Raw genomic sequence first — 557,256 nt, 5'->3', positions numbered from 1 at the left:
GTTGGCCACCCAACAGCAACAGGGTGCTCCTCAAGTTACTTCTACTGTAGCAGCAATGACAGCAACAGCAGTTCCAGGAGCCCATCCTTCAGTGGGTCGCCAACTGCTCCTTATTTGAAGCACCATCACTAGGATTGGGCATAACCCTCTCCAGGTTAAAGCTCACTGATGATTTTGAGCCAATCGTGTTTGAGCAGGTTGGCCCAGTAGTTCAGTGGTTGAAGACTACCTGGACCATGCAAATAGATCACCTTCCCTCTGAGGATGCTGCTTAACAGGCCTTGATGATGATGCTACCGTGGACTATGACATCCTAAAAACTATTATACTCAACCAATTGGGAAGCCATCCCTGGAGATGTCCCACCCCCAGTTCTAAACCAACTTCCACCTAGAGCACAAACCAAAGCTATTCCCCAATGCCTAAAGGAGTGGGCCAACCACTGGCTTCAGCCAGAATACCATTCTTCAGGTGCTACAGACTCAACAGTGCTGGATCGGTATCTAGAGGTCTTGAAGCCACTGTTCAGACCTGGGTACACAGACAGACTCTTCGACTCACTGACAGCTGCCATCCAACTCCGAGGAATTTGAGGGCAGGAGGGCTGGGCAAGGGTGATGGACATAGGCCCAGAGGGTCACAGGCCCAACCATGTGAGGACTCAGTTTTGGTTACCTTGGAACCTGGAAAAGTCCCAGAATGAGGGACACCCTTTTACCAAACCTCAGGAAGCTCTCCAAGACACTGCCCCATGAGCCATCTAAAGAGGAGCATACAGAATCATGACCAGCAGCAGGCAAATGAGGATCCCCTAACAGGATAGTCACATGTTTTCAGTGGGGGAGACCTAGGCATCTCAGCTGTTTGTGCCCCCTCATGGACTGTAATTACTTGGGGGATCTTGGACCAAACTGACAACAACTGTAGTTCAAGTATGCCTAGGGGCAGGGTTGAGGCTATTAGACTCAGGACTGGTATTCATTATCTCCTCAAGCACCTGTACAGCATTTACAATGCCCCCCTCCCATTGCTCGCTGCTAGGTAACAAGATGCTAGTGAATACAGAATTCCTGAAGTTATGATATTCTTTCAGTTAGTCTATTTGTTTAATTATGTGTTATTCAGAGCTGATGATACAGACATGCCTGAAGGCTAGTGAAACATTAATAAAGTGTTTACATTTAAATACTGTTGGCACACAAAACTACGTGAATATAAACCTAATCTGCTTGAGCAGTAGTTCTCAAAAAAGAGGAATTGCTCTCATGATTACCCCTTGTAGCAACTGAATTTCCCATTGAAATCCTAGGCTTCAACACAGCAGAAGGCTACTTGCAAACTCAACGACAAAGTTACTGACTTTTATTAACTCAGCTTGTGTACTTAATTTAATATGCATGTTATATATCTACTCAACTCGTAATTAAAAAGTTACAAAAGGTGAGTAGACAAAGTTTCTGAATACAAATTTTCCTAACTATCAGTGCTTTCCAGTAGGAAATCTGTTGAGCAGTCTATGAAATATTCAAACAAACATTTGGAAATAAGAACTTAATTAATCCTATGTACAACTCGCTGCTAGTCAATAAAGTTACACCATGGCTCAATTGGCTTACTTGTTTTCTGACCGGGCTTTAAAATGCTTATCCACAGCCTATTCCTATTCACAAAGTTTTGTCATTTAAAAGATAGCATAAGGACAACAAGATCAACTAATGCACAAGATAATTTTAATTATCTGATGCAAAAACCACCACAACCATCAAATAGACCCCTTCAGCTACTGGCTGGAGTTAGGTTGATAGGGAGCCTTAATTGTGCATTTCCTTAACTCAAGGTTTTAAACTGAAAAGAAATCTAATTTAATTTTAAATTCTTGTTTTGGGTTTTTACACCCTCGCTGTACTGCAGTGTGCCTGAGTTACTGTGCTGGCTGAGTCTATGTAGCTGCGAGACCACGCAGCAGGGAAGATCCCTGACTCAGGAAGTAACCTTCAGAGTAAGGCCAAAGGAGGGAAAGCAAAATTGTTTTGAGTCAGCAGCAGGAGGGGAGCTGCCTCTGTCCCTTGTTGTAATAATACATATATTGTTGTTACAGAGCTTGTGCCTGTGACATCACTCCAGGGACTCTGTCTGGAGACCACAAAGTCACACATCAATATATATTCTCTAGTTTAATTTAGTCTGGGTATTCCTTTTTTAAAAAAGTTATTACATAGGTTGACATTAAACAAGAATCCAGAGAAAAAGCTACCATGCTATATTTCTAGTGATATGAAGGCAAATATAGATTTCATCATCACCTCTCACGTTTTAGGGCCAGATTCACCCATATGCCCAGGCTGCCTTATGCTGCTCTAGAGCAGTGCAAGTCAATCATGGCATACTGGCCAGTTTAACTGGATTTACAGCCTCTAGTATTGACAGTGCAGAGTAAAGCAGATGGATTTACACCTTTTTCCCTCTCTTAACTTCCCTGTTGAGTAGATCTGGTACAACAGGTTTTAAAAACTACAGCTAGGACTAAGCATCTTTTCCAAAAATAAGTTTCACCTTCCAAGTAAACAGATGCATAAACCTTTTTTTAAAAATCGTGAAAAGCACTCTTGGAAAATGGCTGCCATCAGTTGTTCACAAATGGGTTAAGGCCACAACAGCTCTTAGCAAAGACAGCCAGTATCTCCCATTGCTCTCCATGGCAGCAAAGCCAATCTGCCATCACCACAGATGGCATCCTCCATGCTTTCCTATCAACACGTAGCAATAAATCCTCTGCTGTATACACAGTTAAGAGTTCAATTCCACATCTGAGTCCTTATCTTCAAGGCATATAGTAGTCTCTGCAGTATCCTCGGCCCAGGTCACCTGAAGCTCTGAGATTAAGAGCAGGTCTACATGGCAAAATTCGGTGGCAGTTGACGGGAATTACGCAAGCTACTCTGCATAGCTTATGTAACTCCCATCGGCTTTGGAACTTCCCTTTGGTGCACTGTCTCCACTGCACCGCACCGATGGGAAATGCTTTCTCGTCAACACAGCACTACACTTTTTTGGAGGTGGTTTTAATAGATCAACTTCCAGATTAACTGAATGTATCTTCACTGCCGATCAATCAAACCAGAAAAATCTATCTGACGGTGGCAAATTTGCCACCGTCAGTGTATACATAGCCTAAGACTAGTCAGCAAATCCACTCCTTATACACAGTGAGCTGTCCATAGCACAGGAAAAAACTCATCTGTGCTGGACAGAGGCTTCTCAGGCACCAATCTAAGGCAGTGGAATGAACTTTCAAAGGATCTAAAGAGCACTTCAATCACCACTTTGTTCAGCACTTAGACCTTGCCTTCAGTAACTAAGAGGACAGACAAGAGAAATGAACTGTTTTACTAGAACCTAAGAACAACCATACTGGTCCATCTAACCAAATATCTGGTCTTCCAACAGTAGTCAGTGCCAGGTGCTTCAGAGGGAATGAACAGTACATGCAATCATCGAGTGATCCAACCCCCATCATCCACTCCCAGTCTCTGGCAGTCACAGGCTAGGGACACCAAGAGCATAGGGTTGCATCCCTGATCATCTTGGCTATTAGCCATTGATGGACCTGTCCTCCACAAATGTATCTAATTCTTTTTTTAACCCAGTTATAGTTTTGCCCCTCACAATATTCACTGGCAATAAGTTCCACAGGTTGACTGCATATTGTGTGAAGAAATACTTCCATTTGTTGTATTAACTCTGCTACCTTTTAATTTCATTAGGTGACCCCTGGATCTATGTGGTGGAAGCAATGTTTTTCAAGTCCTTGGATGCAATTTTGCCCCTACTGTACTTTCACAAGACTTGGGAGGAGGAGAACACCCACTTCTATACCTGAGTAGGCAGCTCTTCCCTAGAGAAAAGACTTAACTGTTGAAAAGGAGCCTTAGCGATTAAATGAGCTCCCTGGTATTACCAGTTGAGTAACCCCTTCTCTCTGGTCACAGATCACACTCCCCCCCTATGCTGCCATGAAAGATACAAACCATGGATAATGAGATGGTTCTATGGGCTACAACCCTACAGTTTAGAGTACAACACTGGGTGGAAAGGACCACGCTAACGCCAATTTCTTTTCAGAGGAGATCAGGGAGGGCGACAAAATGCACCAGAATGGCCTTTCCAGCTTGAGAGGTTGGGTATGTGAAAAGGCACATCCTCACACTGACAGAGGAGACTAACGAGTTCCTCTAGGCCTATTCACAGCACACCTGCAAGGCTTGTTCTGCCTGGAGGTGAGAAAGAGACCTTAAAAGGGAAAACCTGCCACAGGAAGGGGTGGCAAATAGGAAGAAAGCTGCCCTGCCTAAGACAGCTGAGGCAGGCTTGCCGACAGGGAGACACTAAGAAACCTCACTGCTGCCCAATCTGCAACGCCCAGCTTCAGACCAGTATGCCCCATAAGGAGGGGCTACAGGTAGACCTCATTTTAGACTAAGCCAAAAGGGATGACCCAGGAAGACTGCCTGAGATCCAGGTCACTCTTACATCTCTATTCTCCTATGGATTCCCCTCTGCTATAAGGGAAAAAAGAGGGGACAGGACTTTTCTTTTGTTTGTTTGCTCTAAGAACCCCCTTGGGCATTTGCCAGGTGGTGGAGAGGAAGACCTATAAGGACCTGAAATAGAGTCTGGAGGGGACCCCTCCCCCCCAAAGGCTACCCAACGTTATCATTTTTAGCCCCTTTATATCAACTCAAAAGTGTGTACTAATATTAGAGACAACAATGTGATCCCTCCTCCTTCTGCCTTCCATTTTATACCTCCAGACTTAAAGCTCTATATTACAGAGAACCTTGCTTCAGCTGAGGTTCATATATGATTCCTTTCTGAAGGTCTCAATGTTTCCTAAAGGAGGCATTCCCTCTTTGACGGTCAAAGATACAACAGGAGGAAAGTATATATCTTTTTTCAGATTCAGGTCCATAACTAGAGAGGAATGGCTAATTGCATTAGGAAACCCATTGTGTCTGCTTACAGAAACAAAAATAGAGCTTTAGCCAACTTCAGGTACAGCTGGTGAAGTACTTCTAATGAAAACTCAACTCCTCTGCCTCTACCACTGCTGGCAATTGTCCAAGCTTAAAGTAAAGTCAACTCTTAAATCTCAAAATTTAGGACATATTTTGGAAATATAGGCCCGAGACATTAAAGAAGTTTTACATAAAAATGTTTACATTTGTTTCTTATTTAATAGCCATACATAAAATATTATTCAAATTATCAGGAGCTTCCACATGGAGTCTTTCTGCACAGACAAGTCTAGACTTGACAAACCAAACATTTAAATTGGATTATTTCACCATGGCAGCAAATGGAGCTCTTATTGACAGAATTGTTTGAGAAACCAGTAGCAATCCATCCTGCTATGCAACTTTCTTCCTAAGTTATTGCAAACAGTAGTATCAAAGGAAGGGCAAGTGTTCATTATGGCAATCTAAGCAACTCCGTTTTTATCCACTTTTAAAATACTCTTCACTTAAGACACTCCTGGAATAGGGAGGGTAGTCATCCTTTCACTCAGGCCACTGTAACATTTGCCGACAAAGGTGCCATTCAATGGGTGTTTCTCATTATTAAAGCTCTCTTTGTTTCCAACTTATCATCAGGAGATCCACTTTAACTGTCTTTGTAATCATGTTTCCATGTACCCATAAGGCAGTAGAACAGAAAACTACATTGCTGATGATGCACAACTACCAATAAACTGAAGAGCCTACTATTTTTGTTTTTGTTTTTTCAAGGCTTTTTTAGTAATCTGAACTAATGACTAACCTCAGGGCTGAAATTCACCTGGAGCAGTTCAGAGCAGAGCTCCGATAAATATTTCCAAGCCCCAGTACCGCTCCCTCTTTCCCTCGTGGGGCTAAAGCCCATAGACCCCATTCTCTGCAGCTGAAGCCCAGAATCCTGCCACCCCGTAGGGCAGACCCCCTAAGCCACCACCTCACCGCAGGGCAGAAGCCCCAAGCTCCCTGACCCCAGCCCAGTGACTGACGCTTGGAGCCCCAAACCCCATCCCAGCTCCCTGGGTCCTGGAGTTTTCATAGCATGTTTGGGGGAACGGTGGGGGCTCCAGGAAATAATCTATGAGAATTTAAGCCTTGATTAATCTGATTTCTGGTACGCAAAGCTTTCCTGTGGAAGCCAATCAATTTCAGCATTTGAAGAACATAAGTCCCATACTGGACAAGCTGGCATGTACCAATGAGTATTTAAAATTGAGTTCAGAAAAATGAAGTACTTGTGCATACCTGATCTTCTGTCCACAGACAAGAAAAGAAGAGATACCACAATGCATTAGGTAGAGACTAACAGTGCACCATCCTCATATAGTCATCTGGTTTATTATAAAGTCCTTGAGCTCGCAGCAACCAAGATAATAAAAAGCATGGAACAGGCAACCCGTCAATATCCAAAGTAAAGCATAATAAATACAACAGCTGCCACAGAAGTAGAATGGAAGTGGTGAATGAGTGATTCCAGCCACAGCTATTCAGAAAAGGTATCTCTGTATATCAAGCTATAGCTGGTGTTAACTGAAGGCAAAGGAACCATGAAATGAGCAGGATGCACCAAACTACCATCAGTGATATGAATCAGGGATCAATAGCCACAACTAAAGTGCAAAACAGATTATTTTGTGACAACTCTACATCAGTAGCTGCAATCTGAACATACTACACACAAGGCATACATGGTACCCATGGTGGTGCCAAGGCACAATGACATCTGGTTGCTTGTATGTGCAGACCAGTACAATCTCCAAACATGAGCTGATGGACACTAGACCATCCAGAGGGACCCAGTGCTATACGTATTTTATCACAGGAGTCCATGATATTGGCAGTAGCAATTATACACTCAGCAACCCAGACATTTCAATATTAAGCAGTCTGACCACCACTAATGGGGACCCGGACTGCCAGGCACATCTCATCCCATGAGCAAAAGCACAAGTCTGTCAGAGCTCAATACTGAACAAATAGTTTCTCCTGCCAGGGGCTTGAAGTTCAAGTACTTCACTACCACCCTCACATCACCTTTTATCTTGCCATTTTTCTCTTCAGGCAAGTTATTTTAAGTGTCATGAAACCTTGGATCCAGCATCAGCTCTCTTTTTTTGTTTAAAAGGATAATCAAAAGCTTTCCTGCTACTTTAACAGCCTTACTGCTAAATATAATGGGACCACCATTTGAGAAAGTCCTGCTTCACAAGAAGAACAAATTACTTACGCACACGTAAGAGATATTTGAATTAGATGTCTACATATTTTGCTATACTAGTAAATATATTGAGGGCTACTCTACATGGTGAGTTGGTACATGGCAAAGCAGCATGTTAATCTATACCACACTGGCTTGCAAAGTGCTCATGACTTCATGAAAGGGTGCTACGGAACTTCTAATGAGCCGTAGTGAAGTCCACACAGAGCGTTAGCACAAGTGCATAAGGATTATTGTTACGCCCTACCTTTAAAAATAATGCATTTTTCATTGAAATTATTTCAAATTACACTTTATATTTGGTTTCTTACCTGAAAATAATGTAGTTGAACAAGAAATCATGCTTTTTTAGTTTACCAAGATCCCTTCTATGGAAGAAAAAGTGTGCTTCATGTGTTTTAAAGTAAAAATTCACTTCCAAACTAAAAGTCTCAAGGCTGCTTATGTGCTGTACATTAGGTTTTTCTTGCTGGTGACTCAGAGAACTCGTTTAATATACTTTTGAATAATGAAGCCAGCACTAAGTAGTCCTTCTGACCATCTATAATGATCAAGCTAATCCAAAAACTGTGTGTTAAAGTAATTTCTCTTCTAATGCATCTTCAATGAAAGGATCTTTAAGTATTAAATATAGTTGACTGAATTTATTCCTGAAACATCTAAGTTTAACCAAAGTCTTATGGCCATTTTACGTATAAGTAAGTTGATGCCAAAGTTTGGTAAAGTAGCCTCTCCAATGTCACAGCAAATCAGTTCTAGTCCCAAATGTGTCCTGACTACTAATCCTAGGCTCTAATAAAAAAATCTTTACATTTTTTGGCCATTTAAATCTTACATCTAAATCACACAAACTGATAAATCAGACCAACTTCTCACTGCACTTAAATTACTTGCAGTTGTTCCTTCCTTAGATTTTTTAAGACATTTGTCTGACAAATCTTCAAGTTATTGCATTCTGAGTGGTTTTTTGTTAGCATGAACCAAGTCCACACTTCAATCTTCCTTACCTTTAAAACTCTGTTAACACTTTGTTTCCAAAGTTGTTTTCTTCCAGCCCTAAACATTGCATGAAATCAACATAGGATACTATAAGAATCAAGAGGTGTCAGTTTTCAGTCCAGATGCCTTGTAGATTTGCTTGAGCTGTTACATTCCTCATCCAATAGTCTTTTATACTAACAGGGCTCTTGGAGAGCCAGCAGCCGTCAAAGTTTAGATTTGTGTTTCTTGAAGCAAGAACTGACGTGTGTTTTTACTAATTAAAGTCCAATTCAGAAATGAGAACCACTAACCACAGAATTTACGATCTCTGGAGCATGAGCCATGGAAATACAGCTAACAGCAAACCTCCCTGTTGTTAAGGTAATATTGTTTATGTGCAACACTGTTTGGTTTAGGAATAATCATGCTCTCTGGCCAACGTAACCATTTGTACAAGTCATTTTAAACACTCCTTATCTTGATTTCTGTTTACTCCTATTAACGAAGGCCACAAGTAAACAGAAATTTTTGCCTCTTTGTCACTTATGACTCTTTCAGTGGTACAGAAACACAGGAAAGAAGCTTCTTGCACAAATCTTAATCAAGACCTTGGTCTCTGGACTACTGAAAAAGTACTATCAGGCATTTTTGTGCCTGTTTTCTGCCAAACCCAGCACTCCTATTTTCTCTTAGTCCTGCCCAGTTACAGACTGAAATGGTTGTTTAATGTATAGCTTTTCCTCTTCCAGTATGTTCAGCAGTTGGCAGAAACGGCAGTTCTTTAAGGCCTCCAAAAAAAGAATCAAGAGTAAAGCCAAGGAATTTATATGGCTATTTTTATGAATTTTTGTTCAGTGTGATAAGTATTTAAGGGCTTAAGAAAATACTCAAAGTGAGAATTGTTAGGTATATTTTAATCCTTTATGATGCTTAAAATACATTGTAAATTTGCCACTCTCCATCTTCCCACCCAGTGTAATGGAAATCTAGATTAGCTTTAAACACCCCCTTCCTGCCCCCCAAAAAAGGTAAAAACTTCAGACAAAAAATGTGATGGCAATTAAGACAGTTGTGCTTTCCTCTGCATCTTTTCATGGACTTTCTCTTTGCCCATGAAGCACCAGATGTGTGAACATGCCAACTTTGAATTGTGTATTAATTGACAGGTATTTCTGAGCACCTACTGAATGTCTAGTACACAAGAGGCACTTTTTCAAGTACCACTACCATTATCAGGGTATTTTCTTGTATGGAAAAACATATCCCTCCATGGTCCAACAAGGGCATCAACTCTAGGCTCCTCAGATGTCACCTCTCTTGGGCAAAGATGCCCCTGCTTCTGACCAAGATTTTTCTAGGCTGCACATCCTCCTGCCTACACTGTGAATTCCTCAGCAAAAGATCTCCTGCCTAAGCAGGCTTGCTTCACTTCTCTCCTCAGAGATGGTAAACAGTGTAAATGCCACAGTTCAATTACCATGCTGCCCTTTAAAAGCAAACTAATTTATTCTTAAGGTGGAAGCATTACAGACACAACACATTAAAGTCAATCAAAGAGCCTACACACATGTAATAAGGTTACCAGAGATCACCCCCTAATGCTAACAAGGGCACTGGCCAGTGATTAGTCCTTCAAAACCCACTCAGGATTTTTCCTCTGGTCACAAGTCCATCATAGCTACAGAACAAGCCCCCTCAGTCTTATGGAGGCTCAGAAGACCAAAGTCCTGCCAACCCTTCCCTAAAGATTGAGACACACACACTCTCCACCCGTACCAGAAGTGCTATCCATTTGCTGGGTCTGAAAAATGGCCCCAAGGCAGTTTAAAAACCCCAGGTTATTTAACCAAAAACCCTTTGTTGATCTTTGGAGAATCCAGTTTGAACCAGAGAATCTCTCTAGTTTGAACATCATTTGTCCGGCCTGCGGGCCGTCCAAAATCATTTGGTCTGGCCCCGGCAGCGGGGGAATTCAACGGCGGCGGGGTTCCGTGGGGGCAGCCGTCGATCAGGCCCTCGCCAGAAAAAAGGTCTCTCTGCTCTAGGGGTGGTAGTTCTCTGGAAGCATTACACCTGAGTGAATTTGCTGAATCACACCCCACTGTTCTTGAGAGTGTTTCCGGAGAGCTGTAGTCCAGTCCTCCTCGCCGATGAAAATACATGTATCCCTCAATACATAAACACTTGCATTTTAATACAATGAACTCCTAAAATACTTTACCTTAATTCAATACGGTTGTCCAGCCCATTCTCATATTTATGGCAGCAACTTGTTTGGCTATACTGCATGAAAAACTCAAAAATGAAAACTCATCATGTGGCCATATTGTTGTAATCCTTGAACAAAAGCACTTTTACTTCACTGAGTTATGCATTCATAAATGCTGCAGCATCATAGTATCATGTTCTTCATTGTGTTTTAAGGCTTTATAATACTGACACCTATAAGTGTCCTTGTTCTCAACACCTTTAGAAGATGTTAAACATTAAGGGCCAAATTATGTTTCCTTACCCAAGTGAGTAATTCCATGGAAATTCATGAAATTTGTATATAGTCTCCCCAAAAGCCTTTGAACCCATACCTATATAAGTACAGAGTCAACATGAATCATTAACTCAGGAAACTCCTCACAGCAGTATATGCCTCACAAAAATCCTGAGTAAATTAACAGACATTTGCAATCAGTGGAATCACATCACTATATCTACAGGCAACAAAGGTTAAGACCCAGATCTATTAGCCTGTATCCATACAGTGTGTCTATACAATGACCAATGTGGGTCAGCAATAACATGACCCACACTAGCAAACTGCAGTTCTAAAGATTAAGGTTGAGATTCTCCAAACCTACTGATGGCATCTTGATGCCAATTCCCAATAAATGAATGAACATTCAAATTCCTTATGAAGCTTTGAAAATGTCACATTTGAATTATATTTTCAAGCTCCTCTGCTAGCTCCTTGTTTAAATATTTGTAAAGTTATTTAAATTCCAGGCATCCTAGTGTTTTCTCTAAGTAGCCAAGATGTCATTTTCCCTTCTAGCTAAATGTATCCAGTTGAAGACACCCAGGATGGAATTACCTTCAGATTCTCACAACCAGTATCACTAACTCATTTTCTTAACACTGGGAAAATTAGAGACCAGTACTGTCTAAGGATTCCAGCCTAATGACAAAACAGATAATTACATTTCAAATGTCAGATTTTGGTCTGATTTGAAAGCAGAATAAGTCAGCCTTAAAGAAATAGGCTCCACAGTTAGCAGGCTAGCCTTGCAATTCAGCCAGGTTATTTTCCAAACAAAAAAGGAGATACAGGAACTGGGCAAAACTGAAAGCTCCCAATTTGTTAGCAACTGAAAAAGGAAACCTGGAACAGGTGAATGGCTGCAGCATCTGCTGGGCTGTGTTATTCAGTTGCCTCTGATGGTGCCAGGACCTATACTTCCAGAAAATCATGGCTGCATGCACTACCACAAGGGACCCACAGTAGCTGAAAAGTTATTTTAAGCTGAGAAGCAGCAAAACAGAGCCTGTTGAAATATATTGACTTTTAACTACAAACAGAAAAGGACACCCAACTGTCACTACAACAGAGCTGGCATTTTGCCATAATCAAATATCTTTTAGAGTTTTTAGACTCTAAATCTTTTAGATTTAAGTAAAAGGAACAAATAAGGAACAAATAAGCCATTTATTTCTTTTTAGAAAAATATTTATTAACATGCGAAAAGCTTTAACTCTAACATAGAGGTTGTACAATAAAGCATTTAAATCAGGCAAAGCAAGATTACATGTTAAAGCTAAATGTTGTCCTCTTCTTATGAGACAGTAGTTGATAAACGTGTCTCTGACCTAGCCTCTCTCGCCCTTCAGGAGATACTGTCCTCAGCAATCACAAGAATGCTCAGGTAACTTCATCCCCTGAAGTGCTCCTTTTGGGAGCTAATGGGGAGAGGTCTGCACACCTCCCAGGGCTGGGCTCTTCTGAACTGGGCTATTCCTTTTTAAGGCTGCTTCTCCACAACTGGCATGCCTTTCAGGTGTGATAGGACAGGGCTGTCTGAGCCCAAAGCTGCTTTTTAAACTCCCCTTTCTCTGGTGCAAGTTAGTACACACCATCATGACATTTTTGAAGTGTTCATAACTTAGCATTTGCTTAAAAATCTTTTTAATCCATATAGCGCAATTTCATCATTAAAGTTAGTTATATGGCTTTGTACGTACACACACAGCTACTATAAAGTAGTTGAGGATGGTAGTTGCACACAAAGTTGCATTTAGATATTTAATTAAGGACCATAATGCAGATTCACAAGAGGAGAGTTAAGGTTTCATCAAATTATGCATATACCTATCTTAACATTGGACAAAGTGAATGTTTCAGGAAGTTATGAGCCTGTGAACAGGGACTATGGAGCCTATGAAATGGGACTGTGAAAGTAAGTTTTGCAACATCAACTATCAGCAAGAACAATACAGTGAGAGCAATCTTTAGTCCATTAATTGATTCAGCATCATTCAAGTCAGTAAAAGATTTTCCAGTCATTTCAAAAGGATCATTAGTTACAGCAGAGGGCTGGAAGCCTCAATAAGATGGTTTCCTTGCTCTGCTGCAGACTTGGATGTCCTTAGAAACCTTACACTGAAGCCTCTTTTGAAAATTTGCAACTTAACCTCTGCTTATTAAACCCTCTACAAGATGGGGCTAATTAATATTTATATAGTGCAAAGGATTGTTTTGAGTCTTAATTTATTAGTGCTTGTAAGCAAATTTGAGATTCTCAGAGAAAGGTATGATAGAAGTTCACAGTATTATACTCGGAAAAGAGTCGATCAAGGAAAAGAATTTTCTGCAGATTAACTTGTACTTTTACATCTCCTACCCTACTCTTAGTACAATAATTTCTGCAGAAACTGTTTAAAACATAATTTCCAACCAATATTAAGGAATTACCCAGACATGGCTTGGTCAAAAATAATCAAAAGTCTGAAAGAGTTAATGGTGGTGTTTTCTATAAGGGATAGCACAAAGTGAACAGAAAGTGATATTACTAACCCTAAGTATTAAAAAAATCTTGTGGCAGGCCTCCCAAAATACATGTTGTTTGCTTAAAAGTAATGAGACTTCACAAAGTTAAATTTTGAGTTTTTGCCTTCAGGGTATTGAGCTATTTTAAGCTGTTCTCTGCCAGGAGGGCAAGAGGTTTTTTAAAAAAAGGCAATATTAATGTAACAAGTCCAGGAGCTGGGGCTTTAAGAACACCAGATATCATGAGTCTCATGATAAAATTTCTCAAGTTGGCAATATTTTCTCAATGCATCCTAATTAACATCAGGTAACTGGAGGCAATACATTGAAACAATAATAGAAAATGTGGCAAACTAAAGAAAGACAAAATGAGGAATTACTGGGAAAAGTTACAAAAAGGTAAAAAGAAGAATGCAAGTGTGGGAAGGAGAACAAGAAAATAAGTGAGACAGAGATAGAAGTCACTAGTGTAATAAAGTCAGTAAGAGTAAACAGAAGTGTCTTGGTGAATCTTTACTAATAGCCTTAAATATACATCAAAAAAGGGAAGAAGGGGACAAGAAACAGTGTACAAAAAAAAGTAGTACTTAATAGTTACAAGAAGTATACAGTTTTATACCAAAATAGCTACAACCACATACTAATGTTTGATTATGTACCTATTCACCAACCTTTATAGACATTCCTGTTTGGCTCAGGTTAATATCCAGTAAACTTGTGGACCAATCCAAATATGTCAGAGTATTTGCATCCAGAATGGCGGCACTGCCAGCTTTCCCCACCTTCAGTAGGTTCTACACTTGGTCTCACGGGCAATATTTGTCCTATCTCCATCCTGGTCTGAGGTACCTCCCCATGGTAGGAGAGCACAGTAAGAATTCAATGATAGTTTCAATTGCTCCCTAATTAACTGCTACCTAATTATAGTTTCCTATTAGATCAATCCATCTATCCCCTGGGGAAAGGCAGCCATCCCCAAAACTAAACATATCCAGTTCAAACGTAAAAAAAGGAGGTGGATTCAGGAAGCTTTGATTAACCATAGAATATATACTGTATAGAGTATATAAACTGTGGTATAATAGAAAAATAGAAAAAAGAATCTGGTAAGGCCCGGTGTTGAAGACCTAACTCAGTAACAGGATTAGCCCATGACCTTCCTTTCAGATGCTGATCAATATAGCATACAAATAGCCAAAACATAGTGATCAGCAGCTGAAACTGAAAGCAAGATGTGTTTAGGCTCTTTGTTTATGAAATGCTGGCTTTTAACATTGCCATCTACATTTGGCAGTTTGAAGACCTTGCCAAATGGTATATATCTAAGACTAAATCCTGCAAGGTACTGAGCACTGTACACATCCAGGAAACACTAACATGCTTAACTTTAAGCACACAAATAATATAATTGACTCCAATAAGACTACTCATGTACTTTAGTGCATTGGTAGACTGGAATTAGAGTCTTTGACCCTTATAGGATTGAACCCCTGATTAGTAAGGTCAGTTCTGGGTTTTAACAGTCAGCAAGAAACCAGCTACAAGAAACATTAACTTGAAAATAAAAAGTGTATTTGTCACATCACTTTAATCAAGAGAACTCTGATGCAATTTAAATGCTGACAACCTTGTTTCATTTGAAACCAAGTGATTCAGGAATTTGTGTTTCTTTCTTCTATACAATAATTGGTTAAAGGCAGTGATTAGCTGCCACCAAGTGGTAGATACTGAAAAATGTACAATATTTTGCTATGGGTTTTTTTTTTTTTAAATGAAACGTATATTTGTCAGTTTCTAGATGAACATTAAATGTGGCACACACACATAGAACTTATGCTAGATTGCCAGTTACAAAATTACAGACAAAAAGCGGAATTACCATCTGTGGCCACCTATCCCCGTGCTACTAATGCTAGAAGCCACAACAATGAATGCACGTCTGAGTTACTAAGGCATGCCTTCCATAGCACTGGTCTGAAGCACTTAAGAAAAACCTATCCTGGACTGAGGCCACTTTGACAGTCATATCTGATTTTAAATCTTATGACTTTAAGCACTTATGAAAATAAAATCACAACGAGAGTAACTACCCATGTGAGTGCATTACTTGCTCCAAAATACATCAACTAGAGTAAGGCCTATTAGTATTATAGAGCACGACAGTGGGATTGTCAAGTGCCTAAATGCCTTTAAAAATCTGGCCCTAATTCCTATACTCTAATTGCCAATTTGACTGCTATCAAAAGAGCTACTTGACATTCATCCTATAATCAGATCATCTTGTATGAACTCTAGTATTAAATCAAAGTATGAAAAAATATATTCAAATACAAATTTGCCTAATGCTTATAACCTGGTGCACAGAAAGTCAAGTGTGTTCTATGTGTAGACTTACCTGCCTGAGTATCCATTCTAGTTGCTTCCTTTCAAAGGCTAAGCAGACAACTTTCACATACCATGGTCAGATGGTACAATGTGATAAGATGATTAGGTCCCTTTGATATATTAATGGGCAAATATATCACCTTATTTACCAACTCAGCTAATCGGAGTCTCCACAGCCATTCTGGAGGAATGATACTGACAGCCCTAGCATTTGGTCTTACACAGAAGCAGGAATGGCTGGAGCATTCACTTGGGCCAGGACTGGGAAAGCATATCCATAGCTACCATTTTCATAGAAAATGATTGTTAATTTATTTAATCTGGAAGCAGAGACACCCATTGTTAGATTGCATACTTCAGTATGTAATCAGAATATCTGGATTAAGGCTCTGATATATGCTTTGTCCAATTAGGCACTCTGCAATAAAAAGAAAGAGAAAACAGCACAGAGGAACAGATTTTGCAACCATCTCATGGAGATCTGAGCCTCCCATTAAAGTTCAATTGACTTGGTTCCTCCATACTTGTGTAGGTATGGCAGATAATGTGAATGCATACCCGAACAATATGCTGGATATTTAGTCTTCTTGTCTTCAGGTTGTTATGGACACCTTGTCATTTTAGCCAGTTGATAATGTTTTTATATGACTCTACACTTAAGACCTTTATGTAGGAGTGGACACTAGGGGAAATGGCATTCTCTCCAGGTTGGCTTGTAATAGTAGTCCTGCCCAGTTCTGAGATTTAGACATCACTTACAGAATCTATTGTGTACCACTGAACTGATATGGGAATTTGTGAGAGAATCTTTGCTGGCCATGATAAGCCTATAGTATATAGGAGGAAACTCTGGGAAGAAGGTTGCATTGTTTGGTCTTGTTCCTTAGTTGCATAGGAGACTCTGGAAAGGACGGAAGTCTGCACAGCCTTTAACATGCACGGAGCTTTTGCTAACTTCCATTCATGTCCTCACCTTAACATATAGCCAATTGGATCTGTACCTTAAAAAAGCAATTAAGAGGTTTGAGCTGGCTTTGTCATATAGCTGTATTTTTCTAGTATTGCCTGCATCATGTCCCCAAACAGAACCCATCTAAGAACATAGTAGTTTTCGGTCTGCGATTAACTACTAGAATCACAAAAACCTACAGCAAGACCCAATATCCTGTGCAAAGCTCAGAACTAGCTATCCGCACTAGTTTAGCAGAACCATAAACAATGCCAAGTAACCTGTTGTGAACACACAACCAAATCTCCCTGAAGTCTAGATCAAAGGACATTGATTTCTTTAGATAGGGTCCTTTAACTTAAGCTTTCATAAAAGCTTGTTCAAGGATTTCAGATGTATAAATGCCCTCTCATCCCTTGGGGAATAAACAGGATAGAGGCCTGACTTTTGAGTCAGGAACTACTTTTATCATTCCAATCACAAGATGGCATATATCTTCCCTCATCTGTACCCAAAGATTAACTAAGTTTATTACAGGTTTGAGTTCACAGACTTCAATGTCAGGGGAACATCTGTACTGTGCATTCTTTCAATGAGATTAAATATCCGACTGTATCCAATATATATTTCTTGTATGTGGTCAGTGGCTATATGGCTGCAGAAGACAACTCTCCACCCACCTAAGATTTAATTTTTAGTTGGTGTACAAGGTGGCATGCAGTCATTATTAGGAGAAGCCAATCTGCTGGTGACGTGTCCCTTAACATGTTCAGTATTGCCCTTCTGTATCGGTTCTTTGATTGTAATTGTTCATAGACTAGATTCATGATTTCACCTTGGAGTTAGTCTGTTCTTTTTATTCTGCCTTGTACATGGGTGCATTTACTTCCATTTCTACCAAGCAATCAGCCATCTCTCTGTACATTAGATCTCCAAAAGTTCCTCCAGAATGTTTTGATGCTGCCAGGGGCTCAATAAAAGCAACCATAATGTAATTACATTTAACATCTTTGTAGGGGGAAATAACAAAGAAACCCACCACAATAGCATTTAACTTCAAAAAGGGAACTATACAACAAGGAAGCTATTAAATGAAAATTAAAAGAAACAGACACAAGAGTGAAATGCGTGGAAACTATTTTAAAACACCATAACAGAGGCTGAAACTAAATGTATAATCCAAAAGAAAAAAACAAACAGTGAAGACCAAAAATAGTCACCATGGCTAAACAGCAGAGCGAAAGAGGCATTTAGAGGCAAAAAGGCATCCTTTGAAAATTGGAAGTCATGTGATGAAAATAAAAGGAGCATAAGCTCTGGCAAGTCAAGGGTAAAAGTATAATTAGGCAAATCAAAAAAGAATTTGAAGAGCACCTAGCAAAAGACACAAAAACTAACAGCAATTTTGTTTAATTGCATCAGAAGCAGGAAGCCTGCCAAACAATCAAAGGGGCCACTGGATAATCAAAGTGCAAAAGGAGAAGACAAGGTCATTGCGAGGAAGCTAAATGAATTCTTTGCAGAGGTCTTCACTGCAGAGGATGTGAGGGAGATCTCCACACCCAAGCCATTCTTTTTAGGTGACAGATCTGAGGAACCATCCCAGGCTAAGATGCCAATGAAGAAGGTTTGGGAACAAATTGATTAATTAACCAGCAATAAGTTACCAGGACCAGATGATATTCACCCAAGAATTCTGAAGGACCTCATGGGAAATTTTCAGAATTACTAACTGTGGTATGTAACTATCACTTAAATCAGTCTCAGTACCAGATGACTGGAGGATAACTAATTTTTTTTAAAAAGGCTACAGAGGTGATCTTGGCAATTAGAGGCCAGTAAGACTAACTTCAGTACCAGGCAAACTGGTTGACACTATAGTAAAGACCAGAATTATCAAACACAGATAAACACAATCTTTTGGAGAAGAGTCAAAACAGTTTTTGTAAAAGGAAATCATGCCTTATCAATCTATTAGAATTCTTTGAGGGTGTCACCAAGCATGCGCACAAGGGTGATGCAGTGGAGACAGTGTACTTGGACTTTCAGAAAGCCTTTGACAAAGTCCCACACCAAAGGCTCTTAAAGCAAAGTCATAAGATGAGGGATGGTCCTCTCATGGACTAGTAATTGGTTAAAAGAGGGGAAAAAGAGTAGGAATAAATTTCAGTTTTCACAATGGAGAAAATGATCTGGAAAAGGGGTCAACAGGAAAGATGCAAAATATGCAGACAGTACAAAATTATTGAAGATAGCCAAGGCCAAACCTGACTGCAAAGAGTTACCAAGGGATCTCTCTAAACTGAGTGACAGGGCACCAAAATAGTAAATGAAATTCAATGATGATAAATGCAGAGTAAGGCACATTGCAAAATATAATCCCAACTATACATAAAAAGGATGGGTTCTACATTAACGGTTACCATTCAAGAAAGAGATCTTGGAATCATTGTGGATAGTTCTCTGAAAACTTCCGCTCAGTGTGTGGTAGCAGTCAAAAAAGGTAGGAACTACTAGGAAAGGAATAGATAATAAGACAGAAGACATCATAATTCCACTATATAAATCCATGGCACACCCAGACCTTGAATACTGATTACAGTTCTGGTCTCCCCTTCTCAGAAAAAGATATGTTAGAATGGGAAAAAATACAGACAACGACAACAAAAATGATTAGGGGTATGGAACAGCTTCCATATAAGGAGAGATTAAAAAGACTGGGACTGTTCATCTTAGAAAAAGAGAGGACTGAAGAGGGACATAATAGAGATCTATAAAATCATGAGTGATGGAGAAAGTGAATGCGGAAGTTTTATTTAGCTCTTCACATAATGCAAGAACCAGGTGCCACCCAAGGAAAAGAATAGGCAGCAGGTTTAATACAACAAAAAGAAGTACTTCTTCACACAGCATGCAGTCAACCTATGGAATTCATTGCCAGTGGATGTTATGAAGGTCAAAATTATAACTGGGTTGAAAAAAGAATTAAATAAGTTCATGGATGATAGATCCATCAATGGCTATTAGCCAAGCTGGTCAGAGACGCAACCCCATGCTCTCGGTATACTTAAACCTTTGACTGTTAGAAACTGGGAGGGGATGACAGGGGATCGATCCCTCAGTAACTACCCTATTTTGTTCATTCCCTCTGAAGCATCTGGCACTGGCCTCTGGTGAAAGATTAGATACTAGCTAGATGGACATTGGTCTGACCCAGTATGGCTACTCCTATGGTTTGTTTAGCTGTCTGCTACGGTATTGCTGGCCATAGTTCTGGCTATGAAGTACTATTAATTTGAAAAAAAAAAAGCCATCTGACATAAACAGTGCTCTTAGGGATGTCTTTTGAAAGCTTAGCCCTCAGCTTTTCATGCTTTGACATTTCGTGGAAGGAAGTTTGTTCAAGCGAGAATCATTGAAGCAAAGGAGATTGTGCCTCTACAGCATCAGAGGATATGTCTACACAGCTCATGACAGTAAGCCTCCCAGCCCAGATCGACCAGCGCAGGCTTGCAGGCCTCATGCTAGCACTCTAACAATAGTTACATAGACAATGCTTTGAAGTTGTGGTTCAGGCTCTCATTAAAGCGTGTAATCCGCTACTATACTAGAGAAGAATTTGTTTGGGGCTTTCTGAATGCTTCTTGCATTGAGATTTTTCAGTGGTCCCTCTAACCAGCACCTACCCCTGCCCTGATAAGGAAATTAAGTACATAGACTAACTGTGAGGTCTGTAGATGTAGTGTAGATCCTGTACCTGCCCATACAAGTAGTCATAAAAACAATTAGGCTTTAACACACAGACTAACTAAGCAACCCATAATAAATGTTTGCTTATTTTTTGGACTTTCCTTCCATCACTTTGCATGATGGATGTAGTCTTCAAAGATGCAATTAGTCTCCACAATCACCAGCATGTCATTTCCAAGGTATCAACTCCATTGTCCAGTTTAAGGGATGTCTAAAACTAGTATGACAGGATTTAAGAGTGTACCGCTGACCCTTCAATGTGTATTAATTCCCAGATGTTCTGCTAACCTGAACCAAGGCTGAAAGGAAGTGCGTGTATTTTTTCCTAGACCTCATTAAAGTGCCAAGGAATGAAATTAAGCACTGCTAACATTTAAATTAAAATTAATTTAGTCAACTAGCATAAGATTATCTTTCTCCACCAGATGGCGCTCAAGTTTCAAAATGTTTTGCTGTTGGAGGAATAGATTTAAGAAACTGTGACACCAACATCTGCAACTGTACAAATACAGACCAGATTGTAAGGCAAATTTTGTGCTGACAATTGGATGTATGCACCTCAATGTCAATTTTACTCTCCTAATAAGGCTAATAAAGATTTGTTTCATACACCAAGACCTAAATGTTGCAAAACAAACCAGCATGAAAACTACAGTACATGAAGTCGGTCTCTGCATAGAATCATAGGACTGGAAGGGACTTCAAGAGGTCTTCTAGTCCGATCTCTTGTACGCAAGGCAGGACTAAATATTACCTAGACTCTCCATGACAGGTATTTGTCTAACCTGCTCTTAAAAATCTCCAATGACAGAGATTCCACAACCTCTCTAGGCAACTTATTCCAGTGCTTAACTATCCTGACAGTTAGGAAGTTTTTCCTAATATCCAACCTAAACCGCGCTTGCTGCAATTTAAGCCCATTGCTTCTTGTCCTATCCTGAGAGATTAATTAGAACAACTTATCTCCCTCCTCCTTGTGACAACTTTTTACGTACTTGAAAACTTACGTCCTCTCTTAGTCTTCTCTTCTCCACACTAAACAAACCCAGTTTTTTCAATCTTCTCTCATAGGTCATGTTTTCTAGACTTTTAATCTTTTTGTTGCTCTTCTCTGGACTTTCTCCAATTTGTCCACATCTTTCCTGAAATGTGGCACCCAGAACTCAGCACAATACTCCAGCTGAGGCCTAATCTGCACGGAGTAGAGTGGAAGAATTACTTCTTGTGTCTTCCTTACAATACATCCCATAATGTTTGCTTTTTAGCAACAGTGTGACACTGTTGACTCATATTTAGCTTGTGATCCACTATGACCCCCAGATCCCTTTCTGCAGTACTCCTTTCTAGGCAGTCATTTCCCATTTTGTGTGTGTGCAACGGATTGTTCCTTCCTAAGGGTAGTACTTTACATGTGTCTTTGTTGAATTGCATCCTATTTACTTCAGACCATTTCTCCTGTTTGTCCAGATTGTGATGCTAGGCCCGAAAAAGCCAAGCAACTTTGCAAGTTGCATGGCCCAACTCTGACCTTTCAAGATATATTACAGGAAAATGCAATGGTAGTGAGGGTCATTCCTCATAAGTAGACTAGAGCTTTGATATGCAAGTGTATTGTTGGTAGTTATTTGAAGTTATTTATGTATCTCTTGTTAGAGGTTATCAAGGTAGATAAACTGTTTTTCTGTCTGTCACTGTTCTATTGATTAAGAGTTCAAAAGGAACATACAAACATTTAGATAGCACTTGGAATGTAACAATACTATTGTTTGTATTTCTCTTTTAAGTTTAAGTAGCAAATACCTGTGAATGGTTGTAAATGGCCAATTTCCTTGTGCTAATGTAACCAGTTACCAGCGTGCTCAGGACATGGAAGACGGTACTTCAGAGTCCCAAGTAAACATCTATTAATTATTCAAAGAGATACCTGCTGTCAAGAAAGTATCAGTCAGCCTGCATGGATCTATAAAAGACTCTAATGGACTGATCCTTTTTATCTCAAATCTATCCAAGCTTGTCAGGGAAAGTTTGGATCGCAAGATTGAGATCCCAGCACCAGCCTGGAATCACCCTGCTAATTCTCATGGGAGAATTTGAACAAAATGTGCATATAGTCTATTAAGTCTTGTTTCTCTGGATCAATTCATCAACAACTGAAGCTGTGAATCAAAGGACTGAGACTCATCCTGGTACTGGATGTACACCAGAACTATACAAGCCTGCAAATGCCACAATTCTACTAGAAACCTGATATATATGGACTTTCAAATCAATTGTATGTGTCTGATTCCTTTAATCATTTAACATTTCTCTTATAGTTTGTTTCTTTCTTTCCTTTTATAATAAACCTTTAGTTTTAGTTACTAAAGGATTGGCTGGCAGCATTGTATTTTGGGTAAGATCCAAACTTACATTATTCTGGGATCAGGAGAACCTTTTTGGTAAAGAGCATAGAGTTTTAAATAACTTATCTGTTTACTGGACTTAGTGGGTGATTGAGAGCTACAGACTGAAATGCAGTAAAGGGGGCTGTGTATATTTTTATTTTAGCTTCTTGATAATCAGTGTGGGGAATCAGAAGCACTGTTTGTGGCTTGTTGGGAAGTCTGACTTCAGTGTCACCCACCAGTGCTGGGAGAATCTGTTCTCCTTTTACAGCCTGCCCTCACCTTGGCATTTTCAGATGGCTACCCTAGGCACGGACAGGTCACACAGATCATTTTGAATTTTAATCCTATCTTCCAAAGCACTTGCAAGCCCTTCCAGTTTGGTATTGTCCACAAACTTTATAAGTATACTCTCCATGCCGTTATCTACATAATTGATTAAGATATTGACCAAAACTAGACCCAGAACTGATCCCTGCAGGACCCCACCTGATATGCCCTTCCAGCTTGACTATGAACCACTGATTACTCTCTGAGAATGGTTTTCCAGCCACTTATGCACCACCTTATAGTAGGCTCCATCTAGGTTGTATTTCCCTAGTTTGTTTATGAGAAGGTCATGCAAGACAGTATCAAAAGCCTTACAAAAGTCAAGATATACCACATCTACTGCTTCCCCCCTATCCACAAGCCTCCCCGCCCCCCTTCCTGATCAATCCTTCTCTTGTCTTCCATACTCCCCCTTCCTCCAGGCAGCAAGTGACAGCCAGGGAAGTGAAGGACGGAATGGGGGAGGAACACGATGAGCAGCGGCCAGGGAAGTGAGTGGGAGCAAAGAAGACAGGCGCAAACAGCAGGGCCGGGGGTGAAGTGTGGGCAGGGCCATGAGCGGAAGAGGCCCATGGCCTTTTAAATTGCTAGGCCCCTGGGCAATTGTCCCCTTCTTTTCCCCCCTCGGTGGGCCTGCACCCACCTTATAGTAGTACCATCTAGGCTTTATTTACCTAGTTTTTTTATGAGAAAGTCATGTGAGACAGCATCAAAATCCTTACTAAAAGTCTAGCTATACCACATCTACTACTTCCTCCTTATCCACAAGGCTTGTTACCTTGTCAAAGAAAGCTATCAGGTTAGCATGACACAATTTGTTCTTGACAAATCCATGCTGACTATTACTTACCATCTTATTATCTTCTAGGTGTTTGCAAATTGGTTGCTTAATTATTTGCTCCTTTATCTTTCCAGATACTGAAGTTAAGCTAACTGGTCTGTAATTCCCCCAGGTTATTCTTATTCGCCTTTTTATAGATTGTACTATATTTGCCCTTTTCCAGTCCTCTGGTATCTCTCCCGTCTTACATGGCTATTTGGAGATAATTGCTAATGGCTCAGAGATCTCCTCAGTCAGTTCCTTGAGTATTCTGGGATGTATTTCTTTAGGCCCTGGTGACTTGAAGACTAAGTTGTCTAAGTATTTTTTAACTTGTTCTTTCCCTATTTTAGCCTCTGATCCTACCTCATTTTTTACTGGCATCCACTATGTTAGATGTCCAATAGCTACTAAAACAAAAAAAGTCATTTAACACTTTTGCCATTTCCACATTTTCTGTTATTATTTTTCCCGCTTCATTGAGTAACAGGCCTATCCTGTCCTTGGTCTTCCTGTTGCTTCTAATGTATTTGTAGAATTTTTTTGTTACCCTTTATGTCTCTAGCTAGTTGAATCTCATTTTGTGCCTTGGTTTTTCTCATTTTCCCCCTACATTCTTGTATTATTTGTTTATATTCATCCTTTGTAATTTGATCTAGTTTCTACTTTTTGTAAGAGACTCTTTTTTGAGTTTCAGATCATTGAAGATCTCCTGGTTAAGCCAGGATGGTCTCTTGCCATACTTCCTATCTTTCCTACACAGTGGGATAGTTTACCCTTGTGCCCTTAATAATGTCTCTTTGAAAAACTGCCAACTCTCTTGAACTATTTTTTCCCTCTAGAGTTGCTTCCCCTGGGATCTTACCTCCCAACTCCCTGAGTTCGCTACAGTCTGCCTTCTTGAAATCCATTATCTTTATTGTGCCATTTTCCCTCTGACCATTCCTTAGAATCATGAACTCCACCATTTCATGATTATTTTTATCCAAGCTGCCTTCTACTTTCAAATTCTCAACCAGTTCCTCCCTATTTGTCAAAATCAAATCTAGAACAGCTTCTCCCCTAATAGTTTTCTCCACCTTCTGAAATAAACAATTGTCTCCAAAACATTCCAAGAATTTGTTAGATAATGTGTGCCCTGCTGTGTTATTTTCCCAAGAGATGCCTAGATAGTTGAAGTTCCCAATCACAACCAAGTCGTCTGCTTTGCATGATTTTGTTAGTTGTTTAAAAAAAAAAGCTTCATTCACCTCGTTTTCCTGGTTAGATGGTCTGTAGTAGACCCCTCCCAAGACATCATCCTTGGGGGTTTTTTACCCCTTTTATCCTTAACCAGAGACTTTCAACAGATCTGCCTCCTATTTCATCTCAACCTCAGTCCAAGTATATACTTTTCTGACATATAAGGCAGTACCTCCTCCCTTTTTCTGTGCCTGTCATCCCTGAACAAGCTGTACCATTCTAGTCCAATAGTCCAGTCATGTGTATTATCCCACCAACTCTGTGTGATGCCAACTATGTCATAGCTGTATTTATCAACTAGCATTTCTAGTTGTTCCTTCTTATTCCCCATACCTCTCGCATGAGTATATAGACATCCAAGTTACTGATTTGATTTCCCGCCTATGTTCTCTCTTCTCTCTCTACCATATGGCAACCTACCAAGGCATACAAGAGGACTGAAGCAGATGTTTGTAGTTAGTTTTACAGGACGTGAACACAAACACAAGTGTCATTCTCCTATAAGCCAACAGCCATCCACAGCATCAAGAGACCACTAGCTTCAAACAAACAGTGCTGATTCAAGTAGGAGCAACAAGCAACTTTGCAATATTTCAAGCTGGCTCAACATGTCATCATGGCTTGAGATAGCATCATTTAATTTACATTGACATATCTGAAAATGACTAAGTTCTCCTGATTTTGCAACCTGTATAGTACAGAGTATTGCCTGAATGAGGTCTTTAAGCCTCTTTCTACTCTGAAAAATGATGGCAAAAATAGCATGTTACTTATTAGATATGTTCCTTGGCTATTCAGTTCTCTGTCACTTGAATTCATCATTAAAACTTATTATGTCACTCAATAAACCTGAAGAGCCAATACACCTAAGACAGGCTGAGTTGTATTTTTTGTCTTATATGTCAGAATGGAATTCTAAAATTCCCCATCTGTTCCAGTTTTTCCACCTCCACTGAAGGCAGAAAGTTTGCAAATATGTAACTGAGGGCCTAGTTTGGGCACAAAAACTTTATTACAGGTGACACATGAGAAGGGAAGAATTGAGCTGGACTCTCTGCCCAGAATTTGTTTGCAGTTATGGAAAAAATTACTTCTAAACTAAGCATATGTGGGATGCAAGTTCTAAAAATATAATCATAATCCCACAATTATATTTTAAGTCACTTCTAGCACTTTGCTGCCAACTGCGAAGGAACAATTCAAACATTGCAATCTTACAATATATCTTGCTATACATGGAACAGTTTGAGCTTTTAAAATACATTTTATTTGGATTAGTCTGTATTTGACAGAGTATGTAGTCTGTATGTTACAGTTATTTTGTAATATTGCAAACGTGTGTCAAGAGATTGTGATCATTTGTTTGTTTTGCTTTGTCAAGAATCACCATAATACATTACTAATGTTTCACTTTAAATGAGTAAGTGAAGACTTCCAAGTATCCTGATTTAATTTACTAATATTTGCTTATATACCTGTAACTCATAGTCTAATTCCAGCAGGATTTTTGAATGCTGAAACCTCATGAAGATCAGTGATAAAGAATTCATATCAAATTCAGGTTTTGATGGCAGAGTGGCTGGCAGCTCCATTTCATGCAGGATCATATGCTATTACAGGTTTTAACTTACTAACCTGAATCATAACAAGGTGTGACCGAATACACCCCCGTGTTCACACCCTACACACTATTGTAAAAATGTTTGTACAAAGTATGCTTTGTGAGGCATCATTTAGAAACTCCATTTTCTGATCAATAATATCATGACAAAATGCACATAGCAGCATTATGTGTAAAGTTACAAACATAAGCTGAAATCATGACTAAAAGTTTGCTTTCCAAAAAAGTCTGGAAAGTAGCCAAACCAGTTCCTCAGAGACAAACGGCAAGCTGATGCCTCACCCAGGTGTAAACAAAGCTGATGGACCATTACCTATTAAGTGGCCATTCTTTGACAAGAAAAGGGGCAGCAGCAAAAAACTACATCTTAGCAAAGAAACAGCATGAGTTTCCTTCCATACAGATGGTCTGTCACCTTGTTCCCAGCAGAAAAGGTTTTTCAAGAGGGGGACTGGAACTATAAAAAAGCAAGAACAAACCCCCAAGACACCCCTCTTTCTCCCTGCCTAAGGCATTCACTACAGCTCTGGAGGCAAAAGAAGCAGTCATTGGACTCTGCAGGAGGAGTCCTGACCTGAAAGTTTGGTCAGTAATCTGCTAAAGCATGTAATGAGAAAATTTTGCTTTGAATCTAATAGAGTTTGTTAAGTTAGGCACCTGTAAGTGTTTTATCTTTATTTTTCTTGTATCTGTTTCTGACTTTTATGTCCTGTTACTTGTACTCACTTAAAATCTCTCTCTTTGTATTGAATAAGCTTGTTTTATTGTTTTATCTAATCCAGTGAGTTTAAATTGAAGTGTCTGGGTAACTCCATTTGGTATAATAAATTGTGAGCATATTATTCCCTTGCAGGAATAATGAACTAACTATATTTGTGCTGTCTAGGAGAGGTCCGAGCAGTACAGGACATATATTTCTGGAGGGGGGGGGGGGGGAATCTGGGACTGGGAATGTTAGAGTTACCCTGTGGTAATCTTTAAGACTGGTAAGAGTCAAGGTATGTCTGGCTGTCTGCAGCATGCACAGAGATATAGTTGGGAGTGACTTACAAGCTGGAGGCTGTTTGTGAGCAGTTCAGTTTAGAGGCTACAGCAGCAAAGCATTGTAAAGGGCACCCCAGGTTACAGGACAGGGGTGGCACAGCTATTCATTGCTCTGGATTGTACCCTGGTATGTCACTCAGGTCTTTACAGTTGCATTAGCCCCACTGGAGCTAGCTTAACGTGCTTAGACATACCCTATGGTAGTTGAGATGCTGCACAGGGACAATACAAGGGCTTATGCACTGGTTTCTTTTTCTGACCCTCAGCACTGAGGTGATTTTCATAGCCATAGAGGCTGTTAGAAAGCAAAGGTTTGAAGCATTACATCAGTTTTAGTCTATATTGATATTATTGAGCGCTGATAGAGCGTGCTCCTTCAGTTACTCGGTATGTTGTGCTTTCTTGTCTGTTTTCATAACCACACTTTCAGACATACCCAGGCTGTTTTCCTTTCACTACATGTACTTGGCAAAAGAACTGTGGAATAAAAAACAGAACAAGACACAGGCATATTGCTCAGGAGCTTTCCATACAGCTCACCCTCTGAGCTCCTCCCCCTGTTCCCTTTTCCTTCCAATTACTGCCAGTTGTATCAGTAGCTAGCTCCCAGGCACTCGTAATCCCCCAAAAGAAAGTGGCATGAACTCTTCCCAGTTGAGCCTGAAGCCTCCTCCACACTGCACCAACCTCAGTAGCCAAAGTGCTACTGCTAGCACACTGTCACTCACCTCCCCCCCATTTCAAATGAGACCCTTTCTTGCCTCCTTAGAAGGGGGGTTTTCTTCACCGTTCAAGCCCTACCCTCTTTATGAGGTTGGAATTCTAATGGGTGCCTTTTCCGTGCCTTTTCCGACTGGCCTTCCATATGCTACCAGTGCGGGTTTCCTGCCTTCAACCCACAAAAAGTACATTTTGAGGGCGGAGGTTTCTCCCCACAGGTCCATCTCAGCCCATAGGTCATTGCATCTGATCACAACCCACTGACCTTTATTCTGGTTCTTTGGCCTCAGGCTTGTATCCGTCAAAGTAGGTTGTCCCTCAAGAGCCTCAACATCAGCATCTTTTTTCCCTTGACTTATCTTACCCCTTGCTGTCAAGTCCTCCTTATCAAGACCCTTCTCTTTCTCTTTGACCTGCCCTTTTTCTTGTGTCTTGCCCACAGCTTGTTCCTCCTTGGAGTCAGACAGCTTCCGTCCTCCCCTTCCAAGAGTTCAATCTCTAGTACATCCTGATAAATATTTCTCCCCATCACCCAAGTCCTCCAACATGTCAGTTCCTTCTGGGCTTGTTAATATACATCTAGGGTGCTTTGATACTACCTCTGGAGGGCTATGTGGAGGGTCTACACTCAGGATTACTTTATTCAGACCCACTTGTTAGGGTCTCCCTCTCCCCCCTCCATCTTTTGTCCTTCTTATTCATGGAAAAGAGTCCAGTCCATTCTTATCATGACCACATAAGGCAATGACTTTACTACACCTACTGTCTGCCACTTCAGTCTTCCTCCCACTTCCAATGGGAGGATGACCATATAGTAAGTGTTCTTTTCCCCATGCACACAATGGATGGTTATCATCACCCCCTTCTGATGCCACTGTTACCTACCCAATCTGTTTAGGACTACGGAAGATGCATCTGCTGAGTCTACCACTCCTCTTGCAGTTCTTCAACTTATTCTGACAGGAACCATCTTTATCCAGATCCACTTTTGTATCCCAGATCCAATTTTGCCAGATCCTGCCAACCCACTGTACTCCACAAACCTGTAGTTCAGGACTGGGTAGTCTTTGTGTGAGTCCTTCACCCCCCACAGGTAACTAACTATCACACAGGCAGTTGGGGCACCTTTATTCACCCCCTGTGTCCCCTTCCTCAGTTTTGATGAAGGAGTTTCCTCAACCTTCTTTCCCCTTTTACCTGCTTGGAGGGAAAGGGAGGTCTTTCTGTAGACAGTCTGCTGCCACATTCTCCTCCATTAGTGTCAAGGTGAAAAAAAAGTTTATTTTTATATAAAATATAAACATAATAAAACAAACACACACATGCAGACGCTGAAAGTATATATAAAACAAAATTCAATGTTCAATTATTTGTGAAACATGGAAAAAAAGAACAAAAACAAACAAACAAACAAAAAAAGTGAACCCATAGAGGTGATATAGGGCTTCAATTATTTAAATGACTAAATAAATAAAGTAAGTGAGAATGTAACCTATGAGTATTAGGGACTAACATATACTAAACTGAAAAAGTATGCAATATTTGCATATAGAACCTGACATCCTCATATTTTTTCCCAAAGCGTTTTTAGTACACAGTCATTTTTTCCACTAATGCAGTAATAGAGAGCTCACTAAGCCAGTCTGTAAAGGAGGGAGGAATTGCAGATTTCCATTTTCTCAATTCTTTTGGCAACCAAAATATCTACTGCAATCAGTTTCTTAATGCTAATTGGTAATATCAATTCATCCAACACCCTAAAATACACAACCTTGGAGAAGGAAAGATAGCAAGATGAAGGTTTTGAGAGAGCAATATGGTGTTCCAGAACACATGCATTTTTGACAGGTATAGAGGATGTGTGAAAGATTGGCATGTGACTGTTTGCATCTCCAAGATTCACTGTGTATTGTCAATCTATCCTTAAACAAACATTCTGGAGTCCAGCAGTACCTTTTTAATATCTTGTTCTGGAAGAATCACAAGGATAAAGAACTTAAAGTATCTTTCACATTAAGCCAGATATCGTCCCAGGTTTCTGTTGTGATAGTAAGACTAAATGTTTTCCTCACCCTTCTTTGAGACTGAGATTGAGAGGATAATACAAAGCATTAATCCACCTGTAATTCCTACAAAATGACTTTTGTTTCCATATTCAAAATGTTCTTCTAGAGATGAGAGAGTGTTGAAACAGACCCATTGTCCCTATCCTTGCATGAATCCTTAAGCATAGCCCTTGAAAGAAGGACTGAGACACCATGGTAGCTGATATTTGTTACATATGTAATTGAAGGAAGCCAGTCTATTATCTTGTATTATATCTTTCATTTTTGCTAATCCTTTTTCTATCCAAATTGTCTTAAGTATGGTGTTGGCCTTGATCCTGAAGCATGGGTTATCTCATAATGGTAAGAGAAGAGAACTGGTAAGATCATATGCTGTAGTCATCTTAACACATTGCAGATGCCCCATGTAGATGCAAAGATTGGATTTTTCCTTAAGGATGTGGATAGCCTCTTAAGGTACATAAAAGAAGAGAGGAAACTAAATGGTATAGCTAAGTTTTTTTCAAACTCAAACCAGACCACTGTGTATACAGAACTATTGGAGAGTGAACCACCTTATAATAGGATGCATTTGGAGTGCTAAATAATAGCTATAAATCTGGCAACCCCATCTCCAGTTGCCCAGCATTTTTAAAGGCCTTGTGTGACAAGCAAGGTTGTTTTTATCCCATATAAATTTCAAGATAAGCCTATTTATTCAAGCACAGAAGAGACCTTGAAAGCAATAGGATAATGATACAAGTCATTCTTGGGCAGATCATCATTTTGGTTATTCTATTCTCCCCAGGAAAGAAGGAGACACTACCTCTCTACGTCCTTGGAAATTTCTTTCAATACCTAGTCCATATTTATAGAAACAATTTTGGGAAGATTAGGACAAATTTTAAAATAACTAAATAAGTTATTTCCTTGCATATTGGAAATGGAAAATGCTGAAACTGAGAAAGATCTGGTCTTTTGGATAGGATTTATCTTTTGCTTGTGATTTATTCCAGTAAATCCAGTAGCCAGAGATCTCTTTCTAAAAATATCAGCTACATACAATAATGATGGGATTGATGAGGGTGTGTTCTTCAATAGCACAAAAATGTCATCAGCATATAAATTGATTTTGTATTCTTTCCTGTTCATAGTCACATCTTCAGTGGCTGAGTGCTGACATACGGACATTTCCAGTGGCTCAAGAGAGACATTAAAAAGGAGGGGGAGAGGGAGATGACAGGGCTGTTTCCTCTTTCTAGCTGAAATGTGGGAGAAATCATTCCATTAGTTGACAGTGAAGCAAGGGAATAGTTGTATAATACACTGACCCAACTCAGGAATATTGGTCCAAATCCAAAGTTTTTTTAGGACAGCCGTGAGATATGGCCATTCAACCCTATCAAAGACTTTCTTTGCATCTACAAATAAGTCTATGGAGGGAACATCTGACATCTGAGTTTGCTGGATCAAGTGAGTTATTTTTCTCACATTATCAGCAGCCAATCTTCCTTTAAATCTGTGTGTAGAATTGATGGGATGATGGTATTCAGTCATGTTGCTAAAATTTTCACAATTATTTTTCAATCTGTATTCAATAGAGATATGGGGCAGAAGTCATCACAGTTGAAACCACCTTTGTTCTTTAATATTAAAGTAATTAAAGCAGTTCTCAGGTAACGAGATATGGTTCCTTTTTGGAATGTTTCAGTAAAGACCTTTGAAAGAAAAGTGCCAATTACACAATGTTTTGTAGAAATCTGCCAGAAAGTCATCCACACAGGGACTGTGCCGGAATTCATATATTTATAGCCTTCTCCATCTCTTGTGCTGTTATAGCTTTGTCCAGCCCGATACTTGTTCTGAAGTTAGGTTATTAAAAGGCAGGCCTTCAATGAAATGGTAAAATTTATTAGCGTCAAATTGATTGTCTGATTTATATGAAGCTTGATAGAATTGCTTAAATTGATTCTTTATATCTATTGGTTCAAGAATGGCATTCCCATTTTCTTGTAATAAGGAAGAAATGTTGTTGGCTAGTTCCATCTTAAATCTTCTGGCAAGTAGTTTACCTGCTTTCTCTCCCCATTCATAATATCTTTGTTTGACCCTATTGAGTGCAAATTTGACTTGGCTGGATAAGCATTCATTACTTTTATATTTGGAGTTGATTAAAGAACATAGGTGGTTTTCATTATTTGGATCAGTCTTGTGCATTCTCTGCAACCCATCTATTGCCTTGTCTAGAGAGTCTAGTAACTTGAGTCTCTCTCTGTTCTTTTGGGAGGCATACTTTATGTATTCACCCCTTACAATAGCTGTCACAGCTTCCCAGAAGATTGTATCTGAGATAACTGAATGCTTATTTTAAAGTTAGAGATGACTGAATCAACTGTGGATTCCATCTTTTAACAGCTGAGGGTTCAACTTCCGCCTAGAAGATTTTAATGATGTGTAACCAGCATCTATGGTAAGCATAATTAACATTTTTTTTTAACTTAAAAACACTCTTAAAGAAGAAGGTATCTTCCTTCAGGATCAGACCAACATTTTGTACATTAAGAAGTTACACATTTATGAATTAAGAGGGACCTGTCTCTGCTCTTTGAATTCAATGATACTCTCACCTACCCACATCTTGATTCTATTTGCATCTATTTCTGCTAGATGAATTTCCTGCAAGGATGCTACTTGGCATGTTTTTTTATCTGAGTTGTCTCCAGATTTTAATTCTTTTGGAAGATTGATTAAATCCCCTCACATCCGAGGAGTACACTCTAAGAAAACTCATGGCAAAGTTTTAAAAAATACATAAACTTAAGATACATATTTCCCTGTTGATATTATAACTGTCTGTATTTTTACATATTAGATATTGGTTAGTTTTGAATGAATTTATGCCTTCAATTGAACTTCTAAGGATGTTAGGGATACAAAAACATCTATAGTTAAATATCATGTGTCTTCCAAAATATATTTGTCACAGAAAACAAAACAAAAAACAATTAGACTTAAAACAAGCCAGTGTGCACATGTTCAGATCCCTGATGGCTTCAGTTCCATCTGTTCCTCTCCTCCCTATATTTATCTTATAATAGTCTAAACAGCTCTAAATATAAAAATATTTTAAGTCAAATATTACCCTGTAAATACCATTGGGTATTCTATATGGAAAAAATATTCATGCCTACAGAAGATTTTATGTACACACATGTATACCCACATACACATATACAGATTCATCACATGAAAATTTACAATTATTTTGGTAAATCAAATATAAATTAGTACAAAATATAAATATGAAAAATACAATATAAAAAAATCATATTCATAATATATCAGCTGCCCTGCACAAGTTGAACAACTAGTGGTGCTATTTAAGGGTTAGGTTATAGTCTACTTTACATGTCAGGAGTATTGACTGTTCCAAGGGACTTGTGGTTACCCTAACACAATCCATCAGAGGCAGAGCTAGTGACAAGATTCTGTCTAGCAGTGCAAGCTGTGATGATTAGTGCAGTTAAGGCTGCAGTCAGTGGATGGTCCTATAAACCTCATTTTAGGGTTAAACTATTACTCTATGCATTGCAGGTCTATACAGTTGTTGTTGTTGCTCAAGTCCAAAGGAGATCAACAGAAGAGTTCAGCCTAGCTGGTTATCTACTAGGAACTGGAAGATTATATAAGTGACTACTACCGTATCTACAAGGATACACAGGAAAACAAATTGATTTTTAAACTGTTAAGGTATGCTTTTTATGATACAAAAAATTCTGCTATTTTTGGTCAAATCTGTCTTTCAAAATCTGCCAAGCTTCAGAGGGGGGTTTGCAAAATCTTGTGGAGCCTGCTAAATCCATAGTGAAGGTGGATGGGTATTTCATGCTGTATCTGACGTTGTTCCCCCTCAGGATTTGCTTTATGCCACTGAATGCAGCCCTCTTTGTTAATCTCAGTGGAGAAGTTAGGAAAAAAGAGAAATGTTGTGGCCTTTGTATATAGCCGTTTCAGCTTTTCTGGTAGCATTTATTAACATTACTTTATCATTGAACTTCAGCAGGCTGAAAATAGGCTTGCCAGACTCCTGCCTTCTAGTACCAAACATTCAATGAGCCCTTTCAATATCTAATAGGGGTAGCTGGAGGTCCAATTTAAGCATGTTAGGAGCAGCTTCTGAACAAAGCAGAATATTTTCAAAAGACGAGCCTGGAAGCTTAAATTCATAACTCTGCTAAACACTGAAAATCACAGAATGAACAGACACACTGGATTTATGGCTTATTATAACCATCTGTAACCCACTAGCCTCCTCTTTGTCCAGACTACAGAGGTGTTAATGGGCTACTCTACCTTGAATGGTCCTTTAGAACAGTGTTTCTCAATGACCGGTCCATGGACCGGAACCAATCCCTGAGATATCCCTGACACAGTTTAGGAAGGCAGCAAGCTAGTTCCTGCTATCAAAAAGGTTGAGAAACACTGCCTTAGAATAGATGTTAACTATTTATGCTAAACAATCTGTTCCACCTTGCATTTAGCTGTGATGCTCAAAATACCTTTTCCAGACCTGAGGAAGAGCTCTGTGTGGCTCAAAAGCTGGTCTCTCACCAATAGACATTGGTCCAATAAAAGATATTACCTCACCCACTGTGTCTCTCTAATGTCCTGGGACCAACATGGCTGCAACTATGCTGCATATAATAAGTCTTTGGCATTTATGGGAGCTTTCACCCCAAATCCTGTTATTTAACATCAAGAACCAAGGCACAAAACAGCCCTGAAAGAATAGCATTTATCTTAGGGCTTGTCTTTACATACAGCGCTACAGCAGCACACCTGCACCAGTGCAGCTGCACCGCTGTAGCACTTTAGTGAAGAGTGAAGAGGTTACTATGCCAACAGGAGACCTTCTCTCCGAGACGCAGTAGCTATGTCGATGGGACAAACTATCCCATCAACATAGTACTGTCAACACCAGAGGTTAGGTTGGTATTACTGAATCACTCAGGAATGTGGATTTTTCACACTTTTGAGCAATGTAGTTATGTCAATATAGATCTTGTGTAGACCTGGCCTTAATCTACAGATGGTATGAACAAGGCAGAGATTAAAGATTATGCCAATCAGAAGCTTCCAGTGGTTTCCTCAAACTCTGAAGCTTTTCCTTAACCTAAGGCTGTTTCTCAAACTTAATATGAATGAGTTAATGTGAATAAAATTTTGCCACCCTTACTCAATGGTAATGCACAAGGATAAGTTACCATTCGTTGATCATCAACTTGACAAGAGTGCAGAGCCAGGTTCTCTTTACAATTATTTCTGAAACATTCTTTGTCCATCTCCACCAATCTCCGAGAAATGTAATTCTCTTCAACAATGCAGTAAAGAGAAACAAACAAAAAAAAATCCATATTTGGAAAAAGAAAACATTTAAGTTTTGCATCTCCTAAGGATTGCAGCATTGGATTTGAGGCAAGAAATAAAGGCTAATTTTGTGATCTTGGATACAGACAGGTCAAGAATCCTTGCCTCAGCTGAACTGGCAATTTTAAAACAATGGAGGGAGGGGCTATCGCTCCACCTCACTCCAAAAACACTATCATCTCCTGCCTCTGGTTTTATCAGAAGACACCAACCAATTTCCACAAGAAATCCTCCCGGTCTGAACTGGTACTTCAGACTGTTTCCCCCAGAGGACAGGGATGGCTAACAATCTCTCTCCCTGAGGCAAGAAGGCTACACAATGACCTATGGTTCTGGGCATCCCAAGAAAGCATCACACCTCCCTCAACTACTGACTTGCTGGTGGATTCGGTATACCTTGAAGTCTTTAAACCATGATTTGAGAACTTTAATAATTCAGTCATAGGTTAGAGGTTTATTACAGGAGTGAGTGGGTGAGGTTTTGTGGCCTGCATTGTGCAGGAGGTCAGACTAGAACTAGATGATCATATTGGTCCCTTCTGACCTTAAGAGTCTATGAGCATAGGTTCAGGTTATTTTGCGTGTGGTATGCATAGCCACAGTTTCCACCAACGTTCAACTCTAATCCTCTCTCTTCTATTAAGTAGTCATCTTCTATAATACTGCCCACTATACTACATGTATTTCACTTGTGGCTAATTTTTCCTATTAATTGTTACTGTACTGTTTAAGCCCCATATACACTATATGCTGCAAAAAAGAATTCCCCCATACCAAGGTGAGACTAGCCTAGGCATTAAAAGAACCTTATAAGTTGTGTACCTGGAGTATAAACTCAAATAAAAAATCCACTATAGTCTGTAATAGTACTTCATCTCCAGACATATGCAGAAAGGGAACAGTTTTGTAAATGACTCCAGAATATAACAGCCCCCATAAAAATGCTGTGTTATGGTCAACATGGGTCAATTTAGTATTTCAATGGCTGAAGAATGTTACAAATGCAAACAAAATTCTCAGCTCTTGATGAAAGGTTTTATGTCATCCTGCAGTTTTCCAGTTTTAAGAGCTGCACCCAGAGATCTTACTATTGTGTTTTTTGGGCAAGTCAGAAGCTATGACAGCAGTGGAGTTGAGAACTGTCCAGGTATGAGGGCTCAGGTATCTCAGTACAACAGGGCTTGACAAACCCTGGGTGCCAGATCACCATGGCGCCTAGGAATTTAATTCTGGCGCCTAGTATTTCTCCCAGTGAAGGACTGGGTCCCGAGGGAGCGGCTGCCATGCTCCAGCCAAGGCGCCACTGCATCCATGTGGCGAGGCCAGGACGGGGGAGTACTGTGGCTGCTGCACTCCAGCCAGGGCTCCCCACCGCTGGTCCCACGTTGTGGGGGAGGGGAAGGAGAGGGGCAGGGAAAGGAGCGGGGCCAGGAGGGGAGAGCGGCTGCTGCACTCCGGCCAGGGCACCCCGCTGCTGGGCCCACGTTGTCTGGCTCCTTAATTTTTGGGCTTGCTCCTAGCGATAAAGCAAATTTGTTGAGCCCTGCAGTACTAGCAAATCAAGGCACAGTAGAAACCAAAGGAAGATCAATTCAGAAAAGTTACTATGGCATCTCAAAATTGTTGCAATTGGCTTAAATCCGACACTAAATATTTTCAGTAACTTTTTTCAGGTGAGTTAATAGGAAGAAGATGTCACTTCTGTTTTCTTGGAATAACACATTGTTTCTTGGTTTGTATGCACTGGGTACTTTATTCATCACTATGTTTGGAGGGATGCTACTGATTCTTTTTCTAGTATTGATTATGCTTTTAATTGTCAAGGATGCCCAGAGCATAGAACAGACAACTCTACAGCTCATTATTTTATTTCAATTTGTAAGAAGTAAAATATATGAAGATGGAGACACCAAAGACAGCAGACACATCACGGAACCATAGAAATGTGGCACTGGAAGGGACCTCAAGAGGTCATCTAATGAAGCCCCCTGCATTAAAAGCTGGGCCAAGTATATCTCAACCACCTCTGACTGATTTTTGTCTAACTCAAGAATTCTCAAACTTCATTGCAATACAACTCCCTTCTGACAACAAAAATTACTACATGACCCCAGGTTCTTTCCCCCTCCCCCACCCAATGTTACTTTAAAAGCAGGGCTGGCGTTAGGGGGTGGCAAGCAGGGCAACTGCCCAAGGCCCCACACAGCTAAGTTGCTCAGGATTTGGCTTCAGTCCCAGGCAGCGAGGCTCAGACTTCAGCTTTCTGCCCTGGGCCCCAGCAAGTCTAATGCCAGCCCTGGTGACATTACAACGAGCTCATGATCCACTTTGAGGTCACAATCCACATTTTGAGAACCGCTGGACCTGTTCTTAAAGACCTCCCATGACAAGGATTCCAAATCCACAACCTCCCCTGGAAGCCTATTCGAAATCTTAATTACCCTTGAAGTTAGAAAGTTTCTCCTAATATCTAACTCAAATCTTCCTTGCTGCAGACTAAGCCCCATTACTTCTTGTCCTACCTTCAGTGGACATGGAGAACAACTGATCACAGTACTCTTCATAGCCCTTAACATATTTGAAGACTTCTAATGTTTCCCGGCAATCGTCTCTTCTTAAGACTAAACATGCCCAGTTTTTTTAATCTTTCCTCATTTTTCTTGGCTCTTGCCTGGACTGTCTCCAGTTCGTCCACATCTTTCTTAAAGTGAGAAACCCAAAACTGGACACAGTTCTCTAGCTGAGACCTCACTGGTATTGAGCAGTAAGGACAATTACCTCCTGGGTCTTGCATACAACACTCCTGTAAATACACCCCCAGAATGATATTAGCCTTTTTCACAACTACATCACATTGCCAACTCATTCAGTTTGTGATTCACTGTAACCCCCACATTCCTTTCAGTAGCACTACCACCTAGCCAATTATATCCCAACTACGAAATGAGGAATACATAGTTACCTGCCACAAAGCCAGATATAGACAAAGCCAAATTGTTAGTTACTCAGGACTCCACAGAACTATATTCGGACCACTAATTTAGGGTCTGGCTCTAGAATTCAGTTCTGAAAGGACTGGGCCAACCTTGTGAAAAATCAGGATTTAAGTGGTTCCACTCACTACATAGGGTTAGAGTGTGGCACTGCAGGGGTCTTCTGTCTAGCACCATCTGTTCACCACTTGGGTCCTGCCATAGCTTGCTTACTTCTCTTGTGGTCTAGCTCTCCAACCACATCACTTTAAGTTTAGTCCCCTCTCATAGTAATAAAAATCCAACTAAACAGCCAAACAAAACTTATCGTCTGTCCCTTTTGGGCTCTTCTTTAGACTGCTTGCTAGACTCAGTTCCCATCCCTTCTGGGCTACCTTTAAATCCTTCTAGCTTTGTTATAGGGATCTGACTCTCAGGCTGCATTCCTTGGAATCCTTCTCAATCTATTATGATTCACTGACATTCCCTGGTCTTTGCCCTTACTTCCACAGGCCTGCAGACTTCTTTGCCACCAGGGCCTTCTCCCTGGAGGCACTTTTCCTTCTAGCACATTTCCCATCTCTTCCCCTCCCTGGGGACTCTGACTGCTTCTCCAAGGGACCTCCCTGCTTCTTTACAGGTCCCATCTTAGATTCTCCCAGGCAATCCTAATCTGTGCCCTGTAGATTCTCTCCAGCAGAAGCCTCCTCCCTGAGGGAGTTCTCTCTCCATAGGTCATTTTCTGACCCTCTACAGCTGGGACTGCTATTTGTAATTAGTCAGATTAATATCATCTGAGGTAACTGCTGTGTCACAGGCAAGGCTGAGCTTCCCTCCCCTTCAAGGGCCAGCCATATTTCCATACCTGTTTGGTGTCCCCTCCCTTTTATAGAGGAGAGACTTGCATCTGAAAAAACATTCCTGGAGTTGAAGTTAAAGAAGGGATGTGATAAAGGGATTCATCACATAGCACTGGCCAGTCAAAGCATGGCTTTACACTCACCTCAATAACATTTCTGTCTGTATTGGACACAATAACTTTTGAAAACAGAATCCAATCAATCCCCAGGTTTCAGAGAATGTTCTAGACACCAGTGGGCAGATCCTTAACTGATTTTGTTGATAAGAAGACTTGAGAAACCCATTTTTCACTAAGATTACTATTTGAACACTCAGGATACAGAGGTGAGCCATTGACTTCAGGGTTAGAGTGAATGTTTTGGGGTGAGGGTTAGGCCCCTCACCCCTCTGGCCAGCCCTCCACCCTCAACCAGTCAGTACCCTATGGATTTTGGTAAGAATTGGAAGAGTCTTATTCCCCCTAAAAATCAGGTACTTCTGGTTTTTACCAAAATCAATAATGTTCAGATTGGAGAGGGGTCAGGGGTAGGGCAACAAAGACCTTGTTGTGTGTACAGCTCAGTCTGCATAAGCCACAAAATGTGCAACCTTTAAGTTAAGTTTACAGCATGAGTAGTTTGTATTTCCTTGAGTCTTTGTCACAATGTGTCCCACATTTGGCCCTTGGCTGGTAAAGTGAGTTACTGCTGGACAGAACACAAATATATCAGTTATGCATTTCAGAAGGGAGTTTTTCAGAGCCTCTGTTAATGAGGCTTGATGTATTCTTCCTTGAAGTCTTAATTCCCCCCTCTTCCCTTCAACCATGCTAGTCATAGCAGATCCTATTTCTTAGCCTGGCTAATGTTACCATAGCAATAGGAGGAACTGCTGAGAGACAGAATAATGTAAGATCCAGGATGCTGTCATGTTGATGTGGCAGAACTACAAAGACTGCACTAGCCTCTCAGCTGAACTATATTTAATGCATCCCTGATTTTGGATTTGTTATCTGCACCCCAGGCAGAGAAGCAAAGGGGCTATGGCATATGACCATAATGCCAGAGCCAGTGTCTTAGCCATCAAACAGGAAAACATATGCTTGCAGCAACAGCACATGTTTTAGCTTCAAGGCCCAATTAAATGCAGCTCCCATTAACTTTAGTAGAAGTGGTGGGTGCTCAGCTTTTTCTAAAATTCTGCTATTGGAGTCCAAGTAATTCTAGTCCTCTCTACCTTTAGAACAGTGCACCTGACATTAGGACTGGAGTATTTTAAACATTCTGTAGAACTTGTGCAAGACTTGAGAAACTTGGAATAGATTGTCCTAGAATGTTTTAGCAACTCATCTTGCTACCCACGACTTACAGATGAATGGGCAATGTTATCTGACTCTTAGCTACAGAGGCAGTTCTTTTTAGTCTTAGTATGAGGCTTTAAGGTGTTGTATCAGATGCTTATTTCTGCCAGTCTCTCAGTTCCTCCTATTGCTATGGTAATATTATAGGAGGCTGAAAAAATAGCGTTTTGTATTGGCGTAGCAAGTCAACTTGGATATAAAATCCACAGGCAGTGTAGAAGGGAAAGGAACGGGAGACAAGAAGCAGGAAGTGAGGTTTGGAGGAAGAATACATTCAGTCCCAGGAACAGACTTCGGTAAAAAACAATTCTGTACTACTTAATTGTTTTGTCCAGGATGAACTCACTACTCAACTCCCCAAGGGCCAAGTGTGACACACAATGTGACAGACTCATAATGAGGATAACTATTTATATAATAAACTCACTCTGTGATTAAGTTTAGCATCCACAGGAAAGTTGATAATGTCTCAGTAGAAAGTTATATGGACTTGAAGAGTATCACCACACTGCGACAGTTTAAGTGCCGCACCACCAAAAGGCTTTCAATTCCTCTAGCTTCCCTAAGACTGGAGGTCATATTTTCAGTACCATTCCAGCTTTTATTTCAGAAGAAACTCCTTTGGTACTCTAGATCGGGGTGGCCAACCCGCGGCTTGCGAGCCGCATGCAGCTCTTTGGTCATTCGAATGCGACTCAAGGCTCTGTGCCGCTCTTTGAAATTGACAAGTTTTTCTGGGGAGGATAAGAGAGGAGGGGAAACTGACAAGTGAAATTGACAAGTTGCCACCAAAATTGAGGGATCAGTACGAATTTTCTGGGGAGGGTAAGTGAGGAAGGGAAACTGAAAAGGTAAATGTGGCTCTTTGCAGCTCTTCGTCTCTGACTGGTTGGCCACCCCTGTCTAGATCAAAGCATTTTGTGCCTACCAAACTGGTCTTGATAGATTGTCCATTTCCTGTAGAACACACAAGAGCAGTACCTACACCATGAGTCAGTGAATAAATGGAAACTTAGAAGCACCGAGCGAGTAAACAAATGTGAAGATGATAATCCTTTTAAGTAGTTTATAAACTTACATACATAATGGAGACTACTGCCCAGTACTATAGACAGAGGCAACAACTTATAATACAAGAAAAAAATATGAAGCAACTGAAAAATATACAAAAAATTGACCTCAGTTTAAAGAACTGAAGTTAACATCCCTTACAAGTAACAGTAGACTTACCCTATCATTAAGAGGTTTTAACAACAAATTCATTTAAGAGATAGCAGATGTCAAAAACCGAACTTAATCATGTAATTTACCTGTCTCTTTGCATGGTAGAGAATAGTATTTCAGCTAGGCACATTTGTTACCAGATAGCATATTTTTACCACTGTTGTGAAGGCTGCAGAAGAATTGTTCACATTCTTTGTATCACTACCACATGGAGTAATAATTTATCTGCCCTTGAGTCACTTCTGTCAGTTTGCGGTTTCACAAATTTATTTTCTTTCAAACATTTTTAGTCCCTAATGCTGTGCGAAAAGGCCACACAAAATTAGAAGACTGACCAACAACAAAGAAACCAGAACAGTTAATTATATACAAACCAGGCAAACTGCAATGAACACAAGTTGGTTACAGCAGCACAGTTTGCTTCCTGATTTTACCAAGGTGATGAAAACCTGCCACTCTCATTAACTTCAAAGCCAAAATGTGGAGGCACCTGCAACCAGAATTAATCACTCCTTTAAAATTCTTGAAGGTGAATATTGTTCTAGAAATTTAGACATCCTTTTTTTGTGAAGATTGGCCTTTGCTTGATCACTATTCAGAGACAAAAAAGGTCCCTACATTGTAGGAAATGCTGGTCTGTTGAGCAGTCCCCAAATTCCAGATCATATGCTGGCAGTACAGAACCCCAGAAGGCCCAAATCTCTTGGCTCTCCTTTCACAAGCTTTGGGGAAGTAGGAATTAACTGCAGACTTAAATGCCACATCCCTGGAGAAAGTCAATTTTTGTATCTGGGCAGGGACAAAACATCAAAACAGGACCATTCCGGAACTTCTATGGGACTCACGTATAAGTCTCCAGCAATAGCACAATTTAACCTATCAGGGTATGTCTACACTGACGGCGGCAAAATCACCGCAGTCAGATCGACCTATCTGGATCAACTGAGCAGTCAGTGAAGACCCGCTCAGTTGATCCAGAAGTCGACACAGTAAAACCACCCCCTCAAGTGGCGTAGCGCTGCATCGATAGAAACACGGTTCCCGTTGGCGCAGTGCAGTGAAGACACCGCGCAGAAGGGAAGCACAGCAGTCAATGGGAGTTACACAAGTTACTCTGTGTAGCTTGCATAACTCTTATCGACTTGCCGCCAAATCACCCAGTAAGTGTAGATCAGGGCTCAGAGTTCAAATTACTCACAGCCTCAGTCATAAAATCATAGAGTTGGAAGGGACCTCAGAAGGTCATCTAGTCCAACCCCCTGCTCAAAGCAGGACTAACCTCAGCTAAGTAATCCTAGCGAGGGTTTTGTCAAGCCGCATCTTAAAAACCACTAAAGATGGAGATTCCACCACCTCCCTAGGTAACCCATTCCAGTGCTTCACCACCCTCCTAGTGAAAAACTTTTTCCTAATGTCCAACCTAGACCTCCCCCCCCACGCAACTTGAGACCGTTGCTCCTTGGTCTGTCGTCTGCCACCGAGAACAGCTTAGCTCCATCCTCCCTGGAACCCCCTTTCAGGTAGTTAAAGGCTGCTATCAAATCCCCCCTCATTCTTCTCTTTTGCAGACTAAACAAGCCCAGTTCCCTTAGCCTCTCCTCATACATCTTGTGCTCCAGCCCCCTAATCATTTTTGTTGCCCTCCGCTGGACTCTCTCCAACTTGTCCACATCCTTTTTGTAGTGGGGGGGCCCAAAACTGGACACAATATTCTAAATGCGGCCTCACCAATGCCGAATAGAGGGGAATAATCACTTCCCACGATCTGCTGGCAATGCTCCTACTAATGCAGTCCAATATGCTATTATCCTTCTTGGCAACCAGGGCACACTGCTGGCTCATATCCAGCTTCCTATCCACTGTTACCCCCAGGTCCTTTTCTGCAGAACTGCTGCCTAGCTCGTCGGTCCCCACTCTGTAGCTGTGCATGGGATTCTTCCGTCCTAAGTGCAGGACTTTGCACTTGTCCTTGTTGAACCTCATCAGATTTCTTTTGGCCCAATCCTCCAGTTTGTTTAGGTCCTTCTGTATCATATCCCTATCTTCCAGGGTATCTACCACTCCCCCCATCTTAGTGTCATCTGCAAACTTGCTGAGGGTGCAATCTATCCCATCTTCCAGATCATTAATGAAGATGTTGAACAAAACCGGCCCCAGGACCGACCCCTGGGGCACTCCGCTTGTGACCGGCTGCCAGCTAGACATGGAGCCATTGATCACTACTCGTTGAGCCCTATGGTCTAGCCAGTTCTCGATCCATTTTATAGTCCACAACAGAGCACCTCCTTTTCCTTCCAGTGGTCACCGTTCAGTTCAGTAGGAGCTTGTAGTGGGGAAACTCAGTCTGTTGGGTTGCCAGACATCTTTCATTATGTTGGGCTGGGACCACTCTTCAAACCTGGCTGCAGCGCCACCTACTCCAGGCCATTGGCCTAGCCCCAGGTACAGATTATGTTTGTGCATACTGTCTCCAGACATCTCGGCACCAATACATGTTTACTGACTGTAGCAGGCTGTCATTTCCAGAGCTCCCCCTCATGGCATGGCCCAGCCTGCACCCCATCCTCAGCTCCCTCTTCAGTCTTCCTGTAAATCTTCCACAATCCAAGGTATATAAAATATCCATTTCGGGGAATGGGGGGCAGGTGTCCAACTTATTGAGTCTGTAGACAGTTTCCATTGGTCCTTTGGACCCAAACCCTTTCCCTGGGTCAAAGGATCCCACAGCCCTCTTTTGCAGGGTTGCGCTTAATTTCAGCCAGCTTCTCCGCGTTGACCCCTTTAAATTACTCTTATCTAGTTCCACCTGGACTGGCAACACGAAACTAAGCCTCAATAATAAAACTCTTCTTCCAGGTCCTTTTCTCTGCAGTGTGTAAGCTTCTATCTTCCTCCTGAACCTGGAGACCGTGTTTCATCACCTCAATCCTTTCCCCCCTAAGCTGGGAGCCATCAGCAGACAAACAGGCCTTCCCCTGATAGTGTCTATCTTTAACTAGGCTTTAAGCTTCCTTTTTTGTTTCACCTGTCCTGCTGGCTAACCACCCCTTAACCCTTCCTCAGGGTGTCTAATAGCCCTGTTTGGGCCAGCTAGGAACAAGGGGAGCTTTGTCCCTCCCTCTCTACAGCAATTCTAGTCCGTGGCCCTTCAACAATAGCCTGAATTTTCCCACTCCTCCCAGACACTTAACTATTCCCTAGTACTATCTTCTCACCCAATGTCTGTCTTAATTATTCCTTTGACTTTCATTCACCTAGAATGGTGGATCTCCCAGTCTGACTCCTTGAGCCTTAGAGGCTCAGTATCCCATTACACTGACCAACCCCACTGTTTTCTCCCCACCTGGCCCCATACCACTTCATCACCTCAGATTGAGCCAGATGGCCTACAAGCAACTAACCCCCATTCTCTTTGAGCAGGGATAACCTCACACTCTAGAAAGACTTTTTGATTGACTACACACTTGAATGTTTTAACTGAAAATGGAGAGAGCATTTTGGTAAGAAAATTTACTTAAGGATTTCAGCAGGATATCATGATTCAGCAGAAATATCATGCTTGTCAATGATGTAGTCTCTGTAAGATCAGGACTAGAGTTTTTTGGAAAACCACTGTATTTTTCTGTTCTGGCTATTCAGAAGCAAGTTTACACAATCCCTTAGAAAATGTCATCTCCTTTTCACTAACCTCTAACTGTGCAAATAATGTCCCTGTCCCTACTTTTGTGAAATATGATATTTCAGTACACAGATTCCACAAAAAATAGTTGTACGTGCCCAGAGCCATTGCCAGATTTTGAGCATACAGATACATGCACAAATGTCACTATTTTTAGAAAACACAAGTGCTAAGATTATTTTGCAAATTGACATTATTGATCTTTGTAATGCTCAGTGTCAAGTACAAAACTACAAAGAAGCAGTGCACTTGTTGCACTTCAGCTTGAAACACGTCATTTTTACCTCTACGTTTTTCTCTATCCCTTAAGGAAGCATTTGCCAGTTTGTTTCCACAGCAAAAAAGTAAACATTTTACATCACTATATATAACTACTACAGTAACGGATGACTGGACAGTAACTTTCTCTTTCAATAAACTGGAGACAGTTTAAAGAGCTCCAGATGCTTGAACACCTGCGTGTTCTCAAATGATCGTGTGTGAACATGTTGGTTGACATCACTGAATCCTTGCAAATAACTCAAGTGCAATGCTGGAGACCCAGCCAACAGTTACTAATTCCTTGTACATAACAGGCTTATCTAGTTACAAGCAAAATTTCACTTGTATATATGATGTAAAGCCTTCTTGGCCCTTTCAGTAGTTGCTCAAGTGACATTTTACTTGCTCCTTATATTGGTTTTATTTGGTCTTCCTGCCCCTTCATTTGTATTGGGAATTTATGTGACAAGGCTATTTGAAAAAGTAGCATCCATTCAGCACATTACAGAGACAAGGTGGGTGAGGGAATATCTTTTGTTGGACCAACTTTGGTTGGTGAGACACAAGCTTTCAAGATACACAAAGCTCTTCTTCAACTCTGGAGAAGTCCACCTTACTGCTACGTACCAGGTGGAACAGATTGTTTAGCATAAGTAGTTAGAATATGTGTTAAGAGCCCATTCAAGGTGAAGTGGACCATTAACACCCTTTTGTTCACTGACCCAAAAAAGGGGGGGGGAGAAGGTATAATGGGATACAGTTTGTTTTAATAAGCCATAGATGGTGGGACATACCAGGCCCTTTGAGGGCCCCTGCTGGAGGCCTCGTAGTCCTGGAAAGGAGTAGTGAAAGTGGGTCCTCCAGGCTGCCTAGAATGGCTGCTTCCCTGCAGCCTATCAGAGCCCAGAAGGCTCAGTTAAAAGGAGCCATAGGGGATGAGCAGGTCAGTTGGCAGATCAGTCAGAGTGGGATAAATTGGCAATGAGTGGGACCTTGTTGCTGATCTCAGGTGCTCAAGAAGAAACCCAGAAGAAGGGTACTGGGGGTGTGATGGGATCCCCTGGGGTGCAACCTGGAACTGTAGGACTGCCCTGCCCCCTTAACTTTCCAGCTTGGGCTCTCTCTCACAATGCCTTGCTAGTGACAAGCAGCAAACCCCTCTGGGCACTGTTATTACCTAGCACAACAGCCTGTGGAGCCCCACACTCAGCTAGATTGCTTGAATGTTTACCTGGGTTGCCTCCCACACTATAATGCTGTAGGCAAGCTACAAACCTCTAACAAGTATTGCACTTACAGACATCCTCAGGCAGGGACACATGCAACCAAGTTACATGAATGCTTTCCCCGGCTACTCATGAACCAACGATAGAGAGGCACCAGCCACTTCCCCCCAGCTCTCCAGCCTTGCACCCCAGAATTATCCGGTTCACCACTTCTTCAAAGGAAAGTGGACATGCACCAGCCTTTGTAACCTGAGCAGATTTCCCAATCACATCTATCAACACATACTGTTTTAGAGAATATATAAAACAAATTTATTAACTACACAAAGATAGATTTTAACTGATTATAAGTGGTAGGCATGAAAGATCAGAGTTGGTTACTTAAGAAACAAAAGTAAATTTGCATTCTAAGTTCTACAAACTAAACAGGATTTGAATCAAGCAATGTTTCACCCTAACAGATGGTACCAGCAGGTTACAGATCCTTAATGTAAAGGCTGGAACTCTCCTCCAGCCCAGGACTCTCCTCCCCAGTTCAGAAGTCTTTGTCCTCCAGACATTTCTGCCAGATGAGTTGTGGAGTTGTGAAACCAAGTGATGATGTCACTTCCCTCTTTTATAGCTTCTTCCAACTTGCTGGAAAGATCTTTTGCCAAGATTCAGGGCTCCACCCCATTGGTCAAGCAGTGTCCATTGACTATGTGCTCTCTCTGTAAAGTCTCCATTGTAAACAGTTCCTGAGATAATGGATTCTTTCCTTGATGGGTGTTGTGGAGCCATTAACACTGTCTGGCTACTCCATTGTCAGACCTGAAAGGCTGGCTGTGGGTGTTTCCCACCTCCCAACATATTTCAGTAACACATACAGCAAAATTTCATAAATTCACATACAATAGCACGTATAATCGAACAGGATGTTAGTGTTCAACTGAACAAACCTTAAAATGATACCTCACAAGGCATACTTTTTGTACAAAACACATCATAATTATATGACAGTGGCAAATATGGGGGTCTCAGAGTGCTGCTTTGAGGCACAGAGTGTCACAGGGAGTACTTGCATTCAGTAACGAATGACAGGAGTTGAGAATTTCAGCCCTGAGATTAGAGTGAAAAGCAGGCGCTATGTGGGAATAGCAGCAGCAAACTGAAGGAAACAGTATGTGGCTGTTGTGCATAGGATCCCTGGGCTGGGACCTGGAGTAGTGGGTGAGCCTGGGTCTCCCTACCCCACTGGCCACTAGCAAAGTAGCCTAAGCCCAGAGAAGGGGACAACTCACTGTTGGGAAGCTCAAGTGAAGGGCAAGACTTCAAGGGGCCAGGAGGCAGGGCTGAAGATCCTGGGGAGGGTAGGCCAATAGTTCCAGTTGGACTCTTTATTAAAGGCCTGAGAAAGGGGCTAGATTTAGAGGGCCCTGGTATAAAGTCTGAGGCCTTATTCTTTGGCTAAGCAGATGCAGCCACATTTGTGTGTGCAGGTAATACCAGAGACAGTGCTGAAGACCCTAGTAAGGGTCTTGGAAGGGATTTATTCATAATTTTGATGGTGTGATTTCGCCAGAAGGCTGAGCCACTGAAGACCTGCCCAGTGAGGGCAATACCCTACAGGGGTGCCAGAACCAAGAAAGGTTGCAGCACCACACCCAGCTGACAGGAGGCATGTCCCCTGTCACACCATAAATCCACTGTCTCTATTAAGACCATGATTTTTAGTGTAACAAAATTATGAATTCAAGCTCCCAGGCTCATTCTTAAGGATGAGGACCATGACATCAGATATGGAGTGATCATTTTGTGAAAAGTGTTCACCCATGGGTGACATGGTGTTTGTCTTATTTTTTTGTGGATTCATTCAGGAGTGGTAATTGTCTGGCTTCACCCATAATTGTTTTGGGGCCAGTGAGTGCACTGGATGTGATAGGCATGTTTAGGACACATGAATCTTGAAAGGTGCGTTGTGGGAGGTGTTGATCATTGTAGCGGTAGAGATATGTCTGCAGGTTCTACACCTATTCTGGCGTGATCTGATGCTGATTTGCGTTGATGGATCCTGGTCTGTGGGAGCTTGCTTTTGATGAGGAAGGTGTGGGGGGGTTTGCAAGCCCAAAGTGGGGGTTCCTGAATGACTTTTCAGGATGGGGTCCCCATCATGTATGGGTTGTAGTTATTTGATTAAGTGCCTTAAGGTGTGTATCTTGGACTTTCTCCTTGAAGCATATTCTGTGGCATTTGAGGGCCTGGCAGTAGATAAGACTTCTTCTTAGTATGTTTGGGGTGGTTATTGGATGTGTGACAAGAATGGTGATCTGTGGGTTTCTTGTATATAGTTGTCTGTAGGGTTCCATTGCTGAAGCGGATCAAGTGTCCAGAAAGCTGATGCTGGTGTGTGGTGTTAATGAGTCACTTCACCTTGAAAAGGCCCTTACAAAGTGTACTAACTACTTATGCTAAACTATCCCACCTGGCATTTAGCTGAGTATCTTTCCCAGAACTGAAGAGCTCTGTATCACTCAAAAGCTTGGTCTCTCACCAACAGAAGCTTATCCAACAAAACATTTTACCTCACCCACTTTGTCTCTCTATCTTGGGATGGACACTGCACAACAATACTGCAAACATACAGTACATCAAAGGGAAAGAAGATTCCACCCCTCTGCACAGCATGTCCAAGGGGGTCACTTTCAATTGTCCTGAGCACCAATGGCAATTGAATTAAGGGTTGTAGAAGAGGTACTTGTTCCTGGCCATGTATTGCAGGTTCATGTTGGCTATTAGACCTACAGGCAGGTTTTAAGTTTGGTCTGCTATTTGAGATGTGGTGGAAGTGGCTAGCAGGGTTTCAATGACTTGACTTAAGTAAAGCTTTTTTTTTTTTTTAAATGCAATTTCCTTTACTTTGTTATATTACATATGATCAAGATGATCTACTAGGCGGTCTTCTTATTTCAGACAGAAAAACTAATCTGTCCTTCCGTCATCTCTGTATTCATGTAAGTCTATTTTATAACTGTTACCCCTACCCCACTAACATGTCTGGTCTTGCAGCTTTGATACTACAGACAGGCTGTAAAATTGTGTAACTGCATAATTCTATTGGACATCCTGTGAAACATGTGGTAGTTGGAAACCTACAGGCTATAAATCATTTACTTTTCTTACTTGCCATTTTCTGTTTGTGAAAAATCAATTATAGAAGCCCATTTAAATCAAGTTGGGCTTTTAAACGCTAAGTTTAAATTAACAGGCTCCAATTAGATAGTAAAACAAAACATTAGACTATGGTCACAGGCACCGGGCCAACCAAAAGGACCTACACATCCATAAATGGGGCAGTTTATTGGGAGTTAAAATTGCCTCAACTATAACTTAAGTCAAATTTTGCACAAAATGTGTGAATGTTTGCCTCTCTTATTCACATACATCAAATGAAATTCACTTTGGAAATTCTGTATCCATGTTTCTACTTTTTTAATAAATAAATCTACATAAACATTGATATTTTCTACACTACAGCTGTCTGGGGTTTATGCAGAACCCTTTGGCAGGTAAGGCACAATTCCTCACCTGTACTAATTAGCAAAGATGCATATCCTTTGCATGCTACCTAGTTATTTCAGCTAAAGACTTCATGTGCACCCTCATTAAAATAAAGTGCTCTTAATTTGTAATACAAATAGTAAGAGTATCCACATTTTCACTGAAACTACATGTTTTAAATCCCAACCAATTTAGGTTTTCTGGTTCACATTTCTATGTAGACAAGGTCAAATACTGTTGTTTATCCAATACTGCAATCTCTAGAGAAAAGATGTAACACAGGGCCAGAAGGTACTTTTCACCAGCTGTGGGTTCTTTTCTTGGTTAGAATACAGAAAGTGCTTAAGATACTGGATGCTGCCCCTTCCCCTGTAATGTAGCTTGTTACCCATAATTCACATTACTCACCATGTTCTGCTATGCTGAATATCCCAGGGAAACTGTACTTTGTTCTTCTAGATGCAGCAGGTGTGCCATAGTGTTTCGTTCATTTGCCCGCTATTTTTGAAGATATCAGTGTGTCTATAATCTTATTTCAGTGTTCCACTGAGTTCAGTTTTAGGCTCAATAGTCCTATTGCTCAGAGCTAGAATGCATTTTTTTTTTTTATTGCCCTGCTCTTTAGGAGCGCCACGCTAACTCCTTGCCCACTGCATTTCACATAACTCCACCATTCGATTCAATTCTAAGTTCCACATACACCCTTGTGTTCTTTGACATTTTGAAGGGTCACAAACTGCACAGACAGATGAGTATCAATCCTTAGGCCCAGTCTACGCTAGAAAATTAGGTCAGCCCAACTACATTGCTCAGGGGTGTGACACATCCTCATTCCTGAGCGGCATAATTAAACCAACCTCAGTCCCTGTGTAGACAGTGCTAAAATCAAAACAAGAATTCTTCTATTGACGTTGCTACCCCCCCTACAGAGATGGATTACCGAAGCCAAAAGGAGAATCCTTTCTGTCTGCATAGGTTGTGTCTACACTGCAGTGGCACTTTCAATGTAGACAAGCCCTTAGTGTAGCACTGCCATCATGACTGGTACTGTGGTTTATACCCTTTCTCCCTTGGAATTCCTGCATCTTTCAGGGATCAACTACGTATAGTGCTAATTGCAAGGATGGCAATCCAGCTCACAAAACTCTCTAGGTACAGAATAAAGTAGTACAGTAGTTGGTTAACTGTTTATGGAGGTTTTGCAGCCTATTCTTGATACTAGGCCTCACCAGCAAACCAAATCATGTAACTTACATGTGGATTTAAGGCCACACAGTGTCTCCCTCAGATCTGTGCAAAGAAGCATAAAGCGAACTTTAAAAGCTAATCACTTGCAGGGGGCTGTATTAAGAGACCAGCTACCCCAAATCTGCACCAAGGTCTCCACAGCAGGCCCTAAACTGATGTCAATTTTTGTCAAGTGGATTGTTGTAATGTTTGTAAAGCTGGCTTTGAACAGCAACACTGTCACCACCTCATCTGTAGTGCAGCTACTTGCAGGCCTACAAATAATTACAGCACCTAATATCTCCAGTTCATGGCTCCACCTTTTCACTGGAATGATTAAGAAATCACGCTACAGAATATATTCAATATTATAAAGTGGAATGTCCATATTGCTGTCTTTCAAAGCAGATCATATGAAAGCAAAAAGCTGTTTTCCTAAAGTGAAAAGTTGATAGAAAGGTAATTGGAAAAAACATTTAAGGGCTTGCTGGCAGAAATCCAATGCAATACTGAATCCCAACTACTCTAGCCTCTGCTTTTGACCATTTTACCTTTATCACCTTTGTACTGTAATTCTCAAGATCAGAACTAAGCTTTGAAAGAAATGAGTATTCAGTTAGCCCACTGATAAAACTCTTGTTAACATTCCTAACTATTCAAAACACTAGAATGATTTCCTATAGAATTCCTCTCCTGAAATACAGTAAATTAATATTACCAAGATAATATAATTTCAATCAATCCCAAAGCGCAGGCACCTTAATCTTGTCACTTCTGAACACTTAGCTGGTCAGTGACATCAGTGTTTCCTTTTTATTTTTTCTGTTTTTTAATTGGAGGTTGTGCTGTTTCCTCTTACGCTGTAAATTCTTTGGGGGTAGGGAGTGTTTTTGTGTGAGTGAGTACAACCCTTTCACCATGGGATCGTAATCCTGACTGGGGCCCTGGACATGACTGCAATACCAACAGTGATATGTTTTGGTAGCTAGTTAACTGTTCTAGTCATTTTGCTACAGCAGCAAGTCTCTCATGTACCAAATGATTCAAGTACCACTACTGAGAGAGACATTCACTGATATCTTAACCAAATTCAATATGGCACTCTAATAGCAATATGCTTGGCAAACAAAGCAACTTAAATGCATACATGAACTTTAGTTCTGAAAGGCAACTACATTCTATGGTTTTATTGAGTAAAATTTGGCCCACCTAAAACTATTGTAATTGCAACTATTTTAATATACCTGGTTTTAGAAACTATTTTGCAATGCCTACATAAAAGTTAAGTAATTCTCTCTCACACACACATACACACACCCACCCCCCACCCCTACACCCCCAAAAGGATAGATCTGCTACCATTGAAGCCTTGATTGGAGCATGGCTGTGAATTGTTAAATACGTTCAACCACCAATGGGCCTGGGCACTGAACTGTGGGCATTTGGTATCTTCAACAGTCTTGCCTAATACCTTCAGTAATTTGTCATCTCTGGCACTAATGCGGTATTAGTGTTATAATATGACAGAACACTGACAAAAGAGGACTCGTTTTCCTTCACCCCACAGCTGCACAACCATGAGGGCTAAAGGAAAAGCAAGATCATATACCCACACATTTGAATATTTCCAAAATTTAAAAAGGCAAGTTTAACTGAATGTAAAGGGATAAAAAGGGAACAAACGACTTCTGCCTCCAACCACAATCATACAACCCAACTGAAATTGGTGGGTTTGCACAAGACTAGTTGTGAGAAGAGTTTGTAACAGGTTAGACTAGAGATGAGGAAAATCTTACAGATAATATTGGACAGTGGAGAAGTTTTCCAAGTTAAGAGGACGCCCCCATCACTTGACAGATTTAAGTTTAGATAGGAGACACCCTACAGCAAATCCATGCTTGCAGAGGATGGACTACAGAAACAAATCTGTTTTATCTGTGACTGTAGACAAACATTAGTTTGACCAGTATTTGGTTGTTTTCTGGCATCCCCCAACCCAGATGTAGTTGTGCTTAAGAAAGCAATTTATTAGTACTACTTTTGGGTTGCTGAGGTCTTGCTGTATGTAGTTGGCCTTATGAACGAACTATTAACACTTTGTTGTTTGAAAGGTAGGTCGTGAGTATTCATTAACAGCCTTAAACTGTATCCTGATATTCATCAACCTTCTTGCTTATACATACTGCTGGGCCCTGAACAAAAGGAAAAACTAATGGGATTAGTTTAGCCTGAAAGAGTCTTATTTGAAGTCTAATCACACAAAGGTTCTATATACGTAACCAATTTCAAGGCTTATGTCAATAACACTAAGGGCAAAATAACTACCATGGCAGAGCTCCTAGCAATAGTCATAAATCTGACCACATCAGCATAAACTTGGAGGCTAGCAGATTTTTTTTTTTTTTTTTTTTTTTTTTTAAACACCCTGGATGAGTTGACAGCCTTTTGGATTATCAGATTATGATAAACTAGTTCCGATATGGATACCCTGTCTTCAAGATCTTCCCCTCCTCTTGAGGGTGCTCCCAAGGACTCATTTCTGCAAGTGTACACAAAGAGCTAGTAAGCTAAGATCTCTGAAATTCTCCTATCTTAAACGATTCAACTTCTGGGTTGTTTAGTCCGGTTTTAAAACCAAGCTGCAGTTACTGAACCGAGCTGACCTTTATAGCGTGGCTTTGTATACAACTGAAAGTTCACTGACAATTCATCACGGTACAACGAGCCACATGAACAGGAGGCAGTAGAGAAAGTGACCAAAATTGTCTGCTCTCATTTATCTTCATGCCACTGATATCAAGTCAAATCACAGGTGACCACCCTCCCTTGCATTGGGTGAGTTACGGATACTCCTGGACAGTGACATCTATCTAGGGATGATCCCCACCTTGTGTTCCAAAGAAGCATGTTGTTACTACACTGATAGCAGCATTATCCAAGAACTGACTTGCTGATAATTGTTTTCTCTGCTGTTGGGGGGAATACAGCCTCTTTTGACAAGGTGTGTGAAGCTAGACTTTGAGAGATCTGCTATCCAAAGTAACTAGCAACACTGGAACTGCCAATAGTCCTCTGCCCTGTTTTAACAGGACCAGTACCAGATCTCCAAAGCAAAATGAAAGAAGCCACCCTGCAGTAGTAGTTACAGAACAGTAACCCCAAATCCAAGTTTATCTACCATAGCAATGATTAAGATACGGTTATATCCTACAGTGGGAAAGTCTTAAATTGCTTTGTAGGACTTCAATGCTTGGTGGTGTGTGGTTTTTGTGGGGGGAAAGGTTGGAGGGGGGAGATTTACCTTGCTATGCTCTTTTAGTCTCAATAACATTGTGGCCATGAGTTCCACAGATTAGTGTACTGGGTAAAGTAATATTGATCAGTTATCAATTTGTTGCCTTTTGGTTTTGTTCACTGCTTCCCTGTTCTAACTTTATCCAAATGAGTGCTCCTATTCATCCTATCTTTATTTGTACTTTTCATTGTCATCCCTTTAGGTCTCCCTCTTGCATCCCCCTATACAAACGGAAGAGTCCTAACTTTTTTTCTGTGAAGTTTTTCATTCAGGTTATTCTTGTTGCCCTCCTAGGAAGCCATCCTATTTCTTCTGTACTCTTTGATATACAATAAGCAAACCTGTCCATACTCCAATGGTACACCGGTACCTGATTTGCAGAATTTGTTTGTTTTTTCCATCCGACTCTTTATGCCTGTTCTTAGAGGCTGGAGCTACCTCCCCCCTGGCTGCCACATGGTTCCGGGCTATGCTGAGCGCTCAGCTAAGGTACCCTACCCCTTAGTCTTTTTGCACCACTGCCCCTGGAGCTCCATGGGCTCCTATTCCCCTTAACACCGCCCCTGTTCTTCCAGTCAAAGAAGCGGATTTCTTCCCACAGCTGCCACTACTGCTCCTAGTTGGGGGAAAGGAGAGTTAAGACCCTAGCATCCCTTCCCTGTCCTAGACGTGGGGGAGGGTGCCAGGATCTTTACTCCCCCTCTCAGGCCTACATAGAGGTGCCAGGTCTCCCCATTCCCCTGGCAAGAAGAGCAGCCCTGGCAGCTGAGTGTAGGCATTTCATCCAGACTAGGCCAACAGTGGCACTCATAATGGGGGAAATGGGAGCTCTAGGGGTGGGTGAGTTGAAGGGGACCAATGGGTTGAGAAAAGGGTAGTGAGTATGCTAGGGGTAGGGCAGCAGAGCTGAGGACTGTGAGGAGGCTGAAAGCACTGCTGTTCAGAGCATCTGCCAGGGAGGCACGACTTAGTACCCCCACCCCTCCAGTTACACACACCTGAGAGGATGTTCCTGCTCCGGGCCCCCTAATACAGAAAGGAGGGGAAGTTAAGGTTAGCTTACACATTTTCAGTGCAAAGTCCTGGAGATAGCTGGGGCTAGCGGGTAGGGTAGCCAGGGTGCTAAGAGCAGGGTAAAACAGGTTTGGAAGCATTCAGGAAGTGCAGCGCCTTTTCCTTCTCCTTCAAGACCCAAAAGCATTTCCCTTGGCTGTCACACCCTTCAGCTGTGTGAGAGCACAGCTGTTCGGCAGAAAGCCATGCAAGGGGACATGGGCCGTGTGCGTGACAATACTGGGAAGGTCAGGTCGGGTCTCAGCCCTCTTTTCTCCCCTCCCCCAGAAATAGCATTTTTACGCTCAATGGAGCAGAGTGGAGTTAGCATTTCATTCTAGGAGCGGTTTTCCTGTGGAAGGGCCTCGGGCTGGGATCGTCCCCCGCAGATGGGGACAGAGAAGAGGCTGAAAGACACCGCTTGAGGGGAACATCGCTACCGCCGGGGCTGCGGTGACGGCTAAGCCCGCCCACGTCTGTCACCTGCTCGCCCACGTGTGTCCTTCCCGCGGAGCCGCTTGTGAGCGAGTCTCTCTGGCTTCCCCCAGGCCCAGCCGCCGTGAATGAGCGCGGCCCACGCTTCCGCCTCGCTCCCCACCCGCATCCCGCCCCCAACCCAGCTCCGCTGCCGAAGCCGCTACGGAGTGGCCGACCTGGCCGGCGGTGCTGGGCGGGCAAGGCGGCGTGTGGCTGCCGCCTGCCTTCCAGCCTCTTCCCTAGGGGCCCGGAGAGGAGGAGGAGCAGCGGAAGAAGAAGAAGCAGCAGCAGCAGCAGCTTCCCCCCCCTCCTTCACCCCAGCGCCGGCTCCTCGCTTCGGAGCAAGACGAACCCCGTCCGCACCTGCATTTCTTTAATGTTCTCCACCGGCGCGATGGGCTGGGCGGGTCTGGCGTGGCGGTAGCCGGCCTTGGCGTGGGGCTGCGCTTTGCTCGCGGGGATGGCAGAAGGCGCAGCGGCCAGGCCCCGTGGCTCCCCAGCCCCCTTGTCCATCTCCTGCTCCCCGGAGCGGCAGCGTGCACGCCCGGGACCCCGCTTGCTCCGGCTGCGCTCGCGCTCTCCTCCGCCGCCTTTCAGAGCAGCCCCTGTTTGCTGCTGCGGTTTCCATGGTGAGGAGGAATCCTTAGACATTGGCTAATTGCCTCTTCCCCTCGGTGCAGCTGCTTCCATCTACAGCTGGCCGACTCGAGCAATTAGAGAGCCGCTGCCTTTCGCGGTAGCTCCGGTTTTACAGCCCGCTCTCGCTTTCACTCAAGATGATCTCCCTGCGTGGCAAAGTCCAAGTCCACGGAGTAATTTGTTCCAAGACCTGTCAAACCAAGCCGTCCCCCTCCAAGCCTAACAGCTGCATGTCAGCATGGGACTGGTCATTCTCCCCTGCACCTGTTTTATCCACCTCTTTTGCAGGCCCCAAGCAATACAACTTCATCTGGCATTAAAAGCAGTTTTAACTAAACACCTCAGGCCAGGAGTGTATGGACCATATCCCTTACCCTTCTCAATTAAAACAAAGCCACCTACCTCTCCGATGGAATTGTGTTAGAAAATCCACACGGGGTAGTTTTATGTTGTATCCAGTCACCTGCACAGGGAACACTCGGGCATGGGATGATTTGTTCCTCTTACCTGCATACTTGGCCATCTGCAGCTCCTGAGCAACAAGAAACCCTCAGTGCCATTTTACAGCCACTCCTTGAGTAAATCCTTGAGCTTAGATATTAGTGCATGAGGTGTCAGATATTTCTACCTACTCCGCATCTGCTCCTGTCACTGCAAAGTAAGAACGTGCTTCTTCACCTAGGCAGCCAGTTGCACCAGTTTTTCCCCTCAGACTTTATAGCTGGGCACATCTGTCTGACACAAGAATAAGGCAAAGTCTTGTGAAAGTTTAATTAATCCTAGTGTGCTTTAATTTGCTATAGAGGGGAGATTAAGGTCAGTGAACATACTGTCCATATCATTTTAATAGATGAATGCAGTTATCCATGACAAATAAGGGAGCATAGTTGAGGGTGTCATGAGCTCCCATATATGCAGCACTTTGATTCTCAAGGAAGCATTATGTAGTGTAGGCAACCCCTGATTTTCTCATCTCATATTTTTGTTTTGTGTGTGGTTTTTTGTGAGCGGTTTTTTAAACCCTTGTTCCTGTGGTCATTGGGTTACATGAAAACCTCAGCTTTTATTTTGAAAGGTTTTCTAGTCCTCATGATTGCATAGAAGAGCTTTAAAATTTGTATCAGGCATATCTTCAAGATTCAAAAGAGAACCCAAAAATTTAATCTCATTTTTAAAATCTCATGTTTGAATCCTTGATGTTGGCAATACTGTGAGATAAAGAGTCTTTAAACATCTGAGTGAACATACTAGATAAGAATCCAAGCTATCTAATAGTAGCTATATGATAGACCAGAACTAAAACTAAATCCATTTTAACAGTGCAAGTAATTTTGTCAACTTAATACAGCTGTCTTTTACAAGACAACACAATTAGATAGCCTTCTCAGGTAACCTGAGGATTTCTTAGTCACCAGGGTTTCAACACTCTTCATTCAAGAACTTGATAGTGAAGATAAAGAAAGAATCCATTCCAGATGCTTCTCTAGTAATCATTTAAGTGGAAGCCAATTTTCAAATGCACCCAGAAACAAATGTCACCAAGGAAATCTTCATCTCTTTGAACTCTTGATATGAGGAAGAGGTTGATTTAACAGTCACACTGTAGAAAATGGGTACTACACATACAAGAAACTCAAAGCTATTCAGTATTAAAAATACATGAAAGACCTAGACTAAATATACATAGCCTGTATTTGTAGGTGGTGGCAGCTCACCAAAAACCTAACTCCAGACATTCATGGCAATATACAATGAAGGACTTCAAAACTGGGAGTACAACACAGGTTAGTGGACTGGCTGGCTTAGGCCTGGTCTACACAATAGAGTTAGGTTGATGCAAGGCAGCTTGCATCGACCTAATGCTGTAAGCATCTACACTAAAATATTGCTCCTGCCGATGTAATTTGCCCACTGTGCTGACTTAAATCCATCTCCGCAAGAGGCATAGCACTTAGGTTGATGTAGTTAGGGTGACACAGTGTCAATGTAGATACTTATCTGCCTTACTTACTTTGACTATAGTGACCTCCAGGAGGTGTCCCACAATGTGCCACTGTGACTGCTCTGGTCACTGTTTTGAACTCCACTGCCTGGCAGCAAGATGCACAGGTACATGACCCTTCCCTTTTAAAACCCGTGAATATTTGAAATTCCATTCCTGTTGGCTTGGCCTGGAGAGGTCACCTAGCAACTGCCCATCTGACCATGCCAGCTCCATTCTGCATATGTGCTCCTGCCTGGAGTACATAAGAGGTAATGGATCTCCTGGGTCTGTGGGGAGAAGAGGCTGTGCAGCCCAGCTCCAATCCAGCAGATCACTCAGGGCATGGGGGAGAAGAGCTAGAAGAGGCACCCGCAGCGGTGCCACATAAAAGGCAAGAAGCTGTAGCAGGCGATCCGGAAGGCAAGAGAGGCTAACAGTCACTCTTGTGCAGAGTTGTGGACATGCCATTTTTACAAAAAGCTGCATGCCATCCCTTGGCAGAGACCTCACCACCATCCACAAGGACCCCACAGATACTTCGGGGGAGCTGGAGTCACAGGCCCCAGAATGAATAGTGACGAGGAGGCATTGGAAGAGGAGGATAGGGGACAAGCATCTGGGGGAATCCAGTGGTGCAGCAAGCCACGACCTGTTTGTGACTCCAGAGCAGTCGAGCCAGTCTCTACAGTCCAGCACAGGTGAGCCTGATGCAGGGGAAGGAATATCTGGTATGTATGCAATTTGCTATGATAATACAGGGATCCATCTGTTAATTTAATATTTTTAATCATGCCAGAAGAGATAGTGAAATAACCAATAGTGGTAGAGTTGCTATCTGCTTCCAATTTCCCTTATACAGTTAGGCAGAGAGGCCCCTGCAGAACAGTTTGTTTGTATGCACCAGGATGTCTCATGAACCCTCCACAGAGATTTAAAAGAAACTTTCCTGGAGGGAGTCTGCAATCCTCTGTCGAAGGTTTCCGAGGAGGACTGCCTTGTTTCTTCCGCTGCAGTAGGACACTTTCCCACACCAGTCAGTATTACTTCAGCAGGCACCATTGCACCACACAGGCTAGCAGCACAGGGATCTTGTCTGCAGTCGGACAAGTCCAGGAGCCGTTCCCTTTCAGCCTCTGTTACCCTCAGAAGTGAGATATCAGCTGAAATCACCATCACCTGTAGAAAACGGTGTCCGTATTCAGTTCAATTGCCCTATCCGCATATTCATGCCCATGACCTATCCACCCCTTTATCATCCCAACTGCCTCCCTCCCCCCTATACTGTACTCACCAAGGCTGGGACTCCGCTGTGCTCTATGAATCCCAAGGAGAAGTGAGAATACAGTGCTTGTAACTTGTGTGGATTAAGAGGCGTAGTACCTCTGTGCATTGTATCTTTTGCAGCTGGAAATGTGGCCTTGAGGGTCTCTACATCCACCTCAGTGGAGTGGCTCAGCCAGATGAGGAGAAGGAAGACAGTGCAGGATGACATATTCCAAGAGATCCTGCAAGTCTCTTGTACTTCAGATACAGAGCATTTGTATAGGGCCTAGCACAATGAAGTTCTGGGGCCAGTAGGTGCTACTGTAAAACCATTAACTCACTCCTTCAGGCTTTGAAAAGTGCCACTCATACCATTAGTTATCATTTTATAAATAAATCAGTCATGAAAATCTAAGCATTCATTTGTGGTACATTAATATATTAATGTTTTAAGCAAAAAAGTATCAATCTTGTTCCCATTTAAATCTATGTGAATTGCTATTGGCTAGCATGAGATCAGGCTCCAGCCCAAAATTTGTGCAATAGAAAATTAAGTTTTTTCTTGTTCATTTAAAATCTTTCCCCAAGAGAAAATACTGGCTATTATTGCTATGCCTTGCACATGTAAGGTTTTCAGTTAATTAAGGAGTTTGATCCTACAAATGTTGCTGACAAAGAACAGATGTAAAAAGGAGAAAATGAAGGTCAAAAATTAAAAAAGGAAGGGCTAGTGCAGGCCAGTAGCAAACTGAGTAGCTCAGGGTCCAAACAGGAGGCAGGGATAGAAGCACTAGGGACATTTCTACCCCCAAACAAAGCCATATGTGATTTTACAACAGCTATGTTTCCCACAGAGCCCACCACTAACAAATTAAAGTGACTTAATTAATCCTCTGTGTGAATGTTGTCCAACTCTTAGCCCAAACGGGATAGCAGGTCTTAAGATATGACAGTTCTTCAGTCCCCACGGTCCTGTAAGCTTGGCTGTTATGAGGCTTAGAGGTTATTTACCACCTGCACATAATGCCAGGTGCCAAGGCTTTGTCCATTAAGTATTTTATGCTTAACTGAGCTAGTCCCCTAAAGCAAGACGTTTCCTCAAAAAGAATAAAATGTATGCTCTCTTCTTTTTATTTTTGTCATCCTCCGCCTGAAGGGCACTTTGAACCCCTTGATTTTTCTGCCAGCACTGGTCCCCACATTGGTCCACAGCAGATTCTGCAAAACAGCTTGAAATAGTATTGTAAATGCTCCAATTTCTGTTGCAGGAGCAAAGAGCCTGCACTACTAACAATTTGCCCAGAAAGTCTTTTTTCAGTGCACAGTACACTGTGGGATAGCCTGTGGAGAATTAAGCTGCATTCTACAGCTGGCTCCTATATTATAACACAACATTCAACAGTTTACACAGGTTATAACAACTGAACTGATAATTTGGCCTCAGTCATTCTATGAAGAAACCCTACAGTAAATAGGTCAGCCTATGACATGAGCTAAACTTTCCTAAGGAAGTAATGTTTTGACAGCTATCCATTTGCTTAAGTTTAAGTGGGTAGATCCACTGGTTTCTATGGAACTACTCACATGCAAAACTAAGTACATGCCTAACAGTTTGCAGGATTGGGCCATTGTTTGGAATAACTGTTTTAAAAAAAAAAAATAAAAAGCTAAAATTGTAAACCTTTTCCCCTAAAACACAGACTAGTCAGAAGCTCTCCTAGTAACAGTGCCTCCTTATGTATTCAAGGAGTATGAGGTAATATCTTTTATTGGACCAAATTCTGTTGATGAGAGAGACAAGCTTTCAAGCTTACATAGAGCTCTACTTCAGGTCTGGGAAATGTACGCAGACCAACATGGCTACAACAGCACTGCCGTACCTCCTTATATATGGCATTCATCATTATACTTGCCCAAATATTTATCTGAACAAATGGTCACCCTCAGTTCCAGTGGGTCTGTTGAATTTGTATTTCCACCCCATTTCGAGAATAGATAAGAAAAAAGAGAGTTCTTTAAGTTTATTTCTAAAGCTGTGGATTCTATAATTATCCATAATTGTACAGCTAGAGTGTTTGGAACAGAGTTAAAATGAAGTGAGTTTTTTGATCTGGGCTCATGTGGAATTTTTTGGAGAGTTCATTATGAGGAGGGTGTGAATGCTAGTTTGCACTTAATTAATATTTGCACTTGTGCCAAGAGCATGTGATTGATGGCAGTTTAAAATTCTAAATGAATAGACAGGACTCCAGACATCGCACTAAAGCTGAATTCTGGTACCATCCTCTATTCCTGAGGCAAAACTATTCCTTTTGAAGGTGTATTTTGGTGCATGTGTGAACACATTTCTCTCTCCATTCGGTGATCTTCTTCCACAGTGTTACTTTTATCATATTGACAAAGAACAGATATCAGAACTCCACCTGTGTATGTTCATTCAAGTTTGACTATAGTAGCTTCAAGAAACTGAAGAGGGTGGTAGAAATATAGCTAAGATCTCATTCCCATTGGAAAGAGCAAACACAGAAGTTAAGTTGGGCTTTAATTTGCAATATCACTGACATGAGTAAAAACAGGAATTAATTAAGCAAATAAGGATGCGGGGGGAAACAAAATTCCTGTAGTTGTCTGACTAGACATCAGTACATCATAATGCTTCCTCAAGTAGAGTCTCCTCTAAAAATATTACTAATGCAGAGGAAACTGCTTTGCACAACAGGGCTCAGAGTTTGTTCACAGAAGCTGTACAAGATCTCATCTATACCTTTTTACTGTATACTGAAGGTATCAGAAATGTGCTTTGTGATACACATTTTTGACAAGCTGTACAAATACAGTGGGATCCCCAAATTTAAGAGGTCTACAATCATACACTGCAGGTTTCATAAAAGTGTTATACAAAAGGAAAAGGATGAGAGTGAAGTAAAAAAAGGGGTAGTTGTATGGTCATTGTCAATACTGTGTCTCCATGGCACATTAATATTCTGTGCTCTCCCATGAGCCCAAAGACTACTCTTGGTTAGTAGTGCTAGCCATCAGAAAAGAGAAGGGAGGAGATGGGGGCCATGTCCTCCACTCTTCTGCACAGCCAGCAGAACTGAATAATAATGAAGTCCAATATTGTCTTAACTGAACTCTGTTGGAAAACTGTATCCCCCCGCCTTGAATGCAGAAATAAACGAGTTCCAAGCTGTTGCTAATCTTGTAAGCAGTTGCTTTTCACACTTACCAGGGAGTAGATCTAACCAATAAGAAATAGCAACTTCTCAGTAATTTCACAGAATTTAAGTTTTACAGCCTTTAAATAAGACATTCAACTACTAAAAATATTTTAAAATTGCATTAGTTAGGTTGATACCCTCTCTTCAAAAGAAGCACTTTTAGGACCAATACATTAAGAACTTGTCCTGGACCACTGATGAGGGAACCCATTTTTGATTGGTGAGCTCAAATCTCAGCATCACAATCCACTTGCATTCCCTCAGGAACATTACTCCTCGCAATACTGCTTGCCTGAACACTACTGTCAACATGCAGCACTATCATCCCCTAGCAAGACCAGGACCAGCACTTAGGGTACGTTTCTGCCTGTTTTGTGGGGTATGCAATGGAAGAGAGTGGGTCACTGCACTAAGAAAGAAGTACGTCTGGTATGGCTGACGGACGCTTGCAGTATAGCATCGTGGCCTGTGACCCTCCAGCCTGGGTCCTTGAGATATCCAAGTAGTATGATACTTGTAGTTTTCACCAATGCTCCTTTACACCACTGTGGCAATGTAAAAGGGCCCTACGGTAAATGAGAATAAGGCCCGTAAGCTTCTACCGCTGGAGCAAAATGAAAAAAATTTAGTAGCTATGTTGTAGTCTTAGAGTTTATAGCCTCTTCATAAACCAACCACTAGAGGGCAAAATAATACCAAACACTTGCGCTGGTCTGATTCTATCTTCTAGTACCTAAGAATGTATATACTTACACAGCTATCCTTTAACATGATCCAGTGTGCAAGTGCAAAGAATCCTATACCTGAACCTCTGACCATGAACCAAAGCAAATCCAGCACACTGGGCTTATTGTTAGCAGTTTACCTAGCAGGTAACTAGATTATTTCTCCTCAAATATAAGCCCTTGTTTAGAGGCTTAGGTTTTCATTAACAGTTTTAAGTTCAAAGCTGATTATATTTTGGGCCTCTAAATTTTGTGTCCCTTTAAAATGAACTCAGTAATTCAAAATGACTAAATGTCAAGCCTTTATTCTGCACATCTCAAAGCATTTCACAAACATGAGGATCTAGGTGACTGAGTACAACATGGCAACTAGGTGGAAGCGACAATACACTTACCAAATAATTGAGCTGTGCTGCACTTACACCAAGTGCCATCTAACAAGTCCCAAGGCTCTTGCAATGATAGCCTGAGTCTGCCACCTTTGCATAGTGTATACCTTACTTCATGGGTCATCGATGAAATCAGTGGGCATACTTGCATAACGGATACTACGTACTTCTCGATGTAAGTAAGGATGGCAAAGAAAGTATTATGCTGTGACACAAAGTAAGCCAGGATAGGATAGCCTGTAAAAAAACCATTAGCCACCCACATCACCAAAGCAATACAATCAAATACAATCCAGTAATGAAAAATATAACAGCTGTGATCATTGAATTGGGGTGACATCGTGACTGCATTTTATTGGAATTATTTCATTATTTGATTATTAGGTTAAGTTGCAGCTCATTTACAAGCACCAAGTATGAGACCACACATAGATGTGCTGCCCAAAAACTAATCCAGGATGCAGAATGTGACTGCTTCAGAGGAGATGTACTTTGCAACAGCCCTGTACTGCAGCAGGTCCCTCAGTATAACTTAGTTCTTCGTGCCCCACTCCTTCACGTGCCTGGGAGCTTTACAAAGGTTGATTACCCCCCCCACACACACACACACACTGTTGTCTATAAACAGTGTAAGGAAATAAGGGGATGTTACCCTGGCCAACCAAAGGTCAGGTCTGTCCAAGGCTGTAGGCATTAGCTAAGAACTGACAAACTTATAGCTGGAAACCAAACAAGCTAATCTGCATGTTAGTTTTGTTCAAAAGAGGTATTAGTCTTGTAAGAATGTTGTTAGTATTTAGACTCTATGAAATGCTTGTAAATTGCTGCCTGCATTAATCTCACTTGTAATGTCTGTATTCCATGCTACAAGGTAAAAAAAAAAGTTTTTTTTATAATTGTAAAAATGCCTGCTCTGAATTTGGGAACTCAGACAAGAAGAGTGGCTCCCCCTAACCATCCAGGAAGACTATCAAACAATTAATTGGGCCACTGTAGGAAAAAACCTTAATTGCCCTATCCACTCATGGAGAAGTACGTGCAGAAGGCCTCGTCCCATTGGTTTGGATGCTGGAAGAGGGAAATAAGAATAGCTAACAGGAAGATTTTCATCTCTTTTCTGTTTGAATTCTCACAAGGGCTGGAGCTAGGAAACAAAAAAGCAGGGATCCCCAATGTGGACCTGAGTGAAGCCCTAAAAAGACATTAAGTGATGACAGATTACTACATCTGTCACCTTTTGAATCAGACTGGACTCTTGTGTATATGTATTTGCTTGCTTTAACCTATAAACAACTTAGTTCTTTTTCCTTGTTAATAAACCTTGAGTTTTTATTACAGGATTGGCTAGTCATCTTCAATATAATATCTAAGGCTAGGGCTACACTACAGCTTAAATCGACGTAAGTTATGTCGCTCAAAGGTGTGAATTAGCCACCCCCCTGAGTGACAATTTATGCCAATTTATGGGCCAGTGTGGACAGCGCTATATCGTTTGGACAGCTTCTCCCGTCGACATAGCTACCGCCACTCACGAAGGCTGGAGTATTAAGCTGATGGGAGAGCCTTCTCCTGTTGGTTTAGAGTGGCTACACTGGAGAGCTTGCAGCTGCACTGCCGTAAGTTCTCCAGTGTAGCCATAGCCTAAGGTACAAATTGATCTGGGGTAAGTGACTGGTCTCTCAGGACTGGGAGGAACCTGAATATTTTGTAATTCTTTATGGTGTTAGTGACCATTTATCACTAAGTCCAGCTTGCCTGGGTGGCAAGATAGACTGGAGAACACAAAGGGGCTGTCTCTGACTCCATGGTAAGACTGCTAAAGTGATCTAAGAGTTCACACTTGTTACTGGGTTGGTGAAATCTAATTACTGAGCATACCACCAGCGTAGGGTGTCTGCCCTGTTTTTGACAGTGCGCCCTGAGGTCAGCACTCTCGGTCATGAGCCACTCCAGACAGCATGATGGGGGGCATCATAGGTCCCCTTAGCCTCCCACATGGCTGCTTTGGGCAAGCTATGGTTCAGTTGTTGTTAACTGCATAGTTTTGGATTGGATGATGCAAATACCTGGAATTCTTCTTTACTGTAGGCTGTTTGAGCCTGTCTTGTTCACAGATAAAGCAATCATTTATTGGTGGGGTCACTGTGCTCTCAGGCTTTCACTTGAGGCACCCCCTCGGGACCAAGACAGGACATCTGCACATACCTGGCCTCTGGTCTGTGACATCCACACATTCCTATGCACTGGTCCAGTCTTAGGAGATTCAGCTCCCCAGCTGAGTCCCAGATATTCCAACATTCCAGGATTGTCAACACACACAGAAATAAACACAAATGAGCAGTCCTCCAGGCAAGGTAAGGCTCTTTCCTCAGATGAGCAGTGGCCCCAGCCCGCTCTACAGTAATGGTCCCGCAACTGCCGTTCAGTATTAGGCCCACCCACTCTCCCTCCCTCCTTCCAGAAAGGAAACAGTAAAGGCTAAAGTCATTTCAGAACCTCCTCCCTTCAGCCAAGTACTGGAGATCTGGGGTCTGTCTATACAGAGCCCCCACACAACGATGGCAGAGAGTCTCAGAGCCCAGGTCAAGTGACTCAGGCCTGCATTGGGGGCTAACATAGCAATATAGCCTTTCAAGTGTGCCTGGGCTCTTAGACCGTTCCACTTCCTGGGTCTCAAAGCCAGGACTCCTGCCTAAGCCCAAACATCTTCATTGCTGTTTTATAGCCCCACAGCACAAGCCTGAGTCAGTTGACCTGGGCTTGGAGGGTATGTCTATATTGTGTTAATGGGCCTGTGGCATAGCCTCAGCTGGTCTTGAGCTATAGGGCTATGAAATTGCAGTGTAGACCTTCAGCTTGGGCTGGCACCCAGCCACTGGTACCCTCCCCACTTGTGGGGGTCTCAGAGCCTGGGCTCCAGCCCAAACATCTACACTGCAATTTCATAGCTCCCCAAGCCCAAATCAGCTGACTCAGGCCAGCCACAGGTCTTCTACTGCAGTGTAGACATACCCTGAGACATGCTGCTACCTTTTTTCCTGCGGTGTAGCTGTATCCCTGCTCTCATCTCTGATCTCTCTCCAGCTGTTCTGCGCTCTCCCTTTATGAGTTCCTTCCGCCAAGTCTGACATCTCTCTCAGGTGTGGTGGGGCAGGGCTGATAGGATCCATGAATGTTCATTAACCCCCATTGGCCAGTGTGAGGTTTGGATACCCCATCCCAAAGGGAGAGATATTGCTAAATAATATTTACTTGAATGTTTTTCAGAGAACATGATGATCAGGTGGTGAATTCTAACATACACTCCTCAGGAGAGGAAAAACAAACACTGAAGGAAATCCTGGTTACATCAGGACAGATGACCAAGACATTAGACTATCAAAGAAAAAGGGAACCTCTAATTACAATGTAGATAATAAGACCAAGCTACCGAAAAAGAAAATGGAGGGTATAGTGGTAAGAAACAGAAGGATTTTTAAAATAAAAGCTAATGTGGACTTCCTTAGAGATGGATAACTTATGACACGTGACTCTGGGATAGAAAGGAAAATCATCTTAGCATGAAGCCTCACTCTTAATATCAGATCCCCTTCTTAAAACCCAGCAATCAGAAACTGTATTCCAGCCACATGGCTGCCAAGTATTGTGTGGCTCCCAGCATGGAGCTTCATATGCATAACAGCGAGTCACTATTCTCCCCCACCACTTGAGAAGTAAAAGCAGGTGTGGGCAGGATGGGGGGGGGGGGGGCGAGGGGAGTACAAAACAATTCCACCCTCTTCATCCACAGAACAGTGGGAGCCGGGTGAGATTGTATGCCTTTCCATCCATCACAGCAGTCACAAGGAGGAGCCTTCCAGACTGTGGATGGTTTGAGAAGTTGGTTATGGGAGCAATGGGGAAGCAGCTGGTAAGCTGAAAGTGTTCATGTTCAGGAAGGTGAGAGGGTGTTTTGGCAGCTGAGGAGAGGAGTTCCTGGGTAGCTGAAGAAGTGGGGGTTGCTTGCGGTTGGTGATGGATGAGGGTGCTTGGGCAGCTGCAGTGGTGGGGAATAGGAGGACAGGCATGAGTGGATGGTGGGGGAAGGGGTCTGCACCAGGTTGTATTCCAAATATTGAATAAAGCCTTTAAAAGGCTGTTCATTTGAAAATCTGTGCAGAAAGTTAGTACATGGTGGAGGGAATGGTTTAGACACTTAAGCAGGAAGATTTTAAATAGCTAGACTTTTGATCACCCTGACCAGTCAATCCCTCTTTCTTCTGCTACTTCTTCATTCTTTTTCTTAAGAAAGGAGATTAGGGAAAGTTCAGGAAGAGATCACTGTCTTAAGCGGTGGAGAAGATAGTGGAATCATTAATCCAAGAGACATTAAAACTTAACTTTCTGGGTGTTCTTCTAATTAGAGGTAATTAGCATCAAGCCACAGAAAGGAGTTCATGCCAGACAAATCAGACAATCTCTTTTTAAGTAAAATACAGTTGATGGGAGAGCAGCTGTGGGTATAATTTACCTGGTCTCTAGGACAGCTTTGATACAGAACCACACAAAAGACTAATCTACAAAGTCAGTAATTACACTGTAGGGGTGAGCTAATTATGTGGATAAAAAAAAACTAGCTGGGATAGCAAAGATAGAGGGTAATTGTGAATGATAACAGTTTGAGCTAGAGAAACGTGATTAGTGGAGTGCCACAGAGATCAGAAAGTTCTGGGAGTGACTTTGTTCACTGTACATATATCAGTGATGAAATGGAATCTGCTTAACTGAGCAAAATCTAAACACAAAGGAAGAGAGCAATAAATATCAGAATGTCTTGGACAGACTAGGAGTAACAGGATATGAGTTGCTCATGCAATTGCATTAGGAGAAACGATGGCACGAAGGACTGGGACAAAAAAAAATATTTTATTCTGGTTCATATACTACATCAGTGACTATGGCATCTGAACACTTTAGCCACACTACAATGAAACACTGAGCAGGAAAAGGATTAGCAGTTATAGACTATAAAATCCAAAAACATTTACCACTAAAATGAGCTGAATGACAGTTCAGAATAGAGCAATGGGGCTCACTCCACTCACCACCGAGTGCCTCTTTGGGCCTCTACTGGGAATTAGCTCACCACTGATTTGACACCGCCTCTTGCAGTTTCTCAGCACCTTGTCCCAATCTGGGGCCTCTCTCATGCTCCATGAGCTGCAGCACTGCTTCTTTGTGGCTTGGGTCTCCAGCCAGATCAGTATGTGGTTTCCATTTCCAAGGTATAGAGTTTCACTTGATCTGCTTTCCAGGCAATAGTGATCTGTTAGTAGCTGGTAGGGGAACCTGGACCCACCCCTATTGCAGCTTCCAACCCAGAGACCCTGCAACATACGGCTGAGGTCTGCTCAGTCCCCAACCTTGCTGCTCCCTCCCTGGGCTACTTCCCCTCCCACAGGCTTTCTTCTTCACCGTTCTTTCTTCTGGGAACACCCTTCCCTCAAGACCAGGCTCCTAAGGTCCTGCTCTTTCCCTAGATTTCCTCCTTCCTAATGCACAGAAGATGGCTGCATACTTCCTCACTGCAGTCATTTCTATTGCCGGCTTCCTGGCTTTATACTAACTCAGCCCACACCTGCTCAGCTGAGCTCCATCTTCCAATCAGGGGTTGCTTCTCCAGCCTAAATTTTGCCAAAATTTACTTTTGTGATGGTAGTTTTCTACACCAGGTATCAGTCTATATAAGAACTTTTTTTTTTTTGTAGGTGGTTGAGCAAAATCCCTTCAACCACTTTTGAGTAAAATATGTTTTAAAAACATCTAACCACACTTTTGGATAAACTAGGCTACAGTGAAATTTGGTGGGTTTTTAAAACTTGAAATTTGGCATGGACATTGTCTTCATTGAAGGGATCTATACCTTTGCTTGTATAAAAAAAAATTGTTTTAACTTAGCAAAGTTGTGAGCATTTAACAACTGTGTACTGAGCTTGTGTTGTAGATATTTTTAAGATCTACAGTTATGCATTTAGTTATTAACATTACATTTCTGCTCAAATGTTTAGGTCTTCTAACCATTTATTTACACATTTTTGTGCAGAGCAAGCCTTCCGTAGCATCGCTTGTGCATCAACTCATTTCCAATTTATTTTAGGATTCCATCCTGCAGTTGATACTAAACAAATGGGAATTGAGCAATGGAATGTTGCCCTGACTCCGATGGCCAGAGCATACAGCTGGCCTGACAGCGGAAGGTCTTGATGCATGCCTCGCCCAAAGCTGACTGGTTCAGTCAGGGTCCAGTTGAGCTTGACCAAGCACTCTGCAGAGCCATACAGCACCTGGAGAAAACCCACGAAGCGGGGCCTGAAGCCGAACGCCTGCAGGGTGCCCAGGAGATACCTGCGGTCCATCTTGTTGAATGCCTTCTCATGTTCCAGGGACAGGAGGGCGAACGACAGGCCATCCCTACACCCAAGCTCCAGGAGGTTCTGGATCAGATAGAGGTTATCGAAGGTGGTGCGGCCCAGGACGGTGTAGGTCTGGTCGGGATGGACCACATCCTGCAGCACGGACCCCAGATGCAGCCAGAGGGACTTGGCTACGATTTTATAGTCCATGCCGAGGAGCAAGACGGGACGCCAATTCCGAAGGTCACGGAGGTCCCGCTTCTTGGGCATCAGGGCAAGCATGGCTCACCTGCATGAGAGGGAGCTCTCTGCTGGCCTCGGACTCGGCCCAGATCGTGGCGAGGTCTGGGTTGAGGACGTCCCAGAACGTGCGGTAGAACTCCACGGTCAGCCTGTCCATGCCCGGAGATTTGTTTATGGGCATGAGGCTGAGGGCTCCCGAGAACTCGGCCAGAGTGAGAGGCAGCTCCAGCCAGTCTCGGTTGCCTACACCGATCGTGGGAAGTTCGTTCCAGAGCACCTGACAGGCGATGGCTTCGGTCGGATCTGGGGAGAAGAGGCTAGCGTAGAAGGTCCTGGCCCTTCTGCATATCTCCGCCAGGTCCGTCAGGGGGGTGCCGTCCTCTGCCAGAAGGCAGGTGACTGCTTCCGGGCCCCCCTCCTTTTCTCCAGGGCGTAGAAGAAGCGGGAGCTTCAATCCATCTCCCGAAGGAGATGGATGCGGGATCGAACGAAGGCACCCCAAGCCCGAAGGTCTTCGAGAGCCCAGAGCTCCTCCCGCTTCTCTCAGCACACTCCGCAGAGGGATGGATCCTCGGGACTGGCGGCCAGATGCCTCTCCAGCGCTAAGACCTCCTGCTCCAGCTGCCCTATCCCCGCATCCCTCCACTGGCTGGCCCCCTGAGTGTAGTTGCGGCAGAAGAGCCAGCCCGATCATTCTGGTACCTGAGCCAGATGGCACCAAGAGGTTCTGCAATGACTTCTGAAAATTAAATGAGGTGTCCCAGTCTGACGCCTATCCCATACCTTGGAAAGTTGAGCTAATTGACCAGTTGGGAGAAGCACAATTCTTGTCTACCCTTGACCTGACCAAAGGTTACTGGCAAATCCTTCTGGCAAAGGAGACGAATGAGGACTGCCTTTTCTAGGCCAGAAAGCTTATACCAGTACACCATCCTCCCTTTGGGATTACATGGGACTCTGGCAACCTTCCAAAGACTCATCAATAAGCTATTATATCCACATGCCAAGTATCCAGCTGCTTACCTGGATGATGTGGTCATATACAATCAAGACTGGGGGATGCACTCAGAAAAGGTTGCTGCGGTACTGGATACCCTGAGGAAAGCGGGTATCACCATTAAGCTGTCCAAATAGGCAATAGGGCTAGCAGAAGCCAAATACCTCAAGTATATCGTAGGAAGAGAGGCATAGTGAAACCCCAACTGAACAAGTTAGAGGTTATACAGTGTTGGCCTCGACCAATCAAAGAAACAGGTCAGACCATTTCTGGAGATAGTGGAATATTACATGTGATTCATTCTCTGCTTTGCTACCAAAACATCCCCTTTGATGGAACTAATAAAGGCCAGCGACTCAGATATAGTAACATGGACTGGTGTGGCTGAAGAAGTTTTTGCGGATTTAGGATAGCACTCGTCAGTAATTCAGAGCTAGTAGCCTCAGACTTTGAGAAGAAGTTTATACCACAAACAGAGGCCTCCATGTTAGGGTTGAGAGCTATACTTTACCAAATGGTAGAAGAGGAGGAATGATGATGCTGTAGAACAGCTCCTCCACCTCTCAGACAGCAGCCTGCCATGGAATGAGAGGCGGCAGTCTTCTCTGAGCTCAAGGGCAATCTTTGGTACTAGGAGGGTCTCGGTACTGAATCGGCCTGTTCAAGCTGGTGTTGTTTGAGGCAAAGGTTCAGTGACATCTGAGTCCTCTTTTTAAATGATTTACAAATCAAATGGTGCTCTTTAAGGTGGGCCTTGCCAAGACAAAGCAAGCAGCGTGTGTGGGTCACTGTTGTGGATCGCCCCTCCACACAAAGGACAGTGTTTAAACCCTGGTAAGGCATCACTGGGGAATGCTATCTATCAACTAGCAAATAGCTGACTACTAACTAACACTAAAGTTCTACATCTAACTACTAACTAACTATATACAATAAACTAGGCTAAGACTAAATGTGAGGTTGTGAGACTACAACCACACAGAGCTCTGACTCCAGTCATGTGCAGGGAGAAGGAACTTAGGGGGACTGGGGCAGCGCCACCTCACGTAACCAGGGGAGGGGCCACAGTCACTAGTCATGAGCACCACCCTTTATGGGTACTGCTGGGCAAAAGTCTCTAGCTCTGGTGCTCTGGACATGTACACACCAAAGTGGAATACCCGTCTGTCTCTATTTGAAGAATACTATATAGCCTACGCTTTAAAAAAATGCTATTTTTGCTATGTATTCTCCAACCCATTTCTATATCGATGATTTACCTGCTAAGGGTTTGATTTCAGGATCTGTTCTAAAGAAAAACCTATACTGACTTATTACTCTGATACCATGGGGATGGGCACCCAAGAAATACCTGAAAGGAAAAGACACAGAGGGAAGTCATATTGGCACAGAGCCTCAAAGATATGTATGGTCCTAATTTCCATTGATTTCAGTGGCAGTTAGCAGCCTAAATACCTTTGATGATCTGGACCACTGTGCCTAGATGCCTAGATACTAGGGCCTAGATCCACAAAGTTACTTAGGAACCACCTAAATCCCAGTTTTAAGCTCTACTACGACCTACAAAACTCCCACCAAACCCTATAGGCATCTAAATTCACTTGGCATCTAAGTTTTCAGGGTGAAAGTTTCCTAAGCACCTATGTTTCTGCCTCTGAGCATGTGCACTGCTGCCTGACTCTAGACAGCCGGATGCCTATCTTCTGCCTAAGCCTCTGAGCAATCCACAAACTGGGGGAAATTAGGCATTTGGTTACCTAATTCGTATGCAGGGCCCGATCTGGCTGCCTACCAGGTCAGGTCCTTTTCAAAATTTGGCCACTGCTAGAGGAGGGGCTGATGGTGCTGCCCACTTTATAACTTTTAGTCCAAGTGGTTAGGATACTTATCGGGGATGTGGGAAACCCTGGGTCAATTCCCCCCCACTGCCTGTGGGGAAGAAAGGAGTTGAAGAGGGGTGTCCCACCTCTCAAACGAATGCTCTATGGCAGTGGTTCCCAAAATGTGGGTCGCGACCCCAAATGGGGTCATGTCATCAGGAGATGGGATCACAGCAATCCCTGGTATGTGGAGGATGCCATTTTGCTCCACACAGCATGACCTTGCATATATGGAGCATGCGAGGTCACACTGTGCAAAGAGCAAAATGGCATTCTCCATGCTGTCTGGGGTCCTGGAAGGAAATACTTCATTAAAATGGGGTTGTGATGACAAAACATTTGGGTACCCCTGGTCTATGGGAAGCATGATGTAGGACTCCCCCAGTCTTGTGTGTTGAAGTTGTTTCACTGTGTATGAATTCTTACAGAGTCATTGGCTAGACAAAGAGAAAAAGTGAGAATTACTCTGTAGTCCAGTGCTTAGGGCTCCCAACTGAGAGATGTGAGATCCTGGATCTCTTGTAGATTTAATGATTTCAAGACAACATAACACATAATCATAGCATATTCTTGGCTGATGGTGGGAAAAATGTGTAAACCCTAAGTAGAAATCATAGTTCTGAATGAATATATGGTATTGAGTGCAAAACATGCAGTGTCGTGTGCAAAATGTATAGTACCATGTGCACTATGCTAAAGCGCAAACCTTGAGTGCCAAGTGCACAAACTGGGAAAATAGAACCAGCCTATTGGATGAACAGTTAGTATATAAGACTTTGGACAACCCAAACAAGTTGCTATCCTCCCAGATGGCTGCCCGTGTTTTCCTATTATTTCAGACCAAGAGAGAAGATCAAGAGGCCTTACCTGCTTGCGCGTTCCTGTACCTGTGCATGCACTCCTGTTCCAGTTATCCATTCCCATCTCCATCATTGCCTGCTGTGGTGCCCGTCATCCGTTCCTGTCATCATTCCCTAAGGATCCAGTCCTGTGTTCACCTGCCTCCCTGTGTGCCGTCCAGGCCACCCCGTTCGAGAATGCCCAAAGGGCATGATTTATGAAACGTTAATTGTTATTGCTTCTATTTCTTTCTCCCTTTAAGACACTGTGTGGTTTGGGTCCATGGGCTTTAGGCCCATTGGGTATTCAGTCTGTGTCCCCTGGTTAAGCAAGCTGTTATTAACCTCTTTTGTCTTAAATGGTTCATAGTTTCCTTATATGGGTCTGTGGATGATGGATGACACTAGGGATGAACCTCCAACGGTCCTTAATATAAATGTGGATGTGCTGCTGGTTAAGCTGGGAGGGATAGGCTCAACATCTCTGGTAGGTAGTGGAGCCTACATCTCTATCCTCAACCACTCTCCCCACCTGTCCGGTAACATATCCAGTCTGTGGGCTGCAGTGACTCTCTAATTATTTATACACCAGAGTCTGAGGGAGTCTGACATCACATTAGCCCACATTTTCCTGAGGTGGGACACCCTTCTTCAAACTCTTTGTCTCCCTCTGTCTGAGGGTAGCCTATGTCTCTCACATCCCAGGTGAGTGCTCTAACCACTGGGCACAAAGGTATAAGGGGTGGGGGGGATCACCCCTCCACCTCTGGCCATTTTGTGTGGAACGAGTCAGGGGCCTAACTCATTCTCACAGGAAACAATTTAGGCACCTAAATTGCCTGACTATAGGAGAGGGGTTCCTGACTGTCGATCACTAGCAGAGATAGGTGTCTCTTCCATTGGCTAGCTTAAATGGCTCCCTGCCTAGTGTGCCGGCATTTGTGGATTGCATTTTAAGGTGCCTATCTGTCTCCATTCTTTGTATAGGAAGCCTAGGTGCCTAACTCAGGCTTTGTGGATCAAAGTGTTGTTCCTGTGTTCTTCTAAGCACCTAAAAGTTAGGCATTGCAATGCTCAAATCCCATTAAGTCCCTTTGTGGATTTCAGCCTAAATGCTGTTTGACTGAACCAGAAACAATTGCAATTTCTTGCTCTTAGCTGAACAGATTCTACGAATTGAAAATATTTTTCCCTTAAACTTTTTTTTTTTTTTTTAAACTCACTTTATTTTTGTAGCACCATTTCTGGAAGTTGCTAAAATCCTTGTGTTAATTCTTCATTTCACAACTGCTAGCTGAAGTTTTGGATGTGGGTATATTATCATTACATAAGGCATTCACCTCAATGCATTCATCAAAGAGCAAATTGTGAAGACTGATAAAAATAATTTCCCTTACAAAGTTTTTAGTAATACCCTAGAGATTTATGATTTTCACTTCAGTTCTAACACCATTAAACAAAGCTACTTGAGGTTACAAGTAAAGAGTTATGAGATCAAGTGACAGCAATTATACTGAATTCAGTTAATGGTAACTAAGTGTCAATAACTAGTAATTGAATGATTACAAAGTCTCAGTGAAAACAGACTGGTTCAATATTTTCACTGGTATACTTTTATGGGTTCCCCAGCTCCTGCTGCTTTCTGTTAATCAAGACTGGATGTATTTCTAGAAGATATGCCTAGCTCAATGAAAAGTAATTGGTCTGATGCAGGAATTACTGCATGGTTGTATGTTTTAACTTATGCGATAGTTCAGACTAGCTGATCATCATGGTGCTCTGGCCATTAAATGCATGATTCATAAACATCTGTGAAAGTTATATCTAATAGATTTTTCTTCCGTTATAAATAAATACAATCCCCCCCCCCCCCCCGTGTTACTTTTACTTAGGCCATAGTTTTATTTCAGTATTTGTAAGGTTATTTTTATTTAAGATTTTCATATTTGACTAAAAAAATAGAGTGCAGACATATTCAATTTCACTATGAATGGAACTCAATTTTTCTCTTTTATTACTTCTTTATGGTTTATAAAGACTACCTGAAAAAGTGGGGGTGGGGTGGGGAGGTTAGTTTTGTTTTTACTTAAGAAATAATAGAAATACAAAATCTTGTGTTTCCCTGTTTGCAAAGGGTCTCTCTTGGAGATGTTGGTTAGAGCTTTATCCAGACCTTAACTGAATAGGAATGAGCTTTATCAAAGGAGCTTTTTCCCAAATTTTTGTTCAGCACTGGGATTAAATAAGCTGTTAACAAAAACAAAGAGACTGTTTTAAATACATATTTTGAATAAATATCACATCCCCTCTCAATGTGGTTTAATTTTCTTGGAATTTGTGATGTCATAACTCTACTCGTTCGCTATTCATCCACTAAGTGTTCCACGAAAAACAGTATAGGTAGGCCTGAATTTCTAATTCAAAATATAATCAGCCCATGTAAAACAAAAACATAAAAACTTTTCAGGCCGTTTCCATTCATCATAAAGAAGCAAAAAATGACATAAGCGCATTTTTTTCCTGAACAAGTCCACTGCCTGTTTTATGAACACAGTTCGGCTCAGATCTTGTGCTCTGGAAAATTCAGCTTCCCTTCAGTCCTCTTCTGTATCTTTCTCCTCAGTCATCTCCATACTTACCCCCATGATGCTCTTTATGTTTCAAATGTCCTCCCTGATCCTGAACATCAAACAGACTCCCTCTCCTCCTTCAAAACCATCTTCAAAGCCTTCTATTACAATGTTAATCTCTCTTTTTTCTGTGGTTTTCCAACATTTTGCATGCTTTCACACTGACTCCACACTCCCGTATCAACCAGATAAGGTATAAACCAATAGCTGTATTATCTGAACAATTAATTATAATGATCTTCAAAAACAAGTCACCTCATACACATATTTTTGTGAAGTTCTCTTTCCTTCCCTGCCTTGTCTGAAGTCCTCTCTCTTGGCATAAGGTGATGTCTTATCTAGAGAAGATTGCAAGATCCTCAAAACAGAGACCCTGTCTTTATTTTATTTCTAAAGCTCCATACAGGCTGGTGAAATTATTTTTAAATGTGAAATCATCACAACAAATAATGAATAATACCACATAATGAAATATTCTAAAAGGGTTTCAACCAGATATTTAAACATATTTTTAATATTGAAACTCTCTTTGGTCCAACACTGGACTGAACTTCGACACCGTAGGGCCTGTTTTGTACTTTTGATATGCTAATATCAGCGTTAGGATTATCCAGTGGGGTATGGTTGTAAATTAGAGTTCTGTGAGAGTTTGTGTAATTTACAACCTCTTTAAGATGCTTCTCTAGCATTCATGTCATCACCGGCTTACCTTATTATGCATTTCCCTTGACATGCAACTATTTTTGGACAGCCACACCTCCCTTCGAGTTATAAACCCTTTCCCCTCACCCTCCAATCTTTCTGACATTGCAACCTGCCAACACCTACCTTTTGTCTCTTTTAACATTGCTGTAGATTCCAAATGGTCATAAATTAGACTCTGGACATTTATTGGTCACTTTTTACTTTACTTACTCCAAGAATATAACTTATGCCACCATTTACACCATCACAGGATTTGATCCAGTGAACTGAGCAATAGGCGTTTGGCTGAAATCATCTTAGATCCAGTTATCAAACCAGCACAAAAATTAGAACCTAGTAATATTGCAATGTTAACCTTACTTTTTTCTGTGATTTTCCAGCATTCTGCATGCCTGTCAGCCTGATTAGTAGCTGACAAATCAAAACAATTCTTAATAGCCACTCAGTTTTTTAAAATTCAAAATACGTCAACAAGTTTTGCAGCAGAAATGCCTGAACTAATCCTAAAGGAATGTGTGCCACCTGCTCGGTCAAATTCTGCCCACGAGAAACGTCTTTAACACTTATCCTAATTAGAATTTAGACATAGGTGTTCCACTCTGATGTACCAGGAGAGGCTTACCTTTCCATGGTGTAATTAACTGGATCCTGCCTGCAGCACAGAGCAAACAGAGCCTGTTGATCTATGGATGAATGATGTACAACTCCTGCCCCTTTGTGATTCATCTTAGAATTGGGAATGTGCATTCAGACAGTGTCACTTGAAGACATAAATCCTGCCCCTATGCTTCGGGGTTCCCTTTGACAGAGTGACCGATGAGTAGACCTAAGGGCCAAAATCAAAGCAGATTTAAATGCAGATAACTGAAAAGCATTCTTACAAGAGAGCTAGGAGTGCATAAGCACTAAATACATAGCATCATCAGAAACCTGTCTGCTTTGCCTAGCCCAACCTACCAGAAGTTTATTGAAGCAAAAGACTCCTCTTAGGTCCTGCTGGCAATCTAGCTTTACAAAATTGCCATTGTTAACTGTAATGATGAACAACAATAGGATGGTGAAGAAAATGTCCAGACCTCTTTGAGGGAGAATGATGAGTAAAAAAGCATCTCTGCTATTAGGACTAATGAAAAATTGATACCTTGGAAAAGATATAAATAATACTTGGAAAAGATACATTCATTGTGTGTAGGTGGCAGCTATCTTCTGTAACAGAACTCTGGTCCCCAGTATCCAAAGCAATTCTGGGCTTACACAATGATATCACTTGGAATAAAGCATGGTTGCCCATTTTTGCCACTATTGTTTACACTTGTATTCTCACCTAAGATTCTATTCTACCTACAAAGTTGTGCATGTAAGCAACACAAATGAAGAAGGACTCAAAATGATAATGTATGCAGAGCACTTCTTGATGTTTTCTGGGTTATCAAAATTTAGAGAATCACTGCTGCAATACAATGCAACCTTAACGACTAAGCCAACTGATCCTAATCCCATGGAAGTCAGTGGAAAGTGAAGTCAGTTGACTTCAATGGGCTTTTAGGCCCCAATCCATTCTGCTTTAATTCAAAATGGGGAATTTGATCCACTAAAAGAGTTTATCAACATGTTGCCTGGAAACTTCCCTGTGATAGAGGCATGCCAAAAGAGTGTGGTGCTATTCCTAAAACTAAAAGAAAACAGACCGAAACTTAATCTTCCCTAACTGAAAAAAGTCAACAAGATTTACTAAAAATGGAAAGAGTTAGGGCCTGGGTTTTCCATGGTACTAAATAAACATGTCCTTCTGCCCTACTTGTGACCTGACATTGTCTTATCATCTGTATGTATTCCTGGCATCCTCACCTCTGGTGGTGTATCAAGTCAGGGAATAGGAAATTACTATGGTACATTTAGGAGAAGTGTAAGAGCTATGGTAGTGATGTTGAGCCATCTGCAGTTATAAGCACCACAAAGGATGGCCTTGGGAAGGGGTACCAACATTCTTATATGAAATGTATAAGTTTGAGATGATGAACTATATCAATGCATAAAACACAGCTAATATTTTAATTGGAATAAATGAATTGAAATATCTGAGGGAAAAGGTAGTCCAGTGGTTAGGGTACTACCTGAGGACTTAGGAGACCCACATTCAAGTCTTTGTTCCACCACAGACATCCTGTGAAACCACAGGCAAATCATTTAGTCTCTCTGTGCCTCTGTTTCCCCTTCTATAAAATGGGTATAATAATACTTCCCTACCTTACAGAAAAGTTCTGAGGATAAATCTATTAAAGATTCAGGCAGAGCGGGACAGCAAGGAAACAGTCTACAGTCCCAGGCCCTCAGACCAGGTGGGGCAAGCAAGCAGTCTACAGTCCCGGGCCCTCAGGCTGGACAGGGCGAGCAAGCAGTCTTCACAGCAGGGCTTCACAGACCAGGATGAGGCAACCACCCCAGGAGTGGTGTGAAAAGTGGGGAGGTTGACTCCACTGCATCTCAGCCCAGGGCCCATCAGCGTCAGAGTGCTCTGCCACTGGGTCAGTGGGGCTCCAGTAGCAATCCGTTGACGCAGTTGCAGACCACAACACAACTGGACAGTCGTCTGATTCCCCTGAGATCCTTCCTTCCCCCCTTCCCTGGAGTACCTGGGCCTCAGCATTGCCTTCAGTCTCCTCAAGGTAGATGGCCAGGGGTAGCCCACACAGGCCCTCAGCATTATGGGCCACAGGCAGCTCCTCCAGATCACTTGTAGGCGGCAGCTCCTCCAAGTTGCAAGTAGGTGGCTCCGGCAGCCCCTTTGGGTCCCAGGCAGTGGGCAGCTCCTCAGCTGAGGCAGTGGTTGGGCTGGGGCCACAGCAATGGTAGAGAGACATCCTTCCCCTCCAGCAGCTCCCTCCAAACTGAGCTAGATGGCTCACCTTTTATACTTCCTGTCCTGCTCCTCTGCTTCCGGTGGGGCAGGCAGGCTTGTTCTGGCTCTGCTCACTGTGGGTTGGGCCATCCCTCCCTGTCCATCTCTGAGGGAGACCACGGCCCCTCGCTACACAATAGTGCAAAAATGGGCAACCGTGCCTCATTCTAAATATCTTTGTGTAAATACAGAATCACTGTGTATACTGGGGACCAGAGTTCCGTTACAGAAGATAGCTGTCAGCTACACAAAGTAAGCATGCAAAAATATCAGATAATGATGGTTGTCTATAACATGTGGAGAACATTAACAAAATGCCTTGCCAACTTACTATTCTATGAAACAAATAGTTCAACTCCTGTAATTCATACCAGGAGCTAAGAATGGGGAAGAATTTAACAACTGACAGAGTAAAGGGTAGTGTTTTTCAAAATGTCACATTTCAAATCTTTGCTGCTGTAATATTCTAGGCTACAGAGAAATGTGAAAGCTTTTTAATAGTGCTCACCCTATATCGGAACGTTGGCACATCAGTGAGGGCATGCCAAGTACAAAGGTGCTTTATGTCCTATGTACCTGAGGTGTGAGGCAGGGCTGAAGTGGTTATTTCATTTGCAACTTTTAGAGAATGATTATGTCTTTACACGACAAATAATGTTTCATGTCTTGACAAAAAAGGCTTTATTTTAACATCCAGAGAAAAATTCCTGTGGGACAATAACCCCTCAGACTGTGAAAAATTGTTAACCAGATTAAAACACAGTGAAAGAGGCTGTATCTTATTTCTACAAACTATTTCACCAAAAATTAGAGAAAGGGAATAGTAACATTGATTTGAATATTGCCTCCAACATAGACTCAGTGAGGAAGTAATGACTGTCACTTGTATGCAAGTATGACTATGACTGGAAATCAGTTTCCACATGTAGGGTTCAGGAGACGTGCCAGGGCAGGTTGGTGTCTCCGTTTCCTCTTACTGTCAGCCAAGATGGCATGACAATATTCTGTTGCTTGTTCTGCTTTATTCGAGGCAGAGTGCCAAGTTCACCAGTATACTCCCAGGTCATTCAGTCCAGCCCAACAGACTGTATGTGTCACATGAGGCAGTCCTTGTAATGGAGTTTGGGATGGCTAACCTTCCTACTATCTTTTTCAAGTTTAATGTACAGAACTCTCTTAGGCAATCGATTGTTATCCAGATGTATAATGTGGCCGACCCAGGTCATTTGCCTCCACACTAGCATGGCTTCCATGCTTAGCATGGCTGCTAGCCATAGTACTTCATTGTTGGTGATTTTGTCAGACCATTTGATTCGTATTATGCTGAGTAGATGGTCTACAATTATGCTGAATTGTTGCAGACAGTTAAGTTTTTAGATATGGCGACAATAAAGGGGGAAGGTCTCTAACGAGTATAGAAGACAAGGAAGCACAACAGCTCTGTAAGCTTGGCATTTTGTGGACACGTTGGCGCCCCGTCTTGTCCATAGTCTTCTCTGTAGACAACCAAAAGTTGAGGCAGCTGACTTTAAGCATGCTGAAAGTTCTTGGTCAATACTGGTGTTGTTGGTAACTGTGCTACGTAGGTAGCAAAAGAACTTGATGTTGTTTAACTGGCAGCCATTCAATTTTATTTCTAGTAGTGATGGAAGTGATGGGTTTCTGCCAGGAGATGCTTGGTATAGGATTTCACTTTTCTTTACATTAATACAGAGGCCAAAAAGGGATACAGCATGGGCAAAGGTTGCAGGTTGTTCAGCATTCAGCAAATGTTGCAGGTTGTTCTCGGAAAAGGAGGCAAATGCTGAGTCATTGGCTTAGAGTAGACCCTTGACTTCACTTTGCTGGGATTTGCTTTTGGCCTTGAATTAGTGGAGATTTAGAAGTCTACCATCGAATCATGTTGTTAGAGCGACACCTGTAGCGATAGTATGTATGTCAACTTTTAGCATTCCAGTCAGGAACAAAGTAAATAATGTAGAGGCAAGCACACAGGTCTTTATAACCCCATGAGCTACAGGGACAGGATCAGATGAGTTGGCACCCACTGACACATGGACTTGCATGCAGTCATGGAAGCAGCATATAAATTTGATTAGTTTGTCCTCCATCTCCTGCAACTTTTTCTGCACTTCAGATTTTGATTTCCGGAAGGCTTCTGCTGCCATGAGAGAGGAGGGGCTGTTCCATTTAACTTGGTGCATGGCTTGATGGGCTACAAGGAATGCTTGAATATTGTTGTTATTTGCATCAAACCAATCCACATTTTGAGTTGAAACACCAAAGACTCCTTTAACAGTTGATTGCACTGCAGTTCGGAAGGCGCCCTACCTTTCATCAACAGTTACACTTACTCTTGCAATGACACAGTTTAATAGTGCAGCATGAATGGAACTAGTTAACTGGGTTCTCCCCTCTTCTGTGCGAAGTTTCAAGACATCAACATGTCCGTTCTGTCCTGGGGCAATTTTCAGTCTAAGACTGTGAATCCTGATGTTCAGTTTAGTATGAATAAGCCGGTGATCCATAAAGCATTCTGCGCCTCTGACAGCCCAGATAATGTAAACAAACTCAGTGAAGAAAAGCCTTAAAAACATAGGAACTTTGTAACAATTTGAGATACAGTATATCACTATAATATTGCATACAGTAGATTTCTCTTTCCTAATTTCAACTTGATTCACACATACTAATTTTAATAGGTCATTTCTTATGTAATTATATGTAAATTAGTAGGACATCTTAGCTAGAAGTAATAGTTACAGACATTCTTCCACATCTATCTTATGATTTGTCTCTATCAAGAAGCAAAAGAATAAAATTGGAAAAATGGCATCACATTTTATTATTTATATACAGAATATGGAATCTACAAACTATCTAGAATCCCCACAAAGGCACTCATTTATCTTCCCCCATTGAGATTTGTTACCACATAATTTTAAAGATGGGAAGGAAGGCATGCTATTCCTGATTTATGCAAATAAATGCACATTTGCAATCCATTGTCTTTTGGTCAATGAATGTCAGCAGATGTGCTACTGTAAGCATACAAGCTCTAATGACCAAACCCTGCCCTGTCTTTGTTCAGTCATGTTTTGTTCTATTTTCTTTTGCTTGTGGCTTTGGAGTGTTAGCCCTCTCAGGCCCTGCTTCTGCACAACAGTTAAGCACATTCAGACATTGACTTCAATGGTATTTCAGCACATGCTTCAAGTTAAAGCACATCACAACACTTTAGCTTTGATAAGCTATCATACACATACCTGAGGCCTTGACTTAAGTGAGCTTTGGAGTAGGCCACCACTGATTATGATAAAGAGATGCCAACAAGCTGGTGATGTTTCAGTGACAGTACATTTGGTAATGAACTACAGAGGACTATATTTCCATTTTCTGCAACCTTGAAGCTCATGAAGAGATGAATTGTACTACACATTTATAATACATTTCATTGTTCCTGCTTTACTAGAAAGCAAAACTTACATCCATGATTACAGACTGGGGTATGTGCTGAAGTTTACTTGATCAAAGATTACATTCATGAATTAAGAAGTTCTGGCTGCTTGCTACTGCATTCCAGTACAGAGTATAACCACACAGGCAAATTAAAATGAACTGGAGCCTGCAGCCCCTCTCCTGTTCAGCCATTCCAGGTGAATTTAACTCATTGGTTCTCAAACTGGGGGTCACGACCCCTAAGGGGGTCACAATGTGGTCATGTGTGGGTTGTAAACTGTGAGCCCCGACACTGTCCAGGTGTGGGGCTCTGACCAGTGGAGGAACATGGGGAGAGGCGGGCGAGCAGTGACACACAGATACTGTTCACCCCCCAACATTCCTCCTTGCCCCCCTAGGGGGTTGTGATGGGGGAAGTGAGGAGCAACACCAGAGCTCCCTGCATTCAGGTCACTTTCCCAACCTGGGCTGTGCTGTGCTGTGAGGTGAGCATCAGGAGTTGCTGCTCTCTGCCCTCCCCTTATGCAGCCCAAGTGGGGAAAGTGACCTAGATGCAGGGAGCCCTGGCATTGCTCCTCACTCCTTCCCTCACACCGCTCTAGGGTGCGTGGAGGAGCAGTTTTCCAGGGGGGAATGAGCAGCAATACCAGCCACTCTGTGCATGCAGATGGGCACAGGACGGGGGGTGTAGGGATTGGGGCAAAGTGTTGCAAACAACTTCCTGGTGCAAGAACTGGAGGAACCTACTAGGGGCCGTGTTTCACCTGACCTACCGCTCACAATCCAGGAAGAATTGGTAGGGAAAGTTGAAGTGGGTGGTAACCTGGGCAGCAGTGACCATGAGATGGTCGAGTTCAGAATCCTGACAAAAGGAAGAAAAGGAGAACAGCGGATACACTGGGCGGCACAGAATGGGGAGGAGGTAAGCAGCCCTCATTGATGAAAGAACAGGTTCAGGACTATTTAGAAAGGCTGGACATACACAAGTCTATGGGGCCAGATGCAATGCATCTGAAGGTGCTGAGGGAGTTGGCTGATGTGATTGCAGAGCCATTGGCCATTATCTTTGAAAACTCGTGGTGCTTGGGGTAGGTCCTGGATGATTGGAAAAGGCAGATATAGTGCCCATCTTCAAAAAAGGGAAGAACGAGGAGCCAGGAAATTACAGATTAGTCAGCCTCACCTCAGTCCCTGGAAAAATCATGGAGCAGGTCCTCAAGGAATCCATTTTGAGGCATTTGGAAGAGAGGGAGGTGATTAGGAACAGTCAGCATGGATTCACCAAGGTCAAGTCATGCCTGACCAACCTGACTGCCTTCTATGATGAGATGACTGGCTCTGTGGATGTGGGGAAAGTGGTGGACGTGATATACCGTGACTTTATCAAAGCTTTTGATGTGGTCTCCCACAGTATTCTTATCAGAAAGTTGAAGTATGGGTTGGATGACTGGACTATAAGATGGATAGAAAGCTGGCTAGATCATTGGGTTCAATGGGTAATGATCAATGACTCAGTGTCTAGCTGGCAGCCGGAAACAAGCAGAGTGCCCCAGGAGTTGGTGCTGGGGCCAGTTTTGTTCAACATCTTCGTTAATGATCTGGAGGATAGGGTGGATTGCACCCTCAGCAGATTTGCAGATGACACTAAGATGGGGGGAATGGTAAATAGGGCAGGGATAGGATACAGAGTTAGACAAATTGGAGGATTGGGCCAAAAGAAATCTGATGAGATTCAACAAGGACAAGTGCAGAGTCCTCCACTTAGGACGGAAGAATCCCATGCACAGCTACAGACTGGGGACTGGCTGACTAGGTTGCAGTTCTGCAGAAAAGGACCTGGGAGTTACAGTGGACAAGAAGCTGGATATGAGTGAATAGTGTGCCCTTATTGTCCAGAAGGCTAACGGCATATTGGGCTGCATTAGTAGGAGCATTGCCAGCAGATCAAGGGAAATGATTATTCCCCTCTATTCAGCACTGATTAAGCCACATTTGGAGTATTATGTCCAGTTCTGGGCACCCCATTACAGAAAGGATGTGGACAAATTGGAGAGAGTCCAGAGGAGGGCAACAAAATGATTAGGAGCTGGAGCACAAGACTTATGAGGAGAGGCTGAGGGAACTAGGCTTGTTTAGTCTGCAGAAGAGAAGAATGAGGGGGGAATTTGATAGGGGGTTCCAGGGCGATGGAACTAGGCTGTTCTCAGTGGTAGTATATGACAGGACTAGGAGCAATAGTCTTAAGTTGCAGTGGGGGACGTCTAGGCTGGATATTAGGAAAAACTTCTTCACTAGGAGGGTGGTGAAGCACTGGAATGGGTTACCTAGGGAGGTGATGGAATCTCCATCCTTAAAGGTTTTTAAGGTGCGGCTTGACAAAGCCCTGGCTGGTATGATTTAATTGTGGTTGGTCCTGCTTTGAGCAGGGGGTTGGATTAGATGACCTCCAGAAGTCCCTTCCAACCTTTATCTTCTATGACTCTATGAAGGGAGAGTGGGGAGCCCATGAGGGCCAGAGGCAAAGGGGGGCACTCATGGGGGTCAGGGGCTCACACTCAGAGGCTTGCTGTGTGAAAGGGGTCACCAATACAAAAAGTTTGAGAACCACTGATTTAACTGGATAAATGAATAAATCTCCTTTATTAAATGAATAGTAATATAGTGAAACATTTCACAGACTTGTACTAGTGACTGGTCAAACTTTCCTTTACCCAAAAGATATCTGTAATGGACTCAGATGCTATGAAGAGAGTGTAACAGATTTCAAAACAGACTCTTTGGAACAATGGGGAATTAATACAATTGCTATATAGTAGTTTCTATATATTCTGTCTATATACATGTATTAAGATATATCTGCACCTGATTTTCATTTATTCTAGGCAGGGTAAAGGAGCTTTAAGCAAATTACATTCGCTTTTAGGCCAATTTACACTACCAGAAAAATGGAAAGGGGCCTTAGTGTAAATGAAAATCAAGCCCATCTATACCTATATTGATATAGATGCCCAGAATTGTATTGGTATAATTTATCTTGGGATTTTAAGTTTTGCTATAAAATAGATCTTCGGACTTGGCACCCCAAATAATTTCTGATAATCAAATTTGTGATTTGAGCTGCTTCATTGTCACAATGCCATCTACCGTTGTTTGTCCATATTGATGTAAGCTGGATTCCCTGCTGATGTGTTGCCAATACACTGCAATCAGTGAGTACACATTTTAAAAGAATATCAACAACTCTCTGACTAGCACAGGCCAAGAAGTCATATGGCCCCACACTGATGCTGCACAGAGAGAATAATCAAGTTACTAGACAGCAAAGATCTCTAAAGAGAAGTTTACAACAGCTCCACAGTCCTTAACTCATAAAAAATAACATATGGATCTATGAAGTTGAAGTTACGTTTTAAAGGCACTGCCTCCTGACAATTGCAATCCAGTGTTTCATCGTATTTCTGCCTAGAGTTAGATTTTTAAAAACATGGTAGGCATCTAATTAAATGGCCTGATTTTCAAGAGAGCTGACCATCCAGGAATTTGGCGTGACTACAATGAAAGCTGCTGGGCATTCAGCCTTTTTGAAAATCAAACAACTTTTAAATCCATATTTATAAATCTAACTTTAGGCTTCCAGGTACAACAATTTTGGCCAATATTTTTGTATCTACATGTCAGGTGAAACAGCATTAATCACACATATGGTAAATTGGCAAGTGATGCCAATGCTTCAGCACTAACACAGAGAAGCTATTTCCTGCATAAGGGATGTCATTGGCAGTGTTACATAGAATGCCTGCCTTAAAACCATAGTTGCTTTGTATCTGTGCCCTAGTCAATGTATCTATCAAACTTGCAAGTGGGCACCATGCCATCCTAAAAGATGGGCTGGATTTTAGACAACCAGGAGCCCATGTGTGTGCACCAAATATGGGTGATAAGGGGAGGATTCCTTGCCAGGAACATCTAAACAGCTGTCCATCCTAAATTTACATGCCTCGTGGAAAAGGATATGTGCCTTCACTAAGTCAGTTCTCACCTGGATAAAGTTTCAGAATTGGAGGCTTCTGAAAGTACATAAAGAAAGCTGTTTACATGGCTTGTAATGGAAGGGATTCACTAGGAAGAAATGAGGCAATGTTATGACATCTCCACAAGATCAAAAGACATCTTTGTCTCTCCTCAAGAGGGCCTAGCAGAACTGGTCATAACAAGTTACTTTGTTTCAACAAGTCAGCAGGGGTGCAGAAACCTGTTCTGCAGGCTCTCTCCCTGTGCAAAAGGTGCATAACATTTTATATGAATAAAGCCCTCTAAATAAAGTTTCAAAAAACTTTCTAGACACTCTTACTGTATAAAAAAATCGGAGGGGTAGGTAATAAAGGAACAAGCTCTTACAATACAGAAATGCAAGAACTAGCTGGGCTGTTTTTCCATGCGGTTTAACATATCCACAAACAACTGAGTTTTTGGACAACTGAAGCTAACACTTAAAAAAAAAATACTCCTCTCAATCTTAAAAGTTGCTCTCTCAGGTTATGGTTAGGCATATTAGTGGGATGCAGGAGAAAACCTTACAATGATTACAAGACTTTCATTACAAGAGCTATCAATACACTATCATTCAAGATCATTAACATTCACACACACACACACACAATTTCCAATAGATAATTAAGCAATACTCCAAATTCATTTGTCTTAGATTCAAACGTCAACAGCAGCCAGAGATCTGTCATGACAAACTGAGCATTGTAGTTAGCTTCTAGAAAGATTTCTACATTCTTTCAACTAATAAATGACTATTCTTCTTTGTAAACAGATTGGACATAAAGAAGACCATCTCAACTAACTCTAGTATGATCAAATAAATGCCTAACTGGATATCATGAGGTTCACCTACAGAGTTCCTACAATAGCTTAATATCTTGCCATTGAAATAATTATAACTATTATTATTTTATTGATGTTATGATATTACATAAAGTATAGCTATACATACCATGTATACTAATTATACTACTAAAAAGTGTTCGTTCATATATATAATACATTACAGTCTTCCTATAAAGAAAAACGATTGATAGTTCAAGTACATATATAACTATTTTATAAACGGGGAAATAGAGACAGTTAGAGGTTATATTAATGCTAACCCTATTTTAAATTACATTACAAAAAACTTGTATTTATCTTCTCACCAGCGCAATCTGAACATTTACATACATATAAACAGCTTGTCAACACATAAGAGGTGTAGAATACATTTAGAAAATGAATGGCCAAATTACAGCCATGATGATGCGGGTGAGGTAGATGTGGGGAGAGGGTGCTAAGAACACTTTATCTGTAGTGCACAAGTTTGGGGGCAGGCATAGCTGGATGCAGGGAGTTGGGAAGCATAGGGGAAAGAGGGCAACGGGTACTGACAGCAGTGCTAGAGGCCCCAGAGGAGTTCACTGGGAGGGCAGCACTAGAACCCTGTCCTCATGCGCACCAGCAGAGCTGTCTGGAGAATATGTTGGCTACATCTTTGCCATGATATAGCAAAGATTGCCTTTCTCCATCCTCCATGCATCACACAGGAGGTACTATGCTTTCAAAGGCTCCCACAGAGTTGCACAAGCAGTGAATTGGTTCTGTCTCCCCCTCTTCAACTCCTCCTTCTTAGGAGCCATATATTAATTTTTAATGTATTTAGAAAAAAATTAAAGGACATTTCTGAGCTGGCTTCAACCATCTTGCTGAAAATCATATTCATGGCATTAGCAGTATGGGAAAGCAATGAACTGTGAACTAGCTTCTGTCCTATTTAAGTTTCCTGTGCGTCATTTATGTCACTACATTAACCCCTGAGAACACGGGAAAAATGAGTATTTTTGGAAAATGATCATTCTCACCATATTAACTCAACCATATTGTGAATAGAAAGCACCAGCTCCTCTAGACTCATTGGTCTGTACTTGGCACAAGACAGAGGAGGCAGGCAAAGGCAGCTTTAAGGCACTTTTATTTCTTGGGCCAAGGTCTCCTTCATAAGCTGCCTATGGCCCCAGAAGGCTGTTCTAGCAGCAGAGGATTGCTGAGACATATACAATGCCCCAGTCATTACCTATTTTCCTAGCCCTGTCTCAGGAATAGGAGACGCCACATCAACTTTACACCACCTAATATTCCCTTTGCAGCAGAAATTCTTTGGGGGCTGGAGCTGCTGGCTCAACAGATGCTATATGCTGCCAGATTGGTGTGAAGCCGTTGGCGTGGGGCCAAGTTTATACTAATATGCTCCATATACTTTAAAAAATTAAGCTGTAAGGTAACCAAGCAATAAAATGTGTTTGAGAATTTTCTTGAAGCATGAAAAACACACCCAGTCATTTCAGATCACCAAGGAACTAAGGAACATGTTGTATTATTATCCAGATGCTATCAGTACATTAATATCCTGCCTTCTGGCTTCTCAGACAATATATATTTGGTGCTTGGCATTATTCTATTCTAACCTTACCTCCACGAATAAAAAAGTGATATAATTCATATATTCTAAATGTATTGTGCTGTTTTTAAATGATGAAATGTGTACTCTATAAGTTATTGCATTTTAAAATATTTTTCTGACCCAGTTCTGCAGATTGGGCCTATTTTTATAGTGCTGAACCTGATGATTATTATAGTGCATCCAAAGAGCGAAAAGTGATTTGACATATTCATATTTTTCCAGGTAATATCAAACTGTGAATTATTAGTTGCTTGGAATAAGTAGATGAAGAGAAATTTGCATTCAGAATAAATCACACAGTAGAATGAACTATTGTAGCCTTGAGAGATTTAAATGAATTGCTTTTCATTTTTACATAGACATGTTCTACAAATTGCAGAATAACCACATTGGAACAAGCCAGGAGTGCCCTATTTGCTGTTTGGTTTAGCACTGCATAGCTAATTCAGTGAAATACATTGTATCATTCAATAGACTCCACTTTTAATGGACTGCTACTTACAGTGGACAAAAGCAAATTTCCTAAATTACACATTCAGTTCAATACATTTTTTGGCAGGAACTTCATTAATAATGGACACTTTCTGTTCTTTTATGAGCATCATTCATGCTCTGAATTAAAGGGGTAGATGAGCTGACAAGTATTGAAATAAAGTGGAGCTACGAACGTTCTATTAGGTAGAAAAAACAATTCTCCTTAAGCTGTGCGAGCTCTGTAATGGTTGTGCTTTGGTGAAAAAGGCTGACAATTTGCAAATCATTTACGCCATTGCTTATGGGATTTTTGGAGATGAGGCAGGTCTTTCTCTCAGGTGCATATTTTTTAACAGACTTGTAGTCATATATTGCATTTCCCTCATTCCTGGTCCAACTTATTATCACTAAGGACCACATCCGCAAAAGTATCTAGGCTCCTAACTTACACTGATTTCAAGGAAATTTAGGAGCCTATATACCTGGGCGGATCTGGGCCTAAAAGTTCTTAATCTGAAAAAAAGGACAAGCAAATTCCTTTTCTTTGTAGCCCCAATTCAACAAAGCATTGCTTTGAGCAAGTGAGTAGTCCCATTTCCCTTCAAAATGACGTATGTGCTTCAGTGCTTTGCTTGATTTGGGGCCTGCAAAGATCACATTCTGTAGCTGTTCCATTAGCTCAATCATACTGCCATTAAAATCAAAAGGAATTTGCCATTTTCACTTTGATAGAAATAGGATCTGGCTTTGTGCAAGAATCTCTGGCACACTCCAGTCCCTTTGCATTTCTCAGGTGTCATAAAGGGGCTAGATTCTTGCTATAAATGACCAGCAGAGAATTCTGCTGGAGGAGGGAACTTCCTACTAATGTAAAGCCAGCTTCTGTACTAGCATCAACCACTACTTCTGGCAGAGGGAGCATACCAGGAAGAACATGGAGTTGTGCTCCATTGATACCCCACTAGCATTAGTTAGAAGTACTGGTAGGTTCCTTTGAGGGTTTTGTTTGTTTTACAACAAATCAGTGCGCGCGCATCCATTGGATTTGTTCTAAAAACTAGAATTGGAGGAAAATCCCTACTGTGTATTTCTTTGTGAAGCTGGGAATTTTTTCCACCCTTTTGCCTCGAGTGCTGCTTTAAAAACAAAAGAGGTGTGTGGACATAACAAACAAGAGAACAAAAATCCATAAAAAGGAGAGGATGTGAGCAATATCACATGGAATTGTAATAAACAGATAAAAGGCAAACATATGAGGACAATTTTGGCAGAACCTATCTCACATATAGGAATGACACACAATCTCTTTCTCTTTCTCTTTCTCTCACTTAGCTCAACAGAGTTTCAGAAAGTGATAAGGAATTTTAATCTACTTGCTGGCCAGAGATTGCACTTTCCCTTTATTCAGTATCAGCTCTGAAAGCAGATGTTCACCTGCCTGCTCAACTGGAGGGAAAGCACTTGGCAAAAGCCATTTATGCTACAGAAGAGAAAGGGGGAAGGAGGAATTAAACCAGAATAACAGGCGAGGAGGAGCCAAGAAGAAAACATATATGAATGTAACCTTTTATTTGCAACATTTGCATGTAAAAATATCTCATACTAATAAATAATCTCATATTAATAAAAAGTGAGAAATTGAATAATGGCAGCAATTTGCACTTAGTAACAAATTTCCTGCTCAGTGTTTTATTGTCTCCAGTTGCTGTTTCCCTGGCAAGACACTCTGCATATTAATTAAGAAAATGAAACTCATTTCTCTATTTTCAAAACTGATGGAGTGGGATAATATTTAACAGTGATGAAACTTTAAATAACATGCTAAGTGTATCAAAACTGGTGAGGCAGCAGATGTTCATCAGTAGGGTCCCCTGTGAAGTAAAACAGGCATCTCATTACAAAACCAGGAAGTGTGTAAATAATCCCAAAATGGTGTAAAATTTAATAAAGAAAGCTCATAAACAGACTGGCATAACTAATGTTATGCAGATTAAGTTTATAGTTCTTCTACATCAAAGGAACTATCAGAGTCACATCAGAGAGGAATGAACTATTACTGTCTGTGATTCAGATTTCCAGTTCTGGGCCAATTCCATTGTTATAATAATTAAGAAAGGGATACAGCAGTGGGTAGGAGAATGGACATTAAGAGGAACGGTAGTGTAGACACCAGTGTAACAGGCAATACTGGTAGTATAATAACCTTGCCAAATCGGGTAAGGAATGTGAGTGAAGCCAACAAGTAAAAATTAAGGTATTTCTACACCAGTGCAAGAAACCTGAATAATAAAATGGAGGAATTAGAATGACTGGTTCAGGAAGTGAAACCAGATATTACAGGGATAACAAAAACATGGTGGAATAGTAGTCATGACTGGAGTACAGGTATTGAAGGGTATGTGCTGTTGAGGAAAGACAGAAATAAAGGCAAAGGTGGTGGAGTAGCATTATGTATCAATGATGAGGTAGACTGTAAAGAAATTAGAAGTGATGGAATGGATAAGAGAGTCTGTCCGCGTGAAAATCACATTGGGGAAAAACGCTACTAGAGATTTACCAGGGATAGTGCTTGAATGTCTAATTATATTGATATAATTGTATCTATTTAAATTCATACCTTATCTTATACTGGTATAAGAACATAAGAACAGCCATACTGGATCAGACTAATGGTCCATCTAGCCCCATATTATATCTTCCAACAGTGGCCAATGCCAGCTGCTTCAGGGGGAATGAACAGAACAGGTAATCATCAAGTGATCCATCCATGGTCGCCCATTTCCACCTTCTGGCATATAGAGGCTAGGGACACTTCAGAGCCTGGTTTTGCATCCCTGCCCATCCTGGCCATTGATGGACATACTCTCCATGAACTTACCTAGTTCTTTTTTGAGCCCCATTATAGTCTTGGCCTTCAAAACATCCTCTGGCAAAGAGTTCCATAGGTTGACTGTGTTGTGTGAAGAAATACTTAATTTTGTTTTGTTTTAAACCTGCTGCCTATTTATTTAACTTGGTGACCCCTACTTCTTGTGTTAGGAGGAGTAAATAACACTTCCTTATTTACTTTCTCCACACCAGTCATGATTTTATATATAACTTTATATTTAAGACAAACCCCTTAATCTTGCAGAAGGCTATTAAGGAAGCTAAGTAGTCACAGAGTGAGAGGTAAAGTATTGTACTATCATTCCTTAGAAATGAATCAAGAGAAAGGGGGGAAAGAGTAGGAGTTAATGGTCATTTTTTATATGCAAGTAGATTAATTGTGCAGGGGAATGGGGTGCCCCAAAGCTCAGTACTAAGACCTGTTCTATTTAATATATTTTTTCATGATCTGAAAGAGGATGAGCAGCAAGAGTGGCAACATTTGTGAATGACATGAAAAGAATTAGATTAATCAAGTATACAGAGGACCAGGAAGAATTTCACTAGAATCTATAGGTGCTGGAACTAGAGTTTCTAGGGGTGCTACCTTAAAGTAGCAATAACAACCCAAATACATGGTTTCTGCCTTTAGCACCCCCACTATAAAAATTGTTCCAGCACCATTGGTAGAATCTAAAAAAACTAAGCAATAGAACAACATGGTCAATGAAACTCCATATAGACAAGTGCAAAATACTGCACATTGAAAGGATACATGTTGTTGGGTTCTAAATCAATTCTAACTACCCAACAGCTGAATTGTGATTGTCTCACTCATGTGAAAAGCAGAATTAATTTTGTATGAATGTCTCCAAGCCTTATAGCTGCCTTTCTCTGTTCCTTTCCTTGTTTTCTCTGACCTTTTTATTTTGTCATTAACATATATGAATTGGAAAAATATAATCCTTCTAATTGTACAGATGGTTTGTTAATCTCATCCTAATAAATTCACATTTCTACACAGATATAGTAAATGTATTTGAACAATATAATTTTTGAGATGGTGACCACAACTGAACACAATTCACAATTCAGCGCAATGTAAGACTGTACCATCAATTTATATAACAACAATACTACAACTATGATCACACTGTTATATAAATTGATGGCATGCTCTCACCTTGAGCTGAATTGTGATCTGTGTTCAATTTTTGCCATGATTAATTAAAAAGGATAACAGAAATAAAAGTCCAGAGAAGGGCAATGAAAATAATTAGAGGTATGAGAAAAAAAACTTTTGTAGGAGGAGAGATTTAAAAGATTCGGACTATTTAATTTTCTCAGAAGGGTAAGAAGAAATAGGACAAAGTATATAAAATAATAGACGGTGTGATGGGAGTAAGTTGGACTCACCTCTACCTTTTATCATAATACAAGAAAACAACAGGGCACATATTGAAATTAAAAGGCAATATTATAAACTTAAATCTGTGTTATGGGATGTATAAACCTCACACTGGTTAACCAGGAGTTTATGAGAGCCTGAGCTTATTTAGGCTACTGAGTGGCAGGCAGGCATAACTGGTGGTCAAATTCTGCTGGGGAAGAGCTGGACCTTCATTAAAAAAAAAGGACTAGAGAACAAGAAGGAAAAAGAAGCTCTACTTTTTTTTTAGGATACAGAGCAGGGTAAGAGAATGTAGTGGCATGAATGTATGAAGAATATATTAGGAGGTAGTGATAGACACACTAGGTGAGTCTCCTTCACCACACAGCATAAGAAGAAGAAGAAAGGGAAGGGAATGGAATGGGGAAGAAGGAGAAAGAAGATGAGGGGGAGGGAGCTGCATGGGAGGAGGGGGAGGGAGCTGCATGGGAGGGTGCATGGGTGACTGTAGAGGGCCTAGAGGGCTACAGGCTGGCTGAGCAGAGCTGAAAATGCAGTCTCACAGGGAGAGGCTGAAATTAAGTAGGAAAATGAGGGAGAAGCATTCAGGGAGGAAGAATGGCTTCATATTAGGAAAAAGAATAGAAAAGTTGTATCTGAAGAAGAGGGAGAAGACAGGGATGGAGCAGACAGTGAGGAAAAGGATTGTCATTTTATAATTATCAAATCATATAGCTGAAAATGTAAATATGGGAGATGTTAATCCCTTGAAAATAGTGGAATGGATTAGGTGAAGAATCAGAAATATATTAGGAGCTAAAGAAGGCAGGGTGGAGATTTATTAGTAGAATGTACACCTAATGCACAGGCTGAGAAACTTAAAACTATATTTGTAGGGAAAATAAAAGCAATTTGCCAACTACCTAAATATCTGGCAGAAGCAAGGGGGGTAATGTATGGGGTTCCACCAGGCATGACTGAGAATGAAATTAAAAGAGTATAGGTGAAGACTAAGTGACTAGCAGGAGAGGAGGAGAACACAACCCATTGTGACAAAGTCAGGCTGGACAGCTGCAAGACAGTGAACTTACTGGGTTCTGAGATGTGAAGACTGAAGGCCCCTCCCCCAGCCTAAAGGGATGAGCCATTGAGCCTGGGACTCAAAAAATTACAGGAGGCAACAAATGAAGGAACAGGAGCAGGTGTGAGGGTCAAAGGATCAAAAATAGAGAACCTGAAGGATACACCAAGCAGAGAACCCCAGTCAGCACCCGCTACCCCTCAAAAGTGTCTAAGGAGCTAGCAGATGGGAGTAAGTGCCCAGAGGAACTCTGACCAGAAGCATGAACAAATAGAGGAAGGGGAAATAGGCCCCACAGTCGCAGAGTACCCCCTCAGCCAACATCCTCTCCCTGCTGTTATAGATGGCTGATTTGGCCACCGCCAGGAGGAGGTTGACGAGGAGGTCTCATGATTTCATGGGGCCATGGATAGGATGTGCATAAATTAGAAGGTGCAGGGAAAAGTACAGCCAGAACCATGAAAGGTTCAGGGAGGAGCCGGAAAAGGGGCTGCAACCTGGTGCACTCAAGACAAGCATGAGCCCAGCTCTCCTTTCCACCGGAAAAAGGACAGGTATTAGGGATGGGGGTGAACTACGCCAGGTACATGCCCATACTCCCAGCTCCATGAAGGAGCCACCACCTAATATCCCTGGCGGGCCATGGGACCAAGGTGGAATATGGAGTGGCCCATTTGGGTTCCTCCCTCTCAACAAGTGGCAAAAGTTCCCACCCTTACACTAAGTGGCAAGACACGAGGGTGAGGAAATGAAAAGTTTGGAGCACAAGTGTGTACAGATGTATCCTTGGCACAGTTTCCCATTTGGGTTCCAGGACATGGGCAGGCAAAAGCTAAAAGCCGCTCCACCTGCCTAATGGGGCTACTGAGCCCGGGACTCAACTGAATGCAGGGGACAAAAGGAGGAGGAGGTTGATGAGGAAGTCCTGTGACTTTGTGGGGCCACAGAGGGGTGTGCATTCAAGAAGAGGCGTGGGTAATAGTGCAGCCAGAACCATAAAAGAAGGTTCAGGAGGTACTGGAAAAGGGGCTGCATCCTGATATAGATTGGTGTTCTGTAAGCTTGGGAAAATCCCCTATGTTGTGAAGTTGTTTCAATATGGTTACTTCAATGCAGTTAATGTTTGTATGAGTGAAGGAATTTATAGTATTAGTGCCATGCGCAATCTTTAGAGCCGGGTGCAGGGATCCAGCGCACCAAGTGCCAAAGGATTAGCGTACGGAGTCCAAAATGAGTGCTGTGTGCACATACAGAAGTACCGTGTGCAGAGGTGGGAAATTGATGTTATCTGATTGATTATATCTTGGCTACTTAAGACTTGAGACAAGTCCCACCTGTCACTGTCCACCACGGAGGCAGCGTTGTTGTGCTGTGTTGATCTGGAGTGTGGTCAAGGAGTGACAGTGACAACCATCGCCCACAATATCTGCCTATTGTTGAAGGAAGCCTTCACTTACCGTTCCTGTTTATCTTCATGTCTGTTGTTCCTGCCTTCCCTCATATCCACCGCTGTTCCCACCTGTTCTCCTCAGTCTTCACCTGGTTCGCCACCTGACTGCCGATCGGTGCTCAATACACTTGAAGGAAGAAACAAATGGTAATGTACCAGACTTTTCCCTTTGTGGCCTAGGATTGTGTTCTTAGGTATGGGACCTAGGTTTAAAACCTGATTTGCGTAATCCCCGAGCAACTTTACATTGGCCCTCAGTAAATTTACATGTTTAATTATACATGCTGACTGACTGACTGTTTATGATTAAAACTAACCGGTGACTAGATACAGTAGGGGGCTGGGCCTGTAGATTGTCTGGGATTTAACCTATCCCCAGTTTTCTTTAACCTTAATCAGATTATTTCTCTGTCTTTGGTAAACACTGGCACACTCAAGATAAGCATGCGCCAAAGTCTCCCTCACACCTCAAAAAGGGCAGGTATCAGGGATAGGGGTGAACCGCACCAGGTTGTAAATGTGGAGGAGAACACTTGCATGAGAACTGTAGGGCAGGAATAGAACTAAAATGGAGAAACTGTGGGGATAAGCACAGTGCAGCATACAAAGGGTACATGGAATGAGCTAGAGAGATACAGATAATTAAAACTATCCATAAAATATCTTATACAGGAGCTACCAAGAGATATTCACAGCAGAAATTGGAGAATGAGGAAGATGCCAGTGAGGGGAAAGAGCTACTGGTACAACAAAAGGCTGTTCAGGACAGGAAAGGTAATATAAGGGGAACAGAAGAACAGTGAGACTAGGATCACAATGGTCCCTTCTGGTCTTAAAGTCTCTGCGTCTATGTACTGCTTGTAGGCAAACAGAAATTTGTAGCATTTATGGTAAAAGCGATTAAGTGTATTTACAGACAGGGAAACAGATTAAAAGAATAAAATTTATAGCAAAAGCAGCAGAAAAGTATTTACATACCGGTAATCTCTCCATAGACCATATTCATACAATTTTAAATAAAGGTAATAATGTAATTTAAACAATATGGTTCTAACAATTTTTTGCTTGAATGCATATAGTTTAATAACATCTGGTCAGGAATTAAAGAAAACTGTCTTTGAAATGGAAAACAAACCTGATGTGATTAAATGTACAAGAAACATGGTTGGTAAAGAAAACATGTTTAGACTTCCAGAATATGATGTAATCAGACATGATAGAGAAATAACAAGAGGTGAAGAGGTTTATATATTTATAAAGGAAGGTTTAGCTACATAAAAATAGCTGTAGAGAACTTAAGTGTTCGGTACAAAACTGTTGAGATTCCTCTGCAGAATAACAATACTTATATATGAAACTATAATGTCTACAACCCATGTAAAATGCTAGGCAGTTTAGAATTAGAAGAGTTATTTAAGAGTATTGAAGAGTACATTATTTGTGGAGATCTTAATAACCATAATGAATTATGAGGAAGCAGGAAAACTGGCTGTAATGGCAAATGCCTGGAACAATCCATTGACATGCACAACCTGGTATTACTAAATACTACAGAACCTAGTAGGCTTAATTTGATGGATGGAACTTTATCATGTTTACATCTGGGAATTGCAACAAGAAATATAGCAAGTAAATGCAGCTGGAAAATTTATACAGAAGGTGGAAAGGGAAATGATCATTTCCCTATGTTAACTACATATCAAGGTCAAAGTAATTTTGAAAGCACTGAAGGAATTCCTATTTGGAGCCTTACAAAAGCTAACTGAGGACTCTTTAAGAGTAAATGTGATGAATATCTCAGTAACAATTGTATAAGTGATAATTTAGAGGAATTTCATGATCATATAATCAAGGGAGTTGTAGCAGCAGACAACCTAGCTATATGTAAGATATCAAATTGCCACAAACTCAGAAATCCGTTACTCTGATACAATGAAGATTGTAAAACAGCAATTAAAGAAAGAAATTAGGCATACAAAAGAAACAAAATGTACAATGACTAGCAAAGACTTAATGAATTATAAAAGATGTAAAGCAGTGGCACAAAGACTTATTAAAAAGGCAAAGAAAAAGAGGTGGAGAAAGTATTGTGGGAAAAGGAACAAAGATTCCAAGGTGACAGAGATGTACAAACAAGTTAAATGAATGAATGGGATACAGAGTAAAAACAAATTTATACCAGGTCTAATAGTACATGGTAAAGTTGGAATTTCCAATTTAGGAAAAGCTTACTTTTTAGCAAAAGTGTTCTGAACAGTTTCAAAATAAAGATTCTGTGAACAAAAATAAATGTTTAATAAGGGTGATGTTGTGGTGGGTGTCTGTTATAGACCACCAGACCAGGAGACCGAGGTAGATGAGGGTTTCTTCAGTCAACTAGGGAAAGTTTCCAATTCACAGGACCTGGTTCTCATAGGGGACTTCAATCAACCTGACATCTGCTGGAAAAGCAACACAGCAGAGCACAGACAATCCAGGAAGTTTTTGGAGCGTGTTGCAGACAATTTCCTGGTGCAAGTGCTGGAGCAACCAACTAGGGGCCGTGCTCCTCTTGACCTGCTGCTCACAAACAGGGAAGATTTGGTAGGGGAAATAGAAGTGGGTAGCAACCTAGGCAGCAGTGATCATGAGATGGTAGAGTTCAGGATCCTGACAAAAGGAATAAATGAGAACAGCAAGATACGGACCATGGACTTCAGAAAAACAGACTTTGACTCCCTCAGACAGCTGATGGGCAGGATCCCCTGGGAGGCAAATATGAGGGGGAAAGGAATCCAAGAGAGCTTGGTGTATTTTAAAGAAACCTTATTGAGGGCACAGGAACAAACCATCTCAATGTTTAGAAAGAATAGCAAATATGGTAGGCACCCAGGTTGGCTTAACAAAGAAGTCTTTGGTGATCTTAAACACAAAAAAGAAGATTACAAGAAGTGGAAGCTTTGTCAGATGACTAGGGATGATTATAAAAGTACTGCTTGAACATGCAGGAATGAAATCAGGAAGCCCAAAGTGCAATTGGAGCTGCAGCAAGCAAGGGACGTGAAAGGGAACAAGAAGGGTTTCTACAGGTATGTTACCAACAAGAAGAATATTAGGGAAAGTGTGGGCTCCTTACAGAATGGGGGATGCAACCTAGTGACAGAGGATGTGGAGAAAGCTGAGGTACTCAATGCCTTTTTTGCCTTTGTCTTCACAGACAAGGTCAGCTCCCAGACTACTGCACTGGGCAGCACAGAATGGGGAGGAGGTGAACATCCCTCAGTGCTGATGGAACCGGTTCAGAACTATTTAGAAAGATTGGACATACACAAGTCCATGGGGTTGATGTGATTTCAGAGCCATTGGCTATTATCTTTGAAAGCTCGTGGCAATTGGGGGAGGTCCCTGATAATTGGAAAAAGACAAATATAGTGCCTATGTTTAAGAAAGGCAAGAAAGACTGGTCAGTCTCACCTCAATCCCTGGAAAAATCATGGAGCAGGTCCTCAATGAATTCATTTTAAGGCACTTGGAAGAGAGGAAGGTGATCAGAAAGAGTCAACATGGATTCACCAAGGGCAAGTGACCAACCTGATTGCCTTCTATGAAGAGGTGACTGGCTCTGTGGATGTGGGGAAAGTGGTGGACGTGATATACCGTGACTTTAGCAAAGCTTTTGATAGGGTCTCCCACAGTATTATTATCAGCAAGTTAAAGAAGTATAGGATGGATGAATGGACTATAAAATGGATAGAGAGCTGACTAGATCATTGGGCTCAATAGATAGTGATCAGTGGCTCCATGTCTAGCTGGCAGCCAGTCACAAGCGAAGTGCCCCAGGGGTTGGTCCTGCGGCTGGTTTTGTTCAACATCTTCATTAATGATCTGGAGGATGGGGTAGATTGCACCCTCAGCAAGTTTGCAGATGACACTAAGTTAGGGGGAATGGTAGATACCCTGGAAGGTAGGGATAGGATACAGAGTGACCTAGACAAATTGGAGAATTGGGTCAAAAGAAATCTGATGAGGTTCAACAAGGACAAGTGCAGAGTCCTCCACTTAGGATGGAAGAATCCCATGCACCGCTACAGACTGGGGACCGACGAGTTAGGCAGCAGTTCTGCAGAAAAGGACCTGGGGATTACAGTGGATAAGAAGCTAGATATGAGTCAGCAGTGTGCCCTGGTTGCCAAGAAGGCTAATAGCATATTGGGCTGCATTAGTAGGAGCATTGCCAGCAGATCAAGAGAAGTGATTATTCCCCTCTATTTGGCATTGGTGAGGCCACATTTGGTATTTTGTCTCCAGTTTTGGGCCCCCCACTACAAAAAGGATGTGGACAAGTTGGTGAGAATCCAGCAGAGGGCAACAAAAATGATTAGGGGGCTGGAGCACAAGATTTATGAGGAGAGGCTGAGGGAACTAGGCTTGTTTAGTCTGCAGAAGAGAAGAATGAGGGGAGATTTGATAACAGCCTTTAACTACTTGAAAGGGGGTTTAAGGGACGATGGAGCTAAGCTGTTCTTAATGGTAGTAGATGACAGAACGAGGAGCAATGGTCTCAAGTTGCAGTGGGGGAAGTGTAGGTTGGATATGAGGAAAAAGTTTTTCACTTGGAGGGTGGTGAAGCACTGGAATGGGTTGCCTAGAGAGGTGGTGGAATCTCCATCTTTAGCAGTTTTTAAGGTGCGGCTTGACAAAGCCCTGGCTGGGATGATTTAGCTGAAGTTAGTCCTGCTTTGAGCAGAGGGTTGGACTAGATGACCTCCTGAGATCCCTTCCAACTCTAATATTCTATGATTCTATGTTTACTATAGAAAATTGTGAGGTTTCAATGGTTGGGTACACAATAAAGATGATGTACTGAATGAAAATTTCAGTATACAGGAATCAAAAAAGCTATTGACAGCCCCAGGTAAAGACAGCATATGTAATGCAATAATTAAGCACCCACCAGAAGGAAGTTTAAGGAAGTTTATTGAAATTATATAATAGCATATGGGGGAAAAAGAATAGTACCAGCAGAATGGAAGCCAGTGATGTTTATACTGACAGAAAAACCTGGCAAAATACTCATAAGACCTGATGCATATAGACATATTTCCCTCACATTGTGTGTGGGCAAAATTATGGAAAAAATGATAAATGAGAGATTAGTAGCATATTTGAAAAAAAATGAAATTATAAATTGAGTACAAAGTGGTTTCACGAAAGGAAGTTGCCCAGTTGATCATATTATAAGATTAGAAATGGAAATACAAAAAGCATGAGGAACAGAGAGTTTATAATACCTGTCTTTTTCATACTGAAAAAGTATATAACATGCTATGGAGGAAAGGCTTGATGAATAAACTGGCTGCAATTGGAATAGGACTGTAGGCACCCTGCACTTCAGGGGCCTTGGAGCTTAATTGGGATTTTTACAGTTGGGAAGATCCTGGGAGACTACAACTCCCATGACGCCTTGGGGAAAAAGGAGAGAGACTCTTTCCCCTTCCAGGGAGTCAGAAAAAAACATGGGGGACTCCATTTTGGTGCTGGGGTGGAGCCCAGCTGAGGCTGGAAACTGCTGGCTAGTGCCTGCTGCTGGCTACTGCCCACTGCCTGGGTCCCAAAGCTGCTGCTGCCTGCTGACTGCTGCTGGGGTCCCAAAGCTGCTGCTGACCATCTCCTGGAGTTGTGATCCAGCAGGGAGCTTCGGAGGTTGGTGGCATTGCCCAAGCCAGGGCAGGGACTGAGCTCCGAGCTGACTGAGGTGGGCCTGCAGTGAAGGTGGTGTGAGTCCTCCCCCTCCTGTTGTTTGGGGCAGGGCTTGTAAAGAAAGGGCACAGCAGAGAGACTTTGACTGGGCCTGAGAAGAGGCAGAGAGAGAGAGAGTCCCTTCAAGCAGGGCCAGGACTTCAGACATTTGGTTGGGCCAACTCCAAATCTCCAGCTTGATAACTGGGCTGAACAGGTACACTGAACCCACAGAGTGCTGTCTCCTTCTTCAGATCTTCAAGCGCGCCCACGCAAGCAAGGGGTTAGGGCTCTGAACTCTAGGGGAGTGTATACTCTGGAGGTGGGGTAAATAGTGGCAGTCTAAATGCCAATTAGACAAGTTTCATTTATTATTGTATACTTATATATGTTTCATTAAATTGTATACTATTTTATTAATTGATTTATTCAACTACCCCTGTGGATTTAAAATAATAGTGATGTTTAATTTCAGTCTGTTATGCCATATTTCCTTCATTTGTTAAGTAAAGGTGTGTTAACTCTAATTTAAGTATATTGGATGTTTAGTCTGCATAATTGCAATTGTTGAGTTAGACCTATGTCTCAGATTATTATAATTATTAGACTAGGTTTAATCCTGGAAGCTCCCAAAGCCCACTATTGAGCGTGCGCAGGGGCCAGCCAGGTGGAGGCACCGCCAACTTTAAATTCCTTTAGAAGTAAAGGGACTGCAGCAGGGGGGTGGATAGAGGATTCCCACCTATCCTACATCATCACTGGGACACTCAGGATCTCCTTTGTTGTTAACAAACTTAGGCGCCCTTGCACACCGGTGAGTGTTGCCTGCTCCCAAGTAACCCAGAAAAAGAAGGGGGTTACAGGACAATGAGTGTTCTGATAGATAAAGGACTTCTTAGGTGATAGAACCACACCAGTCAGGATGGGGATGGGGATGGTTTTGTCGAATATTTATAAACTATTTATAATGGCACTCCACAGTGGAGTGTTGTCAGCCTTCTCTTGTTTAACATCATGATTAATGATCTCCCGGAGAATGTACAGACAGGAATCAGTATTACCTATTTGAATGAATTATGAGGAATTACGACTGTGCCAAAAATAGAAAACATAAGATAGCAGTGGAAAGAACCAACAAGGCACTTAGGGGGCTTTCAGAATGGAGATATACCTGGGGATTTAAGTTGTAACTTGCTAAAAGAAAGGGAATGATCGTCACAAAAAGGAAGACAGCAGAAGAATGGAACCTATATCTCCATGGAGATATGTAGTGAGGCAGAGTGGCCTCCCTCTGATGCAGACAGGAAGGAACCACCTTCTACCCCCTGGTGGGCAGAGCCAGGCCAGGTCCACCCCTTGTGCCAGAAGCGGAGGAGTGGAACAGAAGTATAAGAGGTGGGGCCTCCAGCTTAGTTGAGGAAGAGCCAAAGGAGTCTGCGCTGCTGCCTTGTTGCTGGTCCCTGAATCAGGGACTGGTTTATATCAACCCATGCCTCTGGAGGAATACCCAGAGGAGCTGCTGCCCAACTAATACCCCAAGGAGCTGCTGGAATGGCCAGCTGCCGGATAAAGGAATCTGAGGGCCTATGAACAATGAAGCCCTATGAACAAGAAGGGGTAGGAAGTGGCCCACAGAAACCAGACATTAGTCCGGTTCTGTATGCTGAAGCCGAGTCATCATGTTTTGGCAGTATCCCTGCTGACCCAGTGGCGGGATTCCCCTGCTACTGTTAGGGTCTGTGCTGGGACCTGGTGGAATAGGGTGGGCATATGTCCCCCTACCCTCATCCTGCCAACCCCATCACTAGGGTGGCAGCCAACCCACCTTTGGCCAGATGGCCTGCGTTTGTTTGCTGTCAGCCCAAGACAGGGAGCCGTACCCCAGACTGCTTGATATTGCTTGGCCCTGCCTAGAAGGCTGAGCCTGACTGTGTTGCTGTCTGCCCCAGCCAGAAGGCTGGCTACAGACTGTTACTGGTGCTAATCCGCTGTTGATCGGTTTCTCAGCCGTTAAGTGGTGTGGCGAGGCAGAGTGGCCTGCCTCTGTTGCAGACCAGGAGGAATCACTCCAAGCTACTACAATAAAAAATTCAGGTAGTTCAAAACTTTACATTCTCAGGAGTTATGTTCAATAACAAACTAACTTGGAAGGGCCATGTAGATAATGCCAAGAGTAAATGTAAAGGTAGGATGAATCTAATTTTAAAAGTATTTCTGGGAACAACTGGGATGCACAGAAGAACACACTGATGATGCTGTACAGAACACTGATAAGACCAGTTATAGACAATGGATGCCAAGCCTTCAACATTTCTAACTCAGCACTTACAAAACTAGAGCTGATCCAACCCAAGCTCTGTGAATCACATGTGGTGTGACTATTACATCACCATTGTGTGTGATGCAGGTAGCTACGAGAGAAATGTCTATAAATTTAATGATGAAATTGTTAGATTTAACCTTTCATGCTCAGGTAAATGAAAATAGTGAAGATAAGAATGCTCAACAAATACACAAGGGCTGTTGGGAATTAAGTAGACCAGATGTAACTGGATGCCACTAACTCCCACATACTTACAGGGTCAAAAGGTGGGTAAAAGTGAAAAGGAAGGGCTAGAAGAGATTGAAATCTTTAGTCATGGGAAATCAAATTATAGCTGGACAGCTGTCACTCCAGCTGTGGATCTGGAATTAAATGATAAAACAAAGGGAAGAACAGGACCATCTGATATGAGGAATAAAGTTTATATATGGCAAATGGGATCAGCATTGCCAAATCAATACTGACAGATCTAAAGGTGACAACACATATAGAATGGAAATGGCCTTTGTATCCCTGAATTTGGAACTAAGAGATATATAAGATTATCTAATTTTGTGGCCATTACAACAGTCGAATTGGTGGGCACATTGTTGGCACTGATTTGAATAAGGAATATGTATGCCCAGCTACATCTGCTATCCTAACTGACTCTTTATTGGGTATAATGATCAGAAAGGGAGCCTTGGAAAGCAGGAAGATTTAATCAATGATACATTGTTCTAAACTCCAGAGATAGTACAATTAGGTATACAAACAGTAATAGCATGGATTCTAACATTACAGGATATCTGGCAAAGAGACGGCAGATAAAGCAGTGACAAATCCCTTACAAAATGAGGAGGTTGATATAAAGATCCCTCTCAGTACATAGGACTTCAAAAGTTTGGTTAAGAGAGAACTTAAGAAGGAGTGGCAAGAAACATGGACCAAAAGAGAAAAAAGGACAAAGGTTCTATGAAATATGTCATAAACTGGAGGATAATGTTATCCTTCACAGCTATGACAGAAGAAGAGAAGTAACCATATTTAGAGTGCTGACAGGTCAGTGTGGCCTGAAAGGTAATTTATATCTACTAAATGCTTACAAAGATGGGTCGTGTGAAACATGCAACGTTAAAGAGATAGTTGAATATCAGCAATGTAGAGAGAATTATACAGAAAGAATGATTATTTAGGAAGAATTAAGATACCCCAAGATGAGAGAATATAGCCTGAAAGTACTGGTGAGAGTGCTGGGAAAGTGGGGTAGCATTAAAAAAGCATTACTGAACATTTTCAAGGCTACAGGATGGGGTAAGAGGATATAGATTTTTGTTATGCAAAAACTGCAATAGGTGGCAGTCACAACCATAAAATGACATGAAAAGAAAGAAGAGGAAGGAAACCAAGTAGGAGGTCCAGATGAGAAGTAGTGGGGAGTTTCCTCTCTTGGGCTACAAGCATAGTGAATTTAGGCATAAAGGGTGTTTTGGATTGAAATTTGAAGGAAAACTGTGTGGCTAGGGCTACAGAAAGCAGAAGGCTCCTACAGAGAGCAGGTTAGGCTCCTGTGGGAGGCCATGAGGTACAGCCAGTAAAAAGCAGAGAGAGGCTGAACACAAAAGCAAGGGCAGATTCTGGAAGAGCTAAGCTGAGGTATAACTCACAGGTGGTAGGCTTGGCCAGTAGAACACTGCAGAAGACTTGCTTGCAGGAGCCTTGATGTGAGAGTTGTAGTTAGTGGGAAGAAGTCAAGGGGCAGCTGCAACAAGTCTGTCAGAGCAAACCATAGTTACTTGTTATAGGGTCCCTGGACTGGAACCCACTGTAGATGGTGGGCCTAGGCTCTTTTACTAACCACTGAGAAGTTAGTGTGAAGCCACCTGGTAAGGTAATAAGAACAGTTGGAAGCCTTAAGAGAAGGGCTTTGAAGACCACGGAGACCAGAATTGGGACCAAAGACCTTTTTGTAAGGACATTAGGACTATTATTATATGGACTTTTTGTCCACCCAGAAGTGATGGAACTAAGGTGTGATCAGGGCAGAAAGTCAAGCCATAAGAAGGGGCAGACTACAGTGGAACTTGAATGACCATCGGCAGGGAACGCTAGAGATGAAAAACCTGCTATGCCACACTCAGCCACAAGGGGGTATGCCTATTATAAAGGAAATAGTTCTGTTTTATTTACTGTATAATTACCCCATAGAATTCCCTGCCTACAAGACAGAAGCCAAGAGCTTAGTAGGATTCAAAACAGGACTAAGCATATATGACTATTGTATGCAGGTACAATAGCCAGGATAAAAATGTATAAAGGACAGCAATTATCATGTTTCCGGATATAAACCCATTATTAACTGCATGAAATTAGGAAGAAATTTCCCCCATAGGCAAAATATTACTAATCACTATGGGGATTTAATTCTCCATCTGGTATTTGCCACTGTTGAAGGCAGGATGCTAGACTACATAGATCATTGTTCTGACCCACTATAGCAATTCCCATGAGAAGAGTAAACTGTGAAAGGACCTTCCATTATGACTTTACTATTCTCATTTTATATCTTAAAATGGAGGGATTATAAACAACAGAACTGTCAAATTCCACATGAAAAATAACTAAAACAGTTTATCATATATATGAACATCAAAACTCCTTATAGCACTCTGAAGCAATTCTACATCCCTTCCTGGCTTTCAACCTAAATGGTCACAGTGCAGTCTTGGCTACTTTCTTTCTGCTTATTTAGTAGCTTACGCCTAACAAAATAGGTCCTTTGCCCCCAGTTCCATAAGAAAGTTTTATAAAAGGGGAATTTTACTGTCAAGGTAATCTTTTCCAATACTAAATTTTTCACTCAGCAGTTCAAAGGCTACCTCAAATAACGGAAGTAAATGTTGGATACCTGACACTGTAACAGAAACAGAATAACTTGTCAGCATATCACTTAGAAGCAGTGATCTTTCAGGAAGCAAAGAAGAAACGATGATGCCCCTAAACATATTGCTAGGGATGTAAATCCTTTCACTGGGTAGGTAAAAGAAAACTAGACTTTGACTACTGTCAAACACGGAGAGAAGAGCTGACAGTTGTGGCTTGCTAGGCTGACGGGAAGTGAAAATTACAAAGAAAATAGAGCTGCCCACCCCCATAGGATAAAGGAAAATATCTTTCTGCACTGAAAGAATATTGGGGGGGGGAGGGGGGGAGAGAAGGAAGAAAGGGTAATTGTTAATCAAGTTACCAATGGGGACAAGAAAAATGAGGTGGTTAACCGAGGACCATGGTGGTGGTGATGACAAATTGCTAGAACCATGATAAAGAGTAATTTGTTGCTTTTTCCATTTGGGTTATTTCTGATGTTAGTTCCCAGAGTAAGTAGAAGGAAGCTTCCCTGTGTGATTTTGTATGCACAATTAGATAAAAGAAGCTGAGAATTAAATGGCTTGTCTTTCCTTTCACTACCTGTCTTAAGAAGGTGGTGGCCTCCAAAAGTTAGTGGTATTGGAGTAAATTTTCCTGTCCCTGCAATACAGTAAACCTGGGAAACAATGCCAATGTTTCCTCTCTCTAAAACAGGTTTATTCCTTACATATTAAGATGCCTGTGTCCAATGAATACAATAAATATATGTCTGTTGAAGCAAAAATCTAACCTGGCACTCAGAAATTTTATTACTTTGATAATAGACATTATATCCAAAAGCTAGATAAAACAATGTTATTTGCTTTCTAAGCAAAGAGAATATTCTAATGAGCTGCTTTACTGTGTTGACAGGGAAGTATGTTAAGAGATCTCCAACGGAAAAGATGGATCCCTGAGAAGACAACTTTCTAAGCTTTTTGTGTGGAACTGAAAATAGATACTTGCTCATGTATTTGAGGAGGAAGGACCATGATGAGGGCTAACTTTCCTCAGGGAGGGAAGCCTTGTTCCTTGCTGTAAGGCTACTTGTTCTGATTGTTTAAAACACTTTTTTAATTAACTAAAAATGTTGTGGATACTGAATAATCAAACTAAATAGACTTTTTAGAAGAAAAGGAGAGATGGGTGTTTGACTCTAACAAATGGAAGATAAACTTGGTACAGTACATGCAGCTAATTGAACACACTAGGTTTACCGAAAACGGTGAACCTGTATGCCAATAAATGTCAGTAGTTAACAAATCTTCTAAGGCCATATTTCTATGCGAAACAATGCAGATCCTAAAATTTTCACTATAGGAGAGGAGAGGTGGCACGAAGGCACAGGAAACTTACTCTTTTAATTAAGAATGACAAGTTGTGGAGGAATATCAGATCTGTGATCTTCAGTATGAAGCTTGTGCATTTCTTAACTTGAAACCTTGATTGTCTTGCCTTATGTTTAAAGAAAAAAAGCATGATGTTTTATTCTCCTCTGCCTTTAATCTTGGAAAGCTACTCTCATCACCACAAAATGAACATAAGCTATCAAATCAGAAAGCACATGTTTTGTACTCTGTTTGCATGAGTGTAAATCATTACGCAAGATTCAGAGCAGAGGGAAAACAAGACCCAAAACTGTATGTTTTTACTTTTACAGGCTTGTGGGCATCTTCTATTTGTTAGGGTCATTCTGGAGTTAAGATGGCCAAGAAAATATTGCTCTTGGTTAACTGTGTTATTTGGTAAATGTGTTAATTTTTATGCAAATAAAGCTTCTAAAATTTAAGCTTAACAGCATCAAAAACAGGATTAAAGAATAAGTGTACAAATGAGTAAATTTGGGTTGCAAATTACTTTGTTTATTTGGAATTGCTTGGACTTCTGAAATTATGATGCTTACAACCAAGCAGTGATTTGTGATGATGCTCTTAAATCTCTCTCTGCGTCCACTCCTTGCTAGCCACACTACCATTCTGATTTGCCATTCATAACCTTTCTCACTGATGTCCTTTGTGGGTGACTCTAACACCTTGTATGCTATGTCTAGTTGGTAGCAGGGATAGAGATGTTTTTGGTGCATTTGAGTGTGCCTGCCTAAGGATTTTGGGGAGCTTCAGTAACTCTCTGGCACTTCAAACTTTGATTACAGAAAAACTATTTAAAACACGGCTCTCGACTCCCAAGATGAGGTTCTTAGGTGAGGAATAAAACTAATGAATTAATTTATAAATGAGTTGTTTGTGAAAGGTGCTAGACTGATAGACTTGGAAACAATCCATCAGCACATCAGCTTCATTGAACTACTTCTTTGTAAAAGAGGAGAGTGGGGGTATAAGATGAAGTAATTTCCTGCAAATCCTCCTCAGTTGTGGACAACAAAGGACAATGTCTAAGTAAACTACAGATATTTATCTGCCCATTCCATCTTTGACTTGCTTGAGACTGCCAAAAATTGGTACTAATTGTGGTGGTGATTGTATGACATAGACATTTTTCCTCTAGGAACTACTAGACAAATATTGTCTGTTGTCCACATTCTCTACCATGTGTTGGGGGCTTGAGGTCCAAATCTGGCAGTACTGCCCATCAGTGAGAGATGGGAAGCAGGGGTAGGTGAACCCAGGCCCTCATCACTCCACCACGTTCCAACCCAGGACTCTGAATAATAGTTTAAATATGTGGCCTAAAGGTGGGACCCCTTACACTTGTTCCCTGGACAACTTCATACCCAGCTTCATTTCCTCCACCACTGGGTCAGTTTCTGGAATCGCCCTGGAGTTCTCTCTGATTGTGCTCTTGAGTGTCTTCCCTTATCAGCCAAGGCCCATCATTTCCTGCCCCTGTGGAAGGAAGGGCTTCTAGTGGCTTGGCAGTGGGGCCTGGTCTTGACAGCATACAGACCCAATGGTTTCTCTGCAGGAGCTTGCAGTGCAGAATTGATCCTCTGCTTAGTCCACCCAGCCTAAGATGAGCTTCTCCCTTGTGAGCCCCATCTCCAATGTCCAGCAGATATGGCTGGGTGGAGCATTCTGGTTCCAGAGCTGCTCTTTAATGCTCAATTCACCAGGGTGGGGCTTATACACCCCATCACAATAACCAATGTAGATGATACACATATTTAAACTATTCACAAAGTAGTCACCTGAAATTAATAAGAATGGTGCCTGTGAGGCTAACTGATGTAATCAATTTAAATCGATTAAGAGACTGCTGCCTCAGTTACCAAAGAAAATCATTATTGCATAATAAAAGGGGATCCTCATTCCAGAAAGGAGATACTATAAGTCTGATCCTGCTTCCACTGTAGTAAATAGCACAAGTATTCATTTCAGAGAGCAGAATTTGGTCCCTAAAATTACCAAAGAAATAAAAATAAGAATGCAATCTAAATTCTAACAGGATTCAGATCTAGAAATGTCTCTGCTTGAAAGATGATACCAGCAGGCTTGCAGTTATTCAATTCACAGGTTACATTACCGTGCAGCCTCCCTCCCCTGTTCAAAAGTCTTTTATCTTTCAGGCATTTCTTCAGGTATTGAGCTGTGGGGGAGTGAAGACAAGTCAGGATGTCACTCCCCTTCTTTTACTCTTTTCCAGCTTGCTGGAACAGTTGGTGCTTGTGACCTGGGAGGTTGTCCTCATTGGTGAGTCAGTGTTCCATTGTGTATGTGCTTTTCTAGTGAAGTCTCTAGGGATGTGGTTTGGGGGAGCGGGCTCTCCTTAATGGCCCATCAGCATGTCTGGCTACTTTGTTGTTGTTCCTGAAAGGCTGTTTGTGGGAGTTTTCCACCTTGTAACATGTTCTAGTAGCATATTCAACAATATTTCACAACTTCACATATGATAGCACATACCATTCACCAAGATGTTAATGTTTAGCAGATCAAGACTTTTAAAATAATACCAGACAATATTGTTAGGCAATGGGGAAACTTTTGGGGAAGGGGATGGGCTGCATATTAACCATAAAATTTCTGCTGTGAAAAGTAATAGGTTTGGGGGGAGATTGGATGAAAAAAGGTTGGGGGAAGCTGGCAGATGCTGAAAAGTATTTGTATCTCAAACACTGAGATAATGATGGTCATGGTCTCCTCTTCAGGAGGAGGACCTAAGAGGAAAGTACAATAGTTTCTGGTGTGAAATACTGAAGATGGTGAAATGTGTCTGGATTTCGGTAGTAAAACCAGTGGAAGTTGTCTTGTGAGGAGATTCTCTGGAATGATTTCCCTCACAGAATGTGATACGCTGTACCCCATGTACACCCTTATAGTGTAACTGTGTATTGTCTAATGCAACGTATGTCATGTAAAGTGTTTTTGGAATGCTCATGACATACTGAATATTATTGTTATAGTAGCATGTTTCCTGCAATGTCATACATATGTACACATATGAAACTCTGCAGTCATATCCCCAAACGTGTCTCAAATGACTTGAATAAATGCAGACAAACACAAAGCTGTAGTTCCACGCCTAGCAGAGGCATGCACACAGAAACAATGGACTAGCCTAAGCACCTTTGAGCACTTTGGCTCAAGAGGGAAAAATCACGTCCATTGCCGGACATGGACATTCACCTGACCCCAGAGGGGGCTGAGGAAACTTGTTAAAAAGAAAGAGGCATCTTTGTCTTAGGTCTCTCCCCTGGAATCTGTCTTCCAAGCAACATCAAAGACTGGCAACTACCCACATGGGGGCAGGGCGGGAGAGCCTGGTTGCAAGACGCATCATAACCAGACTGTGTGGTAAGCTAACGTCATAGATTGAAAGAGACTAAAATATTAATCTTAGATTAGGATATGAGTTATCTTTTAGTTAATTGTGATTAACTCCTTGATTCATTATTAATCTTTTGATTTATATTAATCTGACTTAGATTTACTTAAAATCTTGATGTAGTCAATAAACTTATTTGTTTTATCTAAAACAGTGCATGTGGATTGAGCATGTGCAGAGACCTCACTTAGCATGATAGAGCTGGTGCATATCAATTTCTTTGATAAATTGACAGACAAATGTGAATGAGCTTGCAGGGTACAGTGTACAGCACTGAACCCGGCAAGACGGTAGTTCCCTGGGATGCATCTGGGACTGGGGGTGTTTACTGGGTATCTATACCATAAGTGGCTGGCCAGAAGCGCTCCTTCACTAGGTCAGGGACTGATTACCTGCAGGAGGCTGGATGTGGGCTAACCCAGGAGTGGGTGGTTCACACAGCAAAGCGAGGTAAGTCAGGGCCCAGGAGTGAGGAATTGGGATGACACAGCTACACATCAGTCCAGAGTGCAGGGGGGGAACGTCACACAGAGGCTTTCTCACTTCCTTCAGGGATGGGCTCTCTGAGAGCTGAGAAGGGGGGGCTGTCCCAAACCTGGCAGATCATCAGGGCTGTCAAAGAAGGTTCTGTACCTTGGCACCAGCTCTAGCCCCACTGCACTCCTTTACTTGGCAATGGCTGCCTCCAAAACCACTCAAGTAGAGGGGCTCAGGAGAAAGGCAGTATAGCCTGGCACTCTGCTTTCTCTGGGGCTGGGGAAGGATGGTGCTCTGCCTTGTTTCAATCCCCAGGAAGCCCACTCCTCTCCTTCACATGTCAAGTTTTTACCTATTAACCCAGCATAGACTCCGTGATGCTGGCAGACCAGGTGTCAGCTCATGCTGAAGCCCCAGGCCAATTCACTTGTGTATTGTATAGATCAAAGTGATTGTTAAATGTATTAGTGTATTTGGTGTTTAAACTTCATGAAAGCTAATGGGATGTTACCAGCATTGTTTTCACTTATCTGTATCCTATTATAATGTAGTAGCAAACACTTACATAGTGTGTACCCCTGTAGCTAAATAATCCATCAAATGAGGAAGAAGCCTTGTGGAATGTAAATGAAGAACTTTAACAGAAAAGTGCTAATTTCAAAGCAAGTGGTTACTGTGTGTGGTGATCAGAAGTCAAAGACTCTAAATGCATTCCTCATTCTCCATCATCAAAGGAAAAGCCCATGTCAGTAATGACAATGTCAGCTTTTCTGTGAGAAGAGGCTATAAATATGGATTTATGGAAAGATCCAGCATTTCTGGACTGGATTCTTACAGAGAAATGTACCAGATGCAAAGCAGAGATCCCCAGAGACAATCTGGGAACCCTAAAAAGACTTTCAGGAAACTGCCAGTTTATTACATTACTGCCACCAGTTGGAATTAAACTGTGACTCACCTCTATGTATATTTTACCTGCTTTAACCTCTCAATATCTCACTTCCTTTTCTTAGCTAATAAATCTTTAGTTAGTTTACTATAGAATTGGCTACCAACATCATCTTTGGTGTAAGATCTAAAGTACCAATTGATCTGGGGTAAGTGACTGGTCTCTTGGGACTGGAAGCAACCTGATGTAGTGTGATTTTTGGTTTGAGTCACCTTTTATCACAAAGTCCAGTTTGTCTGGGTGGCAAGATAGATAGGAAAGTCAAAGGGGACTCTCTGTGGCTCCATGTCGATCCAGGAGTTGATATTCGTTACTGGCTTGATGAAATCTAAATACAGAACATACCACCAGTTTGCGATATCTGTCCTGTTTGCTGACAGTCTTCCCTGAGGTAGGCCACAGTTGTTAGCCACTCCAGACAGCGTGACAGACTCAATCTGCAGAGAGGCCTCCACAGGGCAGATAGAACCCCTTTTTCCCCACAACTGACCCCCACCTTTAGGTATTTAATGGCTACATGGCAACAAGTGAACTACTGCTCTTGGTTATATGAAGTTGTGCTGATCTACAGTTTACTACAGGGGTCACACTTCATCAGGTTCTGTAGGTGCAGGTGAATGTGAATGAAATAGCACAGTTTGCTTCGCATAGGCAAAATGTATACACATGTCACAGATAAGCTAACTTAAATGTTGCTTTAAATGTTTATTGTTTCACATGATCACAATTCTGTGGTTTGTCCTGGCAGCAGAGGTTGTTTTGCTGCTTGGTGAAGCTGGAATTTTATTGGTGGGGACAGCTAGCAATTGCGTTTCTAACTCTAGATTTATTGTATTACTGTCTTACTGAATTATTCTGTGAACTGGGCATCAGTGTAACTTCAGTATAAAAGAGGATTGAATCAGCTCATAGGATGAAGTTAGGGGTTCTCTCTTAATTGACTTGATCAGGTACATAGCCCTGAGTAATGGGGAAGCAGGCTAAAGCCTTTTGTTTAAGTGGGGGTGGTTAAGCCTGGGATAGTAAGTATGCCATGGATGTAAGCAGCAAAGGAAGCAGGCCATTGAAACTGAGATGGCGTAACTACCTCCCTTGTGACTGCTGTTAGAACAGGTTACCTACTATAGGCATGATCTTGAGTTAAAAATAAAGCTAACAATTTGCACGTGAAAATGGACAGTCCATGAAGTACAGTAACTTAATCCTCTGGTTTGTCATCTTAGCACAAAGTGCCTTACAAGCGTTAGGGTATGAGCATGACAAAGTGCAAATTTAAGATTGCCTGATTGTGGGTAAGAGGATAAACTTAAAATAGTAATCAAAACTGGACTTGTGTTCACCATTTACAAGCTTGACATGTAGATGCAAAGTAGAGGGAGAGGGGTAAGCATTATGATGGGTACTACCATGAACAATGACAGGTGCTTTCAGTTTAGACAGGGTTCCTGACCAAAGAAACTCAATCTAAATGTTGCACTATTAAGTCAAAATAACCATCAGTGTAACTTTTCTGGTTTTGATAACAATATTTCTACAAGTCAAACCAGAAGAAGTGCCAGGAACTAGCTCATGACAGTAAAAGTGATTCAGTTCTGCTTCTATAAAAAAGACTATAAAAAGGTACAGGATATTTCCATTTATCTCAACAGTTAATCTTTCTTACCCAATAACTTGAAAGCTCCTGTCTTCAGTTTTGTCTTGCACTTGTATGTTGATTTGTTCATCACTGAAGTATAAGATAACGACAGATCATATTATGAAATTCCTCACTGTGCAAAAAAAAAAACCCAAAACAAACAAACAAACACTTTACTGACTAACCTCAAGGGCCACATAACTGGCATAGTTCCTACAGTGGAATAAATTAGCCCAAGTGTGTTGGAGGAGCTCCGGGAGAAGAGCTCACTAATTCAGTACTGCTGCAAAGCTAACAATGTATTTTACAGGTTTAAGCAAATTCTGACTAAACAACGGAGTGGTCTCCATAGTGACTAGTAATTAAGGTATCTTCTCCAGCTAAAGCTCAACTGTGGGCATAAAATTAAAATATCAATCCTCTGATTCTCAAAACTACATACATGTTTAACCTCACATGAAAGCACTTAATTAAAAAAAAGGCCAAATCTGAAATACATCTGTTGCCTACAATTAAATACATATAAATGGCATGTTATGTAAATCTTGTAATGACCAATATAGACAAACCAGTCACTTGAATTCTGGGACTGCTCAACTGTATAATAAACTACACACTGCAACAGTCACAGGAGATATTTCAGTTTAAGTGGTTAAGGGCCTGGTTTGGAGCAGGAATATCCTAATTGTCTTTGCTATCTTAAATTTCCAGATGACTTTGGCAGAAAGACAACCATGGCGCTGCTGGCTGCGCGGGTCCCCAGTTCCTTCTTTCCGCCTGTGACGGTTACTGGAACTATCGCCTCTTGCTGTGTGCAAGTAGCTCATTCCCTAGTTGTTTGACTGTTTTCAAAGTTTCTTGTTATAGTAGTAGTTATAGAGTTCGTTAGTTTATAGTTGTAGTGATAAGTTAGAACCCCGGACGGGGTCCTCTTCTGCTGGGAGTCATGCCGGGTTCCACAGGCTTTAAGAACTGTGTCTTGTGTACTGAAGCCTTTCCTATTAGTGACCCGCATGACCGCTGTCTCCGGTGCCTTGGAGAAGAACACCGTCGAGACAAATGTAAGATTTGTAAGTCCTTTAAGCCTCGGACCCAGAAAGAACGAGACGCGAGGCTAAAGGCGATTCTAATGGAGTCGGCGCTCCGTCCAGCTTCCGAGCCGTCCCGGTCTCCGTCGGCACCGAGTGTGTCGTCGGTGCGGAGCGCCCCCCCACCGGCACCGCTTTCGGCACCGCCGCGGGCCTCTAAAGTGGCCAAGAAGACGGCACGGCCTTCGGCCGCACCCAAGATCTCCCTCCGGCCCGCGCAGGGTGGAGGGAGTACGGAGACGCCCCAGCCAAGCGCCGTTGAGATTACTCCGGCACCGGGGTCTCCGCGCGGGCTGCCTCCCCCGACTCCTGGTAGTGGGGGAGTGCACCTGCAAGGGCCGTCGACGCCGGAGGCGTTTACTGCGGCACGAGCCCTCATGGCCTTGCCCACGCCTCCGTCCCCCCTCGGCCGAGGGACAAGGGACCCGCGTCTCGGGGCAAACCCGCGCTGGGTGGTCCCGGTGGTTGGAGACGCTCCCAATCTAAGTCTCCTGCCAGACGGTCACGGAGGGTGGAGAGCGTCGGCTCCCCTCCGAGCTCCGACTCCAGGTCGTCGAGCGACTCGGCACCGCGGCACCGTGGGCGGTCCCGAGTCCGTCGCCGGAGCCGCAGATCCAGCTCCGATTTGAGCGGGGACCGGGATTCGGGCTCACGATCTACGGTGCGGAGCCCGTCCCGGCACCGATCGAGGTCACTGTCGGTCGTTTCGAGAGGCAGCGACTCACATCTGGCGGCACCGCTGATCCCGGCACCGATGCCTGCTTCGGCACTGTTGCCGGCTCGGCACCGGTGCAACCGGCACCGATGATGGCACCGTTGCAGCCGGCACCGATGATGGCACCGTTGCAACCGGCACCGGTGATGGCACCGGCACCGACCTCGGGACGGCTGGACTCCCCTCAGCGTCACCATCGTCGGCACCGCTCTCGGTCTCGAGGGGGCAAGCGGCATCGCAAGTCCTCTCGCCGCAGGGGCAGATCGGGTGCGTCGTCGTCGTCGTCCCCGTCCTCCTCTCATCGCCGGCACCGCAGACGTCGGCACCGGTCCACGTCGTCCTCATCGGACCGCTCCACGCGTCGGCGACATAAGCGACGCACGGGGGGCTCTGGTGACATGAAGGCGGTGCGGCTGCATCAGCCTTCCCTGCAGGCCGCGGGGTGGGCCCAGGGACCTTGGCAGTGGCCGTATTGGGGACCCTGGAATGCCTCTATGCCCCAGGGCTCGGTGTCACTACACTCAGTGGTGGCCCCCCCAGTCCCCCTGGCCCCTAAGGTTCATGAGCAGGGTTCGGAGGACTCGGACCCTGGGGAGGGACCCTCTTCCGCACCCCTACCCTTCTCTTCCTCATCGTCACCGGATGAGGCAGCAGCAAGGGACCGTAAAGGGCCCCTGTTTGACTTCAGGGCCCACCAAGACCTCCTCAAGAGGGCTGCTGAGAACTTGGGCATGGAGTTTAAGCTCATGTCTGAGGAGGAGGACTCCCTCTTTGGGCCCTCGGGCTCTCTGGGACCCTCCCGGGCGACCTTGCCAGTGCATGACAATGTCATGAAGATAGCGAGGAAGCTTTGGCAGACCCCTTCCTCCCTGCCTTCCACCTCCAAGGGGGTGGAACGAAAATATTATGTCCCCAAGGAACCTTTCGAATTTTTGTACAGCCACCCTGCGCCCAGTTCTCTGGTGGTCGATGCGGCCAACCAGAGGGACCGTCAGGGGGGTCAGGGTAGCACCCCTAAGGACAAGGAGGGCCGTAAGCTGGACTTGTTCGGGAGGAAGATCTACTCTACTGCGGCGCTGCAGTTTAGAGTAGCGAACCACCAGGCCCTGTTTGGGAAGTACAATAAGAACCTGTGGGCCTCGATGCAGAGGTTTGCTTCCCAGCTGCCCCCTGACCAGGAGGCGGATTTTTCCACGGTTCTGCATGAGGGATCTGCGGTGGCTACCGCTGCGCTGCAGGCGGCTAGCGACGCGGCGGACACAGCCAGTAGGGCAATGGCCTCGGCGGTGGTGATGCGCCGCTGCTCGTGGCTTCAAGCCTCTGGCCTCACTCAAGAGGTTCAGCAGGCTATCCAGGACTTGCCGTTTGATGGCCTGGGTCTGTTTTCGGAAAAGACAGACGACAAGCTCCACGCTCTCAAGGACTCTCGGGCCACCCTGAAGTCTCTGGGGTTGTATACTCCTCAGGCCTCCAGGCAGCAGTCCAGACCGCAGGCCCAAGGGCAACCACCGCCCCCGCCCAGGCCGGCTCCTCGACCACCCCAGCAGAGGAGGGGTCGTGAGCGCTACCGCGGTCCCAGCAGGGGAGGCCGCCAGGGGTCCTCTGCGAGGGGCCAGCAGGGGCCTGCAAAAGGGGGTAATCAGACTAATAAACGTTTTTGACCCAGAGCAGGAGGGTAGTACTCTTCCTTCTCTCTGGGATCCTGGTCGGCCGTTTGGGGACAGGCTTCGCCCTTTCCTTTCAGAATGGGAAGCCATCACTACGGACCGCTGGGTCCTGGAGGTGATTGCTAAAGGGTACGCCCTCCAGCTTACAACCTCCCCTCCCAACACCCCCCAAGGCTGTCCCCCATTGGGGATCCGGCCTCGGTTCAACTCCTGGTGCAGGAGATTGGGTCGCTCCTCACGTTGGGGGCAGTGGAGGAAGTCCCACTGGCCGAAGAGGGCAGGGGCTTTTATTCTAAGTATTTCTTAATCCCCAAGGCGAAGGGAGGCCTTAGGCCCATTCTGGACCTCCGTGGCCTAAATAGGTATATTAGGCGAGTTAAGTTTCGTATGGTCTCTCTCGCCACAATCATTCCGGTCCTTGACCCAGGGGATTGGTATGCCGCCCTGGACTTGAAGGATGCATACTTTCACATCTCGATATTACCGGCCCATAGGCGGTTTTTGAGGTTTGTGGTAGCGGGACACCATTATCAGTTTCGGTCCCTACCCTTTGGGCTCTCCTCAGCACCTAGGGTTTTTACTAAGTGCATGGCTGTGGTGGTAGCCCACCTGCGCCGTAAAGGTGTTCAAATCTTCCCCTACCTGGATGACTGGTTAATCAGGGGGAGGTCGAGTGCCCATGTGAGACATAGTCTGTTCCTCACACGCGACTTGTGTGCTAGACTGGGGCTGATTATCAATGAGCAAAAGTCCACACTCACTCCGGTACAATGTATTGAGTTTATTGGAGCCAGGTTAGATGCAGTACAAGCCAGAGCCTTCCTGCCTCAAGCAAGATTTGAGGCGATGGCAGCCATAATATCGGATCTCCACTTGTCCCCCATGACGACAGCCAGGCACTGCCTGCAGCTGTTGGGACATATGGCGGCTTCTACATATGTAGTGAGACTGGCCCGATTGAGGCTTAGACCTCTCCAGGCGTGGTTGACTTCGGTGTATGTACCACACAGGCATTCTCTAACTAGAGTGGTCCTGGTTCCCCCACAGGTGCTGTCGTCCCTCGATTGGTGGAGGGACCCCAGGGAAGTGATGATGGGCGTCCCCTTCAGAGAGTTCGCCCCATCTGTGACGCTCATCACAGACGCATCCGATCGGGGATGGGGAGCCCACATTTCTCACGATCAGGGCACCCAAGGGCTTTGGTCTCTGGAGGAGAGAGCTCTGCACATCAATGTGCGCGAGCTCAGAGCGGTCCGGTTGGCCTGCAAGGCCTTCCTCCCCTTCCTCAGGGGCAGAGTGGTCCAAGTCCTTACGGACAATACGGCAGCCATGTTCTACATGAACAGGCAGGGGGGGGCACGCTCCTCGGCACTTTGCCAGGAAGCCATTCACCTCTGGAACTTCGCGGTGAGACACGGTTTTCATTTATCTGCCTCTCACCTCCCGGGGGTACGAAACAGCGAGGCGGACCGCCTCAGCAGAATTTTTCTCCCCGCCACGAATGGTCCTTACACCAGGACATAGTGGCTTCCCTTTTCCAACGGTGGGGTTCTCCCCGTCTGGACCTGTTCGCTACAGCGGAGAACAGGAAATGCCCGAGGTTTTGCTCGCTCAGGGGTCGCGAGCCGGGCTCTCTGTCCGATGCCTTTTTGGTTCCCTGGACAGGGGAGTTAATGTATGCTTTTCCCCCTGTCCCGCTCCTGCCCCAAGTCCTCCTAAAAATCAAGAGGGACAGGGCGGACGTTATCCTGATTGCTCCAGCGTGGCCGAGGCAGCATTGGTACAGCATGCTGCTCGACCTCTCCATCACCGAACCGATTCCGCTACCCAGACGGTGCGACCTGATCTCCCAGGACCATGGGAGATTGTTGCACCCCGACCTGGCCTCCCTCCACCTCACCGCCTGGAGACTTTGTGGCTGACGGAGGGAGAGAGAGCCTGTTCCATGCAGGTTCAACAGGTCCTCCTGGGCAGCAGGAAGCTGTCCACGCAAGTAACATACAAAGCTAAGTGGCGGAGGTTTTCAGGGTGGGCAGAAGCGAGAGGGTTACACCCTAGCATCTCCCCTATTCAGGCCATCTTGGAGTACTTACTGCAGCTTAAACTGCAGGGCCTGGCTTTGGCCTCCCTCAAGGTCCACCTAGCAGCCATCTCGGCCTTCCACCAACCCATGGAGGGCCGCTCCCTGTTTTCTCACCCTATGTCGGTGAGGTTCCTTAAGGGGGTGGAGAGGACTTTCCCTCAGGTGCGGGACCCAGTGCCACCCTGGGACCTCAACTTGGTCCTTAACGGGCTGATGGGTCACCCATTCGAGCCCTTGGCTACATGCTCCCTTCTACTCTTGTCATGGAAGGTGGCCTTCCTAGTGGCTATCACCTCGGCCAGAAGGGTCTCCGAACTGAGGGCGTTAACCTCGGAGCCCCCTACACGGTTTTTTATAAGGATAAGGTCCGGCTGAGGCCTCACCCGGCTTTTATGCCTAAGGTGGTGTCTCAGTTCCACTGTAACCAGGACATTTTCCTTCCTGTGTTCTTTCCAAAACCCCATGGGTCGGAGGAGGAAAGGAGGGGACATTCGCTGGACGTCAGGCGAGCCTTGGCCTTCTATCTCGAGAGGACCAAGCCTTTCCGGAAGTCGACACAGCTCTTCGTAGCTGTGGCGGATAGGATGAAGGGCTTGCCTGTCTCCACCCAGCGCATCTCCAAGTGGATTACTGCCTGCATTAAAGCATGCTATGAGCAGGCAGGAGTACCCCTCCCAGGGCCGGTGAGGGCACACTCCACTAGGGCCCAGGCCTCTTCCGCAGCCTTTCTAGAGAGGGTTCCCCTGCAGGACATCTGCAGGGCAGCGACCTGGTCGTCAGTCCATACGTTCACGTCGCATTACGCCATCGTGGAACAAGCGAGGGAAGACGCAGGGTTCGGCAGAGCCGTGCTGTCTAGAGCAGGTCACCGATAACTCCTACCCTCCTCCAAGGTACGGCTACGCAATCACCTACATTGGAATGCATATGAGCAATCACTCGAAGAGAGAAAACAAGGTTACTTACCAGTAACTGTTGTTCTTTGAGATGTGTTGCTCATATCCATTCCAAACCCACCCCCCCGTCCCCACTGTCGGAGTTGGCAGAAAGAAGGGACTGGGGACCCGCGCAGCCAGCAGCGCCCTTTATACCGCGACATGAGCGCGGCACTCCAGGGGGCGCCTGAGCTGGCCATGCGGGGCTTGCTAGGGAAAAAAGTTCCGGGAATCTGTGCACGGGGCGCGCACACACCTACATTGGAATGGATATGAGCAACACATCTCGAAGAACAACAGTTACTGGTAAGTAACCTTGTTTTATGGGGGGAATGCAACTTCTCCCACATTTCAGCATATATTTTGTTCCTCCTTGTCAATCACATCTTTCAATTCCTACTAGCTTTGAATGTTTTCATAAATTTTCAGCGGTCTCTTGTTAGCAGCCTCGTCTCAGTTAGTTTGGCCAGACATAGTGCACACTGAGTTTATGCCCAACCAAACACAGCAATGACCATGTCACTTCCACAGCAATCCCGGATGATGTAGCGGTGAGGGGGAATAAACAAGGGGAACAAGAACATGGTGAGAAGGGAAGAGGCATAGTAACCTTGCAATGCTGTTCAGAGACTCTTGGATACCATGGGGATCTTGTAGATTTGAGGAATGAGATTAATGTTTCCCACAACCTCTTCACATGCAGTAATACTCCTGGTTTAGTATCTTACTGAGCTGACCAGTATCAAGATAAGCATTGTAATATAAACAGAACTATGTACAGAAGTGAGGTAAAAAACTTCCTACTGCTCTCTGTAGCTGTAGTTTGAGACTTCCCTGTCCTGGGCTGCTTGGCTTCTACCTCAACAGGAAGTGTGTCCCAGGAACCTCAAAACTGCATGAAGAGTGCATAAGCACATGTAGCATCCCTGCACTTGGCAAGTTAAACTTTTCCATCTTGAACTATTTACAGAAGTGTTCAGTGGCACACTCAGTATGGGGATAGCTTTCAGATTAACCCACCTATTAATGAAATGTGAGCCTATATGAAATTCATTTCTGCTTGTACACATGTGGGAGCATGCAACATCTTGTTAGCTTCTCAGAAACTTGTTCTCAACTTTTTGCGGGCCAGGCCAATCAAAGAAAAGAAAGGGGGTGGGACAAGAAGGGTTTATCAGGTATTAAGCGATGTGGAGAATTTGCGTTCCAGAATATGTGGGGAAGCCAAGTGGTGCAGATGGGGATGTAGTAGGGTGTCCTCTTTTACAATTCCCCTTTTAAAACGAGGCAGTAATTACTATCTTGCAGAAGCTAAGGAAGAATCTATTAATGATAATTCAGTTGGAAACTGCCTTCCTAGTGAGGGTTTCTGAACATATTTTTTGACTATGCTATAATGACTAAAAATATATTAACTTTTCATAAAGGTGAAGTTGCAGCAGCTCCAGCAATGCATGTAGGAATCCTTAGCATTTTTATGTGTAGGAAATGCTGGTCTGCCTCAAACCCAGATAGCCTCCTGAAAAAAATGGTGAGAGTCTGGCACGTCTTGCAACACCCATCATTAATTTTGTAGTCCTTTTGACTAAAGCTTTACTCCTGGTGGGTGTCCAGCACTGTATTAATTGCTGCGCCTCAGCATCCCAATTACATGATTTTGGCTTTCATTCAAGGTTCATCTGGGACCAGATCATCCCTGTCCAGGAGAGATGGTAGCTCTGGTTAGGAGGCAGCTGCTGCTTTGACCCTCCCATAAGCCAGTCCCAAAAGATGGTGTATCTGGGTTCCTTTCCCCTCCAATGCCATTCTGCCTCTTGGTTTCTCTACGTTGGAGAGAGGGCACCTCTTTACCTCCCTCTGGTTCCTAAGGTACAGGTGGATCTAGCTAGAGTTAGTTTCTGAAGCTGGCTGACCAATGTTTGAAACTTTTTGCTGTTGAAAAATACCATTATCTCCAAAACTTGAACTGTTTGGTGGAAACCTGAGTTTGGATAAATTACTAGGGGCAGGGGCAAGAGTGATTGGCCCCCTGGATAACCCAGCAGTTAGTACACTGACTTAGGAGCCCTAGGTTCCAGTTTTTGCTCTACCCAAACTCAGAGCCCTGATTTGATCCTTTCAAGTAAATGCCCAGATCCTCCAGAACCTCCTCCTGAGGTTCTGGCTGTACTTCTCCCCACAGCTCTTCCTGTACACACACCCCATCTGTGGCCCCACAAAGTCATGGGACCGCCTCTCAACCTCTTCCTGGCTTTGGCCAAGGTGGCCATTTATAACACCAGGGAGAGGATGTTGGTCGAGGAGATGCTGTGCGACTGCTGGACCTAGTTCCGTTCCTCTATCCGATCACATATGCAGGCAGAGTTCCTCTGGGCTGCACCCACTGATGCCTTAGCTACTTTTGAGGCGCAGTGGGCCCTGTCCAGAGTTCTCTGCTCGGTGGCATCCCCTTCCGGTTCCCTCCATTTAACCCTTTGACCTTCACAGCTGTTCCTGTTTTCCCATTTGTTATCCCCTGAAATTTGTTGAGCCTTGGGCCCAGTGATGCCTTCCCTTTGGATGGGGGAGGGGCATGTCTGCCCACCCCCCTGAACCCAAATAGGAAGCGAGTGCCCAGCCATGGGTCTATGCGGGGGAAGGAGGGTCCCACGGTTCTTTATGGAAAAACTCCAGAAGGTCTTGGGTTTGTGACACATAAAGCTCTCCGCGCAGCTCTCGGGCCAGCGCTGTTGGTTTCCACGCCCTAGGCAGGCGCTGACTTGCCTGCAGCTTGGCGGGGGCTCAGCGGCGAACTCTTCCCCGCCTGCAGTGCGAAGGGGGGAGGACCTCCAGCCAAGCCCAAGACTCGTCCCGCCTATAGGCAACGAGGGCGGGAGAGATGGGGCTGGTCCCCCCCCCAGGAGGCCTCGCCCCCTTCCCCAGCACTCCTGCTTGCCCGAGGGGCCTCCCCTCTAAGCGGCCGGGGGAACTTTTGGGAGGCGGGAGCCGGATCCCGCCGCACGCACGCTCGCTCGCTCGCAGCCCCTAGGAGCGGCTGCTGTCCCCGGGGCGGCTCCGCGCCCTGCCCCCTGCCGGTGCTGCGGCTCCGGCTCCACCTGCCGGGCGCCCGCCCCGTCGGACAGACACGGGGCAAGGGGGAGGCTGCGCCCCTCCCGCCCGAGCCACGCGCCGCTGCCTTTCGCACGCGGGGATCCCCGGGCCGGCTCCGGCTCCGACTCCGGGCAGCTATTGCGCCGGCCCCCGCGGGCAGCCAATGAGAAGCCGCCTCTCAGCAGCGGTAGGCGCTGCCCTCTGCTGCCGGGCCCGCCCACTGCCGAGCAGGGACGGAGCCAGCCGGAGATCTCCGAGGCTCCCGCTCCGCGCTCTCCCCTTTTTTCCTTGCGCCCTTGTGCCCTGGGCGGGGATTCTCCTCCCTGATCCCCCTCTCCTCCCCCGCCCACCCCACTTGAAACCAAGATGGAGGCTGGTGGCTGCTGCGGACACCACCGCTGCTCTTGCAGCTGCTGCTCCTGATCCCTGAAGAGGCTGCAACACCCCCACTTCCCCTCCCAGCAGCTTCCTGCTGCACTGATTGCAATCCCCTTCCATGCCCCGAGCCCCTTCCTCCTGCAATTGTCTCTGCTTCTGCTCCCTCTGTCTCTTTCCCGCATGCATTGAGCCTGTGTGCATTCACACACAGCCCCCTAGGTGGCTGCTGGGGGGGCTCCCGGAGAGCTGCAATCCCACACATACCTTCATGTTCCTCTATTTATTGTTGCCACCAGCAGCCACCCCCACCTCGGTGCATCACTCAGCTGCCTGGATTTCCGTGTTGGCTGCTACTAGAAGGTGAAGCCGGGACCTGAAGACAAAACACAGACACACCTTCCTCTTCCCAGGCACCCGCGGAGGAGCAGTGAGTGGATCAGGGTGGTGGTGGGATTTTGTCTGGAGGAGCCGCCACTGCACGCAGCAGCCATGAGCAGCTCCACGACCACCACCTCCACTACCAGCAGCAGTAGCGCCGGGGAAGGGGCCGAGGAGGCAGCCAAAGACTCTGCAGACATCGCGGCGTTTTTCCGATCCGGTGAGTGTACTTGTTTCCTTGGGACAGGAGAGATTTTGATCGGGGAGGTTGGGGGGGGGAGCGGCGGAATGGGAGGCCAAGATTTGCACCAGCTTGGAGGAGGTGGTGAAAGGGCTTCCTCCTCTCTTTCCTTCCCTCAAGAGGGGATGGGAGCGATTCGCTGCTCTGGAGCTGGCTTTGTGAGAAATGTAAACGGGTATCTTATTGGGGGAGGCTTTTCTTTCCCTCCCTAAGAAAGCAACTCTGTGTGACTCTCTTGCGTTTATAGTCGTGTATCTCGGAGGAGGGGTGTAAGAGATCTCATACATATGCGTTGGTGTGTACAGGATTGCATACATTTCACAGTATCCATGACTGCAATCTAGAGTATTCGGATGTTTCTTTTTAAGGAGACGATTGTATGTTCCCTATTCTTGAGGAATACGTCAGTGTAACTGGCAGACCTCACTAGGGAGCATGTCATAGGGGGCAATCGGAATTGCAGCCTTTGCCATAGTTAATAGCTAAAGAATGACAGCCCCCCCCCAATAAAAAGGAGGGAATTAACCATACACAGCTGTCGCCAAAGTAAGTTATGACCTTTGATTACGACCATGCTGCTTTTCATTTCACTCGGATCTTGACAAGTTGACAGGGGTGATATCGCAGTCACCAGTGGTGAACTAAGCCAGTCCGCATTCTAGTCACTTACAAAAGTTGGGACCCTCTCAGAACTAAAGGGGCATGTGAGATGGTGGAGCCCGGCGTCATTTGATGAGCATTCAGGCCATGGGTCTGTGATGTAGCACACTGTGGTTCGGCTGGTGACAGGTGTAAGTATTTATGACGTTAGTAAGAAAACACATGTCACTTGCACTTGGAAGCAGAATCAGAGCCTTGAAGTAGCTAGCATTTGACTCCAGACACGAAAGGAGTCTCTGCCATGGCCAGCTGAGGGGTTTAACCGCATCGTATTTCACTGCTGAACTTTGGGATGGGAAAGCTTGGCTGTAGAGGAGAAAGTCCCTGCAAATGGAGGGGAAGGCATACGAGCCGTTCGTGGGTTTAAGGGGGAAAATGGAGGCACGGAGGTTAAATTTGCACATGATGGAGTGACGTTTGATGCGTATGCAGGGTGTTTGATGATGGCTCTGCTATAAATAGCGATGCAATTCCAACCCTCGTGTGTCTGCTGCGTCTCTAGACGGTGATTAGGGAGATGGGTGGGAGAGGGGAAAAATTCAAATCAGCATTTACAGCGGGAAGTAAAAACGTTAAGGGATTTCCCTGCCTGCATGGAGGAGGAGCAGTGAAAGGAGACGGGCTGCTGCTGCTGCTCATGTGTTGCTGGCTTGCCGCTGAGCTGGAAAGTCTCGCTTTGCTTTGGAGGGTGGGGAGGGGAAAAAGAGGGGGGGGAGCTTGTTGACAGGCTGCTGGGATAAAAATGGAGTCCGCCTCTTCCTCCCTCTGTGTCTCCCCTCGGTACCTAGTCAGTTGCACTCCAGGGAGCTGCAGAATAATGCGCGTTCTGTGGCGCAAGCTGTGATGTGGCGATGCCGGAGGCGTTAATTCTCCAGCAATAGAGACTGCGCGGTGGAAGAGATTTGGTGCCCCCGGGGGGCACCCACCACATGCCTGCTGCGGCTGCCGCTGGGGACGGCGGAGGGGGAAGGGCTGCCTGCTGTGCTGACTGCAAGGCGAATGAATAAACAGTGGCTGAGGCTCCCGGTGTCCGTCCCACCCCTCCCCAGATCCTAGGCGGTGACAGGGATGAGGAGGCTCTGGTGGCTCCCGGATCATTAGCTGCAGCTCCACTCTTCTGGCGATTCTCTCCTCCCCTCATCATGCCCCAGCTAACAGGCCCACGGAGGGGATAGCGGGGACATCAGCCTTGGTTCCTTGTTTCATCCGGATGTCTACAAAAGAAAAGGAAAATGCAGACTCACCGCTGGAAAGATGAAGGGGATTCCGGATTAGGTGCGTAAGAATTCGGCTTTATTCATGGGGCAACTAAGGCAATTCCACGCGGGAGGTGCCTATGAAAGACCAGCACTCGGTAAAGAATTAGTTCTTTCCAGTTGACAAGGCTGGGGGGAGGAGGTGCAGTTTGAAAGAGATCTCATCTTTGCTCAAGGGATATGCAGGGATGGGCGATGTAAATAGTGACGTCGAGGCTGATCTGAAGTGTATGTGGCTCTCTTAGAAATAGGCTCAAAACAAATTGACCAGTGAGTAAATACCTGAAAAGTGCATGAGGATAGCAATTGTGCAGAGTGAGATTTCCTTTGAGAATTGGACTACCCTCTTGCTCATGGTGGTAGGCAGGCTTCTACAATGACAGCAAAACTGTACATGCTTTTTACAGCCAATGTGGAAATCCATTTGTGTGCCCACAGCCAGGCACACTTCATGTGATAACTTTTGCAGTATGGGATGTTGGCAGCTGTAGAAGTAGTCAGGTGCACTAGATGGCCCATGACAGATTTTCCCCAGTTACTGAAAATGAGAGCATAACATTAATCTTACTCCACTAGACAAAGGAAAAGGACCATGTATTGCATTTGGTGTAACAAACCCAAAGGATCTCGCTTGTTTGTAGACTGGTGAGTAAAGTATGTGTGCTGGTGCTCTACTACTGAAGTCTTGATGAATTGAAATCCAGAAGCAACTGAAACTAATGTTTTGGACACCCTTCTGTTTGGCAGTGGCAACATGTACTGGCTTTTTAACTTAGAAAAGAATCTCTTCAAAGATGTCAGTGTTGCCCATCTTTCTCCATGTACTTGAAGTTGGGGGTGAAGTGGGAGGGAATGCATTCTTAAAGATATAATAACATACAGGGTGATGTTTTGGCCAATCATTAAGCAAAACGCTTAAAAGAAGTTGCTTAGGTTTAGGCATGAAGTTCAACATTTTGACTGCACATTTCACAGAAGATGAAATATTCATTTCCCCCTGGTCTTGGCAAATAAGCGTCAGCAACACTATAGCTGCTGTAGTAACAAATAGCTGAACGCATGAATACAATTATTTAAAATTGAGATTTTTGTTATATTTCCTTAGAGGACTGTAAATATGGAGCGATGCATTTTTTTAAAAAAAGCTATTCCCCAGACGCATTGTGCCCATCTTAATTTAAAGTGGTCCATTTTGTCTGTTGTGCAGCACAAAGGTGGCAAAGCTTTTCTGCAGTTAAGCTTAGCTTAAAAACTTATCTTAAAAATAGGCAGATCACTTGAAAGAAGTTACACAGGAGCAAAGGTATTTTCCTCATTAAACTTAAAGATGTACAACAATTTAATGGAGTCTGATAGAATTTTCACTACTCAGTGTAAATGTAATATCCAGATTCTGTTCTTGTATAATGGGCATAAATTTGGGGCTTTTGATGGCCAAAAGGGCTAATGTGATCCTAGGATGCATAAACCGGAATCTCAAGTAGTAACAGAAGTTATTTCACCTCTGTATTTGCTATTGGAATACTGTATCCAGTTCTGTTGTCCACAACTCAAGAAAGATGTTGATAAATCAGAGGTGTTTAGAGAAGCACCACAAGAATGATTGACTCCAGGAGCTCAATCTATTTAGTTTAACAAAGAGATGATTAAGGGATGAGTTGATTACAGTCTATAAATATTTACATGGGGAACAAATATTTAATAACGGGCTCTTAGATCTAGAAGAGAATGGAAGTTGAAGCTAGACAAATTCAGACTGGAAAGAAGGTGTAAATTAAGATAAATTAAGCATTGGAGCAATGTACTAAGGTTCATGGATTCTCCCTCACTCATAGTTTTTCAATCAAGATTGGGTGATTTTCAAAAAGGTCTGCCTTAGGAATTATTTTGTGGAGAAGTCTGGCCTGTGTTATACAGTAGGTCAGACTAGATGATCACCGTCATCCCTTCTGGCCTTGGAATGGACCAATTAAAGTTATAGTGTGAAGAATTTTGATGCTTTGGCTGGAACTTAAATGCTAATGGATGTATCCACAACAAGAGAAACATAAATGGTAAGTGATCAGTTGAGATGGCACACAAAAGTGTTACTCTGGGAAATTTAAAAATGGAAAAATCCACTTTGAATTAAAGTTTGAGAACCTTAGACGTTGAGTGGGACATTTGAATATGAAGATGTCAAAGAACATTGTCAGTTGAAAATTTAGTGTCTGTATCTTATTACTTGAACCTTGAATATGTGAGGGAGTTGCTTTCTGGACATCTCACCCTCGTGATTACCAAGATGACTAGTCAAACTCTTGAGCAACACACAGTAGTATTTGTACTTTGCTGCCTAACAAATGACTTTGTTGATTGAGAAGTTTAAAATGCAATATCAAACAGCTGTCTTCAATAATGCAGGTCAGCTGGGTTATAGAAGTAGCAGAATTGGGGAGAATATTAGATGATCTCTGTCAAATATGCAGAGAGTGGTGAGCCCAGTTAACATAGGCTAGCAATCATAGTTTCTTGTAAAACTGGGTTATAAATAATTACAAATGTTTTATTTAACACTTGCAAGAACTGTTGACATGTACCAAAATATTCCTAAGGATTTTGTTCTCCATATCGCTGGCATAAAGATACTTTATTTGGCTTGGAAGTGTTGATTTAATATAGCATTGGTAGACTTTTTCCTTTATACTTAAAAGACAATTAATGAATCTGGCAAAATGGTTGAATTATGTGATATAAGCTTGTGGATGCTTAGGAACTGAAGGACAAGTTGAAATGCTTTGTTTGTTTGTTTGTTTTTTGCTTTAGCTATGCTGCACGGACTCTGTTTGTTTTTGAAAGTGTGGCCTATGATACGCTATTGTAAAAATATTTAATAAATCACTGATGTGAATGGAGAGGACAAAGTTGTTGTGTGGTGAAGATAAAGAACTGGTGGGAAGTTGTGACTGTTATGTTTCTCTTTTGGTGGTTGCCTGGGAGTAGATCCTCCATGTGAAAGGCTATCTGGAATAAGCTGTTACTTTTAAGAACTTGATTGGAAGTATAGATGGGACATGATGCTGCTCTGGGCCAGTGAAATTTGAGTGTCTCTGGCTAGTGTCTTTGCCGTCCTGTAGTTTTTTCTGTAAGATGGGAACACTGGACTCTAGGATGTTTGTTTGCCCTTCTACATCTGTTGTGGGGTGGGGTGGAGGAATTGATCAGTAAAACCTAAATTTAGTAAAACGCAGACTTTATTTAATATTTCATTGTTCCCATTACAGTAAAGACTTAAAGCTGCTTTTGGAAAGATCATATTGCAAAATTTAGTTGATGTCTTCAGAAGACTTCAGAATAGAAAATGTACTTAAGCCATAAATGGAAAAAGAGGCTAATTGAGGCAAAGACTGAAATATTTCTATGGTGAATCTTAATCTAAAGAACATCAGTAACTACAGTTCTTGCATTTTGCATCAGAATATAAAGAATGAGACTGGTCAATCTGTCCACCTCAGCAAGACTGGCTGGAAACAGCATATGCTGGTTTAAGGCTCTTATTTAAATTTGTAGTTATTGAGATGAGGAAGGGGTCTGTTAGCTTCACTTTCAGAAATCAAACTCTAAAGAATTAAAATACAAAAGGCTTGTCAAGTTTCTCTGTAAAAGCATGAACAGAAAACATAACTTGTCTACATTGAAGCGTTGCAGCTGTGCCATTGTAGCGTTTTTAGTGTAGACACTACCAGTGCCAGTGGGAGGGGTTTTTACACTCGTATTCGATACCCTCTGCCGAAAAATCTGGGACATCTTCCTTTTTTTGGCGGCGCGGAGAACAGCTGCTCTCGGCGGTGCGATGGCACTTTCTTGCGGAACCCAGGGTTCCGTGGAACTCCAATTGAGAAACACTGGTGTAGGTAATTTATCTCCCTGAGAGGCAGTCACGAGGTCTTGTGTCTACACCAGGGGTTAGGTTGACTTATCTACGCCACTCCGGAGTGTGGATTTTTGGCACCCCTGGATGGATCAACCTAACATTTTAGTGTAGACCAGGCCTTACTCTTTACCCTTACAACATCAAAAGTGTTTACATTCAGTCACAATCATAATTAGAAAAAGGATGTGAATACCATGGGATAACCTCTTAAGACAAAGTTTTATAATGGGGAACTAACTAACTACTAAACTTCCAAAGCATTGTCATACGTGGAATTACAAGTATCCAACCATTAGTAAAAATCACAAAGAAGACTGCAGCACTAGCAGAGTATGTATGTAGGCTGATGGAATACAATTCTGAGCATTCGGGGATTAGTGTCTGAATTATTGCTCATTACTTTTATTAGGGGTTTGTCTTTTTTTGGAGGGGGCAGAAAAGAATCATGATAAAGTAGTCATGTTTGTTTTGCTGCTAAAGTTGTGTGGTCTATGCAGTGATGTGTATACTGAAGTGACATTCATAACTTCACTAAGTTGGTGAGCATCGACCCCTTTGATTAAATATTAAGTCAGTGATAAATCCACTGCACATCTCAGTTTCTTTTTTTTTTTCCCCAAAAGAACTAAAATAAATCAATTCATAATAAAGAGCTTCCACCTGTGGTTAACTTCTTAGGCCATTTTGCATTTAATTTTTAATAGGGTTTGAAATAGAACTGCATCTGTAAAATTAAGCTCTTGTGCTCATTGAATAATCAAGCCTCTAGGTGAGGGTCAAGGATGCTGAATTCTATTTCTGAAAAAACCCTTTGGACTAATGATGTCAAGAAGTTGGTTCATATCTCTGGGAACTTAATTATGAGTGTCCAGAGCAATAAACTAATTATTGGGCTATATGATGAATTGAAGAAGCCATACAAAAGATGACGTCTAATTACTCCCCAGGAGGTTTAACAAAGTAGGTGATGTTCATCAAAATAGTATAAATAAGGATAATAGTGGGCCCTAGTCTAAATCTCGTATACTCCTGGGTTATCTACATAATGCATCCTGCAGCCAGCGATCTAACGTCCACTGTTTAAAAGGTAATATAACTACATGCAGGGCTAAACAACATGAAGATGGAGATGTTTGTCCAGATTGTTCTATGGTAATGGTGAGAGCTTCCTAGTCACAACAGTTCAATGACTAGTGAGAAGTTTGCTTCCAACTGAAGAAAAGACTGATAGCAAAATGAAAGGGGATGTTGATAATACTCATGGATATACAGTTTTGAGGACAGTAGTGAATCTACACACATGGGTTTGCCTGTTTATGTACTTATTTCAGCTGAAAGGTAGCTTACAGTATTTGTGCCCATGATCTTTGTTCTGAGTAGCTGAGACCATTCCATTCAGTACTGATATGTACAGTTCATATGAAAAAGAAAGGAAGGAAATCATTTAAGCTATCACTATCTTGAACTCACCCACTTTGCCTAGGTCAGCACTTGAAAAAATCATCCGGAAAGGCATCCCCTATTTTCTGTTAGAGTTCAGGGGTGAACTGCACTTTTAGCCTTTTTCAGTCTCTCTGGGCACCTCTTCCAGTGCTGGAGACTTGCCCCTGCTAGGGCTTTCAGCACAGTGCATCAGAGTCTCTCAGAGCTTAGGCTCCAGCCTGAATCCCAATGTCTACACTGCAATTTTTAGTCCTGCAGCCTGAGTCTCGCCAGCCTGAGTCAGTTGACCTAGGCTCTGAGACTTGGTGCTGTGGGTTTTTTTCATTGCAGTGTAGACTTGCTGTAAGGTTATATACCACAGTTAGTAATTCTGCAATTTCATGTTTGAGTTCCTTCAGAACTCTTGGGTAAATACCATCTGGTCCTGGTGATTTATTACTCTTTAATGTATCAGTTTGCTCCAAAACCTTCTCTATTAGCACCTCCACTTGGGATAGTTTTTCAGATTTGTCACCTAAAAAGAATGGCCTGGGTGTGGGAATATTCCTCACAACCTCTGCAGTGGAGACAGATGGAAAGAATTCATGTAGCTTTTCTGCAACAGCCTTGTTGTCTTTGAGTGTTTCTTTGGGACCTCAAACAATCAGTGGGGCGACTGGACAATCATCAGGCTTCCTGCTTCTGATGTACTTAAAGAATGTTTGGCCATTAGTTTTTGTGTATTTTTTCCAGTTGCTCTTAAAATTCTTTTGTGGTCTTCCTAATTATACTTTTACCTTTTGATTTGCAAGAGTATCTTCCTTTCTATTTTTCCTCAGTAGGATTTGACCTCCAATTTTTAAAGGATGCTTTTTTGCTTGTAACCGCCTCTTTTATTCTGTTTAGCCATTTCAGGGAGTGGAGGGGGGAAGCAGCACATATAGTTTGATCCTCTATTATGGTATTTTTAAAAAGTTTCCGTGCAGGTTGTAGCCATTTCACTCATGTGACTGTTCTTTTAATTTCTGCTTAACTAGCCTCCCCATTTTTGTGTAGTTCCCCTTTTTGAAATGTAATGCTACTGTGGTGAGTTTATTTGGTATTTTCCCCTCTAGAAGAATGTTAAATTTAATTATATTATAGTCACTATTACACAGCGGTTCAGCTGTATTCACCTCTTGGACCAGGTCCCGTGTCTCACTTAGGACTGAATCAGGAATTGCCTCTCCCCTTATGGATTCAAGGACTAACTGCTCCAAGAAGCAGACATTAATGGTATCTAAAAATTTTATCTCTGTATCTTGTCCTGAGGTGACATGTTGCCAGTCAGTATGGGTATAGTTGAAATCCCCCATTATTATTGGGTTTTTTGTGTAGCCCCTCTAATCGCCCAGAGCATTTCACAGTCATCATCACCATCCTGGTCAGTAGTATAAGTATATTCCTACTGCTACACACTTATTATTCAAGTATGGAATTTCTATCCATACAGATTCTGTGGTACTGTCTGATTCATTTAAGAATTTTATTATAATTGATTCTGTTCTTTCTTTTCATGTGCAGGGCAAGAGTCCAGGAGAGTGCAAAAATGAAGCCTGAAATGAGTTTTATTTTAAGAAACTGATGCACTTTATATTTCATAGATTAAAATGCTAATTGATACTTATTCTCTGGAATGAACGCGCAAAAGTGTGCCTGTGGCTTCAGAACAGTATATCGCCATGCTGGTGCATGTGAATAACAGGTATTGGGAGTGTCAGTCTCCCTCAACCAGCATATGGAAAATTGAAAGACTGAAAATGATCTTTAGACAAAGGGAATAGAAATTCTGTGGAGTTGGAATTCTGTTTAAACTTCCCTTTAAAGGGAAGTTGACAACATCCCTTTAATCTTGTGTTCTCAAAGTACTGTTACTGACACAAGTTTAGATCACTGTTCAGATGCATCATGGCTGCTGGAGCATGCTTTCTTAATAGGTCTTAATTTAATGGTTTTTCTGTGGAAACTAAATGAAAAATATATTGCACAACATGTCTGATAATTTGCTTGGGCTGTCTCTTAACGATGACAATTTTGAGATGTATGCACCATTGCTCTAGTGCTGGTGCAGTTCTGCCAGTGCTAGCAATAATGGAGACAGCTGGTATAGACTGGCTGCTGTAGAGCGTTTAATGCTTAGTGGCCAAAGGGATAGATGGCTGGACTACAGCTCAGTTGTTTGCCACTCCCCTGGTTAGTAGCAATCATACAGGGGCAACAGGAGTATAAATTAAAAATGCTCTAGACAAGTTTTCAGTTTATAGATTGACCTTGCATAGTAGAGTCAACAGGCACAAAAGCTCTGCTGTGCAACAGCAGTTCTTAGCACTGTGTTTGGCTGCTGAGCTTTTCTGCCCTGAAGAACTGGTAAATTGCAGTGCAGTCAGGCTTCTTCAGTCAGCCAACAGAGGGAGCCAGAGGCAACTCCTGGTTCCTTCTTAAAGGAGGAAGTGCTAATGCCAATGTGACAGATGGGAGAGGAAAAGAGGTCCCCTGTTTCATACCCTAACCTTTCTCCTGCAGCCTGGAGTGTAAGGGAGAGCACTCCCTCCTCCCTTTGTGAAAAGTGGATCTGGGTTAGGGCAAAGCATCTTCTGGAAGGCATAGTAACATGGTAGAGAATCAAAGCTCTCAAACAACCAGCATCTTAAAGCTGATAGTAGTTTGAGGTTCCTGTTTTGTTTAGTTTTTTAAGGGAACATGGTGTAGACATGGCCCTTTGGTTTTGGTTGTGGAATCATGTTAAGGTATGGGTGAGGTAGATACTGACTTAATGAGAAAATAATATTTGATCCATGGATGTCCTAGCTGCCATGTTGTCCCATTATAAAGTCAATACAGTCTCTCTTAGGTTGTTTATATTGTGACAAATAAAATAAATGCTGTAGCAGGACTTCCCATAGACGTGCGTAGCGGAAGAACTACCAAGTCGCATCAACTTCTCTGCAGGAGATTTGGGAACAACCCACTAAAATAAGAACCTGTGAAAACACTCTTTGCAATCTGTAAAGATAAGATATTGCTCTTGCCATACACTGGCCCAGTAAAGAGTGAAATCATGTATAAAAGGATAATGATGTGAATGGATTAACTCACTGACTTTAAAAGAATCTGCCTTACCAGCTGATCAGGTGAGCTGTCCAAGTTTGAAATCAGGGTATGACTGAATTCCAATATTGTTAGGAACCCATTAAAATCAGTCTGTTGGGGGAGAAAAAGGATTTTGCATTCCTCAGTATCTCATGAATCAACTTCAAAAAGGTTGCCACTTTCACAGCTTTGGAAACAACTATTTGTAGTTTATCAGAAATATCATGTAGAGCATATTGAATTGTTCTGCTTTATATGTGTCTAGTAAATGTATATGTGGATGGGGTTTCTAGAAGCTTCTATGACCCTATGAAAATGACCCTATGAAAATATATTAGAGTTTCCTCTCAGATTACATGTGGGGAACAGGGTGCAATTGGGGGAGGGGAAAAAACAAACAAACCTGTGCAATAGAGAAAACAAAGTCAAGTGTACATTTTTTGTTATTGTAACTTCAGTCTTAAATAGTTGTATTAAACTCTTGATTACTAATTACTTAACTATTTAACTCTCTCTCCTACACTAATATCAACTAATATGCAGGGAGGGATTTGATACTATTCAACTTAAATTATTTCTAAGGAGACAGGAAGAGACAAAAGTAGGTTGCTGGTAAAACACTATGCATCAGCATCTGCAAAGCTGAATCACTCTAGTTCAGGAAGGATACTGCTGTTATGGGAAACGAATCACTTATAAATAGTAGGGGAGGGGGAATTTTAACAGCAAAGAACCAACTTAAGTGCTTTTAGATTTACACTAGGACTGGACATTTTTAATTCTCTGATGCAGTAAAATATCATGGCAGGTCTATACTATAGTTTTGCCATCATAGCTTAGTCACAGGTATGAAAACCCCCATCCCTCACCCACGTAGCTGTGCTGGAAAATCCCCATGCAGACACAGCTTATACTAGCAAGAGTACTTTCATTGGTACAGTTGGTCATTTGGGAAAGTGGATAAACTACACCAGCTAAAGAACCGCTTTTACTGGTATATGCTGAGTCTCCACTAAAGCGTCTTGTTGGTGTAGCTGTATTAGCAAAGTCTAGACCAGTGGTTCTCAACCTCTTTGGGCTCAGGACTCATTTGTAAATGTTTATGGCCTGTCACGACCAAGTAAATAGTCTGGGGGTGGAGGTCTGGGGTGCTTTCAGTCAGATCCTCCCCAGCACTCATCCAACAGTGGCAGCTCCTGAAACTCCTGTGCTGTGGGACTGGCTGGATGTGACTCTATGCTGTGGGCATTGCAACCAATGGGGTTGCAGTACTGCTTAGGTTTGGCCCCGCCCCACTGACTAGACTAAATTTGTGTGAATGGAATTGTCACTTGACTCATGGGGTTGCAGTGCCACTCACTTAAATTGGACCTGCCTAGGCTCCTGTCATCATGACGTCTGGGCCATAGCTGAGTGGCGCTGGGACCACAGAGTTTGCAGTGCCAGGGGCAGGGTGGCGAGCCCAGCCAGCCCCCTGGGACGGGAGCTGCCACGTGACCTTTGAAACATTCTGGTGACCCAGTTGTGGGAAACCCTGGTGTAGACTAGCCGTCAGCCTCTAGATGGGCTGTATTGACTTAAGGAGTGTAAGTGCAAGGATTTAAAATCAAGAATTGTGGCCCACAAATAGCCACAGTACAGTGCCAAGAAACAACAAACGGAACAAATCAACAGAAATGACCATCTTTTAAATTGCAGCCCTGCAACTTGTCTGCCATTGTAGGATATGAGCAGGAGGAGACTGGCTAGTTGGGTGGGGAGGACATGAAGCAAGGGAGCAAAGCATGATTTTGAAGGGAGCAGGAGGAGATAGCTTCCATCTGCATCCCTAGAAGACTTGAAGTTTGGCAGGTAGGTGCTTTCCCCAACTGGATAGATGCCTGCAGGGGTGAGTTCTCTGCCACTTTTGAAGATGTTGCTTCTTGCTCTCCTGTGAGGGCTACAGTCCCTTAAAAGTAGGATCAGCACCATTTATTATGATGGCATAATAAAAACTCAATTTTCTTTCCCACTTACCTGCACTAAATAATGCAGGCTTGTTAAAATTAGGGCTGCTTGCTTCACATTTCATGTCCAAAATACTGCGATACAGTACCTTGTTAAAGGGTATGTTATAATGGTGACTTGAATACATTTGCACCCATTTACTGCAGTAACAAACTATAAAGTAACAGGAAGTCTTCATGTGGACAATGGAAGAACATTCCTTATTTTGGTTGTGCTGGAGGCATGTTATGCAGTGCGAGGCAATGGTATAGTGAGGAAAAAAGATGAGATTGTTTTGAAGCTAATTGGAGTTGTGTTCAGGACTATAAAAGTGGCATCCATTGTTAGATGTTCAGGAAGACATATGTTGGTGTACTCCCATATTTCAACCAAGTGCTCTGATAACCTCATTTACAAGAGCTAACTGTATTTGCATGTTAAGCATGGAGTCAGAGTAGATACAAAATCCAAAAGAGGATTTGTTACATCAGTTTGCATAAAGATGTATATTCTGTAAAGCAAAAACTTCATACATGTAGATTTAAAATTGAGTTAATGTATCATAAGGAGTTATTTAGCTACTAAAAACAAATACTAGACTGAACGGGTTTGATAATGTGGATTGTGAGTGCTGATAATTAACAATTCTAGCATGATAAGAAATTAGCTTTCTTTGGGTGCTATTAAGATGAGTGGTAGTGAACAATCTTGCTTCCTTCTGCTGCTGCTTGAAAAAACTTGAGCAGATGTAGAGGCACGAGAGTTGACCAGAGACTGGGTGAAATAACACACATGCTAATTTATGCTTTGGCTTCCCAAGAACTCTTCTCTGACAACCATATGGACTACAAAAGTAACTTTCACTTTAGGTTTTGTAGAAACTGATGGCAAGTGGGAGACCAACACCATGGCTAGTGACTCATTCACCAGGGTCAAAAGTGCTTTTTAGACTTAATAATGGCTCAAGAACAATAGTATAAATCTTTTTTGTTTTTTAAAGTTAAAAAACAAAACTGAAAAACCTTACAAATTCAATGTAAAACCTAATTAAGGAACCTAAAACTCTGCACCTTCTCAATGCATGTGCTCAGTTAAAGACCGCTTCACAACCACAAGTCTTGCCTTGTGCCATAAAAATTACTTGGGTTGATCCTTATATACTATCAAAATAAACATGATTAAGATAAATTAACTTCAGCTCTGATCTGCTGGAGCAAAATGAGTCCTTCACAGAAAGGGAAAATAGCCCTCACATTGAAATCTGGAATTTATTCCAGTGCCTAAGCAGATGTTGACACTCATGATAAAATGAGATGCACTGTTGGTAGTTGAGGCCCCAACTACCAAGTGGTTTATATATTAAAGCCAACATGATAAATTGTCCCAAGATGTAAGTTTTCAGCCTGTGGGAAATAGAAGTATTGAATTGGTTCTGAAAGAAAAGAAGTACTAAACTGTCTAGTATATGGTACTGGCTAGCTGAAGTTACTGTGTGGGCTTCAGATATAGCTCCTGTAGAACATGGTGCTATGTCTTAGTCACCTCCCATGAATAAGTGCTAAGTTTTTCTAAGTGCTGACTATGTTGGGATGTAGAACCTCATCTATGGAAGGATGATTCTGTTTGCTTAAGATCATAAAACACAGCTGGATTTTGATACCTTTGCTTGGTAATCAAGAGGTGTTACATCTGAGACTTGAAATGTGAGTACTTTCATTTATTACCCTTAAATCTATAAAAGCAGGCATTTTTCAGGGCACCTTAAGTTTTAGAATATATAACAGCAATAAACCTCCAGGAAAACCAGTGTAATTCTTCAAAAGTCATACGTATTAGGTCCTGCTTTTCAGCTGCCCATTCAGAAGGTGGCCCATGAAGCATGCTACAAAGGTCAACATTATGATGACACCAGAAATTCACATCAGGTGCAGGGCCTAGTTATATTTTGCACTACACAAACAGAACTTAATATGTTTTCTGTGTTTGATGATTTATAAAAATCCAGGATGCCTGATAGTCAAAGGGTTTTGTTGTTCTAAGAGTTTTTGGGTTTTTTTTGCCTTTTTGTGCCTTTTTGAGGAAGGATGTCAGAACTTTGATTTGAACCCTTCAGTCAAATGATAAATTAATCCCTTCCCTTGGTAAGATTTTTTTCCCCCCTCACAATGGTGGATTAATTATCAGATAACCAGACTCTTCCCACACCCAAGCCATTCTTTTTAGGTGACAAATCTGAGGAACTGTCGCAGAGGGGGAGGTGTCAATAGAGGACAATTGATAAATTAAACTGTAATAAGTCACCAGGACCAGATGGTATTCATCTGAGAGTTCTGAAGGAACTTGGATGCGAAATTGCAATACTACTAACTGTGGTATGTAACGTATTGCTTAAATCAGTCTCTGTACCAGATGACTGAGGGTAGCTAATGTAATACCAATTTAAAAAAAAAAAATTTAAGGGCTTTGGAAGTGATCCTGGGACTTACAGGCCAGTAAACCTAACTTCACTACCAGGCAAATTGGTGGAAACTATAGTAAAGAAGAAAAGCATCAGATACGTAGATGAACATAAGTTGGGGAAGAGTCAACATGACTTTTGCAAAGGGAAATTGTGCCTCACCAATCTACTAGAATTCTTTGTGGGAGTCAACAAGTATGTGGACAAAGTGATCCAGTCAATATAGTGTACTTGGACGGTTAAGCAAGCTTTTGACAAGGTCCCTCACCAAAGACACTTAAGCAAAGTAAGCAGTCATGGGATAAGAGGGGAGGGTCCTTTTATGGATCAGTAACTGGTTAAAGGAAAAGAAACAAAGGGTAAATAAATGATCAATTTTCATATTGGAGAGATGTAAATAGAGGGGTCCCCCAAGGATCTGTAATGAGGCCAGTGCTGTTCAACATATTCATTAAAGATCTGGAAAAAGGGTAAACCATGGGTTGGCCAAACTTGCAGACTATCCAAAATTACTTAATATAGCTAAATCCAAAACCAACTGTGAAGAATTACAAAGGGATCTCTCAAAACTGGGTGACTGGGTGATAAAATGGCAGATGAAATTCAGTGATAAGTGTAAAATAATGCACCTTGGAAAAAATAATCCTAACTATACATAAATAAGGGGGTCTAAATTAGCTATTACCAACTGTGAGAAGCATGTGGCACTGGCCACTATCAGAGACAGGATGCAGGGCTAGATGGACTATTGATGGTCTGACTTAGTATGGGCATTCTTATGTTCTTATCATAGTTAATCCTTCTTAGTCACATGGACACATTGAGAAGCTGGGATGCAGTTACATAGATGAAAGAAGGGAAGTGTCCACAACAGTAAAAAGTTGAATCAGTTGACAAAATGAGAAGGAGGAAGCTACAAGTCTAATTTTTACTGTACTTGTATTTTTTTTTTTTTTTTGGTAACATGTCCTCTCTGCCCTTTTCTGTTTAATTCCTCCTCAGGTTTCTGTTATACCACTTTTTTCAGGTAAAGATCCACCAGATAAATTACAGAGTAAACTGTCAAATGATATTTAAATGGTTTAGATAGAAGATGGCACAGGAAGTCTGCCAGTGTGGTCAGGTTGGAGCGTAACCCTTGTTAATTCCATTTTGTAGCACTGTGTAAAGTTTTGGTCCCCAAACTTTTTACCTCGTGTCCCACATTACACTTGTCCATGTGCCCTTCCTCCCCCAGCCATGGTTGGGGCCAGGAGCCAGGGGCTGAGGCCAGGGCCTCAGCTGGAGATTGGTCTGTGGCTGGGAGCGGGAGTGGAGCCACAGCCAGGCCACACTGGTGACCTGAGGCTGGGGGCAGGGCAGGGGCTGCAGCCAAGCCGGAGGGTGGAGCCCGGGCTGGCGGGCAGGGCAGGAAATGGTGCTGAAGCTGGGGCTAGAGCTGAGGGTGGGGCCAAAAGTGGAACTGAGAGCTGGGGCCAGAGTGGGGCTGGGTGATGCTCCCTCTCTGTCTCCCCATGGGTGCTGCATCCCCCCCATACATTCCTCTGTGCCACCCTGGGGGGCCGCGCCCCACAATTTGCAGACCTCTGGTGTAAAGGATTGGGTTAAAGGTTGTTGAAGCTGGGGGTGAGGGGTAGGGTGAAGCAGTCTCAATTAATTCATGATAAATGTAAAAAACCATTAAACTATTTTATGTAACTAGGTAGCTGAAATAATAGGAGTACCACCCAAAACGAGGAGAAGCTGGACCATTTGGTCCAAAGGATTTCCCTGGACTAATACAGCAATCACAGAAGCTAGGGCATTGATTTGATTGGAATTGTTAATATGAATGTATGAGAAACAGCAGACAGATGAAAAGAGCTGAGGGAGAAGGCAGAAATGAAGCACCAGACAGTCATGGAAGGACTGGTAGCATGTCTCTGAGGTAAAAGCTGCACTTTTAGGCACAGTGTTGATTGAAAGAAGTTATGAGCTGTGCGCACAAAAAAAAACCAAACAAACCCCTCTTCTCTTGGATTACTCCTATGTTCAGGGAAACAGGACTTCTTACTTTCTTTGTAAATAGGATTGGATTGGATATATGACTCCCATCAGTTTCTCTTCCTAAAGGAAACGACATGCAGGGCCCCAAACTTTGGGCCCCACCAGTCCAGGAAATTGCCTCACGTAGAAAAATTAGTGCTCAGTTTGGATATGCATCTTCAGCTTCCACTAAGAGCAAGCGTCTGGGGAAAGTTAATAATTTGTGCTTGAATATCCTGGAGGAAAAAAGAAATGTAGATGGCTGGCTAGAGAGAATTAATAAAAGAGATCTGCCAACCTGTTTAGGGTGGGAGTAAAGACTCATACTATGGGCACTTTCCCAAGTTAAGTAGAAATCAAAATTAAGAAAGTGTTAAATTTGTTACCGGGATACTAAGAATCATCATTGCATTATTTAAAAAAAAAAAAGAAGAAGAAGATAGAGATTTGTCCACTGACCTGCTTTATTTATATCTATATATCTGTGTAGAAACAATCCAGGCACCTTGGTGAAGTTGAGGGTTGGGTGGGAAACCAAACTTTGTTAGGTTAAGTAGTGTTAAATTGAAAGGAACATAAGAGATTCTGCTTCATCTGCAAACACTAGTTAAGAAATGGTTTCCTCTTGGTTTAATCCTAGCCAAAGTAGTTTGCTATGCTGTGTCCTTTTGTAAAGGACTTCCTCTCCATCTGTAACAAGCAGCACTGCACAGCTTTTTGTTAACACTTGGAAGCTGCCAGCAAAATAAGAATAGAAATAAGATTTTCCAGCCAGGTTTCTAGCAAACCAAGTTAAAGTGAATCACTGTGGACTTGTAGTCACTGGCTCCCAGTGAAGAGCTGTTCTTTGCATTTTACTACTCTGGCTGTTCCTCTTGCTGGAGGAAAAAATTGCTTGTTATTGTTGAGACCTTTTTGAAAATAATGTTTTGTCAACAAAGTGTTATTTGTCAATTCTGGAAAATTTCAACAAGGGTGTATACTAAGTGCACAGCAAAACTTCACTTAAAGGCACTCCTCAAAGAAAGGAAAACTTACCAATTTATACCTTTTTCTGTTTGTTTCATTTATAAAGGCAATTTCAGTTTGAAATCTCAAGTCATTTGCTTTTTTTTTTTTTGCCTTAGGTAATTCATATCTATCCTGGAAGGTTATAGTAGTTGGAGAACTAGTTAAAGTATAACCTCATAGACTGAGCCAACCGTCTGAGAGGGGAAGCAGTGCTGAAATTGTTTGAAATTTGTTCATTAAAAGTGGTGCATCTTTTGACTAGAAGAAAATATTTTCTTAAACAAATGTGAGGTCAGTTTTTAAATAGCTTGAAACTTAAAAGTTTCTGAAAATTCTTGCCAGTAAGTGTCTTGGGATTGAGAGTGGGATTTCCTGTTCTGTGAATTCTTGTATAGCATTCAGTGTCTGTTGCTTATCATGGAACAGTTGATGTTAAAAGACCAGTATCTAATTTGTTGCTCTACAGAGAGCTTACATCATGGCTGAATGCCGTTATCCTGCTCTGTTTTCTTGACTGTCTGTTGGAAGCTCTTGAAAACCCTTTTTGTGTTCCTACAATGTTGCACAAACAAACCTTGCATGTTACTTTTGTGGCTAAATATAGTGTCAGTTCCCAGTGCCAACTTCAAGTTCAAGTGGCGTCCTGCATGGGTCCTAGAAAACAGAAGAGCATACGTGCAGTTTAGGCTGTAAATTGTTCTATTTAAAGCTTTTCATTCTTATAAAGGAATGTACAGGCATCACTGCTTATAATGAAATTTGTTACCGGGGTTCTAAGCATCATCATTACTTTTTTTTTTTTTTTTTTTTTTATAAAAAAAAAAAAAAAAATGTAAAGATAACGTTTTGTCTCCAGATCTCTACTCTACCATTTTTTTAAATAATGCAATGATGATTCTAAGAATTCCAGCAACAAATTTCATTATAAGCAGTGCAAATAGTGATGCCCATACATTCCTTTATAAGACCCATTTTTTATTTGCTTATAACTTAGACTTAAGTGTTAGTGTTAGGCGCGCGCGCACACACACACACACACACACACACACACACACACACACACACACACACACACACACACACACACACACACACACACACACACGTCCCTCCCCCCCATGCTGGGTTTCTGCCTTAAGATGATTTGTTTCTTATACAAGGATGTGCCTTTAGATGAGGGTTTTTTATTTGGCCATAAGCCTCTAAAAATTTTCACCTTGCACATATTCTAGACTAGTTAGTTGGAGTTTGGCAGCTAAATTAATCTCATCTTCACTGAACAAGCAGCAGGCTAGGGCTGTGAGCTCTGGGCAGGTCCTCCCTTGCAACTGCAGCCTAGGGACACTGTGGCATTGGGCACATCAGGAACTGAGAGGAAGGACCCCAGGACAGTATTTGGTGGTTTCTCTGTTTCTGCTCTCACCCCCAGGTAGTGAGGAGGAAGCAGTATGACTGCGATACTGAAGGGTGAAACGATATGGTGGGGGAGGAGAGGATGAGCAAGAGTGGAGGATGGGTTGAGGGGAATAGGAGCAGGAGGGTACATAGGTGTGGAGGGGGGGAAAAAGGGGCCAGGGTCAGGATTTGGAGAGGGTAAGGATAAGAGCAGAAAGGGAGAGAGATCTCTGACCTGTAAATCATAATCAAACTCTGCTTGCACCCATCATTCCTGAGTGTTAACATACCTTGATTGTTCAACAGGTAGCTTTGAAACCTGTTGGCTAAGTGGCTCATTCCTGTCTAGTGGAGGTCAATGAAAGTTAGCTTTGTTAGCTGAAGTGGTAGAGGAGTGTGTGGATAAAGGTCTCAACTCTGCTGATAACACCATTTCAGGGGTACTGTGGTTCTACATTATGGAATACTTGTTTTGTACACCTCTTTTTAACATTTTTTGAAAAAATACATTAAACCAGGGCTCGACAAATTTGTTTTGGAGCTAGGAGCCAGCCCAAAAACTAAGGAGCCAGACAACATGGGCCCAGCTGTGGGGTGCCCTGGCCGGAGCGCAGAAGCCCCTCTCCCCTTCTGTCCCTGCCCCTCCTCCCCGCCCCTCTCCCACAATGTGGGCCCAGTGGTGGCGCGCCCTGGCTGGGAGCACGGCAGCCACAGTGCTCTCCCCTCCCAGCTTTGCCATATGGCTGGAGTGTGGTGGCCGCTCCCCCCAGAGAAATACTAGGCTCCAAACTTAAATTTCTAGGCGCCATGGCAACCTGGCACCCGGGGTTTCTCAAGCCCTGCATTAAACGACATGCAGATATAAGATTTGCAAAGTCAAGCACTCAAGTCTGTAAAACCTTAATTTGGTCCCCTTGTGCATATGCACTATAATGGTCTTCAATTACTAGATCACATACTATAGTTTCCATAGGGCGCCCTTCCAGTGCACAGGAGAGACTGAGCTTGCTCGGTATTTATTAATTTTTTTCTATTGCTAACAATTGTTGTCTGGCTGTATAGCATTTATAGCACCCCCTACAAACACTGAACTGAATACATTATTGGTTTCCTTCAGGGCTTTTGATTGGTGTGCTCATGATTGTATTCAAAAGCTTCATAAACATTTAAAGAATTCACCTTCACAACGCTTACTGTGAGATGGAGTTTTCCCTGTTTTACAGCTGGGCGATAGAGGCACTGATTAAGGCCAAAATTGTTAAAAGTTGCAACTAACTTTGTGTGCCCAACTTGAGAACCTTGGGGCTTTAATTTTCAGAGAATATAGCATTCATAGTACTTCATGTGGGAGCACAGCTTCCACTGAATTCTAGTACAAGTGGTCAGCCCTTATGCAAATAAGACACTTTGTCTCTCAAGTTGGGTATCCAGAAAATGAGGCTTGTGGCCACCTGTGAACATTTTAACTAACTTGCCTAGCACCACAGCATCTCTGTGTCAGAGACAGAGGTAAGTCCAATTTTCCAGGGTAACATTCAGCTACCTAACCGTGAGACCATCCTTTTTCTTCTTGCAGTCCCCTTGCTCGTTCACTACCCGTCTTTCAGTTTCTGCAACAGATGAAGAAGGGGTACTACAAATAACAGCCGCCTTCTCTACACAATCCTGATTCATCCCCAGAGCAGGTTTATCCTGTGCTCTAAAGGAAGTGGGGGGGAGGGAAGGCAGTTCTGTGGGAAAAATAATTACATGGTCATATAGGAAAGAGTGCATCATGCATACACACAAGGGTGGGGCAGGGTGAAATAACATTGCACAGACAACCTTAATGTTTGTGTTTGCTAACTTGAGTGCTTTAAATCTTTGAAACCTTAATATACTTTCAAGATAATTTTTGCATGTAATTAAGTACAAACATGGTCTCATAGTTTAATGTAAGTGGAATGTAACTTTTTTGAAATATTCAAGTCAAAGTGTGTAACCCAAATGATGAATGACCATGTTTTCATGGAAACACGGAACATGTAGTGAAATATATTATTGTGTTGAGCTGAATTGAGGCCCACATTTTGTCTCTACCTCAGCTCAAAATGCTGCTCAGACATTAAAATGGCATGCTAGAAATATGCTCTATAATGGATATTCAAACCACTGAGTTTTAACAAGGTAAGAATGACCCAGTGCTGAGTAACTGAAATTATTGAATACAAAGCAGTGGTGTCCATTTGAACATCCAGATGAGGTAAAATTGATGGTGGGGAAATAAAAGAAATCCCTCACCGGAAAGTTAAGCATATAGAAAACTGACTTGCATGAAAATGACACTTTTCAGCAGCATGAAGCAGGAACACACAAAATGCACCCACATCTGCATGTGTTTTCCTTGTTGATAGCCAGGACACAAGGCAAGGAGAAACGGTAATTTGCTCTCGACTGTGGGGCACCTCGTACTGTAGTTAAAGCAATAGGCTAATTGAATTATTTACTTGAAAACCAGTGTATGATGACTGCCTCAACAGAAGGGAGCAGAGACACTTCTGCTGTTCTGTACCCTCCACCCCTCCGAGGGAGGAGCATGTGGCTCCCTAGCCTCACTCAGTTCATTGTCCTGGATATAACTTCAAGTCCTACCTTCATTCTGTGTCTTGACATGTCTGAAGTATGTTATAAAGTATTCAGGACAAGGGGCTGCTTTCTCTTTTCATAGAAGCACCATAGACTTCTCTAGCATTACACTTAAGTTCGTATGGTAATGAGTAAAGGTCCCCATTTATTAGATTTTTATACATTGTTTGTTTTATCTTCTGACTGTACGTGGCAGGCATTTGGCAGGAAGAGAAGCTGGCATTTCCATCTAATCCTGCAGGCGCCATTCTGCTCAATGAACCATTCAGCTATAGGAATAGAATCATGACTGGCTTCCAGAGAAGTTAATCAGGCAACTTTTCAATTTGTCTAAACCATTGACATGATTTAACAGCTATATGGATACTTCAAAAGAACCAGTGGTATCTTGGAATGAAAAAACGGGGAACACAAGACCAGCTAGTTAAGCTATCAGTGGGTTTTTTTTTTTTTTTTTTTTTTTTCGTTTTAAAAAAAAAGGCAGCCAGCAGGTTACCACTGTACTTTGTCAAATTGGTGCTCATAACATACAGAAAAAGGATGTCTAAAACTTACAGGTAGAGATGACACTTTGGTGAATTTATGCTTACACTAATAACTGATCAGTAGTATAAACTTAAAACTTTGATGACTTGATTTGGTTACAAAATGGGGATATTTCTTAACTGCTAAGACCTGATCTTGTTGTTAATTCATGATGAATACATCAGTTCTAGTCATTCTGAATTTAATTAATTCTAAATGTCTTAGGCCTGAAGCTTTAAACTTAAATCTATCTGACCAAGAGTATCATAAAGTGATTTTGAGTGTACTTTTCTTAGTTTGATTATAATGGAGAAAGTTCGTTTGTGTGTTCTAAACCTACTTTTTCTACATTTTCAAGTGTCTTAAAAAAAATACGTTGGCCCAATAAGGTAGAGTTTGTTTACATTTCTTTTTATTTTCTGTACTCTAGAGAAGGTAGAGAGCTTGCAGGTTTCCTTGCTATCTAGCCCTGAGGAAAAAAGATGAATTTAATGGTTGCCTTTATATTTAAAACAAACAAAAAAAGGTAGTTTCTGAATGCCCACTTGGTAGAACTATAGGCATGTTTCTGAAAGGAGGAAAGCTCCACAAAAGCCTCTGAGGTTTTTGTTGTAGATGACTATCACCAAAAAGGAAAGACCGTGTCAAGTTATTGAACAGTAAGATCTATATTCTTAGTGCTGATGAAAATAGTACATAACATTAGTTCTTGAGAGAAGAATGCTGCATTCCAGTAACTTCCATTAGTTTACCATCTTTTTTAGCTTGAGATGGGGGGGGGGGGGGGACGACTTTTCAGATCTAAAAGAGCAGTTTTACGGTACATAAGCTAAGCCATAGTCATCCTGTTATTACAAAAAAGTTCTGTCTCATTCCTCCAAGTTTCCTTTTGGACAACACTTTGCAGTTTGTTTAACTTTGCTGTCTCTCAGTGCACTGTGGGAGGGGGAAACTGACTAGGAGCATCCCAGATAATGAGTGATAAGTCTTTAGTTTAGGGTCTAATGTCACCATTTAATAGAAAGCAGTCTATCTCCTTTAGTCAAAATAAGATTTCTAAGGGAAAGTGATAGAGAATATTAGCATCTGCTTAGGCGGCAAAGAGCAGTGATATCAGTAGGTATGTAGTTTGTCATTTTAACTTGGGTTTTTCCTGTTAATGGTGAAGTGTGTGCCACTATTTTTATTTTTAAATTCTTGTTAAACTTTTTGACCAAAAGAACTGAAATGCCTCTCAGCTGATCACAAGTACTATAAGCTGAGCTAACCCCAAAGATCTAACTGAATAATTTAATAGAGGCTATCCATTTAATTTTGGTCTGAAATGTAGTAATTTGAAAATCAAGGGCTTTACCGGAGATGTGAACAAATATTCTTCTGTAGTTAAAACAAACAAACTTTCAATCCCAGTGTTGGGAAACCTGAAGGTAGCATCATCCTAATGCAGCAGGCCAGGAAATTGACAGCCAATCTAGTTTCCCTCTCCCAGCTGTGGGAAATAAAGTGAAGCTAGAGGACTAAAATTAATCTTTTGTGTATAGGCTGCTTTTCGGAGGTGCTGACTGCCCACAGCTTCCATTTAAAATTGATGGGAGCTGCAAGTGCTGAATGCCTCTGAAAGTTCAGTCCACTGAAGTGGTATTGATAACATGAACAAATTCCTTACGTGGTTTCTCTTAGCAATGGCCAAGTGAAGTATCTGCTTGAAGGGGGAAAATGTATTTCAGATAGTATGACACTCTTCTCCATGTATTCCAGTCCAAAGATCAATCACAGATGACTTGATTGGTGTATCCTGAGCAAATCACTTGGATCCCATGCACTTCAATTCCCCCCCATTTGAAAGAGTTACTCTGTGTAAAGTACTGTTCTTACAGCTGCAAACTGGTAAGCTGAATTTCATTACCACAAGCCATGTTCCTTCATGCTAAAGGACAATGTGATAGACAGCGATTTCTTGTTAAATAAAGGCTGGGGAAGAGGAGTGAGAGTTATCACTTGTACTCTGTGTTTCAGCTTGTGCTGTCTTCCCATTCTATAGATTAAGTTTCATTTAAGTTAAAAGTATTCTGAACCTTGCAAAACATGCTTTTGTAAAGCCTAGTGAAGAAAACCAATCTAATTGCGTACAAAATTGTTGCAAGGAAATTGGTGTGCAGATGAGCAGCTGGAGTTCTTACCCTGATGCTGTTCTCAGCTACTTTTATTATTTTTAGTAGAGCCCCTACACTTCAACTGTAGCATTATAAGATTAAACACAGAGCTTTCTGGATTGGGTTCTGAGCCGAGCTGTAAAGTAGGATCCTAAGGTAGGGACACTAATGGGCACCTCAGCCTTCTCTGGGGATACTGTGAAGGATCTGTCTGGTGTGGAATGGCCACATTTCTACTACTTGAATATAGTATTTATGGAGCCCACATTGGGCTTCCTGTGTGGTACAGGTAGCTGCTTCTCTAAAACACTGAAATCATATTTACATTAAAAACCACAATCAACACCAGTTACATCTATGTATGCTCACTGCAGTGTGGGTATCACTCAGGGGCATGCATACTTGGCTGCTTGTGTCCACTCTGTATGTACTCACCAGGAGTGCTTGCATCTATGCAAGTGTAGTGCACCACAGGTAGGTATCCCAGTGTGGTGCTTGCTGCCAGCTGGCACAATGCCTTATGGAGTCTTTTTCCTAGGTTTTGGGGAGAAGAAATGAGTTGCCCAGGGATTTTTAGGAGCTAGGAGCCAAGTTCCCAACGTGCAACTTGCACTCATAACGGATGTCATAAAGTTTCTGGAGTGTGTGGGCTGCTTTCCTTAGCTCAAGCTTTTGATGCTCTTTATTCCAAAACATAGTTCTGACCCAGAACAAGTATTTTTATTAGATAGGAGTCAAAGGGTTGATTGAAGTTAAGTGAAAGGAGAAAAGCATTAATCTGAGTTTCTTCCTTGGCTTCTAGTTGCTGTCACTGCGGATATTTGGTGTTAGCTGATAACCACCACATTTGTGTCCATCTGATTTGTACTGTTCTACCTCAAGGAACAGGACAACACAAATCAGAGGTTCCTGCACTCATGGTCTTGAGATCTCACTCATCATTCTGAAAGTAGGATTGGATCTTATGCTACAGCGTGTCATTAAAAAATTTTTTTCACTGTGGCCCTTACAACATTTGTAACTCGCATCTATTTAACATTTTAAAAAACAGATGATGTCAATTCCATTTTAAATGGCAACACAAAGTGCAAAAATTAAGCAAACTGTCTGGCTCCAATAACCTTGTGTAGGTACGTACTGTCAAGATCATCTTGCTTATGCTTATCAGGTGCTTTCTGCCTATCATGTCTTCACTGAAAATAAATGGATAACACCTTTTTGTTTGACAAGCTACTGGAGTATAGTTTTTCATTCCCAAATCTTGTATTTTATATAACATGCTAAATATGATTAGAAAGGCATGACATTGTCTCAATAGTAGGTGAAATATAGAATGTAATCAGTTGATCAAACTGTTGTAAATATTAGTTGAACAAAGCTTTTGAAAAACTCTATAGCAGAGGTTTCCAGACTCATCTGAACCACTGGTTGTCTACTAGTTGATTGATCACTTGGTCCTGGTTCTTCACTTAGTGTCAAAATAACATTAGGGTGGTAAAATGTTCACTACTTCACTAATGTTACTCAAACCTCAGAAATTGCTTTTGATAAAGGCATGCTATATGATAGTGAATGGGAGTGGAGGCTGGCTGCTTAATCTCAAATGGAAAGGCAGGGAAGACCTGATCGGTATTGGCTGAAATGGAAAATTTTGAGAAGATATTAATGAAAACACCCAGGAGGATCACTGGGAATAGTTAAGACAATACATTAATAGGTAATCCTTTAAGAAGGGTTACCAGACAGTTTTGAAGAACAGGAACGTGACTGCCAATCAGTCTGAGCTAGTAATTGGAAAAAAATCAAATGAACTAATGCTGGAGCAGTGTCTGCTATGGCTTTCAAGTGCAAAGCTTGGGAGGCAGATGAAATAATTCTGGTCACATCAATTTCAGATGGATGAAGTTTTGATCACTTAAAATGGCTTTTGTAGGCTGGCTTCAGACAGATTGGTAGTCAGGAGCAGCCCTAGCACTTTTGACAGTCAGGCTGGAAGACATTTTTAGCATGAGCTGCCCCAGCTCCCCCTCCCCCACTGAGTGGCTGAGAAAAGAGTCACATATCCCGCCAATCAGTGTGGTGCAAAAAAAGGCTGAACGTCACAGCACCCCCTGGAAGTTGGTGCTCAGGATGACGGTTGTGCTCTCTTGACCCTAGAACAGCTCTTCCAGTAAGATATTTAAAGAAGCTGCATTTGAACACATGAAGTGTACCTGAAGTTGACTGCTGATAGTTTAGTGCTTGTTTTAATCAGGGGGAAGGTTGCCTTGGTTGTTCATTACAAACTGAAGCAACAATGTGGCATGCAATTTGGGTTCTGACCTCTCTTCAAAGACGAACAGCTACACTTCTGTCTGTCCAAACTAAAGCCTTGGCCTGGCTGACACACCCATGGATGTGTGGCCATCAGTTCTCTATTTTCCCTCATGTGTTTCTCTTCCCTTCCCCAGCTCTACCAGTTTCTACCTTGCCTTTCACATTCCAACCATATTTAAGTACTGTCTGATGTCACTTCTCCCTTCATTATTTTTGGAAGTTTGGAGCAAAACCTTACTGGATTGTTGCCAGTTGTAAATGCACCTTAAACTGACCAGCTATTTGACAGGTGTATTGAGAATGTGTCCTGTTGCTGTATGAGGAAAGGTTTTAAGACTGGCTGGAATCTCAACACTCATTTCTCTGTCTCTAAAGGCATGTTGTCTTGTGTAGGAAGATAGTGAAGCAGCCACTAGCTGAAAGGGGAAAACCCTTAGGCTGCCTAATCCCAAAAAAACATTTTGGAAGAGGATGCGAAGATTAGCCTGCACTGTTAGAGGGAGCAAGCCTTGTCTACACTAGCAAAATAAGTTTCTGTACCACACTAGTTGCTTCAGAGGTGCAGCTGCACTGGTGATGGCAAAAAGTGTAGATAGAGCCCAGCATTTCCTTCCCAATGAGTCACTCCATACTCAGAATGTGTTCTTTATCATGCTGTGGTGAACGCTTGAGCTTTTTAACTGGTATATAGGTTCCTATACAGTGCGCATCACTTCACTATCTACACTATTGGCTGGCACTATTGCAGCTGTTGAGTTACTGTCTGTTACTGAAACCAAGATATGCCTTCGGGTAGCATAGATGCAGCCTTATCCGTTGGCAACAAGGCCCTGGCTACAGGGCTATAAAAATAAGGAGGCAGAGTGTGGAAGCAAGGCGGTCAGAGGGAGAGGGCTTTTAGCTATTGTAGCTGGATTTGCCTGTTGGACCCTAATGGGGAGGGGAAGTTACCAGCAGTTGGCCTAAACAGTGCCAGGGTGACTTAGTGACATAAACATACTTAGGCCTGTGACCCCAGGATCTCTTGATGCCAATTGACAGGGCATATGGGTTACAGGGATCCCTGGTGTCTGGTATTTACATACTTGTTGACTGTCCTTAAGGTTCCTACTGAAAGCCTGTGTTATGTTGCACTGGTCATCATAATATTTGCAAAATGTAAGGAGTGGGGTGGGTGTGTTTGTGTGTCTGTCTGTCTGTTGGAAATTATGTTCTTAAGGCATTACAGTTAAAGGTCACTCAGAGGTAGTGTGTTGAAACAGACCCAGACAGGAGGTGGATGACACTTACCTCTCTAGCTTACTGTTATGAATTGTGTGTTTTACAATAGAAGTCTATTACCATACTGAGTCAAATGCTAATGAAGAGCTTACTGGGACTTCAGAAGGAAAACTAACAGGAAGAGATAAGCAGTGGGGGTGGAACCCTCTTTTACAGGTGAAGAATAAAGGATTGGTCTGATATACCTGGGGGTGTGGAGAGAGGCTCTGGCATCCTTCATCTGGGAAGGCAAGTTGCCAGCTGGTTTTCTCATGAAAGAGAGGTCTCAACCATTCTGAAAAATGCTGAGAGAAGGACTTTGGGGCAAGCCAGAATCTTATTACACAAGAGGGTTTCATGTTGAGTTTAGGCTCTAGAATGCATGTCATGATTTTATTTTATATGTAACCCTTTGTTTCCAGTATTTCCATTTGCTATCATTGAATCTCTGTTCTGTGTTACACTCACTTTCTCTATAAAATAAACTAAGTTAGTTTAAGTGCTCCTGTGTTAAGTGGAGCTGTGTACTAAGGTGAACTAATAAGTTGTGGTGTACTTTTTCATTTGAGAACAGCAGGTTTGGTGATTCTGTGGGTGTCTGGTAAATAATGGGCTGGACACCCGCGGGGAGGTCACAGAGGATTCGGGGATTGGAGTGTGTCTATCATTTTACCTGCAGCAGGACAGCAGAGCTCCTGGGAAATGAGAGAGGGGAGTACTTGTGCTTCCTGTGGTTGGGGTTGTCCAGGAGTTGTCACCTTGCAGATACAGATAAGGCACTCTCAAGCTAAAGGCAGCTGATAGCAAGTTGCCTCCCAACCCTGGGGTACCCCTGCGGGAGCATCAGTCACTTAAATGGTTTGTTAGTCTCAGTGCACAAGTAAAGAGTGTTCACAAACTTAATGTCTGGCTTCCCAGAATCTCAAGATACATGAGCCCATTAGAAGCTGTGATTGTATGTGTCACACTGGACTTTAACTTTGCAGATCAACCTTAAATTGCCTGAAAAATTGATGAGTGGTTTCTCCACCTTCCAGGCCGTAATGAACTCATTGAGGTGCCTGCTGTATCTCAATTCAGTGACATTCACTTTTTGTCTTGCGCCTAACTTCTGGGGCAGGGAAGGGAATCATGTTTCTTTTACTGCTGGATAAATAAAGGCACTGTGGACTGGCCAAGAATACTTGTCATAAGGGATGGTGCTGAATCAGAAGGATACTCTAAATGGAGTTCTGTTTAAAACAGACAAAATTCCCCCCTTCTTTCCCTCCGTGCTTCTTAGATGACTAAATTGCTCATTTCATACATGACTTAAGTGTGACTGGAGCAGTGAATCAGTATTTGTCAGCACTCTGTATCTGGCTGGACGTCCAACTTTCCTTATAAAAGCTTGAGTAGCCCTTTGTGCCACTACAAACAATGTGGTGTAAAGTCTCTTAACTCTCCTTGTTCTGAGTGGGTGGAAATTTTTGGCACACTCATTCGAATCAATAATTGCTTATTTGCTTTGCTGCTGCTTTTTTAAAAAGCTGCACTGTCCTTTTTGTTTTTAGATAGATAATCAGTGTCACTGTCTTAAAATTTGATTTTTTTTTTTTTGGTCCCAAGAGAGACAGAGTTGCTTTGCTTAGAAAATCTTGTCTAACAAGAAACACTAATGAATGGCCTTTCTGAAAGTTGATTTACTAACTTGCTCCATTCTTTGTGTCATTTCTCTGATTTTCTAAGTACTAAGACTTATGCCATACTCAGAAGTTAATTATATATAAACATTTGAGAAAATTAAGGTTATTTCCAGATACCAGTTCCCCTTTTGTCAAAGTTTACCATGCTACGTGGGTAAAGTTCAGTGAATGACTTAAGGAAGGAGGTTAAACTGAAGGCATGCTATTAGGATGGAAACAAAATTTTGACTCAGTCTTAAAAAAACAGTGGCTGTGTCATTTCAGCTGGCCAATGTTGAAAGGCTGTATTTCTGACAGGAAGGCCTTGCAGTTCTATTTTGTTCCGATGTTGCTGACAACTTTAGAATTTAAATGGGGGAAAACATGTTTCCATGATTACAGTCTTTCTTTGGGAAGCATTTCAGTTGTGGCTTCCTCAGTGTGGCTTCCTTTCCTTCAATAGCATCAAAATGCATATGTCTGGCAACTACTTAGGGTGGTAGGTTTGGTGTGTGAGGTTTGTATTTTTAAGATAGATAAAGCCAACTCTCAATCAGTGTTCTCTTGAACTGTTCTATATAGTAGATCAGCTTTGCACAGTTGTAAACATGATTGTACTACAGGGTGTGCGGGAATGGTAGAGAAAGAAAGGACATGCATCCTTTGTATACATGATTTCTCTAATTTTGTGAGGAGAGGATTTATGCATTAACTTAATGTAAAGGCAAACCTTTTCCCATGAATCCAAATGAAAAACCTTTTCTACTTGGTTAACATCAGAACTGGGTTATAGACAATAAAAACTTCTGTAAAGCTTATCATACATAGTTCCTGTACTTAAAAATAGCTAAGAGTAAGCTATATAGCTTGACTTTCTTAAGCATCTTAGCGCTTGTCTACACTAGAAGCGCCTGTGCTGCTGCAGAAGATGGATCTGGAGAAGATGCTCTGTGCTGATGGGGGAGAGCTCTCCTGTCGGCATAATAAAACCACCTCTGAGGGGTGGTAGCTATGTTGGTGGGAGAAGCTGTCCTGCTGACATAGCGCTGTCCACACCAGAACTTATGACTGTGTAAATTATGTTGCTTGGGGGTGGTTTATCCATAAGCTGTAGTGTAGACATAGCCTTAGTTGCTATCAAACTTTAATTCTTGAACTTACTTAAAAAAAAGTGATTAATCTTTAACCTTGCGAAAAGCCATTGCTTTGTGATTTGATAATGTGTAACTGAAAGTCATTCTTCCCCCACAGCCAATATAGGACAGATAGGTGCAGTGTCTAGGCCTGCTACCTCCCTGGAAGCATACCCTGGTTGACATCCTCCACTCCTGTCACTCAGGTACCAAAAACCGGGGGGAAATGTTTCAGCTCAACAACCAGACGAGTCTTTAGGACCTTGACTGAGACATGCAGATCTGATCCCTTGTTTGCCAAGTATACAATTTTTTTCACATGCATAATTAGAATTCTTCTTTTACAGATTTTTTATAGCACCCACTAATATATTAGCACTATCTACAGGAGTGCGTTTTAAATGCACACACTAGAAACACGGCTGAGCAGGGACTACAGTTGATGTGAACACTTGTCCATTAGGAATGATGTTAAAGCCTGCTGTAGGAGTGCATGGCTGTCCATCTCAGAGGGAGGCCATGCCCTCTCACTGTCACATGTCTGCAAAGGCAATCTGAATGGCGAAGTTAGCAGTCTATGGGCCCTGGCCCCCAGGGAGGGCAGAGCATCAAATAGTCTGGAGGCTCAGGCTATGAGGCAGGGCAGGGCACCAAACAGTTTAGGGGTTCCAGCTCTCTGGAATGGCAGAGCACCAAACAGTCTAAGGGCTCAGGCCCTCAGGCAAGGCAGAGCACCAAACGGTCTGTCGTCCTGGCTGTAGCAGATGGGAGACTAATCGCAGACCTCCTGACCTACGGTGGGGTTGGCAGCAGGGTGTAGGGGGACCTGAGCCCACCTTACTCCACCGGGTCCCAGCCCAGGGCCCTAACAGTGGTGGATGGGTCTACTACTGGGTCAGCAAGGATCCAGCTGAAACGCGCTGAACTGTCTTCAGGCAACAGTACAACTTGACTATCATCTGGTTTCCCTGGGCTTCTTCCTGCTCTCTCCTCGGAGTGTACCTGCTTCATGGGGTCATCTTCCATCTATCTCCCCAGGGTACATCACCAGTGGCAGTCCCTGCAGTTCCTCAGTGTCCAGGTCAGCTAGCCGCTCTTGGTGACCCTGATGGTACAGAGGGCTTGTCAGGACATCTGCAAGATTTCCCCCTCCAGTAGCAGGAAGGAGGTGCCCATCTCCCTTAGCGGCTCCCACCTAAATGAGCTGCAAGGCTCGCCTTTTGTACTTCCTGTCCCGCTTCCAGTGGGGTGGGCATGGCCAGCCTAGCTCTGTCCATCAGGGGGTGGAGAGTGGTCCCTCTCTGTTTGGTCTCAAAGGGATGCCACGCCCCCTCACTACACCTGCCTATTGGTGGGTCACTGAATGCCATTTCTCACATAGAGTAAAATCTGCACTTTGACAGTGGAGTTGAAACACTGACTTGAGGTTTCTGTGGGCAGGTGGAGAAGGTGTAAGGAAACCTTTTCTTTGCTTACAGTGATTGTTAGCTACCTTGAACTTTTTATAAAAATGTTGGATATAATTTACTGTACAGCAGTGATACAGTATTGTGTTTTGGTGCTATAAGCAATTGCCCTGAAGGTTAAATATTTAAGTGATTTAAAATGCCTTAAATCACTTAAGTAATAAAAATATATTTAAGTGATCATATGATGATTAAGTGATCATAGTGTGACTTACTATGAGATGTTTTGTGTATAGAGTGTGGTACAAAAGTAATTTTTGTGTTCATGCCATACAGGGGTATGTTAACCAGGAAGTCCTGATATCTGATTGCATTCCCCAATCAGCAAACTGTGGGGAAAATATCTTGACCTATAGTCCTAAGTGGTGACGGATGTGCAAAAGTGGGGCTATTGGTAACAATATTCTTTCTTGACCCCAACAGGCTCATTTTTAAAAGAAGGAAAACTACTTGGTTGCTTGGGGAAAAAAATTGCCTCCCACCCTTGCTTACCTGCTTCCAGAGGGTTGGTGGGAGAAAGAGGCACCCACTTTAACAAAATTTAAACACTTTTTTATAAATACCATGATGAGAGAAACTTTGTTGGCTTCCCATGACTCCTTCATTATTCTGTTCAATACAGATTTTTCCCTCCAGTCTAGCTTTCCCTATAGTCTTCCTTTTGTCTGCCAACACATAACCTTATTCACCAACTGACTCCAGTCTCTCTGTAGTGAAGCTACCAACCTAACCCATCCCCACCTCCCAGTTTTGAAATGCCTCAAGCTCTCTTGAGCCATCCCCCACCTATTCAAACCTATATAGACCCTGTTAGCAGTCTGAAAATGGCTCCTTTGTCTGCCCAAACTCTTTAGAACTTAGGCTCCGTAGCATAGACACAGCCCCACTCTACTTGTATTCTGGGAGGCCTCTGAAAGTGTCCCACGATCCCAGGGCTGGCTGACTTTGTCATTTGGTAGGCAATCAAGTTTTCCCACCCTGTACTATGAATGAAAGTGTAGAGTGGCCATGTTTTGGGAGGGCGCTAGGAAGTCTGGGATGTGATTGGATGGACTTGGGTCTGTGTACTGCAGTGTGGATGCTGGAGCTCCGGGCCTGGGTTAGTAAATTCTTAGCTACAGAGCTCTGAGAAAAATAAGTAATCTTACTTTTACTCTCCCTAGCATCTACTGTGCTATCTGCTGCTTATCAAAATATTTAAAACACTTTATCCATTGAAAAAATCAACAGGTTATTTTTCTTGGCCTTCTTGAGTCAAACCAGATGTGAAAGTACCAAAACTGACTTTAATAGAAGCTTTATTTCAAAGACATGAGCTATTTCTCTAATTTGAATAATGTTGGGTAATACATTGGTGGCATATAGAACATAAAACCACAATAAAAATGCAATCTCATTTCAGAGTATTTTGGTAATATTGAATTTGGGCTGATTCCGACTATCAATTTTTATGTTCATAAAATGATCCATTATGTAGAAGTCGCAACTATGCCTGGAATCTCTTATGGTCTGAAGGAAGAAACTGGTGTGGTGTTAGCTGTAAAATTGAGTGTTCATGGCTGAATTAATGGAAACTACGTGACTATGTTAATAACTTGAGCTACATATCCACTTCAGAGAAAAGAAAGTATATTTAAAGGAGGAAAAGCAGGAGGGTTTTTAAAGGATGATACTGGCATTTGTAATAAAAAAGAATTGAGCATAACTGCAGTAGGACCATTAAAATGTGGATTTGAAATGACATTGGTGTCATACTGATAAGCTGGAGGGATGAGGCGGAGGTGTTGCTTATTGATGCTGAAGCAGTGCAAGGCACCCCTCATTTTTCTTGAATGGATTAGATTGTATTAACGTCTCTAAACTCGGTTGATGTTGCTTTGAATGTGACTCTGTTACATGAAAAATTGCATAGGCTGGTGTTTTCATTATGGTAAACACTAGTAATTTGTCATGACTTAGAATCTGCCTCTCTCTTCCTCTAACCTGATGAAACACTTCCTGGAATACAGTACCAGTTGTATCATGCACAAATAATCTCTCTCTTCATACAGTAACTTCAGTCTAATTCTGCTGTACTTGATTTAGAAACTTTTAGCCAAGCAGTGCTTTCTTTATTTTTATGAGTTGAATAACCTTAGTTGACGATGAAAAACTCAACTGAAGTTTTACTGGTTTGGACTGCTTTATAGCCCTCTTAAAACTAAATACTTGGGTTATACACTAAAGCTTCAGAGCTAAAGGTTCAAAAGTACTAAGTCACTTCTGAAAATGGCACCTGGGAGCTTTAGAGTACCTTACCCCTTGACCACATCTCAGGCTTAAAATCAAATTTAAAACTGTTTGTTTAAGCTTGTAAGTGTATAGCGTGCGTGTGTAGTAACTACTCCAACTTGTTCTGTTGCATATAGAGTAAGACAAATTAACAGTGTACCTGTTTTATGTTATTTGCTCATGTCATGGCTGGTGCCCAGCCAAAACTGAGCTAAAATTAGGAATGATATACCTTATACACAATGTAGTAATTGGACAAAGCAATCTAATGTTAAAAGCACAAAACTTCTGGGGTTAAAGGGACAGTCAGCTTAATCACACGATTTGCTGTTGACATAGAATGATTTCATTTTTAGCCATAGTAATTGAAAAGTAGATAAAATCTATTTACTTTAGGCATTTGTCAGTGATTTGCAGTTATTGCCCAACTTGTGTGTTTGACAGTAGTAGGAAGAAAACTTAAAAATGGGGGAGGGGAAAACTATAAACCCAAAAATTGGTAGGGAAACCCCAGGATAAGTAATATCTGAAATAGCATAACTAACGTTTTTTTGAAATGTGGTTTCAAATGGCTTATGGAGCTGCAAAACAATCTTAACTCTCCCTGATACCTGACCATCCCAACAATTGAATTTAGAAGCTTGTAGAAATTTGGACGCTGCTGACTACTAATAAAAATGTAATGAATTAGGTATGTGGTGTGACTTCTCATCTCCCCTCTATTAGCTAACAGTAGGGCAGCAGCTTGTTTTGGTGCAATGTGGTACACTTTGGCATCTGTGGCTGGTTATATCAGTATTGGTCTGGTATATGGCACAATGGGGTTCTCGGGCATACTGCAGTCCCGATACATGCAGGGTGGATGGGGTAAAAGGGTATTAAAAGTGAACTCTGAGTGCAGTGAGAGGATATGCAAGCATGATGAAAACAATGTTTTGAGCTTAATTTATTTATGGAAGGAATGCTTAATGTGTTGTCTCAGGTAGAATAGCTGAGTGCAGAAGATGTTGCCTGTAACTTTAGGCTAAGACCCTCTTGAATTCTATATCACTGAGAAAGGTAGGATGAGATCAGGGTCTTCTCTCTGGGGACTGTGCATGTGGCACTCTAATTAATGCTAATGAAAACTAGATACATATGTGCTTCCTGAAATAAGTGAGTATTTACACTGAAACAAAACTATGTTGTGAAGTGATAAAACACTCTTTAGACTGCAGCATGGTATTGAAAAATCTTACTGTGCAGCACTAATGGTGGCACAAGCGTGTCAAAACTTCCCTTGTTATGATATAACCATGCAGATGGTAACTTCTTTTGAGTATGCTTGCAACACCAAGCTAAGACCAGGTGTAGAGTCAAGTGACTTAAAATAAATTGATACAGGGGAGGCGGGAGGGGGGTGTTCAAGTGGGATGGCGAGCAATTATTCTGCCCCAGACAAAGAACTGTCTGCTTTGAAAATGAAATTGAGATGTTAGTTGGAGACTGGGATGAAAAATCTATATGCTGTTCTGGGCTTCTTGGGTTGAGCTTGTTCTTGAAGAGACTGGCTTCTCTGCTGGGCTCTGCAGGATTGGTTTCCCCTTGGTGAGGCTTGAATCATCTCCAGGTTTTTTGGCTCTGCTGGTGAGAGCACACTATCAAGTCTTCTCAATCTCAAGTCCCACCCACTGATGCTACTCAAAGCAGATGTGCAAATATGAATCTCCTTTCTTAAATGCTTTCATCAGCAGGGCAATAGACCTCTAAATTATTCTGGGAATTTAAACACTACCAGAATGAATAAAAGCAGCTTGCTCCAAGCAGTATTATTTTAAAATCAGGCAGACAAGACTGCATCTTTCACACTCAGCTCATGTTTGGAAGGAGTTACTCACAAAGGAGGGCTACAGGCTTTTTTCCTAAAATAAAAGTGGAGGTTTTGGATTAAAAAATAATAGCATCAAACTAAAAGTATCAGCTCATGAAACTGCTGTGAAACAGATCATGTGAACCCTGTTTACATTTGCCAGTGAAGATGGACTGCTGAAATGCCATTTGAAGTATGATCCACACTGAAGTAACAAGGATCCTCAGTCTAGTTTTTCTCCCCTCACTTAACTGCTAGCTTCCTGCAACAGTTCCAATAGCAAGTTTAAAAAAATTGCAAGAATGGTAAAGCTTACATTTGCAACAATGAGTATGGCAGTCCAGGAATACTGTTGCTTCATTCTGACATAGTTACTTTGTAGTTTAAAAACAAGTGTAAACAGGACCATAGCTCTCACCCTATTTCATGGCAAGATTAGTTGAAGGCAATGTAGGAACTGTGTACATTTCAGTCCTTCCTTGCTGTCAACTGTTTGAAATTTACACAACTAGGTTAATCTTATATGTCCAAAGTTTGACTTCAGTTGAAATCAACAATCTTTCAGTTGGACAAAAGCGGTATGAAGAGAATATCAACAAGTGCTATTCTTTTCTATAAAAGTAAATTAGAGTTGGTAGTTGCAAGTAGTTTGGACTCTGGAAATGCAGAATTGGTGTTAGGTTTAAATTTAAAAAAAAAAGTTTTACCACAGAGAGAGAATTACACTGTACAATACATAGACAACAAGGAAATAGCTAATTTCTATGTTAAACAGCAGTGCCCAAATTTTATAGTATTATTACTTTCATGGTTCTGGGGTGCAACCCACACCAGTGAGAAGTTGTCACCGCCTGCCCTGTAGCCCTGGGTACCTCACAATATTTTGCTGCTGTAGCTCCCAACCTGTGTCACTTACAACCAGCTCACTAGCTGCATGTGTGACCTGCATGCTGACTGTCTGTGTATAAGTGCACCCCTGGTCTAGCAGCTTTGACCCCAGCACCCTGTCAGCAATGCTCCAGTCACACTCTGGCTTCCACCATTCTTGGTTCTTATTTGCAGGGTGAGGGACCCTAATCTCAAAAACATGTCCTACAATGTTCAGCTCTCTCCTGGATGTCTTAGATATTAAGGTTTGTTTTGCTTGCAGAGAGTTTGTTACTGTAACTGGAGTTACTAAACAGTTAATTTTAAATAACACTGGATTGGTTTCGATTAAAAAATGAAACAAGATAGGATTTCAAGTGAATTCAAGTATAGGAGATAGTTAGTTAGAAATGGTTACAAACAAGTGAGAACACACATCTGAAACTTAATCTGGTAAATTTGGGTTCAAGGCTTTTCTTTAAGATGGCCTTGCTCGCCCACAGTTTTCCAGAAAGATTGTGACTGACCTTTTCCTTGGTCAGGATCTCTCCTAGAGATGGCCCAAAGGTGCTAGTGCCTTTGTCTTCTTAGGTGAAAGAGATAACTTGGAGTTTTCTGCCCCTTTCTTTTATAGGCCAGTGAACCTTTGAAGTGGACTCTTCTGAAGATTAACCCACAAATCAAAGTTGATCCAAGCAGTGAGCAAGGCGACATGGCATCTGGTGATGGAGACTACATTCTCTTTCTTTCCCCATTTGTGTTTTCTAAAATGGACATTGTTCTGTTTCCTGCCATCTCCCACCCTCCCTCACCCCCCCCCCCCCCCGCCTGTTTTGAGCACCTTGTTTACTACTTATATGTAAACTGAGGTAAATAGACTTTCCTTTATTTTGGATAGGCCTGTTTAACAACTGTTGCCTAGGCAGGTCTGTCTGGTTTGGAACTTGCTAATATCATGAGGGGAGTGGATTCATAACTTTGCAAGTAATGTTGCTACATACATTTTCACCAGGATATTATTGACCACTGAGTTTAATTTTTAAATGAAACCTCACGGGGCCTATTTTGTACAAAGATTATTAGAAAAGTGTGTAAGATAAGAATACAGCATACTTTCGATCATAGTTACTAATAGTGGAAGACTTTTTTTTCATGTCAGCTGTAAAGCTGGTAAAATTTCTTTGAATGGCGATTCAGTGAAGATTGCGTGGTATGTGGAGCTAGGTCAGAATTGCTCTTACATTCTTGGTTATACTTGGGGTGCAGGTCGGGGGCATGTGTGTTAATGTAGCTTACTGTATAATTACTACAGATATGGAAATTGAGTATCTGTTATATTAGTTGCACTAGTGCTTGTTCTCCTTTGACTGTGGCAGTCCTGTTAAATTTTCCAGTCTGCCGCCACACCCAAAGACTGGCTTCTAGCTGCACCCTGGTTATTGTCAAAATACTCAGCCTGGGATAACAGTAATAACTGCATGTTAAATGTTTGGAGGTGGAGACCTAACTAGAAAATCTGATTTCAGTGTAGAAATTGAGTAGATGTAAACCCATCTAGTTTTCCTAAAATTATACCTCTTTTTGATTCTGAGAGTTATATGAACAAGCAATTTTGCTTTTAACAAAGCTAAATGGACCAAGGGTTGAAACAAATTCCTCTTTTTTTCCCCCCATTCCTTCAGGGAGTATTGAAAACCTGTTTCTACCAGTTGCAGTGCTTCTTATCTGTTACTATGCCGTTCTGTGGTACAGCAGGCACGAATGGTCAGTCAGGTGCTAAATTCAAAAGTAGAAAATAATTTGTTCACTAAATCCAAATGAATCTTATAAATTCATTAATGTTAAGGTTACATAACCTACTCTTCATAACCAGAATGGTTGGAGGAAGATTACTGATCTGGAAAAGTTGGTAAAAATTGCACAAGATCAGAGTTCCTTGGGAAAACCAACAGCTTCTACTGCAAGTCAGGAATTCATTAGTTCAGAGGTTTAGAGATGAGAGATTTGGGCAATTTTGGTATAAAAATGAGAGGCTAGAGAGGGTTCTTTATTTAAAATAAAGAAAGCTGTGCATCAGCAGCTGTAGCTAGAGGAGTCCTCTAAGTTTCTCAAGTCAGTGGATCCGTCATGGAATAGCTTCTCTTGCTGTTAGTCAATAATTGATGAAAGCTATTCTACTGTAATAGATTGATGTACAGTTCAACCTTATTGATTGAGACCTAGTGAATGACCATAATTTTCCTCATAGTAACACAAAGCACAGATAGCGTTGCAAAACTACTGTTACTTATTGTGGACACCAGAACAGGGATGCAGTATTCCAGCAGCAGTCACCCCAATGCCAAAGGCAGAGGTAAAATAACCTTTCTACTCCTACTCGAGATTCCCCTGTTTACGCATCCCAGGATCGTATTAGCCCTTTTGGCCACAGTGTCACACTGGGAGCTCACATTCAGCGGATTATCCACCATGACCCCCAAATCTTTTTCACAGTCACAGCTTCCCAGGATAGAGTTTCCCATCTTGTAAGTATGGCCCAAATATCAGTGGTGAGACTAAAAAATTGATCATATGCTAGACTTAAGTAGTCCACCATGAGTTCAAATGGAAGTCTCAACTTGAACATACAGAACTTTTAAAAACTGTTGAAGGGGAACAATTGTGCACTAATATAGTAGGAATTGCTGAATGTCCATATTTTGACTGTTACATAGTAAAGAACCTTCAAAAAGTCACCTCCCTTTTTAAGAATTCCTCCTGTTTTTTGTGACCCATCACCAGCTTACAAATATTGAACTTAAAGGGAATGTTGAGAATGAGCCTATGGTCTCCATCCAATCAAGACTTGAGGTCTTACTATCAGTACATTGATAGGAGTCAAGGAGCAGCAAATTAAACATAAATAGATAACATCCTAATGGACCGCAGAATAATATGGAGCTAAACAAAACATTGGGAATAAAGTACATCACTTGCTGTAGGAACAGCTGATGTGGCAGCACTATGTCCTTTTTTCAAGACATTCAGGGCAGTTCTTGAAAAATTGACTTAAAGCACAGAAAAGGAAAATAGTTCTCTTAGTAGAAAATACTTGCAAAATCATACCTTTACATTCCATTAACTGATCCTAAACTAAAAGATACCAAAGATTTTGGCAAATGAAGTATGCTGTATATTGTATTGTGTGAGATCACCTGTTCCAACTGGAACTTATAGTAAATATTTTGTAGATCTTGTGAGAAGACTACTTCCCAGGGAGGCAGCTGTAATGTTGACTGATAATGAAAATGGTTGGAATGCGCAGAGTAGGCACACTTGTTCCTTGAGACAGAATGATTAGATTTAGCTTTTTATTTACCAGATCAGGATCTAGCACCATAGCCTTCAAGAAGTGGCTTGCAACACCAAACAATCCTTCTCCTTGCTGCAAAAGGCTCAAGATACACTGTGTTCTCCCCACTTTCTTTGTCTGCCACTTACTCTTGCAGTCAGTTTCCGAACAGATAGCATCCAGGGCTAACTGGAATAAGACAAGTAGTGAAAAAATATATACTATTGTATGCTGACATTAGCAGTTATCCCAGACATTCTGTTTTAAAATCCTTGAAATGAAAGAGGAACTTTGCTACTTTAAGACACAAAATGAGGCTAGCTGGAATATGTTGCTTCAAACTGAATTCCAGTGGAGGAAGAACCCTGTTGGAAGACTATAAGATGGTTTTCTTCCTCCAATTAGAAGATTATGTCAAAGTAAAAGACAGAGTGAAAAAACATGAGCACAGCAGGATGGCAGTCTACAATCCACCCACATTGATTGAATTAATCATTTTCAATCTGTTTCATTGTGGTTTGGCTAAACTATTGTTCTCCTTAATTTACCATTTCCAGTAAAAATGTTAAAGAAATACTCTAAATAAAGAATTCCAAACAGAGACTGAGAATATTAAATCAGGTACTGTACTCCAAGCACTTTTACATTGACTTCAGTTATAGGAAACTGGATAACTCTGGTTACGTGCTCAGTAATGGCATGAATGAGAAGTTCAGAACTGGCAAATGCTGAATATTCTCAGCTGTTTATTACCACCTAAGATGAATATATGTAAACTACCTCTGTTTAAACAATCTGATGGCTAATTTTCTTACAGAACTTCAGTAATGTATGAAATGTAGATTTTAAAACTTGTATCACTTTGAACTTAATGTATTAGTTCCAAATGGTTTATTTTTGCATGATTGGTTTGAAAATGCCAACTCACTATCACAAATGAAATGCGTGCTAAGAATTTGTGAATGTTTTGAGCCACTTCTGTTAAATTGATAGGATACTCTGGATGCTTTTACTTTTTGATGACCTTGACTTGTTTTCATCTCCATTGTAATTTGATCTAGAGTTTTAAATACAGTTTTTACTTGAGGGTCTGTCACGAGGCACTTCATTGACCACTGGAGTGCCTCCTTCTGGTCGCTTCTAGGGATTAGCTCTGCCAGGCTGATGCCACTTACTGCAGTTATACTCCCTCACTCTCTCAGTTTTGCTCTTTTGGGACTCAGCTGCTCCCGCTTCATGACTTAGCCTTCTAGTCAGGTCACTGTGGTTTATCCCTTCTGGGGAAATTGTGTGCATCAAAGTCTCAGGATCTAGTGTTCCTGGCAGTCTTCTCTTTCTCTGCCCTGTAATAGTGCCATTCCCCAGTGGCTGGTAGGGGAACTTAGGTCCGCCTTCTACACTGGGTTCCAGCCCAGGGACACTATAATAAGCAGTCAAAGTCTGCACAGTCCTATCCCTTACTGCTGTATCCCTGGGCTATTGCCAACCTCGTCCTCTCTCACCCTGAATCCCCATCTCTCTCTGCATCTCCCTTCTTTTCTCAGCTACTGGGCTTTATACAGGCCCCTCTTGTTCATTTAGAGCTGAACCTCATCTCTGACTAGTCCCTGCTCCCAGATTCCTCCTCCAGGTGCAGCCTAGGTGGTTAATTGGCCCACCTATCCATCTTAACGCCTTTGGGCCTTGTGTAGGATAATGTTACAGATGAGTGAAGCAAAGGGTTATGTTATCCTGTATAACTATTAAGAAAGCAAAACAAACAAACAAAAAAACATGTGCATGGATATTTCTCTAAGGCAAACAGTACTTAAGTTTGTAAATAGTAATTATAAAGATCTGAAAATATTTGAAGGGAGTAAACACAAAAGAGGGAATGATTCAAAGGAGTACAACTGAAAGTTACGGGATGTTAATGAGAGAGGAAATTCATGCTGTCAAGGAAATTGGCTACCAAAGAGAGAGTGCACGTCCCATCACTTCAGGCACTTCCGTGTTAGAGTGGCTAAGTACTGGTGAATGTAAAATAGAGAAATTCTATATTGGCAGACTAGGTGACTAAAGATGTCACTTATATCTCAAACATTAGATTTTTACTTTTGAATCCACACTGCATATAATAAAATAACAAATATGAAAATCTGGATCTTTTCACAAATAATAAAACACTAGTTCTAAATATCATGTTGGTCCCACTGAGTAGGAACTAATACAGTTGTGTGTATGTGAAGCATGTTAGCTTGATCTTCAAGAGAGGGAGCCTGATAGTGCAACTCAGTTGCAGCTCTAAGGCTTAATGTTAAAGTGTCACTAAGTCACATTTCAAGGAAGCAATTAATTTGGAGAGCTGTTGAGAATTCAAAAATTTGTCTGGTGTGCTGGGATTTCGTAGATTTCTTTTTATTCCCACATGTCAGTCATCCAACTCCAACCATATTAGGAAATAAATGTCAGAATTCTACAAAGCTATATGATCCTCAGGCAGCTATAGAAGGATGAAATATTAGTAATATCAATGAAGTAGTTAGTTTTAAACTTCATCTGTCATTTTGAGCATGGCCTGTTGGCCTGGCTCAGCCAGCAGCAATGCGTGGTGAGTGGGTCTTTTGCCTTGCGTAGGGCAATGGTCCGTGCATGTGGGTGGGACTTGCTGAGGGCAATTTTGAGAGAGTTGTAGAACAAGAATTGCATGGGCTACAGAGTGGCATTTAAAGAATGGATGTGGAATTGACAATCCTATCTTCCCTCCCATCCCTTTGGCGTCTATACCCTTTCTCTTACAATCAGAGGCCTTGTGTACACTTAAAATGTATACTGGCATACTTGCATCTAGGGGTGTGATTATTCATTTTTTTTTACTGAGATACTTATGCCAGTATAAGCCCTAGTATAGACACATTTACACCAGCTGAAATGCTTTTGACTGTATATCTTACATCTCTCAGAACTGGTATGAGCTTTGTCAGCAGAAACACGAGCATAATAGTATAAGTTTCATCTGCACTAGGGGGTTTTGGCATTATATCTGTGCCAGCAAAATTTTTCTAGTATAGATAAGGCCTAAATATAGTATAAACAAGAACCTGGAAACCTCCTGCAAAATGACATCGACTTGTGCATATGAAAATAAAGTTGTAAAGGGTTCTTTGTCAATTCTCCCCCTAACCCCCCAAAATTGTCCTTCTCTTATATTGTTGCAGAACTAACATGTCAGCGGTGTGTGTTGGGTTTAAATTAGCCCGGTTTTTGAGAAATTCTGACTGTAATTGCCTCAAAGCGGATAAATCTGGGAATTCCTTTTACTGAAAGCTAACCTAGGAAAATGAGAACAGGCTTTCAAGTGTGCAGTGTTGGTTGCTGATTGACCTGCTTAAACTCACTTGATGTCATTAGGCAAATGACCGTACTTGAAAGTGCTGGAGTAGTCATGTTTCTAAAATGTGTTAAAATCCTTGGTTCTTCTGGTGCTCTTGCTGTTGAAGTTGTTGGAATGAAGAATATTGGTGGAACAGAGAGTATCTGCTTAGAAACCTTGCGTGATCATTTAATAGTGTACAATGCCTTTACAAATCCTGGACAGAAGGTCTGAGGCCAGGTCCATATTACAAAGATTTTGTCAGCATAGCACAAGTCTCTCTAGATCATTGACAATACAGGAGTGTTTGAAATTCATTCCAGTCTGGGATTTTTGGACCTGTAGATGAACCAGGGTGTGCAGTATTTGGGTTTGCTGCCTGAGAAGACGTATTTTGTTGCAGTGCTCTCCCTCTTTTTCCTGCTGGGACTGCCTCGTGCCTGCTCTTTCTTCATGCTGTCTGCCATATTGGACCTTCAGGCCCTTTGTTTATGGTCCAAAGACACACAGGCTTACAGGATCTTGCTGCACATGTATTCCCTAGTCCTATTCTTTATCCTCATCAGAGTCAGGAGTTCTGCGGGTGTGTAGGGGGCACCCTTCAAGGCTGCTAAGCCAGAAGTTGCTGATAAAAACAGATAGCTTGTACCATTGGATTTATGGTCAGAACGGAAAGGAAAAGATATATTTCAAAACTCCCTTCCCTTATTTCCATAAACACTTTTAAATAAGAAATGCTTATTGACACTTCAGCTTTGGAGATCTTTTTCACAACACTGCGGTTCAGCCTCAGCCATGGTGAGCGCGGTCCTCCAAGAGCAAGGCTGGGGGTTAGCGGAGAAAAGGCATTTGGGTTCTATGAAACAATAAAATTTTGGTCCCCATTTTGATGGTATCAGCATAGGGGAATGACCCTATTTTTGACTGGTAGCAGTGGTTTTAGCTGATATCTCACTCCTGAGGATAACAAAGGCTCAGAAAATAGCGGCTACTGGTGTCCCAAACTGCCTAGGCCTGTTTGCGTTACAGTGGTGATAGTGGCAGTGCAATGGTGATAGCTGAACTCATTGCAGAGTAGTGTGGGAAAGTGTCTTGCCGTGTTCAGAAGAGGAAATGAGACAGCCATCCTTAGTCTGCAATCCTCTCGAAGGTTTCTATCTCCATGGAAAATTTATTAAGCCCTTTCAGGAGGATACAAGGGACATCCCTATGTACATAAAATGCTCCTTCATGGGCTCCCCGCCTAACTTGAAAAGCAGATGCCAACTCTACCTCTGTTTGTTGTACCTCTGCCTCTTCTTGTATGAGTAAAACAATGAGAAGTAGATAGCTGTGCCTTGTTAGTTTCAGATTGGGCTGGGCACCATCCTTAAATTTAAACCTTGTAAGGAAAAATGCAAGTACACTCTTACCAGTCGCCCCTTCCTTTCATTGGCCTCATCTGTATTTTTTTTTTTTTTTTTGAAGATCAGATAGCTCTGTTTATTCTATATTGCACTTGGGCTAAAGAGGTTCTTGGACCATGGTGGTATCTTTAGATTTTTCTCAGCTCTAGGAGAAAATCTCCTGGGGTTTGCAGTATTCACATTTTCCCCCCGCCCGCCACTGCTGCCCGGCTGGCAGGACTGGCTAGAGGAGTGCTGGAGACTTGAACAGGTCCTGGCTTGTGTTATGGCTGGGATCCTTCCCCCCCGTTGTCCCCTTCCCGTGTCACTGTTCATGGCAGGAGTCTCTGTTTGGGCTCCTCCGTGGTATCCACAGAGCTCTGCAGTGTGCTGCTGGGGTTTCTGCCAAATTTCTTATGTCTCTTGTTAAGTCGCAGACCTGCTGTTTTCTCGGCATCCAATCGATCGTAGGCCTCCCTGGCCTTGTAGTATCCTTAGTGAAGATATTTTGTTTTCATGTGGCACTGCTATGATCTCTGTCATACCTCTTCGCTTGCCTCCCCTGTGCAATCTGTTGGTAGATGTCTATGTTTCTGCAGCTGGCCCATAGCTGTGCTTGTACAGGTGCTTTAGCCTACTGTCCCAGGAGATCCAATACTTCTTGCCTACTCCAGGCAGGAGCTCATCTAGTGCATGGAGCTGGTAAGGTTGGTTAGGTAGTAGCATAGGACAAGTGATAGCTGCTAAGTGTGCTCACCAAGATGGGCAAGCCATAAAAGGCGTTTATGTGGGATGTTTTAAAGTGAGTAGCTCACAATCTCTCTGAGCTGTGGGCAGTGGAGCTCACAGTTGTGACCAGAGCAGTCGCTGTTGCAGGGAATGGGGTATTGAGGAACAGCTGGTGAAGGACTACCAGGGTCAGCAGAAATCATGCAGGGTCTACCTTGCACTGTGTCAACCTCAATAGGTTGGCCATGGCTTTACCAGGCCTCGGTGCCTGGCAAGCCAGGGTGTGAATGCAATAAGTTGCTGGATGGACCCTGCTAATATGCACAAAAAGTTCTGTAATGCACTTGGACATGCTGCTGTTTCAAACACTCTACACAGCAGCAGCAGATCAAAGCATACTATGGTGCACTTCCAGTGCATGATAGCAGGGTCCATGCAACCAGTTAGTGTTCGGCAACTCAGTGCACTGTAGATATACCTCAGCTCATCACACACAAACTCTCTGGTTAGGCAGGCCTTAATTTAAGGTAATTTATCTGCGGACACACAATACATAATGTGTAAAGCATGGGGGGGGGGGGGGGGGGGGAAACTAGGAAATCAAAACAGAATCTGGAAGATGACAGTGTCATAACGTGAAGCAATTGAAGAGAAAGTGCAAGCGGCACAAAAATACAAGAATATTGAAGAGGAATGAGCTGAAATTTGTCAAGAGTGTAAATACACAATTTACTTTCTGGAGGAACTTATGTGCATTGACATAACTAAGGACAGGCACAGCCATCATACTTTCACTGTCACAAATGAAAATCTGAAAACAAGAAGTTAGTGATAAAATAGTTATAAGAAATCACAGAAAATGAAGTTCTGGTCAAATATCTGACCGTCACACCAATTCTGTTGAAAACATTTGAAAATTCATGCCTCATATCTCCAATATTGAGTGATGCATGTGTGGTGCTACACCAGGGCTCGACAAATTTTGCTTTGGAGCTAGGAGCCAGACTGAAAATTAAGGAGCCAGACAACGTGGGCCCAGCGGCAGGGTGCCCTGGCCGGAGCGCGGCCACCGATCTTCCCCCCACCCCTCTCCCACAATGTGGGCCAAGCGGTGGGGCGCCCTGGCAGCAGTGCAGCAGCCGCAGCGCTCCCACCTCTGACCCTACCACATGGACGCAGTGGCGCACTGGCCGGAGCGCGGCAGCTGTCGTGTGTCCCCGTGTCGTGTGTGTGTCCCCCCCCCCCCCCCGGAGAAATACTAGGCGCCAGAATTAAATTTCTAGGTGCCGTGGTGACCTGGCACCCAGGGTTTGTCGAGCCCTGTGCTACATTGATGAAAATGTACAATATAGATTATTATACAATATAGATTATTTCTTCATCGTCATCAGAAACAGCCAAGTTGGTGTTTAGACTAGGAAAAGGATGTGACTGTAAGTGTTTCACTAAAACTTATTAGCGAACACATTGTTAAACAGGAGTGTACATAGGATTAATACATGTACAACTGTTATAGCTGGTTACAGTCTATCTTCTGATTCCCCAGTCAGGTTGTGACCAGCTGACGTTTCAAAATGCCAAACATTTCATTTCTAGTAATTCATCAGACTTTACTCGTCACACTGTAAGTGGCAGATTATTACAGTATTAGCTAGTCTCTGTGTGGAAAGAACTGAGAAACTTGTTCCTAATGTTAATAAAAAAAGCCTTTTTCAGTTCTCTTTAGGGAGTGTGGGGGGTGGGAATATATTGGGGGGTGGGGGGCGAGTTCGCAAATGGTTTAAGGCCAGCTCTACAATACAAATAATTTGCTGATTTAGCTGAATGGGCAGAGCCCTGTAAGTGTTGACACAGCATATGCTGATAGGTTTCTGCCTGGATAGTAACACTATCACTCTGAACAACATTGGGTATGCTGACAAAATGTAGACCTGGCCTAAGGCCTTCTGTCCCAGGTTTGTAATAGTATTTAGGTGTTGCTGCACTCAAGATGGCAACATGTAAATCTTTTTTTCAAAAGGGATTCAGGCACTTAGGAGGTTAAATCCAATGAGATTTAGGCTCCTAAATTCCTGAATCCCTTTTGAAAATGAGACTCTCTATATTTGATCTCTGTCCTCATCCTCAAAGGAAACCTATACAACCTCTTCAAGAGAAAAGCCTGGAAACTGAAATTCATAACTTGGCTAGACACTAAAAATCTTGGGCTTAATAGAGTCACTGGTTTTTATGGCTCATTAAAATAATTTGTAACATGCCCTATTGCCTGTTAACCCTCAATTGCCCATTTCATTTTAAGTCGTCTCCTACAGCACGTGTGAATCCATTATGTTTAACAATCTATCCCAACATGTATTAGCTCAGATACTCTGGTTACCTTCCCCAGACTGTATGGATAACTATGTGAAGCTTGAAAACTGCAGAAGTTTAGTCCAATAAAAGATATTACTTCACCTACTTTATTTTACTCCTAAATCTGTGAGGTGTTGCAGTGCAGAGAAAACCAATGACTTAAATACCTTTAAAAATGAACAAATTGCCTTAAATTTGCCTTACATTTGTCTTGGACTATTCTTGGAGCATATAGTACATTTACTGTAGCTGCTTTTCAAGCTACCGTTCAAAAGGAATGGCAGAGGAAGGAGGTAACTATAGAACTCATACTTATACGCTGCTTCAGAGCCACAGTGCTGTTCCCTTGTAGATCATAACTAGAATAAAGATAAAAATACTAACTCGCTTGCGGTAAAACTACTGCAGTCCTTTTCAGTTGCTCAGAGTTGTCATACTTCCCTCATGTTAGTATTGGCTAGGAAGTCACCAGCACTGACTAGGTGGACCAAAAAGGGACTTAAATGTTTTTTATTGAGTAACCTTGAGTAAAATTAAAACAAAAACATCCTTCACCTTAAAAAAAAAGGTCACCACGTAGACTTGAAATCTTCCTTCTACTGCAATAGGCAATTAATAAACGTAAATCAAATGACTTACATTGTAGTTGGCTCATTTCTAATTTACCACTTATGAATGCTCACCACCATGGCAAACCATGTACATATTGGTATCGTAAGATGAAATGTCACCCAACCACCTTCACAAGGATGCCAAATTAATTTTATAAGACTCCACGGCTACCTGCATAGCTTCTTCAGGGTCCAGAGGTGGCTGTAAACTATTCAATGAAATACTGACAGTGGAAAATTAGATCAAAACATCTTTTCAGAAATATTCTGCGTAACCTCAAATTAGAAGCAAAGGCCCAGGAGAAAAATATTTTTTCTGCTCCCTGCAAGCTTTTTCTGTAGGGGGGCTCGTCTAGCGCTTGACAGAAATAAGGCCTTGAAATTCCTACTTTGTGCATTTTTCCCTTCCTCAGAATTTGATAGTATGATGCGCTTGTTAAGACTTAATACTAATTTAATACATGCCATTAATCTATTGACTCTTATTTGAACAAAAATAAATAATAAAATGTTCAGAGGAAATTGCATATGTATTAAAGTCTCTAAATTTGTGTTTGGCATACAGAAGAATTTGACATGCTATTGAGTGTCTCAGCAAAAGAGGAGGGAGAGAGCTTAGCCTTCCGGGTAAAATTTTAATTAATATTTAGCTGTTTTTTTCCAGTACTCTTTGTGGCAGAAATTGAGTAACTGCTTGTGCATAAGGCGTGCTAAAGTATCATCTCCTTCTTCTCTCCCCCTCCATCCTGTCCCCGCACCTCCCTGTATTTCAGGCATCTGCAATAGTTCATAGAAGGGAAAATGCAGTCTTTCTCAGTGTGACGTTGCTCAGTTTTACTGCTGTGTTTGCATGTTGGTGGAAACAGATTTAGTCTCCTGTTCAGTTAACATTGTCCTGAACTTAAGCTCAGTAGCAGCATTTAGAAATAAACTCGGATGGGCTCCCATTGGCACATCATGACATACTGATGCCAAGCTTGTGGGTTATGGGATTTTGTTCATTATTGTTGGATGAGGGTGTTTTTTGGAATCTGATCTTGACTGCAAGTTTAAATGAATGAAAATAATTCACTTTAGCATCTTCAGAAAGGAAGAAAAAACACTAACTCCTTTCTCATCCAAACAAGCCAAGCTACCTGATTGTTTTCCATTGGCTTTGTTTTGTATATGATTGTCATTTCTCTGGCTGCCATTTTTGCTTTAGAAGTATTCAATTTCCTAAGATCCACAAACTATTACTTTCCCTTTCTAGTTTTCTAACCCTCAAACCCAAGAACATATCATGGATCAGTTTAAGCTAATTTTTGGGATAGTAGGGAGATACAGTTGCTGAAAAAGCAAAACAAGTTTGTTTAATGGTAATGAGAACTAGGTTACTGAGCAACACTCAAACTCAAGTGATATTGTTTAACAAGATTTCTGCACTAGAGGTGTTAGGAATAGCCCTTTCTATCAGTGTAACTTGCCAAAAAATAAAGTGGCTGTTACAAAAATTGGAATTAGATCTCAAGTTGAATCAGTTCAAATCACGGGGATAATCCACGACCTTCTGTGTACCTACTGCACTTCTACTTTTTATATGGCTAAAAAAACTTAGAGCCTTCAGGACATTCTAATTCAGATGTGTGTGGTCAACCTATCTGCTTGATAAATTTTCATAGAATCATAGATGTTTTGGAGTGGAAGGGACCTCAGTAGGTCATCTAGTCCAGTCCCCTGCACTCACAGCAGAACTACATAATAACTAGGTTGTTCCTGACAGGTGTTTGTCTTAAAATCTGTTCTTAAAAATCTCCACAACCTCCCTAGGCAAATTTGTTCCAGTGCTCAACCACCCTGACAGTTAGGAAGCTTTTCCTAATGTCCAATGTAAATCTCATTTGCTGCAGTTTTAGCCCATTGCTTCTTGTCTTATCCTCACAGGTTAAGGGAAACAATTTTTCACTCTTCTTGTAACAATCTTTTATGTACTTGAAAACTGTTACCATGTCCTTCTCAGTCTTCTCTAAACTAAACAAACCCAGTTTTTAAAAAATTTCCTCATAAGTTAAGTTTTCTGGACTTTTGATCACTTTTGTTGCTCTCTTCTGGACTTTCTCCAGTTTGTCCACAAATTATTTTGTCCAAGTGTTTTGCTTAACTGTGTTAAATGAGGCACAAAAGGTGCTGCTTGCTAATACTGTTGCTAATAAGATCTGGTGTAACATAGTTATTCTTGGTAATGTTCATAAGATCAGGCCTTCAATTGGTGGTGGCACCAAGCTAGTATTTCTCAAACTGGTGGTCCTCACAATGCTTGCTGTTGGTTTAGAGCTGCCAGGTTAAATGGTGCGAATTCGTGTGCAGCTGTTGAATTGCATTAACCAATAAAGATTAGCAGCACTTCCAGCTGTCTGTTTCATAGAAGCAACTGCCTTGCTTGCCACAGAAATATTTTTTAAGAGTTGGAGGATAACTGGGCCAGGCATCTTGGTTTTAAGATGCAGCCCATGTAAGGGGGGGAGAGGTGTAGAAAGGAAGGGTTTTAGAAATAACCAAAGTCTTGTCTTAGTAGAAGATCGATGAGGGTGGAAGGTTAAACCATAAAAATCATTGGCTCTCACAGGAATTGTGGCTGTGACAAACATGTATACAATCTTGTGTACAATTATTTAAGTAATGAAAACTCACTATGCTACCTTATTAAACCTTAAAGGCAGGAGAGGAGGAATCTTTCTGTGCACATTAAAGCATGTGGATTAGTTAACTTGCTATGGCACACATTTTAATGACTGGTAGCTGACTATTGGAATAGTTACTCAAGAACGGGAAAGTAGTTACTCTTCGTAACTTACGAAGTTAATTATAAGTATCTCACAGGTAAGTATTTTACAATAGCTGGCTGAGTCAGTTGTTGGCAGTAACGTGACTACAGTTTGAATTTTACAGTGACTACCAACTTTACTGGCATGCGCTGTGTATTAGTACAATATGTGCAGGGAAGAATTACTTAAGTATCTGAAAAACAAATAGGAAAGCAATTTTAATTCAAGCATTATGCAACTTGTGTGAAAGTGAAGTATTAACAGTAGTCAAACATACCCTTCCCAGCAAGAATTTAACAGTTGAGGTGGCACATTGGCTTGTGTAATTGAGGCAAAGTAAAGTCACATATAGAATTTTATAGATAGAATGGATTTGTATACAAAAAAACAACAGGCTGGTAGGCTTTTCTGTGTTTCCAAAGAAACAAATAATTTTGATATAAACAGCAGAAATTGAAAGACGTGCAAGTGGCTTTCTGTGACCTTTTTGAAAGTTTGAAAGAATAGCCTTAAACTGCTGATGTATTCTGTGAAGGATGAGTAGTGTTAAGTACCACTAATGTATGGAAGGATGGGGCGTGTTTATCTTGCCATAGTGGGTGCAAATGGCTTTTCCTACGTTTCTCCTTATTGAAACACATCCTTATTGTTACTGTCAAACATGAAGTAGAACTAAATGGTGTGTTGCAACAGTGCATATTCATAAAAGGGTGAATCTCTTTAGCGCCAAGCCAATGAACAAAACACATATGTCTTTCTATTGCCTCTGGCCTATTTAAGCCATGTTAGAACTCATGCAGTCTATTAATAAGGTGGTGAAGATGGTGGCCCAAAGGACAAACAGCATGGTAACATGTGATGTCTGAAAACAAAATGTGCTTAGGAAGGCCAAAAAAAAAAAAAAAAGTCCTGTGGAAAGGCTTCAGGATAAACTTCTTGATTGAAGGAAACTGTAAATTCTGAAATTGTTTTCTTGGCTTTTTAAAAATTGCTGGAATCAAAAGGATGAATATTTGTAAGTCCAGGAAAGCTCACGACTTTAGGATAATGTGTTAAGTATAAGACGTGATCTTTTAATTTTATTGGCTTGAGACACAACTTAAAATCTTGAAGGTGCATTCTGTCTGCTCTATCAAATTGTTAATTTTTTTCTTTGAATCTGTCAATATTGATGACGTTTTGGTGTGCAGTCTGTGTTGCATGCTGGTGATGACGCAGGAATAAGTTATTCTGAGCAAATGGTGACTGCTAGTAGAATTCACGAACAGGTTTGTGTAACCATACACAAAGTGGAGTTGGAGGAAGCCTATCTTCTCTGGACTGAATGCTAAGGTGATAGCATAAACTGAAAATAGTTCTGTAGTATTACCATACAACTTAGTGGAAGTTTTCCGGTGGCAGGAACGCAGAAGTGGTGGCAAGAACTAGAGAAGGAGAGCATATGGATAAGAGTTAGCAGCAGCATCTTTTAAGAGCAAAATTGTCTCTCCAAAGTAAGGGTGTCACCCTCTGCACGAAGAGCAATAAAACAGTAATTGTGTTTTAATATAGACTTGTCCTGAAAAGCTGTTGTCTTTAAGGGTATGTCTGCACAGCATTTGGGAATGTGCTTCCCAGCATGGGTAGACAGACAAACGCTAGCTCTACTTAAGCTAGCATGCTAAAGATATTGGTGTGGTCTCAGCGATGCAGGTGGTGGCTCGGGCTAGCTGTCAGTAGAAATTCACCTGAGCCCCGGGTCCGTATTTGGGTGGCTAGCCTGAGCTGCTGTCCATGCCGACACATCTGTTTGCATGCTGGCTTGAGCTGAGCTAGTCTACGCCTATCTACCTGTGCTGGGAAGAACACTTCCAACTGCTGTGTAGACATACGCTGAGAAATGAACTAAGTCAGCTTAGTACAATGAGAAATAGGCTCTTCAGACTTAATGCACTCCAAAAGGATATTAGCTGAATGTTAAACTAAAATCTATGCACCTGCCCATCCTAAGTTAAAATTTCTTATAAGGAAGCTTCTACCTTCCATAACTTAAATTTCATTTTTGCTATTGCCAGTGTACCAAGAGGTCATTATTTTTTGTTCTGAGAGTAATGAGATTGGAATTGATGTTTCAGTGTGAAGTAAGTGTAAAAAAGATGGCTCACAAGGTCTGTCTGCAGTGCTTGTTATCTCCTCTGCCACAAATTTCTCTTAAGTAAATGGAAAAATTCTTACTCCTTTATTTAAAAGAATACAGCAACTTGGGTAGGGAAGATTTGCTGAAGCTGAACCAGCAGCATCTGTGCCACCTTATTGGTATTGACATAACACAATATGGACAAAAAGTTTTTGGAGGGATTTAGCCATGTAAACCTTCTTTTTCAAGTATGAAGACCCTCCAAACTTAATAAATAAAATGGTGTTGTTAAAAGTTTACCTTCCTTGTGTATAATGGATATGGGATGAAATAAGACCCTTCCCTCCCCCTTGGATCATTAAAATCACAGATATGAAGATTGCTTTAGTGAGTTCAGAGCCCATGAGTTATAATGTTGACAGTGGTATAGAGTGGAGTGTTTAGTCCACAGAAGCAGGCACTGTAAAGTCACCAGAATTATGAGTTTTCGATGTGCTTTAGTCCCATTTCAGAGTGTATCTGAATGACCTACTACCCAGTTTAGTCTTTCTGCCCAATTTGGTCACATCGTAATTGAGGCTTACAATGGGGGTGGGGTGCCAGTTACAGCAGGGGGTAGCTTTGTGCAGTGGGCATTCTAGTATGGGTTTTAAGTTGTTGGTAAGTAGCCTCAAATGATGATAGCACCTTGTGAAGTAATAAGAGGAGCACTAAGATGATGGACAAGTTTTGTATAGTCTACTAAAAAGCTTTCAGGTGGCAGTATTTGATCACTGCTGAGAAGAGCCAAAACATTAAATGCTCACCTAGACTCAAAATGAAGTGCAGTGTTCCCAGAAATATTTTTCTTCCCAAATCTTATTTTCTTCTAAGTTTGAGAATGAGTAGCTATAAATTATTCAGCAATAGCTTTTTGAGAAAGTTCTGTCTGATCAAAAACCATCAGTAAATATCTGCCCCAGTAACTTGCATTTTTTTTTTTTTTTTTTTTGTAGTTTAGATAAGTGTTTGGAATCCCGGATCCCTGACCTGTACAGTTAAGCACTATCCTATTATAAAGTTGCTGCTGTTCTCATTTTAAACTCGCTTCCTACTGTGTCTTTTGCCCTCTGTTTTTGGTATCCAGTTCAACCTTGGGACTGGTTGTCTGATAAAACATTTATTGCCTGAAGCAGTATTTTAACATGTAAACCTACCCCTGAACTGTTTGCAGTCCAGAAACTGCAGAGTAGTGTCACTGTGTGAAAATCCAAGTGAAATGGGATAGTGATGAAGGACAAGTTAGCGTCTCACAGCTTGCACTTGAACTTATGAACACAGCTGAGAGAACACTGCTGAAAACCGCTCATATTTTTCCTCTAATTTACTCTAGGAAATACCAGGGTGTAACTAGATAAGAATTGAAACAAAATTAAAGGAATGAGAATTTAACATCAGAGACAGTACTGACTGCTTCTAGAACACAACTGTAGTCTTGTCTAGACTAGTAGATGAACCACTTTCTGACAGTTGTTGCCAGGAACAAGTACCCTTGCTCCTTGGGTATTGAAAACAGTTTAGTGGGAAGTATTGGTGGGACAGCACCAAATTTCAAATGCACTTTGTGCAATAGTGCTGAAAGGATTTTGTCTTGTCTCAAGTTGTTCAGCTGCTAGCATAAATACCAGAACCAGGGGACCCAGGGGCCCAGGACAGTTTCCCACAACAGAGAGATTTTGTGAGAGCAGGCTTCTTAGCACACTCTTAATTATCTAAAATTGAGTATTCGATGATCCTCCTGCTAAATTTGCTGGTTGGAAAAGCAACAAAGCATAGTGGATAAACAGTAAGGTTTCCAAAAGATTGAGTTATAAAACCAGCCTTCTGATTGAACTCCTTCACATCAAATGATTGTCTTTGCTTCTTTCCAGATATCAGTGGCTTGTAATGTCTGATACAACCCATTTCCTTTGCTGCTGGAGGGTAATTACAAATTTCATATGGAGGATGTATGGTCTCAGTGTTCTTGGAGGTTATATTTGATGCTTCATTGATGTTGTCGAAGTGATAGATCATCCCTACGAAGATTTCTGTTTAAAAAAAAAAAAATCTTCCCTCTCACCCCCCACAAAATTGGGTCTATCACTTGAAGCATCAGGTTTCCTCAAATCCACAAATATCTGTCTTGGCACTATGTCGTTCTCTAGTACAACTCTCATATCTCGCTTTTGGTGTTAGGGGAAACTAACTCTAGAAGATCATTCAGCACATGACATGGGGGTTTTTGGTCTGATTTTACTCATGAATGCAAAGGCATTCTCTTCTTTCTGAAATTTGAAAGCTTTTAGGCACAGTTTGACTGCAACCAAGTATTAAAAAACCACATGTCAACTTACAAGATGACTATTTCATTACTAAAGGGGAGGGTGGAAAAAGGGGAAGGAGTAATAAAATTTTAAGCACGGAAATACATCAGTTTGAAAATAAATGTGTTTCAGTCTAAGTATATGTGTTTTCCTTCTCTTCCTGGGGAAGGTAGGGATGTGCACAGATGTTAGTTATAAAAAAAATCTCAAATATTGCATTGTGGTTTGATTCAGTGCCCTTTCCACTGCATCTGGAGGAGGGGTTCTCACAACAAATTTTTTGGTGGCCTCAAGGGTGTGGCCACCAACTCTTGCTGGTGGCCACTCTGACAAATTTTCCTAAAGTACTTAATTAACTTGAGGAAAAACAAATAAATATGCACATATACCTATGCAAATCCAGTATAATTTATTTATGTAGGGTTTTTTTTTTTTTTTGCAGACCCAATAATATAAATAATGTACAGTTGTATTTTGGTGCTCTTGGCCCCCCCTGCTTTCCCCACCCATTGCCCCGAGCTCCCTTCGATGGCCTCCCATCTCAAGCTCAACCCGCTCCTTGCCTCTTGATTACAGTGGAGTAAGGCCCTAGGCAGAAGCCCAGACCAGAGCCCTATGGCTGGAGCCGGGAGAGGGGGTGGCTGAAGTCCAGAGCCCTGCTATCCTGTGGGGCTGAAGCTCAGAGGCTGGAGCCCCACAGCTGAAGCTGGGGGAGGAGGGGCTGAAGCATGGAGCCTAGAGAGATCCTGGAAAATAAATGTAAATGGTTCAATGCCTCATTCCTGGCTTCAGTGCACAACAAGAGTTCCCTGGAATCCCAGCTTCCCTGCCAGAGGTGGAGTAAGTGAACTGGAGTCTCTGAAGTGCCGGGAGAGGAAAAGCCACTGCTCTGTTCAGTCCTGTTCTTCAGCAGTGGAGCTGTTACTGCAGCTTCATAGATAGAGTGGATTGTACAACACTTGCTCCCATGCTCTGTCAGGGAGTAGCTCCTGGATTTGCATTGTGTTGGGTCCAACAGCTCTTCCCCAAGGTGCAACAGCATTCCACGAGCCCTCAATGAACTGTTCTTCCTGTGGTATGCATTGTGTGAATTCATTTGCACAAGTTTCTCAAATCCTATCCTTACCCACTGCAGAAAAACCACACTAATTCAACACAACCCTTTCTAGGCCCAGAAGAGAGGCAGGATTTACCAGTCAGATGTAAATTGTATCCATTTAATTCAATATGGTAAAAGCTAAATTGTCTGACTTGCTCAAATGTGTCGCTCATTTTCATTAGGCTTCCATAATCCATTTCTCCTCTCGGAATGTTAACTGCTTGCAGTGTTGTTGGCAAGCAGGATGCATCTGTGGGCTGGCGACCTCTGGTCATCGGTTCCATATAAACCTGGCTGCTATCATGTGCAGAGAATCCTGATCTGGATGCTTAAACTAGGTGTCCCTCAAAACCTGATGCTGCCTTTGATTATCCAACAAATTTTGAATTAGGGTCTGGCTGCATCAGAGATGTTGCATTGCCGTAATCCCCTGATGTTTCCATACTTTAGACCTTAGTGTTCAAGACCAACTGGGATTAAGATGTGGGTGTCACACTTGGCTTTGCACAGCATGATATCTAGGCCACAGAGCCGCACTGTTCCATCATTCTGAATTCACGTGTTAGTGGCCATTGCTGCTATAACTAATTCAGACTGTGTGTCTGTCTCAATGCTACTACCCAACTAATTACCAAACAGTAAATCTGCCTCTTAATGTAGCCAGGAGGGTCTTGCCACGCTTGGGTGCTAGAGAATTCAGCTGTGTTGTGGTGATGAATAGTCTGGATAGGAAAGAATTGGATCAGTTCCATACACTGTGTTGTTGGGGAGAACATCAACTGGTGAATAGCCTACCCAAAACAAACTGATTTGTTATTTAAATAGAATGAATGGGCTGGAGAAGGCAGCACAAGAGGGAACCATTACTTTACGGAGAGCAGTAGTCCAACTTGCCTACTACAGGAGCTCCCCTGAAAAAGCAGTAAGTATGGTGAAGATTCCAAAATGGTGGCAGAACACGGGAGGAACTGGTAGCAGCCGCACAATTCTGTTTGCTATAACCATACTTATGAATGAATCCTGTCAAGCAGTGGGGAGCCAGGCTCTCAAAATCATGAATGGATGAGATTGATGTGATACATACGCTGCTGCATTATAGTGACTTAAAACTAATTCTAGTAGGGTGAGTGTTTTAACCTCTAAGCACGTGTACCTGAATATGGGGATGCAAAGTTGAAGTGAGTAGCTACCTTATGTGCACTTCTGGAATGCAGAGCGAGCTTGCTTATGTTGATATACTGTTAGTTTGTTCTTTACTCTCATTGGGGATGAGAGGAATCAGTTTTGAGGCTACATATTGCCTTCCTGATGACAGTTTCCTAAACTGAGCTACAAGTGATACTTGTTGTATAACTGGATAGCACTTAACCCCTCTGAATTTCTGATTCTGTTCTAGATGCTATGAACAGCCAAAAACGTTAGTTTGATAATATGGACTATGGTTACAGGAAATTGGATCTAAAGCAAATATGCCCACACTACTTAGATTGTGACTGACACACTAAAAAGGTGCAAAACTGAAGATTCTATTTAATGAGAATGCAATTAATGGTTGAATATCAATATGGATATTGTTTTTTTACTGAGTTAGCTAATGTACTGAGTGGTGAGAGCTATGGTTGGAGCCACACAAACTTGATGAACTTAGATATTTATAAAGGTGATTGTTCACAGGCTTTGTGTAATTGAGGAACATCAAAGTTAGAATGATCGGTTTAGCTGACGTAAATTGCTAGTGTGAGGGGAAGAGAGTGCTATCTTTGACCTTTAATTGTGTGAAAAGAAATAATATGTGACTTAATAGCATTAACATTTTCTAACTATTGGAAAATATATTACTTTGCAGGAACATGGTTGACCAGACTTCATAATACGGAAATGTCTGGTTGCTTGAGTAAAACCAGTGCTACAAGAAGCTCCTTGTGAGCCTTAAAATGAAAATTAATCCTGTTTGTTCCAGAATTATTGCAATACATCAACTGGTACTTAGAGACTTTGCAAGAGTCAGCCTGAAAATGTATCTGCTTTGGTCTCAGAGCTCCATAATGTTAACTTTCTGGGAAAATCTTAAGGATATTCGTTTGATGTTTATCTTCTGATAAACTGTTAACTAAACACATTGAAAATGCAAAATGTTTTTTGTGAAACTGGCTCTCAATCTGAAATATTGCCTCAAAATACTTTTGCAAAAAGGAAAAAATAGACTAACTTACTGATATCACCAATTAATTTACTTACTGTGCCACTAAATACATTTAAATATATACAACTTCTCAAACAGGATGCTTCTACAATGAGTAAGTTATATAGTGTCAGGATACAAGTGTAGTCCCAAGATAGTTGACTATTGTCACAAGAAGCAAACAGTCTGCATCCTTCTTGGGATTCTCAAGAAGTAAACACAGAAAAGAACTTCACTGAAGCCCTGAAAAAAAAACCACTTGCTGAAATGGTTACTGTTATAATGGTAAAACACAAACCTATAAAGTGACAATTCCAAGGACTTGGACTAGCACTTGATATTACTCCAGTAGCATGAAGAGGTTGTCGAAAAGAACATTTAAGTACTATTACTATTCTGCTTAGTTTCCTGGAAAGTAGAGTTTGTTGCTTAAAGCAGGTCAGACAACCCATATCACATCACTTCTTCACCAAAGCTATCAAAAAAACTTGACATTTGAGTCCACATGACTGTGAACACCAGCCTCCTTGTGAGTATTCTCTTCCTGCAGTCCATGATTGGAGACCCTGAAATGTTGCTAAGTCTCTGCTTCTTGTGGACATAACAGACCCTAAAGGTATGCAGAATTTTCTAAACAGAACACAAGCATATTTGATTGTTTTGACCCATAGACCATTCCTAGTAACATTCAGCTCAGGTTCCCTTTATAATTCCATTGGGAAAGAGGAAACCCTGCAAAGTCCTAACACATAAATGCCTGGGGCAGGAATTGGCCCAGGAATTGTCCATATGGTTCCCTTTCCCTTTCATATCCTTAACAGTAAGGACCAAGATGCCATCCTCTATCTCCCACTTGTCTGGTTCACTAAGTATTTTTACTCTTTCTCCCATGCTGTCACTTTTTTGTAGGGAAAAATTTCCCTATCCAAATGAGTAAAGTGACAGCCTCGTGTGAGTTACCTTGCATATGTGTTACAGCCATCAAATAATTGCTTGCCAGATGGAGATGACTGCTTCTGGTTGATTATGTACTTGCACACACTTAGTCTAGATAGCTAAAGCATCATGTTTTAGCATCATCGTCTTTATTTTATTGTTGCTTGTTTGTCATCCACTCTGCTAGTCTTCTCTAAGCTTTTATCATCTCTCTGGAGTAGTGACTGTCTCTCAATGTATTTATACAGTGCACAGTTCAACTTGACCTTGACGTGGCTAAAGCCTCTAGATGCTTCTTGATTTAAAATGTAAGAACCAAGAGACAACACTCATAAATATTTGGGTAAATAACAAGACTGCTAAGTAATATACAGAGCTGTACAGCCCCCCAGTAAGGTGGACTGAGGAATTAGGTCAAAACAAGGATTGCAGAACTACCAGCCTAAAGTGAGATCTGGATGATTCCACATATTTCCTTTCCTTTCTTTGCACACTTCAACATATTGAGACATCAATATCCAGGAATGTTGTCATTAATGGAAGCTCATGTTAATACAAACACAAGTCAGTGCTCAAGTAGTCAAACAGCTCCAATTTGACTAGTAGAACCGTAATTGATACCGTTGTAATCATGTGATACCTTCATAAAAGCCATAGGTCAATGTACAAAACACTCTTCAGTTCCCTCTTAAAAGACATAGGTTCCTTGACAGCACCACTTAAACTTTTCAAATCTTTTTTTCCCCAAACAGTTCTTAAATCTATTTCCATATAAAAGTGCCTTTTTCTTGATGACTGTGGTGCAGATTTAAAAAGCAAGGAAAAACAATTTTGTTTGCTTCCTTTTTTCTTACTGCACTTCGTCAACACTAAAAGGAAGCTCACCTAGCCAGAGCTTAGTGCTCAAGTGACTCATCTACAGAAACTCACAATTGGTGTCCATGTCATTCTGTCTTTGTGATCTGGATAATGACCCGTATTTCCCTTCATTTAAAATATATTTGTAAGTGTACACAGTTAAGTGAGGATATATTTCAACCATCTAGACTAGTCATTAGAACATCTTGTGCACATAAAGAGGAGAGAGGGGAAAGAACGTTGAATGCCTGTAGGGCTGGCAAGGTGGAAGTAATCTGGATATTTTCAGAGATTTTTAATCAGAAGACATTTTTCCCACAATATACTTAGTAATCTAAAAGTCTGTTAGTCCAAAATGAAGTACCAAATCTGTTACAGGAGGTGTGCTTGCATGTGGGACATTTTTATAAGTCTCTGTCCCTTTACCAAGATTTTAGTACTAGTGCCACCTCAGACTACCATCTCAATTTGATTTTCTACTGAAAAACAATTGCCTAAAACATGGCTGACTTCTTTCCTTAGAGGATTGGTGTACTCAAAAGTAGGGAATGAATGATTAGATTTTACTGTAAACTACTTCACTGTATGCACACAAGCCACAATTTCCATGGATAGTAATTGAATTTTAGATAGAGTAAGAAAAATGCTGCTTGACAACTTACTAGAGTTTGATTTTAAGGTATAGATTTCATATAATTTGACTGGATGTTGACTATTTGTTAAGTTAATAGCTTTAACTTTCTGTATCTCAACATCTGTCATTAAATAATTGTCTGGCTCTTAAATTTTTGCAGTTGTGGAAAATTATAAAATCAGCAAAAATGAAAAGCTTTAAACATCTAGATGTATCAATATTACAAAAACAAAAAAGTCAAATTATGCCAAGCCTACTTTTTAAGTTAGAAAATTTTGGAATGCTTCTGAGATTTCTTAATCTTCAGAACTGAAAGAAGAATCTCAGTTGTGTCTTTATCATAGATTAGATTTGTGTGGGTAAAAGATAAAAAATTAAGGAGATATGGCATGACTTACAGGAACAAGGCTTGCCTGGGATTGACCATCATGCTTACTACTAGTTAGCCCCACCTGATGTCTGTATTAAGTGTGTGTGAAAGTTAAAATTAATGTGTTTTGAATTAATTCATAATGCAAGCCCATTAAATGTTGAGGTGGAAAAATGTCCTTAAGAAGGAAAAATTACTTTTTTCTTTAAAGGCCAACACCAAATAAACATACTCACTGTTGCATTTTTACTTTCACAGAATAGTTTAAAAAGTCTGATAGTAAACTTTTCTGATCAAATTGTAGAGGCTTTGGCTATTTAGCACATCTGTAGAATTAAAAGTGACATCCATGCATTTGTGTAAGCTTAGTAAGGGGCCAGAAAGCCAAAAACAACTTGATGTACGTTAAACTGAAAGTGTTCTGAGCAAGTCATGTAGGTAGAGCCTCTTAAAGCCACTTAGTGGCTTCTTGATAAGTCCATCTGTAGTGCTGGTCTCACTACTGCATTTCAGGTTATGCATCAGATGTGTGAGATATTGGTTCAACATCATCGGTCAGGTCTGATTTTTGTAGGAGATGGTCTTTCGTCAAGCCCGCCTGGTGCCCTTTGCCCCCCCCACCCTTTTTCCTCCCGACCTTACCTGTTTTGGTTCTGCATCAATGATGAATATGGAAAATGCAGTATCTGTTCTTCCACAGCTGCCACTTGAAAGCGCTGTAGTCATGGATTACAGAAAACCGTAACTTTCTGTCATAGTCAAACCTAGATTTCACTAATCAGAAATCTTGTGTGGAAAGTAAAATGAAAGCTGGAGACACGACAACGCTTGCTACAGTGTAGCATCACTTTTATTCTGCAGTCTGCCTCAATCCAGTGAGGGGTAAGGAAGACTCAATTGTCTGAAGGAAATGAAAGGCAGCCATCAACTTTAGAATCTGTAGCTGCCAGTAGTGGTGGAAAGTCATCACAATTGGTTGGTTGTGTGAGTAGCTTGTGCGAAATGACTTTGTCTCAATTCACTTTGTAGCAAGATAGAAAATTCCATCCATAATTGGCAAGCCTAATTGTAGGCCAATAGTTGAGATGGGTGTACAGACGGAAGTACCCTCTCACCTCTTAATGTAGTCCATCTGAGAGTGACAGTCAAACTGCAAGAGCACTGTCCAGAAATACTTACTCCCTTTAGTGCTGTATTTAATTTGTGGATTTGACTTGAATTCTCACTGTCATCAAGTCTACTTCTTTCGGTCAGTAAATACACCTATTTTATATAACCAAGTGCCTTCACATGCAGATCCATAATCAGAGAGCTACAATTTGAAAAAGACTTGGGAACTGGTGTGAAAAAGGTTAGTAGCACAACCTAACTATCAGTTTTTCTGGTTCTTGATTCTGCCATATTATGTGCATTTGTTAAGGGAACTATCAAAAGGTCACTAAAATATGCCTTTTATTTATAATTGTTTATGATATAGGTTACTGATGTAGAGTGTGAAAAAATATAAGTGGAGAGAAAACAAGAAAATTGCATTGCCCAATATGAGTAAAAATGGCAGAAAGGAAGAGCTACTGCTAAAATGGCAGTGTACTTATCTTAGACTGATATTGGTTTCATTAATTCCAGGGAACTTTACTGTTAATTGCTGTAGTGTCCTATTGAACTAGAGCCTGGATGAGGTGGCAATAAAAATATTTACATGAATTATTTCTAAACAATTAACCTTCCTTTCAAAATGTGCAGGGAACCCTAACATTCAGCAACAGCAGAGGATACATAAAGCAAAAAGTTACCAGTAAAATGGCTTTCTTTATTAAAGTGGTACTCCTCTTGGTATATTCCACCTGTAGATACCGCAATATGTGATAATTTTGGAATACATTATAATTGGCCCTGGTAAGCCAAAACCAATGCATTAAGTTTGACTAAAGGCATATCTACCCTAAAGATAGGTAGGTAAAGTTGCATAGCCACGGCACTATAACTGTGTTGGAATAACCTTCACAGTGTACATGAAGCCATGGGGTTTTTCCATTGCTGTAGGAAAACTTTTCCTGAGTACCGCTAGCTAGGGACAATGGAAGCACTTTTCCATCAACCTAGCTACATATACGTGTGGATTAGGTCTACATAGCTACAGCACGTATGTGGATTTTTCACACACAGTAGTGGCATAGCTAGGACACCCTAAATTTTATGTAGGCCAGGCCTAAGTGAGGATTACTTGTTGCTAAATGTACTTTCCAGCATTTGTGCTCCCTTTTCTTCCTTGCAGTAGATAATAAAAAGTAGTTTGTTTACACAAGCTACTGCTATGTAGCAAACAAACTTTTTCATCCTTTTCTTTCCACAACTTTGCAACAAAAGGATTTTTGGAACTAGCTGTTACAGTGGTATAACTTCTGTGGCTTGCAGAAAGAGAACTCCACTAGCATTTGGATGATGCCTAAACAGTGCTGCATATTGTGCCTTTGACCAGTGAATGTTTTAAGACTAGCCCTGGCAAAACAAATGCATAGATTTTTGTGGTAATAGCCTTTTAATGATTGCTGCTTGTGTGCACCTTAACTAAGCTATGAGATGTTTCCATGTAACCTTGAATGGATTGTGTCAGAGACAAAGGTGGATTAAGTTCTTGATGGAATATTTTTTTTTGTGTTTGTTTGTTTTTTAATTAAGAATCTTATGAATTTCCATGTTGAGCCTTGGAGGTAGCCCTGCTGGTTCAAAGCAGATACACATGACTAGTTCCATTAAAAACAATAAGGAAGTTGTGGCTGCTGTATAGCAAGGCTTGCAAGCTTTGGCTTTTTGCATTATATGAAGGGTAGCTACCTAGTGGCTCTCTGTCTCATTCTCTGTATGATGGTGATGATTAGATCTCATTAGCTTCTGGTAACTAGAATTTTACATACTAGTTGGCTGTACCTGAAAAAGGCATTCACCCATTATGTACCTTAAAGTTAAGTTGGGCTGTCCAAATTGATACAGGAGTTGGTCGGAAATCAGCATAAATCTACATGTGGATAGATTTTAAAAATCCTCATGTTAAGAATGCCTAAAATTGAGAACTTTTGAAATTAAACTTCGCACTTTCAGTTTCGATAATTAAAGTATACTGGCTAAGTACTTGTATTAATTATACCTTGTTTCACCTGTGATAGGGTGACAAGACTGGCTGATAACTCCTTTCAGTTGCTTAAGAAATTAGTTACACCTGTCCCAAGTCTCTTGGACAAAGTAACGTGGTATTAGCCAATATCCTGTGCTTACCAACATGTTTTGACTAGATTAAGGGGTTGCTAACACCCACTAACTCCCCTGTTACCTGACAAGACACAAACTGTCAGTTTCTCTTTACCATATAAAATACATACAGAAACAGGAAGTTGAAGTAACTGTCTTTATGTTGTAGAAAGAGGCTGTGTGTGAAAATAAGTATACATAAATCCACCGTATACAAACTGAACAGCAGCTAGATACTATAGCTGGATCCCTGGTTCCTGCAGCACTTCAGTGTGGCAGCCTGGAAACTCAGTGGCAGCTTCAGATATACTGCTAAATGAGTTTCTTACAAACAAGGGGCATGTCTTTTAGCTAATACAGTATTCTATTGGAAAAAGAAGAACTACACTGTAATAATCAATGGAAATGTTTCAGCCCATCAGTGGAAGTTGGATATTTAGCTACCAGAAAGGCATGGGAGATGGTCTGGAATCCAGCTGTTTTTTTCTGCAGAGAAGGAAATTGACTTAAAGTGTCAAATTGTAGATGTATATTGCAAACTGTAAGGGCAGGTGTAATACCTGAAGAGGTTTTCGCTCTCACTTTTTTTAACTGACTACATTTTAAACTGCTGAAAATGATGTGAACTTGAAGTATGTTCAGAGTGAATTTCGGGGGTACGTTGAAAGTTCTAACGGGAGAGTTGTGAGGGGGGAAATGATATGTTTGTGTTCAGTAACAGCTTTGTATCCTCTTGGCTTTAGTGTAACCTGTCAGTCTGATACAGAACTGAAAAACTGACAGGTAAGTATGATATGGATAAAGTGTTTTCATACCTAATATAATGTTACCTCTGCAGCCCAAAAACTGTTTTTTGGGGTTTTTTTTTTCCATTTTGCTCACAGAAGATAGCAGCTTGACTATCTTGAAGCAAGTGGTTGGGAGTAAATGTTAAATGGGCGATGTACAGTAACTAACCTGTGAGTGGAAGAGTCAAGTAAATTATCCCTCTATTCACAAGCATACAACTTCCTAGCCAGTAAATGCATTTCCCTCTCCATTCCATTTATTTGCAATTTGTGTTCTTTGTTGAAAAGTATTATGTGCTATTACCACTATTAGCAGCTTTTAAGACCTTAACAGTAAATTCATCTCTCTCTCTCTCTCTCTCTCTCTCTCACTCACACCCACACACCCCCCCCCCAGGAATTTCAGAAATTGCTGCCTCTATGAAGCTGCATGTTAAATATCTCTTACTTGAAATTCTTAAATAGAACTTTTTAATTAAAAAAGGTGATTAATTAAAATGCATTAAGTCTCACTCAGGCAGCCAGGTACAAAACTAATCTGGTAACAGTAGACTGCTCAAGTTTTCTGGCTTTCCACTTATTGACAATATGTAGTTATATTGTATAGCATGTCTGTAGGGACCTGTATATATTTTTGAAATTGTACTCAGTCCCAGTGGTATTGAAATGCATCTTCTATCTCAGACCCATAAAATTTAGAACAGACTACTTTGGGAGGCTGAAGACCATCTATAAATGCCAATAAGTAAGTGTAAACCTTATCTTTGGCAAAAAAGCATTTAATGTATGAGTAATTAACAAACTCATTTGTCAGATCAAACTACAGTAATAAACTTAATTTGTGAATTGAAAAGATATATAGCAACTCAACTGTTAGAAAAACTGCAAATTTTAAAACAACCAACTACTTTCAATGCTCGTTATAAACGACCGAAACTTAAATGCTGAAAATCTTTTAGTTGAAGTGCTCTTCTCAATCAGAAGTTAACTGGAAAATACTTAACTTGTTTGCATCCTCAGTAAATGTTATATCTTTGGAGGTATTAACTCAAGTTTAGGCCTTTACTTCTGGTTGGTTATAAGCTGGAGATAAGCGAGGCTATGAAACTGGTTGTTCACCTTTGAGCTTTTAGGTGGGTGAGCTGTGTTCAGAACAAAAAGATGGACAGAATGGAGAATTACTTGGACTGGCAAGTGTTAATTGTACTGTCTGTTTACACATACTGAAACTTTCAAGTTGGTAACCTCAGCTTTGATCAAGATGTTGAAATATTGAATGGTTACTTTAACACAATGAATTGTTTTCAGATGAAAAGTACTTGACCAGCTATCCCATGCAAAGGGTGGTGAGAGTTGGTTTGGGTCTTTTAAGACCAATTCAAAAGCAGTCAGCTGTTATATTGAAGATGTGAATTAATATTCATGTACTTTATTAATTATTCAGTGATAATGATGGTCCAATTCACTGCATGACTCGTTGAGGTGGTTGTCGTCATCTGTCTGCAGTTTGGCAGCTCATAGTGTGTTCATAAAGACCGGTAACACCGTGTCATATATACATGATGAACATTCAGTTTTGTCAATGGATTGTGGCAGGTAACATAGTGTAATTGGCTTATGTTGGAAAAAAACCTTCAGTTTGTTCTGTGCTGCTTAAACAAACCAAAAAGCAGTGGGGATGGGGAACAAGACTGAAACTGATTGCCAAGCTGGTTTAAAACATCAGATTTTTCTGAAGTGCTTTGTGGTTGACATGGGGTGTGTGTGTCTACATGACAACCGCTATAGTAGTCCTGCTGCAGCAGTGCAGTTATGCCACAGTAGTGTACACATTTTGTGCATCAACGGAAGGAGTAATTCTATCAATGTAGTTGATATATCTCTCCGAGAGGTGATAGCTACGCCAGGGGTGAGGTTGACCTAACTATGAAGCTCAACATGTGAAATTTTTCACAGCAATGTAAGTAGGTTGATCTAATTTGTAAGTGTAGACCAGGCCTTAATAAAACATAGTTCGTACAGCGTGCTGATAAAACTGTATTTCTAGCACAAGTATAAATAGCGGTCTAATTGCAGTAGCATGGGTAGTGGCAGTAGAGGCATGGTTTAGCCATGTCAAGTATGTGAAACTCATTTCAGCTGGATACATACTTGATAAGAGCTAGTGCTTACGTACACAAACGGGAATCTCAGCCTCAGCTTATAATGTAGATGTACCATGTGAGCATCAAGGTACACTACAAATTTTCAGGACAGAATAACTATTTCCCAATACTTTGTTCTGGGATCTGCAGAAAAATAAATCCCGTGAGAATATCACTATAGACTGCTGCTGTGCTTTGAAGGTGACATCTCCAAAATAACTGTTGAATACCACTGATTTGTGACTAAAAGTCAGATATGACCCTACATGTCAGATTTCTAGGAAGAATTCACATTCAGAAGTACTAAGCTTTGAACTTTCATTTCACTGAATAAAGCCTTTGTCTTTGTTTCCCATTTCTTTCTCCATTTAACTTTTTAAACCAAGTTATATCCTAGCAGTTCATTTCTGTCAACTAGCTTTTCACTGATTTGTGTTATTGACTCTTGGATATTAGCAAATATTCTCAGCCTACCACTGTTGGTGACCAAGGGCAGAGGATAGACTTGTTAGTGGCCTCACACTTGCTTTTGAAAAAACAAATGAAGTTTATAATACAGAAGTGTACAAATATTTATTTTTCCTGCCCTTTTCAAACTATAAGGGCTTACCTACACTTGAGAGTTAACATGGAATAACTGTTCCTGAACAGGGGAATTGATTTAAATCAAAGTAATTTAAATCACTGATTTTAAATTATGATTTATCAGCAAACAGGAAACCTGGCTTTAAATAATTGATTTTAATTTTGTTTTGCATTTATACTTATTAGCTATTTTCCTAAAGAAAGGTTGATTATCATTGGGTGATAACAACCAAACGTTAATTTGCAGTTAAATATAGCCTTTACACTAAATTTGATACTGCTTTTTGCTATGAAGGAGGATACATCTATTTAAACATATTTAAGCAATTAGGTAAACTCATTTACATTTATTCACATTATTAATTTTTACATTTTGTATTAGCAAAAGGTGAATGGCTCATTTCTTAATTACTAGAGATTTTTTTACTTGATTTGTGTCAAGCTCTATTTCTATGAAAATAAAAAATCAATTGAAATACACAAAAATAGCATTTTAAATTGTTTTTATTAATTAAATAAAACATTTTTGTGCTTAATACATGAAAATTGATCAAAACAAGTTTTGCATTTAAAACTAACTCCTTTTATTAAACAAAAGCAGTATCATACTTAGTTAACTGAACTGATTTTATTTCTAATCACCACGTCCTTCAAGATTTTAGAACTTGTAGCACTCACCCTCTTACACCTACTTTTTTATTAATAATTAGAACAGGAAAACAAGCTTTCCTGCTTTTTCAGCTCCCTGTTGGCTTCCTATTTTTGAATAAACTGAAATAAAGAAAATATTCTCTGCACCTGCATTAGTGGCTACTGTTGTCAAAAACTGGTTTAGCACTTCAACAAATTAACTTAGCCAGTGACCTCCGTCAGTTCAGTGGTTTGACTTCTTTCAGAATTTGGCAGCAAACATGTACTGTGTATTATTTTTATAAGTAATTAAAATGTAGTATAGTATAGTAAGTTTAGGCCTTAACATAGACTCATACCTTCAAATGTAATTTTAAATAGGTTTTTTTTAAAATAGGATTTTTAATTTAAAATTAAATACAGGGAACTTTTTTTAAAATAGCACATTTGTATCCACCCTGGTGCTGAATAACTTAATATGTGGGTGCTCTTATTTCAGAATAAGCGGATCCACACATCGACTTCCATAGGAAAACTCTAGAAAAGTCTCTGTGTGTGTTAGTCTCTCACTCTCACTCTCTCACACACACACACACACACACACACACACACACACACACACAGTGAACCATGTGCATATCACGCAGTATAGTCTTCTGATAATTAGGCTCAACATGGTACAGACCACAAGACAAGGCATAAAGCTGCTTGGATGAAGGTGAAATAATTCTCAAGAAAAGATCAGTTAGGGCTGATGTCCTTATTACAAGTGTCCGGAGAGAGCTGTGCTGTTCCTGACATTAAATATGGGTGTGACAGAAATACTTCCACCAGTAAATATGGATGGGGAGATGATAGCTTCTCTCTTCTGATCACTTAGTCTTTCTCATTAATATGAGTAGTATTTTTTGGTTCACAACAAAGTTTCTGTATCTCCTATTTCAGTTCAGTAGAATGCTTTCAGCAAAATAAACCAATAACTTTAGTCTTGGTCTACACTTACTTGGCAATTCGGCGGCAGTCGACGGGAGTTACGCAAGCTACACAGAGTAGCTTGCGTAACTCCCATCGACTGCTGTACTTCTGTTCTGCCCCGTGTCTTCACTGCACTGTACCGATGGGAACTGTGTTCGCGTTGACGCAGCGCTATGCCACTTGAGGAGGTGATTTTAGTACGTCGACTTCCTGATCAATTGAGCGGGTCTACACTGACCGCTGAGTCGATCCAGATAAGTCGATCTGAAGTTGGCTTTTTGAGATGTGAAAAAAATTAAAGTATGAAGATTAAAGTAGAAAACTTAACATACAAATCTAAAACTAACGTAGCAAAACAGTGATCTCTGTGGTAAGAACAATAAAGCACTTGCATTGAGTTAGGTTCCTGCATAACGCTGACTCTTGCTTAGGAAGTTGATGTATTGGTGCAGTCAGTAAAACACATTGATATAGAAGATATGTCTGCTTAAGAGGGTTTTGTCAGTTTGGAATGTAGCTGGCAAAAAGACTCAAGCTTCTAATGCCCCAGTATCTCTGATGTTGTAGCCTCAAAAAATTTTGTAACTTTCAAAAAAACAAAAAACTCCTCTATTTTGCTGTTTGAAAGACACACACAAACAGCATATGACTCAATGCAAGGGGAAAGCAGTGAAAATGGCCACACAGTGCTGTGAAATACAGAAAGCAAAACTAGAAAAAAAATCTAATAGTTGTTACTCTGTTTAAAATTCAATATTTAACAGTGTTAAGGAAAACCTCAAATGTGTTCACTTTCAAGTTGGTATTTTAAATACAGTTTTCATGTAAGATGCAAGTAAATGTTCTTCACAGGTACTTGACTACTTCAGGACAATTCAGGAATTCTTAGTGCATAAAAATGTGACCATCTGATAAATTAGGAAACTCATAATTCAAACCGTACAGACAATGATATACAATAAACCCACAGTTCACCACAATTACCTTCACAGATCCAGTAACCACCCCATACATTCTAAGAAATTTGTTATGTACAGCCAGGCACTCAGATACCACAGAATATGCTCCAAGGAGGAGATCCAGGATACACACCTTTAACACACGCAAAGCAGTATTCATCAAACGAGGACATTCCACTAGAGAAGTAGATTGCATCATGGTAAGGGGCCACCCAAGTACCTTGAGAGAACCTGCTTCAATACAGAAAAAAGAACCACGCCTAGTTGTCATCTGCCAACCCACACTAACACCGATATAGGGTGTCATTAAACATTTAACATACATACTCAGTGGGGACCACATCCTGAAAATGATCTTTCACATTCTCTCTTTTGGCCTTCAAACAACCCACTCCTCCCAACCTTATCAAGCTCATCATCAAAAGCAAGCTCCCCACAGATCGGACAGCAGAGCGGCACCAAATCAGAGCAGCACCAGACTCTTCCAGAGCAACAGATGCAAAACCTGCTGATATATTTCCACTGCTACGATGATTAAGGATAAGATTTTTGTCATGCAGGTCACGGATTCCGTGTCTTCCAGAGAATTCTGTGAAATTACCCTTTTCAGCTTCCTGGTGGGTTGCGGGGACCGGAGCTCTCAGCTGCCACAGGAGGCAAGGGTCTTGGAACTGGGAAGGGAGGAGAAGGAAGGCAGCAGTTCTCAGCAACAGCGGGGACCGCCCACCTCCGAGCGCCTGCGGGCTACAGGAATCTCATTGCTGTCTTCCAGAGCAAGGACGGGGAGCCCTGGCAGCACAAGCAGCAGAGACCCTGTGGCTCCAAGCCACCGCAGGCGTCCGGGATCCTTGCTGCAGTCCAAAAGGACAGGCGGCAGGACCCCTGGCTTTGAGCTGCTGGCAGCGGCAGAGACCCCACAGCTCTGAGCTGCGTGCAGCAGAAGTACCTTGGAGCTTCATGTCCCTCCGCCACGTGTGGCAGCTCTGAGCTCTGGTGTCCCCATCACCCTGAGCAGCTGACGGTGGGAGTCCTCAGAGTTCTCAGCAGCTGCACCGGCCCCCTCCCCCCCTCAGCTCCCAGCCACTGTTGCTGTGCCTCCCGCTGTGCCTCCTTCCCCCCCCCACCCCACCACAGCAGCTCCTCCCAGCAACCACCCTGTTACTTATAGTAAAAGTCACAGACAGATAACGGGCTTCCATGAATTTTTGTGTATTGCCCGTCACCTGTCCGTAACTTTTACTAAAAATAACCGTGACAAAATCTTAACCTTAACAATGATGAACACCTTTCACCATACACCTTTCAAGATCCATGGGTCATACACATGCCTATCACAACATGTGATGTACCTCATCCAGTGCATGAAATGCCCCATCAACAATTATGTGGGTGAAACCAGACTGTCACTATGCTCTTGAATGAATTCACACAGAAAAATGATAAAAGACCAAACACTCCCCCCGCCCCCCCCCCCCCCCCCCCCCCAAAATCCACCCCATCACCTGTTGGTGAACTCTTTTCACACAGTGATCACTCCCTATCTGACCTCTGTCCTCATTCTCAAAGGAAACCTGCATAACACCTTCAAAAGACAAGCCTGGGAGGAGTGGGAGCTTAAATTCATAACTCTGCTGAACAGTAAAAATCATGCATATCCCTATTTTAGCACCAGACTATCTTGCCACAGAGTACATCAACAGAAAAGGCTACACTCTACCAACGTCAATGTGGGCTGGTCAGAGGAGCTGCATGACACTTGTATCTTTAAGTACACAGGCCTATTCAGAAAGCTGCAAGCAGGGACTTTCTTTCCAGTCTGGCGGATTACCATTGGGAATGTTGAAATGCTAATTATGATCCGGGGCAACTCAGCCGACCCCTTCTTCTCCCCACAGGCCCAGGAGATCCAATATCTCCTGTGTACTTCAGGCAGGAGTGCATCTGCAGCTTGGAGCCATCATGGTCAATTGGGCAGTTACACTCAACAGTGGAGATCTGCTAGGTGTGCTTACCAAGCCAGGCAACCAGGAAAAGGAATTTAAAAAATGTGTTGGGCTTTAAAGGGGAGGGGTTGCTTCCTGTCTACCTGACCCCTGGGCAGTGGAGTTCACAGTGGTGACCGGGGAGGTCAGTGTGGGGACATTGTGGGACAGCTCCTCGAAGCCAGTAAGAGTTGACTTAAATAATGCATCGTCTACATTATCACTGTGTTGATTTAACTACATTGACAGTGACTCTATGGGGTTCAGGGAGGTGATGTCATTAAGTCAGTGTAGCGGGGCACTTACGTTAGTGGGAGCCAAATTTAAGTGAAGACATTTCCATACCTAATGAAGGTAAGCTGCCTTGTGTCAACGTAACGTAGTGTAGACCAGGCCTGAGGCTCAGAAGGTTGCCCCTTCTACCAACAGAAGTTGGTTCAATAAGATACTACCTTATCCACCTTGTGTGTCTCTTATATTGCGACACACTAATACAACAAGAACAACACTGCAAATAAAGAATGCTGGACGTTTTATAACAGGAATTGGAGTACGAGACAAGAATTGCAGAGAACTAATGGCTTGAATAAGGTAAAAAGTACAATTCAACATGCCAGAGGGCAACTTAGGAAAGTTTCCATCTTGAAACAAAACAATCTACTCCTATCCTCCTCCAGGGACTGTTCATAGTGCATTCAGGCCTCTGCTAAACAATCATTGAGTTGTTCTGGCAGTCAGTGAGTTAATTAGTATTGAAATGATGCATATGTACCTCATCCCTTTTGATAATACATATTTGTGTGGGGACTTACATCCAGATCTCCACACTGAGTCAGCAGTGTGCCCTGGTTGCCAAGAAGGCTAATAGCATATTGGGCTGCATTAGTAGGAGCATTGCCAGCAGATCATGGGAAGTGATCATTCCCCTCTATTCAGCATTGGTGAGGCCACATTTGGAGTACTGTGTCCAGTTTTGGGCCCCCTACTGCAACAAGGATGTGGACAAGTTGGAGAGAGTCCAGCGGAGGGCAACAAAAATGATTAGGGGGCTGGAGCACAAGACTTATGAAGAGAGGCTGAGGGAACTAGGCTTGTTTAGTCCGCAAAAGAGAAGAATGAGGGGGGATTTGATAGCAGCCTTTAACTACCTGAAAGGGGGTTCCAGGGAGGATGGAACTAGGCTGTTCTCGTGGTGGCAGATGACAGAACAAGGAGCAATGGTCTCAAGTTGCAGTGGGGGAGTTCTAGGTTGGACATCAGGAAAAGGTTTTTCACTGGGAGGGTGGTGAAACACTGGAATGGGTTACCTAGGGAGGTGGTGGAATCTCCATCTTTAGAGGTTTTTAAGCTGCGACTTGACAAAACCCTCACTGGGATTATTTAGCTGAGGTTAGTCCTGCTCTGAGCGGGGGTTGGACTAGATGACCTCCTTAGGTCCCTTCCAACTCTGTGATTCTATATCACAATCACAGCTCTGTGATGCTCCTCAAATTAACCTCCAGATCTCCTGTCAGAATCATAGTTTTTCAAAGCTGCATCAGCTTATTCCTCCACAATTTAATACTGTTACTCTAACACAGTGTATGCAGCTGGAATGCCTGCAGATATTTTCCAGCGGTTATTGCTGTTCCCAGGGGACAGAGTTAAGGTTTCATAGGGATTTCCTGATTTTCAGAAGTTTTGAGTTTTGCTGAGCTCAACATTTTGGAAGGGCATGAGCTATTATTAGGCCGCCTTAACTCTGCATTATAACTAGAGTTGTTTTTTCCCTCCCATTTAATTAGTATAGTGACATCTCTCACATTTCTTTAAACAAAGTAAACAATAATCACAGCTCAATTGCTAAAATTCCAAATATCAGCTGGCAGCATCCAATAATTAAATGCTCTCCAAGCAAAGGAGAGGATTGTGTGGTCTTTAGTTTTCAAGTACCTAGTTTCTGATCTTTTCATTTCTCACAAACTCAGTATTGGAATATCCTGTTGGTGAATGTTAATTCCACTTTAATTTTAAAGACTATTCTGCATCTCCTTTTACTAGTTGGTTTGCTAAGCTCTGTCAGTTAGAAGTGCACAACTGATTTTCTAAGTGTTCACTGCTTCATATTTGTCATTGTCAATATTATCAGTCTGGAAATATTTCTCTATCCCTTTTAGCCTTTTGCAAATTTTTTTAATATGGAGTTGGAATTACTTTGGTGGTTCAGCTGCACAGCTTCCACAGATGGAAAAACCACTTGCACTTATTGGTCCCAAAAACTACAGTGTCATCACATCTCTGATATAGTGTAAGTCAACTGCCATACGCCCAGAATATCTACAGCTGTGGCTTTTTGTTCTGTTTCAACAAGATTGAGTTCTTAATGATTTCTCCAGAACTAAATCTTAAATAAGTAAAATAACCCTTACTCTTCTCTCTCTATAGCAAATGGCAACCTTTCCCATGTTTTTTCTCTAATGACCGATCCAGAGTATTAATGCTGTCTTTTTTCCTTCGTTAAAGTCCGTTTTTCACTCAACGCATCTTGCCTCGGCAGCCTGGTAGTCATAATTTTCTGAGCTGTCCTTAGAGTAGTACCAGCAGTACTGTTAATAAATAATGCTATCGTAATGGTTAAATTTAAATTTATAGCACAGCTTGATTTGTTTTCCCCATCCCTCTTTCTGCCTCCCTTTCACCTCCTGACATTTGAGGTAGAGAATGGGTTAGGAAATACTTCTCTCTTCCAGCTGTTACCTAGATTTTAATTTCCCAAGTTTTACTTGCTCTTCCACCTTTCCTTCTGGTTCCCTTCCTCCACCCTCTATTCATCACAGATTTAGCTTCTGTTTCTTCTAAAAGCGACAATTGTGAATCTGAGAAGATACCAAAGTTTCATTGGTGCTCAGCAATAACAGAGAAATATGTAGGTCCTCAGTCAACTTTATTTTCATTTTGCTGCTGCTGGGATATTTATTACAAAGGAAACATAACCATTTATAATAGATATTAATCTTTTTTTAAGACAAATGAAGGAACTTGCAATTGAAGCTGAAATTCAATTACATTGCTTTTTGATAGTACGCAAATTATAATCAAAGACAAAAGCTGTTACTCAGTTAAGGTTGAGAGTACATACCTGTAACTTAGAGGGGAAAAAAACTTTATAGGGATGTCATGATTATTCTAAAATCCATCAGTACAAAGGCAGGACATTCAAACTTAAGGTTGCACTTCATAGAATTCCAAACACATTAAGGTGTGGAAATGCAGGGATAAGGTATCTAAACCTAACTCTGCCTTACAGTGATGTTGTGCAATAATTTATTAAGACATTTTAGTGTTCAGTCCCAAATTTAATTAAGATGATTTTTTTTAAAAAGTGTTTAAAAATCAGCTTAATTTACATATTTTTGCCATCATTGTCACAAGGCAAAGTGATGGTAGTTTTGATGCTATAATTGTGTATTTTCATATTTTAAAACACCCAAACATGTTATGTGTAACCTGAACTCAGAATTTCTTGCTTTTATAGTGATGAGTTTTGGGATAATTACAACTTCCTTGTAAACACTTTTTCATCTATCCAATACCAATTGTTAAACCTTAAATCCATTTTAATATCGTGTTCTATATTGGAATGATATCATAGACAAAAACTAAAAGCGAACACAGGGTATCGTGGGATGTTACAAAGAATTAAGAATAGTGCTATCAACCTGCAATTGGTATAATTTTTTTGTTTTAGCTTTTGAGGGCAGATTTACTAGAACCCCAGGGCAGCCTAGCGCAGTACCTAGCAGTAATTGGTACTCTAATGTGCTATTTATTGACTGGTTCACAGGCTGGTGTCAGTGTCACATATCAGCAGACTGACTAATGAACAGCTGTCACCCCCGCCCTGCAACCATGGGTGCCTTGCAATGCCTTGCTGAAGTAGCTCCCACCTGGCTGCTCACAAACAGGCATGCAGGTAGCACCCTGAGTGTCTGTGCGTAACTGCAGCCTGCCACCCACACACGGGTTACACTTTGGCTCTCACCAGCCTTGATTGTACTGGAGGGTGACCCGAACAGACCCCCGGCTTAGATTTCCCCCCCAAAATGTGTGTCTTGTATTGCCCAGCCCTTTCCTGGACAATAAAAGTTATGTTAAGGCCATTATTTCTTTAAAAGAATAATATGCACATAACTTGTCACTCCAAATGGAGTTTCCCAGCCACTTCAGTTTCAACACACTGGATTAGATAAAACAATAAAACAAGTTCATCAACTACAAAGAGAGATCTTAAGTGAGTGCAAGTAATGAGGCATCAAAGTCAGAAATGGCTACAAGAAAAATAAAATGACATTTACTAAAAACTAGCTTAACAAACTATATCGGATTCAAGCAAAGTGTCTCATCACATGCTTTCAGCGATCAGAGAGGGAATGCGTATGGGTCACTGTAGGTCAGGACTCCTTCTGCCCGAGTACAATGAACGTTTCCTTTGTTGCTTCAGGTGCTGTGAATATGATGGGCAGGGAGAGAGAGAGGTGTCTCTTGTGGTGTTTGTCCCTCCTTTTTATAGTCTCACTCCCTCTCTGGAAAAGTATTTCTAGCTAGGCACCAGGGGACAAAGAGCCTATGTGGAAGGATGTTTCCTGCTGCCTTTTTTTCACTTACTTGAGCTTTCTTTGTTTCCCTTCCTCCTTGATGACTCTTTGTTTACTGCTTCAATACAAGTGAAGCAGAGCACACATTTCTTTTGTTTAGGACAGACCTGTTTGCCAGCTTCTGTTGGGCTAAAGGTCTGGGGTTTGGAACACTGCTCAATAACACCATACAGGGGTATCTAAAACGTCACATACAATATTGCAGTACATTTTACCAGGACAATACTGACCAGCAAATTATGAGTTTTCAAATGATATCTCACAAGGTGTACCTTGTACAAAAATAATTACAGTAGTGTGTAGGGTGTGAATCCAGGGGTATATTTGGTTACAGTGAGTGAGATGGGTATCATGAGAATGGGGTGGGGGCAGTCAAAGGCATGGTTTACACCTGAAACTTAAGTTCTCTACCTATACCGCTCAGGTGTGTGAAAAATTAATATCTCTGAGGCACGTAGTTAAGCTGATGTCAGCTCCAGTGTAGATACAGTTAATCAATGGAAGAATTCTTGTGTCAACCTAGCTGCCAGTTCTTGAGTGGTGGATTGACCATCATGATGGAAAAGCCCCTTCCACTGCAGCAAGCAGTGCCATAGTGATGCCACTGTAGTGCTTGTATTGTAGACACGCTGAGCCTCAATATCTTTGTGCTATAAGGACTCTTTCCTGCACTCCTGCTTTTAGTTCCCGTCAGTGCTACTTCACTGTGCAGTGGAGCAAATGCAGCAGTACCCTGAGAAGCATTTCAAGCTCCGATGGTCCAGCCTAGTATATTATGCAGCCATGGCCCAGTTGTAACTGTTCTTCAAAGATTCCAAGTGATAAACTTATGCCAGTTCGTAGCGCATCACTGAGGCAATGCAACGGAGTAGTTGCATGCAAATGAGCTGTAGAGAGAGGATGGTGACTGGCTGATTTAGTCTGTCACAGTCTGAGGGTATATCTGCACAAGTGCTACAGCAGCACAGCTGCGGTTTACACCGCTATAGTGTGCACACTTGTTACAGCAGTGGAAGGGGTTTTTCTGTTGCTGTAGTAAATCTACCCCTTTGAGACATGGTGGAAAGGTTAATGGAAGTATTCTTCAGTCGACCTAGTTGCATCTACTGTGGGATTTAAGTAGCTCTAACTACATTGCACTCAGAGTGGAATTTTTGACAGCTCTGAGCAACGTAGCTAGGTCACTTAAGTTTTAGGTGCAGTCCAGGTCTGAATCTGAATCTTTCCCACATCATCAGATGTTCCTTAAGTTACAAATGAGGCTCCACCATCCTTGTCTGTACAAGGCTGCTGTTTGCATATTCTCTGTGCTTTATGTCCCATACGCATTCCCTCTCTGAGTTGTGTTTGGTGGAGGGATTCTTTCAGTTGGGCTCTGTGGCATGTTCCTGCAGCTGCCCATTAGCACGCCTGCCATGGCAGATGCTCATTCTTAAAACATGTCATAGTGGTCCCACTTGAGTAAACTGAGATGTTAAGTATGCCTATCAGTAGCTGATATAATCCTACCAATGAGAGGAGAAAGTGATTAATAACAAGTTAGTTTCAATTTAATTTCTTAAGTTTGTATAGGGAAGGCTTCAAATGTCCTAATTATTATGTTAAAACCACTGGAAACAAGAAAACAACTGCAACAGATCCTAAACTTAAACACTTTTTTAAGGAATTTCGTTCATATCCAAAGAGTAAGAACTGTAAATATGGTAAGAGTATGATGCTGTATTGTTTCATATATAAAAAAGAGAGAGTCCATTTTTGCCATTTAAGCAGGGATTCAATTTTAATTATAGATGTTGTTTCTCTATCATGGAGTCACAATCTGAGATGAGGATCCAGAAGGTAGATTCCTTAAAGCTAACAAGTCAGTATCCCTTGTATCTGGAACCTCTTAACTGAAGGGTATGTGTGCTGCACAGTCAAACCAGCTTCTGATTAAATGGGACTGTCGTACTCTTAATTGCACAAGCACTTCTAAAATAGTCCTGCTTTAACAATCTAACCCAGGGATCCCCAAACTTTCAGTTGTTGCCATCACTCAGTCTTGCTCTTATGGTGAGCTGGAGTGGCTCCTTCTGGCCGGGAGCACTGGGCCCACATCACATGGGAGAGGGGCGGGGCCAGGAAGGGGAAGTGAACTCAGTGGGCCAGTCAAAATATGTCGGCAGGCCAGATGTGGCCCGCAGGCCATAGTTTGGGAACCCCTCTAACCAGTATTGTTTTGGTTACATAATTGTGAATTAGTGCAAGGACTCTGGGAAAGTTAATATTTATAAATTTAATAGAGCAAAGTGAGAGGGGGGAAAAAAACAAGGCTGTTAATTGGAAATTTAACCAAATTAAATAAATTTTTCCAGGAACAGTGCACAAGTAAATTCAGATTGCTGGTACAAACAAAGGGTGCCTTACAGAGTTGGGAACACTGTTAATTTAGGAATACATTATTTTTATTTAAGATACATAGTCAAGCAGTCCTTTTATATTTGTGCCTGTGTTTGCTATTAGGTTTGGTTGATCAAGAAAAGAATCAAATAAAGACTAAAGCAAATATTGGACAAGGAAATCTTGCATTGCAGCCTTTTGTGGATTAAATATAGATTTGTAGTACTCCCTCCTTTTAAATTCTAGACTATGAGCTACTCAGTTTATATACAGGATAGGTGTTGCCTACTCTTGTAGCTGCTTGTGAGAGCAACAGAATGGGACTTTAAAATAAATAAATAAATAAATAAAAAGTTGCTTTAGATGTATTTTGATTTTGACTCCTCAAATAGTATCCAGCAACTACTTACCTGAAAACCTTTTAAGCAAAAATTAACTTGGGAACAAACTGTTTCTCCACTTGCAACATCAAAAATACCTAAGTAGACCCTTCTACTTGGAGACTCAGAGCTACGTAATCTATGTTGAAATGTAAAGTTAATTTTTGTTCCAGTACTGTTACCAACAGTTGAAAGTTTTTTAAAAGGATCATTTGTGGAGAAAAATAGGGACACATTTTACCCCATGAAAAAGCAGGGCTAAGATAATGAGTCCTTGTTAAAAATCAAAATAGGGACTGGTCCTTAGTAACACTTATTTATTACTATTAGGGTATATATAGCATTTTCTGTCTCTTGTTTTAGATGGAGTTAAACTACTGAATTTGTTTGCAACCCTGTTGAAATAGGTACACTAATAATTTTATCTATTTACAACATGGCTGCATTTGTCTGTTCGGGGTAAGGAGTGGCTTGCTAATGACTCGTTGTCACAGAGAAGCACAGCTGAATTAATTCCTTCATTTCCCTGATGGTGGGAGGCACTGGTGTGTGTGTGTATATTTCAGTTGCTGGACTGAAGTCAAAGTTGTAGGCCTGATGCAAATGGGTGTGGCTGTGTGCAGATAGTTGTGAATGAAAGAATTCACTATGTAGTTAGTGTTTGGCTTGAAGCTGAAGTAGTGTGTGAGACTCATTTTTTTTCTTCAGTGGTGAATAATTGTTTAAAATTCTTCCATATACATGCTGACATGAATTTGGCAAAGACAGTATTTAGCAATACTTACAGATACCCACCAGTTGGTGGTTAGTTTGTTATCTTTCATGCTGAATGGTATATCGAGGTATCCTCTTACATATCAAGCTGTTAGTCTGCTTGGCATAGTTCTAATAAAGGAATTGCTGCTGTATGAAATGGAATTCATTGGCTAAAGATATCTTCACCTCAATTAGATTTGCTTTCATTCATCAGATTCACACTCATTGGAAATATTCAACATGGAATAGCTTATTTATTTCCCTGTTTCTCCTCCCTTCCCCCTGCACAAACACGCACTTGAATAAAAATACATCTGCAGTAGTTGGAAGGCTTATCATTTTATAGTTAAAAAAAATTATTTGCGTGGATTCTAGTATTTTTGTTTTGTTTTGGATTGAGATGGAATCATTGGGCTGCCACAGACTATGGACAAACAGGCTCCTTGTACACTTGGAAAATAGTAAAATTGTGTTACAGATGTCCATGCTTGCTTCTTCGACACAACTTGAACAGATTTTCTTTATACATTTAGTGATCCGTATGGTCTGTCTGTATTTAAATTAATTTCTGGTAGCAGGTTTTCTGAAGGGGACTACTGCACTCATAGTTCCTAATAATTAAAGAGACACCCACTTGAAATTAGTTTTAGAAAAAGCTTTTTACTGTACCTGCTCCTGAGTTTTCCTCCAATTCCAGGAGCTCTCCAGTAATTAACTGCCGTGATAATATATTAGTGCTTTTGTTGATGCCTGAAAAGAACAAAATATAGGGCAAACCGGCTGTACAAAGGGCTGTGAATTGTATACAGGCGATTGGAAATAAAACTACATAATCTCCTTAAATGCCTCTGCTATAAGACCTCAGTTCACATCTGCACATCAGCAATGTAGCACCACTCGTGGTAGCAAAAATGAAAATGTTAGCACAGACAGGAAATGACTGAATCGTGTCTATTGGTGCTTCTATTATAGCTACGACCAGGAGAAATGACCCAGCGACTAATGGTCCAGACTTAGTCATCTCCCCTGGCTGTCTTCAGTTACAAACATTACGTGCTAACTTGTAACAATAGTAGGCTTAAAAGTTAAAATAATTGAGGCTTATTAATTTTAATTGGATATCTAATGTATATATTTTAAAAAAAAAAGGAACAGCCCTCCCATTTCTACTTCTAAAGTGGTTAGAGTATTACAAAGCGAAGTTCTGAGTCTACGTGCTAATGTGTATCTTCATTCTACATAGATTTCAGTCAGGTTTAAGTCCATATACTGGTAACTTGTATCCTAAAAGCTTGACTGATTGGTTGTTTTCTTTAGTGGAAAATGACTTGGGTGCTTTAATGATTGCGGAATAGAATTCTTAGGTGTTCTTTTACCTAGCTGGAGGTGCTTCAATCTGAGTGTGCCCGTTCCTGTTCTGTCACCCCTTCAGAGGCTACTTAAAACTTTGAGTGTCTCATTCAAGTGAGAGAAGAGCTGGAGGAAAGGGAGTTTTTTTTGCTAAAATAATGGATCCCAAACTGAGAATATGAACTATTTTTAATAGATGATATCCTTCCTGTGATATCTTGATGCTTTTTCTTTCGTTTCTAATTTAATCCCATCAGCCCAGTTTCTTAGCTTTTTCCTCCTTAATACAATTAACTCCTATATGATTGAGACTTACACTGAAGTTGGAGTATCTAGGATGTTTATGGTTAGGGAAGTACTTTTTAAATTAAATATAGGAATGAAACATATATTAAAAATGGAGAGGAGGAATGATATCCTCTAAGTCAAGATGAAATACAATATTTTTGTTTCCCCGGCTTCGAGGTATTTTAAGCCCTATTTCTCCTCTGCTTTAACTAGAACCAGAAATTGTTGTTTTTTTAATTGTCTATCACTTAAATGGTTAGTTTTTTTGTTTTTTACCATTCTGTTCAACATAAACTGAATCTGCATTGAATTTTAGGTACTTGCTTTCTGTTTTTATGTCCATTGGGGTCTATTGAAATTGACTCAATGTCTTGGTCAGGTGGAGTGCTGATTGCTGTCTAGGCTCTTGTACGTTCTTATTTCCTGAAGAAACTTGTGAGATTACTGGTTCTAGTGCAGTGAGAATCAAACGTAAACAGATATTTTATCCTTCATATTTAGGCAACTTCAGGCTAAGTTTGAACTCCCTTCTGGTGGCAAAGTGTAGGTGTCTCACTTGATAATCATTCAGGTTATAAGTGTGACAGCATCCTGGGAACCATTTAAACGTGTGAACATTGGGGGGATAACAGCAAGACTCTGATGTGGACTTAGCTATTTGTGGATATGAGCTGAAATGTCTAGGATCACAGACAAAATTATTTCCTGATTCCTTTTGGTTTGATCTCTTGAGCTACATGTTCAATATATACTATTGTACAATTCAGGGTTACTTATCTCTGAGATCTTGGTACCTTGGATACTGGTAGTGAACTCCTATAAGGAGAAAAGAGAAAAATCATGTGTCTATTTTAGACCATATTGAGGAGAAAATTATTGTGCAGAAAACTTGTCTGGTAGATAAATCCTAGAATTGATGTTATATTTAGCAGAGACATAAGAAAACAAAGTCCATTTCTTTATTTGGTCTCTTTGATCCTTCACCCGAAATCACCACAGACTTTCTGGAGGTAGCAGTAATTCTGGACATTTCAGGAGCTGAATTCAAACATGCTAAAACTTAGGATATGTCTATACAGAGAGTTAGTGTGTGGCAAGATGAGGTGTCAATTTACAGTCTGCTGCATGCTAAATAGCTGTGTGGACCCACTGACAGCTCTGTGAGTTCAAACATCAGTAGGTCGAAGTGCACTGTCAACATTGAGTGCGCGGTAGCAGTGTCCATGCAGCTATTTAGTGCATGTAGGTTGACACCGCACCTGGTCACACACAAACTCCCTGTACAGATGAACAAGTAGTTGTGTCTAATAAAAATCGTGCAGATTTTGTTACTTGTAAATTACTGTAACTAAGGTAGTAAATTACCCAGCCACTACACTGCCAGTTAAATTACCCTTATTTGTGACAGCACCATTATCTTTAGTAATGTTCACTTCTATTTCTTAACAAAAATCTGCATTTTAAGCAGCATGAAATTTAAATATGGAGGTGCTTGATTGGGTTAGCCTGATCTGATTACAGTAAAGCAGTGCTTTCTCAGGAAGTTGTCTTCCTTAGTTGTTCTCCTACTGAAGGGTTTTTAGCATATGACTTCAGTCTTGTGGGTATATGGCTGGCTTTTATTGTTGTTGTTACTGTTCTGCTCGCTGGGAACAGTTGCATCTGGGTATTACAGGGGATTAAATAGCAATCATTGTCAAAGCCTATTTGGTAGTAAATCCAGGCAGAGCAACTGTTAAGCAGGCGGACATTCTGGCAAACTCTACAGAGTGAAGATATGTGTTAATGCATATGATTTGGGCATTGGAATATGGATTGTACCTTTTTGTCTGGTTTCTTATGCTCAAGAATAATAGAATGCATTTTTGACCTTTGAAATATAACTTCCTTGAGAACGTGGAAAAGTAGCAGTCATGGAAAATAAATGAGATTCAGCAGGTACCTGATTTTGAGAAGCTGTAGTTCTGAAAGCTTGACCCATTCTATCAGAGAGAGGGGAAAGGTTTAATTTGATGCCTTTTTTTTTTTTTTACAGAATCATTTTTGTCTGTCTTGTTCATCGTGCAAAAAAAATTAAGCCTTACAGAGGAGCTGAGAGGGAATGGAATGGTCTGTTTTTGGACAGTTAGATAATTAAATTCAAGTAGATGCTCCCTTGTCTGTAAAAGTCGTGTACTGTGGATACTTACAAGCGGGACGCAGAACAAAATAGGTGTGGTGAAATTTCTCCATGGTAAGCCGCTTGAGTATTCTGTTAACTGCTCCCTTTGCAATAGCATTATGTCTGCAAATGTAAAAACATTTCCGGTGTTACATAGCTCTAACATGAGAATGGTATAGAAATAGAATCTCTTGTTTTTAGTTAACTACCTTGTAAAACAACAATATAAAAATTGATAGACTGATATATCATTTAACTTTTGATGGTAGTTCTTGAGTGTAGCATATTACCTTTGTTTTTATAATGATCCTCATTCCAAGAGGACATGGACTACACTTCCCAGTTCTAGTCTGACATAAAAAGTAATGGCAGCAATGGTATTGGATTGCAACCAAAGGAATGTGGTTGATTGTAATTTTAATATTCTATTTCTGGGGAATGGCAATTTGGATGCTATGCTTATTATAAAGGAATGTCATTTTTTTGTTATGTTTTCAAGGGCAAAAGTGAAAAGTGTAAAAGTATGCAAATCTGAAATGAGGTAGAACTTTTGTGCATACTTCTCCATGTTCCACAACTAAAAATGTAACACATTCCCACTCTCCAGGCTTGTGATAATTGTTGAATGTTTGCTTCAGTTCTGGTATTCTAGGCAAGGCAGAGTTTGGAGATGTGAATTGGTAGCTGTTTAATGTGATTCCTGTGATATCTGGTGGTATCCTAATAAAAGCTGTTGTCTAGTTTATATTACCCAAATAATGATGAGAACCACAATGAAGTGACTACTATGTTTGATACCTGTATTTCCACACCACAAGAAATGCAAATAAACTTTAACAGATATCTTGCATAAATAGATGTTGACTTTTTTAATGTGAAATTTATCTTTTTAGTGTTGTGTTGCCTTAAAAGTTTTTAAACTTACTGCATATCAGCTTCTATGCTAGAGCACTAATAGCCTGAAATTTGATTTATATTGGAACTTGGTCTGTGACTTAATTCAGACTATTAATTTAGACCCTGTTTCCACCTCAATGGAAGTGTGGAAACTAGCTTCAACAGGGAATAAAAATCAGCCCCTTAGTCATTCAGCATAGTAATGTCCAAGGACAACTACCCTTTCCGAAATGTAAGTGCTTCTAAAAAATACTGCAACATGCGAGGCATTGATCACATGAGCAGAGCATATTTTTCTTTGCCATCTCAGTGGATGTTTGACCCCAAACACTATGTTGTAAACAAGAAAAATGTTTGTGATCACTTGACTCCATGTTTAAAAAATATAAATATAGAATGTTCCTGCAGCCGTTAATTTGGGGATGATGGATACAAAAATAAATATCAGCGGCTTCATATAAAGTTGACAGTTGGCCTGGACTCAAGAAGGAGAACATGTAGCATTCTGCAGCATTCACCATCATGTATTTAATAAAAACTAACTTGTCATGTGCTGTGTTGCCAACCGTTCTGAGTGTGGGATCACTTCCATTGTGTTGGAAGAAATGGGATGAAGAAAATGCTTTGTGTCAGGAGTATATTAGTGTATAACAGCAAATTACAGTGGATGGGACTGCAGATAGTAGCAGTGCAGCAAAATTAACAAGCTTAAGAAACAAACTGTTGCACTGATTTTTAATTACGTTATTTTTCTTCATATTTTTAAAACAGTGGGGTACAAAGGGGAAAAAAGTCGGCTTTACACCTGCAGTTTTATAAGGAACACATACAAAAATTGATCCTTTGTTTTACTTCAAGTGAATTTCTTGTTTTGATGTAATACAGCCCTCCATCAGACAGATGTGTCAGTGTTAGTCTTAATATTGTATTTCCAAACATCATATTCAGAAGCTGAATATTTGGTTAGTAATGTGCTGTTAATTATGGACTATTTTGTATAAAAATATTTGAGTAGCACCTCATTACTTGAAAGTACACTCTTAGAAGCAAAATAAAGCTTGCAAAGGAAGTGGGGTGGACTCACTTAATTTTCACCAGAGTCCAGAGTCTACAGTAAGTGTTGGGGGAAAACCAGAATGTGCGCTACCTTATCATATGTGTTATCGAATGGAAATACCCTAATTGATTTACACCGGTATTTAAACCCTAGTGAAGACAAAGTGCAGAGACTTTCATCAATAGATGTTAAGATTAGTAGAAGTGCAGAGTGGGTGGGGGGAAGACACAGAACACTTAAATGGACAAAGCACTCAGACTGCTAAGGGTTTAGAAACAATTAACTGAAACAGAACATATTCAGGGATTTAAGACCTGAATTATCTGTGTCAATCCTACAGGTCCATGTTTTGGCCATACTGCAGTACCAGAGCAAAGGCCTTTTTTTTTTTTTTTTTTTTAATTAATTAAATTTAAAAAAATAATTACATTTAAAAAAAAAAAACCTACTACAAGGCTTTGCAACATTCTTGGTCATTTTCAATACTCTCCTTGATTTAGAGCAGTGTTTCTCAGTTGGGGTTCCGCGGAATCCGGGAACACTGTTAGGCTTCCACGAGTAGCTGTTTTCCACGCCGCCAAAAAAGGGAAGATGTCCCGGATTTTTTGGCGGAGGGTATCGAGTGTAAGTGTAATTTAATTGAGAAACGCTGACCTAGTTGTTTGTATATAATTTGCTTATTTCGACATTTTTTTTGGCCCCATATGTAAAAATACTGTTAAGAGTTTGGGGGGTTCCACAATTATTTATCGAGTTCAAAAGGGTTCCGTGGCCAAATTTAATTGAGAAACACTGATTTAGAGTCAAGGTAACCCCACTATGAAATCAACTTCAGTGTTAGTAGAAAGCATGGAAGATTGAAAGTTACCATTGTAAAATAAGTTTTCTATATTTCAAAGCCAACGATTATTTCCTGACAATGTATTAAACCATTTATTTTTGAAGTGGCCAGCTATAACAGAAAACAAACTTACAAGTCTGTCTTGTGTGTGATGCAGAACTCTCCCTTAGTTTTCTATTGTAACCTATATTACGATTTAACACTCTAATTTGAGAAAGTGACATTACTTTTCAAGACACAAACTCAAGGCTAGTTGTCAATTTAGAAAATAATTCAGTTCTCGTGCCGCTCAGTTTACAGGTGCATCCAGCAAGTACAATGCTACATGATGCCATCAGTGCAATTTGTAAGTTTCTATATATATGCCATACCAACATCTCTGGCTAGATAGAGCAGCAAGTCCAAGAGAGTCCCAATTTTACTTGCACAGCTCTCCTCCAAAAGAGTCTGCATGTTTTTTTGGCACAAGAAGTTAGGAAATTAACAAGATGTTGCTACCTTCTGAGCTCTGGAAGAAGAGGGGTGATTATAGTGGGAAGGCTACAGTAGTTGAAATTTAGATACTTTTTGGCTGGTTGGCAAACATTGGTATAAAATCCTGCCCTGGTAAAAGGAAAAAAAATTCTCTTGGTACTGTAGTTTTCTGTTCAGTATGCACACTTAATAAAATAAGTACAAAACTAGATAATGAAGTATGAGTCTCCTTTTACATACTTAGCATTATGCAACTAAAAGTTCACCACTTTCCCCCTTTTAGGCACTTGAAATAGTTTAAGGTATTTTAAATTTACTATTAATATGGATAATATACCTGCTGTTAGTAGTTTTTTTCCCCCTCACAATTTGTCATGTTTTTTTAAGACTATAAGTTGCTTGGCACAAGACATAATGTTTCTGTACAGTGTCTGGCATGACTGAGCCGCTATCTCATTTGAGGACTCTAGGTGTTACTAGAATAGAATACAAATGAGAAATTTATATTACTCGTCTCCTGTACAGTGGAAATAGACTAGTCTGATTTATTTGTTGATTTGAAGTTCTGCATCACTCACAGGGTCTAATGCACTTGTAAATCCTGCAATATTTGCATTGCAAGGCAAAGCCTAAAACGTTGCCTTAGGAAGACAAAAAAACTAAGTGAATTAAAAAACAATTCCTGCTAGTCTTGTCAAAGTTCATTTTAGCAAAATATTAATTTTGGGACAAATTTGCCCCAAACTTTCTTTCACAATTTCCTGAATTCCAGTGGATATTCAAATCCAATCTTAATTTTGAATGAGTAACAAGTGATATTAAACATGTACAACATATGAAATAGCTTCAGTTTGTGAAAGAAATGCTTTCCCACAACATAGTCATAGATTTTCAGGCCAAGAAGGGCCCCCAAATCTTTTTCAGAGGCACTGCTTCCCAAAACAGTCCCCCATCCTGTAAGTATGGCCTACACTCTTCGTTCCCCGACGTATACATTAATTTTAGCTGTATGAAAACACATAATGCTTGCTTGCACCCAGTTCACCAAGCAATCTAGATCTGACTCCGTGACCTGTCCTTTTCATTATTTATCACTCCCCCAGTTTGTGTGTCACCTGCAAACTTTATCAGTGAGGATTTTGTTTTCTTCCAGGTTGTTGATAAAGATGTTAAATAGCATAGGGCCAAGTGGAAACACACACGATTGATGATGATTCCCCATTTACAGTTACACTGTGAAATCTGTCAGTTTTTAATCCATTTAATGTGTGCCGTTTTCATTTTATATTGTTTGAGGTTTTTTATCAAAGTGGCAATGAGTTAAAAACAGAGTCACTGTGGGAAAGAACTTCAGATTCAAAAAGGGACTGGACATTCAAAGAAAACAGGTGTGTCCAGACTTGTTAGAGTTAACACTAATAAACACTTCAGAAGAGAGACATTAAACATCGTGCGTTACTGTTTAAGCCAGTCTCTAACTGTTGACAGGTCAGGGTGAGCAACAGATGATCCCACTGCTGCCTATTGCAGCATTCTTATGGTCTGAGAAACATACTGGGCTAGATGGACCTCAGGTTTGATCCAGTAGGGCAATTCATACGTTCCCTCACACATACTTTGACAAGCTATTGATAGCATTGTTGTTTTACTAGGTCCCTTATCCCAATAGTATAATACTGAATAACTTAGATACGTCTTTCTATATTAAAAGACCCCACCAAGATATATGAATGGCTAAATAACTGACTGTTTCCGCTCTGTGACTGTTAATCTTCACTTTATTCTTTCCCTGTTGGTCCATAGTATTTATATTTAGAGTATAAGCTTTCTGTGGTAGAGACTTTGCAAAGCATGCTAACCTATAACACCAATAACTATCAGTAAATGTTGTGATTCCACAACGCAATTGATGACCTTGGATTCAGTGGGTGGGGGGAAGAGGGGAAATGAAACAAAACTGGTTTATATTTTTCCTGATGGCTGAGATTCCAGTGTAACTTGAACTTCCTTAAATCAGGACAAATTTGGCGTGAAGTTGACAGTTCTAAGACCTTCTGGCAGACGTGTATATTACTGTCTCGCTTGGCAGCCCTTTCTTTGAATGGTAACCATCCGTGTCTTTACTTCCTGTGGATTTAATGCAGAATTCGCAAAACTGGAAGCAAGTTGGTGTCAAACAAATATTAGAGTTGCCTTGTCCTACACAGGAAGGGGCAATGTGGAGTTGAAGAGGTCTGTGTGTTGCAGTGGACTAAGCCTTGCTGCTGACTTTGACAGTAAAATATAAAATGTACCTTGAGTCACTGACTTCTTAGAAAACCAGCAATTATTGTAGATCCTAGATGTTAGCATAAATGATTTCTTACATTTCTTCTTAAATTTGAAAGTTATTAAAACTGTGCTTTATCTTTTCTTCTGAAATGTCTGATACTGCTTCAGAACAGAAGTGTGTTATTGGCGGTAGGTAACTGTGGATAAGTGTGCAAAAAGTCCACACTGAACTGGAGTGGAACTGGAGTGATTGGGTTTAGGGATCAACTATACCTCAAAGAACTGTGCGATGGGTGATTTTATTTAGGATTTTTGGTTGTTCCTAGTGCAGGAGGCAGTGTCCGTTTTTGTTAAGAAACGTCAGAGAAGAGGCAATTATGAGGGGCCAACCACTGGTGGAAGCGCTCCCTTGGAAAGCAGCTAGTTTCAAGGCTACTTAATTCCACATTGTATATTGGACATAATGTGTTTTGGCCAGCCTATCAGCTTGCAGCACCTGTTTCTCTCCCTTTACTAGATATTGAGTAATAAAACACCATGTTCATCAGCCTTCTTGGTATGTCTCCTTTGATTTCTCAGACCTCACCCATGCCCATTCTCTCAGTCTTGGATGTGTGCCAAGTATCTCAATGAACTAATGAATTTTAAGGTTCAATATCATACAAATTGCCAGGATAAAAATAAATATTTCTAACACCATTTAGAAATTTGGATTTTCAGTATTGGAATGATATGAAGGATTGGTTTGCAGCTATGACAAAACACATGGGATTTTGGATCTTAAAAGCAAGTTGGCATGAATTTTTTTTGTCTTCCTTGCAACTGAAGTGGATATAAATCAAAAGCGCTTCCATAAAGACCGAGCTTATTGATTTCATAATACAAAGCCGATTTATTTACATAGTCATAACTGATATATAGGCTGGACGTGCCATGCTGTACTACTGTTGTAGATTTCTCAACAAATACCCCAGTGAAAGATTTTAGTAGAAGGTCAGTTTGATCACATTTGATTTGAAGTAGGATGGAACCATATAGTTCTCAGTTTTGTAATTTTAACTAGCATTTGTAACAATTGCTTATGGAAGCAAAACTTAAGCAGGTAACGAGGCATGTCAGCTCACCATGAAGTGTATTAGATGGCTGGTGCTTAATTTTAGAGTGAAATTTTCAAAACCACCTCACTCCCATTTTCAGATGCCACATAGCATATGTCTGCACAGGGTTAAAAAAAGCCACCAGGGCTGGCCTGGATCTGCTGACTCAGGCTTCGGCTCTAGGCTGAAAAATTGCTATGTGAAAAACTGCTTGTGCTCCAGCCTGAGCTCTGGGACCCTCTCCCCCTCACAGGGTCCTAGAGTTTGGGCTTTAGATGAGCCTGAATGTCCACACAGCGATATTTCAGCCTGGAACCTGAATCTTACTAACCTGAGTCAGCTGACCCGGGCCAGCTGTTGGTTTTTTATCCCCGTGAAAATGTACCAATATATGGGTACATGTAAATCCCATGGGGTTTCAATGGGATATGGGATTCTAAGACACTTAAAGTCTTTTGAAAATTTTACCCAGGATTCTTTTAAGAGAGTGTGTGCAGTGAGTTTGAAATATCATCCTGAACTTGTGTTTTGGCCTAATCTCTAAAGTACTTTCATAAAGAAAGCAGTCAACACAAAATGATGCCTTCTGTGAATGCAGTTGTAGCAACATATACTACTATAAATTAAATAGATTATCCCAAAAGACTTAAGTGTATTTTGAGTTTTAAATTAGAAAGTGAATTGACATTGTAGAATATTGTAAAACATTTATAATGAAGTGGAAACTTCAGGCTCAGTTTTAGTCCAAAAGCTTGCTTAAAAGGGACTGTGTTTGGGGGAAAGTCTCATCATATGGTGAGGATAGCACTCTTTCCATTCTGCTAGTATCTCTGGAGGATGTTAAACGGAAACTACTCAAGTTAGATATTTTTAAACCAGCAGGTCCAGATAACTTGCATCCAAGAGGTTTTTTTTTTTTAAAGTATTGGTGGAGGAGCTCCCTGGACTGTTAACGTTGACTTTCCGTAAGTCTTGGAGCATTAGGGAAGTTCCAGAAGACTGGAAGAAAGTAATGTTGCATCAGTTTTTAAAAAGGGTAAATGGGATGACTCAGGTAATTATTAGGCCTGTCAGCCTGACCTAAATCCTGGGCTAGATAGTGGAGAAGCTGATAAGGGACTTGATTACTAAATAACTAAAGGAGGGTAATGTAACTGCTGCAAATCAACATGGGTTGTGAAATATAGCTCCTGTCAAACTAACTTGATATCTTTTTCTTACAAATGTGGTTGATAAAGGTAATAGCATTGAAGTAATATTCTTAGACTTTTGTAAAGTGTTTGAGTTGGTACCAAATAACATTTAGATTAACAAAATTACAAAAATATATAAAAACTGGCTTACAGATAGGTCTCCAAATGTAACTAAACGGGGAACATCATTGAGGGAGTCTCTTTCCAGTGGTGTCCTGCAGTGATCAATTCTTGGTCCTATGGTGTTGAACATCTTTATAAATGACCTGGAAGAAAACACAAAATCCTCACTGATAAAGTTTGCAGATGACACTAAAATTGGGGGAGTGATAAATTATGAAGAGGACAGGTCACTGATTCAGAGCAATCTAAACTGGGCACAAGCAAACAATATGTGTTTTTCATATGCCTAAAAGTAAATGTATACATCAGGGAACAAAGAGTGTAGATTGTACTTGGAAGCAGTGCTTCTGAAAAAGGTTTGGAGGTCATTGTGGATAATCAGCTGAACATGCACTCCCAGGGTGATGCTGTGCCCAAAAGAGCTAATGTGATCCTGGGATGCATAAACAGGAATCTTGAATAGGAGTAGAGACTGATTTTACTTCTGTATTTGGCAATTGGTGTGACTATTGCTAGAATACTGTCTAGTTCTGGTGCCCACAATTCAAGAAAGATATTCATGAATTGGAGAGGGTTCAGAGAAGAGCCATGAGAATAATGAAAAGATTGGAAAACATGCCTTAGTATGATAGACTCAAATAGATTGAGTTATTTAGCTTAAAGAAAAGGTTAAAGGCTGACTTGATCAGTCTGTACCAGTGTTTCTCAATTAAATTTGGCCACGGAACCCTTTTTAACTTCTGCGGGGCCATGTGTTACCCTCCGCTGAAAAATCCGGGACATCTTCCCCTTTTCAGCGGCGCGCGCTGTCAGCTGTTTTTGGCAGCGCGATTTCAGCAGCTTTCGGTGGCGGTGGCGCGGTTTCAATTTTTCGCGGAACCCTGAAATTTATCTCGCGGAACACCAGGGTTCTGCGGAACACCAATTGAGAAACACTGGTCTATACATATATGGAACAAATATTTAATATTGGGCTCTTCAATCTAGCAGGTAAAGGTGTAACATGATCCAGTGGCTGGAAGTTTTATAATTCTATAACATTTATAATTTTAATAATCCTGCATTTCTATAATACTTCCCTTAATATTCTAAAATCTATATGGAAATTGCTTTATTGTCCAAGAAAAACATTTTTGGACTGGAGTACAGAAGCTCATTAACAGGGCATAGCAAAACTAGTCTACCATTTAGAAATGGGATGAATAAATCCCATTAAATTGTTGAGGTACTCCTTTGTCTTCAAAAATCTCTATCTCTAGGCACCCTGCCATTAATTAATCACAAATAAATATGTAATATAATAAAACATCCCATTCAGTGTAACTCTTTAAATTCACCTTTTATCACGCATATAAGTAGCTTCCTTGGCCTTTACAGCTCAGATGGTATATCATGGCCTCAAAATTATCACCATCTCTGAAAGTTTGGGAAAACAACATGTTGGCTCAAGGAGGGGATAAAGGTGCAGTAGCTGATTCCCAAGTCACTAAGCCTCCTCCTCTTTAAATGAAGAAAGGCTGCACATCTCTGCTGATTTCAACTGGGACGATATCTCAGGGAGTTGGGTGGTTTCTTAAATAGGCAGATATCAAGCCACTTTAAGTTCTTTGCAGGTTACATCTAACACCATAATTTTCCTCCCCCGGAAGCTAATGGGCATCCAGTCTTCAATCCAATTGAAAGTGAGAAGTAAGCTGCTCATACATTGAATTCCACACTTGTGATATGTATGTAGTCCCTGATTCAGAAGTGCTTATGTGAACAAAATCTCTGTTATAGTCAACAGGATCATCAAGTAAGGACAGCAGTATTGGAGTCTTTACTTTCAATTATTTAGCTCCTAAGAGGGATTAGTTGCAAACTGTAGTTGAAACTGGACGTGACATACCAACAACTAGCTGCAGTTGATAAACACGCTAAGACTTAAACAGCTATTACCGGTTTTTAGCCATGGTCAGAATTAAGTATATTCTGATACACTGTACTACAAGCAACTGAAAATGGTGAGTGTTAAAATAATGGCTGGTGCACTAAATATTTGGAGTTTGTTGTATCTATAATATGTATACTGTTTTGAGGTAACATTAACCCATAAAACTGTAAATGCCGCAATGGATAACTTGAATTTTACACCAGTCTAACAGATGAGTTCATTATTTCCAAGAATGCCTTTTTTAAAACAGCACTTTGCTTTGCTTGCTTGGTCTTTTTGGGTGGTGATTTGTTTCCTTAATCTTGCATAGCCAGCTTAATCCTTATTAAAGTTGAGCTTGCAGTTGCGTTAATCATGAAACTGGGCTAGTCTGAGATGAATTGGTGATAACCTCATGACTTGCTTTGAGATCTGGATTCAGAAGTGCACTTTCAGGATTTAGCAGACTTGTGAAAACTACTGAGCATATTTCATACATCATAATTTGTGTCTTCTTCCAGGCATAGTGTAACTTGAGTTAAAATATTGTTAAACTAAAGGAGTTTATCTTTTGAGAAATAGGTGAGTGGAGTGTTTCAGAGGATAGTAAATTTTGACTTGGCAATATGTATGTGAAACGCAGCTCTAAAATTCTTCCAGCTGCATCTTTCCTCCATAAGGGGGAAAAAAACCACAACCTAATACAGCAAACTACTGTGAAATTGTGCAGGAGTGGAACCCTCTACTCCGTTAAGAGAGTGACTGAGACTACAGTACCCCCCTCCCTCATGGACAAAGACAAAATCAGTTGGGCCAAATATTTTAGCTGTCATTCTGACAAAACTACTGTTGAAGCTTAATCCATTTGCCTGACTAAAGGCAATAGGATCAGGTGCTTTGTTTGCTAAATTGGGCTGTCACTAGAGGGGAGACAGCCTCTTCTTTCTCCCTTGCCCAGATGATATATAAGGAGGGAAGATGGCAATGAGTTGTGACAGTTATGTAAATCTTCAAATTTTGTGACATTTTAGGGTTTCTAGCTGGTTTCTAGAGAGTGATCTTTCATGAAATGAGGCAAAGCAGCTCCAGGCTGCGTGCTGCATATAAAATATTCCTCACTGGTTCAGTGATGGTTCAGCTCTGAACAAAGATGATGTAATGTGTTCTGCTGCAAGTAGTGCTGATCATGTGGTAGCCACACTGTCACTGAGCTTCACGCACAAAGCACTGTACTGCTCCACTTCTGCATCCCAGGAGCTAGTGTGTATCTGTAATGCAGTTGAATTATTGCCAGTGGTCTCCTCTATGGCTGCTATTACCTTCAGCTTGATCATACTGCACATATGTACTGTGTACGCATATACACCTGCCCATAACAATTTAATTACCCTTTCTTTCGCAACACATGATCACAAACATGAAAGTTTATGGACATCTGTTCCGGCATTGGATGCTGGTTTTATCCCCTGTTCTAGGGTTGGGGGAGGGAAGGCAGGTTGCTATTAGCAACTACTTGCTCATTTAAATATAAGTGAATTGCTCAGGTTTTTCGTTCTTTATGGGTTGCTGACATCCGTCCATTACTGAGAGCTTAAAATTGAGATTATGGCATTCAGAATAATTGCACAAATGAATCATTCAAGGAAAATAACTTACTGATTCTAGCTAGCATGTATGTGAAGCTATCTGCAGACTATTTCTGCCTCTTCACCCATTGTCCCAACAAAAAGGGATTTAGCATATTGTCAGGTTGCATAAACAAAAGAAATTTCTCTTTTGCTTCCTACCATTTCTGCCTTCTACATGCACTCTAATCTAACTTGGAATCTTAAACCACCCCAAAATCGTGTGCAACTTTAACTGCTTTCTGGTACTTAAGATTATTTCATTCAAGGATCATTAAAAGGGAAAAGTCAGTGTATTTGCATGCTAGGCTCCTTACTTGATCAAATTAGGGACTATGTGTGATAAAGTTGTTCAACATAAATGTTGTGGCTGTCTGCTAGATGGAATATAATAGTTTGTTTATGTTGGGACCCAAGTTAGTATTAAACTAGCTTGATCACAAATACAGGATAAAATTGTATGGCTTAAAAAGACTGCATGTGACCTTTCAATGCTGTGTGAATTCTGGTTGGTCACCCCTTCCGACCCAATTGATTTTAACTTTTGGAGGATAAATCGACATACCAAACAGCAATGGAAATGTGGATACTAATGGTGAAACTAGAAAAAAAAACTTACCAGGCATCACATAGTTAGAGGCAAATAAAATTCAGGGATAGTAAGATCCAAAGAATGCACCTTGGTGGGAAGCCCAACACAGTCCCTTGCCTCAGCTGTTGTTTGGAGAAATATACTAGGCCTCCTAATAGTGTACATTGCCAAAGCAGAACTTAAGACAAGGGTTGTTCTATCAGTTTGATGTCCAGCTGAAATAAAGCTTGCCATAGCTGCTGAGTGCAAAGTGGGGAGGAGAATTGAAGTTTCTTCTTGTTTGGGGTGTTAATGTTCAGTTGGCCATCTTTCCTCTCTCTCCTTTTTTGCATTTTGCCCAGAGCCACAAACTCAGGCTCATGCCTCAATTCTTCTGCTTTTAACTTGCAGCAACCACAAGTCAAAATACCCTTTTTTTGAGTAATGCAACACTCCGGACAAGGGTTAGGATAGACAATTTTACATGATCCCACTACACATTAAAAAGATCATAGCAGATCATCATCAAGGGCAGTGAAGTTGAAGCTTTCAAGGCAAAAAATATGCTGCTGCAGCTGGTGCCACTGGGAACCTTTTTCCTTGTATACTTGCCCAGTAACTATAGCCAGATGGGAGAGTCCATTTTTCTAGGCTTCTTAAAGACTTAGGGATGATACCAAATCTTGAGTCAACAGAAATTGACTCTAATGTTGTGTTATTAATAGTTTCAAAAACAATATATTGGTTTGCTTGGTACTTAAGATAATTATTTTTTGCATTAATGAGCAGTACTGGAAGACTGTTCTGTCACTGTAACATTTAACAGTTCACTTTTGCTTGACCTAAAGAGTTGTGAATTTTGTAATAAAGCACTACAGAAAAATCTTTCAAGACGTAGGAAAGTTAATGGTGCATTCTTGTGGGAAGTGGTTGGGAAGACTATACCTTAAGTAGTAGTCTACAGCAACCTAAAGCTGCAAACTTAAGTGTTGCTAATGGTTGTGCATCAAACATCAGAATTGCCTGTGGCGTACAAGATGCCCTTACCTTCATGTTCTGAAACAAAATAAAAGTAATCCATCTGTTTGTCTTCAAGCTCTTAAACTGGACCATCAGTGATTTGCGTACCTCTAAACTGAGTCCTAAGTGTCTGCAGTACCAGCCAACAGAAGAAATATGGAGCTGGAGATGATAACAGTATGGTGGACAGTAGCACATAAAGACCTATTGGTTCATGAGTGGAGCAGTAAATTGAAACACTAGACAGTGTTCATGGATGAAATCATATTTTTCAGATAAAAGTGGATGACTTAAAAGCAGAAGCAGAAGAAAGACACCAATGGACATATAAATTTAAAAATCCAACGAACCTAATTTCAGGGAAGCAATATAGGTCATACTTGATATTAACTTTGCATTTATAAACAGTTTGGCGTCCATCATTCTATTCATATCAGTCATGTGTTACAAGCACTTTAGTGGAAGGTATTGTTAATGGTGATAAGCTATCTATTATTTGTTACCCATGAATTGACCTTTACACTTTAAATGAAACCTTAATATAAAATGTGACGACAAAATTCAACTCAAAGTTTTGTGCACAACAGATCCAGTCCTGGAGTTTATTTTCATTTACATTTTAGGTCATTCCCTCTTCCTCCTTCCCCAATCAGTATTAGTTTACCCTGGCCACCTGCTCCTCCTCCCCCCCAGAAGTTCTGCGTGTGCGTTATTCAATTGTTATGGCTTGTCATGAAATTCCTTTGTAAGGGACTGTCATTTTGGTTTGTACAATGTCTCAAATAGCTAAAATTTAAAAATCACTCCTGAGCACTTGAGAACAGTTATCATATGAACAGCCACTTTTCTGTCCCATCCACTCACCTCTATCATGCTCTTTCTCCTTCTGCTATAAATATTTTGGTGTGTTAATTATCTTACGGTTTCTGAAGCAAGATAAAACTTGGAATACCTTAAATTCATTGTTAGCTTGAGGTTTACATGGCAGCGTATCACATTGCTTCAGTGTACTACTGGAGTAGTGCAAATTGCTTGCAGACGTGTGTTCTCTGTGCGTTCTCCTCACTGTCTCAGATACAATTGGCACTAGCAAGAAAGCAATGCACTTTATACTGTACGTATAAATCACAAAACAGATATTGGGAGATATTTTAAAAAAGGTTCTCAGTGTTCATTTGGATTTAGCACTCTTACATGTGTGGTGTGTGTGTGTTTTTGGGTCTTTTTTTTTTTTTTTTTTTTTTTTTTTTTTTTTTTTTTTTGCTAATAACCTGACAAATTCTCCTCTATTCTATTGAAATAATTCCAAACTGTCTGTTCTAATTTACATGCATGTCTATTAGTTACATGCAGCCCAGCACGCGGACAAATGAAGTGTGGTCATAATGCCAGATACGCTTCCCAGGTTATGGGTGTCCATAGGGTAGATGAAGGGAAGGAAAACAAGATATCCGGAGCAGCAGCCATGATGAGCAGCTGAAGGTTTGATGATGTAATGTCTTGTGATGGGTGAGTTGTTAAGCCTGACCAGAGCTGATTTAGTAAAAAGCGCAGCTACCTCATCTCTTGAAGTCTCCTAAAAATTCAGGATAGTATTTTAATGTTAACTTATAGGCTTTTTCCTAAAACAAAAACATGACTTCTCTTAATCTGATCAGTGTGGCTGGTGAAATTAAATGTAGAGGTGATTTTCTGATTATTTTTCTCTTCTCATTCCACTGTAACTACACATGTTAGAAAACCTATAGATATCCAACATTAAACAGTCTAACATTAAATATGCGATCAAACACCATTACATGCATACCAGGCACATAATTTTTGGTATGTTGCACTGCTTGTTGAATGTCCTTACACGGTATTCAGAGGCTGAGTGAACTGAACAAGATGATGTTTTGTGTGTGTGTTTTGGCGAAGAGGAAAAAATGACATTGTTTTAAATATGACCTGTTAGTCATATTTAAAATTTTGATGGTGTCTTCTGAGTTGAGGGATTGCCAGCACAGCCATTATAATTATTATTGCTCTTTCCAAAAAGGTGGATAATGCTGGTTCCTTTAGACAGAAATTGGGGTGGGGAAATTGGGGGGAAATGGTAAAATTGCATCCTATAGAGTGACTACCCTTGAAATCTGCCCCTGAACTTGGCTGAAGTTCCAGAGATTGGGTTACCTCAGTACAACCTGAACTGAAACATTATAGGCAATATCTAGAACTCTATTAAAAGAGAGATATTAAGATAACTGAGGAAGTTGGCAAGTTAGAGATGACCACTGTATGTTGCAGTAAAAAGAATTGCTGGAACACTTTGTAAACTCAAGAACACAATCATGTGACTTTCTAGATATAGCTACGGTAAAATGAGACTAATGGCTTCTAGTCCTGAAAACAGGGCAACCACTACCTACATTTTCAGAGTTTTCTTGTTCATTATTATAGCTGTTTACTTTTTGAATTCAGAATACTATTGCCAGATATTCATGGGTTTCAGACAATGTACCTGAGTCCACAACACAATCCTCTCACCTGCGCTTCATAACTAACACCAATACCCACCATTGCTGACAGTTTCAGCATTGAGGCCAACTGTGCAAAGAGCCTTGAGATGGAATTAAATTATCCTTGAAATTCTTTATCCAGGTCAGAGTAAAGGCACGTTATTTTGGAAAATCTTGCAGTTCCACTGCCTACTGGTTTTGTAGATAGTTGACAAACATCTCCCGGGTAATCACTACGGTGTGTTTCACAAACACAGTATTAATAAAACTTAGAATAAAATGAGCATTTAAACTGTGCTTAAAATAACTGTTTCATGAAAGGGCATTTTATTTAGGTATTAGCCTTTGTATATTTGCACATTGCTATTGAAAAACACTACTGAACTCCAGCATGATGGAATATAGTGCCTAAGTGGGAGAATGATAGCCTTTTAGTGGAAAGTTAAAAAAATGATAAACGAGGACGTGAAAACAGCCTGAGCTTTATAGTGAAACACTGTCAGATAGCAAGCAAATTTTTAAATAATAAAATGAGTTGTCCGAGAGGTGGGCGGGTTGTCATCAAGGCTTTCTGCTTGGTCTATGGTTCTAGTAATGAAGTGGTATGGACCATGGCTAGGAGTACGTGAATTTCATTACTCTTGATTCACATGTCCTTTTTTAGTCTTTCAGTAGGCAACTGAAAATTAGTTTCTCCCCAAGATGTAACTTTCGGGTGAGTCATTTTGGTTGCATCACATAACTGTACTAATGGCGCTAAATTATGTATTTTATTAAAAATTGCAGAATATATGGAACTGAACCATATGTTTAAGTCCAGTGGTCAGTGTGTCACTTTGTCTCTACGGTTTCTGTTTGCAATCATTTGAGTTCTTAAGCAGAACAAAAGTTGAAGGAAATGAAAACTAGTGTTAGAGCAAGTGCCTTCTCTTTGCTTACTGCACCTCGGGAATTGCCTTTAGAGATGAGAATTTCACTAGATTGTCTCATTGAGTACATTGAAATAGACCTGCCTCAGCTTCTGACCCCACTTCACCCTCAATAGTGAGAATACAGTTTCTGTTTTAACTTACTTTTGAGAGAGCTAATCAGTTAGGCTTTAAATGTTCTCAACCTAATTCTTGTTTGCTTTTTCTTCTGATTTAAAAAATAAAATCTGTTGCTTCAGACTTCTTGAAAGGCTGAAAAATATGTTGCGTCTACTAACTATATGCCTCTTGCAGATGGCCGTTTTCTGTCACTAATTACTTTTGTTTCTTCAGTTATTTCTTTGTTATCTTGAGGAACGTGCACATCTATAAGATCAGACCTAAAGCCAAAGGGGTATTCTAGGTCTCTTATCAAACTTATTTTAGACCCTATTCAATGATATGGAAATTTTCTTTAATTCACCAAATGGCCATCGTTGTCTTAATCATATCAGGTGTGATATGAGGCTTTTTCTTCACATCTGTGTAAATCTGAACTTCTGCAGCCTGTTCTGGTGGAAAAGGGAGAAGAAAGTCTGAGAACTGGGAAATAGGGCTTTCACCTTGGGAATTAAGCTTTCTTCACAAAGTTTCTGCTGCAGTATATATCTTATTCACCTGTAGGTTTATTGATCTAGTTAATTTCTTTCTTTCTCTGTTACTAAAGAACTCACTTCTGTTTGTTGGGTAATCCAGGTAGGTCAGGGAAACCAATTGAGTCATATATTGTAACCTGAGAAGAATATTATCCAGGTGAATTAATTGATCCATATTTAGCAAGAGACCTTACCTTTTCATAGAGAATAATTCTGTGTTTTGGAATTATGTAATAATGTGCAGACAAAGATTTGTTTAAAAAGTACAGAAAGACCATTATAGAAATCATAGTTGAGGTGCTTGCCCTCATTACAATTCTTGCTGTGGAATACCGCAAAGCGTAACTTTTTTCACTCTTTACCTATTGACCAATTATGACTTGAAATTTAAAACTGAAGCTTGTCGTCAGACCGGCCTGGTTTGCCTCTGCTTATGCAACTGACTTGAATGTGTGCTAGAAACTGTGGAAATGGCTGACATTTGTCTGCTGCCTGGTTCATGTGCAGCAGGAGGGTGACCTCATCCTGCTTATGCACTGATCTAGATGCAGACAGGCAGGCTTCCCGCTCTTCTTAAGAAAGTGCTTAACAGAGCTGCTAATGGTGATTAGAATGTAAATGTTGTGTTCCATGCGCAGTGGTCTTCCACACATTGTGAGTGATGGCTAACAGTAGTAAGTCTTACACTTTCTTTATACAAATGTGTAAATTATGTTACACACAGCACATGCCATATAATTTTATAGGTGGTTCTTTCCTGACCCATCCCTCAGCAAGTACTTTCCTTTGAATCATGGCTAACCCTAAGCCTGTGCTGCTGCTCCTATCAGAGTAACTTTACCCTCTTTACCTCCCTGACTATGCCGGGGGAACAACACTCCAGTTCTTCTTAGCAGCGTCTCTGCAATCCTCACTACATCCAGAACCTCAGCTTTTCTTTGACCATACAGACCCTTTTTCTGTGGATGTTGTTTTGCTCCCTTCAGCTCTCCAAACTCTGAGAAACTCACACAACCCTTGCTAGTGCCCCCTCCCAGTCAGAGATTGAGCCCTCCCCATATTACCCACCCTGATATACTGTGCTTTTTGTGGAAGTCAGCCTGAAGCCTACACACCTGTTTAGCACAAAAACCCATCAATGCTGGTACCAGCCCTAAGATAGAGAAGCCATTGTGCTTGCTAGCTTGTACACTCATGCTAGTATAACTAAATATGGTGTGTATCACTGAATATATTTGTAAGGTGCCTTCATATTATGCAAAATGGACTTTGCTATCCTTGAGCGGGGCAAACTCTGGATACAAGACTGGAAGTCTCTTTATAAGAGAACTTTTATAGTTTCATCCTATTCTCTTCCTCTTTCCCCACACTGAGTATTGTAATAACAGCTAAAACTTGTTTGCCAGCATAGATTAGTTGATTCTCATAATGTGGTTTACAAAATTACAGTGTGTATGTGGCTAGTCATTGAATGTCATCAGAAGAAATACGCAGGGTCATGTGATCCTCCTCCCAGAGATGCTGCTTGGCTTGTACTGAGCATTCTCACACAGACTGAGCATGCTCAGTAACCTCTGCTGAAGCAGCTGCCTCTACTCTGCCCCTCCACTGTCAGCAGGTATGGGTCATATCTGGATGTCATCTAGTGTGTTCATGGGATTAACACAGTTACCTCCTTCTTTGTATCTAAAAGAGATAATAGGTTTAGAGATTTAGACCAGATTAACCTCTTTAGATTTGTCATAAAAGATTTGTAGGCTACCACAGTCAGGTACAGTTTCTTGCTACTCCTTAAAGGTGGCTTGCGGGCTGCAATTCATAGGCTTCAAGAAACCACTGTAATGTATAGCATCAAAATTCAGTATACATAAGAGTATGACACTCATACAGAACATAGCTATGTTTCCAAGCAGTGGATATCTTTTTCTGTTGATTTCCTAAGATGGTGATTGTGATTTTTGATTGTTTGCAAAGTGTCTGCCCTAAGATAGCGTGGTGCCAGCTAGCTTCCAGATTTGCAATACAGAAGTGTAGAGTAACAGATGAAAGTGACAGGTTTTAGCTTTCTACAGTCCAAGAGAAAGGAGTACACACTGTTGAGCTGTTTTTTTGGTTTTTTTTTTTAGTAATTTCCCCTTTGGCGGGCATTTTTCTGCTAGTGTTTGAAAGGTGCACACAACCTACGTTTTAAGTAAAGGGGTTGGCTGTCTTTATCTGTGCTCTTTTTTCAAGTGTTGTAATACAGCGGCATAAAATCCTTAGCACAGCAAGTGGTCTCTTAATCATCAATTAAAAATCTCTCAAATGTCCTTCAGTAATTGCAAGGTGTTTGGCACTTGATTACTCACTTGATGCCCTCAGAATTCCTGCTATTCCACAACACCTCATTGTTTTGATATCATAGTGAAGTTAGGGGCCTGAGAAGTTCATGCAAAAGTTGTTTTTTCTCTACACTTATATTCAAATATTAGAAGATGTTTTTCTTTGTGTGTTTACCTTATTCTATAAAATGTAAAGTTTATTAGTATGAATAAAAGTGAAATGGCAAATTGGTGTTAAATCTAAACAATAAACAAACTTACAATTATTTGCAGCAAAAATCCACATTAAATTTTAGTATTTTTGTTTGTATAAAAACAAATTATAATGACACTATTTGTTGCTCTATTTCTTCATGTAATTTTACCACTTCTCATTAAAATCAGGTATGTGGCAAGCAAGAAATAGCTTTATATTAGCGTTGAGTAGTGAAAAACTGATGTAGAAATAATGTGTTAGAGACCTTATACAGGTAAATATTATGTTGAATGGCTGCAAATGCTATTGTATGAGAAATCCAATTGACATTTCTGAATTTCAATCATACATTTTTTTCCTATACGCGCTTGAATTAGAAGTTCATTCTTCAGTTAAAGCTCTCAACCTAGATATGTACATATAGAATTGCTTCTATATCTCAGATCTTTATTTGCTTGAACACTGTGCCATCTTGTGCTTCTCAAAATCCTCTGAATACTGCAGGCACTGCAGTGAAAAAGACAGCAGCAGCAACTGCAGACTGGCCTGGTTTGAAAGGATGACATCATCTCCGTTAATGTGTGATAAAGACTGCTGGCTCAGAGGTTGCTGAGCTGTGTAGAGATTGGTGTGGATATTTTTGGCACTGCTCTTGAGTACATTCAATGACTTTCTTTAATAAGTCTTGATAAACCTACAAATCATAAATGCTTTGTAGTACAATTAACCTTAAAAAAGATAACGTGCTGCTTTGTTTATTGACGTGATCACTCCCAGATGGAGTTAAAAAGAACACACATTCTTTCCTTCCTTCCATCACCCTCTCTCCCAAATATAACCCCTGCTGTCTTTTGCCTTCAGTAAATTCCACCAGGGTAGAACAGGCACAGAATTAGGCCCTTAAGGGGGTAGGAATATGATATTCATAAACAATGAGCCTTTAAGCCTTAATTAAGCCTTAATTGGTCAGTGTGGTGGGTGAGGGAATGGTATACAAAACCCACAGCAGACTTAGGGTAGAGATGTCAGAGCGTTACCAAGGAACTCTGCCTCTTAAAAGAGAGACAGCAGTATACTGTCTCCCTTCTATAGCTGATGGCAATGGTGCTATTGCAGAATAAAAGCATTGATACACATGCTGGCAGATTTGTTCTTTTTAAAAGATAACAGATTTTAGCTCCGGGGCTTCATCTTTAAAGCTGTTGGCCTTACTCTAGTCTCAGTAGAGGTACACCTGCCACAGTGATAGCAGGGGGAGCTAGGATATATCAAAAAAATCTTGCTATATGGTACTCTACGGTCCAAAACATGAATGGCTCCATTGAGAAGCTGCAACCTGTGGTGCTTAAACAGCCATCTAAAACTTCAAACCATGCCCCCACACTAGTCTGACAGATATGGAACAGCTGTGTAATGTAGGAATGCTGACCTGTAACTTACTGGTAACCTATGTGATGTGATTAGCCAGAGTCCTTCTATGGCTGTATTGGCTTATTGGGCTATACTTTGAATGTTTTGGTTAACTCTGAATAGGGGGCTATTGGAAGACCAAGGAGAAGAGCAATACAATAGCTCTAGATAAGCAGCCTCCTGATAAATTTGGAGGCAGTTACAAAACACTGACCAAATGATTAGTGGTGAAGGTGCTACTGCTGGGCTCCAGCCCAGAGCAATGCAGCTCATGTGCCAAGCTGGGAGCCTAGAGATCAAAGTGATTCTTAACTGTGAAGGCTCGCAGGGTGGGATTGTCAATGAGTTAGTTCTTTCTGGGGGCAAATGACTGACATAATCACAGACAGGTCCTGCAGGAGTGTCTGAATTAGAGGCCTTCCCAAGCTTCCTTAGGCCTTAGGGAAGACAGGCCTCTGTGTCGCTTTTGGTTGAAGATCTGTCTCTGAAATGTGTTGGTACTAATTAAAAACACATGGCTTTAAGAAGGCTGTGTGGTCACTGGATGCCACTGGCCATATCTCTTGAGAAGAAATGCACATACTGAACCTAACGCATGCCTCCTTAGGTAATCACAGTTAGTACCCAGGGATTGAAGCCTAACGCCCAATCTTGATTCCCTTCTGAGATGATGGCTTGAGACCTGATGGCAGGGGTGCGCTCAAAGAGCCAAGAAAAGGCCAAAGGTCCAGTCACCGTTAGTAGGGAACAATGAACAGAAACTCGTTGGAGCAGAGGCAACATCAAAGCCACCTTCCCTTACTTGGGGCGAACTACCAGTGGAGGGTGGTGGGGGGGTGGGCAAGAATGAGCTTGTGCAAGGCAATATAAGTTGCACCACTTGGAGTTCTGGAAGATTTAAGCCCCTAGGTAGGGTGTTTCATTTGTCTCATTTTTAAATGAGGTGATCTGCATAAAATCTTGCTATAAAATATGCTGAATATGGCTAAAAACTGGGTGAATTTGGTTTTATAAAAGAATCTTTTTGAAAAGAGACAAATGAAAATACTTTGATTTAGATAGGGTGATGTTCCACCCAGGAAATAGCTGCTGTTCTGTTGGCTTAGCAGATTCTGCAAATGAAAAACTCGTTTTATCTTGTTTGCAAGGTATTTCCCGAAGGAATTGCCTGTAAGGAAGCATTAATGATGCACCTTTTAAGAAATTTCTCCTAGCAAGATAGAGTTCTCTAAGCGCTATGTGTGTGGCTGACTGGAAGATGAAAAGTGGGATGGAAGATGGATGCAAACAGAGTTCTGGCTGCAGGCCATGATGTGGCATTGCTTTGAATGCTCAACTTTTATGAAGGGGTTTTGGATGAGCCATTCAGGAGACTTAAAATTTCACTCACTCTCCATGAAGTGAATGTCTTTTTGCTTCTAAACATGCTGGAACTTGGAGTATGTCTATTCCACAGCTGGGAGCATGCCTCTCAGCTCTGGCAGACAGACTCACAGTAGCTCTGTTTAAGCTAGTGCATTAAAAACAGCAGTGTAGGTGGGGGTTAGCACAGGTAGCTTGGGCTAGCTGCCTTGAGTACAAACCCATCCATACCCCCTGGGTACATACTCAGGTAGCTACCCTGAGCCATCACCTATGCTACCCCCAGCTACACTGCTATTTTTAATGCATTGGTTTGAGCAGAGCTAGCCTGTGTTTGTACACATGAGCTAGGAAGAACGCTCACAGCTGCAGTACAGTCATGCTGTAAAGCATTCCTTGGGTGCACTTAAAGTGACAGTGCCGGGCAGAATACTACCTCTAGATGAAGAAGTTCAAAGTTCCTGGACAGTATATTAGAACTCTTAAGTAACCCATGTGCTGTTTCTAGGGTATGTAAAATGGCTTAAGTTTTTAAATGACTGCCCAGCTTTTGTTTCTTGCTTCTTAAACAGACCCATGAAAGAGAGCCTGATAAACTTACCTAGTGCTAGTCCAGTGTTGAAAGTTTTTTTTCTAATTTGGTGGCAACTGTTAAACAAGTCTGGTTTTGATGCGGACTTGGAGCTGTTTCTTAAATATAAATCTAATGGATTTTTAACTTCTGTAGCTATAAATGGAAAATTTAACACCACAACATAGGATATTCTAGCTTCCCTGCCCCACCTCCCACCCTTTCTGATCAAAAGGCTACACAAACTTCTTGACAACACAGTGATCTCCTTATGAGGTTTCTCTGTGGTCTTTTGATACTTAAAAGAATGGCACTAGCTTCTAAGTGACAGAATTTATTGCCATGTTAATACATTTTTTATTCTGGTAAACTTTGCAACAATGAATGGAATGCTTCACTGAACGAGGAGGAAGTAGTAAAATGTTGTTAAAGGCCAGTTGACAGTTCTTTGGTGTAATCAAAAATTGCTGGACCTTTGGATCATCTCAAATCTCTACTTTTTGTGAGCCCTAGCTTGTAGAAGGTGAACAGTTTGTTGGAGAAGAGTCAATATGGTTTTTGCAAAGGGAAATCATTCCTTAACAATCTATTAGAATTCTTTAATGGGGGCAACAAGCACTTGGACAAGGGTGATGCAGTGAATATAGTGTACTTAGATTTTCAGAAAGCCTTTGACAAGGTCCCTCACCAAAGACTCTTAAGCAAAGTAAGTGATCATGGGATAAGAGGGAAGGTCCTCTCCTGGATCAGTAACTGGTTAAAAGATAGGAAATAAGGGTAGGAATAAATGGTCAGTTTTCAGAATGGAGAGACGTAAATAGCAGGGTCCCCCAAGGATCTGTAGTGGGACCAGTGCTGTTCAACATATTCATCAATGGTCTAAAAAAAGGGATAAAGAGTGAGGTGGCAAAATTTACAGATGACACACAATTACTCAAGATAGTTAAATCCAAAGGAGACTATGAAGTGTTACAAAGGGATCTCACAAAACTGGGTGACTGGGCAACAAAATGGCAGATAAAATTCAGTGTGATAAATGCAAAGTAATGCACATTGGAAAACATAATCCCAACTCTACATATAAAATGGTGAGGTCTAAATTAGCTGTTATCACTCAAGAGAGAGATTTTGGGGTCCTTGTGGAGGGTTCTCTAAAACATCCACTCAAATTGCAGTGGCAGTCAAAAAAGCTAACGGAATGTTGGGAATCATTAGGAAAGGAATAGATAAGAAACAGAAAATATCATATTTCCTCTATAAATCCATGGTTTTGGAAAAGCTTCTGTGTAAGGAGAGATTAATAAGACTGGGATTGTCAGCTTGGAAAAGAGATGACTGAGGGGGGATATGATAGAAGACTATAAAATCATGACCCATGTGTAGAAAGTAAATAAGAATGTTATTTACTCCTTCTCATAACACAAGAACTAGAGGGCACCAAATTAAATTAATAGGCGATAGGTTTAAAATGAACAAAAAGAAGCATTTCTTTACACAAATGCACAGTGAACCTGTGGAACTCTTTGCCAGAGGATGTTGTGAAAGCCAAGACTAAAGCGGGGTTCAAAGAAGAACTAGATAAGTTCATGGAGGATAGGTCCATGAATGGCTATTAGCCAGGATAGGGAGGGATTACTATTTGCTAGAGGCTGGGAATGACCGACAGGATGGATGGAACACTTGCTGATTACCTGTTGTATTCATTCGCTCTGAAGCACCTGGCATTGACCACTGTTAGAAGACAGAATACTGGACTAGATGGACCATTGATCTGACCCAGTATGGCCGTTCATATGTTCTTAATATTCACTTGTTTTTGCAAAGTAGTCCTAAGGTTCACACCAGTAGAAGCCGGGACCTAGAAAGGAATCAGCTTGTAAGATAGCTTTATTTTTGCCTGTGGAGGTGTTTTGAAAATGGTGTGTAAAGTAGTGTGTAGGTGACTGAAATTCATTGTTTCCTACCTTGAAGATAATTCATGCCTTTAGTTGCATATTAGACCTCTGTTTGCTGGAATAGGAAGTGAAAGACTGGTGGTAGAGCACCATTTAAAATGAGAGCTACTAAATTAAGTTAAGCTACCTTTTTATCTACTTGGAAAAAGCTGAACTTCAGTGCTTCATCTTCCATTAAGGGTTGCCTGCTGATCTTGCCATTATATTACATGTATACACATTTCTCATGATCCTTCATGTATTTACATAGGTAGAATTTTATAGGATAAAAAAGGAGTTTACAAATGTTTCTAACTTAATGAGATCTCATTATTTAAGTTATTCTGACCCTATTAAAGTTGTTGGCTTCAAGATACATTAAGAAGGTAAATATTTCCTTGTGTATTAGGTAGATGGGATTTGAAAGCCTGCTTACAATGCATATCAAACCACTGACTAATTTCCTTGTTTCTTATATGTTCCAGGGTTTCGGAAAAATGATGAAATGAAGGCTATGGAAGTATTACCAATTTTAAAGGAAAAAGTTGCCTATCTTTCAGGTAAAGTCTTACTCTTACTAACATGCATTGAATTTTTAGCTGAGTTGTTTGACAGCCACACACACAACACTAGTTCACATCTCCACAAAATACCAGGTAGGACTGTCTACCAGAGTTAAATCTCAATACTTGTAAAGTAAGAACAATCACATAATTTTTATGAGTATTAATTTCATGTCATTGTGCAAGGATTAAACTATCCCTGTCACTTTGTTTCCACAATAGATTACTTGCTTTTTCTACTTCATTCAAAATGTTTTTCCTTTCCTCTGCACTTCCCTGTCTTATGAGTCTTGAGTTTGTTCTCTGCTTGGGAATTTGGTAAAATAATACAAGTGTGTTGACCTGTTCATTTGGGTGGTGTGTTTGACCTGTAAAACCTATGTCACTATTGATCCAGAGACAAAATTGACAAGCATTGCATTGAGAGAAACTTGATTTTTTTTTCCATTGTCAAGTTACTAATGTTGGATCCTTAAATGTCTCCAGTATACATTTGGCGTTCATTGCTGGCTAGTCTACAAACTAGTGGAGGGTCTTAAAATTATGAGTTAGATTCACAAAGACAACAACAGTTTGGTGTTAACCTTTACATTGATGGCCACCATACCTTTAAGGAAGGTTACCTATATCTTTTAATGACGTTCTCCTGTGAACTAGGCTATGGCTGTGACTTCATTCTCAGTTAAATGCTTTAAAAACTGTTGAGATTAAGAAGCAGCAGTCTATGTGCACATAATCCCTAAATGACAAATCACTTACGGAGGATAGGTTCAGCCTTAGTATATTTTAGGTTAACTATTTTAAAACTGCTAAAAGATCTTTATATGTAAATATTCACACACAAACACTGGTGCCTGAAATTGGGCTAGCACTCATTGGCATGATGTAGTGGCACCTGTCTCTCTGGTAGTGCTGTGTGCTTGTTAGGAGTATGGGTCCTTGCATGCTGTCTCATCAGCTTGGAGGGAAGGTTGTCAGAAAGGCTGTGCCTAAGTAAAAGGTCACAGAAACACTCACTGTTTTATCACACATGAAGGGGTTAATTTAGTGAATGTTCCTGGGACTCTAAGAGCCACTGATTCATCTAGTTATGAACCCTAAAGTTGGCTAAAGATTGCCAAAAGTTTTAAGACTCAACAAACCCTTTCAATGTACCTTGGGGAATTTCAGGCTAAGCTACCAACCATGCTAGTTTTTGCTTGGTTTGTAATTTTGCTTTTGCTTTACTTGGGGTTCATTGGAAGTGCTTGCCCTGGCTTTAGTCCATCTGTCTATCCATTTCCCATTTTCTAAACTGTAGCTCGTTAGAGGAACAGGGTGGGGGATATAACAAATGTATCTAACCTGGTTTGTCAAACTTTTGCTCTGCCTCCCCTATTTTGTGATTTTTTTCCCCTCAAAATTAATTGCTTCAGTGAAACCCAATAACTTGAGTCCTCTCCTAATAGGAAGGGTTTTTTCTTATATTAAAAATAGCATACAACTCTGGTGCATGCATTAATTACTGAAGGCTCTTTTGCACCTTCTGTTGTTCATCTACATACTTCTTCCCCTGATATTCAAGGAAAAATTGTTTTTGGAGTCGTAACAAATTGTAAGCATGTGGAAGGAGGGATCAGTCTTGGTCATGTGACATAAACATTTATGGCATAGTGTAAATAGAATATCTTTGTATCACTATAGTTAGTGAACAAGGCAATTAGTGAGAACAACATGACTGCAAAACATTTTCCAGTCATATTCCTCAAGAAAAAGGGAGAAAGGACAGGCGGCACCTCCCCCCTGCAACTTGGAAATATTTGCTAATTGGATATCGGGAATGACCCCTTGCTGCTTACCATTGTGAGTAGCGTTAATATGGCTTGTCTGAAACCAGAGAAAATGGGATTGTTCTGGAGGAGCTTGCTTAGTGTCTCGTAGGCTCACACAGTGTTTTTATGTTGATGCAAATTTGAAAGGATACTCCTCTAAGTGATGCAACAAATCACAACATACAGGATTCTAAATGTATTATACCTGTTATAAGAAGTGCCAGTTGCAATACCCAGGAAAATTAGGGTGAGAAAAAACGTTGGCTTGCTGGTTTACTGCGCAAAAAAAAAAGAAAAGAAATGACAGTAAGTAGCAGCTTTTCAATAGATGCCATCTCTAGAAGTGCTGTTAGTTTATCTGATAAACCTATATCCTGCTTCTCTGAAATCCATTTACAAGAGACTATATCATTTCATTATATTAAACCATTAAGATTTGTAAATAGTACATGTACTAACATATAAGAAATTTGAGAACAAGGTATAAATTCCTGAATAAGATCATCAATGGAAGTGTAATAGTTCTGTTCATTCAGTGCACTTATAGGCATCATTGTCTTTTTATATTTCCTCCTCATTTGTTTGTTAGATTTGGCAAGCTGTTAAACAAGCTCACTAATAATTGTCAAACACCTCTGTATACAGAAGTGGAAAACGGTGAGAAAATGAAACAGTTCTATATAGAATAAGAACTTACAGAACAAAAAAATCACGAGTAATGTTGTTGAAAATATCAGTGAGCACTTTAGCTTCTTTGCCCATCCCTCTCCTCCTCTCCATGGATCTTATAATATTTCTCAGCTTGCGATGCACAAACACTTGCACAGTAGATAGCAGCAGACTCTGGAAGATGTTTTATTCTTGGTTGACATTACTATGCTTTCCTGTACAACAAAGTCTTCAAATGTTGTCTAGAAATCAGAACTTGGGTTTTGGAGCTACATATTATTTGATTTTTAAACCACTGCTGTGACCAAGGAATAATGAAATAATCAGGTCCCTCATGATAAGCATTTTACAGATGAGTCAACTGATGAAGAGTGACTGCCCTAAAATAACCCAGTAAGTTAACAGCACAGAATTCAAGTTAATGACACAGAACACAAGCAAAACAGAAGTAACCAGGCACAGAACACGAGCTCTGATTCAAGTTCCCACAAAGCTTTAATCATCTCTGTTCAGTACTGCAGATAAAAATGTTAACATACTGCAGATGTCTCAAACTGAGGCATAAGATGAAGTGACTCATTGGAGGTTTTCCAATGAGTCAGTCCACTTTTATAGTGGGATTAGAATTTGTCCAGACCTCAAATCTTCTACTCTTACCATTAGTCTACTATCCCTTTATGCTAGTCTAGCTATAGCATCATTGCTTAGAATCCAACTTTTTACCAGATGACTTAAATATTAACTATGTCTTTACTCTTTCTAGTCTTAACCAGTCTTCTCTAATTTAGGAATGTAGTTGGCACTCCTATGGTGATGGAACCTTGTAATCTTGAATGTATTTATGCTCTCAAACACCCCTGTGAGGTAGTGAGGAAGTACTACTGTCTTAATTTTACAGATAAGGAACTGAGGCACAGAGATTGAGGCCGTGTCTACACTAGTGAGTTTACAGCTGCACAGCTGTAGCGATGCAGCTGTGTCACTGTAAGATCGCTCCTGTAGCCACTCTCTGCCAATGGGAGAGAGCTCTCCCATCAACAAAATAAAACCACCTCAGCAAATGACGGTAGCTATGTCAGCAGGAGAAGCTCTCCCACCAACATAGGGCTGAGCACACTTATGCCGGCAAAACTTACATTGCTCAGGGGTATGTTTTTCACACCCCTGAGCGACATACATTTTGCCGGCATATAGACATGGCCTGAGTGACTTGCCCAAGGTCACAGAAGAAGTCTGTAGCAGAGCAGGAAGTGGTCCCTTGGTCTCCTGAGTTCCTGGCTGGCACCCTAACCACTAGACTGCCTTCCTCAAAGATATCTTAGTTTTACATCAGAAACAAAACCTATTAACCTACACTATTCTTCAAGGGCATCCTTGAAAACCCTTGCTTCTTGTAAATGTGTTGTATTGATGAGGTTTTGTGCACATTGGCATTTCCTGAAAAACTTAAAACTAGTCAGTCTGTGCCATCTGAAGGCTGTTGTCTAGGCTGCTCTTACATACTTTTATTTGCAAGAAGTGTTGCATGACAGCTTATTCTGTCTGAAAAAATTATCAAATGAAAGACAATACATGTCTGTCTCTTCACAGGCAGAGGAATTTAGTGTCTGTGGATTAGTCATCTTGGTTGTGTTTTTAATAATAAAATAAAAAAATCAAGTCTTATTGTACAGAGCAATAACTGTCTTCTGATAAAAGCCGCTTGCACACTGCAATTTTTACTTTGGTGAGCTGGATTTCTATCGGGGTTAAGAGAAGTGGTAATTTTTACTGGCAACAGTGGGACTCCCTTTTGAGTTGTATCTACATTTTGGAATATCATTTTGAATCAGTCTGGCTGATATTCCAGATCCTGTTGAGGAAGGCAAAGAAGCTATATAGCCAGCTGCAGCATTTAGGAGCTCAGTTTAGTTAGAATTTTGCTTCAAGGTGGGGCACGTTCCAGTTTGGGAGTTCAGTGTAGCTCAGAAGTTCATTTGAGCCTGGGAGTGTAGCTTAGTTCTGGAGTCTTCTCCACTTCAAGTCTGGTTTAACTCAAAATATTGCTCGAGCCTGGCAGTTGAGTTGAGCTATCAAGCTTGCTTGAGTTTAAGCAGCTTATTCCAGTCCTGAAAACTGGCAGCTACTAGCTAAGGGTGCAGCTATAAGCCTTTGTACTCTTTGTGGGATTTACAAAACGGTATTTGTTATGCAGCTGCTAACTCTGAGTTACACAAGTCCAGAACTTGATTCCTATAGGATCTTAACTTAAAAATCACTTACTTTTCTGCATGTTTAAGGGACTCCTGATTTTTAGCTCCTCTCTCCTTCATTGCATTTATGAGTCTGTGGCCATGTCTACACAAAGAAGCACTTCACTGGTGTTCTTGTAGCTGTGTACTGCACTGGCAAGGTGCTCTTAGTATGCTCTGCTTTGAACTGGTGTGTTAAAAGCACCTCCATGGGCAAAACAAGCTATACCAGTAAAAGCATAGTTTTGCCTTAACCATGTCTACACTTGGGACTATTTCTGGCACACCTGTGATGGTCAGGGCTCACTTGTCTGTACACCCCTTACTGACATAGTTATGTCAGCAGAAATCTGTAGTGTAGACGTGCTCTCTGATCCACAGCACATTATAATGTTTTAGCCTGAAAATGCTCATGTTAAATCTCAGGCCAGATCTATGCTAGAAATGTTACCTGGTTTAGTAATGTCAGTGAAGGGAACAGGGATTTGGTTTTTTGGATTTTTTGGATTTATGTATTTATGTATTTATTTTTTAACAACATATTTAATTGTCAAGAGCCCAGTTACATCAGCATAGAAGTGCTTTTGCCTCTATAGCATACTTAACTTGGAATATCAGCATAACCTCTACTGGCAAAACGCTTTTACACTATGAAAGTTTGCTGGTATAAAATATATAAAAAAATATATCCCTATACCACAAATCTTTTTAAATGAATACTAGGCTTCAGAGGGTTATTCTGGGAAATTGAGAAATTATTACTTCCACAATGCATTCTTAAGTACTTGGAGATATTCAAATTAAATGTTGTCTAAAAAGTAATATTCGTTACAGGGTCATAAAAATGATTCTTAATACAAAAGTCAAATGGGCTAAACTTAATTTTGGGAGGACATTTAACTCAAATGGCCTCATTCTGTGACTTCAGCTATACAGAGTAAAATGCGTACACATGAATTCAGACAATCTCAAGTAATAATACGGCTGTGTTGTTTTGTACACCTTCAGACTCAAATATTGCTTGTCAACAAATGTCTGCGAAAGTTGTTGCAAACCTTGACCTTTGGTTCAGAGGTATCAAGTGAGCGTTTCCATAGTCAGTGAGACAGTACCAATAGAGGTTCTATGGTATAAAGTAGGTAATTAAACACACATTTTGAACTGATACTACAAAATGAAATGATTTTAAAATAAGTATATTACTGTGTAAAACAAAGAACCAGCAAATTCATTGTACAACTAGCTCTTCCCTTACATGTCCATCAAGCCCTCCTTGAAATTCAGGGATAGCAAATAACACTCTTTCCTAATAGTAACTGTTGCTCTAAGGTATGGTGCTTGTGTGTTATTTCCAAGTATTGGTTAAGTCTGTTCATTTTCTTCAAGATAAGGCATCTACAATTACACATGCATGCGCCTAGATGTGCATGCACCACTACATTAAAAGAACATTATTGAGGTTGCAAGTCAAGTGCTCAAAAGTTGAGGAAACACAGAATTAAGGTTGCCTGAGCAACCTTAATTTGGCCCACTTGTACATATGCATTATGATAGTCTTTAATTGCATGACCACGTATTAATTTTCCAAAGAACTCCTGTCTCATTCTTTGCACGGGTTGGATGATGCTCACTGAATGAACAGCTATTCAATATTTTGTTTTTTCTTGTCATTGTTCCATGTATGGCCAGACCTTATTGGGTATGTTTACAGCACATGCTAAGCCTGGGCTCTGAGTCAGGTTTGAGCCCCCTTCCATCCACACACCAGTCAGTCTGACTGGGGTCAGCAAGTACTCAGGACCTGGCTCCTAGGACACTGCTGCAGGGGCAGAGCCCGAGTCTCACTGTGACTCAGCTCCATGCCCTGTGGTTTTGAATTGAATTCCACAGAGCAGTATTCAAGTGCATTAACCACAGTACTATCCTTTCTCTTTCTCTCGTGCAATCCTCTGCTTTATTGTCTACACACCTTCCAACTTCTGAAGCAAATGAGACGTCGGTTCTACCGAGAAGTCTTCTTGGTAATACAACACTGAGTCAGCCACAGACCTTTGTGTCCTCCAAAACTGACACTTTCTGCCCTGTTCCCAACCTGTCTCTTCCCCCCTCTGGCTTGTGTCATCGCAGTCCTATTTTCCTCAGCTAGGCAGTTTATCTCCACTCCTCAGGCTTCTCATCTCAGTTCTTCTCCTTGCTCACCCAGTCCCAGTCCTCCCATCCTGGTTCTTAGTTCAGTCCCTCTTCCCTGCTCAGTCTCAAGTAACCCACATTCTCCCTCCCAAAGGCTCCCAGTCCCTTTCTTTCTCCCTCAGCTTCTCATACAATCTGTTGTCCTTAACTCCACCCTACTGACACTGTCAGCCTCTTTGCCTAGTCAACCCTAGTTTCATCCCTGCCCCCCCCCAGCACCTCATCCGATCTCAGTCCCTTACCTCACTCCCATTTTTTCCTCCCCAACTCTAATTTTAGTCTCTCTGTCCGCCAGTCCTCACCTCCCTCCTTCAACTCTCAGTCCCAGTTCCCCTCTCCCACCTGCTGTGCCACACTCAATCTTGGGCTCTGCTTTATTTTCCTAGTTTGTTTTCTCCCTCTCTCCCCAGGTCTGGCTCTTGTCCCCTCTGCATTCAAATCAGATGGCTTCTTGCTCCTAACTGTACAGTGCAAGCATAGGGGTCATTGACAGTGCAGGAGAGATGGGTTCCTGTTCAGTTCCGCTTTCTGACTCTAGTATGGCCCACCTTAGCCCAAACTGCAGTTACAAGGGAGAGTCCAGCTCAGATCTGGATTAGAGCATGCCCAGTGTGGTTGGAATCTTCTGAGAGCTTATCTGCTAAGATCTAACGAGTTTCTACTGCACATGTCTGAACAAAGACTTTTCAAAGGCATGTAACTTTGCCAGATTTGGGTGGGTTTTCACAAAAATGGCAAAAAGTACATCCCTGACATACAGGCCACTCCCTTGCCAAATTTCAAGTCCCTGCTCAAAAGCATGAGAATGCTAGAGTTTCCCAAGAACGGAGTCAGTTTTGAAATGGGCAAAATCATGGTTCTTCCTCTGCCCCCCCAACTTTGTTCTCATGAACAGCTGAACAGTTTTGGCTGAAAACTTAAAACAAAACCAGACCACCAGCATGCAGCAGATACCCAGTCCAGAAAACTTTGGCCCAAATAGCCAAAGTTCTGCAAAGTTGTTAAGCAACTGAAGACAGGGTCTTAAAATAGAAATATCAAACAGCCTGAATACTAGGTGGTGCTACCCACCCTGCTGGTACCTTGGTACATGGGTGCACTCTGTCACTTACTACAGAATGGTACTCTTTAGGTCTTCATGATTACATAAACAAAACACCACAAATGAGTGCTCAACCCTGAATCTGCGTGGTGTATCAGAGCGATCAGGTGTTGAACTCATTCATAGAGACTCATGCCCTGACTGGTCACTCACAACTTAGACAATCCAATAAACTTCAGGCCAGATCCTGGCTCTCGGTCTCTTTTCACTGCTCTGGTAACCATTAGGAGGGTGGAAATGGTCACATCTCCCTTGCTGTGGGTTCATGCCCCATGGAAAATCTACCAATGGGCATAGAGCCAGTATAGCTCACTCCTAAGTTTCCTTCTGCAGCCCCTGGTGAATTAGAGCATTGGGCTGTGATGGAGAGAAGGTGTGATTGGAAAATGCTGAGAAATTGCTATCTTCAGCTGGCAGACAGTTCCTTGGGAACTCTTTTCTGCTGGTCGAGTATCAGAGTAGCCTTAAGGTTGCTCTAATCTTCTCTGGAACCAGGGCTAGCACAAACCCAGCCTGACCATCAGAAAACCATAACTAGGAATTGGGGCTTCTTTTCCACAGGAGCTTTGCTTGTAACTGTTAGCTCCTGTGTATCACGGAGCAAATTAACTTGCTGCTTTGATTTAGCTGAAATACTTGATTTAATTTAAACACTGTGTAATTGTTTCCTCCTGACAGTGTAGTGATGCATGTACTTTGGTAAGGGACTGTGTTTATATTTTTGTTTGACTACTGCTGGGGAGATATAGTTGCATTTTATTCTGTTCTTAAGATCATAAAAACACTACCACTGGAGGGCCAGCAAAATGAATCTGACAGCCTCTCGGAAGCAATGCTGCACTGACCACAAGGTCAAGTTTAAAGTTTACCTCACAGGTCTCTGGCTGATGATTTGAACACGAAGTATAAAAGGGTTGTTTCGGTGTCAAGCTTAAAAGCTATAAAATGAAAACTGAAGACATGCTGTTAATTTTAGTATATTAAGCGGTGCCCCATACTTAAATTTCATTGTCACTAGTAGGTGATTGGGTGTACAGTTGCAATCCATTCTTCAAGCAGAATTTGTTTACTTTGTGCACAAAATGATGGAATAAAACCACTTGGATAAAAATGGGGGACATCAGAGGCAGAGCTGCTACACACACTCCTGCATGTTTTATTGCTTCAGTCTCTTACCCTGTGACACAAGGATTTCACTTTTTCCAGAGTGAACATGAGGATAAATTCCTTATGAATTGATGGATTCAGCAGCTGCATTCATGTCCAAGCCATTTATTTCTCACTGCAACGGTTCTCAAACTTCATTGCACTCCGACCCCCTTTGGACAACAAAAATTACTACACAACTCTGGGAGCGGGGGGCGAAGCCTGAGCCTGAGGATTTCAGACCCGGGCAGGGGGGGCTGTAACCTGAGCCCCACCATCCAGGGCTGAAACTGAAGCACCACCCACAGTTTGAGAACCGCTGCCTTATACTAATGGGTCCTAAAACTCATTGTTTTAGAGTAATTTGCTTATAAAACAAAGTGTATTCTGGGTAAGCCTCAGATGTTACCATGAACATTAGATTTTATAAACTAAAGACTTGGAGTCTCTTACTAAAAGTGCTTGTAGACAATGACAAAAATCTACAATGAAAGTTACCCCTACAATCCCAGTTCTTTTAGGCTTAGGTGCACATTGTTTATCCATCAAAATATGCTATTTCAGATAGGTTGTAGTACTGTAGTGTCGAAGTCAAAGAATGATTTAAAACCCAGTCCTAATTTTTTTTCTAGGCCTTGAATTTGTATTTCCATTAGGATGAGGATGCATCCCACTGCAGAGAATGTGACTTGATGCTGTTATCACATGTATTTGCTTAAAACCCTTTATTTAAAAAGCAACACCTTAATATTGCCCAATAATAACCTGAGTAGTTCAACGGAGCTGGCAGCGTGTGGTGCGCACTTCCGTTTTTTCTTTACAGAATATTAACTATAGTTGAGTTGTTCCTATTTAGTGCACAGATACGCAGAAATAAAGCTCTCACTATGAAATTACACAGTGTCCATAGGCTCTTCTAACTATGCACGTGCTGATGTAACCTAACTACTTTAATTAAAGTCATTTATATTAATATTATATGGGCACTCGGGTGGTGGTAGTATGCTGAGATCTATAGTATTGTCTTTGGTTACGACAACTCTGCCCCCCCTCACCCCCCAACTAGTCTTTGTGGTTTCACAGTCAAATGAACAAGTTTCACAGAACCAATGATTATCTGTAACTTACTGTCAGTCATAGAATTGTAAATAACCTAAAAGCATGCAATGGGGTAGCATGGGTGGTTGTTGTCAGATCTGTTCAAGGAAACTGCAGAAGTTAGACCTTGACTATTTGAGTGTCTCTTTTGGGAAATTTTAAACTGATCTCTTGCTTTAGAAGAGTCAGTTACATAAAGCCAGCTATCTTAAATTCTCTGAGACGCACACGTTAGGTGCTGACAAAATCCCCCACATCAGTAAGCATGCCAAGCTGTGAGCAGTGGGGTAAGGTGGTGTGGATGACTCACTGACATTCACATCCTGTGAGCTGCCAGGGTATCAGGCATATGGTTGGCTTGCAGAGGTAAGCATATAGAGTTGCCTGGTGTTGGCCTTCCTGACCCCAACAATCTGTTGTTTAGTTAAAATGGTCTTTTGATCCACAGCCCTGGGTGGCTCGGGTTAATAAATTGTAAATCATGGGGTTTTTTGGAAGTGGACATGCACACCTATTAGAACGAGGCCTTGATTCTTTTCCAAGTGCAGTCTGATTGTAAACTCTCCAAGGCAGGGACTCTTGTTGGTTTGTTGTGTTGCACAGTACACTTCTGGCACTTAACACAAATCTTCTTTTTCAGGTGGCAGAGATAAGCGTGGAGGCCCCATTCTAACATTTCCAGCTCGCAGCAATCATGATAGAATACGACAAGAGGACCTTAGGAGACTAATTTCGTATCTAGCTTGTATCCCTAGGTAAGAGCTGATCACTTGTTTAACTTTCAAACTTTACACTGAAACTGTTGGTTAGTGTTGCAGCATGTTCCCCAGTTATAAAATGAAACTGGTTAAGGAGCCATACAAGTTCATGCCAAGTTCATATCCCTTACTATCTTTAAGCTGCTTAGAAAAATGACTTTACAGAAATTGTGCTGCCTGTGGAAGATGGATTGCTGGCAGACTGGCTGCAGTACATCAGCTGGGAGTAGGTCATATAGTAGGTCTGATGGTCATAGAAGGGTGCTTCCCATTCCACTGTCAGTGTGCATTCTGAAATAATGAGAACATTGCTCAAAGGACTTGTCAAATGTAGGAAAAAAAAGATGATTTTAAAACCATGTTAGAAGCTAGTATTGATAGTGATGAACACCTAGGCCTCTTCCTGGGATTGACCGTGACCTGGTGATATATTTTAGTGGTATTGAAGTCTACCCTAAGTGCTAACAGGTCTTGAAATAGCACGATTACAATTAATTGGCTAACTAAACGTGTTGATACAAGGCCTAAGAAGAGAGCGATACGTAAAACTATAAGGAATACCCCTTTGAGTAATAGCGTAGTTTGCCATGGTAACTTGGACATCTTATATGCTGTGAAACACAATGAAAAACATCTTCAAAAATACACAAATTGGCGCTGGTGTTGCAGAAAAGTATCTGCCCCCGATCCCTGTTTCAGCTGAGCTATGCTCAGTGTAGCACAGAGTAGGAACAAAGATGACTGTATGCCCCTTCTTCTGGGTCCAGCTGAGGGCCTGCCAACCTTGGTGTGAGTTAAATTGGCCCTAAGGCTGCTTTAAACATCTCAGCAGTCTGGCCCCCAAGGAGTTGTTCTAGCAGCTGAGAATAACTGGAAGGCAGCAGAACAAATCCACAAGTCCTCCTTTTTGGCAAGGCTTCCTAAGGCAGGGGTTCCAAGAAGGAACTGAGAAATAGCTTCTACATCCAAGGAAGTCTCGTTAAACTAGTGTTACTCCTCGGTGGCTGAGCTGTCTGGCTCTACAGCACTTTTAAGCTGCCAGAGTGGCATAAAGTAGCTGTGCCTTACAGATAGTACAGGCTTGCTTATACACAAACTGAAAACAGACCCCCAAAAAAGTGTGCATTCAAATTGATTTATTTTGTTTTGGTGCAGGTTTGTGTAAACAAGCCACTGTCACTTATGACATGGTAGGGGGCTAAACAATCCTCCAATACATGCTGTTCCTAATGTCACCTGAGTCTCTGGGAAGAATCCTTGCATTATGTGACAGCTTATCTATTTCTGACAGACTCTTCATTATCTGTTATGCCATTTTTTTTTTTGTGTGTGTGTGTTTGAGGTATTTCACTTACTTTGCTACTGCTGTGTTTAAGTGGTTTACACAACGGCAGGGTGCTGGGCACTGAATAGTTGTGCCAAATCTGCTAGCTTTAATGGACAAGAGATTTCACCCTAGGTGTCCCAACTCTCTCAAGGGAACATAAAGGTGTTGGAGGCTTGTATCCACGAATGTGTTCAGGGACTGGAAACAGCTGCCAGTGCTGCTCCTGAGTTGGGCTCTTATAAGTGAGCAGAAGAGATCTTTTATCCTTGCCTCACCTCTTGTCCCTTCCCAAAACAGTTGTGAGGAAAGCCATAGATTCTCAGCGGGATTTGATAGAGAAGGATTAAAGTGGTACTGGCTAGAGTACCGAGGGAGTAAACTAAACTGAAGACTTTTGCTGGAGAGCAAGGTCAGTTTAAGAACCTTGAATCCGCTGTCAGTTAATGGCAGAGGGCTCCCCTACTCCTGGAAGCTTGAAGCAACACCTCTCCTATTAAGGGTGGAGGAGGAGGAGGAGGAAGAAGCGCCTCATAGAGAAGCAATGACCTCACCTGTTCCCTCTGTGTACTTACAGCAGCATGTGAAAGACCACAGGGCTAAGATATCTCTCTTAAAATGGATGGCAGTAGCAATGTTGCAGGATATAAACAGATCTCTGGCTAAAGCCTGGGCGTTATTCTCTTCTCTCAACTATCACCCCAGTTAAAGTCCAACTGCAGTATAGTTTTATCTTTTTTCTGAGTACCAGCTATAGTCCATAGCCAGAGAATAACTCCTGGATTAGTGTTTGGTTTTCAAAAATGAATTAGGAGCACAAGTTCCACTGAAAATCACTTCTACTCTCAATTAATTAGATGCTTTTGAAAATCTCATAATAAATTCATTCTTGATGAGTTCCACTATGGTAATTTGTGTTGATTTTTTTCAGGGCTAATACATACCTTTGTAGCTAATTCTTTTCTATGAGCAAGTTGGTTTCGCACCAGCATTCAATTCTACTGTTCTTTGGAAAATGTAAATTTAGAGAGAATGTGAACGTTTGATGTGAAATTAATAAACCTAAAGGTGATCTGAGACTTGGGGGCCATGAGCATACATCAAAAAATGTCCTGAAGATATGTCCAACAGTCATTATTCTGTGAAAGTCTGGCACACATCCATGCTCTTATTACAAACAGTACATGTTGATTTAACATCCGTAGCCTTAAGTTAAAAATGTGAAAGGTAGGGATTGAATCAAGCTGCTGCTTTGCTGCATGAAAATTGATAAGCACAATCTCTAGAATGTAGTTAGTTGATTCACAAACAAGAATATTTTAAAATACTTGACCTTTAAGGTTTTAAAGTACTTGACCTTTAAATCATGATTTAGGGCTCAGTGTTTCAAATCTTGCTCATTCATTAGTCCAAATTCACACAAGTAGTCCCATTGATTTGGCAGTGCAGCTTCAAAGTTTGCTGTGGTTTCCCTCCCCCAACAAAAATAAGAGCACATACCTATTGTACGTAGAGCTAGGTGAATAATGGATTTTCCTGGTTTGCTGGCGGTTCTAAAAAATAACAATAATAAAAAAAAAACAACTGTTTGACCCAAACTCAATCCAAAAATTGGAGAAAATGTCCATAACTCTCAAAATGGGGGAGGGGGAGCATTTCAATTAAACATGTTTGTTTGACCTGAAATAGATTTTTATTCTAGCAGTTGTAAAGGGCTAGAGTCACAAATAGGTGTTCAGGGGTGGAGATGGTAGCACTCTCCTTACAACTTTTAGCCCAGTGGCTTTGGGAGACCCAACTACCAGCTTATAGAGTCTCTCTATCTCTCTCTCACACAATGGTCGTTATGACAATGAATGTGTCATTTGGCCATTGGGTCACTCAGAATACATAGAATCATAGAGTTGGAAGGGACCTCAGGAGGTCATCTAGTCCAACCGCCTGCTCAAAGCAGGACTAATCTCAGCTAAATAATCCCAGCCAGGGCTTTGTCAAGCCTCATCTTAAAAACCTCTAAAGATGGAGATTCCACCACCTCCCTGGGTAACCCATTCCAGTGCTTCACCACCCTCCCAGTGAAAAACCTTTTCCTGATGTCCAACCTAGAACTCCCCCACTGCAACTTGAGACCGTTGCTCCTAGTTCTGTCATCTGCCACCACTGAGAACAGCCTAGTTCCATCCTCCCTGGAACCCCCTTTCAGGTAGTTAAAGGCTGCTATCAAATCCCCCCTCATTCTTCTCTTTTGCAGACTAAACAAGCCCAGTTCCCTCAGCCTCTCTTCATAATTCTTGTGCTCCAGCCCCCTAATCATTTTTGTTGCCCTCCGCTGGACTCTCTCCAACTTCTCCACATCCTTTTTGTAGTGGGAGGCCCAAAACTGGACACAATACAGGGGTAGGAAAATGAGGTCCCTGGCCAGAACGGGATGGCCCAGATGGGTTGGGGGAAGGATGGGGCAAGGACTTCTAGTAGCCTTATTTTCACTAAAATAGTCCCACAGAGTGTCCATTTGGTGCTGCTGGCAGAAGAAATTATCTAGTACCCTAATCCCCTCACCCCAAGGAGGTTGACTCACCCCGTATTGTTTGTGACAACACGATGATTGCAGTGGAAATCAGGACTTTCCAGTACCATTGAGTTAAGTGAAGGACCTCTCTACGCTCAGCCAGTAAAACTGAGCTCACATTTTATAAATGGGTAGACTTCACTTTTTCCTCAGCAGCCTGAAAAACCTCTTTGTCAGTTATTTTTAGATGATACTTAACTCTTTGGTGGTTCGGTCTGGGCAGAGACCCTCCAAAGGAAAGGATTATTTCATCTTGAGTCCACAGCACTCCTGATGTTGAACATCAGTTCAACATTGGATGCATCGTTCATAGATACCTATTTAAGTGTCTTCATGCATATTTGTTTGAGCCTTGTCCGATTACTTTGCATAGCATAGATAGATGTTGGATACTAGAGTACCCCACTCAGCAGACATGAAGATGTATGTCATTGATATACAGTGTCTAAGGGATCAAAAGTCAGATATTAATTCATGTATGTAGCTGCTAAAATGAGCTGTGTCTCCTTCCATGGGGTACAGATTAGGATGATAAAATACTGGAGTATGAATGAAAATATGAATGATACTAGTACGGCATTGAAAAAGCCTTGTGAATATAATTGCTGCTCTAATTCACAACACGACTGAAAAATAATACTACATCAAGAGCCTTGAAATGAAATATTAATCTTGATTAAGCAAATTTTGGGCTTCCTTGACCAGGGTGTCGTTCTAGACCTGGTCAGTACGTCAAACTGTAAACATTTAGGCCAAATCCTGCTGTTGTTACGTAGGTAAAACACTGAATTACCAAGGGTTGTGATTAAACAAGAAAAGCCTAATTTGGCCTTAAACTTCTAATAGTGCATATTAACTTTTTCTGTTCTTCTTCCTCCCTCAGTGAAGAAGTGTGTAAACGAGGATTCACCGTGATTGTAGACATGCGTGGATCTAAATGGGACTCTATTAAGCCTCTGCTGAAAATTTTGCAGGAATCCTTTCCCTGTTGTATTCATGTTGCACTGATAATCAAGCCAGACAACTTCTGGCAAAAACAGAGAACTAACTTCGGCAGCTCTAAGTTTGAATTTGAGGTAATGGCAAGATAGAAAAATGTAGGCTTATTACTTTGTTCATGGGAAGTTTTGGTCCAACTACTCAGCTTTTTATTAAAAATAGGAGCTGAACCTCAGCATTTGGGTGGGAGGAGAGTTAAATCAGGCTTCAGGATGCAAGAAGCACGGTACCATTTTTAGTTTCATGTTAAAGCAATCTCTGTGTAAAATTCACGAAAAAGACCATGGCCTCTTTCTATGAAGGGAAGAGATTTTCTACGTAGCCAAGGTAGTGGTAATTGTGCTTAATATGACATGTGACATACTCAGGATGGCAGCCATCCAGTCTGTGGTCTTCTCCTCCCACTCTGCAAAGCATATGTCAAAACTTTAACTTAAACAGTAGCCAAAAGGAGTGTAACTGTTTCTCACTCAGCATGATGAGATGATCAATGTAAACATGAAACATTTTTAAATGCTACTACTTGGAAACAAAAGTTAGGTATAAAAGCCAATTGTGAACAAGAGACTGGATTTCTGCCGGGTTTAGTACCTTGCCTCCCGGAGTGTGGGATTTCCAAAGCACTCCGTATTGACCTAACTGCTTTCCTTGAAATGGCAATATCTGTAAAGCAAGAGGCTGCACTACCAGGTTTGTGGTTTCTTGGGCCACATATGCTTTGTTGCGTTGGTGGTTTTTAATGTTATATATTGATCAAAATACAAGCCCAGAAAATGTGAGAGAGATGCTTCGAACTGTATTTAAACTGTATTTTCCAAATTCATCTGATTTGTGACTGTAATATTCTTTACTGTGTCTTAGACTAACATGGTATCTCTGGAAGGCCTTACCAAAGTAGTTGACCCCTCTCAGCTAACTCCAGAATTTGATGGCTGTTTGGAGTATAACCACGAGGAATGGATAGAAATCAGAGTTGCCTTTGAGGACTACATCAGTAGTGCAACCCACATGCTGTCCAGATTGGAGGAACTGCAGGATATACTGGCTAAAAAGGAATTGCCTCAGGACTTGGAGGGTGCTCGAAATATGATTGAGGAGCATTCACAGTTGAAGAAGAAAGTCATTAAAGCCCCTATTGAGGACCTTGACTTGGAAGGACAAAAGCTGCTCCAGCGGATACAGAGCAGTGAGAGTTTTCCCAAAAAGAACTCTGGGTCAGGGAACGCAGACTTGCAGAACCTTTTACCCAAAGTATCCACCATGTTGGACCGGCTGCACTCAACTCGGCAGCATCTGCATCAGATGTGGCATGTGCAGAAGTTGAAACTGGACCAGTGTTTTCAGCTCAGGCTGTTTGAGCAGGATGCTGAAAAGGTAAAAAGGGTGTGGGATAGAGGGAAAACAAACACGCACCATCACCTGGAAGAAACTAAGGCTGGTCTTGCCGGATTATAAAAAAGAAAAAGTGCCAGTGGCAGTTAGAAAACATTAATCTTTTCTGTAAGAACTACTAAGTACAACTTTCCACTGAAGTACAGTGGTGTGTTGTATTTCAGAGTGACTGTTATCTTTTGAACTTGGTTTCTAATGTGGATAATTGGCCTTTTAGTGAACTTGATTAACTGACAGGGATTGGGATTTTGAGTGATTCATGGACACTTCAGTTGCAGTAAGTTTATTTTAGAATAGTATTTTTGCTGGCACAAAATGAATGTGCATACTGTTAGACTGTCACTCTGGTGCAGCAGGATGAATGCAGTGATATATCATCTCTGTCTCCTCGTGAGTGACTTTTGCTCAGTATGTGTGTAGTGAGAATGCGTTAAATTCTCCTGAACTACAGGAGGAGGGAAAAGATGCCTACATTGACATATATTTAGAGTCCTGTGTTATTTACTGGGCAAGACAGATGTGCTGTCTTAATTTCCTGAGATTCATTTTTAGTGGTTGATAACACCTCCTTTGAAAATAGTGCACATGCTAGTTGTGGGGAAACCTAATGAATTACCACAGTTAGAACACTCACTTCACAGTTGTGTTCATAATATTACCAGGATTTGTTTAGTAAGGGGTAAAGAGTTACGTGCATTAGAGTAAGAGCAATTCTGCATCGGAAGATTTGACATAACTAGAAATTGATGACAGCTATTTGTTTGATCAAGGAGTTTTCTAGAAAGATGATATCTTGTTCCTAAGAGAGGCTGTAATTAAACTTCCAAAATACTTGTAGAGTGGGTTTTGGCCCATTTTCTAAAATGCTTAAATTATAATTTCTGATGGAGGTGCCACTTATGATCTGTGGCCAAAGGAAAATGATCAAATTATCAAGTAAATAGCAGCTGTTTCTATCATGCAAGAATTGAAAGAAAAAAATTGTTGTTCATAGTGGTTGGAAACTCTTAACTTTGGTTACATTAGCTCAAAAACTCATCACTTAAAAAAATCTGACCAAGTTCTAATGTTCTTTACCTCAGAAATTTAATTCACTGTTGCTGAGATTGAAAGCTTATCAAGCTGCAAAATTTCTTGCTGTGATAATTTTGTACGGAGAGTATCTGAAGGAAAAATTAATGCTTGTCACCTAAATATGACACTAGACAACTATTTTCCTTACTGTCTTACCTGAAAAGCTCCTGATTCATATTGTTAACTCTTGCTTAAAAGTTTTGGCTGAAGGATTTACGCCAGTCACTCTAGAGTTCTGTCTTTTCAGTCTCTCAGGAAAAAAAAAAATTCCATTTTTTCCGTCTCCCAATGACTGGAATAGGTGGGTTACGAGGGGCTCGGTTGATAAAGCTGAGATTGCTCACCTGTGGGATGTTCTTATCTGGGTAGCTGTGCTAATAAGTGATGGTTAATGTTGTTTCTTTGTTCTTGTCTAGATTTAGAAAAAAGGTGTGTGTATCAGTTAGCTAAAAGCAGTTTAGCAAGTTTAGCAAGTTAAGCAGTTTAGCAAGTTACAAAGGCATCTCACTAAACTTATAAAATGTGTCTGTTAGCTAGTATGTTCTAATACACACACCTTTTATTCTAGTCCAGATAAGACCTTAAGAGTGTGTATTCATCGCACACGAAGCCTGAGCTCTGAATCAGGTTTAAGTCCAAACCTGCTTCAGTCCATACAGAAATTAGTCTGACTGGGCCAGGAACCCTTCTGGACATGGGCAAGTGGCTGAAGACGAAGTACTACAGATTCAAGGACGTCAACAGCATCTTTTAGGAACTCCCAGTCTTCCTGCCTCTTTTATGAGGAATTCATCCAGGTACTGGGAACTGTAGCATGCACTGAACGCACAGTGATGAATTACTGTGATGAGCGGGGATGGTGCCCATATAATCCCCCAGTCACAGGCACCACTGGACGAGAGCTGGATACCAGACGAAGGGCAAAAAGTGACCCTGGTGTTGAGGCCAGTCACCAAAGAAGCTATGCCACTGGAACAGCTACACCATATCGTGGGTCCATACTTGGAAGAGCTGTTTGGAAACAGTCCTGGGAAGCAGCCCCCTGTAAAACCAGTATCAGAGCAAACATTGGACCCAGACCTGGTAAGTTTCTGCTGCCATATTTGTTAATATATGGAAGGAAGGAGTTTCTGGCTTATACCCTATTAATATTATTAATACAAGCCAGAGTTTTGGCGTGCTTCTGTTCATGGCAGAACCCACGCCATTCCCCTAGCGCCCCCACCTTCCTTCTGCCATGGGATTCAAAATGGATACCGTCAAATGAGCAAGAAAGTTAAGCCATTATCATGAAATTTTTACTAATAGCCGACTGTTTTAACTATGAGTTAGAGCCCTACAATTAACCTCATGTACCCTTCCCATCTGATACACACACCTATAAATTGCCATGCCCACACTGTTCTGTAAATGGGGTCCCCAAAAAAGCTTGCTGTTATGAGTCCAAAGAAAATGGCAATGTGTATTTTGGTCCATAGTTGGCTTAAATAGGAGTACAAATTACAGCAGATGGTAGCTGTGTGTGTTAGGAGTTCCCATGGGCAGGTAGTCAGTTGGGTCTGTGCATGGACACAGGATGCTTGTAAGGAGGCTGTACTGCGTGCGTCTCTAGGCTAAATTAGCACCATGTTGATTTTACTTCAAATTTTCATCCATTGCTTGCTGCTGATGAAAACGAACTTCTCACTGAGTAGGAACTCCAGATGGTCAGTTACATTCCAGGGCAGGGCATACTTATCAGAGCTGCCTCGGTAACTCATGAGCCCCTCCCTATGTTGGTTGGTCACCAGAAGCCTATTCTTAGAACCTAGATTCTTAGCCATAGACGCTGGCTTGGAACAGACGTTCATACTTCCACTCAGGGACTTCCAGAATTTCAGTGTTTTCCAGAGCTTGCCCTGCCTGAAAGGACTGAAAAAAACCATAGTTAGCAAGTAGACCAAAGTTCTCTCCCTCCCATTCCCCCCAACACAGAAAAATGAAGGGGAAATAGAAGTCATTTTAGTTGAATTTTGTATGTATTTTTTATCATGATGTATGGTGGCTTTCAGTACTGCTCCAGAGAAGATCTGCAGTGGCTGATACTTTTTAAATCAACAAGGTTGTATTTTATTCACACACAAAGCAACATTTTTTTACCTTGAATTAATGCAGCCCCTTTGATAAAGTGGAAAATATAATTTTTTATCATGGTTGGACAATAATGTGCTCTTTCTTTTCCCTTCCACCTCTGCAGGGCAAACACATGACACTTGGAGCCTGGGGGAGCAGACCCACCTACTGTGGGCAAGGAGAAAGAATCAGAGATGAGCTGATGAGAGAGATTCTCAATAGAATAGATAGATAGATTCCAGAAGCATCCCATCAGAAGGATAAGGATGCAAGAAGGGTGGAAAGAGAGAGATGGTGCAAGAAGCGAGGCAGGACTGGCAGAGTGATTCATGGAGCGTGACTGCAGGTTGGAGGATGACAGAGTGCAGCAGAAGGAGCAGTTTGAGCTATTACTTGCACTCATGGCTACCAGACTGCAGGTTCTACTGCCCCCTTCAGCCCCTGCTCTAGCTCCATGCCCTGAATTGGCTCCACGCTACTGTGTCCTGCAAACTGTGCAGCCTTTGGACAGTTCAGCAGTTGGCTGGACCATGTCACAGGCAAGGAACAGTGGTAGCACATGGAATGGACAAATGTACTCTGTAGATTCATCCATTCCAGTTGAATTGGAGCCCACATGTGTAAAAAAACACCAGAAAGTCAAGGCGGGGACAGTCAGGAATAGTTGGCTGCGTCATTTAGTAACATGCACCTTTCAGTGGTCTAACACAGAATTTGGTTATTGTGGTGTATGTTTTGATGGCATCTGGTCTGCTTTTCTGGTTCTTGTATTCATATGTTAATACATGTATAAAATAAAGCAGTGAAGTCCATGCATGGGTACAATGGCAAGTTTTATTATATATAATGTTAAGTGGCAAATGTTAATAAAAGTCATCACATGCCCATTCTCAGTAAATTTCATAATAAAATTGTATAAACTTCATCAGAGTAATCCATAAACTGAGCTGAAGGATATGGTCAATATTGATAAAATGTATAACATCTCCATACATGTCATGAAATTGATTCCAGAATTCATATTACTAACACACCTAAAAAAAAGAAAATCCCACTGCTGCCGCACACACATATGCAGCACAGTTTAACATAACACTTCATTCTCCTTCAAGCATGATGGCATGTAAATCCGTTATGTGGGCGCACATAGCATCCCTGAGTTTTGTTCTACATCTCGATCCAGTACCAGTCATGACAGATGCACTATCTGGCCATGTGTGCCAGTGCAGAAATCCAACAGTGTCCTGAGTCTACTCCTGGAGAAGAGGTTTCCTCTTGTCCTCCCAGACATTGTGCAGAACACAGCAGCCCACAATAATGCAGACTGCACTGATGACACTGGCATCCAAACGATTTTGAAGGCAGCATCAATAGGATTTCATCTGCCAAATGCCCATTCCACCACCATGCTACAGCTACTGAGTAAGTACTTGAACCATCTTTGGCCAGGTCCTCTGAAACCATACCCTAATTTCATGAGCCACGGCAACAAGCAGTAATCAGGGTCTCCTTGAATAACAGCGGGGACAGTTATACATTTATAATAATGTCATTTGATGGGAATAATGTCCCAGCTTGTCCTTGAAGGCAGAGTCCCAATTTCTGGAATGCCTTGGCATCATGTATCCTACCAGTGCATCCCACATTAGTGTCCATGAATCTGCCCCATGCAGTGGATTATGGCCCGTGTAACTGGAATAGTATCCTTTGGATTATACACATGTGATCCTTGTGGAGGGCAAACTGTAGGCACATGAGTCCCATCGATGGCCGTGGTGCCATATGGAAGGCCCTTTCTCAAAGCCAGCAGTTATTTCAGGAACCTTTGTAGTGCCCACCACCTTTTTGTACTTCACGGTCCTGATTGCCTCTCAAACCTCTGCCGCAATAAAACCTGCACAGTGATTTGCCAACTCCAAACTGGTTAGCCATGGACCTGTAGCAGACTGGGGTAGCTAGCTTCCAGATGGCTATGGTGACCTACTTCTGGACTGGCACAGCGGGAGTATAGGTGCTGGAGGATGGGACAAGCTGATTGCATATCTCCAGGATTGTCTGCTGCTTTATGCGAAAGGACTGGACTTTGCTTGTCACCCCACAAGTGTAAGATGATGTGATCCCACCAATCTGTGCTGCGGCCCTGCTCCAGAAGTGCTGGTCTACAAAGGGGAATCTGTGGGAACAGGTGTGAGCAGCATCAGCCGGGTGGTGGCTGAGATGTCAGTACCTCATTCTGAGAGGTTCCTTTGGCAGCTGAAAAACTGCTACTGAAATGTCCACCAGCATCTTTCAGATACTCTGATTCATGAACTAGGCTGGGCAGCATGAGATGGAAAATTTCTTCCACCAGGTTGGGATCCATGTTGATGGCTCTGGCTGCTGGGAGCGGGAGGACACAAAGTGGCTTGGCTGGATGTATTGGCTGGCTAAAACCCCATCCACAACACTTCCTGTCAATTCCCACAGACACGTTCTCCCATAACCCACTCTGAACCAAATACGGAGCAGCTTCAGCTAGCTAGAGAGGTAGGAACTCTGGGATATGATGGTAAACACCCAAAGAAGCTGAAGTTCTGACTTGGGTCTGCATAGAGCAGTATGAATGTGCCAGCATGGTTGTAAGGTCTGGGTTTCCACTGCATTGTGGACACTCAAGCACAGGCTTGGAAACACCGAGTCTTGCAGGCCTGGGTCACGCAGACTCAAGCTTATGTCTTCTAAATTTTCAGTCTCTTGGCTCAGGTATGTCACTGTCAAGCTCTTGGCTCTCTCTGCGCCTGGGTCCTGACATTTAGCCCAGCCACTTACAATATATTCTGTATTCCCACCTCTGGGAGAAATGAGGAGCTGAAGTTACTAGTGTTGCTGTGGTAACCCACATATATCAAGACTGATATTTTGAACTTGGTAGTACTTTTGGTTCCTCACTGTATTCTTTCCTCAAGGAATCATTTTCACCCAGCTCAGAGAGCAGGTGTCCTGTTCAATTTAGAATTATGGAGGAGTTGATGATCACAGTAGGGAATCAAGCTCTGCATCTGTTTTGCAGTGCTCCTTGTTCTCTGTAAGCTTTCACCTTCTAGCAGCAAAACACTGAACTGCTCCCCAGCATCAAATGTCTAATACATTGCATGCAAAAATCTATGTTAATGTTAATTCTGCTAATGTGCACATAAAAATCAGGCAATTAAAAAGTTCAGGAAATACAACTTTAATTCATCTACGTCTTGAATGGTGTATTTGAAGTCACACTTAACAAAATAGCCAATAATTCAAGGTACACAAATTGCCAAGTTCTCACTTAAATGGTGGTTGGGAGTATAATTTGCATTTCCTGCATTTATGTTGAATTTTAAAACTTTACCATTGTCATAATGTAGGATTTTGTAACTATGTTTGTATTTGACAAAAATGGAGAAAGCTGTGATAGTGTACGTGAACATTTATATTTTGTATAAATGCATAGGCTTTAAGCTGCACTGTTGTAATACAAATAAAACCTGTATAGGAATTCAGGCAGTTACATAACTAAAATTATATTTTTTGAGCAGGTATATAATTAGGCTTTCAATAGCTTGCTTAATTTTTATTTGTTTTTAAATTTAGCAAGCCAGCATTAGCAACGTGAAAATGTAGATGCTTTATAATGCAGTCTTGATTTGTGCATTAGCTGTGAAATACCTTCAGACTTCATGTACAGATTTTTTTCCTCTGGCCCTAATTTAATGGAACAGATTTTGCTGCAACTAGGGTATGGGGTGAAGACAACCTTTGGGCTGAGGGTCTAGCACAGAAAGAACACTTGAGAAAGCTGTGAGATGGTTAAAACTAAAGTTAACCAAATTACAAAAATAAACTGCAACTTCAGGCTTCATTGTAGCCTCTGTGTCTCTCTCAAAATGCTAAATCACATGTTCCTTGTTTGTAACTTGTCAAGTGAGTGATCTCCTTGTTTTTCTTGTAGATGTTTGACTGGATCACACACAACAAAGGTCTGTTTCTGAATAGTTACACAGAGATTGGAACCAGTCACCCCCACGCTATGGAGCTGCAGACACAGCACAATCACTTTGCCATGAACTGTATGGTAAGAAATATGACTTGCAAAACAGTTTATCTTGCACAGATGTTGGATTTTTATGGAAACATTTACAGTCCCTGACTAAAATCAGGACTCTTGTTGTGTTTAGGGGCTGTGCAAATGCATAGTGAGAGAGAGTCTGTGCTCCCAAGAGCTTAGAATCTGAGGAAAGGATGAGAGGGGAAATAGGCATAGAGGTGACGACGTGACTTTATCAAAGTCACACAGTTCAGTGGCAGAGCTGTGATAGAATCCACATATCCTGGCTCCAAGTCCTCCAGTATCCAGTCCACTTAGACCACATGTCAGTATTGATGAAAATATGTATGCAGGTAATGAATAGTTTTTTGGCAACTACTAGCAAGTATTTCAGTAGTGGATTCTCAAGTACTGCTTTAGAAATTGCCGGTAACTTCAGAGAAAACAGGCAGCGATTTAAATTAAGATTGATACTAGATGGGTGCACGATGTGGGCAGTATTAGTTAAATGAAACCCCCAAAACTGACTCCAACTTGTTTCAACAGTTAAAAGAAATTTCATTGTTCAATGAAAGAGCCTGTCAGCTGAGTATTAACAATCCTCAATTTTTAAAAAGGATCATTTGTCATTCTGACATAACAGAATGAAATGGAAGTAAATGTTTTCTTACGGAATGGGCACTTACTATCTTCCAGAGTGGATAAAAATGGATGGATTTTTTTTTTTTGTTTAAACAAAACCTCCCAGATGTTGTAAATTTTAAATTCAATACAGGTTTGTTTTTAAAATAAACCTATTTAAAATTAAATTTGGAACTGACAATCAATGTTAAAGCCTAAACTCCTTCAAATTAAATTAAAAAAACTAATATTTAGTATATTTTTGTGTGCCAAGTTTTAAAGTCAGACCATTGAACTAATGCCGGTCAATGGCTAAGCACCTGGAACCATAGTTTAAAGTACTAAACCAGCATTTGACATCAGGAGCCTCTTCTGCAGGTACAGAGAGACTATTTTCTTGATTTTTCAGTTTGATAAAGTTTTACAAAAGCAAGCGTGATACTATTAAAAATTCACACAGTTTGAACAATGAGGAGAAAACAAATTATTGAATATCTGCTCATTCAAAGAACACCATCCATCTTCTATACTGAATGAGGCGGGGTCCTGTGGAAAAATTAGTATATGATCATGTAAAAAAAGACTATATAACTCCAATTTGTGCATCTGCACAAGCAATCTTAATTCTGGTATATATGAACTTTTTAATGTTGGCTTTACAACCTTAATGTTCTTTCAACACATTTATTTTTGTGTATAATTTCTTACCTTTTTCAAAAAAGCAAATAGGGAAAAAAACCGAATTCCATCATGTGACAGTGTATTGACACCCATTTTGTTCATCAGCAGGCCTGGAACATTTTGATCCACCACACAGACTTCTTCAGCTAAAAGAGTAACTGAAGTCAGTAGTAGGTTTTTCATAACAACATTAGAAAGGGATGGGATTCTTTTTTCCAGTGGGATTCAGAGATTTCTGCTGACAGCAGAGGAATGTTGGCTATTGGTTATTTTGGTTTCTTCTTCAAATGCTTGCTCATGTCTATTCCTAATTTAGATGTGTGTGCATGCCATATGTACCGGTGCCGGAAAACTTTTTCCCTAGTGGTAACCGTACAAACCAGCTCTAGTGCCCTCTACCGCGGTGTGCACATACGCCCTCAAATAGGGGCCGCTGGTTCCCCCTTCCTCTCAGTTCCTTCTTGCTGCCAGTGACGGTGCTGGAACGTCTCTTGCCTTTGCAAGTTCTCTTTCTAAAACGTAGTGGTTTATTCATTGTTCTAGTGTATATAGTTAATAGTCTAGTTACAGTTAGTTCAAGTTAGTTAATTGTTAGAATCCCAGGGTCGGGGCATGCCCCGTTCCCTGGGGTTTAAACCCTGCGCTTTGTGTAAGAAGCCTATGCCAAGGAGCAACCCGCATCAAAGTTGTTGAAAATGTCTGGGAGAAGCGTACGTCTGTGAGAGGTGCAAAATCTGTAAGTTTTCGCCCTCAGACTAAGAACAAACAAGATATTTGTCTCAGGGCTATCCTGATGAAGTCGGCACTTAGACCGGTGTTGGAGCCCGGCAAATTGGACTCAGCACCGAGCACGACGGTCGCAGTGCACAGTGATCCTCCTTTGCCCTCTTCCTCGTCTTGGTACCGTTCACCATCCCCGGTACCGCAGAAGAAGGCAAAGCTGACTCACATGGAGTAGGGATGCTCCCCTGCGGAAAAGAAAGGGGACCAGGAGAGACCTGTGTTGGGCCGCCTATCCTCCCTGCCTCATAAATGTCCCTTGCTGCTGAGAGCGTCAACCCTGGCATCGGGCCCTCTCCAGATAGCAGTAGAGGTCCTCATCGCCTAATGATGCCATTGGTTCTGGAGCCTTTCCAAGTGATGAAGGACCTCCTGGCGCTGCCAGTACTGCAACTGCTGAAGGACAGCAGGGCACTGCTCCGAGATTTGGCACCGGCACCTAGGGGCAGCCTATCGAGAGACAGATCAGGTTGACAGTCCGCTTCACGGAGGCACTGCTCACTGGTGCACAGACGGTCCCCAGAGTTGAGGCCATGCTATCCGGGTCAAGACACTGCCAGATGGGACTCCCGCCATTGTTCTCCGGAGGACTGGCACCTAGCGGAGCACTGCTACAGAGCAGTGGAGCAACGCAGGTCACTGGACTCACGGCGCATTTCCCCAGCACCTCGACCCCGCTTGCCTAGCCCATATAGGAAGCCCCAGGACAAGAGCTGGTCTCATCACACCCATCGTTTGGGCTCCTCATGCCGCTCACTGGTGCCGTTGCATCAACAACACGTTTCGCACGGCACCGTGAGATATTCGGAGACGGCACCACCAAGGCTGTCGGATAGCAGCACCTCATCCTCAGACAGCGAGGAAGTTGTCCAGACTAAACAAGCCCTGGCTCCGGGGCCTGGTTCCCCTATGGTGCTGCCAGTGGGGGCGTGGCTGCTGCAAGGTCAATGGCTTGGACCGTGGCCTTACTGATGGGGGTTTCCTTCTGGAATTCCGCAGGCCAATTCCATGAGAGGAACATCGGTACCTCAGTCTTCTATTCCTCAGAGTGTGGTGCCACACCTGGACACGGACTCGAACCACAAAGATTCCCATGCCTCGGGCCCCGGGGGTTCCACCCCGTCCAGAGCAGAGGTCCCTCTCCCAGCTTAGATACCAGCCTCTTCCTTATTGTCATCGGATGAGGCAGTCGCGGGACCCTTGTCTGCAGGGCCGCTGGACAATTTTAAGGTGCACTAGGACTTATTGGAAAGGGTCACCTCCAACTTGGGCTTCAAATTAGAGGAGCTAGATGAGCCAGTCAACGAGCTATTTGGAATATTGGCCTTGGCAGCTCCTAGTAGAGTGGCCCTTCCAGTCCATGAGGGGGTTGTTAAACTGGCCAAGGCCCTGTGGCAAACCCCGGCCTCCCTACCCCCCACGTCTGAGGGTAGAAAGAAAATATTATGTTCTGGCAAATGGGTTTGAATATCTCTATACCCACCTCACGCCAGGATCCCTGTTGGTCCTGGCCGCCAAGGAAAGGGACAGACAGGGGAAAGTCAGCTCGACCCCTAAACATAAAGACGCCAAGAGACTTGACTTGTTTGGTTGAAAAATTTATTCCATAGCCAGCCTATAACTACAAGTGGCGAACCAACAGGTGCTGCTTGATAGATACCACTTTAATATCTGGCAGTCACTGGACAAGTTCGCAGATTCATTGTCCTCCAATTTTGAGGCCATTTTGGAAGAGGGGAGATTGGTAGCCAGGGCATCTCTGCAAGCAGCTTCCAATGCAGTGGACTCTGCAGCCAGGACGATGGCCTCGGCGATATTGGTACAATACAATCCTTCAGTCTCCCGTCAGAGGTCCAGCAGTCTATTCAGGACCTCCCTTTCGATGGCATGGTCCTCTCTGCTGAGCATATGGACTCCAGGCTGCATGGCATAAAGGACTCGAGGGCTACTTTGAGGTCTCTCGGCCTTTATACACCTTCTTCTTCCAGGAGGCACTTCAGGCCCCAGCATGAACAGCGGTCTGGTGATCACCCCCACAGAGACTCCTATAAGAAAAAGAAGAAAGGTTACAAAAGGCACCAGGACCGCTCATCATCTGCCAACCCTCGACCAGCTCTAGCCGCCATAATCGGGGCAGAAAGCAGGCCTTTTAAAGGTGCGCCCGAGAGTGACCTACCAGTTCTACCCATGGATCCAACCCTCCTTCTGTTTTTTTCTCGTTTAGCCTATTTCCTCCCAGCTTGGGCTACCATAACATCGGACAGATGGGTGCTCAGCATGGTGGCTATTGGTTATACCCTCCAGTTTGCTTCACTCTCACCTTCCCACCCATCCTTCCCATCCCTCTTCAGGGACCCCTTTCACCAGCAACTCCTCGAACAGGAGGTGTAAGCACTCTTGCAGGAGGGTGCAGTTGAAGAGGTTCCCAGAGACCTACAGGAGTCTCCCGTTACTTCTTGATTTCAAAGGCAAAGGGAGGGCTGAGGCCCATTCTGGACTTAAGGCACCTCAACAAGTACCTCAGAAAGCTGAAATTTCATATGGTCACCCTAGCTACCATCATTCCCTCTCTGGATCCCAGTGACTGGTACGCTGCTCTCGATCTAAAGGATGCTTACTTTCACATTGTGACCTTCCCTGGTCACAGGAGGTTCCTGAGGTTTATGGTAGGAGACCACCATTATCAGTTTGTGGTGCTCCCTTTTGGCCTCTTGACTGCTCCAAGGGTTTTCCCCAAGTGCTTGTCATTGGTAGCGGCCTTTCTCGGGAGGAGCGGAGTGCAGGTGTTCCCTCTACCTGGACGACTGACTCATCAGGGGCAGGTCAAGGTCTCAGGTTCAGGCCAGCATCACAATCACCTGAAGCATTTGTCAGGCACTGGGCCTCCTAAAAAATGAACAGAAATCGGTGTTAGTCCATGTACAAAGAGTAGAATTTATCGGAATTATACTGGACTCGTCCAGTGCCAGAACATTCCTCCCAGAGCAAAGATTCAGGGCAATGACAGATGAGTCGAAATGCGGGTTATATCATCCCCTCATAACAGCGAGGGTGTGCCTCAGCCTCCTGGGCCACATGGCAGCTTGCACCTACGTGGCAATCAAAGAAGAAAGAACAGCTACTTACCTTGTAACTGTTGTTCTTCGAGATGTGTTGCTCATGTCCATTCCACACCCCCTCTCCTTCCCCTCAGCCGGAGTTCCAGCAAGAAGGACCTGAGACGGTGGGGGAGCCGGTGGCGCCTATATGCGGGCGCATGTGCGCACCGCTGCAGGGGGCGCTAGAGCCAGCTTGTAAGGGTACCACTAGGACAGGGGTCAGCAACCTATGGCACGCGTGACCATTATGAGCGGCACACTGCCCCAAAGCAGGACTGTGCGGCGGGTGCTCCCCCCCTTCCAGCCCTGCCCCTCTCCCACATCGCAGGCAGGGGCCGGGAGAGGATGGGAGGCTGAGGGGCCTGGTCGGCACCCCACTGATGGGTCCTTGCCCAGGAGCTGTGCGGTGGTTGCTCGCCCCCAGCCAGGGTACTGCTGGGCCTATATGGGAGAGGGGCAGCCACAGGGGATGTCAGCGGGGGGCCAGTTCCTCAGAGGAGGGCCCAGATATGCCACTGCTGCAGTGGGGAGGAGCAGAAAACTGGCCTCTAGCCTGCAACCGCCTAACACCCTGGCCAGGGTGCTGGGCCCATGGCATGTGGGAGATGGGTTGGGGGGAAGAGTTGGCACCCCTCTTGCAAAAGGTTGCTGAGCCCTGCACTAGGGAAAAAGTTTCCAGCACTGGTGCACGTGGCGTGCGCACACACCTAGATTTGGAATGGACATGAGCAACACATGTCGAAAAACAACAGTTACAAAGTAAGTAACCATTCTTTCTACTTCAGGCTCTGTTAGGTAAGTCTTCTCTAGTGGTTAGATATTTTGTCTCAGCCCATTCCTGCGTGTCCCAGTAGTGACTCCTACCGTACTGGCTGCCATCCCCTCTGAATTAGAGACAGGATGTTTCCTCCCTGTTGCTTGGGTGCCAGAGTGGTGGGGGTTGGAGCAGTAAGCACAGGAGAGAGTCTCCCTGCTGTGGTATCAGTGCAGCTGGGAGTAGCAATTGCGGAGGACGCCCTGGGCTGGAGCAGGTTCAGTGCAGATTAAATCTTGGGTGAATTTAGTTGCCAAATTTCACAAAGCCTGTACTGAGCATGTGCAAACCGTTGTTCTTCACATCTTACAAGTGCACCAGTGTTGGGTTGTTTTTTTCATGGGAACAGCTAGGATGACCAGAGGTCCTGATATATAGGGGCTTTGTCTTACATATACGACTATACCCCACCCTGCCCTGATTTTTCACACTTGCTGTCTGGCAGGGGCATGCTCAGGAAATAAAAATTTGAGTGCTTTTGGAAGGGCACCTTAAATATCCACAGCTAGAATTCACAGCACAGCACGGACACACACCTGTCCTTGCAGCAGCAACGACTAGTGGACACGACAGCTCTGGACCAGAAGGGTCTCTCCCCAATCCCTTCCCAGGGAGACGTGAGGGTGCTCCCTGCTTCTCTGAGGCAAACAGACCCCAAGACCCACTTAGCTGCTCCTACCTCCCCAGCCTTCTTCAGCTATCCCTCCCCCAGGATTCTTGTCCCGGGGACTGTGCCCCCTCAGCTGCTTCTCCCACACTCACTGCCGCCTCCCTTAGAGCACAGCCCTATGCCCTCATCTCTCCCTTCCCTATGCTTCCCCCTCACACCCTGACTGACCCCTTCCTTGCTGCCCCACCCCCAGAGGCCCTGGGGACACAGTGCGGCCAGCTGTAGCCCTCTGAAAAATTCACTTCCTGGGCAGTGCCCTGACCGTGGGGCCAGTCTGTCATAGGCTTTTGTTACCCCAACTGGGGCAGCTCTCCTGGGCAGTACTACTATTGGTTAGGAGGGTTGGCCTTCCTATTATCTCTGCTGCTGATTGGTGGAGGCAGACGACGGGTGAGGTGGGTGAGCTAGTGCAGCGGGGAAAACTGATCACAGGAAAGCGCTCTGCCTGGGGCTGGCATGTGCTCTGGGAGCAGACCTGCCATATGAAACGGTGGGGTAGGTGCGGGGGGCGGAGGAGGATGGGCAGGTGCCCCTCTCCTGCCCTACCTAAATGGCACCCCTGGGTGGGGCGGCGGGAGCTCAGCTAGCATCCAGTCACCCTGCCGCTTCCTGCCTCCCTGGGCTGAAGGGACATGGAGATTTGGGTGGGGGAGGGATACCCCTGCTTCCCCTCTTGTGCATGCCCTAGGAACAGCAAAGGGCACATTCCAGACACTAGCAAGACACCTGCCTCCTGAGCCTTTGCTCCAAATGTGGAGGCACAGAACTTCTCAATGAAACAGCTGAAATAATCGTTTCAACATGAGCAAAACGTATTTTTTCTTAATCTCGCTTTGAGAAAATGCGGACTATTGTGCTTGAAACATAACATCAAGTTCAATTAAAGATGGGCAAAGTTAAAGGTAACTGAAAACAGGGTCCTTTCATGGAAAAAGCATCAGACAACCTTAACTAAACCTATAATAACTGCAGTCATCAGAAATGTCACATGTTTCATAAGAAGTAAATTGACCATCTCAATTTGAAAAATTTATCAGTAATCATACACTGCTTGTTGACCTACATTCTTATGAATTAAATATTCTTTAAAAAATTAAAAAATTGATGGTCTCTTCATTGCACCAGCCTGCATGTCTGTGAGGGGGAGGGAGGAAAAGTGATAAAATAACTCCTAGGTGTGTACAGCTTCTCTATATGCAAGAGATTTTGGAGGTGTAAGTCATTGATGAATTCAGTTGTAATGGCTCTGTCATCAGTAGAATAATCTAAATCCAAATCAGGGGAAATTAAGACTTGCAAATGTAAGTTCTTCTTATAAATGTTTTTGTCCAGAATCTGATTTATAAAAATTCAATCCTTCCTTTTTCAAGGTTAAATCAGCTTCAGGTTCAACAAGACAGCAGGGCTTTAAAACAAACAAACCAACCCCCAAAAATGCCTGAAAAAACAAGCTTGAACATCACTGAGTTCCCTGTCTGGTAATTTCTTCACTGCTGAATGAGGCCTCGGGTATATTCAGCCAAGAGGCTTAGCCAGAAAAATGGACAGGCGTAGTTAGTTCTGTACTTCCTGGTTTTCCATGAATTAGAATAAATGTTAGATGGAAGCTTGCATCCAGAATAAAATATGGTTTTAGCAGTAGTGAAGAAGCTGTGATGAATAGGAATCTGTGTGGGTCCAGTGATGATTGCTGAGGGGAGGGAAAGATTTGCATGCACAAGGAGACTGACTGGGGCCAGCTGAATGTTTTAAGTGTGGAGGAAAGAACAAAAGAGCAAACTGCTATTTAGAATCTAATGTAGTTAACCTTCTGCGTGATATATCTATGGGTATATGACCTACACTTAATATGTTTTGTCTGCAGATTAATAAATTTGACAAGCGCTGAGTCTTTTTCCTTCCAAAGCAAGAAACAGCATATCTGCATATATTCCCTTTTTTTCTGTACTCTAATGTCGCCCCTAAGTGCAGGGAAAACTATTTCAAATGATTCATCTTCAGAGATGAAAAGAACAAACTAGTCTTCAGAACACTGTATTTTAGCACAACTAAAGCACCTATCTGAAATCCTAGTTTCTAAATAAAACGTACTGAACTTAAATCCTCTTTGAGGATACAGTTATCAAATAGGCCAAGACACACACCACCTTGAAAAAATGCAACTGTTGTACATTAGCCTCTATTTTGATCACAGCGGGCCCAGTTCCCCTGTTACATAAAAATGTGCAGTGGGAAACGAGGCATTCCCAAACTGTTTTTTTGAGGTGTTGAGCCACGTTGTCATTCTACAAAGGCACAGCTAGAAATATGGAATAAACATGGCATGAATCAAGGGAAGCCCACAGAACGGGCTTGCAAGACATTTGTAGATCAAAGCTACTAATCTCAAGACAGCCAGCCAGAGGGTCTTCCCTTTTGTGCATATTCAGTCTGTTTCTCCCTTCAGCAATAGCAACACAGCTTCTTGCCAGCCTCTTTGTTTACTCTGACCACTTAGGAATAATTCAAGTGTTTGCTAGAGTGTCTTTAAACAGCCTTGACTCAGTATTATCAGCTCATAAGACTTACTTGAGTTTAGTGATATTCAGCGTTTTCCTTGAAGTCCTAAGTGGCAGAGTTGGTCTTCGCAGTGCCTCCTTCTGTCGAGCCCACCTTCGATCAGGGCAGCTCTGTCAGGCTCCCATCTTTCTCAGCACCCTTAGAAGGGGCACTGATCATTAATTTAAACGTTACTCCTAAAGTAAACAGAACAAAGGGGCTGCCCTTCTCCTCCTGCAGAGTGCTGACCGTCTACACTTTCTCCCTGGAGGCCCACCTCTTACCTGAGCCACTGACCCCCAGACCTTGCTCCCTGGAGTCCTTCCCGTTTCCTGGTTCTTCACAGGCTGGATCCTCATTCCCAGTCTATCTCCAGGACATCTGGCTGGGATTTGGACCTCTCCAGGCCTTCTTCTAGGAGCCTGCTCCCGTCCTGCCTGCCACTCATTTCCTTCAGTGCCAGTCACAGAAGACCACCTCCCTCCTGCAGTGCTTTTCTCCAGTTGAGCTCTCCCTGCCTTTTAGAGGAATCACCCAACTCTTACATGGGGGGGTCTCATAATTGACCTAGACCCTCTGATTCTCAGCAGATCAGGTTTAGCTGGGGGTGGGGCAAGGAGTGAGGAAGAGGTAGCTGATGTGTCACAGATGAGGCTGAGTCAGACTCCTCTTAAAGGGCTAGCCAGTGTGCAACACCCCAGCTCCTGGAGTCAGGGGAGTGTGAATCTCAGCTTTGATAAAAAATTACATTTCTAGCTGTCATGTTTGAGAGGAGAAGCTTGAAAACATAAACCTTAAAAGTGCAAAAACACGAAGGCAAATAGAAAGAAACCAAAATGCATGTGGTGAAAAGATCTGTTTTGGTCTTTAAGCCAATTTAATTATTTTGGGGGTCTGAGGATTGATTTACTTTTAGTGCTTGGGGTTGGAAATTTTGTTAATCAGTCATGGATCTTTTACGAAGACTTCAATCCACCTTACGTGGAAGAGGAAGGAAGACTTGCTCCATGGTGATGCTTCCTTTTTCCACGTACCCCACAGGATGCAGATAGTGGCAGGGGTGACAGAAGTAGCTGTGCAAGTGTGTGGCGTGGAGGGAGGGCAAGGAACACAACAGTTGTTACACCCTCAATCACAAGACTCAGCTTTTTAAAGAGAATCTTGTTTATGCTGTTTGTTTACGCACTTGTTGATGCTGGAAATCCAAACGTTTCTTTAGGAGTGCACAACTCCTTGTGCAACTACAGGCCAGCCTCCTCTTGCACTAGCAGCAGCAGCACACACTGCAGCCCACTGGAGCCCCTGTATTAGCTCACTCACTATGCTTCTACCCTCTTCATAAAGGGGCAGTTCCCATTTCTTCTTATAATTCATATAACCATTAACAAAAATATATATAATAATAAAAAATACCAAAAAATTATTAGTAAAAATAAACTATACATATCCTATTTCTAAAATCATAGAATCATAGAATCATAGAACATTAGAGTTGGAAGGGACCTCAGGAGGTCATCTAGTCCAACCCCCTGCTCAAAGCAGGACTAACCTCTGCTATATCATCCCAACCAGGGCTTTGTCATTAAAAACCTCTAAGGATGGAGATTCCACCACCTCCCTAGGTAACCCATTCCAGTGCTTCACCACCCTCCTAGTAAAAAACTTTTTCCTAATGTCCAACCTAGACCTCCCTCCCTGCAACTTGAGACCTTTGCTCCTTGTTCTGTCATCTGCCACCACCGAGAACAGCCTAGCCCCATCCTCCCTAGAACCCCCTTTCAGGTAGTTAAAGGCCGCTATCAAATCCCCCCTCACTCTTCTCTTTTGCAGACTAAACAAGCCCAGTTCCCTCAGCCTCTCCTCATAAGTCCTGTGCTCCAGCCCCCTAATCATTTTTGTTGCCCTCCGCTGGACTCTCTCCAACTTGTCCACATCCTTTTTGTATTGGGGGGCCCAAAACTGGACACAATATTCTAAATGCGGCCTCACCAATGCCGAATAGAGGGGAATAATCACTTCCCGTGACCTGCTAGCAATGCCCCTCCTAATGCAGCCCAATATGCCATTGGCCTTCTTGACAACCAGGGCACACTGCTGACTCATATCCAGCTTTTTATCCACTGTTACCCCCAGGTCCTTTTCTGCAGAGCTGCTGCCCAGCTCGTCGGTCCCCAGTCTATAGCTGTGCATGGGATTCTTTCTTCCTAAGTGGAGGACTCTGCACTTTTCTTTGTTGAACCTCATTAGATTTCTTTTGGCCCAATCCTCCAGTTTGTTTAGGTCACTCTGTATCCTATCCCTACCTTGCAAGGTATCTACCACTCCCCCCAGCTTAGTGTCGTCCGCAAACTTGCTGAGGGTGCAATCTACCCCATCCTCCAGATCATTAATAAAGATGTTGAACAAAACCGGCCCCAGGACCGACCCCTGGGGAACTGTCTGTTTTTCTGGACTTTCCATGTTTTTGCTTTCTTCAAAGCCGAACTGTGGATATGATTATATAGGCCAATGCATTAACATTAAATTGGGTAAGAGGAAGCTAAAGCTGAGCTATCTTTGGCGACTGCCAGAGGCCTTTGCACACTGCACACCTGAAAATTCATGTGTCAAGGCACAACAGCGGTTTTTGAGTTTGACATAGACTAGACAATTATGGTAAATGGTGGGTTATGTCTCTGCTACAGTGGCACAGCTACAGCAGTGCAGTTGGGCCATTGCCGCGCACTAGTGTAGATGCTTCCTACCTTGATGGAAGGGGTTTTTCCATCAATATAGTTAATCCACAGCTCTGAGAAGCAGAGGTCGACAGAGGAACTCTTCTGCAACCTAGCTGCGTCTACACTGATAGTTAGGTCAACTTAACCATGGCTCTCAGGGCACAACATTTTTCACAGTCTTGAGCAACGTGACTAGGTCAATCTAATTTTTCAGTGTAGACCAGTCCTTAATCTCAGGTTTTGTTTTTCTCATAGAGAATGCTAAAAACTATATTTGTTTATCATCTTTGCCTCCGAGTCAAGTGATCCATGACCAGCTAACACAGTGGTTCCCAGCTGTGGCTCGGGAGCCAAAAGTGGCACACAGGGGCTTTCAAAGGGGCCCGCCACTCCCGTCCCACTGGCTGCAGAAGGGAGCTGCTGCCTAAGGACCCAGGTGGAGCGCATTGCCACAGGGCTAAAAGACCGGTGCAGGCTCCTTGCTGCAGCCAAGGGGATGGGAGATTAGCGCTCCCCTCCCGCTGGCTGTAGCAGGGAGCACAGCGAAGTGCTCCGCCTGGGTCCATAGGCGCTGGGATCCCTGCTAGAGGGAGGGGTGCACTGATATTCCGTCCCCCAGCTGCAGAAGGGAGCCACTGCCTAGGGACGCTGGTGGAGTTCATGAGGCTACAGGACGCGTGTGGTTTCCCTGCTGTAGCTGGGGGATGGGAGATCAGCGAGGAGGCAGCCTCCTTACTGAACTCCTTCCATCTGGCTGTTGGGGAGAGGCAGGGGGCTGCTGGCGGAGGCTGGTGGCCCTTCAGGGTTGTAAAACTGATATCTGTGGCCCTTGAGCCAAAAAGTTTGGGAACCAGTGAGCTAACATGTATTTTAGTTAAGGAATTCTGGATTCCTATTGTCAAAGTACAAATTCTATCATATGTATGCGTTTGTGTCTGCCTATATATATATTCTAGCCTGTTTCAGAATTACTAAAATCTGTAGTAGTCAAACACTGTCAGTTTTGTCTGTGAACTGAGAGTCCTAGAACTAAGCATCCTTAAGGATTTTTGGAAGCTTTACTCTAAAGTACAGAGGCTGCACTGGGCTCCAGTTGGCCAACAGCTAACTTTGAGCAGAGAGACGTTACTAGGGTCAAATCTGTTTAAATCCAACCACAGAGTCTGGTATGAATGAAAATATTAAGAGGGTCAGATGAGGTAAAGAGAGTTTAAGAACTGAAAACCACTATGATTTTTTTCCTATTAAAGATACCTTTTTCAGTCTGAAGTTTTTTATTTTTAAAATTTCTTTAATTTACAAACCTGTCACCTGAGACTGATGAATAAGCTACATTTTACAGTCTCGTAAGATCCTTTGACGCTCTAACAAACAAGAGCAGCACTGATAGTTTTAAATTGCAGTCAGATCACTTTGAGATGCAGTGATTTTTTCAAAAGACTAAATGCTAATGAATAATTGGGATAGACTCACCTAGGTGTCTCCTCAGACTTGTTTTTTGTATTCTTGCTTGCAAGGGTGGGTTTTTTTTTTAAAAAAGCATTTCTAGACTAAAGAGTCCAGTTTTCATTTCCATAACACAACAGGGAGTACTGGTTGGATACTGCAGGTAACTTAAGTCAGTGTTTCTCAACCTTTTAAGTAGCAAGTACCCCCTAACCTCTGAACATTTTAATAAGTACCCCAACATTCAATATTCCATGGAATTTTATATTCACAGACTAATGTGAGCCATATGTTGGAAGAAGGGCTGAGTCTATAAGGCCGTGATATGACAGATGTCAGATCTAGTGTGGGTAGGGTTACCACCTTTACACCAGGGGTGCGCGACTCAAGTATATACCTGGGCTAGATGTGACGTTGGCCAAAGTTAGGAGGCTTTGAGTGGCATGCCAATGCTGGGGAATATAAAGCGCCGTGCCAAATTTTATGCCATAGATTTAAGAGAAAGAAGGGGTGAGAAAGAGACAGGGAAGGAGGGCGAGAGAGAGAGAAACAGGAGAAGAGGGTAACTAGTGAAATCTGGGGCTGTGTCATAGTTGTCAATTTCACGGCTCAGCTAGAGCCGTGAAATTGACAAATTTTCTGGGCACCAGGCTTTGAGCCAGGGAGGAGGGCTGCCGCCTGGCTGCCAACCTGGGAGGTGTGCAACTGCCACCCAATCCGAGCTGGGGCAGAGGAGGCTTCTGTGGGTAGGTGGCTGCTGCCCGTCTTCAAGCCGGGCCGCTGGAGGCTGTCCCTTGGCTCGGAGCCTGGGCACGGGTGGCTGCCACCCAGCTGCGAGGCCAGCTCATGAGACACAGGAGGCTGCCACCAGGAGCCCAACTGGGAGCTGGGACCTAGTGGGAAGTGGGGGGACTGTTGCCCACCTCCCCCAGAAGCTAGTGGCTGCCGCCCGCCTCTCAGCTGGGAGCTGTGACCAGTGGGAAGCAGGAGGTTGCCGCCTGCCTTCCCCAGAAACCGGGGACTGCTACACGCCTCCCATCTGGGAGCTGGGATCAGGTGGGAAGCAGGCTGCTGCTGCCTGGGTTCCCCAGAAGTCGGCAGCTGCTGCCCACTTCCCCTTCACTCTGTTTTTCCCAGGGTACTCCCTGCCTGTGTCTCACATACCACAGGTTGAGAAACTATGACTCAAGTAATTACTAGAGAGTGACCATAAAACTGTTCACATTACCCAGTTTTCTGTTGCCTGGGCAGTGCCTCGTACAGTGGGGCAATGATCCCGGATTGGAATTTCTGAATGCTATCTCAGATGAATAATTAGTAATTTAAAAGAGAAGTAAGGATGCAGTGATAATAGTCCTAGTGACATACTTTTAAGGATGTATCTTTTAGTGTATATTACCAGATGTGCACTCCTTGTATGTGGAAAAGCAGCCCCTGTTTAAGAGCCTGTGCGCTAAACAAATATTTTGTAAAGGGCTTTGGGAATATGTGGGTTAAAATGAAACCTTTAGTGCTTTTGCCAGTTTGTTTCTATTAAGTGCTACAGAGAAGCTCAGTTAAACTGGCAGGCTGTCACCCATATTTCCCATGTGTACTTGTCTTCTACTAAAATGAGCCACATGCCAAAGGATGACACATGCTGCTATAGCCTGCCTGTGCCTTAGCTTGTTTATCTGGATTTGTTGGCCTTTGGTATGTTGAGCAATAACTTTTTTTACATAGCCTGTAGGAGAAAAATTTGGGAGAAGCTTTCCAGACCTTGCAGGACCTCTCTCGAGTATTTTGAAGTTTAAAGCACAAATGCCATTCTACTAAAGTGAGCTCGGAGTAAACAAGGTTGTAAATGAGATGTATTTCTATACAAACTGCTGTCCTTAGTGCATTATTGACTTGTTTTTTTGTTGCTGGCTTTTTTGCTGCCCTTTTGTGCTTCTCCATGGCACTCATTAGTTTTATACTTCTGCAATGCAGTGGAATAATCTGAAAAACACAGCAAAATTGTACCTCTTTCCATCTCCTCTTCCTAAGCAGTTGACTAGCATTTGGAACCTGCAGAGTCATTTCATTATTTGTCATTTAAAATGACCGATTAAACAATTATTATTCCGTAGTAAAGTTGTTGATTGTTGGCCTACAGTTATTTGCCTATCTTCTTGCAGTCAGCTAATGGCACCCAACAACTATAGGATAATTAAGAAGAAAACCCTGGGTGGAGCAGTAGAAAAAGAGAGCACTAGATTATCGGTTCAAGAAATACCTGTTGGTTCCCTAACTGCATTACATTTTTATTTTGCATATCGATGCTATAAAGATAGTTGACCATATGCTTTCACTGAACGCGTCTGTGTCCCTCTCTATCTGTATCCAAGGTTCAATTAAAAGTCTTCTATTGTAGCAAGTTAATATTTGAGGGGTTTGTCAACCTCCAGTAGTTCTTCCTTTTTGTCATTCTTCTTTCTCTTATCTGATTTCCTGCTGCTTTCTTTCATAGGAACCAGCTACTCGGTACTAAGATTTTAATCTTTAGTAGACTTCTCAAATGGTGGCGGGTGCTATTTTATAAAAATAAAATCCTGGGTGAGACTTCTGTTCAGTTGTGTTCTGGCAGTGCACATTTGCACACTTCTGTTAGTACTTCATGCTAAAGCTTCAGCGCAAAAAGTAATGTAAATACAGTGTTAAGGAATATTTCTTTCCAACACAGATGAGCCATTCACCTTAGAAGCTGAGATTTAGTTACCCATACAATTGTTTTGGCTTCTGTAATTACTCATATTTATGGCGGTAAAAAATTCAGTCCAACTGACACCATAAGACTAACTGACCTCTTCTTGTGGTGGGTTACACAGGTTGGATATATACTTCATATAGTAGTAGAGTATTTCCTTCACCCTTTTCAGTTTCTCAGTATGAAGAAAGGGAAGGGATTTTCACTGTACATAACATAATTTTCCATAACTTAGCCAAGCCCCCTTATCAGGCATTTTAACAGGCTTTTCATCATATAATCCATGTTCCAGATAATCAAGTTGAACTTACTTCAGTAAGATTATTCATGTAACAAATAGAGTTCTCCTGTATTCCTCCAATCATATATACTGCTGCTTCAAAGAGAAGGAGACAAAGTCAGGTTAGATTTTGGTTTGTTATAAATTTAGTGGGAAGTACTATATTTCCAGATCTGATGCATTGTGGCTTCTTTGTACCTTGTAGTCTTTAAACCATGATTTGAGGATTTCAATAACTCAGTCATAGGTTAGGGATCTGTTACGGGAGTGTGTGGGTGAGTTCTGTGGCCTGCATAGTGCAGGAGGTCAGACTAGATCAGTGGTTCCCAATCTTTTTGGCTCGAGGGCCACAGATATAATTTTTACTACCCTGAAGGGCCACCAATCTCCACCAGCTGTCCCTCCTCCCCCTCCCCTGCATCCAGACAGAAAGAGTTCAGCGAGGAGGCTCTCCCGTCCCCCTAGCTGCAGCAGGGAAACCACACACATCCTGTAGCCCCGTGTGCTCCAGCTGGGTCCCTAGACAGTGGCTACCTTCTGCAGCCAGGGGGATGGGAGATCAGTGCTCCCCTCCTTCTGGCTCCAGCAGGGACCCAGCACCTACCCAGGTAGAGCTGTTCCTTGTTACAGCCAGGGGGAGTGGCGCACTGATCTCCTGTCCCCTTGGATGCAACAAGGAGCCTGCACCGGTCTTGTAGCCCTGTGGCAACGCGCTCCACCTGGGTCCTTAGGCAGAGGCTCACTTCTGCAGCCAGCGGGAGGGGAGCGGCAGGCCACTTTCAAAGCCCCCGTGTGCCACTTTTGGCCTCTGAGCCACAGGTTAGAAACTACGGGACTAGATGATCATAATGGTCCTTTCTGACCTTAAAGTCTATAAGTACCAAATTGCAGAGTATTCAAGAGGGCTGCCTTTTTTCCTACACTGAACTATGGTGAATTTTAAAAAGTGCAGAAGGCCAGAAAGTGGAACTTTCCTGAGCAGAATACAGAGAACTTGGTGATTTAAAAAAGTTCTCCTCCTCACTCTGCTCACAAGCAGTAGCTGGAGTTTCTTCAGATAGTTTTTACTACAGGTGTGATGGTTCTCGGGGCACCCAGGACTAAGTGTTACCTTATTACCCCCTCTCCTCTGGGCTATACCAGCCATTACTTTGCTTTGCACCTCAAGCCCCAAGTCCTTTTTGAATTGTTCCCCTGTGATATCCAGCCCCTGACACATGCTACTCATAGAGATTCCAGATACTTTGCATGCAAACTACCCTAGTTTACCAGTTTCACCTTAAACCTCCACTCCTGTAAACAACACAGCACTTGCGAGCACTGATGATAAAATGAACGGAGGCTCATTTAAGAAAGGGCAAAGATTTAAGTGGGAAAAAGTGATGAAAGCAAATGGCTACAGTGCAAATCAAAATCATAAAATGTTAACCTGTAAAATGTCTACACTTACTAATAGTTAATTTTCCTATATAATAAAGTATGCTTTCCCTCCAAAGTTCAGTCCACTGCAGACCCGGTTCGTTTCACAAGAACCAGGATCCAAACATTCATGAAAGCACTCGTTAAAGGGTTTCCTCAGTGAATGGATACAATGTCTTTCCCTACACTCTATTATACTGAAAGAATCTTTTGTCTTTATTCACAGCCAGAGTGATCTCCTGCCTGTTATAATGTTCCTTTTCACCTCCAAGTGGTTTCAGTCGTTGACAGTTGTGTCTGATGGTTTTCCATTGAATGTTCTGGCATGTGACAAGGGCAAAGAATAGAACTTTACCTCCTCAGCTGATTAGGGAGGGGTAACAACTCCCTTTTGCTTGAATGAGCCCTCATTGAGACATCCTGGTGACTAATTTCTACTCCAAGTGCATAAAGCATACTTTCAATATAAATACATTATTTCTTAAATATTACCCATACATATGTCTTGCAATGATTGTAAATCTTGATAAGTTACGAGCTTTCTGTAGATAACTTACAAGTTGTTCTTTATGGATAAATATCTGGTAAGATGTCTGGTGCAGAGAGTTTGTCAGGTCTGAGGTAAGCACAGTTTGCAAAGAACGGGGATCTTTTGCCAAGGGGCCTGTATGTCACAACAGGTTCAAAAATCTTTATTCAAATTTGATAAGATAGTCTCTGTATTTTTCAATGTGGTGGGGAGAAAAGTAAACCAAGAATATTTTCTACAGATAACTCTACAGTAGCTTCTCTGACTGGCCTAGAAAGAGACTGACTGTGTAAAAACCAATATCCTTTGATGGTTAGGTAAAGATTTTCATCTTCTGATATTTTCTAGAAACTGAAACACGTGGTTTCTTCAGTTGCATGATCCTACTTTTTGTCTGCCCAGATTTTAGATTAGATGTTCAGTGTTTAAAGTCAGCATAAGAATGTAATTGTGACAAGAATGCAGTGATGCCCCTGGATAAGATTGCCACTTTAGAGAAGTGATTTTCAACCTTTTTTTTCATCTGTGGACCCCTCAAAAATTTTGAATGGAGGTTCGGCCCCCTCTGGAAATCTTAGACATAGTCTGTGAACGCACAGGGGTCTGTGGACTACATGTTGAAAATCAATGCTTTAGAGTATAATTTTTAATTTTTTGGAGGTTAGCCAGTCTCTTACTCCTCTGGCTAGAGTTCAGTGTTTTTAAGTCTGGGAGCAATTTTTTTCAGAAAGTATGTGCAAAAACAGTTCCACTGTTGCCAAATACAGATGAGGATTTCTGCTGCTGTAACTTTCTGTGACCTTGAATGGCTGTAATGCCGTAAGGAGAGGAGGTAAAAACTTGAAATTTTTTTGGCGAGAGAGTCCTTGAGTCCTGGTCTGGGAACATGAGCATACTGTATAAAACAAGTGATTGCCAGTCACTTAGTTTCCTAATGGTTAACTATTTGAATATCTTAATTTCCCCATCAGTAAAATATATTTCCTCATCAAGCCCTCTCTGTGAGATAAGGAGAAGCTTGTCTAATGCTTGCTTTTATTAATGTCTTGGTGAAGTACTAGGAGCTCCTTTGAACATATTACCATCCATTATGAGTCAGATACACAAATTTGCATTGTTGTCAATGGAGCAAGGCCTCTTTACACGAACAGAAGATATACCCCAAATATGTATTTTTAGTATATGTAAAGCCAGGTTATTCAGTAAACATTGCTAAGCACTGTTTACAAATTCTTTCATGGGTCTATCCTTGTGAGGTATTAAATGTATTTCCTAACCACATCTTGCCTTTGTCATCCCTTCTCTACAGAATGTGTATGTAAACATAAACCGCATCATGTCAGTAGCAAATCGTTTGGTTGAGTCTGGCCATTATGCGTCACAGCAGATTAAACAGATCGCTAGTCAGTTGGAGCAAGAGTGGAAAGCATTTGCTGCAGCCTTGGATGAACGAAGCACGTTACTGGATATGTCCTCCATCTTCCACCAGAAAGCTGAACAGGTCAGTAAATGGGACACGGCCAACAAAAGCTAGCAAACTGACAGTATACGCCAAATTACCTGATTTGGCCATGAAATCACGTTTAAAAACAAATCCAGACAGCAATTTACCTCCAGTCTGGATGGGGCATAAAGGGAAGCGAAGGCTGGAGGCAGAAGACTTGATCTGTGTTCAGCTCTACAGTCGTATGGACATTTATCATTGTATTTAAATAGAGCCCTGTTCTCCCTGACTCGAGGCTTTCTGGGTTTGAAGTCACTACTCACCGTGTTCTGTACTCCAGGCTTCTTAGAAGACCAGTACAGGATAGAGATTAGAAAGCAAAAAGGGAGATAGGAATTAGGGATGTAAAAATTAGTTTAATGAAGAATCTGTTTAAACATTCTAATAGTAGAACGTTTAAACGGTTAAACGCTGGTGGGGGGGAGGGGAGAGCCCTGCTGGGCTTGGCTCTTCACTGCCAAGTGAGAGTTGCCTAGCTGTGTTTGTAGCTGGGCAGCTCTCACTTGTGGGGAGCTGAGCCGAGCCCAGCTGCAGCTCCTCCCTCCTTCCTCCCTCCCCTCTGGGCTCCACGTCGTCCCACGAGCAAGAGCTGCCCAGCTGCTCTGACTTGCGAGGAGCTGAGCCCAGCTACGGCTCACCCTGCTCTGAGCGCTGCACCTTCCCGCTGAGCTGAGCCTAGCTATCGCTACCCCCGCCCCGCGCTGGGATTTGTGCCTCTTCCTGCTTATGGGGAGCCGACCCCAGCTGTGGCTCGCACCTTCGCGCTGAGCTCCTTGCCTCCCCCGGCTGGTGGGGAGCCAAGCCCAGCTGTGGTTACCCCATGCTGGACTCTGCGCTTCCTGTCAGCAAGAGCTGCTCATCTGCTCTTGCTAGCGGAAAGCCAGCCCAGCTGCCGCTTCCCCCCCCCCCCAACGCCCCGTTTATACCGTAATCAGCTGTTTAAAACATTTAAACAGCTGATTACCATTTAAACGGTTAAACGGTTAACCTTTACATCCCTAGTAGGAATCTAATGATTTGAGTGCAATGGCTTAACCTGGGGCAAGCTTTTGAAATGAAGAAAAGAAAAAATTACTATGAATATCAAAATCTTTTTAGCCAAACAGTCATTTGGCCAGCAATTCCTTGCCTTTCCCCTGACACAATGAGATATTATGATGTTTGTGAATATGAGGGTACGTCTACACTGTTGCGGCAGTGTCAGTGCTCCCGGATCGATGCTGTGGGATCGAATGAGTGGGCAGTGGAGACCCACTCAATCGATCCCAGAAGTACTCTCCAGTTGACGCTGTAAATCCACCGCCCGCAAAAAGCATAAGGCTACATTGACTGGTGGGCGTCTCCCATCGGCGCACCCCAGTGGAGCTGCTGCGATAAGTCAAAGTTAGTAAGTTGACGGGAGATACCGTAGCTTGCATATCTTCCGTTGATCCAGTGCAGCAGTGTAAACCAGGCCTAAGTCCCAGAATGGCTCAGTATTTAAGAAGCATTTCAGGAAACACCTACTTGCTGGAAGATTAAGGGAAGTAAATTACTTAAGTGTCTTTCTTTAATCTGGGTTTGGAATTGGGTGGAGGATATTTACTCAGTGTCCCATAAGACTACACTTAAGTTCCTTTGACGTTACATATCCCTGTTCCTGGTTTTAGGCTTCCTAACAATTTAAAATAACAGTTATAAGCCATGTGTAACAACCAGAGAATTAATCTGGTCCAGGAAAAAGTAGGCCTAAGTATTTTACATCGCCAGGTTAATAACCTTGGTAACTAGAGCATGTTTTTCCATTCAGGGAATTAGTTGCTGCCTAGTTGACGGATGCATGCATGTTGAGTCTCTCATCATTGTTCTGTTTCCTTGGTGGTGTGTTTTGTTAGCTGCTGCTGGTGGTTTTATTGATAGACTTGTTGAGCTAGAGAAGAAGTTAGCATGTTGAGTATCATCTTTGTAGATAGTCCTCAGTTTTCTCCTGCAATGTGCCAAACTGAGTTTCAGAAAAATTCACCCAACTGAGTCTGTGTTGCCATTTGCTCATAACTAATTTAAGTAGCCTCTTGGGAGCTAAGAACAAGAGCGTTTAGCCACAGAAATCTAAGAAACAGTGGTCTAATTGTTAATTGTTTTAAGGTGGATTTTGTGTGTTTATTAAGAGGAGGTGCTAGATTCTTAAAACCAAATGGTTTGAAAATCTGAATCCATTGATTGACAGGCAGCCCTACAGTGCTTTCAGCATGCTAATGATAATGCTTTGGTCTAGGGAAGCAAGTAGCTGGTCTACTTATGGTAAATAGGTGTCCATATTACAAGTACAGCTATTGCTAAGAGACACCTTTCTTTGGCAGTCTCAACAGTGAGGCCACAGAAGGGCAAGTCATAAAAAGTAAACTGTGTTCAAGCGTCTGTTGATGTGGTCATTCTGGGTCAGTTAAAGATAATTGATGGGACAGTGTGGGACATGGCTAGTGCCTGTGCTGTATTTATTCCCTGGCTAACTTAAAGATTTGCATTGCTACATTTGCCACTCTGGCACCTTTGAAAAGCACCATATGCAAAAGCATAATTACATGTTTGTGTGCCTCCTGACCAAAGCAGAGTGGGGGATTTTTTTTAAATGAACTACATCAGTGTCTGAAATTAGGAATGTATTCTAGTTCCCAGAAAGGTGGTTTTATGTTTAGTACCTGGCAGTTAACTGACAGACTTTGATAGTGTCCAAGCCATTTACTACATGCTTCAGTACAGTGTGTACAAAAATGTGAATTGGTAAGAGACAAGTAAAATAAATTAGAGGAAAGAACAGAGTTTGCAGTCTGCTGGGATTAATTAAATTAGCTTCTTTAATTGCTCCTTCTGCTGTGTTCATTTGACAATTAACTGATGGATTCTAATACTCTCTCCATAGGAAAACTGGCTGTGATTTATCAGCTATCTGGTTAATGATGGGGGGTGAGAGTTGGGGTGGGGAAGGGGAAGGAACCGGGTGACAAAGGAATGGTTTGCAACAGCCAGAGACTACAAATTGCTGGCTTTAAACTGTCAGTTGCATTTAGAACTTCCTGTTCATATGCATATATGGTTAGGTCTTCAATTATTATAGTGCTTCCATATGTGCTTATCTGCTTCCCAGATCCAGCACACTTAAATGAGAAGAGTACCTCTTGTTTAAGTTACCTATTCCCTGTGCAATCTCTGTTGTAGTGTATAGCATAATAGGTTTAGTTGCTTTTGGTATATGTGATGTGGCGTGCATCTCATGCTTTTAACTTTTTTGCTTAGCTGCAAAATCAAGAATAGTGGGAATGAAAGTCAGCTTCAAAAATGAGAAGTATATTTAGCGCTTCAAAGTTGCTGACATTAAATAGGCCAGCTTCCATTAATGTGTGTGCATATGTAGTGCTCCAGGGTCTGTTGTAGAACTAAGAATATGGATTCAATCAGGCAATATAAAAACGGTTGGTTGTATTCTGGAAACTATTTGACTTGTGAACTCAGATATTCACTTACATTAGATGGTTTTCATCAAATAACACTTCTTTTAAAGGTCCTCCCCACCCTGAATAGCTTTGCACACTCCAGTGTATGAACGTCTGTAATGAGTTTTACTTACTGATGGTGTCCTACCATATGTACATCTGGGAATGACACAATGTGGTTTTTCAATTCTTAGTACATGAACAACGTGGATTCATGGTGTAAGGCCTGTGGTGAGGTAGAGCTTCCTTCTGAACTACAAGATTTAGAAGATGCCATTCATCATCATCAAGGAATATATGAGCATATCAGTCTGGCTTACTCAGAGGTAGGCAGCTTATCTATTCCATTATGCTGCTGACTTATTTACAGTATGTTTAAATAACATTGTGGTTACATCACAAACTGACAAAAGCCAGAAAACTCTGCTAAGTTTAGTACTATGCCTCAAAGTATTAGACTGAAGGGCAGGGTGTTAGTCTTAACTTTGAATACTGGCTTTTGCTGGTCTCTGTTTCAAACTCAGATTTGGTTTGTGGCTTTTGCTCTTGTGGAAGAACTTTAAACTGTCTAACTGGGACATCATAATGCTTTCTCTACAGGCTGTCTTGGTGCAGACATCTTGGCAATGTATGAAGTGGTGTATTTTTCCATGTGTATTACTTAATGCCATTAAAAGGGATTTAGATGTATTATGATATTGTCATTAAAATATATGTATATGTGCACAGCAAATGTGAAATTCCTTTGGAAAAGCACCGAATTAGTAGTCTGCATGTAGAAAGTTTTAAAAACACTTATCTGTTTATTGCAAAAAGCTAAAGTGGATTGGGTTAAAGATTGTATTATTCATTTGGCAAACTAAAATCAGATACCTTGTTCTTCCAGCAGCAAAAAAGCATCTAAAACTGGCCAGTGTACACACACATTTGGCGTTTATAATATTTTAACATGTCCAGCATCACCGTTAGTTTTCAAAAACTCCTATAATCTTGGCTTTCAGATTTAAAAACACAAAGTAGCACTTCTAAGCTAGAGAATGTACCTACAGCTGTTACCAACTCTAGTAAACAATTTATTTTGAGAAATACTGACAGAACACTAATAGAGCACAAAAAATTAACATCCATCAGGAGGTGTTTCTAGTTTAAATACTTCAGGGTCCCAAAGGGACAGGAAATCAAATGTGTTGGCTTCCCTTTATAACTAAAATGTCCTCTATTAGCCATTATTCTGTTCAGTCTTTCTCACTCCATCTCCTTTAGTGTCAATATATATTGTGTACTTCTGGAAAACCTTTTTTGAAGGGTGTTGGGCAAGGTGTTACAAAAGTGAATGAATTGGGGTACTGATGGTTAAAAAGAGTTATTTAAAATACTACTTTCAAGAACAAAAATTCTCCTTTAGTGTTGAACTCACACTCTACAAAACTATGCCTAGTGCTCGAGGTGGTTTAGTTTTGCTGTCTGAATGAAATGAAGAAATTAAGCAACATAAGATAAAAAGTAATTACAAGTTACTTATGTTAATTTAATAATTTTCTCATTTAAAGAATGTTAGCCACACATCTAAACTTATATCCCATACTGCCCTTTTGGACTTGACTGAATTGCATGGGGTTCACAAGTTCTCTTTCTTTGTGTAAAACATACCTTGACTTTCCTGTTTGTGTCGACAGCATCCCTGGAGGACAGGAGAATGGTTGAGATTGTTACTTAGGACAAACCTGAGCATTTGATGGAAGTTTTAGTGCATTCAAGAGTTAGTTTCTTTAGTTTTTAACACCTGACCTCCCAAGGAAAGAAACTTCCTTTGTAAATTTTAACAATCCCATTCCATCAGCTCTTTCAGTCCTCCAGCAGATTCTTGTTGAAAAAAAGAAAGGGGGGGAAAAAAAAAAGAGTGAAAGACTAGACTCGGTATTCCTGCTAACTCAAATGAAAGCACTTCACTCTGTCCCCCTACCGTCCACCATGAACTGTGAAATGATATTTATTCATGTAAAGAACAGTAAAGTCTTGAGGCAAAACAATGTTAGTTTCTCTTCTTGAGTTAATCATGAAACATTGCAAGTAAATGAAACTTCACTTGAACATCTTATTCCTTGCTAACCAAAGCAGTGGCAAAATTGGATAGTCTGTCATTTTAGGCTTTTGGAGCTATAGTACCTGATGGTGATGGGTAGGAAAAATGAATTAGACTATATGTCTTTTGTAGGCAAGACTTTCCTCAGGCAAAATATATGGAATTTTTGCCTGAGACTGGAAGTTGAAGCCCTATGTTTTCAGCGTGAATTCCTTTTCAAATGAATAAGGGGAGATCATCACATTGAGATGGGAATTGCTGTTGTGATGAAAGAACTGACCGTCTGTTCTCTAGCAACCATGACTAGGAATGCAGAATGTTTGATGTGATTAGAGTGGCAGTGCCATGGCACCACCAACAGCTGGTTTCTCAACAGAAAGGCTTTGACTTTAACCTCCGGTGTCACAGATTCAAATGCAGTAAGTTTAATGGGTGATGCCCGTGTATGTGGGAACCTTGAGTTTTAGTGTACTAGATGGTAATATGTTAAATTATCTTTAAGAAAAACAATAAAATAACTGGATTATAGCACATGCTTCAGTCACTTTAGGATGACTGAATTATGGGCAGAAAGAGGGGGAAGTGTCACATTAATGCCAACATTTGCGACTGACCATTTTTTTAAGTGTTGACAGATAGATGTATGTTTTCCCCCACTTTGTAACTAACTTCCAAACTAAACTTGCTTATAAGTCTTGATTGTATCTTGCAAATTTAAGATACTAATTACAGTGTCCTTTAGTAGGAAGAATCCCTTAGTGCCTAATGAACTCAGATATTGGATGTACATGGGGATTGTTGTACACCCAGTCACTTAGATACAGGTAGTGCTAAAACTAGAATCATATAAAATTAGTGTGGCATGCATAAAATGGATTAAAAACTGGCTAATTGATCATTCTCAACATGTGATTGTAAATGGAGAACTATCATCAAGCCAGATGTTTCCAGCGGGATTCTGCAGGAATTGATACTTCATCCAATGCTGTTTAACATTTTATCAAAGACCTGAAAGGAAACATAAAGTCATCACTGATAAACTTTGCAGATGATGCACAAATTTGTGGGAGTAGTAAATAATGAAGAGGACAGGACACTGATTCAGAATGATCTAGATCACTTGGTAAAGTGGGTTCAGGCAAACAGTATACATTTTAATATGGTGAAATATAAATGTGCATATCTAGGAACAAAGAATGTAGGCCATACTTACAGGATGGGGGATTCTATCCTGTGAAGCAATGACTCTGAAAAAGATTTGGGGATTGTAGTGGAATCTGCTGAACATGAGCTCCTGGTGTGATCCTGTGGCCAAAAGAGCTAATGCAATCCTGGAATGCATAAACAAACAGGGGAATCTTGAGTAGGAGCAGAGAGGTTAATTTACCTCTGTAATTGGCACTGATGTGACCTCTGCTGGAATACTGTATCCAGTTCTGGTGCCCACAATTCAAGAAGGATGTTGATAAATTGGAGAAGGTTCAGAGAAAATCTGTGAGAATGATTAAAGGATTAGAAAACATGCCTTGTAGTGATAGACTCAAGGAGTTCAATTTATTTAACATAACAAAGAGAAGGCTAAGGGTTGACTTGTATAGTCTATAGGTATCTACATGGGGATCAAATATTTAAAAATGGATTCTTCAAGTCTAGCAGAGAAAGGTGTAACACGATCCGATGGCTGAAAGCTGAAGCTAGACCAATTCAGAGTTGAAATAAGGAAGGCATACATTTTTAACAGTGAGAGTAATTAGCTACTGGAACACTTTACCAAGAGTCATGGTGGATTCTCCCTCACTAACCGTTTTTAAATCAAGATTGTATGTTTTTCTAAAAGATCTGCCTGAAGAATTATTTTGGGGAAGTTCTCTGGCCTGTGTTATACAGGATGTAAGACTAGATGATCACAGTGGTCCCTTCTGGCCTTGAAATCCATGAATGTATGAATAAGGTGGAACATATTAACTGTTTATCAGCTCATGGTAACTTTGCACAATAGTCCAGAACAGGATGTGAAAAATACTTCCCCCTATTACTTCACAAGTGAAAAAGTGCATAGGTTTATGGTTACCAGAGTAATAAATTAGATCAGAACACAGGGGCTGACATCCTAATTTTGTGTTAAGTTTCTCATGGACTCTTTAATAAAATAAAACAAAAACAAAAAAACAAATGATCAGGGCCTTAATTTCTTGACATAACTGCAAGAAAAACCCAGTCTCTAACATTGTTCTGGGTCACTAGTTGAGTTACTGATTCAGAAGGAAAAGTGTCGTTTACTGAACTACCAACATTTGCTGCATATATAGATACCTATTTTTCTATCCTACTTTACTTTGTAGGATATTCATATTTTCAAATGTAGTTTCTTTGGCCATATCACAATATTTTGTGTTTAAACCTAACTACTCAAAAAGGTAAGGTACGTGTGTGGGGCATAAAGAAAAAATGCTCCCTTGTTTAATTACTCGGAAAAGAGAACCTCGGAGAATCTGCAAGGCTGTGAATACTAGAAAAGTCACAGTAGGGAAGAACCCTGTATGATCTCTAGAGTGGGTTGGACTTGACGTATTAGGTCTTAACTGTCTTTAAAGTCTGATTCTTATTGAATGAGAGAGGCCTTCTTTTCTTTCTTCACAATCAGAAGGCATTCTTTCCACAGTAGTACAATTGTGGGCTGTCAGAGCACTGCACCAAATTCATCCCACGTATGACAGCAACTTAATTGGAATTAGTCTTGAAAATTAATTTCTTAAGGACTTAAATAATGAGTATTCAACATTAATTAAAAATAACCTTACATTTTTATCTGATCATTGCTGCTTTTTCTTCAGCTAGTGAGACTAAACCAAATAATTTGCTGTGCTCTTTTGAAATTATTGTGAACTTATAGAATCAAGATAAAAGTAATACAATTAACCTGATACTTTGATATCAATACTACTGGTTAAAATGTAGTAAAATGATTTATCATGTATTTCTCAACACCGTGCTTCATAGAAGCACTCTGGCACTGATAATATCCTCATCTTATTCTATTGTTAATTCATAAGTAGTAGTAAACTTTGACTTTAGCATGTTAAATCAACAGAATTCAGTTAAAACCAACTTTTGTCCTTAACTCACATCACTTTGACTCTTACTGACAATTAAGTCACTGGAAGATGAGCTTTATTGATAGGCCAGGCCACTGATTCAGAACAGTAACTTAATGCATACAGTGGACATCATAAATATAAGTTGCCTTTATAGTATATATTGCAACAGCAGTGTGTTCCCATTCCAGGATAAGAGAGAAGGATAGCACTAGGTGCCATAACTTTAATGAATCTGTTCTATAGAATTTTGTAGTCTGCATTGTTCATTAATGAGCTTTTCAACAAAAACTTAATTCTTTATCCTTCTTACCGGTCAGGTGAGCCAAGATGGGAAGTCATTACTTGACAAACTTCAGCGACCTTTGACTCCTGGAAGCTCTGACTCACTAACAGCTTCTGCTAACTACTCCAAGGCAGTGCATCATGTCCTGGATGTCATCCATGAAGTCCTGCACCACCAGCGACAGCTGGAGAACATTTGGCAGCATCGGAAGGTCCGCCTGCACCAACGGCTTCAGCTGTGTGTTTTTCAACAGGATGTCCAACAGGTTAGTTCCCGTCTCCTGCTGTTAGTGTTTGTGACCAAATATGTTGTTAACAAAGATTAGTAAATAACTCAAAACAAGCAATTCCTGTATAAACTAGACAATCCAAGCCCAATGTTACCAGTCATAGGCAGACTCTCAGTCCAGAAAAAAATGAAAAGGTCGATGGAAATAGATTTTCTGGAATAAAGCATACATTATATCTGCTGAACTGTGAATATTAATTGTAATATACTGTTGCAAAACCCCACAGCTACAAAGCTGTAATATCTAGCAACCCATTGTTAAGTATTCATTTGTGCTGCTTTTTATTTCACGTGGAACTTTTCAGCTTACAGTGATGACGTTATTGAATTATGGTAATGATCGAGCAGTGATGCCGTGAGGAAGCATGGAAGTTGATATGCATAGTTTGCATACATCTTAGGCCTTGTCTACACTAAAAAAATAAGTGATGTAAGATATGTCGACGTAAGATATGTTGACTTACAGCAACCGCTATAATTACAGTGGTGGCTGATGTCCACACTACCGTCCTTGGGTGGGTGGAGAGCGTCCTCACCAGGAGCACTTTCACTGACTTAAAAGGCAGTGTGGGGAGCTGAGAGACCCATCCCTGTGGGCCACCCCCCCACTCCTTGGTCCCAGCCAGGAGCAGAGCGGTAGCCGCTTGCATCCTGCTCGTGTCCCGGCTTGGAGCCGGGCTTCAGCGGAGCAGTAAAATTGACAAGAATGACAGCCCCTCCACCGCTATAACGGGACTAGTTATGCCGACAAAAGCTATATACCTCCCATCAAGATGGTTTTATTTTGTTGAAAAAACAAAGCAGTTTTGTTGGCATGTGTGTGTGTGATTGCAGTGTGTACATCAGCACTGTTCTGTCGACAAAAAGCTGACTTTTGTTGACAAGACACTCTAGTATAGACCAGGCCTTAGGGAATGAGTCAGTTTTTTTGAGAGGCAGAACATTGATAAGAACACAAGGTTTCTCTCTCTGTTTTGAAAAATAGAGGCCATCTTTAACTCTAACTTTCTCCTAGATAGCTATCTGTGAGAAGCAAAAGTCACTACAATTTAATGACTCACCTTTGGTTAGCCCTTAGAATAATTGATGGGGATACTTTAAACTTATGTAGTGCTAATAATGCTCAAAGTGCCTCAGAGAGACACCCCTATGAATGTAGGTATGATCTCCATTTTATGGATTAGGAAATTGAATTGAAAAGGTTGTGATCTGACCAAGGCCATGGTGGATCCTAACTTCCAGTTGAGGACTTCCTGACTCTCAGTGGTGCTTAGACCATCAAGACAATACCTTGTTTTTTCATTCAACAATTAAATAGTCCCTTAGAATTAACAGTCAATCCAAATGTAAATGTACTATCAGCTGTGTCTGATTTAGATAGTACTGTGATGGATTTGCTAAGCAGGGGACTACAACTCCCATCAGTTCCTTCCTCACTGTGCTTCCTTTTCTTATTCAAAATGAAGCCCAGAGAGCCTAAACATTGGGATCTCTGCTTCTGTGCATCCTTGGAGGCAGACCAATCCTGTTAGACAGAGGCAGGGAAGGTGTTGGCTCCACCTCTGAGAAACTGCCAGATTTGGCAACAGGCAGGCAGGCGACCTCCTCCCGGTTGCAGAGCCAATTCAGAGAAGACAAAATGGCTTAAAATGTCCAGGCTGTAAGTTCTGAATTTATCAGAAAAGAAGATTCTCTTTCTCCTCATAGTCACTGGGTATGTCTATGCCCCCCATTCACCTACACAGAGTGCAGCGTGGCAAAGAAAGCTAAGGAGAGAGGGAAAGACGGACTCTCTTCGGCAGGTCCCCTGCTAATAAAATGCCTGCATGGAGATGTAGGCTTGTTCTGTGGAGGCCCAGGCCATGCAGGGGGAGTGTAGGTTGAAGTACAAATACCAGAAGGCCTTGGAAATTTCCCATCTAGCTTCTGGAGCCCATGCTTTCAGCCATGATTGACTGCTGAGCCCTGCTCTGCTGCAGCTGCTGTGACAGTAGGGAGCTGATAGGGATCCAGACACAGGGCAGTGAGAGCCTGGTAAGGAGTCCCTGGACCCAGCCTCCTCCTCAGTTCTACAGCATGCCCCCTGCAGTGGCTCAGGGTTACTATCTCCTAGCACTGTCAGCCCAGCTCTATCTTCCAGTGCAGTAAGTGGGCCAAGGACTCTGAACCTCCAGGGTTGGAGTCTGGCACTCCTGGGTGGGGTCAGCCTATCTCCAGGCCACATCCAGGAATCTCCTGTGAACAAATCATGGGAGCCAGGGAAGGCCCATCTGGCCCCAGTGCAGCACCAATGTCCGCTCTGAACCGCCATTTTCTCAAAACAAGAAAGCTGCTCAAAAGAGTAACTACAAGGGTCCTCTCCCCTGCCCCAGGGGACTGTCAGACTGATATTCCTCTCTCTTCTGAGGATGCGGATCAAGGGCATCAGTGTCTCTCAGACATTCGGACCAGGGCCAGATTAAGGCATCACCAAACAAGGGATGTGCCTCAGGCCCAAATGTGTGTGGACATAAGCCACAGATCTGAGGGGCATCCTAGATTGCAATGGCATTTGTTCAGATTTGGCATCCTCCCTCCGCCTTTCCTGTCATGATGGAGGGGCAGCCAGGCCAAACCTGAGTGAGTGGTGCTGTGACCTATCGTGGGGCCACAGCACCACTCAGCTTTGGCCTGGCTGCTTAGGTTGCCATGTGGCCAGTTTTTCCGTACTGGCTTGCCAGTTGCTGGCTGCAATGCCAGCAACTGTAAATTACACACTCGTGTGGTGGTGCCAGCAGCCAGGCACCTCTCAGCACACAGGTCACGTGGCTGCTGGAAGCACTGCTAGTGCAGCTCTCAGGTCCCACTCTTGCAGGCTGGGCCCTCTGTGTGCCAGTGCGGCAGCTGGGGCTTGTGCTTCTCTCAGTGCTAGGAGGCAGATGGACTCAGTGCTCCCCAGAAAGGAGGCCTAAGGGCTTCTCCCTGAGGAAGAAGAGGAGATAAAGACATATAGCCATCAGCCCAGATATCTTACAAATGACAGCAATGGAATCTCTCCTTCCAACTTCAGAGGAAATAAGACCTTTACTACATATTTGTTCTAGTTGTTCTCCCTCCCCAAGTCAGAAAGCTGCAGAACTGTTCTCGATCTCCGGTATCTCAACAGATCCATGAAGAAATCACAATTCAGGAGAGAGATGTTAAAATGCACACTAGCTGCCATCAGTGAAGGGGACTGTGCGAAGTCGGTAGATGTGAAGGATGCCCACCTCTGTCTCCTAGTCAGGAGGCTGTTTCCTCTAAGTGCACAACACTACAAATACCGGTCCTGGCCCTTTGGTTTAGAAACAGCACTGCAAAAGCTTACAAAAGTGCATGTAGTATTAATAGACCCCTTCCTGTCTGAGAGCTGCTATGTCTACTCCCTCCTGGGTGATCTCTTTATTCCACACTCATCCTGAGTCAGTCATACATGGCAATACCCAAGCAATAAGATTGCTGCAGAGCCATGGCTTTGTGATTTGAGTCTGTTAACTCAATCTCCATGTATCTCCCATCTTCTACAAAGTTCCTTATTGCATGAAAGACAGGAGAAGCTGAGAAATCTTTTCAAAATAGACAGCTGTTCAATGGGAGTACCCAGTGATAATACTTCTGTCTCTTCTGGGACAGTGGTCTCTGATGTGGACATTCTTAATGGGGTATTGCTCACACGAGCTTCCTTTTATCCTTCTCCCAAGTATCTCTCATCTAGTCCTCAGAAAAGGTCGCCCTCCCTCACGGGGATTCTCTGATAACTCAGATAGTGGACAAGTCCAAGTAGATTCAAGTTAAGCTTTCCAATACGAGAACCAGTGAGGACAACATAGATGCCAGCCTGGCGGGATGGTGTGCTTATGCAGGACCAAGGACTGTCCAAGGGATCTGATCCAAGCAATAGAGCAAGCACAGCATAAACTGACAAGAACTCAAGGCAATTCAATGTGGTGTCATAGCTTTGCTCCCACACTGGAACTCCCCTGGTGCTGATCATGATAGACAACACCTCAGCCATGTCATATGTCTACAGACAAATGGGAGGTTGTCTGAGTTGGGAGCTTAGTTCCTGGAACCTCAATACTGCATCTTCCGTAAAGCTAAAGTACTTTGAACCGTCCCTGTCTTCATACTAACAATTAACACCAGGCTCCATAGAGCACATGAAATTGTTCTTGCATCCTTCTGTCTATCTCCATCTCATCCCAAAGAGAAATTAAGGCATAATTTGGATGTCTGCAGAGCTCTCAAAATATATATTCACTGCACAGTGTTTGTCAGAAGATAAATTTGTTTGTGCTTTATCTGACATCAAAGAGAGAGAAGACTTCCAAATCCACCATTTCCAGGTGGCCGAGATATTGTGTATGAGAAGCACGTGAGCCAAAAAGCATAACTCCATCTTCCACAATTGAAGCTCACAGCTGTGGCAGCTTCATGGACAGAAAGATCTTAACGCCTCATCTGAGGAAATCTGTAAAGCACCTGCTTGGTTCATATTGTCTTCATGTTCTAAAAGCAGGACATACAGTTTGCATCTTATGCTGCCTTCATCTGAAGGATGCTTCTCGTTGTAGTATCCAAGCAACTATTAGGCAAGGGTTATTCCCTGTTGTATGTAATCCCCACCCCACCCCACCTCTTCCCCCAGAGTGGATGCTGCTATGAAAATCCCAGTGTCATGGATCTGTAGGCCTTATAATGAATATGAATAGGAACATTTATCTATGCCTGAACTGAAAATTTCCGTTCTTGGAGTAATGAGGTCCACATATCAAAACCCCATTGAATGGACTGTTAATGGAGAAAAGATACAGGATTATTAATTGACACACAGTTTATTAGTTAAATTCCTTGCATTGAAGGAGGATTGTTCTATGTAGTCTTAATGGTTACTATTTCTTACTGATGAAGTGGTTAGTTTTCCTAGGATATGGAAATGTCTCAATTGGCAGTTTCTCAGAGGTGAAGCCCCATTTACCCTGCCTCTAACAGGTTTGGTCTGCCTCCTAGGCTGCATAGAGCAGGAAGCCCAGTGTCATGCATCTGTGGACCTCATTACTCCACGAAAGGAAACTTTTGGGTAACGCATGGATACATTTTTTATTCCCTTAGCCGGGTAAGGGTTCTGAGCCAGAAAGTGGCAGGGTTCTATTGGGAAGCAGCAGCTGCATGGCTAGCCAGGAGCTGCAGAGAAACCAGATGCAGAGAGGAACCCCCAAGAACTGTATGCAGAGCCGTGTGTGGAACAGGCTGTGGCAGCTGGACATTACAGTTGTTTGTAGGTCTGTGTGGCTCTTACTGAGGGGAAAAGCAGTGGCTGGGCAGGAGCCAGTACAGAGGGGCCCCAATGAGTGAGAGAGAGACCACTAAGTGAACCTGATCTGGAAATCTGCAAGTTCCTGTTTGCTTGAATAGAGACAGGGCTGGCATGGGCACCCCAAACAATGAGCCTGAAGAGCCTTGGTTATCAGTTGGACTGACCTGAGGGGCCCAAACAAGAAACTGCTATGCATGGAATCATAGAAGATTAGGGTTGGAAGGGATCTTAGGAGCTCATCCAGTCCAACCTCCTGCTCAAAGCAGGACCAACCCAAACTAAAGTCATCCCAGCCAGGACTTTGTCAAGCCACACCTTAAAAACCTCTAAGGATGGAGATTCCACCACCTCCCTAGGTAACCCATTCCAGTGCTTCACCACCCTCCTAGTGAAAAACTTTTTCCTCATATCCAACCTACACTTCCCCACTGCAACTTGAGACCATTGCTTCTAGTTTTGTCATCTGCCACCACTGAGAACAGCCTAGCTCCATCCTCCCTGGAACCCCCTTTCAGGTAGTTAAAGGCTGCTATCAAATCCCCCTCAGTCTTCTCTTCTGCAGACTAAACAAGCCTAGTTCCCTCAGCTTTTCCTCATAAGTCATGTGCCCCAGCCCCCTAATCATTTTCGTTGGCATCAGCTGGACTCTGTCCAATTAGTCCACATCCTTTCTGTAGTGGGGGGCCCAAAACTAGACACAGTACTCTAAGTGAGGCTTCACGAGTGCCGAATAGAGGGGAATAATCACTTCCTCGATCTGCTGGCAATGCTCCTACTAATGCAGCCCAAAATGCCATTAGCCTTCTTGGCAGTAAGGGCACACTGTTGACTCATATTCTTGTCTACTGTAACCCCCAGGTCCTTTTCTGCCAAACTGCTGCCTAGCCAGTTGGTTTCTAGTCTCTAGCTGTGCATGGGATTCTTCCATCCTAAGTGCAGGACTCTGTACTTGTCCTTGTTGAACCTCATCAGATTTCTTTTGGCCTAATCCTCTAATTTATCTAAATTACTCTTTAGCCTATCCTTGCCCTCCAGGGTATTTACCACTCCGCCCAGCTTAGTGTCCTCTGCAAACTTGCTGAGGGTGCAATCCACCCCATCCTCCAGATCATTAATGAAAATGTTGAACAAAATCAATCCCAGCACCGACCCCTGGGGCACTCTGCTTGTTATCGGCTGCCAACTAGATATCAAGCCGTTGATCACTACCTGTTGAGCCCAGTGATTTAGCCAGCTCTCTATCCATCTTACAGTTCATTCATCCAACCCATACTTCTTTAACTTGCTGGTAAGAATACTGTGGGAGACTGTATCAAAAGCTTTGCTAAAGTCAAGGTATATCACATCGACCGCTTTCCCCACTTGGAACTATAGCTGTTTAAGCCTCTATACCTAGGGTACCTACTACAGAGGCTTCCCTCTCCTGCTCACTCTAGTAAAGCATGCTGTCACTTAGTCATATGCCTGAGTGGTCATTGGGACCCACCAGAGCTAGCACCTGCAAGCTGCTGAAGTGCCTACAGTGCTTGTCTCAGCATCACGGTATACTTGGCAGGACTAGTGGTATCTTAGAGGTACTCCAGCCCTGCACAGGCCCAATATTGAGAGTGCCTGTTGAGGACTTAAGTGCTACTGAAGTTTTTAATTTGTCTGCAGATCTGTGTGCTCATTAGCCTCAATAGAAACAATTGTAAACCATTTTTAATGTAATCAAAAGCCAGCATTCCAAGGGGAGGTTGGCAGTAAAGTGCATGACTTTCATAGGCAAGGTTGCTTGCTTCTAGGCTGGAAGGAAGTGCTGTAAGAGTACCACACTCTGCTTCTTTTGTCTTTGGGGTACTGTGTTCGGGGGTGGGGGAGGGAAGGGTCATTGAGATTCCTTTGTAGCAGCTGCCAGTCCCTGTCAGTATTTATAATTATGCACAATTCTCATTTAATGTGAACGCATTTCTTCTGAAAACTTATGAGTAGTATGCTTAAATACCACGGAGTTCAGAACACATAAGGGTGGGTTATTTGTTTATGGTAGCACAGTTTTAGAACAAATGGCAATCTGAAGCCAAATCTATATCCGAAAAATGGAATTGATAAGAGATTCAGAATGAAATAAGGAAATTCACAAAAGTGTGGCTGAAGCAGACTATCCTGTGTCTGAAAAGAACTGTACAGAAAACTGCACAGCAAAGAGAATCATTACTCACCTTTACCCAAATTGACAAAGAAATTAGGCCATGTTTATGCTTAGTTTGTGTTATAAAAGATAAAGATTAAGTTTTACTGAAAGTGGATTTTAGTTGCTGTAACATAAATCTGTTCATAAATCAATGGCTTGTGATTATGGGGTTAACTTGGAGATTTGGCCACACATTCCATTGTATTATGGGTACTGAGTCACATGTTGATTATGATTACAAAAATGTCTCGTAAATGAAATTCATACACAAATGTGCCTTTAATAAAATACTGGATATGAGCTGTTGGGAGTGAAACAAACTATGCACCTTGGATGGGTCTGTCAATGAGTGCAAAATTAGCGGAGGAAGCAACATAATTAAAGTAGAAAGTTTTTGTTTTGTTACATTTTTTGGGGGGGGTTTTTGGTTGTTTTTTGCAGTAGGTAGAAGAATATGATAAAGGAAATGATCTGCTTAAGAATAGGAGAGAACTAAATGCAGAAGTAAAATATAAACACACATTTTACAACATCTGTTATTAAATAAGAAGTAAATATTAGCCTAACATATTTCAGAGATTAAAAGGATGAGGAATAGGGAAATGCAGGGAAGGGGAAGCTTTTAGTTTATGTATGAATAGACATAACTATATTGCTTACTGATCTAAGGTGGAGATCAGAAATTGCTGCTATTCAGCCATACAAAGAACTACAAGACATCATACACAGCTGAGAGAGCCTGAAAGTACTTGGGTAGAAAACAGATTTGTGACAAGTTTTTCATAGTAGTTAATGCATTTCTCAAAACGAAATACAACTTAGTGTCTGTAGTACTCTCTTAAGATTTAACAATCAAACTCTGGCAGCATATTTATTAGTTGATCTCTGTCAAAGTTGTTGGCACCCACCTGTTCATTTGAAATCATCCCCCCTCCCCTCCAATCTTTCCTTCCTTCCTCCTCAAAACTATTTGTGTTAGTGGCTGATGTTTTGGAGAAGAAAAGAAACAATAACCAAAATCAAGGGTATGGGGCCCAAACATAGGTGCATTCTAGTCTTATCAAGCTGTTCTCTAACATTATAAAAGGACCAGTAATAAAACACCGGTGGATTCAGTTACAATGAAGCCTTCATAAGAGGCTGTGCTAGTAGAGGAACACACTATGACCAGATCTAGTTTACAAACCAGATTAGTATTATCAGACTGTCTTTGAATTATCTGGTTGTGGCCTGTAGTTTTGCATGCTTTCTTCTCATGTTGTCCATGTCCATGTTGTCCTTGTCCATGTTGTGAATTTGCCCCAATTCCAGCAATGGATGGCCAGCTACCATTGTAGTTGCATTTCTGCAAACTCAAAATGTAAATGAGGAAAGTTGCAGTTTCCACCAATGAAACCTGATTGCACCAAGGCAAATTCTCAACTTACATAATATGTTAAAAATAATGAAACCTACTACTCAGTTAGCAAATGTCTAGACACTGCTACACAGCCCACTCTGGCTTAGCTGGAAAACTGCTCTGTTGTTTGCCTTTCCTAGAATCAGTAATTGCCTTTAAACTCAATTATTACAGCTGAAAAGTTCAGATTTAATCTCTTGCATCTCCAGGCGCCAGAGACCTCTGGTCAGGGCAGTAACAGACAGCATGTTCAAAGTGAGGCTCGGCACACAGTTCCTCCTGTGTCCGTTCACTTGTCCCAAGACATTCTTGGATAAAGTCTACTAGGCCTATCTCCACTCAACTGACTGGCCACTCACTTCTGTTGCTCTGCTCAGCAACTTTTTCCTCTGACCCAATGCTGTCCCGTTATCTTGGCACCACTCCTACACAGTCTATGTGGCTGAAGTCCACTCTGACAGAAGCTCAGTGTTACTGCCGTATGTTGTTTGAGCCCACTCTTTTGCCTTCCCTGTTATCTTTGTCCAGTGGACACGAGTATTTACCTTTATGTGCTCAGGTAGCATTTACACTTGTCCCAGACCTCTGGACAATCAGAATTTTCCGTGGTTCCCAGCTGCAGAGTATGCTTGTCTTTCAAAATGTAATTCATAACAGTGAAACCTATTTGCTGTCCAAAACTGTAATGCAGTATTGAATTATCATCTCTTATGCTCGGGGACTTCTGATCTAGACCTTTCAAACTTCCTAACTCAGTATGAAGGAAGTTGTACATTTGATAAATTCCTCTGTTCTCTCCTGCTTTTCCCGGTAGAGAGTTGTTAAGTTTTTTTCTCGGCTAAAGATGGGCTGGAGATAGAATCAAATGTCTCTCTTTAAAAAACAGTGGAGATACTATATATTGGGGCAATGCATATTCATACAAGCATTTTAACTGAACAGAAAACTGAGATGTCAACACTGGTAACAGAGAAAGCTTGCTGCATGGTGTGGTTCATTGTTACTCTGTGGTGAAATAGTGATTAAAACTAAAATAGCTGGGATCACTAACTTAGTGGGATTGCAGATTTGTGGCAGGAAATAGGGATAATGCCCCATCTTGATATACAGAAATAAAGAGGATTGGAAACCAGTGAAACCAGATAAACTGAAGAAATGTAATGTGGCTCAGGTACTGTAGAAAGCAACATTTGTATAAAGAGCATAGGAGCAGTTGAGTAAGCCAGCAATACAGTGTACCTGCCAAAATGCAAGTGCTCTGTTGGATTGTATAAAGCCAAGATCAATAATGGTGCTTTGGAGTACCCAAAAACGAAAACTATACCAAAAAAAGGAAAAAAAAAAAAAAAAAAAAGGGGGGGGGGGGAGAAAAAGAAAAACCACTGAAGGTGAAGAATGACTTGATGGGAAGTTTTCCTTAACTCACATGGTGGTGTCCAAAACCAAATGTTTAAAACGCTCTTCTGTAGGCAACTACTTGAGTGTTTGTAGACACTCTATTGCTTACCATAATGCTAAACCAACCCAAAGGATAGCAAATGAAGTTTAGACTGATTATAACTCATCTAGTCTAATGTCCCTGCACACTGGTATCAAGGTGCTAATATTTAGCTGAGAGAAAGGTTTCATTTCATTGACCCAATGTCACTGGTAAAATCAACGAGAGTCCTGCATCTGAAGAAGTGGGTTGCAGCCCACGAAAGCTTATGCCTACAGTAATGTATTAGTCTTTAAGGCGCTACAGAACTCTCATTCGTTAAGCACAGTTTCGGTTACTGCACTTGGCTCTGAGTTCCCTTTCAATCACAAGTTTCCATTTCTAAGTTATATCTCACCTATTGCCGTGTGAAGGATTGCCACAAAACCGAGGAACTGACCATACCCAAAGTATTTTTAAATGCACCAGGTATACTGGATTCTTTCACAGCAATCCCAGTTGATATTATGAGCATGTAATGCTAATGGGATAAAAAACCAAGACTTAATCAGTGAGAGGAATCCTTCTCATATAAAAAGTACTAATAAAGGAACAACAGTTTGTTTAAAATTAAACAATTACATTTTGCTCATGGGGAAAAGCAGAGGCAGGTTATTGAGATTGACAAGAGAACACTGGGAGACACACAAAGGAGAATAACATTTCCTTGATCTAAGGTTGCCAATCAGGTTACACAGGGCAACAGAAAGGACTTTCCTTTGACTTAGAAGGCTTCAGAGTAATAAAATACTGAGGCAGCAGTTTTGGGCAAATGACCGTTTTTGTTTCTGTGACTGTGTTGAAAGGGAAAGACCACGATTTAAGGTAGAGATGGATAAAATACCTGGCAGAAATGAGTTATGCCAGAGAGGGCAAATTCTTGTTGCTGATAACATTTGCTGAAGTTTGGCTAATAAAGTACCTAATAATACTTTGGATTGAAAATGGATGTTAATAGTTTTATATGCCAGAATGAAATTAGAGTTTTTCTTGTATATCTTCTTAAAGCTTTAGGTAGCTTTTTAGTCTGTGCATATACTGTGCGTGGTTGCTCTTCCTGATTTCCCTAAAGGGATGACTGCTCAATTAATTTTTTTTAAAAAGGGAGCAGCACCTCTCTTTTTAGTTTAGTATTGGATACAGAAAGTCAGACCTGAAATGATGATTACCTTTATTGTGTCACAACAGTTATGTGAGTCTATTGTGGGATTTGAAGGTTCCCCCGGCTTTTTCTAATTGCTATGAAAAAGGTATTTGGGACAGGTTAGGGAGAAGAAATTGGGGAGGTCACAGCAGCACAACAAAACAGTGAAAGGTCTAGGAAATGAAACGGAAATATGGGTTGAAGTGGGCATGTTCAGTCTAGAAAAGATTAATGCTCTATGCATTCCGTCACATAGCAGGATTTCAGCAATCTAGCAACAGTAACCCATTATAATTCAAGGCAAGGCTGTAGTTATTTCATAGTAATTATTATTTCCAATTATTAAAAAGTAGACTAGATCAGAGATGGGATCTCCCAGAGGTGGTTTTGAGATAATCAAATTAATCCTGCTACAATAAGAATGGAAGGCTAAATGAACTACTGGTCTGTCTTAATGACCCAAATGGTTATGTGACTGAAAAGTGAATCACAGCCTAGTCGTGAAGCTTTGCTTATTTTTCATAGTAACCGATCTTTATTAGAGATGAGATGCATGTTGCTATCTTGAAGTAGCCTAGGCTCCCCCTAAGAAGGGGAAGTAGGAGAAAATAGTGGCTTGTTAGCTAAAGTGCTTTTGAACCAGGATTTCTGCACAACAAATAAATGTTGCTGCAGTCCAAGCTAAGAGGAGTGCGCTCAGTCTGATAAAATTTGTCTATGTGAAGTGAAAGAGAAATGTGAAGTGTAATGCATTTGTTAGTTTATTTGTGGCTGCTGGTTTACAAGCAGGTGTCCCTGTGGCCTGACGCGAGGTTTCATCTAAATACAGTAGTGATAATAAGAGCTAACTGGTTCTGAATGAATTTGGTAGATGAATGGATTATCCTTTTGTCGTCAAATTCTCTTTGGAAACTTTAAATATCACTATCAAATAGTTTGACCACCCAAGTTCACTTATTGGAAAAGAAATATAATCTGACGTCATGGTGATGGTTGTCCTCAGGAATCTGAATTTGTTTGAATCCACCAGAAAATGCATGAAGGTAAGGGGACATCATCTTATTCCAGTTAGAAAAGGAAGAAGGATCCGATTTTGCAAAGTGCTATCAGTGCCTTTTACAAGCAGGGCAGGGAACTCAACGGAGAATTACTTCAATTTTAGATCTAAGAGCAAAAGTTTGGTCTATATACATGGTGATACTGTACACTAAACAACATAGGCTTAATATCTAGTTGCTGTAGAAGGCTGCAAGGCTGATGAATCATTGCATTATTTGTCAGATATAATACACCTTGTTAATACACCTTCACTTAAAAGGGTAGCGTCATCCTCTTGTGCTTGAAGGAGTTCTGTGACTTTTGGGGGGCCCACCACACTCATGCACCTTGCGATGTGGTTTGGGGGTTCCTTGGACAAACAATATGTTTTCCCCTGTCAACCAAAGTCCTTGTATGGATCAGCAGACCTAAGATTTTATGAATATCTGACATAAATGCAAAATGCTATCCAATATGTACTCAATTTCTATTTTTTAATTTTTTTTAGTATCTCATATGGAGATTACCTTTTTTTTTAAATTTAGAGGTTTATATTGATTTATCAAAGCTCCAGCTTCCTCAAGGGCTGGGGGCAAATAACATAAATTCTCTAAAGAGATTATGAGAGTAACAAATTTGAAAGGAATGCATACCATCTCAATATGCAAATATACTGAACTGAAATCTTAAATACCATAAGTTGCACAGAATGTTCAGCATGGAAATAAAAAAATAGATCAATGGTGCAGACAAGGATAAAAGGATGGATTTTTACGAATGCATGTAGGAATGGCTCATAAAATAGTGGGAAAATAGATAGAATAATAGGGGGAACTGTCATACATAAATCAGAGAAATGGAAATGTGCCTAACAGCATTTTCTGAATGAAAGATATGAGTACTGAACTAACTTAGTCTCTTGGTAACAAAGCATAAAATGTGTGGAAAAAAGATAAAGGGAGAGTAGCTACTATTGATATTAGAAGTAACAACAAATGAATGTTCAGTAAATAACATGCATGTTTATTTATAGGATTAGAAAAATATTTTACTTGCAATATGAATGTCAACACAACAAATGCAATGAATAAAATAAGGGGAAGGAGTTATTACTGTCTGTATTTATGTGTAACGAGATGTCTACTGATCCAAGAAACATATTGGTAATTTTTGTAACCCAGGAGCAGTTTTAAAATAGCTATTTCCTCAGTGGCCTTGGGTTCCTAAAACTTTCTGCTGAACCTGAAATTTTGAAGTGAAGAGAGGAATTTTTTAGATCAGAGACCGAAGTTTTCAGGCATTACATAAAATCAAATTATATAATGCACTGATAAACACTTCTGATCATTTACGCAGACTCCCTCTTGGAAGCTTTTGTAAAAGTTATCTTGCTGTTTTCAGGTGGCGGTTGATGTACTATAAAAATGAACAGAATACAAGCCTGAATCAAGTGACTTTTTCAATTTAAATCAGACTTTTTTATTTACCTTTAGCGAGTCACGTAGACACTCTGCATATCTAAATTGCTAGAGTGGATGCATGGGTTCCTAATTGCTAGTAAAATATCAGGTTTCATATAGTTATTTTCTACCAAGGAAATAACACATTTTTGAAGTGCTTATCTGTGTTGATAAAGATGAATCCAGGACCTCAAGAATTTCCGTAGTGTGGGAACAACACAAATAGAAAATTCATGAACAAATAGTCCATGCACTTCTTTCTGATATATTGACTTTCGACAAGAAAACAGAAATGCTTTGACCAGGCTATATTCACACATCAGGTCTTTCAACTTCGAGTAATGGGACTTGTGCATCTCATCTGTGGATCCAAAAGCAGTTCAGCTTTATCTCCATTTTGCAGATGGTAAAAAGAAGACAAATTAATTGACTTTCCCAAAGTTACAGAGCAAGTTAGTCAGTGGCAGGACAAAGAATTGGACCCATTCAAGTCTAGCAACCAATCTGCTTTTCTACATTGCCTCCCTCAGGAAAGTTGTATGTTTCTAAAACACTCCTTAAAAGAAAATGTCAGGGATGCATCATAAAGCCTGTTCATAGGTTTTGTTCAGAGGCCCGAGTCAGGATTGGGCATCATTGCAGTGTGTGCTTTACAGATGCAGAACAAGACAGTCTCTTTCCTAAAGATCTTAAATCTCTAATGCTCCTGGAACCCGATACCGTGCAAATGACAGCATCAAATAGAACATTATTTTATCCTTTCATACTGCCTTTCATATTGCTCTAAGGTCAGAGTATCATGGGCAAAAAGGAGAGAAGTTGTATCTTCCTATGGTGTTTTGGAAAATAACATGATGGATGTACAGAGTATCTCAATGCTGGTATTATTTTAGCTTGACAAGCTCTAATAACCTACAATATTCCAATGAAAAAGGTCTTGTAGCAAACGTATTGCTTCACAACAAAGTGGGTGTGCAGGCATGTGTTCCTTGATCCTGTGAAAACAAGAAATTTCCTTCTTCTAAAGCTGTAATCAGGACATCTAGTAAACTTCACCATCCTTTGTTCTTAATGTACAAGAGCAAACTGAACTTACTACCCTTTCTATTAGCAAACACCTTATGGAGTTATTAATTACTAAAAGTCTTAACATAATGTTGTATTTAAATTTCTAGGGGAGAGCATGTGTAAATTATAAGATACTCGACTCTGAAGTCCTACTAACAAGCAATTTTAAAATAGTTCCTCTCTGCCCTTAATAAAAACCTTAAATTTCACAGTCACACTAATTCAAATACAACAGCAGGTTACTAAGCTCCTATTTCAAGACTATGTTGACAGAAGACCTGATACTGCAAGCATATATCAAGGGTAGGCCCTTTTGAAATCTTTGACACCACTACTGTTATACACAACTCTGGATAGTGTGTGTGTAACACAGGGTATTGCAATATGGGTCTCTGTCTTTCCCTGTCTTAAGGTCTTATACTATTGGCCATCACCATAATACCTGAGTACCTTCCATGTACTTTCGATTGCAGCAGTCAAGTCCCTAGTGGACTTCATGGAGTTTCTGACTCTTCTTCTATGAGTAGTGTCCCTATGGGTGTCCACTGTAGGTGTGCTTGTGTCCCTGAGCTGCTAATCAGAGAACTTTGGTAGTAGTATCCGTTAGGGCATCCTCAGGTCCTTCTCAACCACCCCTGGTTAGAGACGGAGCTATTTGCAGTCCATTAGAACTGTTGTTCTATTTGCATTTATATAGTTAGCTGGTTTGTTAATATAGTGTTGTTATAGTTGTTCTCTACCCTCTTTTATTTTATCTCAAATTTAAAAAAAAAACAAACCCCAAAACCACAACACTCTTTCCCGCTTTTCTCCCCACTGGGAACTTTCTCTGGCCCCCTCCTCCGCCTGCCCCCACGGGATATGCCTGCTTCACCAGGCTTCAAGAAGTGCCTCACTTGCAAAGAGGCCATCTCAATTGCAGACCAGCACTCCCAGTGCACTTGCTGCCTTGGGGAGGGCCACATCCAGCAAAAGTGTGGTCTCTGCCAGCAACTTTGGCTGTTTTCTTGTAAGGATAGAGCTCAGACAAAAGATTATCTTCATGGAGGCAGCTCTCAGACCCTTGCAGGACCCCCATTGCGAGTCACCAGGCAGACATGAGTCTTCCCCACAGCCCTCTACATCTAAGGGCTGTGGATCGAAGAAAGAGATTGCTGACCCTTCTCATAAGTCATCTAAGAAGAGAGTGGGAGGTCCCCATAGTGAGCCCTGAGATAGCTGTAAGAGATCTCCATCTCACTTTATATCTTCGGCACGAGACCCTCACAGTCTGGTACCCATAGCTCATGAAAACCATCAGCACCTGGTACCACTGATATACCCATGGAACCAGTGGGCACTGAGAGACAGGAGTAAACACTCCACTACAAAGGTGCTCCCAGTTTGTGAATCATCATCCATATCATCATTGACACCTCATCTGGCACCGGAGAGGCCGGTATGGACAAGATCCCCATCTCCCCTGGACACTCCCACTGACGCCGGCGCAGTCAGTACCAGAAGAGCTCTGCCACTCCAGAGACCTTTGTACATAGGATATACTGGGGTCCCTGCTTCTCGGTACCAGGACTTCTGAACCAAGCCCTCGCTTGGCATGAGAATCATCACCGCTGTCATGCCATGCTTCCCCACTTTCTAGCGAAAGTTCAAACAGCGAGCATGAGGAAGAGACATCACAGTACTCATCTCAGGCTCAATATGTTGCTCAGTACCAAGAAGGCCATACACGCAGATGACCACACCGCTGCCATCCTGGTACGGCATCCCATGGGCACCGCCTCCAGGATCTATTCCACTATCTTAGTTGTCTTATTGTCTTATGTGAGCAGCATACCGCCAACATGTCTCTCGAGCTCCGAGCCTCACCTGGGAACCTGCGAGCCACAGCTTTCGGAGCTTCAGAACCTCCACAAGACATCATGGAGGAGCAGGAGGGCGGTGCTTAGGAAGAGGTGATCCTGACAACCATATCCTCCTCCTCTCCAGACGAAGCTGTCTTGCCTTCCCCACCATCTCTGGTAGACTATTTTCATCTCTTCCAGGACTTGGCAAAGAGAGTGGCAGACACTCTCCAGATACCACTGGAAGAAGTTAAGGATGCTCATCACCATCTGTTTGACATTCTCCATGCCTCCTCCTCAAAGATCACCCTCCCTATTAACGAGGCCATCTTAGACCTAGCGAGAACCATCTGGCAAACCCCAGCGTTGGTAGCACTGAACAGCAAGGAGGTGGACAAGAAGTACTATGTTCCCATGAAGGAGTCTAAATTCCTCTTCTCCCACCCACCACCCAACTCCTTCGTGGTGGACACTGTCAACTCCCGTGGCCGACAACAGCAGTTGACGGCTACTCCCTATGACAAGGATTGGAAATGCCTAGACCTTTTCGGTAGGAAAGTGTACTCCTCGACCATGCTCCAATTCCTTATCGCCAACTACTAGGCCCTCCCACCAAAATATAATTATATATGCTATTCAAATTTGGCCACTAGGGGCAGCGTTCTGCAGTGCCAGGGAACACATAACATTGGACCGATGGGTCCTAGAAATTGTTTAAACTGGGCTCTACATCCATTTTACCTCCCTACCCTCTCTGCAACATCCTTCCCCGTCCCTCTTTAGGGAACCTTCTCACAAAAGTTTACTATGACAAGAAGTTGATCGTCTCCTCTAATTAGGAGCATGGAACCAGTACCTCAACATCTATGAGACAAAGGGTTCTACTCTCGTTATTTCCTAATACCCAAAAGGAAGGGAGATTTGAGACCCATACTAGACCTCAGAGCTCTCAACAAGTTTGTCAAGGCTGAAATATTCAAGGTGGTCACCTTATCAATGATCATTCCAGCAGTTGAATAGGGTGATTGATTTTTGGCCCTCCATCTTCAGGTTGCATATTTTCATATCTCAGTTCTACTGGCTCACAGATGATTTCTCAGATTCACTCTGGGACAAAACTACTACCAATACAGGGTAGTCCCCTTTTGAGCTATCATCTGCCCCAAGAGTATTTTTCCAAGGTTCTCTCAGTGGTGGCCGCTCATTTATGTTCTCAAGGGATAATGATCTACTCCTACCTCAATGATTGCCTTCTCAGAGCCCAATCTCTCTAGGAGGCTCAGCGAGTCACAAAAGCTACAATGCACCTGTTCAGAGTGGGGCCTACAGATCAACACCCAGATGTAAGAACATAAGAATGGTCATATTGAGTCAGACCAATAGTCCATCTAGCCCAGTATCCTGTCTTCTGACAGTGGGCAATGCCACGTGCGTCAGATGGAATGAAGAGAACAGGTAATCATCAAGTGATCCATCATCCCCTTTTGCCCATTCCCAGCTTCTGGCAAGCAGAGAGTAGGGACACTTCAGACATGATTTTGCATTCCTGCCTATCCTGACTAATCCTGGCTAATAACCATTGATGAACCTGTCCGCCATGAACTTATCTAGTTCTTTTTTGAACCCTGTTATAGTCTTAGCGTTCACAACATCCTCTGGCAAAGAGTTCCACAGGTTGACTCTGCATTGTGTAAAAAAATACTTCCTTTTGTTTGTTTTAAACCTGCTGCCTATTAATTTCATTTGGTGACCTCTACTTCTTGTGTTTTGAGAAGGAGTAAATAACACTTCCTTATTTACTTTCTCCATGCCAGTCATGATGTTATAGACCTCTATCATATCTCCCTTTAGTTGTCTCTTTTTCCAAGCTGAAAAGTCACCATCTTATTAATTTCTCCTCATATGGAAGCTGTTCCATACTCCTTATAATTTTTGTTGCTCTTTTCTGTACCTTTTCCATTTCCAATATCTCTTTTTTTGAGATGCAGCGACCAGATCTGCACGCAGTATTCAAGAGGTGGGCACATCATGGATTTATAGAGGCAAGATGATATTTTCTGCCTTATTATCTATCCCTCAAGTACCTATCAATGAAAACGATCTTCCTGATAGCGATTATCTCAGAAGTCAGCCCTCATTCCACTGCAACGCCTGGAATTCATAGGGTCCAACCTTGACCCATGACAGGCCAGAGCCCTCTTGCCTCAACACAGATTTCTGTCCTTATCCACGCTCGTAGACACTGTTCAAGGCAGCCCACAAATATCAGCTAGATTCTGCCTCCAAATCCTGAGGCACATGGCAATGAGCACAGCGGTGATGACACATGGCAGACTTCACATGCGATGCCTCCAAATGTGGTTCAGCTCAGTCCACAGACCATACAGGGACAGGTTGGACAAATCACTGTCACCGTCCACCTGGGTCAAAAACTCCTTAGACTGATGGAAAAACCCAGCCAACGTTTGCAAAGAGATCACCTCTCAAATCTCACCGTCATTGCTCCTCACCACCAACACATCACTCATAGGGTAGGTGCGCATCTAAACAGCCTCACGACTCAAGGCAAGTGTTTGCCCACAGAGAGGTCCCTCTTTGTCAATCTCCTTGAGCTGAGAGCGGTCAGGAACGCCTACGCCCATATCCTCCCACTGATCGCAGAATCACACATGAAGATCCTAACAGGCACCATAGCCAGTATGTACTACACCAGTCGACATGGGGCTAGGTTGCCCTCCCTATGCACAGAAGCGACCTGGCTGTGGAATTGGTACATCTCCCACAACATCACACTGTCTGCAGCTTACCTCCCGTGCACACACAACTTGGTAGCAGACAATCTCAGTTGCAAATTCCTGCATGACCATGGGTCGGAGATAGACCCAACAGTACTTCACAACATATTCAGATGATGGGGGTCACCATCTATAGACCTGTTTGCCACTCACCTGAACAAGAAATGTCCACGCTACTGCTCCAAAATGGAGGTGGGTCGACATTCACTGGACGATGCTCTCCTCATCCCCTGGAACAAGGATCTTCTCTACACCAGTGGTTCTCAAACTTTTGAAATGGAGCCTCCCCCACCACCGGACTTTTGTGTAACAATTTCGCCCCCCACCCTTTCCCCAAACTCCCCTCTTTCAGAAAAAAAAAACCCCAGGCCTATATATAATAGGCGGAGTTTGACTGCTTAATTTGGGGGGGCAAGGGGTAGCAGCAGCTCCCACACAGCTCCTGAGCCCGATGTGACCCGGCAGAGAAAATGGCGGCAGTGGGGAATCGCACCCCGTCGTCAGGATTATCCTCTGGCAGCAGGGCGGATGCAGCCGCCGCCTCTGGGAGCCTGCAGAGTGGCAGCAGTGCAGAGAGTGTGTCCAACAGCAGCAGAGTGCTCCAACTGGGGATGGAAGCAGCTATGCAAAGTGGAGCTGGACCAGCTCTGTCCCCTACTCCACCAGCGGGGCTGGGCCCACCACTAGCAGCAGAATCCCCCACTCCACTGTCCTCCTAAGGGTCCACCACCCGGGGTCCTCACCATCACCCAGCCCTGCTCTCAGCCTAGCGCCCCTCACCCAGCAGGGGTAGATGGCTCCATCATCGTAAGTTTGGGGAAGTGTTACCCCCTCCCAAAACTCTGCCCCTGGTGCCCCCCCTCCTCCCACAATCCATCTCGTGCCATCTTAGGAGGGCCAACCCCCCCAGTTTGAGAACCACTGCTCTACACCTTTCCTCCATTTTCCTTACTGGTGAAGGTCCTGCTGAAAATAAGAAAAAATGGAGCCCACATCATCCTGATTGCTCCTATCTGCCTGAGGCAGATGTGGTTTCCTTACCTGTCTCAGCTCACAAGGTGCCTGCCAATCCCTCTCTGGGCCATACCACATCTCCTCTTGCAGGACAGAGGACGTATCCTATATCCCAACTTGGGGATTCTCTGCCTCAAGGCAGACTTCTTCTTGGTTCCAACACCCAGAAAGCTTGTGTTCAAGAAGTTAGAAGATGTTCTGTTACACAGTAGAAGGTCCTCAACTTGATGCACTTACCTGCAGATATGGTTCAGGTTTCAGATTTGATATTCTGTCCAGCAAATCTTGTCAACATCCATGACTCTTCCACATATCCTAGACTATGCATTGACCCTAAACAAATCAGGCCCATCTCTAAGCGCTCTCAGGGTCTACCTAGCAGCCATAACAGCATTCCAGCAACCTTTTGAGTGATACTCAGTGCTGTCACACCCAGTCATTAAGAGGTCCCTCAAGGATATGGTAAACCTTTTCCCACAACCTCAACTTCGTGCTCCCATGTGAGACCTAAATATGGTACTTAAAGGACTGACTAGGCCACCCTTTGACCCCATGGCCACCTGCTCACTGGCGTACCGATCAATGAAAACAGTTTTTCTGCTAGTGATTACCTCGGCCAAGAAAATAGGAGAGAGAGCCGCCCTGGTGGCACATCCCCCCTACATGGTATTTTTCCAGATAAGGTTACGCTCAGGCCACATCTAAAATTCATCCCATAGGTAACCTCTCTGTTTCACATGAATCAACTGATTCACTTTCTAATTTTCTACCCCAAGCCTTACCAAGGAGGCTATATCACATACCTTAGATGTCAAGAGAGCCTTGGCTTTCTACCTGGACAGACAAAGCTCTTCCGGAAGTGCCTTAGGCTTTCTCCTTTCCATTGCAGAAAGGTCCAAGGACTCAGCAGTATCATCCCAAAAGCTCTCCAAGTAGATCTCGAATTGCATCAGACAATGTTACTAAGATCGCAGCATGACCCCTCCAGACTCTATTCGTACACACTCCACAAGGTCAATCTCTTCAGCCATTGCCTTCTTCAAGAATGTCCCTATCTCAGAGATCAGTAGAGCAGCGACATGGGCGTCAGTCCACGCTTTTGCAGAACACTATGTGATCACTGGGTACTCCATTTCCCGTTAATGCCATCTTCGGCTTCATAGTACTGTCTTCTGTAACTGACCCAACTACTAAGTCCCAGCCAGCCAGTAGGAATATTGCTCAAGAGTCACCTACAGTGGAGCATTCAGAGGAACACTACTCGAAGAAGAAGTTGATCACCTTGTGCAGTAATGGTGGTTGATGCTGCACAATCCACCCTCCTCCCCTCTGCTTCAGGGTTCTTGTCAATGACTCTGCGGTAGAGAAGGAACTGAGGACGGTTAGCCTGCCCACGCTGGCTAGTTTTGTGGTGCAGCACGAGGGGAGTCAATGCATGTGCGGGCCTAATGGATACTACTATCACCTATCAGCATAGGAACCCACATCTCAAAGAACCATCATTAATGCACAGGGTGAGTAACTTCCTTCCTGGAGCCAAAACTCTGCTCAGGGTAGGATTGTGGCTAGTCATATAAAAAATTAAAAGGCTACTATTGCAGCAAGCTAATGGAATGGCTCCATTGGCTCAAATGATGCACTGTTGCCCAGAAGATCCCACAGAGAGCTCTAGCAGGATATAGACAGAACTGTTGTTATTGACACGATTACTCTCATTTAAATCAATACACTCTACAAGCAGTCAACTTCCTGAACTGGATCCTTACTCAAATATTTTCCAAGATTAGCTGGAAAACCAAGTGACTTTCTGTGAAGCTATGCTGAATACAGCACTGCAACAGAAGAGGTTAATATGGGAACTGAAGTTGGAAAGATGGGCACAAAGATGTGAAGTGTAGTACTAGCTTCAGTTTGGGGAAAGGAATGTGGTTCATTTCTTGTGGCTTTATTCATTGTCCAATTACTTTTTCCCTGAGGAATCTCTCCTCCTGCACCATTCGGTGTAGAGTGGCCTGCTTGAAACTATCCAGGAACATTGAAAATGCATTACCAGTAGGTGCTCATTGACAGATGTTTTTCCCCTTAATCCTGATGACCAAGGAGTTTCTGTCCACTTAAGCATTTCCCTTGTTTTTTGTTTTAAATTATTGCATACAGAGATGAGCTCCAACTGTAGATACTCTATTGAAGGAGTGAGAAGTCTTTCAATCCTGGTCTCTGTTCTCCCTACACATGACAGAATCCCCAGCTTCTTCCTCATTTTGTTCAACCATGTGCTTATGCAATACTCCTGGCTGATATCAGAGGTTTTCCTTTCCTTGTATGACTATACAGAATATGACTATTCTGGGAAGGAGGACATGGGACTGAACTTCCCTGTTTGAAGGCTGTGTACCACCATCTGACTAGCACAGGTAATACTGGAATGTCTGAAAGAGGTCTGCAGTTTGCATATTTCAGAACACAAGAAAGCCACTACAGTACATGGAATTCTTGAAAATATTATTTGAACAGGTTTAAATTAAGACAGTTTAAATAGGAGCTCTTTGGAAATAAGAGAAATGCACTGGAATGTGCTAATGCAGTGCATCTGTATAAAACATGTGGAACTGTACAAAATCTTGCTTTCATTACTGCTTTTAATTACAATAGTACAACAATAGGTATGTTGGCCCTGTTACTTACAATTATATGTAGTTTTGAAACTGGATTTCCGTTAGTATCTTTTCTGGGCACTAGTTTGTATTGAAGTTGATGAGTTTTGCCTGATTACATCTTACAGCTTACATCTGTTTTGCCTGATTTTTAGGATCAAAGCTTACATCTGTCTTCTGGGTCTCAGTGGTCCTGGTAAGCCATAGGGATGCTTTAGAAGTTGATAGGTGACCAATGAGTCAAGTAAAAATTGTGGGCCTGTGATGAAGCTCTCAGAGATGAATTTTGTATGGATGTTCATCTTCCATATCAGTCTTAATATAGTTCAAAACATGAATTTCTGCACAAGACTGGCAACAGCCCAACTGCTTTCCACTTAATACATCATTCTTCTGAAGTCACAAGGTCTTGAAATTGTCATTGAGGTTTCTCAAGGAGTAGGGACTGTATTTTTTTGTTGTTGCTAAATATTATTTCTAATTATTTCAAGATTCACATGAGCTATTGTAAATTCAAAGTTTGGCTGGGGGTTTTGTGTCCAAGAAGGCATAAAGGGGGATATTAACTGTAGTTAGAGTTGAAAGGGTTAGATTTTTATCAGTAATGTCAGTGAACCTTGATTTCACTGTATACACACTAACAAATGGAAAAATATTTCCATTAACAATAATTGAAATTTACAGTAGATGAAGTAACAAAAATGCTGCTTGAGAACTTATGAGTATTTGATTTAAGAATATTTGTATATTTTTGACATGTGATGTTGACAATTTGTTTTACCTGTGATAAAGCTTTAACTTTTTGAATCTGTGTCTACTGTCATTAAATAATCATTTTCTGACTTAGCCTCCTAATTTCCCAGATCTATGAAAATTTATATTGGTAAGAATAATAAAAGCTTAAACATACTGATATTATCCATCAAAATAATTTTAAAAAAATCAAATTCTGCCAAGCCTAGTTTTACTGTAAGGTTTAAAACCGTTCTCTTTATTTCTTAAACTAAACTAAAGAGCAACTCTACCACTTTCAATGTTTAGGTTTAATAGGTGTGTTTCAAGGCCAAAGAGCAAATCAGCCTTTTGTTTCAACCACCTTTTAAGTACAGATTTTACAAATGGATTTTATTAAATCATTATGGGGAAAATGTAATCATTGTACATTGTATTTACATATTGTACATGAGCATGTTTCTTAATTAATGTACATTTTTTCTGTGCATTCTTCAGTCAACCCATTCACTTTCAAAGAATAAAATGAAAGATGATCCAGGAATAAACTGTAAAAAGAGTAAATATGATGTATAGTTTTTCTTTTTTTTTTTTTTAGGAAAAATTATTGAACAGCAATATTGGTTTTCTCTATTTTCTCTTTAGTGTTGGACCCCAAATACATGTCCTGTGGGGATTTACTGAAGTGTGTTTCTAATCTTAAGTGGCTGTGTAATGTGGCATCATAGGATTGCATATTGGGTCTCAAGAAAATATGATCTGGAAATCAGTTGACAAGCTTGAGCGTTTTTTTCAAACTGCCAGTCTTGCCAATTCAGACCTAAAAGTCAGAAAGGGATCCTTCTGAGGTATGGCTCACCAACAAATAAAAATCAATTTAAATTTAAGAATGTAGTTTGGAATTATACACATGCATCAAATTATCCATGAGTATACTGTTACAGGATTGGAACTTTAGCCAGCATATTTGTTGGTCATGTACAAGCCTGAAAAGAATCCACTTCAGACCTCCCCATAGCTATAGAGGCTGTGTGATGCCAAGAGGAGCAAAGAGCAGTGAAAAACTTAATTTAGTCAGTAAAATTGGCAGATTATGTAAATAAGGTGAGAGAACATATAGAATTCTAGCAGGCAGATTTCAGAAATTAGGCAACATATCTCAAAATAATTTAGCATAGACTTTCACTGGAGTAAATGTTAACTACTTAAATTGTGATCATACGGGTAAGCAGATTGTAAAAGGGTTCACACACCTCTGGCAGTGTGCCCTTATGGCTGGGTCTGGGGATCAGCTGTCGTCTGGCCTACTGCCCCCTTCCGTCGCTTGTTTGCCCTGTGGTCTCTCTCGCTCTCCAGGACTTGGGCTGCTCTCTCTTCATGACTCAGCCCTCCGACTGGCTCACTATATAGTTTCCCATCTTGCTGGACCAACTGTCTGAATGCTGCCTTCACCAGTCCTGTGCCACTTCCCAGTGGCTGGTAAGGGAACATGGGCCCACCTGCTACTCTGGTTTCCAGCCCAGGGATCCTATAATCAGCAGCCAAGGTTTACACAATCTTCCCTTGCTGCCATTTCCCTGGGCTACTTCCTACTCCATCCTGTGCTAAGCTTTCTTCTCCACCACCCTGTTGAGTAACGCCTTCCCTCAGGGTTAGGATTGCAGGGCTTCTGTTCCCCCCTCAGTTTCCTCCTTCTCACTTTACTAGGCCCAGACTGCAGTCCCTTCTGCCACTACAACTTCCTCCGTCTGTAAACCTATCCCAGCTGGGCTTCATCTGCAATTAGTGTTTGTAAACACTAGGACCTCCCCACAGATAAAACTGTGAACGTTAATTGGCCCTTTCTGAGCCACGCTGGCCCCTTCAGTGCTGGTGTGGGGTGAACATCCCATCACACAGCCCTTAAAGTTGGAAGATCCATAAGAAGTCATGGTGGTGAATTCTTTTTAATTGCATCTGACTTGTATTCTGCTTCAAGCTGTATTCACAGAGTTGTGAATAGCATCATTATTTTCTGGAAGTGATCATGAAGAATGAACATTGAGTAGTGGATAGAGCAGGGATTCCGGAGGCCACAGCAGTCCCTTCCCTGCGCTGCCCATTATTTGCTTTGTGGCATTAGTCAAATTTTACATTGGTTCTGCCTCTTTTGCCGTTTCGCAGAGGTTTATAAAGGGGACTGTTTTTGTTCTGTGTTTGTACCGTGCCTAGCACATACTAGAGCTCCGATGTACTACGGTAATGCAGTTATTTAATAATGAAACTGGCAGTGTGCCTTAAGAAGCAATACAATTGTAATAGATTGTTATTTTTCTAGATAGCTGCCTACTTAGGGTTCAGGTTAATTAAAAAATGTATATAACACTTGTCTATAAAACTTGAGCCCTAATTATCTGGAAGGGTAATAAACTACCACGAGTGTGTCAGTGGTGAGCTAAAAGTCGAATTCCCTCTAATATTAGTTCATTTCATTACTATAATAAAGAGAAGTAGATACAAATTCTGAAATGTTGTCTTCATAAAATCTTTTGATTTTAAATTTAACATAAAGGAAAGATAATTGCAAATGAACAAATTACCTATGTAGTGCTGTGGTAACTGTATCTAAAGTGAAGTAAAAAATTTAGATCCACTTCGTGTATCAAGAGCTCTTAAATGTATGTATAGAACACTGTACCAGGGTTGTCACTCTCTCCACTTAATAACTGCACCTCTTAAAAACTGAATATAACGTTTAAATGCTGTATAAAGAAAAAATGTTACCAGAAAGTGTATCTAAGGGACCATGGATGTGCACATCCAAGGCAGCCCTTAAGTAAAACTTATCACTAAGGCTCTGTGTAACATAGTATTATATAGGGTATATATAATGAAATTCTTCCTGGTCAAACTGAATTCTGGAAGATGTGTTTTGTATCACTCCCGTGAAGTTGCTTCTTGTTCAGTGTAGCAGTCGTGGACTTGCGGGATGATTTGGCTTATACAGAATTCAGTATTTTATAAAGTCTTTCTAATTGTTTAGCTTTTGATTTAAAGTAATGAACTCGTTTCATTCATTTATTTAAATGGCAACTACAAGATGTCCCTTTTTTGCCCACTCACCCACCAGGAAGAGGATGTGTGCAATACTGTAGAAAATGTTGTTAAATGTAGAAACTATTTTGTAGTACAGAGCTCACAGTTTTACGAAGTTCCTTTCCAAAGCACAGTAGTGTGAGATTTAAAGGTCTGGCTTATTAATACTATAATTGATCATTTTGGGGTTTGTGAGCCTTATTTTTAGTTAAAACCTGTGATACAAACATCACTTGAAGCGGTGTAGCTTTAATATCTTTCAGAACAAATATGCAATATCCAAGGATGGCTCCTTGATTACAAACCCTTCTGTTGATCTTAATGCACTGTAGGAGAATAGGACCTCTCTTGAGAAGTAGAACGTAAATATGCTTTCCATTAAAACGTTCTTTTTGACCACGTGAAATCCATTAATGGTTTATTACAAAAAAAAAAAAGTCAAATTAGGCTTTAAGTGTATCCAAGGCCCCATGTGTTGAGTGACTCCAAAAACTGCAGAATTGTGCTCCAGAGTCTAAGCTTTTGTTTAAAAAACACCACTAAAACATCTCTCATGGTTGTGAAGATGACTCCATTCTCATTAAGGTTAACCATGGCTGTCATCTCCCAAGGTATGTCTACACTTCAGTTAAACACCTGCAGCTGGCTTGTGCTAGCTGACTTGGGTTTGCAGGTCTCGGGCAGCAGGGCTGTTTAATTGCGGTGCAGACATTCAGGCTCAGGCAGGAGCCTGGGCTGTAGGAGCCTGCGAGGAGGGAGGGTCCCAAAGCTCAGGCTGCAGCCTGAACCTGAACATCGATGCCTCGGTTAAAAAGTCCAAGCCCCACAAGCCTGAGTCAGCTGGTGTGGGTGTTTTATTGCAGTATAGACATACACCCAGGGTCTGCTAAGGACTTCCCTCATTTATCTACAAGAAAGTTAACTCAGTACCTAATGACTGTTTAGATGCCAACATAAATGTTTTCACTACTCTACATTAGTGGAAACATCAGTGTAATGTGCTTATCTGTAACAGACCCAAAAGTCCCAACTGTGCCCTGTCCAGTTGCAAAAACCTCTACCTCTCCTCATTACTTTTGTGGTACAGAGAAGTTATACAAATAAATAAATAAAATGTAGGGGGGATGTAAATAAGTTCTACATCAGCAAAGACAAAATACATACTGTGCTGTGTGTCCAATTAATTATAAACCTGAATTATTTAAATGACTATGAAATTTCCAGGCTGTCAAATCATAGTGCTACAGAATCCATGGACCCTGCTGTAGAATTTAGATTGTCCTTGATGTGGGCCTTGTTTAGAACTATATCAACTTATGCTGTATAATCTTGCTAGATTTAAATGGCTACCAGCTTAGTAACTGTTAACACAGCTTTCAAGGTAAATTTTATTAAAATATTGTAAGGATAAAACTGATGTCAGAGCTATCAATGCAGTTCTTCATGCTTTGTGGCATAACCGCTCTTTGATATCTTGGTTTTTTGCTTTCCCCCACCCCTCCACTGCAGGAAGCAGGCTCTGGAAGCAAAACAGGGAAGCATGCATTGAAAGTATATTTTATGCTGTTGTATTGTTGTTGCAGGTGTTGGACTGGATCGAGAACCATGGAGAAGCTTTTCTTAGCAAACACACCGGGGTAGGAAAGTCCCTACATCGGGCCAGAGCTTTGCAGAAACGCCATGAAGACTTTGAAGAAGTAGCACAGGTAAATGTTTCAAACACGTTTAAACCCACATCCTGTTAAACAATTACATTTATGTCACTGTTCAATAATGCCTTAAATTGCTTACTTAACATTGAAGGGGTGGGCACACTGAGTGCTTTTGTAAAAAAAAAAAAAAAAAAAAAAAAATGAATCCAGAAACCATGCAAATTAAATTCTGAATATTTCCTTTTAATTTAACTTCTAGAGTAGATTTTTATTTGAGTTTACCATTATACTTAAAAGCATTGAAAGCAAAAAGCAATGCATCTGCTGCAAAAGAAGTGAAAATAATGCATGCAAGAACAATAAATAGGAAATCTCTGAAATCAGATTGTGTCCAAGTAGGTACATGTCATTGTTTGTCTGAAAACCTGACTTATATATATATATATGAATTTAACTGCCATATAAAAATCAAACACCCATCTGAAAGACTCAGTGGTCAGTCAGACATTCAACATAACCAATTAAAACAAATTATAGTAAACCACAAGTTTAAGTATTTACAGCAATGTCATAAATGTAACAATACCTTTGTTTGGCTACAGAAATATCAATATGAAAATGAGAAGATTTTAAAACATGAAGTTGAGACTTAAGGGCTCAATGTAAGAACTAATGTTCCAATTGCTTGAATTAAAATTGATGACCGTTCTCCCTGTAAAAACAAATGAGTTTAATATGTATGCTATGTGATGAAAAGGGATGTGACAATAGATGCCTTTCTTCTGAGCTGAATGTTAACAATTCAAGCTCTGGTGGAGTCATCTTACTTTTATAGTATCAAATAGAGTTGTGAAGGTACTGGAATTTCCGTCCCATGAAAAATTTCATATTTCTAAAATAAAATAAATGTAATTTCTAATCGGGACAAAAAGTCTGATACGTGCAGTCTTCCATGGGAGAGACATTTTTAAAAATCTTGCATTTCAGAAGAACCAAAATAGGATTGTTTGAATAATTCCATTCCTAGCACCGCAGGCTCCAACATTCCCAGGCGTCCGAGTATCCTGGAGCCTTGGTTGCTGGGTGTCAAGTCAGGCATATGTGGAAACCTGGGAAGCCAGTTTGCCTGGTTTCCATGAAATCGACATTTTTTGGGTGGAAAACTGTTCATTCAGAATATTTTCGACCAACTCTAGCATCAAGTAAGATTACCAGTAACATTTACGAATTCAATTTTTATTCACCCTAAGCTTTTTTAAAAGCTTATGGTCTGAGAAAAATGACTGAACCTATTGAATGCTTTTGTATGACTGGTTTTAATTTGGAAGATAAGTAATGGGTAACTAGGAATTAATGCGTACCTTGGAAATATAGCATTGTCACAAAAAGGCTTGGAAGACGTTAAACAAATGAGTATATCTGGGTATTAAAAGAAATTGAGTTGTAATTAGTGAAATCACAGCTTGTAATATTTGAAAAGGCTGGAGAAATAGAGAGTTACCAGACAACTTAGCGAGAAAGCTATTGTGATACCAATGTTCAAAAATGGGAAAAATAACAACCCTTGTGTAGCTAACACTTAGCTTTAACACACACACTACTGATGACGCTTGCCCTGTCAGTGTTATCTGCTAGCCAGTTTTATTGATGAATTGTACAGGCAAACATGTTTTATGCTAAGGCAAAGCATACATAGGTGTGTGTAAGCTGGTTTGTTTACCAGGGGAGTGTTAGTGTTTGTTGGGAGATTGTGGTGTTCTCCTGTTGGGTCTTTTTTGCTAATCACTGGTGGAAGTGACACTCAGGCAACCAGAATACTGTGAAGTATTAACAGAATCAGACGTATGGATTTAATAGACAGTATAGTGAATTGATCAAAGGTATGAGTGAGGGGTCAAGCAAGTGTATGTTTACAAGATTTGAGTTGTGTTTGTATTAATTTTCCTGTTTAATGCACAGGGTAGCTATTTATGGACCTGTATTGTGAGAGCATGACTTAAAGCATTTCCACCATCCAAGAACTGCAACATCTTGAGAAAACCAGATATCATTATAATATCCTGAATAAGGGCTCAAAGACATGATTGTACTGTACACAGTTGCTTGATTCTATGTACACTCTTAATTTTTCATTCCTAGCAAAACGTATCTTTAGTTCCACATTCAGAGTCAATGCTTTCTGGATTGGAGAGGCCAGACCTCTTTTGTTTAAGAAGCTAGAGATGAAGTCTGTTAGGGATTTTATACTGCAATACTAGAGCAGAAAGATTTAAAAAAACCAAAATGTGACTAAGAAAGAACAGGGTGAAAGTATTTGAAGGGTGTATACTTCTGGGAGGGAGGAATTGTTCTAGGCAACAAGCGGAGTAGTTTTAGGTGTAATGTAATGAAACTGAGCAAAGGAAAAAATTAAGATGAATAATAAGGAAAAACTTCCTGATGCTGAACTCTATTAGACTAAAAAACAATCTCCTCAGGGAAAGGGTGGAATCTCTCTTGTTTGAGACATGAAAAACTAGACTGGACAAAGTACTTAAATATACTACAGGGAACAATCCTTCACTGACAGAAGGATAGACAAGATGACCTAACAAGTCTTTTTTTCATCTCTAACTTCCGGTTCTGTGGTGACTGCCAAGACAGGCACACCCTTTGAGATTTTTCCCTTCTCTAAACCAAATATAAGCAGGCAACAAACATGCATCCCTGCTTTGTGTATTCCAAATAAAAGATAGTTGATTTTTATACTTCAGGGCTTAACATAACAATGAATGTGATGTCTCTCACATGCTAATACTGTTCACTTCTATTTGGGCACATGAAAGTTTTTTGCTATAAAATGCATTATATTCTGTAAGAGTGACTGCAGATGAAGGTTAAATTTGAAGTGTACTTACTCCCTACATACCCCTCCAGTTATTCAAGTTTTTCCTTTGATCAGAGAACCTGGCCACACCTGAGGTTATCAGGGTCACGCTACAAAAAAGATGAGAAGGCATCATCCCTCTGAAATTCCACCTGGCTACATTTCTCAATCACCTGGAGCCACTAGTAAATGCTGAACTATTTGCTTTCAGCTAAGGAGCTAACAAGTTCAGACAGGTGATCTGGCCTTTTTTCCTCCTATGCTGTTTCTCCAGGTTAGTTTAGATTCAAACTCCCCAGGACTGCTCAAAGGAATCTTAGAATAAGTTAGCACACAACATGCAAAAAGTGTTCATAATTCCCTGTAACCTCAGCAGACTTCAGGCTCATCACAGGTGTAAACATTCTGGTGAAAGATTGGCACTTTCATCTGTTCACTGTACAAGATAACATTGGTCTTCTATAACAAGGGCAATAAGGAGAGGGGATGGGCCTGCAGTATGTTTATATATCCTATCAGTGCAAATGCAAAAGGAACTTGTCACATTGGCGATGGGGTAATAAGGCTTTCTTTAGTGGTTATCAATATACCTATAAAATATGGAGATTGCAACACATATGAACAAGTTTTTCAGTACTGCATACATAAGCCACAATAGTAACAATTACTGTCAAATTGACCAATTTTGCCTTCAAAGAAGCAGCGCTAGAGCCTACTATACTTTCTTTCCTGTTAGTTAAAATTTCTCATGATCTGTGTTGCACACATAAAGAACATTTACCCAAGCGTATAGGATTTCAATTTCAGTTGTCTTTAACAGTCCAATTGTAGGACAGAAGTTTCTCATCTTAAATCCCTTGGACACATACCACTGTTTTGTGTTTATTCCCTCATGTATTTGTGTATTGAATTCTGACTCCTTTTATTGCAACTGTGGCTGATAGATGTCCAGTTGTGCATAATGATCTCTGCGCAAGATACATGTTGGTATTCAGGGCAAGAGTCTGTTAGCCATGTGTTTCTTCTACAAAGCTGAGTTAACTTATATCCATATGGAGGTTGCATCTTAATTGATATGACACAGCCTCCTTGGTTCAGTCTGTAGAAATCCCTTCCTGACCATGCCCTCTTGAGCCTGTTTGTAGAATAATTCAAGGCTGAAATAAGCCTTTATATTTGAATCAGCTCGTATTAGACCATTGTAGCCTCCTATTGTGACCAGTTACCTGGTAGCCCTTGTACATTTTCTTCTGTTGATGGTGCTATGGCTCTGTGCTATTTTATTTAATTCAGGTTTAACTTTTGTACACTATGTAGATACATCCTGTTTTTGTGCTATATAAATATGTAAAGGGTGTTCATTTTCTTGAGGCATGGCTCATGAAAGTGACAGCTACAGCAGAATCTCTGAAAAGGCATTATATCTAAAAACAGATAGTTAAAATGCCTCCCTGTCTAGTTAGGTAATGAGCATAAACAGCTATTAGATCCATGCTGTTACTCTTGCCTTCCCAGCCTTCTAGAATAGCCTTAACTGACTGCTAGATATAGAATCACGTTGCATACTTCAGGTTAGTTTTATTAAATCCCTAAAGAGATGTCTTCTCTTTGCACCCTCTTCATTCATCTGCCTGTCTTGTTCTCTAGCGCAATCCACCCTGTTTAAGATCTCAGCTGCTGCACACTGGAATACCTACGTAGGAAAAAGCATTTCCACTGGATGTCATTAGTAGTTGAAGGAAGGTTTACAAAAGTGAGTTGAGGATTGACCCTCTCTTCTGCCTGCTGCCTTAAAGATACAGCATCTGAGTTATTTTTGAAAGTGACATCCAAATTACATTAACTTCTTAATTACATTAAATCCTTAATTCATCTAGCTAGTCTTCCAGTTTGCGAAAGTTAACGACAAAAATAACAAGAAAAAAATCGAATATAATAACAAGGGAAAAATCAAATAGTTGAAAGCAGTATTGAGACAAAGTTGTTGATCCCAATGTATCCAAAAATTCATGTGACATGCAGATAATACGTTAGAGTATTTTGAAATGGCATTGAATCGTGTTTACAGTTAATTTCAAAATGTTGATGTTGATTTTGAAATTGAGTTAAAAGCTGAGCTTAAAGGAACAAGATCAGATAGAGTGTTAGGTTTGCTGGGGGAAGGGAGAAGGAGGTTGTAATAATGAGTTTTTACCAAAAAAAAAAAAAATACAAACATTAGCGGTTTTATTTTCCTGAGTCTGAAGTTTTTTTAAATACTATTTACATCACAAACACTTTCCAACTGAGCCCACTCAAAGCAATTTTACATACACTAATAAATAAAACCTCTTTGCTATTTCCATCTTCCTACCTGCGGTATGTAAGATTCTCTCTGCTCTACGTACAGAGGCATGAAGACGAACACATGATTTGTATAGGAGTTGCCAGGTAACTCTGTGGCAACGCAAAGAGGGACAACTCTGCTTGCCTGGCTTCCTGTCATGTTTTAGGTCAGGTCTACATTAGAAATTTTCACTGCTATGGTAATGTCTGTTAGGGGTGTGATTTATTTTTTTCCCCTTTCCATACCAGCAAAAGCCCTAGTATAGCTACAGTTATACTTGCAAATTAAAAAGGCTTTTGCCAATACATTTTTTCTGTAGAGACCCAATATAAACTATATTGGAAAAAGTACTCTTCTGCGGGTATAAGCTTTATCTTTCCTAGAAGTTTTGCCAGGAATGCTGTGCCAAAAAAATCTTTTCCTGTGTAGAGTAAACCTCCATCTTCTTCATTTTTAGTGGCTAAAAGTTCCCCAGTAGTATTTGTAATGTAAATGCTGCGGAGCTGTGCTAATGCATGAAACCTGCAAATCACTGAAAGTGTAACACACTGAACAGTGTCTTTCGAGAGTAGCATGAAAGATAAAAGTAAAGGAGATTTCTAAATTTCAGTGTTAATAAGTAAAGAAACATACTTGTTTAAAAAGGTCTCCTTTCAACTGACAATTGCTCTCTTGGAGGGGACATTGTTTTCATGTCAGATATTTGGGGTTTTTGTTGGTTGGGTTTTTTTTGTTTGTTTTTGTTTAGTTTTATTCACTGACTCCTCCTTTTGCAGCTTCAGAACTCTTGCTCTGCTCTTCCAAAAGCATAGTCAGTCATACAGTACTCCACTCCCTGAAAGTGAGCCCTTATGCTGCTTCCAAAATTTGCCTTACTTGGCCTTTCCTCACAAATGCCAAACCTTTTCACAGCTTATGTCCGGAGTCACCCCCTGAACCTTTCCACCATGCCCCCTCACAGGTTCCTGCCTCCCTACATTCCATTTCAACACCTTGCAAATGCCAAATTTAACAGCTTTTGCAAGGAAACCTCTGAATGCCCTACTTAAAAACTGGAATTAAAACCTCTTTCTGATCATTGCTTTTGGATAAGTGTCAGAAAAGCTTTCTGACCTGAGAGTATTTATTACTGGTCTGTCAAATGGTGTTTAGTAATGATCATTTACAACATATCAAGCCTTAAAACTGTCCTTCAGTCTGGCAGTGGATTTATGGGATTAGTCCTGGAAGAAATGACCAAGTCCTGTATCCTGGACTCGGGGGTATTTTCAATGCTAGTAGAAATTCTCCTTCACTCGTGATATGTTTTCATTGCATGGTTAGAACACCACAAAAACAATGAAGACAATAAGCAACAAATGGTGAAAATTCACCATGTTTTCTTTGAATGAATTGGATATTGTTCCACTATTCCTAACAAGAGAAAATCACATTTCAACTACAAAAGTGTGAAAGGATGATGCTTGTTAAAATGGGACTTCAAAGACATAGAATTTCCATCTCCTGCCCCCAAAAAGAAGAGTAGCTAGAGGACCTTTTGTTTCTATGAAACTGAAGCAAAGTTGAGCAGACATTTACAGATGCTTCCTTTATTCTGGTAGTTGGCTGTGTGTAAAAAATCATGAAAACATATTATTTTCTATTGTATGTAAGGTGACAGTTGATGTCTGTATATGTTCCCTTTTCTGCTGTGTATTAAAGGACAGTGTCAGAGGATTAGACAGTTACCCATCCACTGTAATGAGTATGAGAAGGTTATTGACATGAGATTCCCGCAACCAATGCCCTGCTTCATTTTTTCCAGTTTATTTCCTGCAATGGTCAGTGTGTTGTGTCTTTAGATACTTACAGGACAGCATTACCTTCTGTTCATTTATCCCTGTAAAACGATCGCTTTATTTTTCTGCAGAACACATATACCAATGCAGACAAATTGCTAGAAGCAGCCGAGCAGCTGGCTCAGACGGGGGAGTGTGACCCAGAAGAGATTTATCAAGCTGCACATCAGTTGGAAGACAGAATACAGGATTTTGTTAGGCGTGTTGAGCAACGCAAGATCCTGCTGGACATGTCTGTATCTTTTCACACTCATGTTAAAGAGGTAAGTTGACCACAAAGTATGAAAATATATGGCAAACTTGAAAAGGATGCAACCCAAGTCGTAATTCCATTGTTGTGACATACAGCTCTTGCTAATGAGATAAAATGAACCCTGACTGTACAGTAAGCATTTAGTTCAAAACTGAGTTCTGCTTGTCCTAGGTTACCTTAACCACAGTATTTGCTGTCTCTGTACATTGAAAGTCCCTGCCAACTGGTTATCCATGAATGGGACATTATTATTATTTGTGTTATGGTAGTACTTAAAGGCTCTATATGTAGACATAATAAAAGACAGTCCCTGCCCTGGAGAGAGCTTAAAATCTGTTTAAAAGACAGAGGATGAGAGGGGAAGCCAAGGCACAAGAAGCCCAGTGATTTGCCCAAGATCACTCATTGGCAGAGCTGGGAATAGAGCCTGTTCCTCATTTTAGAGCACACTCCACTATACATTTATTTCTCTTTTCTGCCCAAGTCTTTGTGGAATTTTCTTTCAGGTTGAAAGTAGATAAAGGGAGGGAGAGCGTGCACCTCATATTGCTCTGCATTAATGAAATGGAGTGAGGGGTAATGATTTTAAAACCATTGTTCATTGGGCTCCTGAAGATACTCTTCAAGTAGATTATCAGTGTTTATATTGTTTCTCCCTTGTCCCCACCCTGACTCACCATGCTAATGAAGCCCATTAATTATTCTGTTACATGATATCAGGTGGGGCTGTTTGCTCCTTGGCTGTCAGATTTTGAGCACTTTTAATTTAGGGAGAACAGTCATTCTTTGTGGAGAAGGAAAGGACATTATCCAAAATGTACTGCATTCTGCAAACTGTTTTACAGGATATGTGAACATCTGTTGTTCCATATTTTTTATTAAACATGAAAGGCATATGGTTTGTGAAAATGTTCATTATTAGATTGCTGTACAACTCTAGACATAAATGTGGTGCTCAACCAGTCGTTTCTGTTTCATGCTTTCTCATGCTCTCTCCTCACTTCCCACAGACCCACACTTCCTGCTTTAATGCAACATGAAGACAGTCCTTAAAAATTAAAACTCTCACCTGTTACACTTTGTTACTTTTTGGTGTCTCAGAATTGCTCTACTTTCTCTTTCCTCTGTGTTCCTCTGATATCATCTGGTGCTGTTTATGTATCGTTAATCCAGCAGACATTCTTTTTTATGTCATCTTCACAATTCTCATTTTCAATACTAGTCCTCCAAGTTTACATTTTTCCACCTCTTCTAGTTCTTTGTCACTGATTTCAATCTTTGCCTCTTCCTCTTGTCTTCCAGTTGCCATATATTTTAATCTTATCCATGCTTATCATCCGCCTGAATTTTCTGTGTTGGTGATCTACCTTGTCAGTTACTCTCTAGGTCCTCCCTGGACAATGCTGTGAGGTCAATATCATGGGCGAATCTAAGGTTATTCACTATTCTCTCACTTAACTGGACTCCTCCCATTTTATCTCTCAGTGCTACAGCTATTACTGCTTCTAGCACTAAATTGAACAAATCTGGTGATACCATGCATCCTTGTTGTACTTCTGTGGTCATCCTGAACCATTCTGTCAACTTCTTGTCTTCCCTGCACACTTACCAACTTCCTGTAGATGTTTTCTATCAGCTCAATAGATTTCTTGGGAATGCCATACATTCTCAAAACTTTCCATAGCCCTTTCTGCCAAATGCTATCAAAAGTTTGGTTGAAGTCTATACAGTTCTTGTAGCATGTTCAGTTGTGTACTGTGTATTTCTCTGATATCTGTCTCAGAGCATTCTGTTCCTCTGCAAAGTCCGTTTCCTCATACCTTTCATTCTCCTCAGCAACATGTTGGTGAATGTTTTCCCCAGCACACTCAATAAGATGATTGTGCTGTAGTTCTTGCACTTACTCATCTCCTTTTTTTTATAGATAGGAACTTCTTATTGCTTTTCCTCATTTGCTAGGCACTTGCTCTTGTTTATAAATCTTATTGCATACCTGGTGCATTGCCTTTATTATGTGTTCCTCACCTGCTTGCAGCAGCACTGTGACTTTGTTCTCACTTCCTGGTGTCCTTTTCAGATTTTCATCACGATCTTTACTTTTTCTAAGAATTCAAAAAACTTCTAAGAAATCTAAAATAAGTAAGTGATGATAAAATGGGTAGGGCAAGAAGAAATATTGTTACAGAAGATTGAAAAGAATTGACTATGATGGTTTGGACACGTGTCAAAAATGGACCTGGAAAGAGTACCATACATGGTGATACATAGCAAAGTGCAAGGAAACAGAACTAAAGGAAGACTGAGGGTGGGTTAGATAGAAATGGTGAAGAATGACATAGAACAAACAATATTTAAAAATTAACGAAGCTGGTACAAGGAAGTAAGTGGTAGAAAGGCTTCATTCGGCCCCATTGCCACTGCTAAAATGGAATAATTCAGAAGAGAAATGGTAACTTGGGCCAGATGTCATAATATGATGTTATTCTTACTGTTCTGTGTATTTCTGCAGTATCTATTTGTTTGCACCAGAAAGAGAGGCTGATGTGCTGTAATGTATTTGGATGGACTAGATGGCAACAGTGAATGATGTGGAATTTAGATGAAGAAAATGAGGAAGAGGTGATTTACAAAGGACAGACTTGCCTGTGACTCACAATTCAGGAATTCTGACAAATCAATGCAGATGTGTTAGAATGTTGCCTCTGTGCCTCTAGATGCTATTTGACTTCTTGCTACACAACTTCTCTCTCTTCAGTCATTTATATCTTTTTCCTCTGGATAAGATTTGATGTTGCCCCTTTGCAATATAACATTCATTTTTATGGAAGCTTGTTTTTCACCAAGCCTTAGGGGCTAGAGAATGCAACTGTTAACTTTTTAAAAGTTAAATGTCATGTCATAGGATATGTCTACACTACAGAGCCTATTTTAACATAGTTATGTCAGCAGGGCCCCCTAGTGTAGGTGCAGCCTACAGTGACAGAAGGAGTGTTTTGTCAGTGTGAGAACATCACCTCCCTGAACAATGCTAGCTGTGTCAACAGGACCCCTCTTCCATCAACAAAGCTGTGTCTACCCAGGGGTTTTGTTGGCTTAGCTATGTCGGTCAGAGATGGGGTTTTATCATACCCCTGATTGACATAGCTATACTGACATAATTTAGACATATAGACCAAGCCATAATGTGGTCAATTTTTAAACCAGCACAAACAGGAGAAGTGGAAATGAGTATTTACTACATCCAGACATGACTAGCTCTTCATTTACAACATATACAATTTAAAGTACCAGTACAAGGTTAAGGCAAATTTCTATTAGAGTGACTAGTATTTTCAGGTCAAATTAGGATGTAAAAGAAATAGCAAGGTCAAAGTATGAGAAAAATTATTCCTTTGTTGGCTTATGTTTTTGTTCTGTGTTCCTGCTCATGGGAGCACTGCTTTCTCAAGTCAGTGGCATATTGCTTGTTCTCAAATCAGTGTGTGAAATGCAGAATTGACGCTGCAAAACAGATGGAAGATAAAAATGCACTAAGCCAAAATATCTTCTTTGCTCTGCTGGCATGAGCATTGTATTTCTATTGCAGAACGTTTATTAGAAATCGGGATTATAATAATGCAGAATATTTCAAGTGTAATTTTCTGGTGTGCATTTCAGTTGAATAAAAAGCATATTTTATAAGTAAACTTAAGTTTGCTATGGCAAAGAGAAGGGAAATATTGATGTATATTTTAATGTACTTGCTGATCACAGACTGGTTTACTGCAGATGTGTCATATGTGTTCAGTGATCACACAGGTGTTTAATTTGCTGTGGTTTCAACAGCAGATTTCATCACAACTAGGCAAACACTGCATATTAAGTACAGTCATTCTTGCCTGTATAAATTGGTCCAACATAATTTTTTTGTCTGAACTGTGAGTGCTCAAGGCTAGATTAACCGCTATGCAAATAGATCTGTGCCTGAGGCCCTGATTTAGCCGTTGGGCATGAAGCCTTGTTTGCAACTATACTGGCTCTGCCTCTAGAACGAGCTCTGGTTTTGGCAACCAGGCATCAAACCCATAGACACAACACCCTGCTGGGCCAGTCTCCATATTGCCTCTGTGCTTTGGATTGGACTGCTGCTCAGCTGGCTCTGCAGAATGAAATTTCTGCTTTTCTGTGTTTGCTCAGTGTCTGGTGCATAGCCTAGCAGTGAAGGGAAATGCTCATGCATGCAGGCAGTGCAGAGCCAGCCCAGCATTAGTAAGCTTCAACTCACCCTGTCAGAACCTTCACAGACTAGTAACTGAATTCTCTGAAATACAGTTCTCTGGTGGTTAGGAACTGAGAATGGGGATTCCCCAAAGACAAAGGCTAGGGGGCTAACTCTTAGATGGCTTAGGATGCAAATTGGGAGGGGTCCTCAGCCAGTCAGTGGGTGGGTAACAGTGGCCCATAGGGGAGCAAGGAGCCAAACATTTTTATAGTGCCAGGGGTTCCGGAGAACTTTAACACTTATGCATGGCCAACACTTCTGAAAATCAGGCTCCTTAGTTACCTAAACATAGAAAAAATTGCCCTAAGGATTACAAATATTGGAATCACAAGCAGGTGTGTAATCCTCGGAAAAAATATTTTACATATAGGACTATTATATTAGGCTGTTTATTTTGGGAGTAGAAGATGGGCAACACTTTCAAGAGTGCCTAAGTCCTATTTGCAGAAGTGACAGGATCCTAAGTTCCTTTTCACTTAGAATGAGATTTGGACTCCAAGTGAAAATGAAAATATGACCCCGTGTGAATGCGGTATTGTATCCTGTTGGACATGATAAAGTTTGCTTATGGGCTGGCAGACCTTGAGAGTCCTGTTGGTTGAATTGCTGGGGTTCAAGGAGTCCACTACACCTTTGTTTGGAGCACATTTAGTTTGATTACCGAAGTTTGAACTTTGTTTCTTAAATGAATAATAGGAGTAGGCTTTAAATAATGCCTATACTCATAGGAACAGATAATTAGCCAACTTGTGCTGTTTTGTACTCTTATTCCTACTGAAAATGATGGGGTTGCACGGTCTGGGGGGGGATCACAGTTTGGCCCAGTCTCAGTAACCATGCAGCTATGTGAAAACTGGGTTGTTGGCATTACTATAAGATACACTTAAGGTAATACATAGATACTAATGAAATTAAAACAGTTTTGTTGGAGCATTGCAGTTTTTTAATTATTTTTGTCAGTAGAGCTGGTTCTAAAAAAATTGTAATTTTTATTTTTCATACAAATATTTTGTCAGACTAATTTTTCTTTGGTTCTTAATGAATCTTTTTTTGTCTGAGAGCAGTACTATAGGCATGGGTCTTAGAATATATGCTTAAATAGAAAAATCAAAACAATAATTTTACATACCGTGTTGCATCACCTACCTACCATGACAGATGTTTTGAAATTAAGCAAAATTTACTGCTTAATGTCATCGGTTTCTAACAGCATTCTACTTTAGAGTCATGTTCAGGGCTTTAAAGAAAATCACAGGTAATATTCATACGGTATATCAAAGCAACTGTTCAAAGATAATTGAAGTAGGATCTTTTATTGAGAGAACTCAAATAGGAATTATTTTTCCCTTTGGAAATAGTAAATTAAACCAAATTATACATTAAAAACCCAGATTTCATGAATGTATGAAATTAAGACACAAGAATTTGAGAGGTCATGATAAATTACAGAGAGAATGATCCGGGTAAACAGCTTAGTTCATCCAACCAGGGAACAGATTACCACATCATCTAAAGCTACCGCTACACTACAGCTTAAATAGACATAAGTTATGTCACTGATGGATGTGAATTAGCCAAACCACCGAGTGGCATAAATTATGCCGATTTAAGCGCTAATGTGGACAGCGCTATGTCCGCGGGAGAGCTTATCCCTACCGCCATTCAGGGGAGCTGGCATAATTAACCTGACGGGAGAGCTCTCAGTGCAGCTGCACCACGGTAAACTCTCCAGTGCAACCAGTAATATAATGCAATAGTAGATACTCAGTGATTTGTTATCAGAAAGTTAAAGTGTGTTTGTGAAAATTATTGCTAACAGTTCCAAATGAAAAAAGATTTGTAAACATGCTTGCCGAAAAAGTACAAAGATGAAAGGTGGAATTTTATAGCATAAACTAGCTGTAATGAATAATTCAACCAGTTGGCATTGCAAGTTATATATACTCTGCCTGGGTTTAGTATGGTTTTGTATTTTAGTAAGTGGACAGCATAATACCATATCTAAGTAGGTGATTTAATGATAGCAGATGAATATTTTCCATAGGAGACTACCTGAAATTGTGTTCTGGACTGAGGCTAGGAGAAGTAGAGAATTCAGTTTATCTTTTGATGTACCCCTTTGACTGCTATTGTTGATTTTCATGACCACTGCTAAGTTCCATGTTCCTTTATGTATGTGTGTCACTCAGCAGTGTAAATTTAGCTATTTGAGATACATCTCCCTTCCTTCCTTCCTTCTCTCAGGGAGTGTTACCATAGCATTTTCCTCTCAGTGACCACCTCACAGAGCTGCAGATGGGACTGACTCTGAATTTTGTGTTTGTCGCTCAGATACAATGTAGTAGGAGAATGGGAAAGAGAGAGTAACGTAGCAGCATGGATAAAACTCCACTTGTTTTTCCAGCAAGAAAATACATTCTATCTAATGCAGGTTCATCGATTTGTTTCAACATTCAGAAGAGAATTTTCTATAAACAGAAGCAAATCTTGTGGCTTTCTCATCTGTGTGCTTCTACCCAAGAAGATTCATACGAGGTAGTGTCTGCCTGCCACCAGTGTTCATTTCTTTTCTCTTGTAGCTCTGGACATGGCTCGAGGAGTTACAGAAAGAGCTGCTTGATGATGTCTATGCAGAGTCTGTGGAAGCTGTACAAGACCTGATCAAACGCTTTGGCCAGCAGCAACAGACCACTTTACAGGTTACAGTCAATGTCATCAAGGAGGGGGAGGATCTTATACAGCAACTAAGGTAATGCATTTTTTTTTTTAGAGAAGTTAATGTTAAATCTTTTCAATATTTTGTTTCAAAACATTGGACATATTTTTCCTTCAGCCTTTTCCCCCCATGTACTTCTGATATTACATAGATCATTACCCTCTTTATTTTTTGGGGGTGGGAGCGGGGGAAGGGGAGGAAGGGAAGAATGAGTATAAGATGCCACACTGCATGAATATAAGTATTAGCAGTACTATTGGGTGTGTTTAATTCTATGCAGATCTTATCTAACCCTTTGTTTACAGGAAGTTGGGCTCATTAACACTACCTTCCCATAAAGGAGAGTTAGCCTCCATAAATTACCTCTATATGACATGAGGCAGTATGTCAAGCATCAGAGGCATCCGTCTTGCCAGTATAACGTGCAGTGCTTAAGGATTGCTGAACTCTGAGCAGCAGCCCTCTGTAAAGTGAGGTGCTTGTTATAAAGTGGCACTCAACGTCCTTTTGAACATTAGCACATGACATGATTGCTTTTTTCCAGCAGAGGCAAAGTGAATGTGTCGTCCTGTCCATTACTGGTAGCTTAAATGAATCCTTGGGCATTTTCTGTACCCTACAGTGGGTGTTACCTCATCTGAGATGGTTGTTTTCTTTTTTGGCGTTATGCTCAAGTAAAGTAGTGGACATTTTTGAGTCACATATTTCAGCATACAATGAAGTATGTACTCATCATGTCTCATTTCCTCTTCAAAATGAAAAGTTTAACATGGGTTTAAATTTTATTCTTGACAGAAATAAAATGCAGATTGAATACATGTACTGAACAAGAATGTGTCTATATGTCAAACACTAAGGCAGAAAAAGAAGGCAATCTAGTATCCTGATGCTTTATTAAATTACTATAGCATAATGCTAATAATTTGTCACAGGACCTTATGTGCTGAAACAAGGCCAGCTTCCTCCTAGTGTTATTGACACTAATGGTTTTAGTTGAACTTTGTCATGCACATTTAACAGTTGACTATATGTAATCCAATTCCTGTTGCTTTTTTTCCCCATAACAACCCTTTCCTTCCTTTCCACTTTCAATAGGGATTCTGCCATTTCTAGTAACAAGACCCCTCACAACAGTTCCATCAATCACATAGAGACAGTCCTGCAGCAGCTGGATGAGGCCCAGTCTCAGATGGAGGAGCTTTTTCAGGAACGCAAGATCAAGCTTGAACTCTTCCTGCAGCTACGCATATTTGAGAGGGATGCCATAGATGTGAGTCTGTGCTTGATGCATAATAATATTCATTAAATTTGGTTTCTCTGTATGGGAAGATTTATACTAAAAAGGCAATATTTTGATTCAGACACATGAAGATAATGATTTCACAGGTTTAGTTCTTACCTGAATGGTCTAACGGATTTGCTTTCCTCCAAAGAGTAGCATGGCCTAAGTGTAGAACTGGGAGCCCAGGATTCCTCATTCTAATCCTAACTCTGATAGATGCACCGGCAAATTATTTTATTTTGCTGCTACAGTTAATCCACGTGTAAAATGGGGCGTTAAACTATCAAATTGACTTTTTTACAGGGATGTTGAGGATGAAATCATTGGAAAGCACTTTGAGTGTGAAAAACACTACATTAATACTGTTCAGTGGTAGTTATACCCATCTTTCTTCCTCTTCTGCACCCTGGACTCTCCATTGTAGATATATTAAATCTCAAGGATGCTTCTAAATTACTCTGTTTTTGCTGCTCTTGGAAACCCATACCTGCTGCAGCTAAAACAAACAAGCAAAGCCCACACCCGCTCTCCTCACACACACATTTTTCCACAGAATTTAAAATACAAAACCCACCCATTAAGCAAGACCTGCTCAAACTTGCAAGCAGCTTGTGGACTGGCCAGCATTTGGAACAGAGTACTTGCTATTGGTGTCAATGCTTTTAAATATTAAATTAATCCACATAACTATCTAGATTCCCCTTATGTTAGTAAGGTGGCCTTACAAAGATGCTGCTGGGTTAATCATGTATCTTAGTTAAAAAATTGTGGGTTTTTGGTTTTTTTTTTGTTACTTGATACCATTAAAACAAAACAAAAAATTCTCAGAAACTTAATGCAGACTGACCAGTGGTGCCTAGTGACCTTCCAGAATGTGGAGAGTGGCTGAATTTAAACCTGTGAAAACAAAGAATTGAAGAGTTAAGGTACATGCCAACCTCCACAATGCAACCTTAACTCTGCGCCCCAGGAGCTGGCAATATACAGTAAAAATGGCTAGAAGGGTAGTGCAAAGGTTAACAAACTACTGAGATGTTGTCATGTCTCAATCTTTTCATATTTTCGAATAAAAAATCTTATTGGAAGATGCTTTAGTTGGATGCAAACTGTTAGGCTCAATACAGGAGTAACTGGGTGAAATTCTCTGGCTTGTATTATACTTTGTTATTATATATCTGTGTATCTACAGTAAATACATATGAGGGAGAACTAAGAACATGATGTTATTTGTGTTGTGCTCCACACATCTGAATTCCAGTATTTATCTGCATGCACTCCAGCTGCATTCATTGTGTTAGGTGTTTCTGTTCTGAATTCTGGAGTGATTTGTTGGAACAGCTTAGCAAAAGTGTGATGAGTAGAGAGGTGTTTGTTTACATTGAGGAATCAAATCTGCCTCATTTCAGCACTGAATTTGGTAGCATGTCAGTAGAGGTGCACAAAGATACTTTACTTGTCATAGGGGACTCTCAGCAGTCTGGTGACATACCTCACGGATCTCAAGAGCTTACTGAGGGTTAAATGAAGGCAGTGTCTCAGAAGGAGTCTTCAGGGCAAGAATGAAGGGTGGTTAATGTGGAATAGGCTCAGTGTTTAAGTGTAGGCCAGGTACAGGTAGCTTCTGTTTGCCCCACCTGACTTAAACCTGCGTTTTTTTCCCTTAGCTAAGGAAAGGAGTTAGACTTTGGAGTTAGACAGTTCTCATGTGCACTGTTCCCCAAGTGTGTGTAGCACCTATGCAGGCAGAATGGTGGGGTATCCTCAAAAAAAAAAAAAAAAAAAAAAAAGGGGGGGGGGGCAAGGTTGTGTTGCAGGAGTGGCGTGGACCTTAACTTTGTATTTCATGGTTTTCAGGTATTCAAGTTTAGCCACTCTCCACCTTCCAGAAGGGCATGAGGCATCACTGGGGAACCTTTATTTCCCATTAATGACATTTTCAGGCATTTAATTACCTTTGGTTTAAAAGAATATTCACAGCCCCCTCCCCCCCCATACCTCCCCCTCTCCACTGCCCCTGGCTCCTTAGCAATGATTACACTGGCTACAGAAGGCACTGGCTGCATGTTGGTCCCTTCACTTGCCCCTTCATCATCTTTTTAGTAGGATTAGTAGGAGTTTGCATTAGTAGGAGCATTGCCAGCAGACCAAGGGAAGTGATTATTCCCCTCTATTCAGCACTGGTGAGGCCACATTTGGAGTATTGTGTCCAGTTTTAGGCTCCCCGCTACAGAAAGCATGTGGACAAATTGGAAAGAGTCCAGTGGAGGGCAACAAAAATGATTAGGGGGCTGGAGCACATGACTTAGGAGGAGAGGCTGAGGGAACTAGGCTTGTTTAGTCTGCAGAAGAAAAGAATGAGGGGGGATTTTCGGGCAGTCTTTGCCTATCTGAAAGGGGGTTCCGGGGAAGATGGAACTAGGCTTCTTTCAGTGGTAGTACATGACAGAACTAGGAGCAATGGTCTCAAGTTGCAGTGGGGGAGATCTAGGTTGGATATGAGGAAAAAAAATTTCACTAGGAGGGTGGTGAAGCACTGGAATGGGTTACCTAGGGAGGTGATGGAATCTCCATCCTTAGATGTTTTTAAGCTGCGGCTTGGCAAAGGCCTGGCTGGGATGATTTGGTTGGGGTTGGTCCTGCTTTGAGCAGGGTGTTGGACTAGATGACCTCCTGAGGTCCCATCTAACCTTAATCTTCTACGATTCTGTGATTCTTCATCTCCTCTCTCTGCCTGTCCAGCACAGCCTGAATCTCCCTTCTCCCCCCAGAGACACAGGCATCAGCATGGGACCTGGAGGTTGAGGAGATGAGGAGAGGCTGCAGGAACTACTAGCATGGAGTTAGTGAGGACATTTTTAAAGAGGGGTGGAGACAGAGATGGGTATAATGAGAGGAAGTGTGGTCTAGTAGTTCCGATACTAATCTGGCACTTGGAAGACCTGGGTTCAATTCCCTGCTCTACCACAGACTTCCTGTGTGATCTTGGACAAGTCACATTATCTCCTCTGTCCGTTCCCCATCTGTTTAAAAAACAAATAGTACTGACCTCCCTTGCGGGAGTTGTGAGGATAAATACACTAAAGATTGTGAGGTGTTCAGATACTACAGTGATAGGGGGCCATATCAGTACCTGTGAATGGATGGATTGACTGTCTGAAGCCCTGCTGCATCCCCCACTTCACAGCTCTGACCCCTTCCTCTTCACCCTGCTCTTCCCTGCACTGTTCCAACATTCTCCTCACTGCTCTGCCCCACATGTCCCTTCCCCTGTGCTCAGAATTGCCTGCCACTGTTCCAATTACTCCAGCATTTCCTACATCAGGCCCACTGCTCTGTGCCCCCCACACCTACCTGTTGTTTTGAGCCCCGCTGGCTCACACCAGCTCCACCCTCATCCTTGCCACTCCATGCCCCCTGCAAACTTGGAGGGGATGTGAGGTGGTGAGGCTGTGAGCTGCCCGTACCAGCTGGAGGCAGGAATGGGCAGGAGAGTGGACAGAAGCGGAGTTCCTCCGCCACCTACCCCATCTGTGCCATGTGGAGGAGATGGGACTTGTAGATGTGTGAAATGGCCCATTAATGTCAGTGGGTAGTGCTCAACAGAATGAGCCCCATAGAGATGAATACAGCTTGAAACAATAGCTCTGTGTTATGTGAACTGCAACATTCATCTACCTGTTCTTCCCTCTTTTCCCTTCCCCACTTCCAGGACTGCAGTGCTTGTGAGCCTATGCCATGTTCCAGCTCAGTTCCTCAGCTTCCCAATATCTCCATTTCTGAACTTTGTGCATGCTCGAAGCATGCCTCTTTTCAGTTCCCCAACCAGAGGGCCTCCAAACGTTAGCTAACAAAAGCAGCAAAGATTGGGGCTCAGAGCTTCTCAGAGGGTCTTTGCCTCTCTCCCCCCCTTCTCCCCCATACTGGCTCATGCTGGAGGGCAGGGAGTGAGGCTTAGAACCTTCCAGAGGGGCAGGGCTTCCCAGATCCCATCTCACACATGGGTGGGGGTAAGGAGACTGGCCCAATGAAGGATAGCCCCAGATCCTGACACGCTCTCTGCACCCCAGCTGTTGCCCTGAGAGATGGAGCTGTGAATGGGCCAGACCAGGGGGAGCAGAGCAGAGGAGAGAAGGGAAGAGAAGAAAGTGGGGCAAACATCATGTGAATGATCCCTTACACTAATTAAGCTGGTTGTCTAGAAATGTTTTCACTCCTCAGTAGCTATGAAATGCCAATGCTCAGCCCCCTCCACTCCTCTCCCTCCCATATTTCTATTTCTGCCCCCCCAAAAGTTACAAGGATATGCAAATGTTAGGAGCAGCTCATGTAAGGGGCGGGGACTGTATATATGGAAATCCTTGACCAAATTGGCCAGCGACTGGCTCTCCTTTGATCATACTCGCATCTATTGTTTAGCAAATAGGTGAGGACCCTGATTGTCTAGGGTTTTTCTTCTTCACTTGGTTTAATTCCTTGACAGTAATTCTTAAGTAAAATCAGACTTTGCATTTAGATTTTGGAGGACTCTAAAGCAGAAATTTTGGCCTCAGGGCAAAACTCTCAAAAAACGCTTCTGCTGGATGCAGGCAGAGAGCAAGAAACATGCACAACACGCGTTCTCTGAGAGCTGCCAAGGGATGGGCTTGAACTCACAGTGCATGCAGGGTGTTGGTCAGGTTCAGTAACCAAAACTTGTCACTGTGAACCACTCAATTGCGGTGACAACAGATGGCCTGGAAACCCTGTTGCTGTTAACAAAGTCCAAGGCCATGTCTACACTACAGAACTTACACAGGCACAGCTGTCCCATAAAGTGTAACTGCTCTATGCGGATAGGAGAATGCTCTCCCATTGGCATAATAAAACCACTTCTATGACCGGTGGTAACTATATCTCCCACCGACATAGCACTGTCCACCACATCTGTCGGTGTAACTTATGTCACTCGGGTGTTTTTTTCACACCCCCTGAGTGACGTAAGTTATACTGACAAAAGTGGAAGTGTAGACAAGCCCTTAGTCTTGCTGCACGTGCACCCTTGAATCTTTGTGCCGGGCTAGCACAAGCTGATTGGAAGTTCCTGACTCTAAGGTTAATAACTGCTTCAGTATTGCTTCTCCAGTAGGGTGGTAGGTGCTGTGCACTAACTGAGATCAGTGCTAATTGACTGAGATATGTTGGGGAGGATCAGAGCCACATGTTGAGCCTCAGGTGTCTGCAAAATCATGTTAAAAGACTTAGATGATTTTATAAAATGCTATGTTAAGGGAAGGCTGTATCTTGGAAATCTGTGCCCAAATGACCCCAAATTTGGATCACTGAGATTACCCAGCATCCCCCATGAGGCGTAACAAATTTCAGGCCAATCACAGGTAGCATGAGGATATTACAGCACTTAAGTAGTCCACCTTTAAAAAGAAAGCAATGCTCAAACTTAACTTGTAGCCAAGTTGGCACTCAACTATAAGTTAACCATTTGTGATGTTTGCTACTATTTTACTTAGCTTTGACAGTGAAAATAAACTACTTGGCTTTTCAAACAATAGCACAATTCTTCAATGTTTAAATCCAAGAGTACTATTATAGAATCATAGAAGAGTAGGATTAGAAGAGACCTCAAAAAGTCATCAATTCCAGCCCCCTGCACTGAAGCAGGACAAAGTAAACATAGACCATTCCTGACAGATGTTTGTCCAAGCTGTTCTCCAATGAGGGGATTCTGCAGTCTCACTTGGATGCCTATTCCAGAGCTTAACTATCCTTATAGTTGGAAAGTTTATCCTAATATCTAATCTAAATCTCCATTGCTACAGATTAAGATGATTACTTCTTGTCCTACTTTCAATGGACATAGAGAGCAATTGATCATTTGTCTTCTTTTTATAACCGCCCTTAACATATTTGAAGACTCTTATCAGATCCCCCCCTGTCGTCTTTTCTCAAGACTAAACATGCCCAGTTTTTTTAACCTTTCTTCCTAGGTCAGTTTTTTAAACCTTTTATCATTTTTGTTGGCTCTCATCTGGACTGTCTCTAGTTTGCCCATGTCTTTACTAGAGTGTGTCACTCAGAATTGGACACAGTATTCCAGCACACCAGTGCAGAGTACAGTGGGACAATTTACTTACCTTGTCTTATACAACACTCCTGTTAATACACCTCAGAATGATATTAGCCTTTTTTGCAACTGCATCACATTGTTGAGTCGTATTCAATTTGCGATACACTATAACCCCCAGATCCTTGTCAACAGCACTACCATTTAGCCAGGTATTTCTCATTTAGTATTTGTGCATTTTATTTTTCCTTTTTAAGTTAAGTACTTTGCACTTATCTTTATTGAATTTCATCTTGTTGGATTTAGACCAATTCTCCCAATTCGTTGAGGTCCTTTTGAATTCTAATCCTGCCCTCCAAAGTGTTAGCAACCCCTTCCGGTTTGGCATCATCTGCAAATTTTATAAGCATACCCTAAACTCCGTTATCCTTGTCATTAATGAAAATATATAATGGTACTAGACCCATGTCTGACCTCTGTGGGACACTACTAGATATGCCCACCCAGTTGGACAGCAAACCATTGATAACTACCCATTGGAGTATAGTCTTTCAACCAATTGTGCACCCACTTGGTAGTAATTTAATCTAGACTGAATTTCTCCAGTTTGCTTATGAGAATGTCATGTGGGACTGTGTCAAAAGTCTTACTAAAATCAAGTTATATCACATCTATTGCTTTATCCCTAACCACCAGGACAGTAACTCTATCAAACAAGGAAATTCCTCAGCTATTCCTAGCCTCGGGTTTGCCCTTGTTGGGATCATGACAGGTGGATTTATTATAATGATGAAAGAACCCCTGCCATCTCTACAGCAAGTGTCTACACTACAGCTGCACAACTGTAGCATTTCTAGTGTAGAATAACGTTACTGCCTTTTGTGTCCTTTGCTAGGTGTAACTCATTTTGTGCCTTAGTCTTTCTGATTTTGTCTCTACATGCTTGTGCTGTTCTTTTGTACTGCTCCTTAGCAATTCATCCATGTTTTCACTTTTTGTAGGATTCCTTTCTGATTTTGGGGTTTTTAAAGATCTCCTGATGGACCCCTGTTGGCCTCTTACTATATCTTTTCTGGCATCGGGATAGTTTGCAGTTGTGCAGTTTATTGACATTCCCCCTCTCCCTCAATTTCAATTATATAGATTTTTTTAAAACCCTACTAGATGTTGGGCATAAACTCTTTGGCAATATGTTACCTCTTGTTGCCTCCCCACTTACTTTGGGCATTTTCCACCAGCAGTATATTATAATACCAAATGCTGAGCGAATCAGGATTAATTTTCTTACGACGGTGTAGTCTATCTCTACACTTGTGGGACATGCAGAATACAGGCACTACAGGTGTAGCCGCGTGTTGCAGAGGAAGGCTATTGCAGCAGGTGCCTTTCACTGTTGCCGGAGCCTTTCACTGTGGCGGGGAAAAGCTCTGGCAGCAGGGAAGCAGCAGGACACTGCTGCTATTTTTAACAGTGTAGGCATGGGAAGTGCTGCTTGGGCATGTAGAGAGCTATGTAGGGCACAGTACTCTACTTGCCAAAGCCATGCCTCACTGTCTACACTTCTGTTTATACCCATGCTGGCTTGGTGTGCATCGTCTGCATGCCGCCCTAAGTGTGGCCATTCCCCAAGGAACCCAGTGTGGTGTATCTCAAAATATGCCTACATTACAACTTTAAAATAATGTTTAAGTGGCTAATTTGCATGATGTCTAATGAGCAAAATACAAAATAACCAGAGGAAAAAATGCATCCAAGCACATAACCCTTTTACCCATTGCTTAAGCTTTCATCCTTTGTGGTCAGTTTTTTGTCCCACATAGCCAGATAAACCCAATGGGTACCAATAGGACTTCCAGGATTTTGTGCAGATTACCTGTGTTCTTGTAACTTTGCAGTCCTGAGTAACCCCTTGGCGGATCAGTGTCTCAGCCCCTCACCATGCCATTTTTCCCATAGCCAGTTAGGCAGCAGCCCCAAGACTTGAATCCTCACTACCCAGTTTACATTGTCTGCCTCTGCATGACCAGTGCTACTGCATGAGCCCCGCTCGTTGCTGTGTTAGCTGGCCGTCTGGTTTTCAGTGTTTTCTACCTTTCTCTCTCCTCGCTGCTGGTGGTGCCTATCTGTCTTACTCACAAAATCCTAATGCCCTAGGAATAGGCTTGTCCCAACAAACTGGTATGTATGATGATTCTTTACCCATGCCAGTACCAGTTTGCAGTGAAACATATGGGAGTCCAGCAAAGGTTTTATAGTAAAACATATATAATAGGCCCCAGATCATTCAGTGTTTGAGATTTCTCTATATGAAACAGGTTTGTTTGAGTCATCTGGCTGTTCATCTTTTTCTAACCTATCACAAGAAACTAACCCAGTCTGATCAACAGTGAGGTTTGAAGATATTCTATTGAGACACTGTGCTAACTTTCTAAAAATAGCGGGGGTTTTTTTAATTAAAAACTTGCCCGTTTTCAGTTTCTGATAGCTGTTTATGCCTTATGACTGGTCTATACCTAAAACTTTAGTTGACGTAGTTAATTCAACCTGTGCCCTAGTGTAGACAGCACTAGGTCAACGGAAGAATTCTGCTGTCGACTTGGCTAGTGCCTCTTGAGGGGAAAGGCTTACTGCAGCAACAGAAGAATCTCTTCTATCACTGTAGTAAGCGTCTGCGCTGCAGCGGCTAGCTGCAGATGTGCTACTGTAGCACTTGTCGTGTAAACATAGCCTCGGTGGGATCAACTACAAGAGCACTGCTAATTTTCAAATTGACACATGGAAAAACACTCGCAGGGGAAGAAGCAGAAAGACTTTGCATTTGATTTGAAATACTAAAATACTATTTGCTGAAATACCACATAATTGATGTTGGAGCTGTGTTCATAGATATGTAAAGCTAAGTAAACTAAGTTTGTACTTGGGTGCACTTAAAAGCAAGATCTGAGTGTGACTGGATAGGTTATGTAATTACTGCACTTGAGCTTTTCTTCATACAGTTCTCAACATGTGAGTTTTGCTAAGCAGTTAGCTGGTAAGGGAACACACTCAAGAAACCTGACAGTTCCTGCTCACATAGGTGTGGTGTCTTTGGTTTGTTTTTTAATGCACCTAAGAGTGGCGTAGCTGAAGGCTAAGTTGGCGCACTATGCTGCTTGTATGACTCCTGTTTCTTACCAATTCGAGCACAAGTGAATAGATTTTTCCACTGAAGTGTTATGCCAAAGCTTATTTATTTTAACCACGGGTACAAACATGATAATTCTACTGCCTACAAAGTGAATTGTGAATTGGTATTAAAAGCCCAACTTTGTGGTTGGCTTATAGAGCCAGCGCTGACCTTAAGGAGGAATTCCTTACCTCCCAAGTGAGCAGAATTTTCTCACCCGCCTGCATCACCACAGAACTAATAACTTCCAAAACTTGCTCAGACAGCCCATGTTCATACAAGTCAGCAATAGTTATGTTAGTCTGCAACTTAGATGTTCTTCTGAATGGATATTATAAAGCTGTTAACTGGGGAAAGAACAGATGGAGGACATGTTTTTGAGTTCCTGATCTTATTCTCTAGTACAAATTGGACAAGTTGTAGTTATTAATCCCAATCATATCTTCCTCTTTTTCCTCTCCTTTCTCTATATCAGATAATTTCAGACCTTGAATCGTGGAATGATGAGCTCTCTCAGCAGATGAATGACTTTGACACTGAAGATCTTACGATAGCAGAGCAGAGACTCCAGCACCATGCCGACAAAGCCCTGACCATGAATAACCTGACCTTTGATGTCATCCACCAAGGACAAGATCTGCTGCAGTATGTCAATGAAGTGCAGGCCTCTGGTAAGATGGATCCGTCCCATCTTATCCAGGTTAATGACTAGAGAGATTATGCAACCTGATACCATTACAGGGCGTCTGAAAGTGGCATTGATCCTCATTAGCCACAAATGAGAGGAGAGTGGACATGTATTTAGCTCATTACACTTGAAAATAATTCCTTAGCACTGAAATAAAATAGTTGAAGCATGCTGATTGCTAATAAAGTAGATCCTGCTAACAATGAAAATGCTCAAATTTAAAGGGGGGAAGGGGGCCCTGTAGGAAGTGAAAGTAAGTAGAAAGAAGAATAGAATTAATAGTATGGGGAATTTATTTTGAGATCAGTCATATCTGTAAATTATGCATTTACTTTACAAGTAAAAGCAATTTATTTTTTAGGTTCTTAGCCCTTTTCACTTGATTTTCTTTGCAATATTCTGCTACATTTAATCCTTCACAAGGTATCATTATAGACTAGAAGGATTTCTCCCAAGATAATGTTAAGCATTCACTTGCTCATTGTAAAATGCCTGGATAAAATGTTTTTAGTTCCTTAATCAAGTACTCCGAGATTTAAGTATATTTTACAAAACTGCAAATGGTTGGTTTATAATAACTACAATATGTAATTCCCCTGGAAATTAGATCCGCATATGTTTCAAATGAATGGGTCTCCACAGGTGTGGAGCTGCTTTGTGACAGAGATGTAGATATGGCAACTCGTGTTCAGGATCTGCTGGAATTTCTTCATGAGAAACAACAGGAGCTGGACTCAGCAGCGGAACAGCATCGGAAACACTTGGAACAGTGTGTGCAGCTGCGCCATCTGCAGGCTGAAGTCAAGCAGGTATGCGCTAAATATGTTCTGTGCATTGTGAGTAGGTGTGTGTGTATGTTCCATGTGTATATACTTGTACATAACTAAGACAGCTACCTTGTAAGAAAAAAAAAAGTGTTTTAACTTCTTATTCTTGCAGGTTTTCGGCATGAGAATTAAGCATCTAGCACTTTTTTTTTTTGGCCTTCGACTCTCAAAGCAAATAATACCAGTTTAATTGTTAACAATTAATGTTTGCTATGGGATCAAATGAACAATGCTGTCTGAATAGCAGCTAGACTGTTCAGTCCATTTTTGTATCTTCCCTGTAGCAGACAGTAAAAAAAATCCTTTGAAATCTTCCCTGAGCTGTGCGATATGACCAGCTTGGGTGCCTTGCTCGTAGCACCGACCAGTACGGAGGGATAATGCATAAGAGCAGGGCACGATGCATTGGCTGAGCAAAGTGAGGCCTTTCACTCAACTTGATGGCATCTCTCTGTCTTTCTGTAATGTGATAACTTCTGAATGCCGCATGTAATCAAATCCAACATTTCAGAGACTTTTAGGTATCAGTGGGCAGAACTCAACTGATTCTGGTGAAATTAGGAAAGTCAGAAGGAGGAAAGAGGGTACACAGAGCCCTTGCACCTGTTGAACAGAGCCAGCAGCTTCAGCCAGCTTTGTAATTGTCCATAGATCTAAGAACTGGTTGATGACAGCCATGAACATCTTCTGGCTCTTGTTAGCACCTGGCAGCATAAGGACTGTCCCCTTCTGAGCTCTTCCCATTGTCCATATAGAGTTTAAAATCTTGACACCCTGAATGTCTTACTCCCAGACAGGAAGGAAATGGGGGGACATGGATGATGGAAGACAGTGGGACCTGGGAAGAGGGGACCTGGCATGTGGAGGAGGGGAGAGTGGGGGGCATAAAGAGCCCCTGGCATGAGGGAAGGGGTTGAGGTGGATTGCAGGGATCCCTGAAAGGGTGGGGGGAGATGGAAGGGTGGCACACAGGGACTTGTGAAGGGGAATGAAGGACTGTTTATAGTTGACCAATATTCAGACTATATATAGTGCTTGTTAGAATGATTACAGAGTGTAAACTACTATTTTAATGTAAGAATGAAGGTGGAGGAGATTTACAATGATTTAGCTCAGACAGCCTTCTGTTATTTATTACATGCTATCTTGTGAGGACAAAAGGAGAGTGCCAATTGGTTATGATGTCCAGCCTGCACAATATATTCTTGACTGCAGAGAGTCACTTACCAGCTGAGATGGGATCTCTTCTTTATGAAATGCTGATGGACTAGAATGATATTATCAGCTGCACAGCCCCTCCCTTTCTAGTGAGGTTGAAACAATGCAGTGAGAAGGCAGTACTTCATTTTCCATGGCATACTATATTATGGTTTAATCACAGACTTAATTCTTACTACACTGCACATTATCCTGTAAACTACATTTGTGTAGGAGAGTTGGGGACCAGGGAGTGAGAGAGGAGGAGCAGTTGAAAATTGTGTTATGTGTTGCTGATCACCTGTCCTACAGCAGCTGACAGAGGTATACTGCTGAGAAATGTCAGTGTCACGCTTAAAATGTGTTTCCAGGATTTATTCTGTAAATGCTGTGTGACTGTTCTTTCTTCTGAGAGATTAGTAATCCTGGCTAACTTGGACATTGAAAGTTGACTATAAAGCCAAAAGTACTGAAAACATTTAGCATAAGCCTCTTAGATAGATGTTAATTGCGGAGATTGGACCCTTCTTCTTGAAGTATGTCCGTGGGAATCTTTCAGCTGACTTAAAACACAGTTGGATTAGGCCCTTTAAAAAAGAGCAGATTTCTAATATTGCAAATAAAAAACACTTGCCAAAATAGTATTGTTCATACTACCTCATTACAAAACAGTAATATTCCCACCCAGGAAATAGATTGTTCACAGAGCATCTTTTTGTGGGGGTTTTTTTTTCCAATCCTTTCAGATTTATGAGTGTAGGCAACCCATATGAAAGTGTGCAACCCATAAAGAATATTTAGATAGCACCTGCTGTGGAGAATTTACTATCTCTTACTTTTAGTATAGGTTTTAACAGAAATCATGGCGCCATTATGCTAGTCTTCTGCTGATATCTTAATATAAACAAACTCTATCTGTCTAGAGTTTTATATTAACTCTAATACTGTCATTCTTGACCTGTCACATTTTTCAAAGGCATTTGAATTTTCAAATAAATTAATAAACTGTGCTTAATGTAAACACTTGTTTAAACACACAACTGAGAGGATGCACACATATTTTAAACATTTAATTTGTAAGTTTAACTCTCCTTAGCCATATAGTCTAAAAATGCTTTTCTCATCTTGAGGCTGAAAACTGTATGAATCTAAAAACATGGTCCAATACTTTGCATATGTGGGGTGGTCTTAGAATTCTATTAACACCCTTTGAACTGTTTTGGGACTAGTAACTTTTATTTCTTCTGACTTTTATTACCTTAATACAAATACATGAGAGGTTTTTGGGGTTTTTTGTGTTTTTTAAAGCCGGGAAGCAGGACCACTTGCTGTTTCCACGTGCACTGTCCGAGAGTAACATGACATAGTAAACCTCCTTTTCAGACTGTTTTGTTTGTATTTTGTTGCCGGAAGCCCTGAACACATGGTTTCCAGGGTTAAATTACTGTGATTTCCTGCCCAATTTACTGTTGTTGAACTGAGCATAACACTACATTACGTTATGGAGAGACAGTAGTCTCTCCACAGCTAAGATTGTAACTAGCTTTTCAGTTTAGTCATGATTTTGACTCTCTCACTAACTTTGTCACAACTGCTGCTACTGCTGACTTTTTTTCATGAGTCAGTTATGTATTGCAATAGCATGGCAAGATGCCCTGCAAAGAAAAAGAGGTCCATGCCTCAAGATATTTACCATCTAATGGAAACAAAGAGGCTGTGCCTATCCTGGGTTCAGTTGCCATGAATGTATCTCGGCTTCACCAGTGATAGCGATGGTGGGCGCACTTCTGAAGATGAGGCTCTTGCAGCTACTTATGTTTTGATCAGAGTTATCCAAACCTGCTCTGAGCATAATAAGTAGACATGGTGATAAAAACATCCATGGTTGCTAGTGTCTAATTACTTTACCTCTACCACTGGTGCAGCTGTTTCATTGCTGGCAGCAGTGGTAAATTATTTTTTTGTTTGTTTAAAAAAAAAAAAAGCTTAGTGTGATAAAACCACAAGGTATAAAGATAACAGAAATGAGGAAGTAGAGGAAGAGCTAAAAGAGGAATGGAGGTTTAAATAAGGCACATAAGAGTTTTGCTTGATAACTTAAGATGCCTAATAGCGTTAGATAGAGCAAAAGCAGGTAACAGAGGAGAGTGGTATAGAACAGGGGTGACCAAACTGTGACTTGTGAGCGGCATGCGGCTCTTTTACAGTTAAAGTGTGGCTCATGGAGCCCCCCATTCTCCGCCTCCCAGACTGGGGTGGGGAGCTCGGAGCTTTTGCCCGGTAGCAGGCTGCTGGGGCTAGAGGATTCTGCCCAGCTGGGAGAGGAGTTTGAGGGGGATCAGTAAGTTTGGCCACCCCTGGTATAGATGAAGGCTGAAAAGCAGGGGTTTGAAGTGGGGAAGTCAGGATGTTTGGTGTACAAGAAGATAAATTGCTTCAGATGTAGGGACTAATAGAGCTTGACTTGAGCTCCACAAGTGTGGTTCTGCCTAGAAGAGAATTTTTGGGGGAAATGAAAGGTAAACTGGACATGACACACATCAGACACTGGCTTGAAAAATACAGGTGGTGTGCTTTTTCCATAAGTAATCTAACAGTTTTTGCCTTATAAAACCTTTACAAAATTTTCCTGTTTCTCAGTGACAGCACTAGAGTCTTATGCTATTTTCAGAAAGTTGGTAGTTAAATTTTAATTGATATTAAAAAGTCTTTTAAAATCTGTATTCCGATGGTGCTTATTAGATCACAGTTTGTGCCCTGAGATCTCTACTGACCTCCTAATATATGTAGTGGGGCCATCAGAGGTCATGGGCTTTTATATATATCCCCGTCATGGAAGAGAGCTCCTGCAGGGTTTGTGAGGCCCCCATTCAGTCTTGAATCACTCCAAAGCTCCTGTGTTTACATTATACCATGCTAATACATCACAAATACAGGCTGAAACCCATTCTAGCTTGACATACCAAGAACAAACACCAAAGCTTACCAGATGAATTCTTCATGCTTTCTTTAAAATTTTTTTTTTTTTTTTTTTTTTTTTTTTAAATAAGGCAATAACTATCCATTTTTTGGTCATTAAAGTGAGAGCGTAAGCCAGTGTAGTTCTTCTTCGAATGCTTGCTCAAGTCCATTCCATTGTAGGTGTGTGTACCCCATGCACGGTTACCAGAACATTTTTCCCCTTAGCAAATCCCGTAGGGCCAGCTTTGGCTCCCCCTGGAGTCCCCCGCACATGGCGTGGCATATTAGGCACTGCCAGCCCTCTGCCCAGGTTACTGGAACTGTGTTCCTGCTTGCTTTCGCGAGTGCCTCTTAGCTGTAGCCTTTGTTTTTATAAGTACCTCTTAGGTAGTTGTTAGATAGTAGTTGTTAGTTACTGTTGTGGTAATAGATAAGGTAGTCCCGTTAGGGACTTCCACTTGGTGTCAGGGTATGCCCTGTTCTCCAGGCTTTAAGCCTTGTAAATCCTGTGGGAAGGCCTTCCCGATTAGCAACCCCCACGAAGACTGTTTAAAGGGCCTCGAGGAGTCTCATCGAAAGGACAAGTGCCTCATCTGCAAGGCATTCAGACCAAGGACTCAAAATGACCGAGATGTCTGTTTGAAAGCTTTGTTAATGGAGGCGGCCCTGGGACCGGCATTGGAGCTGTCCCGTTCCCTTTCAGCACTGAGCACCGGGTCGGTGCAGAGTGCTCCGCCAGCACCAGCTCCATGGCGGCACCAGGCTTCCTCTTCACCTCAGAGGAAGAAGCCCAGGAAACAGTGTCCACAGACGACCGTTCCCCCATGCGGAAGAAGACAAAGGACTCAGGGTCGAGCTTCGGGGCAGCTCAGAGCCAGTGCACCAAACAACCCAGCAGGGGCAGGTCTCACCTGGGATGGTGAGCCCCTCCAGAGAGCACCCTCCGACTCCAGAGAGCAGAAGGGGACTGCTACAATTTGCGGTGCCATTGACACCAGAGGTGCTTCAGGTGGCAGCCAACCTGCTGGCCCTTCCTGTTCCTCACACCCCGTAGGCCTGGGCAGAAAGGGTGAAGGGTAGGGTGCCTGCATCAAGGGGAAAACCTGTGATGGGTCCCCCCCCCCCCCGTGGCTGCTCTTCTCACTGGACTCCCGATGCACTTCCCTGCAGAACGGGTCACTGCGGAGGAGATCGATCCTGCCGATGGGCTGATCGCCAGAGGTGCGTTCCCCAGCACCAAGGCAATCTCTGGGGACAGAGCACCGGTACCGGAGGAGCCCAGATAGCCCAAAGAGTCACTCATGATTGCCGGAACCAAGGGCAATGGCATCAACAAGTTCTCCCGTGCATGAGCAGCACAGAACCCGGTCGCCAGCATTGTGGTGTTTCCCCAGAGATCGCCGCCAACCGCAGGCTTCTGTACCGAGAGGCTCCCGGTCACCCAGGTGCCGCTCCCACTCCTCCACTTACCGTGGGCGGACCTCCTCTCCGAGTCGGTCCAGGCAGCGGCACTGCTGGTCACCAGATTCATACTCCCCATCCCCAAGATGTCGGTCATGGGAGCACCGGGATAGGAGGCGCAGATACCGCTCCTCCCCTTGGTACTGTGATACGGGGACACGGTCAAGGGAGCATCGGGATAGGCGGTGCAGATACCGCTCCCCCTTCCTCCCTCGGTACAGTGATACGGGGACATGGTCAAGCTCCAGCAACGCTGGTTGCTGGCAGGAGTGTCTGGTGCCTCTAGAGGAGGAAGTGGCTCCCCCCATCTAGCTGCCTCAACCTGACGGACAAGGGCAGGGTAACCCTGGGGGATACAGGTGACCTCGGGACCCTACTCCCTTGTCTTGTCAGGGAAGCAATCGGGAGGCCCTAGCACCACAGGCAGAGGCCCATGACTCCGAGTCAGGGGAGGAGTCAGACCCTATGGAGGGTACATCTGCAGGGGCTCCCATGCACTCAGCAGAAGTGCCGGCCCCGCTGGCACCAGGTCAGTCATCCTCTTCCTCCCCAGACGAGGCACTGGTGGCAGGCCCATTGGCTCCCCTGGTGCATGAAGGAGTCCTAAAGTTGGCCAGTAGTGTCTGGCAAACTCCATCCTCCCTGCCCCCAACCTCAAAGAGGGCGGAGAAAAAGTATTAGGTTCCTGTGAAAGGGTTTGAATATTTGTTCACCCACCCTGCGCCAAGCTCCCTAGTAGTGGCGGCGGCAAATGAAAGGGACAGGCAGGGACAGTCTGGCTCAACCCCCAAAAACAAGGACAGCAAAAAACTGGACTTCTTTGGGAGAAAGATTTATTCTACCACCAGCCTCCAATTCCACGTCACCAATCAACAGGCGTTATTAGGGAGGTATAACTATAACTTGTGGGACTCCCTCAAGGATTTTGGGGAGGCCATACCTCCGGATCAGGCCCAAGACTTCTCCATGGTTTCGGAGGAGGGCAGGACAGTGGCCAGAGGCGGCCTTACAGGCTGCCTCAGTCGTGGCTGACTTGGCGGCAAGTCCAGTGGCCTCAGGGATCTCCATGCGCTGTTGCTCGTGGCTCCAGTCGTCCAGTCTCTTCCAGGAGGTGCAGCAGTCTATACAGGAACTACCGTTAAGTGGCGTCGCACTCTCCTCGGAGCAGATGGATGCGAAGCTCCATTGGCTTCAGGACACACAGGTAACACTGCAGTCATTGGGTCTGTACATGCAGCAAGCTTCCAGGAGGCGGTTTTGACCCCAGCAGAGCCAGCAGCAGCAGCCCAGGTTTCCAGCGTACTGTTTCGGAACATACAGGAGGAGAAGAGAGAGAGGAACATTAGGTGGCGCAGGCAGGGCCCACATTCTTCCTCAACCGCGCTGCAGCCTACCTCCTGACGCTCAGGCGGTCAGTGTTACTCATTTTGATGTTGCACATGAGGACAGTATTCCAGCCTTACTCCTAGATCCTGCATCCCCACCCTTCCTAAACTGTCTCACTCCTTTCCTCCCGGCCTCGGCCCATATAACATTGGACCGTTGGATCCTGGGCACCATTGCAACAGGCTATACCCTCCAATTTTCCTCTCCTTCTCCCCACACTTTCCCGTCCCCATCCCTCTTCAGGGAACCATCTCATGAGCAACTCCTCTTACAAGAGGTGCGCAATCTTCTCGTACTGGGAGCCGTAGAGGAGATGAGACATGAGACCGTACACTGGACATGAGAGGACGGAGTTTCTACTCCTCATATTTCCTCATCCCGAAGGCCAAGGGGGGCCTCAGACCCATCCTGGACCTGTGGGGCCTAAACAGGTACATCAGAAGGCAAAAATTGCGCATGGTTTCCCTGGCCTCTGTTATCCCCTCCCTGGATCCATGAGACTGGTATGCTGCCCTTGATTTGAAGAACGCATATTTTCAGATATTGGGTCACAGAAGGTTTCTCAGGTTTGTGGTGGGGGGTTCTCACTACCAGTTTACAGCCCTCCTGTTTGGCCTATCGTCAGCACTGAGGGTGTTCACAAAGTGCATGGCAGTGGTAGCTGCATATCTCAGGCATCGATGGGTACAGATCTACCCATATTTGGATGAATGGTTAATCAGAGGTAGGTCGAGGGCTCAGGCCCATCCCAGCCTGGTCCTCGTGCAAGCCATGTGTCAGAGGCTGGGCCTGCTAGTAAACAAGCAGAAGTCTATTCTGGTGCCTGTACAAAGGATAGAGTTTATCGGGGCAATCCTCGACTCAATGCAGGCCAGAGTATTCCTGTTGCAGGCGGTTCGAGGCCATGTCTGGCCTCATCAGGAACCTCTGGATCTTCCTCCTTACAACAGCACGAGTCTGCCTGCAACTAGTGGGCCATATGGCAGCGTGCACCTATGTGCTCCGCCATGCCTGCCTGAACCTCAGACTGCTTCAGCTGTGGCTGGCCTCGGCTACGCCCCGAGCAGGCACCCCATGGACAGGGTTGTCACAGTGCCCCCACAGGTCCTGGCCTCCCTAGAGTGGTGGTTAGACCCTCAGACGGTGATGGAGGGAATGCCCTTTGCAGACAGTCCCTTCAGTGACTCTGTTGTCAGATGCTTCGGACCTGGGCAGAGGGTGCACATCAGCTCCAGTCACAGTACCCAGGGGCCTGGTTGGAAGAGGACCAAGGGCTCCACATAAATGTCAGGGAGCTCTGAGCGAGCTGGTTAGCATGCACATAGTTCCTTTCCTTCTTGAGGGGCAAGGTGATTCAGGTCCTGATAGACAACATCGCTGCAATGTACTATGTTAACAGACAGGGTGGGGCTCATTCCTAAGCCCTTTTGTCTGGAGACGGAGGGTCTGTGGAATCTGGCGATAGGCCATGATTTTCACCTGGTGGCCTCTCACCTCCCTGGAATCAAGAATGCCACAGCGAATTGGCTCAGCAGATCCTTTGTACCTTCAGCTGCCTTCCTCATTCCATGGTCAGGGTGGCTGCTGTACGCCTTCCCTCTCATTCCGTTAATACACAAGGTTCTATTAAAGATCAAGAAAGACAAGGTGAGGGTCATCCTTATTGCACTCGCATGGCCCAGGCAGCACTGGTTCACAACACTCCTGGAGCTGTCAGTCGCCCTTCCCCTGGAGCTACCAAGATGGCATGACCTACTTTCCCAGGACCAGAGGTGCCTTCTGCACCCAGACCTCGAATCCCTCCACCTCACGGCATGGAGGCTGAATGGCTGAGCTTGGAGGAACAATCCTGCTTGTTTCAGGTGCAAATCATTCTGATGAGTAGCAAGAAGTCCTTCACGAGGTCATCACGTTTGGCTAAGTGGAAGAGGTTCACTTGCTGGGCCACAGCACGACAGATTATGCCTCACCACGTCCCGGAATAGCTGTTGCACCTCAAGCTTCAGGGTCTAGCTACTGCCCGGCTAAAGGTGCATCTGGCTGCCATCTCAGCCTTGCATCCCCCGATTCACTGGAGATCATTTTTTAATCACGCCATGGCGGCGAGATTTCTGAAGGGCATAGAAAAGCTCCACCCTCAAGTCAGGGATCCTGTACCCCCCTGGGACTTGAATTTGGTCTTCTGACGGGGGCGCCATATGAGCCTATGGACACCTGCCCACTTCTGCTACTCTCACCGAACGTGGCCTTCCTAGTAGCTATCACATCGGCTAGGAAGGTATCCAAAATCAGGGCTCTCACCTCGGAGCTGCCCTATACGATTTTTATAACGATAAGGTCCAGCTGAGGCCTTACCCGGCCTTCCTGCACAATGTGGTTTCACAATTCCACACCAACAAGGACATTTTCCTGCCAGTGTTTTTCCCAAGCCTCATGCTTCAAAGGAGGAAAGGAAATGGCATACTCTGGATGTACTCAGAGCCCTGGCTTTCTAGTAGAAGAGGACAGAGCCTTTCCTTAATTCCACAAAGCTGTTCATTATGGTGGCCGAAAGGATGAAAAGCTTACCTGTCTCGTTGCAACAAATCTCCTTCTGGTTAACCGCCTGCATAACACTTCTGTTATGAGCAGGCCAAGGTTCCGCTACAGGGCAACATCACAGCTCACTCCACCAGAGCGCAGGCGTCTTCTACAGCATTCTTAGCGCAGGTGCCCATGCCGGACATATGCAAAGCTGCTATGTGGTCGTTGCTGCATACCTTTACATCCTACTATGCTACTGTGCAATAGGCCAGGGATGATGCCAGATTCTGTAGAGCGGTGTTGCAATGAACTAACCTATGAACTCTGATCTCGCCTCCAAGGTACTGCTTGTAAGTCACCTACAATGGAATGGACATGAGCAAACACTCGAAGAAGAAAAGACAGTTATTTACCTTGTAACTGTTGTTCTTCGAGATGTCGCTCATGTCCATTCCCTGACCTGCCCCCATCCCTGCTGTCAGAGTTGACGGCAATAAGGAACTTAGGGGGGCGCAGGGCCAGCAACGCCTCATATACTGTGCCATGCATGCGGGTTTCCAGGGGGCACAGAAGCCGACCCTATGGGATCTGCTAAGGGGAAAAAATTTCCGGTAACCGTGCACGGGGTGCGCACGCACCTACAATGGAATGGACATGAGCAACACATCTTGAAGAACAACAGTTACAAGGTAAGTAACCGTCTTTTATTTATCAACCTCAAATCTATAAAATGACAAGGTGTGGAATTACACCTTAGCTATTTGTGCACACATAGCTGCACATTATGAGACAACCATATGCCTTCCTTTCATAGAAGATGAGAAATATTAATGAGAGAGATAACAAGCAATCAGTTTCTCTGATGGGAGAAAGGAGTAATAATCTAATATGAAATGCACTTGAAAGAAGTTTTGTGAATCTAAATTACCATCCTCCATGCTTAGAAACTGTGTTATTGAGAACTGTTAAAAATAGCTGAGAGTTGGTGATGCCCACATAGAGTTAAACATTGACAACATTGACCAACACAATTTGTTTGCTGTTTTACGCTCTGCGTACTAACAGTTGTCCTATGTACATGAACAGATCCATCTTCCTTGGCACTTAACTGGACAGTAAAACAGTACTAACTTTCTGTCTTCGAGACCTATACAATTTTGACTCCAATCTTCCTGGCAAGTTGGTTTCTGACAAATGTTGGGGGGTTCACCACCATTTTAACTCATCTAATGTATGTTGATTAGAATCTCTGTGGCCCCATATACTCTTCCTATTATGATAATACTTCTTGCTTCATATACCGCACAACTGCAGACTTGTTAAGATCTATAAGTGAACCACCAAAATACCTTAATTTAAGATATTCTTGTCAAAACCTGCAACACTGAAGGTCAGTTACTGGAGCCGTGTAACTTGTTGTAAGCACAGATACCTTACAGTAGAGTACACATGGAACATGAAAAGGGAGTTGAAGTTGTTTGAGATACCTTAACTCTGCATTTCCATATTTTTCTACGTTAACCCTTCTCACTTTCATGGCTATATAAAATGTTTTAATTTTTTTTTAACTTAACTTCTGGTTTCCTTTCACTGAAGTACTTTTGACATATCATGACAACTCCACCTTTAAGTGATTCACTGTAGAACTAGATATTGTCATGCAATCATATAAATATGTTGACATTTTTGACTGTGTGGGTGGGAGAAGTGACATGTAATATAAACTAAGACTGTCAATCACGTTAACTGAAGTGATTAACGCAAAAGAAATTAACTAGATAAAAAAATAGTTTTGATTAATCTCAGTTTTAATCACACTGTCAAACAATAATAGAATACCAATTTAAATTTATTATAAATATTTTTGCATATTTTTCTACATTTTCAAATATACTGATTTCAGTTACACAGCACAGAATACAATGTGTAGAGTGGTCATTTTATATTATTTTTATTAGAAATATTTGCACTGTAAAAAAATAAAAGAAATACTGATTTTCAATTCACCTCATACAGGTACTGTAGTACAATCTCTTTATTGTGAAAGTGCAATTTACCAATGTAGAATTATTTTTTTACAGTTGTCAGTTAATCGCAGTTAACACAAGCAATGAATGCAAAATAAATTAATGCATTATTTAGTAATGAGCATTAATTGCACACGAAATATCTGTTTTGACTCTCTTCACTTACTGTACTTCATCACTTGGCGGACGCTGGCACACTTCTACTGTTTTCTCATTATTTGGACTGATTAAATATCAGAAGAAACTAATGGAGCAAAGCAGCAAAAGTTCAGGTCTTTTGAATGGGAAGGTTTTTTTTTTTTTTAAATTTAGAATGGTTCTCTGAATAAAAAGGCTATTTTTTAACTATTGCAAGGCTGAGTTCCAATACCATCAAAGTACTTCAAGTCTGCAGTACTATCTACATGCTAAACATGCTTTCGCATCCAGTTCTTGTGCTACAGATAACCCACCGACAGCAAATGAATCCTGCCAACCGTGACATAGGGCATGTCTATACTGACGGCGGCAAAGTCGCCGCCACCAGATCGATCTTTCTGGATTGATTGAGCGGTCAGTGTAGACCCGCTCAATCGATCAGGAAGTCGACTGAGTAAAACCACCCCCTCAAGTAGCGTAGCGCTGCGTTGAGGGGAACACTGTTCCCGTCGGCGCAGCACAGTGAAGACACCGTGCAGAAGGGAAGCACAGCAGTCGACGTGAGTTATGCAAGCTACTCTGCTTAGTTTGCGTAACTCCCGTCGACTGCCGCTGAATCTCCAGGTAAGTGTAGACCAGGCATAGTGTGCTTACAGAGTTTCAGGATCACTACCATCCCATGGATCAAACACAGTACAATAACTTAACCAATGCTATTGCAAAGTTCATGGCTATGGACTGCAGGCTAGTCAATATTGTAAATGACAGAGGGCTAAGAGATGATGTTCATATTGCGTCTTCCAATCAATCATACACTTGTCTTCCCGAGGAACTATTGAATTACGAATACGTGACCTAGATCACAACGAGAAGACTACAAAAATTGGAGCGTCTGAAAAATTCACTAGCTGTTGCCTTGACTGGTGATCACTGGACATCCTTGAGCAACGAGAACTATCTTGGAGTCGCAGCACATCTGATTGATGCTGCACGGACACTTCATTCGTTTACTTTAACAGTAACACGTACTGAAGAGAGACATTATGCTGAAACGTGCAGAGTGTTTCTTGGATAATGTGAAAAAATGGAATATTCAAGAATATTGAATGGAATATTGTTTGAGTGCAATTATGTAAAACAAAAATAATTCTATCTTTGTAAATTGCACTTTCACAATAGAGATTGCACCACGGTACCTGTATGAGGTGAAACGAAAATCAGTATTTCTTTTGTTTATATTTTTGACAGTGCAGATAGTGAGCACTGTCCAATTTGTTTTCTGTGTTGTGATTGAAATCAATATATTTGAAAATGTAGAAAAACATCCAAAAATATTTACAATACATTTAAATTGGTATTCTAATGTGATTAAAACAGCGATTAATTGCGACTGTTTTCATCTTGCAGTTGTGATTATTTTTTTAATTGTTTGAGAGCCTTAATATAAACAGAACATAAGTGTGTATGCATGCATGTGTCAACTTCCTGAGCTGTCAGAGGGAGAACCACGCTTGGCATAGTTCCCCCTGCTGGAAAGGTAGTTTGAACTCTGAGTTGCTGCAGTTATGCAACACTCTAGCCACTTACTTGATTTGTTTGTATTTTAAACCTGCTGCTGCTGTTTATGGGTGCTGCCACATTTGTACTGCCCTGGAAGCCAAATGGGATTGAACAGTTGTATTCTTTTGAGCGTCAGAAAGTGGTGTTCACACTTGGTGGGGATGCAGAACTACTCACCCATGAGCATTCAAAAGGCAAAAAGGGGAGAGAGTAGCCCAAAACATGCATTAACATTAGCCCCATAGATTGCCTCAATATGTTCTTCTTACTGTTTTATTCCCCAATAGCAGGCTTAATAGATGAGATAAGGCTAGCTCAAGTCTGAATTTACTGACAACCAAGAATTTTTTAAAAATACAGTGGACAGTTATGTTACTGTTTGTATGTATATATAGTCATGAATGTACAGTTCTCTCTTCGAGTGATTGCTCATATGCATTCCAATATAGGTGAGTGCGCGCCCCGTGCACGAGTCTCCGGAAGCTTTTATGCCCCTAGCAACCCCCGCGGGTCGGCTCCTGCGCCCCCTGGAGTACCGCACTCATATCTCGGTATATAGGGCACTGCTGACCCCATGGCCCCCAGTTCCTTCTTTCCGCCCGTGACGGTCAGTGTGAATTTACTGACAACCAAGAATTTTTTAAAAATACGGTGGACAATTATGTTAGTGTTTGTATGTATATATAGTCATGAATGTACAGTTACTAAGTCTTATACTCACGTTCAATTTCTTGATGTGAAATGTGACATCTAGAGAGCTAAATTAATGTGTTGACTGTTGTAAATCATAGCCATAACTTCACCTAGTATTAGTTTCTAGGCACTGGCAAGGGCATTATGTTGTGGAACAAGTCTTGCTTCCTTAAGTAGTGTTACTTACAAATAACTTACTTATGTGTAATAATCAGATCAGAGGAAGACTTTTAAACTGTGCTGTCTTGTGTTCTGTTTCAGGTGCTGGGCTGGATCCGAAATGGGGAGTCTATGCTAAATGCTGGGCTTATCACGGCTAGCTCCCTGCAGGAGGCAGAACAGTTGCAACGGGAACATGAGCAGTTCCAGCATGCTATAGAGGTATAAAAACTGCTGTTCATACCATTCTCCAATAAATGGGCTCTTCTGAAATAGTTCATGGCAATCATTAAAGCTGTGTTTTACAATTGAAAAATGAACAAAAATCACAGGGAAGGCCACATTTGAGATACCAGGACACCCTGAAACAAAACCTTCAGGCCTGCAACATCGATACCAACAGCTGGGAGGACTTGGCCCTCGAAGGGCCAGTTGGAGGCAGCACTGTCACTTAGCTATCAAAATTTTTGAAATCAAACAAGCAAACATAAGGGAGGGAAAAGAGAGAGAGGCTATCCCAGCAATTCTATGAACTGCAGGTTTTATCTGCAGTACCTGTGGCCGCATCTGCAGATCAAGGATTGGCCTTATTTCACACAACTGTACACAGATACTCTTAGTCACAAAGAGTTACTGATGCAACTCATTCATCGTCATCGACGGGAGACTCCACACATGGCAATTCTTAAAAAGCAACATTAGGAATAGATTAAATCTATATGTGCCTTCTAGGTAGGTCTCTCACCGCTTGGGCAACAACGAATAGGTTAATAATGTGAGTTTGTACATTTGGGGTGAACAGATGGAATCCATTTATGACAGGTAGATGAGGATCGTTAGTAGGAAAGGGAGTTTTGTATCGCAGGGATTCTGACAGTCATGACTCTGCACTGTGTCAGTGCATTGCTTTTAATAAGTCAAGGGCTGTGGTAGTTCACTTTAAATAAATATTTAATTTGTGTATTTACACATGGCTGAGACAGATTTACTCAAACCGAAGACTATTGCAAACAGTTTTTTACAATAGGAGGCTGTGGGGTTTTAGGATTTAAGGCTACGCTAATATAATAGATGGTAAATTGGTTACAAAGGTGAATATACACAAATTGCATCATTACAATTAAGATGAAACTTTTCCTAACATGGTCTCATAACTTCACTGTATTGTTTGTGTAAATTAATAGGTTTTGTTAGTACTTGAATCTGATCTTTACAAGGCCTTGCTTGCGAACTGAGCTCACCTTAATACATTAGTGTTAATCCTGTCTACACTTTCAGTATAAAATAGGACAAACAATTAAAGACCAATTTTAATGCACCATTATGGGACGTGTGGGAGGGTAATAGCATGTAAAGGGTTTATTTTCAGTATTTTACTTTTGCTGAACACTAAATCATGTCTCTGGTGGTTGGGTAGCTTTTTTTGTTTTCAGAAATACTCCGTTTTATAGTAAATGCCTGCTGTTTTGCTGCATTTTTGTGGAATTGTGTGTTTCCCATCTCTGTTTACAGTTTGCATTGTGTGTGTCCTCCCTTTTGGAAGCTTTAGTACCTCTTGAGTATAACACTCATGAGGTATGGGCATTTATCACTTTAGGATAAATGATTATGAATTTCAATTTGAGTATTTTCTGGACCATAGTGCACTTGGATATAATCAAACGTCTTATACATAGGGCTTCCAGATTACACCTAGATCTCAAACAGGTGTATGTTTTCATGGGGCACCAAATGTTAAGTATTATCATTAATGAATAATCAATTAGTAGGCTCATTTCACATCCCCCTGGATACTTGTTCTTTCCATTTTCACATCACATAAGTGTGAAGTGGACTGTAAGAAAGCTTGTATGAAGAGAATAATGCTGATGTCCAATAATCAAGCTGTGATGGTTTGGGGCTTCACCCAGATCAATAAGAGATTGTGTCATTGCCTGCCCTGTAACCCTGGGTGCCTCTGTGCTGTGCAGCTTTGGCTCAGATCCCTGACACCAGCAACCTGCTCACTGCACATTGGCCCCAACCTGGCTCCAGCCAGTCAGGTTACTCGTTGCAGGGTGACACCAACAGCCCTTCCAGTCCCAAGTTGCCCGGGCAATGTCCAGTCCCTCTCGCTGGACCCTCACAGAAGTTACCAAGTTTGCTGTGTCCAAAGAGACAACACACAACAGCCTGGTAGTTGGCTGAAGGCCCACACTTGAGATGGTTTTCTAATAAAACAAGAATAAGTTTATTATCAAAGAACCTAGGATTAAGTGATTACAAGTAAGAATGAAAGAGAGAGGAAAAGTTAGAAATAAACAAAGCACTCTTTCTAGTGACTAAAAGTTAATTCTAGCAATTTACAACAGTTGTTTAAGCAATTTTATTTCGTACATCATGTTACCAGCATCCCTAGACCTCGAGACCAGGGAACCCAATTTTCATAGGTTCAAAAGGTGCTGTATCCTATCATCCCCTTAGAGATAGACGCAAAAATGAAATGGCTTTCTGCTTTCCCTTATGTTTCCCAAAACTCTCTGTTTTGTCTCCAGACTCAAGATGAACCCTGGTGTTCAGACTTATCCTGTTCTTCCCATCTCCCTCTTGATTCGTAGGTAAAAGGGACTTCCAGTGTATTGATTCCACAGTGCTTAATTTACATTGGAGATAGGTAGAGGGGCTGCCTTCCCTCCTTTCTGTGAGAAAATCTGTTTCTCCCTTTGTTTGGTCACAGACTTTAAAGCGTAATGTCAATTAATATTCCTAATTTCTCATATATAGTTAATACATACGTTCACAATGATGGTAATCACCACTGTGGCACCAGCTTTCATAAGAGACCTTACTCAATACACTTTTATCGTACAGTAGTATTGTATGCAATCAATTGATTCAATTACTTATTCTTTGATGTTTAGTCCCCTGTTCTCCCCTTGGGGTGTCACAAGTCCCAGAACATTCCAACTTATCCACCTTTCTACTCCAAAGAGAAAACAAACCTGGAAGCCATAATTATAATCAGGTTATGAACTGTAACTTGGTGTGCACTGAATTCTCTATTGCTGTGCAATCGCTATGCATGTAGACTGATGGTCTCTGTCGATGGATGATAAATCTCTGTTGAATTTACATCAGATTTGTTTGCCTAGAAAAAATTATGCTGCTACTGACTGCTAGCCCTTTATTTCTTGTGTCTGATGTATGTGTTTAGAAAAATATCATTGCAAATAAGAAAATAAAACAAGGATTTAAAGCAAATGCATTTAAATGTTATGCAATTAAATATTTATTTCAACTTCTTATCAGAAAACACATCAAAGTGCACTGCAGGTGCAGCAGAAAGCAGAGGCGATGTTGCAGGCTAATCATTATGATATGGACATGATCAGGGACTGCGCTGAGAAAGTTGCTTCTCATTGGCAACAGCTAATGCTCAAGATGGAGGACCGGCTCAAACTTGTGAATGCTTCTGTTGCCTTCTATAAAACATCAGAGCAGGTATAAGAACTATTGAAGACTTGCCTTCTTTGCAGAATAGTAAAGGGATTTGTGGTATTTTATTATAAAATTACCTTTGACTCAAGTGGCAGAGTTAAATAGTTTTTGGGATCAAGTTTATAAAACTGATATTAGCAGAAATGTTGGTATTATTAAAATTTTATTTAGAACTTCCCATGCTGTCTTGGAAACGATGGCAGCAAAATGAAACTGACCATAACCAAATTGCAGTACAGTCAGTGATTTTTTTCTTTCCTGTATTGAGCAGGAAACAAAAAAACAAAGTATGTTTGTAAAATGCTTATTCACATGTTATTAATAACATTCATGTAGGGTTTCCTCCTAAATATTCCTTTGTTATTAGTCTTTGTCTTTGTGGTAATTCAGCTACATCTTAAATCCTCATCTGCCCCTCTTGACCTTTTTTTTCTTTCCTCCAAGTTTGAGATCAAAATCATGTAACTAATTAATTTGGATTTTCAGTTTGCCCAGGGAAAGTGTCATGTGTATGTATCCTCTCATGTAAGAAATCACTTCTGATCATAGCTTGATTAAAATCCTATCACCATAAATAATTAGCGTGTTACCCCCCATATCATGCTTTTTATCTTCAAAGTGTTTAATGAGTTTTAATCCACACCACACCTGGGGGGGAAGGTGGTGGCGTTTTCCCTATTTTAGAGATTTGACATGGAAACAGATAAATTGAAGGGTTTCCTTAAAGACACAGTCAGCGTCTTTGTCAGATTTGGGATCAGATGTCTGGGGTTCCTGGTTTCAAGTCTCCTGACTCAAACTACTTCACAATGTTGTTCAAGTGAAATACTAGCACTATTTGTCTCCTTTTGGCTGGAAGGTATGCAGTGTGCTGGAGAGCCTGGAGCAGGAATATAAACGGGAAGAAGACTGGTGTGGGGGAGCGGACAAACTGGGTCCCAACTCTGAAACAGATCACGTAACCCCTATGATAAGCAAGCACCTTGAACAAAAAGAAGCGTTCCTGAAGGTAAAGATATCGTTGGTTGCATGTTGGGAATCATGTGGTTACAAACTCTACTTCACATATCGCGAATGCACCTATAAAACTCAAGAAAAACCCAGTGACATGTGAATGGCTTTGTGAGTTCCTGAATGGTGATTATACAGGAAATGGCATGTGACTGTTTCTTGTAGTGATTAGAACATTGCCAAGTGCATAAAATTGGAGCCAGTTATATAAAAACACTTCCAATTCAACTTCAGAGATAGCACAGAGAATCGGGCATCCCACTGTGATAGAAGTGCAACTGGGACTCTCTGTTCAGCAGCCACTGCTTTCCAGAATGCTCCAAAGACACTTCTTTAAAAGAAGCAACAGCCCCTCAGCACAGTGGCTCCCCAGGACTCAGAGCAGCTCCCAGCGGCACTAGAGCTGCAGTGGGGAAACCCGATTCTGTAGTGTTTTATAATTGCTCCTAAAAACAAAATAATATTCTATAGTAAAGCTCCAAAACGCTATGGTGCCACCATGTCTTTGAATATTACTGTTACTGTTCTACTGTTAAAATAAAGTTAATGGTTCAGATTTTTTAACCAAGTTAAAAATTAAAAATCACCTAGGAAGAGGAGAGCCAATTTGGAAGAGGAAAGGGTAGCAGAAGGGGAATGAGGAGAGAATAGCAGGGGGAAGAAGGCAATGGGAGGGAGGGGGGGTAAAGACTGCTGCTTTTCAGAGAGATAAGAAAACCTTAAAATGTAGTACAAGAAATTCAACACAACAGCAAGCTGAAGAAATGAAGAGGCAGTACAGGACCACTTTTATTCAATGTTTGTTGATAAGCAAGGTAACTTAGAAATGGTAATGTGTCAATGGTATTTGAAAGTAAGGTTTATTGGTTGTGATAGCCTTCACTCGTGGGACATGGGTCAGTAAATATACAGAATGCCCATCCTGTGGTGGTGTATTCGAGTAGTGGCTGTTGACAAATCAGAATACAAGATCTCTTAATGCTAGCTTTTATCACTCTAGTCTGTACCCCATCTGGCCTTAAATAAATCTGATAAGTCTGTTGCACTGTAGTACTGAGCCCTATTGCTACTGATCCATGGTTGGGACTAAGCCAACTGGAGGAATGAAGAAGTAGTTTTGGAGGTCAGTGGCTAGTGTTTAGCCTGCTTGGCTGACCCAATCTTGTAGATTAAGAAATGAGGAAATGGGCTAAACAAGCAGCTGAAGATAGCTTCATCACTCGTGGGCAGGTTAAAGAGAGACTCCTGGGATAACTAATGAGCAGTACAAGTAGGCTGCTGTTCATATGGAGTAACAAAAGTGACGTGGATGTCTGCACTGCAATACAGCATAAGGCTGCTTCTAAAGCTCTTAGAAAGAATTAACAATATGCCTCACCGAAACCTTTGAAAGCCTCTTAATGTTCGATACTGAGATGAAAACACCCCTGAAAACGTGAATTGTAGTATAATTGTAGGTGCAGTGTAAAATGGATCTTGGAGCTGCACATGTCTGAATTTTTGGGCTCCCTTGAGAATATGATCTTATAAATTACTGTCTCAGTGACTGTTATTGGACATATCTGTGCTGTCTTTGCCTAACCTTTTAAAGTAATATTTTGATGTTCTGTTTCATTACAAACAAAAGACACCAGGACTAAATATAGTATTTGGTGTATATATTCAGAAGTTCAGGTTACGAAGACAGCTGAGCTGGGTCTTGGCAATGCAGCTAGATTGTGGCTGTTTTGTTGCTCTTTGGTTTGAATGCTTTTAAGACCTTTAAAGGGCATGTCTTCATTCAGCACTTTTGGTTTCTTTTCAGCAGAGCAATTATTTTTTCTGTTTAAATTAGTGGTGGATGTTTTACAATATCCAGGTGATTACTAAAAGTTGTTCACTTGGTTTACATAATAAATAATTATAGCAAATATGTAAAAACAAACCACTTTCTACACCTTGACTCACACTTAAAAGTATGGAGAAGATGACCACTTTTAAGTAACTTCAGGTATAAATTACATGTAATGCTATTTTGCATGAAGTGCCAGATAACCTTGCTACTTGTTTGGAAAATAGTGATCTTTTTAACTGTGTTTGTCTGCACTGTGTAGAATAGGATATGGTAAGCAAAAAGGAGAGTGCATGTGTATCCGTGTACATGCATGCCCCTTCAAAGACAGCAATATCAAATGCTACCAAATCTTTTCGTAGGCTTGTACGCTGGCTCGGAGGAATGCTGATGTCTTCCTGAAATACCTGCATAGGAATAGTGTAAATATGCCAGGGATGGTGACTCACATCAAAGCTCCTGAACAGCAAGTCAAAAGTAAGTATTGGAATTTGGCCTTCATATGCTGCAGTAAGTCTGATAGGATGAGGGTGTGAGCCCCTGCCAGGGTAGATACTAAGTTTTTCAGATTTAATAGAAAAGAAGTAATCGCTTTGGTGAAGGTTTGAAATAGCTAGTAACCACTTAGCTGCATTTTTCAATTTAAAAAGAAAAAGAAGAATGTCTTGCACCCAAATAAGGTTTGATTGCTATCAATTTGTCTATTTCAAACTTTGTTGTATTTAATTTACAAATGGAGATTAAATGCATTGCTGCTGTTGAGTCAACACAATAGTTTATTTTCGTATGGTACTCTTCATACAGAAGTGTTGAAAATTCCACAGCCGATGAGTCTATATAAGCACATTTGGTGTTCTGGGCTATACAAAAAGCAAAGGAAATTCTGAGTGGTGGGAGAATACAAGACTGGGTCCCTTGACGATGTCATCTCTTATATCAGGCTTATTGTATCTCTGGACTAGTTCAAAGATGCTTGATTGAGCAAAGGATAATTGGGGGACCCCAAATAGTAGGGTTTATAAACTTGTGTGCAGTTATGATGGTGGAGAAAAGGAGATGGATCTTGAGATGGGATTTGAAAATTGTCAGTATTCATTTAGGCAAAGCAAGACTTTGAGGTGGTATTGGTCCACTGGGATGAGGAGTGTGAGAGATGTAGTGCCCACAGTGAAAGGGGAGGTGGGGAGAGAACAACAATCAGTGGTGTTGCACCAACAGAAGCACAGAAAATAAATGAGATAGGAGAAGTCGAGTTGGAATGTGATAGAACTCAGAGAGGGTTTTGAACAATAAGGATCTTTCTGCAATAGATTTTTGAATTATGATTGCTTGTTTGCCAAAATTATGGTTCCCCCAACCACACTTCAACTACGGCTAAACGTTTGGGTCATAAAGTAGACAGGTACAGCATGTTCAAATATTGCTGAAAGAAGGATTGTCCCCTCACTGCACTGTGGGTTGAAGAACTTTTTGCAATTGCTTCTTCATGCAGTTTGGCCATGTTAAATTGAAAACTAAGCCATGCTGAATTGTGTTTGTGGAGGCGGGATAAGGGGAAGCATGCTGATGTATGTAGTTAGCCTTGGCACCTTTTCTTACTGTACACACAATCTAGAAGGGAGGAAGTGGATTTGTATTGGTTTTGTAAAGGGGCAAGATGTCAGCACCTATTTGAGATGTTTTTGGGAGTGGGGGAAATGAATTGTGGGTTTCAGACAAATACATGGTTTGAATTGGAGGACTGAAGAGGGTTCATAAGGGATGGAGTCACAGCAGTGAATATGAGAAGGGATAAAAACATGAATTAGTTTAGGCAGAGGTTAAGACAATGTACAGTGTGGCCCTTCAGAAATATATAGCTTACATAAAGATTTTTTCATACAACTTCATGGATATTTTTTAAAGTAAGAATTTGAAACAGTTCAGTGTAGCAACAAAGACTTGTAAACTATTTGGATTTAATCTGATTGCTATTGGTACATTTATAGTAGGTGTGCAATCAGCTCACCTACTGGAGAGCAGAAAGATTTAAGTGAAGAAAGGAGAGAAATACCAAACTGTCCCTGAGGATATGACTGTATCTGTACTGTACTTTTCATGATCTCCTACATGAACATAGTAATTGGCATGCTTAGTTCAGACATATATGTCACAGACAACAATAACCTACATGTAGGAAAAACTAAATCTACAATAATCTACATGTGGGCAATATAAGCCTTTCCTCTTAAGAACTTCTTCGTCTGTTTCATAAAACAAAGTAATAGTACTGAAAACATGTATTGAGGTGTACTGAGTTTTTTTCTTTGTAGGACTCAGTACTGCAATGGAAGCTGACCAGATAATTCATAGAACCATAGGGAATGTAGGTCTGGAAGGTACCTGCAGAGGTAATCTAGTCATTCCATGATTTAGATGCCTGAATGTGACAAGATATTTTCTTTTTCAAAGTATATTTAACTAAAACAAAAGGAAAGAGTACGATAAAGGACTGTAATAAAGCAGTAGACATTTCTTGTCAAATGCAAGCTGTAGTATGTTTCACAGAGTCATTACATTCCCTGTCCTTCATAGATGAATCTGACATCTTGAAATGCTGTCTGCTTTGCGAGCCTGTGCTTTGTAAACAGAGATTAAAGCTTTTAGCATAAATAGAACGTTGAAAAAAATGAACAAATCTTTGAGTTTTTCTACAAATCTGTACTTCACATTTAAAAAAGCTTTTTTCTAGAACACACTGGATGCCTGTTTCATAAAATGAAATGAAGCATTTAGAAGTGCATCCCAATGAATGGAGGACGGTTAGGGTTATGAGCCACCAATGTCATGTGGCTGTGAAAAAAGCTAATGCACTCCTAGGATGCATCAGATGAGGTATTTCCAATAGAGACAGGGAGATGATAGTACCGTTATACAAGGCGCTGGTGAGACCTCATCTGGAATATTGTGTTCAGTTCTTCTTCGAGTGATTGCTCATGTCCATTCCACTATAGGTGTGTGCATGGCTGCCGGAACTTTTTTCACCTTAGCAGATGCCGTAGGGCCAGCTCTGGTGCCCCCTGGAGTCCCACGCACATGCCACGGTATATGAGGCACTGCCGGCCCTGCGCCCCCACAGTTCCTTCTTTCTATCTGTGGTGGTTACTGGAACTGCCTGTGCTTCCATTGCAAGTGCTTTATTCCCCATGTTTAAACATTAAGCTAAGGTTTTTTTGTGTTAGTTAGTTAGTTAGATTAGTAACTGCTGTAGTGGTAGTTAGACACTTGAAGATAGTCTAGCTGAGTTTTTTTACCAGGCACGGGTTTGCTCCGGTGTCATGGCTTCAAGCCGTGCTCTCCGGCGGGAAGGCTTTCCCACTGACTGACCACCACTGCCTGAAGCGTGTGGGAAGCTCTTCGTAAGTAAGAGAATGGATCATAAGGCTTTCAGACCGCCAGAAAATCCACCTGAAAGCCCAGCTCACGGAGCCCCAAGCCGGCTCTGAGTCAACCGCTTTGCTGTGGTATCCAGCGCGCCACCAGTGCAGAAAGCACCGTCAGCACTGACCCAACTCGGCACCGCAGAGATGGAAGCACTCGGACTCCCCCGCACTGTCGAAGCAGGAGAGGTGGCGCACCCATCCCCACCGAGGTCAGATCATGGAGACCCGATGCCGGAACCAGTGTCTCCAGCCAGGGAGCCTCCCCTGACTCGAGGAGTGGGGGAGCCCCTCGGCACCTACTGGCACCGTCGACTTCGGTGGCTGAAGGGCGGCAAGACTCTTGTTGGCCTTGCATACACTGTCACCGCCCATACCTCCACGAGAGAGAAGGGGCTGGCGTTCAGGGGAAGCCCACGCTGGGACCCCATGAATGGCTCAGGAGATCCCCAGTACAGGGAGGAAGATCTCCTGCAGACCGGTTTCCTAGGGTAGAGCAGGAACGCTCCCCTAGAAGTCATCCCGGGTCGCGGTCACCGGACCAACCTGCATCGAGGCAGAGAGCGAAGTCGCCCGCCCGACACCAGTCTCGACACACACACACACACACACACACACACACACACACACACACACACACACACACCCCCCCCCCCAGCACTGGGTGAGGTCCATCCCACTGCTCCGGCACCTAAGAGTTTGCCAGTAAGTATGCGGCACTGATCCCGGTCAACGGAGATAGTCTTGGTACTGAGGAGCCGGGCAGCACAGAACCCGGATGCCGGAGATGGACTCGGCACCGAGGAGTTTGGCCCCTGCACTGAGGCAATGATGAACTCCAGATGCCAGAGACGGACTCGGCACTGAGGAGTTTGCCCTGCACCGAGGCAAGCCTGGATGCCGGAGACAGCCTCGGCACCGAGGTTTCACCCCCTGTACTGAGGCTGCACCAAACTCGCTGGCCGGAGACAGACTCGGCACCGAGGAGTTCGCCCTGCACCAAGGCCAGGCAAGCTGGTCACTGGAGCTTGACTCAGTGCCAAGACGCATACTGAGTGCAAAAAGTCCTCGGTGCAGGGATGATGCTCGGGTCACCCCGGCTCGCCGGAGCGTTGTCCGTATGCTTGGTCCAGCTGCAGCACTCACAACGAACCTCGTAGTCAAGGTGATCGTCGCCCAGGGTTCGCTCTCTGGAGCGACCGTACTGTACAGTAAGAGGTTTTGAGCAGCCCCAGCAGTGGTCTGTCAACGGTGTCTGTGTCCCTTTGGGGATGCAGTACCTGGGGGAGCAACCATCAGTGAAGGTGCCAGAACCGCAGGCAGATGGCGTCAAAGGCAGTGGTCACCCCAATGGCTGTATGGGGGCCTAAGGGGTTTCCCAAGGAGGGACAGGACCACGGTCCGTCAACCCCCCAGGGATGCAGTCAGTGCCTCAAGTCAAGAAAAAGACCACCATGCGCCCTTGGCGATGACTCGTCCCCACAGGCAGCAACTTCTGTGGGGACCGCCTGTCGGTGGGAAGAGGGGCTGCGGCCACCTGGGGGCTGGAGGCAAAGGAGCAAAAGGGGTGTCAGACAACCTTTAATATGCTACCAAGGGGCTCTACAGAGTGGTAGCCGTCCTGGCCTACAGGCAATCGCTGGAGTGGGGAGGAAGATCTCCAACAACCCGGTCACCCCACATGGAGGGGTCGACACTGCGTGGCTCCCTCAGAAGTCACTCCAGGTCATGGTCGCCAGAGCACCCCTCATCAGTGGGGCACGGAGAGAGGTCATCCTCCTGGCACCAGTCACAATCCCCAGCACCGGGCAAAGTTCGAGGCGGCGCCTGTTTGGGTTGCCTGCAGGAGGCCGCTCCCTAGAGGGAAGTCGGCACTGTTCCCGCTCCCCAGCACCGAGGAGTTCACCTGCATCAGTGCGGCACAGAACCTGGTCGCAGGAGGCTAACTCAGCACTGAGAGGGAAGCGGCGACATAAGTCCTCGGTGCCCAGGCGCCATTCTGGGCACTTCAGTTCGCAGTCAGAGCATCTTTCTCTGTGTCAGCACCAGTTGCAGCACCGGCACTGGGTCTTATCATCATCATGATCAATGACGCCAAAAGCCCGTTCTCCAGAGCTCCAGAGCACCCACAGATTGGGTCATCACTCCCCTGCCACTCGGCACCGTGGCCAAGGCTCCGAGGCAGTCCCATCGTGGTCGTCTGACAGTGAGTCGGTGTCCTCTCGAGAGGACAGCCATCGGGTGAATCGTCACCACCAACAAAAGATGCTGGAGTACCCTTCAGCTCAAGCAGCCCTGGGATGGCCTCAAGGACAGTGCCACCCGAGTGGCAGTATTGGGGACCCTGGGGGTTTCCAGTCAGGCCAGGTCCACAGTCGCTCAGGTTGTCTGGGATGCAGTCTGCATCACAGACGCCGGAGAAGAGCCATCATTCAGCCTCTGACAACAATTCGGACCCCCAGGAAGGGGCCTCTGTTGGGGCCCCTTGTCAGCAGGAAGGGATGCCACCACCCACCATGCCCTTCCAGTCCTCCTCCTCTTCCCCAGATGAGGCAGTCATCCAGGGACACTCGGCGCCCCTGGATGATTTTGGAGTGCATCAAGAGCTTCTCAAGAAGGTGGCTTCCAACTTGGGGTTGGAGGTGGAGGAGCTGAAGGAGGCATCAGTCTCTTTAATGTCCTGGCAGCTGCTGCCCCAGCCCAGGTTGCCTTCCCCGTGCATGAGGGGGTATTGAAGATAGTGAAGGCCCTGTGGCAGTCCCCTTCATCAATGGTCCCAACCTCTAAGAGGGCCGAGAAAAAATATTATGTCCTGGCCAAAGGATTTGAGTACCTTTTCACCCACCCCTCTCCTGGGACCCTGATGGTAGATGTGGCCAATCAGCGGGATAGGCAGGGACAGCCTGGTTCCATGCCAAAAAACAAAGATAACAAGAAATTGGACCTGTTCGGGAGAAAGGTTTATTAGACGGCAAACCTGCAGTTTCAAATTGCCAATCAGCAGGCTCTCCTGAGCAGGTACAACTTCAGTCTCTAGAACTCGCTAAAGCACTTTGTGAACGCTTTGCCCCAGGACCAGGTGCTGGAATTAGTACCATCCTGGAGGGGAGGGTATCACGGTGGCCAGACCAGCGCAACAGGCGTCTTCGGATGCAGCGGACTCGGCAGGCAGAGCCACGGCCTCCACCGTCTGCATGCACAGGTGTTCATGGCTGCAATCCTCGGGGCTGTCCCAGGAGGTCTAATAGTCCTTCCAGGTCCTCCTCTTTGATGGGTCGGCCTTGTTTTCAGACCAGACAGATGTGAAGTTTCATGGTCTGAAAAACTCGAGGGCCCCAGACTTCTAGACGCCAGTTCCGTCCTCAGGGCCAGCAACAGCAGAGGTACCAGCCACAGCGGTTCATGCCTTACAGACAGAGAAACAGAAATAGGGGGTCTAGGAAATGTCAACCAACACCAGGGTCTTCCTCAGCCCCCCCAGCAAGGATCGTCTAGGCGATCCAGTAATCAAAGGAAGTCATTTTGAAGGTGCGCCCGAGGGCGGCGTTCCAGCCTGTTCCTGGGTCCCTCCCGTCCCTTCTTGAACCTCCTAGCTCCTCTCCTGTCCGAATGGGCCAAGGTCACTTTGGATTGCTGGGTCCTTGGCATAGTTTTGGCAGGCTGTGCCCTCCAGTTTCCTTCAACCCCTCCCAACAGCCCACCCTCCCTGTCCCTCTTCAGGGACCTCCTCACGAACATCTCCTCAAGATGCAAGAGGTAGAGACCTTTCTCAGCCTGGGTGCCGTAGAAGGGGTTCCACCGAACACAAGGGGAAAGGGGTTTTGCTCGAGGTACTTCCTCATTCTCAAAGCGAAAGGGGGTCTAAGACCTATACTAGACCTGCGTCATCTCAACAAATATCTCAAGAGGCTGAAATTTCGCATGGTCTCCCTTGCCTCCATCATTCCCTCCCTGGATCCGGGAGACTGGTATGCCACCCTCGACCTAAAGGACACTTACTTCCACATTTCTGTCTTCCCCGCCACAGGCATTTCCTCCGTTTCATGGTAGCTGGTTCCCACTACCAGTTTTCAGCGTTGCCCTTTGGACTTTCCTCAACCCCGAGGGTGTTTACAAAATATATGGCGGTGGTGATGGTGCGCCTGAGATGCAATGGGGTCCAAATTTTCCCCTCCGGGGACAACTGGCTGATCAGGAGCAAGTTCAGGGCCCAGGTCCAGAACAGTGTAGATCTGATATGTGCCACCTGCTGCCGGCTGGGCCTGGTAATAAATGAGCAGAAGTCCACATTAACCCCAGTGCAGCAGATAGAGTTCATCGGGGTGGTCATGGACACATCCCAAGCCAAAGCTTTCCTACCCCAGCCACACTTCGAGGTGATGTCTGCCATCATTGCTTGCCTGCACCTCTGCCAATGAAAACAGCCAGGCACTATCTGCAGTTGTTAGGCCACATGGTAACCTACACTTAAGTAGTGAGGCTGGCTCACCTAAGACTCAGACCACTTCAGTCATGACTGGCCTCAGTTTATGCCTCAAGGAGACATTCCCTGGACCGGGTGGTCACAGTTCCCCCCACCCCCAGATCCTGGCCACACTGAACAGGTGGTGGAGCCCCCGGGCAGCGTTGAGGGGTGTGCTGTTCGAACAGCTGGTCCCTTCGGTCACCCTGGTATCAGACGCCTCAGACTTGGGGTGGGGGGCCCATATTAGCGCCAACCTCGTCACACAAGGGGTCTGGTCGAGGGAGGAGAGGCACATGCACATCAATGTGAGAGAGTTACGGGCTATTCGACTAGCATGTGGAGTGTTCGTCCACTTTATTGCAGGCAAGGTGGTGCAGGTACTGACAGACAATACAGCGGCCATGTATTACATCAACAGGCAAGGGGGAGCCCGTTCCTCAGTCCTCTACAAGGAAGCCATTTGTCTGTGGGATCTGGCGATGAGGCACAATTTTCTCATAATAGTCTCTCACCTCCCGGGAGTGAGGAATGATGAGGTGGACTGCCTCAGCAGGTCGTTCTTACCCTGCCACGACTGGTCACTGCATCCAAGTGTGGTCTCTATGATTTTCCAACGGTGGGGCTCTCCCCAGGTGGACCTGTTTGCATCAGCATGGAATAAGAAATGCCCGCAGTTTTGCTCCCTCCATGGTCTGGAGGCCAGGTCACTCTCTAATGCTTTCCTTCTGCAGTGGTTGGGAAGTTTCACGTACGTGTTTCCACTTATTCCTCTCCTTCACAAAGTCCTGCTGAAAATCAAAAGGGACAAGGCAGATGTTCTCTTAATTGCACCAGCCTGGCTGCACCATCACTGGTTCAGCATACTGCTGGACCCATCAATGGGCCCCCCGCTGGAGCTTCCGAGATGGCACGATCTCCTGTCCCAGGATCATGGTTACTTGCTACACCTGGACCTGGACTCCGTACACCTCACGGCATGGAGGCTCTGTGACTGAGCACAGACAAGCAAGCCTGTTCGGCACAAGTCCAGCAAATCCTGCTGGGTTAGCAGGAAAACTTCCACGCAAATCATGTATCGGGCTAAATGGAAGCCATTCACCTGTTGGCCACAGTCCCAGGGGCTAGCCATGGCCTCCCTGAAGGTCCACCTAGCGGCTATATCAGCATTCCACTAGCTTTTGGAGGGGAGATCAATTTTCTCCCACCTTATCACAATCAGGTTCCTGAAAGGGGTGGAGGGGCTCTATCCACAGGTCCCTGGGATTTCATCCTGGTCCTCTCACAGCTCATGGGGCCCTGCTTCAAGCCCCTGGCTACATGCCCTTTACTGCTGCTGTCATGGAAGGTGGTCTTCCTGGTGACCATTACCTTGGCAAGGAGGGCCTCCAAAATTAGGGCGCTGACCTCGGAGCCTCCTTATACTGTGTTCTATAAAGACAAAGGTCAGTTGCGGCCGCACCCGGCCTTCCTGCTTAAGGTGGTTTCCCAATTTCATTATAACCAAGACATTTTTCTCCCCGTGTTTCTTCCCAAACTGCATTGTTCGGAGGAGGTGGTGGCATATGCTAGATGTAATACGGTGGCTAGCATTCTACATCGAGCGCACAAGACCGTTCCGGAGATTTACATTACTCTCCATCGCGGTGACTGATCGGATGAAAGGCTTACCTGTTTCCGCCCAGCGCATCTCATCATGGTTGACTTCCTGCATCAAGTTCTGCTATGAGCAGACGAAGGTGCCACTTCCAGGGATAATTACAGCCCACTCAACCAGAGCTCAAGCTTTGTCTACACCTTTCCTAGTGAGAGTGCCTGTGCAAGACATCTGCAGGACTGCCACCTGGTCGTCTGAACACACCTTGACGTCCTACTACGCCATCGTCCCGTGGGCACAGGACGACGCAAGCTTCAGCAGAATGGTGCTGCAGGCAACTCATCCGTAACTCCGGCCCACTTCAAAGGTATTGCTTGTAAGTCACCTACAATGGAATGGACATGAGCAAGCACTCGAAGAAGAAAAGACAGTTACTTACTTTGTAACTGTTGTTCTTTGAGATGTGTTGCTCATGTCTATTCCACGACCCACCCCTTGTCCCCGCTGCCGGAGTTGGCGGCAAGAAGGAACTGAGGGGGGTGTAGGGCTGGCAGCGCCTCATATACCGCAGCATGCGCGCAGGGCTCCAGGGGGCGCTGAAGCCGGCCCTATGGGTACTGCCAAAGGGAAAAAAAGTTCCAGTAACCATGCACGAAGGCGTGCACACACCTACAATAGAATGGACATGAGCAACACATCCTGAAGAACAACAGTTACAAGGTAAGTAACCATCTTTTTTACCATATATCTTTCTGGCTCTTGGCATCCAAAGGATCGCATAGCTTTAACCATAGCAATGCACAGCCAAATGTCTCACTGGCACATCATCTGTACAATGTTCTGATAGCATGGACGCCGTCCCAGTTAGCTAAGTGGCTCTTACATGCTGTGTAGTACAATTGACTCCAGTTACATCATTCTCAAGATGTCCATTTTCAAGATGTCCAGTCAGAAATGTTGTAATACCTGGAGATATCCCCAGAAATCTGGGAAACGTGTCAGCAGGATGTGTTTCAAGGTTTCAACATGTATCTGATGCAGTGGGTTTCTGCCCATGAAAGCTTATGCTCAAATAAATTTGTTAGTCTTTAAGGTGCCACAGAACTCTTGCTGTTTCAACAGGATGAGAGCTTGAGAGGTGGTGGTAGGTGGATAGACTGTCAGCTTATATGGGTGAGTGCAATCAAGGTGAACCTGAAAGAAAAGGGGAATGGGAGCTCGGTAGATGAGGAAGATGGAAGTACAATTATGGCTGGTACTGCCCTTCTTACCAAATTAGCAGATGATTAAGATTAATAGGCTGAGCTGCTGTTCTGTCGTCCATGTATTTTGCATTGACCCTGAGTTAATATCAGTGTTCCCTGCAGCTATCTTGCATTGCCATGCCACTATCCTGTATCTACTGTGAATGTCACAAGGGTGAGAGTGCAGCAACACAAACTGCTTCCCAGCATAATTTGCCCGTTTGTTGTTACTGAGCATGCTTAGTGACAATTCATGAAACTGTTGCCCTCACTCTGCCTTCACACGGAATCTGAATGTGTTCCCCACTGTCAAAAGTGGCTAAAAAGGTGGGGGGCAAATTGGAGGGGGGGGTTGGTCTGAATTTGTGCAAGGGGCAAACTGTATGTGCAGGGAGGTCAAACAAGTACAGGGAGGGAAGGGAGAGAGAGAGAGATGGGGGGTGGGTCAGGGTTAGGAACTAGGAGCCAGGTTTAAGAAAGGGGAATGGGCGCTGCCAGACTGGGGCAGATAGGGAAGAGCAGAGAGGATAAAAGTTATTGTAAATGAGGTGAGCTCTCTCCAGGATGTGCAAAAACAGGATGTAGATGGCAGAAGGGCTCCCCACCCCAGCAAGATGGCATATCTCAGCACCCACTTCTCACGGCCAGCAGCAGAGTGCTGAGAATTGGGTTGGGAAGACAGGCTCAAGAGAGAGGATACAGTAGGGAGGCTTCCTTCGGGGCTGAGGCTCCTGCCCATGACACAGACGTTACCAAAATACCTGGAGTAACAACTATGGTAGCCAATTTTCAAATATCAGTAATATGACATTTTTTCTTTTTTGCATTATCGAAAGCCAGGAGTCTAAAGGGTTAAGAAACACCCACACCATCCAAATTTTAAGTCTCTTATATTGAGACGCATTGAGTGATGCTATAATTAAAATTGGACGAACATGAGAAAAGTCTGTTTTGTTTGTGAGGACTTTTATGCAGAGTACCCAGAAATCCCAAATGTGGTCATTTTAATTTTATCCATGGTCCTGAGTTTAATAACTAAATGTAAGAATCCTGAACAAAACTGTTAGCAACACCTCAGAACTTCATTATGGTTTCATTTCTGCTAGAAGTGGAAGCACATCTCAAGCATTCCAAGTGAACGTTCTACTATTTGCAAGATACTGCACAATAATACTTGTCTTTAAAACTCCTTGGACACATTGACATGATACTCTAGTGCACTACTGTCAATACTATGCATTTCTGAAGTCCTTAAATAAACATTTATATACTCATAGAAGATTAGGGTTGGAAGGGATCTAAGGAGGTCATCTAGTTCAACACCTTGCTCAAAACAGGATCAACCCCAACTAAATCATCCCAGACAGGGCTTTGTCAAGCCGCATCTTTAAAACCTCTAAGGATGGAGATTCCATCACCTCCCTAGGTAACCCATTCCAGTGCTTTACCACCCTCCTAGTGAGTTTTTTCCTAATATCCAACCTAGACCTCCCCCATTGCAACTTGAGGTCATTGCTCCTAGTTCTGTCATGTACTACCATTGAGAACAGCCTAGTTCCATCCTCCCTGGAACCCTCTTTCAGGTAGTTAAAGATTGCTATCATTCTTCTCTTTTGCAGACTAAACAAGCCCAGTTCCTTCAGCCTCTCCTCCTAAGTCATGTGCTCCAGCCCCCTAATCATTTTTGTTGCCCTCCGCAGGACTGTTTTCAATTTGTCCACATCCTTTCTGTAGTGGGGGGCCTAAAACTGGACACAGTACTCCAAATGAGGCCTCATCAGTGCTGAATGGAGAGGAATAATCACTTCCCTTGATCTGCTGGCAATGCTCCTACTAATGCAGCTCAATATGCCATTAGCCTTCTTGGTAATAAGGGCACACTGTTGACTCATGTCCAGCTTCTTGTCCACTTTAACCCCCAGGTCCTTTTCTAAAGAACTGCAACCTAGCCAGCTGGTCCCCAGTCTGTAGCTGTGCATGGGATTTTTCCATCCTAACTGCAACACTTTGTACTTGTCCTTGTTGAACCTCATCAGATTTCTTTTGGCCCAATTCGTCTAGGTCACTCTGTATCCTATCTCTGCCCTCCAGCATATCCACCACTCTCCCCAGCTTAGTGTCATCTGCAAACTTGCTGAGGGTGCAATCACCCCATCCTCCAGATCATTAATGATCCATTCTTTAAACAGACTTGAAATATTCATTTACACAGTAGACTGTAATCTCTCTAAAAAGTGATTGCAATCCATTGTGTCTATTCTCAGAGAGTTCTGTGTGAGAGTTTTCTTTATTATTAAAAGAAAGAAGTATAAAAGCTTGCTTGCTCATGAACACAAAGTTAGTTCTCAGTGGAACTTGTAGCCCGCTGTGTGCAAAGCAAGTTTAGAAGGAATATTGGTTAATAACTGCATTCTTTCCTTTCTTTGGGTTTGACTTCATTTCTTTTTAGTTACCAATTAACATGACACAAACTTCAGCCCAAACTTGTCTGTCCATCTAAATTTTTTTCCCCCTCTGTAATTCCTTATCTAAATCTACTTTCTCTTCCCTTATTCCATGGTGGAATTAATGTAACACAAGTTCAGCAGTTTTATATAGGAAATTAATGCTTGTGAACAGGCTAGGTCAACAGGAGACTCTGCTTCATTCAATGCGTCGATCGGATGATACTAAGGGAATTATTCTGGTTTGTATAATAAAGGAAGTTCTTGGCTATAGGGACCCCTCTCCTCATTTGTTGCAGAAATTGGGTGCTGTGTAGGAAGAGAAGGCAGGGCCTCAGAGCTAAGGGAGTTGAATGCTTCCCTGGAGAATTGGATTCTATCCTTGTCTCTATTGTAGACTTCCTGCCTGATGCTGGGGAAGTCACTTAAACCAAACTGTCCATGGATGATTACTGTTTGAACATCAGAAAAGTGAGGCACACATAATGTGACACACCTGGGTCTAGATCTGTGAAGTGCTGAGCACTCACAACTGAAAACAAAGTTGGTGCGATGCTTTGAAGACATTATGTGCTGTAAAAATAAGCACTGTGCAAACCCTTTGTGTCTGAAGTCAGGTATACAAAATTAGTGGATGCTTATGACGATTTTGGCGTTAATCTCTCTTAGTCTCAGTTCCCTTGATGTAAAATAGGGATAGTTCTACCTAATTTCATGGGGTTCTTGTGAAGATAGATGGATGTTTGTGATACAATGGTGAGAGCACTGCAAACATCCAGGACAAAATCAATAGTTTTGTATTCAGTGCAGGATTTGGATTATGTGAAGCCTGGGTCTCGAATTGAACCAGGAGGATGAAAAGAAATACTGAGTAACTACTAATTCATTGAATGAAGCAGTGGTCCTGTGGGGAAAAAATAATGTTATGTCCTGTCCCTTTAAACATTTGAGCATTCCCCCACTCGCCAGTGCAAAGCCTCACTTTCATGTTGTTTTTACTTTTCCTGCAAGAACAATAAAACTACCACCACAGCAATCAGCTGAGTTTCCATCAGTTCACTCTGTGTCTGTGTCGTCTTTTCTGATGGGTCCACGTATCACACGTGCAATTAAAGATTGTATTGTACTGCATACGCAGAAGGGGGTGCACATTTAAATTGCATAAGCAATCTTAATTCTGGCATTTCCTAACTTTGAGCTCTACTGAACTTGGCCCACTCATTTGAAGTAACAGCAAAGTGGGGTTGATGCAGGCTAGACACTAAGGGAGATATCACGTTGATGAGGATGGGTGACTGGTATGAGCATAACATGAACAGAAGTGATAATCCACTAAAAATTTGGAGTACAAATGGGCAAGAGGAGAAAGAAAATAGAGAAAATGATGAAAGAAGGGTTGCACAATGGGAGATAACATTGTGAGGAGATCTAGCTATTGAAAATGTTAATTTCTAGTCACAAAAACGGAGCAGTGGAATAGGTAACTGAAAAATCAGGAGAGTAAGTTATTTACGATTCAGGGGCAAGGTACACTTTTGAGCTCTCTCCAAGTCTCTCTAGGGGTACTATTTCCAAGTGAGAGGCTTAAACTCACAGACTTTATGGTCAGAAGGGACCATCATGATCATCTAGTCTGACCACCTGTGCAACACAGGCTACAGAACCTCACCCACCCACTCCTGAAATAGACTCGTAACCTCTGGCTGAGTTATTGAAGTCTTCAAATAATGGTTTAAAGATCTCAAGTTACAGAAAATCAACCATTTACACTAGTTTAAACCTGCAAGTGAGTCATGCCACAGGTTGCAGAGGAAGGTGAAAGCTCACCAGGGTCTCTGCCAATCTGACCTGGGGGGAAATTCTTTCTCGACTCCAGATATGGCAGTCTGTTAGATCCTGAGCATGCGGGCCAGACGTCTGGGAAGAAATTGTCTGTAGTAACTCAGAGCCCTCCCCAGCTAGTATCCCATCTACGGCTGTTTGAGATATTTGATTCTAGCAGTCACCGATGAGTCACTTGCCATTGTAGGCAGTCTCATCATACCATCCCCTCCATAAACTTATCAAGCTCAGTCTTGAAGTCAGTTAGGCTGCTCCCCTTGGAAGGCTGTTCCAGAACTTCACTCCTCTGATGGTTAGAAACCTTCACCTAATTTCAAGCCTAAACTTACTGATGGCCAGTTTATAACCATTTGTTTTTGTGTCCACTTTGGTGTTTAACTTAAATAACTCCTCCCTGGTATTTATCCCTCTGATGTATTTAGCTCTTTGCATCTCCTCATAAGGCTTCTGCGTACTTCTCCGAGAGTGGAAACATGCAGTGCACCCCACTTTAGGCTGGCTCTCTAAGCTACAACCTCCTGTTCCACCAACCATATTCACCTCCGCCAACCTCACTGAGTTTGAGTCTGTGTGTGGAACCCTTTCTGGGTGTTTGTGACGAAAATGAAATGCAGCAACTCGGAACAGCTTCATCAAAAATACATATGGTGTATTTGTTCATGGAAACTAACAGTAGAATTAAAATAGGGTTAAAACATATCCCTATATGCTTCTCCTCTGCTTCAAACCTCAATCTTCACTTGCAGGGTTAGTAGGCACTCGCTTATTCCAGATCCTCTTTGCCCTCCAAGTTGGAGGACCAGTTTGCATCTCTCTCTCCAGACCCCCCTCTGTCTCCACCAGCGTCTCTCCCCCTCTATCCATGGGCTTTTATCAGAATCAAAGCTCTTTGTTTTAGTGTCCCGCCAGAATTTCCCCCTTTCTCAGCCACAGTTGAGTGACAAAATAAACTTCAAAGATAATGACACCTCTTTTGTCTTGCTAAATACTGACAATGGGGCTTTTCTGAAACCATTGCTCCCAGGTGTAAGTGAATCCAGTCTTTGTCATTGACATAAAGGGAAAAATGGTTGTTAACCAAACTGATGGGAGAAAAGGTCAAATTAATAGTGGGAGTGGGGTGGGGATTCCTGTGGGTTTCCTATTTGGGGCATTCTTTGACATGTGAAAGGAGAAGGATGGCATAATAAACAGTAGCATTGCCTTTACATGTTTCTTCTTTTCCGAGTATTCATTTTATTGTAACCAAGTGGGCTCTGGAATATTTGAATTGGTGCATGATTTGTTTGACTGACAGTATTCTTGTTATTGACTTTTGAAGGAGTGTTAATGATAGTAATTTTATTTCTGAGTTTAGTAAGGGGTTTCTCTGTATGTCTGGGATCTGAGGTGAATTAGGATATTAAAAGAATAAATCTGTTATCCTATTTATTCCTGGGTTATATGGTCATCCATGTGAATTGCCTGACGCCAGATACTTTGTAGAACTCTAGAAATTTCAGATGGGAAATTACTATTATGTTCAGCCTGAATGCTTAAATGCATCTTGTCTACTTGTCCCCATTCTCTCTTTCCTCACGAACCTGATGCAGAACTGTCCCTTACTTTATATCAAGTGCTGTCCCTAGTCTCAGATAATTTCAGCAATGGATCATTCTTCATGAGAAAAGCCTGTTGTTTCAATACCACATTTTGATCAAACCACCAGTTCTCTCTTCGAGTGTTTGCTCATATGCATTCCATCATAGGTGAGTGCGCGCCCCGTGCACGAGCCTCCGGAAGCTTTTCTGCCCCTAGCAACCCCCTGCGGGTCGGCTCCTGCGCCCCCTGGAGTGCCGCGCTCATGTCGCGGTATATAGGGAGCCTGCCGACCCCGTGGCCACCAGTTCCTTCTTTCCGCCCGTGACGGTCTTTTGGAATGCTGCCCCTTGCTTTACCGCAAGTAGCAATCTCCTTAACCTGTTCTAGTTTATAGTTTTATAGTTGTAGTTAGTTGTTAGAGTTCATAGTTTTAACCTGTATAGTTTAAAAAAAAAAAAAAAAAAAAAAAATTTATAGTCCCATCAGTGGCCGTCCAGCCCCCGCCTCCACCTCCCAGTCAGGACAGACCGGACTCCTCGGACGAGGGGTCCGATCAGATGGAGGGTCCTTCTACGGGTCCCCTACACCAGTCCTCCTCCTCCTCTCCCCCAGATACCACCTCCAGGGACCAGAGAACACCCCTGCCTGATTACAAGACTCATCAGGAGCTGCTCAGGAGGCTAGCTGACAACTTGCAGCTAGACCTCAAAGAGCTTTCGGAGGAGGAGGATCCTCTTTTCGGGACCTCTAGCTCAGCAGGCCCCTCCCGCGTCGCGCTCCCTGTCCATGACAGGGTGTTGAAGGTGGTCAAGCCCCTGTGGGAGACTCCAGCTTCAGTGTCTGCCACCTCTAAGACTGCGGAGCGCAAGTACTACGTTCCCTCCCAGGGGTTCGAATACCTCTACAACCACCTCCCCCCGGGTCGTTGGTTGTAGATGCGGTCAATCAACGTGACAGACAGGGGGCCCAGTCCAGTACGCCAAAGAATAAAGAAAACAAAAAACTGGACTTATTCGGGAGGAAAATTTATTCGACTGCGGCTTTACAGCTACGCATCGCTAACCACCAAGCGCTCCTGGGCAGGTATAATCTAAACCTGTGGGCTTCCCTCCAACGGTTCCTCCGCGCTCTACCATCTGACATGGCGGAGGACTTTAACACCATCCTGCAGGAGGGAGCGACAGTCGCAGGAGCGGCCCTTCAATCCTCAAGCGATGCCACCGATGCGGCGGGAAGGGCCATGGCATCGGGCATCGTGATGCGCCGCTCGGCGTGGCTGCAGTCTTCTGGCCTGTTGTTGGAGGTGCAACAGGCCATCCAGGACCTGCCTTTTGAGGGCGTGGGCTTGTTCTCGGACAGAACAGACAGTAAATTACACGCCCTCAAGGATTCTCGAGCCACCCTTAAGTCCTTAGGCCTCTATGTGCCACAGGCCACAAGGCGCCAGGGCAGACCGCGACCCCAACGGCAGCAGCAACAGCAGCCTGCCTCTCGACTGCCTCCTCGACCCACTCCATCTAGGCGAGGCCGTGACCGCTTTAGGCAGTCGAACCGCCGAGACCACCAAGGCCCTGCAGGGGGCTCCCAGCAGGGCCAGCAGCAGAAAAACAACAAGCGGTCCTTTTGACGGGACGCTCGAGGGCAGCCCACTTACCATCACCATCCCACTGGTTTCTACCCCCCCCTTCATGAACAGACTGCATCCCTTCCTCCGAGAGTGGCAGGGAATAACCTCGGACCGCTGGGTACTCAGCATAGTGAGACGAGGCTATGCTCTCCAACTCTCGGCATTTCCTCCAGACTCTCCCCCTACCCCGTCCCTCTTCAGGGACCCATCTCACGAGCTACTCCTCGTCCAGGAGGTTCACTCTCTTCTCCGCCTTGGGGCGGTAGAGGAAGTTCCTCCTTCGGAGAGGGGCAGGGGTTCTATTCCCGTTATTTCCTTATCCCCAAGGCAAAGGGAGGCCTCAGACCTATTCTGGACCTTCGTCGTCTGAACAGATTTATCAGACGCCTCAAGTTCCGGATGCTCTCCCTAGCCTCCATCATTCCCGCTCTAGATCCAGGGGATTGGTATGCTGCCCTCGATTTACAGGACGCTTACTTCCATATTTCTATCCTCCCTGGGCACAGACGTTTTCTTCGCTTTGTGGTAGCAGGTGTCCACTACCAATTTTCGGCCCTACCGTTCGGCCTCTCCTCAGCACCCAGGGTCTTCACGAAGTGTATGGCGGTGGTAGCTGCCCACCTCTGCCGCAGAGGCGTCCAGATCTTCCCCTATCTCGACGATTGGTTAATACGGGGAAGATCCAGGGTTCACGTACAGAACAGTCTAGCCCTGACCTGCACAACCTGTACCAGGCTGGGCCTGCTCGTCAACGAGCAGAAGTCCACACTTACCCCAGTACAGCGGATAGACTTCATAGGGGCCACCCTGGATGCAGTCCAAGCCAGGGCTTTCCTCCCCCTGGCCAGATTCCAGACCATGACTGCCATCATGCAGGAACTATTCAGACTTCCCACGACGACAGCCAGGCGCTGCCTTCAGCTGTTGGGTCACATGGCGGCATGCACATATGTGGTGAGACTAGCTCGCCTCAAACTCAGGCCTCTTCAAGGTTGGCTAACCTCGGTGTACACCCCATCCAGACATTCGCTTTCCAGGGTGGTCACCATCCCAGCCCAGGTCCTAGCATCCCTCAACTGGTGGACAGACCCGAGCGAGGTTCTTCGGGGGGTTCCCTTTACAGACTTAACCCCGTCGGTGACGCTGATAACGGACGCTTCCGATGTGGGTTGGGGAGCCCACATGAGCAGCGACCTCAGCACACAAGGTCTATGGTCGCCACACGAACTTCAGCTTCATATCAATGTCAGGGAGCTACGTGCAGTTCGTCTCGCCTGCAAGGTCTTCCTCAGGTTTCTAACGGGCAGAGCAGTACATGTCCTTACGGACAATACAGCAGCCATGTTTTACATAAACAGGCAAGGGGAGGCACGCTCCTCCACTCTGTGCCAGGAAGCCATACAGCTATGGGACCTTGCGGTGAGGCACGATTTTTACCTCTCTGCCTCTCACCTCCCCGGGGTCAGGAACGACGAGGCGGACCGCCTCAGCAGGTCGTTCGTACCCCACCACGACTGGTCACTCCACAAGGAGGTGGTGTCTTTTCTCTTCCACAAGTGGGGCACTCCCCAACTGGACCTGTTCGTCTCTGCGTGGAACAAGAAGTGCCAGAGGTTCTGCTCACTCCGGGGACGAGAGCAGGGCTCCCTCTCGGATGCCTTTCTAATCGACTGGACGGGGCCCCTGATGTATGCGTTTCCCCCCGTCCCATTACTCCCCAGGGTGCTCCTGAAAATCAAGAGGGACAAGGCGAACGTTATTCTCATTGCACCAGCCTGGCCCCGGCAGCACTGGTTCACTATGCTACTGGACATGTCCATTGCCGAGCCGATACCGCTTCCGAGCCGCTACGACCTCCTCTCCCAGGACCGGGGCCACCTTCTTCACCCGGACCTGGATTCCCTCCACTTGACGGCATGGAGACTCTGTGGCTAACTGAAGGGGAGAGAGCCTGCTCAACACAAGTACAGCAGGTTCTCTTAGGGAGCAGGAAACCTTCCACTCAGGTGCTGTATAAGGCTAAGTTGAAGCGCTTTACGTTTTGGGCTGAGTCCCGGGGGATCTTACCTAGTTCATCGCCCATACAGGCAATCCTAGAATACCTCCTTCACCTAAAGATGCAGGGCCTAGCACTGGCCTCCCTGAGGGTACACCTAGCGGCCATCTCGGCCTTCCACCGGCCGATGGAAGGGAGATCTATCTTCTCTCATCCTATGTCCTGTAGGTTCCTGAAGGGGATAGAAAGATTATACCCACAGGTTCGCGACCCGGTACCTCTCTGGGACCTGAACTTGGTTCTCTCCATGCTAACAGGACACCCATTTGAACCCATGGCTACATGTCCTTTGCTAGTCCTGTCCTGGAAGGTGGCCTTCCTAGTAGCCATTACTTCGGCCAGACGGGTCTCCGAGTTAAGAGCCTTGACCTCGGAGCCCCCTTATACTGTCTTCTATAAGGACAAAGTGCGACTGAGACCCCACCCAGCCTTCTTACCCAAGGTGGTGTCCCAGTTCCACTGTAACCAAGACATTTTCCTCCCCGTGTTCTTTCCCAAACCGCACGGATCGGAGGCAGAGCAGAGATGGCACTCCTTAGATGTCAGGAGAGCCCTGGCCTTTTACATCGATCGAACAAGGCCTTTCAGAAAGACAACCCAACTGTTCGTCGCGGTTGCTGAGAGAATGAAGGGCTTACCTGTCTCTTCTCAACGCATCTCCACATGGATTACCGCATGTATCCGCACCTGTTACGATCAGGCGAAGGCGCCACTTCCCAGTACAGTGACGGCACACTCGACCAGAGCCCAGGCCTCGTCAGCGGCCTTCCTGGAACGGGTGCCCCTGACGGACATTTGCAGGGCAGCAACCTGGTCATCTGTCCATACCTTCTCTTCCCATTACGCTATTGTACAATAGGCAAGAGACGACGCGGCCGTAGGCAGAGCCGTCCTAAGAAGGGCTACTCGACAGTGACTCCTACCCGCCTCCATGGTATGGCTACATAATCACCTATGATGGAATGCATATGAGCAAACACTCGAAGAGAGAAAACAAGGTTACTTACCAGTAACTGTTGTTCTTCGAGATGTGTTGCTCATATCCATTCCAAACCCACCCTCCATCCCCGCTGTCGGAGTCGGCAGAAAGAAGGGACTGGTGGCCACGGGGTCGGCAGGCTCCCTATATACCGCGACATGAGCGCGGCACTCCAGGGGGCGCAGGAGCCGACCCGCAGGGGGTTGCTAGGGGCAGAAAAGCTTCCGGAGGCTCGTGCACGGGGCGCGCACTCACCTATGATGGAATGGATATGAGCAACACATCTCGAAGAACAACAGTTACTGGTAAGTAACCTTGTTTCTTTATTTCAGTCAAATCAACATTCCAGTTTATGAAACAATGTTATTAATTTGTAAAGGAAACTTTTTTATGCAGTTCTTAATACAATACACTATTTATTTGAAGAGCTTGTAACCTCACAGCTTCCATTCATTACAAAATGAAGGACTATAACCTTCTGTTCATTTGTCTGTCCCTGCAGATATCTTGAACGAACTCTTCCAGAGGGAGAACCGTGTACTGCATTACTGGACCATGAGAAAAAGGCGCCTTGACCAGTGTCAGCAGTATGTGGTCTTTGAAAGAAGTGCCAAACAGGTCAGGATTTTGTCTAGAAATGCTTTCCGTTCTATGCAACTCAAATTCCATACGGATGAAAGTTTGACTTCTCGCCCAACTTTCAGAGGGATTAAGTATCTCCCATTGACTACTGTACTCTGAACTTCTGAAAGGCAGGCCATTAAGAATCAAGTATAAAAATTTCACCCCACTCCTCCCTCAACATAGAACACTAGAAATAATTTTAAAATGTAAGCAGCCACCTATAATGAATCTGTCACTCTCGTATTGTACTACAAATAGGCTGTTGTGTTACCATACTGTTGTTGGGGTTTTTTTTGGCCAGACTCTGTTAAATAAATTGTTAAACATTTTAGTAAATTCTACCATTACAAAGTAATATGAATAAGGAAATACCAGAAAGGCTGAGTAATAACAATAATAACTTTAAAAATTGCATTTCTTTTGAGTATCTTCAGAACTGCTAAATAATACTACATAATTGTAAGTGAAAGATCAGGGAAGAAAAATATTTGCTATTTTGTGCATTTAATAGCACTTTGTATGCATTTGGTTTAACTGTTTCTCCTGCATACTGGGTTAGTGTCATATTTGTGTGAGGCTATTAGACAACGGTGGAGAAAACCATTTAAAAAGAGAAGTGATTTTTAAATCATAAAAATACCAGGGGAACTCCAAGGCAGAAGTAGTAATTGAAACGCTTTTAACTTCTTGTAATTGAGTAGACAACACAGAAAATGTCTGTCAAATACTCTATAGACCTCTGAAGTTTAATTGGTTTAAAAAAAAAAAAGTTAAATTATGATCAACTTGGGTGCTCCATTATATTAACTTGGCCAACGTTCACTAATCAACTGGTGAAGTTCCTGTCAGTATTGTCATTCTAAGGTTTCAGGATTAGTAAAAAGGCACACAACAGGAACAACCAATAGTGCTTCTTTGAGTGTTGATCCCTATGTGGATTCCATACGTGGGTGTGCATGCACGCCATGTGCCGGAGCCAGAACTGTTTGAAGTAATCTCTGTCGACCCGCGTGTCATACGTAGTCCACGTGGTTGTGTTCATTTCCATTCTTTGCACAGTTTCCAGAGACCTATTTTTTTTAAAAGTCTCCAAAAACTAATTTTCATCTTTCTGTAACTTCAACAATAAGCAGAGAGGCTTAAAAATATTGTCTGTTATCTGTTCTTGTGTCCATGAATTGCTTACAAAGAACAAGGACAGCAAATGCTGGAATGGATGAAAATTAAGTTACCTTGTGGAAATATTTCTAATTTGAATGCCTTAACTGCTGCATATTTTTTCAAGAACTTTTGTGTGCAGTGTACCCTCTTCAATGCTGGATGTGCCAACTGTGTTTTATTGTACAATTAGATTCAGAGGAATACAAATAGGTGACAGAAGTGCAGGTTAGGTGGTGGAGTGAAGTCAGAGTGGAGAAATTAGATTAAAACTTTCTTAGTATCTACGTAATTTACTTTGAGTGATTTATCATAAATTAATTCTCTGCATAATACCACTTAACACGTTTGCTCTTGTAAAGCGATCATTATGACAGTGACGTTGTTAACTGGCATAGTTAAAGGTTTGTCAGCATTTCCACTGTAAATCCTGTTTTTCAGTTGTTTGCAATTCAATTATATCAAGCAGTGCTGGGACTGCACATTGAAAGGCCAGATTACAAAATTATATTGAAATAGTTTTGATTTTGATCTAAAGATGACCAAAACCCACACAGTTTTTGTGGTTGCGGACTTGTGTCTGCCCAAATGTAGAATAAAAGAGCACAGTTTGCAAGGATGTGGTGCTGATTCTCTGAGCATTTGGAATTTTAGAGCTAACATTAAAGGGCCATTAACCCAGCGTCTAAATTTGTTTCTCCAATTTCCCATGCATAGTCCTCTGCCCCTTCAAAATATAGACTTAAGTTTTACATGAGATATCTATCTATCTATCTGATTAGTGTGGAAATACCATCATCTTCTGGATGTGAAGGACTATGTCAAATGTAGGAGAACAAATTTTGAAACAATAACTGACAATGTGTGTCTAAAATGAACTCATGGTTTAAAAAACAATTTCACGCAATAAACATGTCAAAACAAGAATTGCTGTTCGTGTGCATGTGTATGTGTGTGCATGTATACACACACCCGCTCATGCGTTGGGACAGGAGGTAGCCAGAATTCTGGTGCTTGTGTTCAGATTTCCCAGTGTGAAGAAGTTAGCACAGCTAGTGATCCTCGAGAAGAGGCATTCCAGCCTGCTTAGCAGAGTGTCCTTTGTTGCCCTTGTTCTGATTTGTTGGTCCTCTTGGGCTCAGTCAGCACAGGCACCATCATGCTGGCTATCTTTTATGTAGGTGAGTTTAGTAGATGTCACTTTGCTCATTGTGTACTTGCACAGGGTCATTCGAAATTTAACTCGGGAGGCATTCTTCCTGCCTCTATCCCTCAGAGGCAGAAAAGAGCCTCTGTAGCTACCTGTTGGGTACTATACATTTGCATTCTGGCTATCCAGCGTTCTGAATGACTTTGTAGAAGTCACTCTCATTGAGGCCAAAGAGGTAGAAATTTAGAATAACTTGAGTCCGGAGAAAATGACTTGACAGTGTGGAGAGTCAGAAAAGGCTGAATTTCAAAAATATTATATGGGTAGAAGAATCCAGGCTGGGACACAGCCTGGATGTATAGGCCTAGAGAGAGTTCAGGGTCCGAGATGATGAGCAGATCGTGGACCTGAGTGGTACTATCTACAGTGACCAGGAAATTAGAGAGAACAGAGGGAAGTTCAAAAGCTCAATTTGGGCTATGTTGAGCTGAAGTTGCTAGCTGAATTTCTAATGCAGAAAAAGGCCTCTGTGGCCATAAAATCTCAAGAAGAGATAATTAGGGAAACTGAGGTTAAGATGGAGTTGGACAAGTAACACTTGTAATGAGCAAAGGAAAGAATTGGTTATAGGAGGTCTCCTGCTTCCCTTTGACTAGGTGAAAAAAGAGGAGGCTTACAGTTTAATTTTAACTAGGTCTGGGCCTCTCTAGTAAGAGTTTCAAGGTCTTGGAATGCAGAAAGCCAGTTAAAACAAGAAGATTCCAAATTCAGGTGGTTAGTCTGTGTTTTAAATATTTAGTTTGAAATGTTGTAACAAAGGATAGTGGCTGACTTTGCAAACCATTCTGTGCTACAGTGTTAACCCATGGCCTGTAGAGTGGGCTAATGATGATAAAGCATAAACTATAAGATTTCATGTTTAATTTCGTTGGCTTCAGATCCCATGTTAAATGGAGGAGTGTAGTGTCTGGTACTCATTCCTCATGACATTTCATTAATGTCCATTGTAGCACAGATTAATGTTCAGAAGTAAATGAAGTGGGAGGCAAAGTTAAAAGTTAGTAGACAAAGCAGATGAACATGGCATACCTGTGAATAATGATTCATAATAGCAAGTGGAAAAGGTGTTTTAGGGTAAAATGTAAGCATTTTTAGAGTGTGAATTTTCCAACACATTGCTTTGGGAATGATACTGGAACATAATCCTTAATAGAAACAAATGCAATTTAGATACCTGACATTTAAATTCAGTATCCCCCATCCTCCCACTACTGCTTCAAATTAAAATCTGGAAGTCTTCTAACTTCACAATGTGACTTATGGATTTGGAGTACTGTTGGTAAGCAAAATGTAAACTGGTGTTTAGGTACTATTCTTCCTCTAGTTCCTGGGGCAAGTGTTCAGAGCTCCTTCTCTTCCACTTCAATTCCAATGTATTTTTCAACAAACTAAAATAATTCTTTTCTTCTGTTGAGTTACAGCACTCAACTGAAGTTGCTTTGTTTCACCAAAAATGTGATGTTTTATTTTTGCCCTCCTTATCAGGAAAAGAATAGAGATTTGCAGTTGAATAATTAAGCTGTAAATTTAGTCAATGAATTCCCTTGTCCTTTCTGGAAAGAATCCCATGCGTAGTAGTGGATTTACTTGAAATATTTACACTAATTTATCGGCTTTCTTCATCCTCATATTAGTAGACAATTTTGCTCTAAAAACTACTTAATGAATTTGGCACAGTGTTCCAAAGCTATTCATTCTTCTTTGAGTGCTGGTCTCTATGTCTATTCCATACGTAGGTACATGTGTATGCCATGCGTCCAAGTTTAGAAATTCTAACAAGCAGTCTCCGTTGGCCTGCACATACACAGTAGATCTCCTCATGTTCCCAACCAAGGCCATAAGAAGCATTGTGAGCTGATGCCTCTCCAGTTCCTTCTTACCACCGCATGGCCTGAGTCGGAATCCCTGTGTCTATGGATTTCTCCAGCTTTTTCTCTTGATAGAACTTGTAAATAGATTTGTAAATAAATTTTATATTGCATAGCTTTTATCTCAGTATAGCTTGGTTTTGTTCATACTGGGGACTCTCTTCCCATGGTGTGGGACTATCCCTAAAGTCCCAGGGTTCAAGCACACAATCCCTAGAGTCCCTGGGTTCAGCACTCAATATTTCTCTCCAGTGGCTGCTTGACCCCGACGCACTTCTCTGCAAAATGAGTCACCATGGCGGAGCTCAATCCCACTGAGAGGCCAATCCCCTGTGGCGCATTCCCCAGCACTGAAGCAGTCTCTGGGGATGGAGCACTAGTACTGGAGGAGACCAGACTGCCCAAAGCGTCACTCACGATCATCAGCACCAAGGGCAGTGGCACCAATAAGTTCGTCCGCGCTTGGGCAGCACAGAACCTGGCCACTGGCATTGCAGTGGTCGCCCAGGAAGGAGTCTCGCCAACCGTGGTCTTTGGTACTGAGAGGCTCAAATGTCATTCCCGCTCCTCCTCTTACCACGGGCAGTCCTCCTTGCCGAGTCGGTCCAGGCAGCAACACCACCAGTCACCGGACTTGTACTCCCCATCACCAAGACATCAGTCAAGGGAGCACCGGGATAGAAGGCACAGATACTACTCCTCCTCCCTCGGTGCCATGAGATGGGGAGACGGTCGAGCTTAGGGTGACGCAGGTCACTGGCAGGAGGGTCTGGCGACTCTAGGGGAGGAAACTGCTCCCCCCACCTAGCCTCCTCAACCTGAAGGACAAGGGCAAGGTCCCTGCTCAGCTCCTCCAGGGTGGCCTCAGGGTCAATGGCCACCTTAATGGCAGTACTGAGCCCCGGCGGGTTTCAGGTGACCTCGGGACCCTAATTCCTCGTCTTGTCACGGAAGCAATTGGGGGCCCTAGCACCACTTGCAGAGGCCGATCACTCCAAGTTGGGAGGAGTCGGACCCTATGGAGGGTACATCTGCAGGAGCTCCCGCGCACTTTGCAGAAGTGCCGGCCCCTCCGGCACCAGGTCAGTCATCCTCTTCCTCCCCAGACGAGGCACTGGTGGCAGGCCCATTGGCTCCCCTGGTGCATGAAGGAGTCCTAAAGTTGGCCAGTAGTGTCTGGCAAACTCCATCCTCCCTGCCCCCAACCTCAAAGAGGGTGGAGAAAAAGTATTATGTTCCTGCGAAAGGGTTTGAGTATTTGTTCACCCACCCTGTGCCGAGCTCCCTAGTAGTGGCGGCGGCAAATGAAAGGGACAGGCAGGGACAGTCTGGCTCAACCCCCAAAAACAAGGACAGCAAAAAACTGGACTTCTTTGGGAGAAAGATTTATTCTACCACCAGCCTCCAGTTCCGCGTCATGAATCAACAGGCGTTGTTAGGGAGGTATAAGTATAACTTGTGGGACTCCCTCAAGGGTTTCGGGGAGGCCATACCTCCGGATCAGTCCCAAGACTTCACCGTGGTTTCGGAGGAGGGCAGGACAGTGGCCAGAGGCGGCTGACTCGGTGGCAAGGCCAGTGGCCTCAGGGATCTCCATGCACCATTGCTCGTGGCTCCAGTTGTCCAGTCTCTCCCAGGGGGTGCAGCAGTCTATACAGGACCTACCGTTCAACGGCGCTGCACTCTTCTCGGAGCAGACGGATGCGAAGCTCCATTGGCTTCAGGACACACAGGCAACTTTTCACACATTGGGTCTGTACACGCAGCAAGCTTCCAGGAGGCAGTTTCGGCCGCAGAAGAGCCAGCAGCAGCAGCAGCCCAGGTTCCCAGCACAGCGCTTCGGAATCTATATGAAGAGAGCGAGAGAGAGGAACGTTAGGTGGCACAGGCAGGGACCGCCTTCTTCCTCAACCGTGCAGCCGCCTACCTCCTGACGCTCAGACGGTCAGCGTCACTCATTTTGACTTTGCACACGAGGATGGCATTCCAGCCTCGCTCCTGGATCTTGCATCCCCACCTTTCCTAAACTGTCTCACTCCTTTCCTCCCAGCCTTGGCCCATATAACATCGGACCGTTGGATCCTGGGCACCATTGCAACAGGCTATACCCTCCAATTTTCCTCTCCTCCTCCCCACACTTTCCCGTCACCGTCCCTCTTCAGGGAACCATCTCATGAGCAACTCCTCTTACAAGAGGTGCGCAATCTTCTCGTACTGGGAGCCATAAAGATGAGACATGAGACTGTAGACTGGACATGAGGATGGGGTTTCTACTCATATTTCCTCATCCCGAAGGCCAAGGGGGGCCTCAGACCCATCCTGGACCTGTGGGGCCTAAACAGGTACATCAGAAGGCAAAAATTGCGCATGGTTTCCCTGGCCTCTGTTATCCCCTCCCTGGATGTAGGAGACTGGTATGCTGCCCTCGATTTGAAGGAAACATATTTTCAGATATTGGGTCACAGAAGGTTTCTCAGGTTTGTGGTGGGGGGTTCTCACTACCAGTTTACAGCCCTCCTGTTTAGCCTATCATCAGGCCCAAGGATGTTCACAAAGTGCATGGCAGTGGTAGCTGCGTATCTCAGGCATCGAGGGATACAGATCTATCCATATCTGGATGAATGGTTAATCAGAGACAGGTCGAGGGCTCAGGCCTGGACCTCGTGCAAGCCACCTGTCGTAGGCTGGGCCTGCTAGTAAACAAGCAGAAGTCTATTCTGGTGCCTGTATAAAGGATAGATTTTATCAGGACAGTCCTTGACTCAACATAGGCCAGAGTGTTCCTGCCGCAGGCCCGGTTTGAGGCCATGTCTGGCCTGATCAGGAATCTCTGGGCCTTCCTCCTTACAATGGCATGAGTCTGCCTGCAACTAGTGGGCCATATGGCAGCGTGCACCTATGTGCTCCGCCATGCCTGCCTGAAGCTCCGACTGCTTCACCTATGGCTGGCGTCGGCTTACACCCTGAGCAGGCACCCCATGGACAGGGTTGACACAGTGTCCTCACTGGTCCTGGCCTCCGTAGAGTGGTGGTTAGACCCTGGGACGGCAATGGAGGAAATGCCCTTTGCAGACAGGGGCCCCTCAGTGACTCTGGTGTCAGATGCTTCGGACTTGGGCGGAGGGGGTGCACATCAGCTCCAGTCTCAGTACCCTAGGGGCCTGGTCAGAAGAGGACCAGGGACTCCATATAAATGTCAGGGAGCTCTGAGCGATCCAATTAGCATGCATGGTGTTCCTTCCCTTCTTGAGGGGCAAGGTGATTCAGGTCCTGATGGACAACATTGCTGCAATGTACTATGTCAATAGACAGAGTGGGTCTCATTCCTCAGCCCTTTTGTCTGGGAGTGGTCTGGAATAACTATTGCACCTCAAGGGTTTAGCTACTGCCTCGCTAAAGATGCATCTGGCTACCATCTCAGCCTTCCATCCCCCGATTCACTGGAGATCGGTTTTTTCTCACACCATGGCAGCGAGATTTCTGAAGGGCATAGAAAAGCTCTACACTCAGGCCAGGGATCCTGTACCCCCCTGGGACCTGAATTTGGTCCTCTCTAGACTGACGGGGGCGCCATATGAGCCTATGGAAACTTGTCCACTTCTGCTACTTTCGTGGAAGGTGGTCACCTTAGTAGCTATCACCTTGGCTATTAGGGTGAAATCAGGGCACTCACCTTGGAGCCACCTTTAACGATTTTTTATAACGATAAGGTCCAGCTGTGGCCTCACCTGGCCTTCTTGCCCAAGGTGGTTTCCCAATTCCACACCAGGCAGGACATTTTCCTGCCAGTGTTTTTCCCAAAGCCACACTCTTCTGAAGAGGAAAGGAAATGGCATACACTGGATGTATGCAGAGCTCTGGCTTTCTACTTGGAGAGGATGGAGCCATTCCATAAGTCCATGCTGCTGTTCATCGCGGTGGCCGAAAGGCTTACTTGTCTCGTCGCAACGAATCTCCTCCTGGATAACTGCCTGTGTAACACTTCTGCTATGAGCAGGCAAAGGTCCCGCTCCCAGGCAACATCACAGCTCACTCCAGCAGAGCACAGGCGTTTTCTGCAGCATTCTTGGCACAGGTGCCTATGCAGGACATAATGCAAAGCTGCTACATGGTCATCGGTTCATACCTTTACATCCCACTATGCTATCGTACAACAGGCTAGGGATGACGCCAGATTCGGTAGGGTGGTGCTGCAGTCAACCAACCTATGAACTCTGAACCCGCCTCCAAGGTACTGTTTGCAAGTCACCTACAATCGAATGTACATGAGCAAGCACTCGAAGAAGAAAAGACAGTTACTTACCTTGTAACTGTTGTTCTTCAAGATGTGTTACTTATATCCATTCCATGACCTGCCTCCGTCCCTGCTGTCAGAGTTGACAGCAAGGAGGAACTCAGGGAGTGTAGGACCGGCAGTGCGTGATATACCGTGCAATGCACACGGAACTCCAGGCGACTTCAAAGCCAGCTCTAAGGGGAAAAATTTTTCCAGTAACTCTGCAGGGGCCACACACGCACCTACAATGGGATGAACATGAGCAACGCATCTCAAAGAACAACAGTTACACGGTAAGTAACTGTCTTTTCTTCAAGATGTGTGGCCCCTATCTGCATGCCACTACCCACCCTCCATCCCCTCTGCTTTGGATCCTGTTGGATTTGTGGTAAGAAGAGGAACTGGAGAGGTATAAACCCATACTTCCTCTAACGCCCTCAGTACAAGGAGATCTACTGCACATGTGGGGGCCAATGGATGCTGTTTGTTAGCATTTCCAGACTTAGGTGCATGGTGTGCGCATATACCCATGTGTGAAATATAGATAAGGATCATGCATATATAAGAACTCCAGTTACAGGTAAGTAAACTCCATTTCAAAGGTGTTTCAGGTGACACACAGAAGGGATAAAAGTGAAATATAGGTCTGTCTAGTAATTTTATTTTGTAACTATTTTATGTATATTGAGTATTTAAATTGGTGTCTGCTGAAAAAGTATAATGCTACTTTCTTTTCTACTCTTCATTGTTTCTTGCATTATTCAGGCTTTGGAATGGATCCATGACAATGGAGAGTTTTATTTATCAACACATACCTCCACTGGTTCCAGTATCCATCACACTCAAGAGTTGTTAAAAGAACATGAAGAATTTCAGATCACTGCAAAGGTAAATAAAGAGCAACAGCAGGTATCTAGCTAGCTTCACCTCCCTGTATTGGCGTTCTTATCTGTTTCCACTTGATATGAAATGAAACAAAAAATTGCTGGTGTTATCCTACACTGACAAAATTGTGGGGACCTTGCTTAAAAATGGAGAAAGATAACTTCCTTTTGAGTCCTCAGCTTAGTTGGTTTTCAGGTCAAGCATGGATGACTGGAACTCAACTCTTAAATCTTATTTTATGTTAACAAAATGCAGGAAGGCTTATTATGTTCCAGTTTGTATGCTTCAAAATATTGAACACTTTACCAATGAGAAGATAGCACAAGATTCCAGGTTCAATCATTCAGAGACAGTGTACTGCAGTATTTCTAGGCAGTGACAGGCTTAATTCTCTGCACACTGTGTCCACATAGGACCCTGCATCACAGATGCAAACCTAACATTCTAGGTATAGAACATTTTGTTCCACATCAATTGTTGAATTCTGGCACTAGTAGGCTGCAGCAGGGGCTGGTTTCCCTAATGGCCCTCTCCTGCTCCCCACTTAAAAAGTTTCACATTGTCTCCACCTCCTGGTTCTGACTTTTTTGGAAAAAATCATGGAGCCTCAAACTGGTGAAGAGGTGGTGGTCAAAGGAAGACACATGCTGGAGATAGCGGGAAATGGAGGATGTCATGAGAGTGCACAGGAAAGAAGGAGAGGCTCTGGTCACGTTATATATGGAAGGACCTAAGCATGCCTCTACACACCAAACCCACTGTCCCCTCATCCAGCCCTTTTAAGGTCACGCACCTATCACACCTTTAAGTATGTAGTACAATGTGCTGCCTCTATTATTTTCAGGGACAGTCAGTGGTTAAAGAGGGTGCATTTAAAAGTGCCATTCTAGTGTAACTCCCTTACACATTTGCAGCCATTTGCCAGAAGGATGCATTGTCCTTAAGTAGGAGCTTAAGTGTTTTGCAGGATCAATGCCAATGTTTGTGTGGTGGTAGTACCTAAAGACCTTAGTAGGGATCAGAGACCCTTGATGCCAGGAGCTGTATAAATACTTAGGAAGGCATAGTCCCTTGCCCTAAAAGCTTACCTTGCAGAACTGATATTATCTATTTCCAATCAAGAGAATTTCTAAAAGTTAAAGCATGAGGATTTTTGCTGCTGTTGAAATAATGAAGAAGCAGGCAGCACTCTCTGATCTTCTGTTCCTTGAGAAGGAAAAAAGGGTATCTGCTTTGAAAACACTTGGGTGGGGTAGAGGGGAGATCCTGTTACCTTCCCATCACCCCTTCATTTGTTTTTAGTAATCAACTATACAAAATGAGCCCTCTTGTTACAGGTACTTGGCAGTAATGTTGCTCTTCAATATTTTCCTGTTGTTTTTCACAGCAAACCAAAGAGAGGGTGAAGCTGTTGATACAGCTGGCCGATGGCTTTTGTGAAAAAGGGCATGCCCATGCAGCAGAGATTAAAAAATGTGTCACAGCAGTGGACAAGAGGTACAGAGACTTCTCTCTGCGCATGGAGAAATATAGGACCTCTTTAGAAAAAGCCCTGGGGATTTCTTCCGATTCAAATAAATCGGTGAGTGAGATTTCTGCATCTATACTAATAGGAGAATAAGCAAATACTTTAACATAGCTCCTTCTAGCTGATTAGATTGGCCACTATTTTTCCCTTTCTCCTCTCTTCAATACTTTTCCTTTTCTCCTTAATACAGAGCAAAAGCCTGCAGCTGGATATAATCCCAGCTAGTGTTCCTGGGTCAGAGGTGAAACTGAGAGATGCTGCTCATGAGCTTAATGAAGAAAAGCGAAAATCTGCCCGCAGGAAAGAGTAATGCAGTCTTTACAGATACAAATTTATAAATTACTGTTAGTGAAGCAACTATCATATATTTTACTTAAAGACTTAGGAAAACATTGTAAAAAGGAATGTAGGAAAGGAGAGCTCTGTGCTACCCAGCGTGTACCTTCCATAGCCTTGCACAAACTTATTCATTGCCTTACTCCAATTTTGGTTCTTGACTATCTGGGTTTAGGGAATGTTCAAAACCAAGCTTAAAAATCAATGTTTTTTGTTTTTTAAAAAAGTTGGCAGAAGTCCAGAAAAATGTGTGAAAAATAAGTGGGTCAGGAGGAAAATAATAGTAATAAGGTTAAAGTATTTGCAAAATAAGACCGTTAAAATAATATTAAATAAGTAACACAACTCCATAAAAGGTTGTTTTTTTCTGCTCATGAATAGTAGCAGCTGTTGCTCTTCATTTCTAATCAGTTAAATAGGAGCCCCATGCATCTAGTGGATCTTCTTTTTGCTGTGTGTTAATTGTCTTAAAATCCTTGCTGCCTCCTCCCTCAATTTTTTTATTTCAGTTTAAACTTTCCTAGTGTTGGATGGAAAATCCTTCATCTCCCCTTCTCCCCCAACCAAAAAAAAGTCTTTCTGATGCTAATTAAGCTCTTATGTGCTTTTCTTGTGATATTGGAAATAGAATAAGGTCATTGCAAGGGAGAGAGCATATTCTGATTAGTGGAAAAGCATGATCATGTGAGCTAGCAGGCTGCGATTTGATTTTTCATTCTTTTGTCGTTTTTAAGGTTCATTATGGCTGAGCTAATTCAGACAGAAAAGGCTTACGTAAGAGACCTCCGGGAATGTATGGATGTAAGTGTATATTTTATGGGACAGAGTTTCATTATGTGTATCATTTTGCTTCTGAATTTCTTTAGCAACCAAATGTTGTTAGTTTATAGTCACAGGGCCAAATTGTGAGCTAATTTATGCCTCCTGCTAACTTGCTGATGTCAACATAATTTTACCAGGTGTCAGCCAGTGCAGAATTTATCCCACATTATTTATTTTTGCTCATTTTCATTTACAGCACTTTATTGCTCTTTGCCCAATAGAAAACATTTTTATGAACTCAGAACTGTCTTCCCATGCCTGTGGAATTATTGGTCAGTTTGTTTTGTTAGTAGCAGAGATGAGCCTGTGTTAATTGTTTCATTATGTTTATCACATGTTTCAGGACTAGCTGACTCTCTCTGAATAGATATTCAGAGAGGTTCCATGGAAAAATGCCCAGTAATTGTTAAACTCGAGCAAGTTATGCTCAGCAGTAGCTACTACACAAAATGAAAACTTCTGGAATCCAAACATTACTGTGGTGTAACATCCTGAAGCACTGTCTGTTGTCAGGAAGATTGCACATTTTAAAAGATAAGGTCTCAAGGAGCATATGTGATTGTCAGTTTTAGGCCTTGACTTTTTTTAATCTGCATAGTGCATAAAGCTCCATTCACCAAATCAATTACAAGTTGTATTTTCCTGTACTTCTCCCTGTGAGAATGTCTACTTACAGACTTCAGAAACTGCTACTTTTTGGAAACTTGATACCTTTTCATGTGCCTTCTTTCCTTCTGGTCAGACATATCTGTGGGAAATGACCAGTGGCGTTGAGGAGATCCCACCTGGTATTGTAAACAAAGAACACATTATCTTCGGAAACATGCAGGAAATCTATGAGTTCCATAATAAGTGAGTAACTTAGCTTCCATGCCCATGTTTACTAGTAGAGATTAAATGATCACTTCAGGGATATCCCATTCAAAATATAGTGTGAATTTATAAATGATTAAAGAACACTGCCATAGCAGTAACTAAAGGGTCTCCCTCATGGTTGAATTACCTGCTTCAACGATTGCATTTTTCATCAAATATCTATATAATTCCATTTAAAACCACCCTCTCTGGCCCAGCTATCTCTTCTAATGTTGAATTTTATAAGAAGCAATTTGAACGCTTAAGTAAAGTTCTAGACTGGCTGATTGCCTTGAAGAGATGGAGACCACTAATTCTACTTAGCACAGTCAGTGGTTGTGCTAAGCTTGTCATTTTCATCTGTCAAGTGCGCCTCGTTTCTGACTTTTATTAACCACTGCTATAGGGAGAGTCTCTTTTTCGGTTGATTTCTTGGCCCTTCTGTGAAAATTGCCAAAAAAGGTTGCAATTAGCACCAGTTATGAGGAGTTTAACATGGAGACTTGTTCAGTATTCATTTTTTTTGTTTAACTCTTAATGATTCAGAAGCAGTATATTTAGGTTGCCTTACTCACATTTTATCTCCTGTTGTTTGTTACATGCACTTATTGCATCTTGTGTTAAGTTCGATTGACATTTTTTTGAGTTACAGACCATGTAAACCTATGAGTTTGCAGCCTGGCCATGTTACATGCTGTTGTAATAGAAATAGTAATAATAATGTCTAGCAGAGCCACCATTTTGTATATTATCTGAGGGCTTCACAACAGCTATGTTCTTTAATGATCCACAAGGTACAACAGCAGTGTGCATTCTGCCAGATCAGCGGTGTAAAAATCTTAGAATTTAATCAAACAATTCATACCAGGAACTTAGACGGATAATGAATGATTTTGGCTGTGAAAGGGATGGTCTTGCAAGGAAAGCCCCTTGTTGGTTACATTGTTATGCACATATTCTGTCCCTAAATAACTTCATACGTTATTATGTATCATACTATTATTTCCATAGTTAGTTAGTTAACAGAGGGCTTTTCCCTTCATTGATTGCCTTGAGGAGGTGGGAGGGGAGGCTTTTTAGTACAGGCCAGGCCTCCATCTCCTTTTCTATTTTTACTGACATTTTAAAGAGTAAACCATTCCTGGGACTTAGGGGCTAATTTGTGATCTCTCACCTTTCTGAAGTGAGTAGATAGTGCAGCAGTAAAAAGCTTAATACAACAGTATTTATGCCCCACCATTATAAAATCTCTGTTGTTTGAGATGTTATCCTGGTAGGCTCTTGGCACTCCAGATTCTCATCCATTCATAATATCTTGATCCAGCTGTCAGACGATGCTGTTGCTACAAAGATCCTCTCACAATATATCTGCTCAAACGCTAAATAAATGTTACCTGCCCTAATGGAAACATGCCATGTTCCATTTAATGGTTCTGTTTTTCTCTACTCACAGCATATTCCTAAAGGAGCTTGAGAAATACGAACAGTTACCGGAAGATGTTGGGCACTGCTTCGTAACTTGGGTAATGAAATCATGGTTGGTGTTAGAAGTAACAAATGAAATCGAGAGCAGAAGGAGATGGAGGCTTTTTTGTTGTCTTTTTCTTAGTGTATTTGTACAAGTACTTTTCTTCTTTGAGTAAACAAACCATTGACTTTTAATTAAAAAGCCAATGTGTGCCAACAACAAATGCAAGATCGTGGCTCCCACTGAAATCAGTTTGAATTGTGTACATATACCTGAGGGCAGAATATAGCTCACTTAGCTATTAATCAGCTTTCTCATGCCTTTTTATTATTTTGATTGTAATTATGTAGTGTGTTTTCTCACATCACTGGTTGGAATTGGAAAAGAATCCCCAGTAGTTTGACTGGTTTCAGGCAGTGGAAATGCTCTTTCATAAGCTGTTTAAATTTGCATTTTATTCTGCAGGCAGATAAGTTCCAAATGTATGTTACATATTGTAAAAATAAGCCAGATTCCACCCAGCTGATATTGGAGCATGCAGGAGCATATTTTGATGTAAGTACCAGACTCTTTGTTCATATATTAAAAATATGGATGGCTTGTTTTTAATCATGCAGTTCTAATTACATTGGAATTCCTAAGAAATTGGACATGTACTTGTAACACCAGATAAACTCTCTGTAATTAATAATCCTACAATACGTCAGTTAGATCTAAGAAGTTTTATATTTCCTGTGTCCAGTATATAGTGATTTATTGCTATATTAATCTCATAAAAATCAATTAAAATTTAATTTTAAAAGCCACTATCACCTATCAAAGGAATTAGAAACATAACAGTTGAATGCCTGTTTTGAAATGCAAACAGATTTTAGCAATTAAAACTGAGACATAAAACTACAGTTTCCAGAGGCAGATGCTTCATATTCCAACAGTGATGAATTTGGTTCTGTTTGATTATACTGAATGAAAGCTAAAATCTTGGACTGGGTTAAAAAAAAAATAGCTCTGCTATTGCAGCATGAAAATGTAAATTAAAAGTAACCTGCTTTTATTTCTGTTACATGTACTGTGCAAAGCTGCTGTAATCGGGGGGAAGGGTCTCCTGCCTAGTGGATAGTGCCTACAGCAGCAATCGCCCCTAACGGGTGCCATTCAGGGAAAGGGGGGCAGCAATTCCACCTACTGGCTACGGTGTAGGATGGGGTAGGAGAACCCAAGCCCCCCCAGTCCACCGGGTTCTGACCCAGAGCCCTATGAAACTGGTTCGGCTGCTCACCTTTTAGTGTTTGGTGTCAGCTTCCCTGGGTCACTGCCTACTTTGGCATGCACCCCATCCTGCTGCCACCTGTCTCTTGGGAACTTCGCCTTCCAGGTTTCCAGTCCTGCTCCCATTCGCTGGGTGCTGAGGCTCTTCTGCTCCCTAGGGTGGTGCAGGCTCAACTCAGGTCTCCCCTGGAGCTCCCAGGGAACATCCTTCTCTCTGGCTTGCCAACCCCTGACTGAGCTGCCTGGCTGGCAAGGTGGAGCCTTCTTAGCCCAGAGCTGCACCTTAACCCCCTCCTGTTCAATGAGAGGTTTATACACCCCGTCGCAGCTGCTAATCTAGTTATGGAACAACTTGCTTTTACATGGAAGTTCCTTACGGGGCACATGTGATGTCCATGCGAAACCAGGGCAAAAAGGCAGCAACTGCTTCTGGACTTTCAGCGCCTGAACTTCACTGAGGAGCGTAATTGCCACATTGGAGGACTAAGATGTCCTTTCCAAATATGTCCTTCATTAAAGAGTGCATGTATATTTAAAAACCAATTATGGTGCTCTGTCCTGAAGGACAGTAGACCCTCACTATAACACCCTTCACAATAGCAAACCTTGGGCTATCGAACGTGGTCCCTGGATCCCACCTCCAGCCCTGACTGTTGTGATGGGGTTGAGAACTCCTTCAGCCCCAGGAGCCGTGGCGGAGGAGGGGCAGGCAGTGTGTTCCTGTATGTAGCCAGCACTAGCAAAATGGATACTGGGAAGAACTGTTTATGCAAAGAGGAGAAAAAAGAGGCTGGTGATTTAATCACTTTTTAAAAGGTTTACAGGTATCTGACCCATATGCCAAAGAGCTTTCACTAATACCTCCAACTGTATGAACATTTTAACGACACATCATGTTAGACTTCCACATGCTGCATTTCTGATACATGAACAGCTCTGTTGGGAGAGAGAACTAGTCAGAGATGACCAGATAATCCTATCTAATGTGTAATTAGGCAACTAATATTGATGTAAAAAGTGTGTGTATACGGATGAATGCATAGATACTTAGTACATATGTGCACACATCACAGAGCATGTAACACTCATATCTAAGTATATATAGAAGCTAAGACTGCATTGTACATTATAGGGATGCTGTTTGCAATTTTATAAAGCCTCAAACTTAAGATTTCCTTAAAAGCAGTATCTCATGCGTGTGACTCTATTAAAGAAATCTAGCGTTTCAGCTTCAAACTAAAAACATACTTGACTTCATATTTAGTACAGAGCCTGTACTTCTTGCTGTGTGTGTATGACTGTGTTACGATTGTGGTTTTACAGCTCCTGGATTCAACAGATAATTTGCTACTTTGCAATGAGTACAAGTACCCTCTGGGTGAAAATTTTGTTAAAGTTTTGTCCCAAATTGACAAAAACCGATCAGTCAAACATTTGGTGTTTCAAGTTCTTAATTAGCCTACTTTTACAACTGTTATAATATAATGGAAGAAAGTCTTCCTGATGTAAATATTCAGCTTGCCTCTTAAAAGTTTTCCCTACTATTGCTGAGCTCTTTCCCTTCTGTTAAGCACTCAGTAAATTATACTTTGTGCTCCCTCTGCTGGCCTTGGAGTGGTAGTTAATAAAACATGTTTCCCTGAGTTGGTTACATTTAAACTAGCAAAGTACTCTGTGAAATCTGTTCCCAGATTGGTGCTGGTTATTGCCAGACAATATCATCACAGCCAAAAGCATTTCCCTGTTTACCTAAAGTGACTTGGGAAATAATTATCAAAATTAAAATATCTTCACCCCGTGTTTCAGATCCAGAGTCTTTGCTATTCAGATACAGGTCCTTTTTAAACATTTGACAGTTGGCCAGGAAGTTAAAAGAATTTTGATATGGAAGGTGAGCAGATGGACTCAAAATATAATATGCTTTGGTTTAGAAACCTTGCTATGCCATCCATTTTTCTTTTCTGATTACAATGGAAAGTACAAGTTCTGTATAAAATGTAGCACTTGTAGCTGGCTAACCTGCCATTGTTAATACATGTGACACTCAAACTTGTGGTTGTTTAATACAGGAAATACAACAGCGACATGGATTGGCAAACTCCATCTCTTCTTACCTTATCAAACCTGTCCAGAGGATAACAAAATATCAGCTTCTCTTAAAGGTAGGTATCACTTTAAAGTTTTAGGATATCTGATCCTGCAGTTTTCACACTGGCAAAACTCCCATCATAATCAGTAGGACTGTTACATGCATAAGGCCTGATGCTGCAGCTTTTCAGTGGACCTCAGGAATTGCAGTAACATCTTCTGTAAGAAACTGCTTAAAAATGAAAAATTGTCCCAAATAAGTAATTTTCTATTCAGACACCAGTAAATCAAATCAGACAACTATATACTTGCTCTAGTTATCCTACTGTTAATTTAAAAAATACTCTTTTGGCTTTTCCAGTTAAAAATGAGGAGCAGACATCTATCCCGTGAGTTTGTGAATGATAATGTGGAAATAGCTCCTAGAATGAAGTCTCACAAGCCTTTAGCTGTATTCATATTTTTAAATTGCCTAATTCTCTATTAAGAGTATCTACCTGGAAAACCACTGACCTGTGGATTTTTATGTAATACTGTACAAAATTATCTAGAAAATGATATTACGAATACTAAAATGCAGATAAACACATATTACTACCATAAGATGAGGGTAAGTAGAGCTTTTCGGTTAAGTGAAAGAAGCATTTGACGATGAACAGACAACGCTTAATACTATGGACTTCAGGGCAGTGGTTATGTTACCTGAGTAATGTATTTGCAGTTTTATATATACTAGGGTATCTTGGGTTTTGTTTGCTTAACAAGTTCAAAATTAGATGTTATCTTTTTCTCTGTTTAGCTAAAATTTAAAATTGCACTTTGATTTGATTGCCAGCTTATGTACTGATAAGATATCACTTATTATTCTTTTTTAAATGTTTAATAACTTGACCATTTCAGGTGACGACAGGTGGAATCTAACATCTCATCGTATATTAAATGAGAAATCCTCCCTGCCCTCTGTCTGTGAAAAAATTAATGAATAAATCCATAAACTTGCTAATTATGTAATTTACAGTATTGATCCAAACAGATATGTGTTTAGAAAGTTTCAGCTGTCAGTTTCAATACTTAATTTTAAATATAAACATTGCCAAAATTACAGATTAATACTAAAGTTGTGGGGCAGCCTGATGGTCTGAGCTGACTGGTGACCTGTACTGTCAAGAAAGCTTAGTTTCATGATTCCAGTGAGTCACAAAGCAATAATTTTGTGTGTAGAATATGCCTCACTACTCACAAGCAGCCACTTCATCCGCCTAGTGGCACTGATATCCTCCAAATTTCTGTTTAGTTACCCATAGCTTAAAGGGTGTTGAGCATTGTGGGATACTGTGACAGATTGGAGGGGGAAGGAAATGAGGATCATCCCATATCTCCAGGAGAAGAAATTAAAAACAGATTGAAAGTTAGGACTAAATGACAGCCTCCACTTACGGTGGTTGTTTCTTAACTAGTGAGGGAATGAGGTGGCAGTGTTGCGAGCTGAGTCAGGCTTGAACTTAAGTTTCTGAGTTCATGTCCAACCTAGGGCTATTGCTGTTTGAGTTCAGATTTGATGGTGCCAGAAGTGTCAAGCTTTAATAAGTAAAATTGCAGCCTAAAATGGCAGAATACAAAAAACAAACTGGTATTGTCTGACTGTCATCTGCTGTGAAAGTACCTACATTGGCTGTTTTCAAGAGATTTTGGCTGCGTCTAGTCCAGAATTAGAAAATAGGCTCCTTTCACTTTTGGAAGTGACCAGAATCAAATACACAGAAGTGGATGTAGATGCAGAGTTCCTAATCCAAAGCCCCTCCCTGTGCTTGAAATCAGAAGTGGTTATAAATCAAGCCTGCGGCCTGCATTTTGGCCTATCTCTGAACTTCATGATGTAGGTCACATAAGGAGATGTGCTGAAGGAAGGCTGGAAAACATTAGGGCTGACAGTTTTAAGGAAAGTATCCAACTGAGGACATTAAGTTTATTTTTCTTCTTTCTGTGTTTCCGATTATTCATGCATTATCTCCGGCTGATCATTTGTCTTACCTCCTCACCACTCCCTATATACAGTTTATTTAAATTGTGTCTCTCCCGTGCCAATTCGTTCTGTTCCGCTGTGCAAACATCAGCAAAGTGAAGCATCCTGATTATGTGCTTTAGAGAACAGTCTCCTAGTACGCTGTTGCTTTCTTGCCACCTGCACAATGAAGTAAGGGATCAAAACAGCATTTTAAAGGGGGGGAAAAAGCAAAGGAAGGAGACTTGGCAGATGTGAAAGAGCATAAATAAAAGCAGCCAGGAAGAGTAGAGAGAACCAACAAATTAGTGGCAGCTGAAACAGTTGAAATTTCGGAGGTCTAGGTCACTCCCCCAAATTGTGGCCAAGATGCTTTAATTTGTCTCTTTCAGAACCTATGCCCAGAAAGTCCTTGAAGTATCTTCATCTTTCATTGCTAAAGCCACAGAATTCTGAAGTCTGTTTCTACTCTAGTTTCTTGCATTTGTTGTATTGACAGTTCTTAAATAAAAATGAAATAGCAAAAATAGGCTAGGGATGAGCAATAAGACCGTTTTATTTTTTTAAAGGAAAAGACATTTTAGAAACATGGGGTAGTGAATATGCAGCTCACTTGGATACCTGGGGGGATGTAGCCTCTTCAGCAAAGGAAAGATAGGTTTTATACTTGTGTTGCTTAGATGCTGCAACAGTGTGGCACAAGAATGTCTGACACTAAGAAAGTCCTGCATTAGGATCAAGTAATGTAGACCCATGCAGTTTCATGCTAAGGTCAGTGGTACTCAGCATGGGCACAAGGATATATACTGTTAAATCAGAATGCAGGATTGTGACCCTAGTTTCAAGTGCTTAAGCAAATCTCTTTGACCTGTACATCATGTACACATATGTATTCGAGCAAACCTATAACTTTTGGAAGATTTGCAAGCGTATCCTAACATTTAGTCCATTTATTAAACATTAGAAATTAAAAATTTAATCATTTTATCAAAAGTTTCTTTCTTTAACACTATCAGTTTTAAAGACCAGTTAATATTTGGATCAACTTACTTTAATACATATGGATGGTTAACTAATCAAATAGACTCTCTTGCTACCCTTTTAGGGCCTGATCTTCTGAAGTATGGAGTATGCTACACTACTGCTTGAAGTCTGTGAGGATCTGAAGGGCACCTGGCAGGACTGGGTCGTTGGTCACCAGAGCATGTGCTACTGTTTTTCTTAGTTGTGCTGTAGAAACAGAGATTATTCCAATAATGTCATGTTGATCTTCTGCAGGAGCTACTCACCTGCTGTGAAGAAGGTAAAGGCGAGATTAAAGATGGTCTGGAGGTGATGCTTAGTGTGCCAAAGCGAGCCAATGATGCTATGCACCTCAGCATGCTGGAAGGTAAAACTTGCCAACATACACTTGTGTAATAGGTTCCATAACTACATATTAAAATATTAGCTGAAGTCAAAGAGATCTGGGGGAAAAGTGGAAATTTTCTTAGAGTTGCTTTCACTTTCTAATGAAATTGATATGCTTTCATTTTTTGGCATGGAATTAGTTGGATAATTTATTTTTATTAAAAAATATAAAAATAAAAAAAGCAGATAACAAAATATTATACCAATATCTCTTATTAAAAAAGGATCTCCTTACATCCAGACCCTGCTATTATAGCTATTGAAAAGAATCAACTTACTGTTGAAACATTTGATTCGGTTCTATTCTAAAAATTCTAGGGGAACACACGTGAAGCTAAAGAACTTCAGCTGCATTTCTCATCCAGTATCATAACTTTTTTGTATGAAGAAAGTCCACCAGAGGTGGTTCCGGTCTATGTATCAAGTAATAATCTCCAGGAAGGTCATCGCTTTCACATCTGTATGCTGTCTGTTCCATAACTGACTTCTGGTTCAAAAACAGTACATCTTTTGACAGTTTAAAAAAAAAAAAAAAGGCAACATAAACCACTTTAGTTTGAGACATAGCCAGAAAAGAACAGTCATGCACATGCAGAATATAACAGGCATTTAAGTTTGGATTCAGCTGCTTACATATGCTTATAATTGACATTTGACCCAAAACCCTTTCATAGTCTGTAGCTGATCATGTATTGCATAAAAAGATTCCCCATATACTTGATACCTTTGATAGAAGATCTGTTTCACAAAGCAATCCATCACAAATAGAGATAAAAGCATGACCACAGCCGATTTAAGTTGTATATAGAGGATTTATCACATATGTTTTGGTTAATACTACATTTTCTTTGAGACTTTTTGACTGTAGGATTGGGCCCTATGATAGGAAACTGAAAACAATTCAGATGAGATTTCCCAACTCTCCTGAGAGACTTAAGAGCACAGCTTGCATTGACTTTCAGTGGGACGTGTACTCCTGAGTGTCACTTTTTAAAATCCCCCTGCCCTCCGTAGCCCTATGGAACTACTAATGTGAATGAGAGTTTGCAGGATCAGTCCCAAAGTCCTTGTTAAACATTCAGTGTCAGCTTGAATGCTGAAAAGCATTAATGTTCATCCTTTATTGTTAAGAGCAAGTAGGCTGACTCTACAGAATATTCTAATATTTCTTTCACATATCAAGTGAAGCAGATGTGTATAGTTATGAGTCATTCCATGTTAGATGAATCTAGTGAGTGAACACATTTCCTTTTATGTCTCACGAGACTCCTAAATGAACATCCTAATCCAGCTTCTCTCTGATGCTCTCCATATTATTTCCCTTTGCTCTAAAAAGTCCCTTTTGTATAACTGCTTAGTAAAACACAAATTGTTGTTACTCTGTAGTTTGGGAAGCAGGGATATGTCTGCACAGTGAAGACTGGAATAGTGTTTCTCTATGTAAATGCTTTTATATGGTCATGGTAGTCTAGGCCCTGTTCATCTACAAACTTGCTATATAATGTTTTAAGCTTAAACATACAGTAAATATAAATTCACCCTTAAATGATGTGACCTGTCAGAGATTTCTCAGGTCTGTATTGTTTCTATTAACAGTTATTGAATTTCTTTTATAAGAAAAGTGATGTCATTGGTCTAGACCAGGGTGGGGAACGTCCGGCCTGCGGGCCGCATGTGGTGTGGCCCTGGCGGCGGGGGGGAATTCGGCGGCGGCGGGGAATTCGGCTGCGGCACGGTTTCGCGGTGGCAGCGGTGTTCCGTGGGGGGGGGGGAGGGGGCAGTGACCGCCGCTGAAACCCTGCCGCCGTTTGTCCCTTTTTGGCGGCGGGCACTGCCCCACGCAACTGCGCCGCTGCCGAATTCCCCCCGCCGCCAAATTCTCCCCCGCCGCCAGGGCCACCATCAGGCCCTTGATAGAAAAAAGGTTCCCCACCCCTGGTCTAGACTGAGAAATGCATAGGTTAAACTGTGCTTCTCACTCTATAGTGAAGTAAAAAGTTAAATTAGACCATTTAGAAGGAAACTGGTGTTTAAAGGCCAGACATCTTTTTTTCAAATTATATTCCTCTCTTTTGAAAGAGAGATGAGCCTGATGGTGCTCCTGTTAAGAAACCTAAAACCTGAGGAGGTGAGGATCCTAACTAGAATATGTGGTTCAGGTCCATCTGTTCCCTAGAATTGTAGTTAGACTAAAACTGGAAGTTTAAACCTAAATCACTTGGGCTTTCTGGGGAAAGGGTGTGCAAATTTACATTCGCTGATTTAAAACCCATCCTTGTTGTCCTGACTTTGTCACATGAGGTTAAATTCTGGCTTTAGATGAGTTACAAAATAGTTTTGTAAGATTTCAGCCTGAGGTGGCAGAAACCTTGTAAGAAAAGTTTAATCTCATGATGGCAGGTATATGTGAGAAGCTGATCTTGGAGACATGCAATTTGGGGCCAAAATCATACCAGAACAGTTCACAAGACTTTTCAGCTGTTGAATTGAAATGTAAACTTGAGTTACAATTTGGCTTTGAACCGTAAAGCATACTCTAAACCAACTGGGATCTGAATACCACCTCCTTGAACACTCTCTATTAAAAATACTAAATATATTTGAAAAGGGAAGGGTGAGGGAATTATTTGGGAAAGCATGATATGCTTTTAGTGTTCTCACTTTTAATTTTCAGCTTGACCTTGTCTGTCTTTGTCTGTTTTCTAGGGTTTGATGAGAATATTGAATCTCAGGGAGAGCTCATCCTTCAGGAATCCTTCCAAGTTTGGGACCCCAAAACTTTAATCCGAAAGGGTCGTGAGAGGCATCTCTTCCTCTTTGAGATGTCCTTGGTCTTCAGTAAAGAGGTGAAGGATTCCAGTGGGAGGAGCAAGTACATATACAAGAGCAAACTGTTTGTAAGTATGAGAAAACAATAGAAGTTTTTTGTATCGCAGAAAAATTAAAGAATTCTTATCCAAATGTAACCAAAAGTTATAAGCGGCTGTATTCAAATGATTTAAACATGACTTTGAAACATATATGAAACTTTAACCCTCAGCATGTGCCCAAAAGAAATGCTTGGAATTGATAGTATTGGATGATTGACTTTTTAAGGTAAGTAGTTAGGCTTACTGTCTTGCCATGCTTCTGAGAAAAAGGGGGTGTTGAAATGGAGAAGTTGTTAGTCCTCGTGGGACCTGGTGTGGCGAAAGTGAATTTATGGTTAATCCAATTCATAACAGTTTTTATGTGTCCATTATACATGTGACTCTTAAGTAGGATGCATTTTTTAAAACTAAATGAGTTTTTTAAAAAAGGGGTTGGCTGACGCAGAATTATTAGAAGCAGCACTTATTACTGTTTACCCTTGCACCCAGATGTCCTGATTAGCATTCTGGTACGTCCTCTACAAAAATAAAAGTAGAGTCTCCCTGTTCTGAAAAGCTTGCAGTGGGCTTTGTAGAACACACAGCTGCATAGTAATAGCTTCAGTGTATGTTCTGTTCTTACAGGGCCTATTGAACCCTGCCTGCAAATCAGTATTTCATTGACTCGAGATACTTCTGATGGTCTATTGGAAGGATATAAGCATAAATCACTGTTTACATTTCTAAAAATGCCTTTGTCATATGCTTTGGCCAGATGTATAAAGGCTACAAAACTGAGACTGGGATTTTTAAATGGCGTATAAGGTAGATAAGTATCTAACTCGCTTTCTTTGGCAACCCTAGTCTAAACCAATAATGCAGAGCATGCTTCAAAAAGTAAGACGTATTCTCTCAGTTTCTACTCTATCTATCACACACGCCTATCAGTCCCACTCACCTGCTGATCCTTCCCCCTTGAGGAGATTGGGAGAATAACTACAACGTGACCTAAACATCGGTTTTATTTGAAATAAAGCTGGTAACAAATGCCACAGTTGTGGACCCTTCATTGAGCACAGCCTACTTCGTTGCCCATGTAAGATCATTACATTGAGCACCTCAGGTGATCTCAGCTCCCAAGGCCCTGGTGGAAAAGCCAAGTGTAGGACAAGTACTGAAAAATAAACTTTGTCCCTTGAAAGGTTGTCATTTCAGTTCCGAGCTTCTATTAGTAGCTCTCAGAGCCAGGCTAGTTGCTGGGGAAACACTGTGAAAGCTGCTTCCTTACACATACCACAAATTGTCATTATGCCTCAGTTGTGACTTCCCTCCCAAAAAAGGCTCACTCCTGCTATCCTGGTCCTCAGAACATCCTGAGGACACAGACTGCCAGTCATCGTAATAATGATATGTATGATAGCTTTGTGATGTTTAGACAAGTTCACAAAGGATCTTGATTGAGATAACCAAACTTTCTTTTGTGATTTAAACCATGGTTTGAACTGAAGTTTCTAGGGATGAGAAGCTGGTGTATTAACGCATTGAACCACATAAAGTCAACTTCTGACCTAGCTGAATGTCAATAATGAAATGTTAGGGAACAAAATGGAATTTGTCATTATTATTGATGTCTCTAAAACAATCCCAGAGCTCTGCTTCCTGTCCATTGTTGATGTCCTCATATTGCACTGTGCCGAGTAAAGATCCTAAGCTGAAGTTTATGTTGCTCTGCAGCATCCTGCCTGATATCAAAAATAGAATGCATAAAGTAAATAAAAAAAAAATCTTCAGGGTAGCTGCAGAAACAGTCTGTAAATGTATATGTAATAGGAGTTTGAAGGCCGAGAACAGGGTTGGATGATAGAACTCCTAGGACAATGGCAACTTGTTTTGCTCTTAAAAGCCATGCATATAAATAATGTTACGTCAGTTTTCCTGCGAAATGTCAGCACTTTCTATTTGAAATCAACTATCTTGTACATGTCAAAGAAACAGATGTGTTAAAGGTTTATACCTGGATGGATTGGTTTGCTTGCCAGATTTTTCATACTTGCTAGGAATAGACAGTGTATTGTCTTCCTTCTGCCCAATCCCACATCATTGTCAGTCTGGCCTTTCCTATAATTAACCTATGAGACAGAAACATTGCGGTGTGCTTATGGAAATGATAATCTTAAAGGCAGAACTAGGATTAGGGCTTGTGGAAAATGTTCTGTTTACATTGGTTTTGTCAAAACCCCCAATTTTCTGTGGAAAGCTTTTTATAGCAAATGTTTGCTTTCCATGGAAAGTATTGATTTTTTCATAGAAAAATTTTAAAAAATTTATGCTGAAAGCTGATAATTTTCTATTTTAGATATTTAGACAGAAAGTTCATATTTTCCATGGAAAATTTTGACAAAAATCTGTTTTTGTTGAAATTTTCCATGAGGGCATTTTCTAGCCTGTTCTAATGAGGATATCTCAAGATAACACACAGGATTAAGTTGAAGAAGGAGAGCAAAAAAACCCGCCCAGTAATACAAATTTAATATATTCCTTGTCTCAAAATCAGAGGATTGATGACATAATTACTACACGTAATTATTAAAAAGTGAAAGTAAAGGAATACCATCAACTGAAAAAACATACACTGTTTTTAATACAGTATTGTGACAAGTAACAGCTGAAATTATTGTCAAACTGAAAGGGGTTGAAGAAAATATATTTTCCTTGTGTTTCATTTTCACATGGTATACTTTATAGCAGTTTGTGAATAAACTGTTTCTTGGTATAGATGGAGGACAGATATTAATTAAAAAAATATAGAAAAATGTGATTTGTAAATTTATAAAAAATTGGCAGGACTTGTGGGCAAGTGCAGTACCTGAAACTACAGTCTTTCTAAATTGTTTAAAACGTAACTAAATTTCCAGTTGTTAATAACTAAAATTTTTATTTAAAGCTTGCTGCAGAATATAAATTATTCCATTTCTTGTCTTATTTTGAGACAAGCAGTGGACTTCTGTATTACTAGGTTTTTTGTTCTCTTCTTCAATCAGATAGTCTAGTTCATGTTTATATTTCTGCCTGTACCCTGTATAAATTATCTGATTTCTTTTTAATATCTCTGTCCTTTGAGAAGTTTTTGAGAATGGGGCTTTTCAACACCAGAGTCCCTATTGTACCCAGAGGATTTGCTTTTCCAAATGTCACTTATATTAATGACTTTTAAAAGTTCACTTAAAAATACTTTACTGGGTATTTTTAATTGTGGTGTTACATGTTAATATACCCTTCAGTATTTGCATTATACAGCTTGATGGCACATGCAAAGATTGTTCATAGATGAATAAAATATATTTTAGACTTGAAATAAAAGTGCTTTACAAACATTAAACACCCTTATGAGGAAAATAAGACCCACTTTATAGATGGGGATAACAAAGCAGAGACTCTAACTGTGATTTGACCAAGGCCACAAAAACAATTAATGTTGAAATGCTATTAGGAAAAAAAAGTAGTGCCTTTCATGTTCTGACTATCCAATGCACTCTTCAATCAGTGTGTACGTGCTGGTAGTGCTTTGTGTGTGTGTAGGAAAATAGTGTTTCCAGCAAGCACATAACAATTGCCTTTGCATTACTTCTACTTAAACCATGGCCCAACATAACAATTCTGAACACTCAGCTTTTAGATCTTGCAGTTTGATTTGTATTCCCTAATTTATTTCCTAGCTCCGTTGGATTAAATCCTTTTTGTATTGCTAAAGGAGAAACTAATTGACATTTTAGATCATATTCCAATTGGAAAAAAAAACAAGTTATAGGATAGAAATTCTCTACGAAGTTCTGGTATTAAAACATCTGCTTGTGCCCAAGTTAATGTTTTGAGAAGCTAGTACTTTGGCCTATAATTTACCCTTTTATATTTTGGGTTCTACTTCAAGTAGATGTAGATGCATATTGTGCGTGCACTGCGGTCAGAGACTTTTGCCTAGCAGTACCTGTAGAGGGCAGTGCTTAGGTCTCATGCCTGTAGCCCCTCCCCTGGCTATATGAGGCAGCGCTGCCGCAACCCCCCTCAGTTTTTTCTCACCGCCCATTGGCTGAAGTCAGAGCTCTGTGCGGTTGTTGCTTCACAACCTCACATTTTATCTCTTCGCCTACTTTTATTGTACATAGTTAATAGTTAGTGTTAGTTAAAAGAAATAGTATAGTGGTAGTGCTAACCTCACCAGGGTTCAAGCACTGCCCTTCCTGTGGAGTGGTGATTCCTAACAATGACCACCACATGCGGTGCTTGCTCTGCCTTGGCAAAACTCACCTTAGGGAGCGGATTTATTATTCGATCTGCAGATTGTTCAAGAAGCGGACTCAGGTGGCACGGGACCTTTGCCTTAAGCAGCAGGTCATGAGGTCTGACCCAGTACCGAGGCCTTCCTCGGGCCGCAGATCATCCTCCAACTCAGAAAGTGTTGCTGCCTCCCATTCCAGGGCAGTGGTCTCTCCGAAAAGGCACAGGAGTCATTTTCCATCGGCGGCAACAAATAGGTCATATCAAACTAGTCGGGAGCACTCCAGGCCCCGGAGGACTTTTGCATCTCCCCTAAGAAGAGCACAGACTGGCACAAATGCCTCTGACTTTCCCTCTGTACAGGGTGCAGAGGGCAGACACCCCATACCATCGAGTCCAGTACCAACAATGTCAGTGACATCAGCGTACCAGGCTGTAGCGGTCCTACTTAGCCTTTTGGTCCTGTCCTCACTGCTGGTTCAAGACTTTATGAAGCTGACACCCATGATGATGCCTCAGTAGGAGCGTGCTGCCAAATCTACACCGCTCCGCAAAGCATCCCTTCCTGGGATTAGTGTGGACACAATACCAGAGACAGGTCAGTTCTTCAGTACCAGGCCCTTCCTTGGCATCGACACGATCAATGCTGCAGATGGTTCCATGGTGGTTGTCGCCACCCTTCATATCGATGCACGCAAGTGCTCCAGTACTGTCGTTTAAATCAGGACTAACGGCCTGTGGCACCAACCTTTTCAGCACCACTGGTGCCAACTACAGCACCAGTCCTGACCTTGTTTTGGGGTTATGGATGAGTCAGATCACTTGTTGGTTCCCTTTGGAGTTGCCCCTCCCATGTCTCCAAGGTCCAGGACTCCTCTGTTTCAGAGTCAGGTTCCTTGTTCTACAGTTCCACTTCACCTGATTGGGTCCGGAGGCCAATACAACTACCAAGGCTGGCATGCGCCCCGAGTTCAGGGTGGATTCCCTTGGCCCTGTGCCTACTGGCCACCAATGCTTTTACCCATACCAGTGGCTGCCTTAGGCTCAGTGGGAAGCTCCTCACTCCCAGAGGTCTCAAGAGCGAGATCACCTGCTTGTGCAGCATTGGTGGCTGCAGATCAGCTGCAAGTCCAAATGCCCACTTTTCCCCTTCCTGTGGAGCCACCGGAGTTTCCCTGTCTGGAAACACTGCCTCAGGAACAGGATCTGTCTCTGGTCCAGCCGACAGCCTCATCCTTGTCCCCAGGCAATAGAGTTTCTGGGTTCTTCCTCCCCTACTATCCCAGAAGACTTCAAGGCATGCCAGGGTCTTTTATGTTTGAGTGGCTTCGTCCCTGAATATTCAGGTGGAGTTTCTCCAGGAGAATACCCATAAACTCATGGACATTCTCCAGTCCTCTGTCCCTGGGAGAGTAGCTCTCCCAGTTAATAAGGCACTCCTCAAGTCTGCAAGGACTCTTTGGGATATACCGGCCTCGGTACGGCCCTGAACTCCCTGGCGGTCACAGCAGTGAATGACAGGGTTCGAAAGGGCAGGTTAAAGCCCTCCCCAGGGGACAGAGACTTGAAGTGCCTGGACTTTCTAGGCAGAAAGATATACACCTCAGCATCACTACAGATGAGGATCGTGAACCAGCAAGCCCTGCTGGCAAAATATGACTTCCAGAGTTGATCAGTGATGGCCAAATTTAAGGAGCAGTTGCCTGAGGCTTCCCAAGATAAATTTTGGGCATTTGTCATTGCAGGCTGCTTGGTGGCTGAAATGTCTCTGCAGTCAGCACTTGATGTGGCAGACACTTCAGCTAGCTCAGCAATTACTATGTGGATGGCTTCCTGGCTCCAGAACTCAGGGATCACACCGGATGTCTAGCAAGCCATTGAGCACTTGCCGTTTGATAGCTGAACCTAGTTTTTGGACAAAATTGATGAAACCCTGCATTCTTTCGAGGATTCAAGGACTACCTTAAAGTCTCTGGGGGTATATACTCCACCCACAAAGAGACGCCATTTTGGGGCACAGCGGCAGCCATACATGCTGCAGCACCCTTTTGTGCAGCCCTTCCACTCCAAGACAGAGAGACTATCCCAGTAAGAGGGATAAGCCTCATAAGAGAAAGCACTCAAATTCGGAGGCTAGCTGCTTTGTGCACCCGCCTTCGGTGCCTGCTAAGCACCCGTTTTGACTCATTTGTCCAGAGCATTGTTCCAGTTGTTCTTCTTCCTCCCTCATTGTCTCCCCTCACCCCATTATTTTGTGGGAAGGCTGGCCCGCTTTTACACTGCTTAGGTCTTGATAATGTCCAACAGCTGGGTCCTAATCACTGTCAAATCAGGCTACATCATCCAGTTCCTCTCTACATCCCCTTCCCGCTCCCTTTCTCCATCCCTTTCCAGGGACCCCCTCTCACAAGACACTACACTTTGAGCAGTCATCTCTCTGCTAGCGTTGGGAGCAGTGGGGGAAGTTTCGTTGAGAACACCGGGGTCATTGGTTCTACTCCTGGTATTTCCTGATACCGAAATCCCATACTCGGCCTTCATGGACTCAACAAGCTCATCAAATAATGTGAGGTTCCACATGGTCACTCAATCAGCTATCCTCCTTGCTTTGTCTTAGAATGACTGGTTCGCTTCTCTGGACTTTCAAGATGCCTACTTCCATGTGGCCATTCTATTGAGTCACAAGACATAGCTTTACTTCATTGTAGGTGGCTGCCACTTTCAGTACATTTGACCTCTCTTCTGTCCACCATGGGTCTTCAGCAAATGCATTGCAGTGGTCATGGCATACCTCAGGAAGAAGGGAATCCATATCTTCCCCTACCTCAATGACTGGTTGCTAAAGGGCAACTCCAGAGACGAGGAGGTTGTCCAGTTGACACCATTCTATGCTTACTCGTTTGTTTGGGACTCATTCTAAACAGCATAAAGTCGAACTTGGCCCTCATTCTGGAAATGGAGTTCTTTGGGGCTCTGTTAGATTCCACGAAGTTGAGGACATTCCTGCCAACAAATTGCTTCCAGGCGATTTGATAGTTGTGCCTCATTTGCAGTCACAACCGTCCAGGACTGTCTGCATGTGCCTGAGCCTGTTGGGCCACATGTTTGCTTTCACCCAGGTGGTCCAACTCGCCAGGTTGCATCTTTGCCCTCTTCAGATGTGTCTCAGGATGGTTTAGCCCTGCTCTGCATTCTCTAGACAGGTTGATTCACCTTCCTCCATCAGTCCTGGTGTCCTTGCACTTGCAGGAGTCCCCACATTGTGTGTGCCATGGAGTCCCCTTCTCTTGGCTTTCTCTAACCAAGTCCATGGTTACTGACATTTCCCTTCTGGGTTGGGGAACGCATCTGGACTTATTGAAGGTGCAGTGTCTGTGGTTGGAACAGGAGGCCTCGCTCCACCTCAACTTGCTGGAGCTTCGGGCTGTCCACAACGCCTGTCATGCCTTCTGGGACCATATCAGGCATTCAGTGGTTCACATACTCACAGACAGTACCATTACAATGTACTATGTGAACAAGCAAGGGGGATCTAACTCCACTCACTCTGCCTTGAGGCTATCAACCTGTGGCAGTTCTGTATTGAAGTAGACATCACCCCAATAGCTGTCCAGCTACCAGGGTTCCAGAACCATCTCGCAGATCATCTTAGCAGCGTTTTCTCCCCAAGCCATGAATGGTCCCTGAAGATGGAGATGCTTTAGATGGTGTTCGCAACGTGTTGCATCCCCACAGTCGACCTCTTTGTGACAGGAGAAAATAGAAACTGTCACTTATTCCAGTGGTTTTCAAAGTTTTTAAATGGAGGGCCCCCACCTTCCCCTCTGGACCTTTGTGTCACAATTGCAACCCCTATTCCCCTGAATACCCTCACCACACTTTCAGGGAACAGGGGTAGCAGCGGCAGGGGAGCAGGAGGCAGCAGCAGCACAGGGAGCGTACCTGGCAGCAGTGAGGGGGCTGCTGCTGCTGTGGGAGGCGGGCGGCGGCTGTGGCTGCCAGCAGCAGCAGCGTGTCATACGAGCCCGTCCATTCAGATGGAGCTGATTGCTCCTCCCCCACAGTAAAGAGTGGGACAGGACCAAGTTGTCCTGCTCCCCAGCGGGAAGCAAAAGTGAGCACACCGGAAGGATGGGCAGGGACTCTGTGTATGCTCCTTGTGCAGAAGCGCAAGAAGCTTGGTGTGCCCGGTAGCGATGGGGAGCAGCTGCCGGGAGCAGCAGCACCAGCGTGACAGGCGCATGCCCGGCACCAGCGTGTGGAGCAGGAGCGTGCCCGGCAGCAGCGGGGAGCTGCAGCAGCTGTGCAAAGTGTCCCCCACTCTGCCAGCAGCCTCCCCCAACCTCCGCTCCCCTCCAAAGGGTCCCCCACACCCAACACCCGCCTGGGGCTGCCTGTGCCGCGGTCCCCACCACCAGCCTGCCCTGCTCTCAGCCCGGCATCCATGGCGCCCACCAGGATACATCTCATGTCCCCCACTTTGAGAACCTCTGCCTTACAGTGTGGCTGCTGCATGGCTGAATGAGAAGGAAGGGCGTTGCTCAGAGGCTGTCCGACAGGTCCTGCTTAACAGTAAGAAGCCGTCCACTAGAATGGCCTACTTGGCAAAGTGGAAGAGGTTTCCATGTGGTCCTTGGACCGGGGGACCCATCCAGCGGAGTCTTCCATCCAGGACATCTTGGACTACCTGTTACACCTTCAGGAATTGGGCCTAGCACTCAGTTCTCTGGGGGCGCACTTGACAGCAATATCGGCGCTTCATCCGCCTTTCCAAGAAAATCAGTTTTCTCCAATGTCACGGTGAGGAGATTTCTGAAAGGACTTCTCCGCCTGCATTCTCCAGTCCGAAAGCTGGTGCCTTGTGGGACCTGAACACAGTTTTAGCGGCTCTATCAGGGCCTCCATTCTGGTCCCTTGCCTCCTGTCCGCTGCCCCTCCTGTCTCAGAAAACTGCATTCTTGGTAACCATTACCTCTGCCAGGAGGGAGTGCGAATTGCAGGCCCTGATGGCTAGGCCTCCTTACACGCAGTTCTCCAGGGACAAGGTTACACTCCAACCACACCTGAAGTGTGTGTCCAAAGTGGTCTCTCCGTTTCATTGAACCAGGTTGTGTATTTGTCTGTATTTTTCCCCAAACCGCATTCCTCCCTGGAGGAGCAACACCTCCATACATTAGATGCTGTCTACCCTTTTATCTGAACAGAACTAAACAGTTTCATGCTTCACCTCCCCTGTTCATATTATATGTGGACCAAATGAAGGCACAAGTGATCTCTGCACAGACCATCTCTAGAAGGATGAAGTATTATATCTTATATACGAGATAGCATCAGCTATGCGCCCTCCAATCCCACAGCAGATACAGGTGCATTCGATGAGAGTGCAGGCAACATCGTGGCATTCCTTAATGACATTTCCATATTGGATATTTACAGGGAGGGCAGCCACGTGGTCATCCATACATACATTTATGGACCGTTACGTGATCGCTGCTTTTTCCGTAGAGAATGCTAATATCGGAAGGTCAGTCCTACGATCCTATTCAGGTAGACGCCGATCCCTGCCTCCAGATGGGGGTACTGCTTGCTAGTAACCTACTTGGAATACATGTCTGCATCTACTCAAAGAAGAAATGGTTACTTACAGTAACTGTGGCTCTTCAAGATGTGATTCAGACATGTTTTCCACAACCCACCCTCCGTCCCCTCTGCATCAGAATCTTCCCCTGGATGTTCAGTGTGCAGGAACTGAGGGAGGTTGGGGCAGCGTATAGCCAGGGAAGGGGCCACAGCAATGAGGCACAAATGCTGCCCTTCAATGGATACTGGTAGGCAAAAGTTTCTGGCTCCGGCGCGCACGCACACCAACTTGGAATACACATCTGCATCACATCTCAAAGAACCATGTTACAGTAACCGTTTCATTCCCTCAAAGTTCACCTCCAGGGCCATGCAATTTCAGCTTAGTGGAATAGTTGTCTTTCCATGAATACTGTGCAAAAATTATCATGGAGTCCTAACTGATTTTTCTTATTTCCAGACTTCAGAGCTGGGTGTTACAGAGCACGTAGAAGGAGATCCTTGCAAATTTGCACTCTGGGTTGGAAGGACGCCAACTTCTGACAACAAAATTGTGCTCAAGGTAATTTTTCAGGGAGGCATTTATGGTTCCTATATCAAATCTGATAGATCATTATACATTACGGCTTTAAAAAGAAAACCCCCTGTGACACGAAATGCTTATTGATGGACAGCCTCTTCAGCCAGGTAATCTTCCCTTAACCTGAGTTGGGGTGCTGTGTGGTCCTTTAGGCACTGGGAGAATCTGTGGAGCCCACCAAGGAATAAGAAATCTTATTCTTGCCTGTAAATTTGAGAGGCGTGAAAGCTGTTTAATTTGTATTACTTTGCTTTTCTGTTGGGATTTAAATCCTCTTGCTTCAGGATTTAAGCCAGCCAATAACTGATGGAGCCAGGAAGAAATAAACCCATGGACAGGTTATTCCATAATGATCAGTTACCGGGTTTGTTGCACTTTTATCTGTTATGGGTTGTTGATGGACAGTGTGCTCTACTAGATGGATAATTAATGAAATCTAGTGTGGCGATTCCCATGTTTGGGTAATTTTACCCTAATTAGGCTAATTCTTGAGCAATGTGCGCTGTGGGCTATTAGTTTAAAAAAAAAAAAAAAGATACCTGAAATGCTGCAAAGGAAGTGGTAAACTATGTCTGAGCCTAATCCACCTAACACCTAGTAGAGCATTGTGTGTGAATGGTGACTATTGGGGAAAGCAGCCTCTATTATTTACCATGCATCTCTGAGAGGTAACCAGTACTACAAGAGAACTTTGCCATATTTCAGAGGGGGAACAGTGAAGAGGACTACAGCAGCTATGTGAGCTGTAAGCGCTGGTCATAATGTGCAGGTTCCATGAGAAGTGCACTCCCAGCATAAGTCTTATAAACCTGAGTAGGAGGCATTGCTATAATGCTGAAAACTGTCCTTGGATTAAATCAGAGACAGAGGTGCTTTGACAAGGCTTTTGAAAACCTTTCTGTGGGGCTGTGAACTCTAAACTGAAACAACAACCTGTAAATTGTGAGTTTAGGGAGCGTCAAAAAGCGGGGCCTGTAGCACAGCCAGTCTAGAAGTAGGGCTCTAGCCAACCTAATGAATGCAGCTGGTTTATAGTAGGCTGCTGATTGGTTACATCATCTGATTGGCCGGAAGAGTCAGCAGATGGGCTCTGAAGCCCAGCAGCAGCAGTTTAATGGCTGCTCAAAGCATTTGCCCATGGCTGTGATAGCCTGTGCCTGCTTGTTCCCAGCCCTGCTCCTTCCTTGGCCCCAGCCGTGCTTCATTCCAAGTAAACTGGTCTGACACACAGCTCCGATTCCTCATTTTGGACTCCAGATGTCAGAGCCATGGGTCAGAGATGGCCTTTTTCTCTGGTTCTGACTCTGGACTCCAATTCCTGGCTCCGGACTTCTGCTCTAACCACTGGGCACTTCCACCTATGTCCCAGTCATGTGACAGTTTGAGCAACCCCAACACGCAATAACAGAACTAGAGCTGATATGGTCAACATGGATTCTACAAAGGCCTATATCTCTCTGACAGAGATATCTGGGAGCCCTACAGACCTTGCAGGCCCAGGCTGCTGCCCTGCTGGTGCAAAACGTGGTTCTGCAAGCTGAAGTCATGCCGCTATGAGCACTGATCCCCACTCCCTACAAGCCCAAGCTCCCCCACCCCCTATCTGACAAGTTCAGTTGTGGCTGCAACAAATTTCATGGGTTCTTGTATTAGTATTGGCTCCTGTTTCTACTACAACCACAGCCATACCCTAACCAAGCCTGAGTGAGACTGATATCAGCCTCCTTACTGGGGAGGCCATGGCTCCTGCATCTCTCCTCCTGGAAGAATCAAGCCCACTTTTAAGATAGTTTGAAGACTTCATTCGAGCTATGGCAGTGGTTATCGATGACCCGAGTCACGAGTGTGTGGCTGAAGCCACACTTACGGGGTTGTGGCAGGGATGCTGGGTAGTTGCTAAATATGTAACAGAGTTCCGATGCTTGGGAGTGGAACAATGTCACCCAGCATTATCAGTTCCAGCTCAGCCTGAATGACGATATTAAAGATGAATTGGCATGAGTGGAATCCCCATCTGGCCTGAATGACTTAGGCAACCTAGGCATCAAGATCAACAACCACCTGAACGAACACTGCCAAGAAAAAAATAGTGCTGCAGTTCCTACCAGCCCAGCTAGCTCTAACCCTCCTATCATCAGTTGCCTTTCCATTGCCCAATCCCATGCAAGCCAGTCAGGTGAGACCCCGCATCTCTGACATGGAGAAGAATTGATGTTAGGCATCAGCTAGACCTATGCTGCAGGGAACTAGGGCACTTTGCAGCAAGCTGCCCTGTCAAGATCCAGTCTGTATCCTAGTCAGGAAATGCTAGCCCCAGTGAGGCTCCGGGCTGGATTGGCACCTTTCCCCTCTCAGCAGCCCACACCAGTTCTTGTTCACCAATATTCTGGTGATGGGCAGTCAGTGTCCAGGACATATCCAAGTCCCTCTCAAGTTCTGGAATCCTGCAATACCTGACATCAACCTAGAGGCACTTGTAGACTTGGGTGTCTCAGGGAATTTCATGGACCTGGAGTTTGCCCAAGCACACAGTATCGCCACCCAGCTCAAGGACTCCCCAAAGTCAGAGGAATCCATAGACAGGGTCCCTCCTTTCATCAGCACCAGTCACCCACCATATGGATATCCTATGTTACTACCCTTTGAGGCCCCCAAGAAATTCTCTAGTTTGGATTAGTTCATTTACTGCATTCATTAGTTATCCTTGGTATCCACAGCCAATCTGCTGATAGTCAGGCATGATACACTTTGACTCCTCGCCTTGCCTACAGTCTTGATTTTCTGAGAGCCAACATGGGACCAGCAACCCTTTGCTGTGTACTCGGCCTCCAGTGAATTCAGAGATGCAAAGAGAGGATCCAAAGGTGACCATGGCAATCTCCACAACAGCTCCAGGAATTCCTGTTAAATATCAACACTATGCCGAGGTGTTGAACAAAAAGGAAGCAGATACCCTCCGACACCATCACAGGCTATGACTGCCACATCGACTTCCAGCTGGGAGTAAAAGTTCTCTTTGGGCTCATTTACTCCTTCTCGAAACCTGAACGACAGGCATTCCAGAGCTGTCTCAAGGAAAACCTGAGGAAGGGGTTTCTTTGCATCTTTCTTTGCCCCAATCATCTTTGTGGCAAAAAAAGATGGCTCCCTCTGATCTTGTGTGGACTACTGAGCTCTGAATAGGATTACAAACTGATATCCTTTACTGTTCATTAGTGAGCTGTTCGAAAAACTCTGCTTTGCCAAGGTGTTCACAAAGTTGGGTCTCTGTGGAAGTTATAACCCACCGAAGATCCAGGAAGGAAACAAATGAAAGACAATCTCCATACCAGATATGGCCACTTCACATATTTGGTCATGCCATTTAAGTTGTGCAATCCCCCAGCAACATTCCAGCATTTCATAAATGACATGTTAGGGACATTTACCTGACTGACATCCTCATTTTCTCTGAAAGTCAGGGTGTGCGCAGTCATCACATGCGTACGGCCTTAGAGAGATTATGCCAAAATTGTCTCTATGCAAAGCTCAAGAAATGCAAGTTCAATAAGGACATAGTGGAATTCTAGGGATATATCACCTCGCCCGAGGCACTTATCGTGAGATGGCAGCAATATTCGATTAGGCTGCACCCAAGGATGTATGCAGGGTGCGGTGATTCCTGTAGTTCACCAGTTTCTGTAGGCTGTTTGTTAAAGGATTCTCTAGCCTGGTTGCTCCTGCAAAATGGGAGTCTGGTTCGCCTGGTCCACAGAAGCTCAGTCAACTTTGATTGATTGAAGAGGACATTCATTCCAGCATCCATACCAATTCACCCATATCTCACTAAACCATTTATGATTTAGGACACCTCAGACTTTACCAAAGGGTGCAGTGTTATATTAACATACAGGCCTCTGGAACCTACTCCACTCTGTGCCTTTTACCCTCGGAAACTAGTTCCAGCAGAGGGAAAATAAAATTATATTTGAGAAAAGGAGCTACTGGCTGTCAAGGTGGTTTTTGAGGAGTGGTGCCACCTCCTAGAAGGAGCCAGGTTCTTGGTTCAAGTCCTGATGGACCAGAAGAGCCTAGAGCAGGGGTCAGCAACCTTAACAAAGGGCTGTGCCCAATCTTCCCCCCCCACCTCTCCCAGTGCCGTTAACAATGTTGGCGGCGGGGGTGGGTCTGCAGCCCCTATTCTGACGGCTGTGTCTGCAGTAGGGACAGTCTGCGGCCCCTATTCTGGCAGCAGTGTCCGCAGCGAGAGCAGTCTGCAGTCCCCATTCCAGTGGCAGTGTTGGCGGCGAGCACGGAGCTGCACGGCTCCAGCCAGGGTGCTGCGTGCTGCTCAAAGGCAGTGCATGTGCCGCATTTGGCACACATGCCGCAGGTTGCTAACCCCTGGCCTAGAATATCTACGGACTGCTTAAACACTTGAACTAACACCAGATCCACTGGTTCCTCTTCATTCACTTTGACTTGGTTGTAACCTATTGCCCAGGGACAAGACATGCAAGAATGAATATCTTGGAGCTGGCAAAGATCCCTCTGTTGCCTTGCTCATGACATTCAACTCTGTCAGTGTGATGATTGTCTGATGTCCTCCATCCACTTCCTCCTCCTTAATGACCCATTTGCAGCCCAAACCCACCAGACCCTGAATGATATGGTTACCCAACTCCCGAATGGTCTCCTTTATCGCAAGGGTTGTATTTGGAAGGACAACCTTAGGTATAGAAACTATCCCACAATTTGCCACTTTTGGGCCATTTTGGCCAATTCAGGACCTGGAATCTGGTCTCAAGGAGCTTCTGGTGGACAGACCTACTAGGTCCTGCAACTTCTGTGCGCATACCAAGAATCCCTGCCTGTGCAGCCTTGGTCTAGTATATCAGTGGACTCGATTGTAGAACTGCTATACCCCCAGAGACTCTCAGTAATTCTAGTTGTCATCAACATCCTAACAACAATGGTGCACTTCATCCTGTGCCGTACTGTTCCTGTTGCACGGGAGGTGGGTCGATTCTTCCTGGAAAATGTCTTTTGCTACCACTGGTTACCCTCAGGCACTGTATCACACTGGAGTCCCTAGTTCATTTCCCGATTCTGGCAGGAATTCTCAGATGACTTGGCAGTGAGGGGGCGCCCCCCCACCCCCATCTTGTCCGTCTGTCAACTGCAGACTAATGGGCAAACAGCAACTACTTGGTCCGTGGAATCCTTAATTCTTGGTGAGTTAAGGAAGGCTCCGATACCTCGTGAACTGGGAAGGCTTCCGTCCAGACAAACAGTCTTGGGTCCCTGTTTAGAACATCCACACACCTGACTTATTGAGAGAGTTCCATCATAAGTACTCGTGAAACCACACCCCACGGTCCCTAGGTGGTGCCCTCCAAGTGGGGGAGGGTACTGTCAGGAATCAGGGCCTGCAGCAGAGCTAGTCTCTTGGCAATGTAATGAGTACATGTGGCCTGGGATAGGGTGCCTGATTGGCTATATGATCTGATTGGTTGGAAGAGTCACTAGAGGGGTTCTTAAGCCCAGCAGCAGCAGTTCAGCAAAGTATTCACCCACAGCTGTGTTAGTTCCTGCACCTGCTTGTTTCCATCCTTGCTCCTGCCTTGTTCTAGTCTGGCCTCAGCCCTGACCCAGCCTTGCCTCATTCCAGGTAACCCAGTCCTGACCCTCAGCTCTGATTCCTAACTTCTGACTTTGAGTCTGTCCCTTGGCCCTGGCATCTGATCTCTAACTCTGGTTTTGATACCTAGTTCCTGACTACCAGTTCCTGCTCTAACCACTGGGAAGACTGCCTACATCCCAGTCGTGACAGTGAGGTATTATAGGGAAATAGCATTTTTCCTCAAGCTGTGGGAGTGGACATGTGCACCTTTCATAAGAGTGCTGTATGTGACTCAAGATGTGTCTGTTCTTTCAGATGGAGAATATTTGCAATAATCCAGGAAGTAAAGGAATAGCTTAAATTGTTTGGGTATTTTTAAGACTGCATCTATATTTGTGACTCTCCTGTTGTACCTCTTAATACTGTTGGCCAATACCTCTGTCTTTCCTTTTGTACACATGGAGCTTGCACTAAACCTGTTTCTGGCTTCTGATTCATTTGTGCTGCTGTCTGGCACAGTGCCACTTGCAAAGGACCATTAAAAAAACCTGGTAAAAATATCCTAGTACATGTAAATGCCAAAGCTAAAGATCTTGAATATGTAGAGTGGCATTAATACACAATTTCTTGGTGAAGCAGTTAGGGTTGCTACACACCCAGCATAACTGACATCAATCCACAAAAGCAGAAATAAGAAGTTAAGCCACCTAATAGTACATACCCTCAACTCTTCTAGCCACAGGAACCCTTAGGGGCAGGGTTAGTGTTGCAGTTCATGGTCTATGGTGTATAGGATTTGAGGTAGAGGGGAATAGAAGTGTGTACTATTCAGTTGCTTAACATTTTTTTCTAAGTCAGCAATACAGTTACCCTGTAGTGGAGTATCTGAGGGATTACTTGTAAGGTAACAATTAATTAGCATATAGTGGCTATCACAGTAAATGCTGTATTCTTAATCCATCCCTTAATGGAGTGAAAAGGATTAAAACCCTTGATTATTAAGTCCCAAGTATGAAATGTTATACAGCAGGCACTTAATTTTCATCATAAGGCATTGGCCTGGAAAGCACACAAAAATATCTCTCTTACTGTATTTGAAGGATGAGAAATCAGACTAGTCCGGAATTACTATACTGACAACAACAACTACTTTTTAGATTTTTTTTCTACAACTGCCATGTGGAAATTAATTAAAGAACCTATGTGAAGCTCTACCACCATGAAAGTCCTTGGCAATAAACTGATATTAGAGCAAACAATTCAACGGTTCCTCCACCCACCTCCCTTCAGAACCATTTTTGGCACAACTAGCTACCCAGTCAGAGACTGGTCTCCTGTGTTTTTATTTCTAACACTTAAACAAATGGTTTTCATGAGGGAGGGGAGGTAAAATTTTTAAGGGCTAAGTCACATAAGCAACATCTTTAAAAAGTTTTTTATGGTTTTCTCTGAAAATATCTTTATAATCTGTATATTTTAAGACCTCCTTGCCATTCTATTTTTCAGTCACACTTGTTACTAGCCTCTGCCAATTTTATTTCTTGTTCTGTACAAAGATGCCTCTGTAACACTGAATTATCTAAGCCAGAGCTTTCTAGTAGTTCTGATATTGTAGCTGCAAAAGGAGCTACACTTCATGGAAAACTGTAAGGAAACAAAACTTCCTATCTTCTATTTTTGGGGAGGGAGAGGTATATATGGTCATTAAAATAAAACGTTAGTCCTTGCAGTTCATCTCTTTCTGCAACTTTTCCGCCAACTGAAGAAGTCCCATTGTGTAACTTCACAAAATTAAACAAATAATTATGATGTATTTGAGGTTTAGGATTTCTGATGAGGGAGAGTAAGCAGGAGCTGCAGGCTAATGCTTGGAACCAAATTTTAACAGGTCCTTGGCCTTCCCTATAATGTTGTGTCCAAAATTAATTGCAGTTGCAAACAGTTCAACTGAGATGTTAAGTTATTTGCTTTGTAGCCATAAACAGCATTTGTACCCACAAATCAAGTGGCTGGATACCAAATGCTATTTGTTGCACCCAAAAAAATACACGTGCCCAATTAGAGGCAGTTTTTGAGAATCTGACCCTTAAACAAAGATCCTGTTCTCATGCTAATATCAAGAAATCAAAAAAGTAATAGAGAAAACATAAGACACAAGCTTAAATACTTCAATAAAAAAGTTAGTTTTCCATGAAATGGCAGATATCTTTAAATGCAGTTAGACTTCGAATTGATTACTCAGTTACTAACTTGTAAGCTATTATTACAGCAAATGCTGAAGTAATAGCAAGTACACCATGTCTTGCAATATATTCATATAGCAGCTATAATACGATAGGCCCATGACCTTGATTAGGGTCCCAGGGCACTTCATTATATGAACATATAGTATATAAAGCTAAAATGAAATTCTTTTTTATAAAAACAGTATTGGTAAAGTCAGGAAATGAAAATATTGGAATTTGAAAATGGGAACAGCTAGCTTGAATTTTCCATTAAAAGTATTTCTGAAAATAAATATGTGGACCAAAACTTACGCCTTTTCCCCTGTGTATGTGTGTCATTTACTAGTGAACACAGGCCTTCTTAGCCATAATTGTCTATTTGTTTGCATATTAAAGGCTTCCAGTATAGAGAACAAACAAGACTGGATCAAGCACATCCGGGAAGTGATACAAGAAAGAACCATTCATCTGAAAGGAGCATTGAAAGAGCCAATCCACATCCCCAAAACAGCTCCAACAACTAAGCAGAAAGGAAGAAGGTTAGAATTCGAATAACTTACTAAGATGGGAGGTAGTGAATCATTGTTAAAGTGTCCCATTATGAAGGCCATATTTTAACTGTAATGGTGGAATTTTCTGTAAGGAACATAGTGTTCCCATTGCGTTCAGTAACTGAAGCCAAGATAGGAGTTGTCGTTGGCTAGTATTATCTTCAAGTGTGGTTCTTGTAAATTAAGCTCCAGTTGACCACAGTGCTGAACGTGTTCAAATCTCTGCTCTGTAAGCTTCTTTGCATCCTTCGGTGGTGCTGTTTTAAAAGAACGTGTTGTTTGAAGTTACAGTGTTATGTTCAGCAGCCCAAGAGATGGACATAGACCAGATGTACTCATTAAACTTTTACAGTAAGTGTTTTTTACTCAAGTTCCTTGTTTGTTTAAACCAGACTTCATACTTGGCAGATTTGGTGAAATGGCTACAGAGGGTATCTTACCAAGATGCGCTGTGGTTGGCTGCTGCTGTATTTTTATATAACTTAAATTGGACAAAGATAGTTAACTCTGTTCATTACATTTTACAGTACAAAACAAAGTAATTAAGCAAATGTTGGGGTTCAAAGGAGGTTGTCATGTGCTCTTTCTTAGGCACCCACTACTATAATATCTGGATGCCTTCCATTAGGGTTGCAGAGAAGAACTGGCAGCCTCTAAACCAGATGTGCTAAACAAATTCTGACCATTGGATTGTATATTTGCAGAGATGGAGAGGACCTAGACAGTCAGGGAGATGGCAGCAGCCAGCCTGATACTATTTCAATTGCATCACGAACCTCCCAGAACACACTAGACAGTGATAAGGTAAGAGACATAAGTGATATTCCATTTATTTTTATTTTTATTTTATTTTTATTTATTTTTTAGCAAATGGCATACAGCTTAAACTGAGCTATCACCAACTGTGTGTAGTTTCCCCTGAAGCCTACTTCTATCAGTCTTCCTTCCCACAGATTGGCTACAGGCAATAAAGAATATGCATTTTAGTCTCTTGACAATGGGGTATCAAGGCTTAAACCCATAACCTTCCCCAGCAAGGATTCTTACACTTATTCCTTTTCTCCATCCCAGAATCATTTATAACTTTGACACAAGGATGCATGACAGTGAAGATAAAGATGGGACCTTTATTTTGTGTATGTGTAAAATCAGCTTAATCTTCAAAATTGTGCCTAATCTCTCTCACTCTTTCTGAAAATGTATCTTGTGCCATTTGTGACAGCTAGGCATTACTGGCTATTATGTCAAATAAGAATATCAACTTTGAAAGGACATGGTCTGCCAACAGATGAAATCAGCACAGTAAAATATTTTATAAAATGTGAGGGGGTTTCCTGCTGTCTAAATTTCATTAAATAAGGTGGAGTGTAGCTGAACCAGGCAGAAGTGTGTAACTCATCAATGACATCACAGGACAGCTAGGTGAGTGGGTTCTAAGGAGAGTGTTTAAAGTTCTCCTAGTGTTTCTCTCCCCCCACCCCCCCCCCCCAAAAAAAAAAAAAGACATGGGTTTCTGTACTGATGCAGCAGTTCAAGTCTACAGTCAATTGAGACTTTTTGCTAAACGAGGAGGAGAAGGAAGTGGGCAAAAGAGTAAGTTCAGCTCCCTCAAAGATCCTTAGGGCTGACGTTTATTGAATCTGCTGGGGGAAAAACCTGCTTTTTGACTAGCTGCAATTGTGCCAGCAATTTGTAGTCATTGATTATAGAGTTCATAGATCTTGGTGTCTACCTGTGCTCTAAAACTTTTAGCCAGAAGCCTGCTACATAGTTTGAAGGAAGAGGAGGGAAATATCCCAACAGCTTTTGTTCGTGATATTTTGCAGAAGTTGGATCTAGTACGTTTATCTGTACATCATTTACAAAGTTGTAATGTACATACTAATGTGTATAAACTAATATGTACTGAGGAAGAGTATAGTCTTCAAACATAATCTTCCTTCTCTATGTTGATTAGAGAAATGGTTAACTGTGTTATATGCACTTCTAGCTAATATGCTTTTCAGCACCAGGGTAATCTAGGATTTAGTGTGTATTAGTGTAACTGAATTCATGGAGCTATAGGGATATAATGCTTAGCAATTTCCCCCTTGCTTTAGTTTATAATGGCTATTAAAGGGGTTGTTAGTGAGAAGTTTCTCCACAGATGTTATAGGGTGGAAGGCAATCAGCATGTTAAGGAAAATCCTGAGGGAAGTTCATTCAGCCAAGCCTCATAATAATTTTCACATGATGCATGAAGTATTGCTGTGAAAGGAGGCTATAGATAAGCCACCTCATTTCCTAGGGAATACTACATCATAAATAACAGAAGAGGGCGGTTGGTTATGCTGGGAATGGATTGCATCACCTCCATTGCTCATATTAGTTCTTGTCTCAGCCAGACACTGGGAAAGCAGAGACAGCATGTCATCTGAGTTTGGTGGATTAACACAGTAGTGCCTTGTTAATTCATATTGATGGCTAGGAATCCAACTGCAAATGACTTGCTTATATAATTTATTGAGTACACAAAGAAAGGACAAAAATAAGGCACTTCGTTAATTTACTTTGACAATTGTTTTCATATTTGCATTGAAAATGCTATCTGGTGTAACTGGTAAAATAATGAAATCTTAGCAAAAAGATCTTTCACTCCAGCATGCTGATATTAAATCTTTGCTAAAAAGCACAGGGATGCTGCCTTTATTTGTGAAGATTTTCAAGTATATGGGTTAGCCAAATGCAGATTAGAAATGTTAATCAAAACTAACCATGGAAGAAGAAAAAGACCATCTAAGGCAATCTAAATTTTGGGGGTTTTTAAAATAATTTTAATGTGAGGCACAGTTAAAGGACATGAATTGGGAGGCCAATGAAGTCTGTGAGGAATATGGATCATAAGTAATAAATATCTTTCATTTAATGGGTTAGTAACTTACTAGTTACAATCCACTTGGGGCTGAAATTTGGAATACAACTAACTGCTCACCAAAAAGCAAGGTTTATTTTTCATTTTTCCTAGATATCAGCAAAGGGTAAATGAGAAATCTTTGTAACCTACAAATGATTAGGAAGTGTCCAAACTAGCCTTTAGAAATGTGTTTACTTGGAACTGTTTGACATTTGCTTAACTCTGAGGTTTAAAAAAAAAAAAAAGTCTTAGTAGCTTTGTTGAGTTGTGTGGGGGCTGAGTTCTCCCTCTGGTCTGTCAGCATGATGGTCTGGGGCAGAGAAGGGGCCCCAGACAGGGATGGTTTTGGGTTCTCGTTAAGCCTAGTTGATGGCTGTTGTGGGTGACCCTTATTGCTGTCACCCCAAACATGGATAGAAGCACTGTGGTTCCTATTTAAGTGTGGGCCTTGGGTGCTATATTGCCTTAATCCGCCGGTAAAGTGCCTTGGTGTTTCTAATAACAAGCTTCTGTGCTGGGGAGAAAACATGTTGCTTGTTTGATCCTGCCTCTGCTGCCTCTTGGTTGCTAAGCTATGCACTATGTGACTTGCCAAACTTGTTTGACAGCGATTGAACCATCTTTATCTAAACCAAAAACTTTCTTTTACGTACCCGGCTGTTCGCTGCATCTCTTCTGTGGACTGTCTGTATTCATTTCAAATTGCTGGCACAGAGCATCTCCATTCTCCTTTCCCTTCCCTTCCCTCCATGGAAACATCTTTTAGGGAGAGGGTCTGAGGAAGGGTAGCTACATGCGCTGGTTACATATTAAAAGGGTAAGAGGGAGGGGCATGGCAAATTCCTGTAAACATAGGCCTGATATATACTAGAGTTAGCTTATGTCCACCTAACTCTGTAAGCATTTACACTAAAATGTAGCTCCCACTGATGTAACTTGTCCACTATACCAACTTAATAACTCCACTTTGGCGAGAGGCATAGGGCTTAAGGTGAGGTAGTTAGGTCAGCGCAATATCAGACACTGCATTGCTTACATCAGCTGTTTCAGCCTGTCAAAAATCATCCCACGATGCCCCACACAAGCAGTTAAAGTGCCGTTAAAGTGGTGAGGACGCCCCCCCAGGAGCGTAGTGTAGAGGTGTAAAACCAATTTGATTTCTGAAGCAGCTGTACATCAACGGAACTTAGGTCAACTTAATTTTATAGGGTAGACTTGCCCATATGGAGTGAGCTGCAGTTGCATCCCCAGACTCTCCACCTTGAGATCCGTCCGAAGGCCCTGTCACTCCATATTTCCTCTAGGCAGGTCTCTGGGCATAATGCTGTCCATTCTTTGGGTTTCTGTAATAGTACACTTGAACACTCACTTGGGGATTTTAGAGAAATTACTCCTTCACCTATATCCTTGTTTTGCTAATACAATCTTTGAAAGGTGTGTGTAAGTGAGAATAACTTAAAATCTTACAAAATACTTCAGAGTTTTTTTTTCCAGTCTGACTATTTATGCTGGCCATGGTTACATTAGGGAAATCAGTTGTAGCATAGCAATAAATAGTTGTAGGAACAATTTAGTACATCCATACTGCCCAGCCCAAATTGGTTCCCTTGCTTCCACACTAGGGCTGCATTGCGTCAGCTCTCCTGAAGTGGCTCCTATATTTGGCAAACTCCTCAGTCCCTCAGCTGAATGGTTTGTTTCCTCCTGCCAGGTCCCTTTCAGTAGTGTTTCCCAACAACTCTTTGTCCAGTATGCCTTTCACTCCGCAGCCCTTCAACTGACGATCCACTTGTTAAATAAAAAAGACAGCATTCATTGACCATTCTTCCCTTCCTACAGTATTATCCTCACCCCAGCTCAGTAATGCCCCCATTCTTATAGCTGCCCTTCTCCTGAGGAACCAGTTGCATTCCTGGGGACAGCTACCAAAGCGAGGCCATTACTGAAGGCATGGGGTAGTGTACATGAGGGGAATATAGCCCCGGGGGGGGGGGAACATGGTAGAGAAGAAGAGAGGGCATTGTTGGAGTATTATGGGGTGGGCAGAAGTTAATCTCCACATGTGATCCTGGATGACTGATCGAGGAGCTACAGATCAGGAACTAGTGCATTTCAAGGGCCAGAAAGGGGCTCTCAGCTGTCTAACTACTTACTTACTGAGGTAACTTCAATTTATATCTCCCTATCAATAAATTGTCTTTTCTATGACAGATGTAAGGTGCATTTGAGTTGAATAATAGACATGTTAATTGACTACTCTCTCAAATGTGGACAAGTCCTTAATTGCGGAAATGAAGATTAGAATAGAGTTTTACTAACACCCTAAAAATATCTTTTATTAATTACCAGGACTGGAAGTTTAGACGGCGTAAACATCCCAAGTTCCTTTAAATGGTCTGAATGCAGAGGACATTAAGTGTAGGCATGAGAGTGTATTGTGCCATGGTATGTCAGATCTTTTCATGCATATGGTGACTGAGTTGGCAGTGATATTAAATGCTATTTCAAACAACCATATGGAAAATGGAAGGGGTAAAAGAGGATTTGGATGAGGTGGGAAGAAAGCCAATGTAGAGTGCTAGGATTACAGTTAGTTATATTGGCTACAATGTGCAGGCATTCAGTAAAATCTTTACTCTGTAATCCTTTATCAAACAATCTCTCTTTGCAGTCCACTCCATGCGAAACTAGCTTTAATCTACAAGCATCTTTAAATTTATGTGCAGTTCTTGAAAGACACCAAGGTCTGAGGCAATGGGAGACAGCCAAAAATGCTTATTGTATAAATTCTCATAAGCAGGGGGAAAAGGACTTCCATCAGTGATGTTTTATTTCCTTTTTTCCTGCTCAGAACTGGCAAACGAGAACCACGTACAACTGATCTTTGGAAGATGAGTTTTTGTAACTTCCCACTTTCCCCGTGTCTTAGAGAAGACTAGTTGAAAACACAGATGATCTGTCCTACCAAATTGTAAATTGTCTATTTTTGTACTGAGGATACTGCACCAAAACCAGTTACATTCTACACAAGACTACTCATTTCCACACCTAGACATAATTCAAACTTACTTTTTATGCTTTCGTCACTAAAAAGTTACTTTTTTCATGAAATTAAATATGTAGTGTTAAGATGTAACGTAATGTGAGATGATGTGGTCTAACTAGAACATGTGTTCGGTCCCTTTTAATAGGGCATCTCAGATTTGTGTCTGATGACATGGATTGTTTCCAGCATTGAAAGTCAAATGCATTCTTTGTGCAACTGCACTGAATTCATCAGATGTACATAAGAAGTGTATTTGATAAGATTTTTTTTTCTACCAGCAAATACTGTTGTTTTTTTTAAAAAAGGCACAAAATGTGAATTGTGTATAACATAAAGATGTTAATATGTCCCATGACAGGTTTGTTAATGAAAAGAACTTCCTTCCTTTTAAGATATGCAAGTTCATTCGTGCCTAGTTTCCATTTCTCATCCTGTCTCTGTCTTTCCAGCAACTCCCATGTTTCAAACTTAGCCTCATCATTTATTTTATCAGGTCTTACTAATGCAGTTTACATAAGGGGTTTCTTGAGAGAAAAGGAAGAATTTACACAAAGTATTTACAATCCCTTGTGAAACTTAAACTGGGATTTAGGCGTTTTCGAAGTCCTAATGTCCTCATCAGTGTAAATCAATCTCCACTTTCCGTCATGTCTTCTTTTCTTCTCCCCATCCAGTCTAGAGATTCTTGCCAAAGCTGTCCAACACCAGCTGCTTGAGCTGTGCTCTTTATCACAGACACCCCTTGCTCTCCAACTGCATTTAAGGAATGTGAAAGAGGTATCTGCATTTATAAGTCGAATTAAGGAGAATAAAAGGCTGAAACAATTTAAAAAGAAAAACATTGGCTAACAATTAAAGTAGGGTGGGGAAAATGAATGTCTATTGTCTCAAAGGCTAGACAGTTAAAAGATGAAAATATTTTCATGTTCTTAAAATTATATTTTCCATGGTGGTGGCTAGTGTTTCCAGATGAGATGGGTAGAGGTAGTAGAACTTAATCTTGCTGTTAATGACCACAATGGAAAAGACACCATGCTGGCTTTCACCTACAGAGGTTGTGTAGAGCTGAGAACATAGTGTCACCGTTGGCATGTTGTAACCTGAGGGTACATCTTCGCTGCAGTGAAACACCTGTAGCTGGCCTGTGTCTGCTGATTTGGGCTTATGGGGCTTAGGCTGCAGTGCTATAAAACTGCAGTGTAGATGTTCGGATTTGGGCTGGAACCCCAGCTCTGGGACCCGGGGAGGGTCCCAGAGCCCAAGCTCCAGTCCAAGTGTCTACACTGAAATTTTATATCGCCATAGCTTGGATCCTGGGAGCCCAAGTCAAACATCATGGGCCAGCCATGGGTGTTTATTGCAGTACAAACATACCCTTAGAGTTTAACACACAGTCTGTGGTGGGGGTGTGAGTGTGATTGAATAGTTGAGACGAAGGGGAAAGCTAACCAATATTTTTGTTTGTTGTTTTCCACATAGTTAGTCCATATTATCTCTGTTTTTATACTCTTCTGTCCTAAGGCTCTCACCAGTTGAACTATTTAGGTAAAATTAAATCTGTTGTTAGCTAACTTTCATTTAATTAAGGGAGGGAGAAGAAGAAACATCTGTGTTAAAGCAGAAAACTATAGGTATTTAAATCAGTTGTCTTGACAAGATCCATGGTTTCCAAAAGTGGTGAAACTTGGTACTGACCTATGCTTGGGGTGGTGGTGAAGAGAGAATGTGATTTTCATGAGAAAAGTTTGGAGCCCTACATTTGACACCTTATGAAGTCAGACTCTGGACTTTTTCTCAGACCCCTTCAGGCATACACATGTTTTCAATTGTTTCAGACTTAGTTTGAAGAGGGCTATAACATAAATCAGTGCCAGAAACCAAGGGAAGGCTCTTGACTTTTTCCCCTTTGGCATAACTTTGGCTGGACTAAAAGTTAATATAACGCAAAGGAAGAGGGGGGTGGAGGGTAGCAAGATATTTTTAATGAGTGAGAAGGTAGCATGTTTTGAAGCTGTGCACCTCATAACTTGAGAGCTCGGGCTGTCTTGAGAGATGAAGTAGAAGCCATGTGATTAATTTCTGGTCAAAGCCCACGGGGGGTGCAAGCTGATGTGCTTTCCTTAATTATGAGAAACATACGGTTTCTGTATCCATCCCAAGAAAAATCACTCCACCCGCACACAAAACCAGGATTAGTTAACAAGATTGGAAGGCAATGGTCATGGGAAAGTTCTGCAGACTGCCTGTCAGGGGTTATGTACTGTGGATATAGCAGAGATGGGGAAGGAAGGATGGAATTAGTCTGTGTCTGTTGTGTCATGAGTTGCTTGGCAAACACTTTTCAAATTCTTAGTTGGTGACAGAGCATTATCCTGGAGAAGAAAATTTCTACCTTGCATTTCAGCCTAATGAATTTGGTGAAAACAGATTTATAAGTAATAATCTAGATATGTAACTGAATATTAGGCCTGTGCCTAAAGTACACAGGACTTACTAGTATCAAGATAAAAAGGAAATTTTAGTTGTAACAAAATTGTCAGCAAGATTATAAAATGTTTGTGAAATAATTTCTGCAGTTACATTTTCTAGGATAAAAGCTATAAGGAATAGCTGTCTTTATGAATCCGAGAGTAAACTGGAAGAAACGTTCACCCCTGGTACTGCACAATTAGCCCCATGAAGTATGTGTCAGATGTTCTCTACTATTGGAAGTTGCATACCAAATCAGATGAAACATTCAACTGTTCTGTTCTAGTAGATTGCATTGTAACAATGGTGCTCATACACCAGGAGAAAAAATAGTCCAACTAGAATACTGCTGCTGTAGTATTACTATTAGAAATTAAAATCAAGTTAAAGGTACTTAAGGATGCCATGATGAAACTAGGGAACTTCAGTATGTTTACCTACACGCTTTCAGTTCATATCAAACAAAGTGAAGCAGTAGAGCATTGTTACGCTGGATCAAAATCATTTTAATGAAGTGCTTTGAAAAAAACTAGTGAGGCATGCTGAGTTTTGCCAACACCAGTTTACTTACATGCATATCTGCATGAGGCTGAAGTCTTTTTTTGTGGTGGGTGGGGTTAAGAAGGAGAGAGGTAAAAATCTTGAAATACAGCTATTTTGGTGTTCGTATCACAAAGGATCCTAAAATACTTGATTATCTCAAGAACCTATGTGCAATAATCCCTATGCTTAAGATATATGAAATGTCCCTAGTGACATTTTGAACCACATATTCAGAGACTGGATTCGAGGTGTTTGATTGGAGAACCTGCGGGGAGGTGGTGAGCAGTTGCAGAAAAGTGTTGAACTTTCTTTTCTCAGCCAGCTTGTCTTCCTCCCACTCCCAGTTGCAATTTCTCTTCATTTCCACTGAGTCACAAGGCCCCGTATTTAATAGTGATCTCTTTGGGTTCCTGCCACCCCCAACTAGCACACACCTGTACACTGTGTCCTGAGTGATTGCAACCTCGGACCCCTTGGGTGAGGAGGAGGGCAATGGGAGGGCTGGCTGTTGAATCCCCCATCTCCTACTTTCACAGAGGTTACCCATTAAAAGGGTTGTCTGAGGTGAGCCAAAAAGGACTTCACTCCCCTAAAACACTCCACATTGCAGTGGGAAGGTAAAATCCCTTCCTTTCTTGCTTTAATTGTCTCTGTGCTAAGCCCACGGCCAAATAAAGCACAAAAGACCTACTGTGATGGCTAAGATACCTTTATGGGCTGTAGTTGTGTGTGTTTGTCTAGTTACTGCACTATGACTTGCAGGGCTCTACCTGACCCTGGTTTTAGTGGGAGAAGAGAGGGGTTTTCTCTTGCTGTCTTGCATGGAGCGGTGAGTCTGCTTTTTGTCCTCAGTTTTCTCAAGATACCCTTGGGAGGAAGCTCCCCACAAGTGCAAGCCTAGCTGCTTTACCGTATCAGTCATAGGTCTTGGAATCATTCCAGACAGTGAATCTGAGGTGGAGGAGAGCTGGGAGTTTGCAATGAATCTTCAAAACTTCAAAACTGACAAATTTTCTTTCAAACTAATACATTTTAATATGGTGCTGTTAAAAAGTAAACGAAAACATAGCCATATCATAAATTTCAAAGACAAAATATATATATCTTACCAGAAATCTTAAATAAAGCAGTGGTGCATGTTTAAAAAAACTGCAGTCGCAGTACCCATCCATCTTGTTTTTTCTCTTTCCACAGTTGTCTGGTGGGTGCGAGTTGACTGTGGTCATCCATGACTTCACGGCATGCAACAGCAATGAGCTGACAATCCGCCGTGGTCAGACAGTGGAGGTTCTAGAGAGGCCACATGACAAGCCTGACTGGTGTCTGGTACGAACTACAGACCGCTCCCCTGCTGCAGAAGGGCTAGTTCCCTGTGGGTCGCTCTGCATTGCCCACTCTAGAAGCAGCATGGAGATGGAGGGTATCTTTAACCACAAAGGTAAGTGAGACTCTGTTTTACATTCCAATTGTTGGCCTCATTGCAGCACTTCATATTTTTACTAGAAAATGCTGTGTAAGGTAATATTTTTAAGGTTTTCAATCAATTACCTTTGGATTTTTACCTATTCTGGAATAAGACGTTCTGGGTTAAGAAGCCTACAGGTACAGCTTGTATTCCGAGGCATCTGAGGACCCAGACTGAAGAAGCTTAGTGTTTTGTGTGTGAAGTGGAGAAGCAATGGGAGATTTGGAAGCCGTTAAGAAAAGTTATGTCCTAGTAAAATAAACTGAACTCGATGTTGTGCTAGAGCAAGCCTTGATACTGTGCTAAACTGTGCCTCAGAAATTTAGAAGAAAAAAAACCCAAAGGAGAACAAAGTCTTCCCTTGCATACAGAGAAAAAGTTAACTTCAGCTGCTAAAAAAAAACCTAGTGAAAATGCTTGCCACTCACAATACCAATAAGCAATGTAGAATGATAAAATTGTCTTTCTCAGCATTTTAAGAATTATGCTATGAGTCCTGGGAGATTTGGCTTATTTCTTTGTCTAGTTGTTTAGCTTTATAAATAGCCTGTAAGGAGTCTAGTTATTAGACTTCAGCCCCAGCTATTTTGGCTCTTGTTGAAATTTTTTTGTGCATAGTTGTTTGGAAAAACCTTTATATGTAAGGGCAGGATCTGGCTTTCCAAATGAATGATAATCTTTTTTAGAAAATCAAGGGCAGTACTGGGGATTGTCTGTAGCTTTTTATTAATTTTATTGGGGCTCTGGAAAAGCAATTTATTTTCCATGTCAGTGTGGTATTTCACTCTCTAGAAAAGAGAGGGATTATCTTTATTTGTTGTATTCCTGGGTAAGTGGGTGTGGTGTTTAATGCTGCAGTCCTCACAGTATGCCTTTATATGTAATATCAGACTAGGAATGAATAGCTGTGCCTCTTGATTTCTTGATTGGTGGCAACTGATTTTATTCCCAAGTAAATAGGTTTATTGGAAAAGGCTGTCTGCCCATTTAAAGAAGCCTTTTAAGCCTCAGGATTTAGAATAGAGAATGAAATGTAAATTATGCATCAGAGTGCTTCAACACAGAGTGCTGTGAAAATCTAGAGTGCTTCTAAATTGATCAGATTGTATTATAAGCGGTAGAACTGTTGAGAGATTGTCTGAAATGATATACTCTGCCATTAGAAAGCACTTTATTTTTTCCTTCTTCATCGATTTGCCAGGCAGCTCCTTGTAGTTGTTCCATATTTTCCTTTTCTTTTCTTTTTTCTTCCTGGTTTATTCAGCTTGTGCAGCAAAATGGTTGGCTGTAGCAGGGAAGCCTTGTGTATCACTTAGTTGGGTGTACAGAGTGCACATCAGGAACTTTGTGTATGCTGGGTAATGTGACAAAAATCTGAAGATTTTGTCTCTCTAGGTTTATGCTTCTTCAACCATTTTGTTCTGTGGTATTCTGGGTAAGGGTGCCTAACAGCCATTTGGATGCTAAATTGATAGATATTTTTTGGTTTCACGAAGACATTTCTTCCTTTGATTGGGAGTGTGAAATCATAATAATATTATATCACTCCTCACAGCACTTATGGAATTGGTAAATTCTGTTTCCTTAGGTGCTAAGGGAGCTTTGAAGGCAAAGAATTCTTATTAGACAGGGCAGGCTGGATTGGACAATAGGAAAACTATGTGATATGGGGAGTATTGAACCAGTTATAACCAGACTCATGAGGGATTCTGTGTGAGAAAGACAAAACTACATTTGTGTTTAATAAATGAGATTACTCATGATAATATAGGCTGCAGTACTGAGCCCAAATCTTCTCCACCCTCCTAAATTTTGGGGGGAGTGGGAAAGTGTGAAAATATATTACACAGTACACACACAAAAAACTCTAAATAATTTTTTAAAATTGCAAAGTTCAGACCCCTTGATCTGTATGCATTATGCATGCAGTCTTCAGTTACACAACCACATGCTATTCCTTCCACAGGGACCCCACTTCATACAATGCACAGAACAGATGGTGCTAAGAGAAAATCGAGCTTGTGCAGTGAAAGAGGCTGTTGTCTATAAGACACCTGTCATGTTTGTAGCAGAAGTTGAAAGGTGTATAGTGAATGAGATTAGGGAAGGTAGGAAGAGAAAGGATAGTCTTTTATAATCACAGAAATTAAGCATCGGAAGGGATATTGAGACGTTGTTTAGTCCATGCCCCATGCGGAGGCAGGACCGAGTACACTTAAGACCATCCCTGACAAGTGTTGGTCTAATCTGTTCTTAAAGATGCCAACCTCTACAACCTCTCTTGATAACTGATTCCAGTATTTAACTATCCGTATAGTTAGACAATTTTTCCTTATATCTAACCTAAATCTCACTTGCTGCAAATAAGACCTTGTCCTATCATCAGTGGGTACAGACAACAATTGATCACTCCTCTTTATAACAGCCCTTAACATATTTGAAGACTGTTATCAAGTCTTCCTCCTCCCCCCCTTGGTCATCTTCTCTCAAGACTAAACATGCCCAGTGTTTTTACTTTCCTCATGGGCCAGGTTTTCTAAGCCTATCATTTTCGTTACTCTCCTCTGGACTCTTGCCAATTTGTCCACATCTTTCTTAAACTGTGGTGCCCACAATTAGACACAGTACTCCAGCTGAAGCCTCACCAGTGCCAAGTAGAGTGCAACAATTACCTCCCATTTCTTATATATGACCCTTCTGTTAATATTCCAGAATATTAGCCCTTTTTGCAACTACATCATGTTGTTGACTTGTATTCAATTTGTGATCCACTGTAACCTTTAATCCTTTTCTGCAGTACCACTGCCAATATGTATTCCCTATTTTGAAGTTTTGCATTTCATTTTTCCATCCTAAGAATAGTACTTCAAACGTCTCTTGATTGAATTTCATCTTGTTGATTTCAGACCAGTTCTCCAATTTATCAAGGTAATTTTGAATTATAATTCTGTCCTCCAAAGTGCTTGCCAACGCCTTACTACAATCAAGACCTATCACATCTACTGTTTATCCACTAACCGATAACCCTGTGAAAGAAAGAAAGTTGTTTTGGCATTATTTGTTGTTCTTCAAGTGATGGTCTCTGTATGTATTCCAAATGCTGTCTCTGTGCCCGTTGTCCTAGACTACCTCCTGGAGCACGAGAACTCGGGCCTCATACTCAGCTCAATCTGTGTCCACCTCGTGATACTGAGCACCTTCCTCCCTCTTATGGACAGCCCATCAATACTTACCCACTTCCTATGGGGCCTGATGAGCTGCTTCCCACCAATTGTTAATCCCATTCCCTCCTGGGATCTCAACTTCATGCTGTCTCCCCTCCCCCGCTCTATTCAAATCTCTGACCACGTTCTCCCTGGCCCACCTATCCATGAAGGTCCTCTTCCTTGTGGCCATCACCTTTGCCTGACAGGTCAGCGAACTGGCTGCCATGATGGCTGACCTCCCCCCATACAGTTTTCAATAAGGACAGAGTCCCCCTTCATCCTAAGTTCCTCCCAAAGGTCATCTCCGAGTTTCATGTCAACAGTCCATGCATCTCCTGGTCTTCCATCCTAAACCCCACACCACTCCCATGGACAGAATGCTGTACTCCCTGGATGTCCACAGGGCACTGGCCTTCTACTTGGACAGGACTTGTGCCTTTTTTCAAATTTTGTCATAGGTACTTTTCTGCCTCCCCATGCCTCTTTGTAGCCATTGTGGAACGGTCGAGGGCAGGCCCTCACAGCGCATATCCAATTGGATCTCTAAGTGCATTACAGAATGCTCTGTGTGCACCACTGTGACACCGCCCAGCAAAATCATAATGCATTCCACAGGATCACACGCGACCGCCTCCACATCCCTGGTGGATGTCCCCTGGCATGAGATCTGCCGTGCAACAACATGGCGCTTTGTCCACACCTTCACAGCACACTACACCATCAAACAGTGGATGACTGCTGACGCCACTGTACGCCGGGCCGTCCTGCAGCAGGCCTTACCCATCGAATCCTCGCACTACCTCCGAGCTGATCACTGCTCCATACTCACTGTGTTTGGAATACATATAGGGGCCGTCACTCGAAGAAGAGGAGGTTACTTACCTGTAACTTTGTGGTTCTTTGAGATGTCTGATCCCTATTTGTATTCCAATACCACCCACCTTCCTATCTGCTGCAGACTCTCTATGCTGTGGTAATAGGGAGACTGAGGGCGCATCACCCCACGTGACCTCTTATAACCTCTTATGGGGCACGTGGTGACAGACACTGCTGCTGAAAAAGTTCCGGCTTCAGTGCATGACGTGCATGCACACTACATTTGAAATACAAATGGGGACCACACATCTCAAAAGAACCTCCAGTTACAGGTATGTAACCTCCTCTTCTTGACAAATCCATGCTGGCTATACCTTATGATCTTCTTATCCTCTAGGTGATTACAAATGGATAGTTTAACTATTTGTTCCACGACCTTTCCAGGTATCAGAAGTTAGGTCTATTATTCCCAAGGTCCTCTTTGTTTCCCTTTTTAAAGATAGGTGCTATATTTGCTCTCATCCTCTGTGCTCTCACCTGTTCTCAAAGATGATTGCTAACAGTTCGAAGTTGGCTTCAACTAGTTCCGTACATAATCTAGGATGGATTTTATCAAGCCTGGCTGATGTGAATTCATCTAACTTAACTCAGTATTCTTTAACATGTTCTTTCCTTGTTCTGTCTTGTGCTTCTTCCCACTTGTCAATATTAATTGTGTTAAGTGTCTAGTCACAAACTTTTAGTGACGATTGAGCAAAATATGCATTAAACACCTCAGCCTTGTTGTCCATTATAAGTTCTCCTTCCCCTTTGAGTAAAAGACCTTCGCTTTGCTTTACTTTCTTTTGCTACTAATGTGTTTATAGAATCTCTTTTTATTGCCTTTTATGTTCCTTAGTAGATTGACTCATTTTGTACCTTAGATCTTCTGTTTTTGATCCTACTTGCATCCGCTTTTCTTTAGTACTTCTCCTTAGTAATATGTCCATGGTTCCACTTTTTGTAGGATTCCTTTCTGATTTTCAGGTCACCAAAGAGCTCCTAATGGAGCCATGTTGCCTCTACTATTCTTCCTATCCTTCCTTCATATTGAGATAATTTACTGTTGTGCCTTAATACTGTCTCTTTGACAAACTGCCAGTTCACCTGATCTCCTTTTTTCCCTTCTGTTTTTTTCCCGTGGGACTCTACCTACCAATTCTCTGAGTTTGTTAAAGTCTGCTTTTTGGAAGTCCATTGTTCTTATTCTGCTGCTGTCACTCCTGCCATTCCTTAAAATTATGAAATCTGTCATTTCATGATCATTTTCACCTTCAGATTGGCAACCAATTCCTCCCTGTTAGTCAGAATCAGAGGGATTAGCCCTCCTATTGCTTCCTCCACCTTCTGAAACAAAAAACTGTCCCCAATACTTTCCAAGAACTTATTGGACATTTTATGTTTTGCCATATTTACTCTTACAACAGATGTCTGGGTAGTTAAAGTCCCCCATTGCTATCAGCTCTTGTGTTTTGGATACTTCTGCTATTGGTTCGAGAAGTGCCTCATCCACTTCCTCCTCCTGACTGGTGGTATATAGTAAACCCCTACCATGACATTGCCCCAGTTTTAGTCTCATTTTATTCTTATCCAGAGACTTTCAACTGGTCCTGCCTTTACCTCTTTCTGGACCTTGGAACTTGTGTGTACATTCTTGATGTACCTTGCAACACTTCCTCCCTTTTTTCCCTTCCTGAACAATCTAGACCCCTCTATACCAATATTCCAGTCATGAGATTTATCCCACCAAGTCTCTGTGATACCAGTTAAGTAATAATTTAGCTTGTATTCTAAGACTTCTAGTTCTTCCCATTTATATCCCATACTCCTTGCGTTTGTAGATAGACATTTATGATGTTGAGCAGATCCCCCCACAAACTGGTTTCCCCCTTGTTGCTCTTGTGTGACCCTATTGTAATTTTTCATTTCTCCCCAACTTCCATCCCTCTGTCAAAGTCACCTTTTTTATGTTTACCCATGGGATTTGGACACCTGCCCCCTTTGAAGCTAGTTTAATGCCCTTCCCATGAGTTTGGTGAGGCAGCCCTGGAGAATTGGATTCTATCATCTTTGCCACAGAGTTCTATGTGATGTTGGGCAAGTCACTTGAACCAGACTTTTCACAGGTGATCAGCTGGCCACTAGTTATGTGTTCTTAATTTTCTGGGTGCCTGATGTGAGAGCCTGGGGTCTGATTTGCAGAAGTGCTGAGAAGTCACAGTTGCAATTGAAGTCAATGGGGCTGTGATTTGAACATGTGAAGTTCTATAAAGTGCTCTGAAAAATCAGGTCCTAGGTATTTCAGATTTCACCTGAAATTAGGGGATATCTCAGCCTTACTGTGTCTGTCTGTTCCCCATCTGAAAAATGAGGTTAATACCACTCTCTACCCTCAGAGGAGAACTGTGAAGTGCACAGATTCTATAGTCATGAGCAGCACAGTAAAGCCTTTGATCTTAATAATTTTTTCTTCAGAGCAAGGTTTAAATAGTTGGTAGTAAATAAGTCATCAGGCCACACACTGAACAAGGATGAAACAAGATATTGAATAGTCACTCATTCAGTGAACAGCATCCTCCGTCTGCACTGAATGAGGCAGGAGTTATGGAAAAAATAGTGTGGGCTCATAGACCCTATCATAATACATACACCCAAGGGGGCTGTCTTTAATTCTGGTATTTCCTAACATATTAATGCTCACCTTTGAAACCGTACTATTTTTAATGTAGTTTTTCCCTGTATAACATAATAAAGCTTCTGTGATATTTGAGTGAATCAACAGATGTTTATTGTACTAGGTTTCATATTTTTATTGACTTGAGTAGCCAACATACATAGGTTGAAGTTTCCTTCAAGTGAATCAGCTTTGTTTTCTTTTTTACCCCAGTTGGATCTTTGTAGATACAGGTGAAGATCCTCCTCCTCAGTTTCACAGTAGCTTTCTTCTTCAAAACCTTGACACAGACTGAAGTACGAAACAACTTCATTTTGAATATTTTTCTGAAACCAAGCCCAACATCTCCCGGAAGCCAGATTGTTAAAGCTCTTTGATTCCTGCAGTCATGGCTTTTCGGAAAACACTGAAAAACAGTCACAGCAGTTTCTTACTTATATATGATAGTTTGAAAATTATAGGATGTCCAAAAGCTAAAATGTGCTTCAGAGGTTTGACGCAGCAAGCCTCTTCTCTTCTAATATAAATAGCTAATTCCTGTGTTTGCATGTATTTTAAAAAAAACCCCAAAACTATATATTATCAAGGGGATTTCACCACTATCAAATGTAAAAGCCATGTTAGTTGTGGTTTAATTCTCAATTAACTATCTTAAATCTGGACCTCTGTGGTAACTTGAGAGGTAAAAGGGTTTCATTTTAGGAAAGCTTAGTGCTTGCAGCCAATCTAAACACCCATTGTGGTCAGTCTACATTAATCAAAACACAACACAGTGTCAGATTTTATTCAGGGTATATTAGAAAATGTCAGATGACTAAAACATTGAAACTACAGATTTGGAACTATTCTACACTGATGCACAGCTGTTTAAAAGCATCTTAATAGTTTTCAATATTTATGTCAGTAATTCTGTGTAGGAAATGGAACTTACAAGAAGACTCTTGTTTTTAGGTAACATTTTTTTATTAAATATGGAAAAGGGGATTGGAACACATTACAAGTAAAGGAGATTTAATGCATATAGTGGATGTTCACTCAAGTGTTCTCTATATCAGCGATACCCAAAACATAGCTTGATGCCCAAACATTGGATAGTAAAATTGTTTTTATAAGTTACTATCCATTTCGATCTGTTTGATGTGCTATTTACAAATGAGTGACACAAACAAATGCACACAAAAAATCTAAATTCAGTTTAAAAATCATATTACTCTCTGAAAGAGTTTAATATTTAAGAAACAGGTAAGATTACAACAAAAAACGATGATGGGGAAAAAATTCTCCCTCTGACTTTGCTTTGTGCATTTGACAGCACTTTTCCCACATTCTGTTTCACTTTCCCTTTGTCTAGGCAGTTTCCTCTTTTGTGTGTGTGTGCTTCTTTCACACAACAAATAGGGGGAGAAATTTTTTTAAAAGCAAAATGTAATTGTAAGCTCACAAAAATTGACAGCAATTCAGGGATGGGGCAGGGCCGGTATCTGACGTTACTTTTTAATGTTTAATTAATTAGATTGCAAGTTGATCAGATGAGTGTGATGATGCATTTGTATTTTGTTGACTCAAGGCTGGATTGCTGCATAAATGATATCTGAGGCTAATTGTAAAAGCTATGCAGTTTCTCCAAATTGTTCACAGTGGAAAAGGCAAATGACAGCATAACACACTGCTGTTCTGCGCTCACACCTCAGTAGCTCCTCATTCAGTGTGACGCTGTGGTCCTTACAAGAGCCACGAGCAGGATAAGACCAAACAACTTGAACAGCAGTCTCCCTTCTGCAGCACTCCAAGAATTCTGTACTTACGGGGTACAAAGCGGCTGGTGGTGTCCATGACAAAACTTGCCTGATTTAAAGTTAGTGCAAAAGTCAATGATGGCTGGCTGTGGAACTTCCCGTTGCAGGAGTTTTGATTTAACTCTTTCTCTACGTCATACTGTAACTGATGAACATTAATCTGTTTGTACAAGGATTCCCTGAATAAAAGCAGCGACACTTTCCAACTCCTTCCCTTTTCTTCCCCCAAAAGAAAAACATTCTGTGTTCAATCCATAAAGTGGACTAACACAGAATCACAAACTCCTGAACTTCGCGCCTAGACTCATTTGTGATCTGAACTCTTCTGATGGATGGAAATTATATTTAATCAAGGTAAAATATGAGAATATAAAAAAATATTTGGGGCAAGGGCTTTCACAGTGGTGACAGAGGGAAAAAAAAGAACGGTTTATTTTTGGGGCAAAAGAGATAAGACATTATGTAGGGGAAGGAGCCTAAATCTAATAGTGAAACTGGAAGCCAGTAATAGGGGATTCAAGGAGGGGTGTCAAGTAATAATAAAAATGGAGAAAGTAAGATGATTTCAGCATTTATTTTCACTTTATTTAGACTGCAAGGGTGAGGAAAGATGCAGATACATTGGTTAAAATAATTAAGGCTAAAGAAGACCAGGGCATGGACAAAGGTTTAGGGATAGAATGAATAAGGAGGAAATAACTTACTTGAAATGCACAGGAAGATATGATGGGACATAGCTAAGGTTCAGATTTTGTCACGATTCTTTTTAGTAAAATTCACAGATGGGTCATGGGCAATACACAAAAATTCATGGAAGCCATGACCTGTCTGAGACTTTTACTAGAAATAATGAGGAGTGGGGTGACTAAATCCTTAGGGGGTGGGAATGAGACCCTGAGCCCCACTACAGCTGGGGGGGTGGTATCCAGCACCTGCTGCCTGCAGCGGCTAATGACTATGGGACTCCCCATTGCCCGCAGCGGGTCGGAGCTCTGCAGCCAGCAGCTAGGAGCTACGGGGCCTCCCGCCACCTGCAGCAGCTGAAAGCTCTGTGGTCCCTGCCGGCTGACAGCTCCTGCCTCACTGCCCATATATATGAGACATCAGATTTGCTCAGAATTAACAGGATTGATTGCTCCATTAATTCATGGGTACTAAAATGTGGTTAAAGAATTGGCTTCTAAAACTTATATAGCGACAATGAAATCTTCCTACCTTGTAGGAAGTTAAATGAACAAAGTACGACATTTGAGACAGAGCAGTCTACAGAAAAGATATTGCTAATAGTAGATTTGTTATATGCTTGAATATGCTTTTGGTCCCTGGCAGCAGCCAATTTTTTTTTTTTTTATATTAGCTGGAAGGGAAATCAGGGTATAAAAAGTATCTGCTTCAGAACAGATGTATTAGCACAGCTGATCCTTTGGAGATACAAGATACAAACCAACAATTCTGGCTAGTTGCCAAGGATTTCCCCAGGGAATTAGCATTTTGCATGTAATTAGCTTTGCTCTTGTAGCAATTTTCAGAACAGTTTTAGCTAGATTCAGACATAGGATAGGCTGTAGCCATCAAGTTTTGTTTGCTAAAGATGTCCTTAGTTTATTGCATTGAAGACAGAAGTCCTAAAATATGAATTACTTTCTGTGCTAGAGTTTTTCCAGGCACTTCATTCTGCATTAATTAAAGTTGCTCAGAAGAGAGGCTGTTGAAAGTAGTTCACTTGTTTACATACATACTTTCAGCTTCCCTTGCAGTACAGTCCATCTCATCCATCTTTATTCACATTAAACTCAAACTGCCACAAGATGTCATAGCATTTTAAACTAAACAATATTACCACTTTTTAAGGGAAGAATTTGTACTCTTGCTTAACAGAGGTGGCTTTGGTTTCAGGTAGCCTCTGAAGTGTGCTGCTTTGAATTTTCCAGTATATGATTAGTGCTTCTGATTTAGGTATTACCTCCCTGCTTTAGTACACTCTGTCCTCATTGCAATACTATTTATATTTAAGGTTTATTGGCATTATCAAGTGGTGATGCACTGAAAACAATTTCTGAATAAATATATTAATGTGAATAATGCCTAGGATGGAAGAGGTCAGCAGGAGGTTAGATTTTTCACTGTGAACTGGCCAAAAAGAAAAGGCCAATTGTAAAAATGAATTAGGCTGGAGAGACCCTTCCTAGTCTTAAGGAAACTATCCCTAAAATCTTCAGATCTTGGTATAAAAGCACACGTACTTTCTCTGGCCTTTTTGTAAAGGGCAATCACAGTAATTTATTTTTAGAGGTGGTGAAAGCATTATCGATTCGTGTGTAATTCTGATACGAACGGGACCAGAGAACCAAGGCATCTGAAATAAAATGAAGTTTCTCCTGGTAACCTAGGCATTTTAAATCTTCTGGCCTTTGGCCTGTAAATCAGCTTGCCGTATATTATTATACCATAGGCTAAATACAGTATAGCAACACTACGGTCCTTGAATAAAAGACATTATCAAAGTAATGCAACAAATTCAAGATCAACATGTCAGTTAAGAGCAACTGCATCCATATTCCCCCTTTACAGTATGGCTAGGGCGCTCACTCTAGGCTTCTGAACCAGTACTACTTTTCCACGGAGATCCATGTCTCCCTCCTCTTTTCTAGAATATTTTGAAACTGCACAGCTCCCAGCCTATACCGTGTTCTCCGTAGCAAAGTCAAGCAGCTTAAGCTGGCCTGCTTTACCTTTCTCCTCAGAAAATGGTACTGCAGTTACTACAGTTAAGCTACCACTCAGCTCTTTCTGAGCAAGCGCATTTATTCTTAAGATGGAAAGCGTTACAGAAGAAGCACATTAAACAATAAAAGAACCTTCACGTATGCCAGTGAGCTTACCAGAGATCACCCCAGCTCCAACAAGGGCTCTGGCCAGTGAACAGTACTTCAGTCCCCACACAAGGTTTTTTCCTGTGGTCACAAATTCATCACAGCTTCAGCTCAGAACAAAAACCTTCATTAATGAGTCAGTTATCCCTTTATACAATTTATCTTTTAATTGTCTTTATGTAACAGGTGATCAGCAGACAAAAGATCTCCCCCACAGGATGAAGCTTCAGAGGCCAAGTCCTTATGTAGAAGTTTGCAATCCCCTCCTCCCAAGCACTTCCTAAGAATTTCACTTCACTTGCATTGTCCCAAAGGATCATTTGTGTCTGCTACATTTGTTCAACATAGTCTTTTGAAGCTCACAGTGCTTCCCAGAGATTGCATTAATCCTGTCTTCTTCCTAAAGAAGTTTCATACAATCCCATATTAATACATAAACATTTTTAATACAATGAACTCCTAAAATACGTAACCTTCATTCAATACAGTGTGTCCAGAATATTGCAGGAAATTGCCATAACTGTTACATAGCATAGAAAGAAAGAAAACACGTTACTAATACAGGAAAGGAAAATAACCAGAAAGAAATTTGACCAACTGGAGTGAAGTAGAAATCAGAGTAAATAATAAGAGGAAAAAGAAAACTGGATAGAACCAGAATCAGATGGGAGACAAAATTAGAAAAATAAATCTATGGGAAGGGAAAGGAGAGAGCCGATATTTCAATGAAAAATAAACTGTAGTTACTTAAAAATATTAAACCTGGGAAACTTAGACTGTTGGATGAGAAACTGTGTTTAAAAAAAAAAAAAAAAAAAAAAGACAGGAATACATAAACCTGGACACAGCAACAAGAAAGGAAAGTGAAACGAAAACAAGAAAAGAGAGAACAGAAAAGGGAGTTGGTAAATTGAGGATTTTTAAAAATACGTATTTTTATGCAGTAAGGTATGATAACCTTGGTCAATCTTGTTGATGGCCACTAACACTCTAGCTCCTCTCTTGACATATTTTTTAACCTCTTTCAGTAATTAATTTATTTTAAATGGGCATTAATGACAGTTTGATTACCCTTTTCCTTTTTTCAGTCCTGTACTCAGTGGAGAATCTTGTGCAACCCAGTTTACACCGTATATCCAGGAGAGTGAGAATGTAAACACTCTGCGTTGCTGGGTGGGTTAGTCAGAGAGGCAGAGACCTGAGGAAAAGTCACTTTTTTTTTTATCCAACCTAAAAACATGGTGTTATGCATAGGGTCCGTTTGAAAACAAGGTGATAGTGCTCTCACAGGCCCTAGCCACAGCCCTAGGTTGGCCCATTCTGATATTGACATGAAATGGTACTTGGAATAGAATGTATTCTGACGATCTACACAGTAGTCTCTCTTTGTTTCCTCTGTCTCTGCTTAATCAGCAGTGAAAGTTTAAAATATTGACACTTGGGGTCAGATTCTCATTTACACTTAACTCATTTTTACATTGCACAGGCAGTGTAGAAGCATCACAATGTGAGTAAATCATATTTACACCCATTTTATGACCCCTTTACACTATTAAAATGGTGTAAACAGGGCAGTAAGTGTTCATCATTAGGTTTTGGAGTTAACATCCCACTGATAAATGGGGAGAGTTAATATTTTCATTCAAATTGTTTCTGTCTGTAGAATTAGGAAGGCTTCATTACATTGGTTCATATTTTGAAATTTTCTTAGTAAACATCAAGGTTAGAAGCATATTGTGTTATGAACGATAAGATTCTGGAGCATGGTGTGCGAGCCACAATAGGAAAACACTGTCTTGCCAAGTTGGAATATTTCCAGGGGATAACTGTCACTTTTTGTAAACTGGCACCAGCAAATTATGAGCTTCTAATTACACCAAGGACAATATTTGCTAGAATACAGGATTTGCATAGTCCTGTTCACATCATAAAGAATGTTATCATAGGTACTATTATCAGTATAAACCCTTTTCCAAACTAGTCATTTTTGGATTCCTCAGGCATTCGCTAACTCAGCAAAAATGCCATCCTCAGGCTTGCTGTGGTAACTTAGTTTATTGGGTATTTTATACCTCAATTCTAACTACTGGCCTAAAAGGCAGTTTCAATGCCTTACTTACTCAGGTGTATCAGCCTATACTTTTCTAAGCTAAATAAAGTTTCAAGGATTCTTTAAAAAACAAAAAACAGAATTAGATTGGCCATTACTGGACTTTTCCAATTATGAAGAATGGAATAATATAAAGTGCTGCAGGAAGCAATCATATGCAGTACTAGAGTTGTAAATATTAATGAATACTTTTCCACTTTGTGATCAGTATGCCTAAATTGGTAACTTTATTACTAATATCTTTTCTAAAGGAAGCAGGACATGTAGTGCATAACCCAAACACAGTACTTCATTAACTTTCATATTTGGTGAACGAGTCCCTACTTTTTAACAAAGAAAAAAACATCTGTAATGGAATGTTGCTTACAACTTTGAAGCTAACTCAAATTTGGAGGTATTCTGATGAGCAGTTAATAATTTTCCAGCTATCTCACACACCCTCTCACCATGTGCAGTGCCACAGAGAGACAATACACCTTCATTTTCTCTTCTCCTTCCCCAAAACTCTCATGGGTTGGGAGATGTGTCTGTGTGTGTGTGTGTACATGGGCACGCATGTCTATCAGAGAGAGAGAGATTTTAAAAGGTTTCCATAAGCCCCAAATTGCATCTACAAACATGCATAAACTTTGGTAATTTGCAGTCCAAGTTTATGACTCTGCTTAACAATATTAAAAACAAACAAACAAAAACCCCCCTCAACAAACAGCCTAACGTGCAATCCTGGCCCTATTGAAATCAATGGCAAAAATCCCTTTGACTTGAGCATGGCCAAGGTTTTATCCCCTGTTTCGTATTAGAGCACAGTTATATACTCTGAGTGTGAGAGAGCTTGGGTGAATTTAAAAATAAAAAATTATCAGGCACTGAATCTGCAGCCTGGTCCTCCATCCTCCAGAAATGCTTTGAAGTCAGAGTGTTATCTTGCTGTTCCACAGGATGTGGTAGGGAGGGATAGTGGAGAGTACCTTTCCCATTAATTACACAACTAAATGTGAAGGGAAGGAGGGAAGCAGGAGTGAGTTTTTCTTGTTAAATATTAACATTTGATCCCTAAACACTGTAACTAAATTGAATTTAATGTGCATGGCTCTCACACATTTCCATATTCAGCATGTTACCTCACAATGAGCTCCAAAAGTTCTACCTGCCATAAATTGTAACTCTATTGCTGTTTTAACCATATATGCCATGCGGATATAGACAATTTATATTAGGATATATATATATTTCACAGTCTAGAAGTCCAAAGAATACAGCCAAGGAGAAAAGCTTAAGGAAAGTTGTTTTTAACTAACAAAAATACCATTGTAAAATTTAGACTGGCACAGCACATGATGTTTATTAGCCACATGGTTATTTGTTGTATTTTAATTGCTGCAAATGTTTGCCATTTGAGCTGTGCAGATCCTCAGAGTTCTGTTTAATATATTTGTCATCAACTTTGGAACAGTTTGCCTTAAGGGAGAGTTTACTGATTGAAACTATTTGAGTAGGTTTAATCATGCAGCTACAAGCAACTACCAGACATGAATTCAGATTTTTGTGTAAAAGAGGTAATGGTGCTGGAACATAAGGGGAAAGGAGTAAATTAGTTAATTGGAATGTACCAGTGCTACAGAAATGTAGTATGTTAGAGTTTCTAAAGATATGAAGAACTTGTGGACCTATAGCAGTGTCTTTAATAATTTAATAAAATTAGACAATGTTTTAGATCAGGATAGGAAACATTTCTATGGTTTAGCGCCAATGTTTGGACCAATTCTGTGTAATGTCTTTTGAATGAGATGTAAAATCAACATCCTGATTATTTGTGCTTGTCACAGCTCTGCAGGGAACTTTTTTGCAAGAGGTTTGGTATCCAGGCCAAATTACAGCTTAGATAATTAAATTCTGATGGTCTAAAAAAAAATTGCCCTGTTTAAAATGGTTGAAGTATTATTCCATTCCTGCCTTTAACAGTGCAAGACAATGCTACACAATGGTTATACCAGATGGATTTCACCCCATAAGCGGGTGAAAGTAATTACAATGTGTGTCTATTTATATATAATACAAATAGAATTAAATAATTATTTATTTGTATAAATATCTAATAATTTCAAAGGGTCAGTGATTTTTCTGTTTGGGTAAAGCTCTCTGATTACCATTTAAATTGCATCATTTTCCCTCCAATGAATATAAAGAGGTTTCATGTAAGTCCAGAACATGCCTTCACTTTTTAAACCATTTTATGAACGTGAACACCCTACTCTTTCTCTCTTCTCAGTGGCCACATATATTTCCAGTTAAAATGTAACCACCATCATGCCCCAAAGTGTCACATTACAAATCTCTTGACCTCTACAAGTGTATTCACAAATGAAAGTCAATACTTAATCCAGTTTTTTTCTTTAGCATACTGATTCCTTTTGTTTTAAAGAGTTTTGATGAAAATCTTTAAAAGAAAAAAAAAACTAGCCACTTATTTGTCTCAAAACTTTATTTTTAAAAAGGTAAAACAGTTCATGGAGAAAGTTTTGGATAACAGTACGTAGACATCGACTAATGGTAAAAATTAGTGGTCAACACTTCATTAGGAGGGCAAAGTATTCCTCACTTTGAACAACTGCTTTTTTTGGCACTCTCCCATGTAGAGTCTGTTTCCTTCCCCCTTGTTAAGTAATGTATGTATGAGACAACATTCCTTGCAGGCATCCAAGAGAGTTTCAGTGTTTGAATTATCTGAAGTTGGTTTTGTTGTAGTTTTGCTGACAGTGGCTGGAATCCTTCAAGCTGAATTGGCATCCTTCAGTGGTAACTGTGCTTAGGAGTCAGAGTTTTCCCCAACCTTATCCAGATAAATGAAAGAAAGGGACGTTAAAGCAGTCAGTATTTCTTTGAAAAGCTGCTTCATCCTAGAGGGTGGTGTACAAGCTCCATTTCCTATTCTGCAGCGTAGATCAGCTTTAAAAACCTACATTAGTCCGAAAATAAATTATTAGTATAATGAAGATGATGTTGAGAGAGAGTTTGCTAAGATCTGTGCTTTCATGATTGTGCCTCTATTATTGCAGACATTTACAACACCTCTGGCATACCTTATGTGATCATAGAGATGGAAGAGATTTAGTCAGTCTCCAAGTCCATGACCCAAATGAGATTAACTGTTTTCAAGCTTTAACATCTCTGGTTAGAATCTGAATAGTTTAGTGATTTGGTGGCAGTTCTTCTTCACATTTCAGTTATTGAAGAATTCTCGTTTCATAGGTCGAATAGAAGATTAAAGGAAACTTATGAATTGTCCATCTGGGAACGATTTCTGAGAACCAAACAAAGAATTCCCTTCCATTAGTTTTCGGTGTAACCTTGTTTCCCATTTTGAGCCAGTTTAAAAAAAAAAAATGAGAGAGGATGAATGTTTGACTTTTTGTGGAAATAGTCATGAGTATGTCGAAAGATGAAAATGTTAATGGACACCCCAAAGAAGCAACATTCATAGCATTCCCCCCAAAATGCAGCTTCTGATTTTACCCAACAAAAGGTGCTTTTCAGCTGGCAGTCCCACTAGGAAGGAACAGGAAATAATGTGCTGAATACAGTTCGAAAGAAGCATTGTTCTAATCATTCTGCTCTTGCAATCTGCATAGTATTATCTGTGGGGTAGAGGAGCAAAGAGAAGTTTTTTCAACAGGGCTATCTTTGTGTGTACGGAACCTAAGAAACCAGATCCCAGTGAGTGCAGCTGTGCTGGAAGTAGTGAAACTGTAGACACATTCTACAAAGAGGAAAAGCAAAAAAATTAGACTCCTTTCATAATTTCTATTTTAATATAATGTTAAAGTTACCTTCAGAGTTTCCACTTTAAATTTATTTATTGAAGTACTCTGGACTTCCTCGTTAGGTTGTAGTATTTTGGGGAGGAGAGTCTGAATTGGCAGAGCCGGCATCAAAGGAATTAATTATGTGGGTTCCTAAGCAAACACTGTTTGTTTCTTTAACAGGAAATGCATATTGTAAATAAAATTCCTACTAGTTTGTGTAACATTAATTTTTAATCCAAGAGTTTAATACTTGCAGCTTTTATATGTATGATCTTTTAGCTTTTAGGCCTGGGTGGTCTTCTGTCCAGTATGATATTGCACAATTCTAAATATTTATCCTCTCCCTCATGCAAAAACATGGATCAGAATTCTGATGCTTAACCACTAAAATGAGGAAGGTATTTTTAAGATAGCTTTAAAAAATAACATCTTCAAAATGTGACATTTAGATGCTGGAAAAACTGAATAAATTCACCCTTAGTGTAACTTAAAATAAGTATCTTGATTCTAGCAGGTAAAAATGAACTAGCACATTTGCATTTCTGATTAATGGGAATCTTGTTAATAATTTGTAGTGATAACTTCTAAATGTATGAACTGTTCTGTGCATGAGACACGGGGGGAAAGTTCCATAAATGCAAACTGTTCAGCTGGTGTTGCTTGAATGTTGCACTGACTTTGGAAGAGGGTTTTTTTGTTTTGTTTTGTTTTGTTTTTTTAAACAGATCTGAAGAGACCCATTTAATTATTCAATATGCAGAAATAAAGGAAGAAGGATGGATATTCAGTGAAAATATTTTTAAATTTTGGTACAACTTAAATAGGTTATTTTTTAAATGTCATTAAAGCTCTTTCAGCATTTTGATTAACCCCATGCTTGGGCTTTTGAACAGTTGATGCAAGTTGGGATGTGTTTTATAAGGATTATGTTATAGTGCGGTTTGCTAATCTGTTTTGCAGATTGGGGTGATGTTTCTGTTAAACTAGAGTCGGGAGAATGTGAAACAAAATAAATTCATCTCCTGCTATTTATTGGCTTTTACTTCAGAGTGATTTTTTTTTAAATGGCTGAATTCTTCCACCCTTTTTCACAATAAATAGTACATTACTCCAGCCAGTCCCACTGAGGTAAACAGAACTATTCTCATAGTGGGGTAATGAGGTGTCAAAATCTGGCCCAAAGTGGTACAGCTGATAAAGGGATGTTTATACAGAATTAAACCCACATTTTATTTAAATCTGTCTGCAAAGTTGATGTTATTTATCTCCCACACACATGCTCTACATTCAGAGAACATTGTTAAGGTTCCAAAGTCAATCAATCAGAAATTAGGAAATGCCAAAATTGAGTGCCTGTGCTGTTTCTGTGATGCTCATCACTGTAGTATGAGAGTGCTTCCACAAATATTGGTGAAATTTTTATTTTCACAACACCCTTGCGAGATGAGGGGTGTATTATTAATTACCCCTTTTGTCCTATCCCTTCCAACCTGTCCCCATCCTGTCTCTTTAACAGCCCTAAAATCCTCATTTTAGTCCCATTCTCCTCACTTACCCAGTCCCAGCCTCCTTGCTCAGCCAGTCTCAGTTCCCCACCTTTCCCAGCTCCTCATGCAATCTGTGTTTTTCCCCCACCTGAATTCCAGTTAACCCTGTTCACACTGGCTTACAGTCGATTTCCCTCCAAGATCTTTGTCCAGTTCCAGTGATCCCCTGGCTCCTGTCCCAAACTCCTTGCCACCTAAGTCTCAGTTCACCCCCCCACAAACCCTGGCTCCTTGTCAGGTCTGTGCCCCAGCATCTCCCACAATGAAAATATATAAAATAGGCAATGTGAAAACCAAATAAAATATGAAATAAAAATAATGGTGCTCATTTGGTCATATAGGAGAAATAGGTTTTTTAACGTCTCTGAATTTGTTTTTAAATCTAAATTAAGATAAAAATGGCTCTAAATTCTGGCCCACAGATGTTCATATAATCATGCTGCTATATGTTTTCAATTCTGAGTAACATCTTGTTGGCTAAATCTACGATAGGATAATTATTCTTTCAGTAGACGTGGCCTTGATAAATAAGCCCCAGAAATGATGTTACAAGCAGCTGTATGGCGCTCTCTGCATTTCGTAATTGAATATAATTTGTAAAGTGTTGCCCTTTGTGTACATGTACTGCGGTTCTTAGAGCTAGATTCTGCTGACAACTATAGTCTCATTAAATCAGTGAGATTGCATGGGGCAGGTTATTGTGTACATAGAGCATATTGTGTACATGATTGCATGCGGCAGGTTACTGTGTGCATGATTGTGGACCATTCTGCTGGGGGGAAGGGGGATGTTATGCTACTTTAAGCCTTGGGGACATAAACAGTCTGGTCTTGTTTCCTTGCTCCCTTTCTCTTACTCAGATTGCTTCATATCTTTTAGCTTGTGTTTCACAGAGTCATTTTATCAATTTACTGCTCAGACTTTCATTTTGAGCATGGACTAAAGCAAAAAACTAAAAAGGAGAAAGAAAAGTATTGTAATAGGAAACTGCAAATAATGTGGTTCATACAAATTTCTAAGTGACTTTCTGTGTATATGCTTTTGCCAATAAAAAGTAAAGCTGTTTCCAATTAAAGTAACAATACTGCTTGTGGCAATGTTGGACATAAGAATTTTGAAGCACATCTGTACCAAAAATTCACTTCCAACTTGAGACTACATTATTTCATAGCAGTGCTAATAAACCTATCAAGTTGCACCCCAAATCTCACTTGACTATTCCTGTGTGTACCTTACAAAAAGAATAGTTGAGGGCTTTCTTCCCTTCTAGTATCCAAAGAAGCTTTCTTCTAGTGTGCATGAAGTTTGTGGTTTTTTGGAAACCATGGGGGGGGCAGGAGAGGTCGGACCTTTTCCTTACTGATATCTTAGGAAATAGAATAAATAGCAGACATATTGTAATGAATACATATACAGACAGACATATAACAATGAATACATAAACAATACAGTAATGTAAATAGAAATCTCTGCCTGTTAGTGGGATTCATACAGTCCTCAAGCTTTAAAACTGCACCTGTTATGCAAGAAGAGGAATTCAGTATTATTCAGTGGAATTCACCTCGTATGAGAGAGGGTTTTAAGCTTCAGGGGTGAGGTAGTAAATATAAGGAGGCAAAGAAGGGGAGAGAAACACTGTTTTAAGATTTCAACAGATCTCTTTATAAAAAAAAAAAAAAAAAAAAGTCAAAGGGAAAATAACCTGATTTTAAACCTGATGCATGCAGCTGCTTAATATTAAAATCCTGTTGCTATGTATGTGTGCCATCTGTGTTAAGTGCTGATGGTAAGCTTATTGTCACTGTCTTCTGGGCCCTTCATGAATGTACATCTGCTTTATATATGTTACCTATTATCTCATCACATCATACCCTTGCGTCTTCACTCCCCTAATGCCAATACGGCACCATTTGTTGAGTCTCTCTGTAAGGATAATTTATTTTATGATGTTGTGAAGTAAGAATTGAACTGCTATTTTCATGATAACTTCATGACTCACTTGAGCAGAGAGATGTTTACATGCCCACGGAGTGACTGGTAAAAGTGTCCTTCTCAACCACATATCCTGCCTGCTACTGTTTATCCTTGTTTGCATCCCATCTAAAATCAGATTGTAAAATTGCAGGGCAAGGACCTGTTTGCACTGTGAAGTGCCTAGAAAAGTCCTTAGCACTGTGAAAATAATCAATAGTAATAATGGTTGGATATGGGAAAGAATATAGGTAAGTGCTAGAGTGACGGATTGGGCACGGACATGCACAGGTTAGAGAAAATACCCAAAATTATAGTTCCGTGGACAATGTACTGAATTTGAGATTTAATTTCATCCTGCAGAACATTGACTGTAATTGACTTCTAACCAAACCTCTTATAGAAGACAAGGAAATCTAGGTTTTGATTTTACACGATAAGGATGAATAGGAGATACATGCATGCATCCAAGATCAGAATTTGTCCCTAAGTGTAGGTTGTGTACGCTAGGTAGTAAGATGAAGGGTGGGCAAATACTGAACTCTTGTGGGGATCAGAAAAAGTCTAGTTCGCTATATACTCTTTCCTTTCATTGCATTGGGTAAAACTCTGTAACAGGAAGAAGACAAAACTGAGTGCTACTAAAAAGATTTCAGGGTTTCTAGTGTGATTGTGTGTTACAATCACTGTGAGTTTTACTAACATGCTATGTTAGACTCTTTCTCAGAGAGAAACAAAAATTACCTGATCTATAGTGTTTGCAAGATTTTCTTGAGCAGCAGTTAGGGTACTTACGGTAGAGTGTAATCCGCTGCATCTGGCTATTCCCACATGTGAAGCTAAAATCTGGGGTAGTGCTCAGAAGTGAGTCAGAGGAGAGCATCCCCTGGAAGAGAGAGTAGCTGCTCTGAAGATAGTGCAATGGCGCTAAAACAGTTGAAAGCTAACAGAGCTTCCTAAATCTGATTACTTTGATTTTTTTTGTTTTTGCTTTATATTATTTGTTTGAACATCTTCAGCAGAGGGTGTAGGACTTCCTCTGTAGGGTGCGGGCGAGTAGGTGTTTTTGAGCCAGATGTCTCGGAACAGCTAGCTGCTTACCATGCCAAACGGTGTTAAGCAGATTGATACTCTGGATTCTCTTCACTCTATAAACCCTACCTACTGTGGCAACGGGCAGCCTGGCAACTGTAAATACTGGATCCTTGATTTAGGTACAAATCCACATAAAGCAGATAGGTATTTTTATGAGATATTTTCAAATTGTGGGAGTTACAGTATGTCTTTTTTTCCCACCACCAAAATAAGTTGAGGTGTGGAATATAATATTAAGTAACTATAATATTAAGAGAGTAGAAATGAAATTCATCTGTGTGAACCCTGTAAAAATTACTGGGAAATTGTATAGGAGGCTCTTGCAGAAGGTTAATTAAAATGTAATTGATTTTATTTTTATAAAATGGAATTGTAGAAATGAGGAATATTACCTTTGCTATATTACACACTGTCTCCTGGTAGCAATTCATTTGAAATGTTTAGCTAAAATCTTATAAGACTGCTGCTGCTAGACCAAAGAAGTCTTGATTTTCTAATCTATCAATTGTTACTATTGAATTTAATATCACTAAGTGGTAACAGTTTGGGAGCAGAGCTGTTGAGAGATAATGTGGAAGCTACAGACCAGTTACTGTTTCTAAATTGTTTGGAAAGTTATCACTGATGGCAAAAGTTAATCAAATGTTTCTCAGGAAGAGAGATCCTTTTTAATTGGTGATTGGGAGAATGAGTGCAAGGAGGGTAAGGATAGACAGTAAGGGGACGCAGCTTAAATTTGGATGGGGGAGAAATCATGGTTGTACCAAGAAAACTACACTTACCTCTGCTATTCTGTTTGTATTGTGATCACTGCAGTGCCAAAAATATGATAGACTTTCATGCAAAACATTTGAAATTTTTCAAGACAAAACAGAGATGTATGTGTCTGAAATGCAGCAACCTATGTGGTTGCTGGGATGGTTATGCTTCAAATTCAGGTAGCTTGAGATTCAGTTCAAGTTTTATATACCTGCTTACCACCAGCATGCAAACACTGGAATTGAGCAGGGAGAGGCAAGGACATGTGCTGTGCTATGAAGCACCAGTTACATGTAGCCATGCTGGTTTTTGTGTTGAACTAAGGAGAGGCTAAGGGGAAAACATAGAAGAAACACACTGGAACAGCAGGTAGGAGGAACAAGAAATTTAAGCCTGCTGTGGGCATCTGAAGACAAAGTGGTATGTTAATAGGACAACTTCACATAACTCACTAGCTCATTGAAAGATAGGAAAAGTGGGCGTCTGCTCTTCAGTTACTGCTCTGATGTGAGTCAAAGGGGCCAAGTGTTGGCAGTCTAGATACTCTACTTGTCACACAGAATCATGTTCTCAGTATCCTCCTCCTGGATAGTCTGGGGTGCCAGAGCTGTCAGGCTTCTAGTGAGGATGATTATTCAAACTTTCAGAATTAAAAATAAATTAAAAAAGTACTTTAAACTACCCTGCTTTCACCCCCTTCTCTCTCAAGTACAAAACAGCAAGCAAACTCCACAGCCAGTATTTATGCTATGCCATTCCAGGTAGCTAGCTAGGGCCACTAATTCGCTTTGCAGGATGCTGCTTTCCCCTGGGACGCTGAGTGCTCCATCGACTCGATTTATGCTGCTTTATATCCATCCTTTGCTGAGTTCTTCTTACTGTAGGATTCTGCTTTTGCCATGTGTGTTGCTTCTGAGGTGTCTTTATAAAGAATATATTTTTTGAAATGCTGAGTGTAAAAAAACAGGACACAAGACATTTTACATCAATCTGTGATTTAAGATTGGAAAGTCCATTACTTGTATATAAAAAGTCTTGTCTGCAAATGGTGACTCTGCATGATCTGATATGTTACTTTTCAAAGTAGTTATTTCCATGTACAGTTTTCCTCCTGTTGATTGTAAATTGACGTCTGTTTGTACAGTTCATTTTCATGAGCAGTTCCTATACCCTTTCCTAATACAAGAACAGAACTGCTTGGATGATCCATTGTAACTTAAAAGTAATGGTGTCCGCTAGGGTAGCAATAGCAAGGTGTTATTTCCAGGGTTTCTAGCTGCCACAAATTTACAGCTGCCAGTGGTGGTTTTGCTTGTGCTAAGGAGTGTGTTAAATGTGTTCAGAGCACTTAGGATAGTTCAGAAAATGTTGCAGAATTTAGGATTTTTTCACTAAAAACAAATCAGGAACTAAATTCTCATAATCCCACTCATCTCTGCAAAGGGACAAGTACACTTAAAAGAGGAGTCTGGTTGAAAACCAAACTTGGCTATGATTTGACAGCAGCTTGGGGGAAAGTCTTGATTTGATTATTACTCCTACAATTGAATGTTAAAATTAGACTTTTTCCCAGTTATCCTGTTAGCCACAGGAAATTTCGGAACATATTTATTCCAATCTATAAATGGATCATGTGACCCCATATTTCAGTTTGGAAATTTTAAAAAGTGTTATGAATGAAATTCAGGGAACAAATGTACAAAAACCACGAGTTACTAACCTTAAAGTGCATTACATCCATAGGGATGTGTGTGCTGGGTTAAGAAGGTAGATCAACTGGCTTTATTAGGTTTAGTGTTTTCTGGTGTGTCTGTTTAAACTGTATTGCCAGTTTCCAAAGAAGCACAAATTATGACCTTTCATTCTGAAAAAATTCCTCCAGGTGCTCATTGTTCGGCCTAAGAGTGAATAATGGGTTCATAAACACTGTTGAATGTTTGACTACATGGTGGTGTAATGATCCATGGAATTTGTCCATCCAGGCTTGACCTGTTTCCTTTTCCTGTTACTGGAGATGGAAAGGGAAGCATAATCCATCTGCTCTGACTAAATTCACTCACCCAAAGAATATGAGGTTTTGTAATATCCACAATCTGGATATAAAGCATAATTTCAATATTTGTGATCCTTATTAGCAGTTACTACATTCATTAGTAAAGTAAAGGTGGTGGAATGAGAGCAGTTGTAAGTGCTCCTTACTGTCTATAGGAAGCTTTACTTGATGTGTACATTTTTGTTTTAATTTGTGTATATATAATACCTTGAAAAAGGAGACAGTCATACATAATAATTTCTTAGGATGGCTTTTAACGGGTTGCTAAGAACTAATGTGTATTTGTATTTCTGTTGTTTGTAGCTTCTGTTTCCTAGAGCCCAATTTTGAGACTACCCTAAATCATCACCTCTCCAGCAAATTGATATAAATGGAAGTTAGGGATGCTTAGCTCTTTACAAATGGTGCTTTGGGTCCCGCAAGATCATGCCTGTATCATCTACGTTTTATAGGTTGATTTAACAGGAACCTTTAGGCAGAGGTCAGTACAGCTCTTGGAGAGCACACATTGTTGCATTGTGGAGTCAGGGGACTTGATTAATGAAAAAATGTACCTTTTATTAAGAATCCAAAAAGGAATGGAAGTGTATTTCTTCCCTACCCCCTTCCTTCCTCAGAAAGAAGAATAACTCAGTTGCTTTAAAAAAGTGCATGCCATTTCACCCTGCTTGCCATCACACAAGTCAGTATTGACGTTAATTTATCGTGCACACTGCCAATTAAAGAAAAGAACAGGATTTGTACAGTTCATCATGGTTCGAGAAAAATTATGTTGCTCTCTTCCCTCCTCTTTCTTTGTTTCCCTTTTTTCTTGCTTTCTTTGTCTGGAATATCTCCAGATGGTTCTCTCCCCCCACCCTTTCCTCCTTTCTCATTATTTCTTTGTGTTCACTTATTAGTTGTAGCAATGGGGAGGGTGTTGGGAAATGATTCAGTGAAGAAAGAGGCAGGGGATTTTTCCTCACAACATGGACTTTGCTTTGAGCCATTCGTGAGATACAACTATAGAAAATGAGTCATGAAGCAAAATGTAGCATTTAACTTTGAGATGTGGGCTTTTTCATACCAAAGAGGACCAGCATAAAGATATCCTGCTGGAAGACCATACACATGGCAATCAAGGGTTCTGTTTTCAATTTGCAATGGAAGTTCAGTTTTATATGTTGTAACTGTGAGAAGGTATAAACTGATTTCTCTTTCAATAATAAATTACACGGGATATTGTGTTCTTATATATTTTGGCAACGTAAAGCAGTGTGATTTTTCCACTGCAGTAGGTCACTGGACATGCTGATTCTGATTTGGTCTGAATCGTTGTATTTTGGTTATTTACTCCTTTCTCACAGTCTCTCCCGTTAGTCAGATACTACATGCTGAGAATCTATCATGTTTTCATAAACCTGCCTTTCAGATTTACTGAAGGGTGCTACTTGACCTTGTCTATTAGAGCACTATTAAAAATAATTGGTGGGATAATTTGCCTGTACTGAAAATGATGCATGTTTTTCTCACTGTTCAGGTTACACTTTGATGTGAAGGAAGAAACTGTTGAAACTGAATTACTTTTAATTGTTGTCTAAACCTGATCTTACTAATACAGTTATTGTGGGGAAGAGGAGTAGTCTGTCATCACCCACAATAAACCAGCTACATTAGTTTTTGGGCCATTACCCACATAACAGAGTGAAAAAGTACACCTGTTAATGCTCCTATATGTATATCCACATAAAATGTATGCTTTTCTGGGATGTTATTTTATAAATGTTGGTAAGTTTATTTTGTAATATTGGATTTGCCAAGAACTCTGATTAACAATTAAATCTTTTTCTTGATTGTGGGGTCATTTTGAGGGACCAGTGTAGCTCATTTGTTAAATGGATTCATCTTCCTTCCAAACTCTCCTAACTACCTACCATATTGTTTTTGAAGGCAGTAGGAGAGAAGTGTTTGAAAAGACAAAAATTACCAGTTATTGCAATAGCCTTGGAACTAAACAGTATGAAGACATTTTTTTCAAGTTCAAGGCAGTGTTTCTGCCCCAAGGTCAGCGTGTTTACACAGCTGTTGCTCAAAACACGCATTAGTTGTCTTACTAAATAATTCTGTTTTTCATAAAAGTGAGCAGCAAGAAAAACAGTTTTAAAACAGGGTTGGATTTGTTTGCATGCTTAGGTTCATCTGAAATTGAAAAATGACTTGCACTGTATATTAAATTGTACTCTATCCTATATCCAGTACAAGTTTAGGGTGGACACTGACCACTGTTTGACAACATAGATATGTGGGGAGAACTGGAAGCAATAAAGTTGACAGTGGATATAACCTAATGAATTCTGCTTTCAAGGGAATTATATTACAGCAGTCATTTCCGTTGCTCCTATACTTGTAGATACTTTACTACAGTGAATGAAGAACTGACTCTTGTTTGTTGTACCTCAAAGACTACTTTGAGTATTTCTCCCTTCCCTAAGTAAAAGTTGGTCTCAAGCAGATGTTTTCTTTGTCCTTTTTTACTTGTCCTTTTGTGGTGGAGGATTATGTTGTTCCTTTGGCAATATATGTAATTTGTCCTGCTGAGAAATCAGAGGTTTGCAGAATATTGTCAGTTTTATATTACTTGCTGCTACAGCATGTCTTGTGTTCTGACTTGCATAAATTCTGTTAATTTTAAATTAAATTTAATTCATCATTTTTTAAATTGTCCTCTTCTCTCTATCACTGGCAAATATCATTTTAGTGACCTAACTACAGACAAAATATTATTTGACTTATGACATCTGTTTCCTCTTTTTTTGCTGGATATTTGTTCAAGATGTCACCAATCTCCTTTGTACTGTCTCACTGGATGAAAACTATCTCCGTTGCTTGGTATGTTATTGCTTTCATATTGTGATGAATCATTCAGGATGAATTTCTAGGGATTTTCAACAGCCTGATTTGTTTCCATCTTCTGGGTGCTGAAGAGTAGCACTCAAGAATGATCAGTGTTTAAAAAAAAAAAAAAAAAGTCTTACATGCAAAATGGACTAAGTGTAGACTTGGAGTTACCTCTTAGACAATGCAGCTAGTGTGCCAGGAATGGACAATGAGCTTCTCCACTGAACTTCAAACTGGGAAGAAACGGTGCAAGCATCCATAAAGAGTATATTGATCCTCTGACTAAGCTGAGATGCAACTTTCTAAATGCCTCTTGCATTGTCAACCTTGAATTCTTGTTGATTTCAACATACATCTCCCTGCTATTTCTTCTATCACATGTTCCCTTGATTCCATCAGTGGTATCAGTAGAGAGCTTTTTTCATGTGATATAACTTTCTTACAAGCATTCTGTGTAGAGAGATGCTACATTGGATCTACATTCAATCCTCTCCCGAAATCCAGGCCACATGTTCAGCACACATTTGGCAGATAATATATTGTTTTCCATTTCCTCACTGAAAAGCTGAAGAATTTAATTCCCTTCTCCTCAGCACCAACAAATACTTTTATGCATCAGGCCTTCTTGCTCTTCACTGTTGTGAAGTCTGTCTGTCTCTTCATTTCACATTTGCTTTCTTCCTCCTCCTCCTCCATCTCAATCATCATCATCATCCGTAATGACTAGACACACAGGATTATGGCTGGATTAGTTCAGATGTTGTCAAATCTGCAATTATATATTGAAAGCAACCTTGGACAGATTCCTCTCATTTGCCGCCTTTGACTTGTTGAGGCTCCGCACACTTTTGTAGGCATGGCATGCACAATGCTTGCAATGTTTTTACTAGTGTTTGAATTTAGTGTTCCTACAAGGTCTGGGCAATCTCTTGTTTCTTTCCTTGTCTTTCTCTGCTCATCAGTCATTGCTTGCTTTTAGGCCAGTCGTTGCTAAATGTTACTTTCCCTGCTTGCCACTTGACATTTCCATGTTTATCTGTATTGCTGTTGATGTACTTGTTATAATTTCTTGTTCTGGACTGTCATGCTGCATATATCAAGACAAACTATTCAGTTGCCTTGTGGTTATATTTGTAGTGCTGTACAGTTGTTTTCAGATGAAACTAATTACTTCTCAGCAGAAACAGCTTTGATAGGAAAGATAAGAGATCTTCATACTAAATAATGGTTGAACATAAATGCACCACATAGCTGCTTAGATGATAAAACTGGAATAATTGTGTTGTATGTAAACCTTAACTTAATAATAGTTCCCATTTGCTTTCCAGGGAGTGCACTTTCATGCCAAGAATGCAGCCACCTCTTTGGTTGGTACATAGCAATTGTTTAACAGCATAGAGCATCCCTGCCAAACAGCTTAGGTCATGGTAAAGAATATCTTGTCCAGTTGCAACTACAGTGAAAATATACATAGCTAGAACGTAGATGAAATTGCAAAAAAAAGATTTATCCAGGATATTGGGCCAAATACCCCTGCTCTTCAATAACCAGAGGTGACCATCTTTTTTTTGTTCTATTCAGAAGGTGGCATCTCCAAACAGCACAGTTCTGATTCAACATCATGCTTAACAGCAGCAGGATACCTGAGTTATCAGCACTAATTCCTGCAGCACTTTAGGGTTTTGTTAGTCTCATAAACATATTAATTAAACCCAGCTGATGTTTCAATACACCTGGTCAAATACTTTAGCCTCTCTGCCCTATCACATTTATAATGTGCAAGCATACTAAAGTCCAGACTAGTAATATATATATATTTGATGCTTTAAAAGGGCCAGATTGGTAAAACTTAAAACAATTGAGTCAAATCAGAAAAATGAGAATGATAATTGGGACTCATTTAAGAACACCTTAGTCAATGCCCCAAAAATCAAGAAAAAAGGCCATATTGGTTAAAAAAATGACCTGGTTTAGGGAGGGAAGTGAAAGCAGGTATCAAAAATTTTATATATATACATACACACACAAATGGGAGAAAGAGTAAGTTGATGTACACACACACAAATGGGAGAAAGGGTAAGTTGATAGTAATGAATATAAATAAGGAGTTGAGAATTGCAGAAGATTGACAAGAAAATCCAGGAGAAAAAACTGTGACCAGAAGAGTTAAGCACAAGGAGGAGTTTTTTAAAAAAATATATTAGTAACTAAAAGAATCCTGACAATGGTATTGGTCCATTGCTATATGGAAATGGTAGAATTATCAATAGTAATGTAGAAAAGGCTGCAGTGTTTTTTCTGTTCTATATCTGGGGAACAAACAGATGATATAGCTTCATCATATCTTCATAATACTCTTTCTATTCCACTAGTATCTGTGGAAGAACAGAAACGGCTAAAGTTAGACATTTTTAAATCCACAGAGCCATATAACTTGGATCCAAGAGTTTTAAAGGAGCTGACTGAGGAGCTCGCTGGACTGTTAATATTTATTTTCAGTAAGTCATAGAGCACTGGGGAAGTTCCAGAAGACTTGAAGAAAGCTAATGTTCTGCCAATATTTTAAAAAGGATAAACAAGATGACCGGTTAATAATTGGGTTGTCAGCCTGACATCAATCCCGACAAGATAATGGCGCAGTTGATAGGAGATTTGATTAATAGAGAACAAAAGGAGAGTAATGTAATTAATAATTGATATAGGCTTATGGAAAACACATCCTCTCAAACTAACTTCATATCTTTTTTTTTTATGAGGTTACAAGTTTGGTTGATAAGGTAATAGTGTTGATGCAATAGACTTGGACTTCTGTAAGGTGTTTGACTTGGTACCACGTGACATTTTGATTAAACAAACTAGAACAATATAAAATTAACATGGCACACATGGATTAAAAACTGGATAACTGTTAGGTCTCAAAGTGTAATTGTAAACTGAGAATCATCATCAAGCAGGTGTGTATCCAGTGGTGTCCCACAGGTCATACTTGGTCTTATCCTATTTAACATTTTTATCCATAACCTGGAAGAAACATAAAATCATCACTGCTGAAGCTTGCAGATGACACAAAAATTGGGGGAATGGTAAATAATGAAAGGAACCAGGTCATTGATTCAGAACCATCTGGATTGCTTGGTAAAGAGCACAAGCAAACAATACGTGTTTCAGTACAGTGAAATATAAACGTATACAGCTAGAAACAAAGAATGTAGGCCATAGTTACAGGCTGGAGGACTCTATCCTGGAAAGCAGTGACACTGTAAAATATTTGGGTATCATAGTGCTTAATGGTTATCATAGTGCTTAATCAGCTGACCATCAGGAGCTCCCTGTGTGACACTGTGACCTGTATTTGGCACTGATACAACCGCTGCTGGAATACCGAGTCCAGTTCTGATGCCCACAATTCAAGGAGGATGTTGATCAGTTGGAGAGGGTTCTGAGTAGAGCCACAAAAATGATGAAAGGGTTAGAAAACATCCCTGATAGTGATAGATTCAAAGAGCTCAATCTATTTAGCTTAACAAAGAGAAGGTTAAGCGGTGGCTTGATTACAGCCTGTAAGTGTCTGTGTGGAGAATAAATATTTAATAATGGGCTCCTCAGTCTAGCAGAGAAAGATGTAACATGTTCCAAGGCTGGAATTAGAAAGTAGACAAATTCAGACTGGAAATAAGATTAACATTTTTGGCAGTGAGCGTAATTAACCACTGGAACAATTTACAAAGGGCCATGGTGGATTCTCCATCACTGACCATTTTTAAATCAAGATTAAATGTTTTTCCAGAATATATGTTCTAGGAATTATTTTGGGGGACATTCTCTGTTCTGTTTGATACAAGAGATCAGACTAGACGTTCACACTGGTCCCTTCTGGCCTTGGAATCTATGAACCCTTCAGTATCTCTTGGAAAAGTGTCGGGGAACTATTCATGCTGAAATCCAAAAATCTTGGAGTATGTTTAGTTTGCTTTAATTTAGATTTTGTGAATGGAATCCAATTTCATGAAGAAAACCTGCAAAAAAAAGTACTCAACAGGATTTGAGAATATGTTCACTTTGTGTTATTTTTTAAAGTACAGATCTTGAAATTCTTGAAATTTCAGAATTAGAAATTGCATCTGGGTAGCTTTTTTGTATCAAAAGGTACAGCGTTTTAAATTTTGATGTGAAAGCTCTTGTTTGTGAAAAAGCAAACTTTTGAGGCAAAAGAGTGCCCCAAAACAAGATGGTATTTTGGTGGGGAAAATGTTTGCTTTTTTGTAGAAAACTCTCTCTTTTGAAGGGCCATTCTGCTGTGAATGTTAAATAAAAATGCACCTTTTTTTACACACATCTGCTCCCCCTGTGTATATAGGAATGTAACTGTTTACTCTAGTGAGTCTTTCTTTCTTCATGAACTGGTTTCTATTATTGCCTGTGCATCGCTAACAAGATTGTATACTGAATTCCATCAGTTATACCTCTGGACATCCATTACATACAGCAGATTTGCGTAAATAAAATAACTTTGTGTAGAACACGTGAGGTGTCTGAAGGCATCGACTGAAATACAATGGAACATATAAACTCAAAACTTAACTTGCCCCAGGAACCTTAATTACTAGACATGATGCACAAAAAGGAAAGAACCCAGCTTGACACTAAAGATTTTGTTTGCAGGATTGGCAAATTTTATTTACGCTTGCAAACACCCACTGTTTTTAGTCTATTTTCATAGTAGAAACATAGTTGAACGTTCCTTTTACACAGAGATACCCAAACTCTGGTGGTGGGAGCACTTTTTCTTGGTCCACAGAGAGTTGACAAGTCCCATTTTATTTGCTGCACCTTGATTGAAGCCACTAAATTTCATTAAAATTCACCAAGGACTTGACTAGAAAATTGATAGTCATCAGAGGGACATTATGTGAGGGGCAGTGATCCGGGTGTTTTAGAATGGGAGGTGGCAGGTAGTCCAGAAGATTCCTAATGCAAACCCAAGATACTACAGTACTAATTAAAATATGGGCTACACTAAAGGAAAAACATGAGAATTCCTACTTGTATTATTAAAAGCATATGGTGGTTTGGCAAATCCTGCATATAAATTTAATCAGCAAAAACAGCTTTCCCCCTTAATGTTTCATGATCACACTATAAAATGTATTTGTTTCCTGTTTACCAAAAGAAATCAGACCTTAAATAGTAGAGAATTTGATCATTAAGTGCCAAGAGTTGAATAAAATGCCCTACTGACTTGCTCTACCTTCCTGCCTAGCACTCAGTTATATGCAGGGGTTTGGATTTGGTTTTCTATAGCCCTGTGGTCTAAATTCCAGGGAGTAAAAACAGAACCCTTTCTGTTCATTTGGGAAAGTAGCCTTGGATGACATCGTGCTTTTTTCCTGCTTTTTAAAAAAGTCTCTGTTAGAATGTAAAACAATCCGGCAGGCATGAAAGGAAGGAGAGCATCGTTGCATCTGAAATGTGTTGTGTTTGAATCTTGATTGCTGACACTGACATGTTGAAAAATGCCACTCTGAGTGCAAGTTTTAAAGGTGTAATTTTAAAAAGCTTAAATGTAAGACTTTAATTCCCACTGCTCCATTGAGGGGAGAGGGGGAGACCCTGAAGAACAAATGACCCGAGAGATCCTGAACAGATACAGTTAGTAGCGCATTAGACCCTTCAGACCTGTGCCACTAGTTCATTTAATTCAGACATAGAGCATTTTTGTGCACTGCACAGATTTCCCTCATTTACTGTTATGAAATGTTTTTGCAAACTGTTGTCCAACTTTCCAAGTCATTTTTGGGGAGAGAGTGGGGAGCGAGGAGAAAGATACCAGTTTATTTTCCAAAGTGCCTAGTGAAAGTAGACTCCAAAGTTAGTTTCATGAAATACATGTAAGCAACCTACTTTTCAACTAATTCTGTCATAGGTTTATTATGAGGAGACAGTCCTTTGTGACCTTTTATGCATATTTTAGTGGTTGGGACTGTATGTTCACTAGTGAATAACTGGACATCATCTGAAAGGATTTCATACTGGACCTCTGAAGAGGTGAAAAGAAAGCATGTGAAAATGAGAGAAGTGAAAATGTTTTCCATTCATACAGAACAGTTTGCCATGACTGGTTACAATACATACAGTATATATAATAGCTAGTATCTCTTAAGAAAAATGGTAAAAAGCATATAGATAACAGCGCTGAATTTTGATGATGAGTATTACTGCTAGGACATTACAAATTAGCATTAAGACGTAAAATCCTCTGTCATTCTCTAGTATGAATACACATAATTCTAAAAGTGATGCATTGAACTGTTTCCCATTAGAAAATGATATTTTGGTTTACAACATAAGGCAGCTATAATATATGGAAATGTCCTAGAGCATATTTCAGTATAGTACACCACTTGAAAGGAACAGCTGGTTTACTGGAGATGAATAGTCAGAGTATACCACTGCTGATGATTAACGTATCTTTCTTTTGTATATTGCATAATAGTTTCCAATATGTTATGGGCTGGCTTAAAAAATGGTTCCATGGAAACTCCTATATTATGTTCATGGTAAGGGAAATTAATGTCTCTCAAAGAGTGATGGGGAAATTCCACATTTGCAAGCATAATAAAAATGGCAATAGTGTCATCCTTCAAATGGTGGTTGCTTGGTGGTTGCTTTTTTTTATAGTTGCTTGTTAAATATGAAACATTTTTAATGTGCTTTGCTATATATTAGAATATTGGTTTACAAAAGTCTTCAGGGAAAACCCAGCAGGAGAGAAACAAATTTATGCCATTTATGAAAGTTTTGAATGATTGTACACGTGGAAGATTGAGTACTTCTTACACCAAATGTAGGTCAGAAGTTAAAACAGCTGCACTGTGTATGCACATCTGTGAATAAAATATATCGCTATACGCCTTTCTCATGCCTCCCCAATATTACTTGCCCAGTGAACTACTACTGCGCAGCTGAGTTTAGTTAGGTTTTTTTGGGCCTTTGTCATGGATTCTTATTTTGGAAAAGAAGACCTAGCTCTTCTTTCTCCAGTGTCTCATTGACATGGCACTGATTTGTGCATGTCGGTCAGTTGTTTAACGGTGTTTGAAATTGCCACATTTATATAAATGTAATATATTAGTTAGAAATAACTAGACCGTCTAGACAGCTTTTTTTTTCTAGTCAGACTGGTTCCTGGTTAATTGGCAGCAGTGCGTTGTTGTTATTTTGAGTAAAGGATATTTAGATGGTGCAGAGAATGCACCAATTGGACTCTAGTTTACTTTCTGAAGAAGTGGGGAAATACGTTCCCTGTAAACCCCTGACCTTTTAATACTAAGACCCTTACAGTGCAATATGGAAATAGTTAATCTAGAGCAGAAAACTTCAAGTCGTCAACTAGCTGGACATGGTTCATTATTTAAAAAAAAAAAAAAAAAGTTATTAATCACAGATGTCCAAGTTTCCTGGGTTGGTAAAGCTGGGAATAGAAAGAGCATTCCAGGTTCCCTTTAACTTCAGGAATTTGTGTGTTCACTGGAGGTCATCTTATCGTTTAATTTGAGAGGGCCAGAATCAGTGCTGCTTGCCCTTTTTCTTTAGCTTTTTAAAAAAAAAAAAATCATGGATTGTCTGTGTACTCTCTGATCTCAGCAACAGAGAAACCGTGGTTTTATTTCAAGTTAGGGGAGAGGTGGAATGTAATTGACTTTCTCTTGGGTTAATGAATCATCTAAGAAAAAAGTGCAGCAGTTAGTAATTCAGGAAAGAAAAAAAATGAAGGTCTACTAAGCTCCAGTGGTGCCTGTATTTGAACAGATAGTTAATTAAGTTTCATTAACTTATATTGTATCTGCGCCTTGCTAGAAATTAGTGTTTATGTTCTAAGAATTTGACAAGAAGGCCAAATGTTTCTCTAAATGGGAGACTGAGACACTGGACAGACGCTTGCTGGAAAGTTTTCTGTTCTTGGGAGATAGAAAGGGCTAAAAGACCCAAAACTTATCCAGTCTGTCTCCATTTACAAAGTCAGCGTTGTTCTTAGTATCATTTTGAATTCTTATATCTCTTCTGAGAACCTATATTAGTGATAAAGGACTCTTGAGCAAACTTAGTAAAACAAATTGGTCAGCAGTCACAGTAAAGAAAAAAATAAAACCAATTGTAGTTTAAGGTTCACAAGAGCTATAAAATGGAGAAAATGTTGCTTTAATCATAGAGATGTGGTGTACCTAGACCAAAGTAAAATTTTCAAAAGCACGTAAGTGCCATTTTTCAAAGGAGAAAGTCAGTAGGACTCAGGTGTTTTTGAAAATTTTACCCCTGGTCTTTAACAACTGGATAGAACATGATGAATTTTGTTATTTTTGCTAATCAGTGACACTTATCAGTATAAGTAACCAGTTCTATCAGAGTTTCTGTTAACCATGCATTGCAGGGACTGCTATCTTACTTAATACGAAGAGGATTAGAATTAAGGTCCTGTATTTGTACCTGGGCTCTGGAGCCTAAGGTCCTGATCCTGCAATGGGACTGCTCACATGCACGAAGCTGAGCAGCTGAGGAGATGTTTGTTCAGTTGAACTCTGATTCTGTAATCGTTAGACAGATATATTTCCTTTCAACTTCAGTGGGAGACTACTTGTCTGAATAAGGGCTGCAGAATCTGGTCCCTGTTCAGCAGCAACTGGGATCTTTTTAGACTGAGAGAATGACTTGTTACTGGTAAACAACCCCTGTGTACAACCCTTGAAGTCGCATATGTTTACTCTGGAGTCAACGTTGAGCCTTCCTCATTGAGAGTGAGTGTTTGCTGGTGGAATATAGGAAGTGACTGTTAGCAATGTTCTCTGGAGGACCATTTAAGAAGTGTACTGTGCATACTTATGTATAAGGAAATACTCATGTCTGAGATGCAAAGAACTGAAAGGGTTGATGAAGTTCTTATTAGTCCTACCACAGCTAATGTTCAACATGTAAAATTAGCTTTGTGTCTGTCACCTGTTTAAGAAATTTGGAAACTAAGCAAAATATACTAAAGTTGCTGCTTTTATGGCTGTGACTGCATTTATTTTAGTTTTTTTCTGGATGCTTATTCCTTTTCTGTGTTAATGAGACTGTTCTAGTTTGCCTTTAAAAAAGCTGACGTATACAATGAAAGGCACAGTAGTTAAGAGGGAAAGAACTATGAACAAAATTGATCAATCCTATGCCTTTGGCTCCCTTTTATATTTTATCCAATTTTAATTTTCCTTCAATACTTATAAGAAACTGCTCCAATAAGAACTGGTAAACCATGCATTACAGAAGACAAGGAGGTACAACAACATGTTACATGCATAAGGAGAGTACTAACTCAACTGTTTGGGAGGATATGGCAGAAGTGTGCCATGAAATATGTCCGGAACCTATTCTGTCTCCCAGAGCTTCTCCAGTTAAACTGAACTGTGTGGGTTTCTTCCCTCTGTCCGCTCCCCCTGCCCACAGTTAGTTGATTTAGTTTAAAAGTCTGAGTATTGCAACAACAGCACAAACAAAAAACAGCAAGTCATCTCCTACTATTTCAGAAACTCTATAGCAACACCATTTGTTATCAGAGGGACCAGTAGCCAGTTAATGGTGTTGATTATGCACCAGGGATGAGCTGAAGAATTTAAAAAGGAGAGGGAAGAACAGCAATTATCAGAAGGAAAGCTTTTCAATAACTGCCATCATAACAAACGTACGTCACATACTGATAAGCGTTAAAAAAACCCTGAACATTTACTAGCAGCTGCCAAATTAGGGGGTGTGAGGTTCAGTCATTTTCTTACATTTAAGAAAGTGGTATTTGCCAAATGCTGCAGTACATCTGGTATCATACTGGGTAACTGCTAATAATTGCTTCAGTGCATATATTCAATTATTATTAAGGTATTTAAAAATTAAGTGTACTATATTTTCTTTTTTAGTGAGAACTTAGATGGATTTTATGTCCAGTGTTTGAAAGGTGCATACAAATAAAAAAGAAAACATAACTAAATGGTGTTAGGATTTTAGTTCCGTTTTGGAAATTATTTCAAAATTGTTGAGTCCAGTCTTGTTTTACAGAACTATTTCCAAAAGAATCCTGCCACTGTATTAAGTTCTTCTAGGTTCCAGCTGCAGAATAATGAACGATTCAGGCATTAAAGGGAAACATATTTAATATTTAATAAACTGTAAGTCTGTATTGTAAATGCCTTCCCTTGTAATCAGCCTGCTGCTCCTGCCTTGTTGGGTCATTGATGTCAAAGTTCAGTGTTTGACTTCAAAATCAAGGCAAACATGAAGCTCTGATAAATCAATCAAAAGGAGTATGTTGATTGTAACAGAAAAGTTTTACAATATCCAGTTTGCTTAAAGAACAAATAAGTAAACTAGCCTGATTAGATGTGCAAATTTGGAGTGTATTCTACTCATAACCCAATAATAATTTTAAAATGTTCTGATTCTTGCAAAAATAACAAGGATTTGGCCAGGATGGTTAATGCAGTAGCAAAGCAGATGGCCCTGTTATTATTTAATAAACAAATCAAAAAACAAAACTCAAACAGTTGAATCCTAAAATACCATTGTAAGAGGTTACCTTTAAACCCTTCTTTTTGTTTAACAGCATCACAGAAAGTAAGTAGTTTATCTTAAATCAACTGTATGCCGTTAACTATTTAAATGTAGTATTTCTGTTAGCTAACTTCTACCATACTAGTAACATTTCAGGATTCTTTTTCTCAATGGGTATGGACTTGTCTGGCATAAGGTTCCCAGTCCTGATTTAAAAAAAAAGAGAGAGGGAGAGAGTCCCTGAGGATCTATAGAACCCTCCATCTCGACCCTACCAGGGCACCATTTTCAAAAGTGAGATTTCACATTACTACTACGTCCTTCATTTAGTGGGGCGAGAATGGCATAACTCGTTAGAAAGAGACAATGCTGATTCTTAATTTTTGTCGTCGATCACTGCAGATAAATGGGAGATCCATCCCTCCTTCAAGTAGTGTCCCTATGGGTCCTCCATTGTGCCCCTGCACCTCTAATTGGAGGTTTTAGGTATCAGTCTCAGTTCAGCCCACACATGCGCACTCCCTACCTTGTGGTCTGCCTTGAGGCTATCTAGCACTGCATGGGTGAACCCCCTCAGTTCCTTTTTGACTGCCTTTGGAATGAGCAGTTGTGCCTTTCTTACCTGTGTTATTAGCACAAGTAGTATTTGTTTTTGTTTCTTTGTTCTCCTTAATATCACCTGTATGTTTTATATAAATCACCAGCGGGTTGCCAGATCTCCCTCTCTCTGCACAGAAACACTCAAACTTTGGAACTGGTGCATCTGTCACAATGTGTTCATCTCAGCTGTCTATCTACCAGCGATACAGAATGTGACAGCCGACAGTCTCAATCGGAACTTTTCTCATGACCATAAATGGGAACTGAACTCAGGTGCTTTGAGACATGTTCACCCTTTTGGGAACACCGACTAAAGATCTCTTTACTACTTACCAGAACAAGAAATGTCCTCGTTACTGCTCCAGGACTGGCCTGGGGAAACATTTACTGGAAGACACTCTCATCCTCCCATGGGACAGGGACCTCTTGTATGCCTTTCTTCCGTTTTCCTTTCTATCCAAAGTTCTGTTGAAAATTTGAGGAGACAAAGCAATAGTTATTCTGATTGCCCCCTTCTGGCCAACACAAGTCTGGTTGTCTTACATGACACAGATGGCAATGTGTCCCCCGGTTCCTCTTTGGGCCATTCCACATTCAAAGTGACGGGCTGATCCTTCACCCCAACCTGCAGGTCCTCCACCTCCAGGCTTGGCTCCTTCTTGGTTCCAACACTTAGAGGTAGACTGCTCTGATAAGGTGAAAGACATGTTGCTGCATAGCTGAAAGTTGACCTCTTGACATACTTACCTATACAAATGGAAACAATTCCAAGTTTGGTGTCATTCTAGGACATGAAGCCAACCTTATCTTCCCTATATTTTAGACCTCAAGAGGTCAAAATTCTCACTCAGCTTCCTCAAGGTATATCTTGCAACCCTAACGGCTTTCCATCATCAGGTAGACAGATACTCAGTGTTCACTTACCACCTGATGCATAGATTCCTTAAGGGCATTGGGAATCTCTTTGCACATGTGAGACTACCTGTTCCAACCTGGGATCTTAACCTAGTTCTCAGAGCTTTGACTAGACCTCCCTTTGAGCCCATGGGAACTTGCTCTCTTTTACACCTGTCCGTGAAGACAGCATTTCTAATTGCATCACCTCAGCTAGGCACATAGGAGAAATAGCGGCCCTAATGGCACATCCACCAGACACAGTCTTTTTTAAAGACAAATTAACTCTGAGGCTGCATCCCAAGTTTCTCCCTGAGGTTGCCTCACTTTCCATATGAATCAACAGATCCATCTTCCTATTTTTTCCCAAAAATCACATTGTGACAACAGGAAGGCAATTCTTCATATGCTAGATGTTAGAAGAGCACTAGCATTCTACTTGGACAGGATTAAGGACTTCAGAAAGTCCTCTGAACTCTTCCTTTCACTTGCGGAAAGATCCAAAGGCTCTTTTGATCTTGATATCAGATCAAAGACTATCCAAAAAGTTCTTGGGTTGCATTAATTTCTGTTATCAAAGCACAACCTTTTGCCTCTGTCTGGAGTCCATATGCACTCCACGAGGTCAATTTCTACCTCTGTCGCATTCCTTAAAGATGTACTACCTCGGAAATCTGCAGAGCAGCAACTTGGGCTTCTGCCCACACTTTGGCAGAACATTATGCGATCACTGGAGATTCGGTCTCCAATGCCATCTTTGGCTCCGCAGTATTCTCTGTAGTTACAGAATCCACTCCGAAATGCCAGCCCTCCCTGAGGGATACTGCTGTGAAGTCACCTACACTGGAGCATTGATAGGGACACTACTCAAAGAAGAGGAGGAAGTTATTCACCTTGTAAAGTAACAATGGTTCTTTGAGATGTGTCCTCCTGTGGGTGCTCCACAATCCTCCCTCCTCCCCCTACTTCAGAGTTCTCCATAAGAGGCTTTGTGATAGAGAAGGAACTGAGGGGGGGTTCGCCCGTGCTGTGCTAGATAGCCTCGAGGCAGATCACAAGGGAGGGAGATCACGTGTGGCTGAACGGACACGGCTACCTAAAATCTCCAGTTAGAGGTACAGGGTCTCTGATACACCTAAGGGGGAGACACATCGAAGAACCATCATTACTGCACCAAGTGAGTAACTTCCTTTTCCCTCTTGCTTGCCCCAGAATTGAAGCCAATACCTCTGCAGCACTGATGGCCCAAGATCCAGAGACAAAACTGAACAGCATAATGCATTCTCTGCATTAAATTTCTAGTCTCTACAAATTAGGGTGAAGTGCAAGTCAGTTTACCGTATTGCAGCATGACTTTACTGTGTGTTTCCATGGTGTAGCTACATCAGGGTAGCTTCACTAGTTGCTGAAAACAAAAATGCAAGCCTGGATTAACCCTGGTCTCTCAACTTTTCAAAGTAAAGTGTTATTAACTGGCCATTAACTGGTTTCAAGCTCTGTTTTCTGAGATCAGTACAAAGCAATATAAACAATTACATTAAACCGCTAATAAGTGGAACGTAAGTCAACGTTTGTAGGGGCTACAAATGAGTGCTTTGCTTATGAGGACACGTGGGCATAACAAATAACATACGTTATTTTAATGAATTGCATCCCCAGAGTTAAAATATCTCAGTGGTTATATGTCTGTTACTACAGAGAAAATTGTTTTCCCAAGACTGCATTAGCTAGCAAATATCCAGGATAATACTGGGATGGGCTGGAGGTTAGACAATAAGCCTGTATGCCACGGAGAGATTAATAGAAAAGCAGTACATGCTCCCCCAGTGTCGTTAGCCTGTGAGATTTACATCTCTGGCGAGGCTTCAGCAACCCTAAAGCAATATTTTTTCATTCATTCTGAATCTTTTAACTCTTCCTCCACATCTGATATGGCCCTTAATGAATAGCTTGCACTTAGTATTCTGCAAGAGCAAACAAGCCCAATGTTCTGTTTTGCAAAACACACCCAATGCAAGAAAGATAAACTTAGCCAGGCTGTACCTGACAGTATGTTCTAAACAACATTGTTCTAAATTGCTTTATTTTTCCCCCACCATTTTTAGTGAAAGAATCCCTCTGCACCTAACCTATGCAGGAGGGATTTGAGTATCTATACCAGCCTTGAGGAAGGAATGAAGAGAGAGTGTTTTACCTGCAGCACTAAAGCCATCCAGCTAAATGTCATTTGAGAAGATCTTTTCACTAACCTGGCTTTTTAACATAATGCAGTGATTATACCAAACAAGTAGCAAAAAAAGAAAAAACCACTAACAGTATAATGTGATCTTGTTAATACACTAGTAATTATATTTGTAAGAGAAGCCTTCAAAATTTAAAAAAATATATATTTGTAGAAAATAATACTTTTAGCTAGGAAAAAACACAGACGAGGTACTAGCAATGCATAATCCAGTGGGTGTTTATCATAAGGGACATTTCTAGTTTAAGTGACATGGACCTCACCGGGAAGCTGCTATTGATCTTATGTATATATAATTACTGGATTGGGAAAAAAGAATTATTGTTTGTTTGACTGCAGAACCTCAGGCATTCTCAAGCAAAGAAACAAATATTGCTAATCTACAGGTTTGAGCAAGAGCGTATTTTCTTTTAAATATAACCACTCATGCTGTTTAAAACTTTTAGCACTTTTAAAAACTGGCAGATTAAAGCAAAAGAAACAGTTAACTGTAGTTTATCTAAGTCTTCTTTCCTTTCCCCTCTGATCCCACCTTCACCCTCATAAATAAATCAGTTTGTCACAGAAGTACACATTTGTCATGTTTTTGCGCATTGGAAGCTTGTGCATACGTATGTATAACTACTTACAGCCAAGTAAAAAAATTAACACCTTTTAAGACCACTTCCTTTATCTTTTTTTAAACACTTTACTGAATGTGTGCGCATCACAAAATACGTAAAATCAGAACACAGTAATTTTTGGTCAGTGTATATTTGTAAACAGTAATCAGCAATGAGGGGAAAAGGACATGGCTGTTATGTAGGACATTGGTGACTTGTAAACGTTTGCTGGTGTATTGGTGGTCATTTATAACGCAGTCCTCTCTGACCATTGCACCAGTGTTGAGGGCCAAGATATTCTTAATGGATACAGTGATTTTGATTCTCAAGTTAAGACATTTTGAAGGCGCCTTGCATTCAGAGGGCCTGTGCTCATCACTTCCTGAAAAATGGGCCCCTTTAAGATGTCTCAAGTTGAGCACCCAAAATTACAGCTCATTTGAGAAAACTCTGGCCCAAGTTTGTAACAGGCATTTTAAGCTTCCCTCATAGTTAGAGGCTTACCAAATTCACAGCTGTGAAAAATGCATCATGGACCATGAAATTGGGCCTCCCCTGTGAAATCCGGCTAGTTTAGGGGAGAGGCAGGGCTTGAGGGCTCCTACCATACACTGGGCTCCTGCTGCTCATCCCAGCCAGACTGGGGAGGGATGAGTCTTCCTCTGCCCCTTCAGGGGCATCTCCCAGGGCCACGTCAGACCCACCTCCGGGAACCTCCCCCAGCTGCAGGAAGCTCCTCAGCTGCTGAATGGGAGCTCAGCTGTGAAGACTGCGCCACCGCCAGCAGCAGTGCAGAGGTGAGGGTGGCAATAACATACCATGCTACCCTCACCTCTGCAATGCTACTGGTGGGGGCACAGAAGGAAGGGTGGCAACACTGTGACCCCTCTACAATAGCCTTGCAATCCCTCCCCCCACTGCCTTCTTTTGGCTTGGGATCCCTACAGTCTCAGTACCGTGAAATTTCCAATTTAATATCTGAAACGGTGAAATTTACTAGTTTTAAAATCCACTGCCCATGCAATTGACCAAAATGGACCTTGAATTTGGTAGGGCCCTACTCATAGCCGTCAGGTAGCACTAGCCGTTGTGAAGGGCATTACACTGGGCTTAATAAATCCAGTGATCTGTTCCACTGTGGCTAATGCCATGTTATTAATGTAAATATTTTGTTTGTGCCGCATTCCTAGTCTCTTTCTCTCTCAGCAAATCTGTCACGTGAAAGGTTGACATAGTTAAAGTTGCCGCCTGCTGTAATGCAAATATGAAAGATTACTTTTTTATTCATTTTTTCATTTATAGTTCATATTTTTACAATCAGTATTTAAAATCTACTTAAGTTCTCTGCCTTGGTTTTAAATGGCTCAGTTGTCAATATTTTGCCTTTAAAAAGTTGTTCACATTTTTTCCTCAGACTCTCTTTCAGTCTCCAGTAACGATGCCAGTCCTCCTGCTTCAGTGACATCGCTTCAGCCCCATATGATTGGTGCACAGAGCTCCCCAGGCCCCAAACGTCCTGGCAACACCCTGAGGAAATGGCTTACCAGTCCAGTGAGGCGCCTTAGCAGTGGTAAGGCAGATGGGCATGTCAAGAAATTGGCTCATAAGCATAAGAAGAACAGAGAGGTCCGCAAAAGTGTTGATGCTGGCTCTCAGAAGGACTCAGATGACAGTGCTGCTACACCCCAGGATGAAACCATTGAAGAGGTTAGTGTTCAGGCAACTTTATCAGGGTTAGTAAATGTTGGACATGATTCAGGTTCTCAGTTTTTGGATGCTGAGGGGTACAGCAGGATGGTACAACAGCTTATTTTGCATCTGATGACTTTTGTACAAATTTGATGTGGTCAAGTCAAAGTCATCTCGTCCAGGTCTCTTCTGGGTATGTTTCAGTTTTATACAGCCATCAGTCCCACATATGCCTTGACTATCATTCTCTACTCAAAAAGAAGCCCTATACTGGAATACAAGGGTTTATGCAATTCAGTGTTAAGAGCACTGGCAGAGTTGTATGGGGAGAGCACTCTGGTTGAGGAACAGAAAAGAGGATGGGGGAAATTACTTCTTAATCTCATTTCCCACATGAGAAAAGCTGACTTTCTGACACAGACTGAGTAACATCTGAGTAATGTTCTGATAATAGGCTATTTCATGCTTCCCTTTTCTCCTTCCCAAAGGACCAGGAGGATGCATAGGGAGGGGCTATTATGCACTTGAAAGCCATCAAGTCTGGCGTTGCTGCTTTTAGAAATGTGTGTCTCATTAGTGCAGTGCACTGGGAAATAGCTGACTTCTCGAACCAAAAGGTGGTTACAATCAGTTACGTAATGCTCTCGGAAGCTTTCATTAAAGCAAAAGGAATGGGGAGGTTGTATCATGGAATTCATGTCACAGATGTCTTTCTGTTGAAAGCTCCTCCTCTCCCTCCCGCCCTCCCCCCCCCCTCCCCCCCCCGGTATGTGGTGAGGACCCGTATCCAGTTGATAAAGATACAAACTGGGCCAAGTTATGCTTTCAATTATGTGTGTACAGTACACGTTGAATCCAATGGCATAACAGAGCATCCAAGGATTCTACCCACATTGTATTTTAGTTCACCTTTTCTTTGACTTGAATCAGACCACCAGTTCTGGTGGTTTTCCTACAGAATATAGATAATGAAGTCTGATTTCTAACTAAGTGGCCCAACATTATTATTTTAGTGGCTTTTTGTCTAATTTTTCCTTTGCAACTGGCATATTTCATTTTCGACTTGGAGCATCGGTGATATGAGTAGAAGATGAAAAGGAATGGGTAGAGGGTTAGCACCATAGCGGTGTAGGAGTTGAGTTTGTAGAAAGAGACCCTTGTCCCAAGGTAATATGGGCAGTTGTCTCAGAAGCAGCCACACACCTGCATTCCTGAGTGTGGGGAAGAGCGTAAGTATCGCATCACTGCCCTGAGGAGGAGAGAAGGCAGTATGAATCATTCTCCCTTACTATGAAGGGAATCGCAACATCCGGTAAGCTGTTTTTGTCTCAGGCCAAGGAGTGAAGGTCCAGCTCCTCATGTAGCTGACAGGATTGTTTTCTACCCAGAAAACATTAAAAACCAAGTATGGAGTCTGTATTCTCTGTTTAAAGGGGAACCAGTGATAAAGGATAGGATATTGTTAATACATCCCACGTTTCAATACTATTTTGTACTCATGTAGCACTTTTCATTTTGAAGATAAAAGTGACTCTACAAATACCAAATATGTCGTTACATGTGTTGTGCCCATTTTACAGAGGCAAACTGACCAAACTCAAAGTCACTGATGGAACACAACAGTCAGCTCCCAAGCCTCTGTCTGAACCTTTTCTATAGTAAAACTCAGGCTGAATTTCTTGCAAGTCACTTGTATTCAGGGCATTAGCCCAGTTGCCCTGCTTGTTGAACCAGTCATAAACTGCGTCTCCTTTAAGATTTTTGGGAACGGTGTCTGTCTCTTGAGATGTTTATCTGTTCAGCTATCCCTAGGCTTATGAGCCTTCAGCTGTAGTCTGGCACGTGTGAGATAGCTTCCACTTGCTCTGCTTTGTGCATCTTATGAATGTCTTGGTCTTCATTGCAGAGAGGACGGAATGAGGGGCTGAGCAGCGGCACTCTCTCCAAATCCTCCTCTTCTGGCATGCAGAGCTGTGGAGAGGAAGAGGGTGAAGAAGGAGCAGATGCTGTACCACTCCCCCCTCCAATGGCAATTCAGCAACACAGTCTACTCCAACCAGACTCTCAGGATGACAAGGTAAAAAGGGTGGTAGGGAAGAATTCACATGCTGACGTCGCCTGATCATATCTGAAGGTCTTAAAGGGATTTGCTGTGGAGAGAATGTGTGGAACATATGTAATTATATGGGTGCAGTTAAGTACACAATTACAGAAACCTTTATATGATGGTTTAAAAGGGGGCCTTATAGCAAAGGTAGGAATCAGCAGTTGATCTTTCTGTGCATAAAGGAGTTTTAAAACACACACACACACCCCTTCTGAGTGACTTCATGTTTTTGTAATACTTCATGCTTATATATGCTTAGTCTCCCCCCCTTCCACTAGTTAACTGCTCCCACATAGGCTCTTAACTTTGACTGAAATCTTTGTATCCTGTAGGTAATTCACTAAACAATTCTGTTAGCCTCAGACCTGGAGTTTTTGTTACGAACATTTTTCATATGCCCAGGAAGATGGTTTTTCGTGCAGACATGAAGCTGCATAGCCATTGTGAGCACACCAGAGCTTCCTCAAGTGCTCTAAAGCTTTGGTCCACGTTAGTTACTTGCTGTTCAGTTCAGCAAACAAAGCCAAGTTTAAAATGAGTGCCAAAATGTATCTGAAACCACTAACTGGTAAGTTTCTTTTGTAGCGATTGTAATTCTGCCAAATGAATCTTATTTTCATATTGAGTTGGTTTTTTAAAAAAAGTCTCACAACATTTACAGGTTGTGAGATGTTTTATTTTAATTTTCAACATGGATCAAATATTTAAGGGGCAGTTACAAAGCCTGAAAATAGAGGATTTTAAAATGGAAATCCTATTGACTTCTGCAGCACGGACCTCACTTCTAATATCGTTTTGTCCCCATTGTGCTGTTTAAAATGCTTAAGTGTTGAAATCTATGGTATGAGCTCATTGTTAGTGAGTTTTGTTGGCAGTTATTCACCATGCTGATGAAAGCAGATTTTTTTTTTCAACAATTTTTCTTCCTTTCCTTCACTCTTGTTGTTTTCTCCTGGGAATCTCAATCATAATTTAAGTAGACACTTTCTGGATTGCAATGGGTTTTTTCCATTCACCAGTTTCCTGCTTGTTTTCCGAACTGGAATCAGTCGCAATACAGGAAATGATGGATGAACATATTGGGAAATATTGCTGAAACCAAATAAAAAAAGAATTATACTCTTCAAATCTCTTTACTCTTTTAAAAATTGCAGGGGGGGTTCCGCGAGTTAGAAATTATTGTCTGGCCCTGTATGTGCTAGAGTTGCATTAGTGTTGGTGAGAATCATGTCTAAAAGCTCCTGTTAGCAAACTGCTAACATGATTTCTTAACCAGTATATTCAATGACAGTGATACAAATAACCCTTATTAACATTGCCCGTATTATATAGATCCAGCTGCACTACAGATGCAAGTATATCAGAGGATAGCCATGTTGTAACTTGGTCTCCATTCACTTGTCATTTTTAGTGTAGATTGGACCTTCAGCACAGTATTGTGTAATGCAACAAAAGATAGGTTCTGCTTTCACTTGCCAGATTATCACCCTACTTGCAAAAAGCAGGTTGGAAGGATGATCTGCATCATGCATTTTCAACACTGATGTAGACAGGACCTTGGAGAAGGATTTACTTAGTTTTAACATGAATCCCTTGGAGAACAGAAATATGCTCCCATAGTGTTTCTGTCTGTCTCTAATAGACTGAACCTTGTACCAAAACACTACTAGCTTCATGGATGTTTGGATTCTGAGCCACATCCAGATTTTAATTTTGTCTTGGGGTACATGGTTAGGCATAGGTTTTTGTAGAGTTGTTTTTAGCAGCATTTGGGGAGTGGAATTATGAGATCTGGCAACATCTGTCTCAAAGGCCTATTGCATGTGGGCTTGCTCAGTTTTGGACGTATGTTCAAGCACCACCTGGTATGAGGTCGTATTGGTTTCTCTAATATCACTAAATAACAGAATCATTTTTTCATTAACATTTGCTTGCACAGTACACATTCTTCTGTTTGGAATATCATTGCACAATTCATTTATTGCATTTAATAGTAGCTTATGAGTTTTGCATTTATTTTTGGCTAAACAATATTGATGTTTCAATACAGCTCTTATATTGTGAAACTAATTATTTTTGTTTTTTGTTTTTCTCTTTTTGTAAACTTTGACTGTAGCATTATGTTGATTTGTGTTCTGTCTCTGCTTTGGCTCAGTTCCCCTATCTGTCCATTTAAAGTTATTTGTGATTCCCTCGCTCGCTCCCTATCCCATGTTCCTTTCTCAGTGAGGCAAACAAAAGCACACCCATACCTTTGCACTGCTTGTTTTCAATAATGGGGTTGAAAACCATAGTTAAGGTTGAGCAGAGCTTTCTGTTTTAAATCATTATAAATGTAATTTCTTTGTTTGTCCAACATATTTGAAACATTTGCTGAACAATTTAACCTGTGTTGCATGATGTATATTCGTCCTTTCCTTAATATGAAGGAAGGTTCATATTGTACCCTGTTCCTCTTTCCAGTTATTTAATGATACAGGTAATCTGCAAACCAGCTGTGTGTTTGCTAATTACTGAAGCTGAATTTAATGGCCCTCTCCCACAATCCTTTACTGTGAATACCTTTTACCCTCAGTTGTAGCTATAAACTGGCACTTTATAGCGTGTGAGGCCAGAGATCTTCTATACTCTGCACTTGCCTTTGGGGAAAATGGATGGCACAGAGAATGGTGAGCTTGATTTCTCCCACTCTATCTGGGACATATACCCCAGCTCCTTTTAGAAATGTAGATGTTCTCAATATATTTTATTGGGGTTTATTTTTTTTTTATCCTCTTGCAAGGTGTGAGTGTTGTGATGATTTTTTCAGTTGCTTCTTAATATATACAGAGTTGAAAAAAAATACTTAGGTAGTTCACTGTCATTCAGGTCAGTCACTGCAATTTGTATGGCTCTCCTGATAGACTTTAGAGTAGTCAGCAGTTGAAAGTTGCCCAAGAGTATTTCCCAGATCTATAATGTGCTAAAGAGAATTATGAAGTTCCCTCCTACTATTTTAAATAGATTTAAACTGTGTATGGACAGCTTTCAGTGTGTCAGGGTTTACTTCAAAATTTTAGATTCCTGTTGTATAAATTATAAGGAAATATTTTATTCTTAAATTAAAGTGTGCTTTGTAGCTTGACCTGAAAAGAAGAATCGTGACAGCCTGTGACAAACTAAAGTAAACGTGATATTTTCCCTTTTTTGTCATTGCACAGACATCTTCTCGTTTATTGGTACGCCCCACCAGCTCTGAGACACCCAGTGCAGCAGAACTAGTCAGCGCAATTGAGGAACTCGTCAAAAGTAAAATGGTAAGACTGACTGGCAGATAAACATGACTCAGAAGCTAAGGCAACTTCTTACAGTCTCGCAGTATGAAAAGTTCCGACACACTTCCCTATGAATTGCAGCATTTACCATCATCCATTTTCAAAAGCACTCTCATACCTTTGTGTACACAAAGTGGCATGTATTAATTCATGTATGAGCATATATGGAATATGCATATATTTAGAGAGAAAAGGTGACTAGTCCAATGTGAAACATACTTACATTTATTTGTATTGCTGAAGCATCTAGCAGCACAATCAAGGTTCCACTGTGCAATACCCTGTATATAGACATACATTTTAGAGTCCCTGCCCCAAGGACTTTACAGTATAAATCTAGTCAAAGTACAAGTGAATGAGACAAACCGAGTAAAGCTTTTTTTAAGATGCTCTTTCATTGCCTCACCCTAGTTTGTTTGCTCAAGTAAAATACATCAAAAGTGTGAGAGTTTTGTTATTTGAAAAGACAGTGTTTAATACTTTGTCAAAGCATATTCAGCGGCCAGTGTTAAAATAATTGGAGAGCTTGGTTTGCAGCAGAGTACTTTCATCTCATATTTTCAGGGGGGACACAGACTATTTCCAAACTCCTCTTTATTTAAATAGCCTTAAGTTATAGAACCAGGAACCTTACATTTCCTTTATATATTTTCCTCTAGCTGAGGACAGTCCTGACTTCATTATAGGTCGTCATTCTTTATTAGCATATGTATTCATTCAGAATATCTTTTGAGGTTTAGTTTTTACTTCATTATACGGGAAAGGCAGAGGATTTATTTTAAAAGGTTACACTCTGGAAAACTAAAGCAGGTTTTAATAAATAAAACACTCTGTGATTGGCAACACTTGCTCAGCATCACTAACTGTTGTAATGATAGCTGCATGTAGTCCCAAGGAGTGATATCCTCCCTTCAGATTATGCGCCAACAAAGATCAGTTCCTCCTAGTTTTTGGGCTGTCTGTCTACGAGGTCAAACTCTATTGGGTTTTTATTGATTTCAAAGTCTTGAATAGTGCATCTGACTCAGTAGGGTGCAGCTTAGCTGCATCTTTCTGCAGTGCTTAGGGGAAACATGATAAATAAACTGCAGTTCTGCAGCCACAACTGACCCTATGGGTTGGATTTAAACTGGCCTAATAAATACTTTGTAGAACAACCCTTCACACAGTCTCTCCAGTACCCTCCTTTTTCTAAACAGTAAAAATGGTGCTTACTGCCTGGCTTCCAAATGCAATGCAACTGCATCTTCTTTCAACACAGAGTTTTGCCCCCAGTTTGGAGAGTTATTTTGAAGAGTATAAATGACAGTTACTATTGTATTTAGTGCAGGTGCAGGGGAAAAGACTGTTTTATGAAACCAAAGGATTAAAAGCAACCTGCATTTTTTTTAAAAATTGGGCAGGTGCAATTTTATTTTTATTTTATTTTATATTGGTCTACTTTGAAACATACAGAAGACCTTAAAGGTTGATGCTCTGGAGGAGGGGTTGTTCTTACTCTGTTTTGGGACAGGGGGCGAAAGGTGTCTCAATGTGTATTGTTAGCTTTTATATCTGTTAGAAATAACCAAACAGGTTATTTGGGGGTGGTTTGGGGAGATGGAACCCTTTATTGCCTGCTCGTTCCACCTCGACACCATGAGTGAGCAACGAGGGGGTTACTTTACAATTCTTTTATCCATAAGAGTAGATAAATGTATACATTTTCAGCAACTCCCCATAAACCCTTATTTGGTTACACTGACACCTATAAAATGTAATTAACAACTACATAATGAATATAATTATACCCGCCTCAGTTTGTTGTTTACAGGATTACCATACAGAGGTCAGGCACATCACCTTATACTAAATTTTATACTAACATTCTTTGAAGTAAAGGCATGCCAGGGGGAGAAGGAAGATAATGCTTTCTTCTCACCAAAAGGCCTTGCACAGGAATGGCAATAGACTCATCCCCTGTGCAGATGGCCAGGAAGGGAGGAGAAGAAGAGAGATAACAGACTCTAACTAAAATTCACACCAGTTAACAGAAACAATTTGCCCTTGCCTTGACCTGTTCCCTGTAATTTAGGTCTGACCACTTGTCCAGATTTTAATTCTTTACTCTCCTACAATATCTTAATTGAAGGGGGGGAATTCTGTTCAATATTTAACAACTTCATCCTTTCTCCAAAAGGTAGCCATTGACTGAAGCAATTAAAACCATTATAAACAATCTGTCTCAAAATTCCTTCCCTCTCAGTTTACATTCTGTCATATCGGGTGATTCATAATTTCCACCAGTAGACAAATCATCAGTCTTCCAGGTTGAATAATATTTTTATGTAGTTAGAATTTATTAATGATGAGAATTTTGGTAGCATTCAGAGCTATAACCTGGGTTTTTGTCCTGTTGTGCTATAGATGCTGTACAAACAGAGAGTACAACACAATTCGTGCCCTGAAAAGCTTAGAGTGTACTTAAAAATTAAAAAAAAAGAAAACAAGCTGAAGAAAAATGATCTTCCTGGACTTCCACTTATAGCTCAAAAAGAAGAAGAGGGAGAAGTTGTCTCTTCGGAGGGTGTGGGTTGGGTTTTTTGTTTTTGTGAGTCCCCTTTAATGTTTTCTGTCCTGGTCATTTAAATGAAGTGGTAAAGATTTTAATTTTTCTAACTTCATTATAATCTCTATTAAAAATTCAGCATTTACCAACAGTTACCACAGATTTTTTCTATAGATAGAATAAGACAAGTGTTGTAACAGTGTGGCAAATGTTGATGTTTTTAATGGCAACCTTAGACTGTCATCTTATTATTTTGGACTCAGTCAGATAACTTAAATATTTTAGTATAAAATAGAGGTTCCATATTTTTAATGACTGTAAATGTGTATTCATTTTGTGCAGTGCTTTGTGCATGAATAGAAGTCAAGATGAATAAATGTTGCAACATCTTATGAATACACTTTTAGGCACTGGAAGATCGTCCAAGTTCACTGTTGGTAGACCAAGGTGACAGCAGCAGTCCATCATTCAACCCTTCAGACAACTCCCTTCTCTCCTCCTCGTCACCCATAGATGAGATGGAAGAAAGGAAATCCAGCTCTTTAAAAAGACGACAGTAAGACTGGCTTACAAATGTCTATTTCCCCTCTGTTCTCAATAAGGTAACATTTATAAAGTCCCTTGCATTCTTTAAAAAGAGTCTGTCTTGAATTAATAGAAGAAGTAGTTCCTTTCCCCTTCCAGCTTGAATGTTAGGCATCAAATGGATGATTTGGTTCTGTAAGTTTTCTTCCTGAAAACCAGCTGTTGTTCCAAGAGAAATCCCAGGCATATTATTTCCAGTACTAAGTTGACCCAAAAGTCCTGTCAAACATGTCAGTCTCGGCCTTCATGGAGGAGGATGCTGGCTTTTAAATATTCTCAAGAATATTTTTAGGTTCCGAAAACCATAAATTACTCCTTTTTCCTAAACCCTTCTTTCTGTACCTTAAACTCAAATGATAGTTGGGAAGATCCAGAAATATTCGTTGACATTTCAGCTGGTATTTAAGATTAATCGTATGTATGTCAGTGGAAAAATAATAAAGACATCTTCAGTTTATTTGCTTATGAATCTCTTGCAGTTTCTTGTGAGTCAAATATTGAAATTCTTTTTTAAATATTTTTTTAATGTTTTAATTGTCCTGACTCATGTAGCAAAAGACCTGGCTACTGCTGCTATAGTTTAGTAAACACAAGAAGTAAGAATGCCCTGAAGATGGTGAAGCATCCAGATTTGGAAAGTCAAATGTAAACTCTACCTTACCAAACATACATAACTGCAAACTTGTAAAATTCTGTGTGCCTATTCGTAATCCTCTTTAAGAACGCTTATCCACATCAATACATTTTTCTCCCTGACTGTTTTTTCACCTTTCCCCCCACCTTGTAGCTATGTTTTACAGGAATTAGTGGAGACGGAGCGAGATTACGTCCGAGATCTGGGTTATGTAGTTGAGGTATGTTAGTTCAACCTTTCTAAATTGCTTGTATTAATCCCATTGCCAGTCATCTTTGTAACTTGCACACTCTTCTGTCAGAAGAAGAAGAATGAGTTTGCTTTAGGTGTGGTTTTTCTGTAAGATTTTAAGGGTACATTGAAAAAATAGGATTTGATATTGAATTCCCAGTGTCTCTCCTTCACACTATTTCGTGCATCCTTTTTTTTTCTCCATACGAAGATTAGTTTAGTTAGTGACACCTAATAACATCTGAAACAATAGACCCTGTTTAATTAGGTGAGGCAGTGTGGTCTAGTAAATAGACCTCTGGACTGGGACTTAGGAAACTTGGGCTTCTTTTCCTAGCTTTGCTACTGCTCTACTGGGTAACATTAGGCAAGTCTCTCTACTTCTTCTTTGTGTCCGTTTCCCATCTGTAGAATGGGGGTTATGACACTGCCCTGCTTTGTAAATTGCTTTAGAGATCTACTGATGAAAAGTGCAATATAAGATCCAGGGTGGTGGTGGTGGTGGTTGTTAACCGATGAGACTTGGAAGTATACCATCTTTATCAGCAGTTCATTCCATTTTGCCCAAGTGCTGCAGCTTGCGTAATTTTTCCTTTAAAAAGTTCATAAAAATCTTGTTTAGAACATGATATTTCAGAATCACTAATGAATTGCATTATTTGCCAGATATATTTATTGGAACAACTCCTGCATAGCCTTTACCTTTTACCATCGAAAGTTGTGTTTGTTTGGACCAATATTTTAAAGTCACATGTATTTAAAACAGACTTTTACATTTATTCTCCTTATTGCTTGTTATGAACCATTTCGTTGGTAGAGAGGCGACCAGCAGGGCTTTCTGACGTCAGTATCTATTCTTGGTTTATGCCTTTAGAAGTAGCAAAACATTGACTCTACCATGTGTCCATTTTGACTAATTACCACTGAAACCGTCCTTGCCCCTCCAATGATTCTCGGTTTTTACACCGAGTTGTTGCCTCTTGTCTAGACTTAGGCCTTGATCACGGAAACGCTTCAACATGTGTAACTTCTCTCACATGAGTCCCGGTGAAATCAATTCCAGAGGGGTAGCCGTGGTAGTCTGTATACAGCAAAAACAACGAGAGTTCTTTAGCACTTTAAAGATTAACAAATTTAATTTCAGCAGGCATAAGCTTTCGTGGGCTTCAGCCCACTTCCTCAGATGCAATTGGCAGAAATAATACAGCAAATATTGGCAACATATATAGGAGGCAACATATACATATCCAAAGGCATAGACCACAATGGGGTAGGTGGATGAAACCCGGGTACTTGAGGCCTAATGACAACCATTGAGTAGGAAGTGAGAATGGGTGATCAGAGCAAATTACTTCTTGCAATGAGAGAGCCATTCCAAATCCCTGTTTAAACCCAGTTTGAATGTGTCAAGTTTGCAGATAATTTCTAATTCAGCAGTTTCTCTTTGAAGTCTGTTTTTGAAATTTTTTTGTAGAAGTATGGCAACTTTCAGGTCAGAGACAGAGTGTCTTGGGAGATTGAAGTGTTCTCCGACTGGTTTATGGATGTTACCATTTTTCACGTCTGATTTGTATCCATTTATTCTTTTGCGAAGTGATAGTCCAGTTTGGCCAATGCACATGGCAGAGGGGCATTGCTGGCACATGATGGCATAGAATCATAGAATATTAGAGTTGGAAGGGACTTCAGGAGGTCATCTAGTCCAACCCCTGCTCAAAGCAGGACTAACCTCAGCTATATCATCCCAACCAGGGCTTTGTGAAGCATATATAACATTAGTGGATGTGCAGGTGAATGAGCCCCTTATGGTGTGATTGATGTGGTTAGGACCAGTGATGCTGTCACTAGAGTCGATGTGTGGGCAGAGCTGGCAACAGGGTTTGTTGCAAGGATAGGTTCCTGGGCTGGACTTCTTGTGGGGTGCATGGTTGCTGGTGAGTATTTGCTTCAGGTTGGGGGAGAACACATCTTTTCAATAATTGTACAAGCTCGTAGGGTTGGGAGACTGAGTAAAAAATAATATTATTACCCTCAGTGCTTCGGATGGGACATCATGAAGTCATTTGGGACAACAATCTAGTCTCTGTAAACAGAAAGCTTTACCAGGCCAAGTACGAAAAGAAATGCTTTTTAGAAGTGGGAAATGTGAAACTTGCCAGTCTAATTTATTTCCCACAAATACATGAAGATCAAAGTGTAAATACACTGAAAAATGAAATGAAATAAAACTGGCTAAGTTTAAAGGCAAATCTTATTTCAATAAGATAGTTAATGTGACAGTTAAATACACTGTTACATGTAATGTTGGATTCTTAAATCCTATTGATTTAGTGACTTAAATAAGAGGTTGCAATGTAAAAATTATTAAGCTCCTTAAAGAATGAAGGGAAAAAAAGAAACCTTCCATTTAAACCTGGACATTTCACAAAGAATTGCCCTGGATTGTTGCAGGGTTACATGGCACTTATGAAAGAAGATGGTGTACCTGATGACATGAAAGGGAAAGACAAGATTGTATTCGGCAACATTCACCAGATTTACGACTGGCACAGAGAGTATGTATGTTTTTAATTTAAGAGCTATCTGTTACTGGTAGAAAATAATTTGATAACACACTAAATGTGCACTGGAAAAAAGGTACATCTATACAATACTGGATTTCAAACCTATTGCCAAAAACAAAAACAGATGGGAATAAAAGTGTTTCAAAGGTTATAAAAACAAGTAACAAAAGAAATTAAGAGCAAATAGTCCTACACTTCTACAGTGAAAATTAATTTGAGTTGGAACTATTCCTCTAGTTATTTGTATAGAGACTTTTAAAAACTAAATATGTAAGTATATCAAGTGTTATATAGATAACATTTAATGTGGCTATTTAGTTGGTCCTATTAAAAAAGCATTAAGAAAAAATCCTGTATCTTATGCAATAACATGCGCAGTATTTACCTATTCTTCTAACAGTGAGAGGCTTTATTTTCAAAGAAACCTACTGTGGATGATCAAAACCAGTTTTTATTCTCAAATGTAGTTATATGAGCACATCAAGAATTCAGAATGAGTAGAAGAGGAACAAAAGGACTGCAGTGATGAATAGCTATGCTCCAGCTTTTTGTTCTTTACTTTAAAATGTCTCTCACTTTGAAGACCTGCAATATATTCTTTATATAGGCTTCGGTTGCAGCTAAAACACCCACTAATGAAGGATCTCAGCAGGGAAGAGAGTGAAGACACAAACAAGACAATGCAAGAGAAAAACAACCACCACTTTGTTTTGACATTATCTGTGGGTATAGAATGTGGTACAAACTAAATGATTTCATCTTTGTTCAGCTTCTTTTTAGGAGAATTGGAGAAGTGCCTTGAAGATCCAGAAAAACTGGGACCCCTCTTTGTTAAGCATGTAAGTACAAACATCCTCTTTCAAGCTGTTAGTGCCAATGGCTGGTATTACTAGTGACTAAGCTCAGTATATAAAGGATTTATCTGTGGAGCAGCACAGGTGGAAAATCAGTAGAATAAAATGACACAGGTCAGAAATTAGGTTAGCAGGGAGTCTAATTTTTGTTTGCGGTGCCTTCTTGTGGAGAAAATTGTTAATATGGCATCTGTCTCAACTCAATCTCAGATCCTTTTTTATGGGGCGATAGTTTCATATGACTGGAAGAAAAGAATATCCTCTCTAATCCTAATTCAATACTTAGAGTGATAAAATTCTAGATGGAAAAGATCTATTAGGTCATTTAGTTCTTCCCAGTACCAGTGTGGGATTGATTTTCTAGTTCTCTATCCAGTCTAACATCATATGTCTCCAGCAACAGGGCTTCTACCATTTACCATGGAAGAAAAAGGCACAAGTTTAAGAGCCAGGAATTCCTGAATTCTAATTCTGGCTCTGACACTGTTTTCCACTGCACCTTTAGACAAGTCACTCACCTTTTTTTCCTTCCCACCTAGCTGTAACATGGACATCACAATAGTGCAGTACACTTGGATGCCTTAGTAATCAGCACCTTAGAAGTAATTATGAAAAATATCTCAGATGCTAATTTTGTGAAATACTTTGACATTCAAAATATTATATACGGCCCAATTGTCTGTGATTTTATCATTTTTGATGTGCCCTTTATATCATTTAAATGATTTTATCATTTTTGATGTGCCAATGTCAGGTGTATTTTTGTGGTTGTATGGGTAGTACCATTCTCAGATCTATAACCTCTGCATTTTGGGGTCAGAGGTATCCAGTTTTCAAGAAATAGTAACTCTTATTATACAGGTACTTCAAACTATCTGAGGATGTTATGTTTGGAAATACACCTGCTTATTTGCTCTTGATCCAGAATTTGTTTTACCATAGAATGACCCTTTTTATGTAAAAATATACTTTGAAATATATGTGCTTGTTCATCATACTCCATTTCAGTCTGTCACTTTTTTCTGTAGTACATTATTTTTGTGTGTCTTTGTTTATTCTTCTTAGGAGAGAAGGTTGCACATGTACATAGTTTACTGCCAAAACAAACCAAAGTCTGAGCACATTGTCTCGGAATACATTGATACATTTTTTGAGGTAAGTCTCAGAGAAAAATATAGATTTTCAGGATGGAAGTTGGGCTTCATTCCAAATTATGAGAGTTCTTCTTTGGTCTTTGAGAAATTGATAAACTCCTCACCACCGAGACCACCATCCTCAAGAGGGGGCTGCTGGTATTCAAATTTGAGATAAATTCATTGGTACCATGTGAATGAGCTTCACACTTGGTAGGCCAAGGGGAGGTTGTTAATGCATTATCCTCATTATTAAACGGTAATGCAGACAGAGGGATGGATTACAACATGGATGCAAATGGCAAAATTTGATTTCACTATACAGTACTTTTGAGACTTATCAGAAACTCAGATGCTGTAGACAAAACATGAGGTGTTAAGACAAAATCTTAAGCTAAAGCTTTTTTCTTACAAGTTTGTCATCATAGTAACTTATGTTCAGATCTCCAGCCAGTTCTGCAGATCAACCCAGACATCCTTAAATAAGGCAGAAAAAAGTTGACAGGAGTAAAAATAAGTAAACTAAAAAGCAGATATTATGAACTATAAAGGTAATTTCTATTCATTTCATAATGAGGAATAAAACCTACTTGAGACACTGATTCTGTACACCTGATTCTGACAAAACCACTGTTGAAGTCAGTGAAAAAAATTTATGAATAAACAAGGCATAAAATCCATTCCACCCTCCATCAAGCAAGAATGTTTGAGCCTTCTCTGGGTGGAATAAAGGCTGTTGAGGAAGTAAAATTTGTCTTTCATTGCTAGGTTGTGGAGTTGTTTGAGGTTACTGGTCTCCTTGAGGGCTGCTATTCCAGCCAATGGGTTGGAACAGCAGTTGCATAGGTATCGGGGACACTGGATCTGTGGAGAGGTTGTTTTGAAGCCCTATCCCTGGTTTACTCCATTGTGGTCATCGACAGAGGAGATTATGTGGCCTGGGATAGAAATCCTGTCTGCAGCACACAGGAGGTGCAAAGGAACTTGTTCGGCTGCTCTGCCAGCAGCTCCTTTCCCACATCATCACAGCCTCTCTTCAGATAGCATCATACTGGCTCTCCACATGAGACCACCTTAAGTTCTCAGTCCTGCAGAGGCTTGAAGCATGTGAGCATTACCATTGAATTCATATGCATAAGCTTTTGCAGCAGTTTCAACCTGCAGGGGAATAAGTTGTCCTGTCCCTCCCCAGCCTGGCCGGGACTAGCAGCTGGAGCCCTGTGTACGGTAGGAGCTCCCAACTGGGGTGCCCCAGTTTTGCTCCTTCTCCTACCCTCCAGTAGTTAGATTTCACAGGGGAGGTCTGATGTCATGGCCCATGAGGTATTTTTCATGGCCATGAATTTGGTAGGGCCCTACTTTTAAGGTAGTCACAATGAAATGAGAATTTGGAGCGCAAAACAATTTCTTTCCTTAGTCAAGATTCAATTCATTTCTGGTCTCAGCCTTAGCTCCATGACAGTAAAAGGACTGTTATATATCCAAATAAAACCAGTAAAATTTAAAGCTAACATTCATCATTTTACAACCTTTAGGACTTGAAGCAGCGCCTGGGCCACAAACTTCAGCTCACAGACTTGCTAATAAAGCCAGTGCAGAGAATTATGAAATACCAGTCGTTACTCAAGGTGAGGCGATGCTGGGGAACCCTTCCAGTGTTAACCACCTTTACTAAAGGAGGGCTGAAGAATCTTATAACTGTTGGCTTTGTTCTGTAAATCCACATTAACACTTCAGTGTAGTGGAAGTGGTTAGGATTTGCACTCGTGACTGAAGGCAAAAATGTTTTGCTTTCCTCTGATTTTTTTGTCTAATTAATTTTATAAATCCTTTGGCACCTTTTGTCTGAGTGTTTGCCAAAATGTATTTTTGACTCTTTCTATGAAAGAGGATTGAGGACTCAGTAAATGTTTTTAAATGATCTGAAATCAGATGTGAAAATTAGCACTAAAAACATACCTAATGCACGTCAGAAAGAGGCTTTGAAAAATTAACTCTTTTAATTATTTTTTTAAGAGCATCTTTTGGAACATGTAATTCTCACACAAATAGAAGCCAGTCCAGTTTTGTTTAACTTTCTCTGTTAGCTGAAGAGCAGTTTGGACTTGAGATAATTTTTCCTTTTCCCTTACAGGACTTCCTCAAATACTCTAAAAAAGCTAACCTTGACACAACAGAACTAGAGGTACTATTGGCATTTTCTTTATTGACTCAAATACTTGTGCTCCACACTTCTTTTACTTCCAGTATGGTGCTAGTGAACAAGTCTGGTTATATAGAATTACTGTTCTGTTTCAGCTCTATTTGTCCTGCTGATTAAATACACTGAACTATATTGTAAAGCCTCTGACATCACACATACAATCCTCAATTGGGGAGTTAAATTTTGAATCTCTCTCCTTGGCTTTAACAGAGAGCAGTTGAAGTCATGTGCATAGTACCGAAACGGTGCAACGACATGATGAATGTTGGTCGTCTGCAAGGATTTGATGTAAGTTGGTTTTCTTCCTTAAAATGGTACATACATTTTTGTTCTCCTTATTACAGATTTCCAGATGAATATATATTGTATCTGGGATGGCTATGCATTTCTCATTCTCTGGGATACATATTTGTTCTACTACTTGTGTTGATACAAAATAGTAAAAGAGAATGTTAATGTGAACTCTGTCCATGGGTGGACCAGCCTGGTACAGCATTTGACTCGCCTTCTGAAAAACATGACCTATCTTGTCTCTCTCAGTGTTTGACTCCTATATGTGTAAAATTGACCCTCGGGAACTATCAGTGTGGGAAATGTTTTCATTATTACATCATCATTTTGAAATTAAGTTCTTGCGAGAATTGTATGTATATGATTTAAAAGAGATTTTGAGTGAGTGCCTCTCTCTCATGGATCAATCAGTGAATATACACAAAAACTATGCTGAACACTAAAAACCTTGTAATGAGTTTTTTTTTTTTCTTGGAGACTCTAATTGTAGAGAGGTTCAGAAAAATTACCAAATATATTAAATTAATTTGTTTCTGCTTCTGTGTTTTAGGGTAAAATTGTAGCCCAGGGTAAGCTCCTGCTGCAGGACACATTTCTGGTCACAGACCAGGACACGGGACTTCTGCCACGTTGCAAAGAAAGACGGGTCTTCCTGTTTGAGCAGATTGTTATATTCAGTGAGCCACTAGATAAAAAGAAAGGTTTCTCCATGCCAGGATTCTTGTTTAAAAACAGCATCAAGGTAACTGTTGTCTGTAAGCGTTGTAGGGTTTGTGCAGTGGGTACCAAGGTAATCATTTTCTGGCAATGGCCTGCCAATTCATGAACCTATGTCTTTACCAGTAAATCTAAAAGAATGTTGAACATTAAACTCTCTATTAAAAACACTTGCAAACAATTCTGTGCTCAGCTATGACAACACATTAAAATTTTTCCATGCAGGTTTTCTCACCTCTTCTGTCTTAAATACTTAATATAAATGTACCTGTAACTTAGACATGCCCTACTCCAGTGGTGCTCACCTTTTCCAGACTATTGTACCCCTTTCAGGAGTCTGACTTGTCTTGCATACCCCAAGTTTCACCTCACTTAAAAACTACTTACTTGCAAAATCAGGCATGAAATTACAGAAGTGTCACAGTACACTATTACTAAAAATGTGCTTACTTTCTTATTTTTACCATCTAATTATAAAATAAATTGATTAGAATATAAATAATGTATTTACATTTTAGTGTATAGTACATAGAGCAGTATAAACAACCATTGTATGAAATTTTAGTTTGTACTGACTTCGCTAGTGCTTTTTATGTAGCCTGTTGTAAAACTAGACAAATATCTAGATGAACTCATGTACCCCGGAAGACCTCTGCATACCTCTGGTTGAGAACCACTACACTACACTAAGGGGCTGTGTCTTAACTCTGTGTTCACATTTTATCACAGATCATTGCAAAGCCTCTCCATATGGATAGTATGCATGTGTCTTAAAGCTTGAAGGCAGTAACTTGAAAGTATTATTCCCCAAGAAATCTCAGCCCAAACCAAATATGAATACTTGCCAACACTATTGAAATCTTTACTAGAACGTCTGTCTGATCACATCACTAGATGTCCACAAGCTAGTCCCTCAGACATTTTAGCCCTGCTCTGCAGCAGCAGTGTGCTGCAACTTGTGATGGTAGTGCCTAGAAATAATCTGACTGGGGGCTTTTGAGCAATGGGGTAAATTAATATTCACCTAGGCTGATCTGAATGGCTGTACTTAGCTCTGGATGCAAGCTACACTCCATGGTCCTGCTCTGACTTGGCAGCTTGTACTTGTTTGGAAATAGTTGCTTTCTTATAATGGAAGCTTTATAGATTACAGTTTAAAGTACAAAACTGCTGTAATATTTTAAATAAAATGAAGGAATGAGAGGAGGAGTCTGGTAAGGAGAAATTCACTCTGGTAACCTAGAAGGGATCACTTTTGATTTCAATGTGACATTGAGTCATAGTCTCTGAAATGAAGGATGCTATGATGCCTAAATGATGCCATTAGTGACGAAGTGAAAACTTAAGTGATGTGACAAGGTTAACAAGCACCCATCATTTAATCTTTACTTTCATTTAATAATTTCTTTTACAGTAGTCCTGACTACATTAAATAATCATTATCTTAAATGGTTTTTGAAGACTTTTAGAAGCTCAGAGCTACTTGCCAGGGTGTGTTGGTGGTATCTTTCCAATACAATAGATACAGTAAATTCTCTTTTATTAAGGTGAGCTGTCTTTGCCTGGAGGAAAACGTGGACAGTGATCCATGTAAATTTGCACTAACATCGAGAACAGGTGATGTCATGGAGACCTTTGTTTTGCATTCTACCAGTCCAGGAGTACGCCAGTTGTGGATCCATGAAATCAACCAAATTCTGGAAAACCAGCGTAATTTTTTGAATGGTAAAGCATTTGTGTTAATCCTTCAGCCCCAGGCTCTGTATTGGGTGCCCCAACTACTTGCTTTCTTCCATATTTCATCTGACTAGTCCAAGGAATACTCCAAAAGATTTCTTTCTTCGGGGGTGGCATGCCTTTCAGTTGGGGGAAAACATACCAAATGTTTACACTTCCCAAATGTTACCCCTCTTTAGTACAATGGTGATACTTTGAACTTGTGGTGTGTCCTGTAATTGACTATTTCAAAGTGCTTTATAAGAATGAATTAAAATTGACAACATCCCCCTGATGTGAGGAAATAGTGTATCCATTTTAAACAAATGGGAGTTTTTGGAGGACTAATTCTTAAGTGACAGCCTAACATTGCAGTATAAATGTATATCAGCTGCATTACATCGTCATTTTTATCAACAGCATTTAATATAATAACATTTAGTGTCATTAGGAGAAAGCTAAGAAAAGCTAGTAATTGCCACCAATCTCAAAAGGGTCTGTTCATTGAACTTCACACGGATGTTTCTAGTTTTGAATCACTTGTTCTTCCTCAGCAGTGTGAAAGCACTGGTTTAAAAAATCATGTAAAAAACATGTTGGAAACAGGATCTGGTGGCTAGAGCATAGAACTGGGAGCCAGGAGTTGTGGCTGCTATTTAGAACTCAGCCGCTGAATTGTCCCCCAGGGAAATTGCTTAACCTCTGCCCCAGCTTGTCCATATTTTATGGGAATGTAATATGGGATGTCATGAAGCATTAATGCTTGTAAAAGATTTTGAGGTCAGTGGGTGAAAAGTGTTAGGTAAGAATAAAGTTTATTTTTGATCAAACTCTAAGGTTGCTTTAAGCATATCCCTATTTAACCTGCCCTCTTCCTCTTCTTCTTTCCCTGTTTTTAATTGAAGCCTTGACATCACCAATTGAGTATCAGAAGAACCACAGTAGTGGTGGCGGCGGCAGCAGCAACAGCAGTGGCCCCAGCAGCTGTAGCGGAATTACCAGCTCCAGCCGTAGCAGGCCATCCCGGATCCCCCAGCCTGTCAGACACCATTCCCCAGTCCTGGTCTCCTCTGCAGCCTCCGCCCAAGCAGAGGCAGACAAGATGTCAGGTATGTCCATTCATAATCCCTTCCTGCCATCCCACAGCACATCCCTAGAGACTGGCCTCAGCCAGCCAGACAGGCAGCCTCCCATTGCAGAACCGGATGGTCCTGAGAGAGAAGCTGAGCCGATTCCCAAGATGAAAGTTATTGAGAGCCCCAGGAAGACATCTGGAAACGTTTCTGGGTCAGCAGACGGAGCCCAGAAAGAATTGCGTGGGAGCTCAGAGGACAATCGTTCAAGGAGCAGCATAGGAACTCTGACACTCGGGAAGCCAAAGGCAGGAGCCATCTCTCCAATGAACTCTCCTCTCTCAACGACTTTCCCTTCTCCTTTTGGCAAGGAAACCTTTCCACCCAGCAGTCCCCTGCAGAAGGGCTCCTTTTGGAGCTCCATCCCAGCATCCCCTGCCAGCCGCCCTGGCTCCTTCACTTTCCCTGGGGACAATGACTCCCTCCAGCGCCAGGTCCACCGCCACTCTTCACACAGCAAGGACACAGACCGCATGAGCACATGCTCCTCGACCAGCGAGCAGTCAGTTCACTCCACCCAAAGTAATGGGGTAAGAGCGGAGCACTTCTGCCCTGCGAGCTCTTCTAAAACCTTCCCATGCTCCCCTTCTGTGCGTTACCATCACTCTCCATACTAACTTCTGGCTCTCCAGTGCTGCACTGCTCTGAAATAATCAACTGTTCCAGTATCTTCTATACACAAACAAATAGAATATATATTCTATGTCTGTGTGTGTGTATACATAAAACACACTTGTGATATGTATACAGACACAACACAACTGCTAACATTAGTTGTGACTTCCACCTCTGCTGAAAACATAAATCACTAGTCTGATTCCTACTAACTTGCTCTCCGTGCTTTTTTTTGTCTCTAATCTGAAGGCAGATGATTAACATGCTGAATATGGCAATCACATGGCCTCTGTTTATGTGCCACCAACAGCATTTTTTAAATTTCCAGTTGGCAGATTGTCTTGGGGCTTGCCCTCCCCCCACCAACATCCATCCCTTTTTTATTTTGTCCTATATAGTTTTGACTTTGGTCACACTCCCTGTGCTGCTTTATTTTACTCCTTTCAGCCTTAATTGAATTGCAGCATTCTTTTCACTCATCATCTTTAAATCCCATATCTGGTCAATGAAGCTTCCAAGTATCAACTGAAAACACACAAACACAAACAAACAAACAAAAAAAACCCTATCCCCATCAGCCCCCAAAAAGTTAGAAAGTGGAAATATTGACTCCACGTTTTTATTACCCAATGTAAAAGAAACTGTGTTAGGGCATCTGGAGATTCAACCTTTTAGTCTGCACTTCTTTGTGTGTGGGGGAAAAAAGGGTTAACAGAATTCACATCCTCTAATGATGTCCACCAGGAAACAAAACACAGCAGTCCCGGGGCACGTGCAAATTTAGTGCACAACAAATGAATGGCACTCACTCTGAATGTGATAGGCATGTCACAATGCCTTTTACTAGCATTTGGTTTTCCCTCACTGAGTGTTGAATTCACAAGTGTTTGTTTTTTCAGTACCTCTCACAGCTCCTACGCAATACCAATTACGAATCACCTAACCTGCAATACCTTTTTGAACGCATGCACTTTTTGGTAGAATTGTTTAACATATAGAGCTCTCTTGACTTTTTAGTTCTTACACTTACCTTTGTAATAGCCTTACTGGGAAAAAAATTGTGCTATGCATGTATTCTTTTTTTTTTTTTAATCTGGTCTCCTTTCTAATTTTCATTTGTTTTGGCTTTGTCTTGCCTTTATCTTTTTTCTTTAGCCTAGCAGAATGTTATGTTAATATATCATCTAGATTAACTAGATGTCTTTTCAATTAATGAATAGAGCATTAATAAGATAAGATACTTTTATTTATACTAAAGCAATAAAGACCCATTTCTTCTGTCATTCCAAATGAAGGCATTAAATAAATTATTAAAATTCCATTTTTTGAAGAGGGACATTCATGGAAACTTGAAAAGGGAGGCCCTCATTTTTCTGCTTGCTTCCTACAATAGCCAACAGTATCTGAATATGCCTTCTTCCTCACAACTCAGCTTCTCTTTTAGCTTAATTATAGAGGTAGGTCATAATTTCGCATTTATAACTTCACTGTCTGTTATACAAGGTGATGGCCCAAATTTTAACTGAGTGACTTCACTCTGTGATCAGCTAGTTGGAGAAAATGAGCTGTGAAGGTTTACGTCCTTTAATCTGATGTATTCATTTGTGTGTTTGTAAATATTTACACATGTAGATAGATGCAGTTAAATTGTGTGTGTAAAAACATACATACACATGCACTCGTATGTGTGTGTGGCTACGGCTACACTGACAGCGGCAAAGTCGCTGACATCAGATCGATTTCTCTGGATCGACTGAGCGGTCAGTGAAGACCCGCTCAGTTGATCCAGAAATCGACGTACTAAGACCACCTTCACAGGTGGCATAGTGCTGTGTCGATGGGAAGGTGGTTCCCGTCAGTGCAGTGCAGTGAAGACGGCATGCAGAAGAGGAGCCCAGAAGTCAACAGGAGTTACGCAAGTTTTTTGCATAGCTTGCGTAACTCCTGTTGACTGCCGCCGAATCTCAGAGGTAAGTGTAGACAGGGTCTGTGTTTCATAACTAAAAAAGGGTCAACTCTGGAAAACACATGAAATGAACCACCTAGTTTGGCTCTTGTAAAAGCTGTGAGAAATATCAATTCAAAACATAAAGGATTTCTACTTAGTTGGATTTTCAAGTATGTGGAAAGAATTTTTTATTAAGCTTTTACAGTACACAGTGCTTGAGTTTTGGGGAAAAATAGGGGAAACTTGGTACTTTGCAGGTGTTCCATTCTTGAGCTAGATTGCTGTGCAGTTTCCCTGACAGTACTAGCAGTTAGCAAGTCGTTCTCGTGGGATGATTTACATGATTGGAATGTTAAAGTCAGTGGTTATATATTTAGGGAGGAGCAAGTGGTCAAAAGGAAGGTGGAAGTGGCACACCTGTTTCCAATTCTCTGATAACTTTGGACAAAAAGTTCTTGAATGCTCATGGATCAATGTCCTAACAGATAAACCACAAATTGGGGTATTAGTTGGTATCTGCTGCAGACCCCCAAATCACACAAGGGAACAGCATGACCAGCTCCTTACGCACCTGTATATAATGGATAGGAAAAAAAGCTGTATGATGGAGGATGTCAATTTGAGTGACATATTCTGGAGGTCTCTTGCTGCCAGAACTAAAACATCCTGGAATTTCTAAATATTATGACATTCTCCTAACTCAAAAAGTGTGGCATCCAACACAGGAGAATTCTATATTAGAGCTCTTCTTGACAGATAAAGATAAAAAATAATATATAGCAAATGGAAGAAGGGAAAATTGATAGTAATGAATATAAATCAGAAATTGTAGAAGACTGATAAGGGAAGCAAAGAGACTGAAGGAGAAATCCATGACCAGCAGAGTTAAGGACGATAAGGAGATCTATTTCAAAGTATGAAGGAATAAAAAGAATCCTAAAAATGGTATCAGTTCATTACTAGATGGAAATAGTAGAATTATCAATAATAATGCAGAAAAGGCAGAAGTGTTCAGTAAATATTTCTGTTCTATATTTAGGAAAAAATATGATATAGTCATATAATATGACAACATTCTGTCCATTCCAGGCATGTCTCAGATGTGTGTTAAATGGCAGCTACTAAAGTTAGACATTTTTAAATCAGTAGGTCTCGATAACTTGCATCTAAGAGTTTTAAAAGAGCTGGCTGGGGAGCTTACTGGACCATCAGTATTCATTTTCAATAAATCTTGGAACACCAGGGGAGTTCCAGAAAAGTGGAAGAACGCTAGTGTTGTACCAATATTTAAAAAGGGCAAACGGAATGACCTGGTTAATTATAAATCTGTCAATCTGACATCAATCCCAGGAAAGATAATGAAGTAGCTGATAGAGGACTTAATTACCTAAGGAAAAAGATTTTAAAGAAGGTAATATTATTAAGAACCATCAACATGGGTTTAAGGAAAATAGATCCTGTCAAACTAGTACTATTTTCCATAAACCTATGCTGATGGGCACAATTATACTACCCTCTTTTAATTCTTAATCAAGTCAAAACACAATATAAAATTAACATGGCACATATTAAATGGATTAAAAGATAGCTAACTGATAGGTCTCAAAATGTAACTGTAAATGGGAAATCATTGAACAGGTGTTTCTAATGGGATTCTTCAGGGATTGGTTCTTGGCCCTATGCTATTTAACAATTTTATCAATGATGTAAAAGAAAATACAAAATTATCACTGATAAAGTTTGCAGATGACACAAAAATTGGGGGGGAGTGGCAAATAATTAAGAGAACAGGTGACTGATTTATCATGATCTAGATCGCTTGGTAATCTGGGCATAAGCAAAAATTATGCGTTTTAATACATCTAAATGTAAACATGTACATCTAGGAGCAAAGAATGCAGGCCATTCATAAAGAATGGGGACTCTATCTTGGGAAAATGTGACTGAAAAATATTTTGGAGTTACTGTGGATAATCAGCTGAACATGAACTTGCAGGACAACACTGTGACCGAAAGGGCAATGCCGTTCTTGGATGCATAAACTGGAGAATCTTAAGTAGGAGTAGAAAGATTATTTTACTTTTGTACTTGGCATTGGTGCAGCCGCTGCTGGAACACTGTGTCCAGTTCTGGTGCCTGCAATTCAAGGATGTTGATAAATTAGGAAGGGTTCACAGAAGAGTCACAAGAATAATTAAAGGCTCAGAAAATATGCCTTATAGTGTTAGACTCAAGAGGCTCAATCTATTTAACAAAGAGAAGGTTTAAGGGGTGACTTGATTATAGTCTGTATGTACCTACATGAGGAACAAATATTTGATAATGGGCTCTTCAGTCTAGCAGAGAAAGGTATAACACGATCCAGTGGCTGGAAGTTGAAGCTAGACAAATTCAGACGAGAATTGAGGCGTAAATTTTTAACAGTGAGGGACACTAATATTTGGAACAATTTACCAGGGGTTGTGGTAGATTCCTGATCATGGACAATTTTTAAATTAAGATGGCATGTTTTGTAAAAGACAGGCTCTAGAAATTATTTTGGGGAAGTTGTCTGGCCTGTGTTCTATAGGTCAGATTGGAGGATTATAATGGTCCCTTGTGGCTTGGAATCTATGACTGTAACCATGTTGGAAATGTATGGATGCTCCCTACTGGTGCTGGGCAGTGTTGCTCACACATTGACTAGCCTGGGAATCAGGTGACTGTCCCTGTCTTAGTAGATAGGATGGGCACATTCCAAGGCTGGCATGAAAATTTGCAAATGCTTCCTACTGGCATTAGGGTGTTGTGTGAGCTGCTAGTGAGATTTATATGTGCTGACACTCCCTTGCTCTGTCTGGTTTGCTGTGCACACACCCAGGTCAGACAGGCAGTTTGTAGACACTCCCTCCTCAGACATGCAGTTTACAGGAAATGCTGACTCTCCTTGCAAGCTGGGTTCTTTCTGGGTTGAGGATTATTAACAGTAATACAAAGTCAGCAACTGGCGTTCAGTTAACTGTTTCATTGGGGATATACAGCCCAGAATAAAATACTGTTTCCTCACCCAGAGCTGAGCTTGCTCTGTCATGGTAATAGGAGTAAAATGCAGTATACGTACTTTGATTGCCAAGGTAGTAGTATTACAGGTAATAGAGGTAATATTACAGGTAATAGAGTAGTCCCTAACAACCCCAGCTAAGGTCAGGGCACCACTGTGCTAGGTGCTGTGCAAACACATAATCAGAGGCCGTTCCTGTCCCTAAGAACTTGAATTCAAAATAGACTAGACATGCACAAAACATTAAGAGAAACAGAAGCACTGAGAAGTGTGGTGACTTGCTCACAGTCACACAGCTGGTAGGCAGAAAAGCCAGGAACAGAACTCAAGTGTCCTGGCTCCCAATCCAGTGCACGGTGCACTAAACGTGCTGCCTACAACGACTCAGAATATATATAGGGAGTAGTTGTGTTCAGTAAGAAGGTGCCATTCGAGCAGTCTTTATTCTGACCATGACCACATTTTAAACCCTGACAAACTCTATCATTTGCACTGCTATAAATCTGGAGAGACTTAACAATTTATTTACACCAAATTTACATTGATGTAACTGAGCAGACTGTGGCCCATTTTCTTTTCATTTTCACTTCAAGGTGAAAATGAAACTTCCTTATTTCAGGACATAGACTGCTTATATTCATTATTTTTATTATGCCACTCCTGTCTGATAATGGGGAGACAGTTGAATTCTTGACCTCTCTACTAAGACTGCTAGCACGGAGCATCAGTTATGGTGGTGCATTTTCTGCCAACTTTTCACCATCAACTTAATGTCTTTCGGCTATTGACCAGCGAAAGTAGTGATGATAGTCGTTGATTTAAGATATATTCAGAGTAGCATCATAGAGAAAAAAAGCCCTATGCCACATTGCTATTCCCTGGAGCCAGCTAATCCCCCAGTTTACAGGTTGGTTTACTTTTAACTCTTTTCTAAGGGAATTGGATGGTTCAGGGCCAAGCTATATAGAGTTCATTTGTTAGTATGATGAGAAATTATATGTTGACATTCATTAAACTTCTGAAGAAAGCATTAGGTGGTCATAAGAGGAAATAGCTAGACTTGATTTTTCAGGTGGGACCACTGTCAGGAGAGGTAGCTTTTCTTGGCTGAAAAGCCTTGATTGTGTGATTTACGTCATATGAGTTAGTAATCAGTCATCACAGCATTTGGTGCCAATCCTTCTTAGGGAAAAAGACAAAGATTCAGGTATACCCATACATTGTGCAGTCCACGCTCATAACTGTATTCGCTCCTAATGTTTGTACTTCCTGACAGAATATAAGAAAAAGGACCTTCAACCTTAAGGTAGCTGTAAATGGGTTGCTTAATTCTCTATTTTTCGTGGGGGATAGGTATTTATAAACTAAAAAGTAAGTAGTTTATCTTGTCCTACACATTTAAAAATAAAAAAAGCTCACAAACGAAACTGGCAAACATTAAGGTTTTTGAGAAACACTAACAAAAGCCCATTAATTTGCCCTTTTGTACCTTATTATATGTAGTATGCAAGATTGGGCTACTGTCCTAAGATCCAACAAATGGAGCAAGGTGAGAAGAATCATCTGCTTCAGTGCTGAATTGCCCAGATTTTATTACATTGGGTCCTAGCCTTAATACTTGTTCTGTCTTTTAAACTCTGATTTATAATTCCTCCCAATGGATAATCCCATGTACTGTAGTTTGTTTTTGTAGGCAGTAAAAGGGGGTGCTGTGCAAAGGCAAAGATAAGTAATTTACATGTAACAAGACTCCAGTAAAACTGGGATCCATAGAATAATAAATAAAAATAACAAATGGGGGTAGGGGAAATCCCCATTTCTTCACCAGTTTTCTGTAATGGCAGGTGATGATATATTTTATTTGTGTAAGTGATAAAGATACAGTAGACCAGAGAAGTTCAAAAAGAAAGATACACTCCCTGGACTACACAGTGTTTAATGCCATGGTACAATGTAATCTTAAGTGTTCTCTGTGTGAGCTCTAAATTTGGTCCCATTTTTTCCCCTCCCTTCTCTATTCCTACCTAATTAATACCTACAGAGTGAAAGTAGCAGCAGTAGCAATATCTCCACCATGCTGGTGACACACGATTACACGGCAGTGAAGGAGGATGAGATAAATGTCTACCAAGGAGAGGTCGTGCAAATTCTAGCCAGCAACCAACAGAACATGTTTTTGGTGTTCAGAGCCGCCACTGACCAGTGCCCTGCAGCCGAGGGCTGGATTCCCGGCTATGTCCTGGGGCATACCAGTGCAGTCATCATTGACAACCACGATGGAACAATCAAGTGAGTATCTGGATTTCTTCAGAAGAGAAGAGTCTTTGCACATGTTTTATGTTACCTGGGCATTTTGAAAAAAGGTTTACAATTAAATCAGGATTTGAGCCTTCTAAACTAAAAGTTTATTTGAACTTCCAGAAGGAAATGGACATCAAGTGTGATGAATTCTTGGAAGATATCTGGTGTGTGTCAGTAAAACTGATTTATAAGTTGGAAATTTGTTATGGTAGAAATGTGTAAGAAACTCATGCAGGTATTTTCATTATTACAAATGCTGCTTAGCTTCCCTGAAATGATACCTAATGTTATTTAGAGAAGGCTAATAGTGCACTCACATTTAACTTTTACCATAATAAAAGAATCAAGAAACCTCCAATGGAAATTAAGGCAAACTTTAAATGGAATAATTTATTAAGGATATGCATTTCTATCTGAAACATTTGTCATTGATCAGTGTTGGACTGATGGGCCCTTTCTGTGTTTGGCTGACAGTTTCCATAATTTTATGAAAAGCTTAGCTTCATAGGTAAGATTTAATAAATTACACTCTTCTCATTGATCCTATCGATTTGCCTACAGCTTTAAGGAAAGGCAAAATGACTTTTTGTACTTACCCTGTATCCTTTAATTTTGTACTTTTTTGCAAAAACACACTGAAATCAAATCAGCATGAAGGGTACCAGCAAATCTATGATATCTTGAAGATATTCTGTGAGTTTCCTTTACAGCTCCCATACTCAACAGGACTGGTCTCTGCAATCTTTTCTCTTGGACATTTCCAGACATTAAAATTTTCCAGTGCAAGTGACGTTAAACAGCACAATGCCCTGCAGAGGGTTCAAAAGAGTTGAACAAAATCTTAATGTTTTGCCTTCAGGAAGTCAGCATCTTGGCACACAGCACTCCGTTTAAGGAAGAAATCTGAGAAAAAAGATAAAGATGGCAAAAGGGAAGGCAAGCTAGAAAATGGTTATCGCAAATCCCGAGAAGGACTTGCCAACAAGGTTTCCGTGAAGGTAAATGCTATAAGGATGTGGTATTTCACAAAAATGGTCCTATAGGGTGAGTTAAAATAATGGGTCAAATGAGTCTTTGCTGTAACCTCATTGATTTGAGTGGAATTAGGCCAACGAAGAATTTGATTCAGCATGTGTGGTTCTTGATGTTGTTTCTCCAAACTCAGAGCATGTGGAAGTGATGCTCCGGTTTGAGGCTGTGATGCCATTCCAAAGTTAATATAGGGAGAGCGGTATGGGTGCCAAAAGACTGAGTGGCAGCTGCACCTGTGCTTTTGTGGGTATGACTAACCCATCACCATGATACATCGCTTTCACTTTAAACCATTGGAAATAATATTGGTTATAAGAATGTTACTTGAAAGAAGTAATTAATTCAGTTTTTCTTTTTTTCAGCTTCTTAACCCCAACTACATTTATGATGGTAAGTTGGTTTAATAATTAAAAGCCATAGTAACTATAGTTTGAGGAAAACATATTTTGCATTGTATCTGCTGATGGGACATTTTAGTGTAGGAGAAATCACTCCTAATTGCTTCATCACCAAAGATAGTCACTTGCTTGATGGACACACATCAGAAATTGACTGTATTGTATCTTAAAAACTTGAAGGTTTTTGGAGAAGGGAGGCTCTCCATGAGGCATGTGCTGTGATTTTATCTTAGATTTAAGAATTGAATCTTCCACTGGAACTTTGGGCATATGTCCACAATTAAATACTAATATATACATATTGTACTGTATAACATGACTTTAAGAAATGGGCAAAGACACCACTGCTAACAGATTCCTACCCACTTCTTTCCTCTCCCTCCCTGGTATGACTTACACCTGAAAAAGAGGTGGGTCTTGTATTAAATGCAGAAGGCTAGTAAAGTCCAGGCTCTGTTGGACTGGGGGGAGGAGGAGGGGAGAGTACAAGATCTAGAGTTGAGAACCCTCTGCCAAGAATGCCACGTCTCCATTACTTCTCCTTCAAATATAGTGAATGTTAACTGGAGCATCTCAAATGCAAGGGCTGGTCAGGAGGTAGAGGGGCAGTTACACATGCTAACACTTCCTTAATTTTTTTTTTTAAAAGCCTCAGCACATCCATTTAGCTCACTCGCTGTAGCGTTTACTGAGGGAACTCACCTCAGAGTGTTTGGTTTTCAGTGAGATCTTTGTGGGTTTCCTAAAGCATAACAAGGGCAAAATGTTTTGCCTGAGTTTATAGAGAAAATGGGTGACTAATTAAGGATTAGAACCCTGCAGAGCCCCAGTTCCTTGGTCTAACCACTTGACAATAGAGGTTTCAAATGGACGTGTGGAATAAGGATTTCAAGGGGAGAGGGACAGACCCCAAAACTTATAAATACACTGCTTTATCTTGGAATAGTGGGAGGGCAGGATGTGGGGGGTAACTTCAGTCCACTTATTATAATTACTTTTCCTCTTCTAGTTCCCCCAGAATTTATAATACCATTGAGTGAGGTCACATGTGAGACAGGAGAGACTATCGTTTTTAGGTGTAAAGTCTGTGGTCGCCCCAAAGCTTCAGTAACTTGGAAGGGTCCTGATCATAACACCCTAAGCAATGACAGTCACTACAGCATCTCGTACAGGTACAGTCAGTAGTGTGTTCGCTTGTCTCTTGGCATTCTGAAGGAGAGAGTTCTGTGGAGAGCAGAATAACTTGTGAGAAGCATTGTCTTCCGTGCCATTTCACTTTTTCCGTTGTAGCCTCCCCCGCACCTCCCCGATAATAAGTAAAAATTGTGTGCAAATTCTTCTTTGTGCTTTGACAGCACATAATGGGCTTCGGCTGCCAATCCTCCAGTTCGCTGCTAATCCAGAAATCATACTCTCTCTCTCTCTCTCTCTCTCTGTGTGTGTGTGTGTGTGTGTGTGTGTGTGTGTGTGTGTGTGTGTGTGTGTGTGTGTGTGTGTGTGTGTGTGTGTGTGTGTGTGTGTGTGTGTGTGTGTGTGTGTGTGTGTGTGTGTGTGTGTGTTGGACAGGGGCATTAGAGGTACCTTCAAACTTCTTGAAAGTCTCAGGAATTAACCATAGTCTCAGAAAGCAGCATTAATGCAGGATTTGTTCTGTAGTTCTAGAGGAAGAACTGCAGGGAAATGTAATGGAGCATGGCTGACCTAAAGATTTCGTGATGAAATATTTCATGTCTTTGTGAAATGGCAGAGGAGTCACTGCTGGAGGGGCTGTGGCTCTTTATCTAAGCATTGTTGATTTCAAAACACGGGGTGAGAGAGTTTAAGGGATACCAGTGTCAAATGTAGCCAATTTTGAAAAAAATCAGTTAAAAGAAGTTTAAGATACTGCATCTATTTAAGTCTGCCTGGCAATTGTTGTGGCTGCATCACACTTTCCTAATTTTTTTGTTTTTCTTCTCCCCTGCTGCTGTTAAAGACCCGCATAAACTAGGGGAATTAGCTAACTGGTTACACACAAAATGCTGCTAAGTAATGTAAAGCACAAAGTAAATATCCTGATCAAATAGAGAGGAAATAATACTGATGTGTTTATTGAATATCCTTTCAGTTACAGGAAACCTAAGTGGCACGTGAAATAACAACGGGTAAAATTTTCAATGCAGAAGTGAGATTTTCTGCTAGTTAGATGTTTGTCCTTTGCACCAAACACAATCTCTGCTCCAGAGAGGCATAAAGCTGGAATAGGCGGAGGGTTGCAGGTCTTAGGCCTGTTGGCAGACCTGAATGAGAAGCTGATACAGTGCTTGACTACGCTACACCTGACTCAAGCTATGGTTATTAGTCCTCACTTTTATATCCACTAAATTCACTTATTTTTGGTGATTGGGGGAAAAAAAAAAAAGTACTGAGGCTGTCATTGAATGAACTGAGAGTAAGACTAATTAAATGCTGCTAGTCCTTTAAAAAACAAAAAAACCCAACAGTGTTTTCCTGACCCTAGATGGTCAAGCAAATGTTGTGGCACAAAGTTTCATTTATATTTTAAACAATTGGATGACACAGAAACTTGTCACGTGGCCAGCCTTGTGATCTAGTCATAGCTCAGTACTCCTGAGTATGTGGGAAAGACGGTGGTATTGGTCTATACGTCAGAAGAGGGCGGTATTGAAAGGTTCCATAGGGGAGTCTCTCTCACAAAAGTTGCTACAAAATGGGGACTTCGGAATGGCAGGAAAAATGGGAAATTCTTGATCTTCAGACCGCAGAGGGTGTGGGAATGGGAGACCAGTTGTCAGATGAAGCTTTTGACTCTAGTGTGAGTCTGCAAGATGTCATTCTGAGATGCTCAGAACTAGGATGTACTATAATTTAGTGGAGTTGGTGTGTGTGTATTGTAAGTGCTGAATTTGAATGTAAGGTGCGGTGAGAGCTGGAGACTTCTAAATAGGACAAGAAACTCATTGATTCTAATGTGTTTTGCAGTGATTTAGGAGAGGCATCCTTGAAAATCATTGGTGTGACCACAGAAGATGACGGTATCTATACCTGTATAGCTGCAAACGATATGGGTTCAGTTTCATCTTCAGCCAGTCTACGAGTTTTAGGTGGGTTTATCTCTTAGCTTCTTTTCATCTTATAGCATTACAAGCAACCTTGGGTTTCATAGGATGGCTATACATCATCCACAATATATAGAAAACCCTGGCCTCTGAGCACATGGCATTTAGAGAGGATTTATGTTGACCCTTTTCATAGGCTATGTATTCCTTCGCCAGTAGCCCCAACAAGACTGGACAGATTTCAGAAGTGAACTGGTTTGGGGCACCCACAAATGGTAATCTTGTGTGGTGAGAGTTGATTTTACTGGTTATAAGTGTGGCTCCCAGCTTGCCCTGGTGAATCAGGAGTCCTGCAGTGATTTCCCTGTCACACTTTTCAATCACAGTGGTCACCAGAACCAGCTGAGATCTGTGTTGAAATCACATTTTTAAAGTCTGTATTCTTAATGCAGTCTGGCGGGAAATTGTGTCATCTCAGAATCTCTCAAACCCACAAAATATCAAACACTAATGGCATGTCCCCTTTGAACTCTTTTTCAAAGCTCTTTCACTCTAAGTAAGGAAGTTCAAATGTTTAGTGGGGCATATTTCTTCATCTCCCTGTTTCTCAGGTCCAAAAACCACATAATCCTCTTACTGGTCCCATCTAACACTTTAAAGCTGTATCGTACTTCAGGATCAGAAATAAAGCAAATTTTTAAAGCATGTATGTGGGCAATTAAAGGAACACTAGTAATGTAAAAATGACTGCTTTACTTGAGGATCTTTTACCTACTATAGTTACATGTCAGTGTTAAGATGAATTTTTTTTTTCTGGTTTGTTTACTTTATGTCTTTGACAGCGCATGGATAACAGTTTTAGCATTTTGCTAATATATTTCCCTTTTTCTAAATGGGTCCTCCAACCATCAGTGGGGAAGAGAAGGACAGGAAAAATGATATAAGGTGGTAAAACAAAAATTGGCAGGCGACTCAGGCAGATGTAGCACCTGAAACAACTTAAGTCATTTTTCTAAATTGTCGAGGTTGTGTTACATCATTGATTTGGATTAATACAAGCCTCTATAGATGCCTGTTCTGTGCTCTGTGTATTCCATAAACTAAAACACAAAATGAAATATAATAAAGGGCTGCTCATCATACCTTGTCACATATGTGCCAGCCAATATAGGGACTATAAAATAGACTCAAGCTTCCCAAAAGCCAGTGGGGGAAAAAAAGATGAGTTTTGTAGAGTGTCGGGAAGCTTAAGTCCAGACTCTGAAAGAAATGACTTCTTAGATAACCAAATCTCAAACCATTTGGGTTTTATAGGCAACACCACCACCACCACCCAGAATTCTGCTCTGAATAGTATTGGCAACCAATGCAGATCCCATAACTCCTGATACATAACTCCTTTCAATAATCAGGTCAAGGCATGCTGCACTAGCTTCAGATTTGAAATAGTCTGTGTATGCAGCCCCATGTTGAGTTTATTGCAGCAGCCTGATTTTGAGTGATGATGAGGTAGGGATAATTGGAGCAGGCTAGTTCCTCATTGGAAAGGAAAGTCCTGCTCTTCTCACTAGGTTCCTGTGTTGGGAAAAAGGACTCTTGACCATAGTTGATACTTGAGCATGCTGGAGGAGCCCAGGATCTAACGACACCCTCAAGTTACATACCTGTCTTTTATAAATAGCAATTGCACTCCCTTAATAAGGGGCCCCAATATAAGTCCCACCTATTATTCTGGCTTCTTCTTCAAACCCAGGAAGATTATGTCACACTTGTCCAAATAAGTCACAGCCAGCTAGCCGTTATCCAAGCTTGAAATTCTATATTGAATAGATTTTGCTCCACTGCTGTTCTGTCAGTATACTTGAATGCACTGCAGCCCATGTTGCCTCACTGGTGCTTCCAGTCGCTTCATATGCAGTTGACTTTAGGGTAGTATCCTGCTGGAAAGAATCCTCAGCACAGAGGAATGATTGCCTACAGTTATCTTCCAGGGTCTTGGAGAGATGAGAACAGAGCCACTCAAGAAGAATTCCACTGCCCCCTGCCTGGATCAGTGAACCAGTAAAGGAAGCTTCATAATCAATGGTAGCAAAAGCTGCTGCAGATAGAAAAAAGAATCAGTATGGAAACGTCATCCGTTTAATTACTGTTAGGAGTAAATAAACAGCTAGTGCAACCAATACAATTTCTACCCCACACTTGGGCTGATAATGTGATGTGATCGGGTCAAGCAAATCTTAGAACTCAAGAAACTGCTAGTGTCCCTGCCACAACTTTCTTCATGAACCTTGTTCAAAAATTGGAGATTGGATACCAGTCTACAGTAAGCCAGACTGACAGCATCAAGTGTGGGTTTCTGGACCATTAGCCTCACAGTGTCAGCCTGCTTCCCTAATCCCCCTCAGCTCCTTGAAGGGAAATGCTGATAGTCTTAATAAAGAGGGACCCCAGTGCCTCTCCTTATTCAGCTTCACCAGCCTGTAAAGACAAGATTCCAGCTCCTAAATTTTACGGCAAAGCACTTCTATTTCTGCAAGGTCACAGCATGTGATCATAAAATCTGTCACAGTTCTTCAGAGTCATGTGAGACTTCAGTCACTGGCCCTGCAGACAACTTCTTGCATCCTTTTTCAGGTCACTTGTGTGATGACCTGTAGGACAAAGCCAGAAGAGAGGGTATTTGCAGGCCATTAGAAAATTATTTTGTTCTCCATTGCTGAAATGAAGTCCTATCAAACCATCAAGAGTGGTCAATCAGAAGAACAACCTTATCCCTCAAGGCTGCCTGAAAATCACTGGCGCCACCCAAACAGGCCCGTCACTCTTCCAGGATATATGCATCACAACCTCAAACCAAAACAGACAGTGGTCACTCCATGACGGAGGAGTATTCATTCCTTCAAAATCCACTGCCAAATAATGCACCATTTCCAGAGTTTGTCCAGCTTACAACTACCTGAAACAGTCCCGTGGTTGTCATGGCAACCATGAAATTCTGAGGAGTATCCATTTTTAATATGTGTTTCATTTAAGGCTGAAAATGTTTTTTTTGTACTAGAAATAATTTGACTTGTCTTTCCGTTAAGGTCCTGGAAGTGATGGGATCATGGTAATCTGGAAAGACAACTTTGATTCCCTGTACAGTGAAGTGGCTGAGCTTGGCAGGTATGACTTAATCGTGCCATTTCATTGTGAAGTTTGGAAACTTCAGCCAGCGTGTGTGTTAGCCTCTGAAGGGTGAAAGAGAAATGTCAAAACACAACATTGATTCAGATCATTTCTTTATGAAATCTTCTTGAAGTTTAAAATTATTTGTAGCAATGATTTTTGAGTCAAAAACAGAACACAGAATTGCTCACTCTGTGAAGAAAAAGTCACATAATGCTAAAATCCTACCATAACTAGATGACGCAGCGTAAATACAAAAGCAATTTTGTTTATGCTGAAACTCTACTCCTGGGTTAAATTAGAAGGTGTATGCACATGTTTTATGAAAAATTGCAGAAGTTCTCCAAATGCTTGTACATACAATTGTACAGCACTCCCTTGCTCCAGAAGATTATACAGCCCTCCCTTAGTTAAGTGTCTTAGTCTTTCCAACAAACCCTTTCCCTCTTCTTCTCCTTCCTCCCCCCACTCCACCCCCTGCCTGGGGATTATTGCCCAAGAATTTTTTTTTTAAGTGGTCTGACAGCTAGTGCACAGGTGGATTTCATAAACTCAAATCTATTTGTTTTACCTAGTTGTAGCACTCTAGAAAACAGATCAAATTCTGATTTTACTCTTCTGGAAATTCAGAAGGATTTTTGACAACAGCTACTTAGTTATCAAGACCAATTTTGTAGACTGTTAATAATACTTAACATCCTTGAATGTAGTCAAACTTCTCTATGTGTGAGGTCCCATTGGACACGGTCAGAACATTTGTTCTAATAAAATCTTGTACGGTTTTTGGTCCTGTAGCGCTGCCCTCAACTAATTCTTCTTTTAATTGTTTGTCAGAGGCAGGTTTTCTGTCGTTAAGAAATGTGATCAGAAGGGAACCAAGCGAGCAGTGGCCGCTAAGTTTGTGAACAAGAAGTTGATGAAACGAGACCAGGTTACCCATGAACTCGGAGTCATGCAGAATCTCCAGCATCCCCAGCTCGTTGGCCTTCTAGATACCTTTGAAACTTCCTCCAGCTACATCTTAGTATTAGAGATGTATGTGGGCTCTAAGTAACAGCACTTTATATATATGCATAATCTTCATGCAACTGATTTCTTATACCGGAGTACTGTAGTAGTTTGTGAATGATTTTGAAGACGTTTAGGATTTCACCAATCTTCTAGAGTGCTTAGATAAAATCCTGGAGCTCTCAGATTCTATTTTTAGAGATGGAAGTACTGTCCTAATTTTTGCCAAAATGTTCCATCTTTCTGTAATAGAAAGCAGAGGCCCTGACTGGTTTATAGTTTCCCCAACTAAAATCTCTTGTAAACAAGTCCCCATCAGAAGGGTTTGATAAGGAGAGGACAGGATGACCATTGTGATGTAGATGAGATCCTGTTAACAGTCTTGCTCTGAAATTGTGTAAACCGCTTTGGTACAGGAGTGAGATGTGGATGGAGTAATGTTCTAAAATGCTGATGTGCCTAGACTACTCATCTCACCTTGTCTTGTCTCAACCATGTCTTGTTCCTCTCTTCCTGAGGCTGCAGTCTACCACATTTCAATATAAACTGTACTGGGTGGTGGCCAGGGCAATCCTTCCACAGCATCCTAATAAGGCCAATAATTCTGTGCTTCCCTGCTCACCATCCCTCCACCCCCCTTCTCATGCTCAGAAGGTTTTTTCCTCTATATAAATGCAGCACAAGCATTAAAGATTCTATCTGTACTTATGTTGACCCACTGTTCAAAGGGGTTCAAAATACAGGTTCTCCACATGTCTAACATGAACATGGTGCCCAAGAGTTTCAAAAGAGTCTGATGGTTTTAGGTGCCTCAGTGTTTGGTTCTTTCGACACCTTATGAAAATCAGGCATCTCGAATGTTAGTGTCTCAGACTGGGCACCAAAAATGGAGGCACCATAATATTTTTTATTACATTTTTGTGAGCCATTTTCTGAGTTATCGATACAGGTCTGTGTAGTGGAAAGTCAGTAGATTAAAACTGCGTGAATACATCAGGGCACTTCAGTACTAAAACTAGAAAAGGGATTTGCTGTGTTGCCAGCGTAGCTTCAGTTGAATAAAGCCATTCATTCTAGGGCAGTGCTCTTGCACTGCCTGCATTCTACTAGTATTTTTTTAATTCCTAATAGAATGAACCTACACGTAAAAAATAACTAGAGCATTGCACAGTTTTGTAGGCATTTCTTTTATCTGGTTAAAGTACTGCCTTTCCTTTATTAGTGTCCCCCTTCCAAAATATGCTTCAGAATAATAATCTTCTCTTAATGGTGCTATATGATTAATGCAGACAGATTAATCTCGAGGGGCATAGAATTTGTCATTTGACTTCAAGAAAAATAAGATTAAACTTCTAATCAGTAGACAGAGAGTGAATTAATTGAGGCTCTTGGTGAAGATAAGGACAGTTTAACTTGAAAATGCTTTTGAAACATTATAATTAGGAGATATATATTTTTAAATGTTGCTATTTTAGTGTTACAATGAAATGTAACCCTTGTATTTCAATAGGGCTGACCAGGGTCGCCTTCTAGACTGTGTTGTGCGATGGGGAAACCTCACTGAAGGGAAGATCAGGCTCTATATGGGAGAGATTCTGGAAGCTGTACAGTATCTTCACAACTGCAGAATAGCACACCTGGACCTAAAGGTGAGGTTCAAATGGTACTCCTGGAGTGTTATCAGTGCAGATGGTGATCATGCTGCATACAAGCATGGGTCTCCTAGAAAGTTTTGCCCATTGAGAGCCAGGCAACCTTTGCCAGGAGCACGAAATGCTCATTCCAAGGTTATATGAAGAAGTGGTAGGAATACCATCCCATCCATGTACCCTAAGCTATTTTCAGCCATTAAAGCAGACAGTCTTAACTTCCTCAGCTTCTTCCTACTTAGCTTGTTGACTATTCGTGGTCCCCTTTGTTAGGGTTTCTTTCCCTGTAAATGGTAACTAGTTGCTGGACTCTGTGTAATATGCTGGTGATTTCTTTGCTTGTTTTTTGCCTGGGGAATTTGCTATTGAGATCATTTTCTCTACTTGAAACAGCAGAATCTGCTGTGAAAATTGGGTTCAAGGACTGCTCTTCTTGTGGCTCCCAAATTCTCCTTTTCTGTTGTTTGTACTCTGTCTGAGGTGCTTGGATGAAGGGCATCTGCTGGATTTTTGTTCCATCCATCTGGGTTTCACTGTTTGGGCCCATACATATCTGATCCATTTTGATGGAAGAATCTTTGAGGGTTTCAAATTGGATTTGAAGCATGTTACTGGCCCTTCCTCTCACCCACTCTTCGGCTAGGTGGGGAATCTGGTGTCAATAGATCCTCCATGTAGGCAGGATCAGTTAGGCAGCAAGGGGCTTTAGACTCAATTCTGCAGATTGAATTCTTGACATGAAAAGAAGAGAAAAAAAAGAGGCTGTACCATCACGCCCCAAATTCCCATTCGTCGTTAAAAAATTAATTAATTAAAAAAACTGACTTGATCTATGGTTGTTGTGGGCCAAAAAAGTCAGAGTTTTCTAGTTGTTTCTGGGCTTGTTATGGAGTGCACGGGTAAATTCCAAAGTGGGGGTCTACTTGAAATCCAGTAACAGGTAAGTAACTTTTCTTTAGTTAACATGATGAGTTAGTTATCTAACACCACAATAAAAATTTCACCTTCCCTCATTGCTTCTAGGAGGTGCTTGTAAGAGTCCCTGTGGTTTCCACAGTTAGACTGATTTAAACTTCAGCTCAGTTCAGCTGCCTTTATATTGTAAAATAAATAGCAACCCAAGGACGTGTAAACATTAAGGGACACTTTCATGTTTAAAAAAAATCTTTGACATGCTACCCAGTCTTCAAATGTGTGCAGTTTATTGTTTTCCTGTGTCATGAGGCAAGTAGTCAGTGAGTATTATATACATAGTACCAGTCAAAAGTTGTTGGGTCTGCAAAATGCAGGTTTGCAGGGTTCCAGTTTTCCGTGGAGCTATTCAGAACTCTTATTGTGAAAAGTTCCAGAGGGGTAGCCATGTTAGTCTGTATACAGCAAAAACAACAAGAGTCCTGTAGCACCTTAAAGACTAACACATTTCTGCAGGCATAAGCTTTCGTGGGCTGCAACCCACTGCATCTGCATCTGACGAAGATCTGCATCTCCACTGCATCTGATGAAGTGGGTTGCAGCCCCACGAAAGCTTATGCCCGCAGAAATTTGTTAGTCTTTAAGGTGCTATAGGACTCTGGTTCTTCTTGTGAAGTTTTGCTGACTTGTCAGGCAGGACTGTGTTTCCTGGGTCATTAATGTGTGAGCACCTAAAACTTGATGATCACATGTTACAGTTTGAAGGAATCCTGCAGACCATTACAGGATTGTTTTGGGACTTTAAGGAGCTTGATAGAATGATGTAGGAGCTTTGTGGCGCTAACCATGATAACCTTCTTAGCTTGTAAATGTTTGCTGTGCTCCTCAGCTGACAATGCTTGTTGGGATGCAGTAACCTAGGGCTTTAGATGTGTACTAGACTTACTTGAAAGATGTATACCATTTTTCTCTTTGTATTTTCTAGCCTGAAAACATTCTGGTGGATCAGAGCTCAGCTAAGCCAACAATAAAACTGGCTGACTTTGGAGATGCAGTTCAGCTCAATACCACCTATTATATCCACCAGTTACTTGGGAACCCAGAGTTTGCAGCTCCTGAAATTATCCTTGGAAATCCTGTCTCCCTAACCTCAGATGTTTGGAGCACTGGAGTGCTCACATATGTCCTTCTTAGTGGCGTCTCTCCTTTCCTGGATGAAAGTGTAGAGGAAACTTGCCTGAATATTTGTCGCTTAGACTTTAGTTTCCCAGATGATTACTTCAAAGGAGTTAGCCAGAAAGCCAAAGATTTTGTATGTTTCCTACTTCAGGATGACCCAGCTAAGCGTCCTTCTGCTGCACTTGCCCTTCAGGAGCAATGGCTGCAGCTGGGGAATAGCAAAAATGTTGACAGCATTGACATATCCAGACTGACTTCGTTCATTGAGCGGCGAAAACACCAGAATGATGTTCAACCCATTCGTAGCATTAAAAACTTCTTACAGAGCAGGCTCTTGCCAAGAGTTTGACCTAGCTTGAAGTTTTCTCTCATTCTCTTTCACCTGCCAATCAGACTGGAGATAGAACTCTCCTGCCAATCAGCTGTTGACTTGAATTTTGGGGAAAAAAAAAATAGAGCCAATCAGCTGCTAGAATGTTCGTGTGAAAATGCATTCCAAGTAAACCTGCACACAGTAGTACTTGGGACTATCAATGCAAACTATGCTGAGGTGGAGGACTATAGCATTGTACTCTGTGAAAGGCAGTCAAGAGCGTTACAATAACAGTATTTTATTCAGGTTTCTGCAAAAAAACAAAAAAAAAACCCTTTTTTAAAAAAACAAATAGAGTTTTGCAAATGAACTTATCTAACATTTTCAAGATTTGTTCAAGGAAATAGATGCCTATGTTCAAAGCGTTGACATTAACGAACAAACAAGGACAAATATCAAATCACACCTGGAGAAGACTCACCAAATTGGCTGCCCAGTGATATGGCCTCCGTTGATGTCTGTTTTTCACTTGGTCCTAGAGCTTTCCAGTTGCCTCGCCTGTATGTATCTCACATAGCAGTGCACTGAGATCGGACTCTGCTTTTAAGTGCATCCAATCTCAAAATTTTTGCATACAGATAGAATGAATCGTTTTGCTCTGATAAAATGTAGGCCTTACTTGTATATAGACTGTTACCTGCCTTCGGTCTGTAATTTTTCTCCCCCTCTCCCTCTTCCCTAAATGGTGGTATACCACTGTGCGGGTCTTCAGTTCAGGTCAGCCCTTGCTGTCCCATTCGAAAAGGACTTTGGGTTGGTGCCCAGCCTGCCAATCTGATTGTCGAGCAGTATACAGCAAGATGAAAATACTGTAAATGCACTCATTTGGGATTTTGTTTTATTTCATATCATGTGCAATGTTGTGGCTTTAACATTTTATGCAACTATTTATGAGGACCTCTGTTGTAACTGTAATAAATATATAGAAAAAGCACATACTTAGTACGGCGAGCTTTATGGTTTTGTTTGTGTGTTTGGGGTTTCTGGGTGGGCGGGAGGGAATATTGTATCACACTGTCATTATTAGTTTAAGATGAGATTTTAGCATAAAACTTAGTAAAGAATCTTATCAGTTTTAAGGATTGTAAATAAATAACTAAATATTCATAGCCCGAATTACAAACTGGATAAGAAATAGGGTAACATTTTTTTTTAAATTATTATTATACTATTCAAAATGCCAAAGTATTACTTTCCCAAAATCAGTCTCAACATTTACTACTTTTTAGACTTTTCAAATCTGCGTTTACTGCTTTCTGTACAATAATTCAATGAATTTTTTGCTCTTTTGTGAAGAAATACATTCAGGCAGTAGTGGTCATAAGACCTGACACGTAATGTAACTGTGTCTTATGTAACTGTTTTTAAGATTGAGATAATATTAACGTGATGAAATATTTAAAAAGACCGAGATGGTTTTCTGTGCATCAAGGAGTTCACATGGATGTGTTGCCATCTATGTTTCTCTGTGCAAAATGCCATGTTTAAATAAGGAAATTAAGCCTGCAACCCACACTAGTTAGATATGGGTTTTAAGCCATAAACTGGCTTTGGTTAGTTTTAAGCTTTGCCGCTTCCATTATATTCTATTTATTCCTTTTTGTTTGTTTGTTTTTTGTTTGTTTTGTAAAGTTGTACAGAAACTTTTTAAAAGAAAATTGAACTCAAAACTGGATGTGTATTCGTACCAACCTCATAACATCTTGTTCGTGTTATTTTCCTCTATTATTTCAGTTAAATTTTTACTTTATTTTGCATGTATATTTCTTTGTACAGTGACGTTGTGTGTTTAAACAGTATGATGTGATGTAAATATTTTATTTTGCCATCAGTTATTTTAAAAAAAAAAATTAAACATATTTGACGTATTTGCCTGATATCTCTTGTTTTAAGACCTTGTGATCTAGGTCTTGCTATATTTTAGTGGTGCTCTGCACTGAAGCTATAGCAATAGTTTCATTGCTATAGAATGAGATTTAAATTGACTAGTGACTGTACCTTTATTTTAAAGGCCAGGAGAATGCCCCACAAAATACCATTTGCCCCTTTCTTATTAGGTGTTGAGTGCTTTGCAGCATCCTAGTCTTACATGATTACATCATTTGATTAGCTACATTGCTGGGACTTACTTGTCACTGCATTGTATACCTTTAAAGCAGTGGCCCCCAAACTTTTTCCTCACTTACTCTCCCCCTCCCCCCATACCGGGTCCGCACCCCCCTGGGAGCTGGGGGCCAGAGCTGGGGATAGAGCTGGGGCTGGGTGGTGCTCCCTCCCTGCCCCCTGTGGGGGCTGGCCCTGCCACACACCCCCAAACGTTCCTCTTCAACTGCTCCTCCCCCAGTTTGGCAACCACTGCTTTAGAGCAAATGTGGATACAACAGACTACACCCAATTAAGGGCCACATTGACAATTTATCAAGAAACCAAAGGACCAAAACAAAATCATATAAAATGGAATATATTCCAGTCACTCTCATGCTTAATCTGGAGCATGCTATGCATGAGGAAAAGTCATTTTCATCCATGGATGGTTCATTATTGCTGATATAACTCCATCCAGATCCTTCAGAGGATTCCAGTAGAAAGCTTTTGAATATGTATATCTCCCTTTTCTCTTGTCTTTACCTTATTTGCAATTCAAAGATGAATTTAAAGGTCAGTAACTCAATATGTGGCACTTCTGCTTGCCAATGCATTCTATTCCTGATTTTCAGGATTGTCTGTTGTCCAGTTTCAAAAACCAGTTGTTTCTCTCTTCCCTGCCCCCACTTCCCTTCACACACACACAATTTGCCATGGAAATCTCAAAAATAAACATACAGAATATTCCGAGAGATCTATCTGAAAGTCTCCTTTGTGGTATGACATTGAAATACCCCCATCCCAACCTGTTATTTCTGTGATAAAAGGTCAAGCTCCTTGCTGCTCTGTGATTACACACCTGCTCCTCTTCGTGTTGAGCAGGAAAATGGATTAGGCCTGGCAATAAGCCACACTGGGGGGCAGAGGATTAACCCGAGCAGAGGTCGACGTTACTCACCTGGTGGATTTCAGTGATAAAAATGCATTCCTTTAAATTAAGATCAGTGATAGAGATCTCGAAATCTTGTTGTGCTGAGTTCCAGAGCACACCACGTGCACCCACAAGTTTGGGGGTTTAGGATTTTTTTTTATTTTTTATTTTTTTAAACAAAGAGCACATTAGTTTGTACCCGAGCCCCCTGTGCGCTTTGAAGGCTGAGCACTCCAAGGGGATACTTTGAGGCTATTCATCAGGAATTTTCAGATGTGCGCAGAGGTCCGCCACACACACACATTTACCTAAGTGTTGGGTCTGTCCACGTTACAGTCAGGTGTGTTTGCAGCAGGTGTAGATGTGATCTAGATAGCTCGAATAAAAATAGCTGTGGAGCCTGGGCAGCATGGCCTCTACAAGCCCAGATCCCTGAACACAAGTACATGCTGCTGCGGTTTCACTGGTATTGTTGTTTGAACTAGCTAGATCAAAGCTGTGTTGGGTATGACTTAACTTGTTGCAGTCATACCTCTGAATACAGTATAGATGTATCCTTGGTCCCAAAAGTAACACAGTTAGGCCACAGGGGCAAGTTAAGGCACTTAGACACCAGACACAACATGCCTGGAAATAGAACTCCAACCTGACTTAAAGGTAAAAAGGCAAAGAGCATGGATGAGAGCAGCTAATAAGGGGCTTGTGGGCTAGAAGGGCAATATTACAGGCTGTGGGGAGGGTGGGAGACTAGGATGGGGGGATGCAGTGGCTAGCATGGGGGGAAACAGTGAGGTCAGGGAGAGGGTCGTTTTGAAGTTTGGATTTCTGAGTAGGAGCTGCACCAACCTCTGGCTACAGCATGACCTCTAAATGTATTTTGACAAAAAGGAGGAGGTGGCCAAGACTTTCTCTGGCATAGAAACAGGTGGTGCCATTACTTTCTGAACAGGATTTGTGAGCCTGTAGAACCTTCTTTGACTTTATTGAGGCTCATGTGGTCCAGAGGCACAGGCTCAATCTTCACAAACTCTTTTTTGTGATAAGTTGCAGGGGGAGCCATGCCCTCCTAGTCTCAGACTGGGTCACCACTGCATTGACATACTAGCCACTAGGTCTTCCTTTCCACCACCCTGCTATACACCCATTGCCTGGAAGATGTCCTGACTGCCACGGTGAGGAAATCAATTATCACACCATCTTACCCGTGGACAGAAATAGATAATGCATGGAGTCTGTCATATTGCCCACTTCCCTCAGCACTAGGCATATTGAATGACGATCATAACCCTGAGGGCTCTCAAGGTGGAGACTATCTCCGGATATGGGAAAGACACCAACTTAGACACAAACATCATGTTAAAAGATGATGTTTCTGTTCCTAGTTGGGGCCAAATTTCATGGCTCCTGTTGTGACTCTGTACTGAGAGTTACCCTGCCTCTGCTGTTTGAGTGGATCCAGTGAGGATCTGGGGGAGCAGAAAAGCCACTTACTGTGCGCACACCATACAACTTCACATGGGAACACAAACACTTGTCAATGTAGGGCACAGCTGATGTAATGATCTGTACATCTCTCCAACCCAGCCAGTACACTCAGTCAAGGGGGCAACAGAGACCCACCAGAATGGTGGGAGAGAAGACATTTGGCCTTCTAAAAAAGAGATTCAGATGTCTGCATAAGCCTGATGGTGGTACCACTATTCTTCTGAAGATGTGAAAGAATGTTCCTGGCATGTTGTCTGCTTCACAACCTTATCATGAGACACCAGATACGGCAGAGAGAAAAATCTTTGTGAACCCATCAAATGAAGGTGGTGAGAAGGGAGGTGCTCAAGCATAGGAAGGGGGTAACAAAAACAGATGGCTGAAGGGAGGTCAAGCACCACAGCCAGCAGTTTCCAGGCAATAGTCTAGCAGAGAGAGGCAGATCGCCAACAACTTTCCTACTGAGTGAAAATGAAAAGCAGGTATGGTACCATGCTGCTCTAGGTGAGTCCAGTTTCTAGGGGAAGGCAATAGTGATATTAATGTAAAGTCAGTTGCTGCTGCTTTATGGATGGGTGCCAAAATAGCACTCCATTTTGGATTTCTGTCAGTTGTGGTGGTGGTGGAACTGGTGGTGAAAGAGAGGGGCATCTCATCTCCAATCCAGGAAGTGATCTAAGCTTCATGTACCCTTTCTATATATGTAGAACAATGAAAGCCCCTGAAGAACTTTGTAGTGAGTGGGCGTGGCCTCCTCCTGAGATGGAGCCAGAACAACCCTGCCTGCCCCACCAGAAGCAGAGAGGCAGAGCAGGAAGTATAAAAGGTGAGGCCACTCCCTCAGTCAGGCACCGGTTGCCGGAAAGGAAGGATGCCTCTCCACCCGCTCTGAGGCCCCAGCCTGACCATCCCACACGGAAGGGCTGCCTGCATCCTGGGCCCTAGAGGGGCTGCTGGAGTTACTAGCCACCTACAACCCTGCCGAGGGGCTGCCAGAGCTGCTGGGACCCAGAGCAACCCCCTGCCAGCTATGACCTGGAGGAGCTGCCAGTGACCTGGGACCTGGAGTGACCACTGGCTGCCTAGGACCAGGAGGAGTTGCCAACTGCCGATGACCTGAAGGAGTTGCCGGACCTACCACCAGCCGACGACATTGAAGAGCTGTGGAACCTGCCCCTGGCTGAGTATCCCGAGGAGACCGAAGGTGCCCCAGAGAGCCAGGTACTCCAAGGAAAGGGGGAAGGAAGTAGCCCAGGGGAGCTGGACGTCCATCTGGCGGTCTTGTGGCCTGCAGCCGCGTCAGCGATTTGCGGCTGGAGCCCCACTGACTCAGTGGCAGACCCCTCTGCTACTGGTAGGGACCTGGGCTGGGATGCAATAGAGTCGGAAGGGCCTGCGTCCCCTTTTCCACACCACCCTGCGGTGGTCGCCTCATCCTGGCCTGTAAAGCCTCCAAGGCCCCTGTTTGCCCTACCCTGCCCGGGCCATTAGCTTATTTGTTTGCCCTGCTCTAGGATATAAAGACTGCTTCCCTGCCCAGCCCTGCCTGCAGGCTGGGACTTATGTGCATTGCAGACTCGCCCTGCAGAGGACTAGAGATGCCTGTCCTGCCCCACCCTGCCTGAGGGCCTGGGTCTATAGACTGCTAACTTGCCTGGCCTAGGGCTAGAAGCGGCTGCCTCGCCTTGCCTGAGTACCAGAGCTATAGACTGCAGGGGCACCTGTGACCTGCAGAAGGGGCCAGGACCCCTGCCCCAACACTAATCCCCCATTTTTGAGCTGGTACCCACAGGAGCACTGTAGCGAGGGGGCATCGCCTCCCTCCCAGACGGACAGGGAGGGACGGCATGTCGCCTTACAAATTTTTATTCTTTATATTAATTGTTAACTTCCCTATTATAGGGAAGGGGTTGAGTGCAGGGATAATCATACGAGTGCAGGCGCTGGGATTCAGCATTTGCCCAGACCAGGAGTTTTGCTGAAGCCACTGCTCCATCCCTTAGGTAAATAGTACCAGCGTAACTTCTGAATGAACCTGTACTTCAGCTAAGGTAAGGAGTGTCTGATGAAAGTTTACCACTATGTAGAGCAATGGTCCTCAACCTGGGAGTAGCAACCAGGAGATAAAAGCCCATCCTGCTCTTCCCAGCTTTTAAAAGGGAGAGGGGATTGCATCCAGGTTGGGGAGGGCTCAGTATTGAAGAGGGAGTCTCAGTACAGAAAGGGTTGAGGGCCACTGCTGTGGACAAATAGTTGTTGTCAATATTCTGAGGAGTTTGACAATGTCAGCAGCCCCCCATAAGCTCCCAAAGGCCAATAAGTACAAGATAAAGCCTCTGATTCCTACCATCCCTAGGCACACACACAGGATCTCCATGCGTAGATTCTAACACCCATCCAGAGACCCACTGAAGTCTGTCAGGATCTCCCCAGTCAGCTCCCTTTGGGTACCAGGATCCAAATGTATTTGAGTATTTGGTCTGGGATTTTATGACTACCTGATAAATAGCTGATTTATCCAACCTCTCCCTGCTGATCTTCAAAATGTAACTTTCTGCCAATTATATTTGTACCTGTCTGGTCTTCATGAGCTGCATCCAGCGTTCCTGCAATGGGCAGGTGGGAAAGTTACTGCAATGGGCTTGTGAGGTCATAGAGCAGGGTGAGCGAAATGTGGTGAGGATCACACATCCCTGCCTGTGGTTGGGGGGAGGAGGATGTCAACTTGGGGGATAGTCTCAAAGGCACAGATAGTAGCTGCTTCTCTCACATGGAAAGTCTGAGAGAGTAGGGCACCTCCCTGACATTTTCTGTCTAAAATCATTTCTCCTTCATACTTTTAGTCAGTGATAATCCATGAGAGAGATGCAAGGGATGCTGAGAACGGCGGGTGATATCCAGCCTGAGAGGATGTGGCACAGGCTATAAAAGTCCTGCTGGCTCACAGAGGCTTTGGGGTGGGAGGGTGATAACCAAACAAAGCCTTGGGCACAACAGTGTAGGGGAGGGCCAAGGATGACAGAATAAACACCTAGTTGTAGCAAAAAATGCCTCCGTGTCCATACAGAGCACACAAGGCTGAGATTCTATTCTGTACTGCGGGCATTCTAAAGGACTTCTGGGTTTGGATGATGCAATTTTGGCACAGGAGGAGAGGAAACCTTACTGTTTTGAGCATATGTGATGCAACAGTCCAGTCATGGTGCGTGTTAAGTCATGTAAATGTTGGATTAGTGGGGAGGTTTCACCTTTACGTTGTATAGGTTGTTTGCATAATCACTGAAGTAATCAAATTTTAAGGAATTTATTCACCTTGTTTATCTTTCCTAACCCCTGCAGAATAACTCCTCTCCAGGTGCTAAACACGCACACAAAATGTACAGCTGTGTAACTGAAGACATTGCCAACGGGAAAAAGAGGCAGATCTCTGTGCTGCCTGTGAGAGGACTCAGCAATGAGGTGTCCTCATCAAGGACACACAAATTAAAAGCTGGTTGAAAGAACTGGAATTTTTTGTGGAAAATTTCCATCTGTTTTTGTATTGAAAATCCAAAATTCAACAAAAATTCAACCAGCTGTAAGAAAACACTATTTGCAATAGTCTCTCCTTTTCAACAGACACAGTGAGCCAAATCCTGTTCTGAGATAAATTTGGAATAATTCTACTGAAGTGTAGGAGATACGCTAGATTGAAAAAACTTACACTGGGGTAGCCTGGAGCAGAACTTTGAACTGAGTTTTCAGTTCTGCATCTATTTTGCATGTTTGCTCCCAGCCACTTGGACATTTCTATTTTTTTATCTTGTTTTGTTTAAATAATGAAGTGAGGGTCAGCATCTTGTTAGGGGGAAGGTATTTTTTAAAACCCACTCAGACTAGAAATGGATTGAATGAGAGGAACCCCCTACACACATTGTGGAATACAATGCCATTATTATTAAAGTTAATAATTTTCTAAAGGTTTGTACAGAAAGAATGTCTATATGAATAAGCTACAGAATGCATGGTTCTATTTCCCATGGCTGGGTAGCATAAAACAAGTTTGCTCAGTGGCTGATATTTCTTCCATGTCAAACTTTGAAAGAAAAGCTATTTAACATGTTGCTGACTCTTATTTTTGGATTCCCTCGGTTACTGTTTCTGGACAGGTGGGAAACCTGCCTGCTAATCCCTCCTATTTGATGGCCAGGTATTGGAGGCATAATATCTCTCTGCAGGTTTGTCAGGGGGTTTCCACCTACAGTGTAGTATAAGTGTATGCTGTTTACAATATAAACAGAGGTTCCCTTTCTGTCTTACACTGTGGCTAGTCAAATAAGTTGTGTTGATGGTATCATATCTGATGTCTTGTCTTCATGGTTTTGCCTAAAGGAACTGGTGTTAACACACAGCATATCCAGATAATGGAAGTGAAATGGGTGCCATTTCAGTGTAGAAAAGAGCAGCATTTAAAGGAACTATCTGTATTCAGGGTTCTTCTGTCACCGCTCAGTGCTATGAAATATTGCCTGCCACTTGTCAACATTTCCATGATAAACTCTACTGGAGGTAAAACAGTACGCAGTATTTTCTCCCCTTCCACCCACATGCCCACCCTGTTGCTTACCTGTAGTGCTCCATGGCTGTGCGCTTTGAGCAGTGGAGTTTAAGCCCTCACATATGGCGAACATTTTTACAAATTTCAATTTTAAATGTTCCATTTAAAACAAAAATGGAGGACGGGTAGCTGTCCTCCACTGAAATGGCAAATGACAGGTCCCAGGGTAAGCCCTGGGAGTAACATCAGGTGTGGTGGTTTCTCTCATATTAGAGCTGGTTGCAGGAAAGGGCCTGAGAGCAGGAAAGATTTCTTTTCTTCCCAGTAGAACAAGTGCTGGTGCTTTTCAGACCCCCTGTACAGAAACGTGTGAAATTAAAAGGTTTCATTCTGACTGCCACTGGCAGGGAGAGTTGTGTTGACAAAAACTGCATATTGCTCATGCCACCAATCAGCTAGAAGGCAGGTGTGTCTCATTCAGCGCGCCCCTCTGCAACAGCTCCGTGTACACCTGTCCCTAATTGATTCCATCTTTGAGGTGGAATAAGGTGCTTGAGTTCAGTGTACAGAGAGCTCTGCAGGACCTGTTGGCAAAGCAGCCCTATACCTTGGTTTCATAAACACCCTCACTCACTCTGTTCTATGAATCTCAGGCAAGCCAGCAAGAAATCGGCCTGAAGCCGCTAATCACTGCTGTCATTTCAAGGCCTGCCAACGGTGGTGATGCTGTTCCAGACAAAATAAATGACCTCAGAGTGTAAATCTGGAAGTAGGGAGCCCCTGCATAGAACTGTGGGCAAATGCACCAACCATTCCCTTTGTCCAGCCTTCACACACAATTGCTTTCGGCTGAGATTTTTTTGAAGTGGCCTTAGAGCTTTGGATGCCCAGTGTCCAAATCCTTTAAATGGCTAAAATCGCTGTCAAAATGTTCAGGTTAGATAGTGTCTGAATGTTAAACTTTAAGAAGGAAATTTTCCAAAGCACAAAGCCATTCATAAAGAGAACCTTAATATAAAATGTGACCAAAGGCAGTAGGCATTAGGACAGTGGAGTCTGCTCAGCAAGGTTATCATGGTGCTTGATCAGTAGAGACAGCAGTCTTCTCTGCTCCTTTAAGTGCAGAGTCATAGCCTTTATTTCAACAGGGGCACGTTTCTTGGCTAGAAGCAAATAAGGCCCAGCAGTTTGTGTGGAGCCTGTCTGCCACTCCTCCAGCCACAATTTTCGACTTTTCTCTTTTTAAAAACTCCTCAGAAATCAACCATAAAATTCTATCAATGCAATGTTAATGTTCAGCAATAAAAATCCAGGAAATGTGCCCGGCGGAATTGAATGCAGAATCCTCTCGCACATTTGCATTATGGGAATCTTGAATTCCATGAGGGTTGTCTGAGATACAGATGGATGAAGTTTGCAGGAAAAGGTGGCTTTTTAAAAGTGTGAGTGCATGATTAAACACTTGCAATGTATATGTGCAGGGAAGCAGAGGGAAGGTTATGCATTTAATCTTAATTTTCACACTTTGTCTTTTGTTTTAGCTTTCACTATAATCATTTGACAGCCTGAGACATTTAACTAAATTAACTTTTCCTTTTTTTTTTTTAGTTTACACGTTCAACTTTGTGCCAAATTGCTGTGTGTTTGCTCAAGGGGACTAAATTATTTTATTGTTGGGTGTTGTTCTCTCTGCCACACACACACATTAAGATCTGGAATCCACTTTGTGGAAATGTTGTTAGTACAGGCAAACTATTGTATTTCCTCCTCTACCGCTATTCATGACTGTCAGTTACCAAATTAAAAAGTTATATTTGTTTTCTGTGCAGTGGTGTACTGGGGGGCGTCAGGCCCCAGGGCGCCAGCCTGTTGGGGGGCGCTGAGCTGCCCCTGTGAAGGGCTGGCCCACTGCTCCAGCCCAGCGCCGGCTCAGATGGCCATCTGTCATGAAGAGCCAACCCCAGGCTGGTAGGGTGAGGCCACAGCCAAGCCCCATCTGAGCCGGTGCAGGGCTGGAGGGACAGGTAAGTGCAGGGCGCTGGGCTGGCCCTTCCTGATGGGCAGAGGGTGCAGGAAGCTGAGGGGCAGCTGCTCCTGCTTCCGCTCCTGCGCGCCTCCTCCCCCGCCACATGTCACGAAGGGCTGGCCTGGTGCTGTACCTACTTGGGTGGGGTGAGGCCGTCCCCCATCCGAGCTGGCGACGGGCTGCGGGGCTGGAGACGCAGGCGCTGCACACTGGGTAATTGCAGGGGGGCAGCAGACCCAAACCTGCATTTGCACCCCCTGCGCTTCATGCCCCCCCCGGCAGGTAGAGACCCCTCTCCCCAGGGCAGGTGGGGGGGGTGGCGGCATCGGGACCCTCCTCTTCTGCAGGGAGGACATGAGGCCTGGGGGGGTGGCGCAAATATAGGCTTGGCCCCAGGGTGCTGGAGACCCTCCATACATCAGTGGTTCTGTGTCAGAGTGGCATGTGAGGTGCATGGTCTGATTCTAACAACCCAGTTAACAGCTCCTTTGTCTTCGCTAGACAAACATATGTACCCCAGCACAAGAAACAAAATTGTGCTCTTCAGTGTTTCAGATGGCATGGGCAGTTCATGGCACAACGACCCCAGTAGCAACAGCAGCAGCAGCACACAGAGCAGCAGCCGCATGTGCAGCAACAAATCCAGCAGAGCTGTGCCGTATGGCTTCCAGAAAGAAGTTCCAACATATTTGGGAGTAACTGGTATTATTTGTGGCTGTAATCGATAATTTATACTAACTGGAGTGGTAGGCAGGAACTCCTTGCCAACCCAACTTTTGGAATGTGTTTAAGAATGTGAAGTATTTTTAGTGTCTCTGACATTCAGCAACAGGACGGACCCTACCATGAATGTTCCTCATTGTTTTAAAGCTAAGCGTCTATATTTAACGAACATGATAGTTGTACATTCAGTTCCTCATTCATTTCCTGCTGTGTCTCCAATGTGTGTCGAAGACTTCCTGCCCCCACAAAAACGTAGGCTCCAATGGACGTTCTCTTCTCTGTTTCTCCAACATCTTTTCTCTTGCAATTTCTACCATGCAGTTGTGTTGTCAATACTAAGATCTGCAGAACATTGAAATCTGCAAATGTGGGGCCTGTGTAATTTTTAAAAAAATATCAAAATAAATAGCACAAGGCCTAGTTTATTGATTGTAGCACTCATTTTCATAATTATTTTAATAGAAGCCTCCATAATGGGATCTACTTGAAGCGGTTGTTGAACCTCCAAGTGCTGCTCCAGGTGGTGCCACAGAGACTGGGGGTCTTGCAGAATCAGTCCCACTTGCTTGGAGTGCACAGGGCCTCGATTATGATTCTAACGGGTCTTAAGTAGGATATTACCGTGGAGTCTTCAAAAGTGTAGTATAGCAATTGGGAAATCAGAGATGACCCCAAACTGGATTCCCTCTTTCTCCTGACTTTTGGGGAAAGCTTTGATCTGGCCTGAAAATTCACAGATTGGATCTCTGACTAAAAGGGGCTGAACCAGAATACCAAAGGGTGCTGAGGGTACTCGTCAGTATGCTATAGGAGAAGATTGGCATTTGGGAGTATTGGGCCTTATCTATGAACTTGCAGCTACCCATCACTATGGTGTCTGAGTGCCTCACAAACATTAATTAATTTATCCTTTAATTACATCTTTGACTTTGTAGTAGGGAAGTATTACCCCCATTTGTTTGCTGGTGGTAAAGTGACTTGCCAAGGTCACATAGAAAATACGTTGCAGAGCCTGGGATATAGAACCCAATGCTCCCGATTTCCAGTCCAGTGCCTTAATCACAGAATCATTCTTCCTATCTATGTTCCTACGTATACAGCCAGTTAACAGCTTAGCTCCTCAAGGGCTTGTTGAGCTACTAAAGGATTTTAATTTTGACCTGCAGAGTAGATAGAAAATTCTTCTAAGAGATGGAAAAACACTTACAAAAAGGCCTAAAACACTTACCTCTGCAATTCACACTAAAAGAACCACTAATTGGACATGAGGAGGCTTACAGGGAGAAAAATATTCAGACAGCATTACTAATTAACTCCTCCAATCATTCATTCAGATGGATTTCCAGTGAATTCTTAAGGCATATGCATCCTGGATCCCATGTTTATTTGCTGACTCACTTTATCAACACTGCTTATTTCAGGGCTGTCAGATATTAATTTCTTCTTGTGGTCAAGTGTTCTTCAGCACTTATGTCTTCCCAGTAGCTGCCAGTTCTTGGCATAAAGATATCCATTCTTATTTGTATATTTCTTTTGTGATTTGTGTGATCTGAGCAGCATGAAAACATTTTTTGCTTAATATGATTTGCTCTTCAATGCAAAAGAAGCTGCTTTTTATTTCTCTATATTCCATCATTTTTTATGACAGCAGAAATGTGTGTAGTTCTGGAGAGTGTTACTTGAAGTAGTGAGCAAAAGGTATTTACTCATTTTGCCTGAGTAGGAAACAGATCCAGATACTTCTGCATTCTAAACTTTGGTTCTGACACACAGAAGCTGTGAGCAAATCAGCTGGAGATAGTGTATCTGCTTCATCAAGTGTTTCTGAAGATTCAAGTTTGAACAGAGCTAAATATTTAACTGTAGCTGCCAACAGTCAAGTTCTCACATTGTTTCTCTAGTATATCTCATCATGGTGACTAGTGGGATTTTTTTTAATGCCTTACTGATAGAATAAATTGCTGATGGGACGTTCTCTTTGTCTCCTGAGTAAATTTCTCACCAATTTCCAAGACTATTAAAATGTATTAGATGTTGGAACCTCAGGGGTTAACTCTTGCCCGTTTAAAGAGACAGACATTACACCACTTTGCTTTGGCAAGTTCTTATGTTTACAGAGTTGGGCTCAGTCCTGCTTTCACTGAAATCCATGGCAAGCCTCATAGGAGCGGTGACTGCTCTTTAATGCACTACTGCTTCCCTTGCACCTCTTCATTAGCTTAAAACTGTACAAGCTGGCATATGACCTAGGAAGTACCCAAATAACAAGAAATGCTGCTTGATAGTGTTGTCCCTTCTTCGGCACCTGTGTCCTGCTGCTGATACTAGGACCACCGTTCTGCTCACCAACAGCAGGGCTTTGCTGACCACTTCCCAGTGGTGGAGAAATCAATGACATGAAGTCTGGGTGTATTCTAAATGTAAATTGCTTTATTTACACACAAATACCAATCACAACACAGCCAGGTACAGACAGCCTGTATACAATTGCCTCTTTCAGTAATCTCAGGGCTTGTCTACATTTAATACACTACACTGGCATAGGTGCACCGCAGTAGAGCTTCACGGTAGATACCACCTATGCCAACAGGAGGGATTCTTCTCCACCTCCCTGTGCCTGTCAATCAATTTTTATCATAGACAAATCTTCAAGTGATGGTTCTTGTGCACCCCACAGTGGCATATACATATAAACTCGGCGTACCTAGATTGGAAGATATTTTTAGTATGTTTGTTGGTCTGTGCCTTCAGCCTTCTTCTCCTCATGCTCCAAACTGCAGGTGTAAGGGATGAGGCAGACCAACCGCCTCTCCAGTTCCTGCTTACCGCTCATGCTCTGAGATGGAACCCTTCAGCTTTATCTGAAAATATTGTAAATAAATGTATCTTGTCAGTTAGTTTTAGATAATATTAGTACACAGTGAGAGTAAGTTAGGATTCTGGGGTCCACCCCCATTGCTTCCCTTCTTCTCCCCCCATATAAGACAACTATTATGCCCCAAATCCTGTGGTTTCAGAACTGTATCTACTGCCCTCAAGCATTCTTGGTCCACAATGACCATTGGAGGTACCTCTGCTGGTTCAGAGAAGCTCTCACCCCTTCAAAGTATAATATTGCCAATCTTTCCCCAACCAAACTTGCCAGGTATGTGAGTATCAACTTAGAAAATGTCTCATGGATTGCACAATGAGGCCTCAGTCTGACCTAGGTCAGGGAGACCCCCCTGTATAATGGGGAGAGGTGCAAAGGAGAGCACCTCCCAGCATGGTGACTTCTAAGCCAGGGACTGACAGGAGAAGAGCCAAGGACTGTGCCTCACAGAGTCACGAGGAGGGTGGCAAACATTTTCAAAAGAAGAATAAGAAAATCCCAGCCAGATTCTCTTCTACAGGGAAGACTTCTTCCATGATGGCATTCAAGCTGGGTGAGACTCCACTCCTATACAGTGGTCCTCAGAGCTTACAAAGCACATGCCTCAAGATCACAGGAGCTGGATCATCCTCTCTACCAGCCAGGGATAAACACCAAACAGCTCATCAGTACTGTCATATTCTGGTAAGGAAGTTTTGAAAGGCCCAATTCTCCCAGTTTGGAAGGACAAGACCCCTCCTCAGTTGAAAGGCAGATACACCACTGCTGAGGACATCATTATCCTCCCAGATCTGGACCATGTTATTGGATCCGGTTCTCACAAGAAAGATCCTGACAGCATCAGTCCAGGGATAGCACAAGAAAGAAAGCAGCTCTCTTCTGTCTTCCACTAGCCATGGCAGCTCAAAACCCATGGTACCTTTGGCACCACACTTGAACTTTGAACCAACCTTTTCCTCCTTTGGTGAACTGGATGCTGGCATACTAGATCCATCAGAAGAAGATTAGGGTTGGTCCTGCTTTGAGCAGGGGGGGTGGACTAGATAACCTCCTGAGGTCCCTTCCAACCCTAATCTGCTGTGATTCTATGATTAGCCTGGATCCAGGGGGAGGCAGAGTCTCCCAGGCTCCCTCATAATCTGATAAAACAGGGAATCCTCCTCAGGACTGATGGTATCCTATGCCACGGAAGCCTCCCCAACCAAATTTTGATCCCCCTCATTGGTCTTACTGAGGACCGTGGAATCCAAATCCGTATGTTCTCATCAGGAGTCTCCACATCCCTCCCCTCTGTTAGCGAATATATGTTAGGTGTAGTACACACCACATTAATAGGTGTTATCACATGGTATTACAATAATATACATTATAATTATGCTGTTCCTACAATTCTGTTCACCCATATCAAGCACTTTGTAAGAAGTACAATTAAAGAGTACTTTCATGGCTCATCAACTTGTTTGGAATGTAGTATTCAAAACAGAGATATGAACTGTATAGAAGAAAACAAATTAAGGTAGGTTGGATTTTAGTGATGTGTCAAGAGTTTTGTAACGTAAAATCATACTATAAATGCTACTAGTTGAAATGCATATCTTTGAAACATACATTCTGTGTAAGTGCAAAATTCTGTAAATTTACTTCCCAGAAGAAGGGTATGTATGTGCCCTTTTGTATATTGTCCTTTTTTGCCTTTGAACAATAAATTTGGCTGTCTGGTTTTTTTGATCTCTTGAACATTTTTAAGAATGAACCACAAGCGTAGTCAAACAATTGGCTACATATTTTAGCATATGTCTACATGCAAACTCTCCTTTGGGACCAGTGGAGGAAGAAGAGGAACCAGCACTGATGGCACTGATGGCAATGTCATCCCCCCAACAAGGCAGTTCCACTGGTGTCTCAGTTTCTGGCAGTTCCAAGACCTGTTAAGGCTGACATTCTCTGAATGCCCCTGGAGGAAGTGCAAAGAGACCGCTCACAAGCTCCTTCACGTTCTGCCGAGTGTGGGGCCTAGCAGGGTGGGATTTCCCATTAATAAGGCCACCCTACAGCCTGCTAAGGTTGTCTGATGTACACTAGCTACATGGCTACATGTGCCCCTACCCCTTAGAAGTATTATGTGCCAGCCAAAGAAGCAGAATTTTTATGCACACACCCTGCCCTGTACTCTTTAGTTTTCCAAGCTGCCATTAATGGAAAAGGCAGCATAAAACAAGGTCCACTCCACCCAATAAAGATGCTAATTGTTTTGACTTATTGGCCAGGAAGGTTTTCACTTCAACCAGTTTTCTATTCTGAATCGCCAACTGCAAAGAGCTAATTTCTAAATATGATTTTTGTCAACTAAATTCCTGGATAAACTCCCTCAGGAGCACAAGTCCAGATTTTGATTGAGACAGGTAAACTGATAGCCAGATAATTCCTACAAGCCTCAGCATTGGACACAGCCTCCTGTTTTACGGTTATTGTCATGAGTTGAGCATCGTTGCTTCATTCTGCAGGATTCCCAAGGGATGTTCATTCCACAATGGAAAATTTGCCCTTTGACGGGAACAATCTTTTCAGTGCGAAAACAGATGAATCATTACGCTCATTGAAAAATTCTAGGGCAGCCCGCCACTCACTAGAGATCTACACTCCAGTACTGAGCAAGAAGTACCATAGACCTCAGATCTACAAGCCTCAACCAGCACCTCAACCCTTCTATCACCAAAGGGGCTACGAACCACTGTGGAAGCAACAGAAGCTGCAGTAGAGCAAGCATATAATGTTTCTCCTCCATCCAACCTCAACCTCCCGCTAAGAAATATTTTTGACAGGACTTTGGAGAGCTATGAACTATAGCAGATGCCACATTCATCAACCATAAGCACCAAGAACCAATTTGGAGGCCATCTAGCTCACTTTGCCCAAGCCTGGCGGGTGATAACAGAGAGATGAGTTCTCAGCATCATTCATCTGTCTACACTATAGAATTCTTCTCCCCACCCCCTCCAAAATCCTGTTTCCATTCCTCTTCAGGGACCACGCTCAAGAGAGGATGCTCATGGAAGAGGTGAACTTCCTCCTTCTTCAGGGAACCAGAGAGCTGGTACTTCTTCAGCGTTGGGGGAAGGGGTTTTATTCAATTGCTTCATCATCCCCAAGAAAAGAAGGTGGACACCATCTTGAACCTGAGACAACTCAATGACTTTATTGGCAGATTGTGGTTTAGAATGGTCACTCTGGCATCAATAATTCTCTCACTGAACAGAAACGAATGGTTCATAACTCTCAAGAGGAAGGATGCCTCCACCCTGCACACAGAAGATTCTTCAGGTTCACTGTGGGTATGAAACACTATCAATATATGGTACTCCCCTTCGGCTTTTCAACGGCATCAAGGCTATTTACAAAGGTGCTATCACACGGGGCAGCTCACTTCTGTGCTACTGGTCATCAGTTTTCTGCTACCTTGATGACTGGCTGCAGACAGGGAAGACTTATCAGAAGATATTGGTTGGAGACATAGACAATGCCAGTCTTCTACAATTGCTGGGGCTCTGCATAAACACAGAAAATCTGTTTTGATTCCAACACAGTCTATAGAGTTTATCAGGGTGGCTCTGGACTCTATCATGGCCAAAGCACATCTTTCCCAGTACAGATTCCAGTCCATGAAGGAACTTGTCACCCAACTCAGACAGCCCACAGATGCTGATCCATTCATGTCTCATCTTTCTAGGTCATATGGATTCCTGCACTTAAAATCTGTTCTTAAGTTTGCTAGAACTGCAGGCAGTCCATGAAACCTGCAAACGTTTTTGCCCTCTCGTTCAGTCATTGCATATTTGAGGGATGTTAGAGAACATGTCAACAGTATTCTACATTAACAAACATGGGGGAGCGAGGTCCACCCCTCGCTGTATAGATGCTGCCAAGCTTTGGAACTGCTATATTCGTCTGTTGGCAGTACATCTGCCAGCTGTACACAACACACTGAAAGACAGTCTTAGTGGGTGTTACACCTAGGAGGCCAAATGAGTGTGTCACAATTCCATGACACAGAATGTATTTCCACTATGGGGGTCTCATCCTGGGACCTTTTTGCATCTCACGGGAACAGGAAATGCACAATCTACTGCTCCAGGGCTGTGTGGAATCAAGGCTCCAGAGGAGATGCTCTTTTAGTTCACTGGTTGGGACAAGTGATATATGCCTTCATACCAATTCCTCTCTTACCTCAGGGTCTGAGGAATATCAGACAGAATGAAGCAAAGGTCATTCTGATTGCTCCCAGCTGGCCCAAGTAATTCTGGTTCTCCTACATTCTTCATTTGTCACCATGACCATACATCAGTACTGTGACAAGGTCAGACTAGATGGCTACTGGAGAATACTAGAAGGCCAATATATCTTCCCCAGGCTCAGCAAGTCCCTTTTCCCCTCATAGCTAAGCAGGGGTTACTCCAGGTTAATTAACACACCTGGAGCCACTCAAGGCCCTGCCCAGGACTTGTTAAAAGCCTCCCCTCCAGAGAAAGGTGTGGCTGGAGTTGTGAGAGTGAGGCAAGCTACCAGAGTGTGTGTGAGCAGGCAAGATGCTGTCAGAAACAAGGAGGGTTTAGGAGAAGGAGCAAAATGCTGGAAGAAGAGAAACCTGCAGGTACAAAGACTGGGGGAGGGAAAAACCCTGCCCGAAGAGGGCAAAGGACCATTCTCAGGCCTGGAGGCCTGAGGGAAAAGACCCTGCCAGAAGGGGAAGATAGAACTAGACATTTGGTTCGGCATTACCACACCAGTGGGGTTGTCAGAGGTCAAGAGCCTCCCCTGGCAAGGAAGCCAGGAAGGGCCCCTGACCAAGCAGGGTCCAGACATTAAGTCAAGGGGCACGGGAAAGTAACCCAGGGACGCTAGCAACTTTTCCTGAAGCCGCAGCACGAGGCTGCTACTTGTAGGGTCCCTGGGTTCGGGCCCAGAGTCGATGGTGGGACCGGCCTCCCCTCCTCCCTACCAGGCATTCACTAGTGCAAGAGCCCCAGTGAAGAGGCAAGGGCCTCTCACAACCAGAGACAGGACTGGGACCCAGCATGGAGCAGCCATCTTAGAGAGGCTGTATTACCCTCCCCCACAACTAGAGGGTGGAAGAACACTAAGTAGTGAAGCAGTTCCCTGAGCTACCGCTAGAAGCAAGCGCTGGACCCACCGAGGTAGAGAAAGAACTTTGTCACAGTACACGGACCTTCTGACAAAGGCAGGGTCAAACATCCCAATCCAGCTTCCCTCCATCTGACAGCCTGGGTTTTAGATGAGCATTGAACCTAGAAAATTCATTTCAGAAGCAGTTTGGGCCATCCTTAACAATATTAGGAAGGAGACCACTAGGAAATACTACATAGCTAAGTAGAAAAGGTTCTCAGTGTGGTCACAGGGTCATCAGCTAGAGGGCTCTGACATCCCTACTATTTTGGAGTATTTTCTCCCCTTTAACACCTTGGGTCTTTCACTCAGCTCCCTACAGGTCACTTAATGGCTATCAGCGCCTCCAACTGATATCCACTCAGTTTTCACCCATTCTGTGACAGAATGTTTTCTAAAGGGACTAGTTAAAACTTATCCTCCTGTGAATAAGCCTACACTGACATGGAACCTCAATCTTGTCTTCTCAGCATTAACAAAGATGCTGTTTGAACCCATGGCTTCATGTTGCTTAATCTGCTTATTCATGAATGTCGCCTTTCTAGTTGCCATCACCTCAGGAAGAAGGGTGGGTGAAGTGAGGGCCTTTATGATGGATCCACCATACACAATCTTCCATAACGATAAAATTTATCCAAGGCTATACTCTAAATTTACCCCCAAAGTGATCCTGGATTTCCTGCCGAATCAGACAATCCACCTGCCCAACTTCTTCCTGAAAGTGAAAACAGAAGGCTTTATGCCCTGGATATCCCTCAAGCCCACGGTGTTCTACTTCCAAAGAACAAAGCTGTTTAGGAAATCACCTAAACTATTTATATCATTTGCAGAATGGATGAGAGGGGAAGTAATCTCCTCCCAAAGGCTTTTCAAGTGGATTGTAGGATGCATGATGCTGTGTTATAAGTTGATGAATGTTACTCTGCCACTGGGTGTGATAGATCAGTCTCAAAGTGCTTAGTCTGCCTCTATAGCTTATCTTTGAGATGTTCTTGTCAAAATCTGTAAAGCAGCAACATGGGATGTGGTACATACCTTTTTGAGACATAATGCCTTAGTACAGGCTTCTGCACCTGAAGCATCTCTCGATACAGCAGTGCTCCTGTCAGTCTTCACACACTCCTTCTTAATGGGTACTGTTTGTCACTCACTCACAGTGGAATAGATCTAGGGACCATCACTTGAAGAAGAAAGAAAAGTTACTTATCTGGTACAGTAACTGGAGTTCTCTAACTATATTTCACTACATGGCCTCCTTGCCCTCTGCTTTGGATCTTAGATATATGATCTGCAATAGAGAAGATGCTGGAGAGGCAGTTGATCTACACTACCCTTTATGTCCTCTGTTTGGAGCATGAGGAGGAGAAGGGCACAGGCACAGACCATCAGATACTGCTAGAAAAAAGCTTTCTGTCTCAGTTGTATGGAGTACATGTGGAATACAGATAGGTCCTACGTATCTCAAATAACTCCAGTTACTCTATAAAGTAAGTAACTTCTCTTCCCACTGATTACAATAATGACCTTGTCTACAGAAAGTACTTTCTCCCAGTTTGCAAGTTTGATGATATGGCTAATAATTAGGATGAGAAATGGACATGAGCTGCTTAGTTTGCATCTGGATCCAAAGCTTGGGCAAGTTCAGTTCCAGGGTTTTGGTCAATCCATGACACAGAGAAGAGCTCAACTGTAAAATTCAGAAACAGATTTGAACTCCCCTAAATTTCAAGACTGTTAAGAGTTGGTTCAGTTCCTGGTCTAAGGGCTGTGCGAGAAAGTATCAATTAAGTCTTCTTGACACTACCCTTTTGCATCCCAACAGAGATTCAAAATTGTTGCTCTGTATGATCAAAGGCAACTTGTTCCAATATCCTCTGCCAAAAGGACAACAAGAAAAGAAAGTTACATTATCACATAGTCAAATTCAGACCCCAATTTATGTTGCTCATGGAACCGCAAGGGAATTGTCATGGGTGGCAGAAGCATGCAGATAAGAGCAGCTGCAGGAGCGTGGGGGTGGATAGAGGATATTTCCTTTTCAGCTAGTGAATGAGATAAAAAGGAACTGGGAGCAAAACGAGAAAACATACCAATGCTGGCTGTTCAGCAAGACACATCTCTTTAGTTTGTGCACAATCATAGCCCTCTGACCTGGCAACACAGGACTTTCCTTCCCCCACACCTTCACCCCAGTCCCAACCTCCTAGTCATTTTATTCTAAACTGGTATTTTTCCTTTAAATTTGTTCAATTCCAAAGCTTTGCCAGTGCTGCATTGCTACTGGTGCACAGCAAAGCCTCCCAGTGAGTCCTGTTCTCCCTCTGGGGTGCTTTCTCTCCCCTGATCTCACTGGGAATGGAAAAGATGTTACTCTCCTAAAGCACTGAGGTGTCGGGTCCAGCTAGCAAAAAGCCTGAAGACCCAAGCTTTTTTTTCCACCAGCTCCCCAGGCCCTCACCCTGGGGTACTACCAGTGCTGCACCTGATGTACAGATCCAGCTACTTCCTCATGTCCCAGAGGACAGAGAAGGGATCGGAGGTGAGGGAATCAACATTGACATGAAGGCTGGGTAAGAACTGAGAGTGAATTCAAGGACCAGTGGCTGAGAGGGAGTTCAGGTGAAACCATGACAGTGTGGCTGAGAGAATGGGGATGAAGGGATGGTAGCTAGAGAGGAAGGAAGAAAGGAGGTGGAAACTGAAGGAGTATAAGAGAGAAGAGGAACAAGGAGACTGTAAAGTGAAAAATAGGAGAATGAGGAAATGAAGCAGCAAAAACAAGTGCTCAGGAAGAGGAAGAAATGAGGTAGGAGTCAGAAAAATGAGGGAGACAAATATAACAAATGTTTCTCAAAGAAGCCAAGAATGGTGTAAGAAATTCAGTACAGGAGCTGTCAAAGACAGTATTGGGGAATGCAGCACAGTAAATATGGCTTACTCCCACCTTGCCTGTTAGTGTAATATCCTGCTTTTTCTTTTAGAAAAAGAGGCGGAAGAAAGGAAAGAGGATGGTTGGTTGAAAAGCTATCAAATCCTCCCAGCATAAACTTCCTTGGCCCTCACCAGTGCCCTCCCCCATTCACATACAATAAGTGTCCCAATTTTCCCCTTGAGAAGCTGGTCATCTAATTCAGTGAAATCTGAATACAGGTGACAGATCTGAAAACAAAAAAAACCACGGCAGCAGATAAGTGCTCAAAGCCAGCAGATGAGCTTTTAAAGATACAAAACACTTTAGGGAAGGGGCACCCTACCTTGTTAGATGATGAGACAGGAAGAAGTCTCAGCAGGCTTGCAGACATAAGGCACAATCAGTAGATCAGGGCTGAGCGAGCAGATCTTTACCTTGGGCTCCTGAGGTACAGAATCACAGGAAGAGGAGTAAGTAAAAGTTATTTTTTATTCATTTCCAGGCATGAAGAATTTCTTTAAAGTTACAAGCAAGCACACCTGATCCAAGCACATTGAGAGGAGGAGGAAGGGGCTCCTTTAAAAAGAACTGGTTAACTTTATGAACACATTAGTAGTTATGCAAGTGTAATTAAATATCACATGAAAGGGAGGGTGTAAGATGGTAACTGCAGGAGCCAGCAATGAATTGTTGATCCTGCTTATAGCACTGCTCAATTGGCCCCTGTATATAAATTACTTTGGGTTGGGAGGGAATCCCCATTTCTCTGCAATATCAGGTGTTTGTTACTTCTAGGCCCAGGAGACTGGACTTGATGGACCAATGGGCTGAGCCTGTATGTTGAATAATGTCTTCCTACTGGTCATTAAAAAAATAAGTTTAGTAAATCACTGGCTGATTTAACTTAGAAAACCTGGGAAGGAATGAACATGAACCTCACAAGAAATTAATTTCTCATCTTTTTTTTACATTCACCCATTAAGTGGGTTATTGGCTTTATATACACTCCATTTTTCCATAGTGTGCACCATATCTTAACCCATAAGCACCTCGCTTTCCATTGACAATCACATCAAGTTCCTGCTAAAGCAATTTTTTGCATGGATAGATAATATTAAGGAAGGGTTTTTTGAGGTATTTTTTAGCTTTTTTTAATACAATTTAGTAGTTGGAAAGGAGGAGCAGCTAATACTGTATGACTGAACTTCTGACACGACCCCATGGCCACCAGTGGACCCACAGTTTGAAAATCGCTGCCCCATAATCTCCAAGAAATATGGAAGATACACAGGGAGGTGACCAATGTAGCCTTATAAAAAGCTGAGTTATGCTTGATTTTATTTTTTGTGACTTGTACATGGAGAAGCATACGCTGCCTGTGAAACTTTGAAAAGCTTAACGGAAGTGAAACAGGAAGTCTGATCCTTTCAGCTCGTCTTTACAGATCAACAAACTGTGAGTCTGTAAAGACTGGTTTTCTACCACTGACAAAACAACTTGGGCTCCAGCAACTAGCTGGAAGGAGCCCCAAGAGAGGAGATGCTGAGACGACTGGACAGAGGAGCAAGCAAGAGTAGACAACAACTCACTGAGCCTGAAAAAAGAAACAGAGTTCATCAATCATCAAAAAAAAGCATTGGTGAGTTTGTGGAATTGTGTTTTAAATGCTGGAGTCTCATCCAGCCTCATTGTGAACAATTAGAGAAAGATCTCAGTGTTGAGGGCAGCGTCCTCAGGGCACTATTTATATGCAAGATTCCATATTGCATTTCAAATGTAATCAATGAAGACCAATAGGGAAAGAATTTCGTGGTTGTTAATGATGGACTGGAGAAACTGAAAGACTGAAGCAAAGTCTAAGCTCCTTAAACCCAGCAGGTCATTAATTTCAGGAAATAGATGTTTCCCACTGTTTCTACAGAGCTGTCCACAGAGCTGCCCATGTCTTTTTCTTGAGCTAATGCAGTTATGCTGCTGGCTTTCTCATTTATTTCCATCGGAGAGAAACCAAACAGATGGGAGTGGGAAATGTAATGAAAGGCAAAAATAGACAGTGATATTAATTATTTTTTAAAAGGACACAATTATCTCTCTGGCAGTAAAGACAGTTAAAATACCTTAATACTTGCATAATATAACTTCCCACCTAAGCAATTGCTGTAATTGCCACAGAGATGTTGTGTAATCATGAGTAGGAGAAGGTAATCCATATGGTGATTGTGCCTTGGAGAGGGGTGTCCTTGAGATGCTCTCTATAACGATGCTGTTTACCCTATTCAAAAGTTTATGCAAATTTCCTCACAAAACAAAGCATGCAATGTTTTCATGTAGTAGCGTCCCACAATCTGTTTGCAGAGTTGTCTAAATGTCCTAAAAGTTCTGATCTTGGTAAAACTCAGTACATGTCTCTGGTCAAGGACCTGAGGCTCTAGATACCGCACTAAGCTGAAATTTCCACTTGCTTACAAATGCCCACAATATCCTCTAGAAACCCCAGCAGCATGATGATAGATCCTGTTTATTGGTGGCAAAGTCACTAAAAACCCACAGGGAGTCTCTAGAGTGGTACAGTGGCACGTGAGAAATGTTTACAATAGAAAATGTGGGAAACAGTGTCAAACTTTAGCCATTCTCGGGACTAGCCTTTGCAGAATTTTCCTTGTGTCTTCATGGAGGTCACATGTATCTTTTAGGTAAACATTTGTTACAATTAAAATATTTTATACCTAGGGGTGTGTTGGAGCTTGGCTACACCAGGGTTTAATTGATTTCTTCATTAGTTCCCTCTGTAGTTTCCCAGACTTGTTTTGTAATGAAATCGCCTTTCAGACAAGTTTCCTTGTTAGCAACATAGTTCAGTGGGATGTTTCCATCCCATCTATAGCAGAATTTATTCTCTGGTTGGGAAGAATCTGTTCTGTTTTTGTGTCAAGTGATCCTACTGTAGACCTAGATTGCCTTCCTTTGATTAGTCCTACAATGGATAACTTTTACTCCAAACCCTCAGTTAACAATGAATTCTGTAACAGCTTGAGCTTAGTACAACAGGTCACAGGGTGGACTGGCCCTTTAAGGGAGTTGGGCTCAGCATCTGCTATGCTGATGCTACCTTTCTAGGTGAGTGGCCGTGAGCCTTCCTGTAACAGCATGTTTAGCTTTGTGGGTGGAGAGACTGGTAGGGAACAGGAAGGTGATAGTGTCAGAGACGGATAGGGAGAAAGAAGACGCTCCTACAACAGAGCCAGATGAGTGGCAGGTATGTTAGAGGTTCTCCACAATGGGCTCAGGGAAAAAGCCTAGAGAGAGAGAGAGAATTTAGGAAGGAACTGTGGAAAAGGCCTAGAGACAAACATAGGGAAGTGAAGAAGAGGTCTGTGTAAGTAGACTTGGGCTGCTTGCTACAGGGTCTCTGGACAGGAGCCCAGAGTAAAGGAAGGGCATGGGTTCCTCATAGGGTCATTTGTGAGGTTGCTGGATGACCTTTTCTGTTTACCTCCCAAAAGGGAAGGCAGAATTTGGCTAGAGGGGTAAATCATTAAAAAGCACTGAAATTGCCCTATCCAAGAACAGGAGAGTGAAATGCCTGGAGCTGAATGAGGGGAAACTCATTCACAGAGCGTCAGGTACCAAGATGAGCTTGTTTGCTGCCCACTGTAGGACAGGACACTACCTTGTAGCTCCAGACCAAATCCCAATGACGAGAGCCTTAAAATATGGATACCTAGTAAACTACTCCAGAAGCATCATATCTCACCTTCTCACGTGTTAATCAACAGTGTTCATCACACATGGGATCTCCAGATTCAGAGCCATAGGTAACAAGTGGGATTAGATGCTGTCCTCCACTAGTCTCAGCACTGAAATATTCTAATCCAGACCGGAGTGATATTTTATGGCCTTTTAAATGTCAATGATGTGTTATCCTTGCTATTTCCTTCTAAATTACTGTGAAACAAAATACAAATTTAGTTCCTATTTTATCAATTGGGACTACTCTGGATTCAAGGCTACCTTTGACACTTTTGTATTAGGACTGGAGCCCAGAATTCCCACATTTGAATGTGTTGCATCAATTTCTTCCTTTGTTTCTTAAAGTTTTGAAAAGAGGAGGGAGGGTGCAGAAAAGGATGGTGCATGGTGTTGAATTACATCAGCAGGCATTTTCTTATGGGATACTGAAGAAGTCACATGCTGATGTTTTAGACTTGCATCCTGTCGGCATTTATTAACATTTTAAAAACAAAAACTGATAAATTGGACCCATCCACAGGATGAAGCAAATTAATTGTTCCCAAATGTGTCAATTTCATAATGTAGACAGGCCCTTAAAATTAACCTCTGTCTGGTTGCTAAACCTTTGGGGAAGGGAGAAGAAACACCTGTGCCACTAAACAGACACAGATGAAATGTCACTGACTGACTCCTGAAAGGGTAATGAACTTGCACTTCTATCTGCAAATGTTTTACCTACTGTGACAAATAACATCTAAGCTTGCTGTGACTCAAAGTGATAGTGTGGGAGGGATTCTCTTTCTCAGTTTGACAGTTCAGTATGCAGTCAATGAGTTATCTCTTTTGTTTTTTGTAGTGAGGGAATCAAAACCATTTTTAAACAATAGGAAAAGTGTGACCATAAAATAACAAATTAGTAAGAGGATTCAGGGGAACCTGTACGGTACCTTTAACTCACTTTTTCAAAATTGACAAGATTTCAAGTTGGTAGTACAGTATCTCCTTAAAAACCCAGCCTGTTTGCCACTGGGTTTTATGTTTGTTTGTTGAATCCCTCTTATGTTTCAGCCAGTCATCTGCAGAGATCAAGAAAAGCACACCCCCCCCCCCCCCCCGTTTTCTGGGTTGTATTTTTTGGGGGGAGGAGCTTCCTCTGAAACATCTGAAATGGCCACAACTGGAGACAAGGACAATTAGCAGGGTGGGCCAGAGCTCTAAGGTAACAATGAGCAATTCTCTTTCTCATGTGTTTAGCTGGCTGTTTCTTGCTCACATGCTCAGGATCTAATTGATCACCATATGTGGGATTGGAAAGGAATTCCCCCCCAGGTCAGATTGACAATGATCTTCCTTGTTTTTGTGTGTGTCTTCCTCTGAACCATGGAGTGTGGGATTTGCTGGGATTAATTTACTATATTTCACTTGATCAGTACCCTGCCATTGCTGGGGCATTTGGGCATTGGTGTACTTCAGTCCCTCCTATTCTCTGCTAGTGACATGTAATAGTTTAATCTCCTGTGGGCTTTAACACTTTGGGCTAATTTTGATTTTGGGTTGTGTGTTGGGGAGGGGAGGGGAGTGTTGGGCTGTGGTTTGCAGGAGGTCAGACTAGGTGATGTGTTGGTCCTTTCTGGTCCTAAACTGTACGAGTCTTAAGATTTTAAGGAAAATGTTGGTTTAAAAAAATTAAGTCTCAGTGTGCCCACCAAAAATGGAATATGTTTAAACTAGGTTTTTTATTTTTGAGAAAAGGGGAGGCTGGGGAGAATAGAGCCGGCACTTTTTCTGAATTTGGGTCAAACT

The 557,256-nt window shown here is 41.9% G+C and overlaps 1 protein-coding gene and 2 long non-coding RNA genes across 7 annotated transcripts; 1 reads left to right on the top strand and 2 right to left on the bottom strand.

Moving 5' to 3' along the window:
* Positions 1 to 93,982: 93,982 nt before the first annotated feature.
* On the bottom strand, positions 93,983 to 118,094 carry LOC137167236 (uncharacterized). The gene is made up of 3 exons (XR_010924066.1): positions 117,976 to 118,094; positions 99,188 to 99,307; positions 93,983 to 94,262 (listed from the first exon to the last, which is right to left on the bottom strand). It is a non-coding gene; the product is annotated as an uncharacterized lncRNA (long non-coding RNA).
* Positions 118,095 to 127,656: 9,562 nt separating this feature from the next.
* On the top strand, positions 127,657 to 529,904 carry TRIO (trio Rho guanine nucleotide exchange factor). Of its 4 annotated transcripts, XM_067569989.1 has the most exons (58): positions 127,657 to 127,713; positions 128,201 to 128,502; positions 239,691 to 239,765; positions 250,656 to 250,770; positions 255,550 to 255,742; positions 256,527 to 257,039; positions 264,208 to 264,330; positions 283,934 to 284,125; positions 287,793 to 287,924; positions 293,097 to 293,327; positions 322,139 to 322,261; positions 329,309 to 329,500; positions 336,331 to 336,500; positions 337,563 to 337,737; positions 347,449 to 347,644; positions 348,304 to 348,470; positions 362,696 to 362,815; positions 365,882 to 366,073; positions 366,930 to 367,079; positions 369,275 to 369,389; positions 390,666 to 390,781; positions 400,065 to 400,187; positions 401,572 to 401,766; positions 401,903 to 402,018; positions 402,783 to 402,849; positions 403,613 to 403,722; positions 405,179 to 405,248; positions 405,659 to 405,748; positions 408,532 to 408,624; positions 411,831 to 411,942; positions 414,669 to 414,859; positions 425,127 to 425,228; positions 433,470 to 433,612; positions 434,329 to 434,428; positions 443,770 to 444,013; positions 487,984 to 488,276; positions 490,165 to 490,335; positions 493,566 to 493,661; positions 496,635 to 496,783; positions 497,600 to 497,666; positions 500,129 to 500,232; positions 501,011 to 501,080; positions 502,161 to 502,250; positions 503,764 to 503,856; positions 504,363 to 504,413; positions 504,642 to 504,719; positions 505,273 to 505,464; positions 506,987 to 507,164; positions 508,061 to 508,818; positions 515,933 to 516,180; positions 517,052 to 517,190; positions 517,587 to 517,614; positions 518,632 to 518,794; positions 520,605 to 520,726; positions 523,768 to 523,846; positions 524,684 to 524,884; positions 526,368 to 526,506; positions 528,404 to 529,904. In XM_067569989.1, exons 2-58 carry the CDS (start codon positions 128,394 to 128,396, stop codon positions 528,944 to 528,946), a joined length of 9,207 nt encoding a protein of 3,068 aa, XP_067426090.1. In that variant the 5' UTR covers positions 127,657 to 127,713; positions 128,201 to 128,393; the 3' UTR covers positions 528,947 to 529,904. The 4 variants fall into 4 exon arrangements, with proteins under 4 accessions (XP_067426090.1, XP_067426098.1, XP_067426110.1 ...); XM_067569997.1 differs by lacking the exons at positions 127,657 to 127,713; positions 128,201 to 128,502 and adding an exon at positions 129,900 to 130,458; XM_067570009.1 differs by lacking the exons at positions 127,657 to 127,713; positions 128,201 to 128,502 and adding an exon at positions 132,676 to 133,105.
* Positions 529,905 to 543,174: 13,270 nt separating this feature from the next.
* LOC137167710 (uncharacterized) lies at positions 543,175 to 556,527 on the bottom strand. Of its 2 annotated transcripts, XR_010924178.1 has the most exons (5): positions 556,412 to 556,527; positions 552,065 to 552,164; positions 549,846 to 549,990; positions 549,468 to 549,525; positions 543,175 to 543,618 (listed from the first exon to the last, which is right to left on the bottom strand). It is a non-coding gene; the product is annotated as an uncharacterized lncRNA (long non-coding RNA). The 2 variants fall into 2 exon arrangements; XR_010924176.1 differs by lacking the exon at positions 549,468 to 549,525.
* Positions 556,528 to 557,256: the final 729 nt, after the last annotated feature.

This window comes from Emydura macquarii, unplaced genomic scaffold (assembly GCF_026122565.2).
Source record: "Emydura macquarii macquarii isolate MOO-44397 ecotype Brisbane River unplaced genomic scaffold, CSIRO-AGI_Emac_v2 contig_320, whole genome shotgun sequence".
NCBI lineage: Eukaryota > Metazoa > Chordata > Testudines > Chelidae > Emydura > Emydura macquarii.
This window is presented reverse-complemented; position numbering and strand designations above follow the sequence as displayed.

Excerpts from the sequence above, each read along its gene's own strand:
- TRIO (XM_067569989.1), top strand. The coding sequence starts at position 128,394 with ATGAGCAGCTCCACGACCACCACCTCCACTACCAGCAGCAGTAGCGCC. Across the intron at positions 348,471-362,695 it reads TGCAGGCTGAAGTCAAGCAG|GTGCTGGGCTGGATCCGAAA; the intron begins GTATGCGCTAAA and ends GTTCTGTTTCAG. Across the intron at positions 414,860-425,126 it reads TATACAAGAGCAAACTGTTT|ACTTCAGAGCTGGGTGTTAC; the intron begins GTAAGTATGAGA and ends TCTTATTTCCAG.